We start from the raw sequence: 576716 nt of genomic DNA, 5'->3' as shown, positions 1-576716 counted from the left end.
CAACAGGTTTTATTTCAGTGTTGATAAGAAAAAGAAGTGGCCATGAGACCAAGATAAAATGACAGGTATAGATCATGAAGCAGAAAACGCTTATCCTTTCGGAACATTAGATCTTATTCCCATTTTCTTTCATTAACTCAGCGGTATTATATGAAGAAAATCACAACTGATCGAAAGAAATTGTCTACATGGGGAGGTCAGTGACGCCGTAATCCGAATTCCTGACTTTTAAATATGACCTAGTTTATTGTTGGCTTTGCCGTACTTGAATTACTTTGCTATATAGTGTAGGCTATTTCTGTCATGGTCATTTTATATCTATCAATCATAGTGTATTGTAATGCCGATTTAGAATTTCCAATTTATATAAAATTATTTCTCATTTGAATGTGAGTGTCAGTGTGTAAGAGTTAAGAATCGGCAAAATGTTTATTCAAGAAAATAACGAAATGAGGAACGTCCGTTAACAAAAGCCTTGGTCTCCGGGAAATGTAATCAGTGTTGGTATATAAACATGACGCTTTGTGCCAACAATACATCGCTGATTGTACCCAGCAGTTCCCAGTGAGGGTCAGTATTGGACACAGGAAGACTTATTAGGGAATTTATCAGACGTCCTATTGGTCAGTTAGTCCTGGACAAAGATAACTCATGTCTCAATTCCAATTAACGTGTTCTGGCTGATTAACAATGCGTCACCTTTCTCAAGACTGATTAAGGTGTTAAAGACTGTTTCTCCTGTCTCACGTCTGTCTGTCATTTTATACCTTGTTGGCTTTGTGTCTACTGTCTCACGTCTGACTGACATCGTGTTTACATTGTGTCTACTGTCTCATGTCTGTCTGACATCGTGTTTACATTGTGTCTACTGTCTCACGCCTGTCTGATATCTTGTTAACGTTGTCTATGCAGTCTCACGTATGTTTAACATCTTGATAACGTTATGTCTGCAGTTCCACTTCTGTCTGACGTCTTGTTAACATTATGTATGCAGTCCCACTTCTGCCTGACGTCTTGTTAACGTTGTGTCTGCATTCTCACGTCTGTCTGACATCTTGTTGACGTTGTGTATAATATCTCACGTCTGACTGACATTCTGTACCTTGTCAAGGTTAATTCATTCTCTCAAGTTCGACAACTCTTTTTGACGTTGTGTTTTCTGTATGAAAACTGATTTGCATGTTATGACTGATTTAATGTTTTTATGTGTCCAATCTTCCTGATGTTTTATTGATGATAAATGTATGGAACCCCTTCACTAACTTGTTTCAAACTTATTTCATTCCGTTTTACAAAATAATTTTTGCTTTCGAAATATTTCGACGAAACAAGCACGTCAATAATGGGGTTCCGTAACTTTGTGATTCATCAGCTTTTGTAGATAATGTTATTAATCATTTAATCTGGACAGAAATCCCCGGAAATTTCAGAAATTTCAATAGCACATACGTCATTCTAGGAAAACATGAAAACCTGGCATTAAAACCATTTAATATTTTTCCTTGATTTGCAGGTGGTTCTGCTAATGTACATTACCTAATGGAGAACATCTGTTGCTTTATTCACACATTTCAGTGGAAGCAATCTACTTGACTTGCCTTGAAGATGTTTAATTGACCATCTGGCCAAAGCTAAATATAGCACCGTGACACGATATTGACGTGTATGTAGTCAACTCATATCGTGATTAAATTGGGTCGTGGGTGTTTGTTTCACAGGACGAGACACACACACACACACACACATAAATATATACTTGATCTAGTTGTTTTCGTGTTTCCCAGAAGTAAAAACCAAATGTCATTCAAATAACATCTATTTTGGGAATAGGGGTGGGGATGAGGGAGGGGGGGTTGATTTTATACTATTCGCCAAACTATCAACCAAATTTAACTACGAACAGTATAAAGTGTATGTGTGGATTTTATCCATAAATTTGTCTTTAAAAAAATCAAATTGTAAAATTTGTAAAACAAAGTATTACTTGTAAGAGAGATCCACTTCATATGCTACTTCGGGGCATCTAGTTGAGGTTTCTTGGTTGTTTTAATGCTTATAAATTGTACAGAGTAAATTCTGCTGGTGGACTTCTTCACCAGGTTTAGATTGTAGAGGGTAAATTCTGCTGGTGGACTGCTGTCACCAGGTTTAGATTGTAGAGGGTAAATTCTGCTGGTGGACTGCTGTCACCAGGTTTAGATTGTAGAGGGTAAATTCTGCTGGTGGACGTCTGTCACCAGGTTTAGATTGTAGAGGGTAAATTCTGCTGGTGGACGTTTGTCACTGGGTTTGTATTGTAGAGAGTAAATTCTACTGGTGGACTTCTGTCACCAGGTTTGTATTGTAGAGGGTAAATTCTGCTGGTGGACTTCTGTCACCAGGTTTAGATTGTAGAGGGTAAATTCTGCTGGTGGACTTCTGTCACCAGGTTTGTATTGTAGAGGGTAAATTCTGCTGGTGGACTTCTGTCATCATATTTAGATGATAGAGGGTAAATTCTACTGGTGGACTTCTGTCACCAGGTTTGTATTGTAGAGGGTAAATTCTGCTGGTGGACGTTTGTCACCAGGTTTGTATTGTAGAGGGTAAACTCTGCTGGTGGACGTCTGTCACCAGGTTTAGATTGCAGAGGGTAAATTCTGCTGTTGGACTTCTTCACCAGGTTTAGATTGTAGAGGGTAAATTCTGCTGGTGGACGTCTGTCACCAGGTTTGTATTGTAGAGGGTAAATTCTGCTGGTGGACTTCTGTCACGGGGTTTGTATTGTAGAGGGTAAATTCTGCTGGTGGACTTCTGTCACCAGGTTTGTATTGTAGAGGGTAAATTCTTCTGGTGGACGTCTGTCACAAGGTTTAGATTGTAGAGGGTAAATTCTGCTGGTGGACGTCTGTCACCAGGTTTAGATTGTAGAGGGTAAATTCTGCTGGTGGACTTCTGTCACCAGGTTTAGATTGTAGAGGGTAAATTCTGCTGGTGGACGTCTGTCACAAGGTTTAGATTGTAGAGGGTAAATTCTGCTGGTGGAATTGTCACTTCTGTCACCAGGTTTAAATTGTAGAGGGTAAATTCTACTGGTGGACGTCTGTCACAAGGTTTGTATTGTAGAGGGTAAATTCTGCTGGTGGACGTCTGTCACCAGGTTTGTATTGTAGAGGGTAAATTCTGCTGGTGGACGTCTGTCACCAGGTTTGTATTGTAGAGGGTAAATTCTGCTGGTGGACTCTGTCACCAGGTTTAGATTGTAGAGGGTAAATTCTGCTGGTGGACGTTTGTCAACAGATATAAATTGTAGAGGGCAAATTCTGCTCGTGGACGTCTGTCACCAGGTTTGTATTGTAGAGGGTAAATTCTGCTGGTGGACGTCTGTCACCAGGTTTGTATTGTAGAGGGTAAATTCTGCTGGTGGACGTTTGTCACCAGGTTTAGTTGTAGATATAAATTGTAGATTGGGTAAATTCTGCTGGTGGACGTTTGTCAACAGATATAAATTGTAGAGGGTATATTCTGCTCGTGGACATCTGTCACCAGGTTTGTATTGTAGAGGGTAAATTCTGCTGGTGGACGTTTGTCAACAGATATAAATTGTAGAGGGTAAATTCTGCTGGTGGACGTTTGTCAACAGATATAAATTGTAGAGGGCAAATTCTGCTCGTGGACGTCTGTCACAAGGTACGTCTATCACCAGGTTTAGATTGTAGAGGGTAAATTCTGCTGGTGGACGTCTGTCACCAGGTTTAGATTGTAGAGGTTAAATTCTGCTGGTGGACTTCTGTCACCAGGTTTGTATTGTAGAGGGTACATTCTGCTCGTGGTCGTCTGTCAAAAGGTTTAGATTGTAGAGAGTAAATTCAGCTGGTGGACGTCTGTCAAAAGGTTTGTATTGTAGCGGGTAAATTCTGCTGGTGGACGTTTGTCAACAGATATAAATTGTAGAGGGTAAATTCGTCTGGTGGACGTCTGTCACAAGGTTTAGATTGTAGAGGGTAAATTCTGCTGGTGGACTGCTGTCACCAGGTTTGTATTGTAGAGGGTAAATTCTACTGGTTGACGTTTGTCAACAGATATAAATTGTAGAGAGTAAATTCTGCTGGTGGATGTCTGTCACAAGGTGTTTAGATTGTAGAGGGTAAATTCTGCTCGTGGACGTCTGTCATCAGGTTTGTATTGTAGAGGGCAAATTCTGCTGGTGGACGTCTGTCATCAGATTTGTATTGTAGAGGGTAAATTCTGCTGGTGGACGTTTGTCACCAGGTTTAGATTGTAGAGGGTAAATTCTGCTGGTGGACTTCTGTCATCAGGTTTAGATTGTAGAGGGTAAATTCTGCTGGTGGACTTCTGTCACAAGGTTTAGATTGTAGAGGGTAAATTCTGCTGGTGGACTTCTGTCTCCATGTTTATTTTGTAGAGGGTAAATCCTGCTGGTGGACTTCTCTCATAGGTTTGTCATAACCAGCCTGCAAGGATCTTTTTCATATTAATACAGTTATGATTCTGAACTTTTGAAACGATCCTGCATTGAAGTTGAAGTTTACATTTCCATCTGTGTTTCTTAAGCTCTTAGCAACAGCTGTAAATTTCATAAATCATTATTTTGTAGATATATTAATTTGTAATCAATTTGATTGATCGCATTGCCATCTTCTGAGGGATTTTAGATCCAACAGACTGTTTCAGGAAAACAATGGTACAAAAATGAGTCTCGATATGTTTCAGTATTGAACATGTAGCACAATTTTTATTGAAAATTACACCAAATAGTTTGTAAAACTTAACACCATTCACATTGTTTCAACGTCATGCTTCATTGAATTTTCCTTTGTGTGTGGTTATCAAACTTAAGTCCAGTGTTTTTCAGTGGAATTATACTCACTTTGTTAAGTTTTAAAAACATTCAATGTGGTGTTCGTAAAAATGCAAAAATTTTTAAATTGGATTTCGTCATTTGTATATAGACTGGTCAAATAATTTCAATTTTCGCGTAATATTTTCTCATCATCCAGTTAATTTCTTCATGGAATATACTTAACAAATAAAAAAAAAGTTATCAAGATTTGTAACGGGGGCAGCTATGTCAGGTTTCAGTTAAATACGGTAAATGAGGGGTCACGTGATTCCGTAGAATGTCTACTTATGGACGTTAAATGCCGATTAAAATCTATTATGGTTCGGTGAGTTTGTGTGATGTACAGGACACACGGTGGTCATATCTCTCAGCACAGAGTGAGTAAATTGTGTGAATACCATTGGCTAAGACCTAACATTTTTACGCCGGGGCATAGAGCCTGTTTATCGTCAAATGCTGTGAGCCAAAATTGCGTTCCACTCCTCAATCCATGCCTGCGCTAGTTCTTGTAAGTTTGAGGGCGGTTTTGACTGATGCCATACCCGACTTCCACTAACATCACAGATAAGCTATTTTTGGTTCAAATCGGGAGTTTTTTGCAGGCCAATCCAAAATTTGGACATCATTCTGTAAGCACGGCCTAGTCACGTGAATGGTGTGAGATGTCGCATTGTCAGGTTACAAAATGAATCCTGCAGCTTGACGCTGTAAAAACGGAACGGTGATGGGTGCTAAAACTTCTCATTAAAACTGCCGTTGACATTGACAAATATTGTTTGGTTTCCACCAGTTATTCCGTCCCAGATCATCACACTATCCCCACCAAATTTGTCACGCTTGGCTACACAGCAGACTGTGAAGCATTCATTCCGACATCGCCATACTCGCTGCCTCCTATCATTGAACACAAAGCATTGTTCCACCGCTGCAAGAGGCCTTGTCGGTGTCGCCGAGTACGACCAAGGCGATTGGTGCGATGGAACGGTGACGCCTTAAGAAGGGTCTTTTTAATGTCCTTCATGCGATGACGTTTCAGCATCACGTTAATCAATACGATTGAAAACTTGATTGATTTTTCAAATGATAAAGGTTTTACGATAGTATCTAAGGCGTTTTAGGAAATTAAATTCAACTGAACTAATCTCGAGTTAAGTGAAGGAATTTGTTTTTTGGATTTTTTTTCTATGAGACAATCTTCGAATTTCATACATGACTGATTTCAATAAACATGTTGACAACTTATCAAAACAAAACAAATCACTTATTGGAAAACACATATTTGTATTATCAACCAATGTCTTGTGTACGACAAGGAAACTTGATGACTCTTTTTTATTTGTTAAATAAATGAGCTATTTTTTAACATTACCCGATCTTTTGTTATGTTATTTTTTAAGGTTTGGATGGAGCGATCCATGCACGACAACATCGTGACAAAAAAAATGTATGTCTATTTTCCGTGCCAAACTGGTGGTTATGTAACCATTTGTTAACACTGATGGATGAAGTGATCGATAATCTCCATCATTTCACGTGTGCACGACAAAGCTTGTCTGTCTATACAAATAATCGTTGAAAATAAAGATTCTACTTCCTTTTCAATGTATTTTAAGTAATATAATTCTCCGTCTGTTACTGGAATAATGGTCTCAACAGTGTAAGTCCAGGTCAACATCGGATATAACGAGATGAAGATTAAATCTGCTCTGACGTCATCGTTCGTTTATCTGCTAAACACTTTAATTCCTTATTTCCAAAAATATGTCATTACTCGTGGACGATCTCTGATTCTTGGATAAAACGTAAAAGGAAAACGATTATATTGTTTAAAGAAAAGTAGGATTGATGTTCGAAAACGGCCATAGCCGATATCAGAATTGATACGGCGGTGGCGTGACATCACGCATTTTTAAATCTGTGAAAATGGCTTCCAGCCATAAAACTGCGTTCTCTCCTATGATTGTTATCTACAGCGTTCATCGTTAACGTTTTAAGATTGGACAAGAAGAAAGGCCAAACCAATATGTAGATTTGGAAAAGAGTTATAAAATTAGCGATTGAAAATACTGAGTTTTCTTATAAATTGATCTCATAAGATTAATCTTATGGGGATAATATTGTCAAATTGGGTTTTAAAGGAGAAATGTTTATTTGCGGGTTGAAGTGATGTAGTACTGTGTTGTACTTTGTAACATATAACAGTACGTGAGGTAGTACTGTGTTGTACTTTGTAACATATAACAGTACGTGAGGTAGTACTGTGTTATACTTTGTAACATATAACTGTACGTGAGGTAGTACTGTGTTGTACTTTGTAACATATAACTGTACGTGAGGTAGTACTGTGTTATACTTTGTAACATCTAACTGTACGTGAGGTAGTACTGTGTTATACCATATAACAGTACGTGAGGTAGTACTGAGTTATACTTTGTAACATATTACTGTACGCGAGGTAGTACTGTGTTATAACTGTACGTGAGGTAGTACTGTGTTATACTTTGTAACATCTAACTGTACGTGAGGTAGTACTGTGTTATACTTTGTAACATATAACTGTACGTGAGGTAGTACTGTGTTATATGTACTTTGTAACATATACTTTGTAACATATAACAGTACGTGAGGTAGTACTGTGTTGTACTTTGTAACATATAACAGTACGTGAGGTAGTACTGTGTTATACTTTGTAACATCTAACTGTACGTGAGGTAGTACTGTGTTATACCATATAACAGTACGTGAGGTAGTACTGTGTTATACTTTGTAACATATAACTGTACGTGAGGTAGTACTGTGTTATACTTTGTAACATATAACTGTACGTGAGGTAGTACTGGTTTATACTTTGTAACATTTAACTGTACGTGAGGTAGTACTGTGTTATACTTTGTAACATATAACTGTACGTGAGGTAGTACTGTGTTATAACTGTACTTGAGGTAGTACTGTGTTATACTTTGTAACATATAACTGTACGTGAGGTAGTACTGTGTTATACTTTGTAACATATAACTGTACGTGAGGTAGTACTGTGTTATACTTTGTAACATATAACAGTACGTGAGGTAGTACTGTGTTATACTTTGTAACATATAACAGTACGTGAGGTAGTACTGTGTTATACTTTGTAACATATAACAGTACGTGAGGTAGTACTGTGTTATACTTTGTAACATATAACTGTACGTGAGGTAGTACTGTGTTATACTTTGTAACATATAACAGTACGTGAGGTAGTACTGTGTTATACTTTGTAACATATAACTGTACGTGAGGTAGTACTGTGTTGTACTTTGTAACATATAACTGTACGTGAGGTAGTACTGTGTTATACTTTGTAACATATAACTGTACGTGAGGTAGTACTGTGTTATACTTTGTAACATATAACTGTACGTGAGGTAGTATTGTGTTATTCATGTGTTCGCTATGATGACCGCCCTTGCATTTTTGATGGACTATCCTGAAAATTAATTTGAATTAATTCTTAGTTTGAAGATGTCTGTCATATCTTCCCTTTCACTCATATGTTTCTTCCCAACTTAAATTTAAACATTAACCCAAAATGTTGACAGCTGAATCAAGACCTAGAACGTGCCAAGTATAATCTATGTATATACTTCATTTATGAAAACATTGTTGTTTCCATTTATAAATGTTACAACATCATCTTAATCGAATTCGATATACCTTGGTTTGATTAAAAACTATAGTAAAACAGGGATAAGTCGAAGTCGACGGGATCAAATAAAATATTTGAATTATCCGAACATTCGACTCAGCGGTCTTTCTATAAACAGAGATATTTTGCATTGGAGATTGACCCTACTTTAATCGGTTGTTTTCGAAATACGTGTCTTATAGCATAGCCTGACAATAATGAATAGGTGATTTATTTTAATAATAAATTATACACTAACGATATTTTATGTACAATCAGTGCCATCTGAGAGAAGTGGTTTCAAAAGATGCAGATTAATAAAAAAAAAAAATATGGGGAAGTTCGTGATACAGATGTCAATGATGTCTATTTCTGTGCGAGGCGCAGCTGGATGTGCTTGATGCTCGTTAGTTTGTCTGTTATTTCCGTTGTTGTATATCTTGGACTGATTTGAGAACATCCTATTACTTATTGTGATTGACCAAGATTTACATGGCGGGTGTCGTCGATGAAGCAGAAGACGCTTACTCTTCCAGAACACCTGGTCTTATTCTCCTCGTACTTTTCAGAAATCTTCGTTTAAATATTTCTTTTGTCCATATTTTCCCTTAATTTTATTAAATTTTTGTTTGGATTATGATTACACTGACAAGTTGGTACGGTCTTCCCCATCTCAATGACGCTCAAAGGGAGATAACTCCAATATATATAAAATAATTTCCGCGGCGATTCAATGTATTTTCATGACTTTGTCGTACAGATAATAACTGAATATTTCAATTACATTCAAGCTCTGCATTAAAAAATATTGAGATTGTGTATTTTGGATTTATATTATTAAACTTTCCATTTGTGTTTTATATCTCCAATATGTGATATAGAACGGGTGCATTTGTACTGTAAAAATAGTCTGTAGTATAATAAGTTTATTCGCACTATATCCTAATTATATTTGAATCCTAACACACTTTTCATTTCTATATTTTGACATACCATATTTCCCAAAATACAGCAATTAACTATGCATTACCTCTGGTCTTTTGGGTTTTTTTTCACTCGACATTGGCCAATCACTGACCAATCACTGACCAATTTCTGTAGTATCCCTCATAGTATCCCCCAAAGGAAATGTCACCTATTTTAGTATCCCTCACAGGAAATGTCACCCATTGTAGTATCCCTCACAGGAAATGTCACCCATTGTAGTATCCCTCACAGGAAATGTCACCCATTGTAGTATCCCCCACAGGAAATGTCACCCATTGTAGTATCCCCCACAGGAAATGTCACCCATTGTAGTATCCCCCACAGGAAATGTCACCCATTGTAGTATCCCCACAGGAAATGTCACCCATTGTAGTATCCCCCACAGGAAATGTCACCCATTGTAGTACCCCAACAGGAAATGTCACCCATTGTAGTATCCCCCACAGGAAATGTCACCCATTGTAGTACCCCAACAGGAAATGTCACCCATTGTAGTATCCCCCACAGGAAATGTCACCCATTGTAGTACCCCGACAGGAAATGTCACCCAATGTAGTATCCCCCACAGGAAATGTAACCCATTGTAGTATCCCCCACAGGAAATGTCATCCATTGTAGTATCCCTCACAGGAAATGTCACCCATTGTAGTATCCCCCACAGGAAATGTCATCCATTGTAGTATCCCCCACAGGAAATGTCACCCATTGTAGTATCCCCCACAGGAAATGTCACCCATTGTAGTATCCCCCACAGGAAATGTCACCCATTGTAGTATCCCCCACAGGAAATGTCACCCATTGTAGTACCCCCACAGGAAATGTCACCCATTGTAGTATCCCCCACAGGAAATGTCACCCATTGTAGTATCCCCCACAGGAAATGTCACCCATTGTAGTATCCCCCACAGGAAATGTCACCCATTGTAGTATCCCCCACAGGAAATGTCACCCATTGTAGTATCCCCCACAGGAAATGTCACCCATTGTAGTATCCCCCACAGGAAATGTCACCCATTGTAGTATCCCCCACAGGAAATGTCACCCATTGTAGTATCCCCCACAGGAAATGTCACCCATTGTAGTACTCCAACAGGAAATGTCACCCATTGTAGTATCCCCCACAGGAAATGTCACCAATTGTAGTATCCCCCACAGGAAATGTCACCCATTGTAGTATCCCTGTCACAGGAAATGTCACCCATTGTAGTATCCCCCACAGGAAATGTCACCCATTGTAGTATCCCCACAGGAAATGTCACCCATTGTAGTACTCCCCACAGGAAATGTCACCCATTGTAGTATCCCCCACAGGAAATGTCACCCATTGTAGTACCACCACAGGAAATGTCATCCATTGTAGTATCACCAAAGGAAATGTCACCCATTGTAGTACCCCCTACAGGAAATGTCACCCATTGTAGTATACCTCACAGGAAATGTCACCCATTGTAGTATCCCCCACAGGAAATGTCACCCATTGTAGTATCCCCCACAGGAAATGTCACCCATTGTAGTATCCCCACAACGGAAATGTCACCCATTGTAGTATCCCCCACAGGAAATGTCACCCATTGTAGTATCCCCCAAAGGAAATGTCACCCATTGTAGTATCCCCCACAGGAAATGTCACCCATTGTAGTATCCCCCACAGGAAATGTCACCCATTGTAGTATCCCCCACAGGAAATGTCACCCATTGTAGTATCCCCCACAGTAAATGTCACCCATTGTTGTACCCCCACAGGAAATGTCACCCATTGTAGTATCCCCCACAGGAAATGTCACCTATTGTAGTATCCCCCACAGGAAATGTCACCCATTGTAGTATCCCCCACAGGAAATGTCACCCATTGTAGTATCCCCCACAGGAAATGTCACCCATTGTAGCATCCCCCACAGGAAATGTCACCCATTGTAGTATCCCCCACAGGAAATGTCACCCATTGTAGTACCCCAACAGGAAATGTCACCCATTGTAGTATCCCCCACAGGAAATGTCACCCATTGTAGTATCCCCCACAGGAAATGTCACCCATTGTAGTATCCCCCACAGGAAATGTCACCCATTGTAGTACCCCAACAGGAAATGTCACCCATTGTAGTATCCCCCACAGGAAATGTCACCCATTGTAGTATCCCCCACAGGAAATGTCACCCATTGTAGTATCCCCCACAGGAAATGTCACCCATTGTAGTATCCCCCACAGGAAATGTCACCCATTGTAGTATCCCCCAAAGGAAATGTCACCCATTGTAGTACCCCTCACAGGAAATGTCACCCATTGTAGTATCCCTCACAGGAAATGTCACCCATTGTAGTATCCCCCACAGGAAATGTCACCCATTGTAGTATCCCCCACAGGAAATGTCACCCATTGTAGTATCCCCACAGGAAATGTCACCCATTGTAGTATCCCCCAAAGGAAATGTCACCCATTGTAGTATCCCCCACAGGAAATGTCACCCATTGTAGTATCCCCCACAGGAAATGTCACCCATTGTAGTATCCCTTGTAGTATCCCCCACAGGAAATGTCACCCATTGTAGTATCCCCCACAGGAAATGTCACCCATTGTAGTATACCCCACAGGAAATGTCACCCATTGTAGTATCCCCCACAGGAAATGTCACCCATTGTAGTATCCCCAACAGGAAATGTCACCCATTGTAGTACTCCCCACAGGAAATGTCACCCATTGTAGTATCCCCCACAGGAAATGTCACCCATTGTAGTATCCCCCACAGGAAATGTCACCCATTGTAGTATCCCCCACAGGAAATGTCACCCATTGTAGTATCCCCCACAGGAAATGTCACCCATTGTAGTATCCCCCACAGGAAATGTCACCCATTGTAGTATCCCCCACAGGAAATGTCACCCATTGTAGTATCCCCCACAGGAAATGTCACCCATTGTAGTATCCCACACAGGAAATGTCACCCATTGTAGTATCCCCCACAGGAAATGTCACCCATTGTAGTACCACCACAGGAAATGTCACCCATTGTAGTATACCTCACAGGAAATGTCACCCATTGTAGTATCCCCCACAGGAAATGTCACCCATTGTAGTACTCCCCACAGGAAATGTCACCCATTGTAGTATACCCCACAGGAAATGTCACCCATTGTAGTACCCCCTACAGGAAATGTCACCCATTGTAGTATCCCCCACAGGAAATGTCACCCATTGTAGTATCCCCCACAGGAAATGTCACCCATTGTAGTATCCCCCACAGGAAATGTCACCCATTGTAGTACCCCAACAGGAAATGTCACCCATTGTAGTATCCCCCACAGGAAATGTCACCCATTGTAGTACCCCCACTGGAAATGTCACCCATTGTAGTATCCCCCACAGGAAATGTCACCCATTGTAGTATCCCCCACAGGAAATGTCACCCATTGTAGTATCCCCCACAGGAAATGTCACCCATTGTAGTACCCCCACTGGAAATGTCACCCATTGTAGTATCCCCCACAGGAAATGTCACCCATTGTAGTACCCCAACAGGAAATGTCACCCATTGTAGTATCCCCCACAGGAAATGTCACCCATTGTAGTATCCCCCACAGGAAATGTCACCCAGGAAATGTCACCCATTGTAGTATCCCCCACAGGAAATGTCACCCATTGTAGTATCCCCCACAGGAAATGTCACCCATTGTAGTATCCACCACAGGAAATGTCACCCATTGTAGTATCCCCACAGGAAATTTCACCCATTGTTGTATCCCCCCCAGGAAATGTCACCCATTGTTTTATCCCCCACAGGAAATGTCACCCATTGTAGTATCCCCCACAGGAAATGTCACCCATTGTAGTATACCTCACAGGAAATGTCACCCATTGTAGTATCCCCCACAGGAAATGTCACCCATTGTAGTATTCCCCACAGGAAATGTCACCCATTGTAGTATCCCCCACAGGAAATGTCACCCATTGTAGTACCACCACAGGAAATGTCACCCATTGTAGTATCCCCCACAGGAAATGTCACCCATTGTAGTATCCCCCACAGGAAATGTCACCCATTGTAGTATCCCCCACAGAAATGTCACCCATTGTAGTATCCCCCAAAGAAATGTCACCCATTGTAGTATCCCCCACAGGAAATGTCACCCATTGTAGTATCCCCCACAGGAAATGTCACCCATTGTAGTATCCCCCACAGGAAATGTCACCCATTGTAGTATGTCACCCACAGGAAATGTCACCCATTGTAGTATCCCCCACAGGAAATGTCACCCATTGTAGTATCCCCCACAGGAAATGTCACCCATTGTAGTATCCCCCACAGGAAATGTCACCCATTGTAGTACCCCAACAGGAAATGTCACCCATTGTAGTATCCCCCACAGGAAATGTCACCCATTGTAGTACCCCAACAGGAAATGTCACCCATTGTAGTATCCCCCACAGGAAATGTCACCCATTGTAGTATCCCCCACAGGAAATGTCACCCATTGTAGTATCCCCCACAGGAAATGTCACCCATTGTAGTATCCCCCACAGGAAATGTCACCCATTGTAGTATCCCCCACAGGAAATGTCACCCATTGTAGTATCCCCCACAGTATCCCCACAGGAAATGTCACCCATTGTAGTACCCCCACATGGAAATGTCACCCATTGTAGTATCCCCCACAGGAAATGTCAGGAAATGTCACCCATTGTAGTATTGTAGTATCCCCCACAGGAAATGTCACCCATTGTAGTATCCCCCACAGGAAATGTCATTGTAGTATCCCCATTGTAGTATCCCCCAGGAAATGTCACCCATTGTAGTATCCCCCACAGGAAATGTCACCCATTGTAGTATCCCCCACAGGAAATGTCACCCATTGTAGTATCCCCCACAGGAAATGTCACCCATTGTAGTATCCCCCACAGGAAATGTCACCCATTGTAGTATCCCCCACAGGAAATGTCACCCATTGTAGTATCCCCACAGGAAATGTCACCCATTGTAGTATCCCCCACAGGAAATATCACCCATTGTAGTATCCCCCACAGGAAATGTCACCCATTGTAGTATCCCCCACAGGAAATGTCACCCATTGTAGTATCCCCCACAGGAAATGTCACCCATTGTAGTATCCCCCACAGGAAATGTCATCCATTGTAGTATCCCTCACAGAAAATGTCACCCATTGTAGTATCCTCACAGGAAATGTCACCCATTGTAGTATCCCCCACAGGAAATGTCACCCATTGTAGTATCCCCCACAGGAAATGTCACCCATTGTAGTATCCCCCACAGGAAATGTCACCCATTGTAGTATCCCCCACAGGAAATGTCACCCATTTTAGTATCCCCCACAGGAAATGTCACCCATTGTAGTATCCCCCACAGGAAATGTCACCCATTGTAGTATCCCCCACAGGAAATGTCACCCATTGTAGTATCCCCCACAGGAAATGTCACCCATTGTAGTATCCCCCACAGGAAATGTCACCCATTGTAGTATCCCCCACAGGAAATGTCACCCATTGTAGTACCCCAACAGGAAATGTCACCCATTGTAGTATCCCCCACAGGAAATGTCACCCATTGTAGTATCCCCCACAGGAAATGTCACCCATTGTAGTATCCCCCACAGGAAATGTCACCCATTGTAGTACCCCAACAGGAAATGTCACCCATTGTAGTATCCCCCACAGGAAATGTCACCCATTGTAGTATCCCCCACAGGAAATGTCACCCATTGTAGTATCCCCCACAGGAAATGTCACCCATTGTAGTATCCCCCACAGGAAATGTCACCCATTGTAGTATCCCCCACAGGAAATGTCACCCATTGTAGTATCCCCCACAGGAAATGTCACCCATTGTAGTATCCCCCACAGGAAATGTCACCCATTGTAGTATCCCCCACAGGAAATATCACCCATTGTAGTATCCCCCACAGGAAATGTCACCCATTGTAGTATCCCCCACAGGAAATGTCACCCATTGTAGTATCCCCCACAGGAAATGTCACCCATTGTAGTACCCATTGTAGTATCCCCACAGGAAATGTCACCCATTGTAGTATCCCCCACAGGAAATGTCACCCATTGTAGTACCCCCACAGGAAATGTCACCCATTGTAGTATCCCCCACAGGAAATGTCACCCATTGTAGTACCCCCACAGGAAATGTCACCCATTGTAGTATCCCCCACAGGAAATGTCACCCATTGTAGTATCCCCCACAGGAAATGTCACCCATTGTAGTATCCCCCACAGGAAATGTCACCCATTGTAGTATCCCCCACAGGAAATGTCACCCATTGTAGTATCCCTCACAGGAAATGTCACCCATTGTAGTATCCCCCACAGGAAATGTCACCCATTGTAGTATCCCCCACAGGAAATGTCACCCATTGTAGTATCCCCCACAGGAAATGTCACCCATTGTAGTATCCCCCACAGGAAATGTCACCCATTGTAGTATCCCCCACAGGAAATGTCACCCATTGTAGTATCCCCCACAGGAAATGTCACCCATTGTAGTATCCCCCACAGGAAATGTCAGCCCCATTGTAGTATCCCCCACAGGAAATGTCACCCATTGTAGTATCCCCCACAGGAAATGTCACCCATTGTAGTATCCCCCACAGGAAATGTCACCCATTGTAGTATCCCCCACAGGAAATGTCACCCATTGTAGTATCCCCCACAGGAAATGTCACCCATTGTAGTATCCCCCACAGGAAATGTCACCCATTGAAGTATCCTCCACAGGAAATGTCACACGGGAATTTTCATCGGAGATATTTTTCCCTAATCAGGTTTTTTAATTTGATGAGAGCGAAGACCCGCGGACATATTGGTGCTCGTCCGTTTGACTTTTTGTCTGCACGCATCTTTGACTCATATCTTTCCAAATACTAAGAGGCAATGCATCCATATCAGACATGTATATTCTTGTGGATAAAACTTATCATTTGACACCTAATTTAATGACTTTCTAATCTATTGAATAGTTTAAGGATTAAATAACTTCAGAATGTTTATCAGCTTTGAACCAATGTTGGCATTTCGCTGTATGTCAATGAGATCTTATATGAGTTTGATATTGTCAATATCCATCAAATTCTGACTTTAAATCCTTGAAATATGTTATTTCTTCGTTTCAGTCCAATAATTTTTTATTGACAGAAATTAACCCAATTTCACATTAGCGATATCTCGGAACGATATTGGCATTGGACAAAATCCTTCAACATTTGCCAAAGTTTCTCAAAAACTTTTAAAATATTAAAATATATCATTTCTTTATTTCCGTCAAATAATTTTATTTTTAACGCAACATAGGAACCAACTTTGGTAAATTGCTTGATGTTAAAAAGAGTTCGTCATTATTTGCCAGAGTAACACGACTTTAAAATCCTTAAAATAGATCATTTCTTCGTTTCACTTGAATCTCAATTGGGTCAGCTTTGAACAAAATTCGGCGTACAACATGAACTCCATATCTATGACATCCTGGATGTACTTGATAATATCTTAAGTCTATACAAATGAGACCGGCCCTATCCGTCAGTATTTGATTTTGGCATGTTGTAAAAAGAAAAAAAAATGCATTCGACTAAATATTCCAGCCCTCATTTTTTATTAGCTTTCATGAACGGCTCTCCCCTCAATCTGCATCCATTTTCTCTTCCTTTTAATGTAACTGAACATGTCGTAAAGTTTTCTTAAGATAGAGATTAAGTTGTGGACTGACCCATAATTCGATCAATCTCGTTAGTAGCATGGTTTTGACGTGAATGACGGTACAACGTCACCCATTTCTCCGTTTTGTTGAGTATTTCCCGACCGACATGCGCATATACTTTCTATCGACATTTGATGTTTAAACTTAACCAAAGAATATCTGTATTTGAGGTCCAATGTTGTCATATCTGATGTCCATGACTTCTACATCAACAGATCAACAGACATTTTTTTTTTTTTTTTTTCATTTTCAAATTGAAAGTGATTCTATTATCTTACTTGTATGTTACGTGTCTCTAGCCAGTATTAAACAAAATTACCTCGTGCACACGTGAGTTTGAACATATGAACAACAGAGAAATTAAATAACGCCGTTGAAAGGTAAAACAAAATATTTGTAAAAATTTAACTTTTTTTATTCCGAGAATAAAATACATATACAATTTAAATCATCACATACTTGCTTTTCAACTATTAACAATATATAAAATTTAACAAAAGCATTTTCATAATATTTTATATTTTTATATGCCAAGAAAGACATTTTTAATAACCTTATATATTTACAATCATGTTAATAATCCAATGATATAGGTAACAGATATAAGTATTTTCAGTGAGTAATATTATATATTGTAACGACATTTTGGAAAACACGATTTTGTTTAAACAATATTTCGTACCATTGAGTTCCAAATTAACTTTTTGAACCGGGAAAAATAGAGATAATATCGCGCATTCCACAAATAGCCAACAAACTTACAAATGCGTTATTGAATATGAATTACTTATAGCATATTGCAACCGGAAGTCCTAAAGACTAGCAATGCACATGCGCAGTAATGAGACGGCCTGTGTTTACAATGTAAATCCATTGCTACAGAGAGATATTACGTCTACAACATATCAAACTAGTTAAGTATAGTAAAAGCATCAAAATGATATAATATGCTAGTTGTGACACCAATTAAAATGTCATACGCTAAATGGGTTCAGATTTTGCAAGTATAGTTACTGAAAATTAATGAAATACCTACAGAATATATCATATATACTTTTAAGTATTGTAAACATCCTTTGACGCCGGCGAATTTCTATTAAAGAGAATCCCACTGATGGTTTGTCATTTTTCCCTCTAATTTTTAAAATCGTTGAAATAAAGCAGATTGGAATGAAATATCTGTCATAATTATGTCAGTTTCTCTGTGATGATAAACAAATAAAAAAGTTTACTTGAGCACTAGAAAGAAATCAAAGTGAACAATTTCCAGGCCAGTCATTGACCAGATTCCAGAAGCACATTTGATAAAACCTTAGGCGAACGGTTATATATTGTAAGTCTTCTAGGATCACATCGACAAATTGTCTGCTGAACAAACGTCAAGGAGATGCAGGTGATTGACACTGTTACATGACATATACACGAAATGTGGTGATGTTTACTTCGCCTACAGATACGTATACACATAACATGGTGACGTATTGGACACACAAACAAACAGATCCACAACAGTGCTGCTGACTTTTGACACATCTTTCGCGGTGTTTGAAAGAAATGACGTTCACGTCTCTAACGGGTAAAGGAACTGTTGACAACCCTGTTCCCTACCGGTAGAGGAGGGCGGTAATTGTTGACAATATTAGCTCCTTCAGAGTCTTGAAGCAATCGGAGTGATCCCATCTGTCATCAATAAAAAAAAATATTGATATCAAAAACTGCTATAAATAGTTTAAAACCACAAAAATACTTACAATAAAATCATTAATTTTCGTGAAAGATTTATTTTCATTGGTTTTGTGGTCACTTTTAACCCACGAATTTATACTGTTACATTACGTAAAAATGAAACTTATTAAGCTATACTTATCGATGAAATAAAGTATCCACGAAAAAGTTTTTTATTAAAATGAACGACACGAAAATTAATTCAGTATGTTGATTTTGATTCATCACTGACAAACTATCACATTTTTTTTTAAGATACATGTATAAAAATGTACACAGTATAAACAAGCATGTCCGTCTTGATATACTACGCAGTATGTTTTATGTATGGAAATCCAAAATCAGGCGAGTCGAAATATGTAAGTTGTTTCTCAAAATATCGAATAACAAATGGGTAAAGGCGAGATGGATAAAGGAAAAGTGTACAGCATGCCTTCTATATGACGCGAGATTTACAGTCATACGTCAAATGAATCAGGCGTATGGCCCAGCAATACGGACGTCAAACTGCGGGAGACTCGGACGTATGGACCAGCAGTGCGGACGTCAAACTGCGGGAGAGTCAGATGTATGGCCCAGCAGTGCGGACGTCAAACTGCGGGAGAGTCAAACGTAAGGCCCAGCAGTGCGGACGTCAAACTGCTGGAGTCGGACGTATGGACCAGCAGTGCGGACGTCAAACTGCAGAAGGTCATTCGTCTGAAGAGTTTGTCGTTCTTTCCAATAGTTTGAATGTTAAATGTCGAAAAGAGATTTTGCATGGAATGATAGTCTTCAAACGGCAAACGTCAGTAGCGTCAGACATATTGTGACGTCACAGATCGGAAAAGTCCAGTTTTGTGTACCCACCTGTTCTTCGGATATCTCCAGTGGTGTCTGGAACACTATCCACGTGACACTCTCAAACAGTGGTGGGGTAGTGAGAGACCCCTTGTACGTCCAGTATGTCGACAAATCTGTTAATACAAAACCGCTGACTTTAATACTCGCCTATTTTCCCGTGGTATTAATATTTATACAACAGCAAACAACAGCTTTTAACTTAGATTATATAACAGTTACCTCCCCTCCCATATTTACCAGAAAACAAGATTATATAACAGTTACCTCCCCTGCCATACTTGCCAGAAAACAAACATCGTGGATCAAAAGACTCCTCCATGTTGGTCTTTTTTCCCGTCATCATTACATTCCCAAGACCTTTTGCAATTTTTTCAAACCCTTTGTGACTCTTTCCAACCTGAAACAATAAACATGTACATGATGTGCATTTTCTTCTCGTAAAAGTCACTTTGCAGCTCCGTTACAGATAATCAATTCACCATAAACATTCAATTTCATTTCATATGGCTAAATATGTTATATTTATTTTCTACTGTTCCCGCTTTACCACGGCAGTGTCGATATTTACACTAACCATGCACCTTTGTCGCCACAACATATTATAAATACATTTTTTCCGAGACTCTCAAATTGCATTTTATTCACAATAAAAAATTCTACTTAACGGGAAAATTGGATCAGTGCACCAATTGTATCCAAGAAATCAAGGAATGAAAGCAAATCATGTCACTTAGATTCATTTGTGGACACAGAAATTCGTGATTTGAAAATACGTGAATCTACAAACCACGAAAATTACAATCAAGCGAAAATTACTGATGTTACAGTAACTATTTACACTCGTTGATCCCGTACCTAAAAACTAACAGTGTATGGTGGCACTCTTTAGCAACACAATATAGCTATTGACACTAACACTAATCATGCCCTTTTGTGCCCCCCCCCCCCCCCCCTCTCTCTCTCTCTCTCTCTCTCTCTCTCTCTCTCTCTCTCTCTCTCTCTCTCTCTCTCTCTCTCTCTCTCTCTCTCTCTCTCTCTCTCTCTCTCTCTCTCTCTCTCTCTCTCTCTCTCTCTCTCTCTCTCTCTCCCTCTCTCTCTCTCTCTCTCTCTCTCTCTCTCTCTCTCTCTCTCTCTCTCTCTCTCTCTCTCCCCCCCCTCCCTCCCCCCATCTCTCTCCCTCTCTATCTCTCCCTCTCTCCCTCGACTCCATACCTTCACCATGAATCCAAACACTGCCAGTCCGTCCGTTTTATCTGCGGCGTTGGCAAAAGTTCCATACTTTGAGTTGTAGTGGACAAGGTGAAGCTAGTAAATAAAAGTAAAAATTGTTTGATAAAAAAATCCAATAAAAATATGTGCCAAGTATACAAGTGTTATTTTATATAACCTAAAACAGTTTTGCTATCGACAGTAGTTGAATTCTCGGTCATGCTATACGGATCCGAGTGAATATCTCATTTCCGCTAGGAGGTATTTCCAATATCTTATATAACGTGTAGTGCAAAGAGATTTCGGTTCAAAGGGTTGAAAACTGCCTTTGTGTGAAATGGTATGTGGACTTCAGGGACTACGTTCGGATACACATCGTATTCACGATTGACATATTATTCCACTGTCTCACACGTGTACATGATTCATAAAAGATTCGCAGAGAAAAAAATGGTTGAACGATACGCTTTAACTACTAAAGATTTAAAACATTTTAACAAATTGCTGTAACACCGGACAGCATCCAACATACCTCTGCATCATACATCTCTCCGTCGATAGTATGTTCCGACCCCTGTCCTTTATTTTTCCCCCAATGGAGATGGAACTGTTCTAACAGATAGGTGCCCTCCAAGGGACCGCCGCACAATTCTGTAACGAAAAAAAAAACATTATGATAACAGAACAAAGATACATCGTTTTCGTCGGCTCTCTTTGAAATCATTTAGGTTGCAGAACACAGTTTCTCGGTGTGGCCATGGGTGATTTTTTTTGTTCGTTAGATTACCCCATTATCAAGGTTTAAATTTAAATTTTAAAAATAAATCCTTGATAAAATTGATCTTATCATGTTGAAGTGGACAATGTGGGGTTTCATTTTTTTCGGATTAACATTTTAGCTTTGTGTTGGAGATTACTATTTGGGCAGTGTCGAATCTGTGTCTACGCACCAAAAACTAGCTTTACAGGAAGTGAAATTTTCATAGTGTTTACATGTGGTTATGTTATGAAGGATTTCCGAGTTGGAATTTGCTGAAATGTAAGTACTTTGTTACCAAGACAGTGTTGTTGATTTTAAGGTTGGTGTTTATATTTCAAAAAGAAATAAATTTCTTCTATAAAGTTGTAGTTTTAGGTTGGAATTAGCAGTATTTTTGCATTTTTAGCATTTTTTCAGTAGGTAACCATGGCAATCACATGTCAGAAATCAGAAGAAAAGTTTTATTTACACAAATTTTATCTCTACTATCAATGTAATTTTTATGTAGTTTATAAATATATGTAATGTAATGATGTATTTTTCATAACAAAAGTGCTATACCTGTATATCTCAAACATGACCAATAATTTCAGAAAAATTCAAATTAACTTTCCTGCTACCTTAAAACGTTCACTGATCTTAATTGTCTAGTGGCTTACCGGATCTTTCCTTCATTTGTGCCTTGACGGAATGGCCATTGTTCTCCAACTCCATGTTGGTCTCAGCTTTGTAGTTCACTTGGAACGGGTGGTCGGGGAGAGTAGGGTCAAATTCGGCCTGGGCAGTCACAATGTCTATCGGGGACTGACGTTTGCCGTCTTTAGCAATGGCGTAAGATTTGTACCAATGATCTGGTCCTGTGAACAAAATGTTGTTTGAAAAAACATGTCATTACCGTTGAAAGGAAAACAGGAATTTCGAGATACCGAGTTTTTTTTTCGATTTTAATGGACCCAAAAATTGTTTTCAATATACGATGCGGGATTTGATGGGCCTTGGCACAAAACCAGTTTATCATTTTGTTTCCTTATACGGCCCTGACTTTCTTGGACATTGAACGAGAAAACAAAAATCAATTTTTTATAAAGACGACCGAAGTTGAGGTCTTAAACCTTTCGAATACGTTTCCAGGTCTTGTGATATAAATGAAAACCTTTGAAAATTCCACCTGTCTTATATGATTGCAACCCCAATAGGAATTTAAATTATTTCGGACAAAAATTTTGACAAGATTTAGTTTTGTTTTTGTTTTCAATATTTTGTTATGATTTTGAAGAAAACTATTTTTTCTTAATAGAAGTAGTACTGATATGTGTATAACGAAAGATACGATGCATAGTCACCATGGCAACAGAACGAGTTATAAAGATTGTTATAATTTGTTTTGACATATACCGTTAATTCACAACTGAGAGTAAGATATATTGATATACCTGTGTTGACTTCCGTTTTACTTCTTTGACAGTAGAAAAACTCATATAAGGTAATGGATCACATTCACAATATCTAAAAAAATGTTTTACATACAGATACAGGTACCAACAAAAAGCTATATAAATATACACAGGATTTCAAGATGGAAACCGCTCAAACGGTCACTCTAAAGGTATGCCTTACCGACTGTCGCTCATACCAAGAGAAATAACAGACTGGAATCCATGTGACGTCACCCAGAGCAATATATTTGGGCGTCTTTCACTCGAACAAAACAAGCGGGATTCAACTTTTACAAACTTAATGAGAATGCATTGACCTCTTTGTAGGATAGGTCAAACTACTCAGCTGTCCTAATGATAGGGTGCAATGAACCCGTCCGTGGGTAGAAGGTAAAATGCTCACCCTGCCCTGCAGGTACGGAGCAAGATTGTTAGGGCTTCTTTCTGAATAACCCTGTTTTTCCAAACTCCTCACCTGACAACACTGTTGTTTTAATTTTGAGTTATTGTCGCGTGATATTGACTATGATTTCTATCCCTAAACTGATTAACTTTCATCTTTCATCCCTGATTGTCAGTATAATGTCACCGAGTCAGATGTAATGCTTCTGCACAACTATACCAAAACTATGACATTTCAGTGTGATGACACTATGAAGTGTTTTAGTCACTAGGGTGTCACAAGGTATTGCGCTGTGCTACAGTGTCGAGATATTGACATTTCAGTGTGACGACACTTTAAAAAGGTGTCCGTCAGTCACCCCATGATTCGTGTTTATCGCGTGATGATCTGTTTCTGAAAACACTTACCATTGTTGTTACCGTATCCCCAAGCGTGACTCATATTTGGAGTAGATTGTTTGTCTTTTCTTGGTGTAGAAATTGATACTTGGACGAACCACCCTGTAAAACAGAAATACACATTTTAGTGTCAAGTATAGTACGTGTGTGTACTCGGTAACTCAGACACACGTGTAAATGTCAAGTTAAGTACGTTTTTACACGTGTGTACATTCGGTAACACCGACAAACACGTGTAAATGCCAAGTATATTGCGTGTGTGCATCCTGCAATTCAGAAATACATGTGACAATCACATGTGTGTCTCCTAAAAATTCTCGAGTTTGTGTGCACACAGAACAAAAATTATTTAGGACAATTTCGATTCGCTATTATGTTAAAAATCATATAATTTGACTAAATGGTTTGCAAACAGCCATTGATGTAAAAATGCTAAATCGTAATTTTACCGTGTAAACAAAACGGTTTATAATCGAAGTATTGTAGTTCATTTATTTCACTATATATGAAAAGTAAGGATTCATATTTGAAACCGTACTATTCATTTCTCAAAACTGGTGATTTTAAAACAATCAAAAAGACGTTATTTAAATTATTTCTAAATATACATCACAAGACATTTCAAATATACATCATATTCCTCCTAGTTCGGATATGCATTGTGGGATTTCGAATAACTAATGGATTTCGGACACAAATAATGGATTTCGAATATAACTGATGGATTTCGAATACAACTAAAGAATTTCGGACACAAATAATGGATTTCGAATATAACTGATGGATTTCGAACACAAATAATGGATTTCGAATATAACTGATGGATTTCGAACACAAATAATGGATTTCGAATATAACTGATGGATTTCGAACACAAATAATGGATTTCGAATATATCATGGATTTCGAACACAAATAATGGATTTCGAATATATTGAATCTGATGTAGATCTAATAAAGAAAAGAAAAACAACAGTTATCATAATATTGATAACATTACACAAGCATATTGCAATGTTTTACGATCTATATTCAAGATTGAACAATACAACGTCATAGATGCATGTGTAACAAACATTCTCGTGTAAAACCGTAAGAACACATCACGTGATTTCAAAAACACAATTACGCATGTACGAATTACACATATAGCACAACAATAAAGACATGCGTGCAAAACGCGTGTTACTCACAATCGCCCCGACCTCCAGCTCAGAGACGTTTGAATGATAAGATATAAAGTTAGACCTGTCCTATATATCTTGACCAAAATACATCAATTTCACGTGTACGGGTCTGTCATAACATTTTTCAATGTTTGTCAACAACACGCTGACGTATTCTAATAACTTATATAGTAACGCTTGACCAAACTCAATAACGCGTGTATGATTTATGGGTGATACCAACAAGGCGATGACGGGTGGTGGGGCAGAAATATCAAACAAGAGATGACCATTAGGTAAACGGACATGCTAATATTGTCTCTGGATTCAACACTGACGAGCGATCGATAAAGCAAATTGTGAACTCTCTACCCCAGAGATGTAAAATTTTATCAAAAAGGAAATTAATCAGATTTAACACAGACTCCTTAACACACAGCACATCTATCTCTGTGGATCTGAAACAGATTTACTGTGTACTTTGTATTTTTTGTGATATTTTTAGAAATAATTCATCATATTTACTGAAGTTTACAGAACATAAAATTCCTAAATCACAAGAAATAAGGGGTTTATTTTTTTTTTCCAAGTCTGAAACACCTCATAGCGCCAATCAAACAAACAGACATTCTTACATGAGTGTCGATGAAACACGTAATTTATAAATGATTTGAAAATGTGGGTGACGTACTAAATTATTTAACGAGTTTAGTCAATCCTTATCACATCGTCACGAGTGTAAGATTTTATCTTATCATATAACCCGTATTTCTTTTTTTTTAAACAGGCGAAAACTCTCCATTGACCGTATGACACAACAGGCCAGTTATGAGATAGAAAATTTCAAATTACGCTCGAAGTAAATAATATATTGTGCACTCAGTTCTAAACGTAACTCGGCGACATAACTCTGATTGCGTGCAACCTTTTGATTCGTTCGAACAGTGGCACGATTCAGATTATATGCATATACATGACACTATTCTAAAATTATCTGATATATGAAAATTATCAAATGTATTTAATTATGGGGCTGCAGCACCTCCCCGTCTAGATTTTGACTTTTTGTTTATTTTCCTTTGTCGCCTCCCAGGCTTCAAAATTTAGGCCCGTGGCAACACTGCCAAGTCCTATTAGGGCGAAACAGTTGTATGACGCAGTTTACATTACTGTTTGGCTCAACTGTATCTAATTCTAAATTTGTATTTACAGGTACTATAGACTTGTGTGCCTTTTGCATCAACCTCTAGATTGGGACGATGCTTACCAGAACCTTTCTACTGTCAGAAACAGCTGCAGTGCTCGAGAGAAGTAGAAATGAATACACACAGAAAACACACATGATGATACCAGACGTTTGATTACGTTTATCCGTTAGTCTGTGATCATGCTTTTGGTATTTTTGGAGTATTTACCGTTTTAACGACTGGGTTGCGCTGCGTACAGAACGATTCCAGCATCGTCTACCCCCCATGCAAGTGTGCTGCAGACCATTAGACAGAGGTCTGGAACCGATGCAGATACTTGATCCAGAATATATTGATTCAATATACAATGAGGGCTGTAAATATATGCTATCACGCAGCAGAACTATTGCCACACTCTATAATGATAGACACACGCAAGGTTAACTAAAACTCAATTATCAACGTGCGAGAAAGGGCTTCTCCCTAATAGAGAGTCAATCCCGATTCAAATGGTCATGCTTTTAAATATTAGAGTTTAAGGTATTGAATTTTCACCTTTTTATTGCATACAAAAATAAACAATCTTTCCATAAAGACCTGTTGTCATGGTTATTCTGTTCCTCAACTTTTAGCAGTGACGTTGGTTAAAAGTACAGCGATCAACAAGCGAGTCCCGTGTCTTGTTCTCATTAAAATTCGGTGGAACTTTTAGAATTTCTCGCCACACTTAAACTTTAAATTATGCGATCAATTGTTTCAGCAATAAAGTTGAAAAGGACTGTTTAAAATAAATTGTAGATTGAACAATCTTAATTCAACGTTATTATATCGAAAAGGATGAGAATGTCATGCAGGAACAGATGATAACCAAATGTGCTTATATAGTGTGAAAACTGAGCAAATTGATAAATAAACTTTGGATCTGTAGTAAACGATACATTGTATAATGCTAGTCTCGTCAACTATATGTCACACAGCTGCTACAGGGAACGACAACAATTAGAGACCGGGATCCATATTTAAATGCCATCTAATGTCTAGATGAGCACGTGTTGCTGAAACGCATTAGCCCTCGCCCCCTCCGGATTTAGAGATATTTTCTGAATACAAAATAGAACCTTTCTTCATTTGTTCTTCGTTGTCTCAAAGTTTCTTTATTCTCAGTGGTGTAAACTCCATACACCCACATTAATGCAATTCACCTGACAGTAGAGAGTTATCTCCCCCTATAGTTATCTCGCTATAAAATGTTATACCTATTTAGAACATCTCAAGACATATGTCAGCTTTATGTCTTATTAACAGCTTTATCCATTATAAAAATACCTTTATATATTGTAAATTATTTACATTGATATACATATAATATACATACATATGAATGTATCACTTATATACAAACTTTCCGCTATCATAAACACCTGTTATCTAAAGTTTTACTTTCCCGATACAAAATGTACATTCATGTACTTAAGAATATAATTTATTTCTCTATAAATCAACTTCTGAAACGCTTTAACATTTTGATCTATATATAACTCGGTCGTTTTCCCAACTTACTCTCCTTACATGTATATGAATTTTACCCTTCTTAACTTCGAAATGTATTTCCTGTGCACGGTTTTCTATAATTATCTTCGCACATGCACATTACTTAACGAGATCGATCATATTATCGTGACGCTGGTATCACGGAGTGTTGTCGTGATTTTAACTTTATCGCTCTGATAGAATGTGGCAAGCCTCCAGCATGATGTCCAGTGATGTAGCCACCACAGCCATATGCACTACAAGACGACTTCGCCTAACAAATAAGAGCATGTTTTTCGGGGCAGACGGTAAATATTAATCTGTCTGTCATTTGCGAACAGAAACTGAAGATGTAGTTAGCGGATTAATGCAAACTGCGCGGTTTTTTTGTTTTGTTTTGTTGGGTTTTTTTTGTTTTTTTTATTATTATTTGTCTTTTTTTTGTTTTTTTTAGTTTTTTATATATATAAACCAAAAACATGTTCTGACACATTCCTTAAACATAAAATGGTATATCTCCTTCAGATATATTTACTATTCTCGGTGTTAAGACCGGCTGACCTTTTTTACGCGCCCTGAACAAAGTAAGTTCCAACTCACCGCATGTTGAACTATGTTTCGGCAAAGATTCGCCTCCAATTTCCAGTTTACAGACACACTTTCTTTTGTGCGACCTTCGAGTTTCCTCTCCCGTTCTTTCCTCCCATGACTGCGTTTGCGACTGCATTTTCGATGCGAGTATGGTGATGTTACTGTACCAGCAACGTATAGGTATTGTACTTTGTCAACGGTCGTCTTGGTTTCGCAGGAAATGTATTCTTTCTAAAAGTCCAGTATTCAAATATAATTTGAAATTATCAATCGGTGTGATAGCTGTCTTTTATCGTCTTTAGACAGACAGAATTAATCGTTAAGACTGTGCAGGTTTCTGTCATCCACACGCTACCCGTTCCTTTTTTATAATGCCAGAGAGAATCCGTCACAGTGAGAATGTCCGGATGTGTCCAGATTTATGAAAAAGATCACGTGAGATTTAACGAACGCGTATAGATTACGTCACAGAATTGTACTCATCGTTCCTAACGAGTATCGATCATCTATAATTGTATCGTGACTCGTTAGGAGTGTTCAGAGCTGTAAGCACTTGGATGGATCGATGATAAGTTCCGAAAATTGGAGATCAGCTACCGTGAAGCCTAAAACCGTTCGTCAGCACTTTTAAAAAACACACATAGAAATCTTTAATGTACATGCACAAAGATGAACAAAACTTATCCGTCATTGAAGGTATTAAATTGGCGCCCAACCTCGCCACGAGCGATGCCGGTAGCAAATAAGGTTGTACAATCTCCAAGTAAAGAATTATCTTGGGGGATTGGAGGGGGAATATCTGCCCGGGACGTAACATCCTAGCAATCATTTGTGACATGATAGAATCACAGGGACGATGGCACTTGTATTATATAATACTGTAGAATATATAAAATCAATAGGAATTTTACATTCTGCCGAACTTGGCAAACACGTTGCACGTTTTTTTCTATTCTAGAACATGTAGTTACTATTAAAAGAATGATGGGAAAAATGGCTTGGTTTTTTCAGTTCTATTTAATTAGATTTATTTCTTAACTTCATGATTTTTATATTATATCAATGAGGAACAGTTTGAAGCAGAAAAAATATAGCAATTATTCCAGTAATATTGGTCAATTAGTATTGTCCATTAAGTCATATACTTTGAAGGGGCGATCATCATCGAATAAAATCTACGCATTCCATTGGATAATTAACGTCACATGGTGACTATTTCTACCAACGGAAGCGTGCCGTTATAGACGGCAATATGTCTGCCTACGTCAGTAAGGTAAGCGTCGCTTCGACATTTTGAACACTAAATATCACACGTCATAATAATGTCATTATTGTTTACTGTCTTTTCCCGTTGATTGCTGCACCTCGAGGTTATATACAAAAGAGATAGTTCGTTAAGGGTTAAAATAAAATAAAACGATTTATTCATTTTTCACATCTTATGTTCCCAATGATGTTTAATAAAATATCTTATCATTTTTTGTTTCACTTTCATGATGTTGGGAAAGTTCCTTGATGAAATAAAACATTTATTTCGTCACTGTTGGATGACAGAAGTACTTAGGGTCGCCGGGTTAACGGCAGGTCTCGGCTTCCTCTTGCCCCTATAAATCTAACTGACTTTCTGTGTTTCAGAAGCAAGACCGTCTGTCTGGGCTTCGTCTCGTCGCCAATAAATCTAAATGACCATCTTTATTTCTGTGGACTTTAGACAATATCCTTGTTTTACATAAATTGATTATTCTTGATTCATTTCATCATTCGAACTTGCCTTTCCCTTTAAAAAAAATATCTCCATTCTGGTATACTTCGGCCGTATTTTCTGGTCAACTACAACTTTAAACGGACGTTACTCATTGTTCATTTATAAAACTTTGCCCTTAGTCTTAACTTACTACTATATGGCTCTCCCAATATTGATTATTTGAAAAATATAGGAGTATGCAACACTGTACAGCAATATATCGAGCGCTCTGGGAGATTCGGGTAGACTTCATACAAGTGGGAACCATGAATATATACATTGTACTATATGTTAATCATTCACTTTGATTTGTATATTCATATGTCATCACGTGTTGTTTTCTTAGTGTACATTTATTTATAAGGAGAAGACGTCGTAGGTTGAAATAACTTGAGTCTAATCCTTTTGCTCATACACTTGGCAATACAATGTTTAAACTAAAAAAACTAAACTATTAAACTTTATACAATTTTGTCTTTAACACTAATAAAACTTTGCAGTGTATATAATATTATTTGTAACCAAAATACCATAAATATCCTTTTCACCAATATTTCAATGGTTTTTACAAAGACACACAGGTAAACAGTACCTTATAATACTTCGGAATTACGTTTGTCCCTCAGTATCACCGTAGGAATGTTTTTGAAATTAAAGAAAAAAACGAAATACATTGTACACAGATTTCAAAGACAAGTGTTACAAAGTGCATAACCTTGTTACACAAGTAAATCTAAATGAAATTTTTGACCTGAATGAAAAAAATAAATCAAATAAACACAGGGACTTCAAGTCTACTTCACCGACTAAAGGTATACACAGAGAAATCAAATCAAGATCCAAGTGTTAACGTTTATAACTGGTAATGAATCACTAATGTCTTGATAAAACTGTCGGATGCAATCCAGTCATAATTTAAGAGACCCTTCATTGTCAAAGAGTGGAAAACTTTCAACTTGTCAAATTGGACCATATCACACGCCCCGACCTGGCTAGTGACACATTTATTGAACTCACAATAGAAAAACTTAACCAGCGACTGTCGTATTGTCAGAATTACAGACATTTAGCGTGTATGAATGTTTTCCTTGTTTTAAGCTGTTCTTTCCAGGCATCACCACTATTAAACTGCTATTACTAAAATGTGTTTAACGTTGTTTGTTTTTTTTTTCATGTTACGTAATTTTTCACTGTCTCCAGACGTTCTGCCAATTTAAGTGAGTGGTTCTATTTTATTGTAATAACATTTAATATTTCATGTGCTAGAGTCATTTTAAGTACCGTTTGTGTTCAGCACAATTCTCAAGTGTAGCCTAGTTACCGAACGTGAATACACTATGTGTTGTACTGGCAATGTGTCTTGTGGAGTTCTGGCAATATAAGTACTGTCGGTCTAAGTGACGTGTGCAGGACTGCCAATAAAAGTGTCGTGTGCATGTCTTACGATGAAACAGTCGTATGTAGTACTGTCAAATAAGTGTCTTGTGCATGACTACCAATTTAAATTTGTCGGGTGCATTACTTACGATGAAAGTAAGTTTAGGCCTTAATTAAAAAAGGGAAATTGGTTGCAGACAGATCGATGTAAATACGTAAATTAATGACTGGAAATTTATACAGTATAACAAAGCCATCGATAACAGATAGAAATCTCGCGAAATTTGTGTTCATTAACGCCATGCATCGATACGAATTTATCATTACACTACAAAAAATACAACGATCCTGTATTGTGCAATAGTGGTGATGTGTTTAGTGGGGTAGAGGCATCGTGCAATTGTAATCAATAATTAATTTTGAAAAGCTACTACATTCATATATAAATGAAAGCTTTCCTAGAGGTCCCAAGCAAGTATATATTTGTACCTTACATGATTTTAACTGTTTTCCTAACTAAACAACTCTAGACTTACTTTATAGTATTAAAATATCTCATCATTGTTCAATAGATATACTTTAAACGTACAAATTGAAAAAAAAAGATAGTTATTTTTAATGATCCTAAAGTAATACATCATAAGTGAATCCTGTACATTTTGCAGTATATTTATGACGTCATTGTTGCTGTCAGTCATTATGACGTTTAAGATGTTAAGCAGTTACATTAGTATCACGGACACCATCACCTTGAATAATTATTAATTATGACCTAAATTAAAAGTACAACATATGAAACACAGTCGGAGCTAGTTTTCGTGTATATATCTATTTTTTTTAATCTATTCAATGATCTTAAGACTGTTGCGGACTAATTGCTTTATAGGCACCATCAGGGTTTATTCAAATGAAAGATTTCTTACTACAGCGTAGATGATAAATCTTTTTCAAACAAAACCGTGGCCATTCTGTCCCCTTGGCATTTCATCCTAAATTTCAACGTTAACCAAGTTGATTGTAAAACTGTGAAAAATTCAGACATCTCTATGTCATCTGTGAGTGTCTGACACTTCTTCGTATCCAGTCCCCGACCTGAAGCCACGGAACCTTGTTCAGAAAATGTTAATCTGTTAAAGATCGTTACATATCAAATTGGTGCATACTGAACTTCGTTATTTTTATAAATTGATACCACCTCGTTACCTATAGCTAGTGTTTAAAAAATACATGGGTACTGTTACGGACGTACACATTAAGTTATAACAGAAGTGATCATCCCTGGGGTACTGTTACGGACATACACAAAGTTATAACAGTATTAATCATCCCTGTGGTATTGTTACGGACGTACACAAAAGTTATAACAGTACTGATAATTACTGTGGTATTGTTACGGACATACACAAAGTTATACCAGTAGTGATAATTACTGTGGTATTGTTACGGACGTACATACAAAGTTATAACAGTAGTGATAATTACTGTGGTATTGTTACGGACGTACACACAAATTTATAACAGTAGAGATTATCCATATTGTATTGTTACCGACGTACACACAAAGTTATAACAGTAGTGATCATCTGCGTGGTATTGTTACGGACGTACACAAAATTACAACAGTAGTGATAATTACTGTGGTATTGTTACGGACGTACAGATAAAGTTACAACAGTAGAGATTATCCATATTGTATTATTACGGACGTAAACACAAATTTATAACAGTAGAGATTATCCATATTGTATTGTTACGGACGTACACACAAAGTTATTACAGAAGTGGTCATCCCTGGGGTATTGTTACGGACGTACACAATGTTATAACAGAAGTGATCATCCCTGGGTAATGTTATGGACGTACACGCAAAATTTTAACAGCAGCGATCATCCACGTGGTATTGTTACGGATGTACACACAATGTTCTGCTCAATTCACTAATTACTGAATGGTAGAAAACAGAAAACCAAATAAGATACATCTTTGTAATAAACATTTTTAACAAAATATCGTAAAATGATATCCGGAAGAAAAAGTTAATTATGTTTGTAAGCGATAATATTATACCTTTTAAGTTACACTTATTTAGAGTGCATTATAGAATTTGTAAAATGTCCGTTATTGTTGTGTAAACGTTTATCTTAAATAAATATATTTTGAACTATTTAAATCTTCACATAAGGCCAGACTGGGTTTGGAATATTTGCCTAAATCAAAATATGTCCCTTAAACATTTATCTGTTTGTACTCACTCCCTTTTCCGCCTTCACGCAACTCCCATTATGTTCAAACTAATCTGGTAGATTCTAGTCGAGGTTTCCAGATAAATATTAAATTGTTTACAAGATGACTACACGATCAGCTAATATTTTATCCTATTTTCCAGTACAGCTTTATCGAAAACAAATTGTTCACAAATGATAAATCGTCAAATCTTATCGACGACAAACGTCGCAATATTTCAAATAATCAAGAAAAATAGAGAGAAACCAAACAAAAACAAAAAAGTTATGCGAAAAATGCAACATAGAACCCATCAAACATCAGTTTTCAGAATGATTGAAATTCAGGGTATACTTACACTAGAACAAGCGACTGACTTGAACAGTCCTGCGTGTTTGAAATGGCTACACGGAACAGACTCTGTATCAAGTACAGAATATGCAGTCACGTGACGTGTTTAGAATCCGGGCTCTTTGGTCGAGTACCATCCAAGGAAATGATTTATGTTCGATAAATAAAACGCGGAGACCTAAATATTTGAATCCCTCCATTGCAGTAAGACCTAGGACGTTTACAGGCTACCTTACAGTATCTTGTCTCTTTTGGCCAGCTCGTGACCTCAAAATTGTGGCTCGTCTAGGTTATTACAACAACGTAACGTGCCGGTGAATCTCGAGATTAAATTCCGGATGTGTTATCTGTCTTTATACAAATATACTGTTCAATGAAGTACACGTTTGTCGTAGCACAATGCTATCCAAAAATTGGAACATGTACATGTCAAGATAGCGTCATCCGCCCGGAAATAGGTCAATATTATCAAATATTTAATAAATATGACAAAATATCGGTGCCGTACCTGTTAAGTACAATATAGCTTCAGTATGATAGCCAGTAGAATTGTTCAACCAACAAAATATGAATTTCATTATTTCACCTGTCGCATAAAATCTACGTGGGAGTAGGTATTTTGGTACACAATATCAAGGTAAAGCAAACATTAATGTGCTTTTCGATTTTTTTCAATTTAGTAGAAATCTATCATAGCACGAGAGGTGAGAATTCAAGACAGCCAAGGGACATAACTCGTGACCAATATAACATTAATCTTCATACACATAATATATTTCATCAGCTGACTGTGCTATTAGTGTACATTAGTATCATTGAAGTGAAAATAGACAATTTTACAACGAAGAGAGAGAACTTCTGTCAAATTTAGTTCCGTAAGAGAGTGTAAGTAACTTGGTACTCTGTCAGGTGCGACAGGTAAATTAATGTATATTATGATCACAGGTAAGCTTAACTAGACTTACTACAATAGGAGCTTCTGTCTTATCCTCTGGACACTGGTCAAGTGACGGTATTTCATAATTATTTCTTTATCTATCTATTACTTATCTATTTGTTATTTCATCGACTCAGCTGGATAACGGTCAGATTTTAGTAAATTATGTAAGGCTGCGGTACAAACTTATTGCTTGAGCAAACCCACTTCAAATATTTACCATACAGTAGGACTACAAAAAAAGTTCTTAAAAACAGATGCGTATCCACTGAAAATTGTATTCTTACAATACTATCTAAGTAAACTCAAGCTTTTAAACTCTGATAATGTCACAGAATGGGTGATCATTTCTCCACACATCGATTGCATGTATGAATCCATAGGGTCCACATGCAGTGGGATAATTACCATTAAAAGCATTTATTGTGATAAAATTCATGTTTGTCTGTTACGGAATTATGCGCTTTTTTGTCTCTTACCTGAAGACCTGACATAAAAAATCTGTCTCCCATATAATTTTTTTATTTGTATTATTTTTTTCTTTTCTTTCTTTTTTTTCTTTTTTTTTTCGGGGGGGGGGGAGTAGGGGGTGGGGGGGGGGGTTGGGAGTGAGCTGTGTCAGAAGTAGTGTTTGATGAGCTAATTAAAACTGAGAAACTGCTATACTTCAGGTAAAAACAAGAGTCGAGACCCGAAGCCTATCCATTCAGCTCGGGTAAATAACATTACACGTACCACACATTACTAATCGATTTACAGGCTTCGATCTACGTCGTTGATTAAAAGTTGGTTTAAGACATCCAAACTAACTGCATATTTATACGCTGAAAATACAAGCCATATAGCCCCAATTAAAAGTATTGGTTTGGCTGTTAATGAGATGGATTGCTCTAGCAGTTTTAACGAGTCAAAGAAGGGAGACAACTCCACCATAAATCTTATACACCATTATCGTTATCGTTAGTAGAGAGTGACCTCAGAATAGACGCGTTCAGGTCACCGAACTATTTACACTTCGCATTATGTCGATGGGCTTCGTGCTCGGCATGTCATGTATTGACCGGACATTCTATGTCGATAAGAAACTGTCCTGAGTAAGGTCAAGTATACATAGAAGTATGTGGTCAAGTTTCCTGTTCTAAAATGAAAAAAAAAAATTAACTTAAACTTTTGATTGAAACTTCTTCATATAAAGTCGTTTACGAATAAGTATACCATTATCTTAAATATTCTTTTTTTTTCACTCTCTTATCGCAGTTTAAGCTAGAGGATTCAGAAAAAATCACCCATTGAACTTGGTTTATCTGTAATCTTCGACGATATCGTAAGAATGTGCATACTTTTACGACATTGTCCTGGATTTCAAGCTTATCAAAACACAGTGTAGTGCTTTCACATATATTTTTAATAAAACAAAAACATATCGTTTATTGAGACAGAGCCTGTATGCATTATGAACATATTGTATTTATTTTTTTTTTTTTCATTTTTCGATTCCGTTCTTTATCAAGATAATTAATTCATATATTGTAATTTTATGGGTACAGTTTGTTAATATGCTGATTGAAACTTCTACAAATAATATATATATATATATATACATACATACATATATATACATACATACATATATATATATATATATATATATATATATATATATATATATATATATTATATATATATATATATATTAGTTACAGTATACTGCGAGATTTATTCAAGATACTAAACTTATATAATTAGTTTTTAAATATTCAAACTATAATGATGTAATGTGATATTTCGTATTTTTTATTCTTAAGTTGACCGTCCTAATGTCCTTGATGGCTTTATCGGTGTCTCTGACACTAGCGCACTCTTTATCGGCCCACATACACATCATGCTGGGAAGGGTGAGCTTAAGACAGAAACAAACTTCCGTTTAATGTTAAAAAATATATACATACTTATTTATGCGTTAACTGGATAATGTATCCGGCCTAGTTTGAAACAGGACACGACACGACATCTCTAACATGCCTATACAATTTTAAACCGCACAGGTATGTTTGATGTTTAAATTTACAGGTGGTGTGACGCGAATGACGTCAGAAGCTTTTAATTTAACTAACTTCTTGATCTTCCGAATTACAAAGTACAAGTCGATGCGTCATCAGGTCTAGTGACATACAAAATGTGAAAAATGCGTCAGATATGCAGTTTCATGTTTGGGTTATATGCAGCATTATCTAGTGTCAACGAAATATGATAAATCTGCTCTTAGACTGTCCTGATTACTAAATAACTGCTGGGGTGATAAAGATCCTTTAATCTACCGTGTCTTTATAGCAACACATGGACGCCTCGTGTTGTCTTACGTCCTTTCTTCGTTTCAATTAAAAAAAATCTAATAGTTATCTCATTGCTAGAATAATTACTGATAGCAATGTTCTCACGTCCAGGTTTGAAAAGATGGCATTAAAATGGCTTTAAATGACGTATCACTAGTGGTCACTAATGTTCATCTTCATTATCATGACCTTGACTCTGACAAAAGACGTAAAACACACACATACGTATAAAATCAGTGTCCGTATCTAATTTGTGACATTTCGACAAGACGAAACAGCGGCCCTTGAGCGAAGACATTATCCTTGACTGTCCACATATGACCTCACCTGTCAACTATACTAGTAATTCAACCACTTCCCGCCATTTCGCCTCGATTTTTTTTCCGACTTGTTAGAGCAAATTTTTGTCTGGTAATATTAATTGAGAGAATATTGATACACAATAAAAACATAGTTATTGATGTTTGGACATATTTGATTTCATTGTGTAATATAAAAAAATATTTTACACCAGGTTTAAATGAAATTGTACCGAAATAAATGTGATCACCTTTTGACCATCATCCAATGTGCCATCTTGTCACTGGCAGAAACGTGACGTCAAAAGACCTTACTGCCCACGTAAAACTTTAAGAATAATATCGCGCTATTGTGGTTCTGGTCAGTGAAAAAAATAAAAAGTATGAATAAGTTGAATAACAATGACCAATACTTACATGTACAATACGAATATTTCGTTATAATGAAAAATAGCCGTCAGTAGTTTTTTCCAATGAATCGAAATGTTCTAATTTGTTTGAATTCCTGCCATGACAAAATCCACGCAATTCGTTATGGATTTCAAAATACAGATCTTTTTCCCAAAAGAGTGCATTCAATCAAGTTTACAAGCCAATGCACGCTAACACCAGTGATTGAATTGAGAATATTTCCTCTATTTCGTTTGTCTGCTTGTTGCCGTTATAAAACTCGGCGCTGATGAGACAGGACACGAAGACAAATTGCACTGCACGCGCGTTCACACATCCCTCTACTGTGTATTAATTAGTACCAAGCGAAATGAATATGACTGGAATTGACAGGGAACCTGTTCTCCATTGTGGCGCCACGCCGAGCTGAGTAGTTATGTATAAATCGACTTTGTAGCGAAAAGATAAGCCACATTTTTCATTATGTCTTATAGGTTACTCTAAGGACATCTGACCCCCGTCCTTCAGGTTTTTGACCAAGGTCGGGAGTGGACAAGTCAGTGACCGTTTACTTAAAATTTTACTAGTGGACAAGTCAGTGACCGATTACTTAAAATTTCACAACAAACTGATTTCAATGAAATCGTTTTAAAAATCCTTATCAATATCCTATTTTAGATAATCATTTACGGACATCAACGATGTAAATTATAAATGTACAAAGGTCCTTTCCGGACAGACACTTTTACAACATTTTTTTATAATTACAATTTTGCACCCCTTTTTAGAAAATATGTACCGCATTACGCTTTCGCATGCACGCGATTTACCATAAGAGGTTGTAGACCTGTCCCATAAACCAAATAAACACAAGGTTCACTTTTGAATAAAGATCGTTCTTAAATGTTGGTATGGATCTTTGTAACAACACCACTTCATCGAGCAAATCGCGATTTTGCCAAAAAAGAACCCCGTTTGAAAAGAATATTGAAGATTTTTTAAAAATTTGAATCCAAAACTTTAAGTAATAGCGTGACTCGAACAGTAACTGTATAAATTGCTCGAATCGAGAAATTGATTAATAAATTGTTTGAAATCATGATAGAAATGTTAGTAACTGGAATGTTTCAAAAGTTATATATCCACCTAGTCTGGTGAGACAGTAGAACACTTAAGAGTTGATTAACGAATTATCAGACACCTCTGAGAAAGCTATCACCATTTTCATCATTAAACTGACAAAATTATAAACGCATACACTGAATATTTGTAAACGTAGATAATAAATCCCTTAGAAGGTGGTCAGGAGATTGATGGACATTTACACAAATTTAACGTTGACCGGCGATTTGTTAAATGAGGAGATTGGTTTTCACAGTACATCCCTGTAAAGAGTTCCTTAACCTGTTCACGAAATTCGGGATGATATTATACCAAAGTTGGAACTGCTAATTTTCTTTTGTTAAGAAACTTCGTCATGAATGAAACGATGGCATTATATAATGTACTTTCTATCCTTGTCCACAGAGTTATCTCCCGTGTTATGTGTTCCGTCATTTGGCCTCAACCCCAACTCACCCCTACTCCCATACATTTTTTTTAAACGTGGTGTAGATATTACTCACACGTCAGGGAGGATGACTTAATTTCGTAGTAGAAATTGTAGACAGATTATGTAAGTTTTTTTTTAAAAATCTCAACAAAAGTGCTGACTTGCAGTAAATTATGACACGTTCTTTTCGTACCTTGTCTAGGAACTAAATCACACGCCAGACACAGTGGACACAACCTCTAGCAGTAATTTGTGTAAAGTTACCTCCCTTCAGGGTATGTGAGCTAATAAATGTACCTAGTCATGGGGTAACACTGCATATCTTTGTATAGAAGAATGAAAACGTTCTTTCAACCCCAAACTACAAATCAGATTTCCATATATCCTCTTTTGAATACTGTCAAACCTGTACATAGGGTGTCTGTTCAAACGTGACATGATGAACATATTTATGCATTTTATGTTTGAGAACTCTGTTCCGAGATGTGAATTACCTAAATGTAATCGACACCACGTCCGTCATAACTTCTCTTTCATATTACTTCCCGACTGATGACGTCAAACTCGCCATTGATGCTTGTACGTGTTGGTATCATAATAGCACGCGCTATTTATATTTCAGTAGTGTAGGCAATATTTGAGTGTGGTGTACGACTCATTGAAAGACCTTTATTCTTTCTGCATGTAAGCAATATTTGCACTCAATATGAATATTAACCTAGCAAATACATGCACACTTGAAATGATATTTGGCATAAAAATCGAATGCAAACAAGGTTCGTAGTCAAATGTAAATGAAATGTAACTCTGAAATATGTGACAGATATTGCGACTGCAGGACAGGTTTTTTTTCTTAATTAAGCTGACGAGAGGTCAAGGACATTCCAGAATCACGCATTTGTCGATGGCTTAAGGTTGCTGATGGCAAGGTTCACCAGTTAGTGCTACACGCTGCAGTACAAGTACTGTATATAAACCACGTGTTTTGTACACACGTGTTTTATTAACAAGAGAACAGGATTGGAGCGTGACTATACATGTGAACGTATCAGACAAATAGCATTTGACTTACATCAGTATACCTACTCCATTTAAAGTTGTTAAACATAACCACGTCATAATGTATAGAAATTTGAGAGCAGTGGTGTAGATCGTTAAAAAACAGATAGCTATCAGCTACATGAGAGCCTTAATATATAGGTAAAGCTAGTCTACAGACGGTGAATAACATAGTAAAAGCTACCCCGAAATAATTTGTATAATATACTCACTATTGGCAATGGCATGCTCCCGGCTTAGGTTTCTCGAATTGTACCCATGAATTGACTTTGCTTTGACATTGTAGTAGAACCAAGATCTCTGTGAGAGGACACAGATCGATAGCGCTATCTACGTCACGTGCAACCAGCCTCCGAATCCCGAGTGTGTGTATACGATGGGGATATTAAAACATCGACTCTCGTACAAAGTCAAGCACTGTCTTCCGATACCACGAGGAAGATGATTGTATATGCAGTACTTATATATAATGAAATTATATTCCTATAACCTTGTTGGCGCCTCGCGGTATATCAAGGTTATATTTGTCCGAGTGACGGTGCAAATGTACTCAACTTGAATTGACCTCAGTATTCTCAGCAACAGGTCGATTTCATTGACATCGAGAACAGCTGCCGGCCCTACAATAGCATGACTCGAGGAGTACCCATCCCGTAGGTGAAATCTTAATGTATATTCCACTAGTACTGGGGTGATAAACCCAGCTTTGTGTACGTCATAATAACACACGGATCAAATTATTAATGTACATAGCACTGTGCTCGGTAGAAGGATTAACAGAGTACTTACGCTTGTACTATAAATATAATATTTTGATGTAACATACCGCACACACTAAGTGTAACATGTATACCTTATGGGTTAGAATGATATTCTCAGTGATCTTTGAACTTTCCCAGTCATTATGAAACCTTTTTCCTTCCGTGAGGAAAATGGACTACTATTTTTAAAAAAAACGGGCGCAGCATGAGGTATTATAATAAACAAAGCGGTCAGAAGGGCGTGATATCACAAAAGTTATCAGTTAGGAGGGAGTGACATTACAGTAAGTTGTCTGTTAACAGGGAGTGACATTACAGTAAGTTATCTGTAAGGAGGGAGTGACATTACAGTAAGTTATCTGTTAGGAGGGAGTGACATTACAGTAAGTTATCTGTTAGGAGGGAGTGACAATACAGTAAGTTATCTGTTATGAGGGAGTGACATTACAGTAAGTTATCTGTTAACAGGGAGTGACATTACAGTAAGTTATCTGTTAACAGGGAGTGACATTACAGTAAATTATCTGTTAACAGGGAGTGACATTACAGTAAGTTATCTGTAAGGAGGGAGTGACATTACTGTATGTTATCTGTTAGGAGAGAGTGGCATTGCAGTAAGTTATCTGTTAGGAGGGAGTGACATTACAGTAAGTTATCTGTTAACAGGGAGTGACATTACAGTAAGTTATCTGTTAACAGGGAGTGACATTACAGTAAGTTATCTGTTAGGAGGGAGTGACATTACAGTAAGTTATCTGTTAACAGGGAGTGACATTACAGTAAGTTATCTGTTAGGAGGGAGTGATATTACAGTAAGTTATCTGTTAGGAGGGAGTGACATTACAGTAAGTTATCTGTTAACAGGGAGTGACATTACAGTAAATTATCTGTTAACAGGGAGTGACATTACAGTAAGTTATCTGTTAGGAGGGAGTGACATTACAGTAAATTATCTGTTAACAGGGAGTGACATTACAGTAAGTTATCTGTTAACAGGGAGTGACATTACAGTAAGTTATCTGTTAACAGGGAGTGACATTACAGTAAGTTATCTGTTAGGAGGGAGTGACATTACAGTAAGTTATCTGTTAATTAAAGTAGATGATTGGTGGTGATAGAGGGACGTCACAGTAACTGATGGGTGTTGAGGGAGGGAAGGACGTCACAGTTACTGATGATTGTTGAGGGAGGGAGGGACGTCAGAGTAACTGATGATTGTTGAGGGAGGGAGGGAGGGACGTCAGAGTAACTGATGATTGTTGAGGGAGGGAGGGACGTCACAGTAACTGATGGGTGTTGAGGGTGGGAGGGACGTCACAGTAACTGATGGATGTTGAGGGAGGGAGGGACGTCACAGACAGTGGTGGGATGTGGGAGAGAGGGACATTACAGACATTGATGGGGTTGGAGAGAGATATATTACAGACATTGATGGGGTGGGAGAGAGGGACATTACAGACAGTGGTGGGGTGGGAGAGAGGAACATTACAGACAGTGATGGGGTGGGAGAGAGGGACATTACAGACAGTGGTGGGATGTGGGAGAGAGGGACATTACAGACAGTAATGGGATGGAAGAGACATTGGTGGGATGTGGGAGAGAGATATATTACAGACAGTGATGGGGTTGGAGAGAGGGACATTACAGATAGTGATGGGGTGGGAGAAAAGGACATTACAGACAGTGATGGGGTGGGAGAGAGGGACGTTACAGATAGTGATGGGGTGGGAGAGAGGGACATTACAGACAGTGACGGGGTGGGAGAGAGATATATTACAGACAGTGATGGAATGTGGGCGAGAGAGACATTACAGACTACGATAGAGTGATGGAGTGAAATTGAAATAGCAGTAAGGAATTATAGTCTTTTGATCCATATGATTGGTAAATGAGACATTTGTAGCAAATATTGGTATGACAATATGTTGCAACCAGCCACAAGAGACGTTTGAAGGAGATTACTTGTATTCCTGTGCCTGACGATCTAGACAGACTAAAACATAGTATGCAGAGCTATCGACAAATAAAGCCTTCTATTCTATAGACAGATTTACTAACCTTCTTAGTAGAAATATTCCCTATTCCGCCCGCCGTTGTATTCCAACCTCTGTTAATGTATATGACCCCAGGAATGTCACGATATCGATCCCAGCTACTCCTCTCCTCTCCGTGGTTTAAATTTTTAATAATATAATTTTGAACATTACACACCCGTACAATTTACAAGTCCATCATACTTATCGAACACAATTGTCACCTCGATGTATATAACTTACAATTATGTTTTTACTCCCAGTGTGAAGTCTTGTGTAAACTTTTTTTCTGTCGGTCTATATCCGCCCGCTGCTGTGTAACTTAGCACACCACACACACAGCTCAAGATACAGGGTAGGGATTGCTGACCTTGGTCATTCCAGCACTGGGTCAGCCTCCCAGCCAGTACACGATCATCGAAGTGCACTCCGCTGATTATAGTTTATCAATACGTAAACAAATAGCCACCTTACATTGATACAGAAGAGAATGCAGGTTCTTGTAGTGTATGGAGCTTCCAGTGGAACATAGCCCTGCCATACCAGTGCGTGTAAAACACCCACGTTAGGAGTGACGGTCGAGAAATTTAATAGTTTGAAACAAACTTTATTCTTAACGGTGATTTATAAATAGTCTATTGTTAATGTTCATAAAAAAATGTCCGTAATGTTTGTGTCATGTTTCACATTTTTGTTCCATTTAATGACCTAAATTCTCTGCTTTAGAAAGCGGCGTTGCTCATTATGAAGAACGGCAATATTTGGACAAGGTTTCTGGTGGTTTTGTACACAAGACGGCACGGTTCACATTACAACAAAACTAATTGTCTGTGGAACATGTGTTTTGCTCGTTTAGGTGTTACGCTACACACATACATCCACACAATGTATTTGTATATTCTGTTCACGTTGCGTTCATTGAACTATCCGGTTTTGTTTGTTTGTGAGTTTTGAGTTAGATTTAAAGTTCCCGCATCCGCGAAGGTCATATCAGGACAGGTATTCAAGGTGACACCAACAGAAGATAACAATTTAAAAGAAAAGATAATAAAAATATTTTATGTGTTGAAACGAGACAAGATGATCATATTTTTATGTACCCTAGAAAAATACACATAAAACATTTCATACCGGTCCAAATCACTCGCCCCCGTAGTCACCTGCAGTTGGATAAGACACTTTTTTAGAAATAATTCACGCTGAAGATGAAGTGTTCAGAATACCTTAATTAGTCACCTCCACAGCATGTTAATTCTTTTCCCTCGGTCAGTTTGCTTTAAACAGGTACAAGTGTGGCTACCACGGACATAACAATACCACATCTGTGACGACATATGTACATTTCAATTGTTCCTTCAACGTTGACCTTTCAACATGTCACATGCAAATACATGAAATACAAGTTCAATTTAAAATAAATTTTGTTGACTATAAACGTGTAAAAAAAAAAAAACAGGGGGGGACAGATACAATAAACAAATGTATGAGACCACATGAGACTATACTCCAGAAACAAAAACAAAATTAAACAAAAAAAAAATCAAATCTTCAGACAGGAGAAAATTGGAGATATGAATAGGACTCCATAACGACAATCACCAGAGTACTAATTTAACTTGTATACACAACCAAAAAGTTCGTCACACCTGACTAACTACACGAAATGGATACCAACTAAACTTGATAATAACTTCTTTTTCGTTTTTTAAAGACACCGGAATATGTACAAAGTGTTGTTAAATGTCAGACCCGGATCTCCGCCGTAAAATATAAAGCGCTATGTACTTATCAGCTATATACCGTATCCTCTTCCAATGAAGAGTAACTGATAGCATGTCCGTGTTGTGAGCGTTTTAATTTCAGTATTTTATTTTTTTAATTCTAAAGGCGTATTCACAACATTTGCAATAAAATGCATACATTTTTTAAAACTTATCTTTCTGTTATGTATGACTACAAACAACAAATATTTGTATTTGGGCTACTGTATTTCTGCTGACCGACATACAGACATTCAATGAACAGAAATGTTCAAAATAATTGAAGACAATTAAGGACATAGACGTAATGTTACTTTGTAGTCCCTATTCTGATGAATAAAAGACGAAATAATTTGTTCAATTTCCAATTACATCATTCTCCGTTAAACAACACAAACAACTTCAGTGGGGTGTCATTCGTATTTTTTTCACGTTCAACTGATAAGCATGCAGTCTGAATAATATATTTCTGGGTGTAATCGTCTCCAAGTTTTGACATTTCATTGAGATAGCACTTTAAAGTGACATTTAAGTGGGTACATGACGGGATCAACAGTCTGGGGACAGCGTTTTCGTATGACAACGCGGGATTTTGAATTTCAATATAGATTACACAGAACTGCAGGAAAATGCTTAAAAGTCTAAACGAATATTAAAGACAAATCTATCCAGACACAATATTTTTTACATCACTCCAATACAAACATCCGAGAATACTCGTGACGTACCACATTACCAAAATCCGGGCCATATTTCGTTTCTGACTATTCCTGTACATCTTTCCTTTTTACGTGCACTAATTTATCGTGAACATAATAAGTTAAATTAAAAAAAAGATGTACCGAAGATAAACATTCACTTCAAATATACATAATGGTTATATTGATTTCGAAGTGAAATAAATTTTCAGTATTTTTTTGTCAATGACACACAATGTGCAATATATTTTGTTACAGGTCCAAGGGTCAATTTGTTCTGAGGCGGAACTTACTAATAAATTCATCACAGCGAATCTGGAAATCCATGACGCATTGTAAAGCTTCTTACTGGTCACATTTTTAACACAAAGGTTATATTGTGATGCCCAGTGATGATGTGGCCACTCGCCTGTTACTCCTACGTCCTAAAGCCACTTACACTAATGAAGGGGACAATTAAAGGCGAGATACAATTATATTTTAGATATGGCAGCACGACACCTCGCCTGGTCACTACAGCTCGGACAACGTAATGGTCAAGAATTTAAACATGGCAGCAGGACACCTCACGTGGTCACTATAAGCTGAACAAAATCCTAAACAGGAATGTCACGGTGAAAGGTCAGCTCGCCTAAAGAAAAATTGAAACAATATCTCGTACTGCACTCACGAGCTAAGCAGAAATAGTTTTCGTACTTTTACACTGAAAGGTTAATGTAATCTTAAACCTCAGCGTGATGTAGACAGATTGAAAGTTTATCACGAGGCTTTGGCTTTGCGGTGAGCTGAACCTAAAAAATCTTGTCCCAAATATTGAGACAACTCTCTTATTATTACTACGCAAAGCCAGTGACCAAGTAAACGTTTGGCAAAATCGATGACATTTCAATTCTGGCGTGGTTACGATACACCGGAAGTTGTGAGTTATGACGTTATTTTGAAGCGCGCGTCAGCTGTATTTCCCTTTACCAGTGTGGGATTCCCCTAATTCACTTTCGGAAATTAGTATGACGTCACATCACGTAACAATTCACTGAAGTCATATTAACAATTCATTAGCCCTTTTGTATCTATGACGTCACGTCAACGACGCGAAGTAAAATGACGAAAAAAACACATACCCCATAGATAGCCAATAGGACAAGAGTAAAGTAATTTTATCCTAAAACACACGAGAATGTGCCTGTAAAGTGTAGGAGGAAAGTGTAACCAGTTGAATCCTTGCCAGGAGAGCAGCACTTGGATAAACACTGCACAAGACATCATTAGCAGGTGATTGAAAAGAAATGACATCACTTGCACATCACAATCCGAGTAAAATAGATTAATGAAGTTGTGGTCAGTGATCGATCGGTTCTGTCAGGAAGCTGATGTATAATATTTGTAGAGATTTAATTGGAAGCCTGATCTCTGATCAATATAAACAACAGATCTACCATTGCCTAGCAACCTAGATTGCCAATGGAGGCCATCACACTATGACACTGCTCCGACTTCTGTCCGAATGCTCACAGATTTATACCAGAAAGAAGTATATCAAATTAATATCCTTAAACGGTTTTATTTTCTCTTAAAATAAACCAGAACCCAGAATGAAATATATGAACGTTTTGAAGTGGTATGCACGTACGACAACGTCTGAAGTAGTCATGACCTTCGCTTGTCTAACACTGCAGGTGTAGTAAATTTTTAAAAACTTCCGGAAATCAAGGTTATAAGCCGAAGGGGATTTTCAGGGGGTGTTCCCGTATATAGGGCAGGTGTAAAAGGATCACAGCTGTAAACGACAGTCTAGTCAGCAACTTCCGAATAGGCTGAGACTGGTACAAAACGTAGAAGTCTGAGTGGAATAGTCACATAAGTACAGGACAAGATTGGAATGGTCACTTCAGCATAAGAAAGGCTGATAGGGGCCAATTCGTTATCGGAGTTGTTTGGAATGGTCACTTCAGCATAAGACAGGCTGATGGTGGTCAATTCTGTGTTGGAGTTATTTGGAATGGTCACTTCAGCATAAGACAGGCTGATGGGGGTCAATTCTGTGATGGAGTTGTTTGGAATGGTCACTTCAGCGTAAGACAGGCTGATGGTGGTCAATTCTGTGTTGGAGTTATTTGGAATGGTCACTTCAGCATAAGACAGGCTGATGGGGGTCAATTCTGTGTTGGAGTTGTTTGGAATGGTCACTTCAGCATAAGACAGGCTGATGGGGGTCAATTCTGTGTTGGAGTTATTTGGAATGGCCACTTCAGCATAAGACAGGCTGATGGGGGTCAATTCTGTGTTGGAGTTATTTGGAATGGTCACTTTCGTAATGAACAGGTTTGGAATGGTCACTTCAGTTTCGGACAAGCACGTAAGGGTCATTTCCATGTAGAACAGGTTGTTAGTAGTCACTTTCTTATTCACCAAGCTGTAAGATAAGCGCAATGGTTTCCATTTCCATTTTTGGAACTTTCCATTTCTAAACAGTAACATACCTGCATGTCGCAGTCGATGCGATATATAAGGTTTGTTCCAAATATCAAAATTCAGTGCAAGATATGGACAGCTGGCAAATTAAATCACAACATATGATTTACAGTGATGCAGGTTATTGAATATTGTGGGGGAAGTTTTATGGTCCTAATAACGATTCCGTAAGGAGATATTCTATTTACTTGTGCGAAATGGAGTTGGATAATGTTGATGCTCATGAATATATTTGATGGTCCATTGTTGATGTTAACCTTGTTGACACAAACAGTCTCGTTTGTTTTAAATACTGTTTTTTATCATTATTCGGAAAAGTGACATTATAAACTTAGGTGAACCCAAATTTATTTGGTGGGTGTTGTCAGTGAAACAGAGACCGTTTACTTCCAAAATGTTTAGGAGTCGACATGTTAACAAAAACTTTTGTCGGCATGCCTTTGTTGTTTTTTAAGTAACAAGAAAATCACCTGTATATAATCTTTGACGTAAATAGAGAGTAATATTAGACTGTGTTAATAACCGGCATTCTGGACTCTTTTATGGAATTATTATACACAAATGCAATCTCCATATATTTCTTTTATAAACACATATGCACTCTAGCTGTTAAGCGAACGACGTCAGATTAACAAGGTGTTACGAGCCTGGAATTTCAAGGTTCAAGGTTTATCTTTTAAATCCAACACAGCAAATATTTGAAATTCATATCTCTTAACAAGAAAGCAGAGAACAAGATATGTTTATGAAACACTATGTCCCCAATTGCAACAAAAATCTGAAGTGGGACATTAAAACTGTACTTTGTAATGCATACACACTTTGTGAAACATTTTTGTCTTTACGGTGCAATAGGTTTTGTAACAAGAAACACACATTCCAAAAATGAAAGCCCTACTGCTTACAGTGCAGTAGTTATGGGCAAGGTTAAAACTGACAGCAGACAAACAGACAACATGAAAAAAAATATATGGCCCCGGTTTTAATATGCGGGGGCGTAAAAACAACGATACAACAATATACATATAAATTTACACTTGCTAGCCGTCATCCCTTGACAGCAGTTCTAGACGGAGACGGTTAATTTAAGGCTGATCCCATCATTGCAACTTGTAGCACTGTATTGTGACGTCACAATGCTCGTGCAAGCCATTGGGTGTTTCGACTGTTTTAGTTACTGATTCTACTACACGGTAAAATACGAGATTTTTCGCTCTTAACACAAAATGTTGTTGGGAATGTAATTATAATTTGAAAAGCATTTTCGGAATGTAATTATAGCCGATATAATTGCACAAGGTTTCATGGGGTTTACCAAAATGTCACTTCAAATATACCGGCTGTCATTACATTCAGCAAACACCTTGCTTTTTGATATTACTTTGTGACGTTACAATACAAGTGACGTTATGAAGTCACTATTGAAGTACAATCATCACGTCATTATTGAAATACAATAAAAACTGAAACAAAACAAACCACGAGTGTCATAAACGTTAACTATTGCCGAAATATATTAAAAAGCTTTCAAAACACTTATATAACAAAATAATATATATATATATGACTTACCGAGAAAGGTGTATATTTTTTCTTTCACCAGTAGCGCGCAACAAATATTTTTACAATCTACTTCAAATTTTATTCACAATTTTACGAGAAATTGGTTCAATTAGATTATAAATATGCTGATAAGTGTGTTTTTATATCAGAATATGCCGGACACAACATTAAAAAAATCGAAATATAATTTCTATCACCAACTGTACACATTCTCTTCCCTCAATATCATAATTCTAGGCAAAGATTATGGCCTTTCCGGCGGATTTGTTTTTGATTCATTAAGTCACCGGTGCACACTTGCTAACAAGAGATCCATTGAGTTATCTGTGCGTCATAATTGATTTCTGACAAGCAAGCGAGCAGGACACTATGCTAACACTTTTCAGTCAGTACACACGTACGAAAAAAAATTACGTTAACTTCACTTTTTGAAATCATTAACACGATATCGCTGTATTTCTGCGACTAAATCTATTTCCAAAATTGATATAAAAAACGTTAAACTTAATGAATTTTCTACATTCTAAATAATTCCTCGAGAAAAATAGATTTTGAACTTAAAAGTACAACAATTCTCTTACCGTAGCATCCTGGTAATTGTTGAAGCCTGTATAAACCTATGTTATGACGTCAAATCCTAGCCTTATTTTCGAACTTATATTGTAAAAACATGAAATTTAATCGCTTGTTGTATCTGATAACTCTTTTCAGTCATAGACCATGTTTGAGGTGGCTCTAATCTGTGGAAGATCCCTTAATTGGACAGTTTATGATGTAAAGATAATGAGACTTGTCAAATACATACGTAACTGTATGTCTATCTTCTAATTAGTTCAGTGTTTTAATGTAAAGATCAACCTCCAACATCACAGGTGAGTCAGTGGAGTGACATTACCTGCGTTAGTGTTGAAGTTAAAGACGTTTTCCGAAGAAATTAATTATCACCCATGTCTTGTGTCCCTGATATAGTGTGCACTGAAGAAACACACACGTCTCTAAAAACAACCTGCAACTTTTTACATACCAGTTACAATGTCACCTTGCATTCTTGATGAGACACGCTATTCAAGATTATTAATCTTGTTTGTTTTAAAACATTAACCTAAGCTTAACAGGAAATATGTCATGTAAGCAAAGTCTGTCAACGAAAATTATATTTGTCTTATTGTGTGTAACTCAGTGCACGAACACTTACGGGGATGGATGAAATATGGGAGGGTTTTTTGTACCATTCCTCACTGCCTGAAACAATTCTCGGTATTTCGATCAACTTATTTGATGAAATCGAGAAGTCAGATTCCTCTAAGATGCAAAGATACAATGGTATTACCAGAAAATACCTACATATCAACAGAACCTTACTCGAAACTCGATATTGCTAAAAATAAAAGGACAGAACAATAAAAAAGGAGACCTCGAAAAAGTATAAGGATATTAAGACATATTTCCCGTAAGAGACAAGGTCTTCTGATTATTAGTCAATCCAAGTAAGTAATGACACGTTCTCAAATTAGATCCATGAAAGGATTAGTTCCTATGTCAATGACATCATCATAACGATTATTAGATAATAGTCTTCATCGACCTGATTCAGTCAAAACCCTGTGTTATGAGTTCATCTGTCAGCTGTTGTCATGTTACACCTAGATTAAGAGTTTGGGAACAAAACCTCGAATATCGAATCAACTGCGACATGAACACAGTTATGTTACTATCAAGAAATAGAACATTCATAACGAGAAAATCAACATCATCACGTTTATCTTTGATTTCTTTGCAGGAAAGCATTAAGGACAGCTGTGTGTAACATAGGTAGCAACAACAGCAAAACAGAGTTTAATTCTTTATTTCCACAGCAGAATGTTTAAGATGATGATGGTGCTGAGAATGGTTGTATTCGTGTTGATAACCAAAGTACCATTTATGTTCCCGAGTTCTACATGTCTAATAAAAACTTAACTTGTATTCCCAATGTCCAGTGGGTGTGGGTGACCAAATAACTTCCATAGAATTTTTTTACTATTCTAAAAATTTCCAACAGGTTTCTAACCGTCAACTCGATGGTGGACAAATTGCGACATTAAGCTTTCCTATCGGGAAATGTTTGGTGGCACACTCAATCGAATAGAGACTGTTGGCAGCAATCTGTTTCGTTTGTAGCTATATTTGTCTCAGCATTTGCTGAGATATTACATTGAAACATTTTAAATGTCACAAGCTAGAAACACCTTAAATCATTTAAAAGCTGATAGAGGTCAACGCATTCTAGTTTCATGTAATGAGTTGTAGCTTGCGAGTATCACGTAGGCCCATGAAAGATAATGAGAAAATGTGAAAATTAAATTGTTGCAAATTTATCGTTAAGGCACAGACTAGGATTACGTATATAGACTGATTTTCGTACTCAGTGCACTGTTTCGAAATAACTGATATTGATCCCGAAAACCACACGTATACATATACGATACATGGAAATTTAATTTCATATATCTGAATTTTGTTTCTGAATAAATTTGACCGTTGTCCACACAAACACAAATTAAACACATTTAGAATTAATTTTCTGTGTTTTTTTAAATACGTATTTACAATGTCTACGGACTTTTAAATAATGAAACAAGAACTGTAATCACAACAAATTTGGAATCATTCAGTGTTACTGAAGACCTTATATAGAGTTTCCCTAGGAAATATCTGCATAAACCGATATTTAATTAAGTCCTAAGTCTTGGCGGAGACTAGGAATGCGTGTCGTTACGGCATTCAGCACTGTTATGTAATACTGTAGTAATGTGATTATGTAAACTCTCAGAAAATTTACCTATTGTGTCTGATTGGAGCCATTTTGTTTTTTCTATTTTCCTTTTTTTACCCGATAAATCAAAAATAGCATACTCAGCCACCATACTTACGTGATATAACAAACTACATTATGCATCTATTATCTTTTTTAAAATAATGGGATGAAGATGTATTGTTTGTGTAGGCTGCATAAGTGTGCATTGTTAAGTGTAGAACGACATACTTGTGGTGACGCATACGACTTAGAATGCAGATATCCCAATGTTTACCTCATTATGGAAATATGTGATGGACGAACAAGCCACCATTATCATGAGCCGCAAAATTTAAAACCGTAACAGTATTTAAATGTTTGCAGTCAATGAAAAAGGCGTCGTGAGTTTTACATGCAATTCTATATACCTGCTTAGATGCAATGTTATTCAGTTACAGTGCATATACACGAATAACAATAGAAGGGTCCCGAAGTGACAAGATGACGCCGTTTATGTCTGTCGGATGTCTGTTTCATTCATTAGTATAATCATAAATGTTTCATTAGTTTGTAGAATATATTAATGAGCATTGTGGTTAAATACAGAGAAATGCAAAAGGATTTTATCGAATAATTTCTGCGGTGTACATTTGCTTGTTTTTTCTTCGTTTAATTAAATCGATTTCCTGGCAATCATTTACAATTTTGTCCATATATGGTGACGATACATGTGGCACTAGCATATTTTGTCCATGGTATGATGACATTGTGGTATATTTTGTCTATGGTTTGTTGACATTGTGGTATATTTTGTCCATGGAATGTTGACATTGTGGTATATTTTGTCCATGGAATGTTGACATTGTGGTATATTTTGTCCTAGGAATTTTGACATTATGGCATTTTCTGACTTGAGGATGTTGACATTGATATATTTTGCACTGGATTTTGGCTACACTGTGGTAAATTTTTGTCCTCTGTATTTTGACACTGTGGAATATTATAATGCCACTGTGTCTGGTATATTAACACTGGTGTATTTTGTCTGGTATGTTAACACTGGTGTATTTTGTCTGGTATGTTAACACTGGTGTATTTTGTCTGGTATGTTAACACTGGTGTATTTGTCTGGTATGTTAACGCTGGTGTATTTTGTCTGGTATGTTAACGCTGGTGTATTTTGTCTGGTATGTTAACACTGGTGTATTTTGTCTGGTATGTTAACACTGGTATATTTTGTCTGGTATGTTAAAACTGGTGTATTTTGTCTGGTATGTTAACACTGGTATATTTTGTCTGGTATGTTAACACTGGTATATTTTGTCTGGTATGTTAACACGGATATATTTTTATGGTATGTTAACACTAGTATATTTTGTTTGGTATGTCAACACTGCAGTATTTTGTCTGGTATGTTAACACTGGTGTATTTTGTCTGGTATGTTAACACTGGTGTATTTTGTCTGGTATGTAAACACTGGTGTATTTTGTCTGGTATGTTAACACTGGTGTATTTTGTCTGGTATGTTAACACTGGTGTATTTTGTCTGGTATGTTAACACTGGTGTATTTTGTCTGGTATGTTAACGCTGGTGTATTTTGTCTGGTATGTTAACACTGGTATATTTTGTCTGGTTTTTCTAACACTGGTGTATTTTGTCTGGTATGTTAACACTGGTGTATTGTGTGTGGTTTTTCTAACGCTTTTGTATTTTGTCTGGTATGTTAACACTGGTGTATTTTGTCTGGTATGTTAAACTGGTGTATTTTGTCTGGTATGTTAAAACTGGTGTATTTTGTCTGGTATGTAAACACTGGTGTATTTTGTCTGGTATGTTAACACTGGTGTATTTTGTCTGGTATGTTAACACTGGTGTATTTTGTCTGGTATGTTAACACTGGTGTATTTTGTCTGGTATGTAAACACTGGTGTATTTTGTCTGGTATGTTAACACTGGTGTATTTTGTCTGGTATGTTAACACTGGTGTATTGTGTGTGGTTTTTCTAACGCTTTTGTATTTTGTCTGGTATGTTAACACTGATATATTTTGTCTGGTATGTAAACACTGGTGTATTTTGTCTGGTATGTTAACACTGGTGTATTTTGTCTGGTATGTTAACACTGGTGTATTGTGTGTGGTTTTTCTAACGCTTTTGTATTTTGTCTGGTATGTTAACACTGATATATTTTGTCTGGTATGTAAACACTGGTGTATTTTGTCTGGTATGTTAACACTGGTGTATTTTGTCTGGTATGTTAACACTGGTGTATTTTGTCTGGTATGTTAACACTGGTATATTTTGTCTGGTATGTTAACACTGATATATTTTGTCTGGTATGTAAACACTGGTGTATTTTGTCTGGTATGTTAACACTGGTATATTTTGTCTGGTATGTTAACACTGATATATTTTATGGTATGTTAACACTAGTATATTTTGTTTGGTATGTCAACACTGCAGTATTTTGTCTGGTATGTTAACACTGGTGTATTTTGTCTGGTATGTTAACACTGGTGTATTTTGTCTGGTATGTTAACACTGGTATATTATCTTGTGTGTGTTTCTGCTGCCTTGTCATTAGATTAATGTGGGTATTTCTATGTCGATATTTTAGTGTGTCGTTAAGAAGCGCTGTCGCAGTTTCTTAAGCTTTGCATGTAAACCAGATGTTATAAAACCCCACTTATTTTCAAATTAATCTATCAGGAACACACGTGTTTCAGTTTACAACCGTTCAATCAACATGTCTTTTCCGTCTGGGAAAATCTATGTAAATCTTTGTCTCATCAATACCTTCGTAATGACTATATTTGGCATGGTTCCATATTTACTTCATGGAACACTTTCGGTCGATATTGTTTCATAGTTGAATAGGTTTTAATTAATATTTTAAGAGAGTGTATTCCCTTGTGATGTCTTATGGTTTAAACGTTGTTTACAAGTCCTCCTAAAGTATTGATCACACAACACGGTGTGTCCTGTCATACATTGCCTATTACGATTGCAATCTTAAGGAACGATGATACGAGAACAACCAAATAAAAACGTTGGGGATTAAAGGGGTTCGGAAAATGGTTTAGCAGCTAGGAGTGTGCTGATGGTTTCTATAATTGGGTTGTTTAAAATAGAAATAATCTAGAACGAAATAACAGTGGAATGAAAAAGACTTTCTGTGATGGGTTAGAATTAGGATAATATTAGATTGTTTTGTCCATTCATGCTATCGCGCGTCTGTTTCTGGTATTTATGCTTCTCTTCCATACCCCAATAGCATGTGTAACTACAAAATTTTGTGTCTACATGTCCCAATCTCCAAACACCTTAGATCTATCTACAATTTATGACGACAGAAAATTGACGCACAAACACAAGGTCATGTAAAAACACCACTGACGACGTCAATTAACTAATTTATTAAATAGAACACTGAACATCACGTGATTTATCTTACAAAACAGCATCTGGATAAAAAGGATAATAATATTTGTTGGTCATTACTGATGAATAAATGATAAGATTCGTCTCCAATTTCGTCTGGTTAAACAGGTTGTAAATTCTACTTTCTCAAAGGATATTTGTCTAAATGCCATATTCTAAAGGTAATTTCAACTTGCATGGTAGGTATTACAGAATAAATGAGTGGGTTAATGGGAGATTTTCTTTCTTTCTATCATTTTCTTTATTTTTGTTGTTGTTGTTGTTGTATTGTTTTTGTTTGTTTTTCGTTTAGCTTTGCTTTTTAATCTTTTTATCTATTTGTTCATTCATTTTTATGAAAATAAACCTGGCTGATTAACTCTGCAGATCGTCCCTTCACGACTTCACGGGAATTGCAGAAATGGCTTTTTGACGTAGATATTAACAACTTATCACATCTTGGAGAAAATAGAAAACATATCCTAAGTACTACGTGTGGTTTGGTAGGATACACTTTTATCTGATTATTGTTAACGCACTAGGTTCCTTAAACAAAAATGCAATTTTCGCAACCTTATTTATAAAGAATAATTTCAAATTTCTATTACTTCAACATGACGATTTTGGATTACGATAAAGTTATAGATTTTCAAAAATTGTCAACTTTGTACGTACTTTAGAGAGTGCATCACCTGTGCGGTCTACGTACCTTAAATCCTATAGTCGCGACTGAATGGACCCTTTTGCCGGGATAGCACCAAGTAGATTTAATAATGAATATTAAGATGTGACAAAATATTGAGTTCAACGAAACCATCCATATTAAAATAGAACCCGCGGAACTTCGTCTTTGGGGTTAGAGAGTGTACGGAATTTATGCCTTATAAGCTAATTAGCTATATTATCTTATCGTTTTGATGATGGATATGGCGTTGAAATTACCTGAAAATTACATGATTTTAAATCAAAAGATCACTTCAAAGTATAAACAGATTTTAAGATGAATGATACCGTTGATATCAAGATATGAGTAATGGAAGGGTTGGGCTAAAATCGATTTATTGGTTCAAAACATTATTCTATTGTCTGATCAAACAGCAATATTTACATGTGCGTTTGACAACTAACATTGATTAGTGGACAAAACCCATAATTTAATTGTCGTTATTTTCCTTCCTCTACATGACAGAGTATTTCGGAGTTGATCTGTCTGTCTTTCTAGATTCACGTGTTAAGAAGTCAGGATTTTATGGGGTGCTTTTGAAGAAAATTGTGCAAAATCATCTAGAGATGTTCTTATGTATATCGTACACCCCAATTTATCAATTAAAAAACATGATGTTTAAATTGTGGAATTTCTTTATAGATCTAGTTACATCGAATTACAAACGTTCGAGCGACCCTAAGTGCGTCATAACAGGTTTACGTCGTTATAAGCCGAACAAAATTAAATATTTGTTTAAATTATAAAATCAACCGAAAATAAGCCTAAAGAAGAAAATAAAATTGTACAATGATTTAAATAATATTTAAACTGTTTCTATCAGTATTTGTTTTAGTTGTCTTTGACATTTGGTAATGTAGGAGATTACGGTTACAGTAATGTAGAAATCATCTTTCTTTCGTCTGAACAGTTAAGGTACCAGGAACCTACAAGAACCCTAAACGTTGTCGTCAGAAGTCATTCAGTTTCATTGAGCTCTCTCTCTCAAGGTCATACACCAGACTTGCATTCAACGAATTATCGCTCAAAGTCATTAATGAGTCAGCATTCACATTGCACCCTCTCAAGGTCATTCAGACGAGATTTTCCAAGGTCTTTGTGACTTATATTCACATTACGATCTCTCAAATCCATGCATCTGTTTTGTATTTGCAGGGCGTTTAACTAATATCATGTATTTATTTCAACCTGTCTTGCGTGCACAATGCGTCCTAGCAATGTCATACACGTGTCACATGGCGCTTTTTAACGGTCATAATCTTCACAAGCCAATATTTAAAAGTAATAAATTCACTGAAATTCGTCTATCGAATCGATGGTTGTCACAATGTGCTCCTTGAAGTTTATTAACCTGCGGAACATTTGAATTGCGCTTTCTCAAAGCGTCTGCTCTAAGTCGTACTTTAACATCCACGTGACGCAATTGTACGTTAAGGCAGTTAAAGAATACACAATGCTATGAAAAATACTTTCATAGGAAATACGTAGGGAAACAATCCGCTTAGCAGCAGCTGTTCTCTAACACAAGTGTACTCATACGTCCTGACATGAATGATTAAGAAAAACCTACAATGAGAGAAAATGTTTGTATGGGGAATCGATGCAGTTTATTTTCTTGTCTGAGTTTAACATCGATGCATAAAAATCGACTGCAGTGTTTTGTATCTTTGTAGTCTACGTTAAAATCAATCCAAAAACGGGAAAATGTATATCAAAGTAGTGGTGACCATATTTTGTAGAATATCGTCCTTAATAAATCAAAGTCAGGACAAAAGTGGCCTGTAAGGTATGTAGACATCTTACATCCGACGTGGGAACATGTTTTCTTTGTTGAAGTTTCAATAATATATTGTTAAGTGTAATGACGCGGTATAAACTATGCAGGACATGCAGGTTTAACATGCAAGGTCTGAAATATACTGGTGCATTGAGGTTCATTGCTAAATATTCACCTTCAAATTTCAATAGATCAAATAAATAAATCACGTGATTATACATTTCAACAACACGAATGAAATATTTATCAATTGTAAAGTTTCCGTTTGAAAATCATGGCCACAATGACAAACAGGAAGAGTTGATAACCAAATTAAAGTAGAGGCCACTGTTAATTACAAACTAGAAGACTGGTAGATATTTTTCCCCAGACAAATTTGGTATCAATAGAGATGGCGCCATGAAGAAAATGTCACACTGCTGTTTCTGGTGTCATTATGACTCACGAGAGAATGTCTGGCACAACTGGAGGTCAAGAAAGTGATTTCATAGGAGATACGATTTCGTATTTGAATGTAATGATGTGTATTACCACATCATGAACTTAAGTTGATTTGAAGGTGACCTAACTCTACTTTGGTTTAAAACTTTCATATTCGAAATATCATTTATAAACCATAAACTGAAACTCAATTAAACTAGTTTCCTCCTTTTCAAATGTTATTGATAGTGTTTCAAATACGCCAGATATCAAAATAAAATGCAAACTGCATTTCTAATTCTCAAACCTTATGGAGGGAAGCCAGACTGACTCCATGTCTATGAAACCTTAATAACAATTTGTTTTTAAATACATACATAAAACATGCTGCGCCAGTTAAAGTCACTATTTAATTATTACTGACTTATCTTATTAACAATAAATTAATTGAATCTATCCTACAATTCATCTTTATAACACACAAAATCTCTTCCGACATTAGGAGAAAAGAATGTGTAATACCTTCATAGTGTAAAATGGCTTAAGAAATATTATGGTTTCGTATATTTATGGACACCAGTAGTCAGACTGACTCCGTATCATTCAGTACAAATACAGTGCCGATATAATATCAGTATTGTGTATATAACGACACGTGTTAATCAAGATCGTACATACCTGAGTGTGTTATCGATTATAAGTTATCACAAGGTTAATAATGACAAGATAATTATAGATATAATTGTGTGCTTTGTGATGATATACAGATACTCTGGGCTGTAGAGGAAAGATTACTTTACCCACACGTTGTACACATTTTCCACCTACTCAGAATTCTTGTGCTCGCAATGACTTAATATCCATTCAGAGCATGATTATTAAATTGTTCAGAAAACACACTCAGATTAATAGCACCTGCAATATGATTCACATTATAGCACAATAATTAAACTACATACTATATATATAAGTTGTATATTATACAGCTGTTTCATCCATTTAGGACCCATCGGTGATGATAAGGTTTATTTTTAGGGTTGTTACAACGAAAATCGTGGCCCTCCATCACATAGATAACAATACATCATACAGACATTTATGTTGGCATTATCTTCTATTGATATTTAAAAGTTTAGTCATTCAAGATGGAAAACAATTACCTTACATAAAAACAAGAACGAATACCGACATTTGAACATAATCATAATCAAAACTCAAATTCCATAAAATTTGGGCAAAATATTAACAAAAGAAACATTTAAACAAAAAAGTACAACAATAAGACAAGATGATCCGGAAGAGCAAGCGTCTTCTGCTTCATTGACGACACCCTCCATGTAAATCTTAATATTTCTCAAGCGTAGAATGGGTAAGTTTGTAACAATTTCCTACGTGTAAATAGGTTATACTGTCTGTGTCAATGTAAAACTGACGAACTTGCGAATATCCCAAGAGGTATCAAACTGAGAGCATCAAAAAATTTAGTGTACTTGTATGGGAAAAGTAAATACCAAAAGAAAGTTTATATGGATTTTAACGCCCAGATCTGAGTGGACTACTGCGTACACAAATTTCAAAAGAGACTCTCTGTTTGAGAGGATCTAGCCATCTTTTATAAACTTTTGTTATAATATGTATGTATTTAATATGAAATCCTAAACAGTATTTCCCTACGGAATAAATGAATTGAATTGAATCGAGTAAAAACCAAATAAGCATTGAATTTTACCAAGTGCTATCTAAATATGCTACTACTTTTCAATTTTAATAACTGTTGGGATTGAAAAAGAAACAAGGTAGGGTCTAGAGTGAGTATTAATGATATATGCCCAAGGTAATTTTGTTCAATATTTACTCAAATTAAATGTCTTTTAATTTTTAAACGGCAAATTTTACTATCATGGCATGCAACCAGAACAAACTTGGCATGTTTCTAACTTAAAAACACAGAAATGTATCTAAACAATTTAAGACAGCCTTGATTTATGAAATATCATAAATTTGTAAAATTAATTACCATGAATTCACATAGAAAAACATCGTCGCCATTTTCACTTGTATATTTATAGATACTGTAAATTAACTTTGCCGACACAAAAACACCAGACAGTACAGCATCATGTTCTAGATGTTGCTAAGTGGCCTTGTTATTTGTATTGTCCTTGACACAAGGTAGTAAAAAAAAAATAACCACAATCTCTTGTCCTCAACACAAATGTTTACACGGATTTAACCTTAATCCGATATATATTAGAATATATCTCTTCCATTCATTGTTCCCAAACACAACAGTAATTCCCAGTGCATATCATAAACACCTTTACAGGAAAATAAATCGTTTGCATTGAAGCATTTTAAGCTACCGAAAGAAATGTAAAAAAGATTTCTCATTCTATTTAATTTCGAGTTATCTTTACTAACTGATTCTAACACAGAGGTGATCTCTGGGATAACTATTATTTACAATCCTATTATGATGGTACAATATCTATAAAGAAAATACCGACACGTCAACAGAATCACAAATTCGATGTAAATGTAAAATATGATCAAAAGAAAATTTTAACACGGCCGGACTCCTAAAAAAAGAAAGTACAAGGAGAATAAGACCATAGGTTTAGGAAGGGTAAGCGTTTTCTGCTTCATAGACGACACCTGCTATGTAAAACTTGGTTAATCCAAGTAAGCAATGTCACAATCATAAATGAGAACAAGGCTAAAGAACAACGGAACCTCGAGACACACTAACGATCAAATACGTTGCTTATAGACATATGCTCAAGTTTACTCTCAATCAATTTTTCAATAAATTCAACTGATCTGGATATACAACCAGACCATAGAAGTTGTTGTAATTATGTGTATGTACAATGACGTGGCACGTAAATTGATTTCTGAAGGTACAATTTCCTCGATTAGTACACTTATTAAAGTTCTGAGTCATCATAGACAGGAATCTATAATTCTATATTCCAAAGCTCTTTGTTTCCCTTTGTTCTTGCCATACACTCAGTCGGCTATGAACAAATGTCAATTATCAACATAATTTGTGTTTTACAAAAGGATTAATGTGTTCTTTTCTGAAACAGTCGTTATAGAATAGATTGATACGTGATACCCTCCACGGGAGTGTGCTTATTTTCCTTGTAAATAATGAAGGCCATTTTCTCTCGAGGACGTAAAATATACAGTCTACACTGAGGTAGCTAAGAAACCGGACACAAGAGAAATGATAAAATTGGCGTTGTGATTGCGACGGGCTAGGATACCCGAGGACCAGCATATTCTGTAGGCTCATATATAACCTCCTGACAAAGCACTTTTCCTATTAAATATGCAAAATAGTTACAAACATGTAACAAACATGTCCAGTTCTAATAAACCTTTACAGCCCAAACAAATAGTGTGTCTCGCCCTTAAAAGAAGCACGATTGGTATCAAGTTGGTATAAATCATTTATTGAGTTATATTTCGCTTTTTTACGTTTATCTTTCGTTGCAAGCCGCAATAAAGAATTTCGTAAGTCCTGTGAAGTTTCAATAAAGTAATACAGCTAAAAAATAAAATACGATAAAAAAACAACTTCAAAATGTGACGAGATTTTTTTGATGACGCAATGAAACTAACTTATACGAAAGGGGAGTCATAACCTTGTCTCTGCAATCAGAGAGACGAAATACGAACATATCAGATACTGTACAGATACAAGTGTAATATACATACAGGGCAGTAGTTACACGATATTTGACAGACTGATGATGCAAAACGTGTAATTAACGCAAACGACTTTACACACATCAAGTGCATTAAAATGCCTTACAAAATGTATAACGTGTTATGTTATGAGATGAATGATGTTATGTTCTGCTCATAGCTTGATGGATGTATTCAAATTTCAATTCAAATCACACACAGCGCAAAATGTTAAAATGTCTGCCATCAAATATCGGATGAATTTTCCCAATTTGACAGACACATAGAAATGTATTAACAAGTTCTTGTAGAAACCATAATTGGTATGGACTTTGTTCCCTCTACTTACCTCTTCGTCCCTTAAAATATATCCATTACTTTGATTTGATAAAAACACCCAAACAGATAAACGTGCGTTAAAATGTATTTACAAAATGACAATAATTAAAACTATTTTTAAAAGAGCAAATAAGATCGTCAAATGAATCATTTGAAACAACGTAAGAAATAGCATTGCATTGTTCGCATTCTTTTAGTGTATCATGGATAAATCGGGATGATTTCTTCAGTAGAATATGTATCACTAAAACAGATTTGCGCGTTATATTTCTTTGTACTCTATAAATCGCTTATATTTCGCAAGGGATTTATTTTCACGTTGATACGCCAGGAGAGTCAATCGCGAATTTAAACCCACCGCGATTATTTGTACTTAAATAACTCTATATGACATCCATGTAGATTCGGTAACCGATATCGGAGTCTTGAACAGTCCAGGTTTCTGATGGCTCTTCATTCGCGAATTTAAAGGAATTTTCTAGATCACAGTTCGCGAAATCATGAATTCGCGAATATATTTTAAGTTCATAAAATAAAGAATTCACAATATCTAAGTTATTTACAGTTACTAAATGGTAACAATTAATTAACAGCTTTATGATGCAGTTTAATTCCTTGCTTGGCTCTACTGTATCCAACTCTTGTATAAAAGGTTGCTATTCACTGGTGCGTCTATCACACTAACTTCACCCATCAAACATTGTCACTGCAACCAATTCATTAGGACAAATTAACATCATGGACGATTTCCGGAGGTGCTCTTCACATCACATTGTCATTGGGTATTCAAATAAATGTTATAATGTTTGTTAATGCAATAAAGAGCCAAACAATGTCAGATAGACATGCTATATATATATATATATTAGCTGATTTAATAAGTTTCCGCAATTTTAGACAAATAAATAAAACTAATATATAAAACCAGTTATCTAACACTATATACTTACTCAAATTTATAGTTTTTCGTGTGAAAAAGGAAAATAACGAATATGTGGTATTGCAAGTAGCACCTGTTAACCTAATCTGCTGCAAAACACTTTCTTTAATGATATATGCCCTCACCAATCTTCTGGAAAAACTGAGGTAGGGAAACCATTTTTGCTTTGTAGCCAGCGGTACCAACTGTAGAGTTAAGAACTTTGATCTGATGTCTGTAATTTCAAACTCTGTTTCATTCAGTATTACATTCAGTGCGACACATGTTGTCCAATATAAGCAAACATAAAAACCAATAAATGTATAATGAAGCGCATCAGAAAACATCAAGGGCTGTATTTGGCACAAATAAAATTATATTTTTATATGTCAATATGTTTTTTAGATACACAACTCCAATATTGTGTCTATCACAATTTCATGAAGGCAATTAAGATCACGGAAATGTTTACAGGCGCCCTTCAAACTACTTTGTCATTGCAGTTTAAATCTATGTTATGTTTGTACTTGCAGTTTAAATATTTCAACACATCATTATCAACATCGATGCGTCTAAAGGTGAAATATATCTTACTGACAGTGTCCTCGCGTAATGGACAACTGCTTTTCTCATCAGTTTGTAGCAAAACCTGTTTTTACCATCAACTCTCGAACCAACTTATCAAAACAGGAGATACGCCAAACAAATTTAGTATCTTCACCATACATACATTTGTACCTCAGTCCAGTCTTAGACACATAAAACAGACTGACGTATAATTCATATCTTCTCTATTCATCACAACGTTCTTGTGTGAAACAAAATTTCAAATCAAAATACATACTTTCAGTTCAAATTATCCACGGTTTTTTTTTATTCAATTCAGATCTCAATTACACAGGTCCCGAGTAAAACGAAACTACAACATATTGTTATCACATCAACGTTAATAACAAAGTTTTCAAAATTTTGCAAAAGGACAAATTTCAATCGCTGTTTGTGCTAATATTACAACATACGTTTTCATCGGTCTTGTGATAAACCATATTTCTTAATGGAGATTTGTCTTTTCATGTACCTGTTTAAAGAGTTGCCATATCAGAAAGAATTTGGTTGACATGAAAAGCAATTTTATTTCATTGTATGTAAGAATATTTATTTCTTGATACCAGCTATGGTGTATATATGTGAAAATGTAGTCAATGCTTGTCTATAAATAAACAAACAAAAACAAAAACAATGTATATATATACAAACAAAAACAATGTATATATATATATATATACAAACAAAAACAATGTATATATATATATATACAGTATATAAAAAAAAAACAATCGTATATATATATAAATACAAACAACATGTATGTTAACCAAGTAAACAGTAGTATTTTCTCGTCAGTGTCTAAAACCTACCCAGATTTTTTGAAAAATTATATCTCCATCATTATAGATGAAATGGATAATTCATAATATGATCTGATGTTTAGAAATTACGTGATTTTTTCCATGTACGCCATGCATTATAGTTTGATACTGGTATATCTTCCCCTACTAATTATCAACAGTTCCCCAGACAATTGATAACTACCAAATTCAGGCCTAATGTTGAAGTATCATGTCCATTTTCTGTTCTGGATTACATCATTGAATTTCGTTTTTTCTCTTTTTTATTTTTTGCCATCGCATTGTGCAGTAAAATTTACTTCTATGAATAAACAGTATTAATCAAATAAAAAACCCGAGAAAGATTATGGGTAAGAATAAATTTAGCCATTATCATTGGCATCAAAAGAATTTTGTTCAATTACAAATTTCATTAAATGCCAGAATGAAGTAATTTCTTATTTAGAATGTGATAAAATAATTTCAATAACGTAACTCCTGTTTGTCTTGTTATATTCTCTTAAAGTACTTACGAACAGGCTGTTCTGGACAGGACCAATGACAGCAGCTCACTGTAAGGCCGATACACCTCGGAGAAGTGGGATATGTCAGCGTCGCTACTGATCATGGGTAGGCAGTTACGTCACACCTAAACAATACATCTGGTTTATATATAAACAAGTTTGTATGTATTTTTGTCTCATTCACATGTGTTGTTCTCGCGTACATACGTGCAGCTTGTCCCCATTAGTATAAACAAGACCATAAACACTCATTGTAGCTTACACCAATCTTTCAATAGTAGATTTTCAAACATTTTGTTACTATCGCATTAACTATAATATATGACACGGTATCCTACATTCATAAAGTTGCTATTCACAAACATGTCTTTTGTTAAATCGCTTTAGATTGCTGAGGGGGAAGTCTTGACGGCAGATTTATAATCCTTTGTTTCCGAAATGTGTCGTAACCCTGCATACCATCACTTACAGGGTTTTACATTAGAATGAGCACATCATCGACCTCCTTTTAATATATCAATATCTAAACATAGCTGTATTCACTGACTTTTTGCTGTTTTCCTATTCAATTTGCCCTCGTGTTATGATATATTAGGTATTTGTTTTGTGTAATCCTTTTGAAGTCAGCTGTTTCGTGTTATCAGTTACATCTAAGTAGTACAGAATGAATACCTGATTAAGGTTTTGAAATATATCTCTCTAACTATATATATATATATGTGTGTGTGTGTGTGTGTGTGTGTGTGTGTGTGTGTGTGTGTGTGTGTGTGTGTGTGTGTGTGAGTGTGTGTGTGTGTGTGTGTGTGTGTGTGTGTGTGTGTGTGTGTGTACGTGTGTGTATGTGTATGTGCGTGTGTGTGTGTGTGCGTGCGTGCGTGCGTTCGTGTCTGTGTGTCTGTCTGTGTGAGTGTGTGTGACATAACCATAATCAAGGATACTCAATATGTATTGGTGAATACCTTGTTACACGTTGTTAAATTTACGCTCCAATGTACGTTTGGAAATACAATCTCTTAGAGTGGTGCCATTTTTTTTAATATGTTTGATTTGAAAGGTTAAACAAATAATAACAAAATGCTTACACAATCCACGTTTATAGCTCCATAAGATCCAATTTTGAGATATTAGGTTTCTGAGGCGTACAAAAATAAAAATAAAATCAAAACTGTTCTCCAAATCAATCTGCCAGAGTCAAATCATAAAAAAGGAACTTGTTTACGTCATGGAGGACTCATGCCTCTTGTTTTTACATCAAAGAAAATATCAATTTCAACATATACATAATCTAAACTCAAATTCAATAAAACTAGGTCAAAATACAAAATAACAATATTAAGGGGAATAAGACCAGGAGTTCCGGAAGAGTACACGTCTTCTGCTTCGTGGATGACACCTGCAATGCAATCTTGGTCTATCCAAGTAAGTACTGTTACATTGTAATGTTCAACAACGGAGACACCAGGCATACTAACTGGCATCGAACAAGTCTTACTTCATACCACACAACGGAGACACCAGACATAATAACTGGCATCGAGCACGTCTTACTTCATACCACACAACGGAGACACCAGACATACTAACGGGCATCAAAGACCTCAACCTTCACAACACACAACGGAGACACCAGACATACTTACGAGCATCAAAGACCTCAACCTTCACAACACACAACGGAGACACCAGGCATCTTAACGGGCATCTAACACTTCTTATTTCATGTCACACAAGGACATGGTTCTTTCCCATATTTTTGACCCACCTGCATCCCTCGATTCCCGTAATTTGAGTTCATTATCGATACATGTAAACACGTCATAGTCTGGAGAAGCAGAGTCGTTACTATTTCAAAATGGAAAGCTGGCTTAGGATATTTAACATAAAAGACCTAGAGACACAGGAAGGAGAAAAAATAGAAAGAATCGATGAAAAAAATAAAAAATAAGAATTGCGGAATATTTTTCTTTACATTTAAAAGTTACCAAGCCCACCCCCACCCCATAGACAAGTAGAACCCAGAACTGTAAATGTAGTGATGAATGGCAATGGCTTTGTTACATGCATGTTTTAATGCACATGTAGCCGTTTGCTTTGATACCTACTTATCTATGTATATTTCTGCATTATATTTTAAAAGCACCTTTAAAATGTAAATGTTTTTTGATAACAATGATGATCTAACGCTTTTTATAATTCATATTCAAATCTAAATTTTGTCAGTTTTTATCTGTGATTCACTTTCATTTTGTGTACACTACACATTTTAATATCTTAAGTCACCGTCGCTTTAAATTCACTGTGCAATATATGTATATATATATATGTTCTATGTTATTATCCTATTGTTAGAAAACTCAATACTACCGTCAAAGCCGAAATGCTTGATAGTAAAATATGTCAGGAAAAAAAGTAGAAAAGTTAAAGGGACTAAATTGTTAGATTTCGTTATTTTTTCCCCATGCCTTTGATTTCTAACAAGCAATGTAATACTTAAATTAGACTCTTCACAAAATTATAACACTGAGAGAAATTGATAAAGATTATCAGCTTCAAACTAACGCTTGTCGACACGCGCTGTTGTATCTACCACCCATGCTGTTTTGATCGGAGATAGCAGAGTTCATCACGTGACCTTTCGGAGCCTCGTTTTAACCCGCCGTTTTGATATGATTTCTTACTATGTATGATTATGTAAATAGCCTAAACTTAATTTGCCAGCCATGTTTAATTCTTACTTAGTATAATGGCCTCCTGTTTCACGCTATACGCGTGCGGAGCGAAATAAACGAATTTGAATTAATTTGAATCTAAAATTGCATGCGCAAAGACATTGTTCACACTCGCCGAACGATAATGATATGAACTAATGTTTGTTCGCTCCTATTTTTGTTGGGGTTTTTTTGTAATTTTTTGACGTTGTCAGGAAAATGGTTATGCAAACTTTAAAATATTACACTTAACAGAAAATACACAATTTTTACAGATATTTAAATATTATAATACTTTTTATCAGACATGAAATGAATATCTAACCATTTAGTCCTTTTAAGATACCAGAGTTTGCTTTGTGTACAGCAAATATAAGGAAGTTGTTTCGTATCCTCAATAAAAGCTTAAAAGAAATTCTCCTAGTCTGGAGCAAATTCGTCTCCATCAAATTACACCAGGGTAGGGTGAGCAGTGTGTTTCTACACATCAACCTGATAAATAATTTCACAGCGATTTTATCTGGTGGAATAAAATAAAGTCAAAAGACTTATAAACGTCTAGTAAATTTAAAGGATATTGACATCAACTCCATTATATCAACATGCCATGTATTAGTCACTGCAAACTGACATAAAAAAAATGGAGATATCTTTATAGCGTTTGCTTATCATAGTTAATACTCAACTCAAAAAGGCCAACAAGGACATTTAGAATGGACTAAAAGCATGTATCCTAGTTTAAAAATAAACCAACGCAGAGGAAACTGCACAGTCGTTATCAGTAGATAGCATATAGTTACCAGACATTAATATCTATTTATAAAAATATCGTCCGACCTGACTCTCTAAAACAGTAAGTGATTTCAATCTCCATGCCTCGCCAGTCCTTCACTACATATCCGGGCCATCTTTAGTGTAAGTTACAATTGCTTTACGTCCTAATTAACAACCAAGGTCATTTAAGGACGTACCAGCTTTAGATGGTGGAAGTAAGTCACAGTTCCCCGAGAAAAAACACCGACCAGCGGACGGTACCTGACGACTCCGCAACGTAGGTGTCGAACCCGCTAATTAGTGGAGTGCAGACGCCTTAACCACTTGACAACCGTGGCCACCTCGCGCTATCGATCAAAACACGAACAAAATCACGTGCATGTAGAATCAGACCAAATCTTCCGGAAGGCTAAGCGTTTTTCTATTCCATTAACACTCGTCTCGTCGTGTAAATATTCGTCCTCGATACTCTATGGGTGAAGGTTCCATATGCGACACCTTGTGGACAAGACTAGATTGATCCTTTCATGTACAACAAATGAAACTCGAGGTTGCATGACGGTATATTGTAAAGGCTTTTGAGTTTGGTGTCGGTCCTTTGTAATCTTTAAAGAACGTATCAGCCTGTGATTGGTCAGTTATTTTCGCCTGGAATCAACCAATTATTTCGCTTGTGCATTCAATTTTACTATAACCTGCTCCTGGGGCGCAGAGAACGATATTGAGCCTAACCCCGGGTTATCGGATAATGATAAATATTGGTCAATCTAAGGAAGTTATATCACAGTCTCAAATGAAAACAGATTTACAACGAAACCAACATGTATACGAACAGACATAAAACATCAAACTCTATTTCGCACGAAAGGAAATTGAACATGTCCTAAGAGGGTCTTAATGGTAACCATAGAACTGTCTTATATTCTTTATCAATCTTTATCTTTAGAATCATTGTGTTGTACGTGTCTACCACCTGTCGACTTTTTTCTCGGAAATCGTGATATTGGCAATCGAATTAATGTGACACACTTACACCTAGGTTGAGTAATCGAGGATTTTTTTTCTAAATGAGAACGAACGAAGTAGAAGAAGAAAAGAAAAGACTTATCTATAAATCGTTGATGTAGCGTCAGCAGGTCAGGTTTGGTCCCCCTAGATATTATTTAAGTAGAACACACAGGAACATCTTCGCCAATGTTACATTTGTTACCTGGTATGGTACAATGTAAAAGTGCAAAGTCCCCCAAAACACGTGTGAGAAGTCATTCCCGACTCTCAAAAATATCTAAAACAATCTATTTTGAATGCATAATCTTTTTATCAGCCTTTTAAAAGTCAATATATTAAATATAGCAGAAAAACTGCCAACGATGTAAATATGTAAAGCAATGACCACGTGTGAGGCTTTTTGCCGGAGCTACTTTTTAGCTATAATTTATATTCCGATCTGAATATTATTTCACAATTTAGAAAGAAACACGACAGAGATAATGAAAGCTGTTAAAAATGTTATACAACGTTTAACGATGTCTCTCAGTTTAACGTTGCTGTGTCTTTGTGTTTCATATAAGAACGAATTTGTGCACCTGTTTACCTGTTGAAAGAAGCGTTTAAATGACTAAGACCTCTCACTAATTTACGGCGAGGAGGGCGGGTTTTTAGAATGCACCTACGTCTTATCACAATTGATGTTACATGGCAACCAGGGTTCATGTAAAAACTAAGAACGACAATTTCAGAACACAACAATACCGAAACTTGAATCAAATATTAAAAATCAAATTTAATTTTTGGCAATATATCTTCCTCCCGAAGCTCCTGATGCATTCCCCTTGTGGTTTGTGGTTGGTTGCCTCTAAATCTTTCATATTTTTGCACTATTTTTTAAACTGTATTTTTATTTTTAAATAAATATATTTGCTGTCCGAAAAAACAAGCAAAACTATCGTCGATTCTAATTTATCAGTTTAAATGACATTATAATGTTAATGAATTGCAATATAACATATTTCAACAGCAAAATTGCCTACCTTGTGTTGAGTTTGTATGTCTTCAATATTTTCCACTCAGTAAGTCGCATTATCAGTGTTGTACACAAAACAAAATCCGTTCTCTAAATAACAGTGAGGTCGTTGAAAAAAAGTTCAAACCACCTTTATCTGTAATGCTCATTTCAATCATATTTCATCATGTCCCTCCATCATGGCTTAGACCAATTAAAGAACTGACAGATATTGTCGCGGTGACCCCATGGATACTGACAGTCTGTGAACCGACCTCTTATAAGGCGTTTTACTGTGATAGAATAAACGTCCTCACATTTTCTATTCACGCCAGATATACCGCTATAATAAAGTGCATACTTTACCGTTTTTATCATTTAAACAGACATATAATGTGATTCAACATCGACATATCGTAAACATTATAATATCTGATTGATGAGAGCTTAGAAATTTCTACACGGGAAGGGAGACAACTCTTACAAAATACTTCAGTACATCATATTGATTTTTTGAGAGTGTCTCTGTTCGTGTGTAAAAAATATGGATTTGGGAATTGGACTCTTTATAAAGCAGTGAAAACCTGCCGACGTATCAACGTTGTCTTATGTATAATTTTGGTTAACAGAAATTTATCATTTTATCTACCTTTACGTACACCTCATTAAAACAATATTTGGTACGTGGGAGTATATCCTAGGTATAAGTCATGGTTCACAGATTAATAGCAGTTAAACGACTATAGTTGTCAATTATTTGCGTTTAGGAACGGTTCATAGTTTTGTATATAGTTTTAGGTGAAGAATGATATAATGGTAGTTTCTATTCAACTAGTTGTGACTGGCACCCAATGCTCGATCTTAATTTGATATTGTGGATGGTCGTTTGTCACATTGTAACAAGCTTGCCCTTCACCTCGGCGTTCGGGGTTCGATGGCAAGAGACAGGACGTGGTTAAAGAATGAAGCCTTGCTCATAATATCAGCCAAGCTCTACGGTGATGAAAGCACCCGAGCGAAACTCTATACCGGTAACATGTGTAAGACCACGTTTCATTCACGTTCAGGACGAGAGGTCTCAGGACTTGGCCCATCTGAGAAAAAAAAAGTGAAAAGGCAAAGATCATCCGGAAGTATAATTGCCTTCATTTCTTGAAGCACTAACTAGTTAACCAAAATTTAGTGGGTGTTTTTTCTCTCCCGAGAATGTCATGTATGTAAGCTTCGCTCTTTCCAGGCACTACCTGACTCAAATTATTCACGAAAGGAAAAATATATAATCGTAAATTCGCGTGTGTATAAAGAAAGATTTTCCTGGAACAGAGTAACAACTGTTTACTCGGAACATAGTGTACATCTGCTTTTTATATTGAAACGCATTACGGTTACATTTGTATACACTTCCGAGTAGCAGAGGACCACAGGAGTGAGAAGTGCCGTCATATATTTACAGGTAGAAGTATTTATAACGTATTATCATACATTCATTTTGTACCGATTCATGTTAAATTCGTGCAATGTTGTGCATGCATCTTCTGTCTAAAATCAAACGACAACAATAAAAGGTGTAATGAAATCCGCGACACCTCAAGAAAAATGTTTCAATGTTACGCATACCCAAACCGAAAGTAACCTATGGCACGCTACTAAACTGAACAGATATTAATCAGATTTTTGCTCTAGTGATTAATTACACACGATAATGATAATATTTCTTCGTGTTATTTGTAAGGTGTGATTACAAAGTGTAGTATAGCATTAATCAAATGAAGCTACGTGTTATCAGAATATCTTGTTTACGATATCTAATTCGTCCTTGACTCATGACGGCCGACACGACCAAATATAAAGTATACATGGGTAGGTATTGCAGCTTAATCGTTCAAGTAAAGAGAAATATGGTTCAACAATGGATGAATGATTATTGCTACATATTTACAATCTGTTCTTGACTAAATGTCAAGGTACCATAATAGCTCATTGTCACACGTGGAATTTTGGATTGAAATTATAAGCTCAATCATGTTTCCTTGTCTTTCACGTTCCACTCCTGATACAAAAGGGGTATATAATTTGTGCTTTTTAAAGAAAATCTGTATATACAATAGAATGTGATGCCGATGTGTCTTCTGAGTCGTGTCTATCACTAGCCCTCCACCTCTTGGTCGCGGGTTCGAGGCCTGCGTGGGACAGCCTCAGGTACTGGACGTAGGTGTGTGGTTTTTCTCCGGGAACTCCGGCTTTTCTCCACAACCCACATCCTTAAATGTCCCTGGCTGTTAATAGGACGTAAGGCAACAATTAACCAAACTAAACCAGAGTTTATTATAGAAATCCATTATTCTAAGTTAGCGATTTGTCCCTACGTCATTATATAAAATAAGGAGTGTGACAGGTTATGGTATTTCTATCTCATATATGTCTATATATTAACTTATTTAAATTGAAACACCGATGAATATTTCATTCAAGATGAAAATTTGTTTGCTTCTTATTTTTTTTAAGCTTACCAGTCACTAACAACAGTGTTTTTATACAAAGTGAAATTGACACCAACTTCTTGTGAATTAATGTTCAACATAATAAATTTGAATAGGAATCATTCATAAAAAACATATTTTGAAAGTGAATTTATTTATGGAACCATGTTCAGTTGGATTTTTTTTCATACAAATATCAAAACCATCCTTAATCCCATGATTTTAAAAATGAATTTATTGTCGGCACCATTTTCAGTTGCAATTTGGTTTTTCATACAAATATCAAAGTTATAATTTACCCCATATTAAAGTATTTAGAACTCGCCTCCAGTGCCTTGGTTTACAGTCGATGTTTTAGAAGTAATCGGTTTTAATACTATGAAGTATGAAAGCAGTCCTTACTACTGCATTGTAATAGGCCATTGACCTGCATGTTTTGTTCACCAGACCATGACCTCCAACAGACTGCTAGTGGCGGCGCTGGACTTCGGTACGACTTTCTCTGGGTATGCTTTCTCTACAACAGCAGAGAACAAGGAAAACCCTCTCAAAATTCAGTCTAACCAGGCGTGGACTACTGGTGGCAGATCTTTGCTCTCTCTCAAAACTCCAACATGTCTTCTTCTGGACAAAGATAAAAAATTTGTGTCGTTTGGATTCGAGGCTGAAGATGTATACTCAGATCTACTCATGGACAATGTAGCTGATGATTACTACTTCTTCCAGAGATTCAAGATGAAACTGCATGAAAATTCCGTAAGCTAGAATTTCTCTGTTATGTTGATCAAATATTTGATGGAAAATGTTAAATACACTGTATAGTGTGTTATTTTTGACGGTTTTAGTTTCTTTTCTTGTGTATGTAAAACAAAATCACGGAAAATACCTTGAAAATAAAACAAAATGTTAAAAAAAAAAACAACCGAGGTTTGCCCTATTATGCATGCCATGTTTCAGTTCTTTCAAATGGTGGCACATCCACTTATGTACTTAACGTTATTCTAAATTTATCAGATTAATATATATAAAAAAAATGACGTAATTTATTTATTGATATGGCAAGTACGTCTCATAGATCCAGATATTTGCATCCTCGTAGATAAATTTGGGTTTCCCCCAATCGCTTCCGGTGTTTCCGCGGTTAAGGCCCTTAGCCTCACTGACGAGCTCTGTCAGGACGAAATAGCTGTATGGTGCACTAATATTCATTCTTTGGCTCTGCTACCTATATAATGATAAATTTGTATCAAAAGGAGCCATTCACTTGTATGTCTCTTGCATCATCGTTCTGTGGTGTTTTGCCTAATAAACAGTGGTTTGTTTCTATGATGTTTTGTCATTGTAAATAAATGTAGGGATTTTTCTTAAACAAGATTCCGTCGCATTTTGATCTCTACAGATGCTTTTTCATATTTCTTCGATCGTATCCTGATTTATGTGATCTACTTCTGGTAAAATCGTAAACACGAATAGAAATATATAACGGCTCACTGCAAGAGTTGTCTATGTGTTTCAGGACTTGTCCATGTCTACAATGATTGAGGACGTCACTGGGAAATCCGTCAATGCTTTGGAGGTATTTTCCAAGTCTATCAGCGCCTTGAAGAACCACCTGATGAAGACACTGGAAACCCAGAAGGCAGACATCACACCAGAAGAAATCCAGTGGGTCCTTACGGTCCCTGCCATCTGGTCCGACACTGCAAAACAATTCATGCGATCAGCTGCGGAACAGGTAAAGACGGATCATAAAGATCTCACGTAGTACATAAGCATTGAAATGTTTCATCCGTCTGAACATTACAACTTGATAACAGATACTTTTTGCGTTGTGTCACTAGTGTAATATGCCCTGGAGTGGTTTTCATTGGCTGTGCTTGTCAAAAACCGATTGTGATGTCATGATATATATATGGACAATGACGTTACGTCATGAATTGAAATTGGTGCAATTGCTACCGTTTGATTTTGTCCTCTACATTTAACTTTAAACTCGGTCAAAACTAAGAAGAAACTCCAAAAGTCTTCGAAGAATAAAATTCTTAATGACTTATTTTTAAAAATCGTGTGAAATGAAAACTCATTCCCTTGCTTTGATGTATTGAACTGTTTAAAAGTTAATTTATTGACAAAAACAACCGATGTGAAGCAAGACAATGGTATTCGTGAATGAACCCGCTCGCGGTATCGGTTGTAGATTAGCAACGTCTCTGTAAGACTATTTGAGAACTCAAGAAATTATACGTCCGGAGACCTCACGAAACTGAAAGGTAACCCTATCGAACTAATTAGCAAATGATTGGCCCAAGTAATCTAGGATTCATTGCTATGGAAAAATTGGGTAAGTCATTCGTGGATGGGAAGTTATTAATGAACACAGAAATGACGGGTTTCTTAAATGATCAAAAAAGTACCAAACAGTAGTAAAAAATATTGAGTATATATGTTAGGAAATCTTTGGCATTATGTTAAGACACATATATCATAGCCGCATTCCTTGATCTAGGAGTTAGTTTATATCCAAGTTGTGTGGTTCGACGAACCCTACTCGGATGGGTTGTGTTTCTCAAGAAGCTGAGAATGTCGTGTATTTGGGCAAGACATGCTATTCCAATAGATCTGACTGGTTTTTGGCAACCCTCCTGTTATTGTCCAATGAAGTTAAATAAGTACTAGTGGGGACCCAGTAACAAAGCTATATCAGACCAACAATGGTGTATTTATGCTAACTAAACATTACCTGCAGCTCTACCTATAATAATAGCTTGTACGTTAATCAAACGATTTATTTTTAAAATTGTATTTCTGTTTTAGGCCGGAATTCCTGGAGGTCAATTGAAGATAGCATTGGAACCAGAGGCAGCCTCTCTGTACTGTCAGCACCTTCCCCTCGACAAACTTACCGGAGCTGAGACAGGCTTCTCCGTCACCAAAACGGGCACCAGGTACATGGTGATCGACGTAGGAGGTATTTTAATTGTTGTTTTCAGTTTAGCTGTTTTTGACCATGTTAAGTTCGTTCAAGTTCTGTTATCATCAGGCGCGTTTTTATTTAGTGTTTCTTGGCTCTGAATGAATTCACATGATTTCAACAGGACGAATATTAATGAATAATTACTTTGTTTGAAAATTCTCAGGTGGAACTGTCGACATCACTGTGCACGAGAAACTTGACGGAGGTAAGCTTAAGGAATTATACAAGGCTAGTGGAGGAGCTTGTGGTGGTACAGCTGTAGACAGCAAATTCATCCATTCGGCGTTCATCAAAGTGGTAGGGAAACCCGTCATGACAGAGCTAGCGGAACAATATCCGGGTAGCTACTTGGATTTATACAGAGAGTTCGAGACTGTTAAAAGGACCGTTACTCCCGTCAGAGAGGGCAAGGTCAATTTAACTATTCCTATTGTGGCCATCAACAAAGTGATGGACGATATGGGGGAGTCCTTCAAGGATGCCCTCATGTCTAGCCCAGTAGCGGGAAAAATTGCACTTCTTGGTGACAAACTTCGGATCGACGCGGAAATGATGAAAGAAATCATTTTTGGAGAGGTCTTAAAAGATATTGTCAATCACGTGCGAGATATTCTCAAAAGGCCGGAAACAAACGGCGTTACCATTCTACTCCTTGTTGGTGGTTTCTCAGAATCTCCAATGGTCCAAGATGCAATCCGTAAGGCGTTTCCAAACAAGCGAGTCGTTATTCCAAACGAGCCTGGTTTGTCTGTATTGAAAGGTGCAGTACTATTCGGACACAAGCCAGAAACGATCGCTTCACGAATAATGCGTTACTCATATGGGGTTGATACAATGCCGTCCTTTGATATAACAAAACACAGAAATGACAAAAAAGTCACAATTGCCGGTGAAGACCATTGCTTAAATGTGTTTAGTGAGTTCATGGCTGCGGGAACATCTGTCCCGGTTGGTCACACGGAATTAGCAGCGTACACAACCACAACACCATTTCAATCTGCGATGAAATTAAAGATATATTGCTCGACAGAAAAATCGCCAAATTACACAGATGACGACTGTTGCACTATGATGGGTCGTATGGACATCACGGTACCAAACCCAACCGCCGAAGAACGCAACTTAATTGTAATGTATAGCTTCGGCGACACGGAACTTAAAGTTACTGCGATGGAAGCCAAGTCGAAAGAGCCTTGCGTGGCAGATTTCAACCTTTTGAAATGATTAGTGAAAACGGAACACATTGAACCATTATACAAACACACAACGTGTGTGCATCATATTATGGAAGTGCAAACTAATTGCTTTTGCATTTTCATATTTTTGAAGAAAAAAAAAACCATTTGAGCTCCCCCCCCCCCCCCCTCTTTTTTCATTTCATATTGCAAACGGGAAATATTCCACTTTATGTGCTTGGTAAGCAGTTATTTGAAGTTAATTCGTTTCTTCGTCAATCTAGGCTGGTGAGTCTTGGGATTGATTTGGTTGTTGATAAAAACTATTCACTTAAGCCATTTTCAAAGACAACACCCGATCGTCTCCGGAGTAGAGGACGAACAAAAATGCATTTTTATCATCATTATGAAAACGAGTGGGAAAGTCCTTGGCTTGACCCGTACAATCGACGCACGTGCAACAGGTGAACTACTATGACAGCTTTGACACTTGCAGGTGTCTGTGTTTGCCTAGAATTCGTTCATTCAGCACTATTACATGAGCAGGATATTTGTCGACAAGAGTGAGTACCAGATGTACATGTGTCTATCATATGTCTGATCAGGGGAGACCAACGTGTTCAGGGGATTTCGTATAAAAAAGGAACATTGCTACTTTTATACTCAACTGATTTTATTTGTATGTTTTTACCAATACAATGCTTATCCTTTACAATAAAATATTTTCAAGAGAGGGTATATAATTTGTTTTGCTGAAAATTATTTTAAAATTATTTAAATTCCAAGTCCAGAGTAAAAAGTACCAAGAAATGCAACCCTTATTTCATGGTAAAAAAGTAAGCAGGTAGTTTGACGAGAACAACCAGCAATAACGAACTGTGTGTATGGATTCTAAAGTTAAGTTGAAGAATCAAATACAAACGCGGCAGGTCGTTATCCTAATAATTAATTTGCAATCTGAATTATTGTGATGCTGAAGAATGATCGGGTAATATATCGTGTTAATTAAATGTGTAGGTGCACCTTCTTGAGAATTCCTCATAATATTGAACTTTTGTATAACAAATTACACAAAACCCAAATCAAGATTTTTGACACATTTTTCTACCAATTTTAAATTCCCTCTTTGGTCTCAGTACTTAGACTCTTAACATTACTGACGAGTCCTAGAATGACAAAACAATTGTATGATCTAAAAACAATTACCAGTCGAAAAGGCTGCCATATTTGCCATCCGATTTAGCTGCAAGATGTAATTGTTTCTGATCTTGTGTTTCTTTCCGTTTCTATTTCACGTATCCTTTTGTTGTGGTTTATTGTTCATCTAATATATTGTGAATCATTCCACTAGATTTTAATAGACTGGTCTAATCATAAGACTGAATGATATATTACCTAGTACAACCTGATACTGTAAACCAACATGTTTTAAGGGTTATTTTAGCGTTTTTCCCCTGATTATATTCTGATGACCAAACATCTAAATGCAAAATATGTAGCAAAAATAGCGGGCCTGCTAATTCATCATTCTGCTAATTTACCGAAAAATGATAATACACTAAAATTGTGTCAAATTAAGTTGGATTACAGTAAGCTGTTTGAAAATTCTATGAAATATTTAGTACATCACCGTTGAAAGAATTGATGGCTACACCTACAAATGTACAAAAAAACAAAAGTAAGAGAGAGGAACAAATATTGGTGAATTGACTTATGTTTAATTACATACATGATCAATAAATTAATTACAAAGAAGTCAAATTGATAGCTTGGCTATTTCTATCAGCAGCACAGTGCCAAATATGTTATCAACACGGAAAATATTTTAACACTTATCCCAGTAATCACAAAGTGATCATTTGCATGCTCAACATTCAAGAATGTCACCTTTCATTTCCCATCATAACATACATCATGAAAATACTGCATTTTATGTAAGGGATAACACATATAATGTTAAATGTTAGGAATGGCAATCACAGTATTATAAATTGCATGATATCACCAGATCACAACATAATCCAGTGTCTTTTCTACCGAAATTGTACTACAGTCTGTGTCTGTATAAATTAGGTAAATGTTTTTAAAAATAATTTGAGAACATTGTCTTAATTTTTGCCATTTTGAGAGGAAAACAAATTTTAGTTAAGGGAAAACAGACTTTTTTGACAATTTATTGTATAATCTAACATGTTAACTACAAATGATAATGCGGACTGATATAAAATTTGTGTGATATAATTATTCATTAAGCAATTATTGGTAGTTTAATGTCAAAGAGACAAATGAACAAAGAATAAAAAAAAAAAAAAAACTTTAGAAAAAAAAAAAACAAAACTGATATGAACATCAACATAAAACAACAGATTTCTGATAGCCTCCTGTTGAATATCCAACATTTTGTGATACCTTGGTAAGTAAACCAATTCATGAATCCCAGACTCACCACAATAACACTGGCTACATAATCAAATAGTGACTTTGTTAATGTTCCGTAGTATAAATAATTTCTCTAATTCAACTATATAACAAAAACATCTGATAGCTCTCAATCCCCGACCCTCCCCATCCCAACCAACCTTACATACGGTCAAACCTGTCTATAAAAGTTCTAGAAGATTGGTGTGATTAGAAATTTTCACAATGAATTGTTTAATACCGCTATTGAAGCTGAGAGACACCTGGACCAAAGAACATCTCTAATACACACGTCTCCATATTTCACAGACTAAATTTTTTTTCAATTTTGGTGTACTGTAAAATAGCAAAAACAACATCCTCACGAAAGTTAATTTGTATAAGATACATTAAGTTATAATTCCAAGCATAATGGACAGTACAAAAAAGCCCCTCACTGACATCCCCCATACACATACTCTAGCCCCTCACTGACATCCCCAATACACATATTACACATACTCCAGACCCTCACTGACATCCCCCATACAATTTATACTCTCCTCAAAAGCAAAAGTCCCCTAACATGTAATCCCCCATACAACACACATAATACCCACACACACGTCTACAATATATCACACCTACAGGTCAATCCGCCTCATACCACTGATAGCATGTGCTAATCTTTGGGGCATGTTTTCCGTAACATCGTGGTAATCATCGGGAGATGCCTTTAACAGTTTGTCAATATTTTTCAGGGTTTCGGACATGTGCAGTCCCAGGTCCTCCAGTACATTACACAGGTAGTCTGTAAATGGAAAACATTTTGAATATCAGCAATGAAAGATATGCAAAATCAAAAATGTGCAAATAATGGACTTCATTTTTGCAGAGCAGTTCATTTTTGTTAAAACGTGAAACCCATAGATTTTAAACACAACAATAGAGCTAGATAAAAGCCATCAAAGAATTATGGTGTCTTGAGGCAAAATTTCAAATTTACATTTTTGTGAAACTTAGACATACAAAGTCAGTAATTTTGTTTTATCAGACAAATAGTAATATAAAAGAAACATTTTGGCCACAAAGAGCTATATTCTTAACATTTACGCCAATTTTTGGAATTCATCCCTTTTTGAGTGCAATAAATATATTAATTTTTTGATATTATTGAAGTTTGATCTAAATAGCAGGGTCACATTAGCTCAGTCTGTTACAGTGTTGGCCTAACCTTAGGTGAGTATCTTAGATGCATAGATCCCTTCCCGTGAAATTCATGTTTCTCGGGATGTTGAGAACAGATTGATCTGTGCTGACGTGGTTGTGTCTTTGGGAAAGACACTTAACCAAAATTACACTGGGTGGCATGCATGAGGCATGGGGGTGGGGATTATCATTATCTGGCATAAATTCTGATTATTTCTATCTGTAGGAAGTTGAAGGTGTTTCCTGAAGGAAGGGTTGACCTATTCCTTAGAATATATTCTGAGATTCTGATTGTCTCCACCTGTAGGAGACAGAAGATGTTTCCTGAAGGAAAGGGTGACCTATTCCTTAGAATAGTTTCTGAAGTCTCCTTTGCATAGATTCTGTTTATCACCACCTGTAGAAGACTGATTATTCCTGAAGGGAAATGTGACCTAATCCTGAATCAGATTCCACAAAAAGTAACAAGAGTATTTTTGAGGAGATGCAAACAAAATTCATTTTAGCAAAACAGAAGAGTCAGATGACTTGGAAATGTACAAACCTATATCAGTGGTCAGCTGTTTTGTAGCATGTGTGGTCAGTTCATGAATCTTGAGAATTTCCTCGCAGTAGAAATGCATCGTGCCACGAGCTATAGATTCCAGCCAAAGGTCTGCTGTGTGTTCAGGTAATTCTGTATATAACACCATATAAATAATTAGGCAGTGAAATCTGGAATATTCACTTTTCTGGATCATATAAAATGACAAACACTTAATTATTGAAATGTTCAAATTTGTGAGGAACACAATGACAACTTTATGTATAAATTTATGATATGAACTGGGCAACACAATACTCAGCATAGAACGTTTCTTAGGACAATTTTTTTATTGATGCAGGTATCTGTTTAAAGTCTAATTCCTATGGAAGATGGCTTATTCATCTGAATAGCCAAACTGACACATTTACCCATTTCATCTGTATATGGCAGTCTTCCATGCTTAAGAGCCACAATGACTGCTGGGTTGTCCTGCATGGTGAACGGTTCAAGGTGTTGTGGAAGGGTCATCATGTACTGACCAATCTTTTAAAAAAAAAAATAATTTGGGTTATAAAAAAGCGCTATTAAAACTAAAGAACGTCCATAATAAATGGATGCTCCCTCCCTTGTAATGCTTGATGAGTTTGGAAAAATTGTCAAAGGTGACCATTGAACCTATAACCTTTATCGATGACCACCTTAAGAAAATGATGTGTAGAATTTGATGTTATGATACTTTAGGGTAAATACGAACCAAATCTGTTAAGAGGTTCTCAAGATACAACAATATTTTGGAATAGGGTGTGACATTGTCGTACAGGTCTGATGGATGTACTCCCATAAAATTATGAAGGCCGCTTTCTATAATAGTTCAACAGGCATATCAAATATAAGATATTATTAAATCTTAGGGGGCAGAATAATGAAATAGCATTTAATTACAGTTTTAATGTACAGCTATATGTATTGTTAGGCATTAAATTAGTCATCAGGGCAAGAGGGAGTATATTTTCAAAAGTAAATCACCTGACATTCATTTTAGACATAAATTTCTACTACATTATATAATTACAAATATACAATTCAGTTACCTTGGTGATGTACTCCTGTGGTGAGAGACTGAAAGTTGGAAGGTCAGAGGTCAATGCTCCGCCAGCACTTTTAGACATCCAAATCTAGAGAAAACAAACATGAAAACATTGAGGTTTTTATTCTCTTTTGACCTATTTATAGTCATTTCTCATTCAATTTTCATTTTCACATTTATCAACTATGTACTGCTGTGTGAGAATGTCAAACAGATTTTTTTCAATTCTATATTAAAACATGTATTCAAAACCAGAGTAGAATTAATATTTTCTCTCCAAGAGGAATCTATGTTGTATTATATTCTAATTCTGTTAATTCATAGGTTGCAGAATGCCATGTAAGACATATTTTAGACAGGTGGCATACCAGAGTCTGAGTGTTTATCTACCTCCATAGTGATACATTAATTTCCTGACAGAAAGACCTACCTGAGTGTAAGATATTACATACTGCCGTGGTATGCTACAGTTTCCTGACAGAAAGACCTACCTGGGTGTAAGATATTACATACTGACGTGGTATGCTACAGTTTTCTGACAGAATGACCTACCTGAGTGTAAGATATTATATACTGCTGTGGTATGCTACAGTTTCCTGACAGAAAGACCTACCTGAGTGTAAGATATTACATACTGACGTGGTATGCTATAGTTACCGGACAGAAAGACCTACCTGAGTGTAAGATATTACATACTGACGTGGTATGCTACAGTTTCCTGACAGAAAGACCTACCTGAGTGTAAGATATTACATACTGACGTGGTATGCTACAGTTTCCTGACAGAAAGACCTACCTGAGTGTAAGATATTACATACTGACGTGGTATGCTACAGTTTCCTGACAGAAAGACCTACCTGAGTGTAAGATATTACATACTGCCGTGGTATGCTACAGTTTCCTGACAGAAAGACCTACCTGACCTACCAATATTACATACCTCCATATTTGCCAGATCTGTTAGATAGCCTTTCAGCTGAGCGAATACAATATCAAATGAAAACCTGTGAACTTCCTCACTCAGTTGACAGAACTCTTTCTTGATGTCTGTGAGCACTGATGGTGTCTCTCCTGTGAAGCAGAACAAATAGATCTGAATTACTGTTGTATATACTATGTACTGTGTATACTCTGGAGATTGACAATTAATGGAATTAACAAATTAAACAAATAACTGAACCACTAAAAAAACACATCAGTCACCTGGCTAGAGATTGCTCTGTGTTTTTTTCTTTGCAGAACACTTTCAATTGTTATTATATTTTTCACTGAGGCCAAACAAATATGTACCATAATTGCACTTCTGTTTCAGTTTCAAAATCAACTGAGCAAGAACATTGTCGTAAGTGGTTGAAATTTTAATTTCTTAAAAACTATAAGATTCTTTTATATGTCTGGGTGTAGGATAGGGATATTCCACACGAAAGGTTACATAATGTAAAATCTGAGACTTTGTCAAGTGTTTTAACACATTTTGTGACCTTGAGGGTGAAATATCCCATCCTCCACCCTGACATATGAATGAGTATTTTTTTCGATATTTCTCATTCTAAAACATTGAAAAAATGCTAGCCTCAGACATCGACAATGGACTAGCAAGGATGCCATATTGCACAAAAATAATATCTTTTTATTTTACAATTAATCGACAAATTGACATAGAAAAATGAACTCTCTGTACCCAGAATTCGCAAACAAAGTTTGCACTAGAAAGTTAAAACAAATTAATATAAACAGTCATTGCAAATAATTATTTGTGCACAAATGTGTATGTATTGTATCAGACGATGACATCATTGGGAAGGGACACGTCACATTTCTACATCTGTGTGCCTGTATTGCATGGGTAGGTGTGTAATACAAGAACAGTGAACCTGGGTGTATTGCCCTGGACAGACTAGTTTTAAACAGGTAGAAATGAGAAAAATATAAATAGTGTTGTATGAGAAGTACTTCTGGTATCCACTTTTGAATAAGTAAAGTCAAACGAGTAAATTAATATGCTTCACTGACAGTAGGCCCAGGGACACAGGCTGGGAGGTGCTTGATTACTACATTTCATATCCTTTTCCAAAATAAAAATTGATATTTTCCATTTAGAACTTCCATCTTTGTATACTTAGCATTGCCCTGGAAACAGTGAGAAGTGAGTTATATCTAAGTAGTCTGAAGAGGCGTCTGATTTAATGCTGCTGGGAAAAGGAACATAGGTAATTTTTTATCAGACAATTCAACTGTGGCAGGTAAATAAGTAAATGCAAGACTGAGGACTTGTTTGATTCTGTGCTTCTATCGACTGTCAAGTTCGAAACTTGAAAAAGTAAACAACATACAAACCCTTCTTTCGCACTAAACAAACAATAAAGCAACATGAAGAGAATTTTTATGGTTATTCTAAAGAAAGTATTCTTTAATTATAACATAATACATTGAGTGGTATAGGGATTGAAAAGGAAATAATGGTAGATACATTTTTATATATTGATAGGATCACCAATATGTTGTACGTTTTTCATCCATAACACTTTGATCTATATTTCATGTTAATATCAAAAGAAACATCACTTACCTGTAAGTTAATTGTAACTGAATGTTCAGTATCTATTTAAAATATATTAGCCCAAGGAAACCATCTTTATTTTTAATTTTAAATCATTTTTTTCAAGAATAAGAAAGCTATTTCAATTTATGATGCTGATAACTCAGCTTTTGCTTGTAAACAAAAACCTAAATTAAATGTTAATTTTTCTCCAGCAGATGAACAAAATCTGAATTAGTACAGTCTTTGTATATAGGGGTTGTCTATCGCATTCTAAAATAGAACAGTCCTGATACCTGACACTGCCGATAGACTTCGACCAAACCTAACAAAGAGGAACACAGTAAAAGAGTTGTCCTAAACTAGACATCTCTTACCTTCCTCCAGCTTGCTGACAAGACTCTCCAGGTTAGCAATATCCTCAGTATTACTCAGAAACAGAGAAGCTTGTGCATGTAAAATCGACCGTTTACCAGCATGTCTGCAATGAAAATATTTTTATTACCAAATTTGTGGATTTTTAAATTTTGTCATATAACAATTTCATGAAAAGTTGTATTATCATTGAATGGATTTGAAGTAAAGTGTTGTGTAATAAATTTTCAATAATTCTTTATCTGATTAAATGTGAATTCCAAAAGTATTTCACAACAAATACAAGAGGCCCATGGGCTTTAACGGTCATCTGACTACAAAAATTTTCAGCAGGGAGAGTTTTTTTACTTTGAATGAAATCTTACAAAGAAGCATGATGCAGATGGTAGTTTTGGTAACTATAACAAGTGTAACCTATTTTTTGACAGTAAAGTTGAAGTTCAATCCAACTGATGAAACTCAAAAGAAGTTTGAAATAGATGTTACACAGAAAAACCATAATTGCGCAATCATGTTACAAATTGGTCATTCTGGGTGCAGTATCAAATTTTTGACAAGGTCGAAAAATAATGAACATGACCTTTCGGGTCATATGACCTAAAAATGATAAAATAGGAAATTGACTCATAGCTACCTTATGTCATTAATGAACACTTCCTAATTATCAAACTGATCAGCTACTGACCTGATTTTGCTTGCCTCTTTCACAGGAGACCCAGGGTTAGAGTAGTGTGCTATGGTGTGCATAATACTGCTGATGATATTGCCATCAAGCTCATCAACATGCATTATCAGGTCCCCTGTTAGTTTGAAAATGTTTTAACATCTGATCAAAATGCATGAATACAAATCTTATCAATAAAATAAAATATTGTAAAATATTCTTTAATATTGTCTCACAATGTAACCATGTCACAGTATCAAACTAATCTGGAATTCACATCAAGGTTATAAGGCTATGAATGCCAATTACCGGGCTTATTTTTATGATATAATGCAAACATAAGATATAACTGTGGATGCTGTATACCAGGATCTTTTATTTTTGCCCCTGAACAATTATATACAAATTCGTGTTCATTTTGCCCTCTGAGGATTATATAAAATAATGTGATGTTAAATGTTTTAGACTGGAGTCAGATGAGGAATTACATTTTATCCTTTCCGTTTGAGATTGGGAACAGCTCTTTCACTTCTAGCTTTCCTTTATTTCTATCATATTAGAACCTCTTTTGATTGCTGACCAGCAGTCTTCAGATATACTTCTCTTGAGTTCAGGATATTATTGGGGTAAAGTACATTATTTTTAGAAGTGAATTTTCAGCTCCACCAAAGTAGATTTTCTATAATACGAACCACATGTCTGTATGATGCGAAGAGACTGCTGGAACAGAGTCCAGTCCTCGGCATCCTGAGATTGACTGCTCTTACACTTTTCTTTAATGTTGACCATCACTCGACGAAACTCCCGACAGTAGCTGATGAAATATGTCTGACACAGGAAATGATACAATCTTATTTAACAGTAAACACCCATCACAGATACGATCTTCTGGTCACGGAGAGGTACAGTGTATTTGAAAATAAGTTTAACTTCTGTAATATGTATCAATTCATTTTGGAGCCAAGGTGATGTTTTACTGGAATAGCCCTAAACCTTAACTCCCTGTAAGCCTCGTTAAAAAAGTTTACAAAGATACATTAATCAACATAATTTGAGGTAATAATAAGTAAAAAGATTTTTTTTATTTAGATTAAATCATCAAAAAAATGAACATACCTTTAAAGCATTAAGTAAAAATTCATAGCCGCATCCATTGGACAAACGCTGACACCTCTCGTTAGCCTGTAAAGAAATGGTCATGTTGTTTAAATATGATCCGACATATTGAATAAGAATTGCACATTAGTTGTTCTATTGCCTAAACATCTTACCAGGTTCAATATACAGCTTTCATTTTCCTTCACTGTTGAAATTTATTTCACAACTGATGATTTCTATAATTATAAACAACTCAAATCAGGACAGATGAAAAGTATTCTCGTACAAATATCCACAGTTTATATAGCCAGGTCTACTGTTGAAAGTATTCTCATACAAATATCCACAGTTTATATTACCAGGTCTACTGTTGAAAGTATTCTCATACAAATATCCACAGTTTATATAGCCTGGTCTACTGTTGAAAGTATTCTCATACAAATATCCACAGTTTATATTACCAGGTCTACTGTTGATAAGATTCAGTTTTATACAATAATATCTAAATTAATTCATTACAATTAGGCAGGTAATTATAGTAATTATATATAATTATATATTATATATTTAAGATTGCATCATGGACAAGACATTTTAAATTACTTTCATATTTATAATACTCTCATATTTGTAATACTTTCAAACTAAATATAAATACTTTTAACAATCACGATAAAAAGTTTCTGCTTTTTTCACTTACATCTTTAGCTACATTGAAGAGCTTGTTCACTGATGCTGCTAATAACTGCACTGTTTCAAACACTTCAGCGTCATCCTAGAAAACACAGTTAAAATACTTAGAAAACATTGTTAAAATACCTAATCCTAGAAAGAGTTAAAATACTTAATCCTAGAAAACACAGTTAAAATACTTAATCCTAGAAAACACAGTTAAAATACTTAATAGGTTTGGCAAAGATAAATCCCTCAAGCGATCTGTCGAGTTGTTGTAGATTTAGACAAGAAGACTTTGATTTACTCTTACAACTACTTAATATTAGGTATTATGTCTTTATCATTCTTTAAACTAAATTTCTGACCACAGCTTCTGTTCACATGATACATGTGGTTGTTGTGTGGAAAGTCCCGATGTTATGCTATGTCTGTGATGTCATGATCTAATGTTCAAAAGGGGAAACACATGAAGACAGTGTTTAGACATCAAACATGTATTTCCAGTTCAATTCCAAAACTTTGTTTACGTCATAACTGTCAGGCACATGTATAATCATAATTTAGACATAAATAGCATAGCATATTTCTGATCATGAAATGAAGGAATGCTCCTTTAAGAATACTATTTCTCTGATTCTCATATATGGACCCGCCCCTCTAAACCCGAAAGAGTCAGACCCAACGCACAAAAAATTTGGATAAATCCCGTCATTTTCACAGAAAGAAGGATTTTTAAGAATTCACGGTGAAAATTTGCTTATTTGTTTATGACAAATAGCAATTTGGAGAAAAATTTGACAACCGGATGTTGCAACGTGTCTTAGGACCATTAGTCCTTCAAACTAGCTGAGCTGAATAAGTATAATTGAAAACACAGTCACATATTAAAATCAAAATGTATATATTACACAAAAATCTTACCAGCCGAATGTTATTGAGGTCAGAACCTAGGGTCGCCTCCTCCATTGACTTGTACTTCGCGATGTAAGGTCGGTACGGAGCATAAATCATCATCATCAGCCTCTCCAGACTCTGAGTGTGCTCCATTTGATCCACTTTATACAAATACGTTCAATATATCTATTACTTTGGATTGTAAATCATACCCATCAATTTGTTTATGACCTACAGGAAAACATATCTACCGGACATGCTTTCTAAGCCATTTACATATTTAACTATACAGTGTGTCTAGAGAAAGACATAAAAATCAGAAGACTTAAACAATCAATCAGATTTAAAAGGTAAAAATAGATTTTTAAACCATCACGGAAACATTTAAACAGAGAAGACAGACTCTTATGTTCATAATATTTTGATGATTTTACTTTTTTCTTTCATACAAAAAAAAAACAGGCTGCAACTATATGCTCCCCGAAATTGTTTTGTTTTTCGTAGAGCATAAAAATTATTAAAATGTTTAAAACACTGACAAGTTATTTAATATTTATTTACTTAATATTGAATTCAAAAATAACATTTTTATTCTTTGTCTTCAATTGCGTTTAATTTTTCCCCACTTGATTTTCCTTCACTAAATTTCAAACTATTCATTATTATTCAACAATAAACGAAGGTTAACTCAAAGACTAGTGTTTTATGGTAAACAAAATTTAGCATCAACAAAATCTCACCTTTGGCATGTGTCTCTACAGACTGTTCCATACTCTTTGAAAATCTCTCAGATATCTAAACAAAAAAGAAAATCTTTGTCTACAGGCATAGATATATTTCATCAACTAATGGCATTCTAACATTATGATTTTCAAATACGCTGACAATATTTTCAGGTCATGTTTTCACATTGTGAAAATATTTCATTTTTTCATATTTCATCGTTAATGTAATATGAAACAGAAACAGCTTACAGAACCAAACCAAGATTTACCTCCTTGAGTTCAGTAAGGGCTACAAGGTTATCTTTCCGCTGACTCAGATGTTTAGTTATACAGGCAGAAAGGTCTACTGATGAAAGAGCTTCCGTGATCAGGTCACAGACAATTGGTACAGGGTCCGCGAACACTTGGTTACACCACTTTATCTACAAACAACAAATCTACCCTCAAACACAGAAATCATGTATACCTATCAAATGCTGTAACAGACAATCTCTGCATTTTCAACAGTTTATTTTGCGGAAGTAGTAGTGCTTAGTCTGATCAAATTATCACAAGGACATCTGGAGCCAAACTGACGAAATCAGGAATTAATAGCATTGCATTAATAATTCAAAAAAATTTTAAACAATACGACAAAAGGTTGTCAGATCTTATACTTCAACATGAATAAGTCTACTTAAAATATTTTAAGATTTACAGCTTGCTGCGAAAGTCTCCATCAACATTGGCAATGGAAAAGGATATCACCATTTATTTCATGTCATTTGGTTTATTTGAAGCCATTCAATTTTTATTTTATTTATACAAATATTGATAGGTACAGTTATTTACCTGATTATGCCAGGTAGTCAACAATAGGTCATAATACTCTGACATCCAGTCAGTCAGAGAGTCATCTGACTTTGCTTCCATCACAGTTGTCCAGCTGCTCATCAGGTTTGTCTGTTAGCGAGAGGATACATTTGGTTGTAGTATGTGCCATTGTTTTATTGATATAGATACTCTGAAAAAGTCTTGCTTCAATTTAAGACAAAATTACCATAAAACTTTTAATACACTGACAATAATGGGATCAATGTCATTTGAATGCTTGTATTTAATTCTACCTTGCATCATGCTAGAAGCAAACATTCAGAAGATTATCACTTATTTCATGATAATTTTTACACATATTATGCAGAAACTTCATTAATAGAAACATACATATTCAACACTTTTCAATTTCAATAAAGTATAGCTGGAGAATTAATCGATTTATGAATCTACTTCAAATCTATTCAATATTGGAATTTCTCTGCCAGCTGTAATTTTGTCCTGGGAACATGGTATACCTTGTGACACTTATGATAGTACTTGTAGAGCTGAGGTAGTCTGTCTATGTCGGAGAATATTCTGGTGAATTTCTGGGCTGCCTCTATAGACTGAGAGTTAAAAGCTGCCACCAACTGTGGGCTCAGCATAGCTTCTAGTCTATTCTTCAGCTTCTCTAGGTGATCGCATCTCTCAGCATAATCAGGTGTGTCCACCAACATTTGCTAAAAATACAACGCAATAATATCCATGTGGAGCAAGCAAATACAAGTTGCAAACTTAACATTACTATTGTGACATAAGCGGGATTATTAAATTTCATATATAATCCACATAATTATATACATGTACTTATCTTTTTTCAAATTTTCTCCACACACTTATTAACAACTAGAAGGTAAGTTTTAATACAGTAACTGTACTGCTCTATACAGGAGTATGTTTATAGCAATTTCATTCAGATCTTAGCAGTCTAAATTGATGAAAATTTCATGTGTAGGGAAAATTTGAAGAAGACTTCTTAAGATCTACATATCAATGTATACATGTGTAGTGAAAACTTGAAAAAGACTTTTGGTCTACATGTCAATGTATACATGTATTGTGAAAACTTGGAAAAGACTTTAGGTCTACATGTCAATGTATACATGTTTGTGAAAACTTGAAAAAGACTTTAGGTCTACATGTCAGTGTATACAGGTATTGTGAAAACTTGGAAAAGACTTTAGGTCTACATGTCAATGTATACAGGTATTGTGAAAACTTGGAAAAGACTTTAGGTCTACATGTCAGTGTATACATGTATTGTGAAAACTTGAAAAAGACTTTAGGTCTACATGTCAGTGTATACAGGTATTGTGAAAACTTGGAAAAGACTTTAGGTCTACATGTCAATGTATACAGGTATTGTGAGAACTTGGAAAAGACTTCAGGTCTATATGTCAGTGTATACATGTATTGTGAAAACTTGGAAAAGACTTTAGGTCTACATGTCAATGTATACATGTATTGTGAAAACTTGGAAAAGACTTTAGATCTACATGTCAATGTATACATGTATTGTGAAAACTTGGAAAAGACTTTAGGTCTACATGTCAATGTATACATGTATTGTGAAAACTTGAAAAAGACTTTAGGTCTACATGTACTATGTAATACTTACCAAGCATGTCTGCATTCTTGACAATTTTGCTGTAATCTGTTTACAAACAAGGATTTACTATATTAGAAACACTTTTATGAACAAATTTCCTGAAATTTATGGATGATTTTGCTACATTTATCATAACAGCATGCAAACAGGGCTTGTGCACTTTTCTCAAACAGAGACATTTTTTTCATAAACTTAAAACAAATTAATTATCAAAAATATACATAATAAACAAGCTGGAAAAAACACTTTATTTCATTCGTTTTGAAAAGATTTCTAAAATCCTTACAACACTTTCCTGTAAGACACATCACCAAAAAACATGATGTAAGAACTAACTTACAGCGTCTGTATCATTGGATTGGAACACCTCTTCTACATCAGCACTGAGAGTGGTCCAATTATCTGCCTCCTGCGGGGATAAAATTACTGATCAGAAAAATCTTTTAAAAGATTTTATACAAAAACCCTTATACAGATCATTACAAACAGAAACACAATACATTTCCTACCAGTAATTCATACCTGTAAATATATGTTTAAGTAATGCTTTTACTTTACATCAATGAGAACATGGACAGTAAAAATATTAAGAAGTACAGTGAAATTATTGTGATAATTCACAATGAGAATATATATTATATCAGGCTAATCTATAGTCAGTTTGGCACACTAGGTTCACAACACTATTCTTACCTGTAGACCCTCCGCAGCAGCTGTTAGACGAGACTTGATGGAATCAAGCTGAAGCAGCATCTGCATAGATTGGGCTGTGTCTTGTTCTACCTGTAAAATTACATACAAATGGTTTTACATAAGGTAAGATTTCATAATAGTAAGAGTGTGTACAATTAACTTTACTATATTGAACAGTTTCCATAGCAACTGTCTATAGATAATCATATTTACTTATCATAAAAGTAAACACTAAGCTTCTATCAATAAATTGCCTTTATTAACATATAAGTAACACTTTACTTACCTTCTGAATATCTTGTTTTACCATTTTCATTTGTTCTTGTAATAAAGAAGATTCTTGCTTGACAGCATCCAACTCTCTCATAACTCTAAAAGGTAAATAATTAACAAAAACAGATCATAAAATTACTGTATTGTGCTAAAAAACCGATCTATTGTGTTGGGATTTGTCATTTACACAGCATATCAATTGAAAATATATGATCTCCTTTTGTCAAAGAAGTGGGCTGCTTTCTTCAATACTGATAGTTCAGTTAATCAACATTTCTAAGGTTTAGACCAACATGTGTATCATTATATTTGGGCCAACAGGAGGTGAAATACCTTCTCATACCAATAGGTGTATAAACAGGAAGTGAGTTATCTCCCTTAGAGCGAAAGGAGGTGAAATATCTCCCTTTAAATTAACAGGAGGTGTACTACATACCATAGACCAACAGTAGGTGAAATATCTATCCTAAACCAACAGGAGGTGAAATATCTATCCTAGACCAACAGGAGGTGAGATTTCATTTTTAGATCAAGAGGTGTATCATATACCTGCGACTAACAGAAAGTGCAATGCAACAGGTGTGTTATTTCCCTTAGACCAAAAGCCTGCACATTATATGGGTTAGACCACTGAAATATCCTCCCTTAGACCAAAAGGAAATTAAATATATCCCTTTGACCAACAGTCAGTACATTATATATGGTAAACTACTGAAATATACCCCTTAGACCAAAAGTAGGAGTAATATATCCCTTGGACCAACACAAAAGGAATATAGAGATTTCACAATAAACTTCTGTTTATACCAATCTAAGAATCATGCATCAAGTGATAAGTTGATAAACCAGATCTCCCAGAGAGATCTATATTACACCTACCGTGGGAGATTCTGTACAGCTTGTTGACTAGTCTCCTCAATCACATTATTCACCTCCTGAAATTTCAAAATTTGGATTGATTAGAAACACACTTTGTTATGTCATATCTGTATGAAAATACCTGTTCAAATTCTATATTACCTTATTAACAATTTGAGAGTTAGAAGAGTACCCCAAAATTTTAAAGAAAGGCATGAAATAACATGATAAGCTTTTGTTATGGATTTCAGACAGAAGGAAAATCAAAATAGGCTCCATATAAATATATATTTCTCCAGGATCTGTGATAGCATAGAGTGTTGGTCTATTTTACCTCACCTGAAGATCAGAGGTTTACATCTAAACAATCCCTACTGGTGGGGGTTCGTGTCATACTTGTGCCCTTGGGCAAGACAATAAATATCCCAACTGCTCTTGATGGCATACGAATCATCTTGTTTAGTGAGGTAGCTACCTCCTACTACAAACAGTACCAGCCCCAAAAATGACCCTGGCTGTTCTGACAGTTCATTTGGTGATTGTTTAATTTGTCAAAGAAGCTATTTCGTTGAAAGTATTGTTAACATTTTTTTTCTTACCTGAATAAACATCTGAAGCTTCATTACTAGGGTAGTGGCATATTGCTGAAATTACATAAATCAATAAATATGTGTAGTTTGTTTAAGAGTTATCTCTTACTCCACAAAATCAAGTTTCTGATACCTCTTTATACAATTAATTAATTCTAACGGACTGTGGTTGTGCACAAAATGATAAATACCTTCAAGATCATGATCTACAAATTCATGACTACAATTCCATGTTAATGTTCATACAGGCAGCATTATATTGATAACCTTTCATATTTGCTGTTTTATGTTACATGGATATTCCACATAAGTTAGGATTTCGTTGTATACTTTTGAAGTAAACAGTACAAAACAATCTACTTAAATTCTAATGGAAATTATACACCTCAATTTACCATTTTAGCAAACTTATGATTTTTGACGTAAAAATTCTTTACAGATCTACTAGATCGATCAATATACATTTGCCCTTGGTTGCGTCATAACAGGTTTGCCAAACAGAATGAAATGCTTGCATGTATTTTAAAAGATAGAAAACAGCCCAATGAAGTAAGACAATAGCAGCCCCAGCAAAATTTTTACTGAATAGCATCCAAGTATTTTGCATAAAATTTATGATTCAGTGACCTTTCAGTTCCAGTTTTCCTGATTCACTACAATAATATGTTTAGATGATTTAGCTGCATGAATTCCCACCAATTTTGAATGTCCAAACTGACCATAGTAATGATATTTTGATGTGAACAATAGTTTCATTTTATTGAGTTCTTGAAAATTGAAAGTTGAAATTTTGCAACTTGGGCAGAATATTTTAATTTAAATCACAGCAGCACTAGTGACTCTTTAAAAAGCCATATTAGCTAGATCTGAAGCAATCAAACATATCCTTATCTGAATAGCATCACCTACATTTGACATGAAGAGTTTGGAGTTCATAAAATTTCAAAATAAAGCTTAAAATAACCTGCTTTACACAAGTTTTAAATACCAACATCTTTATTCGTTGGCTGGTCCTTCTGTGAACGAAAGGCTGTGTTTACCCACTCCTTCGCGTCAAAATTGTCATCCAGAAATTTAGAGTAGTCCTGAAAATATATCAATGCCGACAAAATTAATATGAGAGTGTTGTGCTAGTAAGATGGATTGATGGCATCTGGTTAATTTGACAGAAAAAAAAGATTGAAGTTATATGTAGATCTTAAAATCTGAGACGTAAATACAAGTACCAGGTGAAAACTTTTCAGTTTCAAATCTATTTTTCATTAATTTTGTTCTCCATCATATTATCCCTGCTCATTAGCATAGCAACTTTCTGTAATGAGTACCAGGAATATCTATGTAAGTTTTACTTAGTGGATTACAATTTCAACCTAGTATGCCTTTCTGTCCAACAACAAAGTAAAAAAATAAAAGCATGGACAAAAATTCTACTATAGTATGTGTAAAAGCATTCCCCACCATTTGTTTCCTGAGAAAGAGCCAAGATTAATTCAAGCCCACAAAAAATGGTTGCTTTGTCACTGATCAATGCATTGTTTTTTAATTCCTTATTTTAAAGTACTTTTTTTCTGAGTTCTACCAAATTTTTCATGTCTTGACAAACTGCATATACAAATCCTCCCTCTCCAGTTGTACTACTAATCATTACTACCTGGTGTTTTCTTTCAGACCAACAACGAAGAAAATATATTGGAAGTTAATATATATTTTATTTAAGACTGTTTTATACAGTTATGCAGATGCTAACACTTTGTCTCATGTCTCTATTTTTCTAATACAAATTCTTAAACAGGAGAGTGAAATTTTGATCCGATGGTTTGCAGATAATTACATGTATATGAAGACAAACCCTTACAAAGCCCAAGTAATTAGCATTGGTAAAAAGGCAAACGAACAAATAAAGTCTTTCAATGTGGAGAATACAGAAATATAGTGTATCAATAATATCAACATTCAATGCACATATATCTTTTTTTTTACTGAAGTTTGATGACCAATTTTTGTAAAAAGGCATGCCCGGATTTGTAACTAGAAGTTATGAAGAGAAAAAAAATTTATGACAATGAGCCGTACCGGCTAATATAGAATTTGCGTTACAGTTAGTGTGTTTTTTTTCCTCATAAATGAATCCTGCTGTTTCAGAATACTGTAAACTAGCTATACTTCACATATAGAACGTCAGATGCCTGCCCGGCGATCTTATGGAGACCCAGAAACCCATAAATAAATTGCGCTAGTGAAGCCAGGTAATGCTGGTTGCAAACCACTAGTCTTATAGCGTTAGGTTTCATTTTCATTTGGCAATTCTTGTGTATGAATAATGAATGTGTGTTAAACAGAAAAAGAACATGGAATCAACAACACTAGTTTGTTTACCATTTCGGACGTTTCGTTTTCCTTCCACGTTTCACTGCGCGAAGAGTGGAACAAAGGGCAGTAACTCTGAACCAGACCGGTCAGAAAAGGTCTAATGGGTCTGTATTATTCAGTTTCTTTATTGAGTACAAGAGATTTGATTTCAAATTTTGAACCAATGTACATTTGGCAGATCGAAAATAATATTTAGAAGAAAATGATAAAGTGAGCTTAAAATAAAACCAAGTCTTTTTGGTATTTTAGCAATTATTATTTATTGCAAAATTTAACAATCATGTAAAACGATAATCTGCTTAAATAAAAAAAGTAATAAATTTATGTTCACTACACAGGTATAAATAACGAAATCAGTATATTACAACAATAGCTCCATTTAATGAAGAATGCTCAATATTTCTTTTAAATAAATATATGTGTGCTGCAACAAGAAAGCATAAAGGCGTAACTGTTTATCCCACGGTATTAGTTTTACGTAACACATGAATGAAGAACTGCATTTTTTCTTTTCGTTTTTTCTTCTTTTTTTGGCTCAACAAAAACAACATATGCAAAGCATACTGAATAAGAAGCAATGTACAAGATTATATTTCAATATACATTCAACATACATATACAATTTAATTTTTTTTTAATTTTCTGTCAAGTAACAAATTATCAGACTGTATTCACATAGAACAACAAATATACTACAAAGACTTTGTTTTTCTCATCAGAAGTTAACCTTAAAACAAAGGTTGAAGAAAAACAACATAAATGCTGATCCTTAAAAGTCTTTTAAACGTGATTATTTTCTCCATGTTTGAAAAAAATTATCACAAATAGTGTTAATGTATGGATATATTTACAGAAAAACATTAAATCTTATTCTTTATAATGTATACAATATTATCTCCCTTAGACAGCATATACAATAACCCTTAATTTTTTCTGAACTTTTTGTAAAAAAAAATTTGAAAGTTATAAGAAAAATATAGACAGACCCGGGATATACAACCAATGTAGTATGGTAGGGCTTTTGTTTAAACACAATGAAATATTTTCATTTCATTTTACAATTATAAATTTGTTTGATTGTGTCCACAGAAGAAGAGAGAAAAAAAAACTAAAAAAAAAAACATTATCTCATTGCTGGCTCTGCTTTAGAAAATGTCTGATATTTTTTCAGGATCATGAAATTATTCTGAATTGTCTCTAAACTTAAATATCGTCAAAAAAGAAATTTTTAAAACTTTAATAAAAATTACAAATGTACGATAAAATCATTTCCAAACAAAACAGTATACAAATTAGTACATATTGGCCTGTAGCAATTGTATTGTGTAATGCTAAAAATCCATATCACCACATCAAGTGGATCAGGCAATAAACACGTACAATAACGATGTTCCAAAATCCCAGCATACAATATACATGTACAGTGAAAGAAAAATGTGGGTGGAAATCTAAAGCCACTACAAAGTTTATATATATATATTTCTCATATGGAAAATTGATATTATCCAAGAGATAACGATATGGCACAAAGTATTTTATGTATAATATTCCATAACTGGTAGACATATTGATACTGTCAGCAGTGATTAAAATCGGTTAATTAATACTGATAAGTTTCTTCAATATTCCTTCAATCGTTCAGCTTTTGATGATGTTCTTATTATTTAAGGATTTACCTGGATAATTTGTTCCTTTTGAAACAAACTACAGCATAAAATATTGTGTACTTTAGATAAAGGATGAGGGGGGCTTGGGAGAGTGGTGGGGGGCTTACTGTGGAAGGAAACTTGAGTGTGCGAGGAAACATTTGTCAGGCAAGTGACCCCATATATATCTTCTTGTCCGTTCTGGGAATCTGGACACCTAGATGAAAGTTGAGTGTGTAACCACTACAACCACTGACCATCCTTCCATTCAGATGCATGACTTAGTGCCACCCCTACGGATAAAATCTAACAGACAATGACCCAATACTGTTACAAGATGATACCATTAATCATAGTCGAAAAGGCAGTTTACAGTTTCAAATAGTATTGAATTTCTTTGTAAAGACATGATATTTAGCAACAGGTTTGTAAGGCCTGTAATGTTCATCGTAAACACAAGTACAACTTATATTTCATTACCAATGCAATTACTGCAAAAACAAGTTACATCAAGTTATATCAATCATTCTTGTTGGTAAAACTGGATGGAAAACACACAATAGGTCTCACGTCAGTGAAAGGCAAGAACATTACACAAGTAATGTTGTGCCATCCAATCACCTAAAACATGGTCAAATACAGTTGTTCCTGGCTTCATATTTCATTCATAAGTTACAGGAAAAATATATTGGCATCATGCACTCAAATTTCTGAAAGGTAATTCTGTCCAACGACATAAGCTTCTAGCTAGCTGAATCAAGCATATCATTCAAAACACTGAGAACTGAAGCTTAAACAAAGCAGAATAATAACATATGGTATATCAATATTACTATATTTGTAGTAAATGTAAGAAAAAATTTAATTCTGTAATTTAACGATTTATGAAAATAAGGATTAAAAATGCTTTGTTATTGATATGTAAGCTGATCAATTTCTATTCTTCACTAGAAATTTTTACCATCAAAATATGTTTAATACTTCTTGATTCCGAAGTGAACATAACTCTCAATTCTTTTCACTTCGTACAAACTCTGGAAACTTTTGATTTTTGTAATCCTTCTCTATTATACCTGCAAATCAAACCCAATCCAACTCTGAATTGATAGGTACAAGTGAATCATACAATTATTGACGGGTCTGGAATTGGAAATAATACATTTTATGAATATAAACATGGCAATTATCACCACATACATCCATTAAATGTTCTTCAACTATACTGGAATTTTTTAATTAGATGTAGTAAATACTAGAATATGTAAGTTTTTCTTTGATATCCCGTACAGTGATCACTGTAGCATGTTTTTATGTATACACTGTGAGGTCACCAGTGTTGCCTGTAGTCCTCCCAGCTACATTCTTTTGTCCTTGGGTAAACATGATACAAATTAACGATGGACTGATGAAGAGATAAAAGGGAGTTACATGTGATAAATGTAATGTCATCTCACTGATGCTATAGTTTTTCCATGAAAAAATGACATATAAATAATAAAATAAATAGATAAATAAATAAATTAATTAATTAATTAATTAATAAGTAAAGAAAGAAAGAAATTGTACATAATGTTGAAACTCAGAAACATTTGTACATCTCAGGTATAGTAAACTAAACAAGCACAAAGTATTTAGATATATCTATGTCTGTGAGGAATAATTTTCTAATATACAGGACTGAGTTTCTTCTGATAAGTACACTGGACTTGTAATGAGGTCCAGATCTTCATATCTAAATATTGTACTCTTATGTAAAACAAAACATTTTTTCATGAGGTAAAAACTAACAAATTACCGTGTTTGTAATTCTCTAGAATTTTAACATCAAATTGTAATGTCCCAAAAAAGGTACTGACACACATGTACGGTAATGTACAGTTGTTTAACTTTGCAAGGCAGTTATTCTAATTTGGACTAGTTCATGGGTAATAAATTTCATACATGCCAATGAACTGTTATCCGTGTAGACAGGCAAAACCAATATTTTCTGACATTTTCATTCACTATAGAAATGTTTGCTTGTAATATCATTTTGAGCAAATGTTTATTGATCGTGTATATAGTGAAATTAAAACTAACAGGAATATACACAACTATACAACAGTACCAGATAACAAATTGATTGAGTTATTTCAATAAATAGTCGAAAATCTGATAATTTCTGAAAATTTTTCATGATATTAAGGAACATCATAAACGAAAAATATTATTAAAATGGAAGACATGATTACCTCCCTTTTCAGCAAATGGATGAAATAGGAAGATCAAGACGAGCTTACAGGTTGTTCTCACAAGCATTAACAAGTCTAACATAAAATGTCAGAAAACTGATGCCAGATCCGAAGTCAAAAGACCAGTCAAGCAAATCTGGTATAAAGAGTGAGCTGGACAAGCTAAATAAATATATTGTTAGAGGATATATCTCATACTACTGACAGTTTACATGCAACTAATTATGAATGTTTACCTCGGTCCCCATACCTACATTGTACATGCATGATCTACTATAATCCATGCCTTGTAGTAGATCATGCAGGTAGGTATGGCGACCTCTTAAACAAAGGTTTTACATTCCCAAAACCTCCAGTTGAGAGAAAAATATGACCCTTTCTGAGACATTATAGTGTTTTGTAAGCTGACCTGATGACGACCTGCACAGCAGGCTGAAACACACCAGCTGCATGGACTGATTGGAGACCTGGCTTCAGGACTTGCTTCTCTTATTTTCTATATGATCCGTTAATCTTTGAATAGCATTTCAGACCACTAGAGATCTTTGTGATATCTTGTAGAAGAACTAGAACAAATACGTGTTTATTCAGAGATTGATTCTTAGAAAATTTACTCTTTTTAGAAATTGATCTCTAATGGTTTTCATTATAACATCATATAAATATTATTTATAACATGAAAATTGTATACTTTCAAACAGTTTTGCCTTCTCTCTTACATGTGAGTGAAACTAAGCATCCAAATTTTTAAAATTTCAGCAGCTGCTTCACCTGATGACACTGATTTACAAAATATTAGCTATAAATTTCTTTTCGATAGGCTGTCATCTGAGCATCTCTGAAGGAATGAAGTATATATAGATAGAGCTGTACAAAATGTCTCATGCCACATACCCCGGTATGTACAGGATGGGTTACTTGTAGAGAGTTTAATTTCTCTTTTTTATTGTATTCAAAACTATTTCTTTGGGAAAGCCCTCCACAACCAACCTTCAGTTTGACTGCATGACTAGAATATATCAAAATTTTCTAGAACATTGGAAAATATTCAAACGTTTACAAATCATTGCTCTGCTTGATTTTTATATATATGTACTACTTATTTTAATATATAAAAAGTAAAACAAAAGAACAAAACAAATTTTCTACACACATTAGAAAAGCCCTGTGTAGACTTAGCTGGGGAGGATGTCTTTTTGAATCATTTAGGGGAGCCACACAGAAGTCCAGTAAACAATATGTCTGAAGAATGCTCTCTATCTGTGGCATCGAGAATACAACCACGTCTTTACATACCGAGCTAGAAGTTCTAATCAACTATAAGGTATAAGATCGTACAGCTATTAGTCTGGTGAGGGTCTCCATCATCAGGTAACAATCTATATGGCTGGACATGAGGGCTCAGTCCCAATCATATCAGATACATCATCGTATAAGCTTAGTTGTGAGGGTGTAAGACTGATTGTGAGGGTGTAGTCCTCAACGACATTTACATGAAGACTAAACAGTCAGTTGGGAGGACATAGTCCCTGTTATAATTACAATCGGACCATAGGCCTGTTTGTGAGGGTGAAGTCCTCATCTGAAATTATAATCAAACCATAGGCCTGTTTGTGAAGGTGTGGTCCCCATCTATAATCACAATCAGACCATAGGCCTATTTGTGAAGGTGTGGTCCCCATCTATAATCACAATCAGACCATAGGCCTGTTTGTGAGAGTGTAGTCCCCATTAATGGTCACAATCAGACCATAGGCCTGTTTGTGAGGGTGTAAACCCCATCTATAATTATAATCAGACCATAGGCCTATTTGTGAGGGTGAAGTCCCTATCTAAAAGTATAATAAGACCATAGGCCTGTTTGTGAGGGTGAAGTCCCCATCTAAAATTATAATCAGACCAAAGGCCTGTTTGTGAGGGTGTAATCCCCATCTATAATTATAATCAGACCATAGGCCTGTTTGTGAGGGTGTAGTCCCCATAATTACAATCAGACCATAGGCCTGTTTGTGAGGGTGTAAACCCCATCTATAATTATAATCAGACCATAGGCCTATTTGTGAAGGTGTGGTCCCCATCTATAATCACAATCAGACCATAGGCCTGTTTGTGAGAGTGTAGTCCCCATTAATGGTCACAATCAGACCATAGGCCTGTTTGTGAGGGTGAAGTCACCATCTATGATCACAATCAGACCATAGGCCTGTTTGTGAGGGTGAAGTCCCTATCTAAAAGTATAATAAGACCATAGGCCTGTTTGTGAGGGTGAAGTCCCCATCTAAAATTATAATCAGACCAAAGGCCTGTTTGTGAGGGTGTAATCCCCATCTATAATTATAATCAGACCATAGGCCTGTTTGTGAGGGTGTAGTCCCCATTAATGGTCACAATCAGACCAAAGGCCTGTTTGTGAGGGTGTAGTCCCTATCTATAATTATAATCAGACCATAGGCCTATTTGTGAGGGTGTAGTCCCTATCTATAATTATAATCAGACCATAGGCCTATTTGTGAAGGTGTAGTCCCCATCTATAATCACAATCAGGCCATAAGAGTGTAGTCCCCATTAATGGTCACAATCAGACCAAAGGCCTGTTTGTGAGGGTGTAGACCCCATCTATAATTATAATCAGACCATAGGCCTATTTGTGAGAGTGTGGTCCCCATCTATAATCACAATCAGGCCATAAGAGTGTAGTCCCCATTAATGGTCACAATCAGACCATAGGCCTGTTTGTGAGGGTGCAGTCCCCATTAATGGTCACAATCAGACCATAGGCCTGTTTGTGAGGGTGTAGTCCCTATCTAAAATTATAATCAGACCATAGGCCTGTTTGTGAGGGTGCAGTCCCCATCACCACATGCAGACCATAGACCTGTTTGTGAGGGTGAAGTCACCATCTATAATCACAATCAAACCATAGGCCTAGGGTGTAGTCCCTATCTAAAATTATAATCAGACCATAGGCCTGTTTGTGAGGGTGTAGTCCCCATCTAAAATTATAATCAGACCATAGGCCTGTTTGTGAGGGTGAAGTCCCCATCTATAATTATAATCAGACCATAGGCCTATTTGTGAGGGTGTAGTCCCCATCTATAATCACAATCAGACCATAGGCCTGTTTGTGAGAGTGTAGTCCCCATTAATGGTCACAATCAGACCATAGGCCTGTTTGTGAGGGTGAAGTCCCCATCTATAATCACAATCAGACCATAGGCCTGTTTGTGTGGGTGTAGTCCCCATTAATGGTCACAATCAGACCATAGGCCTGTTTGTGAGGGTGCAGTCCCCATTAATGGTCACAATCAGACCATAGGCCTGTTTGTGAGAGTGTAGTCCCCATTAATGGTCACAATCAGACCATAGGCCTGTTTGTGAGGGTGCAGTCCCCATCACCACATGCAGACCATAGACCTGTTTGTGAGGGTGAAGTCACCATCTATAATCACAATCTGACCATAGGCCTGTTTGTGAGGGTGAAGTCACCATCTATAATTATAATCAGACCATAGGCCTGTTTGTGAGGGTGAAGTCACCATCTATAATCACAATCAGACCATAGACCTGTTTGTGAGGCAGTCTTCATCAATATTTACATTAAGACTAAAAGCCTAGTTTTGAGGGCATAGTCCTCATTTATAGTTACAATCAACCTATAAGTCTGTTTTATAGAGGTTGTAGTTCCCATCAATAATGACATCCAGTCTATACACCTTGTGAGAGTGTGGTCCCAATTACTAGTTACGATCAGCCTATAGGCCTTGTTGGCATGTGTGGGTGTAATCCCCCAAATAGTCTTGTGTTGTTGTATATTGGCCAGGAAACATCGGTTGGTAAGTCCTTTATCATCCCACTACAGTACACAAAGGTTTGGTTCCAGTTGTGTTCCATCTCATACATGTATGTCATGTTCAACACCTTCCATTCAAGGTCAGACAATGTCACAGTGTGGTTGCTAAGTAACTCTTTCTGCATGTAGGACATGTTCAGGTTGGTAGCATTGATCACCACACAATTCAGAAAGGTTGCAAGTCCATCCAAATAGACTTTAAGGATGATCGCTCCCGCCAGAATCATCAGGAATGAGAACAGGAAAGCAAACCGGGTCAGGAGAACATTAACTAGGTCAGTGGAACAGACGGGAGGTTGTTGGGATTCACTGTCATCGCTACGGTGACTGGATGTGTCAGACAGTGTCAGATGATCGGCCTCCATCAACTCCTGTGTGTCGGTGGACAATGTATCTTCCTGAAGTGTGATGGCCCCTAGGTTCTGACCTGTGTCAAAATATCAACAAAATAAAATAAACAATCATCATAACATATTTGTAAACTGAAAAGTTCTGTTTAGATGGCAGATCATTCTACATCTTTCAAAATCATATAAATTTCATTTTTGGCTCGTAATAGAAAATTGCCTACCTCTGGAGGAGTGTTTAGGCAGGCCTTCCGCTACACCAGCTCTTATCTGTGCCTGTACATCAAAAAGTTTAAAGACAGTGAAATTCCAGCAATTAATATCACATTTTTCACACACATCTTTGTGCATGTTTTAACACTTCTGCTGCGATGCCCAATGATAGCTCTATCAGACAATGATAGCTGATTGGACACCTTCAATGATACCACTGTTTTATGTAGAAGTACTTAAGCACTATTAAAATCTAGTACAGTATCATGTTTTTACAAACTAGTGCTATGATGTATTCGGTTGTCAGTAAAAATTGCTAAAGATAAACAATAAATTGAAGTGACTAATTGTGCAATCATGTTTTAGAGCAATAGTTTCAGCAGGAAAAGTTCTAGAATAAAACCATACCTAAAATGTGCATGTTTACAACATATGTTTCAAGCTAGTCAAAATAATTTTGACATTTTATCAACTTTTTTATATCGCTCTGGAGTCAATCAATGTCATTTATTGACCATAGACCAATATAAATAATTGATAGAACGTCAGAATAATTTGGGCTTGTTTCAAGCATCATGGCTGAATTTTATCTCTCAACTTAAGTGTTATAAATATTCATCATCCTGACATCAAACTTGTTCTAACAAACATAAGAGGTAGTAATCGTTTAAGAGACACAAAATACCTTCGTACAATTTTTCATACTATCATTATTTAAGTAGTAACAATATCTAAATCTTAGACATACATTTTTGGACATTTCATTCAGTGCTATCCAAAACTTTTGTTCTCTTATACCTTTTCCGACTCAAGCTCCCAGTTCGTTGAGAGAATTCGAACAAGAAACACCACAGACTGAATGGCAGCACTTAGTATCACAGCCCACCATGCACCTGGACAAGAAAATACAGACACATCTTCGCACTAACAAAGCAATCAAGACTAGGTGAGAAATATGTCAATATTTTCCCATAGAAAAGTAGCTGGATGATCAAACTTCAAAGTACTTACAGTTGTTTGTAAAGATTTTAATACATATATAATATATATGTTGATGATTTCTCCGACAATACTGTAATTCATATTTTTTGTATGGGATTTTTTTTTCTTGGGAATACACGAAGAGAGCCACTTGCGAATTTAAATCCCTCACGACAAAAATTAACTTTATAGAGTATTCATGTTGATTTTATTACTGATATTGGAATCTTGAAGAGTTTGTGTCTATAAAAGCTCATTATTCAGATATAAAAAGTCATTTAAAGATCAGCATTCGCAAAATTATGCATTCACGAAAATAAAGTATTCACGAAACCTAAGCGATTTACAGTAACACACAAAGAAAATGACATCTGAGCTTGGTTGTTATACTACAGAAATAATTTCAAACTCTAATTATAGACTTGGAACCTTAATTTCAAGTTGTGGTTTTAAATAAATTTAAAATTGGAAAATGATAGATAAAGGGTGAGTATTCATTTGTATGTTTCATTGAAAAATTTCAAAAATCAAAACATAAAAGACATTTAATTCATTTGATATTCTACTAACATGAGTTATCTCGGTTGCAGAGAGTTTGGTATATAAAAATTACCATTTGTAGTATTTTGAAGATCTAGTAATTAGTGATACAGAAATATAATTAAGGTTACCTGATACACCAAGCACTGTTTCCAGAAGCAGTGGGATACCCAGAGGCAGGGCCACCAAATAGTAACACAGAAAGTTAGTGATGGCTCCGAACTTCTGTAGACCAATACCACGGATCACCCCACTACAGGCAGCCTGTAATGTAACAGCACAAACTTTAGATACTTACTCACACGCTCTGGTCTTTATTTCTTCAACTCAACACTCTAAAATTATCTGGATTTCATATTGGTAAATGAAACTTTTTTACACCTCATAATGTCAAAAATTTTGTTAATCCACCAAACCCAGCAGCTTGAAATTTACATTATCAAAAAAGATCAGCTTGTCAATAGAAGGCCTTCAATGCAATTTTCTGAAGCTTGGAAATGTGATCAATATACATTCTGTAAAACAAGTACGTTTTTTGTACAAATGTGTTTCATAATCTTTATTTAAAGGTGGCTTCTTTTGTAAAATCTTAACACAATAGTTCAACAAGGAGCCGCAAAGTGTGGCATTATCCTCTGCAGTCAGCTGTTGGTGTAAAACCCAAATATGATATATATATATACCGGTATAACAATTTGTGATGTCACTCAAAATAATGTGCCGCTTCTATCACGTTAAGATCTAATACAGTGAAAGCGCTAGTGCAAAATGTAACATCTTCTTTTGTCAATTATCAATTAAATTTCCTTGCATCTCTTCAACTTCAACATTATATATCAACCCTAAGGTTAGAGTTTATATCTTGATGTAGATCCTGTGTGTTTGACTGTGGATATTTGAATAGAGGTTGGTATTGTCCATGAACAAATTTATGTAACGCCATAAGCTGTGGTGAAATACAAGAAGTCACAAGAAATCGAAAAATTTGATGTTCTCAATAAGAAAAGGCACAGCAAGGGCACTAACTTAATATATACAGTAGGTATTGTGAAGTTGAGTTGAAAGGTTTTGAAGTTGCAGCCCAGAAATTATATGGTCTATGCTCCATATTCATTTTGGTTTCTGGTTCTCAGGGAGTTGAGAAATAGACCAGCCTCTGCTATCATGTCAGTGTCCTTAGGTAAGACACTTTACTCATATTACTTTGAATAGTATGGGTTGGATCTCCCATATGTTGTTCAGTGAGGTAGCCACCATCTTTACTACACAGAGATCCCACCTTAAAATGACCCCAGTCAATAGACAATAGGCAATAAAACCAATAATTTCAGTGTTACCAACATGGCTAAATATAATGACATTATACATTGGTACATTAAAACGTGTCTTATTTGGTTTCATTGTTTCGTTTTTTATGTGTTTTATCTGCAATGTGTAGGTAAATATTCAATTTTTGTTTTTCACAAAATCACCTCTAACAAGATGCAATAATATTATCAATCATTTCCCACTCTGAATCATGCCAATATGTAAAAATCTACGTTACCTGAACCTGGTCAAACAGCTCAAACAATGCCACCTGAATCATTAGTCTTGATGCTAGAGCTACCACTGTCCTGTAACACCAAGTATCAGACATAAGGGATCTCGGTCTTTTTAATGCTTTTTCTGTTGAAGATTTCTCTTTAAGGACAGATTTAACATCACAACATAGTTGAAAGGAACAATAAGAAGTTATCATACAACTGAGAAAGGTTTGACAATTTCTTTTTTATAAAGTTAAAAATTGGTTTCTCATAAATCCACCATCATTTCAGACAAGGAAAATATGACATTCCTTCAGTATAGTAAGAGAATTGGTTTCTCATGAACTCATCCATCATATGTGAACATGTTATGTATGGTATTTTTCAGTAAAGTTAGAGAATCTGTTTTTCGTGAATTCATCCATCATATGTAAACATGATATATATGGCATTCTTCTGCAAAGTTAGAGAATCTGTTTCTCATGGACTTACCCATCATTGGTGAACAAGTAAGGAATGACATTCTTCAGTGCCAGGAAAGTTATAGCTGAAATTACTGCTACAGTTACTGAAATGACATGTACATTTCTATCGTATTACAATACTGTAACCCATTTCCCTACTCAAACAAACAATTGACAGTACTCATTTTCAGTTTAGATCATAGGAACACAGCTTCAGGGAAATCCTACATTTTGATACAATGTGACATTGTATGATTGAGAGAATATTTAAATGGTGAAAACTATACAGCTTGGTATTGGCTGGATAAAAATGTTCCTTAAGTAGAAACACATTGAGCAGATCTATCTGTTTTTAATATGTGACCTGACCATGATTTGTCATGGTGACTTACAATGCGATTCTTAGATAGTGATCTGAGCCATGAAGTACTGTGCTGTTAAAGAAAGCAAGGAAAACCATATTATAGAAACAATTGATCAAAATGGCTTGAAAATAGGAAGCACAGGGCCATGACAGACATCCTCGTCTTTGATCACCACAATCTATTATAGGCATAGCCACTTTGAGAGGCTGTGTCAGCCAGATATTTTGGTGTACATAATTACCTGCTATAAGTATGGATACTAGAGAGGCTGTGTCAGCCCGATATTTTGGTGTACAGAATTACCTGCTATAAGTACGGATAATAGAGAGGCTGTGTCAGCCTTATATTTTGGTGTACATAATTACCTACTATAAGTATGGATACTAGAGAGGCTGTGTCAGACCTCAGTTTTTGATGTACATAATTACCTGCTATAAGCATGGATACTAGAGAGGCTGTGTCCACCTGATATTTTGGTGTACATAAGTATGGATACTAGAGAGGCTGTGTCAGCCTGATATTTTGGTGTACAGAATTACCTGCTATAAGTACGGATAATAGAGAGGCTGTGTCAGCCTTATATTTTGGTGTACATAATTACCTACTATAAGTATGGATACTAGAGAGGCTGTGTCAGACCTCAGTTTTTGATGTACATAATTACCTGCTATAAGTATGGATACTAGAGAGGCTGTGTCAGCCTTATATTTTGGTGTACATAATTACCTGCTATAAGTACGGATAATAGGGAGGCTGTGTCAGACCTCAGTTTTTGGTGTACATAATTACCTGCTATAAGTATGGATACTAGAGAGGCTGTGTCAGACCTCAGTTTTTGATGTACATAATTACCTGCTATAAGTATTGATACCCGTGAGGCTGTGAGGGCTTTACATGGATTGGCTGTTCCAAGGTGATTTCCCACCCTGACACTGGCAGCTACTGATAGGCCAAGTGGCAACTAAAGTCATAAAGATGAAATGAAATAATTTAGACAGATGAAATAATTTAGACAGATGAAATAAAGAAAGTTCTAAAAGAGTGACAGAATTATGAAATAAGTCATAAAAGAATAAATTAAACAAGTCGTAACGAGGAGATGAAGTGACCAGCATCATGTGATTTGATCTTACTTAAGTATATTCTTGTTCTATAAAGTGACACTGCCAGAGAATTGTTAAATCCCTAATGTACATGAATATTAAAAATGAACATATGTATGCCTTTTATTCAATGAATATAAGCTCTCATGACAAGCAGTCTAAATATATTGCCATCTCACACAGAAACAGGCAGAATCTGTGAACATGTGTTGAATATGAGAGTCCGAAAAAAAACTATTTGGGGCCTAACAAGTGAATATAACAATCCAGTAACCAGTACTTCAACTTTTGACCAACCAGAAGCAAGATGCTATATTTATCCTACTTCAAGACTTCCCTAACATAATATTGGGGCTGGTATCCATATTGATGTAATATCATAAAATTATAAAAATTGTGATAAATGTTATTGGAGAAATAGGTCGTTCAAAACATAGGAGAGGTTTGTGTTTCACATGAACACCAAAAGATGTTTTATTGTTAATTTTCGAAATAAGTAACATGGACACATTTATACTCTTAATTTTCTACTGGAAATTACCTCCTATAAACTCACCCAAGACATGCCAACTATCACCTACAAACTATCTCCTACAAACTCACCCAAGACATGCCAACTATCACCTACAAACTATCTCCTACAAACTCACCCAAGACATGCCAACTATCACCTACAAATTATCTCCTATAAACTCACCCAAGACATGCCAACTATCACCTACAAACTATCTCCTACAAACTCACCCAAGACATGCCAACTATCACCTACAAACTATCTCCTATAAACTCACCCAAGACATGCCAACTATCACCTACAAACTATCTCCTACAAACTCACTCAAGATATGTGAACTATCACCTACAAACCATCTCCTACAAGCTTACTCAAGACATGCAAACTATCTCCTACAAACTATCACCTTCAAATTATCTCCTACAAACTATCACCTACAAACTATCACCTACAAACTATCACCTTCAAATTATCACCTACAAACTATCACCTACAAACTATCACCTACAAATTACCTTCTACAAACTATCTCAAGACATGCAAACTATTGCCTACAAACTATCACCTACAAACTATTGCCTACAAACTATAACCTACAAACTATTGCCTACAAACTATCACCTACAAATTACCTTCTACAAACTATCTCAAGACATGCAAACTATTGCCTACAAACTATCACCTACAAACTATTGCCTACAAACTATAACCTACAAACTATTGCCTACAAACTATCACCTACAAATTATCTTCTACAAACTATCACCTACAAACTATTGTCTACAAACTATCTCCTACAAACTATTGCCTACAAACTATCACCTACAAATTATCTTCTACAAATTATCACCTACAAACTATTGCCTACAAACTATCACCTACAAACTATTGCCTACAAACTATAACCTACAAATTATCTTCTACAAACTATCTCTAGACATGCAAACTATTGCCTATAAACTATCGCCTACAAACTATTGCCTACAAACTATCACCTACAAACCTTCACCTACAAACTATCTCCTACAAACTATCTCTCATGCTTGCCTCCTTCTGCACTGCACTAGTTACACAGTAAATCTAACATTGATGCTGCTGCTATGATGATGATGATTACATCTCAGTGACAAAACAGCATTAAACCTTGTTTCATGCAAAAAGACAAATTCATATAAGAGACTTGCAAGTCAACCATTGAATCATGCAAAAACTGACATTTTGACACGAGAAAAGAAAAAAAAAGAAAATCAAGATCAAAATGACATTCATCAATTAAAATTTGCTGATAAAATATCTTTTGCTTTTTAGACAAGAACTTACCATAAATGCCATACTTGCCATTGTGTAACCAATGGAATGACTGGCAAGCTGGTCGACACCTACAAGACCTGAAAATATCACATTCACATGGAAATTAGTTTCTTGTATACATGTAACATATCACTTGACTCATTCAAAAAACTTGTTCAGCAGAGTCAAGAAAAATATAGCCTAAACCTTAAACCCTGTCTATGATCCAGTGAAAAAGACGTCCATTTTACAAAATGTTTTCTGACCTGTTGTGAAAATTAACCTTGTCAACAAATATTAAAGGTAAACAGGCCATAACAGTCAACTGCTGAACATACGCAAGTCTACAGAATTGACAATTATTTAATTACCTGGTACTAAAATTATGTCAAGGTTACAAAAAGTATTGTTATCTGTTATTCAACTTTGTTAAATTTTGAAAAAAAGCTAAGAATGGAATAAAGTATGAAGTTAAAATGAGATTTTAGCAGTTTTTTTATTGAAAGGTAGGCCTAACTGATGACAATGAGGGTAGATAACCTACCTACACAGAACATACAAGGGTATGCCTATCCGATGACAATGAGGGGAGATAACTTACCTACACAGAACATACTAAGGAAGCCTAACCTGATGACAATGAGGGGAGATAACCTACCTACACAGAACATTATGATCTCATGACTCCACCACTCTAGACACACCATACAGAGGCCAGGCACAGCCAAAGTAAGGAACATCCACCAGTCATAGAAACATTCCACACTGAAACCTAGAGCAACAATAAAAATAGATATACATGTACAAATAAAGCATCTAAATACACAACACTATGTGAAGGTCAATGCCATGGAAACGCCTGTGGGAAAGTATTCATACATTGTGGTGATAATTACACCCGGGGAAAGATTGACATTCGCTGATATGCATCTCTTTAAGAGTAAAATTTTAACCTACACTAGAAACAAATACTTAATTCTGAGAGTAAGGCTCTCCTTATCGATGCATTGTTTTGCTTTATGTTGTAAATGTATCATCAATAAAGAATAGAGAACGGAAAAATTCTAAATAGCAGTTAACATTACCAGTTAATAGCTTGTAATATTTCTTGACTTGACTAAGTAAAATGTTTGCTTAATCAACTATACAGCATACAGGGCTCTCACACCCCATTTTGGGACTAGGGCCCTGGGCCCTTAGAATTGGGAAAATAATGGTGTTTTCCTTAGAATTGGGAAAACTTGGGGTCTAAATTGGGAAAAAAGATACTATTTTGCATTGGGAATGGAGCCGAATATCGGCCCTAAATCTGGCAGATCGAGAGCCCTGGTATATGCCTTGTTTTGATACAGCTTAATCGTAATACTAACCTGCGAATTAATGTGTGAAATTTATGAATCACCAGAATTCAACAGGATTTTATGGCAGTTGCAATACAGAAAAGATAGGTGTTTTTACTTAATTTATGTTTCTCACCTGTCCAGGTATCTTCATAGGTACGTGTGACGATGATATAGGTAACATGGAGCAGGAATATAGACCAGTGGGTCAAGGTCACCGATATAGAGGCACCACTACAATACAGACAGGGATATAGAACACAGGGTCAAGGTTATTGATATAGAGGTACCACTACAATACAGACAGGGATATAGAACACAGGGTCAAGGTCATTGATAAAGAGGCACCACTACAATACAGACAGGGATAAATAACACAGGGTCAAGGTCATTGATAAAGAGGCACCACTACAGTACCGAAAGGGATACAGAACACAGGGTCAATGTTATTGGTATAGAGGCACCACTACAATACAGACAGAGATATAGAACACAGGGTCAAGGTCATTGATATAGGGGCACCACAACATTATCGAAAGGGATATAGAACACAGGGTCAAGGTTATTGATAAAGAGGCACCACTACAGTACCGAAAGGGATACAGAACACAGTGTCAATGTTATTGATATAGAGGCACCACTACAATACAGACAGGGATATAGAACACAGGGTCAAGGTCATTGATATAGAGGTACTACAACAATACAGACAGGAAGGGATATAGAACACAGGGTCAAGGTTATTGATATAGAGGCACCACTACAATACAGACAAGGATATAGAACACAGGGTTAAGGTTACTGATATACCGGTAACAGTAGGGAAATATAGAACACAGAGTCAAGGTTATTGATATAGAAAGGGACAACTACAATACACACAGGGATATATAACACAGGGTCAAGGTTATTGATATAGAGGTACCACTACAATACAGACAGGGATATAGAACACAGGGTCAAGGTCATTGATATACAGGTAACAGTAAGGAAATATAGAACACAAGGTTATCGTTATATAATTAGACAAGTGGGTCAAAGCCACATTAAGATTGATGAATTTTCTAGTTGGCTTATTGTCAGGGTTATTTTGAGACAATCTCTTCTCAGTAGATGGTAAATGTATCACTTGACATTACACCAAACACATATTTGTTGTATCTTACTGAGTTTTAATCAGGAAAATATTATAACTATGATGTGCAAAATTTTTTACTTTTAATGTGTATTATCTTCCACTTCAATCTAAATTTGGGAAATTGAATACTACTATACAGTAAATATTACTAAATGGGACAAATGAAGTTACACTAAAGGTAAAATGCTTACACAATATCCAACTTCAGCATAAACAAAAACAGGGTGTGGAATCCAACGTTGAGAAAGTTAGCGACAATTCCTATTACCAAACTTGGTATCACAATACACTGAAATATATAACAAGTTGGTGACAAGACAAGCTGAAATCTGAAACTGAATGGCTAATGTAAATGATTTGTACAGTCTACAGTAGGTTTTGTCAACATTGCAAACACAAAGATGTAGTATCTATATTACATTCTGCATTTGTGTAAGATAAATATAACAGTTGATCTAGAAAAATACCGTATATATACATCGATATTTATATATTACATGATGGCCTCCCATTAACCCAGTATTATTTTGTATTGTATTCACAGGAGTATAGATGCAGTCTGGACTACAGGATAACAACATGACATCATTTTGGTGCCATGTTGACTGACGTTATGTCGATGCTTTGCGTGTCGCCTCAGATAACATGCATTAGAGATTTACATTAATAATAGCTGATTATAATGATTTTCCAGTTTGTTACTATACAGTGATGAAAAGTATCAAGAAAATACCAACATGGCAACACAATCATAATTCAAACTCAAATCACATAAAACTAGGGCAAAATATGAACAAAATAAAGATTTACAATGAGACTCCTGAAGGAGAATAAGACCACATGTTCTGGAAGAGTAAGCGTCTTCTGCTTCATCGACGACAACCGCCATGTAAACCTTGGTGAATCCAAGTAAGTAATGTCACATTCTCAAATTATAGAAAATTACACAACAACCCAACCAACACACAAACTAATAAGCATCAAATATGTTCAGCTTCATGTCACACAAAAAATAACTTGAAAATAATTTTAAATACCAAAAAAAAAATGATATCATATAAAACTTGATGCAAATCAATATATGTTATCATAGTCATATAAAAAAAATTGTTTTAACATTACATAAACTCTTGACATAAATGACAATTTTTATCTCCTAAGCAAAAGTATGAGCCATTTGTAAATGTCTATATACCTGAGCCTGGAGATATTTAGACAGAATATCAGAGTAAGCCACGGCCTGAAAGGTAAAAGAGTTAGCTGTGAGAATCATAACCAGTGTGTTTAAAACTATATTAACACTATTGAGACAAGAAGGGCATTTTTAAGGTTCACATAAGGACTAATATCAGAGAAATACTCCATAAATTGGAAACAAAAAGCACATGTTATCACATGGATGAAAATTATAATTAAATACAAAATATTGTAGATCATAGCCTTTTTTTCACAAGAGAATGTAACAAAGTTCATGTGATTATCTTCCATACACTTCGGTTGAATAGAAACTCTAAGCAGTAAGATACACATACAACTATATAATGACAATTTGGTAAGATTTTACTTAATAACACTTCTCTTTAGTTTTGATAAGGGTCCTGGGATATGTCATTCAACATTAATGGCTTCTGTGTAGTATTATTCATTGACACATTCACAGAGTCAAAATGGGCCTGGTATGTACAAGTGAGACATTAAGAAATCAGATAACTGAAGTTTGTTTGAGGCGTTTACAACCCCATGAACCACACAGGCTAATTTTGTGGCAGGTTCTCCTTGTAATAGATAGTTGCTACCCCACAAAACAACAAGAGAAAGACCTGTATGATGCCATCCAGAGCAATATGAGCAAAAGTGTTTTACCCAAGTACACAAACACGCCAGTACAGATTAGCTGCTTTTTCAGCTTCCTGAGAAACACAATCCCCAACGTGTAGTGAGCATCAAACCTCACACCTTGGTCCTTCACATGAGACTTCAAAGGTGCAGCACACTACTGCCTTAGCAATCACAACCCCTCATTTTTCAACCGATTAAAGAATAAATATATATGAATATTCATGTGAATTTTACTTAGAAGGAAAATTCCGCACAAGTTAGGATTTCATGAGGTGCTTTTGAAAAAAAAACTATACAAAACCATCTACTTATGATCTTAAGGAAATTGTACACCTCAGTTTATCAATTAAATAAATATATATTTAATTTGCAGAAATTCTATATAGATCTAGTTTGATTGATTTACAAACATTCACACGGCCCTGATTGTCATAACAGGTTTACATTGTTATAAGTGGAACAGAATGAAACATCTGTGTAAATTCTGAAATCATCGGAAAAATAAGGCTAATGATGTAATAAAATTGTAATCCCATCAGAAATTTAAGTGAACTGCATACACACTTCTGTAGTGAGCCAGTACTCTGCATAAAATTTATGATCAGTGCCAGATATGTTTGGAAAGTCTGGCTGGGAGTTTTCCAACCGATTTCACCACACTGACCTCGAGAGAGATATTGTGATGTTATCAATAGTTTTAAAAGTCATTAGAGTGAGTCCTGTCAATGTTCAAAACAGCTCGAAATTTTACAACTGGGGTGGATATATATCCCTTTAATTGTGTCACTGACTGCTTGTTCAAATGAGATGTCTGTCCTTGGTCAGACGTATGATTACAAAAATAACACTTAAAGGAAAATATAACAAGATATTTGTTGACACTTACAGGCAGGCCAGCTATATATATTAAGGCATACTTCCCTCCAAGTCTACAAAAAAAAAAAATTTTTAAACCATTTAAAAATGTTTTTCAAATATAAATGATTTTTCTCAGAAATAGGATACACTACTATTAGAATATTTATTGTATCTGTCACCTGCTATTTATCAGAGAATCAATGCCACGAAAAAAGTTTTATATGAAAATATAGAATATGTTTTGAACCCTTCTTTCAAATCAAAATTACGAGACAGAATTATAGAATGATTAACGATAATACAAACCTTGCCTACCTTTTTCTTTGTAAATTTGTTGCAATCTTCTGATATCACAAGAGATATTTGGAACTATTTCACATGTCTATAGATAGATAAATGTACACGTACCTGGCAACCCGAGGATCTTGTCCAATGTATTTCATTATATGTTCAGTGTTGATAAGGATGGCACAACATGGCAGACAACACAGACTCAGGATTATTAAGCCTGGACAAATACAAACAAAACAATAATTACACTTACATCATAGAATCAATGATTTACATCTACATGGCTAAACAGATGGAAAAGTGTTCGGGAATGTGATATTTAATGGGATTCTACATGTGTTATACAATAATCTTTAAACACTTTATTTTCTGATGCTCAAAACTTGCGTAACCTTTACTAAACAATGACAATGACAAAATGATGACAAGAGATCTATGGGCCTTAATGGTCACTTGAGGTCTTCAGGCCTTTGGACAATTTTATAACCTAGCCATCAGTTGAAGTATTGGGGCAAGAAGAACAGAGCTGATATATGCTAACAAAGTTTTTATACTGTTTCTGTGTTTGAAGGTTTAATTTTCAAACAGAACTGATAACACTCTTTGCAACTCCTGTGACATTGAATGAAGGTCAAGGTAATTCATTTTAACAAACTTGGTAGCCCTTCATCCCAGCATGCTACTGGCCCAATATCAGCACCCTGTGTCTTTTGGTTATTGAGAAGAATTCATTTAAAGTTTTCAACACATTTTACCCCTGTGACCTTGAAAGTGGGTCAAGGCCATTCATTTTGACAAAGTTGGTAGCCCCTGGTAGTAGAAAATGTCAACTGTTTATGATGCACAATGAACCCCGGACAAAGCACACCAGACGACGCAGAACAAAAGGCGATCACAATAGGTAACTTGAGACTTTATCTCAGGTGACCTCAAAACAAGGATAATGCCAAAACAATAAAAATTTGTAGAGTATGGATCAGGAAACTCTTGTGTACTGTATGTAATACATTATGATGATGATTGGTGGTCTTTCTACACAGGTCAGGAAGTTCACCAGTACTGTATGTATAGCAGTGTGAAGACAAATGATGGTCTCTATACACAGGTTAGAAGTTTGTATGTACTGTATATATTGTAGTATGATGAAAAACGATCTCTAAACACAGTTATGAAATTCTATATACTGAAGGTATTGTACATGTAATATGAAGATTATTTAAATGTCAAAGCGTTACTTACTTCTTTGTAGTATTATACCCACTCGATGTTTGTTTTTACTTCCAAACGTCTGAAACAAACAAATCACAGTAGACACTGAAATAAAATAAACACCAATATCCAACCAGTAGTCTGTAAATACCACAAACAGAATTTTAGGTTTGATAACTAGGTCTTCAAAAGACTTAGTAACTTAATCTGTTACTTATCCGTCAATGACTGTGTATGCTTTTTCATCATGTTTTTAGCTCTAAATATAACAAATCTTGTACAATTTACCTGAGAGAACAGTGTATCACAAGCTGAAGCCAGTCCCAACATTACTGAATTACTGGATACATTGATTACCTGAAGTCAAAACAAAACAGAAAACAACATTTAACTTAATACAATAGAAAGTATATTCAAGACAAAATATTACACATGGTATTGTGTTATCTTAAAAATACATACATGTAAGATACAAAAGTACATTATTAATTCTTTTTAATGAAATTTAAATAGGTCTTGACAAAATTACCCAGGGGTGTTAATAATGTTTTGAAATTGCACACATTTATTTTGTACATCTCACTCTTTTTTCAATTTTAAATTTCATATACTTTGTAACATGATGGTGAATAGGGTTGACAACAATAGATCCCAAAGGATCTTGGCATCCACCAGTTTGATCTTCATTGGTATTCTTTTTAGAAGTTGGATCTTTTAAATTGTTTAAGGAAATTTCAATAGCAGATGATGGGCTAAATGTACTTTTTAACTTCAAAATTTGGACTGATTTTCTCCCCAATTTTTCAATTTTTGTCAACATTTGAAATATTTGGTCCTACATCTAAGATTGTTACACGATTTTTGGGTACCGAGTATCATATCAGATGAGATCAGTAGTTCCTTTGTACTAGAAATGCTGAATATTGATAAGCAGAGAATAAAGTGATTCCCTTTCAGTTACCTCACAGCATCAGAATAGTAATGTCTTTTGAGTTCTCCTCTTGTGAGTACACAGCCCTATGTATGACAAAATTTCCTTATCCAAGGGTACATGCCCTTAGCCACCATAAAAAGTTCTAAAAATTCATACAAGTATACAATATATGAAAAAGCAAATAAAAAAACATATGGACAAACAAGAAAACATTTAGAATTGATGAAAAAAAAAGAAACGAAAAATCAACCATATGAATACTGATCTGTGAGAAAATGCAAATGTATCACATGCAACCGCAGGTGAAATCTTCTCATCAAATAATTCTGCATACTCTTACTTTATGTATATCATATATGTATAAATTATATATATGGTTTAATTTATGTAGATTGTACATAATTAATGTATAAAATGATATATGTATATATATGTAAATATGTATTGTATGTAACTCTTCATAATGTATGTATGTAAAATGTATATTGTGAGTGGTCTCGTGCTTTAATTTCGAGTCAAATTTTCTTGGTTTTGTTTTTGGAAAACCAAAAATGAATAAGAAATTCACAAATTATTTTGTATATTCCTTGTTAACTACATACAAATATCAATTAATTCATTGCTTGAATGTTTAATATATTTTTTTTTTCAGATATTTTGTGAAAATAAAAACCTTATGAGATTGAAGTGTTGCAAAACACTTGTTAATATTTAATAACATACCAGCATCTTTAGCATTTTAGGTACTATAGCAACAGGAAGAAGAATAAGACACTACAGTTTGTCTTGTTATGGGAGATAACTCTTGAATCTCCTACATGTACTTACACTCGAAAAGTGTGACAACACCGTCTAATCCCAGCATAATAATGTAATGACAGATGGACAGCCTGAACAAAAAAAAGTTGAGTAAGAAAATGAAAAAAAAAAAAAATACATAGCATGCAACAAGACAGCAAAAAGCCTATAAAGTTGAACAGTCTTTATAACACTTACAGCACATATACGACACATGCTCTCATAAATAAAGGCTGAAACATTAATACAATAGAAAACAAATGCAATAAGGATTACAACAGAACATGCTGAGAACAATTGTCAAATGGCTTGGAATCACACTTGAAATCTATACTCTTTTAATGCATCCTCAAAGGATTTGAACCCAGGTCTTTTGATTTCTTAATCTGATTCTCTACTGAATCAGCAAATGAGACAAAACACAAAAGGAAGCAGCTAGTGTTGTAAGATGTCATTATCTGTTAAAAGTTATCTGCAGAACTGCCTGTAGTAATATCAATATTTTTATTGTAAAGTAAAAATATATTAAGCACTTGTTCCAAATTTCTCAAAATTAACAAATATGTGAAAAAAAGAAAAAATCACAACTCCTGACATAAAAACAGAAAACTACAAAATGAATAATTTTCTGTTAGTTGTCACAACTGATTGATAAATTTTGTCATCAATGGAATTGTCCTATATTTTCTGTAATAGTAGAATCATGCAAAAATAGAATTTGTAGAATAGTTCAGATAAAAAAATAGAGTATAATACTGACTCCTAGCATTTTGATATGATAAAATCATGGAAATTCATTTATGCAACAGAAACTTAGACATACACGACACCTACATACACATATATTGTCATGCATTTGTCATGCTCACTTACTGTCGTGGTCAAGGCTAAAGCGGCCAGTTGGGGAGTACCAAGATGACCACAGAAAATGAGACTGACCAGTATGTTGATGTACTGTGTGGCCATAACACCAACCTAAAAATCAAACACTTCTTTTTAAGTACTGATGATATCAGCACCTGCCATAATATGATAATTTACACTATGACTAAATCTGAAATTTGGAATTTTTTTTGTGAATCAGTTAAACATGTTAAAATAAAGCATTAACACACAGTAAGGCAGGATTTAAAGATTCTTACAATGTTTCCAAAATATACCTGTAAGAAAATGCTAATTAAGAACTTTGTTGAACTTAATTATGCAGATACATGGCAGAAGTATACTAGGTTAGGCAAACTAGTTCCAATGGATGATACCAATATCGTTGCTCTCTTTTCTGTTTCTCCTTTTACAATTTCTAATATACAAATCTAAAATGTAGTGATGTATGATGATCTTAACTGTTTGATGGTTATTAGAAATGAATTTGACAAGATTTTACACATTGTTTCATGTACAATATATTACTTACAATTGGCCAGCCTATCTTTACTTGTTCTCTTATCTCATCTTTACATCCAAATGGAAACAGCTTTTGATAAAGGGAGGTAACTCTCTTGGACCACGGCCAGCTTCCCCGCCACAACTGAACCATGTGCCGATACTGCTCTCCGATTGTAGCTGTCAAAGTATAGTTTAAATAATGACAAGAGATATATCATTTCATAAAATAGTTTCATTAGAAATCAGAATAATTCTCGCTGTTACTAATCAAGGAATATTCCAAAGTCAGATTGATTATCAGTGAAGAAATTAGGTGAATTATTGCAGCAATCATAATGTGTTTAAATTTTTTAGCGTCTGTCCAAATACGCTATCAATATTTCCTGATATTGACTGCATTCTCATAGTAAAATTCACTGACCACGACATGATGTCCTCTGGTCACCACGAGGAAGGAAGGCCAGATGGTCAAGGGAGTGTTCTCGGTCTCCAACTGGTGTGATGTCATCAGTAAACAAGGTCAGGGGAGTGGTCATTTCTGTTTCTTCAAGATGGTCATTATTGTCAAACTCTCCGGACACTGACTTGACCATGAAGCTTTGACGGGCCAGTTGATCTTCTTGACCAGAATCATCCATGTTTGCCTTACCACTGGAAAAGCTGAACTTTTAGTCTGTAAACATAAAAAATATGTATTAATTCCTATGTAACAAACCAGCTGAAACATGTCAACCTACAATAAAACACAGAATTCTGATGTTGATGCTACATCTTCTTTGTCAAAAAATCTTTATAATCATGAAAAAACAGATAACTGGTAAATTTTGGGACACAATAAAAAGGAATAATAATTACATACTCAGAGTTTTAGAAACTATCGCACAAAAGTAATTATTTTAGGTAGAAAATGGTGGTAAATTTCTCATTTACTTGATATGACAGAGCCATCAGCTACCAAAAATATCTCTATATCTCTATCAGATCTTAAGTCTGCAGCTGATTATGAAGAAGTAAATATATCCTTGAGGTATACAAATGTAGAGGAACAGAACTGTGTCAATCATCAGCAACAACGTTAGCTCAATTGAATTGGTAGAGTATCCATCTATAGTTTGGAGGGTCCCAGGTTCAAACTCCTATCTGGTCATGTTTTTGTTACACTCTTTTATAGGTGAAATCTAGACCTGAGTTGTAAGCAATTAAGTTTACAGGGGCGAAGACTTAAAAAGTGGAACAGGACATAGTCGGTTGTTTGCAACCAGGTAGCTCTATGGGTGGAGCATAAGGCTACAGTTTGGGCAGTTCCAGGTTCAAGTTCCAGTCTGGCTGTACATTTTGGCAGTCCTATTAAATATATCTAAAGTGTGTTAGAGTAATTTCAAAATGACTTTGATGAATACAACACATTGTAATAGACTGTATTTTGATCATTTAATAATACACTTTGCATTTTAGCTTTGGAATTCCAGTATCTCCATACTTTGTTAAAACCATGAGTCAATGACATCACAATTTAAATCATGTGAACTAGGAAACTGGAAATCAACTTCTTTCAAACAAGACAGTTGGCTTTTGATTAATAAAGAATCAAAACAAAAGGGGGAGTGATATAAATCCCAGTAATCAATGTAATGTTCATCCTCGATCCTCCAGTGGTAACAATCACTTTTGCTCTCTGCACAACTGTCATGGTTCCATGTGAGCTTTCATGTAAAAAGACTAGTCTGATCATTTGATGAACATAGACGAATCTGGAGGTCACATAACAGTTTATTGTAATGACTTTGAAGTTGGGTGTCAGTCCTTTGTAATCTTCAAAAGGAGTGTATCAGCCTGTGATTGTTCAGTTTTTCTCTCCTGGAACCAATCAAATTACTTTGCTTTTGTCTTCAATTTTGCCATGACATGTTCCAGGAGTGCAGAGAGTAACAGTATTGAGGATGTATACTGTTACATCCCTGTACAGTTACAGCAGTGAGACAGCTGAGATATATCATATAACTTATTGGATAACATGCGAAGTGTCGCTATTACGAGATCAGCATTTCACATTTTGAAGCAGTTTCTTCTGATTTCTGACACTATTATCACATACAAATATAATTAGCTAAAATAACACACACAAATCCATTAAGATTTCAGGTAGTTGTTCAATAACACGATATCTTACCATCACTGTACAACATGTCAACTAGTTTTCACCAACAAACAGTCTTGAATCGGCCAACAATAAAATGTGATTGACACACAAATATATCTAATGATAAATGCCTCCTTTATAACATTGAAGTTGAAACTGAATATGGATACAGCATATGTGAATTGTAGTTAAAACATCCGATATCGTATTTATAATTACCAAACGGTCATTATGGATAGCATAACGTCTCAAGTATAACGATAACTAACATCTATTTCATGGCTGCAACTTGAAACAGATGCTGGAGGTTTTTCCAAGCCAGGGGAAATAACTCTTTTTTATCATTTTTTTTTAACTTATGCAAAATTCCAATTCACAGATCCCTACTGATCTTAAAATAACAGGAGAAAAGACAAACTTTAATGATTAATCATCCATCGTTAATGACGAAGCAGTGGCGTAGAGAATTAATCGCCGTTTATTCAACTACTAGTATTCCGGATATATACGAACATTTGCTTTTTTATTATAATGTTTCAGATGTCTTAGTCGGTGGAATGCTTTTTTGGGTTGGTCGTGGTAACAAGTTCATCTTTCTCAGTTCGACGCTTCCTTCATCTATAGCGAGGAAAGCGAGTGGTACTCCAGTTCTGGAGGACAAACGGGGATGTCAAAGTTAGTGCCATTTTTACGAGGTGTGACCCGCAAAGGGTCATCATCTGGCACAATGTATATTGGACATGTTGTGCAAAGGGGTGTCGCAAGACCAGACACACTGAAAGTACAGACAAACAAGATGATTCTTGACAGAGATTTGAAAAAAGTAAGTTGGGGATGTTCGTTTACTTAAAGCAGCTGTAAGACATGAGCTCATTTGCATTGGGAGACATACTGTAAAGTATTTATAAACTGATATCATAATTAGGAGCGAAGCTCTCAAATGACAAGAGAAAATGTGTATTTATGCTGAAACTGAACAGAGTTAATTCCCGTCCCATTTTAGATCGAGAAAAATTAAGAAATAAAAGTAAGTATATATATTGAATGATTCAATTATCCGAAAATATTAGAGATTTCAGTTACATTTTTTAATTTCACACAGTGAATTAATTTAAATAAATACAGGAAACGAAGCAGAATGGACATTGTATAACTTATACTTGTCTTACAATTATTACAAAATAGATAAAATAACTGAAGACTAATTAGAATACGTATATCAATTGGGTAGAAACCTTCATCATTGATGTCCATATCTGATGCTACTTTGTGCAGTCGTACTTCAAACTGCTTCTTTCCCAAGAATTTTGGCAACAGTTCGTCCCATGTGTTTTTATACGTCACAAACATACATATAGTATTACAAACACTGTCATAATAAAATCTATAAATGGTTATCTTTTTATTGGTGACCATAAAGTTTTTAATCAGTGTGAACATTATCCAGCGTCCTAATTAATCATTATTCATCATATTTATATTTAAACTATTACATGTTTTGTTTATTTATTATTTTTATTTCATTTTTTCCTGAACATCTGCTTTGAGGATTTCAAAAGGGTTATACATGCCACAGGCACTTGTACCTGGAATATAAACACAAAAAAAACCCACAGTCCACTTAATAACATACCGCAGACTCTCTATCCAAGTGCAAGTCAAGTGTTGTGTACACACCAAGTGAGACACATTTTATTAAAGGTATTTTATTACTTATCTTCTTTTTCAGTATTTCTCCAATCGAAGGTTCATATGGGCTGAAGAAAATTCCATGGACTGTCTTATTGGTGACATTGTGTTGCTTAAATCACTTCCAAAAAGTGAGGAGAAAACAAGAGTGACACATGAAGTCGATCGTATTGTGTTCAAATTAGGATGTGTGATTGATCCTGTCACCGGTCGCCGTTGCAGGGGGACAGAGTTTGTGGACGAGGCTGATGTAGGATCAGAAAAACCATTAGTGATTGAGGAAATAAAATGATAGAGAATTATGAAAGCACTATTGTAATGATATGTATTTTGAATATGTAACAAATGAAAAAATTGTGATTTGTTATATTGAAATACCAGATTTAGAATTCCAAGATAATACAGCGATGCATTGACTACACAAAATTATTACAGCTTCAGTGTATATGCGTAGGTGAATCAATAGTATTTATACATACTAAATCTGTTAGTTTTCTTGACTATGTCAAAATCAGAAAGCTGTACAATTGGATGTGAAATAAAGACTATCAATACATATAACTAATTCACAATAAGCATCTACATGTGTAATGTACATTTTACCTCATTAATAAGAGTGACTGAGTGTGTGCAGATTTTTACTTACATGGTGAAAAGTATTAAAATATACAAAAAAAATTTGTATAAAAAGTAAACTTTCTTGTTGTTTCTCATTCTTTTATTATTAAACTATGAAGACAAATAAGTCAGTGAGCAATGAAGTATCATGCTCTTTTTAATCTACTTAAAATTCAGAAAACTTACTTTGCTGGAAATAATTTGAATCTGTTGACAATTTTTTTCCCATGATATGTTAATTGAATCAGGTTACAGAAAAAGAGGAAACAAAACATAACACTGTCAACAAAAATGGCGAGTTATTTCGTTCCGCTGTATTGGTGATTAAGAAATTTTTAAACCAATGTATAATTTACTTTTACCAGACATCACTGACCAAAATGTTGATTTTTTTTTATGCTCATTTAAATTTCACATGACTGAACGCTGTTAGTATTCTACTTTGTTCGTTCTTTATCAGCCATGGTTATTGAGAATTTATGTAAATGATTAAAGGGACATCACAGTAACAATTTTATTTACTGAATTTTTTTTTTTTATTATTGCATTTATATACCAAGTGTATCACCTCATGAACAATAACAGTTTTTGCTGAAATATGAACTTAATAGGTTAATTGCAAATTATGAAAAGGAAATTCTTATTTGTAAATCAACAGTCCGGATATGTACATTTTTATGTCATATATGATAATGTATGCACACAAATTACTGTCGCCAATAAACAAAAATGGCTTTCCTGAATGGGTTGAGACAATGTCTCTTATTTTGTTATTCTGAATCAACTTGAAAGAGTTATCAATTATCATTTGCCACAACCATAACAAAATCTGGTGCTGAAAAGCATGATTTTACTCACCGTGTCACAGCTGTCTTATCATTTGTGCGTGTTTACAAAAATGAACTGCCTTGTTTTTCAAAACTATAATGTAACGTTATCGGCAATAAATTTGAGAGAGGTTTCCTGAACCAAAGAGGTGGTCAAGCTGGACATTGGAAATGAACTGTGAATATTGGGAAAGCAAAGAAACATAACTGAAGGTATAAAAATCATGTACAATCAATTACAAAATTTTTGTTTTTATCATGATGTTTGTTTAATATTTTAGTTCAAAACTTCATATGAAGTTATCATGTTTATTGTTGTTAAGGAAAGAAAGGATAAATCTGACATCCATACAAAGTGTTATTACAGGTCTCTTTCCTGGCCTTGGCTAGTGGTAAATTATTTTAAGTTACTTAGGTAAGCAGGGCCATACATTCAGATTTTGAAGTGTTGTCTCACAATATATAATTAGCTATGTGTCAGGTTTTTAAAACAAATTACATGCCACTCTTTACAACACTGTATGTGCATTTGCTTTGCAAATTAATTACTTTGTCTTTAAGTAAAGTTCATGTCAAAAGTTTACAGCTTTTTCCAGCTAGTGCAAATCTTCTGTTAGTCAGACAAAAAATGTTGGTTTGTTTTGTACACCAAATATTTGAGTCTTGGACTTGTGCTTTTCCTGTGGGACTAGCCAAGATGAACCAACTTAAGTGATGGAACTCATCAAAATTTAGAGAGCAATTCTTGGCATGTCTTTAAATATCCCTCACAAAACATTTCAGATTTTTACCACAATACCTTCAGGATCAATAGATCACCTTGCAAGTTGGTCCAAAAAAAATATATGTAGTCATTCCTTTTTAAGTGAAATCTGGTTTAAATAGTAACAGTTAGTATAATGTTACTGAATGCAAAGAAAACAAATAATGCAGACTCTTGCAAAAGACAAAATACAACAAACAAAAAATTGCAAGTAAATTTCATTTGAATTTTACTTCATCATCAACATTTTAAACAATTATTGTAATACAATGTATATAAATTATTATATCTGAAGAACAACTGAAATATAACTAGGTAGAAAACATATTAAAATCAACACTACTAAGTATTTAGTACAGCTACTGTCAAAATTAATAAAATTTCAACTGAACCTTCACTGCTAATTATATTTAATACCAAATTATACAAAAAATGTTTTGTACTGAAGAATGATTATCAGCAAACTAGAACATAAAACGTCAGTAGATCTTTGTGTATCGTTGATATCATGACCTTAGTTGTTTCATTCTCAATGTTACTTAATGTTAACCATCATTTGTTTGGCAAGGCTTTAAGTTTAGATATGTCATGAAAGTATAAGTGAACACTTTCTGAATACTTATCAGCAAAGTGGAAAAACAATAGTATATAGTATCGTATAAAACAGAACTTTTTGCATCATGAAATGATGTTCACATACTTTTCGTTGAAGGCGCTTGAGACAAATGTTAAGCTCCACTTATGACTTCCTTACAGGTTGTCCATTAAAAGAGGTAAATAACAACTGACTATTAATAAAATTTATACCCAAGTAAGTGTGGGTGGAGTTGAAAATGATAAAAAATGTAGCTTCATGTTCAAGAACACAATCACAATGTGATGGATCTGGATTCATGATCTTGAAATCATGTACAAGTTAGCCTTGCTTCGGTGCCCTCAAAGGATATTCAATATCGCAACAGCAAGAAAATATTGTCATCGCCTACTAGTTACAAAATATTACAAAGTATGTTGTTTGAGAACATGAAATATGCAACCCACTCAATATGGATAGTCAAGAATTATATATATATTCAACATGAAATTAAGGTGAAATATCATTTCTCTCACACATGTACAATACATTGTATATTCTATTTTCATTTGCACACATTCAATCACTCTGTCAAGGTTCATTGATATAAAAGAAATCAGAATTTAGTTCACTAACACATTTTGTTGATATTAAAACCAAGTTAACATTCTTTCTTCCATGCTCTCATTTTCACCACATCATCACAAATTCTCCAATACTCCTGAGTGGACATCTTCAAGCACTTAATGATAGTTTCTTCAGCCTTGCCTTGTATATAGTCATTATCACTGCACTAACATATCATTGTTATAAATTACTAGGAGTAACATTTCATTTCTGAGAAACAGGAATGGTGTTTATAGAAATTAGTCATAGGCTGTTTAATGCTACCAAGATCTCCATGGCAGGATTATCTCCCTTGATCCTTGAGACGCCATCAGACCAGTTACACTGAACATTTCGTCTGTGATAGTTGGTGTCCTTCCTATTATCAATTCAGCTACATGCATGCCTTAAACATGATGGGCTTCAGTAATATTCACTCCACATTGTTCCTTAAGCTTCAACAGAGCCAGACTGTATACCATCAGGAAATATTCTCTCAGACAGCGTAGATTTCATTTGTTTCATTAAATAAATATGGTTTGAGTATCCTCAATTCCGCAATGCTTGTAATCTGAAAAGAAATTAGCATAATCAAAAAACAAATTACAAATCTACCCTTATAAACCAAACCAATGAACTATGAAATTTATTAAAATGGAAAACATGATGCGATGGCAAATGATAAGAAAATGAAATCAAATTGTGATGGACTTATCACAATTATTTCTTAAATATTGCAACATTTCCTTTCATTTATCATAACTTTTATGACAATACACAATTTATATTTTTATCTTAACAATGTAAATGGTAATCGCATTAAAACTAATCTTTGTCCCCTAGCTGCTGATCAAGTACTAGTCACCAATTTTATAAGTAACATTTTGGCTTGTATTTGTAAAATATCTGACCGCTGAAAATAAAAAACTGTACAGGTATAAGTAAAGTTTCATTTATTCATTTATCACTTAAGGCATTTATCACTTAAGACATTTGTCCTTATATGGACAGAACATGTCAAAATGATAGCGTACATCAAGAATTTTTTTTTGATAATGGTAAAGATGAACATTAAGGTAGAAAATGAAAAGAGAAAAAATTTGCTCATTCAATAATCTTCTGATCAATAAAAAAATTATCACTACTACTAGAAATAAGACATGAGTGCCGCCACTCCTAAACAAGAATCTGGTGTAGAACTTGATCTTCTGATACAACGGGGTAAATATTGATAAAACCTGTGAGGTGTTCTCAGGTATGATGGAAAGGGATCAGACATAAAGTGGATAACACTATACATACCCCACCCATTAAACAGCAGGATCATTGAAATATAGAAATTACTGATACAATTTTTGTAAACTTTTGAAGTCATACCTGCGACTTAGGTCATCCTCTCGTGCATGTTCCTTTTCCTTGACCTTGACTGAGTCTTTGGCCACACTGAGGTCACTTAACTGATCCATCATTTCCAGACCACTCTCTTCAGCAACTTGTTTGATAAGGTCATCTACTTGTTCTGTGGGTGCGGAAAGTGTCGTGGCATCGCCCATCGTGTTTTCTAGTGTCTAAACAAATTCAATTCAGTTTAATTCCACAACATCAAAACAAATTCTAAATTGCTAAATTGGTATATGATAAAGTAGTGATTAATATCGTACAGATATTGTTATACAGTGGAACCTGCTTAATATCATGTTCCATTTATAAGGGGGAAATGTGATAATCAGCAAAATGTGACATTAACAGTTGACACATTTTTGGGATGTCTTAACCCAGATGATGTGCCAAACTGACTTGTTTCAAACAGAAATGATTTGATGACAAGAAATATGTATTTAATTTGCTTCTCCCATAAGAACAGCGAGTTTCCTTATCTTTTGTTTTTGTTTATTCTTTTGAATATCTAATCTGTTAACATATATTATCATGAACAGTCATATGTTCTGATATATATATACATGTATCAGATTCGTCCCGTGTGATCAGAATGATCTCATAATGGAACGAGGATTGATTGTAGCTAAAAGTTTGAAACCTGTGTACCGGTATTTGTACAGCAAGAAGTTACAATATCAATTAAAAATCCCACTTAAAATCAAACTCACACAAGCTTAAATCACTTACCGATGTCTGAACATCAAGATCTTCAAACTGTCTCTCAAACTTCTGCATCACTTTATCAACCTAGATAAAGAGAGACTTTTTAACATTCAAAAACATCAGGAATACATACAATGAAAAAACTACTGTCAAATTTTGTGAATAATCCTGTCACCTCTCATGCTGTTATATAACGATATCTTTCTGAAGTCATGTCTCCAAATCAATGTTTTCTGTCTTATATAACTTATATAAATAGTTAAACAATAACAATAATTGAAAATAATACACCTATATCACAGTTCTATAGGAAAGTATACTTGCCATCTTCATTTCAATGAAATATACACTAGAAATTGTGCCCTATGATGTAATGTCATTTACGCTTCTATAAATGCCACTTTTGATTATTCATTGAAGTCACAAACCGATATTGGCATATTAATGTCAAAGACCTTTGCATACAACAAACTAACCAATAAACTTACCTCAGCTAAATTCATGGAAGACATTGCTTTTTCTAAGGACTTTGATACACCTTCAATACCTTTCACCATCTGACAGAGAAAGTACAATAAGCACATCAACAGATATAGGGAGCACAATTAGATACCAATACAAATAATATAACAGATATCACTAACATTGGATAATGTTTACTATACATCAGATGACAGTTCAGTGAGTGGATATTTACATATAACTCAGTTTTGATAAATGCTTATAACAAGCCTTAAGGTATTTTGATATTTAAGTACAATGAAACGGTGCAAAGTATGAAAAGTCTGCCATTCTAAAACTGTGTAATTGCCATTTAACTTTTGGATCTTTCTATATCTTCCAGAACATCTATTTAAATCTATATACACTAGGTATACATGTATACGATATGAATTCATCAAAAACAAGATGTACCTTTCCCAATATAATCTATATATCTAAATATGAAGGAAGTCATTGAGTGTCTATGATAATCTGGTGTTGTAACACAAGGCAAACTCTGAACATATAGAACATCAGTCTACCAATACAAGCATAGAAGTGTTGAGATTGTGATGACCACAATTTTATCATAAAATGATGTGCAATTATGTTTTCAAAAAATCTTGGTATGTGCTGTTCACAGCGATTTAAGGAACATCACTACATACAAAGAGAATTCAAAGGTGAAATGTCTGCTCTGATGCTGAAAGATTCTAGACAACGAAACAGAAAATCAAAAATGCTGCTAATTCAACAACAGATCCAAAATCAATAAGATTTCTAGCAATTGTCAAAGAGTTATTTCCCTTCCTTTGAATCTCATGTTTCAGGTTTCAAAGGATTTGAATCTTGTCAATACATACTTTTTGTATCACATGATTTTGGGGACAAATGTTTTAGAGTAACTGTTGAAAACATGTTTGAAAGAAGGAAAACCAGATCTTTCCAATTCTATAAATATTCTTATAATGAAAAAAGTATCTAAATGCTGTCACAGAGTAGAGTTTATATTCCAAATGAAACAAAAAAAAAAAAACCCACCTAATTTTCTATTTGATACTTTGATGCTTTCTTTCCTTCCTCACTAACGGGGATCATTTGTTAATATCTCCATATATAGTCATTTTTCCTGACAAAATTGGATACATGATGAAGAAAATATAATAGTACTGAAATCAATGAACAGCTTCAATCATAGTTTTATGACAGCAGCCATACGTGCTTGTTTACAGAGTTGCCATGACGACATGTCTAAAGACAAGAGAGATGAACCTCCATGTCAAAAGAGTTTACGTGTGTAAGTCAGAAAAGAAATAAAAAATATCTACAAAACAAAAGCATTTTGATCCTTACACTTTTCATAGATACAGCTGTTTGTACACGACTAGCTACACCATCTAGTCTGGCTGCCATCCTGAGATAGGACAAGCCCTCGTTCCGCTTCCTTATCGCATTCTCCGCATATATCTTTGCTGCCTCAATGTTTTTTTGTGCAATTGCCTGCAAGTAAAAACCAACAATTTTACTAAGATCACTTTCTCCCAGATATTGAGTCCCAGACCTGATATATAGGCTGTTATTGTGATTATATTGAACATGATTTAGAGTTACAGAGAATACCTGGTAGTATACATAATGATACAATAACAAGAGACACAGTTGAGAAGATCTCAGGTCTCACTATCAACTTTCACAATGTTCTAATTTTCCTAGATCACACAGATGAATTATAACTGATTGTGTTCGTTGACCCTAGAAAAACTATAAATATCTTATGAGGTTATCTATATTCAGATCAGAATTCCAAAATCATAATACCATATCTTACTGTTTCCAGCATTCCTTTCAGGAACATCATCTCCAAATTGTTCTTAATTGATTCTTAATTTACATTTTAAACTACAAGTAAACTACAGTAATCAGTACTTACTTTTTTTACTTTTGCCTTTTCCTTGACATGCTCTTTCTCTGCCTTCTTAGCAAATCTTTCCATTTGCTTTGTATTAAACTGTTAAAGACAAATAGTTATTCAAATTATATTTAATAATGAGACTATACCATTGTATTTGTTCACTGGAGGTTTTAAAGTATGATGTATTCAATAAAACTGTAATTTCACAACATGTGAGACGGGATACAATGTAAATTTCATGGTTGGATTCAACCTTGATACTCCAGGGGTTACACTTCTGGCGCTCTCTACACCCCTGAAAGATTTCATGGCGTCAATTTAAGTTTCCATGTGCGACACCTTGTGAATAATGCAAGAATACTAGTTTGAGCATTTGGTGTGTATCAAACGAATCTTGAGGTCACATAACTGTATGTTGTAGTGGGTTTAAAGTTGGGCATCACTCCTTTACAATCTTTAAAGGTGCTTATCAGTTTGTGATCAGAGGTCAGTTATTTTCACCTGAAACCCTCTCTAGATCAATGAAATTGCTTTTCTTGTGCTTTCAATTTGCAAAGTAAAAGTCCAGGGGTGCAGACAGCAATAGTGAGTGTAACCTCTGCAATATCGAGCATGGGCTGGATTAAACTAGATGTTAATGCAAGATGAATATGAGATAACACTATGGCCAGAACTAAGGAAATAAAAATTTGTTTTAATTTTTACCGACACTTTCAATGTCATTAAAAGATCATATATTGTGTCTGATGTAAAATATTATACACAAGTATATAAATATCAGAATATTTAATAATTAAGGGTTTTGTGACAGCCAAAGTTTGCATGTATGCTTGCACATGAAACATGTGAAAATTTACTTTAAAACTTACCTTCAGGTTAAATAATGCATCTGAAAAATAGAAGTAAATAATCCTAATTAACAGTGATAGGTGACAAGTGACAAATTTGGACAGGTTTTTGTCTACATATAACAATGCATGTATTTATATATATATATATAGTTTTACAGTTAATTTGCATGTATCTTTAAACATACATCAACACATTGGAATAATGTTAAAAAGACCAATGGGGGAAATGTTGAAGATTATAAGGCTATGTAATCTGAATAAGTTACCAATGGTTACCCTTTCACAAATAACTAAACAAAAACTAAAAAGATACCATAATTATATAGCCCTTGGTCCATATGTCCTTAAAAATCTAATTTGATTAGATTTCGTATGAAGATTCTCGTACATATGTGGGTCCCTTGCTCAGCATGGAATTTCGAGAATGATACATGAGCAGCTAAACCAAAGGGAGCCTGTAACATTTTATGTGTTGTCGTCTGACGAAGCTAAGCTTTCTAAACTTGAGAACAAGTATGAACGTTATAACTAATTCATCATCAGGAACTGTTGCAGAGTTGTGGTATTAGATGGGGGGGGCAATGTCAAAAATATAAACAAATATAAATAAAAACTTTTTCGCCAAACCCACACATGTCGCTCAGAAATGATCTATTTCGTGTATACCTATGTCGAATACGTACCGTCTAGTTTACTTCCCATCGTGCTATTTTGATTTCCTACGTTTAATTAGAGTGGAAACGATGTCTATATTTTGTTTACTCTACCAGGAAATGACAAAATTTCAACACAGGTTATGACGTCATAAACTACGGCGTGAATAAAAAGGCTCTTCTCATTGGTTAAAAATCACAGGAAACAGTCTTCGATAACATTCTATTTTTAGATGGATCACATGTGTAAACATTGTTTAAAGTCAACAATGAAGTCATAAACTTCCTAATTCCACTGCGTTATGCATGTACACCGTGACAATGACGACAAATCTTAGTATATCATATCGATTATGAAGGTTGACATGCACTCGGTTGTCTACATACAACAGGTGGTTTCTTTGTTGTCTGTCGTCGACAGCTGCTGCTGCTGCTGAAACGATCGCTGTTCAAACAGGAAGCCATCTCGATCGGGTAAGTGGAGTAACATAGTGTTCTTCTTCACATGTCAAACATTCTCTTCACTTTGTAGCTTACTCTCTGTTAGTCTGCTGGTTATTTTGCAAGAAGGTGACTGTGCACGTAGGTTGGTCGTTAGCCGAGTTCCCAGACATCTTAACTGAGGTACAAATTAAAGTAACGTCATATGGGTAGTTTTCATTGTTCGTGTTATTCGTAATTGACAATAAAAGGCACTGTTTCGATAAATATGCAATTTCGAAATTAAATTGTCGTAATTGTTACTAAATAACGTTCGCGCGGACTTCGGTATATCCAAACCCGTTTTGTAGATAAACGTCTTAAACACTACATAATTTAAGCTGAAGATTTCATGTTCAAGAATAAAAAAAAACTGGTCATTGAAGTCAAATTACCGAGTCTAATCTTAAATACATGACACAAAAAACTGTATTTTATAGACTTAAAAAAAATCTGCCGAAATGTAGTTCCCACTAATCATGAATGCTTAGAATATCTTTTGCATAGAGAATCTTGTGTCATGTAGTGCACGTGCAGCAGGCGTGTATTGATTTGATAGTTTTAACATATGAATTCATATCCCTATTCATATATCTTGTGACGAGCCAAGATTTACATAATTCAATCGATAAAAGTGAGAAAGCAATGTTTCCTTAGTTTGTATTTAAAGTTTCACGGTTACATAGGAACTCGCATGACATTGTTGATCAAGTTCATTACGTTTTTATGTACATCCATTCTATGTTATTTAATGCAAGCGATTAAAAGACCCAGTAACGCTTGTCTGAAATCTTAGGAAATTGACATGATCACGTGATAGTTTAGAACTCATTAATGATTGAGAGAGATGTGTGGATTTCTAGAGTCGTTAAAATGTTTTAAATTGTCGAGTCGTCCAGACCCTGTCAATAATAAATCAGTTACTGTTAATGACCCAAAGTTAAAGATACGTCAGGCGTGTATGACGTTTGAAGAAAAGTTAATTGGCGTTACGGTAGGATGGCTTTCGACCCCCAATACGAATGATCGCGAGTGCAATGGGCTTTGGTGCTGTCCCGAAATCAATACACCAACACTACTTCAGGAATTGTCATAATGAATCATACATTCTCACGAGACGGAACAACTAATTTTGTTGTAATATTTATGTAAATTGGAGCTCGTGCATTTGCTAACCAATCATAGAAACACCGGGAATGGTTTGTTTTAGTATTAGTTCTGCAACTTAAAACATTATTAACCTTAGTGGAGTCAGGAAAGCGCTAGCTTATAGATTGTCGATTATAGATTATAGATTGAGAGAAGGGCTTGATTGACCTCTCTGAGTGATAGGAAGCCCGACAAAGTTTGCGAAGAGAAATTGCGATAATCAATGTCGCAGAGGTCAAATTTGTTAAAACCTTCTGACGTATCTTCAAGATCACATGGGTATATTTGATAAAGCATTCAAATGACTTATTTTGGATTATCCCAACGGCAGTAATAGAACCATGATTTTTAGGTTACTGGGTTCTGAGATAGAGTCTGTTAAATCTTGGTATAGGAAATAATTTAAATCCTGTATTGGAGGTAACAGGTCACCATTTATTGAAGCACTCGGAAGCTTCTCCAGCTCATAAATTACAAATATTGATTAAAATTTCCCATTGATTGTCAGACAAATAATGTTTACCTTGCTGTGAAAGCATGCTGGTTTCAAAGTTGATTTAAATAGTCTTTATATAGGCCTACTTTGAATAAATAAGAGACCGCGGTGACCAAGCGTTTAAGGCCTCTGACCGTCTTTATCTCTACCCCTCCACCTCTGGGTCGCTGGTTCGTGGGGAAAGAAGAAGGGGGGGGGGGGGGGATCGCCAGGTACATGGCCGCAGATCGGTGGTTTTTCTCTGGGAACTCCGGCTTTCCTCAACCACCCAAATCTGACATGCTCTTTACTGATCCTTACTGATAATAGGACGTAAACCAACAATAAAACCAATCTTTGAGTGACAATGATATATGATGTCGCCAAGTCATTTTCTTGTGAGGTGTGCGATGCAGGACCACATGGCCTTTTGCTTTTTAAAACTTCATGTAGGTTGTACAAATTGTACTAATGATGCGTGCGGGACCGTGTATATCTTGTTTTGACCACATAAAGTCCAGCCTGAAGGCTAAGGGTCCGACCTCTTTGCTAACAAGTCAAGTAGAAGAGATGTTTTTTCTCGGATTCGCTTGCCCAGTGTGTATATTTCGGGACTAAATAATTTGTCGAAACATAGTTACATTTGTAACGGAGGTTAAATACAATGCCTGGAGCTCTGATAGATAAAAAAACAACGGTCTTTATTTGGTTCATCTTCAGAGTGTTACGGGCAGCGATATGCGAGGTTAAATATCAACCGGATGTTTCTAAAATAACTCTACCTATGATGCCGGTGTTTTGGACGTGAACACGCTTGAATTGTCGAGCACTTTACATCCCAATTAACTTCACTTAAACTTTACGCCCATTTAAATCTCAAACGACCCTGACACAATAGGAACCGGTGTTTACATAGCGGATGGGTCGTACTGGTCAGTTTACGCTAAATTGTATGTAGTGGTCACACATACATAATTATATACTTATCTCTTACATCTTACACCTTATTATGGCAGACTTGATGGACAGCTAAGCAGGCCGCGATGTGTATCTCTCTGGCCACTCGCGATAGCCGGACAAAAGGTTAAACTGACCCTTCGGGGAGGAGAAATCGAGACAAGGGGGTGCACTGACCTTCTCAAATACCAACGCACAATTAAATAAACCTCGCTACACGTGAATATCTTTAGTTATTCTTTTGTGTATGGCGGAATGGTATATATAATGTATTGACGAACAGCGATATGTAGTTTCGGGAAAATGATACTGTGATAATGGATGAAGTCAATATTTGCATTAATATTGTATTTATAAAGTATCGGTGTTAATTCTGGATCATTAACGAAGTATAGACGGTACGGTAAGTGATTCTCTATATATTTTTATCAGTTAACACCTCAACAGTTTCCTCAGGTCTGGTCAGTCATTTGAAACTTAATTAAAATATATATAGATGATTTATTCTAGAAATTCTTCTTAAATTAAAAGCACATATTTCATCATAAACTTTTTGTGGAAAGCAACCTAGAAATTAAAATAATATTAGAATAATTAAAAAAAGTGGAAAGAAAGAAAAGGGAATGTAGCATGATTAACACTGCAGTATTTATAAACTTCCGTTGTAATACGATCGTACTATAATCCAGACGAGAACTTCCGTTATAGTCCGATCGTACTATGATTCAGAAGAGAACTTCCGTTATAGATGGATCATACTATAATTCAGACGAGAACTTCCGTTATAGAAGGATCATACTATAATTCAGACGAGAACTTCCGTTATAGAAGGATCGTCCTATCATCCACACGAGAACTTCCGTTATAGTACGATCGTACTATAATTCAGATGAGAACTTCCGTTATAGAAGGATCGTCCTATCATCCACACGAGAACTTCCGTTATAGTACGATCGTACTATAATTCAGACGAGAACTTCCGTTATAGAAGGATCGTCCTATCATCCACACGAGAACTTCCGTTATAGTACGATCGTACTATAATTCAGACGAGAACTTCCGTTATAGAAGGATCGTCCTATCATCCACACGAGAACTTCCGTTATAGTACGACCATCCTATAATGCAGTTGAGAAACGAAGATAGAAATACGAATGATTAAAAAAACAAAAAAACCGGTCAGAGTAAAGATGGTCATGGTACGTAGCGACTTGACTCACATTGTCCGTACACAGCTGGGCGGGTCAGTAGATTTAATGTACCCGGAAGACGATTTATTACAAACCAATGGTAATTACAGGTAAATACCTGTGATTTGTATGTGTGCCACGTTCACATTGTCCTTATCTGTATATTGTCCCTAAACCACATGGTTTACATATCCACGCATTGATGTGCAGTTATACGGGTCATTATTGAATGAGCCCGTTTCTTTGATTCATTTTAAATGAAGATTTCACACTGTTTATAGTCGAATTGAGGGTGATTTATAGGCTCGCCAAGGCTGCTGGGCCACGGAGGAAGAAGAGTTGGGTGGTCCGAATCTAATATCTACATAAAGGTACATATTTTAGACGAGAAAATGTTACTGTTTATGATATAACGTTCATTGCTTACTAAATCTGGTTTTTATTCAATAAGGAAATAAGTTTAAACAGGACTTCTTTTTGCAGATACAGAAATACATTATCGCCGGAAACCCATGAGACTCTGCTCTGTCGTCGGGGAATCCGACGACGATGACAAATACATGTGCACTACATAAAAAAAATGAAAATTTGTATTGTATAAATCTACATTTCGATTTTGTATTTGATAAACAGAAACTGATTTATGTGCAAAATATTTGAAGTATCACGTGACATCGGAATAAATTTGACTATATAATTGATGATAGATTTAAACAGTGGATGATATTACCTGCGCATCGATCTGGATACAGACCGATTTATCGTTCAAACCCGTTCAAGATGCAACGGAAATGTTGTCATCGCAAAATAGATTAATTGTTTGTATATATAGATGTGATATATTTTAAAATTAATCCTCAATGAACGTGAATTACATATGAATTTCCTTTAACATAAATTTCGTTATTGAGATAAATCTTACCTGTAGTAAAATATAAGACAAAAGTTTGAAGGGAAGGGGGAGAGAGGCTAGTGATATCGTCAATGTTACTTGTTTCTTAAATAGAAATACTTGGAAATTATCAGAATTACGTTGTTGGTAAAACATCCTGTTATACAGTTGAAAAACATCCCAGTAATAAATATCTATTTATATCTGTATTGTCTCATAAGGGTCCGGTTACATGTTTGGTCGTATAACCGGATACACTGGGTAGTTTTTAGGATTCTCAGGGTAGTTTCATTGGAAAATGATTGACATCTTCCTCAATGCTAACAATGGCGTTACCAAGATGAACACGAGAAGTTATATGACACCTTACATTGCATTGTCATGTGTATTATTGGCGTGTCATACCAAAAGTAGAATGTTAAATCAATGAATTAGACTGAAATATAATATACACGTAGCTTTCTTTGTGGATTTTCAATTATTATATAATTTAAATTTTCTAAAGAGAGATCTTTTAACGATGTACACACTGTACCATGTACTACATCATATTTTACCATGTCACCATGTACCACATCACATTGTACCATGTCACTATGTACTACATGACATTGTACCATGTCACTATGTACTACGTCACATTGTACCATGTCACTATGTACTACATCACATTGTACCATGTCACCATGTACCACATCACATTGTACCATGTACTACATCACATTGTACCATGTACCACATCACATTGTACCATGTCACTATGTACTACATGACATTGTACCATGTCACTATGTACTACGTCACATTGTACCATGTCACTATGTACTACATCACATTGTACCATGTCACCATGTACCACATCACATTGTACCATGTACTACATCACATTGTACCATGTACCACATCACATTGTACCATGTACTACATCACATTGTACCATGTCACAATGTATTACATCACGAGATACCATGTCACTATGTACCACATCACATTGTACCATGTCACCATGTACCACATCACATTGTACCATGTACTACATCACATTGTACCATGTACCACATCACATTGTACCATGTACATCATACCACATCACATTGTACCATGTAACATACATGTCACCATGTACCACATCACATTGTACCATGTCACCATGTACTACATAACATTATACCATATAATCACATTGTACCATGTACCACATCACATTGTACCATGTCACCATGTACCACATCACATTGTACCATGTCATACCATCACATTATACCATACACATCACATTGTACATTGTACCATGTCACCATGTACTACATTACATTATACCATATAATACATCACATTGTACCATGTCACCATGTACTACATCACAAGATACCATGTACTACCTCACATTGTACCATGTACCATATCACATTGTACCATGTACCACATCACATTGTACCACATCACATTGTACCATGTACCACATCACATTGTACCATGTCACCATGTACCACATCACATTGTACCATGTACTACATCACATTGTACCATGTACCACATCACATTGTACCATGTCACCATGTACCACATCACATTGTACCATGTACCACATCACATTGTACCATGTCACCATGTACCACATCACATTGTACCATGTATTACATCACAAGATACCATGTACCACATCACATTGTACCATGTATTACATCACATTGTACCATGTATTACATCACAAGATACCATGTTCCACATTACATTGTACCATGTACCACATCACATTGTACCATGTACCACATCACATTGTACCATGTACCACATCACGTTGTACCATGTATTACATCACAAGATACCATGTACCACATCACATTGTATCATGTACCACTTCACATTGTACCATGTACTACATCACATTGTACCATGTACTACATCAAATTGTACCATGTCACCATGTACCACATCACATTGTACCATGTATTACATCACAAGATACCATGTACCACATCACATTGTATCATGTACCACTTCACATTGTACCATGTACCACATTACATTGTACCATGTACCACATCACATTGTACCATGTACCACATCACATTGTACCATGTACCACATCACATTGTACCATGTATTACATCACAAGATACCATGTACCACATCACATTGTATCATGTACCACTTCACATTGTACCATGTACCACATCACATTGTACCATGTACCACATCACATTGTACCATGTATTACATCACAAGATACCATGTACCACATCACATTGTATCATGTACCACTTCACATTGTACCATGTACTACATCACATTGTACCATGTACTACATCAAATTGTACCATGTCACCATGTACCACATCACATTGTACCCTGTATTACATCACAAGATACCATGTACCACATCACATTGTACCATGTATTACATCACATTGTACCATGTATTACATCACAAGATACCATGTACCACATCACATTGTACCATGTACCACATCACATTGTACCATGTACCACATCACATTGTACCATGTACTACATCACATTGTACCATGTACTACATCAAATTGTACCATGTCACCATGTACTACATCACAAGATACCATATGCATGTAAAAAATATAATTGTTATATGTTACAGTGACTAGAAGACAATTCAGATTTACACTTGGCTACTTAAGAAATAATATACCCCAGCAAGTGGACTATGACAGAAAGATTTAGCATTAAGTCTGACCGTGTTAAGGTTTAATCTTATGGACCTTTTGACCTTTAATCTGACCCCTCCCTTTATCGTACGCCCAGACACCCCAATTCCATTATCTGTTATGAGATTTGTACTTTGTGTGTTTTACACGTAACACGTCAGAGTGGTCAGTCTTTACGGACTAATGTAAATAAAAGCAATAAACATCACCAGTGTATTTATATAAACACGAGTCCAGGCTCGCGGTGAGCGCGTGTCAAATGTCGGTCTGTAATTAGGAGGTATTAAATGTAGATACAAACTGGTATTTGATGATACATGCAACCAAAGTTGAATACGTTAGTGACGCCTACACGCGCAACATTCATTCTTGGGTATTCATATCGGCATCATTGGAAAGTTATTGTCGAGCTGTGGGACTAATTGTCAGTTTACTTAGTATTTAGAGTTAATAGATATATTCCACTTATTAAGAACGACTAGAGTTAGCGTGAGATTTTAGCGAGATTTTAACGAGATTTTAATTAAATTTTAGGAACATTGATCTCCGTGACCAGTGCCCAATGATACAAGCCACGCCCCCTGTATATTTACGATTTCCGGACTTTGCAAACTCGATATAAAACCACGGATACGTTTCTTCCGTGTTACACCGTACCAGGATGCTTCGGGGACAATGAAATGTAAGTATCTAGATGTACTCTGTTAACTAAGATAAAGTACTTGTTAAAAATTTCGAGAAATTACGGGGGGGGGGGGGGAGAATTTCATTTATCATGATATAATTAATGATTTCTTGTCGCACACATTTCAGTGACGACAAATTTGAAATAACAACTCGAGATTGATATTACAAAATTATCGAATTTCAATAGTGAAAAAAAAAATCGGTTACTTTGTCTATACACCTTGGTTTTATTGTTCAAAGGTATCACGAGTACAGTTGTGCATTTCGAAATCGTATCATGGTTTTATTTAAAATTTGTGTATTTTGCAAAATGTTTTACATAAACAGAAAGCAAGGTGAATTTTTTATGCATGATGGAATCTATTTGTACAACATACCAAACTATTAATGGAGAGTGTTATAGTGCATGCATTTACTGTGTTACTTGAAGTTAAAATGAAATAGCTGGTTTTGATTTTAAATTTGATATTCAATGCTTACGTATAAAACAAACAATGATATGGAAATTTTGTTTATTATAAAGGTATGTTTTGTGTGGTATAGGTTTTCCGTCCGCTTTCGCAAACGTCTCTGATACAATGTGCTTCTGTCTGCAGAAGGACTTACGCGCTTTAGATATTATTCACAAATAGCACGCCGACCAGCCATTTCAGCATTATCTATATTGTTCGATATGAAATTTAAGTTTCTTATCTCATTACTGACAATGTCTTCCATGAAAGCGTGGATAATACTATTAATTGCTAACGCTGGAAGTAAAATTTAAAGATAACGAAAGTTTGATAAAATATACGTTATAATCAAGTCATGCTTTTTAATTACCATTACTCCCGGAAGTTGTGTTCCGTTTTATCACAATTACTGACCTCTCATCTTTCCGGAAGGATGAAGTCATATGCTTGATGAATGGTATTCGTCACAGCGTCATGAATTGTCATATGATATAGATGTAATGAAGAAAACAAAGACAATTTTTTTTGTGTCTCAAAAAGTTACACATTTGAGTAAGGGATACAGGTATAGCACAGAAATACGATCTCTTAGCAGATATGAGTTACGAAACCGCAGGAAGAAGTGTGTCGCCATACCCTCAGACTGCTGCGTATCCGTTTGTGTTTAAGGAGGACAGAGGTCAAGTGATTCGATCCTTTCCTATTTCTGTGAAACGTAAACTAATGACATTTATTGGACATAATTTTTTATTGAAAAGCAGCATAAAATAGTATGGAAATCTATGTCCTGTTTTTTGGACAAATTGCAGTATACGAAATGTAACTTGCATATATCTTTGCTATAATTTCAATAATTTTGTTCAGTTTGAAGGTAAGTGATCGCGGTACTTCAATTAAACGGTAGGTTGCCTATAATTACATTTTATTGAATATTATAGTAATATTCATCACGAGACCGAAGACGACTAAGCAAAATACACTATTAGGGTGCTTTATTTAACCTTTGACTTCCGGTGTTCTGTAAATTGGGGTCCGTCACTTCCGCCATCTTAACGGAAACCATCTCATCAATTCATCATCGGCAAGTCTCTGTTTACTTCCTGTGACGTCAGAAATCATGTAACTAAGTGTATAGGCCAGACTTTCCGCGTGATTGGAGATAGTACGGAGGACTTTTAAATACGCAATCGACTTAACGATGTAACTTCATACAAGGCGAGATAATACAGATTACAGGGGTCCGAAGGTATCTGAACACGTTTGGCGTTATACAGAAGTGTGAACAAGACGATACTTTACAAACAGTTTATGCACATGACCTGGAATAATTGTTTATTAACTGTTAGTTCATTCGTGAAAGTGACATCAATAACATGAGGTCTGTTCTAGTAACATTTGTATGGAAATCAACAGACGGCTCCGTCATTTAATTTTCCCCTCCTTTAAGTCGAGATTAGATGATGTTAGCTGGGCCAAAGCATGCATTTAAACACTGATAACTATTGATTTAAATGTATGTAAACACATAGAGTATCATTTTAAAGATTCACACGGGGATAAATGAACTGATGTTTCATCCTTGAAATTGCTAGAAGATCACTACGGTATGAATTTCAAAAATAAAATATCCTAATGTTCCTTATATATTTTTATAGCATTTCATTTTCAACATTTTTGACTTTTTACACTTTGGATTAATTCAGATATGCTCATACCAGTTAATGTATGATAAGAAACATGTTCTAAACACAACACTATCGGTGAATTTGTAAATACCCGAAGTTCAACGGAAAGAGCCGATCATCATATTCTCACAGTGCACTGTTACGTTTTGTCAGTGCAACTTGTCAGACCCGCTTAAACTTACGATATGACGTCCGTAACCGTTTGCCAGCGTTTGTATGCTGTGTATATATAAATCTCTCTACACGTGCAGTAATTATGACATTTTATACAAGGTTCTTGCACCACAAATAAATCTCGTACGGAGATAACTTAAACATCGCTAGGCCTGGTGCCGACCCCAGCACAAGCGTTTTTCAGTTGCTGGCATCCGTTGGACTATCTAACACAAGAAATCGCTTTCTGTATTGACCTCATTGTAAATCATGTGAACGTGTATCACCTCGGGCACGCGCTACACATAAGAACTTGTGTATGCGATATAATGTCAAGTACAGTAGTCACTTATAGTTAACATTTTGATGATCTTGTGCTACAAAATATGTCCATTTTACAGAACAGTTGTTACAAAGGCCACACCAATGTTTTGACCTTTGTTCACAGAGTCGTGAATTATAAGACCTTTTCTGTATATAGTACACTGGGTCATAATTGCCCTCAAGGTCATGTTGACGGAGCAAGTTCGGTATAGGAAAAAGCTTTCTTCTTTAGCGTTGTCCCATGAATTCAACCTCAGTGTGGGAAAATTGCTTTCTTTTTAGCGTTGTCCCATGAATTCAACCTCAGTATGGGAAAATTGCTTTCTTCTTTTGAGATGTCTTGTGAATTCAACCTCTGTGTGGGAATCATTGTTTTTATTGTGAGTTTTCCCATGAATTCCACCTCAGTATGGGGAACATTGCTACCGTCTGTTCTGTCTTCCCATCAATTCGACCTCAGAATGGAAAAAATGCTTTCTTCTTTAGAGCGGTCTAATGAATTCACCTCCGTGTGGGAAAATCGCTGTCTTTTTTGCGTTGTCTAATGAATTCAGTCTCAGTGTGGGGAAATTGCTGTCTTTTTTGCGTTGTCTAATAAATTCAGTCTCAGTATGGGAAAATTGCTGTCTTTTTTGCGTTGTCTAATGAATTCACCTCCGTGTGGGAAAATTGCTGTCTTTTTTGCGTTGTCTAATGAATTCAACCTCCAAGTGGGGAAATTGCTGTCTTTTTTGCGTTGTCTAATGAATTCAACCTCCGTGTGGGAAAATTGCTGTCTTTTTTGCGTTGTCTAATGAATTCAACCTCAGTGTGGGAAAATTGCTGTCTTTTTTGCGTTGTCTAATGAATTCAACCTCAGTGTGGGAAAATCGCTGTCTTTTTTGCGTTGTCTAATGAATTCAGTCTCAGTGTGGGGAAATTGCTGTCTTTTTTGCGTTGTCTAATGAATTCAGTCTCAGTATGGGAAAATTGCTGCCTTTTTTGCGTTGTCTAATGAATTCACCTCCAGGTGGGAAAATTGCTGTCTTTTTTGCGTTGTCTAATGAATTCAACCTCCGTGTGGGAAAATTGCTGGCTTTTTTGCGTTGTCTAATGAATTCAGTCTCGGTGTGGGAAAATTGCTGTCTTTTTTGCGTTGTCTAATGAATTCAACCTCAGTGTGGGAAAATTGCTGTCTTTTTTGCGTTGTCTAATGAATTCAGTCTCAGTGTGGGGAAATTGCTGTCTTTTTTGCGTTGTCTAATAAATTCAACCTCCGTGTGGGAAAATTGCTGTTTTTTTGCGTTGTCTAATGAATTCAACCTCCATGTGGGAAAATTGCTGTCTTTTTTGAGGTGTGGGAAAATTGCTGTCTTTTTTGCGTTGTCTAATGAATTCAGTCTCAGTGTGGGAAAATTGCTGTCTTTTTTGCGTTGTCTAATGAATTCAGTCTCAGTATGGGAAAATTGCTGTCTTTTTTGCGTTGTCTAATGAATTCAACCTCCGTGTGGGAAAATTGCTGTCTTTTTTGCGTTGTCTAATGAATTCAGCCTCCGTGTGGGAAATTTTGTGTCTTTTTTGCGTTGTCTAATGAATTCAGTCTCAGTGTGGGGAAATTGCTGTCTTTTTTGCGTTGTCTAATGAATTCAACCTCCGTGTGGGAAATTTGCTGTCTTTTTTGCGTTGTCTAATGAATTCATTCTCAGTGTGGGGAAATTGCTTTCTCCGTTTGCGTTGTCCCATAAATTCAACCTATCACAATAGATGATTACGTTTAACCCTTCGTAAATTGTTTTCATTATAGAAATCGATAGAATGGTATAAAACTATATAGACTCGTTAAGGCCTCGTAAACAGTCAATACTGTAGACAAAGCAAATTGAAATTTGAGAAATAAGACATGAATGTTGGTATTGCTTGTACTGTACAAATTACGCGGTATCTCTCCCGGGATTTTGTCGCTATGTCTATGCAATATGCATAGAAGCAGTGATATTGTGAACACTCGTTTCCAGAAAAAAAGTAGTTAGGTTCGTGACAACACAAGACAATACGAGTACTATAAGTAAAGTAGGATAGAAGTACCCTCTTATCTCTGTAGATACACAGACAGTAGCTCTGTTATCTGCTGTTCGCTGTAACTAGCATCTGTAAGTCGTACGTGTGGCTAGCCGTACCAGTTTGCTCACGCGCGCGTGCCCGTCAGCTGATCATTTTGCCCCCTCCCCATTTGTAAAACTAGGGATCCCAGCAAAGTTAAAACGTAGCAAGGTGTAAATGGAAAGAAAGATGGCATCGCATTTCTCCCGCCTTCTTGTTACAGCTACACGGACGGGTTAGCGGAATATAGTTCAATCTGTCCTCAGCTGACGGGGTGCGTAGTTTCAACTACATCCCTGACTCTAATGAATGGGCTCGGCAACAAGCGAGATCCAGGACAGGAAATACATTCTGTAGTTGTGCTCCAACGTGGAACGGGATGCACCAAAAAGTAAACACCATACTGCGCATGCGTGTGTATACAAACAGAGAAACAGTTATCCATGGCAGGCTTCAATCTACTGCACGGTATGTACCCTAGATATTACAAGTTTTGTTTTATCTACCCACTCTCTTTCATGTACACAGGTTTGTCTTGTCAAACTTTGTCGTGTTTATAATAAAATTAGTTTCATTTCTATGTCTTTTCAGTTGAGCGACCATGTTGGATGACTGACAAGAATTTCGTTTTTCCATTGCCAACACTTCGTCTGAAATTGTGCTCCAGGGTTCCCAGGGAGGGAGAAAACTTTCTGATATTGTGAAAAAAAGGAAACACCGTTTCTTAATTGGTGAACGACAAGAATAAAATCGGAGTTGTAACGAAATATCTTTTGTTAAACAACAAAAGAGACTCAATTTCGTTAAATACGTCATCAGTTTGCCACCACTATCGTAACTACGAGCTGTCTTGTTGTATAACTGTCAAGGATTGATTTTCGGATTTTATAATAAAACAAAATGCCAAATAAAATCAACGTCGATGAGGATTATTTCCTATTGGAAGCTGTAAAGGCGGGAAAAGAGAGTCAAGTTCGCTCCATTTTGTCTAATAGCTGTTACCGAAACATAGACTATGTTGATTGTAGAGGACGCACTGCTCTTCATTGGGCAACGGAATATGGATATAAAAACATTATACGCTTGTTGTTGGACTCTAAATGGAGTGCTGATCTACCGGACAACAAAGGTCAAACGCCATTACATATAGCGTGCAACCATCATAAAACAGATATAGCGACTTGGCTAATCGGGATGGGATGTGACGTCAACGCGAAAGATGACGCGGGAAATGCTGTACTACAGCGGGCCATTCACAACAACTTAGAATCTGTTGTACATCTTTTATGTAAACTAGACGTCGGAATCAACTCAAAGAACAAAAATGACTGGTCACCACTACACGAAGCCATTCGGATAGGGAACAAGGATATTGTAAGACTACTGATAAGTAAGGGTGCTGACGTAAACGCATTGACACAGTACAAAGCCACGCCATTTTCAACAGCCATTTTTTATTATCGAATCGCACAGAAGAACTCGTACGGTTCCTTGGATTCAATCGGCCGGACGCTTGTTCTGAATGGTGGGCGTCTGAGTGAGTCGGATGGTCAGTGGTCTCCCCTTCTATCATGTATCTCGATAGGCAACAGTTATATCGCCGGTATGTTATTGTATCACGGGTGTCGAGTGGACAAGCAGGGCCAGCACGGTCGTAGTCTTCTCGTAGACGCCTTCACGAGATGTGACACAAATGTGGTCAAGCTGTTGGTAACCTGTGGCTATCGGCTGACCATTGAAGAGGTCGAACAGTGTACACGTCGCATCCCAACATTCTCTAGATCATTCAGGAGACTAGCATTCTCAGGTCACGCCACGGGAACAAATGGTGTCAAAATGATTGTGTGGCTTCGAGAGCGGGTACACAACTGTTTCTCGTTACAGGAACTAGCGCGCATGACCATCCGGAAGTCATTGAATGAAGGATCCGGTGACAGATCAATTTTGGACAATATTCCGAAACTGATACTTCCTAGAGTGATCAAAGAATACATTGCAATAGACGAAATTGAAAATGTATATTAAATAACTATTATATATAGTGAAAACCTGTTAACCTCTTATGAGGTGGATACTCATTATGGCTAACCTCCAGGAAACATTCTATATATAAACTCATTTAGTTATCTAAACCAATTAAATGCCAGTTACTTGTGTTATTCCACACCAGATATGGATGGAATGGATACGTGTTGTCTCGATATTGAGATGTTTCGTTTCGTAATTTGGTAAGAAAATTTTATCAAATTTATATCAGGTGCTCAAGTTTGGGTTGTGCAGTGCCACCGCTTCAACATTGCTCACACTTGAGTGTAGATAACGTGTACCGACACTAATTTTTTTTATAAATATTGAGGTCATGTTAACGAATCTAATATCTGGGTCTTTTGAACCGGAAATGAACTACACTGGAAATCGATAAGAACATCCTCCGATATGTACTTCAGGCGATGTGTGACGTATTCTAATAGCAACGTAGGTCTCTCGTGGTGTGATTCCATGATATCGCGTTGCCAAGGTTACATCTCCCGTAGGTCTGTAAATTATAAAAACAAAATATTACAACATGCTTTACGAGGGTATTTCACTGGGCCAACAAGATAAAAAAACGCTCATTGTGAATGTTTAATATAGAGGATGGCGGCGGAAGCTATGAAAATAGACACAGTATGTCAGTTTCCGAAGTAGGTTAACTAGAGATCTCATTAAATACACCAGAAGTGTTTTAGATCTCATGTTTGAAAGAAAAAAAAGTTGAAACCCATGTCCAAAAAGCGCGTGTGATGCAGGTGCTTTACGTGTTGGTAATTAGTGTATGCATGTGTATGTTTTTGTGTCTGTTAAGGATCCACAGGCATGTTGAAATTCCAATCAATGTAAAATGTGTTTATGTTTCAGTAACTTATTTATTTCTTATGCATTAAAAAAAAAAAAAACCTTGTCTTCCAAACCAAACTGAAGGACTGAAAAATACCCATGTTCCAATATCTTGCAGCAGCATTGCTCGGCCTTAAATAAACTTCACAAGAATTTTACAACCTCGTGTTACATTTTATTGGTATATTCACTGTATCTATGTACGGGCGATGTAGACCCAGAGGAACCGAGATGAAATTGACTAAGACTGCACGCGCAATGGTTCAGTGGCAGTTACAGCACGCGCTAGACTTGATCTGGCAGTACACGCTAACCACACACGTGTTTTAACATGTACTTATGTTCACGATGACGATGTATGTTTTAGAAAGTAGACAGTTACAAGTTTAAGGCATTTGGTGTATGTGTGTATTTAAAACATGTTACCATTTATCTGTTTCAAGCGAATTTCTCATTTTAATTCCAACGACAAAGCTAGCTATTTCTTAATTGTCGATTTATGATGAGATGAATGCCAACCGAAAGGAGTAATGTGTTTATAACTGGACACATTTTACCACACCCACATACACAAAGTCAGTATTACTAACTGTAGAGCCAAGGTTTAATAAAATATACATTGTACAATATACGTATACAATTTGCGACGCTTTACAAAATATGATAGGTGCTGTGATGATTCAACCAATATAATGTAAAGTATCAACCAATGTGATGTAAAGTATCAAACAATGTAATGTAAAGTATCAAACAATATAATGTAAAGTATCAACCAATATAACGTAAAGTAACAACCAATGTGATGTAAAGTATCAACCAATGTGATGTAAAGTATCAACCAATGTCACGTAAAGTATCAAACAATGCAATGTAAAGTATCAAACAATATAATGTAAAGTATCAACCAATATAACGTAAAGTATCAACCAATGTGATGTAAAGTATGAACCAATGTAATGTAAAGTATCAAACAATGCAATGTAAAGTATCAAACAATGTAATGTAAAGTATCAAACAATGGAATGTAAAGTATCAAACAATGGAATGTAAAGTATCAACCAGTGTAATGTAAAGTATCTACCAATGTAATGTAAAGTATCAAACAATGGAATGTAAAGTATCAAACAATGGAATGTAAAGTATGAACCAATGTAATGTAAAGTATCAAACAATGTAATGTAAAGTATCAACCAATGTAATGTAAAGTATCAACCAATGTAATGTAAAGTATCAAACAATGTAAAGTATCAAACAATAAAGTAAAGTATCAAACAATGTAATGTAAAGTATCAAACAATGTAATGTAAAGTATCAAACAATGTAATGTAAAGTATCAAACAATGTAATGTAAAGTATCAAACAATGTAATGTAAAGTATCAAACAATGTAATGTAAAGTATCAAACAATGTAATGTAAAGTATCAAACAATGTAATGTAAAGTATCAAACAATGTAAAGTATCAAACAATGTAATGTAAAGTATCAAACAATGTAATGTAAAGTATCAAACAATGTAATGTAAAGTATCAAACAATGTAATGTAAAGTATCAAACAATGTAATGTAAAGTATCAAACAATGTAATGTAAAGTATCAAACAATGTAAAGTAAAGTATCAAACAATGGAATGTAAAGTATCAAACAATGTAAAGTATCAAACAATGTAATGTAAAGTATCAAACAATGTAATGTAAAGTATCAAACAATGTAATGTAAAGTATCAAACAATGTAATGTAAAGTATCAAACAATGTAATGTAAAGTATCAAACAATGTAATGTAAAGTATCAAACAATGTAATGTAAAGTATCAAACAATGTAATGTAAAGTATCAAACAATGTAATGTAAAGTATCAAACAATGTAATGTAAAGTATCAAACAATGTAATGTAAAGTATCAAACAATGTAATGTAAAGTATCAAACAATGTAATGTAAAGTATCAAACAATGTAATGTAAAGTATCAACCAATGTAATGTAAAGTATCAAACAATGTAATGTAAAGTATGAACCAATGTAATGTAAAGTATCAAACAATGTAATGTAAAGTATCAAACAATGTAATGTAAAGTAAAGTATCAAACAATGTAATGTAAAGTATCAACCAATGTAATGTATCAAGTAATGATCATGAACAATGTAATGTAAACAATGTAATGTAAAGTATCAAACAATGTAATGTAAAGTATCAAACAATGTAATGTAAAGTATCAAACAATGTAATGTAATGTAAAGTATCAAACAATGTAATGTAAAGTATCAATGTAATGTAAAGTATCAAACAATGTAATGTAAAGTATCAAACAATGTAATGTAAAGTATCAAACAATGGAATGTAAAGTATCAAACAATGCAATGTAAAGTATAAACCAATGTAATGTAAAGTATCAAACAATGGAATGTAAAGTATCAAACAATGTAATGTAAAGTATCAACCAATGTAATGTAAAGTATCAACCAATGTAATGTAAAGTATGAACCAATGTAATGTAAAGTATCAAACAATGTAATGTAAAGTATCAACCAATGTAATGTAAAGTATCAAACAATGTAATGTAAAGTATCAACCAATGTAATGTAAAGTATCAAAGTATCAAACAATGTAATGTAAAGTATCAAACAATGTAATGTAAAGTATCAAACAATGTAATGTAAAAGTATCAAACAATGTAAAGTAAATGTAAAGTATCAAACAATGTAATGTAAAGTATCAAACAATGTAATGTAAAGTATCAACAATGTAATGTAATGTAATGTAAAGTATGAACCAATGTAATGTAAAGTATCAAACAATGTAATGTAAAGTATGAACCAATGTAATGTAAAGTATCAAACAATGTAATGTAAAGTATCAACCAATGTAATTTAAAGTATCAACCAATATAATGTAAAGTATCATCCAATGTAATGTAGTATCAAACAATGTAATGTAAAGTATCAAACAATGTAATGTAAAGTATCAAACAATGTAAAGTAAAGTATCAAACAATATAAAGTAAAGTATCAAACAATGTAAAGTAAAGTATCAAACAATGTAATGTAAAGTATCAAACAATGTAATGTAAAGTATCAACCAATGTAATGTAAAGTATCAAACAATGTGATGTATAGTAAGTAATTTTAACCAGTAAATGTAATTATCAAAAGTATCTGCCAATGTAATGAATGTAAACAATGAACCAATGTAATGTAAAGTATCAAACAATGTATCAAAGACGTGGTACACGCTATCAGATATCAAAGACGTGGTACACGCGCCATACTTTTACGAGCTTTTCGGCTTTCACAAACTCAGACTTATCAACAGATTAAGTATAATTTTCATGAGTGCTCTACACGAGGAAAGAGGTGTGGGACATGCAGTTCTCACCTCGTACGGTAGGTCACGTTTAATGACGCGGTTTCACTTTGGCATTCATTTGGCATATGGATACGAGGTATCAAGCAATTTCAAAGCTTTATGAAGATTTGTCATTTATTCAAGACCGTGCTTGTAAGAGTTATCGGACTTCTTTCTGTTACAATTTTCACAACTCGGTCACTTCCATGTTGACATTTCTTACGGTGATAGATATGAAAAAAAGAGAGAGAAAAACATACACACACACACACACACACACACACACACACACACACACACCAATCTGAATCAAAATTTGAAATAGAAAAACTGATGTAATATTTTATTGTAGTTCTCTTTTCATCAATTCTGATTTTTAGACAGGTGAAAATGTTTAAAGTAATATTAGGAATTATTAGATATGGTACTGAACAGATCAAATTATCTAAACCAGATCCCACTTTGGATTTCCGTACTTTTTTCGTTTAATGGACTTGAGAGAGCGAGAGCGTTGTTAGATTACCGAATACACTATTGATCTCATTTGACTTATCAGAACAAGATCGATTGATAAATACTTACACCGTATACCTATACAACAAGTTTGATCTAACAAGATCTTTATTTGCATCTATAATTTTCTATCTATATATACAAATTGTATATCTCTAGTTACATGACCTATATATCTGTAGTTCCCTGACCTGTCTGATTTAACACTTCTATCACCTTTATCTCTAGTTACATGACCTATATAGCTGTAGTTCCCTGACCTTTCTGATTTACACCTCATGACCTTTATCTCTAGTTACATGACCTATATATCTGTAGTTCCCTGACCTGTCTGGTTTAACACCTCCATGACCTTTATCTCTAGTTACTTGACCTATATATCTGTAATTCCCTGACCTGTCTGATTCAACACTTCTATCACCTTTATCTCTAGTTACCTGACCTATATATCTGTAGTTAGCTGACCTGTCTGGTTTAACACTTCCATGACCTTTATCTCTAGTTACATGACCTATATATCTGTAGTTCCCTGACCTGTCTGATTTAACAACTCCATAACCTTTATCTCTAGTTACATGACCTATATATCTATAGTTCCCTGACCTGTCTGATTTAACACCTCCATAACCTTTATCTCTAGTTACATGACCTATATATCTGTAATTACCTGACCTGTCTGATTTAACACCTCCATCACCTTTATTTCTACCTTTATATCTAGTTACATGACCTATATATCTGTACATGACCTTATATCCTGACCTGTCTGGTTTAACACCTCCATGACCTTTATCTCTAGTTACTTGACCTATATATCTGTAATTCCCTGACCTGTCTGGTTTAACACCTCCATTACCTTTATCTCTAGGTACATGACCTATATATCTGTAGTTCCCTGACCTGTCTGATTCAACACTTCTATCACCTTTATCTCTAGTTACATGACCTATATAGCAGTAATTCCTTGACCTGTCTGGTTTAACACCTCCATCACCTTTATCTCTAGTTACATGACCTATATAGCAGTAATTCCTTGACCTGTCTGGTTTAACACCTCCATCACCTTTATCTCTAGTTACATGACCTATATATCTGTAGTTCCCAGACCTGTCTATTTTAACACCTCCGTCACCTTTATCTCTAGTTAAATGACCTATATATCTGTAGTTCCTGGACCTGTCTGATTTAACACTTACATCACCTTTATCTCTAGGTACATGACCTATATATCTGTAAATCCCTGACCTGTCTGATTTAACAACTCCATCACCTTTATCTCTAGTTACATGACCTATATATCGGTAGGTCCCTGACCTGTCTGATTTAACACCTCCATCACCTTTATCTCTAGTTACATGACCTATATATCGGTAGTTCCCTGACCTGTCTGATTTAACACCTCCATCACCTTTATCTCTAGTTACATGTCTGTATGACCTATATATCTGTAGTTCCCTGACCTGTCTGATTTAACACCTCCATCACCTTTATCTCTAGTTACATGACCTATATATCTGTAGTTCCCTGACCTGTCTGATTTAACACCTCCATCACCTTTATCTCTAGTTACATGACCTATATATCTGTAGTTCCCTGACCTGTCTGATTTAACACCTCCATCACCTTTATCTCTAGTTACATGACCTATATATCTGTAATTCCCTGACCTGTCTGACTTAACACCTCCATCACCTTTTTTTCTAGGTATATGACCTATATATCTGTAGTTCCCTGCCCTGTCTGATTTAACACCTCCGTCACCTTTATCTCTAGTTAAATGACCTATATATCTGTAGTTCCTGGACCTGTCTGATTTAACACTTACATCACCTTTATCTCTAGGTACATGACCTATATATCTGTAAATCCCTGACCTGTCTGATTTAACACCTCCATCACCTTTATCTCTAGTTACATAACCTATAGAGCAGTAATTCCCTGACCTGTCTGATTTAACACCTCCATTACCTTTATCTCTAGGTACATGACCTATATATCTGTAGTTACCTGACCTGTCTGATTTAACACCTCCATCACCTTTATTTCTAGTTACATGACCTATATATCTGTAGTTCCCAGTTCTGTCTGATTTAACACCTCCATCACCTTTATCTCTAGTTACATGACCTATATATCTGTAGTTCCCTGTCCTGTCTGATTTAACACTTACATCACCTTTATCTCTAGGTACATGACCTATATATCTGTAAATCCCTGACCTGTCTGATTTAACACCTCCATCACCTTTATCTCTAGTTACATGACCTATAGAGCAGTAATTCCCTGACCTGTCTGATTTAACACCTCCATTACCTTTATCTCTAGGTACATGACCTATATATCTATAGTTACCTGACCTGTCTGATTTAACACCCCCATCACCTTTATTTCTAGTTACATGACCTATATATCTGTAGTTCCCAGTTCTGTCTGATTTAACACCTCCATCACCTTTATCTCTAGTTACATGACCTATATATCTGTAGTTCCCTGACCTGTCCGATTTAACACTTACATCACCTTTATCTCTAGTAACATGACCTATATATCTGTAGTTCCCTGACCTGTCTGGTTTAACACCTCCATCACCTTTATCTCTAGTTACTTGACCTATATATCTGTAGTTCCCTGACCTGTCCGATTTAACACTTACATCACCTTTATCTCTAGTAACATGACCTATATATCTGTAGTTCCCTGACCTGTCTGGTTTAACACCTCCATCACCTTTATCTCTAGTTACTTAACCTATATATCTGTAGTTCCCTGACCTGTCTGATTTAACACCTCCATAACCTTTATCTCTAGTTACATGACCTATATATCTGTAGTTCCCTGACCTGTCTGATTTAACACCTTCATCACCTTTATCTTTAGTTACAAGTTCTATATATATCTTATTACTCGGCGTATCTTGTTCTATGACCTACAAGTAATACAATGCTTTACATTTTTGTAGTAACATTAACATAAATATTGTATTTACATGACCTAAAGTCATAGTAAGTCATATGACCTATATCTTCTGTTCTTTACCATTTCTCACTAGTCGAATGAGTGGAGCGTACTAGCACTGACGCACTTAGTGTACAGAATCGACCAACTTTTTCGGCTGCGCTATAATCCTATGTACACTAAGGTCGACAATAGTGTAACGAGATGGTAAACGGATTATAGACAAAAAATAATCAGATAGTAACAATGTATTGTAGTTAATTCGGCTTCACTTTTTAACACTGGGTCATAAATGTGCGAGAGTCTGTGGACCCCCTCGTCCCTATTAAGTACTGGCCCGCTGTGGCGAATCCAGATGGCTGCCTTAACCAACCGCCTGAAATGGTTGTTTTCCCTGTCGATCATTTTCATACACTGCTTACACCAGTGCTAGTATGCTTCACACTGGTCATTTGTCTGGTGAAGGTGACCGTGTTTCATGAAATTCCAGAGTTGGAATGCAGATTTTCCAGAAGTGCATCTTTCAAATGTATCGACTACAGTTATATTAAGAGATAGTTTTATTACATTTCCTTCCAACATTATGGGCATTATGAATTAATTATCTAAATATATTGAAAAACAAAAATCTCTCTTACACCATGGAGTAAATCCATTGATAGGAACAGCCGAAGCATGGAATGTCTGACAGAAGAGTACTGTGACGTCACAATACAGCGGAGCCGGTTTCTATTATAGTATAATTATTACATTTGCCGTCAAGTACTTTTGTAATAGGACGGCGGCGGGCAATGTAAATATAACTATAATATTGTGATGCTGGAAATGTTACAGACGACACTAACAAAATAGACAAATTACACTATATTTTAAACTTAAATAATCATCTCGTGGTATCTTTTATCTTACCACAGTTTAATGTGATATTATTGATGTATTAGATTAACAGTATCGATGCACACGTAAACATGTATAAACAGCACACGCCCATATTATCTTAATATAGTATTCGATTGGAAAATAAAGAAAATTAAACATAATGTTCCGTCTTAATGCCAACGGTGAATAAACAACCTTTATAAATAATAATAAAAAAATATCAAGAGAATAGATATGAAGCGGATGTATGAGGTTCTTTATCATATCACGAATATTCTAAATCGAGTGTTTAAGTAGAGTCAGATGGCTACGCTGAAAACAGAAAGGTGTTTGACTGCCAACGTTTATTCTCTCACCGTGACGAGCTTGTAGACTCGCCCAAAGTATTCTTTAGTTAATAAAACAAATAAAAAAATAACAGTATTTACTCCAAATTACGATAAGATTTACCACACAAAACTTTTTTATTATCAATTTTTATTTCACTTATGGAATAAATGGGTCTATTCTGATCACTTTTTACACAATAGCAGGTTTGGAATGCATCAGCTTTCCTTTTTATCCCAGTTTGATTTAGTCTACAATCAAGAACTTGTTGACAAACAATATATTTCACCTTTACCATTTTTTCTTAATGTTTGACAGTCTGAAAGACTGTTTATTTTAAACGCCTAAATCGGTTTCGGTTTTTCACATTCGTATCTATATTTAAAACAGATGCACTAGAAGAAAGTGAAATGTATTCATCACGGCAGAAGCACCAAAGATTTGTTTTGATATGTTTACACAGATGTAATGGTCATCTTTTTTTCAGACGAAGATAAAAAAAAATGATGAAAACAAAGATTTATCTCATACATGTAATTGCATGGAAAAGTCTCTCTCACAAAAATGGATTGAGTGAAGCCAAAGATGTAAACAAAACGAATTGGACAAATAGTATTTGTCAAAATTGCATATGTAACAATGCCTTAGCCGTTCAATTTGAACAGATGTATCTATTCACCGTCATGTCTGGCTTTCGTTAACTTTCAAATGATTATCAATTTTGGACGTTGTTTAAAACATTTCATTTCTTTTTGAAATTATTTTTGACAAGAGTGTATTTTTTAAACGTCAGTGTACAGCGCATCAAAGTTTGCATCATTATGTAATTTATAGTAATCTGTTTTACTACTGGGCCCTGATCGAGGTTTGAAAGTCACGGGGTCATTTAAAGACTTCTTTGTAACACTTTTTGTAATAAATTACTCAATCATTAATTAGTGTAATAATTAATACATTAAGTTTATAACAAATACGCGTCGCTTGCTGTAATAATTTCTTAGTACTTAGTACTAAAAGGTTAACCTCCATGTTATAAGTAATTATAATATAAAATTCATAACAATATGTGTTGAAACAAGACTTGGCAACGAGATATTTACACCTGCAACTTACTGAACACGTTTTGCATATGTTGCCTTATGGAACTTAATGTACTAGTTTTATTTTGTGCGGGGTTTAACGTCCTCTTAGAAGGCAGGATTATTACATGTGAAGACGGGTGTCAAGATTGGTGGTGAACAAGATTGGTGGTGAACAAGATTTATGGTGAACAAGATTGGTGTTGAACAAGACACAGAAAGGAATACCAGGTTCAGGAAGGAAAGTGTCCATCTTTTACGAACATGCAGTTGAATGTGGTAAACCCTTTTTTGACGTCTAGATGTCCCTCAGATAGAAGACATTGGAAAACTCCACCCCGATCTACAAGTCCCCCCCCTCGCCCTCCCCCACCCAACACAGGCACAATGGGAGACAGCAGGTATATTTTTTTCCTCGTCACCTTCACGAGTCTAGACAAATTTCTTATTGGCTAAAATTATTGAAAACTAATTGTTTCTACCTTATTAGGTTAATAGAAACAGTAATAATAGAAAGAAAAAACTATTATTGCCTAAATGGAATGTGGCATCATAGGTCATTTGGATTGAATGCTGAGTGAGTTTGACTTACAATATAAAAAAGCTGATGTTGGAAGGACCGTTACAGAGAACAGTGGCATACATTGTATAACGAGCTAATATTAATGGCCATTTCCTCATCCTTATCAACACTTTCCAACACTTATCAGAGGAAAATGGAATGAAGTTTTGACCGATAAACTGATAATTCCAGCATGTAAGCTTTTTACACGAATGACAAGATTTCGAATCTGATTTCCGATGAAGAACCTGCGGCTCGAGCGAATACTTTGTTAAGGCTGATTATTATCATGACAGTTTGGAGATATCTTTCTGCATTTTGATTGGTCAAGCAGTGTCTGATTGACATATGCGCAATAGATATTGCTTGTACCATTGTCTTATCATTTCAGTACCTTGATACTGACCAGTTAGTGTCACCGTCTGTCGTCTGCCAGATCCGCAATTTTCTTTCCAAGATGAATCTTCTTGCCGCCGTCGTAGTTGCCGTTGTGCTAGAAGTATGTTGTGCCCACTTGTGCATGATTAGTCCCCCACAACGAGGTTCAATGGCCAATCTTAACAAACCGGCTTCCAGTGACTGCGTTTTGACCACTCCAAGGTGTGGAGGCCGAATGCGGGGCAAGCCAGTTATGGGACTCCGAAGGGGACAAAACTTCACCGTGTCATTCCAGAAAAACCTTGACCATTATGTGAAGGCAACTCCAGGAAGCTTCACCGTTTCAATAGGTTCTGAGAGAGGAGGCACCAGACTGAATGTGCTGGCCACCATCCCTGATGCCGGGGAACCCTCCCTAACAGTATATTCTGTCAATGTCACCATTCCTATGTCACTTTCTCCGAAAACAGAATATATCATGCATTCTGCCTACCTAACCAACAACCCACAGGCACCACCCGAGTTCTTCCAGTGTGCTGATATTATGATCAACGAATAAAGAAACTGTAAATGACATTGGTGTGACTTTAGTTCTGAACTTACAAATTGACGCTGGTGAATTTATCTCTTTAAATGTGTTTGGCAAAGGCTGGATTTCTGTTTTGTACGAAAATTGTGATTTTGATCAATTAAAAACGATTAGAAATGTAAGTACGTATTTTTGTATTATTTCAGGCGCAGTATACTTTTGCCGGAAGAAATGATTAAAAGAGATATTTTAAATAAAGACAATGGATAGGGAAAGCAACACTACAAATATAACAGTAAACGGATGATCATATATGATTGAATCTTGGAATACTTCGTGTGATTAGGGAAATCATGATCTTTTTTAACAAGAAAAGCATATTACCGTTTACAACAGGGTACCTCTACTGTTAGAGATGGTATGTGTACCCCTCAGAGTATCCCATATCTACTTGCAGGGACTGTTTATGTACCAATCAGGGCTCCCCACATCTGCTGGCAGGGACTTTTAAAGTACCCTTTAGGGTACCTCACATCTACTGACAGGGATTATTACTGTACCCCTCACTGCACTGCGCATATACTGACATGACTGTTAGTCTACCCCTAAGGGTACCTCACATATACTGACATGACTGTTAGTGTACCCCTAAGGGTACCCTACATATACTGACATGACTGTTATTATACCCCTAAGGGTACTCCATATATACTGACATGACTGTTAGTGTACCCCTAAGGGTACCCCACATCTACTGATATGACTGTTAGTGTGTCCCTCACTGCAACCCGCATCAATTAACTTGACTGTTAATAATTATACCCCTGAGGCATCTACATCTACTATCATTGACTGTTAATGCACCCCCTGGGTACCCGCAGATCTACTGACAAGGACCGTTACTGTACCCCCGGGGTACCCACATATCTACTGAAAAGGACCGTTACTACACCCCTTGGATACCCGCAGATCTACTGACAAGGTCCGTTACTGCACCCCCTGGGTACCCTACATCTACTGACAAGGACCGCACCTGTACCCCCTGGGTAACCACAGATCTACTGACAAGGACCGTTACTACACCCCCTTGGTATCCGCAGATCTACTGACAAGGACCATTACTGTACCCCCTGGGTACCCACAGATCTACTGACAAGGACCGTTACTGTACCCCCTGGGTACAGACAGATCTACTGACAAGGACCGTTACTGTACCTCCTGGGTACTCACAGATCTACTGACAAGGACCTTTACTGCACCCCTTCCCATCCACTTATTACCAGCGACAACAGCACTGTACACGTCATGGTACGCAACATCTATCTACAAAACAAGACACTGCACCCGTCGGTATACGCAACATGTATTGACAGGGACTATATCTACATATCTACTGACTGGGAATGTTACCGTACCCCGTCTAGGTACCCCACATCTACTGACAGGGACTTTATATGCACCCATCTCGGTACCCCGCATCAACTGACAGGGACTTGAACTGTACACATCTAAGTTCCCCACATCTACTGATTGGGACTGTTACCGGACCCCGTCAGGGTACCTCTCATCTGTTGACAAGAACTTTGCATATATCCTTCGGGGTACCTCACGCCCTTCGTTTTTCCACAAAGTAATCTAAATGGGGAAAAAAATTAACTATTGCCTTCTCTAACAGATGTTTGTGTTTTGTACTGCCAATAAACTGAGGCCACTGTCCTCGTCAAAGATACAGCAGCTGATGTGTCCCGGTACAGTGAGGAGGTAGATACAGGTGACGTAATCGAACAAATGACGACGATAATATGATGGAGCCCAGACACCAAAATACAATATATACACAGACACTGGCCTCGTCTGTCAATACACTTATACACTATTAGTGTCAGACGAGGCTGGTATATGTGATGTTTACATAAGTACATGACAAAAGTCAGAAATTTTTACATCAGTGTGATATTTTTCTTTCCTGTTTCTTCGCTCCGCATTTCATTTTAATCCTTCGTTGTAACTTTCTATCAGTTAATAAATTACAACCGGAAATAAATGCAAATATATATGAATATATATATATATAGATATACTAATCAAATTGCCGTAGATTATGTCATTCTTTTAAAGTGACGTCATTGTCGACTCTATCGTTCAAGTTCAAGACATTATTGGGAGTCTACACGTGGAAGATGAGACCGACACATTGCGAATCGCAAATTAAACATGGCTATTTGTCAGCCATCTTAGTTTTGGACTTTTTCCTGAAATGATGGACTGAGGTATATGGAATTTGAGAAGTACTCTTCGAAGCATTCTGATTACAAAAGTTAAAACAGTAACTTTGGGAATGACCACCCGTCAGCTGTCTTATTCCTAATAAAAGCATATTTAACACTAACAAGAATCCAAAACGTACGTGTCAAAGAGAACCGACACATGAAGTCTGACTATATTATCAGCCATCTTTAATCCTAAATATAACCACTATCGGCAATGTCATGTTCATCAGGTTACGGTACAGAAGTATTATCACAAAACCAGGTGTCACTTTAGGAAAAACGGGGTCAGAAAGTCATAGATGTATCTCGTCTTGATGTGATTTCAGAGAGGTTTTCTATCTTATCAAATGCTTTACCTCCTGACAACAGACAAGAAGTAGATATCCTATATTCATGAAAATAAATCAATATAAAATTGAAAAAAACAAAGCTCCGTAAATTTTCAAACATCATTTCCAGACACTGAATGCTGTGATTACAGATACCATAATTATATCAGCTTTAGATAAGCTTTGTATACTGTAAATCACTTATATTTACGCGAGAAGAGTCAATTGCGAATTCAAACCCCTCGCTATCATTTGTTCTAAAATAACTCCATGTTGATTTGGTAACCGATATCAGAGGCTTGAAAAGTCCATGTCTTAAATAACTCACCTTTCGCAAATTTTAAGTCATTTCTAGATAAGCGTACGCGAATAAATGTATTCACAAATATATGTCTGACGAGGGAAGTTCGCGAAATCAAGTATTCGCTGAATTTAAGTAATCTACAGAATGTGTATTGTGTATGTACTTTGCTTCAAACAGAGGGATGTTTTATCATCCCTTGAAAGGGTCAAATACATGCATTAGCCGATAACCTTATTCCACACTGCTCTCTGAACTGTCTTAAACTGTCTGAAAACGATCGGAACATTTCTGTGGTTTACCCTTTACTGACATACGACAGAAATAGAACGTACGACTTGTCTGAGCGTTGCGAACGACTGACCTTGTTGCGATAAGGCTTCTTATGTAAGGTGTCTCAACGATTAATATCTGTGAAGGTCACTTCCAGCGAACCAGCTTTTCGTTTGGCTTGTTTCAATACGAACCAGTGTACAATCAAAACCGTCATCCTTCAGCTCGAAAAGGCACATTATTGAAAGCATGAAGTGCCTGGCCGTTGTCATCATTGCCATAGTGCTGGAAGTCTGCAATGCCCATTTGTGTATGCTGAGTCCTCCCCAGAGGGGTTCTATGGTTGGTATTAACAAGGCTGGAGCCACAGACTGTATACTGACCACTGCGCGATGTGGCGGACGGCCAGCGGAAAAGCCTATCATGGGATTGAAAATGGGTAGCAATTTTACCGTGACATTCCAGAAGAATCTGGATCACTATGACAAGGCCACCCCCGGGGCTTTCCATGTGGCTATCGGTCAGGAGAGACAGGGAACACAGATGACCAATCTGGTCAGTATTCCGGATGCTGGCGAGCCATCATTGACCCTATATTCTGTCAACGTTACCATTCCAACAGGACTCGTCTCCAGACAACTTTACGTCCTGCAGACGGCTTACGTCACAAACAACAAAGATGCGCCCGCTGTTTTCTACCAATGTGCTGACATCATCATTGAGGGATAATCAGGACACTGGAAATCATCTTCTTGCCTTCTTCACTTTGCAGTGGGTGGAGGAAGTTCTGATCTGCTCTCGAAAGAACTTTGTTATCTAACTTTGCGAGGTATATCATGTTTTTGCTACCTATTGCCGATCATTTCTCCTTTTTCACAGACGGACCGATGTAAACCATTTTCTATTTGTTGTAAAACCCAGATGTTGTAATTAAATTTCGACTATTTATTGAACAATGATTCTTTTATATTTACCACATGTTCGCTCCATCTCATTCGTAACACCGACTTTCATTTTTATTGATTTTGGTTTATCGTTGAAAACTGCAAGAGATGTGTAATGCAAGGCCAAAATATTGCCGTTAGAAAGAAGAGGAAGAAAAAAATACATGGGTAAAGTTAACGCTTTGACAAGAAAAATCATGAGATGAACAATTTATCATACCGAAAATAAAATAAATTTATTTACACTTAAATCTTCCTCAGGAAGCTAATAAGCACTCTATGCGAACTCTTTGTGTCCATTGGAAAGACATTGTATCCGGACTACTCGGAACGACATGCGACGGGCCTCCCACATGTTGTTCAGTGAAAAATATACACCAGCCATTACAAAGATATTCCATCTCAAAATTACCCTCAGCTACTCATGTTGTGAATCTACGTCCCCTTCATCTCTATTAAAAACTGACATGCTACGGTGTATTGAGGCTTTATTCTCCTTCTATCGGTCAATCACTCTGTAATAATACCACTCGATAACATGCTTCCTGGCATGCTAACCGTTCGGTCGTTCTTTTATGTTACGTTTGTGAAATTCATGATAAAGAACATTAAGTAGATGTGTTTCAAAAACGGTAATAACTGCTCGAATCATGCATATTATTGATAACTACGAAGATATTTTTAGAAACCCAACTTATATTTTTGTAATACCTGTGAAAAGCTATGGTCGTGACCTGATCGTAGACATCAAGTCTATTTCATAATCGATACTAACAATTTAATCCATTTCTTATCAGTTTACAACTGTTTTGCCCGGCAGTGGCTGGGAATGTGTTCTTCTTTATGATGATAAGTCACTAGGACTCATGAATATTCATAAGGAGCGTGCATTAGTATTTGCGAATTTTATTTGCCTTTTTAAGATTTAGAAGGTCGAATAAAAAATACTCTGGTCAAGACGCTTGTTTGTCGTAATACAAAACTGACAAATCCTTCACCATTAATCATATTTATTAACAAGGGGAGGTCATGTACTGTTGTCTGCAGTTCTTGGCACAGAAACAAAAATAAGATCTATAACTCAACAGTGTGTTAAAAATACGTTCTAGAACTAAAACGATAGTTACGGAATAACAATCTATGTATCACGGATGGTGCCTGATGCGGGATGACTGTGCGAATTTGACAGTGTGGGATATTTGTTAACCTGACAGTTCTTTCACTTTGCGTACCAGATGGCTAAACCTGACAGTGTGGGAAGGTTGTTAATGCGGGATGACTGGGTGACTTTGACAGTGTGGAATATTTGTTTACCAGACAGTTCCCTCACTGGGTATACCGGAATAACTAAACCTGACAGTGTGGGAAGGTTGTTAATGCGGGATGCCTATGCGACTTTGACAGTGTGGGATATTTGTTTACCAGACAGTTCCCTTACTGGGTATACCGGAATAACTAAACATGACAGTGTGGGAAGGTCTGTAGATCTAGCAGTAGGAACTTGAGAGTGAAGGATTGCTACTCACAGGGAAGTAGCGTCACGGCTATGAACTAGCAGTGCAATATTGTGGTAAACTTGGCTGCGATGTTATGGTGGTTGTGAACATGACAGTGCAGGATGAGTGTAACTCCAGCCGTTTGGAATGGGTGTGAACCTGACAGTGCAGGATGACTATAAATCCAGCGGTTTTGCATGACCGTGAACCTGACAGTGGAGGATGAATGTAAACTCAGCGGTTTGGGACGGTTGTGAACCTGACAGTGGAGGATGACTGTTAACCTACCGGTTCTTGATGGCTGTGAACCAGACAATACATTGACTGTAATCCTAGCGGTTTTTGGACGGTTGTGAACCTAACAGTGCAGGGTGACTGTGAACCTAGCGGTTTGGGATGGTTGTGAACCTAACAGTGCAGGGTGACTGTAAACCTAGCGGTTTGGGATGGTTGTGAACCTAACAGTTCAGGGTGACTGTGAACCCAGCGGTTTGGATGGTTGTGAACCTAACAGTTCAGGGTGACTGTGAACCCAGCGGTTTGGATGGTTGTGAACCTAACAGTGCAGGAGGGTTGAAACCCTAGCGGTTTGGGATGGTTGTGAACCTAGCGGCGCTGTGAAAGCCTTGAAGCTGGAAGCACAAGATGGCTGTGCGGAATAGTTGTGAATCTGTTGTTATGGGATGGCTGTGGACCTGACGGTCTGGAATAGTTGCGAACCTGTCGGTATGGAATTGCTTGAAACCTATCGGTGCGGAATGTTTGTGAATCTGATATTATGGGATGACTGTGAACCTGACGGTGCGGGAAAAGTTGTGAACCTATCGGTGCGGAATAGTTGTGAACCTGATGGTGTCGTATTGCTGGGAACCTATCGGTGCGGAATGTTTGTGAATCTGATGTTATGGGATGGCTGTGAACCTGGCGGTGCAGAATAAATGTGAACCTATCGGTGCGGAATAGTTGTGAATCTGATGTTATGGGATGGCTGTGGACCTGACGGTGCGAAATAGTTGTGAACCTGTCGGTGTGGAATTGCTGGGAACCTATCGGTGCGGAATGTTTGTGGATCTGATATTATGGGATGACTGTGAACCTATCGGTGCGGAATAGTTGTGAATCTGATGTTATGGGATGGCTGTGGACCTGATGGTGATGGATGGTTGTGAAGCTCACATCATTTAATGGTTGTAAAGCTGGTGGCATGGAATGGATCTAATCATTGCGATATTGGATTAGGATGATGGTGCTTCAAGAATATTTTCTGTTCTCCGTCTATGAATCAGACACTACGGTATTAACGTCCATGAATCAGACACTACGGAATCTCGGTCTATGAATAATACACCACGGAATATCTGTCTATGAATCAAACATTACGGAATCTCTGTATGTGAATCAGACACTACAGATCACCGTCTATGAATCAGACATTACGGAATCTCCTACTATGAATTAAGACACTATGGAATCTCCGTCTATGAATCAGACACCACGGAATCTTCGTCTATTAATCAGACACTGGAATGATGACAGTTTCATCTCCCGTCCTGACCTCGGGGGATATGTCCGACTCCGGATAGCATATGGTGCTATTCTCATGCTGGAAGTGCTCCATCAGAAGAACGTCTTGTCTATTAACGTTGGCCGTCTGGAAATTCTGATTTTCTGTTTGGACAGTCGGAACATCATTTCCCTGGGAGCTTTCCTCCTGGAAATTCTGAATGTTATGTCCTTTTAAGTAATCTAACTTCATATTCTGAATGTCATGTGAGTTGTCCGACTTAAGGATGTACAAGTTCTGGCCAGAAATACGTTCCCATTGTAGAGTCTGAATGGTCTCTCCCTGAAGATTCAGAACACCAGGTTCCTGTAACGGAGCCGTTTGGATGGACTGAAAGGCAGGTTCCTTTGAGGGAGATGTTTGGATGGTTTGAATGCCAAGTTCCTGTAAGGGAGCTGTTTGGATGGTCTGAACGCCAGTTTCCTGTAAGGGAGCTGTTTGGATGATCTCAACACTAGGTTCCTGTAAGGGAGTTGTTTGGATGGTCTGAACACCAGGATCCTGTAAGGAAGCCGTTTGGATGGTTTGAACACCTGGATCCTGTAAGGAAGCCGTTTGGATGGTTTGAACACCAGGATCCTGTAAGGAAGTCGTTTGGATGGTTTGAACACCAGGATCCTGTGAGGAAGCCGTTTGGATTGTCTGAACACCAGGATCCTGTAAGGAAGCCGTTTGGATGGTCTGAACACCAGGATCCTGTAAGGAAGCCGTTTGGATGGTCTGAACACCAGGATCCTGTAAGGAAGCCGTTTGGATGGTTTGAACACCAGGATACTGTAAGGCAGTTAAATGGAAGGTCTGAACACCAGGATCCTGTAAAGGATCTGTCTGGAAGTTCTGAACGCCAGGTTCTGTTAAAGAAGCTGTTTGGGGGTATTGAACGCCAGTTTTCCGAAAGGCAGCAATTTGGAGATGCTGAACGCCATTTACCTGTAATGGAGCTGTCTGAAGGGTCTGAGAGCCATTTGCCAAAACTTGTATTGTTAATGGAGATGCCACGGGCTGTACAAGGTTTCCTTGAACATACAGCTTCCCGTCCACATTTGTCATGACTTGAAAATTTGTGTCCTGTTTTGCGACGTCTAAGTTTTGACTCAAAGCAACTTTCTGTGTAGAACATATCTTCAATGGTATAGGAAAGGACTGGGAAGAATCATTCGGCACAGTTATAGGGAACTGGAAAACGCCCGTTTGGCTCTGTAATGGTAAGGTCTGCAATATATTTCTTGGATACAACTTTTTCACACGTTTCAATGGAAGCTTCATTGGCTGGCACTGTGTATTACCTTGTGTACAGAAGGCGGTCGCCTGTGTGCCAAATTGCTCTTCTTCTTTTGAAGCGGAAACATAAATTTCATCCTGGTTCTGTGAACATTTTGTCTGAAAACCAAGCAAGTATTTCTTTTATTTGCTACACTCGTACAAAAGGGCGAGGAACGGAACGACTAGAAATTTTGTGGCACCTTAGGCCAGATACAAAAATTAATGTGATTTTTGACATATGCTTGAAAAAAATAGAGTGGATGGGTAAGTACGTATAGGTACTGTAGGAAAAGTAAATATAATAGGGTTTTTTATTCGGTTTATAATGGGTAGAAGAAAGATCTTGACTTTAACAGTGTTTCTTTGGAAATATTATTAAAAAGTTTAGTGAAGGTGCAAAATATCAGGATAGGTACAGAAGGGTAACCAGAAACAGGATTTTGTTTATTTGTTGTTGTTTTTTTTTAAGAAGAAGAAGACTCTCCTGTGTCCAACAAGATTCACGTTTTAAAAGTTACTGTAGAGTAACCCCCTTTCGGGACCAGGAGATACTATTTTAATGTCAAAAATGTACAGAATGAGAGTAAATAAAACAGATAACCATTATCGTCCATTACTTGGTCTATCAATAGTATTTCAGTCCTGAAATAACACACTCTTTAACAAATTTACAGGATGATATCTTTATAATACACCCGCCAAGATAATAAGTTATGGATTGCGATTTTCTGAATGAACAAAAATCATATGTATTTTTCCTACCCTCATTGATGGGTAACTGATAAAATAGTATATATCGATCCTGAAAATGAAACTGAGTTGATTATAAATCTACTATTCTGTATTTTAACGTTCGACTCAATTCGGTAATCTTTCAGTAGGTATACAAGTATAGCTTGCTTGTAGTATGCTTTTTTTCTTCTCAAATTTAGCTGTTACGTACAACTATTAATCCGTGCGAAAAAAAAAATTAAAGTCGAGTCATTTCTGTGACTTGTAATGTACAAACTAATACTTAGCACTAAAAATTTTATTCATGTAAAATTAAAGGTAATAATTCTTGGAAAATTTCAGTGGAAATTTTTATTCTAGAATACTTTTTTTTTTCTACGGTAGTATTTTATTACCGATACTTACCAAAATAAAATCGACCCTAATATATTGTCTATATTATAAAACGACATATGATATCAATATAACAATTTTGTTATTTATAAACTTACGTTAGACAGGGATTCTTGGGTCTGATATCGGGAAAGGTTGCTGCTGGCAATTTGGTCTTCATCGTCGTCCTTTGATCGCCGCTGGACGTTGTTCAGAAGTTCAGGATGACCTTTCCGGAAGAAGTTATGACGGTACTCCAGTAGGTCAGGCCAGTGTTTCCGAGATATTCCCGCAAACGGACGTCTTTGAACTTTTTGAAAACCATACAAATTTAACTGACGTACCAGACTGTTTATGTTTTGAGTCTTGAATGTATTCCGTTTTCTACTTAAAAACTCTGTCTGAAATATTCTCCTATTTATGATGAAAGAGTTTCCGTCGATGCTCCATGAAATCGCTCCACTATCACAACTATTCAGGAGTTGCCAAAGCTTCAATGGGAAACGTATTTGCAACAAATGTGGCATTGACAGCTTATCCAAAATGTTTTCCTCGATTCCCTCCATCGTTAGTTCTTATTTACCAGGAAATCGCGAGTGATTTTGTTCTCGAACACAGGCACGTCCAACTTGGTTAAATGACCATGTGCACATTTTGCTGCGTCGTTATTTATATTATGATGACGTCACCACTTACTGTGTAGCGCAATATGATTACCTCCCTTATATTCCTCGCTCGGCAGGCAACGCTCTTTGAAGAAGATATTTCATTTGTGTCAAATTTATACTATGGGATTGGGTACAGATTTACCAACTTATTTTTAGTTTACATGTACATTATATATATTTTGTGTATATATTGATTGAGTCTAGGATGCACTAATTATTCTTAATTACGTTCTTTAGATAATTAATTCCTTAAAAAAGAGTTTACCGAGATTTTGGAAATATCACAAAACTACTAGACAATTAGACATTTCTCAATATTTTCATATAATGTATTATACATTGACCCGGTTTGGAAACCTGATTGGGTTTTGTTTATAATGAGTTGTCTATTAAAAAGTTGCAATGTATTTAAATATTGAACAAGTGACAAGTCTCGCCTATTTATATCGTCTCATCTAAAAAAAAGTCTGTAGTTAGTTTCACTATAAAATGTTGCTTTCCTTTTCTACGTCCTTGTGACAATATTCCCAACAGTTGTGTTTTATCCATGCGCAATTACGTCAGAAAAAAGTTCACGTGTCAAGAGTCAAAACGTACGTGCGTCCTCTGCGTGTCGGTTAGTCAGGTGAAATGAGTGCATACAACGGACCTTGTGGATCACGTGCGTGCTTTCTACAGTTTGGATATCAGCACTTAAAAAAGGCGAAAAAAATATTGCAAAAAAGTTCGAGGAACCATACATAGAAAACAGAAGGTGTTTTTCCCTCGGACAGTGGATTTCCATCAAAGAACTTCATCTAACCGAAATTCCCGGGTCCTTTCGGGTAGCATCTGCTCTTGAAATATCAAGGTAAATATCTGTGACACAAATACTATATGTCATGATCAGACAATAGATTTTCTAATCGTGAAAGTTAGATTATCGAACATATTATTCTCTCCCCCCCTCCCCCTCCCCCTCCCCCCCTCCCCCCTACTCCTTTTTTTCGACTGAGAAACAGTTCATCAAATAATATTAGATCTTAACTTATTTCTCAAAGGCATTCTCGTCGGCAGCCTCTATCACAAAATCAAGTTCTCTTTACTTCAAATCTAGAGAAAGAAATAGATTCCGAACATAACACGCAAGGAAATCACTCCAATGATTCAGATCTTCAGCGAAATCGACTGTTTTATACCTATCCTTTCAGAGCGGGAAGCCGATATCATTTTCTTTTTATGTTTTAAATAGGCATATGAACGAAATGCTCTTGAATTGGAATTTATATTCAATTTTATGTGAGGTTACATTGGACTCAAAGTACTGTTTTAACACGTGGAATTTACCGCACGAGAAAAGCCAGAGATGTATCATAGCCTTGTTCCCGCTGTCCGATTGAAGGGAAGTAACTCAATGAAAAGTTCTTAACTCTTCCCCGCTTGTTCTTAATGTTAATGTTAATGTTTTGATACAATAAAACCTGTCTTTAAAACCTATCTATAACAACCACCTGATCTGTAAATATCCCGCTTGTTTGGCGCTGATTTAAGTCGTCACTTTTTCAATGCTTTAGCACTGACAACGCAAACATCTCCAAGGAATGATAATAACTCACTTTTAAAAGAATTGTGCACCCCTTCTAACCGGAAATCCTGTATCATGATTATCTTACCTGGGCAGATATTCTTCACTCCTCTGTCTGTGTGGGATACTCGTGTTCAATGTGGAACGCCCATGTCGGATAATAGATATTCTACCCTCGGGTATAGAGCGTGGGTTCAGAACATCGGTTCCGACACAAATTCTGATCCCGTTAAGAATTTTTAGGTGCTGAAGTAAACCTGCCCAGACAGACCATCTCAAACAAATACCTGCCTCTGAAGACCGCTAGTTTGGGGTCCATTTAGGTCAATTATCTATGCTTAAGTAGTGGCCCTTAAAGACAAATATTACTGTTATAATTTTATAAAGTTAAGCTGAAAGTAATACTCTCCATAGAAAGAGAAATGACTCTTACACTGGACAAGTAAATCTACGCTTTTAACCGATACAAGATTTCCTTGTCTCGCCCGCGCGTTTGCTAACTTGATTATACCTCCCTACGGATTAAAATTCCCATATCTCATCTCCGAGATAGTAAATTATTCTATAAATCACCTGTCCAAGGGTTGAAATATTCTTTAAGCTCACATGGGTGCACTAAGCGACCTTCGTCATCATGACCTCACAAAAAGTTGATAAGATTATTTCACAATCATAAGACGGTCATAACATTGCTTGTCTGTTCATGACGATCTTGCCGTCCGCAACCGACAACATCTCGTGAAAAGAACGAATTATTATACAACCTCTTAATGAAGAGACTAATGCAATGTTCTTCAAATCTGAGGTACACTTTTTAAGAGGTGCAAGAGGTGGGTGAAAAATAGTGAACCATATTAATGGATGTAGGATAATGGTTATTCTACCTTTGGAAATAGAACATTAGGGTTCAGAGCCTCATCAAAGCCTCGATCTGATCCAAATTCTATACCATATCCTACATAAATATGTATACAACCAAATTGTACCTACATGCAATACTCTATCAGTCAACGCTATATTAGCGCGAGTGACGTCACAATAAATAAATAAATAAATACCAATTCCCTACTGTCACATCGGCAGTTCCTGGACGCTTTCGTATTTATGACGTCACCTCCAGGTGTAGACCCAGGATAGCAGGTCAAGGAGAGTGTACATTTAAAAAAAATTGAAATATAACTTCTTCATATTGTGTCTGGCCTCGCCCTATTTCTCAGTTTTCGCGTTGTTCCGTGTTGTGAATGGCAATGACCGCCGCTCTAAGTGTTATGTTGTGACTTCAATCCTCTACGACTATTTTGGTGTAGCTCCAATGTATATTCCAAAGTCTTATTTCAATCGTATTACTTTGGAGAAAGACAATACACCTCAACAATCGGGCGACCAACCAATACAAAATAGTCTGAAATTAACTTTGGTCGTGGCTACTAGGAGTTAATTTGGAGAAAAATGTCGAACTTTAAACATTTCAGGTAGCCCAGCACTATAGAACTTCACATAGAATGACCTTTTGTTCTAAGGATTGTTGTTACTCCAGTCATCTGAGGTCATTTCCGTGTGCCTTTTTTCTGCCAGTTTATATTTCTTTCATTTTGGAGAAAAGAAAGATTATTTTCAACCGTTTCAGGTGACTCACCAACATAGAGCATTGCATGCAATGAAATTTGACCGTGGTTCTAACGGTTTCGCCTTCCCAAGGTTCAAGATCCATAGCGCAGTTCGATTGATGCAAGTTTAAACAGCTATGCCGAAATTATACAATATAATACTATCACAATTGAAACCAAGCCCCCATTCCTGTAATCAATGCACTTTAATTTAGAAGAAAATATATCAAACAAGTACGTTTTGTCAAAAGAAATCAAGGACCATACATTAAGTAGGGTACAAGACTCCCATAAGTGTTAACAAATACATGTAGTAACAAGATAAATATGTTCTGGAATATTATATTGTATACATCCCGTCATCCAGCGAGCTAACAAGTAAGTACACTCCGTATTAAAAGGTATGTACAAAATATGTTCTACATTCTGGCGGTAATTGTGCCCGTTATGGAATCCTTGACGAGTTGCGCTGCCTCCACAGCCGTGCCCCAGCTCAACGTTACACCGCTAGCACCGTGACCGTAGTTATGAACGATCTGGAAAAAAAACATGTATTTTGTTATTCAGTATGTATTGAACGCCAATAGCAAAGTTCTTCCACTTACTATCTTGTTTTCAAACTTAAAAGTTTTGAAATGAATTTACTATAAGTTTTACAATAAAATTCCTAGTTATGTTTCCGAGAACTAGAAATTTCGCTAGCCTCACCTTCATTTCTCCTTGTGGCAGCCTTAAAGTCTCCTTCTCCAACCTGAGCGGATATCGAGTTGGTCTTAAACCCACCCATTCGTCCACGATCTTGGCCCCCTGGTATAACAAATCCATATATTAGAATGTTATTTCAATAACCTTCAACATTCGGAACACAACAATGTCTTGTCACTATGACTAATTAACATCGGTGACTGATCTGAAAAGTGTTTAAATATAATCATTGAAAATTGAAGAGAAAATATTGGTGCAAGTGGTTTTGGTGGTACAATGATATGAGTGCAGATAAATGCAGGTTTAAGGTATTTTGATATTATTTTTTTTCTGTGCAGTTAAGATACGGTATAGGGTGATATGAGTCATGTACCATCTCTGTCGAAACCTTACAATGATATTAACATAGATATCTGTGAGCGGATACGTTATGCATTTTCAAAATAAAAAAAAAGTTTTCACTGCCCTTCGTGCTCTTGAAACTCCTGTTAAATCAGCATTTTTATTTATTCAGGAAAGTGAAAGAGTATAAATGAAGTTGAGACAGAACTGAGGGACTTCCAAATAATACAGTCATTAAGAAGTTTGTCACCTGTCTATTTTTACCTGTAAGGAAGGCCATAGCTTATGACACCGCTCAAGAATGCCTGCCCTGTCTCGATGGTCAAACTCCAGACTATAATTATCCTTCTGTCTCATCCCACCGAGGACCACGTAGTCACCACTACAAACAAGGAATACTGGAGGGTACTGGATTTGTAAGCATATGCCAAGAGACTATCGTATTTAAAATAATAAAAACATATAAAAACAAGAAAACACTAACATGTCAACATACTCATAATCCAAACTGAAATTCGATAAAACTAGGAAAAATATTAACAAAAGAAAGATTTACACGGAAACTCCTGAAAACATATCTCTCGGTTCCAAGTCATGTTGAACTAAACTTTTTATGTACAACGCATGCCACAGAGATATACCTGATTAATTGTCGAATTTGCCGGGAAGGGAGGGGGACGACGAAAACTCGTAATTCAAGATGAATGATATTTACTGTTGCCATCAGTGAAGCAGAGGAACAGATCTTATATCATCATACATGTGTGACGTTTAAATAAGATAGCTTGGTTGCATTGCATTATCTTAAAGTTATATTAAAAAATTAATAAAAAAAAATATCATAAATCGTTTGAATCAACCTTTTTTTTCAAATTTACATTGTTTTGACCGGACTATACATTTTCAGGTAGCAAACCATTGTATTAATTCCGGTTGCGGTAGATACCGACTAATAAAATAAACAACCGGTGTAAGATATTTTTTCGTCCTTAATTAAACTTACTTTGTAACAAAATAGGTGTCATCGTCTGTGTATACCCATTGTTTTATCCACGGGGCTCTTACCTGTTAACGACAAATATTACAGGTCGTAGATAGTTTCAAAGTTCTGCTTAATGATGATTCAGACATTCAAATATAGACATTGCGCCAATTGATGAAATTAAACCTATTACACATAAATTTTGCAACGTTACTAGGAATAAATATTCAAGATTTTAAATATTTTACAAAAAGACTAAGAGATGAGCAGTATGATTGAAATAAAATTTTACAGATAGATAAAGTTGAATGCTTTGATCTGCATCATACAACTGTTTCGTCTTTACAGGACTCGTCAGTGATGATAAGAGGGAAAGTCAAACTGGAATATTAATGGAACTTGTGCGTCTTTACAAGAAAATCAAACAGTACGCATAATACACGATATTTAATGAACCGAACACGACGTGAAAAATTCTCTGAGCAACACAATGATATTTAATAATATTATACCCGAATGAGATGTCCGCGGACAGGGAATATTTCTTTGTCACCAAGGAGCTCTCTGCTTCCTAGACCGGTACAGTTGACCACGACGTCAAACTGACCATACAGCTGGGGGGAAATAGATATTACACCGTTTAAATAATATAACAGAAGCCATATATCTTATATTTTAAATTAAACACTCAGAGAAGGTAGACATTTTACTTTCGTCATGCTAAGATTGTGGTCCTTTAGCACTATTACATACATAAAAACATATTAAAGTAAATAAAGGCCAAACCAGTGTAAATATTTGTTATATTTGGAAAGGACAAGGTCCTATGAAAGTATATAAAGGCCAAACCAATTTAAATATCTGTTATATTGTGAAAGATCAAGAAACAAATTCAGTAACAGTTACAGTATAGACCGAACAATGAATAAAACTACATCATATATTTTATCTTCTTTGGACTCAGCAACGACGTTAGGGACCTATTTTCAAAATCACTCTTGATTCTAAAACATTTAATCCTGATAAAAAAATATTTTATAAAATTATTCTATCAAGCTAATGATATACAAAACATCAACAACAAAAACTTTGTTAAGAAATGCCTCGTAGATATCAGGTATGCTGTCTTGTTCCGAACGTAATTAAGATAATTAAATTGAATAATTTTCCCATACCTCTGATAAGTTTTGAATTTTCCTTTTCTCAACTTTCCCACCATTTTCTTTGAATCTGAAAAAAATGAGACAAGACTCAGTGTTATATAGCATACACTAATGTTAAACTTATGTAAGTTTAACTGAAATACTTTACTAAAGTTATTATTGATGTAAATAACATGTTCCTTTCTTCCTGTCAGAATATGTGTAAGCTGCATACTTTACTAGAAGTGTCCTGTTATCTAAAGTAAAAAACACTGAAAACAATACTTAAGATGATAAGATGAATAGATGAAAAGAAAAAAAATACAGGTGAAAAGTAAATTTGATTTCATAACTTACAGTTAAGTTTGCTTTGGTTGGCCTTATCAACCTACAAGTCTACTGTTAATGTCTACGCTTTGTTTATTCGGGAAAGAGAAAGGCGAAGATTAAAAAATACCCAAAAAAGCAACACCAATGTAATTTGAAGTCAATATAACCAGTTGAAGATAGGAACAATGAGATGGTTTACACCGAGATCCTCTAAAACGCACGAGGAGAATAAGACCATGTTATCACTATATATTTTCGGCTCCAAACATTCATGCAAATATGTTATAAAATGATTATTACGGTCATCTGAAAGGCAACATCGACTGTTCATATGCTAGCCTGGTGTTCGTTTTACTGGTCATTAGGATATGTTCAACCATCTGTCGCAATAAAAGAATGAAAGCTTCCGTAAACTTATGTTCTTTGTTCATATGTTTGCGACATTAGATAAAGTTTACGGTATCTTGTAAGTTAAAAGCAGACCTACTATAGTGTCGTGCTAACATGATGAAAATGACGGTATTGATCACATGACACTTACTTATTCATTAGCCAAGGCATATACTTTCGCATCTCCGTCAAAACCGTTGTGATGTGGTACCCGTACCTGTAAAGGAATTTAAAAAATCAAATAGACAAATTTACGCGAGTGTTTAACACGATCATTAGCGAAGTTCGCCGTCCATTTATTTTCCATGTTTTCTTTAACTTTGATTAAGTTACATAGATAATCATTTTTTCTAACCACATCAGACAGAAATATCCACACTTCCGCTGAGGGTAAATTATCTCTATCCAAAGAACATAAACACGTGCTAAACCGGAAGTTGTTAATTTGAGACGTTAGAGACGTGACTGATTGCTAAGGACAACTTAAGTTAAATTTGTAAGACAGTGTCTGATCATGTATGTTTATATAAATCAATTTTAGATGCATTATGACATTGGTGTATCACCACGATTGTCTTTGTACAGTGTATAATGTAGATTACAAATCGGTAAAAATAAATGTCGTTATTTGCCTGATTTTGTTTTAATATTTGTCTCGTTGTTCTATTTATAGTATGTTGACGATATGAGGTAGATAAAATCTCTACCCTCGGAGGGTACGCCCGACAGTCGCACCCTCGGCAAAGCCTCGAGTTAGACAGAGTTTTCACTGTCCAACCCAGAAGCCAGGGAAAGAACCTATTATTCTCAGCAAATAATGGTGACGTCATATTGCCTATGACATATCCCAACTCAAATGTAGATAATTCTACGGAAAAAAAAGAAATCTTATTGGTAAGGAAGCGTACTCGAAATTTCTGGTTAATATCTCAAAATTTCGGATTACTAACTCAAATTTTCGGATTACTAACTCGATATTTCGAGTTACTATCTCGAAATTTCGAGTAAAAATAAAAACACAACCTGGCCGGAATACGCTTCCGTACATTGCCCTACGATATTGCACCAAATAAAGAACCGGATCTCATCACCGCTACGATACTACAACGAAAAGCTGAGTGTATATTACAGACATGTATGTTCTAACTCGTTAATACAAAACAAGATAGTAAACACTGCTAGTCGGATACGAGTGATTCATACACGTAAGGACATCCTTCCCCAGGAATTGCTCTCGTCCTAATAAACCAAGCAAAATCCAGGAAACTCTATGTATTAATTTCACTCACAATAAGCTTTTTGTCAGAAAACGTTTAACATATCCTTTCTGATATATACGATTTACAACGGTAAATACGCTGTAATGTGTACTAAAATTCCGGTATTCTAAATCAGACCTTTTACACCTTATAAATATAGGCATGTACTCAAACAGAACAACATCATTCATTGCGGTATTCTGAGCTCATATTTTAGTAGAATATCCGTAAATGGTCGGGTTATTACGTTATTAGGTAGAAGTTTCTCCCTTTCAAGTCTGAATTAGATTTCCTGTCAGGATCGACATCGACTTCCATGAAACTGTCAACACATTTATTTCCGCAGATCTGGATCTTCCACGGTCGCCTATTAAATTTCAACTAGATAAACCCTTAGCTACACTGCCGAGCCCTTGAAGGATGAATTTGCTGTATGATGCAGAATCACTGACGAGTCCTAGAAGGACGAAACATCTGTATGATGGAGTTTAATTCAATATTTGACTCTATATTACTGTAAATATGCACGGCTTGAGAACTCCTACTTACCGGTATTGTGTTATACCGAGACTGGTTAATTCAGCTATTGACATCTCCCTACAGCTGAACACAATACTTTCGTATATCGGGTCCTGTCAAAATAAATTAAATGTTAATGTTCAGCATATATTCAATAACTTATCTTAAAAGCTGACAAGTCATCAGCTATCATAAGACAGTCGAGATTAATCATATACTTGACATTTGGAGTAATTGAAATCGGATATTTGGTTTTTTGAGAATCAAGAAGAAGTGTTTGGATGTAACAGTGAACTGACCTTCCTACGTCATCACTGTTCTTCCACGATCTTACACCTACCACGATCTTACAGGTAACACGATCTTACAGTCACCATAGCCTTACACTTACCACGACATCACACTTACCCAATATCACACCAACCACGATCTCACACGTACCACGATCTTACACCAACCACGATCTCACACCTACCACGATATTACTGATAACACGATCTTATAGTCACCAAAGTCTTACACCTACCACGATCTTACACCTACCACGATCTTACAGGTAACACGATCTTACAGTCACCATAGTCTTACACTTACCACGATATCACACTTACCACAATATCACAACAACCACGATCTCACACGTACCACGATCTTACACCAACCACGATCTCACACTACAATGATCTTACACCAACCACCATCTTACACCTACCACAATATTACACAAACCACGATCTCACACTTACCACGATCTTGTATTCACCACGATCTCACACTTACCACGATCTTGCATTCACCACTATCTTTACACTTACCACGATCCCACACTTACCACGATCTTACACATACACCGACCTTATACTTACCACGATCTTACATTCGCCATATTCTTACACTTACCAGGATCTTGCATTCACCACGATCTTTACACTCACCACGATCTTTTCTCTACTGAAGATGTAACCTGACGAAACACTATGTCCAGTCTCGCACGCCATGTCCGAGGTCGCCATCTTTGAGTAAAACTTCCATGTCTCATTTGCCCATCTCCTATAAACGGATAAAAGACCAATATTGTTGTATCTATCTTAAGCGTAACTTTCGGAGATAAGTTTGATGAAAGAAGACGCCTATGTTCTGTATGATAATGGAACTAGTATGGAAATAAGAAGGTTATCTTATATGCCATAGAAAATGAAAAAAAAACTACTGAAATATAATTATTTGATGCACGAGATTTAATCGTCACCATAGTGATCATATTGATTCATATTCTATTTGTTTGAGCGATATGAAACTGGACGTGTTGATGCACGTGTGATTGTCCGTTGTATACCTTGTTTTTATTTGATAACGTGTCATTAATACTTGGATTGACCAAGGTTGACATCGCGGGTGTTTGTTCTTCCGGAACACCTGGTCTTGTTCTCCTTGTCTCTGTGAAGATTTTTCTTTGTTCCCATTATGCCCTAGTTTTATGGAATTTGGGTTTGTATATATTATGATTATGTTGACATTCTTTGCATCGATTAGGACATTATTTTACTAGAGTGTCGCTCAGTGTTGTTTGGTCGGACTTGTGCTTAAATGTATATACACACCGACTGTCACTGTTTTGTATTCTGTTTGCTTGTCTCACGATTTACACCATGTTTGTTTGTTTCGTGTGTGAATTGATAATAAATCCCCACCCAGAAAACAAGAAACCCTAACCCAAAACATAAGAAAGCAATATTGTTCAGGTTTAGACAATTGCGTGTCACGCATCATTTCATATAAACGCAAATAATGAAAATTATGCAAATTTATTTTTCGCCTTTTAGAATAACACACTTTGAGCCAGTATCAAAATTCATTTGTTCAGTTAAATCATTTGGCTGATATATTACACATCTAATTCTTATTTTTTAAATCTAAACATGATATACATTGTGTGCCTATTGTACGTTCCGTTGGGAAATATTCAACTTGAAGGATTATCTACGTCACCACAGGATTTTGCGTTTTTGCCAATCCTTACTTTTAAATACTGTAACTATAAAAATATGTTCAATGGTGTGTCTTTGTATAATCTTTGTCTGTATTCGACTGTTGCCCCAATTCGAACCTCTAGGAATCGTAGGTGGTGCTAGAATTGAAACCAAGATGTCGAGTCACCAGAACAGTGATACAACCATTCTTAGGTAAAATAGGATGTACTCGGATGTATTAAGACATTTATACCGCTCCTTAAGCAACAATCTTCTTCAGTAAAAAAAAAACATTAGCACGGATGCTGTTTTCGTGTGTGTAATAGACACCGTGATGGAGTTTATATATATACACAACAGATGTGTTAATACAGGACGTAATGAATATATTGAATTCTAACTTAACTATTATTGACTGTGATCAGTTTGTCGAAAACGTCGAGGATTTTTATTTAACATACTTAAGATTTGGTTAAATATTGTACTGTTTTTAGATATTGTAATTTCACGGATAAAGTTAAACCTAATTCATAGTAGTGATTTTAAGAAAGTTAGGTTGTCCCTACATGTAAGCTCAAAGCTGAACATGTACATAATATAGTATGTGTCACACACAATACATCCGGAAAGTATCCAGCATAATGTATAAAACATGAATCATTGAACACTTAAATATCGTTATGGTTATTCTGTGTGTGTGTGTGTGTGGTGGGGATATAATGTAATTCGAGTGCTGAGTGTTAGATGAATATTGTTAATCCTTGTGTGTACGTGCTGAGTGTTAGATGAATATTGTTAATCCTTGTGTGTAAGTGCTGAGTGTTAGATGAATATTGTTAATCCTTGTATGTAAGTGCTGAGTGTGAGATGAATATTGTAAATCCTTGTGTAAGTGCTGAATGTTACCTGAATATTGTTTATCCTTGTAAGTGCTGAGTGTGAGATGAATATTGTTAATTATTGTGTGTAAGTGCTGAGTGTGAGATGAATATTGTTAATCCTTGTGTGTACGTGCTGAGTGTGAGATGAATATTGTTAATCTTTGTATGTAAGTGCTGAGTGTCAGATGAATATTGTTAATCCTTGTTAGTGCTGAGTGTTAGATGAATATTGTTACTCCTTGTAAGTGCTGAGTGTCAGATGTTAATCCTTGTGTTTATGTGCTGAGTGTTAGATGAATATTGTTAATCCTTGTTAGTGCTGAGTGTTAGATGAATATTGTTAATCCTTGTGTGTACGTGCTGAGATGTGAATCCTTGTGTGTATGAATGAATATTGTTAATCCTTGTGTGTAAGTGCTGTGTGTGAGATGAATATTGTTAATCCTTGTGTGTAAGTGCTGTGTGTGAGATGATTATTGTTAATCCTTGTAAGTGCTAAGTGTGAGATGAATATTGTTAATCCTTGTGTGTAAGTGCTGAATGTGAGATGGATATTGTTAATCCTTGTATGTAAGTGCTGAGTGTGAGATGAATATTGTTAATCCTTGTGTGTAAGTGCTGAGTGTTAGATGAATATTGTTAATCCTTGTGTGTAGTGTGCTGAGTGTGAGATGAATATTGTTAATCCTTGTGTGTACGTGCTGAGTGTGAGATGAATATTGTTAATCCTTGTGTGTACGTGCTGAGTCTGAGATGAATATTGTTAATCCTTGTGTGTACGTGCTGAGTGTGAGATGAATATTGTTAATCCTTGTGTGTACGTGCTGAGTGTGAGATGAATATTGTTAATCCTTGTGTGTAAGTGCTGTGTGTGAGATGAATATTGTTAATCCTTGTAAGTCCTAAGTGTGAGATGAATATTGTTAATCCTTATAAGTGCTGAGTGTGAGATGAATATTGTTAATCCTTGTATGTAAGTGCTGAGTGTGAGATGAATATTGTTAATCCTGGTGTGTAAGATGAATATTGTTAATCCTTGTGTGTAAGTGAGATGAATATTGTTAATCCTTGTGTGTAAGTGCTGAATGTGAGATGAATATTGTTAATCCTTGTGTGTAAGTGCTGAGTGTGAGATGAATATTGTTAATCCTTGTGTGTACGTGCTGAGTGTGAGATGAATATTGTTAATCCTTGTGTCTACGTGCTGAGTGTTAGATGAATATTGTTAATCCTTGTGTGTACGTGCTGAGTGTGAGATGAATATTGTTAATCCTTGTGTGTACGTGCTGAGTGTGAGATGAATATTGTTAATCCTTGTAAGTGCTGAGTGCGAGATGAATATTGTTAATCCTTGTGTGTAATTTCTGAGTGTGAGATGAATATTGTTAATCCTTGTGTGTAATTTCTGAGTGTGAGATGAATATTGTTAATCCTTGTTAGTGCCGAGTGTGATATGAATATTGTTAATCCCTGTGTGTAAGTGCTGAGTGTGAGATGAATATTGTTAATCCTTGTGTGTAAGTGCTGAGTGTGAATATTGAATCCTTGTGTGTAAGTGCTGAGTGTGAGATGAATATTGTTAATCCTTGTGTGTAAGTGCTGAGTGTGAGATGATTTTTGTTAATCCTTGTGTGTAAGTGCTGAGTGTGAGATGAATATTGTTAATCCTTGTAAGTGCTGAGTGTGAGATGAATATTGTTAATCCTTGTGTGTAAGTGCTGAGTGTGAGATGAATATTGTTAATCCTTGTGTGTAAGTGCTGTGTGTGAGATGAATATTGTTAATCCTTGTGTGTAAGTGCTGAGTGTGAGATGAATATTGTTAATCCTTGTAAGTGCTGAGTGAGAGATGAATATTGTTAATCCTTGTGTGTAAGTGCTGAATGTGAGATGAATATTGTTAATCCTTGTATGTAAGTGCTGAGTGTGAGATGAATATTGTTAATCCTTGTAAGTGCTGAGTGTGAGATGAATATTGTTAATCCTTGTGTGTAAGTGCTGAGTGTGAGATGAATATTGTTAATCCTTGTGTGTAAGTGCTGAGTGTGAGATGAATATTGTTAATCCTTGTAAGTGCTGAGTTCGAGATGAATATTGTTAATCCTTGTGTGTAAGTGCTGAATGTGAGATGAATATTGTTAATCCTTGTATGTAAGTGCTGAGTGTGAGATGAATATTGTTAATCCTGGTTAGTGCTGAGTGTGAGATGAATATTGTTAATCCTTGTGTGTACGTGCTGAGTGTGAGATGAATATTGTTAATCCTTGTGTGTACGTGCTGAGTGTGAGATGAATATTGTTAATCTTTGTATGTAAGTGCTGAGTGTCAGATGAATATTGTTAATCCTTGTGTGTATTGTTAATCCTTGTGTGTAGTGCTGAGTGTGAGATGAATATTGTTAATCCTTGTGTGTGTGAGTGTGAATGTGTTAATCCTGGTGTGAGATGAATATTGTTAATCCTTGTGTGTACGTGCTGAGTGTGAGATGAATATTGTTAATCCTTGTGTGTACGTGCTGAGTGTGAGATGAATATTGCTTAACCTTGTGTGTAAGTGCTGAGTGTGAGATGAATATTGTTAATCCTTGTGTGTAAGTGCTGAGTGTGAGATGAATATTGTTAATCCTTGTGTGTAAGTGCTGAGTGTTAGATGAATATTGTTAATCCTTGTGTGTAAGTGCTGAGTGTGAGATGAATATTGTTAATCCTTGTGTGTACGTGCTGAGTGTGAGATGAATATTGTTAATCCTTGTGTGTAAGTGCTGAGTGTGAGATGAATATTGTTAATCCTTGTGTGTAAGTGCTGAGTGTGAGATGAATATTGTTAATCCTGGTTAGTGCTGAGTGTGAGATGAATATTGTTAATCCTTGTGTGTACGTGCTGAGTGTGAGATGAATATTGTTAATCCTTGTTAGTGCTGAGTGTGAGATGAATATTGTTAATCCTTGTGTGTACGTGCTGAATGTGAGATGAATATTGTTAATCCTTGTGTGTACGTGCTGAGTCTGAGATGAATATTGTTAATCCTTGTGTGTACGTGCTGAGTCTGAGATGAATATTGTTAATCCTTGTTAGTGCTGAGTGTGATATGAATATTGTTAATCCTTGTTAGTGCTGAGTGTTAGATGAATATTGTTAATCCTTGTGTGTACGTGCTGAGTCTGAGATGAATATTGTTAATCCTTGTGTGTACGTGCTGAGTGTGAGATGAATATTGTTAATCCTTGTAAGTGCTGAGTGCGTTAATCCTTGTTGTCTGCTATGTGAGATGAATATTGTTGAATGGTGTGTAAGTGCTGGTGTGAGATGAATATTGTTAATCCTTGTGTGTAAGTGCTGTGTGTGAGATGAATATTGTTAATCCTTGTGTGTACTACACCAGCTCCTATCACACATACACGTGCCATTCTCCCAACGACACATAGGTGGACTGACCTACAACGTCAATGTACATGTGTAGCTAAAGAACTGATATCAGACAGGACCAACTTACTTACCGGTGTTACTCATAAACGCAATGAAATAGCAAATCAATAGAGCTGTGTGATCGCACATCGTTATACCGTGTGCGATGTGCTGATGATAAATGCACGAAAGGACAATTGGGCGAAATAAGCTATCGTATATTTGTGCTCACGTTGTGTGGTTCTATCGCACTAGATAAGCGATTCTATCATGTTTGATATAATTAAAGAAATTACTTATAATCTAATTAAACCATTCATATATAGGTTGGCTACTTGTAGATACACTCGTAATTTTAAGTGTTTTGTTTACAAAGCGTCACACATGACTAGCTTTAGTGTACAGGTACAAATTATATATTATATAAAATATGTAAACATGAATTTGACGTCTCTTTACGTCACAGCAATGATTATACCGTCAGAAAGGAAATTTAATTTTCATTACTTCTGGATTACTCATACATTTTTTAAATTCATTTTGTAAACAGAGAATATACGCTCAGGTAAGTATTCAGTGTAGTGTTACACGTGCGACCAAGTCGGTACTGATCCGGTTACTTGGTAAACTTTTGTTGCCCGAGGCACCACTACTCGCCACTTTCTGAGATATGAAACTATATACAACAAGACTAATTAATGCAGGTCAAGTATTATTTCGAGAACTGTCAAATTAAAAATGACTTTTTTATAATCACCTATCAGTTTTAATGTTCGTGTGATCGCTAGTTAGTAATAACTGCAAGCATTTTCCGTTTAATTTTCGATCTGTAATATTAGCCAACCATTTTTACCAAAACCGCACAAAAAGTGCGATCCTATCGCACAGTTGTGCGCACGATACTGTATCGTGCGTGTGTGCGCAGACGAAGTTTTTTGTGAGTTGTGCGCTACCACAACTGCAGAATATCAAAAGTCTCATAAGGGTTTACTGGCTGATGAGTGTTTTAAAAATGTACTGTGAACGTAAAAATTAACATATTGTACTTCATATTCGTCATAGTTATAAAAATAATGCTAAATCGACTATTTCGTACTGAAAATTGAAAACTTTTAAAAACGTTCTGCCCATCTGGAATTTGATCGGAGAGATTTTCATGTGTTTTTTAAAATTCAAAACTAGTAGCCCTTCATTTCCAAAAGGAGAGCAGTATTGAGTAGTTTCCGTGAAGTTCACCCCTATCCTGATCATTAAAGGGGTAATCCACTCAAAATGCAAACTTTCTGATTTTTTTCTTAAGATTTCTGTCTGATGAATTTTAAAACTATTGTTATCATCAAAATATCTCTCCTGTAGTCACTTTGGAATGGCGACATTGGCGGAAATACTCCCAGCCAAACTGTCTAAATGTAGAGCACCAGGAAATCCGGAACCTAAAGGTCACTATATCATAGATGTCTTGTTTGTATGCTGTTCTGTAAAATTTTGCTGGAGTTACAATTTTATCACTTCATCAGGCCTATACCAATGTAAACCTGTTATGGCGCAATCAGGACCGCACGACCGTTTGTAAATCGATCTAGCTATATCTAAAACAATTTCTACATATTAAATATCGTATGGATGCATAATGATGTAAGAAAATTAATAAGGGATCGAAAACGATTACACCGAAAAGCTAAAGGTACCCAAAATCCGTATCACTGGCAGAAATTTAGTAAATGTATTGACGCTATAAGGAAAGCAAAAAATGAATATGTTCTAAAGTTAACCGGTAAGATAAAATGTATGTCTACATCAACAAGTGACTGGTGGAAGTTGATTAACAATTTTACAAATTTTCCAACCAAAACTTCTCATATACCAACGTTAATGCAAAATGATATATATTATAGTGATAGTAAACAAAAAGCAGATCTTTTTAACAATTACTTTATTAGCCAGTCTACTATCGACGACTCTAATGTAACACTACCAAATATGGTAGCTACTAATAATACACTTGAAAATATTGATATCACTGAACAAGATGTTGAAGATGCAATAAATAAGTTAGATACTTCTAAAGCTTCTGGTCCGGATAAAATGAGTCCAAGAATTATTAAGGAAGCAAAGACAGGGTCTATTATTTCAATTCTTTCTAAATTGTTTAACAAATCTATCGACTGTGGTATATATCCTTCTATATGGAAAGTCGCTAATGTTACACCAGTTTTTAAAAAAGGTGACAAATCCGTTGTTTCAAACTATAGACCTATATCTTTGATAAGTATCGTTGGCAAACTAATGGAAAGGTGTATTTTTAAACATCTTTACAATTTTTTTAGAGATACAAATTATTTTACAAATTGTCAATCGGGCTTCACACCTGGGGATTCTGCAACAAATCAATTATTAGACATTACAAATGATATTGGGAGGGCTTTAGACGCGGGTAAAGAAATCATTGCCGTATTCTGTGATATAAGTAAAGCGTTTGATAGGGTTTGGCACAGGGGTCTTATACATAAATTGGAAAAATCTGGCGTTTCTGGTAAATTGCTATCTTGGTGCAAAAATTATTTAACTGACAGAAGTCAAAGGGTTGTTATAAATGGTATTTTCTCTGAAACCCAAAATATCAAAGCAGGTGTACCTCAAGGTTCAATATTAGGTCCTCTCTTCTTTTTAGTATATATTAATGATATAGTGAATGATATTAGTTGTAAAATAAAGTTATTTGCTGATGACACAGCCTTGTATATCATAGTTGAAAATCCCACGATTGCTATTAATACCATCAATAATGATCTTTCAAAAATACATGTATGGGCAAATAAGTGGTTAGTAAAATTTAATCCAGACAAGACAGAATCTCTATTAATTAGCCGAAAAACTATACCAGGAATTTATGATCCTATCACTATGGACAATGTCAATGTAACTAATGTAAAATCTCATAAGCATTTAGGGGTGTTATTTTCTGATGATGGTACATGGAAAAATCATACTGATTACATATTAAAGAAAGTGTCACCAAGACTAGCGGTTTTAAGAAATTTAAAAAACATACTTGATAGGAATTCTCTCCAAACAATATATTTTGCTTTTATCAGACCTATTTTGGAATATTCTGACGTAGTTTGGGATAATTTACCCAATTATTTATGTCAAAATTTAGAAAACATCCAAATAGAAGCTGCAAGAATAGTTACAGGTGCTACTAAATTGTCAAGTGTTAGTTTATTGTATAAAGATGTGGGTTGGGAAAAACTTTCTAAAAGACGGGAAAATCATAAACTCTTGCAGTTTCATAAAATGTATCATAAGAAAACTCCATTTTATCTATCCAGTCTAATTCCAAGTAAGGTATCAGATACCCACAGACATAATACTAGAAATTCAAACAATTTACTATTAATTAATTGCAGGACTCAGTTTTATAAAACATCTTTTTTAAATTCTTCAGTACATTTATGGAATTCTTTACCAATCGACATTCGCGAAAATCCGTCTGTCAGGATTATCAAAAGATTTTTACAAAAAGAAAATGTAATGATTCCACACTATTTTAATATTGGAAGTAGAAACCTTCAAATTTTACATACACGATTGAGACTTAAATGCAGTAATCTCAAACAACATTTATACTTAAGAAATCTGGAAGAAAGTCCATTTTGTTCATGCGGGTTAGTAGAAAGTACCCACCATTTTTTATTGTCTTGTGCTAATTATAACATAATTCGACAAAATACTTTACTTCAACTAGATATTACTCTAACTGAAAAAACTCTATTATGGGGAAACGACACTTACTCTAAACAGAAAAATGAACAAATATTCTTGACCGTGCAAAATTATATCAAGCTTAGTAAACGTTTTACCTAATATTTTTTGTCCTTTAATTCTTATTATAAAACTGTACATTATGTATTGTTTCATAGATCTGAATGGAGCTTTGAAAGGTAACCTTTTTTTACATACCAATAAATTAAGGCGCCACTACTTAAGTTGTAAATTACATTTTGTAATTCTATCCACCACATGTGCGTATACGTAAGTTAATATGTTTTATTGTTATGTCCAAATATTACTTTTTCATCCAATGTCGATGTTAGGTGTTCCATTTCCGATTTATATTTGTCTTTGTATGTACATGGGAAAGGAATTAATATAAGCTTTAAGCTTGTTTTCCCATCCCATAAGATTATGCGTACCTGTCTGTAATTAAATGCTTATTACTGAATAAAATATTGTTTAAACTAACTAAATATCGTATGTTGGTTTAAATGGTTAATTGAAAGGTACGAATTTCATAAGAACTTCAGCAGATGATGTTTTACAGTTTTCTTTAAAAACATCTCATGAAATCCTGTCTAGTGCGGAACGTTTCTTTAATACTTCAAATGATTCGGTACCAATATTGTGATGTATGAAACGCGTCAATGATGTTGAGGATATAGCAGATACGTTTAGAAAACAAGTCGTGTGTGAAGAGGGTCAAAATATTAATGTCTGTATATACATTTTATGACACACATGCATGCGCCTCTCAACCACGTATTTACCTCGGAAATGTGTATACCTTTGTGTCTGATGGTCCAGTCTCTTACCTAAGGTGCCTCCACCTGTTAAACACATCCTTAGAAAAGCATTTCTTTTCGAAATACAGATCAAAACAATGTATTTTTGATTATATAGATCTAATGATAGCTATTAGTATATGTTTTTTAGATGGGTGTAATTCAACTCGCATGTTATCAATTCGTCATAAGAACGCTTTCATGAACAACACAAATATCCACTCGTAGATTACACTCTAAATCCTAAATGATTGGCTGACAAGGTGAACTTTGACCGTCATGGACCATTCATGCATTTTTGGGAAAAGAGATGCGGGATTTTTGTGACTTTTTGATTTTCATATGGATGTCTTTCAATTAATTGGTTTTTTTTTTAAAAGATAATAAGCCCTTCAATTATATTTGTTATGATTCGTAGTAGACAATATTTCCAAATATTTCTCTCAAAGTGTCAGCTTTGCATATTAATTACCGATATGTCATTACGGGTTCTGTTTTTACGCCCAAATTGATATCGTAAACGAAAGACACGTGGAATTATTCCGACGATGAATTGTCCCGTTCTCGATCTTTTTCTGGGGTAGATACAGTTCACACAAACTCCTTCGCTCTGCTTACACCTATTTCAGAAGTTACAAAAACGCCCGCAAAAGTTTCTGTTGCATGATAACTAACTCCAGTAAAAGAAAAAAAATATATACAACAACCTCTACTTTTGATCTTACCACGCATGTCATTAGATAACATCAATTTCAATGAAAATAAATAAACAAATAAATAACGTATCGATCGTTTTACCCTCATATCAACAACTTTCTACACCACAGAAATGCCAGCACATAAGAGTATTATGAGTTAATAAAACATTATTTTCCTATCTTGTACTGATTCTGTCATTAACTGTAGATATTTCATTTCAACATGAATGCAATTTCGAAATACCAAATTAATAAATTCAAACATTATTTTATGAGAATGAGACACATGGTTTCAAAGAAGAAGATTTGTTATAACATTAAACATATAGTATTGCTATATACAAGTAGAAAGTAAAATGGTTAGGCACGAGTTACATTTACACCATGACCAAGCGTCCCATATGAAGGTAGTTTATGCATAAGCCATATAAAACATATAAACCATATGCAGAAACACGCATCTCAAATATACGATATGAATAACTTATACAAGTACATGTATTTTCAAAGTAATGATGCATTTATCGTCTTTATATACTATATTAATTTATACTTCATAGATGTTAAGGAAATTAAAACAAGATTTATTGACGCAATCAAAACACATATCACTTTCAATCATTTCCAGTATGATTTTTCCGTAAATGTAACGATGGAAACGAATTGAACGAATAACTTATTCTATTACATATCACTGTAATATCCTTATTTTTTGCCACTATTAATTCCATAAGTTAAAATGCCACTATACCTTCCTAACTTATTGATGCCACTATTACTTCCCTAACATATTGGTGCCACTATAGCTTCCTAACTTATTGATGCCACTATTACTTCCCTAACATATTGGTGCCACTATACCTTCCTAACTTATTGATGCCACTATTACTTCTCTAACATATTGGTGCCACTATACCTTCCTAACTTATTGATGCCACTATTACTTCTCTAACGTATTGGTGCCACTATACCTTGCTAACTTATTGATGCCACTATTACTTCTCTAACGTATTAGTGCCACTATACCTTCCTAACTTATTGATGCCACTATTACTTCCCTAACGTATTTGTGCCACTATACCTTCCTAACTTATTGATGCCACTATTACTTCCCTAACATATTGGTGCCACTATTACTTCCTAACTTATTGATGCCACTATTACTTCCCTAACATATTGGTGCCACTCTACCTTCCTAACTTATTGATGCCACTATTACTTCCCTAACATATTGGTGCCACTATACCTTCCTAACTTATTGATGCCACTATACATTTCAGGCACGTACGAAATAAGCTTATTTTACTGGATTAAAAGCATATTGACGAAGATAATATAAATACATTTCTCGTTGATACGAAATGATTACATGAAAGGGACTTCAATCTACACAAACCATCTATACATGATTTTTAACCCTCATAATACACAAGTGTTTATCTACGATGTTTTCAGAATGACAGATTATGTAAATATCGCATACAAGCAACAGTTGTGTTTGTAACATTCTGCGTCATCAGCCAGGTAATGTTGGTAATGATAGTTGTTATCTCATAAACGAATCTGTGACGATAATGATAAAAGTCACAAGAGAAGAAGGTCGACATGACCAGGACATTGCAAAGTAGAGAAATGGTTAAGGTTGATTCTTGTAATAGAAAAAAAATCCATTAAGGGTATACAAAACTGGAAAAAACAAAATCCTATATGGCCATGTAGCTTTTATCTTAAACCCTTTTTTAGTTTTCCGAGGAAACTTCCGTAATTTCATGTCGTAGACGATATTTCTAACATACAAATGACAACGATCCTAACGTCTAAACGTTGTTTATACCTGTATCTACATGGGGCCTGTAGATTTTACCTTACGATGCCGTTGGTATGTTTACCTAAACTGATGTTGGTAAATTATAGAGTTTGTTTACCTGACGATGGCGTTAGTAAATGGTTGGAATTAAAATGCTTTCAATAGTGGCGCGGTTAAGGATGTAGTAGTTAAGGTTTTAGCATCACTGACGAGTCCTAGAAGGACGAAACAGCCGTATGAAGTAACATGACTGTTGAGTTTTAGAAGGACGAAACGGCTGTATGAAGTAACATTACTGTCGAGTCTTAGAAGGACGAAACAGCTGTATGGTGTAACATTACTGATGAGTCCTAGAGGGGCGAAACAGCTGTATGATGTAAAATCACTGGCTCCTTGTTGCCTGTCCCTTCGGTAACATTTTCCAGAATGAGAACACTTTATCTGCATAGATTCTAAACAGAGCGTCACACTTGACTTCAGATGATAAGTAAAGATAACAAGATGTATAGGTTAAGATTTATATACAATACCTTCCATATTATAAAATACATACGGAAGGTGTATATAAACTGGAGGTCATTGTATACCCATACATAAACAGATAGCAAATATTGCATAGTATTTAAAGTATTACCGTACGTAAAATTCAAAATTATCGTTAACATCTTAACGTCAACTGTAAAACTTAAGTCAACAAGACTTGGATATAAGAAACAAATCAAAACCTCATTTTATTATTATTATTTTTAATTTCATGTCGATGTACTTTGTAATTACGTATAACCTTATATGTCGTCATCAATTTATCAGTAATTATATGTAACCTTTAATATATTCATCAGTTCATCAGTCCAATTCGCTGAACGTTTTTCAATGGTTACCGTAAAAGCTGTTCCATTGTTAATATGTTTGACATTGTGGAATTGATTCTGAGTTCTTTCAATCCCTTGACACCTTAAAGATAGAATTACCCTTCATTGAATCTACTGTGACATGTAAACAATGTTGGGGAATGAAGTTTGTTGCTACCTAGGAACGGAAAAGAAACTGGGAAATTGAAAGCTGTCCTGTGTTGTAAATCAAGATTAGAAAAAGCAGCTGATATAGGAGATTTTATTGTATTGTGATCTTTATTTAAAGTTTCGAAGGATATGTTCAATGAAAATGGCCGGTAACTTTCTCAGTGAGCGGAACACCAGCACCATACGTAATGATATGGTATAGAAGTAACATGTATTCCTCTGAGCGTAATCAATATTGAGATGTAAATTGTCTATTCGAACGGTATTGTAAAATGTAACAGACCACTTGTTATATAGATACAAGGGATGATATAAAACCTTAATTTGATGTCTTTAAATATTTTCATACTATGTAGAAAAAATCCGTTCAGACTAGACAAAAGACAAGACAAGACATGAGAGACATTGTTTAATAATTAAAACTTGGGAACAGTGGTTGAATTAAACTCCAATATGCTATTCTAGGATTCGTCAGTGATGAAGTGTTGACATCTAGGAGACAACTGAAGAAAGTTCAATGTTGAATTTTTTCAATGTTGATTTTTTTTCAAAAAGAATCCAGTTCAAGTATATATTCTGAACGATGCTACTACATATCCATATATCTAAAGGCGCGAACACTGGGACTGAGAATTCCACCAGCAGGAGACTAGACCCCTACCACAAACTTAGTCTTCAGATATGCCAAAATAAAATATTCTTTAATATGTAATTTGTACAATGTATAACAAAAATATATAACATACATTGATTTTAGTTTCCATTAAAAAAATAAAATGACATTCAGTTATCTTTTATTTCTTTATTATCATTATTGCAATCAATATTTGTTTTTCTTTTTTCGTGGCTTTTGATTTCTTATCATCGAACAGAAACTTAGATGTGCTGTCAATTCGAAATAAGGAGGAAAATTAAAAAACGAAATTACAAATACAAAAATGATAACATTTCACTTTTTTCTAAGATATCCGTCCGTGGGAAACGATGAAAACATCTTCATATTAAAGGCGAAACAATACTATTTCATTAAAATGTCTTGCAAATAACATTAGTTTTTCTTTGTCAACATCAATGACATTTTCTAAATTTACGCAACACAAACAAAACATTAGAGTTTGTGTAGTGGTATTTCTGATAAAAAATCCTTCACCATTTCAGTGGCTTCCACAGCTGTTCCCCAGCTCAGTGTCACGCCATTGGCTCCATGACCGTAGTTATGAACAACCTGTAGTAATACAAGAAGATTGACATGTTTGAAGAGGATGGTAACCTTTCTTCTGTTTCCAATTCATTTACGAACCATATACACACATTTCCTTTTTCACAGTGTTTTCTCACAATACATTTACATGTATGTTATGTGTATACAGTACCTTCAACATTCCCTCAGGTAGCCGAACTATCTCCTTCTCAAGTCTGATTGGGGTCCGCATCGGTCTCAGGCCTACCCAATCCCCGATTACATTTGCGCCCTATAAAATGATATATGTAAAAAGATGCACATGTTCAATTTAATATAACTACATTTAGGCATGTCTAAGTTCATCATAAATAATCTTTACTTCACGCATCGTATGTTTTATTACTGATAAGGTACACAAAAGTTACTTCCCTTGGTCCAATATATCAGTTACCTCTGCCATCGTGGAAAGTGGGAGCAAGTATTTCATTTTAAACTTTCGAGGAGGATAAAATAAAGCAAATAAATGGGGCTATACAGATGTGTTGTACTCAGGCCTCAGATGTCTAATTAACGAATAAGGTTCCATCTGAAAGATACTGCGATTTAATTGTTTATGAATAAGTTCAGTTTATAATTGCAGTGTAAAATTCAGACTTTTATTATAACCATTAAACAGTGACGTAGAAAAATTCTTTCTCTAGATCAATGTGAAGGTCAGAGCACTAAATCTTTCCAATAGAAAGAATACCTTTGAATTTGTGAAAATTTTTTTATCTTGAATGTATGTGTAAATATCTTATGTTAATTCATTTGAGGCACGTGGTGGTTGTGCTAATTACCGGTAATTTTTTGGGGGAAAATGCGACAGGACGCTGTTCTAATTATGTAATAACAGTCAAGAATGCCAACCCATACAACAGTTTCGATTAATTGATAAGGTTCAGCATAACGATAATAAAAACTGTGACTGTGAGATGTCATAGGTTAAAACAAAGCATACACAAGGTATGTAAGAGAGTGGAAAGAACAAGGTAATTGAGAGATAAGATAAATATGGATTTCATTGACTTTTGAACAAACTTCGTCTCATATGATCGGTGTATGGTCCCTGTCAATATCAATTTTAAATTAGATACAATATAGCCACTTATGAATTAAACTTCATCGTGCAGCAGGTTCGTCCTTTTATGAGTCGTCACCGTTGCTATGGCTTAACATGTAAGGAGGCAACTGAGGAAAATCTAGAGTAGCTGAAATTAATGCTAAAATATAGATTGAAAGATGAATATACCTCCAAATTATATTAAAATGCTGGATAACGGATAGTTTCAAACAAAATTTCAAATACATCTGTATATTCTGGATTGTGCCACTATTTAGATCAATTAAAGTGATATGGGTGTTACATAAGGGTGTAAAGTTGTTCTATAACAGAGTGTACGTTTACCTTTAACGCTGGCCATAATTGGAGACACCTGTCCAGAATTCCTTGTCGAACGGAAGGATCTGGAGTCATGGACCAGTTGTCTTTATCCTTAACACCTCCGAGCACAGTATAGTCATCACTGTAACAACCAGTAGGTAAGACATACATGTAAATTCATAACTGTGATATTATTTTATAAATTTTGTTCACATCGGTATGTTTGTTTCCAGTTATGTAATACGGAGTCCATCTTTGACAAGCGGTGTTTTAAAGACTGCATATTGTATTTAGTTATCATATTTGACTAAGTTCAATTTCAGGACAGCCAAGAAAAAATGTTTCCTGAGGTTCTTTTAACTTTACTTTTACTTTTTACTTATTTTTGAATAAGAATGATTACAATATCTGTTCTAGTATTACATTTTTGTCACATTTTCATTTGTATTGAAGAACACATTGAGCAATGAACCTTATTATTCTATTTTGTGTAATTCTCTATACATTCTTATAACTTAGTAGGTTATTGACATTAAAATGAAAATGAAGATCATGAGGTACTTTCCAGCTCATTGTAGGTTCAGCTTGAATAGATCTACAAAATGATATGAAACCAGATCTTTTGTACGAAAATGAAAAATAATAAAACAATATTTAATGTGAGTTAATGTATCAAGGTAATTTTTTGTCATTTGCTATAGATCTGAAAACATAAGCTCAAGGTACAATAATTAAATGGCTGTATGAACTGTATTTGGACCATTTTCATAAATGGCATTGGCACGCTATTTTCTATGCGTATCAAATATATGAAAAGGAAATTTTTACCCAAACGTGATGAAACAGTATTGATGCATTCCGGAAATGCGCTTTTAACCAGATATCAGGAAAGGACGAAAGAAATACCTGTTGTTAAAAGGTGTGTACTTTGGATGATGTCCTTGTAATTTACCTCGGTAGTATGTGGGTCGACGCGTCTGTATCAATCCAGTCCCGCACCCAGGGAGCCTTTACCTGTAAAATGATCTCTACAATAGGATAATTTTCTTGTATTTTACAAAATGAAGAAACTCAATATCTTTTACCAAAATCAAGTTATCTCATAATTAGGCGTAGAAGTTCTCTTTTAAAATGTAATTCTTACCGATACATGTATAACGTAAAATATGTCTTTTATTTTGATAATCATGAACTTTTAACTGTAATTCCTAGGCCGAATCCGGCTGAACATAATTATGTTTGGCAATATTTTAATGTGTTTTATTGTTAACTAGGATGTCTGACAAAATGATAAAATATTATTGTATTGTATTGTTGCTAAAATAGAAAATATTGGATACATTTGTTCAAAACTTCAAGGCAAAGTAGAATCTGAACATACGGATTTGTTCCGAATACAGAACAATCGGCTGCATCTAGGTTACGATTTCACTATAAAAAGAATGGAGTGAAGTTTATCAAATTGCTTTGATGCCGTCTCTAACATGTAATGGAAGATTTTCTGTACAGCCAATTATCCCAATGATAATTTGTCTCCTCTTCGTTCCATATGGTAATATATCTAGTATCTATACCAAACACATACCAATTAGAACAGTACTTCATTCATTTAACATAGATTTTCAATGGGACATTTTTCTTAAAATCACCAGTAAATCATACTGTTTTAGTGTTGATCATATCAAACCCTCATATTTAATTGCTTTTTATAAGTAACTCATTATTTTTGTAGCGTAATAAAATATTCCTCAGCAGTAGTAATCTTATTAAGAAAGAAATATAACGATTGAACTTCCAACCTGTTTGAAAATAAAAACGCTTACCATGTACTACATCTGCAATGGATTTGAAGCATAACTAGTACCATTTTGTAAATATAATTCAGAAGTAAAATGTTTAAAGTTCTTCATCTTTGCATGCTACAGAAGTTCATTCGTTTTAATTAAGAAGAAAATGTTTGTCACTTAATTACTTAATTAGAATATATCCGTTACCTTTAAGAGTTGACCACGAACTGGATATATCAGCTTGTCTCCAAATAGCTGGCGACTGCCAAGACCGGAACAGTTGACCACCACGTCACAACGGCCATACAACTGTAAAAGTATACAAAGTGTCTTCAGAGCAAAAAGGAGGACCATACGAGTAAATTTCAACTGAATGTTGTGAATGTAATTTTATCTGATAGCTTTCCACACTATTCTTACGTTGCATATGAAAGCATGGTAATTACGTGTAATTAAACAAAGCGCACGTGTAAAAGAAAACTTATGGCGTCTTCTCTGATTTGAAATGAACGGATTAATAAAAAGTAGGTTTTACAAAATAAAAACGAATAAACATACTTTACTTAAGCTTTCTATTTTCCTTTTTTCTACCACACCACCATTCTCTGTGAACCTGGAAAAATGTTCACAGATGCATACTATAGAATGATGGCTATCATTGAAGCATGACTACAACTAACGTACGGCGACCTTTGAAACATTACTACAAATGACCCATTAAGATTAAGAAGACAAGTAAGATATATAAAAAACATTTTTGTCAGTCAAAATTCAGTGAAATTGGAATTACTTTGAGGAAAGAGTGGAATGGTTTGATTATTGATCCAAAAAAGCTATTTTGACTTGCTAATGTCTTTCCTTTGACAGATCTTCGTTAACGAATCTTAATCCTTGAAAGTCGAAATGAATGTTCACAACAAATGATTTCAGAGCTCTAGCCTTCAGATTATTCCAGTCGATTAATAAAGTTCAATTAAGTCTTCACCAAAAATGTGAGAGGGTGTAACTTACTGCGTCATCAGCCAGGATAGATATTTCCTCATGTTGGTAATGATAGTTGTTATCTCATATCCATATCTGCATTAAAAATAATTCATAAATAATTTAGAATCATGTCATAGAAACACATGTTGTTCCAGCGACATAAGGTTGTCACGAGCAATCATTCTCCGTGTATACAATTTATCACAGGAAATCATTTAAAATCACCATACACATGGTTATAGATGTCGCATGAAAGAAATGCAGTTTCATACAACAGTCAAGGAATGACACTAATTGTCAGTGGAGTGATGGGTGGAAAAGGTTTAATTTTTATGTGGATCGAAAACTAATATTGGAAAAGCAAAGTTTGCCAAATGTATTAATAGCTCAAGTTACCAGTGACTTCAATATATAAATATAAACTTAATCTGTTTTATAACAATTGCGAAACAAGTTTAAAGCTTATGTTAGTTGCTTTTGTAGACCTGTATGGAAGCAGGTCTTCCTGAGTGAAGAAACGGGGGTATCTGGGGAAAACCCACGTGGTAAGGCAGGTAACCCACATACTTTTTCACGTCCGTGCCGGGAATCGAACCCTTGGCACCATGGAAATGACGAGTGTGTTACCACTTCGCCACGCGACCACCCAATGACAACAGTGAAAACATGATAGACATGAAAGGTAGATAATCGAAAATTAAATGAAACACACACTATATAATACGAAGTATGGTAAAAAATATCTCACTAAATAATTATTCAATTTAATTGCTTCCGTACAGAACAAAAAATATTGAATTAAAGAGCAACGAAAAGAAAACATCGACCAAATTATGTATATAATTGCAAGTCATTATGTAATATTTTTCATGTCATGACAAAATAAAAATGATAACGTTTTATATTTCACCTACTTTGTTATAGTGTGCATATTATGTTAAGCTAAAACTGGATGTTTGCTATATTTGTTTTATTCAAGGTGCTTTTAAATGAGGAGTGTTATCTACAGACAGCCACGGTAAACGGATATTATTTGTTGCATTCAGGTGGTGTGGATATATGGTGGATGCGTTATCCTGAGCTGGTGTGAGTAGTAAATAACCGTGTTTGTTTACCTGAAGGTGGTGTGGGTGTCGGTATGGGTTTAGTTTAGTTGGTGTTGGTAAATGGTCGATTTGCTTTACTTGAGATGGTGCTGATCTGTATATAAGTATTTGTCTACCAGAAGGTGTTGTAGGTAAGTTTTTGACTTACTTAAATTTGGTGTCAACTCCTAGTCGCTTGAGTTCTTCCGATAGCATTTGTCGGAATGAGAACACAATATCTGCATACAAGGGTATCTGTAGATGTAATGCATCATATTTTTATAGCTTTGAACAATATAACATCACAAAACAGCTAATAGACATTCCTACAGAATTAACATACAACTTGAATATAGCTGTTCTTTTAGAGGGACTCTTTAGAGAAATGTGTATCGTACCTCGGTCTTAGTTGTATGAAACAGGAATCCATGTGACACTGTGTGTCCGGTACTACTGGCAAGGTCGGAAGTTGCCATCCGGGAGTAAGCTTTCCAAGACGTTTCACTCCATCGTCTGCAATAAATAATTCATCAGCAATGAAAATTAACATTTGTATAGCTTGATGGCCAAATTTTCACCCCTATATCGTTGAAATCAATGGTTTTCATAGCACCTCTAAAAACACAAATCATTAAAACATTACCACATAAGACAGAATTTATTTCAACTAAAATGTCGTCTTTTGAACGTTAAATGTTCAAACGTTGTGAATCGAATTACTTGAGTGTTTCAAAAGGTATCCCTGGGGTGTTTGTTGTGGTAGGCTCGAAAATTCCTCCCGCTCCATAGCTTGTGGTTTCGTCATAGAACTTGTCGGCCACCACCTTCACTGTCGCCCCTGGCAAGGCCCGCTGGATAGAGACCGCTGACGATAGCCCTACAACCCCGGCACCAATCACAATGATGTTTACCATTATGTACGGATTTTAAGCAGAGCGTTACTCTTGACTTATAAAGATCATAGGTGAAAAGATCATGCAAAGGTACATGTGCATATCAGCCTAAAGTACATAGATTTGATAACAATATTGAACAATCTCTGGTACATTATCGGCTGAGATAACGCCACCTCGCGGCGCTTATAGGCTTTAAATATCATGAACAAGCATGAAATCATGATAATGGCGAGGAAAACACTCATCAATACAGTTGCAAATATAAAAAGAAAGCAACATTGCAGGCAGGATTTAGAACTTGCATTTCCAGATATTCAAATAGATATATTTTATTGCTGTCATTTCACATCGAGATAATTCTGAAAATTCACAGGCTGAAAATCGGAATGAATATTCTTATATAAATATGTATTTGAAAATTCATGTTATTAGTCTCAGTTTAAGTTAAGTACTTTCGTCCAGAGAATGAGATGTCGCTTGACGACTCCCACCCGTAAAGGTGAACGTTTTATCACTTCACAAGTGAAATAAACTCGATTCCAATGGAGCAATTATGTCCGCTATGCAGCTTGTGATAAGCTAGGGAGCTTGTACAACACGTCACGCCACAAGTCGAGAAAATTATATCCAAGGAAAATTTATCTGTCTATTTAGACCATTTCCGCAGAGATATCTAGAATACCGATTTCCGAGAAAAAACTTCAATTTCTTCAAACTGTAACCAGGTGTTCATAAACAGTACTACTGTACTATAACTTCACATTCAAATCATCGCATGTCACGCCAGTAGTTGGAATGTGATTGGAATGTATGTATGCATGTACGTAGGTGTGTATGTGCGCGTGCCGCACGGACCACTCGTCCATGTCGCAATCACCGCCCTTTCCCAACTTCAATCTTACTCTCTCTCTCGATGGTTACACATGGAGAGAGACATATTCCAGTCACCATCACAAATTCATTACTCTGGAAGTTCCTGGTAAGTGTCTTGATTGTTTGTTTTAAATTTTATAATCTTAAATATAACAATCATTCATTATATTTTACCATAGTATGTCCATTATTTCATTGTATAAGCGATGTGTGAGTGATTAAGTATATTTATTATTTCATAGGTTTATCTGTCTACGACAGTGAAATAAACGTATTTTAAAACACTGAACTGCGATGTGAAGTCTTATGAACCTACGCTACAGTTGGGTCCCTACAGAGGTTGTTATTTATTTCAATGCCTCCGCTAGGAATCTAACCCGGAACCCCGGCTTACTAGTCCCACAGGGACACGGGAATAATACCACTGTTACACAGACATCGTTGTAACCTCTGGAAACTTGAGGATGAAAGGGGAGTGGGGAGGGGGTTGTTATGACACTCCGGTAAAACACTAGCTGCAATATACCAAGCTCGATCGATCAGACTAGTCAGCCAATAGTTTCGGGTTCGAATCCTGGTGGAGGAATTGAAATCAACAAGTATTTCCCTTACATTAGTATCACCTCGATGCGGATTGTGATTTGTGATCGGCTCAAAATGAGAACACGTTTCTACTAAGCTGTTTGATAATCGTGAGAGTTCCTTTTCCCTATTGTGAATTTTCCATTTCTGGATAGCAACACCCTACTTCCCTTACCTATCGTATCTGCATATCACAGCCGCAGAAGACGCTTATTCTTCTAGGTCACGTGATCTTATTCTCCTTGTTCTTTTCAGCAGGCTCCGTGTGCATCTTTCTTTTGTTCATGTTTTGCCCTAATTGGATTGTGAATTTCAGTTTGGATAATCATTTAAAAAGACTTGAATTTACACATTATATATTAATCATGTTGATTATACATATAATTCATCCAAAAGTATCACGCTGTTTAGAAATGACCTCTAGCGGTGCGTTCACGTGCCCTCCCTTTCAATACCTATATGGAACACTTACCTAATTTGATCAAAATCAGATATAAGCTTATCACATCCTACTCCTAAAAATAGTTTTGGAATACCTGTAAGCTTTCGCTTGTGATACAAACCACTGAAACACCTGGCTGAACAGTCGTTGCCTCATATCACAAACAAAACGCAATTGATGCTGCAGTTCGTCTAAGGTTAGAACATTATGACAGGGCATGCTACAGCATACGTCCTGTAGAAATGGGAGTATCTGATAATGATTAATATCACGAGTGCATTTTCCCAAATCTAACGAACTCAAAAAGGGGAGTGGAAAACGGTTAATTTAGTTTAAGTCAAATGATATTTCATTTACTTCCAACTGAAAATAATTCAAAGGAATATTTATGCGCTCTGGACGAATTATGGTATAGCGTTGTCTGTCCTTCCGTCGGTCCGTCGTAAACATTCATTTGTCCTCCTACAGTTTTCTACTGATCTTCTTCATACTTGATAGACTTAATTATTGACACTTGCTGTTTTCATATTGTTATCTTGAAAGAAGAGCTCCTCCCTCGGTTTACAAGCAATTGCTTTCAAACATGACAAATTAAATCACTATGACATGAAGTTATATCTTCCTGCCCGGCAGGTGGATTCTACGAGTTTTGCAGGAGCAAATGCCCTTTGGTTTTGCAGCATTTTGATTTTCTTAGATCACCTTCATCTTCTTTTTCATCATTTTTTCTGAACTTGATATCCTTTATAACATTTCATGAAACGTCGTTTTTCTTAAGCGTAATGAAATTTTACAATTTAGGAAAGAGGTACTATCCTTTTTTCATTATCGTTATCTTTATTTTATCAGATGGGCATCCATCTCTTTAAATCTTTCAATACTGAATGTCTCTATTGTGCCACACTGCGATACTCTTGTTAAATTAGGTATAAAATGTCTTCAGTAAATAGTGGCAGATGTTTTAATTGACGTCATTTATGGAAAAGAGTCCATTTGACATGGGAAAGAGTCGATAACACATGGCATAGAGTCATCTCAAAAAGTTGTCCAGTAAATGTATGTATTGTGAACAGTGTCACAATGGCTTCAAAAGTAGGCAAACTTCGGACCTAAATTCCACTTGTATATTATACCTCTACCACAAACTTGCCATAATAAGTTGGGAATAGCTGTTTGATTGCACGATAAGTGTGACCCACAGAGATGTATGATAAAACAATAAAATTTCAGAAAGCCTTAAGATATACAAAATCAAATAAAAGAGAAAACGGACAGCATTTATACATACATCGTTGTAAGTTTCAATTTGTAGCATATAGAAAGCACACGTATATTTTTGTTTATTCATTAACTTTGTATCATTATCATCTGTTTTGTCGTTGAAACGAAATTTCCATTTAGTATAAACTCGAAACCGAAATTTCGTATTAATCAAACGAAATATGAAACATGGATTTATGAAAAATAGAATGTATTGTCATAAAATCGTGTGATAAAATTCATGCAAAATGGAAATTCATTTATATTTCATACATGTAACAAAAAAGTCAGTCAAAATCAATAACAATAAACATTTTTAATTTAAAGAATACAAACAAAATATTAGAGTTTAGGAGACGGAATAGTAGATATAAGATCCTTCACCATGTCAGTGGCTTCCACAGCAGTTCCCCAACTTAGAGCTATTCCATTCGATCCATGACCGTAGTTATGAACAACCTGTAGTAATGTAAGTAGGATATATAATAAGGTATATCCTACTACTGTTCCTACTACATATACGCACCAGGTATAAATGCTTTACGTGAATCTTATGTATATTAACAATACTTATATGTGTATCATCGGTTTGTATAATTTTGTACATATACCTTCAACATTCCCTCAGGTAGTCGAACGACCTCCTTCTCAAGTCTTACAGGGTTCCTCATCGGTCTCAGGCCGACCCAATCCCCAATTACCTTTGCGCCCTATAAAGGTGAAAAAGAATAAAGAACACTTTAATAGGCGATGACAATATGACGAGTTTTCATATATTGAAAAAAACCCAACAAAAACCAAAAAGCATTACAGACACAAGATCGTGTAAACAACTTGGTAATTGAAATTGATTAATTTTCAAATGTTTCTGCGAAAGCTGAATACACACTTGTACAATATACATATCAGCAGATGTATTATCTTATTCACTACAAAATATCACAGCAATAATTAATTAATCTTCCTCTTAAAATTATTCGTCCTTCTAAGAGTCAAAGCCTAGAGTATCGTAACACAGCTTTAGAGGTGCACTACCACAAAAAAAAAAAAAAACAAAACAAAACAAAACAAAAACAAAAAACAAAAAAAATCATAATTTTCGTTACTGGAAGAATTCAACATACTGTCAATTACATGTGTTTATTCCAAATCGTGCCGCCACTATCCAGATGAATCAAAACATGGCCTGCAGGTGACAGCAATGCATTAATTACACCGATAACTTTTACCATCTGCAACGACGCTATACCTTTAACGCTGGCCACACTTGGAGACACTTGTCCATAATATCCTGTCTAACGGAAGAATCTGGAGTCATGGACCAGTTGTCTTTATCCTTAACACCTCCGATCACCGTAAAGTCATCGCTATAATAAGGAATGGAAAGGAACTACTCGTGATCATAATTATTCAAATAGGAATTATTGCCCTGTGTTATTTTTCATTTTCATACTTAAATATTTTGTCCTATTCGTCTCTGACATCCCTTGTTTCAAACTTGTGTCTTAGTGATGGTCATTCACATAAAGGTGTCAGACATTGATGAAACAAGCATAATTTGTAACAGAAAGTACACGTATCGTGATTGAACAGTTAACAGTGTGTGTCATGTAAATCAAGGTTGAACAATGCTCAAAATAGCAGATTAAAAGATAGTAAAGCCATACATCATACACTTATTCAAAGAGTTAACAGTTTTCATGCCCGAATCATAACTTTGAGAATAACCGCTGTCCAGAGCTATTTTATCATCCATCTCCTCTATTTCTTTTTGCAAATGCGGACTGTGCTCGTAAATTACAACTTGACTTTGCATGTTCGTATTTAAACCCGATGGGATTAATCCGTTTACTTCAAACATTTTGTAATTAAAACTCTGGGTGGACTAGACAGTTAATGACGAACAAGACATCATAAGGTTTAGGATCTACATGAGAGCAAATGTTACATCAAATCTGGCATTGGAACAGGAAATTAAAAAAATTAATCAAAATTTAATTCCTGAAGAATTTCATAAATAAGATGATAAATGGAAAGAAATTCGCCGTCATATGCGTACACTGCCTAAATTTCAGGATTAAAAAAAAAAACAAAAAACGAAACATTCTGATCTGATCATACTGGTTTCAGATGTATTTTTCTGTTTGTTGTGACGTTGAAGTTCCATCATGAAATTACCATGTCTGAATGGAAACTATTTAATCGAATAATGAGTTTGAAAACATTCAGCATAGGAGAGATCTGATTCAATATTTAAAACAAAAATATTCATCCTTGCTTAACGTGACAATTACTATTAGAATAATGCACCTACAATAAGATGACAATGGAAACATTCAAAATAGAATCAAAATTTATTTCCTGTCGTTTTGACAAAAACGGATAACAAATAATGAATAAATAAGAAAAAAAAAATAAAAATACGCTGAAATTCAAAATTGTGAAGATAAGCAATTTTAATGAAACAGTGATCAATGTGAGGTAAGCGTATTTTTTGTCATCCATTGTAAACATGTACATAATAACACATGAAATCCTATACTGTTTCCAATAATGTAGTGTTACGTGCACTAATACACTCTGTTGCAGACATAATTACACTTGGTATTGGCACCATATTTCATAGAAGTTCTGTTGTTTTATTTATACATACAAACACTTAACCCAAGCGGGACAAGTTATATCAGAACCTAGAAAGCACGTGTAGAAATGAGAATACATTTGAAGATTTTAATTGTGTGATTCGAAGAACGACCATGTTATTTACCTTGGTAATATATGTGCCATTGTATCTGTATAGATCCAGTCCCTTACCCAGGGAGCCTCCACCTGAAAAAATAATCATAAAAAGTAAAAATTTAGGCAACACCTGTTAAACACGCCGAAGAGTTCAACAGCGGGATATATATTTAGAAATATCTATTAGCATGTACATGTATATCAATTACCATTTCAATAAAGAAAGAATTAACATTAAACATTTTGAAGAAATGAAAGAATAAAGGCTTTAAACTCTTGATGATAATTAACTGTCTATTAACATCAGCTGCTACAGAAAGTAGAATTTAAGTGCAGCCAATTATCATCCCATTGATAGCGATAATAGGGTTAATCTTCAAATATCCGAGTTTGATCCGTTAGTAATCTTACGGTGTTTGAAAGGTGAATAGAACTTTTTTTTATAGATTTAAAATAAATGTTTAACGAAATTCATTAATTTTGGCGGCCCAATAGGTTAACACATTGTAATTCAGTAGAGAATTCTAGTTGTTGCATATCTTGATAAGCTGACCATGAACTGGGTATATCAGCTGATCCCCAAATAACTGGCGACTGCCAAGACCAGAACAGTTGACCACCACGTCACAGTGACCATACAACTGAAAATCAAAACCAAGGGTAGTTAGAGAGGACAATGGTGTCTGATTGTATTGTTGTCCGCAGGATCTAACAACATATCCACGTTTCGTCACATTTAATCATGGGAATGCCCTGTGTATAAACAAACTTCTTAAATACACAAAGCAATTATGGCATCCTTTTCTTATTTAAAATACTATTATTTAACAACACGTGTTCATATAACATAAACAAACTCTACAATCTTACTTCACTCAAACTTCCTATTTTCCTTTTCTCTACTACACCACCATTCTCTGTGAATCTGCAAAAAAAAAAATGTACATAGATTTACATATTGATACCAATGAACCATTACTGAAATAATTCACAATTACTTTAAAACAAGAGGTCAAAAGCGATCGTGAATTATTGATATGTTAAACGTTAATCATTTACTACATATATATAACAAGACTATGACAATATTAAATAGTTTTCTGTGTTCAACAGACCACAAACGAGGCTATAAGAATATTGAAACTCACTCTATTCCCTGTAGGAAATCAGTTAATAGAGAATTCATATGTGCATTTCTTTGTGCAAACCCTGCATATCATTTCTTTATTCAATTTTAAACAATGGTATGGTGCAGAACACAAAAAATGGTATGCACATTTGCTTGGCTTTCTCTTAAAAATACCCATTTTTAAAAGTAACATTCATTAAGACTTTGGGCAATGTTGATTCCCCTCAATCACCTCCTAAGTTTCAAAAGTAACATCCCTAGCATCAAAGAAGGTCGAAGCAGCTGTATGATGATATGCAGTTCATTTTAGTTCTATACTTTGTCTAATTCTCAATTATAAAAGGTGCTAATTGCTAATTTTAGTGTCTTTTGTACAATCTTATTGTAATGTAACTTGTGTTAAAGTTACCTTGTAGCTTACAGTACAAACGGGCAACAACCAATGATTTAATTGCATTAACTTCTAATTGCTCACCTTCTCAGTGGTCATGTTCTTAATAATGTAGTTTCAATTATTTTAAAATATGCATATATTGTCCCTCGGAAACTCCCTGAGTAGACGTAGTATGTTACATAATTTTTTACTGAATAAAATTCACTTCAGAAAATATTTTGAAAAGAAGGTAAAACCCTCGGAATCATTCCTGATTTGCTCTGGGTCTTCAGTTGGCAAACCATTTTGAAAGTTCTTATTTTCACTTTGAGTAATGATTCATTGGTCCGAGACGCAAAATATTTACTTTGAATGAGACAATACCTTTCATACACATGACCATTACATATGGGGAATCATGGACTTGATAATATCATCATGTTTTATATAGCGCATAAAGGGACTACTTGAAAGGCGATATGAACGTTTCCTTTTGCATACAATAAATCAGTTCATCATTGATTCCTTCAGAATTCTTTCTATCAATTGATACAATGAAATCACGTCTTCGCGAAATATTGAGGAAGGATGTGACTTACTGTGTCATCAGCCAGGACAGATATTTCCTCATGTTGGTAATGATAGTTGTTATCTCATATCCATATCTGTAATAAAAATTATAAACATCACAAATATTTGGAAGTCATTTCACTACAGTACATGTTGCTAAAGTGTATACACATCAGAACAAAGTTTCTCCTTGTACACGTTTGACCACAAGATATCTCAACATTGATCAATATTCTATTTCCTTGTGTGATATGAAGCTGGACGTGTTTGACGTATTTTGTCTGTTGATTCCATTGTTATGTTCATTCGTGACATTACTTACTCAGATTGACCAAGGTCCTCGATGAAGCAGAAGACGCTTACTCCTTCGGGACATCTGGTCTTATTCTCCTTGTACTTATTTTCAAGTGTCTTCGTGTAAATCTTTCTTTTTTCATATCTTTATTTTATAGTTTTATTGACTTTGAGACATTAGTTGATATGTTTATATTTTCGTGTTGTTTATTGTCCTTTGAGGACAAGTGTCGCATAAAAGGAACAGAATGGACAAAAACAGTCCACAAATGGTATCCTTGTGATCAAGGGTGATCAAAAGCACAGTAGGGTGGAGTAATAGTCTGAAAAATTTATTCTAGTCCATGTGATTAGAAATAAAATATTGAATGAATCGAGCTGGCAAAAGAAATCACTATGTCAGGTTACGAGTGCATACGATGAAAAAATGTTATATAGATTTGACGATGGGCATATATTCGAACTTTTTTCAGATCGAATTTTAGGAAACTTGATAAGGAGAGAGGATTTTTGAATATCTTCTTTTTGACTATCCGTAGAATATCTAACGTATTTCACAGACTATTTTTCATTAGTATCTAGCGCAAGTAAAAAGACTGAAATACTCCATCAATGTAAATCTTCAGAGGGAAACCATTGGTTGTAAATCGTGGGCAGTCCATGTGGCAATGTTATTTTTCCAAATGAGAACACGTAAACAACAGAACCAACAGTTATATGAAACATAGGCATAAGTTGAGGATGCAGGGATGTTGCTTTTCAAAAGCTGCAGTAGGAGAATTGAAATCATCACGCTTATCACACAGCTTGGTAAAAAACTGCCCATGTAGATTTCGTTGTACGAAAATATCAAGACGTTTTTATCACAAGGTCGGCTTCATTATAGTTCACAGCCAAATATGTGTACATCGCCGTTCATTTTTTTGGAAATAAAGTTTTATTAGCAAGGAAACGAGGGCATTCCTTCAGTTTTGAATGGAGTATGGTAGAAATTTTTGTTTCGAAGATGGTATTAAAAATTGGATAAAAGGTCTTCGGAGTTTTTTTTAAAATTACACATTACACTTTGTGAGTGAGAAGTATCACACTAAGACCCTAATTTGATAGTATTAAGAATGGTAGAAAGAAAGTTTGGCAGATGTTTGATTGAGCAAATAGACGAGTCAGTAAAAAGTTGTTCAAATGGATTCCTATGAAGTTAAGGAATCCATTATAAACAGGGGAGGTCCGTATCGTTATAATTAATTGGAAATCTGAATAATCGTAATACTGATCCATAATCAACCATTATTTGTTCTTTGGAAATTTTGGATACTGTAAAGGTAAGCTTTCCTCCTAAATCGAGCAAGCCAAGTTATTTTATATGTCAAACAAAGAAGAACAATGTGTGTAAATTGTATTCGTTTGTTTATCTATCTACTGTGAGTTAATGTGAGTGCTTGCTCAACTAAACTGGCGTGCGAAAATGATGTGTGATCGCCTACTCTAGCTGGTTGGAAATTTGTTGACTTACTTAAATCTGGTGTCAACTCCAAGTCGGGTGAGTTCCTCGGTTAACATTTCTCGGAACGAGAACACTATATTTGCATACAAGGGTATCTGCAGACAGAATGCATTATAACGTTACGATAATAGGGAGTTATCATGTGTGGTTATCGACTTCATGGGCTGTTTGTATATAATGACCACTGAATATATATACTGTGTATAGATTTTCCATTTAGTTTGTACCTCAGTCTTGGTTGTATGAAACAGGTATCCATGTGAGACTGTGTGCCCAGTGGTACTGGCAAGGTCGGTGGTTGCCATCCGGGAGTAAGCTTTCCAAGACGTCTCACTCCATCGCCTGCAAGAAATCATTATCGGTGAAAATTAACTTCTTTGATGGGAAAATCATCATCTTTTATATTACAATATCCACAATGATAAATACCCTCTACGGAAGACACAATGTTTTACAGCATTTCTCAAGACATGGACATGTCTCATAAAACAAATGAGATGAATTTACATTTTTTCTACATCTATCTACATTTTACATACAGTGAATAGCTGTAATACTTTAAAACATTTTCAGAAAAAACGATGGAGTATCTACATAATGCAATTTCTGCTATTGAAGTATGAACTGACAGTTTATCACAACATTAACACACATTGCAGAAATCATTTCTACTAACATTGTCTAAATAGAAAAGCTAAATTATCAAGTATTGTGACAGATTACTTGAGTGTTTCGAAAGGTACTCCGGGAATGTTTTTTAACGTAGGTAGGAAAATTCCTCCCGCTCCAATGCTTGTTGTTTCGTCATAGAACTTGTCGGCCACCACCTTCACTGTCGCCCCTGGAAAGGCCCGCTGGATAGAGACCGCTGACGATAGTCCTACCACTCCGGCACCAATCACAGTTATATGTACCATTCTGTACGTATTCTAAACAGAGCGTTACACTTGACTTAAAACGACATTGATGAAACTATCATGTGTGGGTACATATTCACGGGACATCAATTTGATAACAGTATTGCACAATCTAAGGATGTATTATCAGCGTCGTACAGATGTCACAGCTGAGGCTATCGCTTACATTCAATGACAAACAGGTGTGATCTGGCGTAAAATATACAGCATATAACATAGTCCTTACTGTCATTTGTGTATTGTATTTTTTTAAAATTTGAATATTCATGGAATCTTGGAAAGGTCAAGGAAAATAACCAAACCGGTATAATATGATAAACAAAACCAATATTGCAGACCGGATTTTGAACTTGCACGTCGATGTTTTAAAGTAGTTATTAATTTTTCTGTTGCTTCACTTCGAGATAATTCGAAACATGATTGAATGTTATTCACAAACTTTAAAATAGAGTGAATGTTAATAATGGTGTTATACTCCATTGATATTTAAGATTGTTTCGCTATTGTGAATAATATCAATGATGCAATATCATTGATGTGGCCAATGATTGTAGCAGTTAAAAAAGTACTATTCCAGTGCCAAATTAACTACGTAAACATAAGACCCATCTCACGCTTCAACCCGGGCCAACAAGAGTGATATATATTTCAAATTTATATTTACATATATATTTATTTACAAGTTCGCCTTACTTGTCTCGGGTATAGGGAATTTCACCGTTCACACGTGGTAGTGCGTCCGTCGCGTCCTTCCTGATAACGAGAGGTCGCTATTACGACATGATGAACCTAAGTTAAACGCTGTATCACTACACAAGTGATATCGGCTGCTGAATCTATACAAAATCATATTCTTTCTCACATGGGTCAGTTTATGTCCGATAGACACAGGTCAGCAAAAGTTATGTGCTGAGTCACACCAATTCGCAACGAAAATGTTCGAGGATCAACAAAATCTGAATAAGTTGTAGTTATCCAATGGTGAAAACAGAATCCGTATTGCAGGAAGACAAAATAGCAGTATCGAATTAATTAACGACACAGAGAAGCTTGCAATACCAGGTAGTACTTCTGAAGTCACCTTGAAGGTCCCTTAGCAGCTGATTCGGACGATGAGAAAATATAGGTAGTGCTATACCTACAGCTAATACAAAAGCTGCCTGTTACAAAAGCTAATACCTGACATGAGAAGGGTCTGTCAGAACAATTAACAAGTGGTGTTATCAAGGGGAGAGATATCAGGCATGTGTTTTGCGTGCGGTAAACCCAACCATTTGACATTTACGAATGGTTTGTCTCGTTATCTACAAGACATCTTCAGGGACGACTGTCGGGTGGAAAGGAATGTTTTGTAATGAACTGCATACTTGTACTGGATTGCATACGCGTACTAAGGCTGTATGATAACCAGGCGATTTGTACAAAAAGTGAGTTTTATGTTTCTGTGTAAAAAAAGACCTCAAATTATTTATTATTGTTATTTACCTGCTGGGTAGATTAAGGAGGAGATTCGATCATTGCGGACAGCAAGGTACATGTGATATAGTTCTGTTTATTATAGAAATGATAAATCCCGAGTTTGTCCAGTCAGACGTAAAAACACTTTTGTGTTTGAAACGTGCATGTTTCTAAAGTGACGTTCAGCTCAGATTTCAATCAACGTCATGTTTACAAAGTTTAAAGGTCATTTCGTTTTTCATGGGCCACAATTTCGGCTTTTTTAAGATTGTGTACCGGGGTTTTAAATCTGAGCTGATGTGAAATTTGAGTAAATCAACAAATACTAATTCTGATACTGCATAATCTCGCACATGTCCTGAAAGGCTGTTTTGACACTTAATGAGCCAATATAGGGGCTCGATTGTTGATTCTGTGGAAAAGTGACTGTCAGACTAACTGAAATTTGACAAGTTTACGATGTTTGAAAAAGTCTGATGGCTGTTTTAAGGCATGGCATACAGTGAGTCATAACATGTCAGATAAGACAGACATAGTTTGGGTTGTTGACATCAAGCTAAATCTGCATACGTTGGAGTTTAAATACGGAAATGCAAACGTAGTTCAGGCATGTTTGAAGTAGGATTTTTGTTTATCTATACTTAAGTAGGGAGAAGAGAAGCGATATCAACACTTTAAAAGATAAATGAGATAATCGTAGAGTACTGTACAATATAACAGATAATACGTAGTCAAGGTAAAGCCCTTATTTCGTGCATTAATTAGCATATCCCCCCTCCATTCACAGTTGTATAAAGGATGAAAAATGCGTTGCGATGAAAAATGACCCAATTACAAGGTTTTCTTGCCTCAGCCTAGGTTTGTGACAGCGGATGGAAGGAACCTCCTTTCGTATCTAGGGCATCATCACGTCAACGATGCGAATCTTAAGACTACAAAACATACAAATGAATGCCAACAGGGAAGGCGACATATAACATTTTACCCTTGTCTCATGCAACGACAGAGTTACAAACGCTCGGCGAACATCGTGTTTACTAACTTCATTATTTTTCATCTTAGTTCGAGATCGACTAATCAAATCCCGTCAGTGGTTGAAAAATCTATGTGTAACCTTGACAATTGTCATCCCAGTCGAACTCTAAGGTAATTGTTTGTATTAATATCAGTTTTAATGTAAGCAAACTTACCTCCCAGCGGATAGCCAACAATCCTAACTCCAACGGTATGGTTGGTTAAGCAGGAAGTTTTAATATCCGGGCAGACAACACTAAACAAGAAAATCCTAAATACGTTGAAATTCTTAAACAATACACAAGATGTTTGATAAAGGGATTTTATATCTATTTTTCTTCAATTGCTGGAATTGCAACATTATAATGTATAGAGACTCAGAAACAGTTGATATTATTTGGCTTACCACCACTGACTTCCAGGAAACAATGTCATTAGTTAGCAAGGGGCCCAAAGGACCTAAATCACTTACCAGTAATTAGCGATATATCAGCTGGAGCCGAGTCTGGCCTAGACTGCATGATCCTACATTTAAATTTGCTCTCTTATCTGGAAGCCCTTATTGAAACTATTTCAGCAGTATTGGCGACTCATGTTTCCGAATTAATAGCTTTCAAACATTAACATATTATTATCGTTATTACAATCTGAACGGCCTTTCAACACATAAAAGGTCATTAGGGCCAACAAACATTAACATATTAGTTTTCATATCAGCATTCTCATGATTGTGTTTCATCCTTTCGACTAGAACGTCCAAGTCTATCTACGGTAATCTGTTTTATTACAAAACGATAATCCGTCAACTACAAAAACTCGTACTCAATGTAATTATAACGCATGGTAACATTTATTACTTCTTACTTCCTATTAAATGCCCCCGAGCTAAGTTTATCTGTATTGTAATATCTAGATACTGATTTGGATGTTGTCAGGTGACGAATGGAGCTAGCTAGCAACTGTTACGTACATTTGTACGGTGACTATATCAATGTTATAAAGCGATACTAAATTAGACTACAAGATCAATTGATAGGCACTGCTTGTGGACTTTCAGTCCTCAAGGTTTGCCATAGCCTGCATGCCAAGTTTTAATTCATTCAAATAGTGGCACGGTTCAGAATATACACATGTACTTGACCCTATTCTAAAATTGTCGGATACATGAAAATTACAAAATTAATTTAATTATGGGGCTCATGCGCCTTCCCGTCCAAATTTTGACTTTTCCTTTGTCTATATTTCTCAGTCTTACTGTGAAGTTTGATCAAAAAGTACTATTCATCTTAGTGTCTTTTTCTACAATCTTTACCAGTCTTCATGTGTCCTCGTATTCAAATAATCAATCGCAATTAATATCATGATTATAAATTGCTCGATGTTATCATACTTCTACATTAGGTTAATATAATAATATAATATATATAATTATTTGCAGTTATTCTACAACCTTCAATGTATTTCAGTTTTGAAGAATTCCTTGCTACATGGAGAACACATTGAGTGAAGAGAGTTTATCGATGCACATCGAAGATTAACAGGATCACACCGAGTAAAATTATATCAATATAATATAAATGTAGTCTTATTTGCGTTGTGTTGGTATCAGATTGAAGGTTGAACAAACAAAACAAACACAACAACACCTCATTGGTTGACTATTTTAATAAAATAAAACATAAAATTGACATGAAATAAACTTTACCATAAAAGATAACTGAAAATACAATAGAATATTTTGTAGTCTTGAACAAATATTTGTTCTATTTAATACAAGTAAAGTTGCACTTCATGACCTTGACTGCCCCATGGTCACATTACTCTATATCAACACACTTGTTTGGAAGAAGCAAACTATTATACAATTAATAGTGTAAAATACCGTCACTTTGATATACCAATATCACCGACGTAATAGCTTGAGGAGATTCGCTCACAGCAATACAAAATTTCTTAACAAGCAGATGTTATGCAAAAAACACAGTACTAAAATAATTCTTTCCCTATAAATCGCACTATTAAAATAAAATACTAAAACCATGGCGAAAAAGTGTTTCTAAGCGTGAACGATTATTATAGACATTTCAATAATGAAAGACAAACTTGTCATAATCGTAAACAAATGGTTTATAAAATAAGGTTTTGTAGATGAACATGCAATATATATTCTGCAACTAACAAAAACAAACAAACGTATAAACACTATTTACCGAAAAAACATTAAACCATATTGACTTGTGTTTAGTTCATCTTTAATACCGGTAATAATATCACATTTTATTTGTTGGAAACTCATAACCAAAATATCTACTTACACTGTTTGTTGCAAAGTGATACATCAAACTGATACTTCACAGAAGTGAAAAATAATACTTCTTCTTCGTCTTTCGGTCAACGACGACAACACAAAGCTAATGTGCTATTGCAAATGTGTATGCACGGTATTGTACGTACATTTTCTTCATTGTGTCATTGCCATTTGATGGCCAAGAGTGAGTTTCCCAAACAAACACAGTGTTTAAGAATTTTTGTTTTCAAACATTTTCATATTATTTCAGCATAATTTCCTGACTTTTTAATTACAAATGATACATGTAAAATATCTATTTTTCACAGAAGGAAAAAATATTTTGATATTTTCACTTATGCACTTCTCAACTCTGTTGACTGAGGTAGACCTGTTAATGATCTCGTATAGAACAATAGAATAGCGTTTGTTGATGGTACTTCTTGTACACAATGAAAGTGAAAAGTTTGCGTTAGACACAGTGATCATTTCCCACAAACGTTTTCCGTGTACACCCATGTTCTTCTTATGAGAGTGAAAAGGTTGGCATTTGACACAGTGAACATTTCCAACAAACGTTATATGTCAATTATACGAACGATAATTTTCAGAGTTTAGCATGGAGAGATCCGTACACCATTTCCTTAACTAGTCTAGCAGCATCCTTACCGGTACCCCAGCTTAATGTTATACCGTGAGCACCATGGCCATAGTTGTGGACAACCTGAAATATAAACCAAGAATGCCTATTTACTGAAACAGTGCAATAAATCAAACAATATAAAAATATAGTTCCTTTTTTTACTCCATGGTACGATACATGAATAAAAAACTATAAAAAAAAAAACATGCACGCTTCTGAATTAACATGATATTACAGGTAACACTTAAGACACTGTTACCACCCTATTTAGTTATGACGTCACTCTAATATTGTTAAACCGCTCTTATAACTTTTTAAAATCTGGTAATGTTTCAGCTGATGTTCACAATCGTCAAATCATTTATTATATCTTTGAATCTGTATGTATATGCGTATATTTGAAGAATATTTAACAATTTGAACTTTCCTCCTGAAATAATAATCCAGATAAGTTTAAATGATATTTTTAAACCCCGACAAAAAAAACGTTGACATAATTATTCAGTAATAAACGATTGATTAAATTATTGTTTTCTAAATGATAATGTTATACCAAGTCTGAAAGATTCTGCTCTAAGGTCTTATCCTATTAAAGTGAAATACATGTAATGGCCGTCTGATTTTGATATGAACAATATCAATGCGAGACTTACCTTCAGGACACCGCCAGGTGACCGTATAGATTCTTTCTCTAACCTGAGTGGACTTCGTGAAGGTCTCAATCCTACCCACTCACCAATGATTTTTCCACCCTGCAAAACAATCTCAGGATATTTACTTTCATATATGAAAAAACAACGCTCTCTACCGAAACCATTGACTTATATTTGATAATATATGTCACTTTGTTAAGATGGAAGTTTCATATGAAATTTGATTCCATTTCCTCATTTTAATGTCTGTTTTCAACATATTTTGACTCATTTGATACATTAATATAGAAACGCAGAGAGTTCATGTAAAGTAAAATAAATTATTTGAACCTGACGAGAAGGAAAGTGTAAATTATTTGTCAGAGCACTTTTCAATATCCGTGTCTTGGATGTGTTTGAACAGACGTCATAATCAAATACTGCTGCCTAAAGCCACATTAGTCGCCACTCTCGATCATCACATGGATACGATAAGTAAATTGTTTAACCTGACACAAACATGCATGTATCTAGAACATAATTTTGAATTTAAACATGGAGGACTTGTAGATAATCCAAATGCAAATCCACAAATTAGCTAGTAATATATAAACCTAATATAAATACCTGATGGTATAATTGCAGATATTGCCTACCTTAAGCGGTGGCCACATTTCATAGCACCTCTCCAGGATCCCTTTTCTGTCTTCTGGATCTACTGCGAGATCAGACCTCCCGTCTTGCCTAACGCCTCCTATCGCCACGAACTCAGCACTGACAAACATGCGATAAAAATGGTACAGGTAACAGGTTCTAGAACACGGATATCTTTTTAATCGATGTAACCTTTAATTTTAAGTAATCAATTATGACTGTATCTGAACTCTTAATTGTTACTACAGTATCATAATAGAATATTAATTAAGCTGACAAGAACGAACACGATTACATTAAAATATACATTTGAATGTAAAGTAAAAAATGATGATACTCTTCTTGTGTCTTATAATACAAGGTAATGTTGACAGAGTATAACTTACTTTGGTAAAATGTATGCACCATGGTCTGTATATATCCAGAAGTTAATCCAAGGCGCATCTAACTGTAATGTAAGTGGGTATGACTCATTTAATACACGTAGTTTGTACATATCTGATTGTAAAACTTTAAATTCGACCGATTTTATTTGTGATACATAATTTCATATTGTACACTGTTAAAGCAAAGCCATTAGTTGTGATATAGAAAATATACTTTTAATTTTAGGACGTTGTATGTAATTCACGATATTATTCTTTAATGCCGTGACATTTGTCAAAGGTATGTCGATCTTTTTTTCTATATTGTTTACAGAACCAATGCATATCTTGCCTTGTCATGACCATACTCATTTAGAATATGACATATATGGCAATACATTTTTATTTCATCAATAGCGAGACATTTAACGGAATGATATTGATATGTAAGATACCTTCTGGAATATCTATCATAACGTTACACTGTATTTACAGTGACATCGAAAGCATAACAAAGTATTGGTAATTACTTACTCGGATAAGCTGCCCACGCACTGGGTGTATTTTTTCATCCTTTACTAGCTCCTGACTACCTAGTCCGGTACAGTTCACAACGACAGCATATGGTCCGCCTTGGAACTGAAATTACAAAAATCAAGAAATACCATACTATGACAGAAAAGTGTAGACAATGTAATAACACTAATCTACACTTTAAGTAAAGTCATTAGTGAAACTCATATACAAATAACAATACACAAATAATAACATACATTTATATAGTGCGCTATCTAATGAACAGAGTTGATATAACGCACTTTCCATTAAAAATATAATAATCACTCTTCTGCTATACAATGTACAGAAATGCTGATACAAATAAGAGATATAAATCTGCATTTTGCATGGAGCACATATCTAAAAGCAATCAGACAATCTTAAGTACAAACCTCTTTCAGATCGTTGACCTTCCTCTTAAGTGTCTTCCCACCATGACTTACAAACCTTGAACGAAAAAGATAAAACCGATTTTGAATTACATTTTGGACAGGTGATTGTAGTTTTTAGACTTTACGATATGATTATGTAATGTGTCCTGTGTGGTGGTGTTGACAGCTTACATTTATCTCTTATCAGTGACCTACTTTATTATATGTTCTCTGTAACAATAACCGGGTCACTACGCGTGTCATATCAACGAAAAAATATTAACCCATGGATGCAATTTTTTTCAAGGAGAAATAACACGGTAGTCATGGTAACAACAATGTCCACCATGTTGTATAAACATTTAAAATATCAGTAATATCTTAGATTATATAAAGGCAAAAAGTGGAGCATAGAAATACGCCACATGACAACATTTCATTAAATTAATGCTGTCCAGCTACCACTTCCTTTGTTAATATTTAATGAAAATTGATAAAGCACAGCCATAGGACCACTTTTGTATCAATGGATCACTGATTTTTGTTAGATATATCTCTTTCAGTAAAATCAAGTTGTTCAAAAATATATTTAACGGTAACAGATCATTATGGGTCAAATTCAATGGTAATTATTACTTTTTCTTATGTTAAATTCAAGCGTATTTATTACTTTTACTTCTTTCTTCACTCTTTTTCCTTCTGCCTTTGTTCTGGTTTTATTTTTTCTAATGTCGGAAATAAAATTAATCAACAGACAATACCAAATGCAAATGTTGTTTATGTATAATCAGCATATGCACCATGTAGTATGTTCTTTAGAATTTGTCAAATAAATTTGTCTTCACAGATAAGTATAATATAAAAACGCGAGTGATATTATATTAATATCAATTGATATAAGTATTTATTTTATACTATGACGATAATATACCATGTACACTTCTTCAGAAATTGTTGTATACAAGAGGTTTTCACGACGAGCAGAAATAAATATTAATGTTGACAGAAATGCCACTTCTAAGCGTTAAACAAACATTAAAAACGCACACAGCCAGCGGAAGATTTGAAATATGGTCACATTTCAATTTTTATTTCAACCAACATGTTATCATTGTATTATACAGATATCCGCCTTTCTCGTGAAGTGATTTGATAAGATGATAATGCAACTTACTTCTCCATCAGCCAAGGAAGGTATTTCGACATCTGTACAATTATACTAGTTAACTGGTAACCATGTCTGAAATTAAGCATGGCACATACATAAAATGACGAGTTATAAAATTTCTTATATGCTGCAAATAGGCAAAGTAATGTTATTACGGGAGTGATATATACGTCAGAATATTTATAATAAGACGAATTTTATTAATAATTATTTTCTGTCATAAGACCTAGTCATATTCTGTTCTCTCATTTCAAAGTTATACTAGATTATTTGTGAAATATTCAAGGATGAAAAAGCATCACTTCACATTTACAGTGAAAGATTGAGTTTTAAATACCACCGTTAGAGATTAACCTGAATCACTCCATGTCGTTAGTTGTCAGTTCCCATTGCTTACATGGATGTGTGTCTATTTATTAAGTTTTGTGTGTATTGCCTTTTTCACAATTTACCTGTGCCGTGACGTATCAAGTAGCGAGAACTTCCTTTGATACATCTGACATGTATTGTCCCGTATTAAATTAAGCGAGCTCCTTTTGTCACGATTGTCCTGACTTGTCCTATTAGGAGTGTTTTGTGAGCTCCATTTGTCACGATTGTCCTTAATTGTCCTATTTGGAGTGTTTTGTGAGCAGCCCTTGTCACTATTGTCCTAAATAGCCCTATTAGGGTTGTTTTTGAGCTTCTTTTGTCGCAATTCGCTTGTCATGTTTTGTGTTAAATTTTGTGTATCTGTCTTTCACGCGATTCGCCTGATTTGTCAAATGTTTAGTCGCGTGAGCTCCCTTTGATGAAACTTACCTGTATTGACCCATGTTGAGTTTTGTGAGCTCCTTTAGAGACAGCTCTCTACAGCTAAATATAATGTCTTCGTAAATGGGATTCTGTACATAAAAGAATAGAGATAATTTGATTATGTAATTATACATGTACGATATTATTCGATAAATAAAATCAAAAATAGTAAATGCATATTAGAGGCCCCACACACCAGTTAAGTCCAGGTAAGGTCCAAGCTAATGCTAAAATAGGGGAAAATGAAAGGTCCACACAAGGCCAATCACTCCAAGCAAAGTCCAGGCTATTGTTAAGTAAGATGAAAGGTCCAGTCCTGGCAAAGTCCAGCTAAAGTAAGATGAAAGGACCAAACAAGGTCCAGTCATTCCAGGCAAGGTCAAGGCTAAGATGAATGGTCTTGTCTGGACTTTCCTTGGACTGACGGGCCCCCTAATATACATCTACTGAAAATGTCACAGACAACACTAATTTATAACAATCATGATACCATTATCGCAAGAATTTGGATTTCTACTGACTATCAAATGCGTGATACATGAATCTCCAGCGAGTGTAAAATGTGTTAAATTTTAATCTCTAGTGACTTTAAATTTTGCGATATGTTAACCTCTAATGACAAATGAGCTACTCTATTCTGCAATGAATACATTACCAATGTTACAAAAATACCTTTATCGATTAGTTATTTTCGCGCTGTATAATAATCTCATGCTAGCTACATGTAATATACAAACACTTTTATATATATCATATATATATATTTGCAGTATGTTAGATGTCACCATTACGTGAAATCATTTCTCCTTTTTAATGTTCAGCAATTAATCCTATCGAAATGAATTTCATCGAGCTACTGTACATTCCATTACAATCATTTCAATCGGGTATTTGTTTCTGTCTATGTAAATTCATTACGTAGAGGCACAGTACAGAACATCTAAAACAAACTTAAGATATTACAGTTGTTATAGTGTTAAATTTGCAATATTGTGATAAACTTAGTCACAATAACTACACATGTTACACTGTCAGCGACCTACCTCTATCTTTTCTTGGCTGAATATATAACCTGGCATCACAATGTGACCGGTTGTACTACCGAGATCTGAGAGAGCAAGTTTGGAGAAAAAATCCCACGATTCCTGTGACCATCGTCTATAGAAAAAATGACATCATTTTTACAATATTAATCTTTAAATACATCATCATCATCATCATCATCATCATCATCATCATCATTCAAATCAACAAATATTAGAATGAAAAATAATTCATCTCTCATTACAAAATATTGACAATATCCTTTACAAAAAGCTGGCAAATGTGTCACACACGTGACCGATGAGTTAAGTAGTTTAAAATATAAAAATGACCAAAATCTCTTTTATATATAGTGATGAAATGCCATATTTTTTTTATATATATAATCATTTAGAGTTAATAACTTCCTGCATCTTATCAACAAAATATTTATATATTTTTGCTATGTTGATGTTAAGAAAGATTTACAAAAGACACACAAGTAATTAGCACCTAGTCCCAAAGAATGAATTATACTGCATCATACAGCTGTTTCCTGAAAACTACCTAATCGTGTCAGCAGGTACTCCAGGTATAGCTTTCTCCGTAGGTCGGAATATACCGCCGGCTCCTATGCTGGTGGTGTCGGCTTCAAATTTGTCTGCGATGATTGTGACGTCACATCCCGGTATCAAGGCTTGGATGTTGACAGCAGTCGAAAGACCTACTACTCCTGCTCCTATCACAGCTATCTTAGGTAGCATTGTGTCTAGTATTCACGTCTGTAAAAGTGATAACACAATTGCAAATCAGACCAATTCCTCTTTTACTTAATATATGAAAACATTTTTCATTAATATCAGTTCTTGTGGTTCGGCACCCCCCTTTTATTTATTTTTTTTTTTTTTTTGCTTTGTGTATATTTATTAATTCAAACAGTTATGGCTTTATGTGATATTTCACGATCATCTACTTGTACATGTATACACAAGAATAAAAAAATATTTGTGCATAATGTAAAGAAATGTTTTTGAAATTATTTGTCATATCATATAGCGTGTATCAATCTTATGAATTAAATGTGTCACAGTGTTTTCAATGATCAAAATCAAATAAATATATTGAATTCAAAATGATTGTTGTCTTATAAAAAAAAAAAAAAAACTGGCAAAATTTCGACTTTCCTATGTGGTTCCTGACCAGTACTGTAATTTCGTGTTAGTAAGAGGATGTACAATAGTCAATATATAAAGAGTATGCTGTGTGTTAGCGAATGAGAGGAAAGGATAAGATATGTTGAAAAAAATCATAAATATGTGTTTTGGCGAGTGGAGAATATTGTTTTCAAGAGGTCTCACTGACAAATTCATTGTTTCATCGATTGCAATAGTTTTGATTTTTTCATGAACTCTTCACATAGAAACAAACTCAAATTTGTTCAGTTGGTAAAGATATTGAGCGACCATAATTTTTTCTCATATTCAATCACCCCTCTGAATTGTAATATTTAAATATTCTGTGGAACCCCAAGATAAGTCGTCGTTTCATTTAAAACACGAGAGCACGTGCTGAAATTTCCTAGTATTTTGTTATCCCTATACATGATGGTGTATAGATATTTAATTTTATTCAACTGCACGTTTACGGAACACGAGGTTATATGACAAAATGGTTACTACGTAAGTGTATTGGCAACACTGTATATTATATACATTAAAATGTCTACATTAGACATATGTTTACACACGTACGAAGTTTCATCAGCATGCCTATGCAACCAAAATTATCACAAAAAGTCACTAACAGTCAAGTTATTGATTTCTTAATGCATACAAACACTTACCGAAAAATTAACAAATAAGATAACATACAGTATACAGTATACAAACTAATACTCAAAAATAAAGATGGCTCATTATATTACCTTGCTAACTCGAAGAAATTTGGTAAAAAGATTAGATATGTATGAATATACGCGTGACAGAGCACGTAACACGTATAATATATAGCTTTCTATTGCCCGGACAGTGACATTGAACTAAAGGTCATTGGAATATGGCACGTACGTACTGTGATAGTGAAAGTAAACAAAAATCAATACTGACGATAGTCAATAATTTATACAACATCGTATATACTGTATTGATGTACATACAAAAATACATAAAAATGAACTGTATATCGTATTATCGAAAAAGGTTTTTAACAAGCGTTATGCACGAGGTTTTGGTCGATAGCTTATATAAATAGAACAAGTACAAATGTGTTATAAACAAAACAGCATTGTTTACATTGTGTGTAACAGCAATTCAATGATAGCTAGTGTAAACATACCTGTTTGCTATACGACTAGATCCTGATAACGTGCAGCTGCATCTCTCTTCCCTAGATATACGTGGAAAATGGCGACATAAACAAATAATTATAATATGCATGAGCTCTGAATCAGTCATGGGAGTAGTTTTGGTGAATGGCGTTCATGACGGATAACATATAACGGTCGTCTCGGCAGAAAAAAATTATCTCGGCAAAAAAATGGTCGTCTCGGCAGAAAAAAAGTTAGCTCTCGTTGCTTAGCCAATTAGGAATTAGCTACACATAAATTTCTATTCGTCTCTCTTATAAGCTTCTCTGAACGCATCGAAGTATCTAACAATCACAGTACTAGAGCAAAGATTTATATTTAAATTAAATTAATTCTGAATTTGTGGTTGTCAGCATACGGTTCTATATTTGACTCCCTGGTCTGCTACAAAGCGTTCGCCCCCCTCCTCTCTAGTTAGTGTATACAAAGCTAGATATTTGGACGTGAATTAATGTTTGTAATGTACATGTATTAACATTTTTCAAAAATATTTATGGATATTGATATTGGAAATAAATTTATCACACTTATGGAACATCTGGTGACAAGCTGTCGTTTTCATTTATTTTGTAAATATACGCCAAGTTCATCATGGTATACACGACTGTCTGGGTAATAAATTTCTTTTAAATTACATAATCGAAATTCGAAATATCCTTTAACAACTTAAAATGCATCTAATCTAACCTTGGTAAACATTTAACGTCTGTTTACAGGGGCGTAGCTAGCCCAGCAGAAATGTGTAAGCCCAGGCGAGGGGTCTTGGGGCAGCCTGGTGGGGGGATCGCGAAGCCCCCCGACGGAAAATGAATTTTATGATTTCAAAGATGTTTTGAATCGTTTTCTGAGACAGTTTTTTTTTATCTATTTAACAACAAACTTCAACCCCTGACGAAATAAAAGCCTTTATTTTATTTGAAAAACTTGTCGATCGACGCCCGTAATCCAGAAGCCTTCTTCGTTTTGAAAATTTGCACTTTAACAACATTATAATCGGAAACGTTGATATGATAGTAAGAAGTAGAACAATATGACGTGTATATATTTCCGAAAACCAATTCACTAGGCATTGCTATTCAACAATTTTCTATTTATATTTTTTTAATTAATTAAAAATATTAGATATTTATTTTCAACCTTAGCTTTGTAATTTTGTCCGACATACTCTATGCACGGATTTTTTTAATGAGTAAGCCCGGGCTTTTTCTTTCTACGGAAGCTACGCCCCTGGTTTAGAATAACGAATAGGCAAGAGTTAAACACATGTTTACCCGGGAGTCTATAATCAGCAAAGAGCGCTTTATTTGAGAGAGTTTACCAATATAATGATTCCTTAAAATCTATGTTTAATGTACTCGTGAAGATATTGTGATCTTGATCTTCCAAAACAAGCGATGCGTATAGGGTTATCGATCCCTTGGATTTTTTTTCAGGCTTCGTGATGTTAATTCCAGGTGATATTCACAAACCGTAATTTTGTAAATATAATTTTCGATAGATTTATTCCTGTAGACACAAAAATGCTTTTCTAGACATACTTCCTAACATAGTTGTAGAGGCATAATTTATACTTTTAGGTTAAGTATGATGCTTACTTAAAAATTTATTTTCACAGAATAATTTAACAAATAGCTTTAGTCCGTTGTTGACTACAACAATATTTACATTAAGAGTTTCTTCAAGCTTATTGTCCTAAACGACAGAAGCATCCTCGTTACTCCACAGATTATGCTGAGTGTTGCTCTCTGCACCCCAGAAACATTTCCTGGACAAATCGAATGTTTCGTGTGTGACCTTGTGGATAGAGCGATAATACTAGCTTGATCCTTTGACGTACATCAAACGAACCTCGAGGTCGCACAATACGATATGTTGTACTGGCTTTGAAGTTGGGTATCTCCAATTTGGTGAAACTTAAGTAAAATGAAGACAAAAAAATTTTAACGTGGGTACCCTTAAAAAGATGCAGGGAATAAGACCATGCGTTCCAGAAGGGTAATCTAATTATTCATCATCGACAGCAATAACCACGAAGCTTTGGTAATCCCCAGAAACGAATGTCATGTCCCAAATTGAGAACAAGGTACACAACAACGCAGCCATCACGCGTACTAACGAGCATCAAACACGCCCATAAGAAAATAGAATATTTAACAATCACATCAGCATGACGACCGTAAAATTTCTCTATGGTCTTCATCAACCTGCATTTCTGGAACCCTGTGTCGTTAGTTCATCTGCCAATAGTTCACATCTTCCACGAAAATCGCACATAATTTTTCATTTGAATGTATTCGAGCGAATTAAAACTTGCATGCAGATAGCGGCATAATAATTTTATGGTTTCGTTTTTTTTATTTGTTACAAGCAACGCACATCTTTATCTTAAACTTCAGGCAGTAAAAGTTATGATGTCACTGTTTTAGTTCCTTTTGTTATCATTTTGGTGTACAAGACCCTCTTTCCAAAATATGTTATATTAAAAAGACCTGAGAGGTATTGAGAACACTGACTGTATATTGTTACAGTGCTTTCTGTAGCCCGCCTGTTAAGAATTGTACACTGTCGTTCAAGGTTTCCATGGCACTATTTGTGCATGTGTGGTCTGTTGATGGGTGTATTCTGTTTTACTGTAATTCAATTAACTATTGTTCGAACATGAAACTTCAGTTTTTCATGTCGCTGGTTTTACTTACCGGTTAGAAAGTCATAGAAATGTAGTTTTGCATTTTTCTTAAGAAAAGTAGGCCCGTAGCACATTTTTCACAAGATCATCAATTATATTCTCTAGAATTCCTGAAACAGTTGATATATTTCAACAGTTACCTAATATTGCTATGTCTATGCTGTGTTACGTCAGCCGATTTATTGGGGAGTATTTCGTTATTGTTCCTATTCAAACTTTTATAATAGGTATAACACATTACTGAACAGCATTAGCCCGCTACCTATACATCTCGTCGTGTATATATTATAGATAAAATCTAAAGAAGCTCGGAAAATATATTTCGGGGCCTTGAATAAGTTGTACATTATTATATGTATATGTATCAGATTAAACAAAATATTACAAATGCATCAAGACAAAATTTGAAGACAACTGCAGCTATTTTTAACAGTCACCAACAGACCTTTATACCTGTATATACTAACATAGCCACTGATTTTGACCTAATTACCTAATATATCACTGTTGTTGTTATACAACCTAATGCAACAATAGGACTTCTGGCTACTTAAAGGACGAAACCCGATCTAATTAACTTGAAAGTCATGTCTGTATCTTTTATAAGATTGGGACGAAACCGAAGCATGCTCATCGCAGTGTTAATTGGACACAGTGCGTAATTGTCAACTTTCAATCTTGCTATCTCGAAATGTTTCAATTTGAATAAGGTGCATCAGTAATTCGGTCAGAGAAAAATAGCGAAAGGCATTGTCACTGCCACTACAAAATGTGTTGAATCCATTCAATTAGCAGTGATAGGTACACGTTGTGTGCGTGTACAACAAAATTAGATATAGGTTATGTGCCCTTTGACCACAAATAATCTTCCGTTCAAGAAAATGTTATTGAACTGGTACATGTACAGTTTATAAGTATACACGATTTTCTATCATAGAAAGGTTAAACAATTATTGATATTTACACAACTGATTTCATCTCCAAAATCATTAGCAAATTAATATTAGATGTGACACAAACTTAACTCCTCCAAACGGTTCAGAATTCAACAGGAACTTGTACATTAAAATTATCACTTCATAAAGTGTCTGATTAATGAATCATTGACAAATTGTGACAATTATTGACAGAATCCTCCTTAATCTGAACTAGATGATGTAATGGCTAAATATGAATAATTTATTTTATAGATTTTATGGTATAGAACTTGTGTCCTTGATTTTCAATTATGTTTGGGTAATATAACATGGACATGGTCAATACAATTCTAGCTATCTAAATACAAGACGTTATCAATTTACTTCCTCTAAAATGAAATTGACAAAGTCTTTGTGACGAATTTTGGTAAGCTCTTCAATAAATTCAGCCTCGTATGAAAACAAAAACAAGTCCGCGAAATGAGGCACACTGTTTGCTCCCAAATCTAATATGTCATTAGTATGTTGAAAGATCTTACCACCAAACTCACCATGATTCCTTCCTTCGTATGCTGAATTTCTTGTTTTCATCCGTCACCTGAATGATTGAGCTTGTCAGAGGATTTCCGTCTTTAATGATTGATCGTCTGATTCAACAATTTAGAAAAAAAAATACATTCATATTCATTATATTACATGTGTGAGATAATGGTATAATTTCAATAAATCTCTATCACCCAATCGTTCTTCGTTCTATAATTAGATAATCACCGGACCAAAAATGTTTGAATCGGTTGCGCGTTCACAAGATAGAAGGGAGGTAACTCGTCTTTTATTAGAACACATACATGTTGTAAATGTCCACACAAGGGATGGAGCTTATATAGACTTTAGCCTGTTGCCTTATACTCATTAAATTGTTTCGATAAAATCTTTGTGAAAAGAAAAAAAAAGAAAAAAATCAATCACCGAGATGCGCGGAGATATTCACACAAATCTTCTTTACCATATGGGCCAACATTGTTATCATAAACATTTTAATTGTGAAGTGTCTTAGTTTAAACATTAAGACATTAAACATGTTAATAGAGTTGCATCGGATTCTGACACTGAGATGATGTCAAACATTTCCCCCCAAAATTTGAACACCTTAAACAAACTACAGAGTTGCTGTTCAATGGTATTGATTGGTTACCAAATAAAATTGAATCTAAGTCAAAGAGTACTTGTAAATTTAAACCATTTACTCTCCGAGTCAAAGAAAGTACTGCAGAGGGTTTCCGCATGGTTCACTCGGAATAAGTCATAGTTTAAAGAGCTGCACTGGTGTCTCACATACCGTGATCCTAATGTAAATAATATCACGCTTTGCTTTTTTAATCATTAAAAAGTGACTTTGTTTATAAAGGATATAAAACATGTTTAGTCAACGGCTAATCTTCCACATGGTCCTCTGGTTAGTAAAATAATGTTAGTCAAAATCTACTACGTTACATACATGAATCAAGTTTAAACTACAAACTTCATATTAAACAACAATAGGATTTAAATTAAATTAAAAAATAAACAAATATCACAGACATTAATTAAAATTATCACAGAATGCACAATTACTCATGCAAAAATATTTCATCAATTAAATGGCTGGTGCCTAATATACATACATACTAATATAGCAAACAGATAAAAATTGACATAGTTATACGCTAATATAGCATAGTCTAAAATTTAGGTCAATATGGTGGTAAAAAAGTTGAATAAGAATGTCAAATATATCACAAAGAGATCTAAGACATAAATATAAGGTGTTGAACAAGTTTTCTTTTAAAAGTGGAAAAACAGTGGACATTCTTAATATCATTGGGTAAAATATTCCATTCTTTAATACTGTCAGTAAGAAATTGTTTAGAATAAAACACAGTTCTATGTTTTGGCACTTCGAAATTGTTCTCAGAAGCATACCTAGTGTTCCTGTTGTGACCATTCCTCACTAGTGATACATTGTTTGACAAATATTCTGGAACAGTCTGGTGATAACATTTAAATAACATACACATCCTTCTAAATTTGTAATACATATTAATTGGCATCCGTCTAAGTTGCTGAAACATTGCACTGGAGGGTGTGTCAAAAGGTACATTTAAAATAATACGGACTGCCTGCTTCTGAGCTTTGAGAAGCTTTCCCATTAAATTTTTGTTGCAACCTGACCACACAGTACTACAATATAAAAAGTGTGGAAAAACACAAGAATTAAAAAAGCTAAGTTTACCTTTATTAGGTAGATATGGACTAATGCGTCGTAATAAACCAAGTCTTTGTCTAATCCTGGATACAACAGATGCAATATGACTTGACCACGTTAGCCCATCATCAACGTTTACACCAAGTTGTTTATCATTACAAACCTGTTGCGTCTTCAATTACAAATTTAAATAAGAATGACATTAAATAATAGGTTTCAGAGATTAAAAAAACTAAGTGAAGCTAATGGCCTTATGGAATTGTAAAGAGAGCTCCAACAACGAAGCGTTTGTGGTAAGAAAGAGGAGCTGGTTGATTATAATCTAAAATATGCAGATCCAACACTATTAATACTTAACCTGACCACGCGGTTTTCAGGTTCATCTAGCAAATATATTTCACTCTAAAATCACATCTTCAATTTTATATTTAGATGCGATGCTCTGTTAGAATAGTATGTGCCTTCTAAGACCTGAAATGTAGACTACACATATCTGTGAAGAAAAAAATGGCAATGTATTTTTAACATATGGCTGGTCACGCACAGTGAGACATGAATATACAGGATGTGTTATATTGTTTAACGGGACTGAGGTCCGGTAGATCAGAAACGTACAGTGTATATAAACAAACACATATGTGAAAACAAAAATAAGAACGCAATTAAGTTTGCTTTGTGTCTATTTAAAAAACAACAACACACTTTGTGTGGCTGTATATGTGACGTAAGAGAGACCTGAGCATTTTCTATATTTACATCGTAATTCGTGACGAGAGGGCGTGACCTATGAGTAAACCGGTAAACCTTCTCTTTGTATTCAGCTCGCCATGTTCGTTAAAACTCAGTCAAGGACACGAGATTGATTATAAAAACGAACTTTGTTAATTAAATGAAATCAAAAGAAAGGATAGGGTTTAAAAATCGCCGTTGTGTTGAAATGATGGCGGGAAATTGCCAATCGTAACGAGTCCACGTGGGATTGTTATTGTTGCTAAAAATAGCGTGTAAAAAATCAATCTCTCGCGCGCCATACGTCACTTCCTCACAAAACATGGCGACCTGAGGTTCGCAGGACAGCTTCCGTGTTGTGACTTTTGCACTTTAAGTGTTGCAATCCTCACCAGATTCGTCTGGCTTGGGGATTATTTTTGTGATTGATAGACACTAACGTCAGTTTGTCAAAATGGCATCCATCAACAATGTGCCTCGTGATATACAAGGTAAAAGTGACACGCCTACTAACTGATGAAGGGTTCGGTGGAAACTCCAAACCACACTTCCGTGATGTTTACATCAATATTTGCGTCTCAATTATTTGATATTAGATGTTTTTGACTTTATTTATGTTTAATACTTTGATTTTTAAATATCTGTTTACATAGTTATGAAGTCGATATTCGTGTAAATTATAAGACATAATATTGCTACTTTCAGTTCGGGGAACTCGGTGATGGTGAACCGTGTCCGCATTCAAGCATGGATGACACATTGTCATTAATTGCCTGTTTTTGTCGTTAAGCCTAGATTTGCCCATATGGCATCGTAAACCAATAGATTAATTAATTAACAGATATATAGTGTACGAATAGGTTTGTTCAATGGAGAAGAGCCTGGGGATATATCAATAAATACATCTTTTCTGGTAATCATCTTTGCTAAGTAAAAGTTATTGTGTACTCATTTATTTATGAAAGTCAGACTTTTATTATCTATGTGAATTATACATTTAGGAAATGTTTGAATTTATTTTGTAACAAACAGCAGATTGAGATCATATAAATGGTTTTAATTTGGAAATGTGAATTATGAAAAACACCCTGCTAGGGTTTGAAGTAGAGGCCATTTGGTTGCTAGCTGTCAGACAGTCTACCACTTGACTAAAAGAGAAATTTCCTCTCTTAATCTGTATACTCCTCCCATCTCCTCAAAGCCTTTGACCCAACGAACAACAGTCCAGGTTTGGTATCTCCAAGAAAGTAACCCAATCCCTTTATAGCTCTTACCTTTGGTACTCTCTGGTCTCTTCCTTGCTGTAAAACCTCTTGCATGCTTTCATCCAGGCCAACAACAGTGATTCATAGAAGCTCAAAACTTGTTTTGCAATTGTTGTAAGATAAATGAAGTTTATATATATAATGTACATATATTTTAAGTATTAACAATGGTTAATTAAAGACAGTATACTTTATTTTTTTGAAGTGATTACAAAACAGTCTTTTTTATCATTTATTAAACATTTGTGTTGGCCTGGATGGAAGAGTTTTAGGAGTCTTGATTTAATGTGGGAGGGAATTAAATAGAGTCCCTAGGAAACCCTACATGCTAAGGGAGGAGATCCTAAACCCTTTCACATTCCCCAGCCACATTTTAATCCAGTAGTACTAGTTAGACAAGAGTATAACTACTGTGCTAGCTGACCACTCATGGTTTATTGGTATAGGCCTCCATGCTTTAAATGCCAAAATGTCTTTGTCAGAAAACTTTTAATATAAGCAAAATGATTGGTTACAGTTTTTGTTTTTCATTTCAGATAGCATACGTGAAATTCTTGGGAAGAGGGTCAAGTTGTTCATTAAGCGTATGGTTAAGCAAGAGACAAAACCTGAGAAATGGGAACAAAGAGTATTGGTTAGTATATAAGCTGAATGTGCAAGCTTTTCCTGTGTGTTTGTAGTCGCGTTCTTATTTTATGACATTGTGTGTAAAAAAGTCAGCAGCTGCTTAAGTAAAATCATGTCTTTCTTGTGGTAGTTGTTGTAGAGATTATTCCGGGACAGCACATGATGCATACTGTAACTCCCAATGGGTGTGGGCACATGGAAATTAGCGGCCATTTATAACTCTCTGCTTTTCCATGTGCAAACTGTATGTAAATTTGTATACACTAAAGTTTGAATATTTGAATGCATCTTATTACATTCACTGACTTAAATTGTGAAAAGACACATGACATACCTATCAGTTGACAGTTGGACAGAATGTATAGGTGTATACTGGTGATGACATGTAGGGAATGTTGATAATGTACAGGTGTACTGGTACTGACAGGTGTATAAAATGTACAGGTGTACTTGTACTGACAGGTGTACTGGTACTGACAGGTATATATAATGTACAGGTGTACTGGTACTGACAGGTGGACTGGTACTGACAGGTATATATAATGTACAGGTGTACTGGTACTGACAGGTGTATAAAATGTACATGTGTACTGGTACTGATAGGTGTATAGAATGTACAGGTGTACTGGTACTGACAGGTGTATAGAATGTACAGGTGTACTGGTACTGACAGGTGGACTGGTACTGACATGTGTACTGGTACTGACAGATGTATAAAATGTGCAGGTGTACTGGTAATGACAGGTGTATAGAATGTACATGTGTACTGGTACTGACAGGCGTACTGGTACTGACCGGTGTATAAAATGTACAGGTGTACTGGTTCTGATAGGTGTACAGGTACTGACAGGTGTATAGAATGTACAGGTGTACTGGTACTGACAGGTATATAAAATGTACAGGTGTACAGGTGTTTACAGGTGTACAGAATGTACAGGTGTACTAATACTGACAGGTGTTTAGAATATACAGGTGTACTGGTACTGACAGGTGTATAGAATGTAAAGGTGTACTGGTACTGACAGGTGTATAGAATGTACAGGTGTACTGGTACTGACAGGTGTATAGATTGTTCAGGTGTACTGGTTGTGACAGGTGTATAGAATGTACATGTGTACTGGTACTGACAGGTATATATATTGTACAGGTGTACTGGTACTGACAGGTGTATAGAATGTACAGGTGTACTGGTACTGACAGGTGTACTGGTACTGACAAATGGACTGGTACTGACAGGTGTATAGAATGTACAGGTATACTGGTACTGACAGGTCTGACAGGTGTACTGGTACTGACAGGTGTACTGGTACTGACAAGTGGACTGGTACTGACAGGTGTATAGAATGTACAGGTATACTGGTACTGACAGGTCTGACAGGTATACTGGTACTGACAGGTATATAGAATATACAGGTGTACTAGTACTGACAGGTGTATAGAATGTACAGGTGTACTGGTACTGACAGGTGTATAAAATGTACAGGTGTACTGGTACTGACAGGTGGGCTGGTACTGACAGGTGGACTGGTACTGACAGGCGTACTGGTACTGACAGGTATATAGAATGTACAGGTGTACTGATACTTACAGGTGTACTGGTACTGACAAGTGTATAGAATGTACAGGTGTACAGGTACTGACAGGTGTATAAAATGTACAGGTGTACTGGTACTGACAGGTGTATAGAATGTACAGGTGTACAGGTACTGACAGGTGTACTGGTACTGACAGGTGTATAGAATGTACAGGTGTACAGGTACTGACAGGTGTACTGGTACTGACAGATGGACTGGTACTGACATGTGTACTGGTACTGACAGATGTATAAAATGTGCAGGTGTACTGGTAATGACAGGTGTATAGAATGTACATGTGTACTGGTACTGACAGGCGTGGTACTGGTACAGGTGACTGGTACTGGGCGTACTGGTACTGACCGGTGTATAAAATGTACAGGTGTACTGGTTCTGATAGGTGTACAGGTACTGACAGGTGTATAGAATGTACAGGTGTACTGGTACTGACAGGTATAAAAAATGTACAGGTGTACAGGTGTTTACAGGTGTACAGAATGTACAGGTGTACTAATACTGACAGGTGTTTAGAATATACAGGTGTACTGGTACTGACAGGTGTACTGGTACTGACAGGTGTATAGAATGTACTGGTAAGGTGTACTGGTACAGGTGTACTGGTACTGACAGGTGTATAGATTGTACAGGTGTACTGGTTGTGACAGGTGTATAGAATGTACATGTGTACTGGTACTGACAGGTATATATATTGTACAGGTGTACTGGTACTGACAGGTGTATAAAATGTACAGGTGTACTGGTACTGACAGATGTATAGAATGTACAGGTGTACTGGTACTGACAGGTGTATAGAATGTACAGGTGTACTGGTACTGACAGGTGGACTGGTACTGACAGGTGTACTGGTACTGACAGGTGTATAGAATGTACAGGTGTACTGGTAATGACAGGTGTACTGGTACTGACAGGCATACTGGTACTGACAGGTGTATATAATGTACAGGTGTACTGTTACTGACAGGTGTACAGGTACTGACAGGTGTATAGAATGTACAAATGTACTGGTACTGACAGGTGTATAAAATGTACAGGTGTACTGGTACTGACAGGTTGACTGGTACTGACAGGTAACTGGTACACAGGTATATAGAATGTACAGGTGTACAGACAGGTGTACTGGTACTGACAGGTGTATAAAATGTACAGGTGTACTTGTACTGACAGGTGTATAAAATGTACAGGTGTACTGGTACTGATAGGTGTATAGAATGTACAGGTGTACTGGTACTGACAGGTGTACTGGTACTGACAAGTGGACTGGTACTGACAGGTGTATAGAATGTACAGGTATACTGGTACTGACAGGTCTGACAGGTGTACTGGTACTGACAGGTATATAAAATGTACAGGTGTACAGGTGTTTACAGGTGTACAGAATGTACAGGTGTACTAATACTGACAGGTGTTTAGAATATACAGGTGTACTGGTACTGACAGGTGTATAGAATGTAAAGGTGTACTGGTACTGACAGGTGTATAGAATGTACAGGTGTACTGGTACTGACAGGTGTATAGATTGTTCAGGTGTACTGGTAGTGACAGGTGTATAGAATGTACATGTGCACTGGTACTGACAGGTATATATATTGTACAGGTGTACTGGTACTGACAGGTGTATAAAATGTACAGGTGTACTGGTACTGACAGATAGAATGTACAGGTGTACTGGTGTACTGTAATGACAGGTGACAGGTGTATAGAATGTACAGGTGTACTGGTACTGACAGGTGGACTGGTACTGACAGGTGTATAGAATGTACAGGTGTACTGTTACTGACAGGTGTACAGGTACTGACAGGTGTACAGGTACTGACAGGTGTATAGAATGTACAAATGTACTGGTACTGACAGGTGTATAAAATGTACAGGTGTACTGGTACTGACAGGTTGACTGGTACTGACAGGTGAACTGGTACTGACAGGTATATAGAATGTACAGGTGTACTGGTACTGACAGGTGTACTGGTACTGACAGGTGTATAAAATGTACAGGTGTACTTGTACTGACAGGTGTATAAAATGTACAGGTGTACTGGTACTGATAGGTGTATAGAATGTACAGGTGTACTGGTACTGACAGGTGTACTGGTACTGATAAGTGGACTGGTACTGACAGGTGTATAGAATGTACAGGTGTACAGGTACTGACAGGTGTACTGGTACTGACAGGTGTATAGAATGTACAGGTGTACAGGTACTGACAGGTGTACTGGTACTGACAGATGGACTGGTACTGACATGTGTACTGGTACTGACAGATGTATAAAATGTGCAGGTGTACTGGTAATGACAGGTGTATAGAATGTACATGTGTACTGGTACTGACAGGCGTACTGGTATATGTATAAAATGTACAGGTGTACTGGTTCTGATAGGTGTACAGGTACTGACAGGTGTATAGAATGTACAGGTGTACTGGTACTGAAAGGTATATAAAATGTACAGGTGTACAGGTGTTTACAGGTGTACAGAATGTACAGGTGTACTAATACTGACAGGTGTTTAGAATATACAGGTGTACTGGTACTGACAGGTGTATAGAATGTAAAGGTGTACTGGTACTGACAGGTGTATAGAATGTACAGGTGTACTGGTACTGACAGGTGTATAGATTGTTCAGGTGTACTGGTTGTGACAGGTGTATAGAATGTACATGTGTACTGGTACTGACAGGTATATATATTGTACAGGTGTACTGGTACTGACAGGTGTATAAAATGTACAGGTGTACTGGTACTGACAGATGTATAGAATGTACAGGTGTACTGGTACTGACAGGTGTATAGAATGTACAGGTGTACTGGTACTGACAGGTGGACTGGTACTGACAGGTGTACTGGTACTGACAGGTGTATAGAATGTACAGGTGTACTGGTAATGACAGGTGTACTGGTACTGACAGGCATACTGGTACTATATAATGTACAGGTGTACTGTTACTGACAGGTGTACAGGTACTGACAGGTGTATAGAATGTACAAATGTACTGGTACTGACAGGTGTATAAAATGTACAGGTGTACTGGTACTGACAGGCGTACTGGTACTGACAGGTATATAGAATGTACAGGTGTACTGATACTTACAGGTGTACTGGTACTGACAAGTGTATAGAATGTACAGGTGTACAGGTACTGACAGGTGTATAAAATGTACAGGTGTACTGGTACTGACAGGTGTATAGAATGTACAGGTGTACAGGTACTGACAGGTGTACTGGTACTGACAGGTGTATAACAATATCTTGCCTGTAATATATAATTGAAGTTCAGAGCATGGTCAAGTCAACTCACAAGAAGCCAATTATAGTGCACTGAGACAATAGATATATGATCACAATTAATGAATAGGATGGATTTGGAATGAAACACATGTCTGTTTTTCTGCCTAATTGTATAGCAATCACATCCTTCTATGCATGTTTGTGTCTCAGTTGTTATCTGTCAGTAATCTACACACAGTATAGCATCAAACTCTACACCTAATTATATTTTGGTTGTTGTCAATCAAAGTTAAATGTCAAGGTCACATATCACCACTTTTGAATTGAAAAGATCAGCATAGGAGCGGTCACATTTAAATGTCAAGGTCACACATCAACGTTTTTGAATTGAACACTTATATGAGTACAAGCTCAACCTCACATTTTTTATTTTGTGATAAAATTTAAATGTGTCATGTAGTTTTTTTACCTTGAAAAAGTATAAATCTTGTAATTATGACATACTAGTAATTTATATATTCAGTTTCATACCATTACACTACTGTTCAATGCATTCATATGGAAGATATTTAAACTTTAAATTGAATTAATTGTTTCTTTAAAGTTTACATGTATGAAATGTTGAACATTATTTCCTAATCGGAATATGAGTTACAAATTTATTGCCTTCATTCTTTAAAAGTAAATAAAGAGATAAATGAATTGGATACAAAATATAGCATGTTCTTTCATTTTCATTTGGTGATACATAATAACTCCAGTGGAAATGCTGCTGTTACTGACCATTTTACACATCGCATTATCAACGTTAATGTTGCTTAGTATTTTACCTTAAAAAATACACCACTTTTACTTCAAAGTCTTAATTTCATCATTGCTTACCTGAGGCAGGTCTCATACACACTGATATAGATGATACCTATTGAACCTGGTCTGGTGACGTTTTATTTCATACACACTTTGCCTTTAGTCATGTGAAAAGGATATGAAGTCACATTTAGACATAGATTTTTACCAAGTGCAACCTGTAAATGACGTTAATGTGATACAAAATTTATACAACTGGAAACAGCATTGTTTAAACTATTTAAAAAATTACTGGCTGTCTGATTTTTTAAAACTATTTGATTGAACCTCTTTCGTGTTATTCATACATGTGCTTATGAAAACTATCATAGCAACATATAAAAATTGTATGAAGTTATAGAAATCCGCTGAAATTCTTTCCAAAAAGGCACAGAAATCACAGAAATGCTGTATTGCTCATTTTTAACTATGGATTTCAAACCACGATGACGAAAAAATAAGATTTGACATATAATTATGCAACTCTTGCCAACCGATTCAAGAAAAATGCTGTGATATAAACATTGTGATGTCATCAATTCAGGCATCGACGCTTTGCAGGAATTGATGATTAAAAGTTTCCAGGAGCAACATCACATATACATGGATGAATAGGTTCACAAAGTAGCATTTCATTTGATGAGAATTTAAGTTCTCTTCTTAGACAAATAATTTCTAACAAACAATTTATTCAAGTTTTTCATTGTGAATTAAATAGACATTTTTATATCACTACCATTTTGACCGTTTTGTGTCGCATTTCAACAACAAATTGTTACACAAAACTGGCTGTGATATGAGATCATCTATAAAATATTGTTTATTTCTCTTAGAGACACAAGGAAGTACTTTGTTTACTCATATGATAGTGTTACTGTATGACAGTGCAGTTTATTTTGCCAATTCCTGATGAAATAGTTTTGTACAATAAATAGCGTTAATGAATTTTTCGATCATGAGATAAAACAGCTTATATATGACGTAGCAGTTAATTCTGGTAATACCAGATAGTTTAAGTACTCATTGTCTAAGACACACAGACAGATTAAAAACCTGTCGTCAGTATTCTAATAGGAGTATGCTATCACTATTTCATATCACTATCTTATGAGAGCCAGTGGATGGATCAAAGATGGCCACCAAGATAACAGATCTTCTTGTCCTTCACAGAATGTTAATTATTTCTTAGATATGTGTTATAATTTGTTATACAATCTCGGGTTTAAAGACCGATAAAGACAAAGTTTCTATAGAACTAGATCTTACAGTGACTTGTATGTGAGTGTGACCCCTCGCTTTCCTCGGATGTTATAATATCTGGTGACAGGGTCTAAGTAGGTGTTGTTTCTAGTCCTGTACCATAATACTTTGAAGGCGTTGGCTCTTTATCTTGATTTTATGCTAGGCAGGGGTCCCAGGAGGGAGGTGATGGCACCCATGGTGTCCTATGACGTCATGTCACATTGCTTGCTGTCATGAATCAATTTCATCGATGGAGAACCTCACAACAGATTTGGTTCATATCTACTCCATGTTACCATATCATCAAGTTCTACCCCTCTCCCCGATCAGATTCTTGTTTGCATGGAGCAGCAGCATTCATATGTCTCACAGTTGTTTTTTTTTTTTTTTGTTACCTAATTTATTTTAAGGCTATTGTATTACAGCTTCATGTGTCTTTGTTAAGTAGGAATGTTTACAGAATTTTCATGAGTCATTGACAATGGACTGACTTTATATGGGCAGTATTCATGACTCCAGGCCATACCTGTACATCACAGGATCTAAAGTTCAATAGCTGAAATTTCCATGTGTGAAATTTTAGTAACAGGAAGTAAGAGGTCTGCTACCACCCTGATCAGGAACCTACAGAGATTGAAAAAATTGTCTCTGTCAACCATGATAATTAACTAGGCCACATGCTGGGTGATATGTAGATATGTAGATAATAGACTGCGTTGTTAGAGGCGACAATCACTGATGTAGTGGGTAAATTGGTACACTGCATGTGCACTTCGCAGTGTAGTAACTGGCATCTACAACAACAGGCTTTATTCCTCCAGTGCAGTCGTGCAATTTTCATTATCAGAGAACTCTTCAAGGCTCGTTACCAGGAGAGTTCTCTATTGATAGTGCTTGAAGCTACTACTTCACATAACGGGGTCTCATAAGATACAGTTTACCACAAAGCTGTAAAGATCAGACACAAGTCTGTAGATGGGTTATAGTCATCATTGAAAACATCGTGAAAAGCAGTTTCTGGTCAGTTAAACTTTGGCTCTGTGCTGGCATTGATGTTGTATGTTGATTTTTTTTTCCAGAAAAAAAAACTGTTATTGACATCATGTATCAAAAAGTTTAGAACCTTGACATTAGATAAGGCTGGTCATATAGATATTAATTATCTACATGCTGATAAAAAATTGACAGTGTTAGACATTCAATTAACTTTTGTCTGTAAATAAGATATAATGGACATATATAATGTTGATTGCAATCGCACATCCTTTCAAAATGAAAGAAAGTTAGTTTTAAAATCTGAAGAAGATACATGAAGTAATTTGTATGTTAAATTTGTCCTGTGGTTAGCACAGAGGGCCAAGACATTAATAACATCGCATAGTCAGATTGAGGAAGCGGGCTTTTCACAGGGTAATTGTGAATTAGCTTGTATTTGAATTGAACTTTGAAACATGTGCTATACGGTTTGGCTTATTACCAGGTTTGCAGGGCTTATAGCAGAATGAATATGGTTTAGTTTAGCCGAACTACAATTTATCTATGCAGGTTATGATTTTGAAAATGATTAGTTTTGAAAATTTTTTCCACACAAATAATTTTCCAAATAAAATTCTACATGTCTGTATACAGAATATGCATTCATTATCTTGGTCCACAATTATCAGATGGTGGGCTATTCAAGACATGTAGCATCTGTGGTCCTTCATCTGTTGGTAAACAATTCTTGTTGTCACCATTGTTTCAGGAATGCACTGGATGGATCTCTCAGAAAAAAAAAGAAGTAAAAATAGATTATTTGACAGTCTAAAATCATTATTATTGTATCACTATTTCTTAGAAGCATTTTTTCAAATTTCTTATAATTAAGAACAAAAACTTTTAAAGAACAAATAAAAAGCAGACAATAGTGGGTACCCAGATTTATTTGGAGTCTTTTGTTTTTGAATGCAGTTAGCCCAAGCTATGCTGGTGAACAAAAATTGATTACAAACTCTATACATATTCAACTGGCCTTGAAGATGAGCTTTCCTGTTGTAACACTATTGTTACTATAACTTCACTTGAAACATCAAATATACAGATTTATATATATCTGTGTACAGATGATCCTGCCTCCAAAGTAAATAAAGGTATTTATTTACACGTACCGGATGGCGACGCTTGTGGTCTGATGTAGCAGAGGACTAATTTCCGCAGGATGCGGGACATTGTACACATACAGTTACATAGCATTATACTGAATGTTCTCAAATATTTCCTGTGTGTACAGTATCTTAACAGCAAAGATACAATTTGCTGAACTGACTTAATTCAAAAATTCATATTGATGAGTGATGATTTAAATGTCTGACAAAGTTTGAGTTCCCCAATATTTTTAGGCTACGCCATATAATTACACACTGATTACTGCCTTTAGTTTAAAAGTTCTTTAAATTTTCAGCTGAAATTGGTGAATTTCCTTCAGTCTATCAATGATTTGAAAAATACGATACAAACATGACACGAGATGAAGCATTTGTATTAAATTTAGACCTGTAAGTTACACTGCATGTATGGATGTTTTTTTTGCAAAAGCAATACTTTTAATACATTGTATTGTGCATGTACTTATAGTATGGTACTGAGATTAGTGATTAAATGTGATGTGGTACATTACTGTGGATATTTTTACACTAAAGCTTGACAATTAAGATATTATGATAACAGAAACTGATTTATAAGTCTCAGCATCTCAGAAACGTATATGTGTAAAGATACGTGATTTTGGGAGATCAGATTTTCACAAACCTGACTTATTTATAACTGTGTGCTGATAAATTTGATATAGTTACTCTATTAACCTTGGATCAATCTTGACAGATTTTTCTACCAAGAAAAGGTAGGATTCCCCAAGTGGTATGTTTGCTCCTGTGCATATAAAACAAATTCTCCTTCAATTAAATATACTGAAAGCAAGGAAAAAATTCCCAGAGCAGAGAAAATTTCCCCCAAAACAGAGCTAATTAGAATAAATTTTTACTGAATGTTTTTTCAGATCATGCTATCAAGAAAAAGAAATCCAGCTTAAACATTATCCTAGTTTTATTCATGTGATCTTCATGAACATCATGATTATTTCAATGCTATTTCTCGTGAAGTTTGAAAAAGGGCTATCTGAAATTCTTCCATTTTTCAAAATAAGCCAAGAATTCCCATTCCTCCACAATGGGTAGTATTCCCCAAGTTAAAGATTGAAGATTCATTCACATAAACAAAATGTTCAGATTTTCAGTGACTGCAACAGGAAAAATACTAAAATAAGATTACCACATTTACATTTTCAATAGGTCCTTGGTATCTTATGATAGTTTACGTAAGAATCTATACACCAAGTATTCATATTCTTAAATAATTCCTGGATCAACTTCCTTCTACATGAAGTGGTGAACATAATTCATAAAAAATATAAAAAGATTAGTCAGTGTGATAAAGATATTTAAATTTTCAGGACATATTATTGGTTTGAACAAATTTATCATGTAGCATTTCTGACGATACTGCAATTTTTTTTTTTTTTTTTTTTATGAAAACCTTGATATGTAGAAATGAGCACTGTAAAACGTAGGTGATTGGGTTAATGACCATGTATTTACGATGGCTGATCTTTATGATATGTGTGACTGTGTAATTGACCTCATTTTGACCTTTGCAAGTGGACCTCCTTCACTAAATGTCCAGTACAGCTCTCAGTGTGAACTATAAGCACAGTACTAGCATGTATATACATTGTCTTAAGATCATCAAACTTTAGATCTCTGGCGACATTGATGTGTTCAGCACATGCCTTGAAGCATCATAGGTGCGCCCAGGTGTAAACGCAGTATTTACTGGATTGTCTTCAGTAATTACCTGCAGATTATATATCAGTGAAGAATACTTAACATAAGCTATTACACATACACCACCAACTCTCTGTGTATGTAATCCTGATCACTGTCTCGCTATATATGTCAGGGAAGACTTGTGGGTGTATAAACATGCACACCGATCTTTTTAGGACAATAATTGACAGAAATCGACAATACCATATATACAGCTTATCATTAGCGGAACATGATACATTCTTTCAACTACACCAAAAATGTTCTTCTTTTTAACTTGCCTCTGGAAGAGAGGGTCTCAGATCACCTGGTTTGCTATTATCCCAATCTTGGTGTCAGCAATGGTTTCCAATGAGGTTTTAAATGCAAGTGTGAAAAGGCATCAGTGAACCCCTTTATACTGGGTACTAATATTTGGTGTAGTTTGAAACGTTTTTGAATTTTTAGGTCACCCGAGACAAAGTCTCATGGTGACCTATTGCAATCCCCTTTAATTCGGCATCATTTGTCATAAACTTTTAACATTTTCAACTTCTTCTGGAAAACTCTTGAACCCATTTCAATGAAATTTTACAAAAACCTTTCATGGTTATGTGCACCAAAATTGTAAATTATATGGATCCCAAACCCCAGGAGCCTGAGGGGCAGGGGCAAAAACAAAAATCACATATTTGATCATAATTTGTTGATTTTTATTGGAACTAGTTCACATATTGATCTCGGCTGACCCCCAGGGACTGTTGAACAGGGCCAAAAATGGGTCAAATTAACTGAAGTTTCAAAGATGTTCCACTGTTGGAAGATTTTACATAGGATATTGAAATCTTGAGTGGAATTTCTTTTAATTTAAACTTGGTTAGAAGCCTCAGCATGGGACAGCAATTAATGTATACACAATTTACATTTGTATAAGTTATAAGACATTTTTAACAGAACCATTTCTATGACGTGTTACAAGAAATAGTGAGACTCAGGTGAACTTTAAGGCCCTTGGGTCTCTTGTTAGTCTTTAAAATATGATGTTGAGGCTTTGATGCAAGTGTTGAAAGGCACAGGTAAACCACTTTATAATTATACTTGGGTACTGCTTTTCTGTTGGGATAGTTTTCTGTAGAAAAAAACCCTGTGTAAAGAATCATTTTAGACATGTTGGTTTATGTCCGATTTCTTCCGGTTTTGTTGAGAGTGTTCGTGGACTTGACAATTAGTTCAAATATCAACCACCAATACAGGTTATAATGCTAAAATATCACAACATAACATACACAATTAACAATCCAAAGATATTTCATAATATATAATGTTTAGGTTTTGGTATTGACAGCTGGCGATCAATACACTCTGTTATGCTTGTACTAGGGTACCAATATTTAGTATGGAGATAGCGGGGAATGGCTGAATTTGAAGTCAGCTTTGTACTGTAGGCAGAACTCTTGTTTTTTTTGTCATAGAACATTTCAGGTTTGAAATCTAGGAGAAAGCTTGCACATTCTGAAAATTGAAAATACCTTCTTAACTGTTTTTTAAATACCCTACCTTACAAAAATGTGGTTTTGTATTGCCTGTATATACATATGTATTGATTTTATGTAATAAGGTCCTCTAGGTATAAAACTGTATTCACAGTAATGTACAGGAATTATTCAGAATCCAGGTGATTTTAAAGATCCTGTGAAAGTAGAAAGTGTCGATAGGTATAAATCGCTTAGAAACTAGATATGTGATAGCCATTTATGTAATCAATGACAAAAAAACCCCTCATTCACAAGGATTTAGAGTCTAATCCATATATACCTGTTTATTTAGTGACAGCTGTGCATTGTGTTTAAAAAGTTTTAAAAATAATATGCTGTAATATATGTATGTCCTTTGTTACTCGTTGCTTCCTCAATGGTTCTGACTGTGTTCTAATAGGGTTTCCAGATCCAGGTCTGATGAAAACTTTGGGGAATTTTTTTTTCATTATGACCTCATCAAAAGATATAACCTGTTTCCTATTGTGTTATGTTATATTGCCTCTGCTTTGATGCTAATTAGTATTAAAAATCACTTACATTTTGTGTGAGATTTATTTCTGCATAAATACGCGTGGAGAGTCAATCGCAATTCAAAATCCTTCACAACTATTTACACGCAAATAACTCTTTCATGTTGAATTTTTTTTACCGATATCGGAATCTAGGGCTCCTGGTCTCTAATAGCTCATCATTCGCAGATTTAAAGTCATTTATAGATCTGCGTTCAGGAAATATGTATTCGCAAATATGTCATAATAGGTAAATTCCAAAAATGGTGTCCTTGTTATAAGCTTGCGTTTTAGATTTTGATATTTCTACACATTGTCTCCATGTACTTTTTCAGAGGCCTCCAGGGAAGGCTTTGTTTTGTCGACGTTTTATTTTGCATTCCACCAATTTTGAGTTTGAATTACGACTATGTTAACTATATGATGGTATTTTGATGTTGTTTCAAAGACAATGATTAGCTGTGAATATTTTAAGAATTGACATGAATTTATTGAATACTGTTTCTTTTGCTATGAAACTTCAAAACCATGTCACATGCACACATTTTCATTTCATTTGAGAGTTTTGAAGCACATCTTAAAATTTTTCAACCAGATGTGTTACACTACTGAAATCATATTTTAGGCTTATTTTAGAAATGTGAAGTAAAATGGTTGCTTGACATCCTAATGAATACTCACACAATATGTAATGATTATTGCAGATTGTGCTAACATCGGTATAGACACATACAAGTACAGTAATTACATATAAACATCTGTATATTATATATACTGACGGTATTTCATTTACACCAATGAAAAAAACCCTATTCTCAGTTATGGTAAATTACAGCCATTTCCATAGTGTGCTGCAATTGTGTCGCCATTGACTATTCAGGTCAAGGACAGTCTTTCTGAAATACCAATCAGATAAGGTAAAGCCCATAATGGACAAAAACGTCATTAACATAGACATTTGAGTAAAGAATGCTTTTTCTCTCTTCTATTTAGGTTTTCTCAGGATGTCGACTATTTGTATTCATTCCAAAAACACCAGCAAGGGTAAGAATAAATTTTTTGTACAAATTTTACATTTGAAGTTTTAATATTTTTTTATTTCCATCTGTTGGTCTGTAGACATCATGTTTTTGTTTGCTTCCTTACACATCATGTTTTATGATTTTTTTCCAACTTGATAATTGAACTTTATTTCCATATTGATCTGAAAAAGTTTTTCAATGTCTTGTAATAAGCATGCCCTCTGACTTCATGATAGATTTAATATGTTGTTTATGTATGTAATGAGTATGTTGTATTGTGTAATTAAATGTTTAAGGTGAAAGAAAGTTTTATGCAGGTCACAAATTGGCATCACTAGAAAGCTAGGGTGCCATGTGCCAATCCATCTTCTCCCATCTTTGTACATTTGAGTTCAGGGTGATATTCTGTAAAGATGTTTGATAGTTCCCAGATTTGGACAAATTGTCTGTGTGTTATCCCGCTGGGTCTGTTATGATTTATAATGAGGGGGACTTCAGTGTTTGGGGAAATCGTCGGTGAAGGGGTCACACATATGGGTAGAGAATGTCTGTATATATGTTGTGTACTATACTGTAAGGCTTAACTTCTTTTTAGTTAAAGTAGTTTGGATTCTTTACCGTAGGACAGAGACACACAAACAGGTAACATGAGACAGGGGAGTTAGATGTTTTTATTGTTAATTAGTACAGGTATTTATAGAACATTCAATGTGCTAATTACATGCATGGATAGTTTTATGGGAGATAGACTGTACATGTTTACAGGAAATATTGTAAGGGTATACATACCATTAAATAAGTATGATATAATTTGATCATGTAATTAATTTATGTCCTTATTATTGATTCTGAAGATGCATCTTATTCTTGGTGGAAAGCATAAAAGCATATCTATGGAAGAAAGGATTGGGAAGATATATATATTCTACATGAAGGATATGTATTCTATAAGGAGAAAAATGTGTTTTGTAGGAGAATATTTATTCTATAAGGGGGATAAGTATTCTTTAGGGAGCATATATATTCTGCAGGAAAATATCTGTATCTGTGGGGAGGACATTTATTTAATATGGAAAATATGTATTCAATAATGAGGATATGTATTCTGTAGGATGTTGTTATTCTGTAGGAGGAAATGTATTCTATATGGAGGATATGAGTTCTGTTAGAGGATATGTATTCCATATGAAGGATGTGTATTCTTTACCAAGGTTATGTAATCTAAAAGGAGGATATGTATTCTGTAGAAGGATAGGTATTCTATAGGAAGGATATGTATTCTATAGGAAGGATATGTACTCTATAGGAAGGATATGTATTCTATAGGAAGGATATGTACTCTATATGGATGATATGTATTCTGTAGGAGGAAATGTATTCTATATGGAGGATATGAGTTCTGTTAGAGGATATGCATTCCATATGAAGGATGTGTATTCTTTACCAAGGTTATGTAATCTAAAAGGAGGATATGTATTCTATATTGATAATATGTATTCTTTATGGATGATAGGTATTCTGTAGGGGAATATGCATTCTATATGGATGATAGGTATTCTATAGTTTGGATATCTAGAAAAAACTATGTTATGATATGATAATATCATGCTATCCATTTTGGACAGTGTTTCTATGTAAGGTGTACAGTATGACTATGTAGGAAAGCTGTATTTTAGTGTGAATTGTGTTTAGAAACATATTTGTAACATAACCTGATTATTGCAGTCTGGAAGGTGACATTTCTCTGTTTGACAACTAGAGAATAACTTTTATTATCAAGACTTTTCTTTTTCACAGCTGGAGAATAACTTTAATTATCTTGACATTCAAGCAATAGAAAGTAAAAAACAGAACCAGGTATGTAATATTGTTTATCAGTCTTAATAAAATATTTATCTGTTTGTAAAAATACACAATGGAATAATTATTTTTTATTTTCACTAGTTCTCAAGGTAAATCTGCAATAAAGCGTATCTTATTGTAATGATGTGTAGACTAAAGATAAAGATGTAGACTATCGATATAGGTATAGAGTAATAGGTGTATGAATTTAATGATTAATGAAGCTATTGTGATTTTTGTTACAGTTAGCTCTAACAGTAGATGGAAAAACATACAACTTTGTGACACTGGATGTGGAGACAGAGGAGGTCAATCACATGATCACACACTTGGCAGTATCTCTATGTCACATCTTCCCCGACTTCACCATAGAGTAAGTATTGTTCAACCCAGAAAGATTTCTGCATATAAACTCCATTTCTGATAATTATGCCATAATATATATGGCTTTACAGTTTTAAAACTTTGAAAATTATAACTTGTCATGGCTTTGAGAAGGCAACCACCATCCTTGATTGATCAGGAAATTTTCTCTGTTTTATTACAGGAGATTGATTAAGAAAATAGATGTGTGCCCACCAGAACGGACAAAGATGATGACAGACATGACTAAAAACATCTCTAAGGAAACAGGACCATGTGGTGGATTTACCATGATGTATGCTTGTATGTGTGACTACCACAGCCTGCCCTTTAGGGCAGAGGTTGAATGGGTATGTATGATGTGACATCAGGACAAAGGTAGAATTCATACATAACTATGCCTATATATGTATGTCATTTTCAGACAGACCTTAAATGGTGTGGAACCATATAAATGTGTGACCTTCAGGACAGATGTTAAATGGGTACCATATTTTCTGGATTATAAGCCGCAGCATTTTCCCTTGGTGGTCAGGTGTTTGGCTTATATACCAGTGGGGCTTATATACCAGTACCAGTGGGGCTTATATACCATCACCAGTGGGGCTTATATACCAGTGGGGCTTATATATGGACAAAAAACAATCGAGAAACGAGGAAAAAAAAATGAAGCGTATCGCCTAGACATTGGTTCAGGAGCATTACATATTAAGGAAGCTATTTTACGTTGTTGAAACACATCAATAGATTAAAGGATTATCTGTGTATGATTCATTTGGAAACTTAACTTAAATGTTTCACTGAAGATCTTGATAAATTGCCTTTCGCTGTCTGTTATATCAACAAACTTTGGTCAATGGTTACCACATCGTAAGAAAGGGTGTGGCTTATATTCCGGTGCAGCTAGTATGTGGATCTAATTAAAAAAATCCTTAAAGATTGGCTCTGCAGCTTACATACTGGTGCAGTTAATAACCTGGATAATATAGTATATTGTGAGTTTAGAGAGCATGATGTTTTAATTAATCTTCAGTAATAATAACAAATTTATTTTTCATGATATGTATGTATAAGATAAGTAATTAATATTGGTAATTATCATTGCAGGATATTGATACAATATACCTTTCACAAGACTCAAGAGAACTCTGCCTTCGTGACTTCGATCACTTAGAACCAAAGTAAGTTACAGGTTTAGTGATACTTAGCATGATCCAGTGTTCAGCAGGGTAGAATTTCACTTAAGATTTTATAACTTGTTATTGTATTGTTTTGGTTATTTGATAATAAGTATCAAACTGTCTTGTTATGACATTTACAGTCATTATAAATGACAGTGCATTACCAGCAAGCATTGCATGCTTATTTTCTATGTTAACAATACTGACATTGTTAAAATGGATTTATGTATAGTTTTGTTGTTGTGTAATTGTTTTTATACTTAATATAAAGTGATATTAAGTAATATACTGACTATAGTGGTGTTGTTGTTTTATATACTGACTATAGTGGTGTTGTTGTTTTATATACTGACTATAGTGGTGTTGTTGTTTTATATACTGACTATAGTGGTGTTGTTTTATATACTGACTATAGTGGTGTTGTTGTTTTATATACTGACTATAGTGGTGTTGTTTTATATACTGACTATAGTGGTGTTGTTGTTTTATATACTGACTATAGTGGTGTTGTTGTTTTATATACTGACTATAGTGGTGTTGTTGTTTTATATACTGACTATAGTGGTGTTGTTGTTTTATATACTGACTATAGTGGTGTTGTTGTTTTATATACTGACTATAGTGGTGTTGTTGTTTTATATACTGACTATAGTGGTGTTGTTTTATATACTGACTATAGTGGTGTTGTTGTTTTATATACTGACTCTAGTGGTGTTGTTGTTTTATATACTGACTATAGTGGTGTTGTTGTTTTATATACTGACTATAGTGGTGTTGTTGTTTTATATACTGACTATAGTGGTATTGTTGTTTTATATACTGACTATAGTGTTGTTGTTTTATATACTGACTATAGTGGTGTTGTTGTTTTATATACTGACTATAGTGGTGTTGTTGTTTTATATACTGACTATAGTGGTGTTGTTCTATATACTGACTATAGTGGTGTTGTTGTTTTATATATTGACTATTGTGGTGTTGTTTTATATACTGCCTATAGTGGTGTTGTTGTTTTATATACTGACTATAGTGGTATTGTTGTTTTATATACTGCCTATAGTGGTGTTGTTGTTTTATATACTGACTATAGTGGTGTTGTTGTTTTATATACTAACTATAGTGGTGTTGTTGTTGTTTTATATACTGACTATAGTGGTGTTGTTGTTGTTTTATATACTGACTATAGTGGTGTTGTTGTTTTATATACTGACTATAGTGGTGTTGTTGTTTTATATACTGACTATAGTGGTGTTGTTGTTTTATATACTGACTATAGTGGTGTTGTTGTTTTATATACTGACTATAGTGGTGTTGTTGTTTTATATACTGACTATAGTGGTGTTGTTGTTTTATATACTGACTATAGTGGTATTGTTGTTTTATATACTGACTATAGTGGTGTTGTTGTTGTTTTATATACTGACTATAGTGGTGTTGTTGTTTTATATACTGACTATAGTGGTGTTGTTGTTGTTTTATATACTGACTATAGTGGTGTTGTTGTTGTTTTATATACTGACTATAGTGGTGTTGTTGTTTTATATACTGACTATAGTGGTGTTGTTGTTTTATATACTGACTATAGTGGTGTTGTTCTATATACTGACTATAGTGGTGTTGTTGTTTTATATATTGACTATAGTGGTGTTGTTTTATATACTGCCTATAGTGGTGTTGTTGTTTTATATACTGACTATAGTGGTGTTGTTTTATATACTGCCTATAGTGGTGTTGTTGTTTTATATACTGACTATAGTGGTGTTGTTGTTTTATATACTGACTATAGTGGTGTTGTTGTTTTATATACTGACTATAGTGGTATATACTGACTATAGTGGTTTGTTGTTTTATATACTGACTATAGTGGTGTTGTTGTTTTATATACTGACTATAGTGGTGTTGTTTTATATACTGACTATAGTGGTGTTGTTGTTTTATATACTGACTATAGTGGTGTTGTTTTATATACTGACTATAGTGGTGTTGTTGTTTTATATACTGACTATAGTGGTGTTGTTTTATATACTGACTATAGTGGTGTTGTTGTTTTATATACTGACTATAGTGGTATTGTTGTTTTATATATTGACAATATAGTGGTATTGTTGTTTTATATACTGACTATAGTGGTGTTGTTGTTTTATATACTGACTATAGTGGTATTGTTGTTTTATATACTGACTATAGTGGTGTTGTTGTTTTATATACTGACTATAGTGGTATTGTTGTTTTATATACTGACTATAGTGGTGTTGTTGTTTTATATACTGACTATAGTGGTGTTGTTGTTTTATATACTGACTATAGTGGTGTTGTTGTTTTATATACTGACTATAGTGGTATTGTTGTTTTATATACTGACTATAGTGGTGTTGTTGTTTTATATACTGACTATAGTGGTGTTGTTGTTTTATATACTGACTATAGTGTTGTTGTTGTTTTATATACTGACTATAGTGGTGTTGTTGTTTTATATACTGACTATAGTGTTGTTGTTGTTTTATATACTGACTATAGTGGTATTGTTGTTTTATATACTGACTATAGTGGTATTGTTGTTTTATATACTGACTATAGTGTTGTTGTTGTTTTATATACTGACTATAGTGGTGTTGTTGTTTTATATACTGACTATAGTGGTGTTGTTGTTTTATATACTGACTATAGTGGTGTTGTTGTTTTATATACTGACTATAGTGGTGTTGTTGTTTTATATACTGACTATAGTGGTATTGTTTTATATACTGACTATAGTGGTGTTGTTGTTTTATATACTGACTATAGTGGTGTTGTTGTTTTATATACTGACTCTAGTGGTATTGTTGTTTTATATACTGACTATAGTGGTGTTGTTGTTTTATATACTGACTATAGTGGTGTTGTTGTTTTATATACTGACTCTAGTGGTGTTGTTGTTTTATATACTGACTATAGTGGTGTTGTTGTTTTATATACTGACTATAGTGGTGTTGTTGTTTTATATACTGACTATAGTGGTGTTGTTGTTTTATATACTGACTATAGTGGTGTTGTTGTTTTATATACTGACTATAGTGGTGTTGTTGTTTTATATACTGACTATAGTGGTGTTGTTGTTTTATATACTGACTATAGTGGTGTTGTTGTTTTATATACTGACTGTAGTGGTATTGTTTTATATACTGACTATAGTGGTGTTGTTGTTTTATATACTGACTATAGTGGTGTTGTTGTTTTATATACTGACTATAGTGGTGTTGTTGTTATATATACTGACTCTAGTGGTGTTGTTGTTTTATATACTGACTATAGTGGTGTTGTTGACTATTGGTATATACTGACTATAGTGGTGTTGTTGTTTTATATACTGACTCTAGTGGTGTTGTTGTTTTATATACTGACTGTAGTGGTATTGTTTTATATACTGACTATAGTGGTGTTGTTGTTTTATATACTGACTATAGTGTTGTTGTTGTTTTATATACTGACTATAGTGGTATTGTTGTTTTATATACTGACTATAGTGGTGTTGTTTTATATACTGACTATAGTGGTGTTGTTGTTTTATATACTGACTATAGTGGTGTTGTTGTTTTATATACTGACTATAGTGGTGTTGTTGTTTTATATACTGACTATAGTGGTGTTGTTGTTTTATATACTGACTGTAGTGGTATTGTTGTTTTATATACTGACTATAGTGGTGTTGTTGTTTTATATACTGACTATAGTGGTGTTGTTTTATATACTGACTATAGTGGTGTTGTTGTTTTATATACTGACTATAGTGGTGTTGTTGTTTTCCAGAGATCTTGTGCCTATCATAGGAGCCTTAGAACACAACACATGGTTTACCAAGCTTGATGCCAACGATGTCAAACTGGTGAGTGGCTTAACATTGCTTACTACTGAAACCATTGTACAAGGATGTGAAAGTGCTTGTATTCATATAATGTACATCTCTTCCTAATATATTGTTTTCAATCATTTACAGACATTGGAAGCCCAGTTAGAAGTGTTCAAGGTGATGAGAAGGAATGCTGTGATAAACGAATTATGTCTAAGTAACTCAGGGATAAACACGTAAGTTTATATCTGATGCCACCGGGATAAATACGTAAGTTTGTAGTCTGGTGCCACCGGGATAAATACGTAAGTTTGTAGTCTGGTGCCACAGGGATAATAACATAAGTTTTAGGTATGGTACCACAAGGATAGATAGGAAAGGATATAGTCTGGTACCACAGGAATAAACATGTAAGTTAATGGTCTGGTGACTCATTGAGAGTAAATATGAAAGTTTGTGTCAGGAGGTCACCATGACCCCAGTGGAAATTTATGCCTGAGTATCGACCTTTCCGTTGCCTGATATGAAATTTTTATGGAACTAAAATTTAAGTTAGTGAATTTGATTACTCAGAACAAAGATAAAATTCTCTGGGGTTAGAAATTAAAACTGTTTGATATATAGTGATATTTAGTTTCCTATATCCTTTGCACTGTGACATGATGAAAAATCTTTTTATTGTAACAGAGATTTTGTTCAGAAGCTTTCAACAGCTCTCCTGTCCAACAGTTCTACAGCACTACATAGTATAGACCTGTCAAAAAACACACTCGATGACAAAGGTAGGTACCTGTCTTACAATTAATGTTATACATCTGTATTGTACAGACAAGTCTTTCAGTTAGTCTTACCTTTCATTCTGGAAAACTGAAATTGTTTCTTGAACGGATCTATTTTAAGCTTAATATTTTTATATGATATGAGATATTAATGAAAAAACTTCAAAATGTTGTTTATAATTAGCCATCATCCACCTGATCGGAACCCTGGGGAGTTTGTGTCGAGGTTTGATACGGTTTGACATCAGCCATGCCAAGATCACTGGAAGGGGTCTAAACAAGGTAGCAGAGACCCTCACACATAACATGGTAGTAGTGGGAAAACTTCAAAACTTAAGCCTCGCTGATAATCCAGCCAAGGGGGAGGATCTTCAGGTGAGAAAATTTCAGGTGTTCAGTCAGGTTTTATAATATAGACCAATAGATATTGAGAGTCAAGAACAGTGACTGTCATGTAACTACCTCACAAAATGGTTTCATCTATAGTTTGACAAATATTTATGCTAAATTAAAAATAGGAGAACAAACTCTCAAATTATTTCAAATAGTAGTATCTTCGGGGTTGGATACTTTACAGTATTCAATAGAGGTCCATTCTATATAATGAACATGAAACATAGAAATGAAGTCGATCTAGATGTCAACATGTTTTACCCATGATGACTTTTACAATTTTCATATGCCCTAGCTGAAGTAGAATTTTGTGACTCAAGATGGTTGTAGTTGTTACGTAAACATTGAGACGTCATGGAGACATAAGCATTTATATTGATTGAAATTTAAATCTTATATTTGATGGTCACGTGTGTATGACCTCCTGACAGCTGATTGTAACCTTGGCATAGGATAGATAATTCTGAATTTTTCACACATTTGCTTCAGGCTTGTTTGTTCCCAATATCATTCATATTATTCTGGTTTTATTTGTCAGTGACCTTTCACCTCAGTTGTTTGATATTGACCTTTCACCTCAGTTGTTTGATATTGACCTTTCACCTCAGTTGTTTGATATTGACCTTTCCCCTCAGTTGTTTGTTTGACCTTTTATGATATTTAATAGAGCTTTTACAAGACTAACTTTTTAGCCTTTGACCTTACTCAGTGACCATGAACTTTGTATTTCAGAAGCTGTACCACTTTCTCGCCAACCCAAATACCGTCACACACTTGGACCTGTCTGGTATAGACTGTGCCTTGGAAAATGTAGGTAGCTGTGCTAAAGTTGGTAACAGTGATGACGTTTGTTTGTCTTGCTGTACTCTGTTGAACTTTAGAAACAATTATGATTCATAATTATTATTGATTATACAGAAATATTACACCACATGCCCTTAGATGTTCTCTAATCTAAATAGGATAATTCTTCGTTCAATCGCTAAGTTAAAAAAAAGGAGGATTTTATCCTCGTGTTAGTGATTTCATAAAGTTGTATCAAGATTGCCTCAATATCATGTCAGCGATTCATTTGAAGTTCAACAGGAAAGAGAAAAAAAGGATCATTAAAACTATGTTTTAGGGAAGATCCGTAATAATCTTCTACCTGAGGTTGAGACCCCCTGTTATCATTTCTCAGACGAGTGAACCATTCTTTCCTTTACATCAGCCAAGCCAGCAGTGAAATCTGAAATATTTGACATCATTTGAGGTGATGGTAAACATGAGGTTTTCTTCCAGTGTTGGGGTAAACTCATGTCTGACCCCTGTTGAGCCAACACACAAGTATTCTTAATCAAGAGGCTCTGCCGTGAAAGTTTCAAAAGCAACTGATCTCATATTCAATTTGCCCAACCATTGATTACTTTACTAATTAAAACTTATTGGTATATATAATTCCAGTTTTGCAACCATGTTTTTTCTCCTTTATACAAGCGCTTAATTTCAAAAGAAGAACTTGTAAATTTACAATGTTTTTAGCCCACCATCATCAGATGGTCGGGTATTCAAATCACCCTATGTCCAGTGTCTGTGGTCTGTCTGTAAATAGTTTTTGTTATCGCTGTTTCTTGAGAAGCACTAGACGGATCTTTCTCAAATTTTATATGTGGGTTCCCCTTGGTCCCAAGTTATGCCTGTTTGATTTTAGGATTGATCAGAAAGACAAAATGGCAGACAGGTGGCCATCTTCAATTTTGAGTTTGAAAGATTGTTATTTCTTGAGAAATACTAGGTAGATCTTTCTCAGATTTTGTATGTAGGTTCTTCTTTGTCCTTAGTTGTGCTCATTTGAATTTGGCCTTGCTTAAAAAAACAAAACGGCTTCCAGGCAACCATCTTTGATTTGGCAATTAAAGATAATCATTGCTATTTCTGCAAAGGAATGTTCATATTTCTTATTATCAAGATCTAAAACATCAAAGAGAAGAGAAAAGAAGAGGAAAGAAAGATCGAACGTTTAAGGGTACCACGATCCCTCTGAGATCTCGTTGTTAATACTTTTAGCATTTAGGTAAGTGCTTTTATATTTTTTTTTCCAGCTGTGTGGGCCGTTACTACGAGGCAGTTTAGCTACTCTCACACATCTTACCTTGGCAAGGAACACTTTCTCTCACAAGAAAGTCAAAGATGTAACACCGCCATCATCCTGGAAACAGTTTTTTGCCAGTGTGTATGATCTACAACATCTGGATCTATCTGGCTGTAAACTTTTTAGTGAACCACTCAGGTAAAACACTCATTCTGAATATCCTAATATGACCCTAAGTAGGACATCTGACTGAGTTTATCGATAAATGATCCCTCAGGTAAGACGCCTGGATGTAAATGTCCTAGTGAACTCTTCAGGAAGGACAACTGACTGTAAACATCCTTAAGTAAGACTATTGATTTAGGATTCCTTGTAGACCCATGTTGTATGACAACTAGCTAAAATTTACTTATGAACGGCTCAAATAAGACACCTTGCCGTTAACTTCTTAATGAACACTTCAGATAAGACACCTTGCTATTAACTTCCTAATGAACCCTTAAGTAAGACACCTTGCTATTAACATCTTAATGAACCTCTCAGATAAGACATCATGCTGTTAACTTCCTAATGAACCCTTAAGTAAGACACCTTGCTATTAACTTCCTAATGAACACTTCAGATAAGACACCTTGCTGTTAACTTCCTAATGAACCCTTAAGTAAGACACCTTGCTATTAACATCTTAATGAACCTCTCAGATAAGACATCATGCTGTTAACTTCCTAATGAACCCTTAAGTAAGACACCTTGCTATTAACTTCCTAGTGAACCCCTCAAGTAAGACACGTCTTGATGTTAACTTCCTAATGAACCCCTCAAGTAAGACACGTCTTGATGTTAACTTCCTAATGAACTCCTCAGGTAAGACACGTCTTGCTGTTAACTTCCTAATGAACTCCTCAGGTAAGACACGTCTTGCTGTTAACTTCCTAATGAACTCCTCAGGTAAGACACGTCTTGCTGTTAACTTCCTAATGAACCCCACAGGTAAGACACGTCTTGCTGTTAACTTCCTAATGAACCCCTCAAGTAAGACACGTCTTGCTGTTAACTTCCCCTAGAGCAAGAAACGGAACATGAAAATTTTATAATGAACTACTTTTGTAACAAACTTGGAATAAGACACGTGGACCTGCTGTGAACATTTTGCAAGACCCCCATCTATGTGTGTGGTGTAAAACACTTTGTTCCTGTACAGCATGAATGCAGTCAATGAAAATACAAGTGTACTAAACTTACAATAAGACAAGGAAGTGAAATTTTTAAATGTTGAAAAAGACAAGTTGTTCTATTATTTGGAAGGTTGTTTATGGGAATGAGGATCAACAGAGGATTTACATACATGATTACAACACACTTTTTACCTGTGTTAGTTTTGTGTTTACAGAGAGCTGTTGCTAGGATTAGCCAGTAACATACATCTGAGTGGTGTACACCTCGACCTCAGCAGTAACGACCTCATGTCCCAGGGGGCCACGGTGCTTGAGAGCTGCCTCAGCAACATCAAATGTCTCAAAAGTCTTGACCTCAGTAATAACGGTAAATGATCTCATTCTGGACCTTCGTAACGATGTTGATGTATCTCAAACTCATTATACACGCGAACCCCACTCGGAGGTTACAACCTTTATAACAATGAATATGAAATTCAACCTCAACGCACCACAGCCAATTCTTGTATATATTCCCTACATCGTAACGGTTGACCGGTTTTGCATCTTTGGTGATGGCTGGGGTGTTGAGGTTTTATATCATCATATCTTATTCTCTGCATACAATCTGGCATTGGTTCCAAACTTTACTGTTTTTTATAATAATGAAGATTTAACTCAAACAAACTGAAGTGTTAGACCTTTCTCCGAAAGTTTTGAAAAAATTTTGTTTTCCATAAATATCCTAAAGTTATCTTTAATTTTGTGATTTCACAAAGAAAATATGTATATTTATATCCTATAGATTAATCAATAAACATCATTCAAGTTCCTTGATGCACAAAAATAATAAAAAAAAATTCTTTTTGCAGAAACGATTTTATAGATCATGTATTGATAATCTAACCAAAAGAGTAAGGAAAAGTTTGTAAATTACTTTGACATCATATGATATTTTGTTGTAAGTTGTTTTGGTAGATGATCGGAAGGTAAGAGAAAGTTTGGGTTCTCCTTTAGATTTTATTGGCCGGTGATAGGTTTAGTATACAGGTATTCACCATGTAACTTTGTGTGTTCAATGCCTGTGTGTTTCGTCTATATAGGTATTGACCAAAGCCTCATCAGCCTGCTCAACTGGATCAGAAACAACCGAGGAATAAAACACCTGGCTATCGGCCGTAACTTCGACCACATCAAACCAAGGTATAACCGAATCAATTACTAGATTGGTAGGTTGTGAGACAAAGAAAGAAATTTGTTGAAAAAAAAATGATTAGCATGTTACATGTTCGAATTGTTGGCATAAATTTGACAATTCAGTAGATTGTAGGCTATTTGTTCCTACCTTCTGTACTTCCTGGTTTACTTGTCAGGACAATTTGCTTTTAACAGAAATTTGTTATGAAGATTAATCTGAAAGAGTTTTTTTTTTCAAAACAAACGTTTTATCATACAAGAGTAGAATTTGATTAAATCTTACAATGTGATTTAATATATTTCAAATTTCTTTTAATGATGCATGCATGTGTGTATTTCCAGAAATTTACCAAATGTCCTTGATGCCATTGTACAGCTGATTCAAGATGAAGATTATGTAAGTACGATATTTCAAGGACATTTAACATAAAAATGGATAAAAAAGGATGCACTATTTGTATTAAGTAGTGGTATCAAAATAAAATACCTGCTGCTTAATAGATTGGCATCTATTAGTTTGCATGACTCGATCTGCACTTAAATGCTTTCATTACACTCAAAATTTATTAAAGTTAAGTGGTTTTTATCCATTAAAGTTACCGACTTAGAACCACAAGACTTGACATTTAGTTTAGCTTCAATTCTTTTTTTATCAATTTTTTGTAAATTGTAATATTTGTATCATTTACCCACTGTTTAAGGAAAAACCTATACTATGTGATATGTTTTAAAGACACCATACTAAATAAAACTAATGGAATATATTCAGTCTAGAATCACGCTCTCAACATACTTAATAAACCAACAACAACCCCACTCTCATTCTCAAAGTTCACACCCAAGGCCTTTCTTACTTTTGAAAACCGTATACCCAAGGGATACCGTTACTCCATTTAAATCCCCTTTGGCACGTCCATCCAAGCTGACGGGAGTGATTAATAACGTTTCACAAATATTGTAAAAATAAAAAGCAATTAATTAAAACCTTTACATTAGTTCTTCAAATTCCCATTGAAAGACACCCTGAAAACACTCCCTAGCTGCTGATAGTGAACTTGCTGAAAATTGCTCGTTTTTACGGTAATTAAATTAACATATTGAAAAATTGCATCTGTCTGTTTTTAAGTGAAATGAAATTCGTAGATATTTAAATAATATTAAATTGAATTTCTTACACACCTGTGAAATTTCTTATCCAAAATTCCAGAAATCAGCGATTTTTATAGGGGAAAATTTTGAGTGTTTAATTGTCTTATTTTACAGCATCTGGAGTCTCTGTCATTGGCGGATTCCAAGTTGAAGAGTCATATATCAACTATACTCAACTCACTTGGTAGTAACCTTTCTCTGTTGGAAATTGACATCAGGTATGTGGTCGATCAATTAAAGAAATTCATGTTGTGATTTAGGGTCACAGTGGCCGAGTGGTTAAGGTCTCGGAGAATCTTTATCACGAGCCCTCAACCTCTGGGTCATGGGTTCGAGGCCTATGTGGATCATGTTGCAAAGAACTGCCCGCAGGTTGGTGGTTTTTCTCTGTGAACTCCAGCTTTTCTCCACCAACCAAACCTGGCATGTCCTCAAATGACCTAGGCTGTTACAGGACTTAAAGCAACACTAAACCATATAGGGTTTTATCTTTAAAGGGAGATAATCATCTTTTGTCTGATCAATGTGATGTCATGTCACAATTAAATTACATCAATGATGCAAAACATTGGGACAACAAAAACATATACAAGTACCTAATTTAGTCAGCAGGGTAAGAGAAAAAATAATCATTCACCTCCTTACTGGTGACATAGGTGTAACTCAACCCTCGGGAAAAGATGTTTTAGTTGTAAACTGCTGGCAAGCCTCTTGTTGGCTAACTTAATCATTTTTATCTTCTGGTTGAGATCTCCCTACATCGCCTCCAAGTAGGTGAAAGATTTTATTAATCTCATTTTATAACAGTTTTTTCTGTACTGGTTTTATTATATTACAGTGGAAACCATATGGGAGACTTTGGAGCGAGGATGCTTTCCAAGGCTTTACAGATCAACACTAAGCTGCGGACTATTCTGTGGGACAAGAATTCCACAACTGTTCTAGGGTTTGAGGACATCGCTGGAGCCTTAGAAAAGTAAGATTGCCGTTACTGTATCATATCTTTTGAAAAAAAAATAGAGAAAATACCAACATAATAACAATATAATAATTAAAACTCAAATTCCCCGGTGGTAGGGCAGGTGACTCGAAGACCCAGGTGGTAGGGCAGGTGACACAGAAGACCTAGGTTGTAGGGCAGGTGACTCGAAGACCCAGGTGGTAGGGCAGGTGACTCGAAGACCCGGGCAGGTGACTCGAAGACCCAGGTGGTAGGGCAGGTGACATGGAAGACCTAGGTGGAAAATGAGTGTTACCACTGTGCCACCCAACCACAGGACTTTTTTTTCTTGATCATGTGTGTAACTTTAATTGTACATTAAGCTGGATATTTACATCTATTTAAGGAACTACACACTGAAGAAGATGCCCACCCCTATCAACGATGCTGGATCTGCTCTGAAACAACATCCAGAGAGGACAGAAGCCTCTCTACAGAAGGTACAACAAAAAAACTATGATAGGAACTGTAGGATATGCTAGATTTGCTGGACTTCTAATATGGTTGCCAGTTATAAGGAATTTTCATTTCTCAAAACATTTTTTTTTTTTGATAACTTTTAGATATAACATATTCTGGAATAAAGACATTGGGTCAAATTTCTAATCAAAATTAAGGCTTGGCTTTCATTTTGAGAAAACACACCAGAAAATAAAATGGAACCAACAAAATTATTTGTTGATGATGTTGAAAAAGATCATTTTAGTTTTGAATGTATTGAAGTCAAGTGCCTCATTCTTGTTTGGTTTTAAATAGATTGAGATGTTACTACAGCGAAACCATAGTCCACAGAAATATTCATCTGACCAGGGCTTTAGGATGCAACAGGGATTTCTGGTCAGCTCTACCCAACAGGTATGGACATCGGTCATCTTGATGTCAAAAAATATTCTGGCAATTGTTCATTTTCCCTTACCATTATTCTCTCTGTAAATGTATGTTGTATGTAGAGATCAATATATTTTGGTGAAATGCGCAAAAAATTTTGTTGACAAGATTTACTGGTGACTCAGTGAATAAACATTTAATCTTTCATCATGTCTCTTGTTCTAGAATTGTTTCTATCAGATCAAAGCATGAATAAAAATGCAGTGTTTTAGTGAAATCATATGTGAACTACATTCAGAATGTGAATCATATTTGATATGTGAATCACATTCAGAACATGTGAATCACATTTAGTATGTGTGAATCACCTTCAGTATGTGAATCACCTGCAGTATGTGAATCACCTTCAGTATGTGAATCACATTCAGTATGTGAATCACCTTCAATACGTGAATCACCTTCAGTATGTGAATCACCTTCAGTATGTGAATCACCTTCAGTATGTGAATCGCCTTCAGTATGTGAATCACCTTCAGTATGTAAATCACATTTAGTATGTGAATCACATTCAGTATGTGAATCACCTGCAGTATGTGTATCACCCTCAGTATGTGAATCACATTCAGTATGTAAATCACCTCAGTATGTGAATCACCTTCAGTATGTGAATCACCTTCAGTATGTGAATCACATTCAGTATGTGAATCACCTTCAGTATGTGAATCACCTTCAGTATGTGAATCACCTTCAGTATGTAAATCACATTTAGTATGTGAATCACATTCAGTATGTGAATCACCTTCAGTATGTGTATCACCCTCAGTATGTGAATCACCTTCATTATGTGAACACTTCCTGTGTGATGAGGTACTCTGATGACCTTTGTTTAATGTTGATGTTCACAGACAATGGACAGATTGGTAGTCCAGAACCAGGACACTGTGAATGCTCTTGACCACGGAAACACAGAAGACTTCCAGTCTGACATAAATGTGGCCAACAGTCTTATAAAGGATGCAGGCAACTCCAAACAGGTACAGGACACACACAGCTTATTTACATCACAATACACGGGCACAGGAGTCCTCCTCCAGTTAACAGCTTATTTACATCACAATAACAGATACAGGAGTCCTCCTCCAGTTAACAGCTTATTTACATCACATAACAGATACAGGAGTCCTCCTCCAGTTAACAGCTTATTTACATCACAATTACAGATACAGGACACACCTAGTTAACAGCTTATTTACATAAAAAAAATACAGATACAGGACACACCTAGTTAACAGCTTATTTACATCACAAAACACAGATACAGGAGTCCTCCTCCAGTTAACAGCTTATTTACATCACAATAACAGATACAGGAGTCCTCCTCCAGTTAACAGCTTATTTACATCACATAACAGATACAGGAGTCCTCCTCCAGTTAACAGCTTATTTACATCACATAACAGATACAGGAGTCCTCCTCCAGTTAACAGCTTATTTACATCACAATACACAGATACAGGACACACCTAGTTAACAGCTTATTTACATCACAAAACACAGGCACAGGACACATCAAGTTGCCTAGATATGTAGAATTACATTACCGAGGAAATGACTTAGATTATGTTGTGAGAAATATTGACAACCCATATCTCACAAATCATTGATAATTTAATGTGGGCGATGTAGTCGAATTCAGAAAATTTTGATACAGACAAACTTACTTAAAAAAGAATTTTTATAATATTTTGATTAATCAAAGCAAATACATGTATCCATATGTTACTAATACCTTATTGGTAAAGGGAGATAACTCTAATAATGTTTTATTCCTGCTCCAGTTGCTACCACAGCTACAAGTGATTGCCAACAAGTCACTGTCAACAGGCAACCCTGTGGAAGCATGTCTTAAAGAGATGTCGGACACACTGAGACAGGTGTTGGAGAAACATATGAAGGTATGTTGTTGCTATGTGTCTTGTTCTATTGTTGACACGTGTGTGAAAGAACCAGGAAAATACACATTCCTATCAATGGCCTGACCAGGAATCGAACCCAGGTCTCTAGCGTGATAATCAACCCTGCTCTACCAACTGAGCCAAAGAAGCATGCTCAATCAGCTGAGTGACAGAGAGAGTATTTAACACTATATACAAGCCACACCAACCCGCTCCAATTACGCATGTAAAAGTTAACTGGATATGAACATTAACCCTAAAAAGCGTCAGATATATTTTTATTCACTGCGTAGTGAAATTGGAATAGAAATTAAAAGGGGCTCCGTCTGTGTTTCTGTTTGTCAAGTAAAAAGAATTCTGTAATATATATTATTGAGACTTTGTGCTGTATGCACATTACTTGCATGAATGATGCAACGGGGGTTTTTCTACCACATTACAACACCTCTGCACAGTGTAGTACTATAAGTCACTAAATAGTGCTATCTCGTAATCTAGTTTTCTGAGCAGGTGATAATGATGATAGTTTTTTTAGCTCACCTAGTCCGAAGTTTTCAATAGGAAAATAGATATTTTTTGTGTTGTGTGCTTGGTTTTAATGAAGCAATTTCAGCCAAAAAAAACCTGGTGAGCAATACAGGCCATATGGGCCTCTTGTCTTGTAAAATTTTCCTCTGGACTGTGTCTCTGACATAAGAAAATGATTTTATTGAGAGTAAACTAACACCATGAAAAAGTTTTAATTTGAGAATCAATTGATTGTTCACAAATAAGCAAGATGCAAACAGGAATATGTTGATGAGAATTGTTTTCATTTTTGGTACAGAAAACAGTTGAAGACATGTTAGAATGTACTAGTAACCAGTGTGCTTCTGTGATGGCTGATAAGGTAAGTAAAACATCTTCTCATCGCTCTTGAATCTATAAATTTCTTTATATGTTACCATCTGATTAGTTTACAGACTTTGAAAAATTCTGTAAAACTTACATATATGAAATTATTGATCAAATTCACATAAGCTAAGAAAAAAAAGAAATGGATGACATTTTTGATTGCCTGATATTCCGTAATTTCAATTTCATCCCTCATATATCTTTCTTTCACTCTAAAGGAAGTGCAGTCTGACTTGGAGACAAATTGTGGAGAAAAAAGTTCCTTTCCTAAAGATTTCACCAAACATATCCTAGACAGTGTAGAAACAGAGATATTTAATAAACTAAGGTAGGTAACCTCAGTCATTGCCTCAAGATTTCACCAAACATATCCTAGACAGTGTAGAAACAGAGATATTTAATAAACTAAGGTAGGTAACCTCAGTCATTGCCTCAAGATTTCACCAAATACCAAACCGAGATATTTTATAGATTAAAGTATGTGATGATTGGCTTACTTTGTGTAGAATCTGTTGGAAATAGTATAAAAACAACTTGACCTACCTGTCTAATGCTGTTATTGAATTAAATATCTGCAAAAGCTAGCTACATCTTACAGCGAGCTGAATTTAGTGGTAGCTACCCACATCTGTGACAAATTTTCTAATTTTACAGCGAGCTGAATTTAGTGGTAGCTTCCCACATCTCTGACAAATTTTCTAAATTTACAGTGAGCTGAATTTAGTGGTAGCTACCCACATCTGTGACAAATTTTCTAATTTTACAGCGAGCTGAATTTAGTGGTAGCAACCCACATCTCTGACAAATTTTCTAATTTTACAGCGAGCTGAATTTAGTGGTAGCTACCCACATCTGTGACAAAATTTCTAAATTTACAGCGAGCTGAATTTAGTGGTAGCAACCCACATCTCTGACAAATTTTCTAATTTTACAGCGAGCTGAATTTAGTGGTAGCTTCCCACATCTCTGACAAATTTTCTAATTTTACAGCGAGCTGAATTTAGTGGTAGCTTCCCACGTCTCTGACAAATTTTCTAAATTTACAGTGAGCTGAATTTAGTGGTAGCTACCCACATCTGTGACAAAATTTCTAAATTTACAGCGAGCTGAATTTAGTGGTAGCTACCCACATCTGTGACAAATTTTCTAATTTTACAGCGAGCTGAATTTAGTGGTAGCTACCCACATCTGTGACAAATTTTCTAATTTTACAGCGAGCTGAATTTAGTGGTAGCTACCCACATCTGTGACAAATTTTCTAATTTTACAGCGAGCTGAATTTAGTGGTAGCTACCCACATCTGTGACAAATTTTCTAATTTTACAGCGAGCTGAATTTAGTGGTAGCTACCCACATCTCTGACAAAGTCATGGATGAAGTTATAGACAGCCTGACATCGAGTCACAAAACTCTGGTATGTATTTATGGCATAATCTGTATGATATTTAAGAGAAATGCATTCATTTAATCCATTCAGAATCAGCATTGCTTTGGATATCAGTGGTATAAATTTGGTGTCTTTTCATAAAGTTGATGTCTTTTCTAATGGTTTGATATCTTTTCTAATGGTTTGATGTCTTTTCTAATGGTTTGATGTCTTTTCTAATGGTTTGATGTCTTACTTTGCCACACAAAAGCGAAGATCATAATAATTTTTTGATGTTCAGAGATATTTTTGTATTGATGTCGACTGTTTTCAGTTTTGAGAATTTTCAAACACATCTAATTCTTGTATAATATGAAATATTCATGGTGTAGAAACATTAATTATGCTGACGGACGAGAGATCAAATAGTCGTCGCTTTGTCCGTCCATTCGTCCGTCGGTCATAATTTTGTCCAGTAGCTATAGGCAAACCAAATTTTACTTTGTACAAATAATTATTTGCAGTGATTTATATTTAATCATAATTTTCTGGGACAAACTTTGTTTGCCAAATCTAAGTACAGGGAAAGAATTTTTTATGTCAACTTGAGGATGAATTGCTTTATATAAAACATGATTTTTTTTTAATATGGTCTCTCTAATAGTACCTTGTCAATTTCTAAAGCCAGTATTTTATCTATATTTTAGAATGAGAAATGATAGAAAAATACTCTTGTCAGGGTGGAGGATGGGATATTTCACCCTCAAGGTCACAAAATATGGTAAAATCTTTCAGAAAGTCTCAGGTTTTACGATATTTTGTGACCTCTCAGGTGGAATATTCCTATCCTACATCCTGACAGATGAAAGAATCTTATAATATTAATATATTGACCTATGACCTCAGACAAACCATCTGAATGTGATGAAGAGCAGTACATCGATGAAAAGTCAGCGTGAATCTAAGAAAGAAGAGATGGAAAGCAAGGAGGAGAAAGCAGATGAAGGCAAAGAGAAACCAGACACTGATAGTCAAGAAAAAATCTCGCTCAAGGTCGACTCCTCACCAATGGTATATTTCTTTACTTGTCTCACGTTCCACAAAGTCTTCTACGAATATCTGACCCAAATCTTCTCAAAATTCACAAATACTTCATATCACCCTGTAATTACATTGTACAAAGTATTCGTGAAATAGGGTCAATGATTTTTCAATTTGATGAAGGTATTATTCACTGTTAATGCGCAGGCTTCAGTGATAATTTTAGGAATATATAGGTACCTTAAATACTGTGACGTACAATTTTCATACCGCAGTGAAATAAATATTACCTTGTCAAAGATATCGGAAATAAAACACTGTCCCTTAAATGTTTGTAATATCATCAGTTGCTCCTGTAAAAGTGATGTCCTGTATTTTGTACTGTAGCCCAGATTCTGGTGTGCGGAAACAGGTTTCAACTTGGTATAAATCAAATGCATCTAATATTTCTTTTTTCTGTTTTTTTTTTTTCCAATTCTGAAAACATTTCATTTGATATGGAAAAATGCTCATTGCATTACTAACACAACAGCTACCAACTTAAAAAAAATTGTAATAACTTCGTTTAATTTGGAGACCTGCTATATTAAAAACTAAACACAAGTCTTGGACCATTTTAAGTGTCTTCTGGCGTTGTTCTGCAGTGCTTTGCCCTTTGTCAATCCTTCTAGGTTGAACTGCTGCCATCTTTATTCAGGAAGATTTGATCTTCAAATAAATAATATGAAATTACCAATATACCATATAATTTTTAACAGGTGTACAACTAAAATGTGTTACCATTTTGTGTTAATATTCACCTGTATAGTTTTTGTTAGTGCTCTTTATATCAAGTGTGACTAATACAGAAAACAATGTTTTACTTATTTAGATATCATTGGTAACCATTCCTGTTTCTACTGCTGGGAATATGATTATGTTTTCAGGATCAGAATATTTCAGATTAAATATATTAACATGTGTTCATTTACTGCATACGTATATGGCTTTGTAGTGATTATCCTTAAAATCATATGAGCAGAACATACAATGCATGTATACTTATTGGAATTAAAAACGTATAGCTTCATGAAGCTGAAATGTCACAAAAGTTTGATATCCGCCCCCCCTCCCCATGTAATCATATCTGGACAACCTTTTATATCTCCCCCAAGATAGGAAATGATATCTGGACATCTTTGATATCTCCCCTAAGATAGGAAATGATATCTGGACATCTTTGATATCTCCCCTAAGATAGGAAATGATATCTGGACATCTTTGATATCTCCCCTCAGATAAGAAATAAAATATTCTGACATCTTTGATATCTCCCCTCAGATATATCTCCCCTCAGATAAGAAATAAAATATTCTGACATCTTTGATATCTCCCCTCAGATAAGAAATAATATCCAGAAATCTTTGATATATCCCCTCAGATAAGATATATAAATATTTATATATTTGTATATTTTGTATAGAAACTAATATATTTTTATATGTTGATATAGATAAGAAATAATATCCAGACATCTTTGATATCTCCCCTCAGATAAGAAATAAAATATTCTGACATCTTTGATATCTCCCCTCAGATAAGAAATAATATCCAGACATCTTTGATATATCCCCTCAGATAAGAAATAAAATATTCTGACATCTTATATATCTTGTTTCAGTGGAAACTAATATCAAGACATCTTTGATATTTCCTGCGTATAAACAAATCATATCTGCTCGTCTTAATAAATAAGAAATAATATCCAGACATCTTTGATATCTCTCCTCAGATAAGAAATAAAATATTCTGACATCTTTGATATCTCCCCTCAGATAGAAACTAATATCAAGACATCTTTGATATTTCCTGCGTATAAACAAATCATATCTGCTCGTCTTACCTATCTCCCCACACGACAGGAATTCATGTTTTTTAAGAGTGAAAATGTGAGAGCAAGCAAGGACCTCTATTGAGAAAAATGAACAATGAAATTGTAAAGCTCTTGAGAGTTACATATATATAGATGTTTATATATGGTGTATATTTTGTATGTATATGTATTTTTATAAGTGTTTATATAGCATGAGAAACGTGCTTTCCACACATAATTCCTCTAGTGCTTTTCGCTGGAATATTATCGGTTAAGGCTGAAATATTTAAATGATATCGAAGTAAAATAATATCAAGTATTTATATACAGCTGTGTTTGTGGAGATTGAAAAGCATAACTCATTATAACCTCCATCAGTTAACCAAAATAATACTGTCTTATCATCAGGATATCTGTCCCTCTACTCAGATATCCTCAGGATACTTATCTCTCTAGTCAGATATCATCAGGATATCTGTCCCTCTAGTCAGATATCATCAGGATATCTGTCCCTCTAGTCAGATCATCAGGATATCTGTCCCTCTAGTCAGATATCATCAGGATATCTGTCCCTCTAGTCAGATATCATCAGGATATCTGTCCCTCTAGTCAGATCATCAGGATATCTGTCCCTCTAGTCATATCATCAGGATATCCTCAGGATATCTGTCCCTCTAGTCAGATATCATCAGGATACTTGTCTCTCTAGTCAGATATCCTCAGGATACTTGTCTCTCTAGTCAGATATCATCAGGATATCTGTCCCTCTAGTCATATCATCAGGATATCTGTCCCTCTAGTCAGATATCATCAGGATATCTGTCCCTCTAGTCATATCATCAGGATATCTGTCCCTCTAGTCATATCATCAGGATATCTGTCCCTCTAGTCATATCATCAGGATATCTGTCCCTCTAGTCATATCATCAGGATATCTGTCCCTCTAGTCTTATCATCAGGATATATGTCCCTCTAGTCAGATATGATCAGGATATCTGTCCCTCTAGTCAGATATCATCAGGATATCTGTCCCTCTAGTCATATCATCAGGATATCTGTCCCTCTAGTCAGATATCATCAGGATATCTAACCTTTTAGCCATTCAAATCAGCTGTTGCACCATTTTAAATAGATGTTGACTAAATCAAATCTTCATGATCTGTTTGCCACAAATTTGTGCTTGCAGACTTGGACTATGGGAGATCTCTTCAGTGCCATTTCTTCAGTGCTAATGACTGATGAAGAGCTCTGACAACTGTTTTGCTTTGTATATTAATATATGTCCTTAACTTTTAGCCAGTATCAAAAAGACTTGAGGTTGTTACCAAGGTAACTAGCATAAACGTCCTTGGCATGTCTAGCTCATCTTCTGCATCCTCCGACGCTGGATGACCTTTGCTGCCTGTTGGTCTTGGTTTATATATATGCTTTCTAAGACATCAAGGCGGCTGCCTTTCTTGCAGGTGGCAGATTCCTGCTATTGGTGGCTGGTTTAAATGCACTTGTGTATCCATGTGTGTAACTATTATATAGATTTTAACAAGGACACTTGGACAGTGGTAGGGAAATCTTACACAGAATATAACAAGAACTCTTGGACAGCAGTAGGGAAATCTTATATAGAATATAATATGGACACTTGGACAGAGGTTACAATAAGGCAGATCTTATAAAAAATGTAATATGGACACTTTTTCCTTTAAAAAGACTGAATTCATCATTGTCAATGAAGGCTCCTTGAAATCACTTTGGTTCTGATATGTATTATTATTTTTATAATGCAATTAAGAAATACTCTTAGTGACACTAAACATCATGTCTACATAATGATGTCAGTTAAGAAATACTCTTAGTGACACTAAACATCATGTCTACATAACGATATCAATTAAGAAATACTCTTAGTGACACTAAACATCATGTCTACATAACGATATCAATTAAGAAATACTCTTAGTGACACTAAACATCATGTCTACATAATGATGTCAATTAAGAAATACTCTTAGTGACACTAAACATCATGTCTACATAATGATATCAATTAAGAAATACTCTTAGTGACACTAAACATCATGTCTACATAACGATGTGAAAACGAATGACTGAAACACAGCAGTATATGACAGATAAATATTTAAGTGTGATGAACTAACAGATATGAAAATTGATGTATCCTGTCTGTACTTGTTTCTCTCCTCTAACCTTGCATCAAATTGCAAATATTTAAACATGGCATTACACTACTCTATAATTATACAGAATGATGTAATTGTATACTGCATGTATTCAGAGTTTTATTCCCATGTGCACAAATATCTTCCTAGTCAGATTTCTTGATATTAAATCTGAATTTAAGATGTACATTTTTGTGTTGGTTGTTTAGAATGATAGTATAAGTTAGATGTTATGTGCGTTTGGAAGTAAAACATGAGTTAGATGTATTCTGTCTTTAAAGATGGAATATGTTAGATCATTTTTTTATGTGTAGTGAAATTGACAGCTTGTTTTCTTGATAATCAGCTGATACCGCGATGGCACTCACTCTTTACACAAGACTGCGTAAGTGTTTTTCATCAACTGGAAGACATCTTTTTTTTTCTGCTTTTGACCTGGCAAGACCTGATTCACACAGCTTTAGTACCTCTCATATACATATATATATATATAGATAATAAAACATTACATATTGGTATCACTGTATATTTCATATTTACATTTTTCCACTTTAAATATTCATAGATGTTTTCAGATGTGAAATATATTTTACTCTGATCATAGATACTTTTTTTCTTAGTCTTGTTTAAAGAATATACAGTATTATTTGACTTAAGACATAGATATGTACTATAGTGAGCTTCATATATTGTATACAATTTGCAATCATACCAGCATGACTTCAGAAAAAAGGTGTGTTCTGTTCTTTTGAATTAAATGTAAAAATGTATATTAGATATAAATCAAGACATTAGTTTTACACAAGATAGTGATTGCATCCCCTTAGCAATGATGGAAAAATTGATTTTTTACAATTTTTCTTAAGGGAAGATTAATAGAATTTTTCACACCACTGGGGATGAGCTAGGAGGAGATTATTAAGTTGGAAAAAACTAGGTATTTACAATTTATAATCTTCCTCCAAGTGTTGTGATCCCCTATCTCACCAACAACAGAGTGAATGGTTTTTCTTCTCTTACTATGATTGTCTTACCACGTATTGATTGATGGTATAACATTGCTTTCTAATGTTGACATGCTATTGTGATTATGAAAGGGAAATAACCCATCTCGATTATTTTGTCGTTGAGACCAGGAAATCTCACACCACTTCAAGTGTGTATAGACCACTATTTAAAAAAAGGCTACCTCTGAAAGGTGATTGCATGGTATTGAACAGAAGCTACACCCCATTGTACCAGCTACATCCAAATACACTTCACAAGTATTATCTCCCCTTGTATTGGATTGAGGTTACAGTTACCTCCCCTTGTAGATCATGGTTACATGCTGATTTAGAGTGGCATTTTTTGCACAGAGTTGCCTTTTTCTTGTTGCTTGACAGATTGGTAGAGGCAGGACCAAAGCCATGTAGATTGTAGAAAATGCATAGTTTATGCTTTTTTTAAAAATCATATTAATGCCTGTTGATTTATGAGTAATTGACATATTATGATGATTAGTGTGTCAGGATATTGTTCTTACTCTCTGAACAGTCTAATATATCATTATGTTAACTAATTTCCTTTTTGTAAAACCAATTAATGCATCTGTTTGCCTAATGGGGAAGGGCTTTATAAAGAAAAGTATTAAATTTTTAACAGATTCACATTCCCTTTCAGAATGAGACAGGAAATGACATCATCAGTTGGTAGCAACAGCTATCGTATGTAACTTGTATATATAATAGATTTTTCTATTTTCATTTTTTTTTGACAAAAACTGTTCCCATACTTTATTATGGAACTACAAAATGGCAAACTTTTTCCTATTCAATATCTGATTTTATATGCTTAGGAACTTGAGGTACATGTACTTGTTTCTGTAAAGTTCTTGGCTAATCAATGTAAACAGATTAATTGAAGCTTGATGTTAACTTTCCCGCAGCTTTGATTTTTTTCAAACAGAAGTTCTCTCGAAAAGTAGACATTTTACAAAATCAATGAAATTATTAAGACATTTTATCTTAAAAAAGGTTTTTTTTTATCTAAAAATAACTATGATGCTTTGGTTTTGATAAACATAGTAAGTACCATAATTTAGAGTCTTTAGTTATAATGTCACTGTGCCTTATTCGTCTATCCACATTTTACAGTGATATTTGTCCTGAAGGATACAAGTTACATATTAGGCATTCATCACTAATACCTAGAATTCATTGTCTTGTTCTTAATATAGTTATATTGCATCTTAGATTTTGACATACATTCCAGTTTACCGATGTGAAAGACGTTTGTGCTTTTGAAGTTAAAAATTATTTAGTATTTTATGTTTATTTTTATAAACCCTGATATGGTAAATTTGACATGGATAAGCGAACATCTTGTGGGATAAATTTGTCTTAATTAATGAAAATTTTAATTTGAAATGTTTGAAAATTGTATTTGAATACAGAAATTTTGCATATCATCAATAGACACTTAGTGTAACACTAATTAAATGTTTGGTTTGATAATTATAAAATGCAAATCTTGCCTCTGGTTTTTAATTGATAATGATAAAATCGTACAAACAATCCACGATTCACATGAGTTGCTATGCTGCATCTACAGCTCAATTTTTCTGCTTATTAGCTTGCTTAAGGATCACATGGCATTGCTTTATAAAGTCTTATTCGTCCAGTTCTAAGGCACAGGCTAATCATCCGAAATATATGTATAACACAAAGTTACTACCATAAAGTGTTAGTTACTAAGCTGTGATATTTATGTCAGATTTAAGTTTGTTTTTAGGAATTTACTAAAAGAACAATATTGCCCTTCAAATGAATGTTGCATGTAAATACCAATATTTCCTCCAAGCATCCCTATATGTGTATTTAAACAGCATTTGAGTGAACTGTTTAGGACGTAGTTACAAAAGGTTTGTCCTAAAGAAGTAACAGATTGCCCTTTTAATTTGAAACCAGGCTGCTTAGAAAAACTTGCAAATATATTCACAAAAGTGGAAAATATATTTGTTGATTCAAGAAATCAAATTATTGTAAATCGTAATTGATTGTGTTTGAGTGAATGCTTGAAATACCATTGATAAGACATACATAACTAACACTGGTGCTACATGTAACATGACAACACGGTGATCTGATGCATAAAATAAGAAAAATTTAAATGGTTATTTCATACACGATTTGTCATATTTAATATTTTGTTGCCATGGAAATGTATTTCACTGATTACTGCTATTTTGATGACCCTGTATAATAATATTTATCCATTAACTATAAATCTGAAGGGTGTTAGATAGATTTTTTTTTTTTTTGCCTTCAACAATTATCTCTTTTTTACTATAGGATTCACCGATGATCGACAGAAGAGAGAGCAAAATTAAACGAATGATTAGACCTCCAACTGTTATAGGTAAGTAACAGGAAATAGGATTCAAAACATTGAAGGTGAACCTGTTACCATTTAAAGGAGGTAAGGCTGACCTTGATGACAAAGAAATTGTCTGTTACCATGGTAACAAAGGTAAGTTTATAAAAATGCCGACCTCCGATAGTCATAGGTGGCGCTGTTGATATTACAACATTATAGATTTATAGTAACAGTGAAATAACAGTGAAAGCTGAATGTAGGGCTAGATAATATACCAAACTTACACAGGTATAGATAGATTAGTGTTACTATGGTAACATTAACACGGCCACTGGTTACTAGTAAATATGGTTCTGTGGTAACATTAACACTTACAAAGGTAACAGGTATATCTGTTACTATGGAAACAATATTAAACTATAGTTACTTTAACAAGAAAACTTGTTATAAGTAAATTATAATTGGAACAACCTGTTACTATAGTAACACCAATACCGAAACAGGTTAGTTACTATAACCTCAATATGTTACTATGACCATGATATGTTACCATGACCGCAACATCTTACATAAGTAATATTACTGTAGAAAATATAATACATGAAAATCTGTTACTATGGAAACAATCTGTTACCATAGTAACATGAATGCTGACATACTTATATCTGTTACTATGTGAGCTTCCACAATGATATCTGCAACTCTAGCTACTTAGATAAGGATTGAGATCACATGGTTTGAATTTCACATAGAAACACAGTCCAAGGTAGTAGTCTCCCCTTGTTTCTGGAAATGTTTGCTCCCGGAAAGTGTATATGTATGACGAGGGTTACGTAGATTTACTTACAATGCTTTGTCTTGGAATCTGTTTAGCAATGGAAGCATCTCGTATTAGACTTAGTTAGAAAGCTAGTATTCATTACTCCAGAACTAATTTTACATACTGATTACTAACTTTGGTGATTGTTAATTTCTCTGAATCACTGGATGGCTTTGGGATCTCAAACTTTGTAAACATTTTATCTATATGAAGTAAATTATTTCGATAAAAATCAGTTTTGTTAATTTATGATATTTGAATTTTAATTCCAGTCTGTGATATCAATAGCAGACCTAGATACCAAGGGCAAACTATTTTTTTTTAACGTCAGTAAAATAATTTGAGATCTCAATCTGCCTGGGTTTTTACAATTTATCATTTACTAAAACTCATTTTTTTTTTAAAACTCCCCAAATTGATTTAATTATCTCTGACAACAAAGTAAACAAACAAACAAAAACAACCCCTGGAGATACTATATAATTGAAGTCTATCATAAAAAAAGTCCATATCAAATTTGTAAACTTTGATCATGACATAATTTTTTCTTAAAAAAATACTTAAATATATTAATTTATGACCAAATATTTCTTGTCAAATGTGAAAATTTTCAACAGGAAGAAAGATGTCAGGAAGAGGTAAAGGTCTGTAACTGTATGAAGTTACTGTAATATCTGTATGGTATATTCTTCAAATATATATATTGTGAATCTTAACTTAGAACATCAAACTCTTTTAATTAATTTTTGGTGTAAAGATATTTATATTAGTTGTCTTTCTGAAATCAAAAAATAGAATTTGAAATAGAAACATACTAATTGAAAACATATATCTGAAAATTAAAAAAAAAAAATCAAAATGCCAGGATGATGAGAATGCAAAATTGAATATAGATCTAAATTTTAGGTGAAAGCGTAATTTGCATGATTCATGTATTCTATAGTTTATTAACAGTCGATAGGATCCTGGATTGAATATGAAATAGTTAGAAACTTGGGATTAATGAGTGGCACCAAGTGAAGGAGAAATCGAACAAAGATGTATAGATCAATAACTTATAACTGAGAGCAGTCATGTCTGTTTAGATGTGTAGAAGATAAATTAGGGATTGTCAGAGTACTGATATACTTAGCAGTTATTCTGTACTATCGCCAATTAAGGCTGTCGAGAAAAAAAAATGAATTGAAAATATAGTAAAATTTCATCTGAAATGTTTTTATTCAGTGAAAACAACTCAGTCTACTTTTTTGATAAATAAATCAGTTCTGTCCCTGATTGGTTACTAATCTATAACTTCAAGATAAATCACGAATTCAGTTGCAAGAGATATTCACATGGAATTCCTAACTGAAATTTCAAAAGAGTGGTTATAATGAAAATATAATAACAAGTAAAATTTCATCTGAAATGTTTTTATTTTAGTTCAGTGAAAACAACATAGACAAATACAGTACTTTTTTGATAAATAAATCAGTTCTGTCCCTGATTGGTTACTAATCTATAACTTGGCTGTCAGTGATACAGACTTTCTCCAAAAGCTACCATCCTACCATATGTACAAATATTCTTTATATATACAAATATTAGAAATACATATTATTTATACACAAAATTATAACTATATTTATAATTTATATTGTTTATAAAAATGTATCACTCTACATATAATCAATATTATATACACTGATATACAAAATATAAAAAAAATATATATCTATATAATATATCTTACAAATATTGTATGGAAGCCTTATACCAGCAGAGAATCAGTACTGAAAAGAGTTGACATATGTTGAAAACATTTCTAATGTTTGATTGATGTAAACAAGTTTATTTATTATCTTATCTGATGATATTACCTAATAAGGCCCTATTTATAAACAATTATAGCTAAAAGTTTATACTTATCTGAAGTCTATTTAGAATTCTGTTATCACTACTTCTACTGCTTCTCTGCTAAGGTCTGTCACTCTGCTGTCACAGTGTTGAGTGTCCACAGATTGTTATATCACTATATCTTTATTAGATAGAACTAGTGTTTTGCCTTATCAACCAAGACAATTTTTTCTACAATTCATCGTAATGTTTAAGTTTACTTCGTTAAAATATTCTTGTTTCTCCCTTTGAAGCTATATGATTTGATTGTGCTGCCCTCTAGTGGTTAAAGAATGTTCTATATTCATTTGAACATACAATACAATACATTGACCTCTGATTGATAAACGGAATGGATTTCAGTCCATTTAGTGGATTTCAACACTACCTTCTTAAGGTTAAAATTATTTCTTTGCTGCCTTCTTTTGGTTAAATAAGGATTACTACCTAGGTACACTGCCCTCTATTGGTAAAACGGAAAACTACACTGCCCTCTAGTGGCTCGTTTTCATTACTTTCTGCTTTTTTCTTACGGCTGTGAAGCACAGTGTTTATAAGGCATCACACTGCCCTCTAGTGGTAACCCTATGGAACTAAATCTGACCAATCAAAAGTTAAGACAGTATTTGAATGGATGGTATTATAAATGATAGCTATCCAATGGTTTATCAAAGACAATTTAGACGAACTTCTCAATGTTGACACAGGATTACCACTAGTATGGCTAAATCATCAGTCACAATATTCATTGATCTGCAAAACCAAAAACTTTACAAATTTTCAATTTTTTTGTTGGAAAATTGGACATGAAATCATTATCGGATATACATCATTGGAAATTTCGGAAGAAATTGTAAATTTAAAATTTTTTTTGTTTTGTTTCGAATTTCTAAACATGAGTTTTTGGACTACAGATGAAACCTTTATATAACTGCGTGCTTTGTAGTGTTGAGATTCTAACCATGCTTGCTTCCTTACCAGATGCTGAGCAGGTACAAAAAGCTTTACAAATGCACAACCGAAAATTGGAAAGCACTGCTGAAAATTCTCCTCCCAAAGGTGACCCTGTTGACCCTATACAAACAACCCCAAAGGTCACGCCAGTCACAACCCCTCAGACCACACCCACATTGACTCGCCCCTCCCCAGAATCCACCCCTACTTCACAAGATCCTGTTCCCAAGCCTCGGATCAAGAGAAGGTCTGTGCTGTTATCAGTCTCAGGAAAGTCTGAGAGTCAAAGTCAGGGGGTTGCCAAGCAACAGAATGAGAGTCAGAGGGTTACCAAGCCTCTGGCCAACCCTCTAATCACAGGTAAAAAAGGTGTTGTGATATGCAAGATTAGCTGAAGTATTTTAGCACTTAAAAAGTCCTTCGATTTATATCATGCCATTGTAGTTACAAAAAAAATTATTATGGTAATTACTTGATCAAGGCAGGTTTATGAGAAAGGAGGTATATAAAAAAAACTAATCTATTTGCTGCTTATCAATCTGTTTCAGATGCCAGAAGAATTTCTTCCTTTTTTTTCATTTTCCTTGCCAATTGTGAGAAAATTAATTAGAAATAGACACTGTAATATTCATATTCAGATCCTGATAAGATAGTCTGTCACACTAGCTCTGAGTTAGTCCTTTCACCATGTTTTACTTTGTATATGGACGACTGATCATGTGATTTGCCCATTGAACTTAATGTATTTATTAATTTGCCCATTGAACTTAATGCATTTTTTAATTTGCCCATTGAACTTGATGTAACTATAGTTGCATAAATTATAAATAGACATATATTGAATTTACATCATCTCTTCAAAAATAGTCACTCATGAAAATGTTGCCCACTATGTAATCGAGGAAAACTGCAGGTGTCTGTTTTAATGGAATCTGAAGAGCAGATTTTATTCTGTATCTGTGACTGTTTTACGTAGTGGGATCTACAGAAGACCTTGCCAATAACATTCAGCTAAGCAAGACTGAAGCCATTGCTGAAGAGCCGTCCAGCTCCATGACATCTTCTGTCACATCAGGTAACTATCAATAATCGTTATTATACCCTTCACTGAAATAAAAGGGGTAAATAGTAATAAATTTGTTTGTCAGTCTGTCTGTCCATCTGTCCGTCCATATGTCTATGCATCTGTGATATTCTTGTGTAGAAGATCTCATGAACCCAAGGACAGATTTAGTTCATTCCCACCATAGCATCACTCCTGTCACGTTCTACACCAGGTCAGGTTTTGGTGGTCAACAGTGAAGGTTGAAGGTTAAAGGTCCAAGGTCACCCTGACTTTTTTTAAAGTGAGAACTTTGTGTACAGAATATCTGGTGAACCCCTTATACAGCCAAAGTCAAAAGTCTTTCCCCAAAATGGCGGCCGTGAGCTGCAAACTTTTTAGTCTGGGAGTATGTTTCTCTTTGATATTTATAAAACAAAACATGCCACTTACCTGAGAATTTAAATATTTTCAAACAGGCCCATTTATCCTCAGAACAATGAGGTAAAGTGACCTTATGTATGGCCTAGTAAGGTTTGCCCTCAGAACAAGTCATATTGGCTTTGGTAATGAGTCATATAGTGACCTTATGTATGATCTAGTAAGGTTTGCCCTCAGAACAATTCATATTGGCTTTGGTAATGAGTCATATAGTGACCTTATGTATGGCCTAGTAAGGTTTGCCCTCAGAACAAGTCCTATTGGCTTGTTTTTTTCAACAACTACAGTACATAGATTTTCCTCCAATATGTTGACGTAATTCTTTGTGTTGACACTTCCATCTACTGGAACTAACATTCCCACACCATGTTTTTGGAAAGACTTTTGACCTTAGCCCCTCATCAGATTTAGATCACAATAAAGAGGTGAGAGGTTAGGGTATATTTATGAAAGGCCCTACTCAGTGTGTTTATACCCATGTTTAACTTGGTTGCTCCACTATCAGGAATTTTCAGGACAGAGTTTCATTTCACAAATTTATATTACTTGGATATGATGTTTCCCGATCCAGTAATAGATCGAGTAAAATTTGAAGTGCATTGTCGATTTTAGGATTTTAACCATGGAGGCAGCCACCTCAAATTATCATTATCATCAGAGTTTAAATGTTAAGATCTGTAATCATCCAAGCTTTAATTATAATTTTTCTTTTTTTTTAACAATTTTGCTGCAATCACAATATTTTCTCAAGTAAATCGCATATGAAAGAATGTTATCTTACAGTAGATCTAAATAAATATTAATTCAGACTGATTTGATATTCTGTTTCTCATCGTATGTAGTTTGTTGTCTGACAAAGACTACAGATACCATGGTTAGTAGACTAGCCAGTAATTAGTACTAAGTATAACAGTGAAGATATCAGTCTGAGAGAGTTATAAACACAGTAACGCTGGTGTACAAAATCTTCCTGATGCTTATTGCTGATGCTATTTGCCAATGTGTGTTCATTCATGGTGAAATGCACTTTTTGAAACTTACCAAACTATCCGAAGACTTACTGTAGAAATATGTGTTCTTTATGTCAAACACCAAACCATAGTGGATTTTGTTATTGTAACCAGTGATTCTAAGATATCAGTAACGTTTGAAAGTTTTAATAGAAAATTTTGGTTTAATTTATCAGACACCATTGATCTGGATAACCTTGGGGAGACTGGTCCGAAGCTGTTTAATCCAAATAAGGGCCGCGCCAAGAGACAAAAGAACCACCAGTCACGACGACCAGGCGCTTCGACAAAGTTAGCCACAAATGAACCACTCCAAGCAGATGAAGGTCTTGACACATTCTTCAACAGACAGACAGTAAGGGAGCACACTGTTACAGCTCAAGCTACAGAGGTCCCAAGCACCCAGTTAAGGTCAGTAACAGGTCTTTTTACAGGTTTGTTGACTGCTGTTTTATGTTCCTGTTAATATCTTTTAGGTACCTGTTTATATCACAAGAGAGGTAGCCAGCTGTTATTCCGTTAATATCACAGTAGAGGAAATTGGCTGCTTTATGTTCCTGTTTTTATCTCAGGAAGAAAGCTAACTTTAAGGTTCCTGTTTATATCACAAGGGAGATAGCCAGCTGTTATTCCTGTTAACATCACAGTAGAAGAAATTGGCTGCTTTATGTTTCTGTTTTTATCACAGGAAGAAAGCTAACTTTTAGGTTCCTGTTTATATCACAAGAGAGGTAGCCAGCTGTTATTCCTGTTAATATCACAGTAGAGGAAATTGGCTGCTTTATGTTCCTGTTTTTATCTTAACTTTTAGGTTCCTGTTTATATCACAAGGGAGATAGCCAGCTGTTATTCCTGTTAATATCACAGTAGAAGAAATTGGCTGCTTTATGTTTCTGTTTTTATCACAGGAAGAAAGCTAACTTTTAGGTTCCTGTTTATATCACAAGGGAGATAGCCAGCTGTTATTCCTGTTAATATCACAGTAGAGGAAATAGGCTGCTTTATGTTCCTGTTTTTATCACAGGAAGAAAGCTAACTTTTAGGTTCCTGTTTATATCACAAGGGAGGTAGCTAGCTATTATTCCTGTTAATATCACAGTAGAAGTAATTGGCTGCTTTAGGTTCTTGTTTATGTCAATATAATGGAATCTGCATAATTTTATTTATGCCTATTTTTCTTAACATTGTTCAACACAATATAGGAAAATTGTCTACCATAATTGTTAAATTGTTCATAATTTCACACACATATCAGATGTATTTATGTATTAAAGATACAAAGATTCTCAAAACGAAAGAGTAATTCATATCAGTGAGATGCTAGAATTGAACTGACATAGTCCAAACTGAATTAAAAGAAACACTTCCGTAAATATTATTCTCCTCATTGTTCAATTGGGATCATCTACTTAAGTACCCATGTAAAGATATGTTTCTTAATGAATTCAGACACATGAAAGAAGATTTGATAATGTGGGGCTTCGATATTTCTGTCGGTTCGCCTACTTAACCTTAATGAAGTCTCAGGTGTGAAGATTGATGCTCATTACCCATGATGGTTTGGGGTCCTCAGAAAACCAAGAAATGGCTGTGTCAGTCTGTTTTAATGTAGTTGTGTCCTTGTGCATAGCACTGTACTGTACTTTTCCTGTATGGTGTTTGATGGACCTCCTGTCTGTTGTTCATTGAGGTAACAACCAGCTACTACAAAATGACCTAGGCTCTACATGGGGCATAAACTCAAGTGATAATGATGATGTGGTCAAACAGCAACAAACAGCAGTTTCTGAAGAGCTCTTAAGTCTGATGATTATATGCGTATATTTATGTTCACAGCAAGTCCATATCAGATGCGAAAATCAAAAAAGATAAGAATCCGAAGGAGAAAGAAAAGGAGCCAGAAAAGAAAAAAGGGTAATTATCTCAGAGGTCTGTTGATAATAGGGTAAATATGCTCCCGGAGGTCTGTTGATAATAGGGTAAATATCCTCCCAGAGGTCTGTTGATAATAGGGTAAAAATCCTCCCAGATGTCTGTTGATATTAGGGTAAATATCCTCCCAGAGGTCTGTTGAAATTAGGGTAAATATTCTCCCAGAGATCTGTTGATAATAGGGTTAATATCCTCCCAGATGTCTGTGGATAATAGGGTAAATATCCTCCCAGAGATCTGTTGATAATAGGGTAAATATCTTCCCAAAGGCCTGTTGATATTAGGGTAAATATTCTCCCAGAGATCTGTTGATAATAGGGTAAATATCCTCCCAGAGGTCTGTTGATAATAGGGTAAATATCCACCCAGAGGTCTGTTGAAATTAGTGTAAATATTCTCCCAGAGATCTGTTGATAATAGGGTAAATATCCTCCCAGATGTCTGTGGATAATAGGGTAAATATCCTCCCAGATATCTGTTGATAATAGGGTAAATATTCTCCCAAAGGCCTGTTGATATTAGGGTAAATATTCTCCCAGAGATCTGTTGAAATTAGGGTAAATATTCTCCCAGATATCTGTTGATAATAGGGTTAATATCCTCCCAGATGTCTGTGGATAATAGGGTAAATATCCTCCCAGAGATCTGTTGATAATAGGGTAAATATCTTCCCAAAGGCCTGTTGATATTAGGGTAAATATTCTCCCAGAGATCTGTTGATAATAGGGTAAATATCCTCCCAGAGGTCTTTTGATAATAGGGTAAATATCCTCCCAGAGGTCTGTTGAAATTAGGGTAAATATTCTCCCAGAGATCTGTTGATAATAGGGTAAATATCCTCCCAGATGTCTGTGGATAATAGGGTAAATATCCTCCCAGAGATCTGTTGATAATAGGGTAAATATCTTCCCAAAGGCCTGTTGATATTAGGGTAAATATCCTCCCAGAGGTCTGTTGAAATTAGGGTAAATATTCTCCCAGAGATCTGTTGATAATAGGGTAAATATCCTCCCAGAGGTCTGTTGATAATAGGGTAAATATCCTCCCAGAGGTCTGTTGAAATTAGGGTAAATATTCTCCCAGAGATCTGTTGATAATAGGGTAAATATCCTCCCAGAGGTCTGTTGATAATAGGGTAGGTTCGGGCAGAGGCTTGCCAGTTTTATCTTTCTACACCCTCTCCAAAATACAGCCTATAATTGAGAGATTTTGTTTTTAATTAAGTTAATTCTATTTCTCTAAAATAGTTTTTTTTTGTATATTTAACATAATATCAGATTCTGTTCACCAATTAACCATCAATGAGTTTCTAAAAGGCTTTGAAAACACAGGTTTTAATCTCATTTATGCATTGTTTTCAAACAGATTTGCAGGTTTTTTCAAAAAAAAGAAAACATCTACTGATGAATCTGCTAAAGCAGATAAATCTCCAGATCGGGGTAAGAAAAAAGGATCCTCACCAGAACGATCAGGTTCATCTAGCAAGGGTGGAGGACTGTTTGACAGGAACTCCAAAGTGAGATTGTCCCCTTTCAAGAATAAAAAGGATAAAAAGGGAGACAAATCTCCAGAAAGGAATGGAAAGGAGGAGAGTAAAGCAGAGAAGGCAACAGGTGAGATGTATGTCTAGTGAACAGAGAAAGCAACAGGTGAGATGTATGTCTAGTGAACAGAGAAAGCAACAGATGAGATGTATGTCTAGTGAACAGAGAAAGCAACAGGTGAGATGTATGTCTAGTGAACAGAGAAAGCAACAGATGAGATGTATGTCTAGTGAACAGAGAAAGTAACAGATGAGATGTATGTCTAGTGAACAGAGAAACCAACAGGTGAGATGTATGTCTAGTGAACAGAGTAACCAACAGGTGAGATGTATGTCTAGTGAACAGAGAAAGCAACAGGTGAGATGTATGTCTAGTGAACAGAGAAAGCAACAGATGAGATGTATGCCTAGAGAACAGAGAAAGCAACAGGTGAGATGTATGTCTAGTGAACAGAGAAAGCAACAGGTGAGATGTATGTCTAGTGAACAGAGAAAGCAACAGATGAGATGTATGTCTAGTGAACAGAGAAAGCAACAGGTGAGATGTATGTCTAGAGAACAGAGAAAGCTACAGGTGAGATGTATGTCTAGTGAACAGAGAAAGCAACAGGTGAGATGTATGTCTAGAGAACAGAGAAAGCAACAGGTGAGATGTATGTCTAGTGAACAGAGAAAGCAACAGATGAGATGTATGTCTAGTGAACAGTGTGAACAGAGAAAGCAACAGATGAGATGTATGTCTAGTGAACAGAAAACAAACAGGTGAGATTTTCTAGTGAACAGAGAAAGCAACAGATGAGAATGTCTAGTGAACAGAGAAAGTAACAGATGAGATGTATGTCTAGTGAACAGAGAAATGTCTAGTGAACAGAGTAACCAACAGGTGAGATGTATGTCTAGTGAACAGAGAAAGCAACAGATGAGATGTATGCCTAGAGAACAGAGAAAGCAACAGGTGAGATGTATGTTTGAACAGAGAAAGCCAAAGTGAGATGTATGTCTAGTGAACAGAGAAAGCAACAGATGAGATGTATGTCTAGTGCAGAGAAAAAAGGATAAAAAGAGAAAGATGTATGTATGTCTAGTGAACAGAGAAAGCAACAGGTGAGATGTATGTCTAGAGAAGGAAAGCAACAGAAGATGTATGTCTAGTGAACAGAGAAAGCAACAGGTGAGATGTATGTCTAGTGAACAGAGAAAGCAACAGGTGAGATGTATGTCTAGTGAACAGAGAAACAAACAGGTGAGATGTATGTCTAGTGAACAGAGAAAGCAACAGATGAGATGTATGTCTAGTGAACAGAGAAAGCAACAGGTGAGATGTATGTCTAGTGAACAGAGAAAGCAACAGGTGAGATGTATGTCTAGTGAACAGAGAAAGCAACAGGTGAGATGTATGTCTAGTGAACAGAGAAAGCAACAGGTGAGATGTATGTCTAGTGAACAGAGAAAGCAACAGGTGAGATGTATGTCTAGTGAACAGAGAAAGCAACAGGTGAGATGTATGTCTAGTGAACAGAGAAAGCAACAGATGAGATGTATGCCTAGAGAACAGAGAAAGCAACAGGTGAGATGTATGTCTAGTGAACAGAGAAACCAACAGGTGAGATGTATGTCTAGTGAACAGAGAAAGCAACAGGTGAGATGTATGTCTAGAGAACAGAGAAAGCTACAGGTGAGATGTATGTCTAGTGAACAGAGAAACAAACAGGTGAGATGTATGTCTAGTGAACAGAGAAAGCAACAGATGAGATGTATGTCTAGTGAACAGAGAAAGCAACAGATGAGATGTATGTCTAGTGAACAGAGAAAGCTACAGGTGAGATGTATGTCTAGTGAACAAAGAAAGCAACAGGTGAGATGTATGTCTAGTGAACAGAGAAAGCAACAGATGAGATGTATGTCTAGTGAACAGAGAAAGCAACAGGTGAGATGTTTGACTAGTGAACAGAGAAAGCAACAGGTGAGATGTATGTCTAGAGAACAGAGAAAGCAACAGGTGAGATGTATGTCTAGTGAACAGAGAAACCAAAAGGTGAGATGTATGTCTAGTGAACAGAGAAAGCAACAGGCGAGATGTATGTCTAGAGAACAGAGGAAGCAACAGGTAAAATATGACTTCTTGCGATCACCTTTTTTTTCTGGTGCTTTGTGTTTTGCGTCACAAACAATTTCTAATTTCTAATTTTTCTTTTTAGCCAAATGGCCCAGAGTACTGATATTGTTTTTTTAGCCCACCATCTATTCAAATAGATGGTGGGTTATTCAAATCGCCCTGCGTCCGTGGTCCGTGGTCCGTCCGTCCGTAAACAATTCTTGTTACCGCTATTTCTGGAAAAGTACTGGATGGATCTTTCTCAAATTTCATATGCAGGTTCCCCTTGGTCCCTAGTTGTGCATTGTACCTTTTTTTTTAACTGATTCGCATTCAAGATGGCAGGTGGCCATCTTGGATTTTGGAAGTAAAAGTTTGTTACCGCTATTTCTGGAAAAGTACTGGATGGATCTTTCTCAAATTTCATATGCAGTTTCCCCTTGGTCCCTAGCTGTGCATTGTACCTTTTTTGGACTGATTCGAATTCAAGATGGCCGACAGGTGGCCATCTTGGATTTTGAATGTAAAAGTTTGTTACTGCTATATCTGAGGAAGTCCAGGATGGATCCTTCTGATATTTCATAGATATTGATTTCCCTTGGTCCCTAGTTGTGCATTGTACCTTTTTTGGACTGATTTAAAATCAAGGTGGCCCACAGGCAGCCATCTTGGATGTCGACAGTAATACAGCACAAGCATATTGTCCATTATCCACCTGTAACTGACTGCTATCTAATAATACTTTGGGATCTTTTTCAAATGATATTTGCTAATAGGTGCTTAATAAAAATATCTTGTGCCATCATTGAGTACATTCAATGAAGACCAGTTCAGGAACATTTACAACACCTGTAACAAACAAAAAAAAATCTTCAAGAACTGAAAACAGATCCTCAAATGGTGGGCGCCAAGATCCCTCTGGGATCTCTTGTTAATGAATGACCTTGACCCACTTTCAAAGTCACAGGGGTTAAATGTGTTGAAATGACTTCTTCTGAATAAACAAATAGCACAGAATGCTTATATTGAGCCAGTGGTATCCTGGGATGCTGTGCTATCACATCTTCTCATATTATTGACCTTGACCTACTTTCAAAGTCACAGGTACCAAATATGTCAAACTCGTTAATTGACTTCTTCCAAGTAACCAAAAGACCAATATTGATTATATTTGGCCTGTAACATGGTGATATGAAGGGCTACCAAGTGTGTTTATATTATCGACTATTTATTGACTTCTATGAATCAAACTTTGATTGTTCAAATTACTCAATACTTTTGTTGATGTTTTCATAGGCCACTTAAGATGAATATGTTGATAAACTTACGGACCATATAAAAAAAACCCACCTAGTTGACTGTTACTTGTCTGGGCTGTTGCAGAAGCTGAGAAAAAGCCTGCTGAGACAGTGAAGGAGGTGGCAAGGGAACCAACACCTGAACCACAGGTCAAACATGAACCTTCTCCTGAACTTCAGACTGAACCCAAGGCTGAACCAAAGCCAGACCCTGAACCAGAGGAGCCAAGGCAGCCTAAACAAGCCTTGAAACCCAAGTATGGCTTAGGAAGAGGCAAACCTATGGGATTCGGGGAGAGCATGATGCAACAGATGCTGCAGACCAAACGATTCTCTGGGGTATGTCGTTAATTTTACTGAGGATAGCATTAAGTTTGCTTTTATGAATGAAGGAAGCAAGAAAGAACATTCAGGAGAAGTTGTAGTCACAGTAAGTTTGAATTTATTTTGTAATATTTTCCTTTCCTAATTTAGAATATTTTGGATGAAGATGATTCTCCAACAGCCACGTCGCCAGGGGCAGGATCTACAGCTAGTTCCCCTTCACCTCAACCCAATGGATCTTCAAGGCCTCCATCAATAGCATCAAAACCCAAACCTGCACCACGTAATCGTCGCTCAGATGTAGAGGAAGTGGTAGGGAATGCCGGAACAGGAGACAGAAAGTCTGGAGGTAGGTATTATAGGATATGTGAAGGATGTGATATTTCACCCTCGGGATTCACAAAATGTGGTAGAACCCTCGGCAAAGCCTCTTGTTAAACAACATTTTGTGACCTCGCGTGTGGAAATATCCCTGTGATACCCCCCAACATTTGTCAATTAAATCCCCAACAACAAAAGTCAGGAAGAAAGGATTGGGTTATTTTGCTGGAATCAGAGGATCACCTTCTTCTTGTCTGAAATTTTCCATGTGTTATATTTCTTACTTTCTCAATTTCTTTGATCAGACTTGATCTTCAAGACCTGTACCAAAAGTTGTCTTCTTTTAAAACACCATTTCAAATTTTGCTGGTATGTATACACTCTTTACATATCAGTAATTATTGTGGATGCATTGTGCTAATTTGCTTATTGTCACTTTCTGGTTAATATCACCTTTTCTTGAAAAAACACTTTCCCCCCTACATGTCCTATTTATCAGCTGTCAGGATGAAGCCCTTAATATGGAGGTCTCAGAAGACAAAGTTGAATTAATGTAGAAATTATCCAGTGAATAAGAGATTGCCGTACTGTACTGTGCCGTAGGTTTATTTTTCATGACTGTTTTTCTAAATGTGTTGTTTGCACGAAGACAGAGACCAGCAACAGCAATGCTAGTTTGAAAAGAAATCAATGAGATCTACGACATTTCTACAAAACTGTTTAATAGAGCTTTCAGCATCACTGACTATTCTATCGGTTTTATATTATTTCAGACGTGAAGAAACCTCCACCTCCGCTGTTGAAGCCACGCCCACCAAAACCTCCAAACAAACCGGGCAGCTCACCACGCACCAGTTCCAATCAGAGCTCTACCAGTGATGGTAAGAGTGAAATCAACCTGCTGATTTGGTTTTAAAGCAATGTGTGAGATATTTAATACCTGAAAGTTTGATACATGTACAAATGTACTCGTATATCACATTTTTTTAAAAGAATTTTGTGACAGCTATGAAATAGCCATCCTCGATAGTCTTGGGGTTTCGCTTATTTTCGCTCTCTGCTTCCCAGGAATGTTTCATAGTAAAACTAAAGACACAAGCAAAGTTATTTGATTGGTCTAGAGCAGGGTTACAGGAGAAAAAAAATTGACCAAACACAGACAAATACCCTTCTTTAAAGATTACAGAGGAGTGACACCAAACTTCCACGCAGGTACACCATAGTGTTATGCGACCTTGAGATTTTTTTTTATTTCTTTCAAAGAATCAAACTAGACTATTCATTTTATCCATAAGGTGTCACACAGTGCCTTCAATTTTGTCATGACATGTTCTAGGGGTGCAGAGAGTGATAGTGAGCGTAACCCCTATTGTATCAAGGATGTGATATGTAACAGTAACATATAACTCCCTTTTTGTCCATGTATTTACTTTTGTTATGTAAACTATTTGAGCAGAGTCCTTTGATGGTGAGAAGTCAGCAGATGGTAAGAAGACGGAGGAAGGTGTAGTAGTGGACTCAAAGACCTTACGGCTGTCTGTGGAAGACAAAATAAAGAAAATGGGGCTGGACATGAGCGCTCCACCACCAGAGTTAAAGAAAAAGAGCAGCTCCCTACCCAGAGATCAGTCCTTACCTAATATAAGTAAAGGTATTTATGGTTTAAAATTTTGAATGGTGTAACACATCACTGACTTATTTTCAACTATACCAGTACAAGAGATTTTGAAAAAGAAAAAATGAAATCACTTTTCACTGTATCAATAGTTTTTTATGATTTTTTCTGCTCCCCAAATATTTTTGGGGGGAGCAGATAGTTGCTGCCTTGTCTGTCTGTCCATCTTTCCATTCATTTTTTCGTGTCTGAAGCATGACTTTGCCCAAAGTAAAAGCAACAATCATGAACTTTAGTGTATACATTGGTCATACTAAGATAATATGTAGTTACCAAATTCAGGGACCACAAATCCTTTATTACAGAGTTATTGCCCTTTTGTTTAAATTTTGTTAATAATTTGGCCTGCGTTTAAATATGATAATGAAATATGATATATACATTAAGTATACAAAAGCAATGTGCCATGGATCAAATTCTTGACCCTTGACCCCTTAATTACAGAGTTATTGTCCTTTGATTTAATTTTCAGTCCAGAACATAACTCTGAGGTCATTTAAGCTAGGGTAATGAATCTTGATGTATACATTAGTCATAATAAGAAGATATGCTGTGTACCAAATTCAAACTGAATAATTACAGAGTTAGTGCCCTTTCTTAAAATTTTATATCCATAGCTTTACTTGGCTTTCAAGTAAACTGGGATAAGGAAACTTTGTGTATGCATTGATCATACTGAGACACCGAAAGGTAGTACAAGCAGTGTACCACAATCCAGTGCCTTAAACCTCATAATTACAGAGTTATTGCCCTTTGTTATATAATCCAATCAATTCATTCATATGTTTTTTGCTTTTTTTTCTCAGAAAAAGAAAACTCTTTGGAATGGAAACATCGATCAGTTCATGATCCCATGAACGTGTCCACAACCTCAGAAGAGTTATCTCCCGTTTCAGTGTCCTCTGACAAAAAGGCAGATTCAACTGAGAAATTATCTGTGAATGGGGACAAAGATAGAGACAATAGCAAAGATGCAGACAAGGAAGATAGCAATGGCAACAAGGGGGAGACAACTCCCCCTGATACAGAAGAAAATACTGGAAGTGCTGATGATGTAATCATGGTTTAACAGGAGCAAGATTCTTTAAAATTCATTGACTTTGAAATTTTATTTCCACACTTAGCCAGAACTGTTTTCCCCTTGTTACAAATAATGACCAAAAGTGGAAAATTTGATTGGAATGAAACGCACAGTTTATGTTAAGTGTTTTATCTTTGATTGGTGAGAAAGCATAGCTTGTGAAGACACTTGACAAGGCAGGGGTGTAAATATTGATAAAAGTTGAATGTGAGAAATAATGTTAATGTTGTGTATCATAATACTGCTGGTTTCACCATGTCTTCCAGACATACTGTGGCATAGCTCCCTTACAAATCTAGATAAGTTTCACACAACCCCCTCCCAACCCCAAAAACAAACAAAGAGCAAAAATACTAAATCCTACGGAGCCCCTAAATACCTAGTCAGTGTTTGCTGGTAAATCTTTTATGAGTACCACCAGCTGTTGTACATATGATACATATGTATGTATTTTTTGTAAAAATTCTCAATGATATCTAGAATATGTGCTTGGATTTATGAACTGGCAGGAAAGAATGAATTGCATTCAAAATAGACGCAATTAGGAAATTTATTGAGGAATTCTCTTCCTCTGAATGGGACACAAGTTGGTTGGAAACATATGAATTGACAAAGACGTCATTTAGCTTTCATTTTCAATGGTGTTTAGAGAAATTCTTAAGATCATATAACAATTAAAAAAGATTAATTCATTTCTCAGAACTAAAAGCTGATAAATGTTTAGTTTGTTTGGTATATGTCTTCAGATGTCACAAATTTCAGGCTCAATACTTTTTTGGTGATTATCAAATTGAATTTTAAAATGCATGAAGAAAATAATTGGTTTATTAATTTTTGTCTAAACTTTTTAAAAAGTTGCATAAAAATGGTGTCTTTTTGTGTGATATCCATCGTTAATTTAGTAACTCTGCTTTATACTTTCCTGACCAAATCACTATAGATGTGCTGTTCTGGTAGAAGGTGTGTGGATATTATTAGCTGTTAGGTCAGTTTTCAATAGGTCAATTTTCATTTTATGTTCATGATTGCAAATATCAAAGTAGAAACCTGTGTTAGAACTGTAACAGTATAAATATCTATAGTGATCAAGTGCCTTTCCTCTTAGTACAAGTAGTGCTACCTTTTGTTCAAAACAAAATGTCACGTTATTGAAATATTTAGTATTAAGATTAGAAATAATGAGGTTTTTTTTTAATTTCAGATGTAGTCTGTCATGGTTTTTCAACATGTACAAATATTTTACCAAAAGTAATGAAAATCCTTTTTTCTTTCTTTCTTTTTCCTTCCTTTTTCTTTCTATTTTCTTCTTCCTTTTTTCTTTATTTTTCTTTCTTTCTTTCTATCTTTCTTTCATTTTTCTTCTTTTGCAAGATTTTACAACTTATAGATGCAAAATCTGAAATAAATGAGAATTTTTCATTATATATTTCAAATGAAGTTGGGTAACTCTTGCCCGACTTAATGAGATATTCTCTTGTCTGTTGTAACGACTTCATTGTATTACTGTTATGATTTATTATAAAATATTACCGATATGGTTTGTTGATGAAATTTTTGATGTGGTTAATCTTGTTATTTGATTTTCAGTGCTTTGCTAGACAGATATATCAGATTATAGTTAAATTTGTGTAGGTACCAGTTAATATTACTTTTAAAAAAGATGCTTTTGAAGTCATATTACTGAAATGTGAAGTTTAGACATCAAATGAAGGTTTTGATAAGAGACGATCTTGATTGTGGTAATTCTAATTTAATAATTTTCTTCACTCCAGAGACAGCTGAAGCCAAAGATTTGTTTCGATGTACTAGTGAGACTTAAACTGTAAATTTCATGTGCGAATTGTTTTCACATCAATATGCAAAGAAACCATTGCAGATTAAAATCTCTTGCTACAATTCGTATAAAAACAACTCAGGATAGCATCAATTTTGACTTCGTAGCCGACATTGGAGTCTCACAGTTTCATATCTCTGATAGCTGATCATTCGCATATTAAAATATCAGCTTTTGCGAAAAAAAGTATTCAGGGAATCTTAAGTAATTTACAGTATATCATGTCTAATGTTCTATTTACCATGCTCTGGATTAAGATAAGCTAGCCATCTAATATGTATGTATGCTTTAATTCTTAACTTTAACTTTGATTGATTGGTAGGAAGGATGGCTAAATTTGAGGGATGTAATTTAAAATTATTTTATCGCAAATAGGGCAAGAAAAATTGTAAAATGATACTGGTATATTCTGAATAGGAAACTTATCTGATACAAGCTGTGTGTTTGAATTTTAGTTCTATCTAATGCTGAGTAACACAAATGTTAACAGACAGATTTGTTACATCATGTTATTAACAGCACATTAACTGTATAAAGCTGATTGTTTTACACTAGACTTGAGTATTCTAATATCGTAAGTACAATGTGTCTCTATACCTGGTATGTGTTACAGCTTATACTGTATACAGCACCTCTGTCACACCCTCAGGGTAGGAGAACATTATATTATTAATTAGAGAAAGTAGAAAAATTTTGAGACTAAGCAAAAGATTCCTTTTACCTCGAAATAACTGAAGTAGGATTTCCCTTACATCAGTTGTAGGAAGAATTGTATGGTTACATGTCACAACCTAGGAAGAAGTACAAAAACAGTTCTCTTTACTTAGCGAGTCTGTATGACAGCACTTTATCAGTCATTCTGGATATGGTAAATGGTGGTTAGAAAACATTTCCTATATCCATGCCTTGCCTTGCTAATTCATGCCTTGGTCAACATGTTATTCATGGTTTTGATTTTTTTGTTTTGTTTTTTTTTTAACTTTTCCATCCAGATTAATTATACATTGATTACACCTTAGTGTTATTACTGTCGACCCCAGTTCTGTTACTAAAGCTGACTTTTTCATTAAACCAGTTATAAAGTTATTTGTGAGACAGGCTTGTCAACATTTACTTTTTGTATTAAAGTTTTTTGTGACATATTGGTACAAAATTTCAAAATTGTCTTGAACTGTAAAGTTAGAAAATTTGGTGTTACTGTATGGAGAATTTTTAATGGGGATATTATTGAATACTTTACATAGTCAATACATGTATTTTGTAATTTGATATAAATATATAGGATTGATTTTTTTTTGTATGTAATAGTAATTCATGATTTTATCAATATTTAACATTTATTGGTGATCAATATTTAAAATCTAATGGTGATCAGAATTATTTAAAATACACATGATTTATAATGGGAGAATATTATCCTTCACTGGAGTAGCACTAGTACTATATTGAGTATTTAATTATATTTAGATATTTATACAGGACATAATGTATGGTAGATTGTTGTAGAAATAAAAACTAATTCACAGCTGTGGGAATAAACCAAAAGTGGGCAGATTAAAGATCAATAAATGTAAATGTTCTGCCACTCTAAAAAAAAAGGATTTTTAAAAAAAAATTAGATATGTGAGTAGAACCTGAATGAATATTTACTTAGTTATGGTGTTGTAGGGTAAACATTTGGGGTGAATATTTGCCGATTAGGTTTGCTATGGTAAGATAAACACTTGGGTGAATATTTACTGATGAGTGAGTGAATATTTACTGATGATTGAGATATTTACTGATTAGGTTTGTCGTGGTAGAGTAAACACTACCTCTCCTAGCAGATCATTAATTTGAGTTTGAATTGTCTATCGCAATTTTCTATCCGCTTAAACTTTAACATATAAATTATTGCTTCTACCTGCCTTGTGTACCTTTCTAGTATGCAAGTAACTACTGTAAATGACAAATCAACTAAGATATACTGTAGAACTCTTTAACTATAAGGTAGGGTGACTCCTTAAGTCAAACCTATAGCAGTAAACTGGAGCAAATCTCGAACATCCTTGCTGGGATTCTTGTTATTTGATAAGCCTTTGTTGATTGAATTGTCTCATCATGATTTATTTTGTGAAATTCATTTTGTTTTAGTCTATACCTGATTAAAGTTTGTAAACTTGATGCTAAAGCAAGAATATTGTTGAATGATATTTATCAGTGTAATAATAAGATAAAAATTTTTGGGAAGGTGCTTTGAATTTTGTTTATGTACATGTATTGGAAAGTCAGATAATTATATTCACATCCATCATTTATTTCAATTTTGAATATGTATGTTTTTTGCAGACTTATCAATATTAATATATATATATATATGAAAAAAGTGAAACAAAAATGTAACCTAACCAGTCACTTTCACTAAATCTAGTGCATTATTTGTTGACAGTAAACTTTTACTTCCACTAGAAAGCTGGTTCAAGACTTTTCAATCTTTGTGTATTTTTCTTAGTGGAGGTTGGTATACTGTTGTAAAATTTTGGTGTACTGTTCATTACCCTAAGGGCTTAGGTTGGCCCCTAAATGGAAAATTGGCCAATATTTCAAATTTTCTGTATCTTAAAATCAAATCTTGTTGATGGATGGAAGGAAGGATTTATTGTAGGATGTTCTTTATAAATTACCGTTTATCCATTCTCTGTCATGGAAGACGAGGTAAAGTCAACTTTATATCCTTAGGTACATTCTTTAGAACTTGTCCGGATGTGAGAATTCTATACTAGGCCAATTCACTTGATACGTACCTCTCATTTTACGGCTTGTCACACTTCTGGCACTCAGACCATGTGACTGTATGCCCTTATAATGGCTTATTACACCAATTTTTAATAGATAATCTTCAAAGTTTTCTCTACTTTACCATTCAGTGTCATTATTTCTGATGAAAGAGTACAGGTGCCAAATACACAGTTAGCAAAGAATTGTGTTCAAATGCTGCAGTGCGGTTTAACTCTCTTTTCTACATGTATATTCAAATCACTGCTTTATGGGATATTCATGTGACTGATTTTTCATTATTTACGCAATATCTAGATTATATACATAGTTAGAAGCTTGTAAGCAGAATTTTCCATTTGTTTGATGTTTTTTTTTATATATATAAAAATGTGTAATAGATGAAATGTACATGTATGTATATATGTCTATACCGGTATAAACATGTATGTTGATATCATCAATTTACTTGTCTTTCTTAAGAATATTTTTGTTTACACTAATTTGTGTATGCTTTTCTCAAAATGTCATAATTTGATTCTTGTACATAGTTGAAATTGATCTGTGCTAATACTCTAGTGTGAGAGACTTTTTTTACGTGTATGGATGTGTAGTGTGTTTCAATAATATAGGTCTTGGTATCATAAGAGTTGTGTCCCTTCGTTTGTGACCCGACCAAGACCTTTTTAAAGGGGAAACTTAATTTTTTGCCTTATTTGTGATCTTTGCTTCTTTGAACAATGATTGAGATAAAAAAATTACATTGATCTAATGCATTCCTACATGCTGAAGTTTATTCCTTACACTGATTATTTTGTTACAAGTTTAGGATTCCTTGCTGCTACTTTCCACATCTTACTGTTAACTCTTGTTATAAGTTATCTCCCTTGGTAACTGTTTGCGTTGATTTTATCAAAATATGCATTCTTGTGAAATGTTGTATTTGTCATCAATTTAATGACTATATAATGACATTTCAATTATACACTTTGTTACAGCTTTATGACTACGGAACTCTTTTGGAAAGGAGTTACATAATGTATATGATGACAAGGTAGCATACATCCTTAACTTGTCCTTAACATTGTTGTGGTGATCTAAATATGCAGTTACATATGACTGGTAATTAGTAGTAAATTACACAGAGGATCACAAATTAAGGAGTCATAGTTACCATAGATTTTAGAATTGTTGAAGAATTAAGTCTAAAAAGAGATACATATTTAGATTCCAAAAATTCTTACGTGTTGTTCTCAACCATTTGATAAAGTATTAAATTAACATATAAAAAGCATTACACATAAATGGCATTACATTGATAGCATTGATGAAGTGCCTTGAAATTTCCTTTCTGTTACCTATATAGACACATTTGCCTGCAGTATATTTCAAAAAAATTATCTTGTGAGCTAAAATATCAAGATTCTGGGATGGATTGCTTTGATTTTTATTGATTTGTCGTGTTTATGATAAAATATTGATTAGAATTGTCGCTGACAAAGAGAATGAAATGCTGCTGCTGCTTTAGAATTTCATGTAGTATTAAACTGTAATCATAAGTTTCAAATGCTATTCTTCACAATTATTTCAACAGATTAAAAAAAAACTCTTTCGATTAGGGCTGACTTAATCACCATTGAAGATTTTTTTTTCTCGGTTTCCACCTTAGTTCATAGTGGTAAAAGTATAGTGGAGTTAGAACAATAGATTTTTTAAGACAACATTATAATGGTGTGTGCGATTACTACTGTTTGATGAGATGTACATGTACAATACTGAAGATTTTATAATCTACCTGGTATATGGTTGATATTCCATGTAGCAGTCTTAACAACCATTCCTACGTAAGGTAAATAGTTACAAATTGTTGACAATTTTTTTTCACTTTTCAATCATGCTGATACTTCATACTAAATAATAACAAATAAATTTTACAAAATGTTTTTAATTATGGGATATTTGATTTTTGTACCAGTGCTTTTTGTTACCCATGAAAAATCCAGAAAATTTGGTACATGGATTGTTCAATTTTGGAATTCTGAATCAAGTCTTATTAAAAAAAAATGTGTTCCAAGAAATGACACGCTGTGAAATCTGTATGATAAGGATAGGCTTAACACTGAGCCTTGGCTTATCTTCAGTACAAGCAAGAATGTCGACTACAAAGCTATTTCCTGAACTCAAGATGTGCAGCTTTATATAGGCAGAGAAACATATGATGGTGTTGTGTATGTACAGAGATGTTTCATCTGTAACATGATTGAATTTGAAAAAAAAAAAAGAAAAAAACAGCTAGATTTTATCATTTTATATGTTATCAATGATATTGGATTATATATATTTTTTAAAGCCACCCAAATTTCTCAAACATGTATATATACAGCTGCCATGATCGTAATATTTGTTTCTCATGTCCAGCTATTTGATGATTTGGGAACTGGTGTCTTCCAAATTTCCAAAATTGTGCCATTGTGTGATCTTTTATTATGGTCAAAGAATTTTTGAAGTGGACACCATACTAATCCAGCTCCGTATGTACCATCGTAGTTCGGATGTTAAAGAATGTCTTAATATTATCATGTAGTGAAGAGTTATTTCTTAACCCACTGTAGGAGACTTTCTTATGGTGTTTTTCAAGTAGTTAAAATCATCAGTTGAAGAGCTAAATTGACAAGTCAAGACTCCAGAATCATCAATATAAGTTTCAAAGAAGCTGTTCTCTCTGTACTCTGACATCTTGCTAGTACACAGTAAGTCACAGGATGACACAGGAAGCCATGTGGCCATTTCTGTTGAACAGGGATCAAATGGTATGATCTGATGTTTAGTTACAAAGCAGACCTTATGACCTGGTTTTGTTTTCTGACAAGCTTTGACAAAATCTTTTTAAATAAAATGAAATAATGTTATATTTAAATTTGTGCAGATGAACAGGTTTATCTGCAAAACAAACAGTGAAGAAAACAGAAAGTTTATAATTTACTCTACCATATGGTTTGGTAAACAGAAAGTTGATAATTTCTTGCACCATATGACATCTGGTAAACAGGATGTTGACAATTTCTTGCACCATATGGCATCTGGTAAACAGGATGTTGACAATTTCTTGCACCATATGGCATCTGTTAAACAGGAAGTTAACAATTTCCTGCACCATATTGCATCTGGTAAATGGGAAGTTGACAATTATCTGCACCATATGGCATCTGGTAAACAGGAAGTGAACTATTTCCTGCACCATTTGGCATCTGGTTAACAGGAAGTTGCCAATTCCTGCAACATATGGCATCTGGTAAACAGGAAGTTGATAATTTATTGCACCATGGCATCTGGTAAACAGGAAGTTGTCAATTTCCTGCTCCATTTGGCATCAGGTAAACAAAGTCTTTCATATCCATAATACATTGTAGCTAAAGCTTGTTCAGTGTATTGGATGACTGAATCCTTGATCTAGAAATGTAAATCTTTTTCTGGGAAGGAACATACCATCCTGGTAAGCTTGTCAACAAATGCAGCTAAGCAGGCATATGAAACAAGAAAATAACTTTTGTCATTCTCTTTACAACTTTTGTAAGTTCTTAACTGTTGATAATACATTAAATTTTTTTATGGTTCTTAACTTGTAGTATTACATTAAAACTTCCAAAGGATGGGTGTTTTATAAACAATTTATTTCTGTGTTTTAGAATCGTCTTCCTAGATGGTACACTCCACGCCTACAACAGCATCACTCTGTCTATACTATGCAATACCTACTGTTAACACTCTTTATGCCCGACTTTTGTAAATCAATGGCTTTAACCTTTGACCTATTCATATAATGTTTGAAATGATTTTTTTAAGTAAACTCTGAATATTTGACTTTGGTGATAATCATCATGACTGTTAATATTTAGTCAGTTTGACATACATGTTTATGCCATGAATAAGATATACAATATTTATATAAGAAAATTATATTACTTGGCAAGTTGTTGACTCGATGACCTTGAAGGTCATGCTAAAGGTCACACAATATGGGATTCTAGCACAGATCACAAACTTGTCATACAACTTTAGTATGTGGCATCTTGTACAAGTAACTCATTGTGTCACGATAATAACTTTACCAATACTTTGTAATGAATAATGTTTATGGCGATAAGGAAGAGTGAAAACTTTCTTTTGTATTCATTTAAGATAACAGATAATTTGCAATAAAATGTCATTCATAATGATATATAATGAATTGACTTCTTTTTTGTTGTTGTTTTGTTGACAAGAAAATGGAATTTTTTATCAGCAGACCAGACCATGGAGTTGTTTGTTGTTGTTTTTGCTGACCAGACCATGGAGTTGTTTGTTGTTGTTTTTGTTGACCAGACCATGGAGTTGTTATGTCAGCCGACCAGACCGTGGAGTTGTTGTTTGTTGTTGTATCAGCTGACCAGATCATGGAGTTGTTGTTTGGTATTGTGTTTGCTGACCAGACCATGGAGTTGTTGTTTGTTGTTGTTTTTGCTGACCAGACCATGGAGTTGTTGTTTCAGATGACCAGACCATGGAGTTGTTGTGTCAGCTGACCAGACCATGGAGTTGTTGTTTGCTGTTGTTTTTGCTGACCAGACCATGAAGTTGTTGTTTGCTGTTGTTTTTGCCATGGAGTTGTTGTTTGTTGTTGTTTGAGCTGACCAGACCATGGAGCTGTTGTTTGTTGTTGTTTCAGCTGACCAGAACATGGAGTCGTTTGTTGTGTTAGTTTGTCAGGTCTACAGACCCTGAGAGGGTTAAAATCTGACCAGACCATGGAGTTGTTGTTTGTTGTTGTTTTTGCTGACCAGACCATGGAGCTGTTGTTTCAGATGGAGTTGTTGTTTGTTGTTTCAGCTGACCAGACCATGGAGTTGTTGTTTGTTGTTGTTTTTGCTGACCAGACCATGGAGCTGTTGTTTCAGCTGACCAGACCATGGAGTTGTTGTTTGCTGTTGTTTTTGCTGACCAGACCATGGAGTTGTTGTTTGCTGTTGATTTTGCTGACCAGACCATGGAGTTGTTTGTTGTTGTTTTTGTTGACCAGACCATGGAGCTGTTGTTTCAGATGACCAGACCATGGAGTTGTTGTTTGTTGTTGTTTCAGCTGACCAGACCTTGAAGTTGTTGTTTGCTGTTGTTTTTGCTGACCAGACCATGGAGTTGTTGTTTCAGCTGACCAGACCATGGAGTTGTTGTTTGTTGTTGTTTCAGCTGACCAGACCATGGAGCTGTTGATTGTTGTTGTTTCAGCTGACCAGACCATGGAGTTGTTGTTTGCTGTTGTTTTTGCTGACCAGACCATGGAGTTGTTGTTTGTTGTTGTTTTTGCTGACCAGACCATGGAGTTGTTGTTTGTTGTTGTTTCAGCTGACCAGACCATGGAGTTGTTGTTTGTTGTTGCTTTTCTGACCAGACCATGGAGTTGTTGTCTCAGCTGACCAGACCATGGAGTTGTTGTCAGCTGACCAGACCATGGAGTTGTTGTCTCAGCTGACCAGACCATGGAGTTGTTGTCAGCCGACCAGACCATGGAGTTGTTGTCAGCTGACCAGACCATGGAGATGTTGTTTGTTGTTGTTTCAGCTGACCAGAACATGGAGTCGTTGTTTGTTGTGTTAGTTTGTCAGGTCTACAGGCCCTGAGAGGGTTAAAATCTGTTGTCAAATAATATTGTCAACTGGAACATCTATTGAGAATGACTGAAGGGACTTTAACTATGGTATGGAGCAGCCCATTCAAGCAGAGGCCTTTTTACAATAGCTGTCTTGTACAAGTAGCCCCACTGTGATGAATTTCAATAAGGACAGAATGTATGTTCAGATCTTGTGTGATGCAAAATATTCCTGGTTCATACAGATTGGAATATTGTACGGACAATGAATGAAAGAGAGGTGGACCATACACGCGCGCCCTAATTTATATCCCCACAATTCCTGTCATGAACTATTTAAAAACTAACTGTACTTTGGTCGTCCTCAACTAAACGTTCTACATTGTCGCTTGAAGAATTGGAGGAAGTATCATCTATACAATCCATTCCTTATTGTGTTAAAACTGTGATCAGCGTAAAGAGATTTAACTGACCATTTGTACATCTGTTTTGATAGTGTTTCTTTCGCTTTTCTCGATAATGCAATGTCAATTCCCGTTTCAAACTCAATAATAAAACACGGCGTATTTCCACAGCCAAGACAGTAATTCCTGCCGTGGACGTTATCAAGTTTACAACATATTTTCCCACAAAATTTTGAAATGTCTTTCTTAAAAAAATATCTTTCTTTTCATGATTAATCCTTTCGAAATCGACTTTGAAAATCAATTCAATATTAGTACATTTATATCTATTTTTTGTGACAGGTAAGTAATAACTTCGATTAACTTGTATTTATACAACGAACGAATGTTAAACTTAAAAAGAATTTCGGATACGAGTCAAAATTAGCTATGCACTGCCACTTTTTTTACTAACCGGAAAGATGTACGATTTGAGATCCAATATATGCCATCAAGCGCGTGGCCTTTATGGCGTCATTATTATGGACAAAGAAACGTCGACGGTGTGCCGTCACAATAGCTATTTCACTAGACTGGTGTATCTGTGTTTGATTCGGACCAAGGACGTCTATTGTAGATTTTAGTCCCTAATTTTAATTCGACATCACGACTTGACTTTTCTCTAGCGGATTCTTGAACATATCAACAATTCATATTAATTTCTCTGGATAATCTGCATTAAAATCATGTGTGAAAATATTTAATAAAATACGCAATTCTGTAACAAAGGGTAACACTTTCTGGTTAAATAAGACCAGGTGGAAACCTTAATCCGGTCCACATATTCGAAACTGTGGGTGTCGAGGGTGTGATAACGTACAACGCATTAAAAAACGTCGTGTACACATCGTCCGTACACACTCAGTGTACAAGATCTGGTAGTCGTGCACACATCGTCCGCACACACTCACTGTACAGGATCTGGTAGTCGTGCACACATCGTCCGCACACACTCACTGTACAAGATCTGGTAGTCGTGCACACATCGTCCGCACACTCACTGTACAAGATCTGGTAGTCGTGCACACATCGTCCGCACACACACACTGTACAGGATCTGGTAGTCGTGCACACATCGTCCGCACACACCCACTGTACAAGATCTGGTAGTCGTGCACACATCGTCCGTACACACTCACTGTACAAGATCTGGTACGCAACTGTGCGATAGGATCTCACATCATGTGTGGTTTCGTAAAAATGGTAGGTTAATATTACGGATTGAAAATTAAACGGAAAAAATAGTGTAGTATGACTAAATAGTGATCACAGGCGTATTAAAATTGGTCGGTGATTATGAGAGTCAATTTAATAACTGGACCATGCATTAAAATAGTCTTTCAATCGTACAGTTTCAGAGAGTGGCGAGTGGTATGTCTCGCGGAAACAAAATTTACCTGTATCCGGATACGTACCAGCTAGTCATCCCGTGTAACAAACATAACATTTTAGGTATACTCGAATACATATTTTTTGTTGTCTACAAAATGATAGAAAAATGAGAGTAATACAGAAGTAATGAAAATAAAATTCATTTCTATTGGTATGAAATTTGAGATGATTCACCGAAGAGACAAAAAGAGACGTCCATTTATTTTTTAGAATAAACAATGTATAAATAATGAGTGATTGTACACTAAGGCTGGTCACGTGTTGCACAAAATACTTTAAATTACTAATGTTTACAACTAATCAGTCTGTATCTGATAGATATACAAGGGTTCAATCTTCAGATTTATGACTTAATCAGAAAGTGAATAAACCCTATCCAACACTTGTCAATAAGTAATTTCTAAATTTATATGAACCAGGACAGAATCTGTACACATCTGTGCAATAGAACTGTACAGCGTGCGCACTGATGTGCAAAAGTTTACTACGTCCGGTTTTTGGTTCGTTCATACATCGTGCAGACATCTGTGTACATCGTGTACAGACATCTGTGTACATCGTGTACAGATGTGCGATCCCACAACTGTACCAAGAAATCCAACGACTACACTGTGAAAGGCCACCGACAATGATATTTTGCAGGTCTTTGTATTTTGAAAAAGATATCACCTAGGTCGCACCCTGAATCAATGTTCACCTCTCGATTCGGTTGAAGTCGCCTGCGTTCAGCTACAGATGAGTTTGATTTCGTGTCAGCACTTCGTTTTTTCTTTTCTGGTAACCTTCTCGAATTTTCGGCACCCAAAATCTGTAACCTCACTCCGCCAGGCGACAGTGACCAGAAGTTTAACCATTTCTTCAATTTTCTCCAAATTAAATCAATCTTGGTTCTAGAGAACTTTTACATATATACCTAAGAGGCCGTTGACCTTGAAGCCTTATTTAAACATTTATACATAGATTCGGGGCTTGTCGATATAGAAACAAAATCGGGCAAGCGTTTGACCAGGCGCGTGTTCATGATAAGAGCTGAATACAAAATCATTAAGTTTAGAGCAAATTGATTGACATGCAGAATGTACAATTTGAACACATAATAAATATCGGCAAAGTTTATGGGTATGTCTAATGGATGTTAGTTAAGATTTTTAGCGGGTAAGTACCTTGTTAGAAGCCTGATGACATGTATCTAGGCTATTGTAAACGAATGTGGGGATTTTAGAAATCAATGAGAAATAAAAAGGGATTAAAAAAAAATAATAAAAAAAACCCAAAAGATTTCAGAAAAATGTAACGTTAACAATATCAATGGAGTTATCGTTTGTGACGTATAAAGTCAATGAAACATTATGACGTCATAGTCATTGTTATGATTGCATTTCGGGATCGCGTAAATCTAGCCTAGCTACGAGCCATGCCAAATGCATACAACTGCTAGCTGCTAAATAATCATCATATTACGATGGGTTGTAAGTTCACGAAGGTCAGGGATGGGCGTTCCCGTGATGACGACGGGAAGATTTCGGAAGTGATTAGCCAAAGTTCTAGTTTTACGGACCCAAAGAAAGATTTGGAGTGCCACAATGCGCCAGTCACAAGAGAAATTGTAGAGAAATGTCAACTGGCAATATCGGAGATCAATTCAGAGGAGGACGAAGTGTTAAGTCCACATATGTACCCTCCCTTTTACATGGACGGAAATTCAGATTCAGGGACCGTTGCCACAGAAAGTGAAATGGACATAAATTTCTTCGAGGGAGAGGAAAGCAGGCCGGGGACATCATTTAGTGATGTATCATCCTTGTCAGTGCAAAGTCACTATCCTTCCACCATTTCATCAAGGCTTTCCAACTTCTTTCAAATGGGGAAACGGAGTAGGGTTCCTACTCATGGCGATGTGTCAGTGGATGAGGACAATGGAGGTGGAGATGGAAATGAAGAGGATACATCAAGCGGATGTGAGAGGTCGCCTACACCTAGGCACACGGATACGAGGTCAAACAGTGTCCTGTTACAAAGAGACAACACCACACTGCCTAACCGATCCAAAATGGCTGCATATCGGAGAGGAGGTCATGGACACCAAACCACTGACAACATCTTAGAAAAAGATGAAATGCCAGATCTCGATATAGAAGACGATGGAAGGCCATCCTCCTCCAGCAGCGAAGATTCCGTTTTGCCTCCACAAATCAACTGCCGTGTTGTAGTCAGGTCTAACGCCGCAAGAGGAACAAGAAATGTTGTCCAAGCGGCACCAGATCCGGCCGAGATTGCTCACCATATTGTAGAATTCGAAGCAGAAGTTGAGCAACTTATTGGGTCACATGCTGTAGCGACAAGAGATTACAGAAACAGACAGCTTCGACCAAGGGTAAGATTTATTTACAAATTAACATCGTCTCGCTATCTTATGGAACTTTCACACATTTCTATAATTCAAAGAGTTATGAAAGACGCTTTAATGAACAAACCTAATATCTATATGTATATATAGGGTTTTCATTCACTGTTGTTTAAATATGGCAATATTATCTTTTAGGGTGCACGTGGGCCCCGTTTGCCGTCATTTAGCCTCCAGTTCCAGAATCCTAGATCAAACTCCAGGACTATGGTGGAAAGTGAGAGGAGGTATAGCAAACATTTTGCCGAAAGTGTGAGTCGCCCCCAACTGACTGTGCGAGGTTTGACCGCAACAAACGACTGTCTCACTCAATGGATGGTCAGCCAATAGAGGAGGGATTCCGAACGTTTATAGGCAGAAGATAATAAATGTAAAATATCGCACAGGTATAAAAAGGTGTGCAAAATCAAGGACAGGTACAGAGAGAAGCCATTTGATGTGAAATCACGTACGGGTATAGAGAGAAGGTAATTAGTATAAAGTATCGGACGGGTGTAGAGAGAAAGTAATTAGTGGAACATCTCGGACGGATATCTAAAGAGAAGGTATATTTAAAGTAAAATCTCGGACGGATGTAGAGAGAAGGTAATTAGTGGAACATCTCGGACGGGTATCCGTAGAGAAGGTATATTTAGAGTAAAATCTCGGACGGATGTAGAGAGAAGGTAATAAGTGGAACATCTCGGACGGGTATCCGTAGAGAAGGTATATTTAGAGCAAAATCTCGGACGGATGTAGAGAGAAGGTAATTAGTGGAACATCTCGGACGGGTACTTATAGAGAAGGTATATTTAGAGTAAAATCTCGGACGGATGTAGAGAGAAGGTAATTAGTATAAAATATCAGATGTCAATACAATTAATTATTTTCAAACCCCCGACAGGTATAGAAAGAAGGTATATTTAGTGTTAAATCTCGGGTGGATGAAGAGAGAAAGTAAAGTTTGTGTTAAGGATACCACGTGATCATTTTCCATGGTAGAAACACAGATATAGTAGGTTTATCCCTAAGGTTTACGATACATACAGACAATTTTATCTTATTGTCCTCATAGGTACAGTTAAATACTAGAGTAATAATGCTACCTGTGTTACATTGTTGCAGCAATGTCATTTCATCATATTACTTTGATAATTTCACTTGATGTACTTTTATGCTTTTAACACGGAAGTATAATACAGATATTTGTTTTACGTACCTGCAGTTTTTAATGAAACCCTTCCTTCTTTCATTCAGGGATCAAAGCCATCTTGTAGAAAGGAAGTCACGTCACCATGGTAGAACGGCACATGGATGTTAAAACAACGTTCACAGTAAAAGTGAATGAACATTCATGGTGTATATCGAATACGTCGCCAAACAAACCAGGTGTTGATGAAACTCTTCGTGGCGAGTTCCATTCCTGTGGAAGTACCGTTTGTTGTGGACATTTGGTCTTGGTTTAAGGATCATACGCTACATATCAACGGTCCTCTATATGCAGTTATAAGGTAGCTGATATAGGCTATGTCGCTCCGCATAACAATGGCTTTCTACAGAGACTGGATGAAGATAGCAAAAGCATGAAGTCAGTGTTTAGAGAACTGATCATATCGCTGTAATATTTCTCATCGACAGAACCAAATAATGAACTATAAAGTCACTACTCAGCAAACCGATATAGAGGTAGTTCGATCAGGTTATCTTATCTATCGTTCTCGCAACACGCGTAGTGAAATAATGATCATCGTTCTGTCATTACTATTCAGCACTTGTAAATGAGAGGGTGAAATAACAATATAGGGTAGAAATATCGATGATATATTATTATTGTGACCCCTGGAACGGCAAAATTCAGAATAACATTTCGTCATAGTGAAGCAACGAAAAACCTCGTTCTGTCGCCGCAGTGCGGCTGCAAAATGACGGTGTAATTGATGTTATCATTTTTTCGCCTCAAACGGCGGCGAAACCAAGTCATTCGTAATTTCTAAGAAACGGAATGATGAATACCGTAATTGGATCGTATATTTCACATTAAACATATTTTATATAAGTGTATATATATATATGTCAATACCATACGTTGTGCATAATTGAACTAGTGCCAAGCGACATAATACCTGTACCTTTTATTGTTTAGTCAGAGAAGCAATCACTTCGCCTGTTATACATATATTTATATTGTATGATTTAAAATGTTACACGTGATGAAAATAAACTATTTTCAATCAGAATATTAGCATTTCAAGTTATTCTTTGCAACGGTCGACACGGAAGTTTTTAGTGGAAAATGTTGTATGTTGTCAAAGGATTAGTTATATCATTTTACGGTGAAGGTAACCTACAGTTAATACATGGTAACCGTAATTACCGACAGTTGTAAAACGGTACCCTACTGTAAACACATGGCTACCGTAATTACCGACAGCTGTAAAACGGTACCCTACTGTAAACACATGGTAACCGTAATTACCGACAGTTGTAAAATGGTAACCTGCTGTAAACACATGGTTACCGTAATTATCAACCCTGCAAATCAGTTCACATAGGTGAATATTGACCCCGAAAATCACTCCAGAGAGATGACAGGTGACCTCGGAAATCAGTTCACATTGGTGACAATTGACCCCAATAATCAGTCAAGAGAGGTCATAATTTACCCTGGAAATCAGTCGAGTGCGGTGACAATTTTTCACGGAAATCAGTCACGAGAGGCGACAAGTGACCCAAGAAATCAGTAAAGAGAGGTGACAGGTGACCCCGGAATCAGTCTAGAGAGGTGACAGGTGATCCCGGAATCAGTCTAGAGAGGTGACAGGTGACCCCGGGATCAGTCTAGAGGGGTGGTCATATATCACGGAAATCGAGATGACGTTAGTCCAGGGAATTAGGTCAAGCCAGATGAACATTATCCCCACATATCACTCAACAAAAGTGGCCACAATACATAGTACAATAATCAGTCCATAGTTGGGATCATATACCTGGGGAATCAGTCCATAGTTGTGACATTACACAACGGAAATCAGTCCACAGTGGTGACCATGCACCACGGAAAACAGACTACAGTGGTGACCATATACCACGGAAATCAGTCCACAGTGGTGACCATATACCACGGAAAACAGTCCACCACAGTGGTGACCATGCACCATCGAAATCCGTTCAGTGAGATGACCACAGCCGACTGAAGTCCAGAGATGACGATAGCTCACGGAATTTAGTTCAGGGATGACAATTGCTCACGGCATTAAGACCAGACATGACGATAGCTCACGGAATTAAGTCAGAGATGACGATAGCTCACGGAATTAAGTTCAGGGATGGCAATATCTCACGGCATTAAGACCAGAGATAACAATATCTCACGACATTAAGACCAGAGATAACAATAGCTCATGGCATTAAGACCAGAGATGACGATAGCCTACGAAATTAAGTTTAGGGATGACAATAGTCCACGGATTTAAGTCCAGAGAGATAACCGCTGTTCCCAGCAATTAGTCCCTGGAGTATTCATTGGTGTGCATATCGTGTATCGGTAGTCTAGTGTCACCATGATCTTAAGCTGGAATACAGATTGATACATGTTGTATAACTTTCCATTAGCGTTACTTCCCTTCCATAACATCACGAAACGTTTTCACGACGTCGTCTCACCTTTCAACTATTCTGAAAAAAAAAAAATTACGTTTCGCTTTTGCAGCTGCACTAATCTAAATCATTCACAAACGTCTATGTGTACTCGCACGTCCGAAACAGATAATCCCTCGGATTTTTACTCAAAATGCAGATTTATTTGCCTTTTTGGGCGTATAAAAAAATAAATCTTGTATGTAAAACCGAGATAATCCGGACACTCTCCTCCTGAAAAACCGAGAAATTCAGGACACCGCTTTGTTTAAATCCATAAAACCGAATATAATAACATAGCCGTTCTTGATAAAAAAATTCTAGGGTGTATGCGGTTGGTTTTACGAATTACCAAAATAACGTCTGTTGAAGAAATGAGTCCATTAATTCCGAGATTCGGCGAATCTTTGTATGTAAAACTTCTTCAGTGTCGTCAGTAAATAAATAAATAACATTAGTAATATAGCAAGTTACATATAGAGAATACATGACCAGTGTCTCATAATCAAAGACAAAGGTGGCGAGTCTCGGATTGATATAACAGCTATTTTAAGAGTTTCCGTAAGTAAACTTCTTCATTATATCATACAAGATTGATTATTTCATCATTTATTTATATTTTCGAACGCGATATTTAAATTAATTCTGAAAGTAACTCTATCGAATTAATGCACGTGCTTAAATACGGCTGTTTTTTTCCATTGCCGGATACAGCAAAAACATATATGGCAGGTGTATTCCGATAATGGCAGTGCCAGTATGATAGAAATTATTGATGTCTGCAACACCAGGGAATAAATAATTCGTGACGTAATAGTCATTGAAACATTATGACGTCATAATCATTGTTATGATTGCATTTCGGGATCGCCCAACTCTAGCCTAGCTACGAGCCATGCTAAATGCATACAACTGCTAGCTGCTAAATAATCATCATATTACGATGGGTTGTAAGTTCACGAAGGTCAGGGATCAGCGTTCCCGTGATGACGACGGGAAGATTTCGGAAGTGATTAGCCAAAGTTCTAGTTTTACGGACTCAAAGAAAGATTTGGAGTGTCACAATGCGCCAGTCACAAGAGAAATTGTAGAGAAATGTCAACTGGCAATATCGGATACCTATTCAGAGGAGGACGAAGTGTTAAGTCCACATATGTACCCTCCCTTTTACATGGACGGAAATTCAGATTCAGGGACCGTTGCCACAGAAAGTGAAATGGACATAAATTTCTTCGAGGGAGAGGAAAGCAGGCCAGGGACATCATTTAGTGATGTAGCATCTTTGTCAGTGCAAAGTCACTATCCTTCCACCATTTCATCAAGCCTTTCCAACTTCTTTCAAATGGGGAAACGGAGTAGGGTTCCTACTCATGGCGATGTGTCAGTGGATGAGGACAATGGAGGTGGAGATGGAAATGAAGAGGATACATCATCAAGCGGATGTGAGAGGTCGCCTACACCTCGGCACACGGATACGAGGTCAATCACTGTCCTGTTACAAAGAGACAACACCACTGACAACATCTTAGAAAAAGATGAAATGCCAGATCTCGATATAGAAGACGATGGAAGGTCATCCTCCTCCAGCAGCGAAGATTCCGTTTTGCCTCCACAAATCAACTGCCGTGTTGTAGTCAGGTCTAACGCCGCAAGAAGAACAAGAAATGTTGTCCAAGCGGCACCAGATCCGGCCGAGATTGCTCACCATATTGTAGAATTCGAAGCAGAAGTTGAGCAACTTATTGGGTCACATGCTGTAGCGACAAGAGATTACAGAAACAGACAGCTTCGACCAAGGGTAAGATTTATTTACAAATTAACATCGTCTCGCTATCTTATGGAACTTTCACACATTTCTATAATTCAAAGAGTTATGAAAGACGCTTGAATGAACAAAACTAATATTTATATGTATATATAGGGTTTTCATTCACTGTTGTTTAAATATGGCAATATTATCTTTTAGGGTGCACGTGGGCCCCGTTTGCCGTCATTTAGCCTCCAGTTCCAGAATCCTAGATCAAACTCCAGGACTATGGTGGAAAGTGAGAGGAGGTATAGCAAACATTTTGCCGATAGTGTGAGTCGCCCCCAACTGACTGTGCGAGGTTTGACCGCAACAAACGACTGTCTCACTCAATGGATGGTCAGCCAACAGAGGAGGGATTAATAAAGTAGTAAGTGTAAAATATCGCACAGGTATAAAAAGGTGTGCAAAATCAAGGACAGGTACAGAGAGAAGCCATTTGATGTGAAATCACGTACGGGTATAGAGAGAAGGTAATTAGTATAAAGTATCGGACGGGTGTAGAGAGAAAGTAATTAGTGGAACATCTCGGACGGATATCTAAAGAGAAGGTATATTTAGAGTAAAATCTCGGACGGATGTAGAGAGAAGGTAATTACTGGAACATCTAGGACGGATATCTATAGAGAAGGTTTATTTAGAGTAAAATCTCGGACGGATGTAGAGAGAAGGTAATTACTGGAACATCTCGGACGGATATACAGAGAAGGTTTATTTAGAGTAAAATCTCGGACGGATGTAGAGAGAAGGTAATTACTGGAACATCTCGGACGGATATCTATAGAGAAGGTATATTTAGAGTAAAATCTCGGACGGATGTAGAGAGAAGGTAATTAGTGTGAAATATCGGATGTCAATACAATTAATTATTTTAAAACCCCCGACAGGTATAGAAAGAAGGTATATTTAGTGTTAAATGGATGAAGAGAGAAAGTCAAGTTTGTGTTAAGGATACCACGTGATCATTTTCCATGGTAGAAACAGATATAGTAGGTTTATGCATACAGACATTTTTATCTTGTTGTCCTCATAGGTACAGTTAAATACTAGAGTAATAATGCTACCTGTGTTACATCGTTGCAGCAATGTCATTTCATCATATTACTTTGATAATTTCACTTGATGTACTTTTATGCTTTTAACACGGAAGTATAATACAGATATTTGTTTTACGTACCTGCAGTTTTTAATGAAACCCTTCCTTCTTTCATTCAAGGATCAAAGCCATCTTGTAGAAAGGAAGTGACGCCACCATGATAGAACGGCACATGGATGTTAAAACAACGTTCACAGTAAAAGTGAATGAACATTCCTGGCGTATATCAAATACGTCGCCAAACAAACCAGGTGTTGATGAAACTCTTCGTGGCGAGTTCCATTCCTGTGGAAGTACCGTTTGTTGTGGACATTTTGTCTTGGTTTAAGGATGATACGCTACATATCAACGACCCTCTATATGTAGTTATAAGGTAGCTGATATACGCTATGTCGCTCCGTATAACAATGGCTTATAACAGTGACTGGATGAAGATAACAAAAGCATGAAATCAGTATTTAGAGAACTGATCATATCGCTGTACTACTTCTTATCGAGAGAACGAAATAATAAACTACAAAGTCACTACTCAGCAAACCAATATAGAGGTAGTTCGCTCGGGTTATCTTTATCTATCGTTCTCGTACCACGCGAAGTGAAATAATGATGATCATCGTTCTGTCATTACTATTCAGTACTTGTAAATGACAGGGTGAAATAACGATCTCGGGTCGAAATATCGATGATGTTTTATCATTCTGACCCCCGGGACGGCAAAATAAAGAATAATATTTCGTCAAAGTGAAGCAGCGAAAAACCTCGTTCTGTCGCCGCAGTGCAGACGCAAAATGACGGTGTAATTGATGTTATCGTTTTTTTCGACTCAAACGGCGGCGAAGCCGAGACATTCGTAATTTCTCAGAAACGGAATAATGGATACCGTAATTGGATCCTATATAACATATTAAAACATATCTTATATAAGTATATATATATATATATGTCAATACCATACGTTGTGCATAATTGAACTAGTGCCAAGCGACATAATACCTGTACCTTTTATTGTTTAGTCAGAGAAGCAATCACTTCGCCTGTTATACATATATTTTTATATTGTATGATTTAAAATGTTACACGTGATGAAAATAAACTATTTTCAATCAGAATATTGGCATTTCAGGTTATTCTTTGCAGCGGTCGACACGGAAGTTTTCAATGGAAAATGTTGTATGTTGTCAAAGGATTAGTAATGATATTTTTAAGGTAAAGGTAACCTACATACTACACATGGTAACCATAGTTACCGACAGTTGTAAAACGGTAACCTACAGAAAACACATGGTAACCATAATTACCGACAGTTGTAAAACGGTAACCTACTGTAAACACATGGTAACAGTAATTATCGACAGTTGTAAAACGGTAACCTACCTTAAAGACATGGTTACCGTAATTACCGACAGTTGTAAAACGGTAACCTACTGTAAACACATGGTTACCGTAATTACTTACAGTTGTAAAACGGTAACCTTCAGAAAACACATGGTAACCGTAATTACCGACAGTTGTAAAACGGTAACCTACTGTAAACACATGGTTACCGTAATTACCGACAGTTGTAAAACGATAACCTATTGTAAACTCATGGTAACCGTAATTACCGACAGTTGTAAAACGGTAACCCACAGTAAACACACGGTAACAGTAATTATCGACCCCGGAAATCAGTTCACATGAGTGGTAACTGATCCCGAAAATCACTCCAGAGAGATGACAGGTGACCACGGAAATCAGTCAACATCGGTAATAACTAGTCCCGAAAATAACTCCAGAGAGATGACAGATGACCCCGGAAATCAGTCCACATTGATGACAATTGACCCCAATAATCAGTCAAGAGAGGTCACAATTTACCCTGGAAATCGGTCGAGTGCGGCGACAATTTTTCACGGAAATCAGTCCTGAGAGGTGACAAGTGACCCAAGAAATCAGTAAAGAGATGTGAAAAGTAACCCCGGAAATAGGTCTAGAGAGGTGGCAGGTGATCCCGGAATCAGTCTAGAGAGGTGGCAGGTGATCCCGGAATCAGTCTAGAGAGGTGGCAGGTGATCCCGGAATCAGTCTAGAGAGGTGGCAGGTGATCCCGGAATCAGTCTAGAGAGGTGACAGGTGACCCCGGGATCAGTCTAGAGAGGTTGTCATATACAACGGAAATCAATCCAGCGAGATGACCGTAGTCCAGGGAATTAGGTCAAGCCAGATGATCATTATCCCCACATATCAGTCAACAAAAGTGACCATATACCGCGGAAATCAGTCCACAGTGGTCACCATATACCGCGGAAATCAGTCCACAGTGGTGACCATATACCAAGGAAATCAGCCCACAGTGGTCACCATATACCACGGAAATCAGCCCACAGTGGTGACCATATACCACGGAAATCAGCCCACAGTGGTGACCATACAGCAGGGAAACCCGTTCAGCAAGATGACCATAACCCACGTAAGTCCAGGGATGACAATAGCCCACGGATTTAAGTTCAGGGATGACAATAGCTCACGGAATTAAGAGCAGAGATGACGATAGCCCACGGAATTAAATTCAGCGATGACAATAGCTCACGGATTTAAGTTCAGGGATGACAATAGCTCACGGAATTAAGTTCAGGGATAACAATGGCTCACGGAATGAAGTTCAGGGATGACGATAGCCCACGGAATTAAGTTCAGGGATGACAATAGCTCACGGAATTAAGTTCAGGGATGACAATAGCTCACGGAATTAAGAGCAGAGATGACAATAGCTCACCGAATAAAGATCAGGGATGACAATAGCTCACGGAATTAAGTTCAGGGATGACGATAACTCACGGAATGAAGTTCAGGGATGACGATAGCCCACGGAATTAAGTTCAGGGATGACAATAGCTCACGGAATTAAGTTCAGGGATGACAATAGCTCACGGAATTAAGTTCAGGGATGACAATAGCCCACGGAATGAAGTTCAGGGATGACAAAAGCTCACGGAATTAAGTTCAGGGATGACAATAGCTCACGGAATTAAGTTCAGGGATGACAATAGCTCACGGAATTAAGTTCAGGGATGACAATTGCTCACGGAATTAAGTTCAGGGATGACAATAGCTCACGGAATGAAGTTCAGGGATGACGATAGCTCACGGAATTAAGTTCAGGGATGACAATAGCTCACGGAATTAAGTTCAGGGATGACGATAGCTCACGGAATTAAGTTCAGGGATGACAATAGCTCACGGAATGAAGTTCAGGGATGACAAAAGCTCACGGAATTAAGTTCAGGGATGACAATTGCTCACAGAATTAAGTTCAGGGATGACAATAGCTCACGGAATAAAGTTCAGGGATGACAAAAGCTCACGGAATTAAGTTCAGAGATGACAATAGCTCACGGAATTAAGACCAGGGATGACGATAGCTCACGGTATTAAGAGCAGAGATGACAATAGCTCACGGAATTAAGTTCAGGGATGACAATAGCTCACGGAATGAAGTTCAGGGATGACGATAGCCCACGGAATGAAGTTCAGGGATGACAATAGCTCACGGAATTAAGTTCAGGGATGACAATTGCTCACGGAATTAAGTTAAGGGATGACAATAGCTCACGGAATTAAGTTCAGGGATGATAAAAGCCCACGACATTAAGACCAGAGATAACAATATCTCACGGAATTAAGATCAGAGATGACAATTGCTCACGGAATTAAGTTCAGAGATAACAATAGCCTACAAAATTAAGTTCAGGGATGACAATAGTCCACGGATTTAAGTCTAAAGAGATAATCGCTGTTCCCAGAAATCAGTTCCTGAAGTTTTCATTGGCGTGCATGTTTAGACATATCGTGTATCGGTAGTCTAGTGTCACCATGATCTAAAACTGGAATAGAGATTGATACATCATAGATAACTTTCCATTAGAGTTACTTCCCATCCATAAGATCACGAAACGTTTTCACGACGTCGTCTCACCTTTCGATTTTCTGAAAAAAATTACGTTTCGCTTTTGCAGCTGCACTTATCTAAATCATTCACAAACGTCTATGTGTACTCGCACGTCCGAAACAGATAATCCCTCGGATTTTTACTCAAAATGCAGATTTATTTGCCTTTTTTGGCGTATGAAAAAAATAAATCTTGTATGTAAAACCGAGACAATCCGGACACTCTCCTCCTGAAAAACCGAGAAATTCAGGACATCGCTTTGTTTAAATCCATAAAATCTGAATATAATAACATAACCGTTCTTGATAAAAAAAATTCTACGGTGCATGCGGTTGGATTTACGAATTACCGAAATAACGTCTGTTGAAGAAATGAGTCCATTAACTCCGAGATTCGGCGAATCTTTGTATGTAAAACTTCTTCAGTGTCGTCAGTAAATAAATAAATGACACTTGTTAAATAGCAAGTTACATATTGAGAATACATGACCAGTGTCTCATAATCAAAGGCAAAGGTGGCGAGTCTCGGATTGATATAACAGCTATTTTAAGAGTTTCCGTAAGTAAACTTCTTCATTATATCATACAAAATTGATTATTTCATCATTTATTTATATTTTCTAACACGATATTTAAATTAATTCAGAAAGTAACTCTATCGAATTAATGCACGTGCTTAAATACAGCTGTTTTTATCCATTGCCGAATACAGAAAAACATATATGGCAGGTGTATTCCGATAATGGCAGTGCCAGTAGGAAAGAAAACATTTGACGTCTGCAACACCAGAGAATAAATAACTCGTGACGTAATGGTCATTGAAACATTATGACGTCATAGTCATTGTTATGATTGCATTTCGGGATCGCGTAACTCTAGCCTAGCTACGAGCCATGCTAAATGCATACAACTGCTAGCTGCTAAATAATCATCATATTACGATGGGTTGTAAGTTCACGAAGGTCAGGGATCAGCGTTCCTGTGATGACGACGGGAAGATTTCGGAAGTGATTAGCCAAAGTTCTAGTTTTACGGACTCAAAGAAAGATTTGGAGTGTCACAATGCGCCAGTCACAAGAGAAATTGTAGAGAAATGTCAACTGGCAATATCGGAGACCAATTCAGAGGAGGACAAAGTGTTAAGTTTACACATGTGCCCTCCCTTTCACATGGACGGAAATTCAGATTCAGGGACCGTTGCCACAGAAAGTGAAATGGACATAAACTTCTTCGAGGGAGAGGAACGCATGGACCGTAGGCCAGGGACATCATATAGTGATGTATCATCCTTGTCAGTGCAAAGTCGGTATCCTTCCACCATTTCATCACGACTTTCCAACTTCTTTCGAATGGGGAAACGGAGTAGGATTCCTACACATGGCGATGTGTCAGTGGATGAGGACAATGGAGAAGATGGAAATGAAGACGATATATCATCAAGCGGATGCGAGGGGTCGCCTTCACCTAGGCACACGGATACGATGTCAAACAGTGTCCTGTTACAAAGAGACAACACCACACTGCCTAACCGATCCAAAATGGCTGCCTCATGGAGAGATCATGGACACCAAACCACGGACAACATCTTAGAAAAAGATGAAATGCCAGATCTCGATATAGAAGACGATGGAAGGCCATCCTCCTCTAGCAGCGAAGATTCCGTTTTGCCTCCACAAAGCAACTGCCGCGTTGTAGCCAGGCCTAACGCCGCAATAGGAACAAGAAGTGTTGTCCAAGCGGCACCAGATCCGGCCGAGATTGCTCACCATATTGTAGAGTTCGAAGCAGAAGTTGAGCAACTTACTGGTTCACATGCTGTAGCGACAAGAGATTACAGAAACAGACAACTTCGACCAAGGGTAAGATTCATTTACAAATTAGCATCGTCTCGCTATCGTGTGGGTCTATCACGTATTTCTATAATTGATAGAATTATGAAAGATACTTGAATGAACAAAACTAGTATTCATATGCATGTGTAGGGTTGTCCATTCACTGTTGTTTAAATAGGGCAATATTATGTTTTAGGGTGCACGTGGGCCCCGTTTGCCGTCATTTAGCCTTCATTTCCAGAATCCGAGATCAAACTCCAGGACTATGGTGGAAAGTGAGAGGAGGTATAGCAAACATTTTGCCGATAGTGTGAGTCGCCCCCAACTGACTGTGCGAGGTTTGACCGCAACAAACGACTGTCTCACTCAATGGATGGTCAGCCAACAGAGGAGGGATCCCGAACATTTATAGAAAGAAGGTAATTAGTGTAAAATCTCGAAACGTTTTTAGAGAAGGTATTTGGCGTGAAATCTCGGACGGTTGCAGAGAAAAGGTATTTAGGGTATAATCTCGGACAGAAATGAAGAGAAGGTAATTGGTATGAAATCTCGGACGATTATAGAAAAAAGGTATATAGAGAAAAATCTCAGAACTTATATAGAGAAGGTATTTAGGGTAAAATCTCGGAACAGATAGAAGGTAATTTGTATAAACATAATGTTGTGTCGAGATTAAGTACTTATATTGTGACGTCACGCCATGGTTACCGGTTGTGATTCAGGAAGATCCTTAGGCATTGGGGTAATTTTCTTAGATATTTACTGTTTTCGACAGTAAACATAACAAAAGAAACATGGGATTGATGTAAGTTACTACAAAAAAAGTTGGTTACGTGTCTTGGAGTGAATAACGTTGATAGATTTTATGGAAAATGACAAAAAGTAAAGCCGGAAGTGGTACTATTGGAGCCGTTGCCAGAGCCAGATCAGTGTCTTCGTCTACAGAAGTCAGGATGGATACCCTGAACGTCATCCAATCTGGGTGTAAGTTGTGTTCAAAGGTGTATGTTGATAAGACAACCAAAATGCTTAAATGCAACAGATGCTGGGAATATTTTTGTATTGGATGTATTGACATGGATGTACGTACCTACGAAGTTTTGTGCCGATCAGATAGTATGTGGTTTTGTCCTCCGTGTAGAGTGACAGTTGAGAAAAGTATACTGACCGATTGGAAAATTGAGGAAAGGTGTCGCGAGATAATGGAAACATTCGAGAAAAGACTGGAGGATTTGGAATATCTGATGTCGAATGCATATTGAAATAGGAAATGGAAATGGTTATGAAACAGATGAAAACGCCTCAGTGTTCGGATGAAATATTCTCCGAGGTAAAGGATCGGCAAAGCAGGGAGAACAACATGGTCATTTTTGGAGTTCCTGAAAAGCCCGATGACGATGGAAATAAAAGAATGAGAGCTGATGTTCGGGTAGTGGAGAGGATCATTGAAACGTGTTGAAATGCTCAGGGAGAACCCCAGAAGGTCATTAGACTGGGAAAACGCCCGGATTCAAGTACAGCGTCAAGTGAAATAGGGGCAACCAATGCTTGTAAAATTTGACTCTCTGATACATAAAAGAAATATTTTCAAAAATATTGAAAGGCTACGCAGCTGCGAACAATTTTCTTCTACACAAATCAGGAATGATCTGACCAAATTGGAACGAGAAAGGGAAAGTAAATTAATTATATAAAGAGGCAAAAAGAAAAAACTAGAATCTGAAGCCTACATCTATCGGGTTCGGGGACCACCATGGAACAGAAAAGTTGTTGGCATCAGCAGAAAATGAGACATTTAAGCCAGGAATGCCATGCCATATTAAGCACTGAATTATAAAAAGACCTATATCTCAATCTTACATGATGAACAAAACCGCAAATTGCTAAGTCACTATGTAACGATTTATTTCCTCCTACATTGTATGATATATCAATTCCATTGTAAATCAAATTTAGATATGGACATAGAGGCATTGTTTGCCTGCTTCCATTATTAACTTAACTTATATTTTCTCTCTCCCCCATTTTTCTTTCTTTTTTTTTTCTTTTTTTTTAAAGACACAAAAACACAGTAGTGTCGAGAGATGGATCCCTAAAATTTATATGGTCTGATAGTATCCTGATTTTACAAATACATTTAAATAGAATAATACTGCCTCTTGTTTTAACAATCATCTTCTCTTAATGAATTTCCACTTGGTAAAAATACTGCTGTTGTTTTCTAATGCAGCTTTTGCTCAATCTGTTATATAGGTAAACCAAAGCCAACTTGTGGGAAGGAAGTGACGTCACTGTGATAGAATAACGTGCATGTTGACCAAGCACTATTCAATTGCAATGTATGTGAAAACAGCCTCCGTACCCGAAGTGAATGTCGAAGATTATAAGTGGTGTAGCATTTTGCATGGTACACACAGGATAGAGGTCATACTCTCCGTGACGGGTTCCTCTCGTGTCGTTTTGTATGGACGACTAAACTTTGTTTAAACATACCTATATTGATATATGGTCATGCGATTTAAGTAGGACCGGACGCAAGTTATCAGCGCCTGTACACGTGCTTATAAGTTATTATTAAGGCTGGTCAAGTATATACAATTTCGCTCCTGCACTTATTTGCTTCGCTCAACGCCGTTTCTCTGTGAAATTGGACGAAGAAGTCAATTTTAGTACGGAACTCATATGTGTCACAAGAATATTTTGTTTTGCTTCTTGTGGAATAGGTGAAATGACTCTATTTATTAACCCAGCCATAGAGATAACGAAAAAACGATGCCGCAAGTTTTGTGTCGACCACAGGGGGGACTCAGCGAATATTATCATTCTGTCGCTGCAAAACAAGATAATAGTTCTGCAACTGCGCAGGTGCAAAATAATATGTAAATAATTATTGCTGTTTGGCCACATAGGACGACAGACGGAGAATCATAGTAATTCCGTAAGAACAGCACAGCGGATACCGCTATTTCGTCCCATACTTACTATTTAGTATATTTTATATTAATATATTTATATCATTATATTTAATTTACATAAATTTAAGCCAAAAGTCGTGTATATTGTGACTGTGCTGTTGAGGCAAACTGACATTTTATCACGTGATACTTAAATATTGTTTATATCTCATCATTTGAAATAATAAACAAGTATTCTCAATGAAATAATTTGAATTCAGTAGTATTTGCATCGCAAATTATTATTTGCATCGATCAAAAGATAATCAACAGTGACGTATGATAAACAGTGATAAGAAACTAGGCCCGGTGACGTCACAGCGTTTATGTTCATCGAGCCGTGAAGTCTCCTTTCCTTACCCCCAACCCTCTCACTCCCACAAGAGTAGGCGTATAGGGATAGTATCAAGACGATACAATTACTTTAAAGATTTTAGACGGACTTGTCTTCTAAGACTAGTATAATCAAGTGAACAGCTACAGACGGTTCCATCCCAATGTGGGGAATACAGGTCGCCCCATCACGTCGACAGAACACTGACGTTCGTCGGTGAGACGATACCCGAATATAGGAGGAGTCATGGGGCCAAAAACCTGTCAATCAACCAACCAACCAACCAACCATTCTTGGTCCCCGTCGGCTGTTAAGTCTCCTCTTCTTACCGCTGTTGCCTGACCTCTTCTGCTTCTCTCTCGGCTGCCAAGGTTATACTGAGAGAGTGAAACAAAGGGCAATAACTCTTGGAGATCAATGAATTAATTCAAGGGACCATCTTAATAGTTACAAAAATCTATAAAGTTATTAATAGTTAAAACATGCATACAATTATCAAACGAAATCATTTGTTAAAAAAATAAGCACAATCAATTTGAAAATTATTTATAAGATTTAACTAATTTAAACTACTATTTATTTTAGTTAAAGGTTAGTTGATATGTACTTTTAGAGAATAATGGTTCAGAAAAACAGCAAGGCCAGTTAACTCATATTTCTTCACTATATCTTTACAAAGGGATATTCATATTTACCGTAATGATCAACTGCATCTGTTGTAAAATATCAATTATCTATTACAAAATCATATTTACCATAATGATCTAAACTTACTATTAAACGGTAGCCTACAGTAAAACATATTTACTGTAACATCGACATTTGTAAATCGGTAAATACAGTATTTACCATTATGTTTGACTGTTGTAAAAAGTTATTTACAACATGAACATCAGCTAAAAATAACTCTATGGTCGTGTGCATTCTCAGCCCCTATTGGTTGACAAGTTTATCGTTATCCTGATATTGAAAACGAAGGGCATTAACTCTGGGAAATAAGAATGGGTAGAAAGGTGGGTACACTTGTACCAAAGTCTATGGCCCCCCTCATCCATGTTTAGAACGTCAAGGTAAAGCAGCAAACACTTTATTACCCTTATAATCAACAGTTTTCTAATGATGACTTCCAGTGAAGATATTTAGTAACAAAATAAAATTTCTAGATACTTTTTTTTCTGACTCCTGTATAAACATACACCAGTTACATCCATATTCAACATTAAGTCAAGATGAATTAACAAATCGAATGTTATCACAAAAAGTAAATAGTAAAATCAAAACAAAGTTATAATTTAACAACAAAATAAAAAATAAACAAAACAAATAAACATAAATATGCACAAGCAATTTGTGAAGTTCAACAAATGACATGGATTCCTGCTGTACATGTACTTCAAATAATTTATATGCAAAACAAAATGTTGGTGAGAAATACATTCTGACACTAATCACATACGTAATTGGCTTTAGGTGAAAAACAATCAGCTCTCAAAAACAATTTTTTTGTTGCAACAGATGGGAGAACATCAAGGACTTAAAACAACTTCACTTGCCTTTCCTCCTAAATTATTCATGATGGACTTTTAACACTGGAAAATAGTAAGACAATTCCAGTTTCAGCAGAAATAAAACATTGTTGTCGCTCTCTATAACGAAGGTAAATTGATTTCAGGGTGTTCTGAAGACTTTAAGATCTTTTCTTCATTGACAGAATGTATCTTAAATTACATTATAAATTTCTTATAAACAGCCAACCTGCCAGAAAACATGTGTACATATGTCACACTCATTTCATTTCCCTTTGAATCTGATGTCAGATGGATGGTAATTAAGTGAAGATCGTGCTAAGATTTCTATCTACACTCAGGAGCCTGTAACAATAATTCTAGGGAAGGGGGCTTGTTTATTATACAATTATTTGATACAAAAGATGTGAAAATTTAATAGTTTTTTCTTGCCAAATACTATCGACTTTTCTGAGGCTCATTAATTTTATCTTTGGCATTATGTTATTTTTCTTTACTAATCATGATGCACTCCACAACCCTGTCCTCCCCCCTCTCCCCCCTCTTCCAGAAATATTGCAACAAGTACATGTTATTGTGCATCTACATCTGTTTGTGGTCAATGGAGGATTTATCATTAAAAATTAAAAATAGCTGTCAGAGATGGGTTATGCTTCCCAATTAGAACGAAATCTAAGTTTGAAAAATAACAAAGGGTAGTAAGAGAGTTATGATTCTTGTGCAGTGTCCTCCTACTTGTTGAGCCCTATCTACCTAGGAAGTGATGTGTTAATACCTCTTACAGTTTTAGTGTAATGCTCTGGACAAAATATAAGCATGAAAAATCGTTAATGGGCAATAACTCCTAAATTATGAAAAATGCTCTCTTACTAGTTAAAGTTTTATGTTAACACCTCTTATAGTTTTAGAGTAATGCTCAACACAAAATTTAACTATGTAAATTAACAAAGGGCAATAACTCCTAAATTATGCATAAGAGAGTATTGGATCTTGTGCACTGCTCTCTTACTAGTCGAGATCTCCCTACCTAGGAAGTTTTATGTTAACACCTCTTATAGTTTTAGAGTAATGCTCAACACAAAATTTAACTATGTAAATTAACAAAGGGCAATAACTCCTAAATTATGCAAAAGAGAGTGACGGTTCATAAGTACTGCACTTCTCCTTGCTGTGATTTATCTACCTATGAAGTTCTATGTTTATACCTCTTATAGTTTTAGTGTAATACTCTGGACAATATTATGACGGATGGACAGTCAAAGCAGTGACCTTATGCTCTCTCTTTGGGGAGCATAACAAATATTAAACTGTATAATATTATGATTTTTTTTTATCTCTTCCAACACATGTACAGATACTGACATTGTCAAATTGATAGATAATCCAGACATTATTAATACAAAATTAATAGCTTATAAAAATTTTATAAGTTTATGTGTTAAGACATAAAGTCTTTCGTACTTCTTACATAGAGTGGGACGAGTTCATGAAAAAGACTTGATAATCGATAAGGCTGAATCTTTTTGATGCCAGCATTCATTAATAAGAGTCAATCTCTTTGAAAATTTGTTTGCCGGACATGCATGTAAATATTCCAAAACGGTGAAATAAGAGACCCTGACATTGATAAAGTCATCCTTCATATGTCTTACGTATGACTAAAACATTCTTAATAATATTTTATTTCTTTTCAACTCTTTAAAGTTTAAAGGCTCCAATCTGTTTAGACCTCAGAAACTTTATTTTCATAAATTTGACTTGATCTTAAATGTTTACCAATTATGTATATATGTTTTTAAAAATGAATTCAATCATATCACTATGTAGAAATGTATTTGTATATTGCATATTGGCATGTTTTAGCTACTTTGTGTGTGGCCTTACATTTGGAGAAAAACATGGAAAGGCCACTGTGATGGCTGGCTCGGTCACTGTATAGTAGAAGTACTATATGATGTCATGAAAAATGTACAAGGGCAGAGTATAAACTTTGGAATCAGAGTATTTTACAAACTGGATATTATGGAATAATCTACTCAGTTAATGAACCAAACACATTATTTGAGAGAAAAAAATACACTGTAATAGGTTTTATTTTCAAAATCTTCCGCTTGGATTTAGCCTTAACAAATTTACTGAAACTTAAGGGCTGTAAGAGACAGGTAATGCTTCCCGATTGGGACAACATTTAAGTCTAATAAACTGAAGCCTTCAATTAAAACCTGGAAATGTGACAGGTAAGTGGTCACAATATTAAGGTTTTTTTTTAACAAATGCAATTTAATATTTATTTAGATTTAATTCAAACTCCTGCAACTTCATCCAGTTTAGTTTTTGGTTCTCTGTTGAGCATATCTAGTTCTAAAGAAAGACGCATTAAAGAGAGAGAGAGAGAGAGAGAGAGAGAGAGACAGAAAAGAAAAAAACAACTCAGACTTAATTATATTGAATTATGACTTACCATTTATTTTTTATACACCACATATACAGAAATGAAGGAGAAAATATGAGACAGTGAAGAAACATTCAATGAAATGCAAATATAATGACGCAAGTAATTTAAAAGACTACTAAATAGAATTAATTCCATGAAAATATTGGCTTTCCACAATAAGTTGTTCAAAACTAGATCATCTTTCATACAATATATAGAAAACATAATAATACTTTCAACATAATAATAGCATTATTTTACATATTCAAAAAGTCCAAAAGCAAAATTAATGTGTGTATATATATATATACAAATGATCAATCACAATCAACGAATTAAAAAAAAAAAAAAAAAATTCAGGTACCAATTTTTTAACACAGGAAATATATGAAATTTATATAAATGACCCCAATGTTACAAAACTTTTTCATTTTTCATTTTTTTTTTTTTTTTTTAATAAAGTGTTTGGATGAACAAGTTTGTCATAACACAACAAATCCATGATAAAGGACCCTTGACAATCACTTGCGAACATTAGCGATGACATCTGATGTTGTTATATTTATCTCGGACAGATCTACAGACATCCACATCAAGGTACACACAATTCTTACTTACTATGTAGACATATGTCATATACTCCATTAATGTAATGCTGACATTCATCAACTGATCACATCCACAGATTTATATCTCTTCAACTGTCAAGATTGTTCTTTACTTATACACTTAACATGCACATCAATAAAAAAACATGGCGGCGACGATATGCTCCCCAAAAAATGTTCAAGGAGCACAAAAACACACAGTATTTAACAATAAGTAGGAATAAAGGATAGGGAATAAACAAATACAACGACGTTTGGAAAAAAAAGAAAAAAAATCACCAATGGAGATCCCGTGATACCCATAGAAACATCCCACTGACCAAAGGTCAAACCTTAGGAACATCCCACTGACCAAAGGTCAAACCTTAGGAACATCCCACTGACCAAAGGTCAAACCTTAGGAACATCCCACTGACCAAAGGTCAAACCTTAGGAACATCTCAATGACCAAAGGTCAAACCTTAGGAACATCCCATTGACCAAAGGTCGAACTTTTAGGAACATCCCACTGATCAAAGGTTAAACTTTTAGGAACATCCAATCTGATGAAAGGTTGAACTTTTAGGAACATCCCACTGATGAAAGGTCAAACTTTAAGACCATCCAACTGCCCAAAGGTCAAACCTTGGGAATGAGGAAAGGCTAAGAAATTTGTGACAACAAATATTGTTTACTTATAAAGTAAATGGGTAGTTGGTTTGGGAGTGTTTGTAAGAGAAGGACTATATCAACACACCAAATATTTCAACAAATTAATCCTTTTCCATGCAGAATTTTTACAATAAATAATGATGCCAAATTAACATATTAAACTAATTCAATTCTTTACAAACACTCCACATTACTTCAATATTTCATTACTTGCTTTAATTCCAATTACCGTATAAGGAATACAACTGGAAACTTAAAATCAGTATGTGTGTAAATTTTACAATATACATACTTTTTTACATAACAAATGGTGTAGCATATTTCTTTGTGAATCACCATTCAACACATCCTACAGACATCATCTCTGCAAAAATAATACCCTTTACATAGTTTCTACGGATATTATTAAAAAGTTACAGTAAACACTAATCAGAGAAATATTAGTCAATGCTAATTGGACTTTTAAAAAACTTACTACATGACTAAATATTGTCACTCCTCCCCCTTCGTCCCTCAATCATTTAAAGGGGGAATAAAAAAAAAATTAATGAAATATATGCAGATCATGTCATGGATACCAAAACCAGCTAGTCAAGAGAGCTATATATAAGTTTTAACATCCACTATCTGGTTCAGTACTACATTTGTGACAAACTTATTATTGTTCTCCATGTAACTAATTATTTATTTTTTTTTTTTGGTAATGAGTGAGTTTTTGAATACTGATTTGATTATATAAATAGATATGATAATTATATACTATAACTAATTTTAGAGGTAACTTCACAAAAAAGGTACAACAAGCAGAACTGAGTAATAATGTAGGCGCTGTCAGACGATCAACATTAATATTCTCTGCATTGGTTACAAATTCAAATCCCTCCCACAAGAAAAAAAAACCAAGTTTGGTATTGTTATTCAATTCTAAAACAGAAGCATGTGACTTTGTTTCCATACAAAGACACTGAATATTTATTTCAAAATAACATAATAATTTAAACAAATTTTAAACGAAAAAGTGGGTAGCACCAGGTTTGATAAAATGATAGGAGAATTACAAGTAAACAATGTACAACACGGTACATATTTTGAATTTAGGAAGATTGCACGTGATATCAGTTTTAAATGTTTAATTCATCACACAGTTTCTTTCAAATTTGACAAGATAAAAAAGAATAAACAGGGTTGAAAAATACATGCTTGAGTTATCTTTCTTGCTTCATACTCTCCAGCTATATCCAAAATAATTTTTATACAAAATGTCATTAGCGTTCACACATTATTATCTTGCTCCTCAAATTTCCAGCACAGATGTAAACAACAACAAACAGACGTACAGGTATCACTGACGAGTAAAACCATAAACTATTTTGACTACTTTCAACAACCTAAGCTTTCTTTGCTCATTTTTGCAATTATTGATGTTGACGCAGAAGTCTGTAGGTGTCACTCATTGATGCTTTTAGATTTTCTGTGAAGGCTCAGTTTAGACTAATTATCCAGTAAAAAGAATGATGGAAATGAACTAAAAATATGTTCGTTAAGTTTTATAATGCTTTTACGTGTACTTCTGTTTCCAGCGCAGAGAGAGAGAGAGAGTGATTTTGGAATGAAATCAACACTTTTACCTATTTTTAAAGGAATACAGTCTTGTACTATTAATGTTAAAATGAAATTGTGATGAAGGACAAAAAATCATTGGTTGTTCCTCACACCTGCAGGATTTTCCAATAAAAATATGTTTACTGCACCAAGACTAGACATGTTATAATCAGGGAAATACTACAGATGTTGTGTTTCCATGGCAAAATGTTAGTCTGTATATATCAATCGTTAGGTACCAAATAGAAACGCAGGATTTTATTGAAACTATCAATATGTGTACAGATGCCTACTGACCATACAAAAGAATAATTCCTATGTGTACAGATGCCTAGTGACCTACAAAAGAATAATTCCTATGTAAACAGATGTCTACTGACCTACAAAAGAATAATTCCTATGTGTACAGATGTCTACTGACCTACAAAAGAATAATTCCTGTGTACAGATGTCTACTGACCAAACAAAAGAATAATTCTTATGTATACAGATGTCTACTGACCAAACAAAAGAATAATTCTTATGTATACAGATGTCTACTGACCTACAAAAGAATAATTCCTATGTATAGAGATGCAAATGACCACACAAAAGAATAATTCCTATGTGTACAGATGCAAATAACCACACAAAAGAATAATTCCTATGTGTACAGACGCCTACTGACCTACAAAAGAATAATTCCTATGTCTACAGATGTCTACTGACCACACAAAAGAATAATTCCTATGTGTACAGACGCCTACTGACCTACAAAAGAATAATTCCTATGTACACAGACGCCTACTGACCTACAAAAGAATAATTCCTATGTACACAGATGTCTACTGACCTACAAAAGAATAATTCCTATGTACACAGATGTCTACTGACCTACAAAAGAATAATTCCTATGTATACAGATGCAAATGACCACACAAAAGAATAATTCCTATGTATACAGATGCAAATGACCACACAAAAGAATAATTCCTATGTACACAGATGCAAATGACCACACAAAAGAATAATTCCTATGTACACAGATGTCTACTGACCTACAAAAGAATAATTCCTGTGTACAGATGTCTACTGACCAAACAAAAGAATAATTCTTATGTATACAGATGTCTACTGACCAAACAAAAGAATAATTCTTATGTATACAGATGTCTACTGACCTACAAAAGAATAATTCCTATGTATAGAGATGCAAATGACCACACAAAAGAATAATTCCTATGTGTACAGATGCAAATGACCACACAAAAGAATAATTCCTATGTGTACAGACGCCTACTGACCTACAAAAGAATAATTCCTATGTCTACAGATGTCTACTGACCACACAAAAGAATAATTCCTATGTGTACAGACGCCTACTGACCTACAAAAGAATAATTCCTATGTACACAGACGCCTACTGACCTACAAAAGAATAATTCCTATGTACACAGATGTCTACTGACCTACAAAAGAATAATTCCTATGTACACAGATGTCTACTGACCTACAAAAGAATAATTCCTATGTATACAGATGCAAATGACCACACAAAAGAATAATTCCTATGTATACAGATGCAAATGACCACACAAAAGAATAATTCCTATGTACACAGATGCAAATGACCACACAAAAGAATAATTCCTATGTACACAGATGTCTACTGACCTACAAAAGAATAATTCCTATGTGTACAGATGTGAATGACCACACAAAAGAATAATTCCTATGTGTACAGACGCTTACTGACCTACAAAAGAATAATTCCTATGTGTACAGATGTCTACAGATGTCTACTGATCACACAAAAGAATAATTCCTATGTGTACAGATGTCTACTGATCACACAAAAGAATAATTCCTATGTGTACAGATGCAAATGACCACACAAAAGAATAATTCCTATGTACACAGATGTCTACTGACCACACAAAAGAATAATTCCTATGTACACAGATGTCTACTGACCACACAAAAGAATAATTCCTATGTCTACAGATGTCTACTGACCACACAAAAGAATAATTCCTATGTACACAGATGTCTACTGACCACACAAAAGAATAATTCCTATGTGTACAGATGTCTACTGACCACACAAAAGAATAATTCCTATGTATACAGATGCAAATGACCACACAAAAGAATAATTCCTATGTACACAGATGCAAATGACCACACAAAAGAATAATTCCTATGTACACAGATGTCTACTGACCACACAAAAGAATAATTCCTATGTGTACAGATGTGAATGACCACACAAAAGAATAATTCCTATGTGTACAGATGTGAATGACCACACAAAAGAATAATTCTAATGTACACAGACGCCTACTGACCTACAAAAGAATAATTCCTATGTGTACAGATGTCTACTGACCTACAAAAGAATAATTCCTATGTGTACAGATGTCTACTGACCTACAAAAGAATAATTCCTATGTAAACAGATGTCTACTGACCTACAAAAGAATAATTCCTATGTGTACAGACGCCTACTGACCTACAAAAGAATAATTCCTATGTGTACAGATGTCTACTGACCTACAAAAGAATAATTCCTATGTACACAGACGTCTACTGACCTACAAAAGAATAATTCCTATGTACACAGACGCCTACTGACCTACAAAAGAATAATTCCTATGTACACAGACGTCTACTGACCTACAAAAGAATAATTCCTATGTACACAGATGCAAATGACCACACAAAAGAATAATTCCTATGTATACAGATGCAAATGACCACACAAAAGAATAATTCCTGTGTACAGACGCCTACTGACCTACAAAAGAATAATTCCTATGTATACAGATGCAAATGACCACACAAAAGAATAATTCCTATGTATACAGATGCAAATGACCACACAAAAGAATAATTCCTATGTACACAGACGCCTACTGACCTACAAAAGAATAATTCCTATGTATACAGATGCAAATGACCACACAAAAGAATAATTCCTGTGTACAGACGCCTACTGACCTACAAAAGAATAATTCCTATGTATACAGATGCAAATGACCACACAAAAGAATAATTCCTATGTATACAGATGCAAATGACCACACAAAAGAATAATTCCTATGTATACAGATGCAAATGACCACACAAAAGAATAATTCCTATGTATACAGATGCAAATGACCACACAAAAGAATAATTCCTATGTACACAGACGCCTACTGACCTACAAAAGAATAATTCCTATGTAAACAGACGCCTACTGACCTACAAAAGAATAATTCCTATGTATACAGATGCAAATGACCACACAAAAGAATAATTCCTATGTGTACAGATGTCTATTGACCACACAAAAGAATAATTCCTATGTATAGAGATGCAAATGACCACACAAAAGAATAATTCCTATGTGTACAGATGTCTACTGACCACACAAAAGAATAATTCCTATGTGTACAGATGTCTATTGACCACACAAAAGAATAATTCCTATGTACACAGACGCCTACTGACCTACAAAAGAATAATTCCTATGTACACAGACGCCTACTGACCTACAAAAGAATAATTCCTATGTACACAGACGCCTACTGACCTACAAAAGAATAATTCCTATGTATACAGATGCAAATGACCACACAAAAGAATAATTCCTATGTATACAGATGCAAATGACCACACAAAAGAATAATTTCTATGTGTACAGATGTCTATTGACCACACAAAAGAATAATTCCTATGTATAGAGATGCAAATGACCACACAAAAGAATAATTCCTATGTATACAGACGCCTACTGACCTACAAAAGAATAATTCCTATGTACACAGATGTCTACTGACCTACAAAAGAATAATTCCTATGTATAGAGATGTCTACTGACCACACAAAAGAATAATTCCTATGTACACAGATGTCTATTGACCTACAAAAGAATAATTCCTATGTATACAGATGCCTACTGACCATACAAAAGAATAATTCCTATGTAAACAGATGTCTACAGACCACACAAAAGAATAATTCCTATGTATACAGATGTCTACTGACCTACAAAAGAATAATTCCTATGTAAACAGATGTCTACTGACCTACAAAAGAATAATTCCTATGTAAACAGATGTCTACTGACCTACAAAAGAATAATTCCTATGTAAACAGATGTCTACTGACCTACAAAAGAATAATTCCTATGTATAGAGATGCCTACTGACCTACAAAAGAATAATTCCTATGTCTAGAGATGTCTACTGACCTACAAAAGAATAATTCCTAGGTATAGAGATGCCTACAGACTATATGATGAGATCCTATTTATACAGGAGCCTACAGACCTTGCTTTGCGATACTAACTGCTACAATTGTACAATATATACCTGGGACAGACAAATATCACAACAGAATGTCGAAATAATCTACAGTTAATGTTTGAATAAAAGAGGTAAGATATCAAATAGTTAATTCAATTGGTAAATAAATGTACAGATGCTTGGATACGAAAAAAAAAAAAATTGAGAAGGGGTGAAAAACGAGAGAAAAAAAGACTTTCTTGTAGTTTTGTTATTTTGTTACATCTTGTGTCAAACAATTTGTATACATATAATGCATAACAATCTAGCGGCAGGTGCATTACATTATAAAGAATTAACCACAATGGTTATGTCGCATTTCTCGCTGTTTTTTGTTTTTAACTTCCAAACATCTTTTTCTTTGGGATGTCATGGTAGTTTGAATTTAGATCAAGCAATCATAGAATTTCTTGATGTGAATTCAAGATCCAGACAGGTAACTAAGTTTTTTCTTTGATTACAGTTCTGTAACAATATCCAATTAACATGAGACAAAACATGTATTGAGGCTGCATTGAAATCTACGTCCTTATACCAGTTTTAAACAATATTCAAAACTGAACACAAATGCCTTAAAACTTTGACAGTAAACCTTTAAGAGACTCTGTCCTGATAGGTTTTTGATACATTAGCTAGATCTGCCTCTCCACAGACAGTTCCTAAGTGGATAATGAAATGACTTTCAATCACAAACCGCTAGTTTGTCTGTCTAGTGGTACTGGAGAACATGTAGCCATTTTTGTGTTCCTCTCTACAATTTATTTCCACTTAAGTTTGTAAATATATTCATTAGCCACTAACTTTCACAAGGAATTATATCTTACTAAAAAATTATTACTCTGTATTAAGGATGTAGGTGTTTTTAGGTAATTATACATGTATGTGTACTTTTAAACTTGTACATACTTAATGAAAAGAAGATTACCATCAACACTAAGTCAACAACATCGCTAGATACTTATCATGAATATTGAACACTTGCACTAGATACTTATCATGAATACTGAACACTTGCACTAGATACTTATCATGAATACTGAACACTTGCACTAGATACTTATCATGAATACTGAACACTTGCACTAGATACTTATCATGAATATTGAACACTTGCACTATCTTTTGATCATGAATATTGAACACTTGCACTAGATACTGATCATGAATATTGAACACTTGCACTATCTTTTGATCATGAATATTGAACACTTGCACTATCTTTTGATCATGAATATTGAACACTTGCACTATGATAAAACCTTGATTTAGACATCAATAGGAATTACATCTGACTGATAACAAAATGGTGTGTGAACATTTTGAAAAAAGAAATAATAATCATTTTAGAAATCAAAAATAATAAATATGAATTTGTTTTGAGTTTGAATTCACCCTGCTTTATCTTACTGTCTTTTTTGTTTCCTCATATACACAGCACAAATGACATGCCACTTACAAACACTACACTAACATGACCTCTGACCTTTTGCAACGACCTTGCATGCCCTTTAAGGTGCTAACCTGAGAATGGTATGTGAAAAAAATAATAAGAAAGCGTCTAGTAACATAATTCAAAATTTCAAATCATTTTTTTTTTTAATCATCAGAAATTCCAGTGTGGATAAGCATTGGAGTAAAAAATCATGAATGAGAGTGCAGACCTACGATGATCGGACATCTTTTCCTGCAACCCATGATAACTAGGTCACCGCATTTCCCAAGTAGATAGAACATGACAGAATCTACAGTAATCTATTTCTCCCACAAGTTTATACGAAGTACTTACTGTACGTTAAAGTTCAGTCTATGTACTGTATACTGACAGTTATGTACACAGTTTCTGCCGAAGTCTGGATTATGTAATTTTTCTATACTTAACACACAGTTACCTCATCACAGCAAACATATACTATTTACTTGAACTTTGCAATCCTGTGGGATTGTTAGCTTTGTGTAAGCCTGATTAATAAAATGTTTGTGACGTTTAAAAAATATTTCTGCATTGGAAGCCTTAGTGTTTTACGGATATAAAGTTGATACGATGAGATATCAGCAGAGTATCTATTTATCATGATCCTAATCTCCCGTTTGTGTATTGATTGTCACTGCATAAAGCTTCGAATGTTTTTGTTGGGGTTTTTTAACTGTCTGTGCAAGTACTTCATATCTGTATGTTCTACAACAGTTTAATTTGTAAAATTTGGAGAGAAGTTTCCTGAGTTCTCTGTAACAAAATGAATCACTCTCCCCATCACCTTAAATTGACTGCCAGCTTTCCTGCTACACTGTAAAATTATAAATTTTCATTTAGGATTTATACACAAAATTTTATATCTATGAAATGATACACAGGCATTAGATAAAATGACTGAATCATAGCATAAGTGAATTTTGTGAGCAAGATTAAATAACCGAAAAAAAAATCGAATGGCAATGAAAAAAGATATTTTGGAAAAACATGAAGTTTGAGCCCCAAGACAATATGTCATTCATGGTTATCATATGATATGGCTGTATGTATTCTGCCATTAGATGAATCCCTTACACGTAACTTTTGTTAAATTGTAATATAAACTGGATATGCATCAGAAAACCCGGATAATATCAAGCACCGCTTGAAATATTTTCTGGAAATACTCTAACCTCCGGATTACTATTACCACAATGACGATATGAAAAGATGGAGTCATGTGGTGTGTCTGCTTCTGATGCACAGAAAATCAAGTGCATCCTCATTATTTTTCTCGATTGTATAATAAAACAGTTAAGGAATTTTGATGTGGTTAATATTTGTTTTCTTCTGGTCAATATCACAGTATATTAACCACATAACATGTCTATAATTGTATTGTACCTTTCAAGTACATTTTGTACTGTTAAGATGAAGAAGTTTGAACTACAGTTTAAATATCACAATACATGTAAGGTCACCCGGTACATGCAAAACTACAACATCAACAACAATCACAGCTTACATTCGATCAAAACCATTATCAACCATGATGTAACTGGCATTCAAATATTACATTGTTTCTTCTTAAGTTCAATTGCATGTCACAAATATCTTTCAAAATCAGTCACTCTTATGAATAAAATGGGACATTGTTGACATCAAGTTAAATTTCTATATGATCTCGCCTGCAACAGCTGTTAGATTTCGCATGTTGTTTTTATGATATCGCTAGTGACATTGGTGATGACACTATACGATGTCAGTAGTGTACAAGGTCAACATGTCAGGAGTGAACAAGGTCAACATGTCAGTAGTGAACAAGGTCAACATGATGTCAGTAGTGAACAAGGTCAACATGTCAGTAGTGAACGAGGTCAACATGATGTCAGTAGTCAACAAGGTCAACATGATGTCAGTAGTGAGGTCAACATGTCAGTAGTGAACGAGGTCAACATGTCAGTAGTGAACGAGGTCAACATGATGTCAGTAGTGAACAAGGTCAACATGATGTCAGTAGTGAGGTCAACATAATGTCAGTAGTGGGGTCAACATCATGTCAGTAGTGAACAAGGTCAACATGATGTCAGTAGTCAACAAGGTCAACATGCTGTCAGTAGTCAACAAGGTCAACATGATGTCAGTAGTCAACAAGGTCAACATGATGTCAGTAGTCAACAAGGTCAACATGATGTCAGTAGTGAGGTCAACATGATGTCAGTAGTGGGGCCAACATGATGTCAGTAGTGAACAAGGTCAACATGATGTCAGTAGTGAGGTCAACATGATATCAGTAGTGAGGTCAACATGATGTCAGTAGTGAACAAGGTCAACATGATGTCAGTAGTGAACAAGGTCAACATGATGTCAGTAGTGAACAAGGTCAACATGATGTCAGTAGTCAACAAGGTCAACATGATGTCAGTAGTCAACAAGGTCAACATGATGTCAGTAGTGAACTAGAACTGTCGCCTAGATGGCTGACCAACACCCCCTGCACACTGCAACGAGTCAATGGATAAGTTAAAGTGTTCTTCTGAGAGTAATTGACATATTCTGAATGTGCCTGCATTTCTGGAAATCAGAAGGGGTGGAATACATGTTGTTCATGATCAAGAGAGTCTTGCAATACTTACATCTTTATTGAAGTAATATTTTCCACTGAAGGGCCACAGAAACAAAAAAATGGTCACTATAATAAGTGGGTACTACATCAATCTCAAACTCATCTGGCAATCGGTTGATATAGAGATGGTCCAGAAGACCACCTTTTCTGTGTGTGGGTGAATCACAGAGCTGGACATAACGATAGTATCTGAGGAGTCTTAATAGTTTGTCCTTTGATGGCCCTTGATGCCGAGAAACCGTTAAAATCTGACGATATTTAATAACTTTTTGACCAATGATGGCAAATTTGTTTAACTGAAAAAATGTCTGCCATTATGTTGTTGATCTACACTAAACACTCATGTTTGTCATGGCAACGAAACCTATTTTATAATGTTTGGCATCCCCTAATAACCCTATATACCAATTTTGGTCAATATTGACCAATATCTAAATTTTGACCAATCAGAGGCCATGATTGTGTTTCCGTGGTTACAGTTTGGGAAACGTCTAATATGTCCAATTATTGGCCTTACTGAATTACATCTTTTTACTAAGTTTGAATACAATCGGTCAAATAACTGAGGAGTTATGGACATTTATTAGAAAACTTGTTTATAGTGACCAGTTACAAAAATTTTCAAAAAAGAAAGGGGCATGCATATCTACACATGATCCTTAATATTCCTGTAAAGTTTCATCAAAATTGGTTCACAGGTTTAGGAAGAGTTAGCCGGACAAAATGTGTCTACAGACAGACGGACAGACGGCGGAACGGACAGACGGATGGACAGACGGACAACCTGATTCTAGTATACCCCCCCTAACTTCGTTGCGGGGGGTATAACAAGGTCAATATGATGTCAGTAGTGAGGTCAACATGATGTCAGTAGTGAACAAGGTCAACATGATGTCAGTATTGAACAAGGTCAACATGTCAGTAGTGAACAAGGTCAACATGATGTCAGTTGTGAACGAGGTCAACATGATATCAGTAGTGAGGTCAACATGATGTCTGTAGTGTTGACATGATGTCACCACTGATGTCAACATGATGTCAGTAGTGAGGTCAACATGATGTCAGTAGTGTTGACATGATGTCACCACTGATGTCAACATGATGTCAGTAGTGAGGTCAACATGATGTCAGTAGTGAGGTCAACATGATGTCAGTAGTAAGGTTGACATGATGTCAGTAGTGAACAAGGTCAACATGATGTCAGTAGTGATATTTGATGTACCTCACTAGTGAGGCTGCAATGATATCTTGATATCATGGCTTGATGTACTGATATTTAAAATTATTTTAAAAGTATCTGCATGTATTTGATGTAATAAGATCCCCAGTCCCTTTGTGTGTGTATCCTCTGTATTTCTTGGGAATAGCTGACCTTCATGAAACCCTCCCTGTACAATCACTTTACTCAATATATCCACACAATACGCCTCCTACATAAAAAGTATACAGTAGAATCTGTCTAAACCGGACTCCTTTGGGATCAAAGAATCTGGCCTGTTTGCAGAGAGTTCCTGATTATGGAGATTCCATTTTATAACATTGTTGGAATTGGGACTTAATAATTTGACCAGATTAGGCAGATATCTGTATTGCACAGAGTCCGGTTTAAACTTCTGTCCACTGTATCAATTTACATATCTTCTTTTTTCAATTTCAAATCCTACTTTCTATTTTCATAAGTCTCATGTAAGCATCTCCACATAATTCAAGTAGAAACTCTTTCCATATAAATTACTAAGAAAATGTTAGATTTCACTGAAATCATATTGAATATGGTAACTGAGGTTACACAGAGTCATATACTGATGTCACCCTGTTGCTATGGTGATGTCAATTATGGTGTTGATGAATTCTATCTGAACACCACTGGTCTCAATTGTACTATCCCATCATGCATTGGTTGACTCTGGATTCTCCCATCATGCATCATTCTGATTTCTCATGTCCTGGTACTGCACTTTGTTGTTCAGTATCAGCTGTAAAAAAAAAATTGTATGATGAATATTGAGTATTACAAATATCAACACACTGACTTTAACACACTGAAAAAGCATATCACCATCTATATCATAATTATGTAATTATAACAATACTATAAAGTAAAAACTTTATTTATTATATAAACATTCTTACCAAGTGATCATGCTATTTGAACTGAAAATTATCAAGTTATCAAACTCTGAAATAAATCTAAATAAATTTGTACTTCAGCAGAAATATTCAAATTTCAAAAGTTATATAATAGTTTATTATTATATATAACTTAATAGGTTGATTTTAACTTGAAGTAAAAATTATCTAGAGCAACAAAACTTTACAGAAAGAATGGTATGATTGCATAATATGTTTAAACCTTCTACTAGTGGACGTCAACTGATACAAGATGGCTGGGGACTTCTCAGAGAATGAGAACTTATTCCTAAACCATACACAAGAAATCTGATTGGTTCATGCAGTTCATACACCTAAACTTACTTGGCAAATTATTCCTGGTAAATAAAATTCTTGAGACAAAAACGAAAAGATTCCTAACAAGTTTTTACTAGAATGACCCCATGCTGACAAGACAAAAGAATGAACAGTGTATGCAGTATATTTCAAACTTCCTCCTAAAATGAAAGATTTTAACTTGACAAGTCCGTGTCGAGCAATTACATATATCACAGTCAGCTAAATTACTCGCCACTTAAATAAGCCTTACATACCACAGAGACATAACGAGCAAACCCATTTGTTTTCTGAAAGTGGACACTTCTCACTGTGGGTGTTTACAAACTGAGAACTGTGACAAATAATCAGATAGATTATACAAACAGAGCAGTTTCTCTCGTCTAATCAACTGGTGTTTATTTAGAATACTGTAAATAACTACCTATCCGTTTTTTTATAAACAAAAACATATGTCTTTCCTTACAAATTAGCTTTATGTGAGTTAATTAAAACTTTGACCCTGAGGTGAAGGTCGTATACCTTACAGTGCTGAATATATTTTACCTTCTAAGTGAGCTGTAGGTATGTGTCAAGATTCATCATTTGACAACATAGCAGTCAAAGTTCGTACATATTAAGCTAACAAGAAAATGTTTGTAAGACATGGACACATCACTTCTATATACAAACCAGAATCTGATCAGGTGTAGAACATGATGTCAGGATACCATGGAGGTAATTTCTGATTGAATCTGTTGCGGTGTTCTCAGATATGGTAACAATGCAAAATGGAATGCAATGTGCCTGCATGGATGTTGAGTGACAGGACAAGATACAACAGGAAGGATAGCTTTGGGTCACACAATATCCCCTTCCCCAAAGGTACCGGTAACAAAGTCCTGTATCTTTCTAGATTCAACAACTTATATCTAGGAGTTTAACAGCTAGTAAGCTGTGGTAAAAATCATATTTTATTAGCAGATGAAACAGTGTCATGGGTCTCTCATAATTCAAATGGGAGATAAAATATATTAGTTTAACAATGAAATGAAAAATACATGCACTTTTATTATAAACTAGAGAGCTGTGGCCCTTAACAGTTATCTGGCAATCGACGAATGGATGGACAAACCACAGAACTCGCTGATGGTGGTCTGACAAATCAGATGAATTCAAATTCTGAACATTCCTTGAAAGTATCAGAAACTCATAAATAGTAGGTTCTGTTCATGAAAAACAGTTGCATAATCATATCACAAAAGGCTACTGTAGTTACCATGTTGAAGTTTTTGATCAAACTCCAAATATTTTTCTCATTAATAAGAATGAAACTTAGAGAGAAACAGCACAGAATATTTGTTCTAGATGAGTTATGTTGGATTTTGGACCAAAAAAATAAAATTGATATCACTGCCAATTCTTGATCATGTTTCAGGCCTAATTTGGTTTAAATCTACCCACACATTAAGAAGGAGTAGCATTTTGGAGCAAAATATTTGAATTTAAAAAAATCTTAAGCCACCTTCAATAATGTTTCAAACCAAATTTGGTTAAAATCTTCTCAAGCATTAAGAAAGAATTGTGTTTTGAAGTAAAATATTGTCTAATTTCCCTTTTTGGGGCCCTGCCCCCTAAGTCCCTAGGGGCCAAATCAACATCTAGGAAATAATTGCCTACCCTAACTGATAACAGGTGGAAGCTTGTTAAAATCCATCTAGGTAGAAAGGAGGAGTAGGTTTTTAAACTAATTTCAGCATCTCCCTCTTTGGGGCACTATAGCTCGACCCTTAGGGGTCGAATCAAAATTATGAATTTATGAAATGATAACTCTCACCCAATGATGCATCAGATCAAATTTGGTTGAAATCCATCCACCTATTAAAGAAGTAGGATTTTAAAGAAAAATTTTATAAACAATGCAGTAAGCAATGCACGACGACGGAGGAACACGATGGTTATAGGTCATCTTGACCCTTCGGGCCAGATGACCTAACAACTGCATTTTTGCTTTGTTAAAAGTAGCTGCTGCATGAATTCTGTATACTGTAACAGAGACATCTGTGATGAAAGGTGAAAATATTTATGTTACAGGTGAGGGCGGGAATTTCTCACCTTTTAGTCCCAAACCCCAAAGGTGTGTAATTAATTAAGGATGGGCATGTATTAACGAAGGCTTTCTGGTGGATGGAAAGTACTAGGAGCTTTTAGTCTTGATTTACAACAGTGTGTAGAGATTTAGCTGTATTTGTGCACTACAGAAAGCAGACATGAATGATATACTGAACGTCAGTTTGTAGAAACTGCTTAGTGAAAGACAGATTACGTGTATTAACAAATATATATCAGTCCTTTGAACCACCAAAAGAACTCTAACTTCAAAGTAAACTGAATGACCCTGCTCACATGCATACAAGGATCCATGTTATTGATTGATGCCTTTGCAAAAGTTGTCAAACGTGACCTTTGACCCTTAAACCTTGACTGATGATAACCTTAATACGACAGGGTGTAGAACTTTAACCAAACCTTTTGAGAGGTTTCCAACATTGATTGTGTTATGAGATGCCAAGCAATGGGGAACAGACGCAGAACAAACAAAGATACTTATATTATAAAATGACAAAGGCATAAAATAGACAAGGTTTCACCGATTAAAGTTTTGATGGTAAATGTGTAATGAACGAAGATTTTAATCTGACAGTACTGACAGCTATGATGAGAGAGAATTTTGTCTGTTAAACATTTTACTCAAAATCAAAGTACTGAACGTACTGAAACATTAACTATAATAGTTTTATATCATCTGAATAAAACCGTGCCTTCATGATTTGTTATCATAAGGTTTATACACTGAAATCATCTAAACATTTCTTCACAGTTTTTTGTTTTTTTATCATTAAAACTTTTATTTAATTGGCAATTTTTCTCAATACATTGAACACTTGAATAATCTGTTCTTCTTTATCATTACTGTCCATTGTTGTATTCTATTTTGTGCAGAACTGCAGAGAGGTATACAATTTAACTTTTCCTGATTGGTTAAAGGAACCAGGTCACATGAGCCCATTAATAAAATGAACCATGCTTTGATAGCTTGGAAAAGGTTCAAATTCAATGTATTTCTTATCATGATTCTAGGCTTTTCATTTCATAGGAAGAAGTCATTTGAGCATTTAAACAAATTTCACTTCAGCTAAAATGTAGCAGCAGCTATTAATAGCAATACCAATAAAAGAGATGTCAAAACCAATTTATATCACCGTGTTTGCCACGTACTAGCATCCTTTGCCGTTACAATGAAAACATATTAAACCTTTCTATGTTGTTAACAAGCTCTATAACGTCAGATTAATCCTTATTTTCCAGTTATTAATTGTTGTTTGTTAAAATCTCCAAAGGTATATTCCAGCCTGTTTCTGCCATCTTGATTGTTGATCTACATCAGAGTCATCCAAGTTCTTACATTGCTTTGTTCTCTATATGTTTCAAGCGTCAAGAGTCCCGATTCGTCAAAAATAGCCATTTTTTCCTCTTGAAATCAGTAGTTTAGGATCAGGTTTCCTTATGAAGCTAAAAACAAATTTCATATTTGTAGATGCAGTTCAGTCCTCTAGGATGAACAGTGCATTCACTTTATCAGTAATTATTTAAACTGTTTACGGAATATCACAGCATTCCTATCCTCTTTTGCAGTTGAAGGTTTTTAACAATCTTCAGATTTACAATTAGAGGAAGTTAAAAGAATTACTGGGGGTAGTAGTATAATTATAACTGAAGTGTTTAAAGTCACAAAACAAAACAAAAACCCCAAAAAAACTCATAGAATTGTATACCATTTGTTTTCTCTGGTTTTTACTTTCATTTTCAGTACCGCTGCCTGCAGAGCTTTCTTTCACAAAGTCACTCTTAAATTCACCAAATACAATGTGAATCTGGTCTTTGCCTCAAAATAAACCTTGCTGTGTAACATTTCTGTTTTCTTTCCCAGAATGTGATCATATGATTTCATATACCTTACAAGCAATGATCGCTGGTAATTCTTCGAACACAAACCAAATGCCCTGTTTTTCATGTGTTTGGGGTACTTTCACATGTGCATAGTGCATAGCATTACTGTACACAACCAGTCAAACTTGTTATCCATTCATCCTTCAATGCCTTTTAATAAAATCTGTGAAGATTATTTACCATTATGTAACAGAGGTCATTTTTCATCTCAATGCCTCCGCTAGGAATCGAACCTGGGACCCCTGGCTTACTAGTCTGACGCTCAACCAATCGAGCTAAAGAGAAGTTCTCTCTCGCCGAGTAGTATATTTCGGCTAGTATTTTACCGGGGTTACAATCATACCATAGTTTAAAAACTTACCTTTAGAAATGTACGCATACAATGAAGTTCGGAATATACGCCGCAGCAGGTCAGAACTAAACTAGAATGGTTGGGGCCAGAGACTCACTCATCTATGACAGAGTGTTCAGCAAAGCATAGCGTAATTGATTACAGTACTTTGTTACCATGTTGTGTTTATTTTTTGGTCTACAATCTGTTTACTATCTCCTTCAACCTTAGTGCACAAAGGATTATAGAACAGCCAAACAAGTTTGTCGATTCCTTGTCACACTGTAGACTATCTACGTCATTGCTAATGCTCCGCAATTTATCTCATGCAGGTGACCATGTAGTTATCGAAACGTCACACCTTAATCGTCTACAGGTTGTGCTATAAGATGAAGGTGACTGTAGTTTTTGAAACTTCACACCTTAATCATCTACAGGTTGTGTTATAAAAACTTCTATTCTGTTGAAATGTATGTGGCTTCGTAACAATATGTCCAACCCCTTCTGTGTTCCTTTGCATTTCTGGAATTTTGTTTTCGTGGTTCTCCAATTAATATGCGTATGACAGAAAATATAATGCCAACAATATGTTGGATTTGTCTGCAAGTTGTTCTGCACTTGATTATTTGAATTGAGGCAACTGTTTTGTTCCGACACTCAGACAAACACTAAAAAAAAAACCAAGGCCATCCACAAGGATATTTCTGACAGTTTCTCGGGTCTGGTACATTTGTCAGTGTGTAGTCATTGTAGATTTATGGCTAACACATTTCAAAAGAAATGCCTGCAACATGTTTCTCTTGGTATTTCTTTAAAGATGAGAGAGCTTCATTCCTATTGCAGGATATGAATTCAGAAAACAATGTACAGCTATAGGTTGCAAATAAATAACTTTTCAGGCTACAAACTGATTTTAAAGAAATCTGAACTGAAAGGCCTGTCAAGAACCCTTGATTAAATCATCTCGAGGAAACCAGTTTGAATGATGGATTTCACCGTCACGCACTACCATTCAGATATTCCAGAGAAGCCAAACAATGTTGTTATTCAAGGTCAATATATTTGGAGATAAATCATGTTTTGATGATTTACAAGTCAAGGTAGAAGAAGTAGAGAGCTTAAGGTTCATTTAAAGGAAAACAAACGCTGGTTTAAAATATACATTCATCTTGAAAATATCAATAAAATTATATCTGTCTTTAAATACAGGCCAAAATAGACCATATTCACGGCCTATGTCATTTACACAATGTTCATCTCATTTTTGTGAAATTCATTGTGGTTTTGTCCAGATCTCTCTTTCAGTTTCCAACCATTTTTTTAAAACTTTATAAATATGGCATTTAAAATTCAACAAATTTTAAAGGAGTTATCGCCCTTTGATTTTTTTTGTCATTTTAACATTTGTATATTTTAGTATTGTAAGATCACCTTCATCAGTTTTCAAAAATTTCTTAATTTTTTATAGGTTTAATAACCATTATGTAAAACAGTGTTTATCTTAATGATATCTGAAAGGTTATTGCCCTTTATTTTTTTGAAACATTTAAAAAAAAACTTGCCCAGATATTTCCTTATTTTTTTCCTTTTTACATTTTGACAATAATTTTTTACTATAATTCCCATTTTTTATATTTGTACTCTTTTTGATACAATAAATCTTGAACATTTCTTTGGAATGGGACAGGTGTATGTTGTTTCACTCCAAGGAGCTCTAGATTTTCAGAGATTTTTTCATTGGAAAACCTTTTTGCATACTGCTTTGATTGACATCATGTTGAAAAATTCCTAACTATGTTTACCCAAGCCACCAGTAAAAGTGATCCAAATTTTGGATCTAAAATGTATTAGCCATATTATACCATTCTCTCTATGATTCACTAAATATTGTTAACAGATGTATTTGACCCTGCCAAAAAATGCAAGTCGGTTGAGCTTATCCATACTCAATATTCACCAGTTATCATAATTGTACCCTTTGTCTCTATCTTAACCAAGGATTGCCTTGTTTACTGGACAGAAGAAGTTTAAATAATATCTCTATTTTAATCTAGAATTAAAGCAAATCATTTGGAGAAATTTGAAAACCGGAATTATCTAAGTACAATGTTGTTCAAACGTCATAAGTACAGGTTTATATTTACTTTCAAGCTATTCAAAGACCTGCTAACATTTGAATCCTGCAAACTTAAAAGTAGGTCAAGGTCATTCCATAGGACAAACATAGTCCTTTTTCGCAGCATTCTGCTTGCCAATCATCATGAGCTTAAGCCTCAATTTTTATTAAAAAGTCATTTCAAGACTGAAAGCTGATGTTTGATGATGGGTTACATGCCACTGCTTTGCCTCTACAGATAAGAGGAATGGTGAAAGAAGAATCAAATGCCAGTCAGGAGAGGAGGTGGGTTTGAATTGAGTTTATAAAATGACAGTCCTGTAGGGAAATTAAAAAGTCAGAGAATCTCTGCAAGAGTATAGCATAGTTTAAACAGAAAGTCTACAGTTTCATATCAGGATTTGTGACTAATGACTGTAGAATTTGTATAGGACATCTTTAGTCTAATTTTGACTACAGATTCATGCTAAATAGTTTCAGGATTAAATCTTTTGATGGATGGTATGAGCTGACATCAAGAATACGTACCAGATTCTTGTTGAGCATGAGGTAGTACTTCATGTTCTTCGTCGGAGTTCTCGTCGTCACTCTCTGGTAAATCATCTACTGTGTCCATACAGCACAGGCTGTAGCAGACGACACTAATCACAGTGGTAGGGAGGCCAAACATCAGAAGGAATAGCCATCGCGAGGACTGCCAGACTCCCTAGTATCAAATTCAGCAAATACGAGACACTGATTTAAGAGTTATAGGAGGTGTTTCCATAAATAGAATGGTCAATCTATATGATACTGTAAAATTATATATTTTTTGTGGAGCTAAATTTTTGTGGCTTTTTAAAAAATATTTTTTGTGGACAGTTGATTTTGTGGATAAATATACCTTAATAATACATTTATACTAATTAAAAGTTGTGTAAAGAAAGAAGAGGATCCTAACAGTTCATTAACACATGAATCAAAGACGTACATTCATGGTTTAACAGTGCCCATGAAATCAACAAAAATCCCCCCAAAAATTATTGATTTCACAGTAAGTGGTCAGTACTGAGGTCCGGTGGTCAGTTTTAGAATTTGGTGTTCAATCTTAGTGTTTGGTGGTCAGTTTAAAGGTTGGGTCACAGGTCAATCTTAGTGTTTGGTGGTCAGTTTTTGGTGGTCAGTTTTAAGGTAAAATGGTCAAACTTAGAGATGCTTTCTCTGTCCTAATGATAGTTCCTCAGTCTTTGTGTTTAATGGACATTGATGTTTTTGGAGAGGTCAGCTGATCAAGCGCACAATTTAAAAAGAAAAGTTTTAGGATTTGAAAATTTTCTCAGCTTCAGGTTACGATAATTCAAAGATATACAGTTCTTGAATTTTATCATTATCCAGGGACACTATCTAGTAATAAACCAATAGCAAGCCAACATTATGTTAGGAGCAGCTTAACATCTTACCTTTAAAGGGGCCTGAATCTGACTTATAGGAAACCTTTTGCTGACACAAAAATGATGACAAATATGAGAAATTAAGGACTTACCACCACCATAACAATAAGGTCGTAGAAGATTCTCTTCAGTCTTTGGAAAAAACCTGTTCCTCCAAGAGCCTACAAAGAAATATAAAACAACAATACAAATATATATATATATATATATATATATATATGTATATATTTAGAAACATCCCCCTCCCCTCACCACCTTTATATCTCATTGAAATTGATAACTTTCTGTTGGCCTTTTGTTACAACTGACCTCAAGGGCTATAAATCCATTGCACAAAAGGTCTTTTTAAACAAACAATTTTCAGCAAGATAACACTATATTTGTATCATCATTAAGATTAAAATATATACAAGTACATTTTAAATACCAGAAATCAACCACTTGTTAGCCTGTTAGTCAGAAACTATATATATTTTTTTTCATTGTCTGCATTTTAAAATTCAATATTTCATTTCTAAATCCATTAAATGAAAATTAAAAATATGTATTGATAGATTATTTTTCCGTGAAATGTAATAATCAGCAAAATTTAGTAGGAAGAAGATATGTTGACAAGAGGCCTAGAGGGCCTGTATCGCTCAATTGGATATTTAAGTCAATGATGCAAAAATTTTCATTTCTTTAGAAGAAAATATTTCCCCTGATGAGCCTCATCCCACAAATACAGCTTTAAATTCCTTAGGGGTGGTGACAGAGATCAGTTGCTAATCTCAGTTGTTAATCTCTTGATGTCCAGCGATGCTATTAAGTTCTTGGATGGTAATCACCTGGCTTTAAAGATATAATCTGTCCTGGGGTGGGACCAGACCCCAGGACAAATCATCAGTTATGATTGTATCTATCTCCTGATGCTCAGCAATGTATAGTTATTCAGTGGGGATCACAACTGGTTCAATGAAACAAAGATCCAAATGAATTGTTGCTGTTTATGATGATGCAAAGCAATGATATGAAAATTAGCTAAATCTACTTAGGGGTTAGATTTTTTACACAAAATTGGTTACTCATTCCCCAAGGATGCTTCAGACCAAATTTGATTAAAATCTGCTTAGTCATTCATGATTAGTTGCAATATATATTAAAAGTTGACAAACGACGGATGATGGATGAACCATGGTTTTTCTTCAGGTTAGATGAGCTAAAAATTATCAGTTTTATTTATTTCAATGTAATTTTGTCTACAAATATAAGAAGAAAATATATTTGCCATCTCTGTATTACCATATACCAGGGTATTATTCGCAGATATTTTGTCAGCAGCATCTAAATAAAATTTTGCAGTCTTTCTAAAGTGGTACGTACTTAATTCTATCTAAGTAAGTGAAATAGAGAGCTGAAGAAAAGACTAATAAATCCTCAATTTTATTTAACAATTCTTTATCTATTACAATATTTTGTTTTCAGTATTTCAAAATGGCTATATACAACAGAAAACATGAATACTGTATGATGCCTGAACTGAGAACATGGGGATATTTAATCAGTATAAGTAAAACAGTTAAAGTACAGACCAATTAAACACATTGTCAGTTTTATCTGACAGCTGGGAAAGTTCTGATACAACCAAATTCCCAATCTATTCTAAATAAATTTTTTTTCTGCGTTTTGAAATGGCTGTAAACAATCAAGATATGTATATCTGAAATCTGAAGAAGGCTAAGGGATGTTCAATTAATTCAAAGAAAATAAGTAAAACCACACATTTATGGGATTATTATCCATTATTTCTACACAAGCAGACTATCAGGGAGGAACTCGTTACACAAAAAGTGTTTAATGTTTGAGATACTGAGACAGAAAACCTAAGATATAGTTATAACTCCACTTTTATGAAACTGCTTGATGCAACATGCTCTAAAAATGAAATTAAACAGCAAAAGTGTGTTAGAGGTCATTGTATAAAAGAATCGACACATGTGGATGCAATCGTACTCTATGCGGAATGCATCAGATTTTAAGTTGTAAATTGCATATAACATTACATAACATATGGCAGTAGAGCAAATAGACACCTTTTTAAAGGAATTTTGATTTCCACTACAAAATTTTGATACGAAGGTAACTCTATCTGGTTCATGTTAGAAAATTAACCAATCACATTACCAAATATGACGTTTTTTTTTTTTTCTAGCCCATCTGAAAGTAATTAACTGAACTTTACATCACATATGTTAATAAACACACATATTTTAAATATATTATACACTGCATGATACATTTCAGATTAAATGCATACGTGATGTATATCATATTGCAAATTGCACTCTCACAATAGCAAGTAAAGAATGGCATTTATATTTCTTGATGAACATCGTAATTACCGTACTTTTACAGTTAGTGAAAACATCTAGTATTTTTCGTGATATAATTTGCTGCAGAATTTAACCTACTACACTTTAAAAATGAAAAAAAAAAATTTTCCAATATATGAAAAAAATTTTTTTTCAAATAAATGAAAAAATATGACGCCATATCATGTAATTCATATAAAGCATTGGAAATTTTCTACAAGATATAAAACTTAATCTGTACGTATTCAATGTTTTGTTTTAAATCAAATTTATAACAGCTACCCTTATTTTTACCCTTCCTTAATCAACATTTTCTAAAATTCACTATAAAACTTCTTAGTTCCACTTAACTGACATAAGGAATCATGCAACTTAATTTGTGTTGACAGACAAAGACATAGAGTTGTTTACAATTTTTAGGATGGAATTTAGATAACTAGTTATGTGTTGTGGTTGACCAGTAATAGATTTATGGCAGACTTAGGTATGTAAACACCTGATACAGCAGAACTTCCTGCTCTGGGATGGTCTACTGACATTCTAGAATAAGGGACCCAGTATTTCTACCAGGAAATTTGGAAATCAAGGCAACACCTGGTAGTCAGATATGAAACCCAACCTATATCATCACATACAGTCAAACATCTATCAATGTTAGATCTGGTTTACTTGAAGGCTGATGTAGTTCATCTGTCAGTGTAATGTTAGTACATCTGTCAGAGTAATGTTAGTACATCTGTCAGTGTAATGTTAGTACATCTGTCAGTGTAATGTTAGTACATCTGTCAGTGTAATGTTAGTACATCTGTCAGTGTAATGTTAGTACATCTGTCAGTGTAATGTTAGTACATCTGTCAGTGTAATGTTAGTACATCTGTCATTGATACTCCATGTTAGTACATCTGTCAGTGTAATGTTAGTACATCTGTCAGTGATACTCCATGTTAGTACATCTGTCAGTGTAATGTTAGTACATCTGTCAGTGTAATGTTAGTACATCTGTCAGTGATATTCCATGTTAGTACATCTGTCAGTGTAATGTTAGTACATCTGTCAGTGATATTCCATGTTAGTACATCTGTCAGTGTAATGTTAGTACATCTGTCATTGATACTCCATGTTAGTACATCTGTCAGTGTAATGTTAGTACATCTGTCATTGATACTCCATGTTAGTACATCTGTCAGTGTAATGTTAGTACATCTGTCATTGATACTCCATGTTAGTACATCTGTCAGTGATACTCCATGTTAGTACATCTGTAGGTGTAATGTTAGTACTTCTGTCATTGATACTCCATTTTAGTACATCTGTCATTGATACTTCATGTTAGTACATCTGTCAGTGATACTCCATGTTAGTACATCTGTCTGTGATACTCCATGTTAGTACATCTGTCAGTGATACTCCATGTTAGTACATCTGTCAGTGATACTCCATGTTAGTACATCTGTCAGTGATACTCCATGTTAGTACATCTGTCAGTGTAATGTTAGTACATCTGTCATTGATACTCCATGTTAGTACATCTGTCAGTGATACTCCATGTTAGTACATCTGTCTGTGATACTCCATGTTAGTACATCTGTCAGTGATACTCCATGTTAGTACATCTGTCAGTGATACTCCATGTTAGTACATCTGTCATTGATACTCCATGTTAGTACATCTGTCAGTGTAATGTTAGTACATCTGTCATTGATACTCCATGTTAGTACATCTGTCAGTGTAATGTTAGTACATCTGTCATTGATACTCCATGTTAGTACATCTGTCATTGATACTCCATGTTAGTACATCTGTCAGTGTAATGTTAGTACATCTGTCATTGATACTCCATGTTAGTACATCTGTCAGTGTAATGTTAGTACATCTGTCATTGATACTCCATGTTAGTACATCTGTCAGTGTAATGTTAGTACATCTGTCATTGATACTCCATGTTAGTACATCTGTCAGTGTAATGTTAGTACATCTGTCATTGATACTCCATGTTAGTACATCTGTCATTGATACTCCATGTTAGTACATCTGTCAGTGTAATGTTAGTACATCTGTCATTGATACTCCATGTTAGTACATCTGTCATTGATACTCCATGTTAGTACATCTGTCAGTGATACTCCATGTTAGTACATCTGTCATTGATACTCCATGTTAGTACATCTGTCAGTGTAATGTTAGTACATCTGTCAGTGTAATGTTAGTACATCTGTCATTGATACTCCATGTTAGTACATCTGTCAGTGATACTCCATGTTAGTACATCTGTCAGTGTAATGTTAGTACATCTGTCATTGATACTCCATGTTAGTACATCTGTCAGTGATACTCCATGTTAGTACATCTGTCAGTGTAATGTTAGTACATCTGTCATTGATACTCCATGTTAGTACATCTGTCATTGATACTCCATGTTAGTACATCTGTCAGTGATACTCCATGTTAGTACATCTGTCAGTGTAATGTTAGTACATCTGTCATTGATACTCCATGTTAGTACATCTGTCAGTGATACACCATGTTAGTACATCTGTCAGTGATACTCCATGTTAGTACATCTGTCTGTGATACTCCATGTTAGTACATCTGTCAGTGTAATGTTAGTACATCTGTCAGTGATACTCCATGTTAGTACATCTGTCATTGATACTCCATGTTAGTACATCTGTCAGTGATACTCCATGTTAGTACATCTGTCAGTGATACTCCATGTTAGTACATCTGTCAGTGATTCCCCATGTTAGTACATCTGTCAGTGATACTCCATGTTAGTACATCTGTCAGTGATACTCCATGTTAGTACATCTGTCAGTGTAATGTTAGTACATCTGTCAGTGATACTTCATGTTAGTGATGTTTTGTTCATCCTGAAAAAGCTATGATTGACACCAGACACTGTAGCAAGGATGGATGGATAGACGGAACGTAGACATCTTGGCATGGCTCAATCTCACTGGTCATTTGGACCAGATAAGGTAAAAGCTTAATTTAAAACCATTTACATTCACAACTTTATATAAGGATATCAACATAAGGGACATAACTCCAAGAAAAAATAATCACAATGAAAAATATGTCTCCCCAGTCCTGTTTTATTAGCATGGTAATTTTAAAGCAAAATGTAAAATATACTGAAATTCATGTCTTCCCTTCCCCAATACAAATTTCCAAGCTTATTTTCCTACATATGTAAGCACCAAATATATATTGTTGTCATATTTCTATATTTACAAAAGAAGAACAGAAAACCAAGAGATATACAAGTTATGTCACATCATTAAAACTTGTGGTTCTGTCTGTCAATGCTTTGGTTTTTTTTTAATTTGTGGTTTTGTCTGTCAATGCTTTGTTTTTTAAAATTTGTGGTTCTATTTGTCAATGCCACATCATTAAAATTTGTGGTTCTATCTGTCAATGCCACATCATTAAAATTTGTGGTTCTATCTGTCACTCCACTACATTCCATCCTACATACATTGTACAACCTATAGATCTCAGATGGAATGTGTATCACGTTTACTTTGGATTAAAATCAACCATATTGGAACATCCACCTTAAAGTGTGATAGAAACAAACATGGGGGATATCACAGAACCAGGTCACATTTATGAACTAATCACTTACTTGGCAGAAATGAAACAAACCCAGTACAGTAAAGATACCCACTGAGGGAGAATCCAAATGAAGAGAAAAAACATGCTAACAGAAATTTATCTTGTGCAAATGTAATATCATTAAACAATATATGGATTTTTTTATCTAACAAACAATGAAATTTTAAATAGCATGATATACAACAGAAGTTTTGTAACAAAATATATGTAGGCATTGGGCTATCTGCCATTGGCAATTGTTTATGTTTACTACTTTTCTATGACATCACGATATAAAATAAACAACATTCTTAGTATTTCATGAGCGACATTCTTGTGTAAAGTGCTCATCACAATTTTGAAAAAACAAAAAAATTTCTTTAAAAAAGTGTGTATTATATGCTCGTATTGACAAGAGGTATAAAGGGCCTGTATCAATCATCTTGTTTTGTTTTAATCAAGATTGGTTTTCCAAACAGATAGAAAAACATTTTCAAAGTAAACATCTTTTTTCCTTATTTGGCATCACCACTCTCTCCCAAGAAGCACTACTCCTTATCACCAGGGAGCAGTACCCCTCTCCCCGCAGGAGCACTACTCCTCTTCCTCCACGAGCATTACCCTTCTCTCCCCACGAGCACTACCCTTCTCTCCCCAGGAGCACTACCCCTCTCCCCGCAGGAGCACTACCCTTCTCTCCCCAGAAGCATTACCCTTCTCTCCCCACGAGCACTACCCTTTTCTCCCCAGGAGCAATACCCCTCTCCCCGCAGGAGCACTACCCTTCTCTTCCCAGGAGCACTACCCTTTTCTCCCCAGGAGCACTACCCTTTTCTCCCCAGGAGCATTACCCTTCTCTCCCCACGAGCACTACCCTACTCTCCCCAGGAGCATTACCCTTCTCTCCCCACGAGCACTACCCCTCTCCCCGCAGGAGCACTACCCTTCTCTCCCCAGGAGCACTACCCTTCTCTCCCCAGGAGCACTACCCTTCTCTCCCCAGGAGCATTACCCTTCTCTCCCCACGAGCACTACCCTTCTCTCCCCCCAGGAGCATTACCCTTCTCTCCCCATGAGCACTACCCTTCTCTCCCCAGGAGCACTACCCTTTTCTCCCCAGGAGCAATACCCCTCTCCCCACGAGCACTACCCTTCTCTCCCCAGGAGCATTACCCTTCTCTCCCCACGAGCACTACCCCTCTCCCCACAGCAGCACTACCCCTCTCTCCCCACAGGAGCACTACCCCTCTCCCCGCAGCAGCACTACCCCTCTCTCCCCACAGGAGCACTACCCCTCTCCTTGAAGCAGCACGACCCCTCTCTCCCCACAGGAGCACTACCCCTTTCTCCCCAGGAATTTCAATGACCTTGACACAGTAAAGAAACACTGACAAAAGTTTAAACTTCACACAACAATGTGACCTTGACTTACAGGAACTTTTTCGTCGCGGACATCCTCCAGGTACTGCATGAGTTCCTGTACAGTGATCTCCGCTACGGGAGTTGAAGGAATGTAGTAGTAATGAGTGGTAGGATTCAGCATCATCAACACTGGACCCTTCATAAAGGACATGGCAATACTGTTAACAGTCTCAATGTCAGACATCCACAGGAATTGGAATCCCCTGTAACATTAAAGACATTCATATGTTATCATCAGCTTATGTAACGAGTGACCCGTGTTAATGAATATGTATAATGTATATTTGTTGAAGTTATATACACATAGATTGTTTTAGTAACAGGTGAAATTAACGTGTGCGCTTCTATAACAGGACAACAAATTAACATTTTTTGCTAACATTGCCTAACAGCAATAGATATAGGTGGGCTTATTACAGGGCTGATATTTTGTCTGATGAAGATAGTATCAACAATTTACTTCAATTTTATCTCTGATTTAATCACATGTAAAGAAGTAGTACTCCTGTTATGACAAAAGTTATATGTCAAATAGTGATACAGTGAAAACTGCTTGATATCATGTTCCAATTGTCAGGGGAAAATGTGATAATAAGTGAAAACTGCTTAATATCATGTTCCATTTGTCAGGGGGAAATGTGATAATAAGTGAAAACTACTTACTATCATGTTCCAATTGTCAATGGAGAATGTGATAATAAGTGAAAACTGCTTAATATCATGTTCCAATTATCAGGGGGAAATGTGATAATAAGTGAAAACTGCTTAATTTCATGTTCCAATTGTCAGGGGAAAATGTAATAATATGTAGAATGTGACATTAACAGCTGTCACATTTTTGTAAGATATCTATGATATAGTATAAAAGGGGAACATTATAGATAGAATGACAAAGAGAATACAAAGAAAATTGAAATGACAGACAGAATTCAGAGGATGACGAACATAAAATCCTCAGTCCCCTTCGTTAGTGTTAAAGGAAGTGTGGCTTGTATACACAGTGTTAAATACAGCTTGTCATCTCTTTGAAAACTGAACAGATATGGTTCATGTTTACACTATGCTAAATCATCAAGTTCTACACCTGATCAGATTCCAGTCTGTTTAGAAGCTGGGGGGGTTTAATATCTTAAAACTTTTCCTAGTTTTAATTAAAATTTCGTTGACATGGAGGCAATCAGAAGAGTTATCAGACATTTTAACTAATACTGTAATGCATTTTAAAACACCAGACCATTGTTGAATAGTTTCTGACAGCTAAATTTAGCACAACTTTTCTTCACGAGGATTATCACTAAACAAACCCAAATTAACATACAACTGATGGCAATCCATCAATATTCTTCATCTAGAAACATTTAAAATTTTATCGTATTTGTGTTCAGTCTAACACCACAAAAAAAACCCCTTTAATGTGAAATAAAACCGCCTATACCTTCCCAGCTAAACCCCAGAAGAAAAAAGATGTCAAGCAACTTATCAGACTTTCATCAAACGCCAAGGGAGATCACTCCATCAAAATCTAGTTTCTTATCTTCCCCTGCAGAGAAATGGAGGATTGAGTTTCCCTTTATTGTTAACTACAATCAACATTTAAAACCTTGTATAAGAGGAAAGCAAATTGGCAATGGGAAGATAAAGATCCAATGAAGCTGAACACAGAAGGATGTGCCAGAAATTAGTCCTCTCCTGAATTGGCCATTGTATTCTTCTCCTTTCTACCCTGTTAAGGGGATATAATCATATAAGTATACCCCAACCACTTAAGATTGATCAAAACTATGATAAACAAGATGGCGATTTTAGTACCCATTTTTACGTTTTATAGTCCTGTCTATCAGACACTTTATCTTGATATTTTAGATTCCAAAAGAAGAATTTCATACCGTGCTCCAAATATTGTCTAATAACATATCAACCTGAAGTCAAGGAAGAGTATCAGAGAAGCTGATGACTGTTCAATGAAAATGACTTTATGGCACACAAAAATCAATCAAAGAACAATAATTTTGCAGTTAAGAAGTTGCAGGCCCTGAATTTGGTATACGGCACATTCTCTTAATATGATCAATGTATTCACCAAGTTTCAATAACCCCTAAATTATGCATAAGAGAGTTATGGTTCTTGTACACTGCACTTCTCCTTATCGAGATCTATCTACCTATGAAGTTTCATGTTGATACATCTTATAGTTTTTGTGATATGCTCCAGCAAATATTATGAAGGACGGCAGGACGGTCAAACGGACAGACAAATGGACAAACGGCAATGATGTGCTCTCCCTTCAAGGAGCATAAACATACCAAGTCTGAAAAAAGTGATTACTGACTGAAAGAAAAAATTGACCTGTTTAAGTACATTGTTCAGCAAAGGTTACTAATACATACTAAAATCTAAATCTACCTGAATGTTTTCGAAGGGATAAACACTGGAAAAACCGAATCCAGATCCGTGGGAACTCTTCAATACAAATATTTAACTAGATTACGTCTCCTATTTTGATTTTTTTTCTTTCTCACAGCAATAATTAAACACCGTAGGCAGGAACACTGTTTGTAAAGAATACTTTTGTTCGCTGGGTTCATTGCCATGATCAACCAGGGTCATTTTGAGGCAGGTTCTCCAGGACATTACAGTAAATGGTGTCTGTATATGTAACCTCACTGAACAACATACCGGAGGTCCATCACATGTCATCAAGAACAATAAAGAGTCTTGCCCAAGGACACAACTATGACAGCAGAGACTGATAAGTTTTTTTAGCTTCCTGAGAAACACAAATTGCCAGAAGTAAGGATCTCTGACCAATGCCCCTCAGATATTGGCCAACAGTCATTCTACCTACTGCGCCATTTTGCAAGTTATACAATGAACAGCTGTATAGGTGTGACCAAATCATCCGATGTCATTTTCGTTAGAATGTATATTTTTATTAACATACATTTTATCATCAGACAAAAAATAAAAAATTTAACATCAATATTCAAAGAAAAAATCAAGATTTTTCTGACAATGAGAGGCTTCAGAAATTATAACTGTGTAAATTAAAAAAAAATTTAATCAAATAAATATATTTCACTTTTTACAACAAACAAAACAAGTAGTATAATATTAAATGCAATATGAATATTTAACATCTTGAAATTTTTCATTTACTTTTCATGAACCAACAAACAAAGAAGGAATCTGCGTGTTACTTTTATACTGAAGAAAAAACAAAAATATTAATGCTGACACAAGGAATGAAGACAATTGACCTTGACCTCATCGGTGTCCTTGACCTTTGTGGAGGGAGAATATTTTGATATCAGAAACATCATCGAAAGATTTTATAAATAAACTAAAAATTTTATAAATAAACCTGGGGGTGTATCAAAATTAAGTCATCTGAATATCAAACTTACGGACCGCCAATCTACAACAATCAATCTCTAAGGAGAATTTCAATCTGCAGTTTTATAAAAATGTGGAAGCATGTTTACTGCTGTGTAATGGTGTGATAGATGAGAATTTTAGGAGATTTTAAGGATGTTTCCGATTAGATAGTACCTCAATACAGCTTTGATACTGTTCTAACAGTTTCGCCAAACACTTGTTCTGCTCTGTCACACATCCATAAAATGATACGGCTGATTAAAAATCGGTGCTGTTAACAGAAAGAATTTTCACGATAAAAAGCTTTTATCGAGTTTTATTTTTTTTTTTTTTTTTTTGATGACTAAAATGTTTGGTTTTGCAAATGCAGCATTTTGTTATGTTTCTGTTATGAAGTTTACTTTTTTGTGATGTAACAGAAGTCCTTGAAATCTCTTTTATCATTTATCTTTGATTTCCAGACACCAGTTATATATCATATCTATTTTTCTTATCCTGGAATCTAGTTTCATTTTGATTGCGAAATCTGTCTGTCGAATGGACTCATTCTTAACCGCTAAATCTGTCCGTCCAATTGACTGTCATTCTATGTTGATAAATCTGTCCGTCCAATTGACTGTCATTCTATGTCGATAAATCTGTCTGTCCAATGGACTCATTCTTAACCGCTAAATCTGTCCGTCCAATTGACTGTCATTCTATGTTGATAAATCTGTCCGTCCAATTGACTGTCATTCTATGTTGATAAATCTGTCTGTCGAATGGACTCTGTAATTTCCGACCTGTCTGTCCCATGCACTGTATCATTCTGACCTACTAAATCTGTCTGTCCAATTGTCCAAATGACTTGTGAATGCTGGTTTACCTGTGTGCTGTGGGCAAGCTATGGAATCTGGTATCCTTGTATTTGGGTTTTTTATGTTAAATCTGTGTTAGCTGTGGAATCTGTGTAACCTCTAGAATCTGTCCTACCGGACCAATCTGTCCTACCTGTGGAATCTGTCTTATCTTTAGAATCTGTCCTACTTGTGGAATCTGTCTTATCTTTAGAATCTGTCCTACCAGCAGAATCTGTCTTATCTTTAGAATCTGTACTACCAGTGGGATCTGTCCTACTTGTGGAATCTGTCCTACCAGACCAATCTGTCCTACCAGACCAATCTGTCCTACCAGTGGAATCTGTCCTACTTGTGGAATCTGTCCTACCAGACCAATCTGTCCTACCTGTGGAATCTGTCCTTACTGTGGAATCTTTCTTACCTGTGGAATCTGTCCTACCTGTGGAATCTGTCCTACCAGACCAATCTGTCCTACCAGACCAATCTGTCCTACTTGTGGAATCTGTCCTACCTGTGGAATCTGTCCTTACTGTGGAATCTTTCTTACCTGTGGAATCTGTTCTAACAGTGGAATCTGTTCTACCTGTAGATTTTGGTTTCCTAAAAATCTCAAGGGTGTTGCCTGCAAAATCTGATTTTCTTTTACTTCCTCCTATCCATGGAACTGATGTTACTGTGAATACTGTCTTACCTGTGAAATCTGTCCTTGTGTTGTGTAGCCAATAACTTCAACATGTCTTTGATTCTGAAACAAACAAAACAAGTAATTGTGAAAGAATTCAAAAGGCACAGATAACCATTAAAAATCATTTCTTTTTACGCAAAATCTAAGTTTCCTTTCAGGACTTAAAGAACAGCCTTTATTCATTTGGTGAAAAAAATTCTTCATGTTATATGAAAATCAATGTTCCTTTTTATAGAAACATACCTTGACCTTTGACCTTTGAACCTGAAAAGCACTTCAAAGAGTGTTTTCAGTTACTTAGAGGCACTATATAGATTTGGGTATTCGTAATGAAATCATTTATCAAAATAAGATTGTTTCAGAAATACACAATGTGGTTGTGAGAACAAACTCAAGTATAGAGCATTTTAATAATGCATGCAAGCCAGATAAAACTGTTCAGTGTATCCAGAACTTCAGGATACACCAAAATGCTGAATCTGCATGACATTATGTTGCTAGTGGCACTTACAAGGGATTAATAAACAGCAGAAGATGTAAACAACTTAATTTTATCTGTCTGTTGTATAAAACCTGACAGATTTAGCTTTAGGCCAAATCTACTGTTATACATCTTGTGGTTTTCAAGCAGACTATGATACATGGCATTATCACAATTTAACAAATTTAATTTATATCTGGGCTGTTTTCTTGTTATATTCAGCTAATTAATTTGTAGATAATATTATAAACTAGAAAACGCCTCAGAAATGAATTCTCCATGTCTGTGCTTTCTATATTGAAAGTAAAGTGACCTTGACCTTTGAACCATGATACACAAACCACTCTCACCATGCCCCTGGTGTAAAAAAAAAAAATCACAACTGAAGTCAATAAAGAAGTAAAGTTACTATAAGCATTGACACTAAATTTGTCAGTGATTTTTTATAAACAACAATAGTGACCTTGACCTTCCAACTCATAAACATAAACTCATTCAAGGCTATTCTCAAACTTGATTTTTCAAACAACTCCAATCAAAATGAAGTCACTAGTGTAGATAAACCTGATAAAAAAAGTCTGATTTTCAGTGATGACCATTTCTATCGGTTTTGTTTCTGTATTGACAATTAAATAAAAAACCACCATCTTAACATGTATCTATTTATCCAATTAAAAAAAAACCTTTTTTGACATATCTGAAATTTTTCCATTGGCTCCTTTTGTACGGTTGAATGTTGTAGATTAAATAAAGACTAGACATAAGGATTTAACTGTGGTGAACATCAAGCTGGCAGATTTTTTCCTGTTGTGATACAATTTGTTAATTAAAAGGTCATTCGAACACTACCTTTTATTTGCTGCATAATAGCGTATATTGTATAGCAATTTGTGTTTTTATCAGAAAAAGTTTCCTTAAGATATTCCAAAAGTATCTTTGAAGGTAATTTAAAACACAGGACATTAACATTGTCCTCACAAAGGGTCAAATCAAAGAGAAAAATTTGATATCTCTTTCTACATGGTTGCACCATACCATCCAAAAAGATCCCACATAATCTCTAATTTTCTTTTCTTTTTTTATTTTGAAGATTTTCAAATAGTTTTTAATATGCAATATATGAGTGTTGAGACACAGAGACCTCTTATCATCCAGATATAGAAATTGTTTAAATCTGATTGCATCATTTTTAAGCATTTAAATATCTAAAATGTTTCACTTGTCTGGTAAATTTGATAAAAATGGAACCTGGCGCTTACCAGACTGCGAGAGAGTCACTCTGCCCAATTACAATCCAATCACAGAGGCAGTGATAAGTATATATACGATTTCGTCATTAAACCTCTAGATCAAAGAACGATAAACAAAACTTGTGCAATATTTCAGCAACTGGAGAACTTTAATGTAATGAGATCATAATGAAGTTTAATTTTTAACTTCCTTTTTGAAACTTAAGTGCATTTTTTTCAATATTTCATTTAACAAAACCTGCAAACTTTTTTGAATTATTGATAAAAAGAATTCAGGTCATATTGCAGCATTTCCTATATAAATACATAGATGATATACATGTTAAGAAAAAGTCAGTGTATAGTAATAATGTTTCACATTATGGAGTTATATGTTCGGCTAGAACTGACAGAGTAAGCCTAGAAGTATTGAAAATATTACAAGAGAGCTTATATACATTTCAATCATTTCCTGTCATGAAACACCTAAAACCAACCATATATTAAAATCTTACATAAGGTATTTCTACAAATTTAGAATGAAGACGTCAACATTCTTGTTGTTCGGTTATATATCCCTGTGTGGTCCAGAGACAGTGATGCATCAACAAGTTACATCGTAAAAAAAAAAAAAAAAAAAATTTCTTAATAAAAGCTATTAACAGAATGTTGACTTCTAACTGTTGAGTATTTTATCAGTAAGCATGTGATGTTGTAAATAAATATTACTGATCTTTATAAACAGGTTTTTACATCCATAATGTATGTCACATAATAACTTTGAAAAAAATGTGTGGGTGTGTTTGTGTGTGAGAGCATTTGTTTAGTCTGTGAAAACAAAATTATACAAATTTAAGCCTTCATATTGAAAACATTTATTAAAACAACTATAAAAAGATTCAAATCTTGTTAAGAAATTTTTTGATTTTTTCTGAGGATGTTAGTGAAATGGCTAAACTGTGTATTAGAGACTGATCGTAACTTTGGAACAATTTTTACTCTTTAAATGAATTTCAAAGATTTCTTTAAGGCCTATTTGACATATCCTAGTTTTGTATGAACCATCAATTATTGGTGACAAGAACTATCAATGATCACTTAAAAACCAGTTTACAATGATTACAAGGAGCCATCATTGATCATTCCCAAAACCATTAAGAACCATCAGTGATTACTTCCAAAACGTACTACCAATGACAAGAACCATCACTGAGCATTGAACCAATATATAGTGACTTTTGATATTTTGTAACTTTTAACAAGTCAAATGCTGTATCAATTGATCGTACTTCATGAAGAGAATTTCTCTTTGTTACTTATCATCTTTAGGCCAAGGTAATGTACGAATTTGTGTGTTTGAAATCTTATTAATATTAGGCCAAGGTAATGTAAGAATTTGTGTGTTTGAAATCTTATGTTTACTCGGCCAAGGTAATGTAAGAATTAGTCTGTTTGAAATCTTATTAATATTAGGCCATGGTGATGTAAGAATTTGTTGATAGTGTTCCTGTAACTGTTTCATGTAATATTGCATGCTAATGGATTTCACAGGAATCTTGTTACAATGAGTGTGAACACATGGCGAACACACAGACAGATATTCGGAAATTCTGAAGTAAAGTTTACACAGACACATTCTTCAGGACTGAAATGAATCATTTAAAACATTTCTAATGGTATGCAACACAGTTTCACTCAAACCTGTTCTAACATACAAAGAAGATTGGAGATTACATGCATGTGAATGAGACAGTGTTGTACAATGTAAACGTATACTATTTCCATGATTATCAAATAGGATCCCTTTCATACACCAATTGGGATTTTTCTAATGAAAAAATGACCCTTGACCTCATGTCTTGATAAGTTGTCTATTACTGTAACAAAAGGACAGGGTGACCTGCTGATCTCTGCTTTTGATGGAGTATAACAACTTTTTTGGCTGAAAGTTTCGTTTAAAAGTGTCTATGTTATTTTGATGGCAAGAAAGGAAATCCCCAAAAGGATAAAAATTCTTTTCAAACTCAAACTGGATGAATCTAGTAAAAATAGCTCTGCAAACACGGGCGATACCCCACAGCCTTATTATAAAGTTGGAAATGTGTGGTTGGGATGAGTGGAAAGTTATCTCAAGAATGGGTTGTGTAGGTCCATAGGCCCAACATTCCCAGTGAAAATGGTGATGACCGCTGATGTAGTTTTTGAGCTAATAAGCGGTATGCAATTGTGGATGGATGGCCGGACGGCTCGATGGACGGACGGACGGACGCCTAGACGGAGAGATGGACGGACGCCGTGTGTGATCGCAATACCCCATACCCTTTTGGGCTGTGGGGTAAAAATATGAACAAAACAAGAAAATTGGTAGAACTGACAGATGCTTCCCGAAAAAACGCTAATTCCAAAAGGGCTAATTATGCAAAAGAGAGTTATGGTTCTTGTGCATTGTACTTCACCTTATCGAGATCTATCTACCTATGAAGTTTTGTGTTGATACCTCTTATAAATTTTATGATATGCTCTGGACAACATTATGACAGACGGACATATGGACAGATGGGTGTATCAAAAAGATGTACATGGCGATCCCTGGAAGGATAAACATCTAAAGGTTTCACAACGACCCCTTCCATGTAAATCTCAGTAGTCATATAAACACATAATTCATTCCTTTATCTCCTCCGGTACTGATCACAGTGTGGATGGCAAAAATATTACAAATGACGTATACTTAATGGTTAACTCATGAAAAAACATAAATTATACAGAGTTTGTTACATAACTACCTTTCCTTTTGTTATAAACAAACAAAGTTGACATGCTAAATTGACAGATGAAGCAGCTGAATGTCAATATGTATTTCCAATGTGTTAAACCTTGAGTGATCGAGAACAGTTGGCTGTTTCGTCAGTATGACTGCCACCTACAACGTCAGTCAGTTACATTTGACAGATGAGTTTATCTAACTTCACCTTTTTGAGTTTTGTGTGAATGTTTTCAGAGTGGGTGTGCATCCTGGAGAAGTTTTATAGATATGGGGGGTACTTGACACTTGTTCCTAAATCCTACAACAAGAAAGCTCTCTATTTTATTTATGGTTTGTCTTTATTGTTTGTACAATTAATGATTATCTGTCATATAATGTAACTTTAATGTATCTGTCATGTAAAATATCAATGTCACTTAAACATAATTGTTATGTAATACATGTTGCAAAATCTAGATTTTTACAATGATTTCTCCTACAGTAAACCATACAATGATTTCTCCTACAGTAAACCATACAATGATTTCTCCTACAGTAAACCATACAATGATTTCTCCTACAGTAAACCATACAATGATTTTTCTAACAGTAAACCATACAATGATTTCTCCTACAGTAAACCATACAATGATTTCTCTAACAGTAAACCATACAATGATTTCTCCTACAGTAAACCATACAATGATTTCTCCTACAGTAAACCATACAATGATTTCTCCTACAGTAAACCATACAATGATTTCTCCTACAGTAAACCATACAATGATTTCTCCTACAGTAAACCATACAATGATTTCTCTAACAGTAAACCATACCATGATTTCTCCTACCGTAAACCATACAATGATTTCTCTAACAGTAAACCATACAATGATTTCTCCTACAGTAAACCATACAATGATTTCTCCTACAGTAAACCATACAATGATTTCTCTAACAGTAAACCATACAATGATTTCTCCTACAGTAAACCATACCATGATTTCTCTAACAGTAAACCATACAATGATTTCACTAACAGTAAACCATACAATGATTTCTCCTACAGTAAACCATACAATGATTTCTCTAACAGTAAACCATACAATGATTTCTCTAACAGTAAACCATACAAGGATTTCTCTAACAGTAAACCATACAATGATTTCTCCTACATTAAACCATACAATGATTTTCCCTACAGTAAACCATACAATGATTTCTCCTACAGTAAACCATACAATGATTTCTCTAACAGTAAACCATACAAGGATTTCTCCTACAGTAAACCATACAATGATTTTCCCTACAGTAAACCATACAATGATTTCTCCTACAGTAAACCATACAATGATTTCTCTAACAGTAAACCATACAATGATTTCTCTAACAGTAAACCATACAATGATTTCTACCGTAACAATTTAATGTTTTTAATGTTTTTTAAGTTTTTAAGGTTTTTGAAGTTTTAAAAATTATAAATTTTGAGTTTTTAAGTTTACTGAAGATTTTTGTAGATAGTGTATAGGTAAAAGAAGTAATATATATAAATGTCTAAATGTTCCTTTATCATTGTAAAGTATAGAAGTCATTGGGTGGTCAGGTGGTGCAGCAGTTATGTATTCGCCTTTTACCTAGCCGTCCGGAGTTGGATTCCTGGTACGGACATGAAAAGGTAGGGGATCACCTCCCCGACCACATGAGTTTTCCTCAGGTACTCTGGTTTCCTCTCACAGTAAGACCCCTCATGTGCTTACATCCAGGCAAACAAGACTGGTTAGTTTAAATTACTATAACTTGTTGTAAAATATATAAAAGTTTATATATGCCAGTCACTGGAGATGACCATTGTAACTGTTACTACTTAATCTGTATGATTTTTCTGGTCACTTACAATGCAATAATTGGAAGGACACTTATTCTATACCAAACAAGTTTATAGCTCACAGCTGAATGTTTTTTTTCACCTGGGAAAGATGATCTGTTGCACATTTCAGAAGGATAGGTTAAAAAGTTGTCATGTTCTGTGGCATGTACACAGTACAGGTACATGACACACCTGGATACTGTTTTAGAGAACTGCATTGAAAAACTTCTAAACCTGTTCTTCTAAAAAGCCAAATTTGATATATGCATGCTTATGCTATCTGTGAAACCAGTAACTTGAAAATGAATTAAATTTTATAGATTTGCTTTTAGATACAATAAAGTCATTAACTTGCAATAAATCTTTGTCTGGAAGAAATCTAACAATTTTTTCATTTCATAAAAAAACAAGAGATCCCAGAGGGATCTTGGCGCCCACCATTTAAGGATCTGTTTTCAGTTCTTGAAGATTTGTTTTTTTTTTTTTGTTTGTTACAGGTGTTGTAAATGTTCATGAACTGGTCTTCATTGAATGTACTCAATGATGGCACAAGATATTTTTATTAAGCACCTATTAGCAAATATCATTTGAAAAAGATCCCAAAGTATTATTAAATAGCAGTCAGTTACAGGTGGATAATGGACAATATGCTTGTGCTGTATTACTCTCGACATCCAAGATGGCTGCCTGTGGGCCACCTTGATTTCAAAACAGTCCAAAAAAGGTACAATGCACAACTAGGGACCAAGGGAAACCAATATCTATGAAATATCAGAAGGATCCATCCAGTACTTCCTCAGATATAGCAGTAACAAGATTTTACTCTCAAAATCCAAGATGGCTGCCTGTCAGCCATCTTGAATTCTGATCAGTCCAAAAAGGTATAATGCACACCTTGGAACCAAAGGGAACCTGCATATGAAATTTGAGAAAGATCCATCCAGTACTTTCCAAGAAATAGCAGTAACAAACTTTTACTTCCAAAATCCAAGATGGCCACCTGTCGGCCATCTTGAATGCGAATCAGTTCAAAAAAGTTACAATTCACAACTAGGGACCAAGGGGAACCTGCATATGAAATTTGAGAAAGATCCATCCAGTACTTTTCCAGAAATAGCCGTAACAAGAATTGTTTACTGACGGACGGACGGACCACGGACCACTGACCATGGACGCAGGGCGATTTGAATAACCCACCATCTGCTAAAAAAAACATTTTACAATCATTTTTGAGTGGGAAGCCGTGTAACAGAAATGCTATGGTAGAACTATGGAAGTGGTACCGACATGCTACAGTTAAATTGGTACAGAAAACATGAGCAGGTCTGTATATGGCTGGATTCTTCGAACTTACTGTACCCAGTAATTACTGTTCATCAAATGAAAACTGATTTATCACCAAATTTGCATTTCTGATCAGTTATAATTAATCAATACTTTTCATTGATGTTCCAAAGATATTTGATGGTTTTCTAAAAAAACCTGTAAAAATCTGAAACTTTGATCCAAATCTTAAAACATAAAACCTAAGTCATTCAAAGAAATCAGAAATAGAGCATGTGTCACTAATATAAGACATGTGTCACTAATATAAGACGTGTGTCATTAACATCAGACATATGTCATTAATATAAGAAATGAGTCACCAATATAAGACATGTGTCATTAACATCAAACATGTGTCACTAATATAAGACATGTGTCACTAATATAAGACATGTGTCACTAATATAAGACATGTGTCACTTTTATAAGACATGAGTCACTAATATCAGATATGTATCACTAAAATTTTGGATCTTGGATTTTGAAATGATTTTGAATGATTCAAAACAAGCATTGTTGTGTACGATTTTTTTTAAAATTTCACTTTCACGTGTAGCATTCCAGACTTTCAGTAAAATTGTTGTTACAAGCCTAAACAGTAAAGTCTATACCGACGAAAACACCAAAATATCAAACATTATAATCAGCACACACCATCTCAAACCTTCCCTGACATTAGTACAGAATATACAGACCAGCCTTAACAGTGGATAGACAACTTGTAGGTAAAATTAACACCTTAGAGCAGAGATTCTATATATGTCTTTTTTTACAGAGGTCACCGTCCTCATATTCAGATAAATGGCCACATTTTATCTGCCATATAAAAATTTCATACTTCTCTGGCAATTAAATGCTGTTGAAGAAAGAACTGAAATTGAAGGCCGAATCGTTTATGTGCTGATGTTTTGTGCTCATGTGAGTAAATCAACTCTGTTTTGCAGGTGGAATCTAACAAACACTTTGATCATAACTTCTTGTGACTGATATATAGGAATGTTTTCTTTAAACTGTCAAAATTTTGGTTACTATTAAGAATGTTCTGTCAAAACTGCTAAATCTGATGCAGCGTGGTACAAAATGCAGTACGATTTGCAGACTTTGGCAGTAAACATACATACGTTAATTTCAAAACTGCACGAGTCGCACCATACATTTCTGTCAGACAGAGAATGTATGGTAATTGTCATTCCTTACAGTACAGATGAAAAAATGTTATTTTTCTTCTCTTTACAGTACATAGCTGACTAATGGACTGTATAGCTGATCTTAATACACTCACTAGTACACACAATGCATTGAAGAAACTCTACACATAGAACAAAACCACACCCAGCAATATACTTGTTATACACCTTTAAACCATGTAAAATGGCACCTCAAATTATCCATAACTGTCAAATACAGACGAAAAAATGTACAGTTTATAAGCTTAAGTTATGTAACTCTGCAAAATACAAAAAAAAAAAAAAAAAAAGCAAAAAAACAAAAAACTTAAAATTTTCCATTTCATACGCTTAAGTAGTTATATAACTCTTTTCAAAAAACAAAAAAATATATATATACAGTTCATATTTCTTCAGAAAAACAAAATCCCATGTATTTCAATATATTACAGATCCAAGATTTAAAGTTAAGACTCCCACGCTGCAAGTCATTGTAACCTTTACATCATATATATTACAGCATACATTGCCAAAAACCAGACATTTGGATAAAACACTCAGCTGCAGTCTGATGAGGCAAACTGAAATGATTACAGCACCTTAGGTTCTATTGACGAGATGGTCAGGTGAGGTCAACAATTGGTTCTGGGTAGCATATATCAAGTTATCAAGTATCTGTGCACATATCAAGTATATTTACAAAACTATAAATTTCTCCGAAGTTTTTATCTGTTCTTTAGCTATCTAGAATTAAATGCTGACCAAAACCGAGAAGAATTTGAAATTGCATCTTCAAACAGAGACAGCCTGCATTTCTGGCTCCATCCCTCCAAAAACATGAACAAAATAGCCATTTACTTGGCTCTGCATAGTTATATGAATCACAGACAATTCCAATGCTACCAGCTGATTTGCTATCAATCAATCAGGACAGCAAGTGTGATACGCAGTATGCATATATATCTAAATTTAATTGGAATGAATTCTCGATAAGAATCCTGTAGAGAAAGGGAGTGAAATGATTTAAAACATTACTCCTGGATTTACTTGATTATGATGTGATACATTATTGGGTGACTGCTAATTTGTTCAACAATTATTTCAAGTTTAAAGCAAAGCCTCCATATTATTCTGAGAGAGGAAATCATCCGAAGATGCATTACACAGATTAATGATCTTCATTTCTTTTACCCAAACTTGTCTTTTTTCTTTTACCCAAAATTGTCTTTTTTCTTTTACCCAAACTTGTCTTTTTTCTTTTACCCAAACTTGTCTTTTTTCTTTCACCCAAACTTGTCTTTTTTCTTTTACCCAAACTTGTCTTTTTTCTTTCACCCAAAATTGTCTTTTTTCTTTTACCCAAACTTGTCTTTTTTCTTTCACCCAAACTTGTCTTTTTTCTTTCACCCAAACTTGTCTTTTTTCTTTCACCCAAACTTGTCTTTTTTCTTTCACCCAAACTTGTCTTTTTTCTTTTACCCAAACTTGTCTTTTTTCTTTTACCCAAACTTGTCTTTTTTCTTTTACCCAAACTTGTCTTTTTTCTTTTACCCAAACTTGTCTTTTTTCTTTTACCCAAACTTGTCTTTTTTCTTTCACCCAAACTTGTCTTTTTTCTTTCACCCAAACTTGTCTTTTTTCTTTCACCCAAACTTGTCTTTTTTCTTTTACCCAAACTTGTCTTTTTTCTTTCACCCAAACTTGTCTTTTTTCTTCACCCAAAGTTGTCTTTTTTCTTTCATCCAAACTTAGTTTTTTTCTTTCACTCAAACTTTGCTTTTTTCTTTCACCCTAAACTTGGTTTTTTTCTTTCATCCAAACTTGGTTTTTTTTCTTTCACCCAAACTTGGCTTTATAAAATGATAATGAGTTTTATTTCTGTGAACCTTAAAGCCTTCAACACATTACTTTATTGATAACTGACTGTATTAAACACACAAATTTACTGAAACATGACTTATTAAACAAATGACAGTAAGTATTTTGGTAACATGATTTTACTGAAACATCACTTAAGTTAAAGACATGACTTAACTGACATTTGAATTTCCTGAGCAAATGACTTTCTTTAACTTAACATATGACTTTACTGACAAAGGGCTTATCTATGACTTTAATCCTTTACTTAACATATGACTTTACTGACATGTGGCTTTCCTTAACACAACTTTACACTGAAACATGACTTTAGAGATATGTGGCTTTCCTAAATATGACTTTACACTGAAACATGACTTTACTGACATATGGCTTTCCTAAATATGACTTTACACTGAAACATGACTTTACAGATGTGTGGCTTTCCTAAATATGACTTTACACTGAAACATGACTTTACAGATGTGTGGCTTTCCTAAATATGACTTTACACTGAAACATGACTTTACAGATGTGTGGCTTTCCTAAATATGACTTTACACTGAAACATGACTTTACAGATGCATCTGACTTTACACAGTACATGACGTTGAAAACTCATGGTTTGACTGGCAGTTACTGCAGTGGTGACTGAAACATGACTTTACAGATGCATCTGACTTTACACAGTAAATGACGTTGAAAACTCATGGTTTGACTGGCAGTTACTGCAGTGGTGATATAAGAAATAACATATCATAGAAATAATTTTGAGATTAAAACACGATATCTTGGAACAACATTGTACATGTAATGCCGATGTGAACAGTGCATGACATTAACTTCCATTCCATGCTAAGACTTCTTACCACTTTTGAATTGAAGAAACTAGTTTAAAATGTCATTCAACTTTTTCCAATTGAAAATAAAAATCTTATCTTAAAAAGTGTAACTTTCCATTCTACACTATAGTAAGGTTTATCCCCTTCCTAAGGGGCAAGTGTGAGATCCTGGGTTCATGAATTTTACAATTTCAATAAAGCACCTCTCAATACTTCTATCCAAACATATTTGGTTCTACCTTATTTGGGTATTGAAAAGAAGACTTGAAATTTGAGTCAATTTGACTCTTTATTGACCCTGCCCATCAGCCCCCCCGGGGTCAGTCATGGTTAATATATGAATGCTGTTATACTGTCATTCTACACTAACAATTATAACCATGTTAATTTTTTTTATATAAAGAAATTTAAGAATTATGTTTAAAATGTTAGTTTTTCTATAAAAACTATAGTAATTTTCACCCCCTCCCAAGTAGACAATATGAGAACCATGGAATTTACCATTCTATTGAAACACCTCAAGGCCTTTCCAAGTTTCAATCAATTTGACCCTTTTTGGCCCGGCCCCTAAAGCCCCTGGGGAATGCCTCCTGAACATATAATTACAATTTTGCTGCACTTTTGGCCATGGATGGTTTCTACAAAATTTCAGTGAAATCGGATCACCGGAAATAAAAAACGTTCAACGTTCCTGACACACAAAGCTGAAAAAAAGGTGTTTTTGTCTACGATGACAAAAGAAATGATGTCTTTGTCTAGGATGACAAAAAAAAGGTGTCTTTGTCTACGATGACATAAAAAGACATGACTTAATTAGAAGATTAAGCGACTGAACAAAACATGAGACTTTTCTTACGTGCAAGTTTACTTATCTATACATTCGGTTTTACTTATATCTAACTTTTTTCATTTTACTGACATCTGATTAAACAGGCACTTCATTTTCAAAAGCACAAAAAGACTTTTCAAGTTGAATAAAAAAAATTCAATTCTTTTTCAAATGTATATGACATCAGATGGCAAATTACATGTTCTTAAATATTAACAATATTTCAATATCCCACAGTCTATATGGCATTAAAATTACCATTTTTCACAGCTGTGAATTATTGATTTCAAAGAAGGTTTTTAAGAATTAAGAATACCTCGATCCTTGTTCAATTAACATGATCTAGAACAGGTCCTATTATAACATCGGACACACAAATATTCACGTAACAGTTCCATCTGCAGCCGTAAGTTAAAAAAGTTTATACAGAATAAACATCTGTTTTAGATAAAAGGTGTCGATTCTAAATGAAATATATATAAAACTGGTATTCATACACTTTAAATCGCATGCTAATGCAGTTCGTTTCTTGAGAGGATAAGAACTTTATTTCAATTTCTTTTCACAAGTCAAGATGAACAGACATTTCCATCAAATATTGCAGACACTTCCATGACCATCTGATCATCCAATCTCGATGTCTTTACAACATACTGGGTAAGATTTCAACAAAACATGCACTGAATGTGCTAGACAAACAACTCTATACTTTCCCCCCATTTTACCATTAAATGACTTGAATAAGTGAAGTTCTAGCTGTTTACAGATGGTGAAAAGAGTACTTTAAAAATACGACAACATTTTGAAGATTTTCCAGCGAGATGTTTGGCTAATTAGCATAGCACTGTGTATATCTTATAGCTGTCACATAAACATTAGAGTTATATAACGACTTCAGGACGATACATAAATGGCTGATCTTATTTACAGAAATAATATTTTCTGCCAAAATGTTTTGCCTATAATGCACCGAATTACAGAGGCAAGTATTGGCATCATTCTGTCAATAATATTTCATACTTATCAGGCCTCTTTGTACCAATGATTATAATCAAGTAAACATAATTATCTCCCCTTTTTTTCATTTTTCAAATTTAATTTCAAGTGCGACAACACTGATCTTCACTGTATGTAGAGTGCTGACTTACTCTCAACCTTTCAGGATTAGTAGAGTGCAATATTTCTAATTAAAACCATAGTCAACAATGACCTTTGTCCTTTACAACCTTGACCTTTGTCATTAATTTAGGTCTTGACAATTGTCCTTTTGAATCTTAATCTTTGTAATTAAATTCTGACTGATGTCTTTTTAAACTTGCATTAACTGACATTTATCACTTTAGACCTTGGCATTTGTCATTTTCAGCCTTGACCTTTGACCTTTGAAATTTCAGCTTTTTCATTCAAACCCTGGTGTTTCATATCATTATTTTCAACCCTGAGTTTTGACTCATTCTCATTTCAGTTTTGAATTAAAGTAACCATGATGTTTGTGGTTAATTAGCAGTTTTGTAAATATTATATTAAACTGACCAGTAAACTTTGCACCACATCACCAACTTTTATGAATGCATGACCCTGACAATACAATTCCATTCTTAAATTTAGTATATTTTTCAATTTCTTGTTCACCCCAATAACAATGACATCAAGAGATCAAGAATGACTCTGCTTTTAGGAACCTGTTACAACTTCTTAATATTGTTTTCTTTCATAAATCTTATAATTTAAGATTTTTTTGTTTGTATTTTGTATTATTGGCATGAATTAAAGTTACATCAAAAAATTTAAAACAAATTGAGACCCTGCCAATCTATACTTATTTTAAATGAAAAAGACATCGACCACAAGGACATTTTATTTGTGTGAACTGTTAGATTTGGGTCAAGCAGAAGATGTCTTTATTATTAATTTCTCATATCATGGTGCTAATAAGAGGGTGGGATTTTTCAATCTTTTGTTTTTAGGCTACAAAGATGGGTGCAGGTGCTGTATTTACATATTAAGTTATGGTAATTATTACTGAAATGAAACTGTTATTTCATCACTTTAAACACTAGAAGAGTTACATAAATTTTTCATGAAGTCATCAGATTATAAGATTTACAAATTGGAATTATGTGTCGGTATATTGATATCCAATGTGATCAGTGGCCATTATTGTTTACCTGGTCGATATCTCGCTGTATTCCTACACAGCTTTAGTAAACAAAATCTCATACTGATACTGCATTGCTCTACACAATATCAAATGTAAATATCTAAGAATTCTTTTGTACGTGGAGGAAAAATTCACACCTGAGGAATATGTTTACGATTTATGTAATGTTGTCCTTGACCTTAAATTACAAACAGCAGTTGAGAGGAACAGTTAGCAGAATAGCCAGATCTATGACCTAAAGGATGTAGACAACCTGTGATTGGCACTGACACAGACTGGGCACAAATCTAGGTAGATCAGCTGGGTTCAGGACAGGATTTAGGCAGGTGTGACACAGTTACTAGTAAGTTGAATTCTGTACAAAATTAAAAAGAATGATTTATTTTTCATTATTTAACTACCATTTATTCCAGTAAAAAACATGGTAATTTTTATACCAACAGAAAATTAATTTTTCAATGATTCAGAAATGACACCATAATGACTCAACTTAACAAGTGTATATACACATTTTTGTTTCCCCTAATGGTGCCCCACATCCAGGTATCTCCAGAATCCGGCTACATATGTCACATGTCACTGCAACTGGCATGACAGAAGGAGGAAATGAAGGACACACAGACAGACAGTTATGTAACAATAGGTGTACACACTGTTATTAAGCGGGCTCCCCAGACCCATGCATCATCTTAAGCTGACGAACCTGGCTACAGACGGTGTAGAGAAGAGGGGGAGAAGGATGAAGACAAGCCATGCAGGATGTCAGACATCTATAACTCATTACTGATATAAGTTTACCATCCTAGATTATATATCCACCTACTTTTCACTCAAACATCAGTCAACAATCATCTGTGTTCTTGGTATAATTAGTCGACATGATAGTGAGACTTTCCTTATCAATTCACTCATAGGCACACGGACCCAGGGGTTTACCACACACAACCTTCAGATACCATACCAAGTCCAATACTACCTTAGATACCAAAATGTGCCCAATACTACCTTAGATACCAAAATGTGCCCAATACTACCTTTGATACCAAAATGTGCCCAATACTACCTTAGATACCAAAATGAACCAAATACTACCTTAGATACCAATATGTGCCCAATACTACCTTAGATACCAAAATGTGCCCAATACTACCTTAGATACCAAAATGTGCCCAATACTACCTTAGATACCAAAATGTGCCCAATACTACCTTAGATACCAAAATGTGCCAAAATGTGCCCAATACTACCTTCGATACAAAAATGTGCCCAATACTACCTTCGATACAAAAATGTGCCCAATACTACCTTAGATACCAAAATGTGCCCAATACTACCTTAGATACCAAAATGTGCCCAATACTACCTTAGATATCAATATGTGCCCAATACTACCTTAGATACCAAAATGTGCCCAATACTACCTTAGATACCAAAATGTGCCCAATACTACCTTAGATACCAAAATGTGCCCAATACTACCTTCGATACAAAAATGTGCCAAATACTACCTTAGATACCAAAATGTGCCCAATACTACCTTAGATACCAAAATGTGCCCAATACTACCTTAGATACCAAAATGTGCCCAATACTACCTTCGATACAAAAATGTGCCAAATACTACCTTAGATACCAAAATGTGCCCAATACTACCTTAGATACCAAAATGTGCCCAATACTGCCTTCGATACAAAAATGTGCCAAATACTACCTTAGATACCAAAATGTGCCCAATACTACCTTAGATACCAAAATGTGCCCAATACTACCTTAGATACCAAAATGTGCCCAATACTACCTTAGATACCAAAATGTGCCCAATACTACCACACAAGACTTTAGACACCAAACAAAGTTCAATACTCATCCCAAGACATAATAGAGATACCATAATGAGTACAAAACTATCTTTAGACACCATACCATTGTAAAACACCATTAAAGTCCAATATTTCCACACAGCATCTTAGACACCATACCAAGTCTCATTCCACATTACAAACCATACAGAGTACTAAATGTCTTAACTATCAGACTCAGTTCAATATTACTACACATAGGGACATTACTTTTACCCATACATGATAACCAGAAAGCATACATGTTACATTTAACTACATGTGTTGGGATCTATAGCTCTCTATTTATTGGTCCTACATCAGAACAATTTGAGGGAAGAAGATACAAAGGCTTTATGCTTCTTTAGAAGAAGTTTATGGAATTTGACTACCTGTGACAGGGTCAAGGTCATACATTTGAATCAACCTTCTAGACCTTGCAATTCATTATTCTAGCTCTGAAGCACATTGCATTGTGAGCTAAACCAGGTTGTATGTTAAGTTTGGTATATGATGTGCATGTGGCAGTGGTGGCTATCATCAACAAGAAAAACGTCTTCACTTCGCATGTTGGATGTAACTTGGTATCTGATAGCTCAAAGTAATAGCTTGGAAAGCTTCAACTGATGTGAATGCCGTAATCCACTAAACATACATGTCAATGTGTTTTCTTCAAAGTTAATCCACTTACATGTGAAGTTTGAAACCAATGAGCGGTTTAGTCATCACCCTGTTATGGGTATAAATTCTTGTTTCCTGTTTGCCGTTGTCTTAAAGAGAATTTCAAATTGACCTTTTTGTGAAAACACAAACATCAGCCACATACAATTCAAAGCATTGTCAACAGAATTTCAGTAAAGTCTTGAAAACCTGAATTTAGACCTATCATGTATCATCACAGTGCCAGTGATGAAAAACCTTCAAGTTATCAGTCCAAAAAATAGGATGTTTCTTCGATCAATTAACTAACACAAAACATTTATATACAATTTTATAGATTTGTGCTGGGAGACAAGTCATTAGCAACATAAATTTGTGTGAGAGTGGTTTTCACCATAAAACATACAAAGAAGGCATTCCATCAATGAAGACATGCTAATTGAATGTCGTCTAATTTGAAATAAGGACCAAAAGCATCAAAACTTCATATTTGATCTAGATGATTTTGAACAGCTGACCAATAGTCCATTACCTTTGTCATGATTTAATGAATATATCACCACTGTGTGATGACAGATAGAGAAATCTCCATGACAGGTTCCCATTTATCAGTCCACATCACACAAGGGTAATTCATTATGTTTTCCTTAGTAAAACATACCACAAGCATCACTGTACCTACAATGACATCTTCACTTTGGTGCCAAAACCGATAACACAATCAGATTGTGGTATTGTTACACTACAAATAAAGCGATGACATTTCTGTTAGATAATATTACCATCTTACATAAAAGTGAGTTTTTCAGAATAGACAAGAATGCCAGCTGTCTTTATCTAGGTAAATCAAGATAGACTTTACTAATCCATAGTGAGATGTGTTGGAGAAAAGCATTTCCTAGTCAGTAGGTAAGTGTGTTGGGGGAGGGGGAGGTTTGGGGGAGGTGTGGGTGTGTATATGTAAATGATTCATTGTAATATTTGAAAAATGCAGTGTCACCAACACTGTATATAAATATGGTTCGGCCAACATGATAACGGAAGATGAATCACAGATCTACATAGGAATTAAAATTAGGGGCGAGGGTGAAGGCGGGGGTGGGGAGGTGGGGGGGGGGAGATCTGTAAGGTGATGTAAAGGGAGATGAATCAACCTTTAAAGGATGGCTTGTTGTTATAACCATCGAGTCTCATATTTGGCAGCCTCTCCCCAAGGTCTGAGCTCCTCGATCTCATCTCCAAAAGATTTTATCAATCTCAATCACATCACCAAACAAATTTAAGATTTTATAAAATCTCAATAAGTTATTTCCGTAACGTAAATACTTGTTTCAGATTTTGCATAAACTTAAAGCAGTTTTACATGAGAGTTCATAAATCTTCACTGTTACAAAGTTTCAATAAGAATAACAATGAAAATATACTGATATGTCAAATAGAACCTTAATTCAAACTCAAATTAGATGAAACTCAAGTAAAATCATCCTTGATACACCAGGGGTTACAATCAATTTCGATCTCTGTGCCCCTGGAACATGTCATAGAAAAATTGAAGGTTCCATGTGTGACACCTTGTGGACAAGACTAGTTTAATCCCTTTTGTGTATATCAAATGAATCTCGAGGTCATATAACGGTATACTGTAATAGCTTGGAAGTTTGGTGTTGCTTTTTTGTAATGTTCAAAAGGAGTGTATCCTGTGATTGGTTATTTTTTTTCTCCTGGAACCAATCAAATTATTTCCCTTATGCTGTTTATTTGCCATGACATGTTCCAGAATTGCAGAAAGCGAGAGTGATCCTAACCCATGGAGTATCTAGGATGGTGATCCTAACCCATGGAGTATCTAGGATGGTGATCCTAACCCCTGGAGTATCTAGGATGGTGATCCTAACCCATGGAGTATCTAGGATGGTGATCCTAACCCATGGAGTATCTAGGATGGTGATCCTAACCCCTGAAGTATCGAGGATGGTGATCCTAACCCATGGAGTATCTATGATGGTGATCCCAATCCCTGAAGTATTGAGGATGGTGATTTGAACCACTGGAGTATTGAGGATGGTGATTCTAACCCCTGAAGTATTCAGGATGGTGATCCTAACCCCTGAAGTATCCAGGATGGTGATCCTAATCCCTGAAGTATTCAGGATGGTGATTCTAACCCCTGAAGTATCGAGGATGGTGATCCTAAACCCTGGAGTATCGAGGAATGTGATTCTAACCCCTGAAGTATCGAGATGGTGATTTTGACCCCTGGAGTATCGAGGATGGTGATTCTGACCCCTGGAGTATTGAGGATAGTGATCCTAACCCCTGAAGTATCTAGGATGGTGATCACAACCCCTGAAGTATCTAGGATGGTGATTCTAACCCCTGAAGTATCAAAGATGGTGATTCTAACCCCTGGAGTATTCAGGATGGTGATTCTAACCCCTGAAGTATTCAGGATGGTGATTCTAACCCCTGAAGTTTTCAGGATGGTGATTCTAACCCCTGAAATATTGAGGATGGTGATTCTAACCCCTGGAGTATTCAGGATGGTGATTCTAACCCCTGAAGTATTCAGGATGGTGATTCTGACCCCTGAAGTATTCAGGATGGTGATTATAACCCCTGAAGTATTCAGGATGGTGATTCTAACCCCTGAAATATCGAGGATGGTGATTCTAACCCCTGGAGTATTCAGGATGGTGATTCTAACCCCTGAAATATTGAGGATGGTGATTCTAACCCCTGGAGTATTCAGGATGGTGATTCTAACCCCTGAAGTATTCAGGATGGTGATTCTGACCCCTGAAGTATTCAGGATGGTGATTCTAACCCCTGAAGTATCAAGGATGGTGATCCTAAACCCTGGAGTATCGAGGAATAAGATTCTGACCCCTGAAGTTTTGAGATGGTGATTCTGACCCCTGAAGTATCTAGGATGGTGATCCTAACCCCTGGAGTATCGAGGATGGTGATCCTAACCCTTAAAGTATCTAGGATGGTGATCCTAACCCATGGAGTATCGAGGATGGTGATCCTAACCCCTGAAGTATCTAGGATGGTGACCCCAACCCCTGAAGTATCGAGGATGGTGATCCTAGCCCCTGAAGTACCGAGGATGGTGATCCAAACACATGGAGTATCTAGGATGGTAATTATGAGTTAACAAACTCATGCAGAGACCCATGAAACAGCACAAGGAAGATAAAGCATGTTAATTAAGGTACAAAGAGGAAGATTTGATTAAGAGTTGAGAAATCCGGTCTCAACCAGATCGTCTTGTGAAAAAAGGAAATTACTATTATGTAATTTCCGTTTTTTTTTTTTTTTTTGTAGTTGTAACTCTTCCAGTTAGTCTCAAGTATGTAGAAACATTGAATTGAAACCGTTTTCGGTCAAAGATACAACAATGTAGAGCACTGGTAAAGATGAGAAGCAGTAGAGGGAAGAATTTGAAAAAAAAACAGTGACTAACAATCTATAAACATTAAAATTGAAAAACTGAAATAAATAACAGTTTTTCATCCCAAGGAATTTTGAGGCTGGGTGGGATGAAATTAAGCATTATTTGGTGTGAATAACAGATATGAATCATACATGTCTGGATGCAGTGAGGAAGAATATCAAGCTAGATAATGTGGTGTGTGGAGGGGGAGGAGGTCACACCTACACATTATTCTGAACATCACCATGTACTAGGCTCTATGGAAATACCATCAAGTGTTGACACATCCTGACTGACTTCAGCAGGTGTTTTTGTATGACATCATCCGGGTCTAAAATTTCCATCTTAAAAGTCTGTAAATGTTGTTTTGTCCTGACTCAGAATATTTAATCACTGTAAATTATTATGTAATGATGTTTCAGAATATTTTCTCCAAGGTATGTATTGTCAATGGAATAGAAGTTCTTATTTTGAATCTGATGTTTTGATGACAACACTGTCACCTTCATCAGACATCAATGACCCGTACATGCATTAATGTACATAATATACGAGGAGGTAAGGAATCAACCAGTTTTAGTGTACTATAATCCTAAGTACACTCAAAATAAAAGAAGGGCACTGTTTTATTTTTTAGCTATTTATTAATTTTAAGAGACCTCTGTATACCACTCGGTATCCTCCTGAAGCCTAGAAAATGAAACTCCACATACATACTATAAAACTAGCAGGATGGTGGTTGTTTAAAAATTTCTCCAACTGCATACATTACTACGTACACTAAGGTTGAAAATAGTGTGATGAGATGGTAAACAGATTATAGACCAAAAAAACCACAAGATAGTAACAATGTACTATAGTCAATTCTGCTATGATCCTTACCTAATTGACAGATTATGAAAATAGATTATTGAAGGTCTGATTAATAAAAGTTTTGGAACCTAACTAACAATTTAATTTACGTTTTGAGACCTTTAACCGATAGGTCATTTCCATGCTGGTTTTTTCCTTGTAGAATATTGAAATAGTTGAGAAATCTTTAATATTTAGATATAATGTATGATTGAAAAAATCTCATCACTTCAGTACTATAGAATGTCTAGTATTCACAGAGGGAGCAGTATGTCTTAAAGTATCCAATACTAACACAATCTCCTGACAATCTTCACGAGTCTAAAAAGGTTAACAGCAGATTAAGATTATAATAAATAAAGATATCAACATAACACTGACTCAACAGTTTCAGCCATTTTCAGATAGTTTGTTAATCAGCTTATCAGAGAGATATACAGGGTACAGTTCCAGTTTCTTCTGAAAATAAAATTGCCATGAATTACAAATGTCAGAAGGTATTATTGCTTACTGGATGTGATGCACTCCAGCATATATTCTAGATTTCATCTTAATTTCATTGTGAGATATTCCTACACTTGTTTACCATGGAAACGTTGTGACCGCACTGAGTACAAAAAAATATGTTTACATCAAGCTTGGCTGAAATGGGATTGAAGCTGTTTCTGGTTGTCGTTTTTTTCCAAATCAATTCTAACAAGCCCGACATTAAGGATATGATGTTGTCATCCATTGATGACAGGCCTGTCCAAGGCAAAATGAGGCATTTATGTACCTATAAATGCCATGCCTTGATTGGCAGTAATAATGACATCCCATTGGTCATACTATTCAAGAATACCATGACACAATGACAAATTAACTTCCATCAGTCTGACACAAAGTGAAGTACATTTCATTGCCAGTTACAATCAAATTGTGGGACAGAACAGGCTTAAACATTTCCCTCAAATCTGTCAGGTACTTAATGGCGTACATAAAACTTAATAGAAAGAAAAAGTTTGGTCATACAGCCACTTAAGTTGCTAATAGATCGGGGAATATGTACCAGATCTTAATGCAGGGAATGGTGACACTCCTCAGACCGATGTCAGGCAGAATTTTTGCCGTACTCCATACACTCTAAAGCCATTCCAAAATACTAACATTCTCTAAATATCTCTACACATGATTCAAATAACATTACAAAAGTGAAAAACAGGTGAATGATGTTTATTTTAAGCTAACCTATATATTGCTCTATTGGGGAATACATCAATGAATGTAGCTTGCCTGGTATTTATAAATACAAACATCAACGACAACAAGGGGCCCAATAGACCTGTATTGGTCACAAGTTAGTTAATATATTTCATAAATATCTAGTTTACATTTTATATCATTGACCTTCAAACTGGGTTTACATTCAATCAATTTGTACCATTTTCAAAAGCCAGCCAGCTTATACACTCAAGGCTATTATTCTACATTGTCTGATCCTTTTCAACAACAATTTTACCTTTGTGACCTGGAATATGGGTCAAGGTCATTTCTTTTTGCAAACATTGTCAGACTTCATCCTAGAAACCTTATTACCACATATCATGATTCAAAATCTTCTAATTAATCAGAAGAAGACTTTTCTGCAGTGTTTTAACAAATATGACTTGTTACCTTGAACACAGGTCAAGGTCATTCTTTTTTTCTACAAAATTTGTAAGGCTTTTTCCAGGGAATCTATTTGCCAAATATGGTAAGAACCTAGGTCTATAAGTTAATGAAAAGAAGTCATTGAGAGTTTAAACAGATCTGAAAACTGTGACCTTGGTTATATGTGAATGTAATTTGTTTTACACATCCACAGAACCAAATGCCAGTAAAATAAAAACATTCTAAGCCCTTTGGTTAATCATCAGAATTTGTTTGTGTATTTTTACAAATTGAACCTTGATCTTGAACATGAATTAAGGTAATTTCTTTTTATAAACTTTGTCAGATTTTATCCCAGGACAAATATGATGATTATTAGCCTATCCATACATATACATAAAGGTAGCAGATTCTTTACCACACACACATGTACACATATGTACCGCATTCTACACAACAGACACATGTACACATATTTACCATATTCTGTACCATAGACACATGTACACATATGTACCACATTCTACACAACAGACACATGCACACATATGTACCACATTCTACACAACACACACATGTACACATATGTACCACATTCTACACAACAGATACATGTACACATATGTACCACATTCTACACAACACACACATGTACACATATGTACCGCATTCTACACAACAGACACATGTACACATAGTTACCATATTCTATACAACACACACATGTACACATATGTAACGCATTCTACACAACTGACACATGTACAAATATGTACTGCATTCTACACAACAAACACATGTACATATATGTAACATGTTCCTTAAAACAGAGACATGTAAACACATGTACCACATTCTGTACCATAGACACATGTACATACATGTAACATATTGCTCACCACAGACCTAGGTACACATGATAATGTACCACATCCCCTCCTGTACTATAATAAAGCACCTTGTGTGGGGGACATGGAATATAAACTATGTCAAAAATTCTATTTACATATGTTGAGCACTTATGAATCATATATATGTATCTGTGATATCTTGATTTTTATCATTTAATCACACATTTCCTTATATAAAATTAGCTTATCTTCATTACAATCCAGCCTCTCTCAACCTTAACATGCAGCTGCACATGCTCACATGTGCAGGCATGCACTACGTAATAAAACATAAAAGAGAGGGCAGTCGGTACTTAAGTCTCAAAATCTGCTTTAATTTAGGGATGCGGTAGTACCAACATTGGCTTAATGGCATATTTATGGTTGATGGTGTTGCTAAGGTTGCTGGTATTGCTAGGGTTGATGGTGTCACCATGGTTGCTGGTATCGCTATGTTTGATGATGTTGTTAGGGTTGATTATGTCACTATGGTTGATGGTGTTGCTATGGTTGATGATGTTGTTAGGGTTGATGATGTCACTATGGTTGATGGTGTTGCTATGGTTGATGATGTTGTTAGGGTTGATGATGTCACTATGGTTGATGGTGTTGCTATGGTTAATGCTGTTAGGGTTAATGATGTCACTATGGTTGATGGTGTTGCTATGGATGATGATGTTGTTAGGGTTGATGATGTCACTATGGTTGATGGTGTTGCTATGTTTGATGATGTTGTTAGGGTTGATTATGTCACTATGGTTGATGGTGTTGCTATGGTTAATGCTGTTAGGGTTAATGATGTCACTATGGTTGATGGTGTTGCTATGGTTGATGATGTTGTTAGGGTTGATGATGTCACTATGGTTGATGGTATTGCTATGTTTGATGATGTTGTTAGGGTTGATTATGTCACTATGGTTGATGGTGTTGCTATGGTTAATACTGTTAGGGTTAATGATGTCACTATGGTTGATGGTGTTGCTATGGTTGATGATGTTGTTAGGGTTGATGATGTCACTATGCTTGATGGTGTTGCTATGGATGATGCTGTTAGGGATGATGGTGTCACTATGGTTGATGGTGTTGCTATGGTTGATGATGTTGTTAGGGTTGATGATGTCACTATGGTTGATGGTGTTGCTATGGATGATGCTGTTAGGGTTGATGATGTCACTATGGTTGATGGTGTTGATATGGTTGATGATGTTGTTAGGGTTAATGATGTCACTATGGTTGATGGTGTTGCTATGGTTGATGATGTTGTTAGGGTTGATGATGTCACTATGGTTGATGGTGTTGCTATGGATGATGCTGTTAGGGTTGATGTCACTATGGTTGATGGTGTTGCTATGGTTGATGATGTTGTTAGGGTTGATGATGTCACTATGGTTGATGGTGTTGCTATGGATGATGCTGTTAGGGTTGATGATGTCACTATGGTTGATGGTGTTGCTATGGTTGATGATGTTGTTAGGGTTAATGATGTCACTATGGTTGATGGTGTTGCTATGGTTGATGATGTTGTTAGGGTTGATGATGTCACTATGGTTGATGGTGTTGCTATGGTTGATGATGTTGTTAGGGTTGATGATGTCACTATGGTTGATGATGTTGTTAGGGATGATGATGTCACTATGGTTGATGGTGTTGCTATGGTTGATGATGTTGTTAGGGTTGATGATGTCACTATGGTTGATGGTGTTGCTATGGATGATGCTGTTAGGGTTGATGTCACTATGGTTGATGGTGTTGCTATGGTTGATGATGTTGTTAGGGTTGATGATGTCACTATGGTTGATGGTGTTGCTATGGATGATGCTGTTAGGGTTGATGATGTCACTATGGTTGATCGTGTTGCTATGGTTGATAATGTTGTTAGGGTTAATGATGTCACTATGGTTGATGGTGTTGCTATGGTTGATGATGTTGTTAGGGTTGATGATGTCACTATGGTTGATGGTGTTGCTATGGATGATGCTGTTAGGGTTGATGATGTCACTATGGTTGATGGTTTTGCTATGGTTGATGGTGTCACTATGGTTGATGGTGTTGCTATGGTGCTGCTATGGTTAATGGTGTTGCTATGGCGTTGCTATGGTTCATGATGTTGCTTGGGTTGATGGTGTTGCTATGGTGATGATATCGTTGATGGTGTTGCTATGGCTTATGGTGTTGCTATGGTGCTGCTATGGTTGATGGTGTTGCTATGGTTGATGGTGTTGCTATGGTTGATGGTGTTGCTATGGTGCTGCTATGGTTGATGGTGTTGCTATGGTTGATGGTGTTGTTAGGGTTGATTGTGTTGTTATGGTTGATGGTGTTTCTAAGGTTAATGGCTTCACTAATATTGATGGTGTAGCTATGGTTGATGGTGTTGTTATGGTTGATGGTGTTGTTAGGGTTGATGGTGTAGCTATGGTTGATGGTTTGTCTATAGTTTACTCTCTGCTTCTTCATTGCATCAGCACACATATATTTCATACCATAACATAGGGTCAATAAAAGGAAGATTTTAAGGTTTCATTATCTTGTTTTTTATTTCACATTTGCATCAAAATTTCTACGTAATGGGAGAGATATGATAATGCCAAAATCACATCACACTTTACCAAATTCCCAAATTCTCTATATCTGTCGGAACTATTTAAAAATTTCTACGTAATGGGAGAGATATGATAATGCCAAAATCACACCACACTTTACCAAATTCCCAAATTCTCTATATCTGTCGGAACTATTTAAAAATTTCTACGTAATGGGAGAGATATGATAATGCCAAAATCACACCACACTTTACCAAATTCCCAAATTCCCAATATCTGTCAGAACTGTTTAGTGTCACAAAATTCTAAAAGAACAAAGTCTTCTTTCATCTACACTGCACTTTTGTAACTTTGTCTAGGATCTGTGGATCAGACGAAATTTTAATTAGAAGTTAAATGAGTACAGTGGTATCAGACCTATTAATATTAGCCCCGGTTAGGATGCTAAGTGTTGAGCTGACAGTCTCTGTATAATACACAACGAATCTTAAAACATCCCAGCTCTATCTGATTGGACAACATGCTCTAACAAGCTAAGTATCACTTTCTAACCAGTTCTGGTTTAAAGATTAAAGCTTTTTACTATAAAATTGGTTTGATATACCTAAAAAGCTTACTAGACAAATTCTGTTTTAAGTTTACAGATTGCTTGTGATAAATGGATTGCAGTTGTGAGCATTAAGATAGCTGTGGAATGACAAGAAGTTTTAATATCAACAACAACAACACTTCTTCTAAGGTTTTTATCAACAATATAACATACATGCATACAAAGCTATTTTGTTAAGTCTGAATCATCAGCAAATTCCCATGGTAATTATCATACTTCTAACATATTCGTCAACGAACATGTAACGGACATTGTTTGGCCTTCATCCTCAATGAAATTCAAAGCGTTGTTTCATGATCAGCATTTTGTTTATTGTTTGATAGACATGATATGGCATTCATAAACAACGGAGCCGTACTGGTATATTGTCACAGTGAGACTTTTATCAAAAAGAACAGTATCAGAAAGACCTGATGAAAAAGATCTTTTGTGCTGAGAACATCACCCTTAGGCTATCACAGTATATCAAGCCTTCCCTGCTGACAAAATCCTAGATAAACCTTCATTTTACAGCCTTCATTGCCCACAAAACTGTTGTTAAATCTTCGTTGCTGACAAAAACTGTCGTTCACCTTCATTGTATAACCTTCTAACTACTGACAAATTCCTAAGTATACCTCCTTTAAACAGCCTTCCTTGAAGACAAAATCATAAAAATCAACTATTCAGTGCCTGGCATTCTGCATCCTCAACATATATTTCATATCAATGAAGTAAGTTGAAAGCAACAGATGTAGAGTTAGTAGGGAGTGGAGGAAAACGCTGTGGTCAAGCTGTTCAGGAAGAGAAAGAGGAGTGGACTGGAGGAATTCAACACATGGAACCATATTGAAGTATTCAAACAGCCATTCATACAATAATTCCGTCAACACTCGCTTGACAATGTCAACATTTATGCTACACAAGCATTTTTCACCACAACTATTCATAATAATACACCCACAAAACAAAATTCCTGCTTTATCATTGGTCAAATGCCATCCAATAAGAAAACAGAATCTAGTATTTATATATAAACATTTCAAAGATTAAAAAACGATAATTATCATGTGCCACTCATAAATTTGGCCAGCACAAAAGGTGTATGTTCTTAAACATGTGTATATTTACGGACAAGGAAATGTTTACAGCATTCAATATCACACTGTCAACATCTATTGATGACCTCACGAAACCTTGAATAATTGGATGGATGATAATCAAAGAAAAAAAAAACCTCGACTTTTATGTTTGAAAAAGAAATTTAGACCGTCTTTTAGAGGTCACAATTGTCATTTATACCTTAAGCTGATTCCATCTTGCCATGAAACCTAGAAAAGGAATATGATGCTGGCAACCAAATTTTATACAGACTTCACGGAATGCATTTCAACCTGTCTGATTGTCAAGAAAGATCCTCATCTGCCATTTAGAAGTTTAGTGGTAATCTTATTTTAGCACTTTTTGCACTGAAAATATTCTGCTAAAATTTCATTTCACTTATAGCAGTTTTTAATGGTATTTATATAGCAATGCACGGATTTGCCAAAAAGTGATTATTTGCTAAAAATTGATGGCACTAAAAAGAATGTTTACAGTATCAGAGGAACTGACAATCTACTGCTGTCACTTCTTTGTAATTTCAGGTAATATCCTATTATCCTGAAACTGATGTTTTGTTCTGTTGGGGAAATCCAGATCCCACTGTATAATCTCGGAGAGAATTTTTTTTACAGCTTGTAATGTCCCAAAGGTAATGAAAGCTTATTATTAGCATTAGAAACAATGGCTATTATTTGTAATGGTGAGCACTGAATGCCATTGGTAATGGTGAATGGTCCAAATGTTTGCACAACTGATCATCAATACAATATTTGCATCAGTAAGTGACGGAACCCAGCCTTGCTAATAGGCAGCTTGTAGCACCCCTACTGCTGAACAATTGTCCAGGCTAAAACAGGAGATAACAAGAGGGAGAAGATGGAAAACAATTTGGAAGCATGGCCAGAACTAATCATTGCAAACATCTAGCGATCTTTCACCCGCTGAGCAAGTATGTTTGTAGAACAAATTACACAGCTTTATTGTCTGACTTGTTTATCTCACATACTGTGGAGTTAAACATCAAATTCATCTCACACTGCAGAATGTGTAAAGTGTCCAGCAAAGCAAAGAAACTATCAACACTTCAAATCTGCTAAACACTGTAGATGGTGCATTGGATGGCAAGGGGAGGTAACTCTCAACACAACACATTCATTAAACAAAGCAAAATAGTTAATATGGTCTAAGAAGGGGAGGCAACTCTCAACACAACACATTCACTGAAACAACACAAAATAGTGAATATGGCCTTGCAAGGGGAGGCAACTCTCAACACAACACATTCACTAAACAACACAAAATAGTGAATATGGTCTAAGAAGGGGAGGCAACTCTCAACACAAGACATTCACTGAAACAACACAAAATAGTGAATATGGCCTTGCAAGGGGAGGCAACTCTCAACACAACAAATTCACTAAATAACACAAAATAGTGGATATTGCCTTGCAAGGGAAGGCAACTCTCAACACAACACATTCACTAAACAACACAAAATAGTGGATATTGCCTTGCAAAGGGAGGCAACTTTCAACACAACACATTCACAAAAACAACACAAAATAGTGAACATAGTCTAGGAAGGGGAGGGAACTTTGAACACATCATATCCACTATACAACACAAATAAGTAAACACAGTCTGACTAAGGGAGACCACTCTCAATAAATCACAACCAAGCATAGAGAGGCAACTTGTAATATATCGCATCCAATGAACACTGAAGATAGTGCATGGAGTTTAGAAAGGTGAGACAACTATCAACGCATATGAAAATAGTGAACACAGTACAGTATGAAGTGGCAACTCTTGACACATTTATTAAATACTATAGAAAGTGCAAAGAGTACAGTAAGGGGAGACAACTCTCATTACATCATCTCAAATAGACAACACAAAGTAGTGGCCAGTCAGGCATGAGGAAGCAATTCTCATCACCGTTTCAAATAATGGAAATTACATCAAGTATTCTACAATAGTCAATAACTATATTTCAAATCACTATGACTTTTCAACTACATTATTTTACAAATTTATCTATTCACTGATATTTACAAATACATGACTTTGTGACCACTGATCCAGAATTTGCTTTATCATTGGTCAAATGATCAACTATAAGAGACATGGAAAGGCTCCATTATTAGACCAACAGAGATACCATCCAGAGTACAAATAATTGTGACGTATTTGAATCCACGATTGACTCTCCCTGCAGATTGATATGAAAAAAAATCCTACTTATGAGCAATTTTCAGTACCAGGTAACTGTATGTTTTTTTTTTGTTCCATACAACAGAAATGACTTTTAAAAGTCAGTATAACGATGACACATTTGACCTCCCACAGATTCATTCATGCAAGTGATACTCCATTTGTTTAAGGAAAAACACAACCATTGACATTTAATCTGAAGCCTGACTGACTTGAGATCTCAGAATCATTTAAGGCATTCTCATACTTGACCTTTGTATAACCTTTCATAAAAAAGAATTAATCATTGAAGTGTTGGATTAGATTTGAGATATGATATATTGGAAAGTTTGCGGATATATATATACATAAGTATAAGAGCTGTATCTCCACTCCTATCCCCTACCACTCATAAAACTTGTTGTAATCTTGTTGGTGGTATCTAAAAATGTCTCAGGTTTGAATTTGGTTGCTATGGTAATCAATTAGTTGCTATGGTAAACAATGTATATTGTAATATAATATAAATCAAAGATTTGTTGCGTCAACATTACTTAGTTTGCCCATATATAGCTAAACTACCCTCAATTAATTGATATCCTTCATCTTTAGTTTAATTCTCAAACACATACAAAAAAAAAACGATCAATTGACCTTAGTTTGACAGGAGACAAGAGCTCCAGGACCGGCCATCTTTGATCTCTGTTGGATCTGTACAGCAGTCTGCACCAAGTTGACACCAGAACAAACCTTCATCAAATGACAACAACTGATGTCTACTTTGTAACCCCTACAGACCACTTAGACCAGTCCACATCAAAGGGTTGGTGCATCCATTGTGGTTAAAATTAATGCGCAGTTCAATGTTAACAACTTCCTTTATAGGGTTATGAAGAGAACAAATTATTGCGTGGGTAGGACATAGGAAAAATTGGCTTAGCTATAGAAGGTTGAAAAATTTCAAATTGCCTGTGAAAATAAATTTTGTAGATCGAGTTGGTTCTGAATAAAAAAAAAACTTAAATTTTTAAATCGAAAATATAATTTCCTAAATTTCCACAATAGTGGAGAATTTTTATATTCAATTTTCCATTCCCTTTGGAATGTCAAACTTTATGTAAACAGTTTAAAATGTGAAAATTTCCAAACCTTTTTTCTTGGCAATGGTTTTTGATAAATGTATATCGCTACAATCATATAAAATTTCAATTCTGTGTCAACAAATTCTATGATAAAGAATGTGAGCAGACTAGTTTGAGTACCTGTTCTTTTGCCAACAGAATAGCTGTCAATAGGAAACACTTCAGGCTGAGACTGTCCTGTCATTTTGCATTATATATGTTGTAACATGAACATATTTTCGCCATTAAGCCGTGCCAAGCTAAACAACGGGACTCCATCTTGGTCAAACACTTCCGTACCAGATGGTTTTAATTGCTGTGTAACATACATGCACTGAGGACAAAAACCATGAAGAATCTCAATCATGCAACATGCAGACACAGAGACAGGGGTGTGACTGCACATGTACCGCCTGTTAAACCAATACTGACAATAAACAGGAATTAAGGTGAGACTTAAAGATCCCCGTGACACTTACAGGCAGACAGATTTTAATTACTAGATGAATTAAGATGACAGTATTCCACAAATCAGATGTTTATTTTAAGTTTAATTACTAATGTAAGGGTTTTCTGTTTCGGGTTTTCTCTTTAATCTTCTAACCATGTAGCTTTCAATTGGCCGAGATCTTCAATAAAGAAATATTTACGATTTCAGGAATCATTTTCACATATTTCACACAAGCAACAAATATCATTTAAAATGATACATGTTTTGAAACTTAGACAATGTAAGTGAACATACAAATGGTTTAAGTAAGCATCCTTGTTTCACAAGCACTTCCCATTAAACGATGGGGACAAGAAATATACCAACACAAAATCACTGTTGAAAACAGAAAGATATATCTTGTGTATACTAGTGCCCTGAGACTTTGGTATGTGGCTCCCTGATATTCCAAAACTTTGCTAGTTGAAGAAAAACAGACAAGATATGCTCAAAAGAAAGAAATGAACAATAAACAAAGGGCCATAACTCTTTTTATGATGACATAAACGACCAAATTAAACAAGTGGCAATTAGCTAATCAAACGCCACTCGTGAATTTAAATATACCTTAATTAATTAAGAATTAATTTACATGTAAAATAAATCTACCCAACAAATGATAAATTCATGTGTTATGTTTTCTTCTGAAAACTAAACAAAACCTGGTAAGGGTTGGTATTTCCTTATGCACAAGCAAGTTAAACATTGGGCCAAATATATTAAAATGGGACTGAAAATTCTATTTGTAAGTTGTGAAAGCCAATATAGACCTGTCTGTAGAGATTACAGGTACTTCTATAACTTTGCCAAAATATTTATAGAAGGATTGCTGCCATCTAATCACTGCTCGGTAGGTAACAAATTGACCCTGTCATCTCTGGGTTTTTTGTATCTCCTAGATTAAAGAGTTCGAGTTACGAATCAAAACAGAAAACCAATAATTTTGGAATCAACGTTTATGACTCACTCAAGCTGATATTTCAAAACTGAATATATATGCTTGATAGAAATTCAACAACTGATATGAAGCCAAATTTAAAATTGAAAAAGTAATTTGATTTTCGCAAAAGTTTATTGTCGATTCCAACATATGTAATAATTAAGATCAACGTCACATTTGTAAACACAAATACAGAAAACAGAACTAAATTTATAAATCAAAGTCTTACGTAATATCATATATTGTCTGTATGGACCTTACAATGGAATTTAGACATGTGATTTAAACTATAATCTATGTACCTGTAGGAGATAAGTTATGGAAACGTTTTTCCGACATTAAACTGAAAGATTTTCACATCTTTATCCAAAAATCAAAACAAGGTTTATTTTTTCCAAGCCTTTTCTTAACATTTCTCAGGGGCATGTTTTCACAAACAAAATAACACATAAAAAACAATTTTAAAACTAACGTTTTATAAAGCTTTTCAATACTGAAGTAATAAGAGATGAAAATAACTTTTAAATAAATTCTTACTAGATACATTTTTATATGGTGAACGCCTATAGAATATTTTGAAACATTTTCTTCAGGTTTGTAATGTCAAAAGCATAGAAGTTTTTATAACAGAAACATTGAAGAATTGTTATGTTTCAATGACTATAGTGTATATTTGCTAACATTAAACATACGAAAATTCAAATACCGTATTTATTCCAATAAACGCCCCGGGGGCGTGAAATTTTTCAGACAGGGGGCGATTAATAGAACACAAAATTTCATAATTTGTTGGTCGTGACATGCCATGGCTGTCACTTAAAAACACTGTTTAACAAACTAACGAATTACTCAGAAAAGAATGCATTTGAAAATTGCAGTAATTCCAACATCTTTGTAGCTTTAAACATTTTTGTCAATTGCATTCTGATAACCTGAATTCTTGTATGAAATAACACGATGTCAATTGTGTCAGCTTCAGTCAAAAACGTACAATGTTCATCATCGCTTGTAGGCCTAGTTTGCATAACAAAATAAAAAAACACAGTGGTATATAAGCCAGTCTGTTTCTTAATAAATCCCACATACCTGATAACAATGTCTGGGACAAAATGAAATTACGACACTGCTTTCAAGCTTAAAGTAATCGCCTTCACAGAGGAGAAGGGTAAACATGCCGCCGCGAAAGTGTTTCGTGTTGACAGAAAACGAGTGCAGGACTGGTGTCAAAACAAAGAAAAATTAAAAAATCTTTCTAAAACATCCAAACGCTGTAAAGGAGGTGGGAGGCATGTCAGATATGAAGATATTGACAAAAATCTGATGAGATGGCTACAGGACAGACGGGAGGCTGGAATACGAATGACTGGGAAAGCATTGCAGTTTGAGGCCCTGCGTATGCATAAGGCAAATGGTAGTCAATCGTTCAAAGCCTCATATGGATGGTTTTCTAAATTCAAAAAGAGACATAACATTTCGTTCAGGTGATCTACGCATGTGGCACAACATGAAGTTTCATTAATTGATGACCCCGATAGCCATATCGCTATCATGGACGAAACCCCGGTGTAGTTTGACATGCAAGGAAAATCGGCATTGGCAATAAAGGGGGAAAAGGAGGTCAGAGTTTACAGTACTGGCCAAGAAAAACAAAAAATAACGGTCACACTGGCAGCATATGCTGATGGGACTAAAATCGCCCCCCTTGTGCACATGCCAGGCATTCGTCCCCTTCCAAAAGATGACATACCAAGTAGTATTGTGGTATACATGCGTGGGGCCGGACAAAAATCCTAGGCAAATGAGGAAAGTATAAAATTTTGGTTAAAAAAACTCTTGGGTGTGAATAATACAGCTAGGCAGTTATTAGTATGGGACGCTTTCCATGGTCATCTTACTGAAGATGTAAAAAAACTGGTTCGTCAAAAATATAATTCAGACATCTGTGTTATACCCGGAGGATGTACATGTAAGCTACAGCCAGCCGATGTGTCATGGAATAAACCCTTCAAACAAAAACTTGGAGAGTTGTATGACGAATGGTGTTTCAGTGGCCCCATTGAGAAAACCAAAGCAGGGAATCGTAAAGCCCCATCTAAAGCTGTAATGTTGTCTTGGGTCAAGACAGCATGGGATAGCATTAGCCCGGACACAATCAGAAGATCGTTCAAAAAATGCGGTATCACAAATTCGCTGGACGGTAGCGAGGATCATATTTTCCAGCATGATTCAGACGATGAGGAATTCCAGGGGTTTAGTGAAAAGGATGTCCAAGCTGCAGATGACGTTTTGCAAAATTTAATGGGTGATGTGAACGCGCCTTCTATTCCACAAATAGAACTGAGTGAAAGCGAGACTGGTGAAAGTGAAAGTGAAAGTGAAGACAGCAGTTCGTACGGCACTCCTAGCCGTAAGACCTGCAGCATATTGAAATGAACCATGGATTAAATTGATATTACTTGTGTACATGTCGTGACAGTGTAATTTTCTTGTGCCAAAATTCATTTGTTCATGTTCATGGATACCAGGAATTTAAAATTTATTAAAAGGTAAGCTTTGTAACCTGACTCCTGAGTTGTTGAAATTTACTGAGAAAACAGGTGGGGGGCATTTATTAGAGACGGGGCATTTATTGGAATAAAAACGATACATACTTTTCCATGATACAGCTATCTAAAGCACTGCACCTAAGTAAACCATTTACACATACATGCCTTGAGTAATAAGCAGTGCCATTCAGATTCTTATGAAAGATTTCTTGCAGCATCACTGCAATATCAACATTAAAAATCTTCTTTTTCTTTTTTTTTATTTCTTTGATTGACAATTTACAAAGTTCATACTTACAAATTTGTTATATGTTTTAAATCCTCTCATTCACTACTATGCACTGAATGCATTTTTAAAAAAAAGCAACTGCAACTTTCCAGTGGGAATATATTTCCATTAATCATTAGATCTAATCAGGATTACAACAGAACTACAAGCCTTTGAAAAGAAAACAAGGAAATCTTAGCATAAAACATGTTCTATGGCAAGAAATGCATTTTTAAAGAAAATCTGATGAAAGACAGTCTGTTTTTTCAGTTAATCAAAATCAAATCAAATCATCATCTCAGTAGTAAATCACTGAAACAGAGTGTTGCTAAGGAATAGCACCAGCATTTGGTAACTAGGGAAGCTACATCTGAAATCATATAGGCCTTGTCCTTCTGATATGAAAAGGTCTGGACAGCCTGCCAACATCCTAGTCTTGGCCACAGGTAAACAACAGGTACGAGACAGTATATATATCTACATAATTTGGACTGTTACATCCCATTGGTTTTGTAGTAACACCAGATATCTGTGTTCTATGTTACACCTACTGTTTAACAAGCAAACAGATTATTCTGGTTTATATAACCTTCAAGCTGGGCTTCTTACACCTTTACAGACAAATGTGAGTTGATGTTTTGTCAGGAGAAGTAGAGTAAATAATAGTGTGTGATAGGTCATTGTGTCCTCCCTTCTGACTGATCACCACAACAATATGCCATCAAGAAAAACAAAAACTCCTCAAGGGCAAACTCTCCATACAGCATGTGTCTTAGATTAGTATATTGTTGCTTTACATCCTATTAACAGTCAGGGTCATCTAATATGCCAGGTTTGATTAGTGAAAGCCTGAATTCCAAGAGAAAAACCACCAACTTGTGACCAGCACCTGGAGACTGCCCCAGTAGGCCTCAAACCCATGAACAAAAGGTGGAGGGCTAGTGACAAAAATGCTCAGTAGCCTTAACCACTTGGTCACTATGGCCCCCTATATGTCTTAGAATAGGAGGAAGAATGAAGGAAAGAAATTCCATGATAAATTTGGTAATTTGGTACCTATGATGCTTCATGATATATTCAGCCAATGAAAAACACGAATTTCAAAAATGTTTTCACCGCAGAAATAAACAATGGTAATTAATCGATGATTTTCTATATATAGTATATATAACAGCGTCCTTGACCTTTGAACCTTGAACATTCATTTGTCCTATATATTCACGGAGACAAAATTTCTATAAAGTTTGTTCAAGTTCCCTTCAAAATATCATATGTTCTTAGTTCATAGCTTTATAATAATATAGGGGAGTTAGCAATGAAATAGGGAGAGAAATTATTATGTTGATTCGTGACATAACAGAAAGGCAGCATGTAAAACAGATCTCATTAAAATAAAGACGGGGCAAGACAGCCACAAGTCGTATAACATGATTGTGTTTGTCACTTCATGCTTAGTAACTGTATATCTGCAGAGGCTCGAGATCAGCATCTCTAAAGCTAGGAAACAAGGACCTTAATAATACATACTGCATCCTCCATACTCCTAGCTCACTATCACAGTCTGCACCCCTGGAACATCTATCTCCTGATGAAAGTAGAGGCAAAAACATTGTAATTTGATTGGTCTAGATCGAGTTTCAGGGGAAAAAAACTAACCAATCACAGACTGTCTTGCTCCATTTGAACTTTACAAAGGAGCGACACCAAACTTCAAAGCCGGTACAACAAACTGTTGTATAATCTTGAGGTTTAGTTGATGTCCTTCAACCAATCAAACAAGTCTTCTTGTTTAATCCATTGTGTCATACAATGAACCACGATTCCAGATCCCCCCCTCTAACCCTGGGTTAATATCATAAAACTTTGAGCTTTGTAGAATGGCTCTTCATTCTTTTTCCGGAAAACACTCACAAGTTTATCAACTACAATGCTGTTAATATAAGTGTTTGACGATGGCAGGGGGCATAGTTGACTTTCACTTAAACATGAAAACTGTAAAGATTCCTGTGTTTGTGCACAGTATATACATCAGTATCATATCCCTTTGACATGTATGGTGCTGACATAGCATGAAATTTAAGATGCAAGTTACGAAAGATGTATCAGGTCACATCCATTGCTATGTCACCTGTGTCAAAGTTAAGAGAGTGAGGTATTGTAGAAAAAAGTGATCTCTCCTCATAATATTGTTTTTATGTTCTCTCCATCCTTATAATCATATTTTTATAGGAAGCAGCATAAAGCTGTAGTGAACGCAAACTTTACAAAGGGCCATAACTCTGTATTTAATTTGATACCTGACCCCTTTGACAGATATGAAATAACTATATATCAAATTGTCAATTGAGTTTGATAAAACATTTAATTGTTGAGTGATAATGAATTTATTTCAAACATAATTGAATTCCATTTGACCAGAAGGATATTTTAAGCAAGAATTAAGGACAGAAAAAACTTTGAAAAAATGTACGCAATTGAATGAAAGCTGATGTAAAGAGTTCACAGGATTAAATTCCAACATCTGCAAAAGTATCTAAGAGAAACTAGACCACAATGTTTGTTGAAATCCTCAGGAATTGTTAGAAAATCTGGCGCCTGGACATGTCAGCGTAACATTGTGTAGACGATGGGAGTTTAGTTTAAACCGACATGTGTAAGCAAAAAAGAAACCAGACATGCTTGAATACGACTTTTAAAAACTAACCTTGACCTTTTTGCACATGTAGTAATCACTTGGTGAAACCTTGAGAAATGAGATGGCTAAAGAGTGCCGTGTTACACATTTAATGCGACATTGATTAACAGACACTTGTAAGACACGATAGCATAGATTCACTTTTCGACCTATAACTGTTTATCAATTATAATATAATGACAGTTTCCTAATAAAGTTAGATATGCAGGTTTAGTTGTACTGCACTAAATCTGAGCAGGACTTTGATTTTAATTTGGAATATGATCAAATGTCATGAGTTATCTCATGGAGAATGTGCCACGCCCCTCTGTGTGGGAGCAGCCTATAACCACTCTTCTGGGTGTCTATGACAACACATATGGACGATATGTAAGATTATGTGGGTGGTATATAGAGATCAGGGTATGGAAATGCAGGTCACATGTACCATTAAAATGGTAATAGCCGGAGTGCATAAAACTTTCAAATGTCAAAATAGAGAAACTTTGAATAAGTCTACACAAATATATATATATATATATATATATATATATATATATATGCATCTTATTTCTATATTAGTATTGCATTTACAACAGCCAGTTCTTTTGACTCAGGTATCTTAATTTGAAAATCATAAAAAAATGAAAAAAGGAAAAGAAAGATGTTAACGGCTGTTACTTTTAAAGTGTAAAAGTAGTTACAGACAGGTTTCTTTGTTGTGCATGTCACTTTTTAGAATATTTTAAGTCATCAGAATAGGGGTAAGCTGAAACTCTGTCATTAATAGGAAGGAAAAAAAGAAATGTATCATTTTATGTAAAGGTTTCTCTGGGTGATATCACAAACATCTCCCTCAAAATGATTATTTACAAGCAGTTAGCATTGTGTGTAAAAAAACTAGAAAAGAGATCCCATCAGGATACTGGGGTCCACTTCTAGACAATAGCTCTCATAGGGATATTGGGGTACACCTCTGGACAGGAGATTCCATAGGGATATTGGGGTCCACTTCTAGACAATAAATCTCATAGGGATATTGGGGTCGACCTCTAGACAATCCAAGATGGCTGCCCATGTCAACCATTTGGTTTTCACTGATCAGCTCCTAAATTGAAAGGTAAATAATAAGGATCAAGGTGGACCTTCACATAAAATTTGAACAAGATTGATGCAGTACAGTAAGAAATAATGATAATATACTTTCATAATCAAAATCCAAGATGGCCACCTGTCAGCCATCTTATTTTTCTGAGGAGTGCTAAAACTAAACAAAAAACCAATTTCAGCCTTCATATGGTATTTGAGAAAGATCTATCTAGTAGTTCTCAAGAAACTTCTGCCATAATAAAAATTGCATATAGACAGATGACAAACCATAGATGCAAGGCATTTTGAACTCTCTCCATCATCTGATGATGGTGAGTTAAAAATGTCTGTAAGACATGAGTTTCACTGTTTCTTTGCATTATGTGACGTTTGACCCTTTAACCTTGAATGAAGATCACCTAGTACGACAAGGCGTAGTTTTAATCAGAAAAGACTGAAAAGTTCAACATGAGTAACATTATTTGTAGGGAATCTACCAGTCAAATACCATGATTCTATGACTTTTTGGTTTATCAGAAGAAGACAGTTGAACATTTTTGACCCCTGTGACCTTCAAAATAATTAAAAGAAATTTTTTTCTCGCAAGCGTTCCAAATATCTTGATTCTAGACCATTTTGTTAATCAGAAGCATGCGTTTGAAGGTCTTAACAAATTCTATCCCCGTGACCTTGAATATGGGTCAAGGTCATTTCTCTCTGCACTTTTTTCATCCCAAAAACCATTTCCTACCAAAATATCATGACTCTTGAATGAAGAAGAAGCTGTTTAAAGGGGAAAGTTAAAGAAAAACAGATGATGAACGATGCACAACAGTAAAATCCCACTGGGCATCTTAAACTGGGTGAGCTAAATATAGTTTACAGCACTTCCAAAGGTAATTGTGTCTAATTGTACATATGGACTCATGTAACAAAAAATTCTTGGTTTGAGCATCCATCATCATTGTTTTGAAAAAGTTTTTTCTAAAAGGTATCAAATATACAACTGAAAATGTGAAAAATGACCACGGAAGGCTAAATCCTATCCTTCTTAGAACAATTCAAAGTTATAAACCGTAAAATACACATCCATACCTCAGGAAATTCGAACCAACAAGAACAAAGATTACAAAAATAGAGTGATGAATGGATGTTTTCTCTCTATTCTGTAATATGTAATTTAAACTACAAGGAGAAATGCTAGAAGTGTTGACCTCGCAAGCAGACTGACCTTAAGTGCAACCCACAGGTGTGAATATACAGATACATCTCTGTGTTTAGGTAAACATCACTACCACAATAGGTGTTCCTGTCAGGTGGGTAATGCCACAAGCAGATACATAATGGGTACAAATGTTTTGGGGGCAAGTGACAGGCACAATAAGTACAGATATAAGCACACAAATACTTTTTAGCTCATCTGCCCCGAGGCCACAAAATGTTGTAGCACTGTTTCCATTATACGGCCGGTCAGTGTCAACTTTTCTATTTAAACAACCTGTTCTCAACATCAAAAAAAGGAGAGGATATCGATACTGTACCTATAGCATGCTAGAATGAAGGGCTAACAAGTTTGTTTGAATGACTGACCTTGACCTACTTTCAAAGTCACAGGAGTAAAATATGTTAAAATTTTCTAAAGGAATTATTGTCAAACACCAGATGATCCAGGATACTAACTTGGAAACTTTGGTATGCTGGGATGAAACTCTACCAAATTAGCTGAAATGAATGACCTTGACCAACTTACAAGGTCACAGGGGTCAGTTGGTTTAAAATCACCAACTGACCTTTTCAATAATCAAAAGACTCAAGGGCCAGTTATCAGATATTGGGTTTGTGCTATTCAGGGAAAATGGACATCCAAGTTTGGATAATAAATTACTTTGACCCCAGATTCAAGGTCACAGGGGTCAAATTTGCTGAAATGAATGACCTTAACCCACTTCCAATGTCACAGGGGTCAATTGGTTTAAAATCACCAAATGACCTTTTCAATAATCAACAAAAAAGACTCAAGGACCAGTTATCAGATATTGGTTTTGTGCTATTCATGGACAATGGACATCCAAGTTCAGATAATAAATGACTTAGACCCCACATTCAAGGTCACAGGGGTCAATGTGTTTAAAACTCAAACCAACTTCTACTCAATAATTGAAAGATTCCTGGTACTGGTTTTGGGGATGTAGCATGCTTGAATGACATGACTTTGATTAATTTTCACAATAACATTGTGAGAAATGTGTTTTTACTCTAACAAGTATATTTGTTGATTTGGGGAGACCAGTTCCCAGTTGTTCAATCTAAGTTAGAGTTGACCAGTAATTGCAGTTATCAAAATTAGTTGTTGCCACTTAAAATAGAGGACTTTCAAAGCAAAACTGATGTTCAAAAATATCAACCTGGCCAGTCTTCACAAATCTACAGCTGTTAAATAAAAAAGAATGTTAAAAATTTTCTGATGAATTCATTTTTAAAAAATTTTCACTGGCTTCAGATTAGATTTAACTAAACTTTGAGCAAATGGAAATAAGATTAAAAAAGATAAGTTGTATCTATGGATATCAATCTTGCTCACAAGACTGTATGTTACTTTCTGAAAGATTTTTATTTTTAACTAAAAAAAAAGAAAAAAATTCAAAACTTAATCCTTTAACTCATAAACTAAACAGACCAGCTAGCGTTTGCAGACGTGTTGAATGAAAGGAATAGCATGGCAGATGTTACAAATCAGTTCCACAATATATATGATGAAATAGTGCTAAATTCTATAGACTACTTCTTTATTATCCGTTCAATATTTTCCATTCTTTGGTTTGTTGATCGGAAAAATGTACAAACCCCTGGAACTGGGAACAGAATGTCGCAAAAGTAACTTTTTAAAAAAAATATCATTATAGTGGGCAAAGTGTTGTTTCCAAGCTTACAAAATTTCCTATTTATGATAATGAAATTGTTTAATGTGACATGGGACTATGTAGTATTCACAGTAGGCTTATGTTTCAAGTCTGGGATCTCAACCCCCTGCCTAGCTTAAGCTTACAGATATATGTACAGTATAATGCAACTCAAAATATTTATCTGCACGCCAAACAAAAAAATACATAAACTTTTGTCGATCAACAGAAGCATTAAACATGAATCAAGGATCTTCCTTACATTGTATATATTAACCCAACAGCTGACAAAACAGGGATCGGAAATTTCTACAAATACATCTGAGATCTCGTATGTCCTAAATCTACCACAAAATATACATATAACCATACAGGGCTTTATACTTCAATAATATCTAATACTAAGTATATTGTACAAATAATATATAGTCATAATCTATGTTGAACAACATATAGCAGCAGTACAGAAAGAGAAGACAGGAATCCAATCAGGTCCATGGGTGTTGTAAACTTACTTGAAGTTTTCGATTTCATACAGTTCATCAGTCGAGTAGATTAGTTTTCAAAGAAGAATATGAACTTAATACCTACATCCGGATGATACTGTATACATCATTGTTGTGTCAATATGGGGGAAAGCAGCGTGATCATTATAACACATTATGACTGGTATATGATGATGGGTACATCATCTCAGGTACATTAATTGGATATGTCAAGGCAAAACACACAATTTATAAAAAATTGATTCCCCTTCATCCAAACATGCTTCAGACTACGTCTAGGCAAAATCTTATCATTCCTACATATGGTGTAGGATTTTAATGAATTTACGCTATTTTCCCTTATGGGTCCTAACCCTCCTACCCCAGGGGGCTGAGACCCATCGTTTATAATAAAAATGATTTTCCTTCACCTAGAGATGATTCAGACCAAATTTGTGTAAAATCTTATCATTTCTACAGGAAGAGTAGAAATTTTAATACTTGCAAATCTTCCCTCTTTACTCTGCCCCTCTGGCCCTGCAGAACACACCATCTATATGTTCCCTCTTCCCCTCAGGATGCTTCTGACCAAATTTGGTCAAAATCCCCTTCATGGTTCATGACTAGTTGTGTTCTGTAGAAAAATTTGGATGACGAACGATGGACGTCGCGGTATAAATATAGCTTACTTGGCCCGTCAGGCCCAATAAGCTAAATACACTACATTTGGCAAATGCCGATTTACTATGAAAATTGCTGTTCAGCATATCTCTTGATAACTTTACCCATTTTATTATTAAGCTTGTTCCTTTTAAGCAAAACATCCAATGACTGTGTAAACATTAATAGCAAGCCTACCTGATAATGTGTTGCCTACCAGGTCATATATAATATAATATATATGTAGAAGGTCAGAGCATCGAGGCGACCTTGATGTTATGACCCGCTGGGGTCTTCAAAAATCTAGATGTAAGCCTATCAGTGATGTCAGAAGTGATCAGCCACCGTATCTCAGCCAGTGAAAATTGATAAATATGCTAGTGGTATAAAATTTTATGGTTTTAATAGAATTTTTATTTATACAACTTTCTCTGTAGTGTACTGGTGTTTACAGCACCTTAGCTCACTGTTGTAGGTCGTTATTGACAAATAGCACATAATGTTTACAGCTCAATGAGTGGGACCTGGAGTAAAAGGGAGAGGTTGGGTATGGGATGGGGGAGGGAGGGAAGGAGGGGGAGTGTAGGAAAGGTCAGGCACAGCTTTCAATGATTGCAAAGTAGACTTATTTCCAGTAGTAAGCTTGCGTTGGTGTGATTTAATTCCTCCCTTGAGGTATAAACACTCAATCTACGGACTCTGACTTACCAATAAAACTTAACTTCTTTTAACAAAACACTATATAAGGTGTAGGACATCATTTACCAACCAACAGGACGACAGTCAGTTTGGTATGAAATGATCATGTTGACCTTATCGTCATGAATATGATAAAGAAGAACCTTTTAATAAATCCTTCTATTAACAAAACTAGTCCATCATTAATCTACATACTTTAAATTTATGATGATAAGACTGATAGTCTTGAGATACAATATCTGTTCCTTATCTGTGAGGTTTCACTGAGTTATCTCCCTTCTGTTAGTAAATAGCCTTCCTAATGACATCAGTCATTTCAAAAGAATTAGTTCAAGTCATTTATCACAACAGACATGTCTTTACCTAGAAAAATTATATATATCATGTTTATGAAATTATTACTAAGATATCAAGCTTTGAATCACAGAAGAGAAGTGAGTGAGTTGTGAATGGACCATCACTGCAGCAGTGTAGTATATGTTAAATGTATCCATGTTCATGAATGGATCAATTCCATTGCTGTATACTGAAATTGAGATCAGTACACAAGCACCTATTGGATTTGCTGGACTTAATATTGCCATTAGTATTTCGGGAGTTCTTCTACCCCAAACTCTAATTTAGCAGCCTATCTATAAAATTATACCCTTAAAACCATCCTTCCTTGAATCGCCTATTAAGGCTATCGTTCCTTCAGCTACCCTGACATCATCAGGACACTGATGTTGGTCTATGAGAGACAATGTCTAGCAAAAGGAAAAATCACAGGTTTTGAATTATCCTTAAAATTTTCCTTCACTAAGTTTGCTATATTCTAAGCAGTAACTACCCAAACTTCCTTGCCAACACCCCCACACCCAGCCCCTTAGCTCAACCACTTGTCCCCACCCCAAATAACCCCTGTCAGCACCCCTATCCCAACCCATACTGAGAACACCCCAGTGTTACCTGTCAACACCTTCATACCCTACCCCTTAGCCCTATCACAAACCCCTATCAATAACTCTGTCTCCACCCATACCGACCACACCTCACCTGTCCCCTATCAACACCACAAACACACAACCTGTAGCAAATCACCAGTCTTATAGATGTCATTACCCATACCCCCTACCCCCTTACCACTGCACCAGTCCCCATCTGCAATAGTCCCTGTCAGCATCCCCACACCTTACCAGTGTCCCCTACTGGCCTTCACCACTATTGGGACATTATTCTACACCCTCCTTACAGCACATGGTATAAATAGGAGCCCATGACTGGCAGGCTATCAGTGTGTGTGAGCTCACTGCTTGGTTTGGAACCCGAGGTAGAGTGGGATAGTTGAGAGGCAGGCCTGTACAGAAGGGGGCACCCCTAGGTACCCAGCGTAGGAGGATACACCAATAGAAAGCCAGGGGAGAGGAAATGTCAGAAGAGGGCTGGACCTGACCCTTATTTTGGGATATACCAACCGAACCGTTGACAGATTACTCATGCTTATAATCTATCTGTCTGAGGATAGTACTGTTACACAGAACACTCCAGACCGATTATATCATAATATCATCAGCAATCAAGATCACTGGCGACTGATCTGAAGATTCTTCAGCTTAGACATAACACCTATAATTATACACGGAGGATTTTTATTGTGTGCCAGGCTTCCAATTGGAAACAGTAACCAGTACAGCTACGCTGTACCTGCGAAATTCAAATGCGAGGAATTAAAAAAAAGTTATAAATTGGCAGGTGTACTGTTCCAACTTAAACTGCTTTAAGAAAGTTTAAAGATATATGATCTGGACGTTACATATCTAGTGTGTGTCAGCAGATCCTGCCAGGAAAGAGTGATATTAATATTACACGGCTGGCTGATAAAGCTGCTTGTCAGTCGTATCAGAGTCCTCGTGTATCCAGGTAAGGGCTTGACAGGGATCTTATTCTCACCTGAACGTTTATGAATGAAACTATCAGGTGCATGCTTGTTAATAGATTCAGAACACTTGTATAAAAAAAAACACCACTGCATTGTCAACCAATCATATCACTTGAAATCTCAATATCTTTGGAGAAAAAAAAATTGATTTATGTTTATACACAAAACATAAAATTCTGCTGATTGGTGAAAATTGTGAAGTGGTAACAGTTTCTGTGTGGAGTAGCAGTTTAACGCTGCCTCTTTCAGGAGTTTGTCTTCTCCACGGAAGTGACTTACACTGGAGAGATAACACAGCTATATTGATCATAACATTACTGAAGCATTTGTTTTGGAAAGAGGATTTATATTGGATGCACTGATACTATAACAGTCCGAAATCTTCTCCCATCAAACTTTTCAATTTTTCTTTTATTGTTGTTTTTTCATACACTGGATGTTGTCAAGTTGTAGCTAACAAATACAATGTCTGTTAGATCAAACACCAGCTGACGTCAACTGTTTTAGCAAATTAGACTAGAACATATATGATTATCAGGTAAGTTAGTCTGCTAAAAAACAAGTGGAATTTTGAAAATATTTGAGAGAGGGAAAAAAAACCCACCTATTTTTCATCGATTATCATTACTGTGATAACAATACCTAATTAATCAAAATGCAGAAAATTTGGATTCTGGTATTGACTCTTACAGCAGTGTTTGAAATCTGCGAATTTAAAAAAAACAAACTTGGACGAAAAATTATTCGTACTCAGAGATGTAAATACACTTTCGTGGTCAAAGAAGTGGACGCTGGTCACTGCCCAACGTCCATTCAACCGCCAATCCAATCAGATGATCAGCAGCTTATGTCTGGGGATATGAGTACCCTTATAAGTCGACTTCAAGAAGTGGAGAAGCAATTGGACGGAGAAATGATGAAAAACAATAATTTAACCGAGAGTATCTCAAAACAAGAGTTGACACTTAAGAAAGCAGATTACATGCTTGAACAATATCGGTCAAATTTTTCTAATCTCTTTCACATAATAAATCACTTAGAGAGAAGTTTACATACTCAGCGGTCAAGCTACAGGGACCTTGAGAAGAAGGTGTCCAGTGTTGTCCTGGATGTGTTGGAGATGAATAATATACTGACCACTAAGGTCAGTCCAAGTGATAACAGCAACCCCATTCTTAAGGATGTACAAGTGCAAAGTGTCTCCAAAATACACAACTGTGGCCTTTCAAGTGTCGATGCCACATTTCGAGGTAAGTCAAATCTGACCAACGGTCAACTTTGTTCAAACTTCTTTATTTCAGTGCAATTGTATTACAGAATGGTCAATCTTTCATAAATAAAATTTAACTTAAATTAGGTGTCATTTTGATTACAAAGAAGAATTTACATGTCTCTGCTTGTAGAGCGACACATGATACCGTTGGGTGGCAAACAATCACAGTCTTCAACCTAGGGCAAAATAGCTCATTTTTTCTTTCATTATTTAGTCTGGCAACGATAACAGTGTCCGACAAGAGGAACTTTAGTTTCCCAATAAAATTGGAAACTGAAATTTGAAGATGAAAAAAATTAGGTTAAAAGATATTAATAATCTCAATTAATGTTGATAATCTAAAGGCCATTCATCCAGATGTGACTCTGACCACGTCACCATGTCTCTCTATTCTTTAACTTGCCCAGTATCACACAATGCTAAAGCTATAATGAATAATTCATCAACACCCTATTAAAGCTGTAGACCAGAAGACTGCAGCTTTACAAAGACTTTATGGTGATGAGTTATCCATAGTTTACAGAGGAATGTTCCCGTCAATACAAACTTTGTAGGTTTGAATTTCAGAAGTTATCAAGTCTTCTCTCTATCTGAATATACACTAAAATACATAGAATACACACACAGTATTATACAGAATGTGTCTATTTCTGAGTTCACTTCTCTACCTCACCATACACAGTGTTATACAGAATGTGTCTATTTCTGAGTTCACTTCTCTACCTCACCATACACAGTGTTATACAGAATATGTCTATTTCTGAGTTCACATGTCTACCTAACCATACACACAGTGTTATACAGAATATGTCTATTTCTGAGTTCACTTGCCTACCTCACCATACACACTGAATTATACAGAATATGTCTATTTCTGAGTTCACTTGTCTACCTCACCATACACAGTGTTATACAGAATATGTCTATTTCTGAGTCCACTTGTCTACCTCACTACACACAGTGTTATACAGAATATGCCTATTTCTGAGTTCACTTGTCTACCTCACCATACACACTGAATTATACAGAATATGTCTATTTCTGAGTCCACTTGTCTACCTCACTACACACAGTGTTAACAGAATATATCTATTTCTGAGTTCACTTGTCTACCTCACCATACACAGTGTTACACAGAATATGTCTATTTCTGAGTTCACTTGTCTACCTCACCAAACACTCTGTATTATACAGAATGTGTCTATTTCTGAGTTCACTTGTCTACCTCACTACACACAGTGTTATACAGAATATGTCTATTTCTGAGTTCACTTGTCTACCTCACTACACACAGTGTTAACAGAATATGTCTATTTCTGAGTTCACATGTCTACCTCACCATACGAACTGTATTATACAGAATATGTCTATTTCTGAGTTCACTTGTCTACCTCACTACACACAGTGTTAACAGAATATGTCTATTTCTGAGTTCACATGTCTACCTCACTACACACAGTGTTATACAGAATATGTCTATTTCTGAGTTCACTTGTCTACCTCACCATACAAACTGTATTATACAGAATATGTCTATTTCTGAGTTCACTTGTCTACCTCACTACACACAGTGTTAACAGAATATATCTATTTCTGAGTTCACTTGTCTACCTCACCATACACAGTGTTACACAGAATATGTCTATTTCTGAGTTCACTTGTCTACCTCACCAAACACTCTGTATTATACAGAATGTGTCTATTTCTGAGTTCACTTGTCTACCTCACTACACACAGTGTTATACAGAATATGTCTATTTCTGAGTTCACATGTCTACCTCACTACACACTATGTATTACACAGAATATGTCTATTTCTGAGTTCACTTGTCTACCTCACTACACACAGTGTTACACAGAATATGTCTATTTCTGAGTTCACTTGTCTACCTCACTACACACAGTGTTATACAGAATATGTCTATTTCTGAGTTCACATGTCTACCTAACCTAACACACAGTGTTATACAGAATATGTCTATTTCTGAGTCCACTTGTCTACCTCACTACACACAATGTTAACATAATATGTCTATTTCTGAGTTCACTTGTCTACCTCGCCATACACAGTGTTAACAGAATATGTCTATTTCTGAGTTCACATGTCAACCTCACTACACACAGTGTTACACAGAATATGTCTATTTCTGAGTTCACTTGTCTACCTCACTACACACACTGTTATAGAGAATATGTCTATTTCTGAGTTCACATGTCTACCTAACCAAACACAGTGTTATACAGAATATGTCTATTTCTGAGTTCACTTGTCTACCTCACTACACACAGTGTTATACAGAATATGTCTATTTCTGAGTTCACTTGTCTACCTCACTACACACAGTGTTAACATAATATGTCCATTTCTGTGTTCACTTCTCTACCTCACTACACACAGTGTTATACAGAATATGTCTATTTCTGAGTTCACATGTCTACCTAACCATACACACAGTGTTATACAGAATATGTCTATTTCTGAGTTCACTTGCCTACCTCACCATACACACTGAATTATACAGAATATGTCTATTTCTGAGTTCACTTGTCTACCTCACCATACACAGTGTTATACAGAATATGTCTATTTCTGAGTTCACTTGTCTACCTCACTACACACAGTGTTATACAGAATATGCCTATTTCTGAGTTCACTTGTCTACCTCACCATACACACTGAATTATACAGAATATGTCTATTTCTGAGTTCACTTGTCTACCTCACTACACACAATGTTATACAGAATATGTCTATTTCTGAGTTCACTTGTCTACCTCACTACACACAGTGTTATACAGAATATGTCTATTACTGAGTTTACATGTCTACCTAACCATACACACTGAATTATACAGAATATGTCTATTTCTGAGTCCACTTGTCTACCTCACCATACACACCAAATTAAACTTAATATATCTATTTCTGCATGCAAATGCTGAGCACATAGGTAGACTAACGGCCCAGAGCAATTAACAACGAGTTAGTGATCATAATTCTGAATGAATGTAAACATCAGAAATAAATATTGCAGGTAAAATTAAACGTGACAAGTTATTCTGATTGCACTGTACCTGAAGAAATACCAACATGACAAATTTGACATCTACACACTGAAACGACTCATAGTATTGAACAATTTTATAAATGTTTGTTGATTTGATATCATTCCTTACTAAACCTGTAAGTTCATCTATATTCCTTTCATAATTGTATGCAAGGTATTTTTGTAAAAGTTTTCAATATTTGAATCTTTCAATAAACAAAACTTTTCTTTAAATTTTCAAGTTAAGTGAAGTTCATTGTCTTGCCTGCATGTTTATAATGCTGGTCATGTTTTAAGCACGTTAGTAACAGGGAGCAGAGAAGTCGGTTATCCAAGATATCACAAATGCCTATCTCGGCTAGACTATACTCAACACGTGCTTGAGGTTGAATTAGACTTCTTGTAAAAGTACTATACAGACAGGATTTCAAAACTTTAAGGTTAATTTCTATAAAGTCTGTGGTTTTCCGTCATCATTTTTTATATTAATTTTATAAATGACAAATTAACTGAATATCTTAAAAAAAAATATCTATATGAAAGATATCATAATGGCATTAATTGTTTCTTAGTATTACATATCATGTTAGCAATGTTTAGTGGGTTTATTTTTTTTTTTTTGGCCAAGTTTTATCTGAGGACACAAGTTCTGTACAGGAATCTAACGAAGTTTAATTTGTTAGCTATTTTAAGAGCCAGTTATAAGAGTAATACAACATGATATGTGGGTGAAACTATTCTCACATCATACCTCGATAACTAGTCAGAGTGTGTAGGTGTCCTGTATCATCAATGGACGTCTTGTTTCAGCGTCAGTTCTTTGGAATGTTATAAGTTCATTCAGTTGAGAAACATTTTTTCAGGGAATGCAAATGCCAAAATGATAGTCTGTCTGATCGTGTCTGGCTAAAGATACTGTTTTGAAGATGCTGTAAGCAGGGGTAAACAACACATAATTGACACAGACATTGAGGGGTCAATAATATATCATTCAGATGTATCAGAGATTCCAGGTCTGTTCTTTGCTGTAATGCACTCGAACATCATTCCTTAAGAAACTATATATTGAAGTGAAGAAGCTTTTTATAAATGCAGAATTGTTCTAAAAGGAAATTATAACTCCAATGAAAGCACAAAACACTATGTATTTAAGTTTGATAATTTAGAAAGATAGTGATGGTTAACAGAACCATGTGGAAAAAAGAGGATTTGCTAATAATGTAATTCTTAATTTGGACATGAAAATTTTAATCTTTTTTCGCGATATCCATTGATTGTCTTAAGAAAATATTAATTAAAAAACTTTAGATTACTGTTTGTCCCTTTATTTAATAGCAAAATGGAAATGCACAAGTTTTGTTTCAAAATTATCTCCGTCATAATTATAACTAAAAAGCCTGGCTAAAAAAATTTGATTCAATCGTCATGCAGTTCTACATACACCTCTGTGACAAAGTTGATTCAGTCCTACACCTCTACAACAAATTTAAACAGCTAGAAAGTCTGAGTACTCCTAGATCAGTTTGGATGAAACTGTGTTCATGTAAGATGGTATTTCCTGTATACAGTACAATGCTAGCGTTTTTTATAAGATAATTTCCCATTTCCTTATCTTCTGATCTACCAAAGGCCGAAGTACCATAAAAGGGGGACGCAGACATTCCAAATCAGCCTTGCAAACATGTCGGGTTTGTTTGAGACCAAGTTCACGTACCATGAGTGAAGAATTCTCTCTTTAAGGAAGCAAAAATCTACCAAGGCCCACATCTTTAGAGTTTTGTTATCTTGATTTACTTGAATAAACAAGTTAATTTTTATCACCGTTATCTGGCACAGGTTTGTCGAAAGGTTTTACCATAATTATCTAATAGGAAATTTTAAAAATCTTTCTTCGAGAATATATTTCACCATAGCAAATCTCACATATTTTTTCCATATCAAAATACAACAATGATAAAATGAAATCAACCATTTTTAAAATAAATGTAAACGGAAATTTGCCCAATCAATATATGATATTTCAAACTAAATATTCATCAGGTAAAACTATTCCAATAGCCAATCAAAAACCAGTACATCGTTACAGAGGATGAAATAGTGATACATTAAGGTAATTATATTACTCCTCTGTTTTTGTTTTATCAAGCTCATCGGACTTTCTCTGTACTCAGACAACAAACTAATATTATTTATTTTTAGAACGAGAATATAGACATTTAACAGGGATTGAAAACCCAACAGGTTGCTGTACATTAATATATCTGTTGTTGTGTTACTATCTGGTAGACATTTCAAAGCGTGTTCTCAGCCCACACCAGTCTAGTCATTTGTGATTCAGATAGTTAACATGGCAAAAATACTATCGAGAGCATCTTGAGAAGAACCTTGGAGAATTTGCCAAAGGAATATACCAATTATCAAGACGCCTTGTTAAAATACTGCCATAGTATCCTTATTGTACTTATAGCCTTCGCACATTCTTACATAATTTGGTAGTTTGTGAGTCTGAAGCATTTCAGCATGCTTATAAGTACAAGCATGTGTACCGAATTAAAACTTGTCCATGAACTGAAACATTCTACCGTATCATTCCTTAAATCATGAATGGATTTTTTTTTTTTAAAGAAGAAATCCGCAAAATTGTTTTCAGATAACCCAAATAAAACATGGATATAGGTCCTTGGGAGAAGTTGCCACTTTATGCTCTTGAAGTCAGGACGTAAAAGATGAGAATTTTTTATACATTTAAATAATAAATTATTGCATAAAGCAAAGCTGATTTAATTACAGTGCGTTTCACTGTCAGAATTCCATGATCAAATTGGCTTGTAATCCGCAGCAAAAACCACAGAGTAGAAACCCTCTCAACCAAATGTTCTTCGAACCTGGATACAATACGGTACTGTAAAACTTTAAGTGTGAATGCTAGTACCAGACTGCATCTTTTGTACTTCCAAGCCGAGGAGGCATGCTTGAAATTGGAGCAGAACATATCAACTTAAAATGCACAAACCCCATTGACGAGGTATAGTTCCTAGGGTATATATTAGCTTCAAACTATGTTAACCAGCTGCCTTTGTGGAATTTTATTAATGGAATGGTTCTTTCAAGGCAGAACCATGCAATTTTTTATGACACTTTTCTGTATGATTGGTTGGTTCTAATTAAGATATTTTTCACACGGATTAAACATATTAAATAGTTTCTTTCATGTTTTCATCCGGCTTTAAAGTGCAGCGATAAGCAATTTCCATTTTAGTAAATTATGAACTCCAATTTAAAGATAGTCAAAGTTTCTGTATAATAACATAAGTTAAATGTGTGTAGAGTATTATTATCTCTATTGCATTTTTAATCATCTTGTAAAATGATTATAAGTGTCTGTTCTACACCATCTGCTTTAGTCACAAACACATGGTGGGCAGGTACTCGTAAAAAGAAAACCGGTAATATTACTTTTTTTAAAATTTTTTTTAACATTTTTATTTTAAGCCATACTGAAATATATTGGCTACTGTCCTGACCCAAGAGGTAAAATGTTGGGGCTTATAATCCCGAAAATACGGTAAAGGAACACTTTTTCTGTTTCAATCGTGAAATTTATGATTGAATTATATTAACTGTGTAATTTTACGTCTATATTTTCACACACAGGGATTATCCTGTCTGCGTCTTTACGCCTTCCTCTAAGTCATGCCATCTAGCCAATGAATTATCCTGAACCAAAGTCAAACCTCCAGATGCTTTAGGACAAGTTATGCACATTCTGGAAATACTTAATGCCATGAAAATTGGACATATATTTGAAATATGCATAGTTTATGTCTTTTTTGCTGGCTCTGTGTAATATCCAACATGACTGATTGTTGCAGTGATAGGGATATTTTATAGTGCAAATAATGTAATCAATGTCTGGGTATCGCTAGTCCATGTGGCACCATGTAAGCATGGCGACACGTGAGGGCTGTACTTTCGTTATCTGTATATATCTATATGACATTCTTATTTCTACGTCAGTACAATAATGCGATCAGGGATTGCAATAACCTCCTCCACCTCCTGGATCAGAGGATCAGTCCGTAGTCAGATATGAGAAGAATGTCCAAAGCCTCATGCGTCTTCATTCCTAGGAGCTGAACTGTTCTTGGCAAACGCTTTGTGTGTTCGCTACCTCCAATACATCATTATGAAATACAATGAAGAATTGTTGCACCAGTTTGTCACGACTCCGTTGTGCTATTTCTAACATCTACTCATTGTTCTGACCCGAAACCAGATGATTAAATCACATATTTTCGGAGAAGTATGACTTTTCTACGACATAAATCCTGACTATTATTACTTACAAACTGGCTAATATACAAATTGGATATTGCTATGCCCAACTTCCAGACATATTCAAGATGTACCTGTCTCTGATCCATGGGAATAAGCTGCATTCGTAAGCCAATCAAGTTGAACCCTGTCAAGTCATCACAATCATCATTGTTCCCTGTATAGCTTAATCATAACCATGATGTAGGTCTGGATATGTGATACCACCTTTTAAAAGCAGCCCAAAGCATCACTTATCATTTCCGTTTTAAAATGAACCTTATGTTAGAAGGTAGGGTATATGTATCAAATCATCATCAGTGTAAATATTATAAGTGTAAATATCATCATTAGTGAAAATCTCATTAGTGTAAATATTATAAGTGTAGATATTATCATTAGTGTAAATATTATCAGTGTAAATATCATCAGTGTAAATATTACCATCAGTGTAAATATTATCAGTGTAAATATCATCAGTGTAAATATTATAAGTGTAAATATCATTAGTGTAAATATCATCAGTGTAAATATTACCATCAGTGTAAATATCATCATCAGTGTAAATATTACCATCAGTGTAAATATTACCATCAGTGTAAATATTATCATCAGTGTAAATATTATAAGTGTAAATATTATAATCAGTGAAAAAAGATACTGTCAGTGTAAACACAGAGGTATACACATTTGGAGGTTTGCTTGTTCTTGTGAGGTCATTGTCACCCCAACAGCCATATGACAATGGGTGTAAAAATGGACACCAAAATAAAATAAAGCACAGGAAGAAAGATCATAAAAGGAAAAGGCAAATATCAATATCGCAAGTGTTCTGACGGGGCAGCAGATCTTTTTTGGTCTCTACAATATTCCCCTGGTAAAAGATACTAATGAAACCCTTAGATTCTGTACGGGGATCCAGTTTTAGTTGTCTGCTACGATCATGCAGTGGAATACATCAGACTGTATTGTCGGGCTCTCATACGTCCTCTTAACGGCAAATATTGGAGAAACTGTCTCCAACTTGACAGGGGTGACCCACAATTAGATATATCTTATAATATTCAATGAGATGCACTTGGGATACTCATTTCCTGTCCCATGCAAGGTCATAATTGGAGGTATTTAGTAAGAATTGGCTCATGAAAAGTTGGTGCCCTTAATCAAATTCATAATGTCAGATTGTTTTAAGTATTCTTTATCTAATACATATAAAATTGTGCTGATTCTAGATATAACTATTGGTATACTGTTAACCAATTGAATTTGTGAGTGACTGAAAAAACAAAACATCAAAACAAAATAAATAAATCATCCAAAGGCTGTTTTCCATTAAGGACACAACACAGTAGAAATATGTCTTTTTAAGCTGTATTCAACATAGAAAGTCTTTATACTGAAAAATTTCACCGACTTCGTACTGGGTGGGCTGATTCCTATCCGAAACAAAAAATCCAACTTCACAACATGGAAATCCCCAGATTGTGTCCCTAGTCTAGAGCTTTAAACATGAAAATAACCATTACTTTAAACAAACTGTAAACATGACACAAATATAATGCACGAAATGGCAGTTTGCGCCAATCCGGTTAAAACGTACTTGTAGTTATTAGATACTAGAAATAGAGACAACAGCGTTCCTGTTTTACCATAATTTGACGGGTTGACTTAATTCAACTTATGAATCATGCATACATCCAATTATCATGAACCAGTTCTGAATTCTATCCTCTGATTTTGTATATACCAAAAGCATTTCAAGGATACAAATGAGTGGGTGAAAACATCATCCAAGTTTCTTTCCTAGCTTGCTTTACAAATCAAACACTAATGAGATAAAGGAAGAATTAAAAACTCCTCGCAACGATTTGTACTGCCAACAACAAACGGAGTAAACTACAAACAGAGCTTGTATTTGTTGTGTAGTTCCAGCCTCCGTACCAGAATCTCTCTGTTTCAATCGCTGTTATACACAGAGAGCACCAGGGATGTATGAACACAGTTTCTCCTAACTTACCCATAGACATGTATAAAGCACCAAAATGTGTATATATATATATATATATGCTTTTAAATATGTACTTAACATATCCATACAAAAAATAGGTAATTCAGATCAATATACAACACTTTAACAAATAATTGTTCCACTACTCATCGTAAAGCAAAACTGCAATGATATTTGTAAATAAATATGTACGTGGCTACCCATCATCACATTCCACAACCACCCAGAGGCAATTACAGCTAAACAGATTTATCTCTCTATAACTAGGACAACAAAATATATAAGTAATATATATAGTGTCTGGTATTTATCACAATAACATGCCTTGCAGAACAGGACGGTGTACTTGTGAAGTTCTATAAACTGTAGGACAAAATATGCCTCTAACAGTAAGGACTATAATCCAGGGTTTGTGCCTGTTTATATTTGTCATCATCATTCTATTTACATCATCGCATAAATTTAATCTGCTTCCTAAATGATCATATAAAAAACTATTACAAGAGAAAGCCGGGATTGAACAGGCATCCAGACAGACGGGAACAAGACAACAGGTCGTCAACAGGTGCATATAGGTCATGTGGATTAGCAGTAAAAGTACATCAACAAACCATGCTAATAAGCCTTTCCTTGTTTACAACTCAAAATGGTTCACTGACGAAAAGATCTAATGTGTCTATAGGTTCGACTTGATTTACGACCCTTCAATGTTGATTTCCTACTAATCTGGATTCATCTAGACAGTTTTGTTTGCTAAAGTTTTAGTATAACGATATGTAGTGTTTCGTTACAGTAATATATTTAAAATTCAATTAAAGGTTAAAAAATCCCAAATTTCTGCTTTCTACGTTACTGTTTACATATGAGACATGGCCACTCCAAGCAACACTTTGACATCATATTACCATGTGAACGGTCTGTAACACATAAAATTCCTCACTCATGCATGATGGGTACTTCCGACAGCCTATAAACTGGTATCAGGCATATTTGAGTGGCACTATATCTGGGGTAGCATTATTTAAATTTTGATGAACATAATTCAATGAAAACCAATTTGCGGCCAAAACCCTGTAAGTGTTCCGAATGGTTCATTGTCAAAAACATAAATTTGATTCATTCCTTCAACTTGATTTAAGGAAGAAAAACTTCAGGATTTTTTAAATATCAATGCAAATTAAAAATTTTATAAATGGTAAGGCTTCAAATGGTATTATGAGCTGTAATGTTACATAAATCAATTTTGAGCAGTTTTCTTAATCAACACTGAATATCCGGTCAAACTGACTAACAGCTAATGCCTAAAATACTCTACAAATGAGCTTGTCAAGAACTGATATGAACACCACAGAAAAGACTAATAATGGGCTATCAGCTAGCTCCATGATATTCCATCATCAAGATGTTATGGTCTAGGAATTACACTGATCAATTAGACATCTTCAGAAGCATTCCAAGTAGTCTCCCCTCCCTAAGTACTTCCTGTTTGTCTGGGAAGTTTCAATTATCGGCCACACCTGTACTTTCTGCTGACCACAAGCTGTTACTTAGGACAAATATCTTGGAACATTTGCCTTTGAACCAGGTGTTTACTGAATAATAATTACTGGTTAGGGATATCAGGAGAGACCTTTAAACAATTACAAAGTTCCCCAGGCATTTTTCAGCAGCCATGTGTTGAATCAAAATGATGTATGGTAAATGTTACAAATTTGAATATCAATATGAACTTAATATTTAAAGTGAAAGTAGAAGAGTTACATTAAAGTGAAAGTAGAAGAGTTACATTAAAGTGAAAGTAGAAGAATTTCATTAAAATGAAAGTAGAATCTCATTCTTAAGTATTGATAAAACTATATCTCAGCAACATGTTTTATAAATCTAGTGATTCACTATTTAATCAACACAATTAATTCTCTCAACACTAATACCTGCAAAAAGTTTTAATTTTTTTTGGTCTAAAAACCTTAAATACCAGACCAATTTGAATAAATGATTGTCACTGAAATTATCAAAATGACTGATCAAAACAGTATATCATGTGTGTTGTGATCGACCTTTTTCTTTACTTTTCAAAAGAAATGTTACAGGGCTCTCTTTGGTAGCCTTAGAGGGACTATATATACAAAATACACATCCTACCTGCATCATAACAGCGTATAAACACAGCAACGCTCATAGCTGCCATTTGAGTTCTTTCACTTACCTAAAAAGATACAAGAAAAAGCAATATTCTAAGTACACAGTCCTTGGAACTCAAATATTCTGTCAAAAGAATAAAACTACAAAGCTAATAATTTAATAATTTAAAAGCAAACTGATCCTTGAATATTAGAGGTAATGTTTCATTTAGTAATATATATGATTTTTCTAACATTGGAGTTACCTCCCTTAAATATTCCATACATCAAACTGGAGGAGTTTTAGCATAATTTGAATTTTTATCTTAGTGTCATGCACTGATTAACAAGAAAATGTTTGAAAAGATTTATAATTCTTAATTCTTAGAAAAGATATTACACTCATAATTCATAATATGTAGAACTTTTTACTAATGAAACAGACCAGAAAATATATATAGGAAATGTGTCAATGCAAACCAGAATATGGTCAGGTGTAGAACAAAATGATGTGATACTAAGAGAAAAATGTGAATCAACTTTTTTGAGAGGTCGATTTGGAATGGGATGCCATAGGACAGAAAGTGAGGGTGGTGTGGAGGGATGGATATCATTAATACGATATATGTCCCCCCTTGTCACCTTAATGGTGGATGAGGGCTGGATATCAGTAATACCATACATGCCCCCCCTCGTCCCCTTTCATGTTGAATGGGGGCATAAAAATTGAAAAGATAAGATTTTCATCCTTACCACAGATGAAAACACCACCAAGTAAACACATGTATAGAGAGAATGTTGTGGTTAAGGTGTAAGTAATTAAATATACAGATATGATCATGAAAGTCATGAAATGGATACTGTACTTTTGAAAATTTGGGTTAATATTACATAGGAGTGAAAGAATGTTTCCAGGAGTTATACATATTGTTAAAGATGACAGAAAGTGCTGACTTTATCACAACACTGTCTGATGGGGACAGACCTCTTAGCTTTACACCAGGTAACATTACAACCGAGTACCTGGTAAATCTTTTTAAAAGCCACTTGTCCCCATTTGTTAGCCAAAATGATTATAAGCACTATCCATTTGTATGTAAAGCATCCAAACTACAGGAGTTTGCATGCTAATGTATAGAAATCCTCGCCACATAACTTATCACACCAACATCAGATTGAGCAGGTGTATAGTTTGAATTCAGGCACTCTGTCGCTACCAAACATTGTATTGACACAAAAAAGGCTTTGCAGAAAAAGGTTTTGGTTGAGGCTTGTGACTTAGCCTTGGTCAAGGTCACAGTTCTAGAAATTACCTATACATTATACAAAGTCATAATTCTGGAAATAACGCACAGTAAACTCGAGGTCATAGTTCAGGGAATTGAAAATACTTTACTCAAGGTCAAGGTTCAGGTAATCAACAATACTTTACACAAGGTCATAGTTCAGGGAATTAAAAATACTTTACTCAAGGTCAAAGTTCAGGGAATTACATACACTTTACACAAGGTCAAAGTTCAGGGAATTACATATAATTTACACAAGGTCATAGCTCTAGGAATAACTGATAGCCTACCAATTGGTCAGGTTCTGCTTTTTTTAAGAGGAGATACATGATAAGGTTTGGAGAAGGAAGTGTCACAGAAGTTTGTGATATCCCTGACTTGTAATGACATGTAGTACCTTAAAGCCTCCTCTGCCAATGTATTGCTATTTACCTCATACTTCCTGGCACAACTGACTGATGTGCAGCAGAAGCTTAAGTGTTACATTTTCTCCATGATATAAGTGGCCTCAGGTACAACATTTTGTCAATGACATAAGTGGCTCTATAAGTGGGTAATATTACATGTATGCAGACAAGACATAGGCTAAATTATCCCCATTTGGTATGGTACTTCAATCTCCTTAGTGTAGTTAGTTTGTCATTTCCTGTACTACACTGAGACTAAAAATGTGATTCACAAATCCAGGCTAAGCTATCTCCAGTATGTCACTCACAAGACATGACTGAATATACCACAGCCAAATGTTCATGGGAAGAGAAACATTGGTATTGACAGGTCTCATAAGAACTGTAATGAAAAATACAAAGATCTGGTATGGTCTAAACAAATCAAAAACTGGTATGATGAATATATTGATAATTAAAAGAGCTTAAATTGAAATTTATTGCATTAGGTAGCATGTCAACTTGTTTCGCCCTTATCATCAATCCTCTGCATACCTTCTGGTATCCAGGTGAAAGACGAAGGGCCCATCTACTCACTACTTGAAGCAAAAACAGTCTTCGCTTTATCTCCAGGTACAATAATTATAAGAGATACATGCACTTAAATATTATAGAGACAATGCACTTCTATTACATGGAGAAAAAGGAATGCAGTTGTACTTGTTTGAAGAACACACACATGAAGAATGATAATATGAAAAACAGAACAGTAATTTATCTCCAAATTTGTGTATATATGTATGTGTAAATGAAATTTCTCTTCACTTTGCCATAAACAATTCCGAAGTTAGATTATTTAAATTGTACGTAATACTTTTTCATTCAGGACACCATTTCTGCTAAAAAGCACTCTAAAATTGTGTATAAAATGCACCCTTAGAAACACCTGCAATCATCATGACACAGATTTAAGTGTTTTTAGTATATGAAGTTCACAATATGATCACTCAAGCGTGTCCTTGTCTATACCTTTCTCATCATGATGATATTATGTATAGTTGGTTTGTCCTTTACTCCTCCATATACTCCGGGCGTAACAGAATCTGTCCTTGCCTCAATTACCAGTTATCATGAGACAAGGGTGCTTGAACTTAACAAAAAACAATTGAATGCTCTCTACAATTTAATACAAATCTTTACCACCTGATCTCGACATCACAAAAAGAGGATGGAAATTCTGACTGGTAGGTGGATAAGCATTTTAACACCTGTCAGTTTTAAATACAGGTATACTACCACACAAGTGTTGTTTGTTTTCACAATTGTTAAATTATGTATTAAGTAGGGAAAGTCATTGCATGAGAAGGTGATGTAGATGATATGTTCGAGGAACACAATCTGCCTGTAAGTGCACTGCTGTACGTAAAACAACTGTCTGAATACAGTATCAACCAGCTCCACATTGGGGGCTTGTACATATATACTTTTTTTTATCTGATGATAAAATAACAGTATCATTTCTAAGTATTTTTAAGACAAAGACATTTTATATTTCAAAATTAATGGAATGTCTTAGTCATTTTTTAGTTTGTTTAATCACACAAACAACACGAGCATTGCACATACTATTCGAATGAAAACATGAATGAACTTGCCAAATGATTTATTAAGTCAAAAATATTTTGGAATGTGTGTGGGAAGAACAAGATCCTTTGAATCAGAATTTGAAAAAAAGTACTTAAGAAATGTAGAGTGGAAATGCTTCCGTTCGAATGAAATGATACCAAATCCTTCTTTGGAGTAGAGCCCGGAACTTTCTTCTTTTTTTTTTAACCTTATATAGATATAACAAAATAGTACTTCTACAAATACATTCCAATATGTCTACATATATTTTAAGTGCGTCTGTGAATACATTTTCTGAGCTATGGGAGAATTCTCTCCTGTGTAAATTCAAAGAAAAGTTGCCAAATATGCCGAGCATGTCGAGGTATGACACATACAGTTCTCAATGCCAATTAGTCATCCTCTAGTCAACACAGTATCACATCACCAGACAGTAATCAGTGGAGTAACACATATAACATGTCATTAACACATGCTGAATGAAACATACGACGAGATGTAAAATATCAGCTGTTAGTTTCCGCAGCAGCAATTGACATGGGATATATTTCAATGACAATCAAGTTTTGCAGCAGCAATTGACATGGGATATATTTCAATGACAATCAAGTTTTGCAGCAGCAATTGACATGGGATATATTTCAATGACAATCAAGTTTTGCAGCAGCAATTGACATGGGATATATTTCAATGACAATCAAGTTTTGCAGCAGCAATTGACATGGGATATATTTCAATGACAATCAAGTTTTGCAGCAGCAATTGACATGGGATATATTTCAATGACTATCAAGTTTTTTTGAATTCCACTGGAAAGTTTAATTTGTATATAAATGAAATGAATGAAATGTCATGTTTACTTACATGCACGTTATCATTTTAATGGAGAGCATAGACCTATTATTCAGTTATGTGTACTATGTAATACAACAATGCAAATTGTAGACATATCTATAAGAATTAATGTATTTTCCCAACTAGAATAATCCAGGAAATGTTCAAGGTGACCAGAAGACAGTTGGGTCAACGAGATAAAATGTTACATTGTAAATGTAGGGAATATATATATATATGCCATATCTATACCACAAGGTGCCACTTAATGCACATTAGCCATCTCTTTACCATCCTGAACAGCAGGAATACTTGCTTTTCCAAAATTTACGGGGAATTACAACATGACCACAATGTCTGATAACAGACACACCATGATGTTGAAATAAATCACACAACTTGATACAGCATGACATATTGCTGTCAGAATTCTTTCTATCCTATCTCTTTATCAGAATTCAAATTGATATTTCAACCTGATTTTGTCTATATGTCAATCTTGCTTCTTTCTGGATAAGACCTCTTGCTGACAGGAATTTTCCTGTCAAAGAAAAAAAAGTGACATTTTCTCTAAAATTACAGTGAAATATCTCTGTGAGAGGCATTTCCTCTGAACCAATTTGACAACAAATAAAATGTCTATTTGAAGAGCTTGTTTATTTGATAGTTTATACTCTGAATGACATTCAAATATTTCCTGCTATTTATTGCTGTTACTACAGGGGCTGATGTACCTGTGAAATAGCTGGTGGTCAGCAAAAACTCGAGCTAACACTGCAGGCAACCGCACACAAAATTACCTCTGCATATAATATGCATTCCTAAAAATAAACAAACTGCAAATGTGTATATCTACACTATGTTACATTTGTATATATACTCCCCTATGGTATTTATCTACATTGTATACTATCGTATTGGTTGTATATAAATTTGTTGGATTCTCTCATAAACGATATTCTTAGACATTTTAATGCACACAGTGTTACCTCAACACACAAGCTCCTGCATTTAGAACCAGAATGAATGCACATGTGTCTGGTCATTTTCTTATGTAAATTTTTAGCCATTGAATGGGGTTTTCCTTCTTCAAATTTGAATATTTGTCATTTTTCCAACACTGCTAGCCTTTATAAAATGTTAAAAGAAAATCTGACATTATGAGATGCATAGATAATGGCACCACAAAAATATCCAATTTCAGACTGAAAAATACAGACATTCCTGACATCCTCGGCTACTAGGAACATATTTTATTAATTTCCTCCAAAATGTCTGACGATCTGGGTGAAAGAGACCAATAAAATAGAAAAACATTATTTCTTTCAATTGTCTAATTTGTAATAAAATGTATTTTGAACTGAAATTATTGTATATATCAAGGACGAGCAGAATAAAAAGTTATGATAACATAAGATTTATAGCTCTGTATATGTTTCTTTCGTGTGTACAGGTATACAGAGATACTGTCAGTCTTAATTCATTTACTCTTTAGTATATTAGCAACCCATTAATCACTCTAGATTCCTAACTAGAATTGTAAGCCAATGGCTGATTTAATAAACCCTCCCCCCTCCAGACAACCCCCTCCAGCTCCCTGTCATTTGTGCAAAAAAGCTTTATAGTCCCGACACTGTAATTTGCAAAATACAGTTTTATAGTTACTAATTTCTAACACTGTTTGAATAAACATATTGACTGGTTACCATGGCAACCAATATTTTGCTGTAATAAAAACACATCTACACATGAGTTTCCAACATTCCTGTGTAGTTTCACTGAAATCTATTCAGTAGTGTAGGAGTTGTCTGGACAAAATTATTCTACAGACAACAGACACACTGACAGATGGACAGACGGACAGACAGATTGACTGACTGACTGACAGACAGACGGACAGACTGACAGACAGACAAGCTGATTCCAGTACACCCACACCATGATATTATAGCTGCATTCTGTGATAACTTGTAGTTGTTTTCTTTGATGATATTTGGTTAACAACATACTTCATTCTGTAAGGAAAAGGATAACTTGGAAGCAGATGAAATGCTGTAACACAAGAGGCCCAATGGGCCTGCTTCGCTCATATGATATTCAACATTCATAAAAAAGAATGGTTGTTTATCACAAATACATTAAAACATAACATCGCTGGCATTCAAATTGGGCACATCCAATCAATTCATACCAGTTTCCACTACAAACCCCTGATAATACTCAACTCCAAACAGTCATAGTTATAACCTGGATTACAAGTTAATGTAACTTCTCTTTTCTTCGAAATTTGTCGGGCTTTGACCTGAAATCACCCTTCAGGACTGGTGAGTTAATATAATTTTTCCCTTAAGGGTGTATACCACCTTTACGATGAATCGATTGATAATGTCTCATGCATGTGATCTTTGCCTCAAAAAACAAAATCAAGTGACACTCGGTGACAGTAAGTCTGCCATGTCAGTAGGATAAAAACAGCCATGATCAGGCGTGAAACACAAACTTTCCTGTCATTTTTCTGATCAACTGATATCATATTGTTTACACCATATCTGTCATCAGTTACTAAATTTATCCTTCTTAAAACTCAAATTTCATACATTAATTTTGAGTGGAACTTTTCCTTCAAATGAATTTTATCATATGAACTTTTCCACTTTTCCTTCATAAAGATAAAAACAAATGTAATATAGAAAGCCTTAATCTTCATATCTACATGAAACCTATCATTCCTGAGATACAGATCTTTTACGCCATAAATTATAAGAGCTTCAAGCTTATTTTTGTACATAGAAATTTTGAAAATCAAAAAGAAGGAGAATGAAACGATTCCATAAACATCCTCATAGTGAGTGAGTTTTATACATACCATACTTTCTGACAACATGGCATTTCTCATTAAGAGACATTTAGAAATCAGTGAAATAACTTCAGGCTGTAGAAGAGATAATGTATCTATACATAGCAATGATTGAGTTTAGAGAGTAAGTAAAAACAATCCTACGCAATGCCTGAAATATTACTGAATTTCAAATATATGTAAAATTACTGAGCAGTTTCAACCTTTGCCTTAATTGCAATAGACATTGTCAAAAATACAGGTACGAGACTTTACCTCCATAGGTAATATACAGATATGTAAATAAATCCTGCGAATTTGGTGACATAAATTTATATATTTCAAACAGTAATTACTAACATGCATCACTGTTACAAGGGAAACTAAGCAAAAAGCTAAGAACTGTATCACTGTTCCAAGCAGTAACCCTGTAATAGCTACTTACTATATTGTTGTTCCCAGAGGTAACCCTGTGATAATTTATTATATATCACTCTTTCCAGAGGTAACCCAGCAATAATTACTTACTGTATGGCTGTTCCCACAGGTAACCAAGCAATAATTAATTACTGTAGGGCTGTTTCCAGAGGTAACCCAGCAATAATTAATTACTGTAGGGCTGTTCCCTGAGGTAACCCAGCAATAATTAATTACTGTAGGGCTGTTCCCTGAGGTAACCCAGCAGTTTAGTTAATTACTGTGTCTGTGTTCCCAGGTGATTATTTTATCACCAAATTACCTATTCACTGGACCTGATAATATCAGCACACTAAAAAACCCCAGACAGTGAAATGACCCATATCTCATTGTACAATGTATTTGTTTAAAACTATGACCAGAATATTTAATTTCTGCAAAATAACTGAAAAAGTTAATAAACTAAAAGCATATTGTGCCAAATAGCATACAAAAACGCCAAGATGTTCATCAGAGCATGTTAGCGCATTCTACACCTGAGCAAAATAGTTATACCATTTTTTTTTTCCTTTTCAATATAATAATTTGAATACCAAGTAGACACTTGATAGACTCATAAAACTGAGTTTTTTCTGCTGATTTATGACTTATAGAGAATATCATATTCAGTTTATGGGCTTACTCTACACACTCTGATGTAGTATTAAAGATGCAGTTTCATTTACTAGGTACATGTATATAATCTGTGATCAGAGGATATCAGATCATAGCTAAATACACTGTGAGATATATTTCAAATTCATATTTCCTCTCAAATGATGTACTTTTAAGACCACCTGATGTTTAACAGCACAAAACAATCTCTTATGACCATCATGCTGATTTGTGTCTTTAAGGATAGGTGCAACCCTATACTAAAGTCGTGAAGTTTGTTAGAGATATCCGCATCAAGTTAAGGATATATGCTACCTCATACCTACGGAGTTCGTGAGAGTTATTTGCATAACCTTAAGAATATATACTACCATATACCTTTTAAGTTTGTTAGAGTTATCTACATCTAGTTAAGGGTATATGCTACCATAGACCTATTAAGTTTGTAGAAGTTGTCTACATCAAGTTACGGATATATGCTACCTTATACCTATAAAATTTGGTAAAGTTATCTATATCAAGTTAATTGTATATGCTTCCTTATACCTAAGAAGTTTGGTAAAGTTATCTACATCAAGTTAAGGGTATATGCTACCTTATACCTATGAAATTTGGTAAAGTTATCTATATCAAGTTAAGGGTATATGCTACCTTATACCTATGAATTTGGTAAAGTTATCTACATCAAGTTAAGGGTATATGCTACCTTATACCTAAGAAGTTTGGTAAAGTTATCTACATCAAATTAAGGGTATATGCTACCTTATACCTATGAAATTTGGTAAAGTTATATATGCTACCTTATCAAAATTTGTTTAATCAAGTTAATGTATATGCTACCTTATACCTATAAAATTTGGTAAAGTTATCTATATCAAGTTAAGGGTATATGCTACCTTATACCTATGAAATTTGGTAAAGTAATCTACATCAAGTTAAGGGTATATGCTACCTTATAGCAATGGCTTCTGTCAGAGTTTTATACTATATTCCCATGATGTACATTAATGTACTCTGCCTTTCGCACATGAGATTATCTGAAGAGTCAACATTTAACTCTAAAAGTTATTCATAACCTAAGAAATTATAAAAATGATTTAAACAAATGCTATACTTACAATTTCTGAAATATTCATCAGTAGCATTCCTTATCAATTATCTTAATTACTTCATAGTAATCAACATATAGTATTTGCCATTCCCTAATTATAATCATATTCTACATGTTTTCCAATTTTTTTTAAATTTTGTTAAAGAAGACAAAATAAAATTAGGAAAACAACAATTTAATTATTTGATTGGTCATTAAAATAATTATTTTATTGAATGAAAAATCAACCAGTTTAATAAGAGTTTGTTTATCAGGTCAGTCATAAAAAAACCAAGATCAATATAAGTCTGAGTCTCCTCTTAGTAATTGGTGGCTACCTTACTGAACACAATATGGAAGGCCCTTGGGATGCCGTCCAAAGGTAATAAGGGTAATTTCTCTGGTCAGGGGCACTATCATGACAGTACAGATTAGTCCATTTCTCAGCTGCCTGATACACCTGAGCTGTCCTGAGATTATATATAGGGATCAAACAACCAACTAGCTAAAGACATATAAAAATATCTACAAAATATATACAATTATACAAAAACTGTAAATAGGTGAAATACAATTTTTAATGACATTGTATGTATTCATTTGAATATGATGTATTCTTGAGAGCTTAGCAGTATTTGTATGCCACGATCCTTATTTCTGGAAAAAAAAAATGAAAAATTTTTTTTAAAAAATATTCACAGCTGGACCAAGGTTTTTTGAAAACTATATCATAGAACTTTAGAGCAAATTTGACCTAACTGTGGTAAGGTTGAGTTAATCTATGAACAAGTCCCCACTGATTTTACTGACAGAGTGATGATCATTTGTACCACCACCATCATATCAAAGGCTTCAGCAATGACCCTTGTATTATTCAAACACATTATGGAAATTATTTGACAATTTGGTGGTTATTTAGGGTGAAAATTGAATGGGAAGATTTTGTACCGGCTCCAGATGATGGACAGATAAAATAATGATCACGCTACTGTTCAGTTAGGGAACAGTCGACCACAGACCCTCAAATAAAATACCTAACACAAGACAGGGTCAGTTACCACTAAGGTAGATTAACAACATGGACAAATTATTGTCATTATCGACAATTTATGACTGACAGGGCGGCAAATTTTTACAATACAGCCCTATCCAAACACTTTATCCATCATGTCAAGGTCAAATGATATATCATGCTCCAAAAGTACAATACAGTATCACAGGTATTTGTCCTTGACATTTTTGGCAACTGAGAGGTAACAAAGAAAAAAAAATTCATTTTATAACTTTCATAATAAAAATTTCAATTAAAAGTTTTTCCGTATTGTGTTCTGTGACAGTCCTTACAGATAGTCAACCATTAGAAATTCATGAAATTCTCTAACATGTTTATGTAGTTTTTATCACGAGTTCTCATCACACATTAAGGTATAAGTGTCTTGGGTATGTTTAACATAGATCTGAATGAAAAACACTTGTTGACTTATAAGGACAAAGCAAAAAATCAATATCATATATACTACACTCAACTGTTTGAAAAAAGTTTTCTTTAAACACGAAGTATATTGCGGCTAGTATTTTACCAGGGTTACAAACTCCAGGGATTAACCTGTCGTTGAATTTCAAGGGTTTACAGAAATGCTTGTGAAAGTAACATTAGGCATTATTCCTACACTGGCGCCAACATCACAGCAGTAATTCCTGGTTTCAGTGCCGCCACTAATATTCAAACCCAGAACCTCTGGTTTTCCAGTCTGACACTCAACTGATCGAGCTAAAGAGAAATATTTTTTTCGCCGAGAATTATATTGCAGCTAGCGTTTACCAGGGTTACATGTAGACATGTCTCATATCTCTTGAACTTGAAACTAGAAAAAAAATATCTGAAGTAGGAAACTGAAGATTTAAATGGTTGTTAAAATAAAAGCAATTCCATGTGTACTTGACCTATTGCCAGGCGTATACAATAAAGTTCATTTGGTATAAGTGCCTCTACAAACGTCTTGATTGATCAAAAGATTTTGTGTGACCTTTAACCTTTACTCTAAGCCTGCATGCAGTGTAGCTAGGACAAATTAGAAATGAGTACGCCATGCTGCAGTCCTCAAGGTTACGTCAGAGGTTGTTTGGTCTCTCGTCTAAGGTTGTTTGGTCTCTCGTCTGAGGTGGTTTGGTCTCTCGTCAGAAGTTGTTTGGTCTCTCGTCTGAGGTTGTCTGGTCTCTCGTCTGAGGTTGTCTGGTCTCTCGGTTATTTACAAACTATCACCATAAGTCACCTTATAATCTACAGGTCAGATTTATTTTTCTTTTTCTACATTGTGCAGCCTCATAAGTGCATTAGTAGTATGATGTGGAGTTATATCCGCCCCTTCATCTGCAATTGTGGAGACATATCCACCCCTACATCTGTAATGGTGGAGTTATATCCACCCCTACATCTGCAATTGTGGAGACATATCCACCCCTACATCTGTAATGGTGGAGCTATATCCACCCCTACATCTGTAATTGTGGAGTTATATCCACCCCTACGTCTGTAATTGTAGAGTTATATCAGCCCCTTATATCCACCCCTACATCTGTAATTGTGGAGTTATATCCACCCCTACATCTGTACTTGTGGAGTTATATCCACCCCTACATCTGTAATTGTGAAGTTATATCCACCTCTACATCTGTAATTGCAGAGTTACCGGTATATCTGTTCTGTTTTCGACACTATTTATTTGCACAGCTTGCACATTCTCAGTGCACAATTTAGCATGCTATCACATTCTCCATGATGTTTACATCAGACGGTGAAATGCCTACAAAACTCAAATTTAAATAAACATATTTCTTTGTACCACATCTTGATGATGTGCAGGATTATGATAGGATTACTTACACAATGATGGAAATTTCCCTAAAATTGGAGCAAGAAGATATCAAATACTTTTTTCAATTCTATCCTGTTAAGACGTCGGATATAATACTGTTTGATGTTTGAACGGCACCTTTATAAAATTGGTGAATGCAGTGAAAGTTCCAATAAATTGATATAAACAGTATTAAATACACCCTTCAGGTATTTTGGATAAGAATGATTGAGCTGGCAGCAACCCAGATAATGTGTATTGAGTTGTGAGTTCTCAAATCAACACTTGCTTACTTTGTTTATTTATCAGAGAAAGCCCATAGTAAACAAATTACAGCACCAATTTACAAACACATGAAAATACAAACAGAAACAAACGTAAACTAACAACAAATATGAATTTATTTGCTTTGCTCTAAAAATCGTTGCACAGGAGCTCCATACTTATCAAGTTCTATACAAATAAGGAAAGATTTCATAAAAATCGCACAGATTTATTGGGACACACATCTGTAGTAGTGAGGGCAGCATTTTTGTAAGTTGTCTAAGAAATCTGAAGTTTGATGTACATTTAAAGACATCTGGTCAGGTGAAAGGCAAATTGTTTCAGTTTCGTATTTAACCAATTAAAAGCTACTGAGGTGTCAAGACTCTGGCAGGCTACTTGTACAAAAGTTTAACTGAAACATTAAAACTAGAAATTTGTTTGAGAAATAAAAAGAAAGCAAACGTCTTCTCCCCGTATTACAAGTAGCAGAAACGTGTATTTGTTACCTTTGCGTTAAGTTGGGTGTGCAAGAACAAAAATGAAAAAGCTTCACTGTTCTTATTTATTTGAAGTTGTGTTAGCCATAACATCATTGCCAAGTCTGACCTTTGACTTTGAGGTCAAGGGTGCAATGATCCAACAACAAACCACGTAACTTGTCTTTAGATGATGAAGAGGTACTGTACCTTTCATAAAGATATCTTTAACAGTTTCATAGTCATGATGCGGATAATTGGAAAAAAATTGCAATTATTTGAACTTTGACCTGGAGGTCAAGGTCACAATGATCCAATGACTAAGTACTGCACTGCACTTTGTCAGTGAGTGATGGCAGTATACAGTAACATTCATTAAGATATATTTAATGTTTCAAAAGTTCTAAAGTAGATGATTATTTGGTCTTTGACCTTTCAATGCTCCAAAAGCTCCCATGCAGATAATTTTTTGATCTTTGACCTTGAGGTCAAGGTCGCAATGATCCAATGGTACAGCAACATGCAATGGTTTAAAAGTTATCACCTGCAAAGAAATTATTAGAAGAACCTGACCCAGAAGAAACACAAATAAAACAGACACAAATAAAACAGACAAAAACAAGAGGTTCCTTGGGCCTGGTAAGCTCAGCTTTTATTTGCTGTTATTGGTACTTTGTCATACCTGACCTTAAAATATTGGTGCAGCATAAATCAGATTTAGAAACCTAGAGTGGTAAGACATAATGACTCAATACTAATTGGCCTCTTGGTGTAGAAAGAATAAGTAAGATTTAAGTACATTTGACAAGCAGCTGTAAAGTGGGTCAAGGTTATTCATTTGAACACACTAATTACAGAAATTCCAATGCTCTTAAAAACCATTTTAAAATCAAATACATAAGTTAGGACCAAGTGGAACGTATATGTGAATATTATTTAAAAAAAATAATCCTAAATCAAAAGTTTTCATGTGAATTCAGAAAAAAAAGATAAGAGATATGTTTACAACACAAAATCTGAAAAGTACACTCCAATTGTGACAGTATTAGTCACAGATAAAGATATAAACAAATACAACAGTTAGGATTAAACGGCTGCTACAAATGTCACCTTTTCCTAAATAATTGTGGTGTATATTACCGATAACTACTACTAGTGACCCAGTCAACCCTGCTCTTTAGGAACAATTGGTAGAATACAAGATAAAAGAATGCCAAACAATTGAGAAAATATGTCATCTATTGTTTTTAAGTGCTATACATGGATGTGAATTTACAAAAGTTGGAATTACTCATGTAACTATCCAATTAGATTAAACATACTGTTTATAAAAACAGCAATTTTTTTCTCATCTTATATCTTGAAGAGGTGGGATGAATTTTATTTTATATCATAAAATGTACTTTTATTAACATGCGTTGGGTATTCAATGATATTCTTCATGTCAGATAACCTAAAAATAAATAATCTATGTACAAATCATTTGTTTTCACAAAGATCTTGTCAATCATATTTTTCATGAGGTCATTAGTGAAAAGTATGTTTCTCTGATAAGGGAATATCTGAATGTGATACAGGTGTATCTGGTAGCCACAAACTACAACTACCACACACAGGGATGAACCCTACCATTTCATCACACGTCTCTTCGCCAATAACTCACCAATAAACCTGTAAAACTCTCACTGCGATCAGACATAACATGTTACAGTATAACTATCATGTTCTGACCTCAAGCCATCACCGTACAGTCACAGGTAAAATGATCATGGATATCTCCTTATCATTACACCTGTTCAAAACGTTACACCAGCATTGGTGCCAGTTCTGTTTGACAGGGAAAGCAATTACAAAAAAAAAAAAATGTTTCCTCCTTTCATTTGATGGCAGTTGAGATCAAAATGAAAGTTGAACATTTTTAAGGATAGAAACTTAAAGGTTAAGTGTTATATAATTTTATAGAGTATAAAGCATTCAGAACAGGGTATTTATACGTCAAACAAGCCTATATTTGCAACTGTATCTGAATACGGATGGGACCCTTCTCCGGAAGTTTCCAGTCATAAACATTTTACACAGAGATACCAGTTACCTGGTCCCAATTAATCACTCTGCAATTATACATTTCAAGTCAGTTCCTGTCGACATAATTTATGTTAAGTCCTACCTCACCGTGAGGCTCCGACACTATCATGTTAGGTCCAACCTCACAGTGAGGCTCTGTCAGTATCATGTTAAGTCCAACCTCACAATGAGGCTCTATAGCTACTATGATAGGTCCTATCTCATATAGTAAGGACCTGTCACCATCATGGTAGGTCCAACCACACAGTGAGGCTCTGTCAGTATCATGGTAGGTCCAACCTCAAAATGAGGCTCTGTCACCATCATGGTAGGTCCAACCTCACAATGAGGCTCTGTCAGTATCATGGTAGGTCCAACCTCACAATGAGGCTCTGTCACCATCATGGTAGGTCCAACCTCACAATGAGGCTCTGTCAGTATCATGGTAGGTCCAACCTCACAATGAGGCTCTGTCAGTATCATGGTAGGTCCAACCTCACAGTGAGGCTCTGTCACCATCATGGTAGGTCCAACCTCACAATGAGGCTCTGTCAGTATCATGGTAGGTCCAACCTCACAGTGAGGCTCTGTCACCATCATGGTAGGTCCAACCTCACAATGAGGCTGTGTCAGTATCATGGTAGGTCCAACCTCACAGTGAGGCTCTATCACCATCATGGTAGGTCCAACCTCACAATGAGGCTCTGTCAGTATCATGGTAGGTCCAACCTCACAGTGAGGTTCCGTCACCATCATGGTAGGTCCAACCTCACAGAGAGACTCTGTCACTACCATAGTACATGTAGGTCCTACCTCATTGAGAGACTCAGTCACTATCACAAGTCCTACTTTATATAGAGGTTTAAACAGCATAATGTAAAGTAATACCACACAGAGAGACTCCATGGCTAACTTAAATGAAATATTCTTTGTATTGTTTTAGAACTGATTCAAACAAATGTTTATAAAAAACACCTCATTTATAAGGATGAAGGCTCTGAAAAAGCTGATATTACCTTAAAAGTTTTTTAACATAAACATGTTAACATGACATGGCTCCATCTCTTTTCAAAATTTTTTCATCCATACAAAATTTGCAAGACAAACTTCTATTCTTTAGAATTCCACTTCATTTCATTTCTGTATGAAAGACTTTATTCTATATTTTAAGAACGCAGATGAAATTTTGATGCTTTTAATTTTCAATATACATGTTTCTTAAATTTTCAAAGATGTCAAGAATTTAGCTAGAGTAATGCACTTTACTGAGGATACCCAATTTTTCCATTATTAGAAAGTGTTATACTGAAGTGGCCAGCTAAATGGACTAGAGACTTTGATTTACTGATAGCTCAATGGCATTTTAAAAGTCTGTCTGTCGAGTCTGACATTCTGACAATGATGTAGGACAAACAGGAGAAAAAATAACAGCCCCCCTCCATATATAACTGTTATAGTTAACCTCACAAGACCCTCAACACACTATACTATGTCACAAACCAGCCTTGTATTAGCAACCGTGAGGTCAGAGGTCACCGAAGCAGATAAGAAACAACTTCAATTTGTTTCCAACAGATGTTCATTTTCACCTGTTACCTCGTTAGTCGTACATTACAGGTATGTCACAACAGATGATGGTTGTGTCCAGAAAAACACACCTTAAGTCATGTTATGATGATGAAGTATTACTTGTGTGAATTAACATCAAATCTTATATAGCCTTGACAGAGATTCGTTTACCGGTTTATGAGAGAAGGGTTTTTACAGGCTTTCAAGAACACACACAGGCCAGTTTTCTCTTAAATTAACACCTTGTAGTAAATTCATTGATTTTTGAAATTTCCAACGACCCCCCCCCCCCTTTGTTTGACAAAGTTCTTCTGTTACAATGTTTCTAACAGTAAAGCCCCCAGAACTGTTAAACAAGACAACATTCCCAAAAGAAACATTGACAAGTTGACCTTTTATAACAAAGCTGCTTACAGGCAGCATTTGACCTTCAGTAAAAAAATGTTGATATGCTGACCTTTAGAAAAGAAAAGGTGACATGTCAATCTTCAGAAAAGAATTGTTGGGACCTTGAATCTGAACAGTTGACATGACAATCTTCATGAAAGAACAGTTGATATGTCAATCTTCAGAAAAGCACTGTTGATATGTCAATCTTCAGAAAAGAACTGTTGATATGTCAATCTTCAGAAAAAAAATGGTTAATATGTCAATCTTCAGGGAAAAAAATGGTTAATATGTCAATCTTCAGAAAAGAACTGTTGATATGTCAATCTTCAGAAAAGCACTGTTGATATGTCAATCTTCAAAAAAGAACTGTTGATATGTCCTTCTTCAGAAAAGAACTGTTGATATGTCAATCTTCAGAAAAGAACTGTTGATATGTCAATCTTCAGAAAAGAACTGTTGATATGTCAATCTTCAGAAAAGAACTGTTGATATGTCAATCTTCAAAAAAGAACTGTTGATATGTCCTTCTTCAGAAAAGAACTGTTGATATGTCAATCTTCAGAAAAGAACTGTTGATATGTCAATCTTCAGAAAAGAACTGTTGATATGTCAATCTTCAGAAAAGAACTGTTGATATGTCAATCTTCAGAAAAGAACTGCTGATATGTCAACCTTCAGAAAGGAAATGCTGTGATACTGACTTTCAGGAAAAAAAAAACCCTGTAAAGTCAGTCTTCACTCCAGCACATCTGCAGTATTTTGGAATTAGTAACATTGAGATGATACATGTCCTCCACTTTTTTTTATCTTAAATGATAAAATAGTCAGGACCAGCATACATAAACCACAGAAAGTTGATGAGTCAGCAAATTAAATTAACGTATCTCTAGATTTCAGAACCTTCCACAAATACAAAAAAGTGACTGTAACATTACAAAATTATATAACACAGTCAAAAGATGGTGTTCCTCCGTAACCTTGTCAAGGTCATAGACTGGTGGTAATCTACAAGGTCACATCACAATAGAAAACACCACAAGGCATGAGGAACTGGTGACAGTATTTTCCCATTCAAACGTGAAGACTGCAATGTCTGGAATTCATTAAAGATTTATGCCTTTTTATGTAACTGTGACCTTTTGAAAGTTAAGAAAGACAAGATACATGATGGAACCTGAATCCAGGGTAATGTGTGGGAATGTTAAGAATGTCAGACTACACCTTACTGTAACACACCTGTCCTGGGTTATAGAGTATCGCTATGACAATATAAACATTATCCCTGCACATGTTACACAGTAGCAAGCCAACCATGTACAGAAAAATCTCAAACTTATTGGAGCTACAACCTTTAAACTCCATGTGATCCTGGGGTTATCGCAAAATTTAAAAATATCTCTCTTCCATCCCCCCTCCCAATTCTCCCTCTTCTTCCCTCCCTACTTCCTTCTGCCAATGTCAATCACAGACCTCTTTTATTCAGGCTTTCTAGGTATTGTCAATCAATAAAAAGCTCAAAATATTTTAATATTTTATTATTGTCAAAGTGAAAATTCCAAAAATTGAAGTTTTGGGGCACAGCTGCTGCAACACTAGAAATATCTCCAGTCTTTATGATCTATAGTATTGCATTGACCTCCCATTGTTAGTAATTTCTTCCTAAACATGTAAGAATTCTACTCTCCATATGGCTTGGTTTTATTGGTGTGTAACATCCTATTGACAGCCAGGATTACTTTCAAACATGCCAGGTTTGGTTGGTAGAGGAAAGCCGGAGTTCCTGAAGGAAAACCAACGACCTGGTGACTGACCCATGTAGGTCTCAAACCTGTGACCTAAAGGTGGAGAGCTAGTGATAAAGACGCTCAGATGCCTTGACCACTCGACCATTGCGACCACCTTCTCTTCAGGACACATCTTCCCGGCATATATATATCTACCATATCTCCATAAACAAGCACAGCATACCAAACACCTTTTTACTGTCATCAGGAGATTCCTGTAGAACGCTACAGAACAACCCTTCAGTGATAGCAATTACACATTTCATCAAGTTTATTTGCCATGAAATTGAAATCGTACAGCTGAATGGTAACCGTGACATGTATAAAGAAAAAAACCTTAATACCTATCATTAAAACTTCATAAAATGTCTAGTCGATAAGGCTTAGATACTCTAAGGAAATGTACCGCTATCATTGTCATGTCATATTCACATTCTGAAAAATGGAATTTTCAAGAAGAGTTATAATACACCATTACAAAGCACTTGCTTTTTATATGTTTATAGCTGAATCTTACAATGCATACACAAAAACAGTAAAATTCTCTTTACAAAAGAAGGCTTAAAGATCACATCCATTTCTATAATTCCTTTCTCCAGGAATCTGAATGTCTGAGGCATCTACATATTTCTATCAGGGCGTTACGCAAACTTGTAAAAATCGTCCAGATACTTGTATTTCAGGAGATCATATGGTGACCCTGACAACAGTCAGAAACTGTACTAATGTATTCTCTCGTGCTTTAAATGTCTTCTGATTTCATTTATCAGGTGCACAGAATCCATATTAATGCACTTTTAGTAGATTTGTTTTACCATTACTTCAAACGTTTTGATGTAAAAATAAAAATTTGAATTTCCCCTATCTGTTTCTCACCAGATTTTAAAATCTTGCTCTGATGATACCACAGTAGTAGTTATAGCCCTGTTTTTGTTATGTATTATGCTAGACGATTACCATGTGCTCAACACACAATAATCTAGATCACTAAAAACGTTTGTAATTACCTCTATAACCGAATTAAGCTGTTTTTTGAATCAATACTCCCTGAAGTAATTGATAACATGGCCATACTTTACAAACACGACAAAATGTCAACAGATTCCTAAACACGCTCAACCTGAGGTGTATTGTACGTACGCCAATATTTAGTGTATAAAACTGCTGTGCCAATTGTTGAGGCTTGAAAGCTTACCAAGGCTTGAAGCAATAAATCCTTAAGTATTGATATAGAGGGGTTGACAATTCGCAGATGCATTCCTGAATATCATTATAATATCATTGTAGATCTACATCAGATACTTTATCGTTATACCAAATCAGGACTCGAATGCAACAACAGGTTCTCTATATAAGTTGAGGTTATATATTAGAGTGAAGTTTTTATCTATATCAAAACCTGACTTTACATCTTTCCAATACAATAATAACCAAGAGATTTTTCGTTATAAAGATGCTAACCAAAGGCAGGTATTGATATAGCACCAAATATGAGTTGATTCACAAAAGGTTCCCTTTGTTTTTTAAAACTGTCCATTAAAGAGTATAGATTTTGTGATTTGTATATCAAAACTGATCTTTTTTTTTTAATAAATGGGGTTCTAAAATGGTGCATACAGTTTCTCTTACAGAAAAAGTTAATTAGATATATCTCATTTCTACAGATAAGTTTTCTAAATCTTATGCCCTTTTTGGAATTTGTTCAAATATCAAGAAAATATAAATTTCAAGGCTTAAATAACATCTAATTTATCTGCAAATAGATATACCAACATCTGGTAAGTGATGAAAAATGAGGGCTGGCTTAACCTATTCTTGGCCTACCCTAATGCTGGCCAGACTTAGAGTGTTTTGTATATTGGTGGCCTTAACCTAGTGCAAGACTAATACTGACCTAGTGCTGGCCTATTGTTGGCCTACCCTAATGCTGGCCAGACTTAGAGTGTTTTGTATATTGCTGGCCTAACCTAACACTGGTCTAGAGCTGGCCTATTGTTGGCCTAACCTAACACTGGTCTAGAGCTGGCCTTTTGTTGGCCTAACCTAACACTGGCCTAGAGCTGGCCTATTGTTGGCCTATCCTAACACTGGCCTAGTGCTGGGGTATGCTAACACTGGCCTAGTGCTGGCCTATTGCTGGCCTAACCTAACACTGGTCTAGAGCTGGCCTACCTAATGCTGGCCTAGAGCTGGCCTATTGTTGGCCTAACCTAACACTAGTCTAGAGCTGGCCTATTGTTGGCCTTTCCTAACACTGGCCTAGTGCTGGCCTATTGCTGGACTAACCTAACACTGGCCTATTGTTGGCCTACCCTAATGCTGGCCTAGAGCTGGCCTATTGCTGGCTTAATGTTTACCAAACCAAGTTCTAACTGGACAATAAGTGCTGGCATAATCCAGTTCTCCATGGAGCTTAAAGAACTCGATGATCACAAAGGCCCTAAATTCTATAACTGTTGAATAAGTATCATAAGGTTTCACCTTGTTTTGATGCTTAAAATACTTAAAGGTATCTGCAGGTGTATATGTCCACTTTGTATTCGCTAAAATGTAATTGTAAAACTTACTGAGTGCTTATTTATCAAAATCTTGGCAAGTAGGATTAGAAAAAAGGTATGTTTCGTTCACCATGAAGGACACTTCTGCTGCAACAAACCTGAATAATTAATTATAGCTGGGTTGAATAAACGGCTGAACAACAAGAATTAGGACGAGCATCATAAATCACGTACTTCACAGTCACGTTTAGAATGAAAGTAGTCCAACAGGAAAATCTTGTCATAAAATCTTAAATGTTGTGTCAACCTCTTGTTGAAGATGAAAATGGACAGTATTTCAACACAATTTTAAATGATTGTGTCCATTAATGGGACTTGGGGCTATTGTTAACCCTCTTCAACCACCGTCATTTTTACCTAGGCTTCCACACTCTTTATAGCCAAACACTGCACCTTAGCTTTCGTAAGACATTCGTGAGTTGATACATTAAATATCCTCACATGTTAACACAAAACATTGAAGTTGTTGTATAATATTTCCGTTTTTGGTGAAATATCCACCAGCCAACAAAATATATTTTGCATTAAAACGAAATGATTACTCATGAAATGTGCACACTGATTCAAATTTTATGATAAATATTAATAAAAAAGACATAAACAGTATTATCTTTATTTTGATTTGAAGTATCGGTGTACATGAGTCATGCTAGTGAGTCTGCAGCACACAAATACTCAATTGTAATGTCTGTGTAAAATGGCTGTCTTCATCCTAATGGCTGTATGAATTTCTCTGCAAAGAATTTTAATATCTAAATGAATATTTTATATTGTATTAGCAGTTCAGAAATACACCCCATAGCACTTGTTACCCTGTATCAACAGTCTAGATATAGTATCCCAAGCACTTGTTACCCTGTATCAACAATCTAGATATAGTACCCCACAGCACTTGTTACCCTGTATCAACAATCTAGATATAGTACCCCACAGCACTTGTTACCCTGTATCAACAGACTAGATATAGTATCCCAAGCACTTGTTACCCTGTATCAACAATCTAGATATAGTACCCCACAGCACTTGTTACCCTGTATCAACAATCTAGATATAGTACCCCACAGCACTTGTTACCCTGTATCAACAGACCAGATATAGTACCCCACGGCACCTGTTACCCTGTATCAACAGTCCAGATATAGTACCCCACAGCACTTGTTACCCTGTATCAACAATCTAGATATAGTACCCCACAGCACTTGTTACCCTGTATCAACAATCTAGATATAGTACCCCACAGCACTTGTTACCCTGTATCAACAGCCCAGACATAGTATCCCACAGCACTTGTTACCCTGTATCAACAATCTAGATATAGTACCCCACAGCACTTGTTACCCTGTATCAACAATCTAGATATATTACCCCACGATACCTGTTACCCTGTATCAACAGACCAGATATAGTACCCCACAGCACTTGTTACCCTGTATCAACAATCTAGATATAGTACCCCACAGCACTTGTTACCCTGTATCAATAATCTAGATATAGTACCCCACAGCACTTGTTACCCTGTATCAACAGTCTAGATATAGTACCCCACAGCACTTGTTACCCTGTATCAACAGTCTAGATATAGTACCCCACAGCACTTGTTACCCTGTATCAACAGTCTAGATATAGTACCCCACAGCACTTGTTACCCTGTATCAACAGACTAGATATAGTATCCCAAGCACTTGTTACCCTGTATCAACAGTCTAGATATAGTATCCCAAGCACTTGTTACCCTGTATCAACAATCTAGATATAGTATCCCAAGCACTTGTTACCCTGTATCAACAATCTAGATATAGTACCCCACAGCACTTGTTACCCTGTATCAACAATCTAGATATAGTACCCCACAGCACTTGTTACCCTGTATCAACAGTCTAGATATAGTATCCCAAGCACTTGTTACCCTGTATCAACAGTCTAGATATAGTACCCCACTGCACCTGTTACCCTGTATTAACAGCCCAGACATAGTACCCCACGGCACTTGTTACCCTGTATCAACAGACCAGACATAGTATCCCAAGCACTTGTTACCCTGTATCAACAGTCTAGATATAGTATCCCAAGCACTTGTTACCCTGTATCAACAGTCTAGATATAGTACCCCACGGCACCTGTTACCCTGTATTAACAGCCCAGACATAGTACCCCACGGCACTTGTTACCCTGTATCAACAGACCAGACATAGTATCCCAAGCACTTGTTACCCTGTATCAACAGACCAGACATAGTATCCCAAGCACTTGTTACCCTGTATCAACAGTCTAGATATAGTATCCCAAGCACTTGTTACCCTGTATCAACAGTCTAGATATAGTACCCCACGGCACCTGTTACCCTGTATTAACAGCCCAGACATAGTACCCCACGGCACTTGTTACCCTGTATCAACAGACCAGACATAGTATCCCAAGCACTTGTTACCCTGTATCAACAGTCTAGATATAGTACCCCACGGCACCTGTTACCCTGTATTAACAGCCCAGACATAGTACCCCACGGCACTTGTTACCCTGTATCAACAGACCAGACATAGTATCCCAAGCACTTGTTACCCTGTATCAACAGTCTAGATATAGTATCCCAAGCACTTGTTACCCTGTATCAACAGTCTAGATATAGTACCCCACGGCACCTGTTACCCTGTATTAACAGCCCAGACATAGTACCCCACGGCACTTGTTACCCTGTATCAACAGACCAGACATAGTATCCCAAGCACTTGTTACCATGTATCAACAGACCAGACATAGTATCCCAAGCACTTGTTACCCTGTATCAACAGTCTAGATATAGTATCCCAAGCACTTGTTACCCTGTATCAACAGTCTAGATATAGTATCCCAAGCACTTGTTACCATGTATCAACAGACCAGACATAGTATCCCAAGCACTTGTTACCATGTATCAACAGACCAGACATAGTATCCCAAGCACTTGTTACCCTGTATCAACAGTCTAGATATAGTACCCAAGCACTTGTTACCAGGTATCAACAGACCAGATATAGTATCCCAAGCACTTGTTTCCATGTATCAACAGACCAGACATAGTATCCCAAACACTTGTTACCCTGTATCAACAGTCTAGATATAGTATCCCAAGCACTTGTTACCCTGAATCAACAGTCCAGACATAGTATCCCAAGCACTTGTTACCCTGTATCAACAGTCTAGATATAGTATCCCAAGCACTTGTTACCCTGTATCAACAGACCAGACAAAGTATCCCACAGTACTTGTTACCCTGTATCAACAGTCCAGACATAGTATCCCACAGTACTTGTTACCCTGTATCAACAGTCCAGACATAGTACCCCACGGCACCTGTTACCCTGTATCAAGAGACCAGATATAGTACACCACGGCACCTGTTACCTTGTATCAACAGACCAGACATAGTATCCCACAGTACTTGTTACCCTGTATCAACAGTCCAGACATAGTACCCCACAGCACCTGTTACCCTGTATCAACAGACCAGATATAGTACACCACGGCACCTGTTACCTTGTATCAACAGACCAGACATAGTATCCCACAGCACTTGTTACCCTGTATCAACAGACCAGACATAGTATCCCAAGCACTTGTTACCCTGTATCAACAGACCAGACAAAGTATCCCACAGCACTTGTTACCCTGTATCAACAGACCAGACATAGTACCCCACAGCACTTGTTACCCTGTATCAACAGTCCAGACATAGTACCCCACGGCACCTGTTACCCTGTATCAACAGCCCAGATATAGTACCCCACGGCACCTGTTACCTTGTATCAACAATTAAATTCATTCCCCAAAGCACTTAATTGTTACCCTTAATTAAAACAGTTTTCTTTCCTTCATTAAAAAAGAATCAATTTCTTTTAACACTGCAAAACTTCCACTCATAAAAAATTCAATTTTTGGTGACATGAATTTAAAGCATTTTTTTCAGAAATCTTTTTATTACCAAGTAAACATATTACTGGCTAGTATAAGGAATGGAATTGTATGATATCTATTAATCATGGCATACAACATTTATAAAAAAAATATTGTAACATTCGCAAATTCTTAAATTGAAAACATGGAAACATGGGATTACTCAAATCTCAAGATAAGAACACAGAACAGTCTTGACGAAATCCTCTGATAGTGAATATAGTGTTAGCTTACATCAAGCAGAACCTTAATTATTTGTGTCAGGGATATATAAATTAGTTGCCATGCCAAGCCTGAAGTGGTCTGGAGTAGTCACCACTCATCAGGTGTACACATTGCTATAACATTATACAGACAAGGGAAATAACTGCAACACAAAGGGACACAACTCTTGTTCTCTTAACCTGGTGAAATTCAAAAGATACCAAGGAGAACTTGATATCACTACAAATTTAACGCTTTATTCAGATATTGTAAAGAAGCAATCAATATTTCAAATGAATTGATACCTCTCCAATCCCTTTAAGGTATCACGTTCTCATGCTTCTATACAATATCTGAACCCCCCTTCTCTGGTTTCTTCGTCCAAAAGAAAGCTGGATGACAGAGCACAACACATTTAGCTTTAACTCATGTGGCCTGATAAAAATGTTTTAAAATTCAATTTTTTTAAAATTATATTCCTGAAATGTCTCTGGGTTTCTAATTTCTCATTTTGTCTTTACTGAATAGCAACATTGTATTGGTGTCTAACTTAATTTTTCCTTTTCTCCTTTTCAATTACAGAACTTCTTTTTTTGTTTTTAAAAATTCTAAGCCCCTTTATATTATACCAGTTATAAGAATGGTACATACACATTACCCAAGTAATGAGAAATTATACTTCATTACTCAATAACAGGTGTCATGATTTTATCTCGACATTTCAAATTTCAGATTATTATCTTGTTCATAAATTAATACGGAAACTCTATAGCTAATTTCAAAAACATTCTATTTATCCATAAATAATAAAAAAAAAAGACGAGAAAATTTTTAAAAAGCAGTAACAAAATATACGCTGGAGGTATAAACTGCAGAGCTGCCTGATGACATACACGACTTGTAAGATAATATAAAATCAATGACTTCCAGAAACACAGCATTTTCATATATTTATGGGTAAATTTAATGCCCCAGTCTTTTTTTTTGGTGGGGGGGGTCTTTTTAACAAATCTGTTTCCTCTCTAAAAAAGATGACTGATGAAATGTGCCAATAGCTATTTCTTAAAAGTGCAAATCATGCACATCTATGGTTATAAAAAGAATCAATAAAAAAAATTAAAATGTCTGGACATCATTATCTACACAATTATTTAAACCTCAGAGTTATTAATAGTACATAACTTTTTATTTTGAAACACTTTAAGTAGATAACTGTTTAAGATACTGGTACCAAAGGATGACGATAGAATGAGGATGAAGTCCAATATATCACCCCCTTAGCCTCTTAGCCTCCAGAAATAGTCTTTATTTTGCTCATAGTGTCTTGTCTCTCAGCATCTGTGGTGTCTAGATGAGGTCTTTGGTGTCTGGGTCTAGTCTGTAGTGTGTGGGTTTGGTCTGTAGCCTCTGGGTGAGGTGTATGGTGTCTGGGTGTGGTCTGTAGTGTCTGGGTAAGGTCTGTAGTGTCTGGGTTTGGTCTGTAGTTTCTGGGTGAGGTCTATGGTGTCTGGGTGTGGTCTGTAGTGTCTGGGTGAGGTCTGTGATGTCTGGGTGAGGCCTGTGGTGTCTGGGTGAGGCCTGTGGTGTCTGCGTGAGGTCTGTTGTCTCTAGGTAGGCCTGTGGTGTCTGGGTGAGATCTGTTGTCTCTGGGTGAGGTCTGGTGTCTCAGTGTGGTCTGTAGTCTCTAGTTTAGGTCTGTCTAAAGCCATCATTTGAAGTTCTTTGTGTTGCCTCTTGGTGTTGTTTGTTATGTCATGACATGATCAAAGGTTTGCTTTGCACATTGAAAACTAAATGGATTTCTTACATTAATTATACTAAGCTAAAGAAGTTTGTAAAGAAAATATACTTTTTGTTAAACATTTCCTTTTAAATCCTTTCAAGAAAATGTATAAAAATCGAAAGTTTCAGCACATCTGACAGTGAATTGTAAGCAATCGTGTAGAATTTCTATATTCTTCACACCTACAGTGACAGTAACTATTAAAGTTACAGCCTCCCTGATATGAGATACTGTACACCCCACAGGCAGTCATTGTGACTCACTCCACCAGCATTAGCCATCTTCAACCACACACAATGGACAGACATCCTGCACCATGCAATATCTATGATAATGATGGTGATGTATGAAACAGGTAGAATTCACAATTTTTTAAAAAAAAAAACTTTTATTTTAGAAGGTAAACATTATCGTACTTTAATAACATCCGCTGTTGTCTTCCGGCTACTGTTCCACCTGATGTTTTAGCATGAGTCAAGATTATTTTATTGATGCTTGACGTCCTACTAACAACCAGGGTCTTTTAAGTACGTGTCAGGTTTGATAAGCGGAGGAAAGTCTGAGATCTCAGAGAGAAAAACCGCAGACCTGCAGCCAGTACCTAGCAACTGTCCCAAATAGTCCTCGAACCCATGACCCAGAGGTGACAGGGAAAGTGATAAAGACGGTCAGACGCCTTAACCACTCAGCCACTGCAGCCCCGTTTAAATCAAGATATACGTTCTTTACAAAACAAAATGTCAAAAGTCAGTAACGTCTTTGAGTTTCAATCAAAATGTTAAAAAGAAGTTATCAAAATGCTGATGTTGAATTTGTTTTTCGAATTTTGAATTTGTCTCTGAGGCTAATTCAATAGTTTTCTATAGGTACGTTGAGTGTGTATCTGGAATAATAGGTTTAAAGTAATATGTTGTACACAGCAGTGCTTGGTTCTGTATCTGTGGTCATATATATGCCCTAGGTATGCTGAATTGGTCAGATTTGTGAATAATTTGCTCAAGTACTTGATTGTCTCTAACACAGGAAGTTTGTATCTGAATATTGAGGGAGCCATATTAAGGAATTGTTGAATTTGTTATTGGAAGGCTGAATTTGTTCAGAGAGTTCGATGAGATGCTGAAGTTTGAAATTACATAAAAATCCATGTAAACCTCCAGATTTACAATATAAATCAAAGAATTATTGATTTGATGTGAATAAAATTGAGAACCGACTTGATGAGTCAAGTTTGAAGAAGTGTAAGGGAGAATGAAATCTTAAAAGGCAGTGGCGTACACGTATCTACAGATAACACAGGAAGGTCTGTGTGGCACGTATTCTGAGACAGTCATGTGGCATTTACGGTCGTATACATATCAAAAATGATCCTAAAACCCTTAGGAATGATTGATAACGGATTAATTGTCTGTAACTTCTTTTCAGATAAATTTAGAAATATCTATCATTAGAAATTTAATTAAGAAAACAATTTTAGCAACTCAGGTGCGGAGACATAAGTATTGACTTTTACGGAAGACCTAGATACTGTTACCACAGAAATAATTACCTCTCATAAATAGCATTATTTACATGTCATAAAATAGTAAATGTCTTTATTTGATACCAGACCTCCAAAGACAGAAACCCACTTTCTATCATAATCACCTGCTATCACGTTCTCACAGGAAATTAAAGACACTTGTTATAGTTCCAATACCTACAGTTTACTTCGTCAAATTGTATATTTGTAGAATATGAGCCCTGGTTTTAAGATAGGATAGGCACTGTATGATAAAGAACCACCCGTTTGGAGCAAATATATCGTATTTCCCCCATAAAAGGCGGGCAAGTTTCAATTACTACTAGTTTGAAACTAAAACCCTAGAATCATATGTGGCAATTGACAAACATTTCATTTAAACCATCTAACTGAATAGAAAGGTTTAACAATTGGCCTGGTGTTAAAGAGTATCACAGGTCAAAATTGAACGGACATCACAGACTCTCCATTTAGATAATGTCAAGATTTTACGCTGGACAGATATTTTATAAAACGTTGATACTATTGTTGTGTTTAGGAAAAAGAAAATGTACTTTAGTGTCAGAGTTCACACTGCTTGTAAAACATCCTAAAAAATTTTGGTAAGTGCCAGCCATATGATGCTTTGTAAGCAAAATCCATTTTAAGATGAAATATATGTCCTCATTAAGAATAAAACGTATGACAAATTAATATTTCATGGTTGAGATAAAAAATTGAAAACATTTATAACAACTCCAGAGGGAGCCAGAGACAAGACTGATTATATTGGTCCCAAAAATATTGATCAATGGTAAATTTTCAAACCAAAAATTTCATTTTTTAATTTTTTGTTAAAACATTGTAATTTCTTACAAGTTTATAAATCATATTCATTATTTGTAGTTAAGCTGACAATACATTACATGCAGCCCGTCCTAGACGTGCCTAAACGGTCTGAAAAACTTATTGCCCACCTGTAGAGAGTAATCTTCTCATAGTAACTTGTCAAAACTGACTGGTACGATTTCAGCACTATCCTCTCCATTTTAACAACACTCATGTTTTTGTAACAATATCTCTGCAAGCTCTTCAAATTGCAATTTCAAAAATAGTAGGTCTTATAAAAATTTCTTGAGAAGAAACTTATTTCGTTTGTAAAATAGGCCAAAATCTAATGGATGTAAGTTACGTCATATATTGCATAAATGAGCACTTTTCGTGTAAATATAGAATAGTATGTCTTCTGTTTCACATCAAATTGATACTATCATTTAAAACTTGAGACAGTATCTTAAAACAAGATGATGGTTCTATATCGCAGGTGAAAATGGTTCCAGATGATTTTTTCTGCTTGCATTGCATCTTTTCCTGCAAATAAATTTGATGTTATCTTTTTAAAATTTGTAATCTTTCAGAACCCTTTTCTTTAAAATATTTCTAAAAACAGGACCATGTCAGGGATCTTGTTATCATAAGATTTGGACAGTAAGATGAAGTCGACTGTGACATCTGACACGTGCCATATTCTTGCATGGCCTCCTGTCCTGTTTGGTTCAAACCCTATCTCAGAGGCTGTGACTACTTATGTACAAACACTCTACAGTTTGACTTATATTTGTTCATGATTTGTCAAGGATTCTTGGAGGGGCTTCCAGTACCACTCTTATCAAGATAAGCAAGGGTGTATGAAAGGGCACTTGCTACTTTAAACAGTCCACTGATATGCCTTCTCTACAAATCTGATAACATTTGATAAAAAAAAAATTAAACCTCTAAAAAAATATTGAGTTTTTGTACTCTAAAAGATCAAAGGTCAATTAAGAAAGAAAAAACTTAGGTACCAAAAATCGAATTAAAAATATTCAATAATAATTCCATTTTCAATATGAACATTCAAATGTACCTTCTTTTATTTTTAAACAAAATGAAGTTTCACTGTCAAGGTTTAGAGAAAAATAAAACCATAACACTTAGTAAAAACCGACACCTGAAGGGTGGGAGACATGTTGTTTTTCAACCTGTTCTTATGGTTTCTATTCCGATTCTTCTAATAATTTCTACCGCAGGCAATAATTTTAACCAGTAAAGGTATAGTAATGAAAGTTACTACAGACACTTTCATCACTTCAAGCAAATTTGATGTACACTTCCATTAGGTCACTGTGACCTTGACCTCAAGGTCAAAGGCCAGAATATTTATTCGAGGTATATGGCCCAACTTGAAATTCTGTTGAACTCCAGTCAAACTATCTTTTTTCTTACTATTGGGATTACAGTAACAGTGAAATGTCCTGTTATGATAGGTGGGTATTTTGTCTCTGGTAGCTACAGTTTAAATTTACATTATGGTGGTTAGCCTGTCTCAACAGAAATTGAAAAGTTCACCATAAATATATAACTGATCCCTCTTTTCTTTCAGATTGAAGACAATTTTATCACTGGCAAATATTTCTTTGAAGAAAAATTAATTATTTTTTGTTCATTCATGATGTTCCAGCATAGCTTCGTTTGACATTTTAACTAGTAATCTTGCTATTTAAAAAAAACCCATAATAAACACTTAGAGATCAGATAAGTCAAAACACCTATATTAAATATGTGTAAAATGTGATCTGCGACTCTGTTTGCTCATTAAGTATTGAGTTTTTCAGATAGTGATAAGAAATTCTCATGAAGAACCATACTGTAATGATATGTGCAATAATTACTACATATGGTATATATAATTTTTCTATACTAAAACTTAGCACAATTGTTAACAGGAACAAAATGTCAATTAAAACTAATGATTGAGAACAGGTTTTTGTTTCCTTGCACACCCATCCTACTACAAAAAGCAGCGGATATCTATATTTGCTTGAAAGTGGAGACAAATATTTTAGTTAACCAAAACAAATCTCTTGTTTTTAAGTGTAGCTGGCCTTTAAGCTGTAACATTTAATGTGTAAATATTGCAAGCTCCAATTATATTCCAGACAGATTATGGTATGTCTGTTGATTCAAGATTTGAAGAATATTTTAGGGGTTTAAGGTCTAATGGGATTGAAAGTACCTCCCAGTGTTAAATACATGCAGGTTTTCATATTTTCTGAAATAAAACATTATGATTCTGGCAGCTCCTGTTTACACTAACATTTTAAAAACCTCTGGCTTGCTAACTGAGAATTTTTGTCCTCGCTTGAGATACTTTGTTACGTTCATAAATAAAGCAACTTCTTGCTAGCGATGGTTACATTTCTGGTCAAAATATAGATTCCAGATGACTCTTAATAAGGACATATTCAGGGTAGAACTGGACCATCTCTTGGGAATCAATTACAGATTGTTGTTCAGAAAGACCCATATTTGTTTTTGTTGGAACTGATATATTGGACTGTTTTGTGGTTCTTATCCCACTTTAATACTGTTTAAATCGTCTATACACTAAGATGCTGTTGCAGAAGGGTTGATCTTGGGATTATCACACAGATAGCTTTTGTTTGTTAAAGCAATGTTCTTGTTTCCTTCAAAAATACCACTAGAAATGAACACTGTTAAAAATTATTTGGTCTATGCTCATTTTTGCTGAACACTAAATGAATAGTTGGCCAAAAAGGAGAGCTGTTGCAAGAATAAACCTTGTACAAAAAGTGTCAGAAGTAAGCTGGTCAGAAAGGTGTTGTTGGTCAGCTGGTCAGAAAGGTGTTGTTGGTCAGCTGGTCAGAAAGGTGTTGTTGGTCAGCTGGTCAGAAAGGTGTTGTTTTAAGAATGTTGACAATACTTGTACAGAGAGCTGTTGTTGGTCAGCTTGTCAGAAAGATGTTGCTGCAAGAATGCTGACAATACTTGTACAGAGAGGTGTTGTTGGTCAGCTGGCCAGAAAGGTGTTGCTGCAAGAATGTTTACAATACTTGTACGGAAAGGTGTTGTTTTAAGAATGTTGACAATACTTGTACAGAGAGGTGTCATTGGTCAGCTGGACAGAAAGCTTAAAAAATATAAATGTTGCGGGTAGAATCTTGCCAGAAGCACTTGTGCAGCCATTAGGACACTACAGACTTTTAGAAAGAAATTAAGTACGGAACAAGTATCTGATCTAGAAAACTATCAGGTCTGTCTGCAAAGACAACACAATAGCCATTATTACCTGTAAAATGAAGTAGTTTGCACAGATTACGGCAGATTTCATGTTCATTATAAGTGGTGAAAGGCCTATAACCATCAGCCGGGTATCCATTTGGCCACACACTCTTTCAGCGTAAGCTCAGCTAGATTTTGAAAGCTCTGTTAGGTTATAATCAATAGTGACAGAGACTACTATTATTACCAGAATTTAAAATGATATTTCTCACCTATCATTTATCATGTTTTAATTAATTTAACAATTTTTTTTTCCTTTCTAACAGTATTCAGTTGAGATTTTCAATAACTTAACCAGAACTGTGTAATAATTTGGCCTGTCCATCATAACAATCATAAAGAATAGATTTCTTTGAAATAAAACAAAAATTTATATAATTTCCAAATGTTTCCCCAAACTCCATAACAAAATATGAAAGGAGAATCATTTGATACCTTGCTATACCTGAAAACTTCCAGACTGTAGGAGCATGTACATCTCATTACAGAGATGTCAGGGGTCATATGTATTACAACAGCCCGCGTTAATTTAAGGAAGTGATGACAGCCAATGACTGACCTGGATAAGTAGGGGTTCACCCCTACTAACGAAAGAAATAGGCAGTTCTACCTAATCTGAGTTTACAGAAATGCCAGTACAATTAGAAACTTACTCAGGCAGAATAAAGGTTTAATGGGACGTCAGAGATCACTGCGATTATAGACTCGTCATCCTGCCTAGTATTTCTATCTACATCAGCCTCACAAGGTCGAAGAAATACAGAAGCCACAGTGATATGTGCTACTATCTATTTTGAAAACTGAAATAACATTTTTTTAAAGAAAAATAACTTAAAATTTTGTTTTTGGTTATTGAAAAATACTTTGAAATTTTATACTCTTTTGGTTTTCAAATTTGATCTCTATTTGTTTTTGGACCATTTACCACAGTATTGGGTTAAAGCTGGTTACTATAGAATGGTGACTTGGCTGATATTGAAAAATACTTTGAAATTTTATACTCTTTTAGATTTTAAATTTGATCTGTAGTATCTGATTTTGGACGTTTTACCACAGTATTGCCTTAAAGCTGAATACAATAGAATTGTGACTTGGCTGACAATATCTATACAGTGTTTCTCGTAATAGGTGTAACTGTCTTATATCAGTAGTGTTCCAACATGTTGCACTCTTTTCAAATTTTCTCATGTTTGCAAACCTCTGCTAATGCCCTTGCACATTAACAGGAATATGTGAGGGGGAGGAGAACCCTGCAAAAATAGCAACCAGACAACAATAGCTTCGCTAAATTTAGACCAACATATACATATATATATTAAAAGCATGTTCTCCAATGTTTCAGTTTTTAATCACCACCGTTGTAAAGATCGCATTGAAATCAGAGAAAGTTTTTAAGTTTTGTCACTTAAACATGCCAAAGACTGCACACTTCAGAATGTCACACTTGATACAATGTTAGTGTATACAAGGAAGCTGGGGCGAGAGGCGTGGAGTGCCCAGACAGCTGACCTGATCAGACTGGAGGCCACACTGTGTACACCCACTCTCCACTTGTCCCGTCTCGAGTGCTCACAGGACACACAGTACACATGCCTCTGCCTCATCTTGTAGGGTACAGGTCATGTTTGTTTAATTTACCGCATCTCTTAATGATAAATAAAAAAAATTGGGAATATGAGGATTGATTTTTCTGGTCAATTACCTAATTGTATTTAATTCCAGCCTTAAGGACTCTGTATAGTATTACAACAGAAAGCCTGTGTACAATACATAGGGAACTCAGCCCGGAATAGCTGCTCTGATTTATTCTCTGTCTTATGTAAAAAAATCTTCCCAGACATCACTGCTGGCATCTCATCTCTGTACAAGTTGTACCGTGTAACAACTAAAACACATCAGTAACATACAGCTCTAGGAAGAAGATTGAAATACTCGCATGATCTAAGATTGTAGGCATAGCTAAAAATGTTCATGTTTGTATCACTGAAACACAAGATTATGCCGGTTGGACCTTAGTCATAGTAAGGTCGCAAAAATTCTGTATCGGTAAAATCCTGACCCTTTTTTTAATTCAAATTATCAAAATGTTGAAATGTAAGGAGAAAAATTACCTCTACCACTCAAGAAAAGTGGAAAAGATGTTTCTTCAGGAAAAAGCCAAGGCACTCCATAGATCTTCACACTACCAAAAGTTTTCCTTCCAGTTCAATTGGGAGAGTGTTAGACCACAGAAAGCTCAGTTTTACAGGTTCAATGAATTTTTTCTGTTATATTTGGTACCACTAAGTTTCCCTTTTAGATAAATTGGGAAAGTGTCAGACCAAGGGAAGCTTGGGTTACAGTTTCAATGAAGCTTTCCTTTTTCATTTGGTGCCACTAAATTTCACATTCAGTTAAATTGGTAAAGCCTCTGACCAAGTGAAGTTGTGGGTCACAGGTTCAATGAAGCTTTCCTTTTTCATTTGGTGCCACTGAATTTCACATTCAGTTAAATTGGTAAAGCCTCTGACCAAGGGAAGTTCTGGGTCACATGTTCAATGATGCTTTCCTTTTTCATTTGGTGCCACTGAATTTCACATTCAGTTAAAATGGTAAAGCCTCTGTTTCTAAGTGCATAAATAACAGTACACCTCTTCAGCTCAACTAGTAGAGAGGTTCTAACTCTAGAGGAGGCCAACTTCTTGCAATTCTATTACAGAGGAACGTTACCATGAAATGCATTGCATGGTAAACCGTCAATTTTAAAAGATGATGCAAAAAATAAGAGATTTTGTATGAAAGCTAACAAAACTCACCTTCATCACACTATGAGAGATGATTGAGGTGATTAAAAAGTCAGTTTCACCTTTAATTTGTAGTAAAAAGAAACTTATTATTAATAAGAAATTACAATGCTTGTAATTATAACTAACTACAGATTTGAGTTCTGTAACTACAAACCCTCAACAAATAACCAAGGCTCCATGAAATGTCTGGCATTCTGCTCCGATGTGTAAAACCTAATAGGGATCATCATAACACTAAATAGAGACCAAACCAATTTTTCCTTTGGCGTTTAGCTTTGCTTTTGTTTGTACTTTTTATTTTTTCCTGCAGAAAAATTCCTCTCCACGTTCCAGAAAATTACCAACAATCACATTCAATGAGTATTGAGATTCTTACAATTTCAAACCAATTATTTTTTTGCATATTGACATGACCTAAAAAATACTTGAGCTGGTTTGAATCCATCAAGAAATTACCAAAATGCCAGAAGTGATTTCAAAGACAACATGATGTGTGAATATGTACAAAAAATATGTCTGCTTTTTACAAATCTTGACAGGTGATGTAGTGAATATCATGTAACAATCAGGAATTCTGACAAGATTTCAGAGTACTTGAACCTTCAAACTTGTTAAACTGATATTAAGATCTCTTCTGATTTTTGAAACTATGACAGGTTTTAACAAAATGTGCAAATTTTAATCGCATTCACATCTGTAGAGTAACTGAAGCCCTAATAAACTCAACTTTTGTCGTAGAAACTTGTTGCTGTATCTATAGACACTTGTCCCTGTATCTTGTAGAAATTTGTTGCTGTATCTATAGCTGTATCTATAGACACTTGTTCCTGTATCTATAGACACTTGTACCTGTATCTATAGACACTTGTACCTGTATTATAGACACTTATCCCTGTATCTATAGACACTTGTACCTGTATCTATAGACACTTGTCCCTGTATCTTGTAGAAACATGTTGCTGTATCTATAGACACTTGTCCCTGTATCTATAGACACTTGTCCCTGTATCTACAGACACTTGTCCCAGTATCTATAGCCACTTGTCCCTGTATCTATAGACACTTGTTCCTGTATCTATAGACACTTGTCCCTATATCTTGTAGAAACTTGTTGCTGTATCTATAGGCACTTGTCTCTGTATCTATAGACACTTGTTCCTGTATCTATAGACACTTGTCCCTATAGACACTTGTCTCTGTATCTATAGACACTTGTCTCTGTATCTATAGACACTTGTTCCTGTATCTATAGTTACTTGTCCCTGTATCTATAGATACTTGTCCCTGTATCTATAGATACTTGTCCCTGGTATTTATAGACACTTTTTCCTATATCTATAGATACTTGTCCCTGTATCTATAGACACTTGTCTCTGTATCTATAGACACTTTTCCCTGTATCTATAGACACTTGTCTCTGTATCTTGTAGACACTTGTCCCTGTATCTATAGACACTTGTCCCTATAGACACTTGTCTCTGTATCTATAGATACTTGTCTCTGTATCTACAGACACTTGTCCCTGTATCTATAGACACTTGTCCCTGTATCTATAGACACTTGTCCCTGTATCTATAGACACTTGTTCCTGTATCTATAGACACTTGTTGCTGTATCTATAGACACTTGTTGCTGTATCTATAGACACTTGTGCCTGTATCTATAGATACTTGTCCATGTATCTTCTTGGAACATTTTGCTGTATTTTTAAATGCAACATTTTCACAATATATAATTAGATTAAGACTTTTGCTTTCAATTATTAAATCATTATTTACACATATAACTTCACATTTTCCCATACTTGTGTGATGGACACACATCTCTTCACATTTCCCTGTACTTGTGATGGACACACATCTCTTCACATTTCCCTGTACTTGTGTGATGGACACACATCTCTTCACATTTTCCTGTACTTGTGATGGACACACATCTCTTCACATTTTCCTGTACTTTTGATGGACACACATCTCTTCACATTTCCCTGTACTTGTGATGGACACACATCTCTTCACATTTCCCTGTACTTGTGTGATGGACACACATCTCTTCACATTTCCCTGTACTTGTGATGGACACACATCTCTTCACATTTCTGATGGACACACATCTCTTTACATTTTCCAATACTAGTGTGATGGACACACATCTCTTCACATTTCCCTGTACTTGTGTGATGGACACACATCTCTTCACATTTCCCTGTGCTTGTGATGGACACACATCTCTTTACATTTTCCAATACTTGTGTGATGGACACACATCTCTTCACATTTCCCTGTACTTGTGTGATGGACACACATCTCTTCACATTTCCCTGTACTTGTGTGATGGACACACATCTCTTCACATTTCCCTGTACTTGTGTGATGGACACACATCTCTTCACATTTCCCTGTACTTGTGTGATGGACACACATCTCTTCACATTTTCCTGTACATGTGATGGACACACATCTCTTCACATTTTCCTGTACTTGAGATGGACACACATCTCTTCACATTTCCCTGTACTTGTGATGGACACACATCTCTTCACATTTCCCTGTACTTTCCTGTTCTTGAGATGGACAGACATACTATGATAACAAACCACAAGACTTAAAGATATTTTGAAATCTAATTCTAATCTTTGTAACATAATAAAAACTTAAATGAAAAAAATGATAAAAATGCCTCAAAATATCTTTGTTTCCAGATGTATGAATCATTTTTGAGGTTAACACCATTTTGACAAGTTGTTTTGGTGTTAATGCGTTCCTGTCATTACGAAGAAAAATTCCGACAAGTTGCAACTGTTCTTAACAGTATGATTTACCAATAAAGATAAAATATGTTTTTTCAAAACAAACAAAAAAAAAAAAAACCCAAAAAATCCAACATTTCTCTGAGGAATGAGTTTAGTTATAGTAGGTGTTTATATGGGTAGACTTCCATACAATCCAGTCTAAAATTAACACTGTGCTTTTGTTAAAGTCTTTCCACTCCTGCAGAAACAATACTGGAAAAGACATTTATAGCTCTGCTTGTGAAAAAATCTGATGCCAGGTACAAGTCAGAACATTTGTTTCAAGATTAGCAGGATTTATGACAAAATTTAGTGTCGAGATAAGCGGAAGAGTTACAAAAACAGATTACTACTGACAGCACTTCACGTATATATGTTGCAGATAAGACCTGATGCTAGTTGAAGTAAAGATAAAACAATTCCTTCAGATGTTTCTTATAAGTAAACAACAAGACAACAACATACACCTGAACTTGTATTTGAAGCAACATTACTCCAACTGATCGAACAAGTTCTGATGAAGCAGCATTTCATCGACTTAAACAAATTGCAATGAAGTAATGCTAATTAATCATATCAACTGAATTCTGCTTTGGTACATTATCTTTGTGTTGGTAATGTCAGTAGAAGTTATTATAACACAACCAGTAGAAGATCAGAGCATGACGTTTCGATGACTACACCGTCAGCTTCATCAGACAAATGACCAGTGTGCAGCATACAAACACTGACGCATGTAGTGCATGAGACGGTACTGAACTGTCTGAAATCTTCCACAGGTTTTGTTATAAAAACTTCTATTCTAATGAACTCTATGTAGTTTGTGACTAATGCAAGCATTTCCATGACTGAATCAGTATAAATACAAATACAGCACAAAAAAGAAAGGCGATCATAGAAGGGGTTTATTGAATTCATGAGAAATGAATCTACATATTTCTTGAATTCACTGAAGTCATAAACCACAATTTGTCATTATCATGTATAATAATATAATTGTAGTTATGACACTATCTAACGCTAAATAATAGTTGTAAATTATGTACTAACTCTCCTCTCTGAATAGCTGCCAAAGTGTCCACAACATGGCTCCTCTATGTAAGTTACATGTATAATGTAGGTCAAGGAGAGCAAGGCGAGATAACTCAACAGAACTGAATTACAGGAAATTCCTTCTGTTCCATCTATTTAAACTATATCTATAGACACTGTATGTTTTTATTAAAATAAATCTGATATTCTAATTGTTAACTAGTTGATTTACACATTTTCATTTTAATTTAAACTTCTAAATATAAAATAAAAAAAAAACCCAATAATATTAACTACAGAATGTACGTTTTACTGATTTACCGAGATTTTCAGATAATCGTTACATCTTATCTTAAGCTCCCCTATATTGCTTAGCTAAAATTTACATCTAATTAGGCCTCTAATTAACACTTACTACAACTGTGGGCAGTGAAGATGAACCCTTTATGATTATTCTAGATAACTGTTAAAATTACAAGGGGATTTCTTTAAAAAAAATTTTGCAGGAAATGCTAAAAACCAACAAATCTGTTAGATCATAAAACTTTAAAGAAGTGATCCAGGTACAAATGCATCTTAAAAAGACATGTGAAAATGCCAGAGTGAAACCATTAATTAGTCTTAAACACATGGTATTCTTTCTTTTGATTTCTTGCAGTTACAATGAGAAGATATATTTTGCAAAGTTCGCTGCACACAAGTATGCAGGCAGAGCAGTTAATGTCATGTTAACCTATTACAGATGCGTTCACCATTTTCTGGCCAAGATTTGAGGAAAATTGGACTCTGAACAAGAGACTATTAATATGTCAGCAGTTGCACAAGATCAGGAAGAGATTTTGTATGCAGTGTACACCTGCTGTGTTGTAATCTATATGTATTTCTTTAATAGGAAATGCATGTGCATCTGACACACTTCCCACTGAAATGTACATCTAGAATTCTTTACCAATTCTGATGCTGGTGCTGAAATACACAAAAATTGTAATCCTGATATATTTAACATAAGATATGGGGTTTTCTTTTTATCAAATAATGAAGTCTAGTCCATTTTCTCTTTATCTGTAGCTGTTTTTTTTTTCCAAAGTTTTTAGTTGTTTTGACAATCTAAAAATATTTATGATAAAAGACTCCATAAAAATTTAAGAGATATGAAATAAAATGTTTCAAAAGCAAAAATAATCAGTGAAAAAACATCGTTGTACAAAATTACTCTGATTCTTTCAAGATTATGCGAGTTTCTATCTCACTGTTTTTTAAAGACAGTTAAGATTTCAGGTTAATATCCCACTGCTTCATAATTTCTGAAAAACCCGAGTTCAGCTTGTTGTCTAGTCGACATGAGATATGAAAATGGAAACCTATTGGTCAGATGATGTTTCAACATCAAATAGAAGTGAGAAAAAGTTGTACTAAAATACAAACTCACTTGACATCCTAGTTGCTTTTACACATGTATATATAGTTTTACTTAAATGCTTAAACACTTCATTTAATCTCTAAGATAAAAAAAAACACTTTAGAACTGCACCATTTTCTTTAGCAGGGATCCCAGGCTAAATGGGTACAAGACATTAAAAAAAGGGAAAAAAGAAAACAAAAACAGGTTTGAAATTTATGAATTTTCCCACCTCCCACCAAACAGCTATTATCTTAAAATACATTTACAGAAGTTAATTATGAAATTTGACCTTTGACCTTTTCACAATTACCCATGACCACCCAAGCATGATTAGGTGTACAACATGATGATAATATGATAATATAGGGTAAATATGTGCCACGACCTCAGATACGACATTGATTCAAAATGGAATGCCACAGAACACCACAAAATGCCACATAACAAATGGACAAGTGTCACACCATATTCCACACGTTTCCTCTAGAAGAATTTCAAGGATTTGTCCGCTGAAAGGCCGAACAACCATAACAGTAGACATAAAACCTGTTATATGAATAAGTATTAGATGAATGAACTACTTCTAAAGACCATGCAATTTATGAAAGCTTTGAATAATACTAATTTATAAATTATAAATGTTCTGTGCATGAACAACGCTGTCAAATCACCACTGTCCGTCACAGAAATGTTTAACTAAAGTGTTAATAACAATTAACCTAATATAGTTAATGAAGAAATATTGAAATAAAATTACTTCATCAAGCTGTGATCACCAAACACTGTTATATATATTAATTACCTGGTGATTTGTGACTTGTAATCTACCTTTCTTTCTGTCCAATACACTACATATGATCATCTGTATTTCCGACTAACACATATTTATATACATTTTACTTACAATATACTGTGTTCATATTTCAGCCCTGTCAGCAGATAGGTATCAGATGTAAATTTTATTTTCTTTATAGTAAAGCCTATTTCTTAAATAAATTCAATATTTTTAATCTGATTTCATATACAAATTATAAATTTAAAATTAGAAAAGATTCTGCTGGCATTTTTACACAGGATCATAATTTTCTTATCAACGATCTGTGACATTGTAAATCAACATATATCTGTCTTTGAATTTAAAGTATTTACCAACCTTGTTTATCTCTCCAATCTTTGTAGGGATCTGAAATGCACTGTTTATTAAATAGGCAATAATTTTATGAGGATATTCATAATGGCCATTTAGACCCATCACACGATGATGACACACGAACCCAGAATGTAGTTACGTAACCAGAAAATGGAAATTGGTCACAAGAGATTAACTTTAAATGTGATGATACAAAAATACAGATATATCCTACTTGGTTTCCTTTTGGATTGATTTGTGTGAGATCTTTTATAGAAAATACATTTATTTAATGGTTATTTCACAAGGATAACTTTTTATTCAGTTTGTGAGCTATGGTGTCTGTGGAGTTTAGGGACGATTTGAACCCTGGTAGGCATTTTGTATAATTCTTTAACTATTGCCCTGGGTATTTAGGGTTTAGGGATATACAACTTTGACAAATTTTGTATAATTTGTTAACTGTTGCCCTGGGTATTTAGGATTTAGGGACATTCAACTTTGACAAATTTTGTATAATTTGTTAACTATTGCCCTGGGTATTTAGGGTTTAGGGATATACAACTTTGACAAATTTTGTATAATTTGTTAACTGTTGCCCTGGGTATTTAGGATTTAGGGACATTCAACTTTGACAAATTTTGTATAATTTGTTAACTATTGCCCTGGGTATTTAGGATTTAGGGACATTCAACTTTGACAAATTTTGTATAATTTGTTAACTGTTGCCCTGGGTATTTAGGGTTTAGGGATATACAACTTTGACAAATTTTGTATAACTTGTTAACTATTGCCCTGGGTATTTAGGGTTTAGGGATATACAACTTTGACAAATTTTGTATAATTTGTTAACTGTTGCCCTGGGTATTTAGGATTTAGGGACATTCAACTTTGACAAATTTTGTATAATTTGTTAACTATTGCATTTACAACTTTGACAAATTTTGTATAATTTGTTAACTGTTGCCCTGGGTATTTAGGATTTAGGGACATTCAACTTTGACAAATTTTGTATAATTTGTTAACTATTGCCCTGGGTATTTAGGATTTAGGGACATTCAACTTTGACAAATTTTGTATAATTTGTTAACTGTTGCCCTGGGTATTTAGGGTTTAGGGATATACAACTTTGACAAATTTTGTATAACTTGTTAACTATTGCCCTGGGTATTTAGGATTTAGGGACATTCAACTTTGACAAATTTTGTATAATTTGTTAACTGTTGCCCTGGGGATTTGGGATTTGGGGACATTTAACCTTATATGACTTTTCAGGTCACAGTTCGTAAACCGTTGTCCAGAGTATGTTGGGTTCCCAGATGGTTTATAAGTATTGCCCAGTATGTGTGAGATTTATGGATGTTAAAGATTTTTATGTCATTGTCAGTAGATACATAGGATTTAGTGAAGTGCAGTGGGGTCGTGATGTTGGGTAGCACTTTCTGCTAACTCAAAAAAAGCAAAGGAATAGAATTGAAAAAGCAACTGGAAATTTTCCAGCATGATTAACATAATATAACTCAGCTGAAATAATTTTATTTGTTGACGGTGTAAATATATGTAGTGATGCCATATATTGTGTACAATGAACTAACAGTCCCACTATACATAAAGGATAAGTGTTCCATTATTTGGTTGATTGTTGTGTTGTGTGGATCTATATTCAGTTAAGTTATTTACAATGCAAAAGCATTCCAAACCACTTCAACATAAATTACACAACTTACTTTCAGCATTATCGTAAATTATTTTCTGAAGTGAAAGAAGTAAATTCTGGCATCAATAAAAAAGGCCATAACTCAATATTTTTCATTAGTTTAAAAAAAAAATGAGATGATGTCATAATAAAACAATTTTGTTTCAATTTCATTTTAAGGGTGATAACTCTAAAAAAAGAATGACACTGAATTTTGTCTCCTACTTTCCTATCGAAATAGACAGGAGATACTTTTGTTTCCAAATTTGTCTCTTTCTCTTTTGAAAAGTTGAAACATTTTTGATTATCAAGATATACATACATAAAATAAGACCATATCTTTATCATGTTTCACAACTTTCCTTCGGTTTCTCTTCACCATTGTAAAATAAGGCTGAACAAAATGGGTGGGAGTTATCTCTATTGAGTTTCTCTTGTCTAGACGTTTAAGAGCTCAATTTACCAAATCTCAACTTTTGTTATGGTTTTTGTACATTGCATTAAGGACAATTAATTATTTTAAAACTCTTCCCATGCCTCAATAAATAAATAAAACATTATCTAATTGATTTCATTGCCAGTAATAGATTACATTCACATGATCAATTGCCTATGAGCATGTGTTAGAATTTACAAAAGAAAGACAAAAATTTAGAATCTCCATGTTATTTCTGACCAATAGGTTATCATGTAACAGATATGAGACTGTAAGGATATGTTTGATTGCCCAACCCAACATCCTTTATTCAACATTAAAAAAAAAATGAGGTGTAAAAGTTAAACCTCATTATCTCAAACTCATATAACTTAAAGACCCCATTTAATTCAAAGTATTTCATTTGTGCTGGCAAAATTTCACACAAAATATTTGAACACACTTAAACAAAAATTTCTCTGATAACTTGAGGTTTACCCCCATGGTTCCGCTAACTTTGAGATAATAAGTTCAACTATATTTATATGAAACAGCCTTTAGTATTAAGCAACTAACTAGGTCTACACTATTAGCATGCCATAGCTGTTTATACCTTGAATCCTTTTATATCTTTAAATACACAAACATCAGCTATTTGCCCTGCACTTAGAATGTATAATTGTATGTGATTGCAGCAAGCATGTGTATTGCTCCCTCTTCAAGCACAGGTGCTCCACCTATTGACTTGAAATGTGAGGTAGAAAGGTCTTCCTATCGTGTAACCAATACGACAGTAACAAGATTTGTACTTCAGCCAAAGTTTTAAGTAGAAACACTCAAAGGAAACACTAATATTACAATAGGTTTTTATCAGAAAATGTTGATATCATTGAGACATGTATATATTTTGAGTTTTGGACCTATTCCCGAAATACGCCATGAAAGGTTCAGTTGACCATTCTGTAATTTAAATACTAAGATTGTCTGTACTATTTTCAGTCTGATTATTATAATTTTACATGTTTTTAGTTCAATGATCTATTCTTTTATGTTAATGTATAATTTGTATTGTTTCCTGCACCGAATCATATCAGTTCTGTTGGATCTAACTCTTTGTATTCCGTTGTTACGATATGTTACTGTTCCTTTACTATCTAGTTAGAACAAAGCTTTCCAAGTGCCTTTCACATTTTAAGTGCTTGTGTTCATGTTGTGATGTCACGATATTGAGTACAGAGTGCTTTGAAGAATACAGAAATTTTAATTAATGCTAATTTCATTTGTGTAAAATCATCTTTAAGTCTAGTAATAATTAAAAGTAAGTCAAACAAATTCAGGAAAGTGGAAATGTGGTCAAAATAAATTTTTTGTTAATATTAGCCACTGGCAGAGTGCAGAGCTGTGACCTATGCTCCATGCCTTTCAATCCTGGGAGAATTATTCCCAGATAGATCAAGTCCTGAGACTTCTCATTCTGGACCTGAACAAAACACGATCTTACACATGTTACTTGTATAGTGCTTCACTCCTAATATTTCAGATATGATGAAGTACTTCCTGTTTCTAATATCTGAGATATGATGCAGTACTTCCTGTTTGTAATATCTGGGATATAATGCAGTACTTCCTGTTTCTAATATCTGAGATATGATGCAATACTTCCTGTTTCTAATATCCGAGATATGATGCAGTACTTCCTGTTTCTAATATCTGAGATATGATGAAGTACTTCCTGTTTCTAATATCTGAGATATGATGCAGTACTTCCTGTTACTAATATCTGGGATATAATGCAGTACTTCCTGTTTCTAATATCTGAGATATAATGCAGTACTTTCTGTTTCTAATATCCGAGATATGATGCAGTACTTCCTAGTTCTAATATCTGAGATATGATGAAGTACTTCCTGTTTCTAATATCTGAGATATGATGCAGTACTTCCTGTTACTAATATCTGGGATATAATGCAGTACTTCCTATTTCTAATATCTGAGATATAATGCAGTACTTTCTGTTTCTAATATCCGAGATATGATGCAGTACTTCCTGTTTCTAATATCTGAGATATGATGAAGTACTTCCTGTTTCTAATATCTGAGATATGATGCAGTACTTCCTGTTTCTAATATCCGAGATATGATGCAGTACTTCTTGTTTCTAATATCTGAGATATGATGCAGAACTTCCTGTTTCTAATATTATGGATCCAGGTTATGCTTTCTCCTGTTACATAATAATAATTATCATAACATTTTTACATACAATTCACTATGTCCTATTAACATTACCATGTAGCACATTGCTTTGCCATCATGTAGATCAAAGTTATCTATATACTACATAACATGTGATTTATTTTGATCATTTTCTCTTCCACAGACTGCCTTGATGTACTGAACCGAGGCCACACGACAAGTGGTGTGTACTATGTAACACCTACATACTCCTCATGCTCTATCCCAGTTTGGTGCGATATGGAAACTCCACCTGGTGGCTGGTTATTGATTCAAAAGAGAAAAAACGGTGCAGTTGACTTTGATCGATTTTGGAATGAATACAAAGACGGATTTGGTAACGTGGTGTCTGAATTCTGGATCGGACTGGACAATATGTTTCTCCTGACCAATCAGGACCACTACGAGCTGCGTGTGGACTTGTGGGATTTTGATGACAATCGTGTGCATGCTCTTTATAAAAATTTCAAAATTGACGGGGAGCGCGACAAATACCGATTACATATTAGCCATTATGAGGGAAGTGCTCAAGACAGTTTAGAAATGCACAAAGGTATGAAGTTTAGCACACCTGATCAGGACAACGATAACTGGAATAACTACCACTGTGCACGCGAGTGGACATCTGGATGGTGGTATAACAACTGTTGGTCTGCATTACTCAACGGACAATATCACAATCGATCTGATGTTAAATTCAGAGGGATTACATGGAATGATTGGAAGCACGAACAACTCGCACGAACGGAAATGAAAATTCGGCCTAGCAGACTTTATCATAACAATACTGTGCCGCACAAGAGATAGGAAATGTTGACTAGTAATAGTGAGATTCAATATTCTTAGTGGATACATCTGTTACTGTGATCAAATGTTTCAAGTGTAATAATGACAATGACCAAAATCTTGGGCAGCAAAACACTTGAAGGCAATAGAACACTATATGATTGATATATTCTCTAGTACTCCACAAAAGTATTGTGTAAAACAATGGAAAATGCATAGAAATTGTTTGCACAGCTAAATAAGACTGATCCAATGCTTGTTTAGTGTCCTAAGCAACGAAAAAAGATGGTTCACAAACGAAACACTCAAGGTCATAACAGGAGTGAACATTAACCAATTACATTCATTATTGTTGTGCTTAAAGGCTACTGCAGCTGTGATACAGAACCTTATATTTGTGTTGAGTTACTTCCGGATAACGTACGGCACAGGACATTTCACTGTTACCAACCATATTCCTAATTCCCATTCTAGGAAGCACCAAAACTCTGATGAAGTTAAGGCTATATAATACCAGAGTAAATTATCAAGGGGAAGTAACTCAAGACATAATTTGCATTGAACTGACATCAATAGCCAAAAATGACTATGCTCCATGTCTGCTTTTTATAGCAGTAGCTATATACCCAAGAGTGGTGATTTTACAAATATGATAAAAAAATCTGGTGCCATGTATCAATCTGTTTATACAATATTTTCTATTATACAATGGCCAGTATTACATACTAAAGGGCAATCACTGTATATGTATGCATGGCTGAACGAATGTTATTGTATTCCAGTGGTTTGTAAAATCATGAACATTGCTTGATGACTATTCATGACACTCCACTTGTTATTGGTAATGTTCGAATAAAGGTCAAACTATATTATGTCAGGGCTTTCTCCTCCTAACTGGCTAATAAGAATAAGCCCCTCAAAAGTATATACATAATATGTAGATGGATGTGAAAGGAGTGAAAGTTGTTTTGTATAGAGAGAATGTTACAAAAAAATATTTTTATCTCTTTGTGAAAATCCATTGTGATTTTATTGTTTTTTTTCTATTTATAAGCTTAAATATCAATATAATTCCAATACTGAATACATTTTATGTGTTTATAAGAAAAAAGCATTCAATGTTATACATAAGAATTGATATTTCTCATTTATCATGTAAATGATGTTGTCTTCTGATAAATATTGTAAATCAAAAATTACCATTATTATTGAGATTTGAGTGCTGGCCATTTAATCAAAGAGCGTCAAATGGACTTGACTTGAACATATTTTGTTCCAAGGATGTCGAAGTAAAATGTCAAGCAACAGAAATGGACTTCGATGGTATGGAGCTTTTGACTTGTGTCTAGGATAATCCTCGCTGTATGGAGGCATCTGTAGCTTTAAAGTCTCTAAATGACGGAGCTGATGTACATATATTTATACCTATAACCTAGCTTGGTAACATAATAGTAAGGCTGAGGCAGTACAGGACTCGTCAAATGTCAAATCCTGGACAACTATTTTATAACGTGTCTTGGACATACAATGTGTTAAGCACAAACAATATATGTCTATATGTCAAATGATTGGTTTCCAGGTCAACTGCTTCAGGGCAACTGTCTTGGACATACAATGTGTTAAGCACAAACAATATATGTCTATAGGACAACTAATTTGTTTCCAGGACAACTGCTTTAAAATGTGTCTAAGACAACTGATTTGTATCCAAGACAACTGCTTTGTATTCATGACAACTATTTGATGATGTGTGTAGGTCATACAACATGTCTATAAGGATAATTAATTTGTATCATGGACAACAGTTTTACAATGTGTCTAGGACAACTAATTTGTATCCTGAGGACAACAGTGCTTTTATGTGTCTGGGACGAATAATTTGTATGTGTCTAGGACAACTAATTTGTATCCTGAGGACAACAGTGCTTTTATGTGTCTGGGACGAATAATTTGTATCCAGGACAACAGTTTTACAATGTGTCTAGGACAACTGATTTGTATCCTGAGGACAACAGTGCTTTAATGTGTCTGGGACAAATAATTTGTATCCAGGACAACTGTTTTACTATGAGTCTTAAGACATCTAACGCATATCCAGGACAACAGTGTTTCCATGTGTCTAGAACAAGACAACTGTTTTACATACATAAACATGCCTAAAACAACTCATTTGTATCTAAGACTGATAATGTATTAAATTTCAAATTTTGAATTAAATTTAATATACAACAGTTATATAATAGTTCCAAGAACACTGCCATATGATTTTTTTCTTTAAGAATGTATACACAGTTAAATGTGACACAAATTTTACAAAACTAAAAGAGTGACTACAAGTAAAAATGGGTACATGGATACCCTGGATACATGACATCCTCAATATATCACATTCTCAATATATCACATTCTCAATACACAGACACCCCGAGATACACAGACACCTGAGATACGTAGACGCCCGAGATACACAGACACCTAAGATACACAGACGCCCGAGATACACAGATACCCAAGATACACAGACACCCTCAGATACACAGACACCCGAGATACTTAGACGCCCGAGATACACAGACACCCAAGATACACAGATGCCCGAGATACACAGACACCCTGAGATACACAGGTGCCCAAGATACACAGACACCCGAGATACACTGACGCCCGAGATACACAGACTCCCGAGATACACAGACACTCGAAATACACAGACTTCTTGCATACATCAACTTCCCAGATGCATCAACATTCCAGATACATTGAAATTCTGGATACACCACAACTTGGAAAAGCTGACATTCTTGATACACCAATGTCTTGACGACATCATGTGACTTCCTGATACATTGACTTGCTGGAAATGTCCTCGATACAATTCTACCATTATCGTGGACAGAATATCGAGCACCAATCACGGAATAGTGTGATAAGAAGTGGTCATCAAACTATTACCAATGGCAAACATGACCTCTAGTGGCCTAGGGAATATAGACAACTGAAAACTATTTTTCTGTGAAAAGTATTAAATGGCATATTTTCGCAGAACAGCAGTATCAAATCAAAAGTGTTGCCATGTGACTGAGACAATCTGGTGAAGTTACTGTGGGCGAAAAACAGCAGAAAAGCAGAGAATTATACCTCTGTATTAGGATTATACTGCTGTAATTAACTAAGACTGGCAGTTGCCCAGACAGGTTTCGGAATTTATTGGTCAGTCATATTATACAACTGGTGCTTCTTTATAAGACTGACAGCTGATTATGTGTTCAAGTGACAATGTTGCTAAGTGTCTTAATCACTGCAGTGCCTGAAATCTATCTGCCTTTGATCAATGAATGATATAGCTTGATCACGGTACCTTGCATTTGTTTTAATGCTCTCAACTGCTAATGTGTAATAAACAATTTAAAACTTGTACAGTTGTTGTGATTAGATGACATACAACAGAAATCATTTGTAGCTGCATTATTTTCATTGTTTATTGCATTTATGAGGTAAATGTCCAAACAAAAGGCTCAATAGTCCTGTATCACTCATCTATTCTGTAGCTCATAAGGGAAGCCTTGTTGAAAAGGTAGATCCAGAAAGCAGAAAATGTTTTTAAACATGTATTTTAAACATTTCTTTGTATTAAGTTCAATGAAGAAAAGAAATATACCTTAAGTTGCTTTATTCATTCAAAGTTTATTTGAATGGCTCATGTAATTTGGAAATTGGTGAAGGTCATTTATTTGAACAAAGTTAGAAGCTCTTCATCCCAGCATTAAGCTGAATTATAGTCATTTGAAAATTTGATGATCCTGGGCCTTTATGTTATAAGATTTGAATACCTTTGACCTCTGTGACCTTAAAAGAAGGTCAAGGTAATTCATCTGATCATGAACAAAATTGGAAGCCATTCATCAGACCATATAACTGACCAAAATATCTTGTTTCTTTCCATTTTCATCTTGATAAGATAGTCGTCAGCAAATTTCAAGATATCTGACCCATCTGGCCTTCAAAGTGTATCAATGTCATTTATTTCAACAAATTTGATGGCCTTCAGAATGCTACTGGCCTTTTTGTGACTGAGGTGATATTTGAAGATTTTTACAATGACCCTTTGACCTTGAAAAAAGTCAGTGTCATTTAACTGAATACACTACAAAGCCACTGGCTCAATATCTTGAATCTAGGAGGGAGGGGAGGAAATCTTGAAATCCCCAGAGAAAAAACCATTGACCTGTGGCCAGTATCTGGCAACTGCCCAGTTACAGTACATCAAATCAACTACAAATAGCCGTGGTACAATGAAAATATGGTTCATGCGAGGATGCCGAAATGTGTTATAGTTGTAAACAAGAGGCCCAAGGGGCTTGCATCTCTCACCTGGATTTCAAAGAAGAATTTCAAAGAAGACAAATTATTTCTGAAAGAATTTCCCTATTGGGTCCTGAACTTTTAGTCAAGTAGAAATCAGATTTACTAATTGTAAAATTTGCTTCAGACCAAACTTGAGAAATATCCTTCTATAGAAACAAAATTTATAAGAACTTATAGTTACCATTTTGAGCCCCACACCTCTGATGTCAGGCTCCTTGTTGATACAAAATTAAGTTCATTACAATAAGAAATGCTTCAGACCAAATCAGAACAGAAATCTAAATTTCTCTTTATCCAATAATGCACCAGGCCAAATTTGGGCAAAATCCAATCATTCCTAAATGAAGAGTAGGATTTTAAAGAATTTGCTCTGTTTCTCCTACTGGGCCTTGACACTCCTACCCATGGGAGTCAAGAGACTATACTTATACAAACTAGGTTTCCCTTTACCCAGGTATGCTTCAGATCAAATTTAGGCGAAATCTGTTCAGTCATTCATCATTCATGACCAGTAGTGATTTTTAGTAGTAACTTGCAGGACGATGGACAGACGGCAGATGCCAGGCCATAGCATAAGCTCATCAGCATGTCAGACCATGTAAGCTGAAGACTAAAACTTTGGTTTGAAACAAAACTAAAATATTCATTTGAACAATCTGGTCAGTTCTTTGCCAAAAAAAAAATGGAAAAAAAAAAACAAATTGGTCTAGTGAATTAGATATACAAGAGAGTTACGTTGTATGGTGGTCAGACTGTGATATTAGAAGAAAACAAAGGGCAGTAACTCTGTATGAAGAGGGAGTGAGACACAAACTATATATTAATATTCTAGTAAAGATAAAGGGACATAAAGTAATGAAGTCAACAAATATCTTAAAAAAGAAACAGAATTTTATCACGTGAAACTAGCTTTAAAGTCAGACAAGTTTCAAGACCTTTGAGGATGGGATAAGGCCCCGATTTCATGATTTTATGCAAAAACACACCCATTTTGTCTGAATTATTTTCTAAAACTGCAGATTTCATAATTGTCAAAAAAAACCTTTACAGTAGAAAGGATGAGTATTTATTATTCAGAAATGAGTTAGTATCCTGTTACAACACCTGTTCATTAATACAGACGATTACAGAGTACATGAAGGTTTAGGGAAATACACACTGACCACAAAACCACATTTATATGACCAGAACCAGATATCTTCACCAGTCATGATCATTTCACCATGAATAATTCAGATAATTCCAGGAATATACCCAGTATTATCACGATGTCAACTTTTAACCATTTTTTACACAAGCTATACACCTAGTGCTCATTAATTATTGTCTCATTAGTATGGCAGATAAGACGAAAATATCTTCACCATGACATATAATATTTATCCTCCAATAACCCACAGGTCGACACATATATTCTTTCTCAAAATAGGGAGATGATCTTCATACAGGCTATGGTTGAAGTAGTTATAAGTGGGCTTATTACCAGATACCAGGTAACCTCAGTATCAAAATGCAGGTCATATGGGCACTGTTAAGTGTGAAATAATGACACCAAGTGAGTGGCGAGTTTAATTAATGTTCCGGATCATCGTACAATTTTAGGGTGTCTGATGTTAGCCAGTACCGTGTCATATAAATTTCATGCTGTCAGGACACTAGGCGTAGTGACCAGTCGATGACCAGTTAATATTGTAGTGTGCCAGATAAGGTCAATTAATGACCCCTGCTGGAGTTTCAAGAGTTTAAACAGACTTTAGAATTCCTTCACTCTCATCTTCATCTCTGATAATTATTACTTTCATCTGTTTGATTGTATCTGTAAATTGTCTGTATCATGCATGTTTTAGTAAGTCCAATGTAAACCTCCGAGCTAGGCACACGTCTACTCATACCTTCCAGTCTTAATACAGTTTAGAACCGAAGACAAGAGTTAATTGTTATTTTCTCTATTGTATCCGGAGGCTGAAGGTAACAGGCACCAGTACTGGATGTGAGTGTACACTGGAATATATGCTTCGAAGAGTATACCGAAATATAGGTATGTCGAAACATTGTCAGCTAATAAGTTTTGCTGATATCTTTCAACGATTGTTGTCAAGCCATAGTCATTTCTACCTTCATTGCTAAAAAGGCCTAAAATGGCAAAACATTAACAAAAGTTTTGAAATAATTTTTTCAGCTAAACTGCTCGAAGGGCAAGTGAACTCATATTGTGCCAAGGAATCTATCCTTTAAAGCTAGCATTTTTTTTCTTAAAACAAATTCTTATTTACAAAGTGACGTTACAGCTACAATTCAAATATTAGGTCAGTTGCAAGCTGGGATGAATGACTTCCCTAGTTTGTTAAAATGAATCAACTTCTCAGAAACCTGAAGTCCCAGGATAATAAAGTAACATCCTGTGATAAAGAGCTAAATAGTTTATGCACATGAATAACCTTGACCCATTTTAAAGGTCACATATACAAAATGTGTTAAAATCTCCAAATAACTTAAGAATACTTCACTTGGGACCTAAGTGAAGAAGGGAATTATGAGTGGAATAAAAGGGCGGTGATAATCCTGGCAGGGGCAGTGAAAATCCTGGAGGGGGCAGTGGAAATCCTGGAGGGAGCATTGATAGTCCTGGAGGGGGCAAAGGAGACCTAGACCTTCCATTTCTTCATTTTCTAGAATAGTCCTCAGTAATTTTGACAGCGAATAAAAACTGCTGAAATCGATTCATCATTCTCTACTTCCAGGACTTTCCCTGCCAAGATTTGATTAAGTTTGTTATTGCTTTGCACCCTATTAACAGCCAGGATCATTAAAGGTAGTGCCAGGTTTGGATGACGGAGGAAAGCAAGAGTTTCCAGAGAAAAACTATTGACCTGCAGCCAGTACCTTGCAACTGTCCCACATAGACCTCAAGTCTGACACCAAGAGGTGGAAGTTTAGTGATAAATATGGTCTGAGATGCTTTAACCACACAACCACACACTCCAATGTACATAAAAACTACCAGCTTATATATGATAGAAAGGCATGTTTTTTTTTTCTTTTTGACTCTGTATTAAAAATTCACCAGCAAAGAAAGTACACAAGTTTGCAGAAGCAAATTGGGCCATTGATGAGTTCATAAGTCTCAGAAAAAGAAGAATTTCTATACATCACAATGGTGACAGGTATCAAGGACTTCCCATGTAAGTGTTCCTGCACACAAAATCCATTTTCATTTTACCAATTAAGAAGTGATCATTAACATAAATGAAGCTGTATGGCTGCGAGCTTTGTGAGCAGATAAGCCAGAGAGAGGTGGACACCTGTTTGTAGAACCCAAGCTATTTGCAACAAGAGTTCCACCAGCCAGTAGATGATATGCCCATCACATGTAAAACGAGCATTTGGAAACAAATGAAAAAAAAACGGGGTGTTAAATGTCCAATCAACACATCAATGTCATTAACAGACAATGCCAGAACCTCCCTATGAAGTATTACATGTATCTGTGTGAAACTACAGGAGCTATCAAGAAGACACTGTTAAGGTAAATGAAATAAGGGGCAATAACTCTGTAAATTGCCAGCCAAAAATTGCAGTTATCAAACTACAATGGTAATGAACCTCCCTATGAAGTTTTAAGTTGATCTGTTGAAAACTAGCTAAGTTATTGAGTGGACATCATGAGTGCCCATCCACACACCCTCTCACATGATAACACACTCATCTTGTGATAGGCATGTAAAAACAGCAATTATCTAAGAATGCTCAACCTCATTCACCTGAGAATCACAATAATTATGACAATTTCATCAATGAATTACAAGAAGTACATCCTACAAGTATTCTGACTAATAGCTCACCACTTATGATGTACACCTTGCCTGGTCTGACCAGCACCACAGTTAAAGACATACTCTACATATTTTCAAATTTGACTCGTCACGTTGGGTAAGACAAAATTCAAGCAAGTGTTCAGAAATAAATATTTTCATCCTGTCAGGATGCAAGTGTAAATATGCATATTTGGAGATGGTACATCCTTAATAGTCCCGGGGTTAGGATCATTTTCGGTCTTCACACCTCTGGAACATTTCATGACAAAATTGAAGGTTCCACATACGATCCTTCGGTGTTCATCAAACGATTCTCAAGGTCGCTTAACATTAGATTGTTATGGCTTAGAAGTTGGGTGTCTTTCCTTTGTAATCTTCAAAAGAAGCATATCAGTGTTTGATTGGTCAATTTTTTTCTCCTGGAACCAATCAAATTGCTTCGCTTGTGCCCTTGATTTTGCCATGACATGTTCCAGGGTTGAAGAGAGTGAAAGTGATCATAAACTTAGGAGTATCAAGGATAGAGACAGCAATATCTTACAAAGTTGGTCTCTCCAGCATGTATCAGTTCAAATATCACTTTCTTAACAGATATAACAAAAATGTCAACATCATTAACGCCGACTCCAAGCTGAAGATCTAAAATTAATATCTACATCTTTCTGGATTTGATTCAGTTTTTTTTCTTGGTTTCGTTTCAACATGGGATGATACCATCGTTATGAAGTCCAATAGTGCAATGTGCTTTGTTTTCCCTGTCAATTGAAATCATTTTACCGGCTGGCGTATTCAATTTTTTCCTAAACATCATAACTGCATCCAAACCTACTTCAAAAGCATTGAATCATTTCAGACTTCATTGTTTGGCTTGTGTACACTTATATCTAACACATCAGCTAATTTCAGATTGATGTTCAAGGAAAAAAGAAAGTGGTAACATTTGTGTTTTAAACATTAAAACGGCTATTCAGAAATCACCATTTTGGTAAGACTGTAAGTAAGGGTCTGCCAGCTCATACTAGTGAAGAGAAAGAAAACAGGAAGAGAGTCCAGCCCAACAATGATCAAATTGAAAAAGCAATTCTAGCTTAAAATGTTACATAATTCTTATTTTTCAAAATCACAGTAACCTTAATGATAAAATCATCTATTAGATGGATTTGCAAACCTTTGAAAAATTATTATGAATATAAATATGGGATTCAGAAATTGTTTCCACCAATTTCTGCTAAAAAAATTTCACATATTTTTGAAAACGAAGAAGAGACATTGGCGTAATGCACAAACTATACCTCCACCATATTCTTAGAAAAAATTGTAATTAATATAAATATGACCTTCTCAAATTGTCTGCACTGATTTCTACTAAAAATTTTCAAAGCGGGAAAAAAGACACCTGCGTCACACATAAAATGTACCTCGTTCTGCCTTTAAACGTATCTGGATATTCCTTAGTAAAGGGTTGTATTTACGCACAACACCGGTAATAATTCCAGCCCTTTAAGACTTACTAGCCTAAACCCATTCACACAGGACATTGCTCCTTCTGTGAAGACATGGAGTTTTATCACTTAACCTCTTTCTGAAGATAATCAGAAAATTAGATCACAAAACCTCATCATTCTATCAGACATAGAAAACATTTAAGTGAGGGAAAAACGAAGAAAGTTGGTAGATTTGAAGTAATAAGATCTCTACATCTCAACATAGAACGGTGACTTCTGATGATTCATACATATCTAAACATTTACACGGCAATGAAGTCAAATTATAACTTTGTCTTATCCAAATACATGTGCAGAATAGAATGACGGTTTAGTCGTTAGGGAACAAAAATGTAACAGGACGGCTTTAAAAACACCGATGTTTTGTGTGGATCTGTCAGATATAAGTAGTGAGTCTATCATCAGAGAAGATACATGGTGCTGAGAATAAAGTGTTCTCACGAAGATATTTATTTCGCCTTGAAATAAAACCTATTTGTGTCAGGAATCCGTCTAATAATATGCTTTTTTTACCTGTAAACCAAAGCTAACCAAAGCAAACAACCAAAAACATATATCTAATTTGAAACTTCTACAACCAATATGATTTATACCAGATGTCTCACAGGATATGGCCTCTAAGAGAATCTTTTAATACCCTTGTACTATTTCTATCAGCTTTTAACAGCTTTTCCTACATGTGCGATGATTTCTGTTCTCTATCTACCTGTTTAATACCCGCTTTCTACCTGTACAATGTTTCCTACCCTCTTTCTACCTGTACAATGTTTCCTACCCTCTTTCTACCTGTACAATGTTTCCTACCCTCTTTCTACCTGTACAATGTTTTTTTACCCTCTTTCTACCTGTACAATGTTTCCTACCCTCTTTCTACCTGTACAATGTTTCCTACCCTCTTTCTACCTGTACAATGTTTTTTTACCCTCTTTCTACCTGTACAATGTTTCCTACCCTCTTTCTACCTGTACAATGTTTTCTTACCCTCTTTCTACCTGTACAATGTTTTCTTACCCTCTTTCTACCTGTACAATGTTTCCTACCCTCTTTCTACCTGTACAATGTTTCCTACCCTCTTTCTACCTGTACAATGTTTCCTACCCTCTTTCTACCTGTACAATGTTTTCTACCCTCTTTCTACCTGTACAATGTTTCCTACCCTCTTTCTACCTGTACAATGTTTTCTACCCTCTTTCTACCTGTACAATGTTTTCTTACCCTCTTTCTACCTGTTTCAATGTTTCTACTATACCTTTACTTTCTACCTGTACAATGTTTTCTACCCTCTTTCTACCTGTACAATGTTTCCTACCCTCTTTCTACCTGTACAATGTTTCCTACCCTCTTTCTACCTGTACAATGTTTCCTACCCTCTTTCTACCTGTACAATGTTTTTTTACCCTCTTTCTACCTGTACAATGTTTCCTACCCTCTTTCTACCTGTACAATGTTTCCTACCCTCTTTCTACCTGTACAATGTTTCCTACCCTCTTTCTACCTGTACAATGTTCTTTCTACCTGTACTACCTGTACAATGTTTTCCTACCCTCTTTCTACCTGTACAATGTTTCCTACCCTCTTTCTACCTGTACAATGTTTCTTTCTACCTGTACTGTTTTCTTACCCTACCTGTACAATGTTTCCCTGTACAATGTTTTCTACCCTCTTTCTCTTCTACCTGTACAATGTTTCCTACCCTCTTTCTACCTGTACAATGTTTCCTACCCTCTTTCTACCTGTACAATGTTTCCTACCCTCTTTCTACCTGTACAATGTTTTCTTTCTACCCAATGTTTCTTTCTACCTGTACAATGTTTCCTACCCTCTTTCTACCTGTACAATGTTTCCTACCCTCTTTCTACCTGTACAATGTTTCCTACCCTCTTTCTACCTGTACAATGTCTCCTATCCTCTTTCTACCTGTACAATGTTTCCTACCCTCTTTCTACCTGTACAATGTTTCCTACCCTCTTTCTACCTGTACAATGTTTCCTACCCTCTTTCTACCTGTACAATGTTTTCCTACCCTCTTTCTACCTGTACAATGTTTCCTACCCTCTTTCTACCTGTACAATGTTTCCTACCCTCTTTCTACCTGTACAATGTTTCCTACCCTCTTTCTACCTGTACAATGTTTTTTTACCCACTTTCTACCTGTACAATGTTTCCTACCCTCTTTCTACCTGTACAATGTTTCCTACCCTCTTTCTACCTGTACAATGTTTCCTACCCTCTTTCTACCTGTACAATGTTTCCTACCCTCTTTCTACCTGTACAATGTTTCCTACACTCTTTCTACCTGTACAATGTTTCCTACCCTCTTTCTACCTGTACAATGTTTCCTACCCTCTTTCTACCTGTACAATGTTTCCTACCCTCTTTCTACCTGTACAATGTTTCTTTCTACCTGTACAATGTTTCCTACCCTCTTTCTACCTGTACAATGTTTCCTACCCTCTTTCTACCTGTACAATGTTTCCTACCCTCTTTCTACCTGTACAATGTTTCCTACCCTCTTTCTACCTGTACAATGTTTCCTACCCTCTTTCTACCTGTACAATGTTTCCCTCTTTCTGTACAATGTTTCCTACCCTCTTTCTACCTGTACAATGTTTCCTACCCTCTTTCTACCTGTACAATGTTTCCTACCCTCTTTCTACCTGTACAATGTTTCCTACCCTCTTTCTACCTGTACAATGTTTTCTACCCTCTTTCTACCTGTACAATGTTTCCTACCCTCTTTCTACCTGTACAATGTTTCCTACCCTCTTTCTACCTGTACAATGTTTCCTACCCTCTTTCTACCTGTACAATGTTTCCTACCCTCTTTCTACCTGTACAATGTTTCCTACCCTCTTTCTACCTGTACAATGTTTCCTACCCTCTTTCTACCTGTACAATGTTTTCTTACCCTCTTTCTACCTGTACAATGTTTCCTACCCTCTTTCTACCTGTACAATGTTTCCTACCCTCTTTCTACCTGTACAATGTTTACTTTCTACCTGTACAATGTTTCCTACCCTCTTTCTACCTGTACAATGTTTCCTACCCTCTTTCTACCTGTACAATGTTTCCTACCCTCTTTCTACCTGTACAATGTTTCCTACCCTCTTTCTACCTGTACAATGTTTCCTACCCTCTTTCTACCTGTACAATGTTTCCTATCCTCTTTCTACCTGTACAATGTTTCCTACCCTCTTTCTACCTGTACAATGTTTCCTACCCTCTTTCTACCTGTACAATGTTTCCTACCCTCTTTCTACCTGTACAATGTTTCCTACCCTCTTTCTACCTGTACAATGTCTCCTATCCTCTTTCTACCTGTACAATGTTTCCTACCCTCTTTCTACCTGTACAATGTTTCCTATCCTCTTTCTACCTGTACAATGTTTCCTACCCTCTTTCTACCTGTACAATGTTTCCTACCCTCTTTCTACCTGTACAATGTTTTCTTACCCTCTTTCTACCTGTACAATGTTTTCTTACCCTCTTTCTACCTGTACAATGTTTTCTTACCCTCTTTCTACCTGTACAATGTTTCCTACCCTCTTTCTACCTGTACAATGTTTCCTTACCTGTTTTTCTTTCTACCTGTACAATGTTTTCTTTCTTTCTACCTGTACAATGTTTCCTACCCTCTTTCTACCTGTACAATGTTTCCTGTACAATGTTTTTCTTTCTACCTGTACAATGTTTCCTACCCTCTTTCTACCTGTACAATGTTTCCTACCCTCTTTCTACCTGTACAATGTTTCCTACCATCTTTATACCTGTACAATGTTTCCTACCCTGTACAATGTTTTTCTTTCTACTCTCTTTCTACCTGTACAATGTTTCCTACCCTCTTTCTACCTGTAAAATGTTTTACCCTCTTTCTACCTATATGTTTTCAACCTTAGTTTATTACACTACAACCTCTTTTTATCCTCTCTTTAAGGTGTTTCAGACTTTTTTGCTACCTGTGTAGTGTTTTATTTAAAAAATCACATAAATGTCATGTACAGGACAATACCCTCATACTTACACTGGAAAACATGAAAATTAAAATTCATTTTATTGACTACTATGATAACCAGCAGCAATCTGGTCTAGGTCAGTTGTCAAAGTTCATTGTTCTAGTCCATAAAGCTCAGAAATCTGACATCCAGAACATGCAAATTTGTGATGTCTTTCCCTCATTATAGTACTATCAGTAATAAAACACAAGCAAAACATGGCTTTTAGAAACTGACAAGCCCGACAACTGTTTAGATCAAGTATATTGCAATTGAACACAAACAGAATACTCTCTCATTGAGTTGTAAAAAGGTCGCACATGGTCATTCCAGACAAAATAACTTTAGACCAAAAAACAGAAGAAGTCAAAAAAAGTTCAAAGATGAATTACCTAAAAAATACAAGGGCAACTTCCACTATGCTTGTCTACATAGTTCTTGCTTTAACACATCTGCTATAGATTTTTCTTAACACTCAACATATCCATGAAAATTTTTCTGTTGATATACAAATAATTTGAAAAACATGTTTTGGTTTATTTTTTAGCCTATTAAATTGTTAACTGTTCGTTGCTGTATGTTAAATGCAGCCAATGATACATTGCAACAAGTAAAGAATATATACACTGGGTCTATTTTCATATCTGTAACATTAACATCAATTTGCAGAAAAAACTTTAATTGCTGCAAACATTTCCCCAGGTATAGGAAACTCATTTGAATGCAGCATAGTGTTTTCATCTAGAATTAATCGCAAAAAATAACATATATTAATATAGAAATGAAGGTAAGAAATTATCATATGATTTTACGATGTTGCTAAACAGAAATAATACAAAGTGATTAATTCATTATCAATTCAATATAAATACATGTAAAGTTAAAATTTTGGTAAAATGACAGAGTCTGATGAATAAAGTGGTGATTTTGGAAAAGTTATAATAATATTAAAGCAGTAATATAGTATTGGGGGCACTCACTCACTAGTAATTTTGTTATTCCTAGTTTCGTTCCATTTTTGGGTCTTAATTCCTGGGGAATTTTTCCCCCAATACTTTTTTAGACTTATGTTTTATTATGACTGCTTATCAACTTGTTTTTATAGCATTTTCATTTTAACTAAATTTACTAGCCTCTTGAATCGCTCAAGAGTGCTGTCTTACCAGCTCTTAAATTACTTATGTCTATTTCTCTTGAATCGCTCAAGAGGTATTAGTATACCAGCTCTTAAATCGCTTAAGTCTGGTTTTCTTGAATTGCTCAAGATGCTCTTAGCTTTTAAATCACTTAAAAGCTTCTTATACTGTATATAGTTAGCTTATTGAGTGAGTAGCCCCTGATACGCCAAAGTTAAGTTTTGATTTTCATTTCCTTTTATGCTATCATCTACGGCATTGTATATTCTTCAAGTGTAATAAACAGGTAACTGTTTTCTATGCGTTTTGGTTGTGTATAAAATGATAATTTAACTTATGTTAAATTATAGTTTATATACAACTTTATTTTGTACCTTTCATCATTTTAATCTTACTGATATATATTTTGTTTTAGTTTATTTTCCTTGTTTTCTTGGCTTTACACATCTTGTGCCTAATTTTTCATTTGTATCTGTTTAATTCTTGAGGGGTTTGTTTTGCCAGGGCCTGTGTAAGGCTATCTAATGAAGCTAGGTTTACATTTATATGCTAATTAGGGTATTTTGGGGATTATTGACCAATCACCATTTACCCCTAGAGGGGTATGCTGTATTGCAGTTTTCAGACTTGAGTATTGTTTTTCTGATGAATGGTGGTGTTTGTTTGTCGCTTACCCACCCACCTTCCCCAGCTACTCCTTTTTATGTAGAAATAACATTTTTCATTTTTGTTTTGCTCACATATTATTACTCTCTTTTATTTGTCTTTGTTGAAAGTTTTGTTTTATGTAGACTGAAGTATGTTTGTTCTCGTATTTCACTCTCTTTCATTGTCATTCGTTTTGTTTTCATGTTGTTTATTTAAATTATGAATTGTGTATCTTGTTTTAAGTTGGGCTACTCACTCTGATAGGGTCTCAGTTTTAATTCCTTGGGAATTTTTCCCTCCATAGTCTTTATATCTAGTTATGATTGCTTATCAAGGGTTTTAAGTCTTGGGAATTAATTACTTATTCGATCTATTTGGGTGGAAATTCTTCAGGAATTTTATCCCCAATACTTCTGTTAGCTTTAATTTGTTCATGTTTGTCTAAATTCTCTGAACTTGTTAATCAGTTATAGTTTTTCTTACTTGACCTCTCTTGAATCGCTCAAGACTGGTCTTGTGGCTCTTAAATCACTTATTTACTTCTCCAGAATCGCTCTGGAGGTCTAGCTTGGTCTATCTTGAATCGCTCAAGATTTCCTTGACCCACTTCTCCTGAATCGCTCAGGAGTTGCTGCCCTATCTTGAATCGCTCAAGAACTGGGAGCAGTGGACTATTACTTCTCCAGAATCGCTCTGGAGGTCTAACTTGGTCTATCTTGAATCGCTCAAGATTTCCTTGACCCACTTCTCCTGAATCGCTCAGGAGTTGCTGCCCTATCTTGAATCGCTCAAGAACTGGGAGCAGTGGACTTTTACTTCTCCAGAATCGCTCTGGAGGTCTATCTTGGTCTATCTTGAATCGCTCAAGATTTCCTTGACCCACTTCTCCTTAATCGCTTAGGAGTTACTGGTCTATCTTGAAACGCTCAAGAACTAGGAGCAGTGGCCTACTGGAAAAAACAAATTTTTTCCCCTCATTTCTTTTTACACTATGTCCTATTATGATGTCTTAATTCCTGGGGAATTTTTCCCCCAATACTTTTTTAGACTTATGTTTTATTATGACTGCTTATCAACTTGTTTTTATAGCATTTTCATTTTAACTAAATTTACTAGCCTCTTGAATCGCTCAAGAGTGCTGTCTTACCAGCTCTTAAATTACTTATGTCTATTTCTCTTGAATCGCTCAAGAGGTATTAGTATACCAGCTCTTAAATCGCTTAAGTCTGGTTTTCTTGAATTGCTCAAGATGCTCTTAGCTTTTAAATCACTTAAAAGCTTCTTATACTGTATATAGTTAGCTTATTGAGTGAGTAGCCCCTGATACGCCAAAGTTAAGTTTTGATTTTCATTTCCTTTTATGCTATCATCTACGGCATTGTATATTCTTCAAGTGTAATAAACAGGTAACTGTTTTCTATGCGTTTTGGTTGTGTATAAAATAATATTAAAGCAGTAACTAGGTGATTGAATTGGCATGTAACATGGCGATATATGTATGTAAAAATATATATATACCATATGTTTGGTCGGAAATTTGTGAGCGATTTATAAATGTAAATTGGGCATGATATCAGCTAAACATTTGGTGAGGGCAATTTCTGCTAAACTCTTGGAGAGGGTGATTTCTACTAAACATTAGGTGAGGGCGATATCTGATAAATACTTGAAGAGGGCAATTTCTACTAAACATTTGATGAGGACAATTTCTATCAAACACTTAAAGAGGTTGATTGAGGGCAATTTCTATTAAACACTTAACAAGGTTGATTTCTACCAAACATTTGGTGAGGGCAATTTCTACTAAACATTTGGTGAGGGCGATTTTCTGATAAACACTTGGAGAGATTGATTTCTACTAAATTCTTAGTGAGGTTGATATCTGATAAACACTTGGAAAGAGCAATTGCTACTAAATATTTGGTGTGGGAGATTTCTGATATACAGTTGGAGATGGCAAACTCTACTAAACATTTGACAAATGCAATCTTTTTATTAACCTTTTGAGAAGGTGATTTCTACTCATCATTTAGTGATAGTAAAAGAATAGAAAGTTTTTTTCTGTCAAGTAAAAGTTGCTATATTCATGACGTTCCATGTTTTGCAATTTTGCAGATGGTTAAAATCAATCCCATGAAATGCATCCACACTGAAAATGAAATTGATAGATCTGAGCCTGTTTTATGATTTACTTGAGAAATGCATAATTTTTATTTAAAATGTTGGAAAAACAGCAAAAAATTCTAACCACTGAGAGAGAAGAGTCCCATAAGACCTGTATTGCTCACTTGGTTTGATTTAGCTAAAAGTGCTTCATCTAACATGAAACAATGGTATTTACATGTATATCTATCTTCCCCATCAAAGCCCCCTTGCACTCATCTTTTATACAAAGTAAGTTCCATTCACCCAAGGATGTTTCTGACTAAATTTGGTCAAAATATTTACATCTAAACAAAAGAAAATGAAATATTTAATTTACTCCTTTTCATTATATTCCATTTTTTAGTGTTTTTTTTATCCTGATTTATCTTAACACCGACCTGATACGTAAATTCAACAAAAAATGTCATTAGCTCTGAATGTGAATTAACTACCTATATCATAGCACATATTCCAAGAGAAATATTTTTCACTAAACCCTTCTGAGTCTCATTCACAGTACACTGGGCACCTGAACAGGTTAATGGCTAGAGAAGATTTTCATTACGACCATTAAATACGGCAGCCATTAATCCCTCACAATACTTCAGAATCACGACAAGAAGTTGGCATATGTTCAGGGGAAATAACTGTTTTATTATTATGAGTCGAGTTAAGTCAATCATGTGTCCCCTTACACCTTTGTGAGAATGCAGTTGTTATGATGTAATGCTGATATGCTAGTTGGCCCTTTGTAGTACCGTTTAACATCAAATGAAATGAGAAGTGATGGGCAACAGGACAGTGGAGTCTGTTCTGGTACATGCTGTAGTAACACATAACTGCCTCATGGAATAATTCGGTAAATAACACATGGACTTTCTTAGTACATATATCTGTAAATATCACATAAACCCAACTGCAGACGCTTCTGTAAATAACACATAGACTGACAAGTAATCTGCTGACTTAGTTTCAGCATACTTAACCTTGAACTACTAAATCTACAGATCCAATGACCTAGTTTAAGCATTCTTAACCTCGAACTATTAAATCTACTGATAAAGTGACCTAATTTAAGCATACTTAACCTTGAACTGTTCAATCTACTAACCCAGTGACCTATTTTAAGCATACTTAACCTTGAACTTTTAAAACTACAGACCCAGTGACGTAGTTTAAGCATACTTAACCTTGAACTGTTAAAACTACTGACCAGTGACCTATTTTAAGCATACTTACATTGAACTGTTAAACCTACTCTTAACCCTGAACTATAAAACCTACAAACCTATTGACCTACTTTAAGCATACTCAACTTTGAATTTTTGATCTAATAATATGTTAAATTAGCTAGTTGATCAGCATACTCTAAAATTGTCATTTTTAAACCTATTTCAAATCCAGTACCCTTATAATTTCAACATACCAAATAAAACTGTTTATACCTACTGACACAGTAACCTAGTTTTAGCATAATTCACCTTCAACTTTTTATCTACAGAACAATGTTTTAGAAGTATTGTTTCTACTGAATCAAACCTAACTTCAGCAGTCTATTCTTTTAACCTTTTGGCATTACACAATCATTCTTTTTTTTCCCATCACAGAAAAAATGTTTCAGAGAAAAACGGAAAAAAAAACCAGGCAAATAACTGCATGTCATAAAAACTCGGCCAAGTTATGTGTAAATGATTTTTATCACTAATCTTCTTCCCAATTATAACCACAGTAGATATGTGTCAGAGATAATTGTTAAGGTTCAAATTTAAGGTCAAAATCGGTACAAAGAGTTAAAGATCGTGTACTTTCTACAATCAGCGAACATCACTCATCAGAATTGCAGAAAATCAAGGGAGGTAATGTTCCTAAAAAAAAAAAGAACTGTCATGTATATTTATCTATACGGACTGACAGCACAAGTTAGTGTATCTGAACACTGACGGCACATGTTATTAGTCAACAAACGTCCCATCCAATCTGTCATTTACAGCATCACCAACAATATCACTAATGTTCCAAAAGCTTGGATATCATAATACTTAAGATATATCAAGAATACACAGACATCTAATTATAGTTTATGGTATACACAAGACTTAATAAAAAGATAAAATTTGTTACAAGGTTCTATATAATGACTTGTGCCCTGAGACAAATTCATTAATTTCTATTAACACCTGTAATAAACTTGACCTTTGAACCCTAAAACAGAAACTTCTCCGACTTATTCTCACACTGATCACTGTATAACAACAGTACATCGATAAAAATATCGAAAGAAATTAAATTACTATCTTAATAAGATTTATCTCGAACAAGGAACCACACACATGACTGAATAGCATTATATGCTCATCATCCCCTACCTGAAGAAAACCTAGCAAGGATTTAAGAAGAGGGAAGACAAAATATGTTAGTGTCTACTTCTTTATTTATTGAACAGGTTTTTACATCCATTATTATGGCCGAAAGTCTTTCAGCAAACGAGTTTTCAGTGTGAAATCTACATTATTTATATATTTACCTTATATTGGAAAACATTGTCATCGTTTAACTTGCACCATTTTTGGACTATTTTATAATGATGTAGCAGAGATTTAATAATTCTTTGCAGTAAAGATGTCATGTATTGTGTTTTGGATGAATTTTACACTAGTCAAAATCATACTTTTTTATTAGAGGGTAAAGTGAAAACGTTCAGTAAGTACATGTTACATAATGATTTCCTGGCATAAGGTCCCCTACTTACTTACTGTCATGTTCCCATATTCAGGAAGCACTCCACATTCCACCATATTTCATTATGGAAGAATGTACTCAGACAGCAGAAACAACCGACGATATACGATTAGTGTTGTTCTTAACTCTGTATGATAATGCGTCAACATTTTACTAATAGGTGTTCTTTACACAACAGAGACATTAAATTAGTGAAAGCTCAGTGCAGACAATCCAATATATATCTAGTGATTCTGTTAAAAAAATAAATTACTTGATAATGTACCAGCATATCTGTACTTCCTACATCTTAGTGCATTCTCAGGATGTATTAACAGGTGCTGTAATCATCAATTGTACATTATAGTAATTTCACTTACGTACTTATTTTTTCTTGTATTGCCATGCCTTGTCTTTCACCATGCCAACCTGTACCTAACATAACAATTTGTAGTGGATGTACCAGCGTGATTTATTGCGTCTACCTTACCACGACATTCGGGTGTATGGTTCAAAACCGCAATGATCTATTTTTCATGCAATTTATTACAGCAATCTGTGTTCTATCTAGCTGTAACAATGATATACTGTTCATTTCCACAATGATCTCTATTTCATTAAAAAAAGAATATGTAATCCATATTTCAATAATCTAGGATAAACCCAATACTCTGTCATTACCACAATACTCTGTCATACCACAATACTTTGTCATTACCACAATACTCTGTCATTACCACAATACTCTGTCATTACCACAATACTCTGTCATTACCACAATACTTTGTCATTACCACAATACTTTATCATTACCACAATACTCTGTCATTACCACAATACTTTGTAATTACCACAATACTCTGTCATTACACAATTACATGTCATTTCCACAATACTTTGTAATTACCACAATACTTTGTCATTACCACAATTACATGTCATTACCACAATACTCTGTCATTACCACAATACTTTGTCATTACCACAATACTTTAATTACCACAATACTTTGTCATTACCACAATTACATGTCATTACCACAATACTTTGTAATTACCACAATACTTTGTCATTACCACAATTACATGTCATTACCACAATACTTTGTAATTACCACAATACTTTGTCATTATCACAATTACAAGTCATTACCACAATACTTTGTCATTACCACAATTACATGTCATTACCACAATTCTTTGTCATTACCACAATACTTTGTCATTACCACAATTACATGTCATTACCACAATACTTTGTCATTACCACAATACTTTATCATTACCACAATACTCTGTCATTACCACAATTCTTTATCATTACCACAATACTCTGTCATTACCACAATACTTTGTCATTACCACAATACTTTATCATTACCACAATACTTTGTCATTACCACAATACTCTGTCATTACCACAATACTCTATCATTACCACAATACTTTGTCATTACCACAATTCTTTGTCATTACCAAAATTCTTTGTCGTTACCACAATTACATGTCATTACCACAATACTTTGTCATTACCACAATACTCTGTCATTACCACAATTCTTTGTCATTACCACAATTACATGTCATTACCACAATACTCTGTCATTACCACAATTCTTTGTCATTACCACAATTACATGTCATTACCACAATACTTTGTAATTACCACAATTACATGTCATTACCACAATACTTTGTAATTACCACAACAATCTGTCATTACTGCAATGATATGTCATTAACCTGACCAAATGTCATCACAAAAATACATCATTTACCACCTTAATCAGTCCTTTACCACTATTTGTTGTTTACCACTACAATCTATCATTACCACCTTAACCAGTCATTGCCACAATAATCTGTCATTAACCTGTTATTACCATAACAAGCTGACGTAGAAACTTTTTTTTTGTTGGGAGGGGGGGATATTTCTCATATTTATCATTGTTATGAACTTTAGCCATCACTCATCAATACACAAGCTACAGAGGTAAGATAAAGTAGTAATCTCTTCGCTCAAACTCACGACCAAATTACCCAAAGAAACAGTGATGATCTATAATGCCAGCCAAAATACCTTGTCCTGCGATATAGTGGTATCCTTATCATCTCTTCTTTCTAGAAATCGTCTCCAAGATAACCTGGTTCTCTTACCAAACTCATCCCTCAGCAAACACAGATATGGGAGCTTGCATTATCTTCTAGATTTTCCATCCAAATGATATATTAATAGTAATTTTGACTTGCCCTACTACCTCAAAAAAATCTCGGTCAAACACTTCTGTAACAAATATTGACATTTTAACAATTTTATATATTCTAAAAGAACATACTTAACTTCAAAAAAAATTTCACTCTTTTTTCTTGGTATTTCTCAACAATCTGCTGTACATTTATTATTGGAATGTCAAATCATCTCTCACATTCCTTCTCAAACAAAAACATTAAAAAGATGATAGGATAGATTATATAATAAGATTTCCTTATTATGAAAATACTACAGTGTAAGAAACAGTATATACAAAACTTACCTTTCCCTAATTCTAACCTTGCACTGGTCACCTCCCCTAACCACCCTCACCTCTCCAAACCAACAGTGTCTACAGACACAACCATCCTCTATCCAACCCTCACCCCTACCTCTCCAAACCCTCACCCTTACCTCTCCAAACCAACAGTGTATACAGACACAACCATCCTCTATCCAACCCTCACCCCTACCTCTCCAAACCCTCACCCTTACCTCTCCAAACCCTCACCCTTACCTCTCCAAACCAACACTGTATACAGAACCTACCATCCTCTATCCCTACCCTCACCCTTACCTCTCCAAACCCTCACCCTTACCTCTCCAAACCAACAGTGTATACAGACACAACCATCCTCTATCCCTACCCTCACCCTTACCTCTTCAAACCAACAGTGTATACAGACACAACCATCCTCTATCCCTACCCTCACCCTTACCTCTCCAAACCAACAGTGTATACAGAACCTACCATCCTCTATCCCTACCCTCACCCTTACCTCTCCAAACCCTCACCCTTACCTCTCCAAACCAACAGTGTATACAGACACAACCATCCTCTATCCAAACCCTCACCCTTACCTCTCCAAACCCTCACCCTTACCTCTCTATCCCAACCCTCACCCTTACCTCCCCCAACCAACACTATCTACAGAACCAACCATCCTCTATCCAAACCCTCACCCTTACCTCTCCAAACCCTCACCCTTACCTCTCTATCCCAACCCTCACCCTTACCTCCCCCAACCAACACTGTCTACAGAACCAACCATCCTCTATCCAAACCCTCACCCTTACCTCTCCAAACCCTCACCCTTACCTCTCTATCCCAACCCTCACCCTTACCTCCCCCAACCAACACTGTCTACAGAACCAACCATCCTTTATCCATACCCTCACCCTTACCTCTCCAAACCCCTACCCTTACCTCTCCAAACCCCTACCCTTACCTCTCCAAACCCCCATCCTTACCTCTACAAACCCTCACCCTTACCTCTCCAAACCCTCACCCTTACCTCTCCAAACCAACAGTGTATACAGAACCAACCATCCTCTATCCATACCCTCACCCTTACCTCTCCAAACCCCTACCCTTACCCCTCCAAACCCTCACCCTTACCTCTCCAAACCAACAGTGTACACAACACTATATTCTACCTCCACCTCCCTACCTCCACCCTTTCCCTCCAGCTGATATACTTCCTAAGCAATTTTAAAATAAGCTAACATCAAAAATAAGCGTATCCTAAAAATAAGCTGGTAATTTTTTGACATAAATAAATCTGAGTTTGCTTACTGTTATAGAAAATAAGTCTTTTTTTTTTCAAAGTTTATGGAGTACATTATTACAACACAACAAACAGTACCCAAAAGTTTTACGATCGACAACTTATCTAATAAAAATTTCACCCCAGAACTAAACATCTGAATGAAGCAGACAGAAAATAATGCATGAAAACCATTTTCACTTTATTTTAGGACTTCCAAAGTCACAGATACTACAGATGTTGTACTGCCCAAATCTTAAATAGCAGACACAAAAACTTACCAGTCATTGTAGTACAGTTTGGCAACATGAATTTATTGGGCCATAATTGAAACAGACCCCCACAGATGGGTCACTCCTGAACATTAAAAGACATTGTACTGCGATACCAACACTACATTAACAGGTGGTATCAATCCTTAAGTCATGCATCATTTAACTCAAACGCTTGAGGATCACTGAATCTTTGTGTAATCAAACAGATAAAATACAGTATATATACTGTTAAACTAAAATAAACACAACTCCTGGCGTTTATTTATGGAAGTTATTAAAATCAATAAGAAAAACCTACATTTTTCAATTCACAGTTTATATTTGTGTAGTTTAAGCTGTACACAAGATAAAAAAATTTATCAAATAAAAGGTTGTTAAGTTCAGAAATTCACCAAACATATTTTTGATTTGCCAAGTAGTTGTTATGTAACAATCCAAAAAAGTGGTCAGTCTAATTGTCACTTTAAGTAGAAGTTAGCTTCAACATCCTTCACTTAACATCTAACTCATTACCAGATCCCAGGGCATCTTTCAATCCATTACACATAGGGAAATTACAGACATGTCTTCTTATGATTTAAAAGAGGTCTCCTTTATTGTACAATGACAAAATATTCTACGACATAGATAACTAGAAATTGTCTGTAACACATGAATGCTTCGCTTTTATGCATGTAAGGATCTGTTAAAGGGATCTGGAGATATGATAGTGATTCAGAACAGGACGTGATGCGAAAGGACAGACATGAGCGACACTAGAGAGTCGTAACGTCCCTCACCACTTTCATAAGCTGGAGAGAGCATATCCCACCGTCATTCCACTACAACATGAACTAACTGAAGGTCACTAATACATTACATATAATTAAGAAAGTTTGGGGATTGGATACAGGAATAATGGCTTTACACTGTTGTGTCTAACACAGAGGATTCTTGCAGGCAATTGGATCCATTACTTGGAGTGCATATCATTACGATTCCGAAACATACAATATAGCAGTCTTAATTATTGTTCAATTAACATACAACTGTATTCGATCCTTTTAAAATTCTTCATAATTAGCTAACATTCCCCATATCTTTTTTGATAATTCCTTCCAGAGATCATGTTTACTGGTATAATTTCGATGACTCTGATCCCTTTCATAATCTATGAGGTGGTCTCGTATCACTGCAGTGCCGAGGGAAGCTGTCAGCTCCAAATGTACCAATAGTAATGTGTCTGACAAGTCAGCAGTGCGTACAGGGTAGGCATCTGCACTAGTTACACCAGTACAATAGATGTTTCCTCCACAGGTATACAGAAATAATAAAACAATATCACATTATATTTTTAGTAATTTGTAGACAAAACCGATTTTTAAATGGCTGCTTTTACACATGTACAGACAGTGTGAAATGGTTTTGTAATCAGCTGGGAATTTACTTTTTAAGTAAGCAGTCTTGTATCCTACCTTTCTTAATTGCTTTGAAGAAAATAAATCTATCTCCAAACAATGCCTTAATTGAACTATTCAGAAATTTCAGTTTAGGTTAACAAAACACGAAAAAAACGAAGGAATTAAAACATCAAAGAAACTATTCCTTCCACCAATTTCTATTTGATAAAAATTTTTGTGAAAATGTGGGGTTTTTTTCATTTATAAAGAAGGTGTTTGGATTCAGTACAATGATTGACAAAGGAAACATGGACATTTTTGTTTAAAAAGTCATGAGCAAAGAAACATGCATGATCTTAAGTAAAAGAATAATATATGAATAGATTTTTTTATTATCTTGACTGTACAGCATCATCATTTCCCTATAGGGATCTTGAACATATCAAGGACTTGTACCTTAATAGATATACATTATTTCATACATTCCAAACCAATTATTTGTTATTAACAAGAATGATATACCTTGTCTCTGAATTCTGAATTTCTGAAGAAAGAATTAAAAAAAAAAAAAAAAAAACAGTAATAGTGACCTTGACCTTCTGACCTCTGGACTTCAGACATGTTGTCCCATCTGTGCAGCACTGTGTAAAGAGTGAATTCGATGAGCCAATAGACACTCACTTTATCACATGAAAACAAAAATTAATTTTGTCACTATTGTGACCTTGACCATTGACCTTCAGATTTTAAGAGTGATCCTTAGGGGCTACTTTCAATAAGAGAGCATTGTTAAAAGTTAAGATGTGATAGGCTAAATGGAAAAGTTCCAGTATTTGCTTGAAAAAGATATAAAAACAAATGATCAGCTGTTAGAAATAAGCAAACTTTTCAAATCTCACAATAAATCTTTTTTTTTTTTGTTTTAGATATTCTGACTCCATTCATGTAGAATAAAAAATAAGACCTGGAGAGGCTACTTTAGTTTGCTTTGAAATTCAATAAAAGATGATTGAAACTGAAGAAAAACATCAGGTATTATCGACAGAATTGCATATCACTTCAGGACAGCACCACCTTAAGTAAAAGATGAAAGAAATTGTCAGCTGAAGCTTAGACATTTTCATGCAACAATGGCTAGTAGATAAGTGGATATCAAACAGTATATATATTTACATATCCTATTAATGTCTGATAATGTTGATCTTGTTGTGTAAATAAACTACAACAAAGGACTCTGCCTAAATGCATGCGCTGTTAATCAGCTGTTTTATAAAAGGAGCGCAAACATTATAACTAATTGATAATTGCAGATATACAGATACTTGTTCTGAATCGTGCGACTTTCTCATTCAATTTACAGCAAAAGTATCGCAGATAGATTAATTACATAACTGTATAACCCAGAACTCCAAAACAACTGAGGATATTTCTCACATCTTTTTCTTCTGTTTCTTTTAACGTGCAATTAACAGCACACATTAAATGCCAGAAGTTTGCATTCATCTAATGGCAACTTCAGGAGAGATTGCATATTGATGCAACATTGAAGCCATATCCTCCAACATTACAAGTATGTTGTAATCGATTCTAATGATGTGCAAACCACTCATAGTACTCGTTACGATAATTTTATAAATGTGCAGCTAATTATTTTGTGGTTTCTATGCATATCATGAAACCTGGTGTCCATTTCTTAGCTAATACTTATGGTCTGAAGAACGGGTAGGTAATTGATAAAAGCACCAAGGAAATCCTCTCTGTGGTATAATTGAAACATCTGCATAGAACTTTAAAATATCTACATCTTATTGTGTATAACCTCTCTTTGTTTTAAGGATGTACACATGATTTTTGGCCCCAATCATCTAAATTATAAATGATTTTCACAAGATAATTAGTCCACTAAAAAGAGAAGCTTGACAAATCATGTTTAGAGTTTTAGCTATGAGAAGGTCTATAAAAGCATGTTTCTATTAATGTTTGAAATCTAAATGAGAGCAAAATAATACTGGCTTTGCGATGTATGAAAATGGTAATAGTTTTCATTATAAAATCCAAAGAGGTTATCAAAACCATTCCACTGTAAATGTACATATCAATGTTCCTCAATGTTTTCTGCGACTAACTCGTTTCTTTGCTGAAAATTCATAAACAAGAATATCAATGAAACTGAAGAATGCTTCCCAAAAATAACTTTATTGGACAAAAAATTATAACAAAGAGTTATAAATCTGAAATTAAGGGGTTTCAGGCACTGATTTTGGTACCCTGAAAAAGGGCACTAACTATACTGAATATCCTCGTAGTATGACCAATGTATACACTAGTTTTATCATCCTAGCAAAGTGATGAACTGGACACAAAATCATACAAAAGGGCAATATCTCTTTGATCCAGGGGTTATAGGCACTGACTTTGGTACACTGCACATTGCTTTTGTATGAGCTAAATGTTGGCCAATTTATTCTCTGGATACAAAATTTTAACAAAGGGCAATAACCCTGTAATTAAGGGGTTGCAGGTCCTGAATTTTGAACACTGCACATCCTCTTATCATGATCAATGGATACACCAAGTCTCATTATCAAAGATTAAATGCAAGCAAGTTCCACCCTGGATATGAAGTCCTAACAAAGGGCAATAACTCTGTAAATGAGGGGTCACAGATTCTGAAATTTGCCTTAGTATGACCAAAATGTAAACACAAGTTTCATGATCCTTGCTTAATTATGGGCAAAAAATGCACCAGACGAGAATGGATGGACTGAAGGACAGACAAGGCAGTGATGAATTTTTGAGGAGCATGAAAAACACTAACACCTGTTTTTCAGATTCTAAGAAATAAGAATTCACCCAATGCTGTTTGTTGTTAACTTCACTACTTTACATACCCTGTTACATGATACATCCTAAAAAAAAGTGTCAATGTTGGAAGTGTGTACTAAAGATAACTCAGTGTTACATGGAAAAATCTCCTTAGAACGAATGATTTAATAAATCTATGGACTCACAGGGACAGGGACACACAGGGACAGGGACACACAAGGACAGGGACACACAGGGACACACAGGGAAAGGGACACACAAGGACATGGACACACAAGGACACACAGGGACACACAGGGACAAGGACACACAGGGACAGGGACGCACAGGGACAGGGACACACAGGGACAGAGACACACAAGGACATGGACACACAAGGACACACAAGGACACACAGGGACAAGGACACACAAGGACATGGACACACAAGGACACACAAGGACACACAGGGACAAGGACACACAAGGACACACAGGGACAGGGACGCACAGGGACAGGGACACACAAGGACATGGACACACAAGGACACACAAGGACACACAGGGACAAGGACACACAAGGACACACAGGGACAGGGACGCACAGGGACAGGGAAACACAGGGACACTCAAACAAAGCGATTACTCTAAACCTTCCATTTCCTAAATGGAAAGCATAAAACAAAGTCCGTTAAAAAAGCAGAAACTTGAGGTATATTTATATAACACTACAATGAGACATCACAAAATGTGTCAACATTTATTATCTTCACATTTCAAATAAACAAATATATAATGAAGATATTATTATAGCCGGGCAGTTTCCAGTAACAGTAGAAGCTCAGGTTGCCAGCAACTTTAACAAGTTGGCAGCTTTATAACATTGTTATGTTATATATCTATTACTATAGTCCTATAACCTCTTCTTAAATCAATTTACATGAAGCCTTGTGGCAGATTTATTCAATTTTAATTCAATTACATTTAATGACAAGGTAAAAGATAAACCTTTATCTGATAAATATCATCTGCCACAAAATCACAAAAATAGTGAAGATATGACACACAGATTCAGCTATAAACAACAAGTTTAATGACTTTCAAATATTTCTGGAGTTCTGCAGATAATAATGAGAAAATATGTGTATATATTTTCTTCTTTGCTGAAGTTTAAACTGAGAGTGAATTCTGGCTATACCAGCAATGGACTCTATTAACCTGTCTATACTGACACCTGGCTACACTGACACCTGGCTACACTGACACCGGACTACACTGACACCTGGCTACACTGACACCTGACTACACTGACACATGGCTACACTGACACATGGCTACACTGACACCTGGCTACACTGACACCTGACTACACTGACACCTGATTACACTGACACATGGCTACACTGACACATGGCTACACTGACACCTGAGTACACTGTCACATGACTACACTGACACCTGACTACACTGACACCTGACTACACTGACACCTGACTACACTGACACCTGGCTACACTGACACCTGACTACACTGACACCTGGCTACACTGACACCTGACTACACTGACACCTGGCTACACTGACACCTGACTACACTGACACCTGACTACACTGACACCTGGCTACACTGACACCTGGCTACACTGACACCTTGCTACACTGACACCTGACTACACTGTCACATGACTACACTGACACCTGGCTACACTGACACCTGACTACACTGACACCTGACTACACTGTCCCATGACTACACTGACACCTGGCTACACTGACACCTGACTAAAAGGACACCTGACTACAAGGACACCTGACTACACTGACACCTGACTACACTGGTAACAGACTAAACTGACACCTAGCTATACTAACAACAGCCTTCATTGAACCTACCTATACTGATACCTGTTTATATTTACACCTCAATAGACTGAAACCTATTAACTTGTCTATACCTGACTATACTGACACCTAACTAGACTGAAACCCGACCTTATTATTTTCCATTGTAATTCTGTGTTTTTATTGGTCGGAAAGGACACATGTGACAAAATATTTTAAAAAGTCATATAGCATGGTTTAAGATCATTGTAAAACTGGTATTTCCATAAATAGATTTATTTCGAATAACCTCTAATATTGTCAACTTGGATGTATTGTCAAACAACAGCTACTTCTAGGCTTGCCTCTTCATCTCTGAATGGAGTTGAGAAACCGACAGACAAGGATAACAAAACAGACTGCCATGACAGCATTTAAAACTGTTTATTTATCAAGTGTCATATTTTCCCTTCAATACTTAAATCATATATTTCACCATAGCCTGGCCAGTTTCTCAGCTGCCTGTGAAACACAAACTACCAGGGTAGGGACCATCTGATCAATGCAGATTTTCACCTCTGTGGTTATGCCGGCCAACTCTGTAACTAGCTAAGTTTATTTGGCCCCTTTTATACAGTAGTTAAATGAATATTAAGATACAGGTAAATGTGATATTGATATAAGATATTAGATTATCTGACAGTTCCTCACTACAAATGCCTCAAAGTGTATTTCCTTGTTCCTTCTCATTCAAACAACAGTACTGACGACTAGCTTTGCGATGTGTCTGATATGCTGACTCAAACTGACAGAATTGGTATAATACATTGTGTCATCACTAACAGTGTATCGTACTTATAATGATACTGGGTACAAAATGTACTACTGCTAAGTGGTCAGGTGGCACACTTGCCTTTTACTTAGAGATCGGTTCAATTGCCGAAATGAACCTGAAAATGCATGGGACACCTGCATGAACACATGGGTTTTTCCCAGTTACTGCATTTTCCTACCACAGAAAATCCCTTCCGCAATTTCTTTCAGATTAACAAGAGTGATTAAATGCTTGAAAATTGTTTCATACTTGTTGTAAAATAAACAAAATTTAAATTTTTGCCTAGTGTAAACTATTACATCTTGTTAGTATATTTACAGCAGTCGGCCACCTTTTATCAACTTATGCAGTGATTGTAGACTGAGAATTCATGTTATGTATATGTTTAAAAATATCATACAGTGACCAATTTTCTGCTGTGTTTCAGACGGACCTGAAAGTAGACTATGCATAGAATAATTACCATATTTTTAAAATACCAGGATTTTGAACTTTGACCTGTGTTTGATTATGTTTCTGATCCTGGTAAAGCTTCATGGAAGTTAAAATCAAAATTCCATTATTTACACCAACTTGAAACATCATGTCTCAATGTTCTCACAAGAAACAATGTTGGACATAAGATCAGAATCTATGGGTCAATTTAATTCACTTATTTATGTATTAAATATATGAACAGTGTCTCATCATCATTTAAAACTAACAGCTCACATTAAGTTTCCCTCCTGAAAGAATTTTGATATAATTTTTTCAAAGAGAGATAACTCTAATTTTAAAAAAATTAAGGGAGGTAACTCTTGTAAACATTTCAAAGGGAGAGGGTAACTCTGAAATGACGTTTATTATTTCCATGTGTTTGGTACGTTAATCTAGTGTCTATTGAGGCTCCACCTGTTTAATATAAAACACAAAAACTTGGACAGTGTAAAAATTAACCAGCAGTCTTTCCAAGACTAACAGACATGATAATTGATCGTTCGGGTTAGATTTCTGGTTTTAGAGCTAAAAAACCTCATATGTCATAAAACAGATGAAATAGCAATCAGAGTCAAAAAAAGCCTACCAAAGATTACAATTAATTAAATTGTATAAAAACATTCAGTTTGTGTTATGTCATGTGCGGGCAAGGACTCAAAATTTAACGATTGGATAATAAAATCCAGGTGTGGCTAGAGAGACTTACAGTTAGACAGGTGAAAGAGATGATCTGATTTCTGGAAAACAGTGCCAATATCAGTCATAAATCCAGTGCAGACACAGAAATATCATTGGGAATACATACTGAATACACCAACAATTTTTTTTTCTTATCACAGACATGTAAAGTATCACAACAGAACCTCGCATTTTGTCTTTTATTGACTGGCAAAAAGTTTAATTCTGGTGGATTTCAAAATTTTGACCTTCCACAACTGTGAAAGAATCAGTGTGTGATTATAAAGTTTTAAGTATCATGAGTTTCCACCTTTTGTTAGGTTGGCACTTCCACTGATAATAATAATTTTAACTTAAGCAAAAAAAAAGTTTGTAAAGAATAGTGACCGACTTTGCTAAGTGTACCCATGGTTATTATGACATAGAACGGGTGCAGGCTTCCCAATTTCCACTGAGAGTCAAATTGTGAGACCTGACAGATAAATAGGGTAATTTTGGCTACTTCACTTATGGCTTGTTTTCCACAGCAAATGATCATAGAAATTCCCGGAAAAATAGAACAAATAAGAATGTCTCGATATGAAAGAAAAAAAACTAGTTCTCTAATGCAAGGTGGAATACCTGGGTGTACAATCTGACGTTATGATACTAGGGGATAATTATGAACCAACTCTGTTGAGAAGGTATGATGAAATTTCGGAATGGGATGTGACAGGATCCAACGTGATGGGATGCAACAGACGGAGAAGAATAAAACTAACACTTTGTCTCTTCCCCACCGCCCACCCCCCTCTACCTCTATCCGCCACCACTTATACCAATAATATTGTGAAGGCCCAGAAAATTATCCGAGATAAAACGAAAAAAAGTGCAAATTCTTTGAATGTAGGTGAACACAAAAAAGGGTGAACATTTCATTGATGAGAAAAAATGCCATTCAGGCAATTAGTGCCAATGGAGCAGAAATATAACCTGATGAACTACTGACTCCTCTGAGAAAATATGAAATGATAAGACCACTGATACAGGCTGGACGTTTTTTTTCTGATGATGAATGGGTTTGACAGGAATGGGCCACATATCATTACACTGGTACAAAATCACACATTTTTTTTTTGTACAGACGTGTGTTTAATACTTTTAAGCTATAAATATGAGCATGCTTACACTTAAAGACAGGTAAAAATATCAGGTATTGTGTAACACAATGATATATAGCGAAGAAAATTATTCCTGCACCTAATATTGTAATGTACCATAAATACCAGCAGTCTAATGATGACAAGTATCTCCGACACGTAAAGCTGACTGTTTTACTATGGTTCCAGACACACGCTTCAGATCAGGTGACAAATTAAATGTGTCATATTTAATAGCCGATAACCTCAAAAGATTCACATTTCATAACGTATGATTTTTACCATCATCTCTTGGCAAAAATACCAGCTTATATATACTATATACCAAATCATTTTTGCCTGTGTACATTTCATTCTCTGAGGATTAAAAAAAAAAATTAAGATAGTTTTATAATTGCAACTAATTTTTACCTCATTTTAAATTCATCCTCCCTGTTCATGGATGAAAAGAGGTATTAAGTACCTGTAACAAGCTGGTAATTCTGATCACTTCAGCCAAGTATGTGACAAGTGGTGAAGGTGTAAAAGTGCATGATGGAGGGTGATGGAGAGTGATGGAAGGTGATGGAGGAGGATGGAGGATGATGGAGGGTGATGGAGGGTGATTGAGGATGATGGAGGATGATGGAGGATGATGGAGGAGGATGGAGGATAATGGAGGAGGATGGAGAATGATGGAGGAGGATGGAGGATGATGGAGGAGGATGGAGGGTGATGGAGGGTGATGGAGGAGGATGGAGGAGGATGGAGAGTGATGGAGGATGATGGAGGGTGATGGAGGAGGATGGAGGGTGATGGAGGGTGATGGAGAGTGATGGAAGGTGATTGAGGATGACGGAGGATGCTAGAGGAGTATAGAGGATGATGGAGGATGATGGAGAGTGATGGAAGGTGATTGAGGATGATGGAGGATGATGGAGAGTGATGGAGGGTGATGGAGGATGATGGAGGATGATGGCGGAGGATGGAGGATGATGGAGGATGATGGAGGATAATGGAGGAGGATGGAGGATGATGGAGGGTGATGGAGGAGGATGGAGGATGGAGGATGATGGAGGATGATGAAGGGTGATGGAGGATGTTGGAGGGTGATGGAAGATGATAGAGGAGGATGAAGGATAATGGGGGAGGATGTAGGATGATGGAGGATGATGGAGGATGATTGGGGAGGATGGAGGATGATTGGGGTTGATGGGGGATGATGGAGGGTGATGGAGGGTGATGGAGGGTGATGGAGGAGGATGGAGGAGGATGGAGAGTGATGGAGGATGATGGAGGATGATGAAGGGTGATGGAGGATGTTGGAGGGTGATGGAAGATGATAGAGGAGGATGAAGGATAATGGGGGAGGATGTAGGATGATGGAGGATGATGGAGGATGATTGGGGAGGATGGAGGATGATTGGGGTTGATGGAGGATGATGGAGGGTGATGGAGGGTGATGGAGGAGGATGGAGGAGGATGGAGAGTGATGGAGGATGATGGAGGGTGATGGAGGGTGATGGAGGAGGATGGAGGGTGATGGAAGGTGATGGAGAGTGATGGAAGGTGATTGAGGATGATGGAGGATGCTAGAGGAGGATGGAGGATGATGGAGGATGATGGAGGATGATGGAGAGTGATGGAAGGTGATTGAGGATGATGGAGGATGATGGAGTGTGATGGAGGGTGATGGAGGATGATGGAGGATGATGGAGGGTGATGGAGAGTGATGGAAGGTGATTGAGGATGATGGAGGATGATGGAGTGTGATGGAGGGTGATGGAGGATGATGGAGGATGATGGAGGGTGATGGAGGGTGATGGAGGAGGATGGAGGAGGATGGAGGATGATGGAGGGTGATGGAGGGTGATGAAGGATGATGGGGGAGGATGGAGGATGATGGGGGTTGATGGGGGATGATGGAGGGTGATGGAGGATGATGGAGGATGATGGGGAGGATGGAGGGTGATGATGGAGAATCGTGGAGAGTAATGGAGGATGATGGAGGAGGATGGAGGATGATGGAGGGTGATGGAGGGTGATGAAGGATGATAGAGGGTGATGAAGAGTGATGGATGGTGATGGAGGGTGATGGAGGATGATGGAGGATGACGGAGGAGGATGTAGGATGATGGAGGGTGATGGAGGATGATGGAGGATGATAGAGGGTAATGGGTGATGAAGAGTGATGGAAGGTGATGGAGGATGATGGGGAGGATGAAGGGTGATTGGGATGATGGAGAATGATGGAGGATGATGGGTGATGAAGAGTGATGGAGGGTGGTGGAGGATGAAGGAGGATGATGGAGGAGGATGCAGGGTGATGGAGGGTGATGCAGGGTAATGGAGAATGGCAGATGTGGCAGAGGGTCTTGTAGAGTACAAAATATCATTTCAAATTAACACCCTAAAATGGAAAATACTGACCAAAAGTAGGGACCATCCTTCACCATAAATGCTGTAATTTAACCACAGACAATGTTGACTTTGACAAATAATATATCACTTTTTGTCGACAATAATTACGTCAAGTAGACAATATTATAAAATGATAACCAGAAAACAGAGATAAGACTCATGAACTATTAGACTGCTCCTGTAGAATAACAATAGGAGAGAGCTGGCCCACACCTACAATGCATAGCAATGCTTTTTCCTAGGCTTGTACATTTAGATCTGTAGTCAGCATGCTGATCCTCTAAGTATGTGTTATAAGAAATAAAGTATCTTTGCTGGAAGGTTTATCACCTCACCAACAGCCATGGTTATTTTGAGGTGTGGTCTCTTTGCTGTAGCTGGTGTCTGCCTAACTGAACAACATACAGGAGGCCCATTGTATGCAATCCAGAGCAATTGAGGTAAAATGTCTTGCACAAGGATACTCCATGCAGCACAGACTGATTCTTTACTTCCTCAAGAAAATGCCCAACATAACGGTTATGGAGTGTTGAACCATACACCTCTGATCTCCATCTGTGGTTGTGTTGACTTATATTCTACTGGCTGAGCTATTTGGCCCTGTTAAAGAGCAGGAAGTTCAAATTTTTACTGTGAGCAAAACAGAAAATATACTGAAGATTGCTGACAGAGGGAATGACAAAATTTCCAGCCCCTTCTGAAGGTTTCCAGAGGATCAAGTCTGTTGTTAGGCAAATGGACTGACAACTACCATGTATCCACATCCCTATTCCAAGCCTCATCCCAGGTGTTCAAGATCATCAATAACTAGACCTGTTCCTACTCTGGTGGGCTCTATAATCACAATGATGTAAAACTTCTCTACATCCAGCGACAGTCAGTGCTGCTAATAGTGGAGACTTTCTCTCATAATTTCAATTAAGAATACACATGTCATTGTAAAGCTGACGCCATGAATTAGCCATTATTAGACCTTGTAATAATACCAGCAGGCAAAACTAGCGCTTCATCATTGTTGTCAGGCAAAAAACATGACAAAACAGCTTACATCACTACTTTTTACATCGTCGTCTCGACAGAGTTGAATCTGACACAAGACTTTGCTTTTTCATCGCTTCTTACATCGAGGCTACATAATACTTCTAAATAATTATGAAAATTATACGTCTTTCTATTTTAAAATTCAATATCAATCAACGTTAAATTGCTAAGCAATTTTGAAAAGTCTATCTCTTTTCCTTTACAAAGTAGAATATGTAGATTTAAGATGTTATGAATGCCATATCCTCAGTGACATGGTGTAAACACTTGTAAAGTGTCTGTTTGGTGAGATTACATAATAACACTGTTCATTACAACATAATAAAATACCCGCTGCAAATGTTTAGGTCAAATTCTCTAATTTGGAATAGGTCCACATTTTCTGGCAGTGTCCCAGTAAGACCTTGACACTGACGACATGTACATCTTATTTAAGGGGCACTTAACCTTATTTTGGACAGCTTTCAAACATTTTTACTGTCGATAACTAGAAAAAAAAACACTACCTATTTGTACTCGTACACTAAACATCTACAGCGCTGAACATTGACTGTCTCCCACCATGTATTTCTTGTATAACGAAGCTAAAAAAAAAATTTCCAAATGGTTATTTTTCTTTATTTATGAACTCTGAAAAGAGACACACTTCTGTTTTGATTGTAAGTAGGTTATAAAGACAATTTATGTTTATAAAAAGACATTTGCATAAGAAAAAAAACATTCCCTTGCCATGCAGGAATGCACATAAAATTATACGTGAAAATTAATTGGACGGTGTTACATAACGAAGATGAATATTGATGACTAAAAATTGCCGCGTTTTATCCTGTAATGAGTTCTGCATGATAGTAAATATAAACATGAAGTCATGCTTCTCCTATTAAGTTAGGGACGATTCATTCCACTTTCTATCTTAGATAAAGAGATGATATCTTTTACATAATATACCCTGTCTATATTAATAATGCAGTGATAAAAAAATATCAGATACACAACAAAAAAAAAAAAAAAAAAAACGCAATTTGACTGTTAGCGAAAATTGTATATAGAGAAGCTCTATATATACATTAATTTAAGGACATTTAATGCCTTGCTCTAATTACTGAGAGTTTCACTACATGTAATTTTACACTTTCATCATATGACTAAGAGTGCAGATTTCCCTTAAGGGTATATGCTACTTGAACATCAAAGTCTGTAATATATGTGAGAGTGGTCTTCCTTGAATCGAAATTGATATTATCTAATACTTCCAACTGTTTGTTGTAGAGAGATTGCCCTGTACTATTTATCAAATTGTTTATGTTGGAATGACCTCCCTTGACATGATCTAACTTAACACCAGGGTTCCTGATAACTCTGTCCTTCTGGTGTGACATATATTACAGTGGGGAAATTTGTATTCAATTGATCGGTTTTGATGTACATGTAGTGACTTGTCAACTCTAACCCTGTCTGAGGGAGGCAATCCATGTCAGCAAAACCTTTACATTTGTGAATCTTTTCTTCTACACTCTTCCTGACGAAGGTGAATTTCAGGTTACAGGAACATTAAGTACAAGTATGTCTAACAGGGCAAATGATATTCACATTGGCAGCATAGCTACTAACTGGCTACGCGCCGGGCCACCAAATTCTGCTGTAGAGAAAACCATTCATCTCATTTTCATAAACCTCATTCAGGTTTCTTAACAAGTACCACTGCAAAACAGCAGGTTATTTTTCTTTTAAAGATAAGTTGTCACAGCAAGGTGCAAAAAGGAATTTTTAATAGGTGTGTGGGAGTGTGGATATAAAGTGAGAAGGAAGTATAGACCATTTCAGAAATGTGCTTTGATAATATTGCTGTCAAGACAAAACTATGACATCTGTAGACATTTTATAATGTACAATCACGAACACATATTATTAAAAGCTGAATATATGAAAACATCATGGCTCTCTGTTTTAATAGCTTTATTATATCAAAAACAGGAAAGACCTTGAATGTCATGTCCTATTTACTAATTGTGGTCGTTAATATCTGTCAGGGACAAATATTTTATCAAAAGAACATTGATAAGTATTTGGTCATGTATGAGCTGATAAAACATTTCCTCTTTTATAATTCAAACAATTTTCAGTGTTTTACTAGAGCTTGTGAACTTTTGATGGGTTTTTCTAAAGCTTGTGAACTTTTGATGGTTTTTCTAAAGCTTGTGAACTTTTGATAGTTTTTCCAGAGCTTGTGAACTTTTGATATTTTTTCTAAAGCTTGTGAACTTTTGATAGTTTTTCCAGAGCTTGTGAACTTTAGATATTTTTCTAGAGCTTGTCAATCTTTAATGATTTTTGAGAGCTTGTTAACTTTTGACATTTTTCTAGAGCTTGTGATCTTTTGATAGTTATTCTAGAGCTTGTGATCTTTTGATAGTTTTTCTACAGCTTGTGAACTTTTGATAGTTTTTCTAGAGCTTGTGAACTTTTGATAGTTTTTCTACAGCTTGTGATCTCTTGATAGTTTTTCTACAGCTTGTGAACTTTTGATAGTTTTTCTACAGCTTGTGAACTTTTGATAGTTTTTCTACAGCTTGTGAACTTTTGATAGTTTTTCTAGAGCTTGTGATCTTTTGATAGTTTTTCTACAGCTTGTGAACTTTTGATAATTTTTCTAGAGCTTGTGAACTTTTGATAGTTTTTCTACAGCTTGTGAACTTTTGATAATTTTTCTAGAGCTTGTGAACTTTTGATAGTTTTTCTACAGCTTGTGAACTTTTGATAATTTTTCTAGAGCTTGTGATCTCTTGATAGTTTTTCTACAGCTTGTGAACTTTTGATAATTTTTCTACAGCTTGTGAACTTTTGATAGTTTTTCTAGAGCTTGTGATCTTGTGAACTTTTGATAGTTTTTCTAGAGCTTGTGATCTTTTGATAGTTTTTCTACAGCTTGTGAACTTTTGATAGTTTTTCTACAGCTTGTGAACTTTTGATAGTTTTTCTACAGCTTGTGAACTTTTGATAGTTTTTCTACAGCTTGTGAACTTTTGATAGTTTTTCTAGAGCTTGTGATCTTTTGATAGTTTTTCTACAGCTTGTGAACGTTTGATAGTTTTTCTACAGCTTGTGAACGTTTGATAGTTTTTCTACAGCTTGTGAACTTTTGATAGTTTTTCTACAGCTTGTGATCTCTTGATAGTTTTTCTACAGCTTGTGAACTTTTGATAGTTTTTCTACAGCTTGTGAACTTTTGATAGTTTTTCTAGAGCTTGTGATCTTTTTATAGTTATTCTACAGCTTGTGAACTTTTGATAGTTTTTCTACAGCTTGTGAACTTTTGATAGTTTTTCTAGAGCTTGTGAACGTTTGATAGTTTTTCTACAGCTTGTGATCTTTTGATAGTTTTTCTACAGCTTGTGAACTTTTGATAGTTTTTCTACAGCTTGTGAACTTTTGATAGTTTTTCTACAGCTTGTGAACGTTTGATAGTTTTTCTACAGCTTGTGAACTTTTGATAGTTTTTCTAGAGCTTGTGATCTTTTGATAGTTTTTCTACAGCTTGTGAACTTTTGATAATTTTTCTACAGCTTGTGAACTTTTGATGGTATTTCTAAAGCTTGTTAATTTTTGATAGTTTTTCTAGATAGTTTTTTTGATAGTTTTTCTACAGCTTGTGATCTCTTGATAGTTTTTCTACAGCTTGTGAACTTTTGATAGTTTTTCTACAGCTTGTGAACTTTTGATAGTTTTTCTACAGCTTGTGAACTTTTGATAGTTTTTCTACAGCTTGTGAACTTTTGATAGTTTTTCTAGAGCTTGTGATCTTTTGATAGTTTTTCTACAGCTTGTGAACTTTTGATAGTTTTTCTACAGCTTGTGATCTTTTGATAGTTTTTCTACAGCTTGTGAACTTTTGATAGTTTTTCTACAGCTTGTGAACTTTTGATAGTTTTTCTACAGCTTGTGAACTTTTGATAGTTTTCTACAGCTTGTGAATAGTTTTTCTACTTTTGATTTTGATAGTTTTTCTACAGCTTGTGATCTCTTGATGGTTTTTCTACAGCTTGTGAACTTTTGATAGTTTTTCTACAGCTTGTGAACTTTTGATAGTTTTTCTACAGCTTGTGAACTTTTGATAGTTTTTCTAGAGCTTGTGATCTCTTGATGGTTTTTCTACAGCTTGTGAACTTTTGATAGTTATTCTACAGCTTGTGATCTTTTGATAGTTTTTCTACAGCTTGTGAACTTTTGATAGTTTTTCTACAGCTTGTGAACTTTTGATAGATTTTCTAGGGCTTGTGAACTTTTGATAGTATTTCTAGAGCTTGTGATCTTTTGATGGTTTTTCTAAAGCTTGTTAATTTTTGATAGTTTTTCTACAGCTTGTGAACTTTTGATGGTATTTCTAGAGCTTGTTAACATTTAATATCTTTCCTAGAGCTTGTGAACTTTAGATAGTGTTTCTACACCTTCTGAACTTTTTGATGGTTTTTCTAGGGCTCATGAACTTTTGATATTTTTCCAAGAGGTCATGAACTTCTGACCTTTTTTTCAAGGTTCATTAACTTTTCATTTTTGTTTTTTTTTTTCATTTCATACTTTTTATCCAGGGCCAATGAACTTAAAACTTAAATAGGTCAAATACATACGAAGAACTTGTAAATATCAGTGATCCTTCTATTCTTATTCTGGCTGATTCCTGAAGCTCTATTTTAACTATTGCACCACAGAATAAGCAGTAATACCATACTTACTGTAGTGAAGATGAGGTACAGGATGCACCCATAAAATCCTTTCTCCTGACACTGTCAAAAGTAAATCATCTAGTTTATGTGTATTTGATGATTTGGAAGCAATAAATCAGCCAAACATGAAGTATATTTCATCTCAGATCACATCTATCACAGCCTCTGGATCCCTAAGACTTGGTGCACTTTCTCGATCATGCAAACTCTTGAAACCTCAGAGTTTGTCTAAGGTGATTGAAAACACAGATGAGAAACTAATTTTTCAAGTATGCATCAGTCAAAACAGAGATTTAATTATCAAATGTTCAGCCCTTCAGGCCAAATTTTGTTTTCCCGTGACGAAGAAACAATAAGAAAATATTCTATCAACTTCAAATGTCTTGTGCTGCAATTTCAACTATAGAAATATTTTAACTCATTGGAGAAATAGCAAGTTAGTTGGGTTAGATATAAACTATAAGATATGATCAGACTTGAATGATTTTCAACTGTTATGTCCTCATTTTGTATGTGTTTGCCATGATAAACAGTTTGTCCTGGAGATAAGGTTTTACTGCTCATCAGCTTATGGCAAAAACAGACCATGGATGAAAAACAATGACAGCACGGTGGCGTTGACAGGAACAAGTTTCCAATTTTGTTTCAATATCTCTCAGATCTGAAGATGATTCACAGCTATTTTTGTTGGAAAGACTTGCACTTCAGCTTTTTGAACATTAAATGTAAAGATATTGCTATAGAGTTTGCAGAGGACTGTTGAAGGGACCACCATGAATTATTATTTATACAAAAAAAAAAAATATACCAGCTTTTCTACACATGCCAGTATGATTTAGTCTCCACAAAATACCGAAGAAGTTCACTGACAGGTTCTTCATTACCTCCCACTAGTACCGAAACGAAGATCAGTTCCACTGTGTAATTTCCGAAAGTGTACATCAAACTTCCTGATACTGCAAAAACAGTAAACAAACAGGAAACATACATCAATCCCCCACATTTCAGGATTTTTGCTGGTAGCGTTAGAGAGTTCTAAATACTCTTCCAGCTAAACCTAAAATCAAGCGACAATGCTTCTACATAGTCATGATTCATGAACCGTACAATCTTACTCGATTGGCAACATATTTTATTAATAATAATGATCCCTCCAAATGAAGAAATGAAAAATCTAGATGAACCAATCAAAATAAAAACTTATACAGATTCTGTAGATTTGATAATTATTGTCATCACCAAGCACCTGGTTAAGGATGTATGTTGCAATGACATTAACCTCCATTACAGAAGAGTTCTTGAACATAAAACGTAGAAAAGGCGGCTCCTCAACATCTAAGAACAGTAATCTGCTTTATTGTGATATAAATGTCGTCAACATGTTTCAACAGCTTTGCAGCCACCATTAGGATGACTTTCGCAACTTCCATATGCCCTAGCTGAAGTACAATTTTGTGTCTCAAGATGGTTGCAGTTGTTAAGTAAACATTGAGACGTTATGGTGACATAACATTATGACGTCATAATTATCCTTTCTACTACTGTGTTTTTCTATAATTAGTGACAGTGTATTTTTGTTAACCATTGAGCTTATATTTAATCACACATGAAAGATGGTAAATGTTATTGCACATGAATTTTAGGAACATTGCCTTTTTAACAATTGAGCTATTCTGGATAAAACCGAAATTAATCGTAACTCAAGTGATCTAACACTATATAATGTACAGAGCAAAAATCTTAAAGTTTCCCAAAATTGAAAAGATTTTTTGATAATTTAGAGACATTTGTATAACTGTGTTAGAAGGAATTATATGATGATAGGACAATATATTTACCATGTAATCCTTGGTAAAACTTGATACAATTGTAGCGATGTGTACTTACATATCTGAATGTCAAGGGGGACAACTCTGAAATTAAACTTGTAAGGTCACAGTACATTATAAGTATATAACAGGTAACAATTTAGAGTCCAGCACATTTGCGACCATTTGTAGTACAGAGGTGGGTTTACAATTCCGACCTTTTACTATAGCTGCTGAACCCTTCATTGAACCATGGTGTATTGTGTATTGTGTTACTAACTGTCCTGTGTGTCCCGTTTGATCTACGGAAAACCAATACTATAGAACAAGAACCGTAAAACTGTACAATAAAAATATTTAGAATTTCTGATATATTTTATCAGTAACTGAAACCAACTTAATCTGAATGTTTAAATGCAGTCAAAAAAGTACTTTTAACATCCAGATGTGAGTATAATGGTTGTAAAAATCAAATTCAAGAATATCTCTTATTTGCCGGTAAAGTACATATGTATCAGGAATCACTGTCATACACGGTCTTATTGTCCTTTTAGTTCAACACCAGTACAACTCGAATGCAAATTACCATAAAGACGTCAAAATTTTTAAACAGACTGTATCAAATGTGCTGTGATCGTGACAAAACAGCTGGTTTGACTTGACATTGACTACTCCAAATATCTGGTGGTCCGAAATTCACATCCAGCAGAGGAGTGCACTTGATCCACCAATCCATATATCTACAAACGTTGCAGTGTAAGTATATTCATTGAGCTACAAAATGTCTGCAAAAAAAATATTAAAAAAAAACACACACACAAAAATTGAGTGCCTCAAAAATGTGTTTTAGTGCATTAAATTCTATCTACAATATTTTTCAATTACATAAGTATCTACAGTAAAAGTTGATCATCAGGAATGGTGAACAGGGCACTGTAATCAACAACAGATTTCTTATCAAACAATCCTACTTATTGATTATTGATTGATTGATTGTTTGACTATCCGTTTGTTTGTATTGATTGTTTGTTTGTTTTCTTTGACTGACTGATTCATTCATTCCTTCATTCCTTCATTCATTCATTCATTCATTCATTCATTCATTCATTCATTCATTCCTTCATTCATTCATTCCTCCATTCATTCATTCATTCATTCATTCATTCATTCATTCATTCATTCATTCCTTCATTCATTCATTCAATGAATCATAAACCAACTCAAAAAAATAATGAAGAATATATTAAAAAACACAAAAGTCAGCAGCCTGTTTCAAGACAATTTAGACATGTTTTGTAATAGATACAAGTAAGTATACAACCTAAAGGAATTAAGTTACATCACATTTGTTGTTCCATCCCTGTAGAGCTCATCAGTAAAGAAAACCAAATCAATCATCTGACTTAATGTTGAAATAGATGGTGATGTGAACTACCTCCATGATTCAGTAAATTTCACTCGCCTCAACACGGGATGATTCTGAAAGCCTTTCCAATACATATCTATATTCAATACAGTGCCAGTACCTAAAAGATTTTAAACATTGGCAGATATAAGGTACTTCTCTAGGGTTCAGTCCAGCTGGATATGCAGACGTTGAAACTATGTATTTCCAGGCAAAATAGAATAATTAATTGGATTTATGTAATGAAAAGCCTTGAAATCTGATAAGATAACACTGATGTTTAGCAATTGAAAAATAACATTGATGTTTACCAAATAAAAGATAATATTAATGTTTAACAAATAAAAGATAATAATGATGTTCACCAAATAAAAGATAATATTGATGTTTACCAAATAAAAGATAATATTGATGTTTAACAAATGAAGGATAATATTGATGTTTACCAACTGAAAAAATAACATTGAAGTTTAAAAATTATCTGACATACAGGGTAACATAGTTTTGTGGTCACAGAAACATTTAACTGCAGCAATTAATGTCAAATAAACAAACTCACTAAGTTTACAGGCAACTTGCAATATCTCAATTTCATGCACATGTATGAAAATGATACCATATTAAATTTAATTTTCACCTCAAGCGTTACTCTAACACAATTTTAAAAAACCAAATCAGATAACTTACAAACATAAAATGAATTTAAAAAATTGAATTTTAAAAAGAATTTTAAATTTTTTTTATGAAGTAAGTTGGGCATGCCATAAATTACACCCAACAAATAGCCCACCAAGGGATCTTGTAAAGGATACACCATCCGACATAACAGAAAAAAGACATAAAAATTTTCAGGGTCAATGGATCGGAAGTTTTGATGAAATCTGATTCAGTAAATCCAGTTTTATAATCATTTCATGTGTTAAGAAGTTTGTTTTATTTTCTGTTTATGAAAGCAATAAAAAAAACTCTCATCACTCCAGATTTATCGTCGAATAAACTAACTGAATTTTTACTTCATTTTATGTAGATAGAAGAAAGGGACATAGGAAATTTAATCTTACTGCTATGTCGTGTTAGATATACGATATACCTATTGCTAGAACACACAATAAATGTCATACATTTGTTTCTGAAATTTTCAAAAATGTTTTCCAGTGTTTCAAGATAGGGACACTGACCTCTTAAAAAAAAGTCATTAACTTCAACTAACACTGAATACTGAGAAACTCCTATAACAGTTTAACTTTCATTCCTTTGAAAATAAAACAAAATTAGAACATGCTGAAGTTTTAAGTTAAAACTGTCAAATACTCTGTATATAACATTTGTATATAAGTAGGGATCAGATTTTATGCGGTAACAAAATCTTGCATTTCCATCAGTGCAATGATTTTGTGAAAAAAATATTTCTCAGGAAATCCACTACGACTATATACTGCTTGCCAATTTCAAGGACAGATAAATTCAAGAGTAACCAACGATTTAATAAAAAGTTTCACAAAAATTTAAGTTTTTACATTGCTTTATGTACTGGAGGCAAAATCGCGGTGAATGTTGTCTGTTGTCATGTATACAGATAAGCTTTCCAACATATCACACATCACAGTAATTCTCATGCACTATGCCCACTGCAGTGGAGGGCCACTTTTAACATTACCAGTAACTCAAAGTAGAAAGCTGGGCTTATCAAAGGAAATAAAACAGTGGTAGACATTCATGGGCTTATTTCCAGACATGACTTTGTTTATGGATATACAAACAAGTAATTTTTTAATCTTAAGCTAACATAATAATATATTAATTTTTCGTATATGTATTTATTTTGTTGGTTGGGATGAAGGCATGTTATAACAATATTAATCATTGATGTTTTTATGCATCTGTTTTTAATGTGGAAAAACAATAAACAAACAAAAATATCTGGTTAAGATTTATAGTTTTTTTGTTGTTGTTTATTTAACGTTTGACTGAATTCTTCTTATGAATTACCATCCTGAGAATTTCAGTAACTTTACACATACTGGCTGACCTGAGTGCTAAAAAAATCTTCACAAATGCCTGCATCAGCTTATTTTTGTCGGTCACGTAAACATTCTGCTGTTGGATCAAGATTTTTCTGTCGAACATGAAATTTACAGACATATTTTGCAATCCAGCGTATCCCCACTATTGAAAGTGCTCATTACATGTAACCTTGAAAAAGGCCATTCTTTACATCTCCAAGGGTACAAGTATAGCAGATTAATCTTTTATTTATATCTTTGAGAAAAAAAAGGGTACTTATCTCAGAATTTCTCTTCCTTGAAACATTTTACAAATGAAAAAAACACAACTCTAAACGGTTTTTTAACTGGATGTTCAAAAGAAAGGTCACCTAGAGGTCAAGATTATTGAAATATGAGAAGAATAAGTTGTTAACTACAAAGGTTAGATAGGCTAAACTATTGTCACCAAGGTCAACTTCACACAGCACTTCTGGAAATCTTGCCAGACTTTTTTCATTTTCTTTGCTTTATCAGCATTTAAACTATTCAACATATGCACATTTTCTTAACAGAAAAATATAAATGGGTAAATTCAACATCAAACGTCCGAATTCAAATCTTTAAAACTAAGTTTTATAAATTACTTCACATTAACTTACTCTACAGAATGGTGAATTTTTCACTCCATTTTGCAATATTTCTTTCTCTTGCATTTGATATACTTAGCATATATAAAAAAGTTTAAAAGTGTATTATAGAAGGCAGCTATGTCAGGTTTCAGCTAAATACGATAACTGAAGGGTCAAATAATTCCGTAGAATGTCTACTTATGAACGTTAAATGCCGACTAAAATCTATTATGGTTTGGTGAGTTTGTGTGATGTACAGGACATATTGTGGTCATATCTCTCAGAACAGAGTGATTAACTTGTGTGACCACCATTGGCTAGGACCCAGCATTACAACGCTGGTGTACAGAGATTGTGTATCATTGAATTGAATAGCAAGTTGGAAGGCAGCTTTGGCCAATGACATACTCGTCTTCCAAGAACATCTTTAATGTGCCGTACTAGGTCCTGATTGGAGGATTCAGCAGGCCAATTAAAAACTTGGACATAATTCTGCAGTCAGAATGTTCTGGTCATATGACTAATGCTGCAAAATAATGGACATAGCTCCTTGATGCTGTGAAAACAGAGTGGCATTGAGTACTATAATTTTTGTCAAATACAGAACTGCATTTCAACTGCCATTGACAATGATTAATGTGATTTAGTTTTCACCAGAAATGCCACCCCAGATTGTTACACTATTGCCACAAAATCTGTCATGCCAGGCTACACAGCACTCTCCGCCTAAAGACGGGGCCTATGAAAAGTCTCCGCACACACATTTGGTGATGTTTCAGCCTATTACGGATGGTCTGGCTGCTTGCCCGTCAAAAATTCAGAGTTCTAGCTGTTACAGTTGCAGGAAGAGACCAATCTAGATAGTGTTGCAGCAGCATTAGACAATCGTCACAAGAGGTGGTAATTCAAGGTCAGTCGCTACTTGGATGGTTGGCTGTTGAAGCAGTTGCATAAAAATTTTGCCATAAATGACAAACCATCATTTGGCTATACCCAAACAGCCTTGCGACCTTGTGTTGCTTTGCGCTAACTTGAAGCATGCCAATAGCCCTTTCCCTTTCTTTTGCCAGATGCAGTAATGCATTATCTACACCATTTGAAACCAAATGATGATTATTAAAGATAGGTTTATAGATAGCTAATGCATAAAGCATATTAAGAAATCTAACTGAACAAATCTCAAGTTTTACGAGATAATCTTTGAATTTCGCCACTGTCTGAATTCGATAAGAATGTTGGCACCTAATCCAAAGATTCTACAAAACACATTAGTATCTGAAAAATATCTGTATAATCAATCAATGTATGGTGTACTGCAAGAAAACTTGATAACCAATTTTTTATTTCTTGAATATATTAGAAATATTTGCTTATATTGCAGTAAAGTTTCAATCAAGATCACACAGATATATGTAATGATGTGCAATGAAATCTTTATTATCGCAACATAGAGCTGTGTGCGTGTTTATGACTTGCATTTTGTCTACCATTATTTGGGCAGTTCGGATGCATTCTTTTCAAATGAAAACATGATGAAGAAAATGAGAAACAACAGGTAACAATAAACACAGGTAAAGGATATGATGATTTAGTGTTGTACACTCAGCTTATGTTAATAGCCAGGCAATATAAAGCATGTTTAAATATCTCGGTACTATCTAAAAAGAGCGACTCCGGAATAACTTCCACGTTACATCTGTCTAACAGCAGTTTAAAACGTACTCAGGAATTATTTCAATTACACAGAATAACTAGATCAACCTGAGAGGCAGGCTACTTCCGATTAAACAAATGAACGTTGTGATTGTGTTACTGACAGAGCTAATAAGAGAGGCGTCCCGAATTGTCCTGTGTATGTGTTACTGATGGAATACAGCTGAGAAAGGAAACAATTATGTAAGGTTTTATATAAAACATAGCCAAGAACACAACTTCGATATGATTTATCGTAGAATACATATTTTTTTCTGTTTGGGACCTGAAAACTTTTTTATTTCTTTTCTTCTCTGCGAGAGGTTTGATATCTTGTGATTGAGTTTCATTGACAAGGTGCATGACAATCATGTTAATAGACTGGTCTATTGGTATGTCTAGACAAAAAGGAAAAATGTCCAAGCAGCCTGCTGTGTCAAATATCTTAACTGCTTTTTCTTCGAATACAAATTATAGTGTTATCTCACTGTAACTATGGAACAGCATGACACAAGCCTGGGAGAACGTCAACACTTATATTGTTGCATCATAAACAAGCTGACATTACTATAAAGTGTATCATAAAAACTTAAACATAACCTTGACACATATAAATGTTAATCTTCTTCATCAACACATGCCTGTTTCCAGCATTAAACTAGTGAATAAGCTGCAAAAAAAGAGCTGTTAAAGAATTTAACTGTTTCTCTGAAAGCTCTAAAATTTTTCAAGTTCATAAAGTTATCTTCTAAATTATATGGCCAACTGATTTTTTCTTTTTCTGTTTGTTAGGATTTGAGTAAAATGGCAATGTTGCTACCACACAGATACAAGAACCAAAGCCTCTATTTATCAGGCCCCTCCATCTGGAAGACTTGTTCACAGATTTCTAACTTAAGCGATCCTAATAAAAAAAACATTGCTTAATCGAAAGTCAGAAACAACCTTAGTTCTTTAATACAAAAAAAATTCCACAACTTTTCCAAGACATTCCTATGGGAAAACTTACAATTAGACACTTCCTTCAGCGAAACAAATGCAACACCTGGGCCTGTTCTAGTATAAACAATACAAAGTAAGTGTTGTGGTTCCCACCTGGCTTATAGAACTTCAACCTCCTCTGTTGATTCCTTCACCCAAATATGCCATTCATGTAGAAAATGATAGTATGTTTACAAAGTATCCTTTCCTTCAATGTAAATTCTCTATACATTATATTTTTGTTTCAAGAATGCTGAACAAGGATACTTTATTCTACAGCTGGTACTTATCTTACTTTTAAAAAATTTGTAATAAAATGTTTATCAACAATCTGGTTCCCAACCGCAGTGCTTTTTCTTTTTTAGTTACCTATATCTAATTCCACCCAAGTACAGACTATACTGAGAAAAGAAAACACACATAACTTGGTAACAGCAATACAAAAAGTATTACAAGCAATCAATTTTCTCTCACTTCCTGGCAAACTTTGTTATCAAAAACAAATTAAAGGGCTTTAACTCTGTATAAATATATTTCCGCACAAGAAATTGTAATTATTATTTTTACTAAATTTTTGTTTTTTTTTTTCGGGGGGAAAAAGTAAGTAGATCCACCTTGTTGGACTTTATAATCTTCCTCAGTCATTCTTGTGATAAAGGATCATGTAAGTTTGTAGTAGTCATGGTATAATAATTACATATTATATCTCAGAACCTACATATATATATAAACCAATTTCAGTATGCACATGATCAACCCAACCTTAAAGGAGGTACCTACTTATAATACTTATGGGACACAAACACTTTCCCCCCCGGTTAAGTACTGCTGAAAAAGTCCCTCTAGCAGAACCTGTGAGAAAGACATCAGCAAGAAACTGCTAGCTTAGAAATTATGAGACTGTGGTTAATTTCTGTACTTGAATCTGATTCAGCTGTATGACGATAGACCAGGAGATGATTCTTACAATCTGTATTAGTCTCACATTCTGACATTGGGTAAAAACACAATTGTGTATTGACCCCTGGGTTCATTACCGAACATTATGGTATATGGCCCCAAATAATATATCTGAGTTTCCGCTTCTGCCTGAAAAAAATCAGGGTCAGCAGTTGTTTTTTTTTTATCTTAATAATGTTTGCTGGCTTTTGACATCAATTTCTTATGTACAGCATATTGATTAAGGAATGGTTTACAGTCGTGTGTCAGGTATGTATACATGTCACATGTGTGTATCATCTTTACCATGTTCATTATAACAATCTGTCACAATACTGTACTGTATGAATTTTGAAAATGATGGTCTTTCCTGTACAATTCATTGCCAAGTTCCCCCAAACATTGCAAACTTTCTTGCAAGAAAACAAAATTAAAAACAAACTACTAGAAGTTTCTAATATCAGTAAAAACAATGCAGTTTTATCTGAATTTCAACATTTAATTACTGACAGAGAAATAGAATCAGACTCAACAAAAACTGACAACTTCATGAATATCAAATTTTCTTTTTTTATTAAAACCATAACAGCAAAACTGAATTGAGGTTCCAGTTACTTTTGATGGTTTGGCAATGAATATCTCCCCAGAAAGGTGTCAAGAGAATGTTTGACATTAGACTGTGTATTTTATGATATGTCAAGCATCTAAGTGAATCTGTCTGGTACCCAGTAATGGATCTTATGAGCACACCAGCAAAAAAGAAAGGTTTTTTTGTTTTTGTTTTTTTTTTTGCAAAAAAGCTAAAAAAGAAGGATCAATAGGAAAAATTGGGGGGGGGGTCTGGAAGCCTAAAACACTTATAATTGTTTTGGCATTATACATCTAAATTATGAATTTAGACAAATGTAATTCTGAAATAAAAGAAATACTGACATGGAATAATACCACTCAGAGAGTATATAAAGTTTACTTCTTCTGGATGTAAAGGTTAAGCATGGTGTATTATCCCAAGTATTGAGACATCTTATATCAGTATTTCTGTTCAGATCTAACCATGATGGGTGGTTAGTCATAGAATTAAAACCACTTATAAAACAGAAAAACTCATGTCTCAGGTGTCTTTACAACAACTCTCTGATCGTGGGTTTCACTGCCAGTCAATGAATTGGAACTGTAACGAACTCAGTGGTAACAGCTAAACTATAAATAGCGAACAGGTTGCAAGTAAAAATTTCACCCCATCCCCTCAGCAGGTGTAAACAAGAACTTCAAAAAAAAAAAAAATGAGAAAATGGAACAACTTTGTTAAGTGATAATTCCCATAACATATTATTGCATGCAAAATCATTCCAGTAATAAACCAAGGATTTAGAGTAAAAGCACATTTTCTGAAAACACCATACATAAACAATTAAAAATAATTGTATTGTAATGTACGTGTAATCTAGATTGCTACCATTAAAGTAAATGTAATGTGTTTCGATCACAGTAGGTTTTAAGTAGGAGACCAGGCAGTTCCTTTACTCCAATGAGCATCTAACTCTCACACATGGTACCATAATATATACAAGTAGTACATATCTATATGAATATTAGATCAAACATTTTATTGTATGCTAATTTATATATATATATATATATATATATATATATATTTGTAAGATGTTCTTGGAACTATAAAATAAATATGCTAGAATTTGTAAACTTACAAAACAACAAAAAAAATACCAACAAACTCAAACTTTTAAGAGCAAAAATGTAAATTCAGAAAAATTAATACGACCAGGTGTTCCGAAAGGGTAAGCCTCTTCTGCTTTATTGAAAACACCTGACACGTAACTCTTGGTCAATAAAAAAACCTTAAGTCACATTCCCAAATTAGAATATGATTAACAAAGATGTTAGTATCTGCCACAACCTATATCATTGTAAATTTACAACAGTTAGCTTTATAAATACTATATTAATTATCATAATTATTATGAATACAAGATATGTCAAAATAGTATTACATAGTGTGTTTCACAGTACTTAAGAGTACAGATATAAGAGGTTTATCACATGATACAGTAAACAAGTTCAGCTTTACATTTATTGGATCTGACATCAGGTATGATAGCCTGTCTAGGTAACGATTCTAGTTACAGCACTCAATAATAGGTACACAGGTGTACACACAGTGCCAGGTACAAAGATATGTGCGCGAGATCAAATAGGAATTCACAGAGCATCCACAGAGGATCCATACAAACAGCATTTAATGATTTATTGTTCCGGTAAGTACTTTATTATGAAGTGATTCATCCCAAGGAGAATCATTTTTAAGTTTTTATGAGCCAATGTTTCTCATGTTTCTGCTTCGGCCATAGGGAATTTCAATAGAAAACCTTATCAGAGTCGCGTAAAAAACGTTTTTGTGCAGACTGTGAATCCCACGCATGATTCTCTCACATTTACATATAAGACGGACAAGATATGCTAAGAGATAGCTGTACATCCTGCTGTGTTACCATCTTCCTGGTGCATACATCAAGTAATACCTGCAGTATCACTTTCCTATAAAATAAATTTACTATAATTACCAATTAATCATATGCATGAGTTTCCATTTTAGATGAGATTTAGGAAAAAAAGAAGAACAAATTTATTTTTTTCATTTTATCTGGACTTTCGTAATAAAAAGTTTTATGATGAAATTTAACGCTGAAATTAATTATTTTACCTGTGACAGATAATGACAACAGTAACACTTTTGTTTTTATTTCGGACTTTTACCTGTGACAGACTTTTACCCGTGACAGATAATGACAACAATAACACCTATCGTTTTTATTTCAGAATTTTACCTGTGGCAGATATTGACAATAGTAACATCTATTGTTATTACCTGTGACAGATATTGGCAATAGTAACATCTATTGTTATTACCTGTGACAGATATTGGCAATAGTAACATCTATTGTTATTACCTGTGACAGATATTGACAACAATAACACCTATCGTTTTTATTTCAGAATTTTACCTGTGGCAGATATTGACAATAGTAACATCTATTGTTATTACCTGTGATAGATGTTGACAATAGTAACATCTATTGTTATTACCTGTGACAGATATTGGCAATAGTAACATCTATTGTTATTACCTGTGACAGATATTGGCAATAGTAACATCTATTGTTATTACCTGTGATAGATATTGACAATAATAACATCTATTGTTATTACCTGTGACATATATTGACAATAGTAACATCTATTGTTATTACCTGTGATAGATGTTGACAATAATAACATCTATTGTTATTACCTGTGACATATATTGACAATAGTAACATCTATTGTTATTACCTGTGATAGATGTTGACAATAGTAACATCTATTGTTATTACCTGTGACAGATAATGACAACAATAACACCTATCGTTTTTATTTCAGAATTTTAACTGTGGCTGTGGCCTGTGATAGATATTGACAATAATAACATCTATTGTTATTACCTGTGACATATATTGACAATAGTAACATCTATTGTTATTACCTGTGATAGATGTTGACAATAGTAACATCTATTGTTATTACCTGTGACATATATTGACAATAGTAACATCTATTGTTATTACCTGTGACAGAAATTGACAATAGTAACATCTATTGTTATTACCTGTGATAGATATTGACAATAATAACATCTATTGTTATTACCTGTGACATATATTGACAATAGTAACATCTATTGTTATTACCTGTGATAGATGTTGACAATAGTAACATCTATTGTTATTACCTGTGACAGATATTGACAACAATAACACCTATCGTTTTTATTTCAGAATTTTACCTGTGGCAGATATTGACAATAGTAACATCTATTGTTATTACCTGTGATAGATGTTGACAATAGTAACATCTATTGTTATTACCTGTGACAGATATTGACAATAGTAACATCTATTGTTATTACCTGTGACAGATATTGACAATAGTAACATCTATTGTTATTACCTGTGACAGATATTGACAACAATAACACCTATCGTTTTTATTTCAGAATTTTACCTGTGGCAGATATTGACAATAGTAACATCTATTGTTATTACCTGTGACAGATATTGGCAATAGTAACATCTATTGTTATTACCTGTGATTGACAATAGAACATCTATTGTTATTACCTGTGACAATAGTAACATCTATTGTTATTACCTGTGGCAGATATTGACAATAGTAACATCTATTGTTATTACCTGTGACAGAAATTGACAATAGTAACATCTATTGTTATTACATGTGACAGAAATTGACAATAGTAACATCTAATGTTATTACCTGTGACAGAAATTGACAATAGTAACATCTATTGTTATTACCTGTGACAGATATTGACAATAGTAACATCTATTGTTATTACCTGTGACAGATATTGACAATAGTAACATATATTGTTTTTATTTCAGACTATCACAATAACTTTAATTGTTTTCATACCCTCTCAAATATGTCTTGCCTGTTCAGTACGGAAGAAGTTGTTGATTTTAAAACATTTTACTCCTGAAACATTGAAAATGACAGAATTGACAGCTGGGAATGTGAAAGTGAGTCAAGGTAATTCTCTGCAATATATGTGATACTCTTAACCCAGTAGGTTATCAGCCAAACATCATCACCCTTGGATTTTGCTGGAGGATTTGACAAAAAATGACCACTGTGACTTTGAAAATGTTATATTCAACTTTGGGTTGACTACTTAATGTGAAAAATATCTCAATATTTTTTTCCACTTGTGAATCATAGCTGCTATTATTTATCGAGAAACTTAATGAAAAGTCTACAAAAAAGTTTCACTGCTTTCACAAAGAATGAAAGATGAAATTAGCATACAGTTGGAAAAATAATATTCTAACAGATGCATTGTGCAGAACATTTCTTGTTTGAACAGAAATCATGATATAAATTCTTTATTTAGGCTGTTTCAGATTCCTATCAGCTGGTTTCAAAGAAAAAAAGTTGGTTTGTATATATCAAGTGCCTGGAAAAATGTAATTATCATTCCCATAGCTATACTGAGCCTGCAGGCTGCACATGCACTCCAACACAATCACAGGAGCATGTTTTATTCCTGTACAATTGGATATTCTGGCAAAAAAGTCCTTTGGGTTGATCATTAAACACATGTGGTAAGAAAATCAAACTCACAATTCATTTATGTAGTACCAAGTGTCAGTTGTCAAAAAAAAAAACCTGGAAATGACTCGTCTGAAACCAACTCGGTGCTACAACAAATTGCTAGTCACGTTCAACAAATATTTCGGTTAATTTTGCGTTTGATTCTCTGCCTCTGTAAGTATCATGTGATCTAACGTACCTAACATCCCCGTAAAACATGCCTAAGTACAGGGATATTGTCTTAACTAAAAAGTATGGAATTTTTATTCTGGTAATTACCCACAAAATGATTAAAGGTGGAGATAGAGGGACATGTCAAGACAATTTAGCACCAAGTCTTCTACAATTTGATTATGGCCAACTACACACCATTGTATAATTTGTCCCTGAATAAGAAAAACCCTTTTGTCATAATATGAACTACATGCATAAAACATCAAAAGAAATTTATCTTTCAGAAAAGCAGATCTGGAGAATTTATCTATCATTTGACAAATTGTCACAAAACTTGTCAAAGTTGGGTGTATAGGTCATCTTTCTAACTTCAGCTAGTGGAAATATCACTTATGTTGAGCGGTATAATGTCTGGCTGGAGATCGAAGGGTTGATAATTTGAAACTCAGCAGTGTTTTTCATGATTCCTTTCTTACAGAAAAGGTGCCTTTGACCACTCAAACAATAGGAGATTCAGATGCTTTCATGGAAATAATGAATCTGTGTTGTTGGTTGTCTTCAGGGTCAAAGACTTTGTGAAGTAAATGGTAGTGTATAAGTACTAGTGGTCTTTCTAGCTTTGACTTGTGTGAATTTCCCTTTTGTGCGTTAGAGTGTCCGGGTTGAGATCAAAGGGTCACTAGTTCAAATCCCGGTGAGAGCAGGGTGTTTTTCATAACTCCTTTCTATTAGATATGTACAAAGAGGAGGTTTATGGCCCTTGACTGTCATCTGATTATAAAATCAATGTACGATAGAGTTATGTAGTAGAAACAGTTATAAAATGATCAAACAGTTTTAAAAATTTTAGCAATAAAGTTAAACAAGGTGGCGACTATACACTCATTTTCGGAAAGCCTAAAAACACTCCTCGTTCCAGTTTGTCCACATTCTGACATATTTCAGCTCAATTATACCAGTGGAGGTTGAGAACTTTAAAATTTGCTTTTTTAAAATGACTGCCATAGCAAAAATATTAGTACTTGGTAACGACTATCTCAGGATCATTTCAGGCAAGTTTCAGCTCAATCACACCAAATGAGCTTGAGAAAAGGTTTAAAATGGGTATTATTCGGAGAAGCCATGACTGTGCAATTATGTTACGAAAAAACATCCATATTGAAGATTTGACATGGCTGAAAAAAAAAAAAACGATTTGTTGACTTCCCTTTCTGAACATTCCCAGCAATTATCAGCTCAATAGCACCAAAGAAACTTTAGTAAAAGTTTGAAATGTAATTTTTCAAAATGGCAGCCATATTGGATTTCTCACCGACTTAAAAAGTAACGATACTTAGTCAAGATCATTTCAGGATCTTTCAGACAAATTTCAGCTCAATCCTACTGGTGGAACTTGAGAAATAGTTGAAAATGTGGAAGGTTTATGCATGACAGTCAGCATACAGCACACAGTGATTGACAAAACATAATGTTGGGCACATTCTTAATCTCCTCTTGACATTAATGATGTCTCCACACAAAGCAATCAATTATTTTATTCAAGTATCAACACTAATTTCTTTTCAATGCAAAATTCATTTCAATGAAAAATTGAGAATAACCATGAATTATTTCAGACTCTTTGTCCTAATCCTTTTCTTTGAAACTTGATGTAATCTAATTTACGAGCTCAATCCTTTTAGTTATGCTGAACAAAATGGTGAGATCTGACACAAAAATGTAATTATAGTCGTAATGACACCATCACGATTTCAAAGTTTTTTTGTAGTCGTAACAAAATAATTTTCACATAAATAAATGGCATTCAACATAAAACCTTCACTTCCTTTTTGAATCTGTTGTAATCAATCCCAGATGTGACGCAGCATGTCACTGCATTTGCTTACCAAATACATCAACAGAGGGCAGGGAGGACAAGGACTCAATGACAGTAAATGGACAGACTGCAAATGATACTCAAGTTCTGACTATGATAGAAGTAGGTGAGCAACCTTATCCTTACAATGCTCATAAATTCATCTCTATTTATCATAGAGTAACCAGGAGACAGATTGGTGATATCACGGTTGTGTCCTTGGGCAGGACACTTGATCCTTTTTATTCTGAAAGCCATGTAAACAGCCTCCCCTATGTTGTTCAGTGATGTGACCACCTGCTGCTGAACAAGAATTACCCTGTGAAATACGACCTGTAACAAACCACCCATGCCTGTGAATAGGGAATCTGTAACCAACCAACCATCCCTGTGAATAGGGGACCTGTAACCAACCACCCATGCCTGTGAATGGGGACCTGTAACCAACCAACCATGTCTGTGAATGGGGACCTGTAACCAACCAACCATGTCTGTGAATGGGGACCTGTAACCAACCAACCATGTCTGTGAATGGGGACCTGTAACAAACCACCCATGCCTGTGAATAGGGAATCTGTAACCAACCAACCATCCCTGTGAATAGGGGACCTGTAACCAACCACCCATGCCTGTGAATGGGGACCTGTAACCAACCAACCATGTCTGTGAATGGGGACCTGTAACCAACCAACCATGCCTGTGAATGGGGACCTGTAACAAACCAACCATGCCTGTGGAATAGGGGATCTGTTACCAACCAACCATACCTGTGAATAGGGACCTGTGACCAACCAACCATACCTGTGGAATAGGGGGTCCGTAACCAACCAACCATACCTTTGAATAGGGACCTGTGACCAACCAACCATGCCTGTGGAATAGGGGATCTGTTACCAACCAACCATGCCTGTGAATAGAGGACCAGTGACACCACCAAAGCCTGTGAAATAGAGGACCAGTGACCAACCAACCAACAAACCTGTGAAATAGAGGACCAGTGACCAACCAACCCGAGATGAAAAAATTGAACACTAAAATACCCATAGATAAATACAATTCCAACTGAAAATGAAAAAAATGAAAAAAAAAAATAAAAAATAATAAACAATTTGTAAAAAGAGCAGTTTGGATATTTGACACAGCATGCCAAATTTCTGGAATGTAATTAAAATATGTTAATGTGTGTGTAGGAAGCATGATGATTAATATTTCAGATCACATAATTATCTGGAAACGTCCTAAACAACAAATGAGCTGTCAGGATAACAGTGAATGCCTCCCACAGAAATGCTATAATAATTTCTAATTGACATATCTCTGTGGCAACATGAAACCTTCAAATCTGAAGTAATTGTGTAATATGCAAAAAGAAAAATAATTACTAAATCCAATTAATATTTCTTAAACAATCCACCAATAAGTAAATTACCTACTTTGTATATAAAGCAGGAATTATACAAGAAAAAATGGGAAATTAATGCAAATATAGCCTACGCGCAGATAATTGTTTCCCTGAAACTGTTTATTTCCGTCTCAGCGAACTTATTGTTCATACCACAGAATTAATTGTACCAAAGATATGCATGTTACAACAAATTATACGTGATTTAGAAATGAAGAAATGATGCTTTAAATAGTACAAAACACGTAAAAAAATCTGTGATTATTTTTTAAGAAAATGACTACTGCAATTTAAACATCAATCTTGCACAAAACAGAAAATGTTTAAAAAATGTTGCCAAAAGTTTACAGTTAATTTATAATTAATTTGGAAGATATGACACTTGCTACAATTAAAACCAACATCAGACATCAAAGCAGACATTAAAATCAAAACTTATGACAATATTTATTTCAATATTTTGAGAGGAAATGTCGCAAAATAAAAACATAAATTTTAACCCTGACCAATGTCTTCCATGTCTATAAACCACCAGTACAAAGTATTTATTTTGTATAAAGGGAGACAACTCCTACAACCAGTCATACTGACATACTGCTTTTGTAAATAATATATCAGATCCTCAGTTGACTGTCACAGTAATACAAAAGTATCTGCAGAAATTTCAAAAAGAAGGAGTCAACGTCAAGTGGGTAATGAGTAGGGAACTATGTTGTATGGATACCAAACAGTATGCAGAGTGGTTAAACAAAAACTAAAGCGTAGATATAAAGAGCAAATCAATCACACCCTCAAGTGTTACTAGTGAGTGGGTGTTTATCTGTCAACTAGTTTCAAATCTCTATTGCAAAGGCTCATCAGGACAGATTTGCTGAGTGATTTTACCAATGCATCATGTTATTTTCAAATTCAGATCATTTAAAACAATCTAACTTTCAAATTAGAACATTTTAACATATACACAAGCCGTTTTTTTTTCATAAAAACAACAAAAAGTTCCCCACATTCTTTTAGTCTTGATTTACAATCCACATATTCTCCAAGTATGTACAGTTGAAATTCTCCAAATCAGCCTTTAATGGGACATGAACATTTGACTGGTACTGTTCATAGAATATTGTAGTCCACATACTGGACAAAGAGTGAAACACTCTATGAATCCAAGGGTCAATCATACATGGAATTTTAGAAACTTTATCTCATTCAATGTAGAAGATATGTTTCCATGGTGAACAAAGGTTTATTGCAGTGAAACATGAAACCTGATTTTGACAATTGAATATTAATTGATGGCGTATACAGTCAAACCTGATTATCTTTAACTTGTATCACTCAAAAGGCTCTATTTAATTCGAAGTATTTCATCAGTCGATCTTCACATCAAACACTTGACTCACTTACTCAAACACTTGGATAACTTTAGGTTCTCCCAAAGCTGATTTCACGACAACCAGAATCGACACCATGAACACTGAGAGATGGACAGACTGACGGCAGATAACTCAAAGTTCCCTCCTACTGTGTAACCAGTCAGGATTTATTTGTTCCACTAGTGAAACTATCGGAAGTAAAAATCGACCTACCTTTCGCTGTCCGTCTTGCTCTTTGAATCTTCATCATTATACACCATTATGACCATAATCTTCCCACTTTCTGCGATGTCATTTATGTTGGCTCCAGTGACCAGGGGGAATGCTGGGAAACGTTCTGAGTTAACCCAGTCCTGGAGACTGGACATTGTGACTATACCATCTGGAGCTGGAGAAAATGTTACATTTCAGCTGTATTAAGTTTGATTCTATAATATTTAGTACAGAAATATGTACAAAATATTGAATACTTAGCCTATTGTCAATATGACTGGGCAATGTTTTATAATATTTGTAGGTGTGCATTCTATTTCTGGAAATATGTATGAAAACTCTAATGTACAAGGTGACCTCAAGGCAAACTGTATACAGGGTTATCTACAGGCCTCTTGTCTATACAAGGTAGCTTAAAATGGTGAAATATCATTGATTTTATCTTGGAACTACAAAGGTACCCCACAATCTTTTTATGTTAATTTGTTAGTTTGGAGAAATGTAGAACAGAGCTTGTACAGAATGTACAGCTAATGTTTACACATTGATAGATCAGTTATGTATGACATCTATACACTTGTAAGGATTCCACTTATGATATTTGTTACTTCTACAAAATAGATATACAAGTTTTGTTGACAGCCAGGTTCATTATGAGTCTTGGGTATCATTTCAGTAGCTGGTGTTTACCTCACTGAACAACATACAGGAGGTCCATCGCATGCTGTCCAGTACAATAACGGTATAGTGTCTTGCCCAAGGACATTACCAAACCAAAACAAACAGGTTCATTTCTGAGTTCACCGAGAAACATAAACCCCTAGAGGTTGGAAGCATCAAACCGCTGACAAGGAATCTCCACCAATTTATGAATTAATTTATCTATTTATTGAACAGGCGTTATGGCCACTATTGCAGCTTTTAAGTCGAGAAAAATAGGAAAATGAGCAGAGATGGAAAAGTATTAAGTTATGGGAGAGAGTGGGATACAGAGATGAGATAGCGAGGGACCGTCTATACTCCTGACCTGTTCTTAAACTATGATTTTAAAGACGATCCCCTTGGCCTAATTATAGCTCTAGCCTATCACTAACTAAGCACGCAGTAAGAGGATTGATTAAGGAAGAATCCTACCTGGATTTCCACCAATTGTGGCATACCGGTCACAGCCCTTGTTCTATTTAGATTGTAAGACATGCTATGTTTCCAGAAATAACAAAGTTATCAATTTTTTTACCCAGTAGTAAGACATAAAAGTCAGACACCCAGAACTATTGTATGATTAAGTTTAATTACTAACAAAAATTATATTTTCATGGAGCTAAATTTTTGTGGTTTATCAGAAACTCACTTTTTCATTGACGGTTAATTTCATGGATCGATTTAGCTCAATAATTGTGCTTAGATTGATTATGAAAGTTCATGGAGATGTGAATTCATGGATAAAGGGTTAACACAAAATAAACAAAAATAAACTTCCCACAAAAATTAACAGTTTTACAGAAAAAGTTACACCCTTACCTTGATATTCTACCACTTCCTGATCTTTAAAGGCTAATACTGTCGGCACTACAGCTGGCTTTATATTCTTTAATGTAAAGAAAAAAGACCTGAGTATAGAGGTACAAAAACTCTGTAATCAATGGAGAACTATTGCAATGTTAGAAATATTTACACAGATATTAGAAAACATTTTCTTCATAATAAATATGTAATGGTTTTCTAAAACAAAAATTATGTAATTAACTTCCCATAAAACCTGATTTGTAACTTAAAAATTTTTTCGTGTTATTAAATTCTGATCAGACAAGCAGTGGTATACTTATACACACTGATATGCTTACATTAGGGAGGACTGTAGGATTGGCCGCATAGAAGTAAGATTGGATAAGCATCTGTTCTGCCACATTACTGTACTTGCTCTGTAAGAAAATTAAAGTCTGATACAAAAGCAGCCGTTGCCTTTTGTTTTTAAAACTTTTGTCCGCGGTGAAGTGACATCTTTTCCAATCCACAGATTTATCGGCAGAAAGATATAAAATCATTTTTCTTTACATGCCATTGTGAGAAAAATTTCTCAGATATGCTAAAGCATTCAGATCTGAGGCTTCACATATACTCAAAAATACCTACCAGTTATCAAATAAACATAACAATTTATTGCTAAAGCAGGCTCAACATCTTGTTATACATAAACGACAGCCAATTTTTAATTTGTCAGTTGTATACTGATCTAAGCATCTGGTATGGTAATTGCAGATCGTTAAACGAAAACAAAAAATATAACATCATAAGATTAAAATAGAAGCTCTTTTACAGGAATATTCTGTCCAAGTTAGCATTTCATAAGATGGTTTTTGAGAAAATTGTACACTAGCATCTACTTATATTCTTCCGGAAACCGCACGATTAGATTTCACCTAAAAATCAACTTTCACTATTTATTTGAGGAAATTTCATTTAGGTCTACTTAGATCTGTTAACAAATGTTCATGCTGCCCTGATGACGACACAACAGGTTTGTGCCTGCGTGAAACAGTGTAAACAAATGAAAATGGCAACTCCCAAGGAGACACGCTGGTAGCCACTTATTTTTCTTCCAGGAATATCAATATCTGTTAGTGTCATTTCAACATCTTTTACTAATATACTTACACTCTCGCAACTACATACCGTATTTATTCCAATAAACGCCCCGTCTCTAATAAATGCCCCCCACCTGTTTTTTAACAAAAATTTTATACTTTCCTCGTTTGCCCAGGATTTTTGTCCGGCCCCGCACATGTATACCACAATACCACTTGGTATGTCATCTTTCGGAAGGGGACGAATGCCTGGCATGTGCACAAGGGGGGCGTTTTTAGTCCCATCGGCATATGCTGCCAGTGTCACCGTTATTTTTTTGTTTTTCGTGGCCAGTACTGTGAACTCTGACCTCCTTTTCCCCCTTTATTGCCAATGTCGGTTTTCCTGGCATGTCAAACCGCACCGAGGTTTCGTCCATGTTAGCGATATGGCTATCAGGGTATTCTCATAGCCGACGCATTCTTATCAAGAAATTAAAAAAACTGTCAATACGATCATCAATTAATGAAACTTCATGTTGTGCCACATGCGTAGATCGCCTGAACGAAATGTTGTGTCTCTTTTTGAATTTAGAAAACCATCCATATGAGGCTTTGAACGATTGACTACCATTTGCCTTATGCATACGTAGGGCCTTAAACTGCAATGCTTTCCAAGTCACTCGTATTCCAACCTCCCGTCTGTCCTGTAGCCATCTCATCAGATTTTCGTCAATATCTTCATATCTGACATGCCTCCCACCTCCTTTACAGCATTTAGATGTTATAGAAAGATTTTTTAATTTTTCTTTGTTTTGACACCAGTCCCGCACTCGTTTTCTGTCAACACGAAACACTTCCGCGGCGGCATGTTTACCCTTCTCCTCTGCGAAGGCGATTACTTTAAGCTTGAAAGCAGTGCCGTAATTTCGTTTTGTCCCAGATATTGTTATCAGGTATGTGGGATTTATTAAGAAACAGACTGGCTTATATACTGCTGTGTTTTTTTATTTTGTTATGCAAACTAGGCCTGCAAGCGATGATGAACATTGTACGTTTTTGACTGAAGCTGACATCGTGTCATTTCATACAAGAATTCAGGTTATCAGAATGCAATTGACAACAATGTTTAAAGCTACAACAATGTTGGAATTACTGCAATTTTTCAAATGCATTCTTTGCTGAGTAATTCGTTAGTTTGTTAAACAATGTTTTTAAGTGACAGCCATGGCATGTCACGACCAACAAATTATGAAATTTTGTGTTCTATTAATCGCCCCCTGTCTGAAAAATTTCACGCCCCTGGGGCGTTTATTGGAATAAATACGGTACATCCGACATCGAGGTTTTGTTTTGCAGCCTCACTTTCAAAATGATCACATGATAAACGTATCATATTTGCACATTCTAATTTTATACTGGTCAGTGGGTGCTTCCATCAATTTTGCCTGTCCAAAGTGCCCACAGGAAAGATATTCTTATGCTTATAATAATTTAAAGTCATATGAGATATATTTAAAACAAATAGTGCAACAAAAATTATTTCCAGCTTGGGCAGAATATACCTTTAACACAACCTGTACAAAAATGTGAAGTTTCCATAGACAATTCTGTCACCAGCTTCTGACTAATGACTAGCATAAACCACATTACAATGATGTATAGAGTGTACGAGATGATACAGAATCAACAGACTTTTTGTTAAAAGAACTTCTATTCTAATTACATTACCAAATGGAAGAAAATGTTGCTAAAACATTCAGCCAAAGGAGTTTATAACACACAGGGAATGTGTGCAAATTAAGTTCAGATCATGCCCACCACCAAAATCTGGCCTGTCACCACATTACTCAAAGTAAAACTCACAAACATGTCGTCGACAGGGTCTTGTCGGCCCAGGTAGAGGAAGAAAGCCGAGTCTTTGTGTTGATTGTTGGCCTCATCAAACTTCCCTTTACTTGCTAGATTACGTACTGCAGGTCTGTGAACAATCAAAAACCAGTACACTCTACACTTTGCTAATTGAAGGTGTGTTGAGGAAGTTTGTGTTCCATTGTTGTTCACACCTGTATGTAGTATATACCATTCTAAATTGATGAATCACAAGACTTAAGGTAATAAGAATTGAAAATTTTATACCTTTTAATGGACAAAAATCTATAACCACCTAATTAGTCAGGACAGCATTTCCAAACACTGTAAAGTTTGTTATTGTCGAGGATGAATAAAATTTCAGAAAATAGATATTTCTAAAAGAAAAGAAAATCATATTCCTTCATTTTTCTGAAAAAATACATCTTTTTTATTTGAAGCTTTCTGTAAAACTGTGAAAAATTGAAATATCGCAACCTTTTCAGTATAGGAACAGAAGGCTTTGAACTTGTTTCAGCAATGGACATTTAGTAGTGAATAATATCAGTTACAAAAGGTTCTTTCCCTGCACTTATATCTCTCTGTGTTACTGTTACTTTGGCTTTGATGTATGAATATTTTGATAATATCCACAGGTTACTTAACACCGTAAATTGTACCGTACCCTTTGGCTCTATTTACGAACTCCAAGATGTCTTCTTTTGATCTATCCCCTTTGTGAGTGTAGATATTTTCTCCGTTAAAACTACAAAATAAAACAGTAATTTATTGTTATATTTTGATACATATAAGCGAAGTATGACAACAGTAATAAGATATATCAATAGTGAGCTAAGACACAATCATGATGATCCCGTCCAGCCGAAGAAAAAAAATTAAAATACTGAAGGACAAATAAGTTACCAACAACACAGATAGATGGACATTTTATCTTAGATTTTATCACATGAGAACACTTCACCCATCTGGCTCATTGCTTTAACTTTGACTATTGGGAAATATAAACATGAATTATCAGGCCTCTTGCTATGGCCTTGACATTGTGATATAGACCTTGGTTATGACCTTGTCTTACTATCCTCTGTAATTAAAGGGTTTCAGGCACTCAATTTGATACATTTCCCATCTCCTTAGTATGACCAATGTATACACCAAGGATCATTGTTCTAGTTTAAATCAAAGTTATACTCCAGACATAAAATTTCAACAGCAGGCAATAACTCTGTAATTAACTCTTTAACCGAGAAATTGCAGGCCCTGAATTCAGTACAATGTACAATGTCTTAGTATGACAAATGTATACACCAAGTTTCATCATCCCTGCTTTACTGTTGGCAAAGTTATGTTCCGTACACAAAAACGGACAGAAAGACAAACGGATGTCTATATGCTTCCCCAAAGCCATATCAGGTACAATTTAGATACAGGCACTACAATTTACTATCATGACTCTCTATTTGTGACCTTGACATTTGAGGTAGGAATGTCTTATGGTTTCACATTGTCCCATCATGACATGTACAGTATATTGATGAAATATCTATGGGGAAGTTGACCCACTTGTTATGACCTTGCTTATTTTTTAAGTGAACCTCAAATTGTGACCTTGTGGGTGGTGGTCATTGACCCCAAAGACTTTCAAAATATGCAGGTTGATGAAAGTTTAATGGTCATCATAGAGATCTCATTGAGAAATTTTCTATTTATATTGTCTATATAAAGCTACATGTGTTTGATATCCATTAGCTTGTCTGTTGGTTTCATTGTTGTATACCTTGTTTTCATTGGAGAGTGAATTGTTCAAGGTTTACATGACAGGCATCGTCGATGAAGCAGAAGACACTCACTCTTTTGGGACACCTGGTCTTATCATCCTGATACTTTTCAGTAGTTTCCGTGTAAATCTTTTTTTTTTTTTGTTCATATTTTACCCTAGCTTTATTTAATTTGAGTTTGGATTATGTTGACATGTTTGTATTTTCACATTGTTTTTTTTTGTATTTGAATTTGACTCACAATTTTATAGTAGGGAATCCTTTTACTCCGAACTCTGAGGCCACGCTGGAGAACCGAGTGCAATCCAACTTGCCGACCTTCACTGGTGTGTTACGGAGAGACAGCGACACTTGGTGAAAGGTTGGCTCCAGTTTCTTGCAGTGACCACACCATGGAGCATAAAACTGTCAACCAAAGCATAAAATATCAAAGGTAGGAATTGTCCACATCAAACATAAGTATAGGGGTTGTGTGTGAAACAAAGACAGGATGCAGTTATCTGATACTTTGAGTGGGAATATCGTACTTGGTATCCCAGTGTTATGTCAGATTTTACATCAAATTTCAAACTGTAATATCATGATCACTATGCTTTTAATTAAAACTTACTATTCCATTGTTTAAAACCAAATGTATATTTTTTTATTATCTTCATTATGTTACAATAAACACTACAAAATCTAAACTGTTTTTCCTTTTTCTTTTCTCGGAACAGATTTCAATGCTGCCATGTGGACATTTAAATAAGCATCCTGCTTGACTTCAGTAGTGTAAACAATAGTTTAGTTCCTATGCAAGATACCTGTAAACTATAATAATATCGTCTCTTTAAAGGGACATGGTTAGATCTCATTATTTTTTTCAAATGGCCTTTTGTTTTGAGCAAGTATTGTAATACTTCAAATTGTGACACTCTCTTTGAGATATTGATAAAGGTTATCATCTTCAAACTTACTAAACTTGCATGTGCAAAGACATTGTTTACACTCTCCGAATGATATGAAGAATTGTTTGATCACGCCTATTCTATTTTAATTTTTTGATGTTGTTAATACAAACTTTAAAATTTCATAATTAACAGAAAGTACACAGTTTTTAACAGAAATATAAATGTAACAATGTTTTTTATCAGTTTTGAAATCAATATCTAACCATTTAGTTCCTATAACTATTGATGTGTATGAAAACAAACCATGTCTGAATCTACATCTTTATATCAGCTCATGTCAAAATCTTGTGAAAAATATTTGTATGTTGTCTATTTATAGACTGAAAGATTAGATCAAGGCACTAGGTCATGAAAACTACAAAAGTATCAGATTAAACACAATCGTTCGAATGTAATCAAATTTTCATTTTCACTTGTTGCTTATCACAAAACAGAAACAGATACATTAAGAAAATACACAACCTACTCACCTCAACAAGCCAAGGGGCTTCTTTATGAACTTCTAAAAATCTACAATGAAACAAAAACAATTATCTTTCTGAAGAAAATATGGAATTCTGTATATCTGTCGTTATAGTAGTTACCTGTGTCAAGGCACGATGAATCCCCCAAGTCCCAATAAATATCAACATCAATGTTTGCCAACTACTACCGACAACAAACATCACCTAATTTATTCAGATAATATCTCTCACAACAATTAAATCAAATCTTTATTTTCCTCTACTGTCTATGGTTCATGTGTATATTGCAAATTCTACAGAATCATCTCCAAACAATATTGAAGTTATCATGTGATATGTTGCTGATATAAATGTACACCAATATAAGGTGAAAAGTGTGACGATAAAGCTATAAGAATAAAATCACAGTGAAAAAAATTGGTCAAATTGGCGACCTGGTATACATACAAACAATGTGCTATCCCTTGCAAAAGTAAATTTTAGATAAAATAGCAGACAAAACCATTGTTAGGCAACAGGTTTAAGTTGTTAATAGAAGCAAATAATTCTGAAACAGGTTCAGCAGATAGTAATTGATCCTTTCCTTCTTTCAGGTAATTTCTACTATAATTTTTGATGATTATGGATGGGGAGATTTTTATCGGTACACACTGATTGTTAATTTTGTTATATCAGTCAGTAATTTTTTAAGGATTTAAATGAATTTTTATCCTGTGTGTCTAGAACATCATTTACAAATTTATAATGAAACCCATTACTAATAGTGAAATGGATACTCAAAATTTGAGTGAGTCCTACAGGAAAATCAGGAGTCCAGAACTCAGATATCTGTGACCCAAAAATTACTGATTACTGATTGGGAGCTCTGTTGGTATTGTCTGGAAAGTGGTAAAAACAAACTTTTTCATGTGATTGTCTTCAACAGATGTACGCTGGAACTATTCTTGCAACATGGAATACAAAATATCTGTCCTCTTGATTATGGAAAACTATCTTGATGAACAACATATCTTTTCATGAGAAATAATTAAAATGAATTTAACCAGGGAGGTATAGGACATATACGTCCCTGATTTAACACATACATTTGTGGTTTGAAATAATGTTGTCAAAAATTGTTGAAAAAAATACAATTCCACCAATCAAGATAAGAGCATGTCTGATTTCTTGTTAACATGATTTACGCTTTAAGGCTCAGATACATTATGTTTCTCATTAAATGAGAAATACATGGGTGCCTAAGTGTGCTGTCATATTTGTTTGAATTCTGACGCTTATGAAATTTCCTTTAAAAGTAGGTATACACGACTCGAGTGAAATCATGAAACAGGCAATTCAAAATTCTAAACACACTTTATATCTAAATTCAAAACGGCATCTTCTTCATCAAATTGCACACGCATAAGGCAGTGTCCATGAAAGACTGTAACACAATAAACAAATGCAATCAGGCGTCGCTGGCCTGTTTAACACCAGTCCTCCAGAAATGGATGAATTCACGCAAATGTCATCAATCTGTAGATGATCAGTTTGATCGACGACTTTGATTTTGAGCTATTGCCTCAGGCCAAACTCAGCTGATCCTACACTGGGGACTGGTTTGTCCATCTTACCTTTCGTCGAGTTCCAACACATGGCTGGATACAGCACACATCAGACCTACAATAAATAGAAAATGCTTTTAAAATATACTACTGTAGATGATAGTAATTATATATCATGATCGACACACTGAACCGATATCATACCAAATAATAGAACTGTCAAAACCGTCTTCCTTATGGAGAGCGCCATCTTTCAAACAATGACAGTTCCGCAGTTTATTAACACCTAAATATGAAAACGGAAGGAGGTGACGGATATACCCGGACTATTTATTTTATCGTAAAGACATGAAAAATAACTTTGACTGTATCCCGGTAAGGGTTTAGACCTTTTATCCGTCTAGATTTTACAGTTTTATTATATTCCCATGGCCAAAAATGAATGAGTCCGTGAATGCATCATATTTCGGCAATATTTACGTATTTAGATTTACATGCACAATGCGTTTGATGTGGATTTTAAGTTGTACTAAGCGAATTTTTTTTAAATGAATATCAAAGCGATCGTAAAAACTTGAAGCACGAGTTAACTTATCTTAGACGCTAGATGTCGCGAGAATTGTAATCACGTGACCGGAAATAGCGACGTATCACGGCAACGCCAGTAGTTTAGCAACTCACGAAGTGAACATTGCCGAACTTTTCAAGGAGGGAGATTTTAAATTACATTTTACTGCGATATATAGAAAATGAGACAAGTCAAGTCGACAAAAATCTTGCACGCAAGACCAGTTAACACAAGTAAGTAATAGCGATAAGAATATTGACCAAAAAGTGTCTCAGTAATTATAATAAATGATTTGTCACTGTCGTTCTACCGTGTGTTGGGGGGGGGGGGGGGGGGGGGGGGGGTATTGAAAACATGCTTGAGCAAACAGACCGAGAGAAATTAGAGCAACCTTTGTTGAACTGATCGTATGTATGCCATTGATTGATGTCATGTATTAATTTATATAATCATTACAATTTACCATGATTTTCATTCAGGTATTATATAATTGGGGCCCTTTCCAGATTACATATGAATCCTTCTTTGTATTCCTAAAGACATTCCTGAAAATAAACGGGTTCTCTTTTAGTTTCAAGTGATTTAATGATAATTTAAACTCTAACCATGATTTGTATTGACGCTGCTTTTCTTTCAAAACGCGATCAACTTTGATCTGTGTATTTTTACACAAGCTAACAAGGCAAAAGAGAAGGAGCTAAATACATTTTAACAAATACTATTATGTAAACATAATTATCGCTACAAGATACTCAATACATGTAATGATATATGTGTTTAATTAAATTAAAAATTTAAACATATATAACCAGGTGAACATGTACAATCTATGTAATGTCTTCTTTAAAGTATATGCTGTGTGGGAGCTCTAGTTGTATATTGTTAATGTCATTCAATTTCAGGCCTGGCATGTTTAATTAAGATTAAATCTGAGATGTTTTATCAAATCAAATTAAAAATAGGTCATTGAAAACAAATATGAGATACAAAAAGATGATGACTACGCCGACGTGGTCGCTGTAGTAATTTTGGAGTGTTTTTTTTATTTGGCAGGCATCAATGAAAAGAGTCCAAGCTCCGGAGAAACCAATCTTCTAGATTTAGAGATCGACGGACTCAAACAGCATATTGACAACAGTATCGTGAGTAAAATATTCAGCATTCTGATAATTAAGTAAACACTGGTGATCACCCACCACGACCACATTTTCTCTGAGAAACGCTTGTTTGTGAATGCTTTTGTTAAACTATAATATTAGAATAAAAATTATGTATGGAAAGTGAAATACCAAGGTTCTATTTGTGCCGTTCCTATTAGATCAAGCAAACACCATGATGAATACAAATTTGCTAATGTTGTTCTGCCTGGCCCTAGGTGCTCAAAGTTTTTTAGAGTAAAAGTGATAGGTGGAAATATTTTAATACAAGTTTAACAAAATTAGGAATATTCTTACTAAATTTAAAGCTGTAGATTTGTTGAGACAGTTCAGATAGATAATATTGAGTGCCAGTTTGGTTTGAAAGTAATTGTTTCTTTTTAAATCAATGGCGCTGTTTAAAATGTCCAATACTTCAATCATTTTCATTTACTTACACTCACCAAGCTTTGAACAGCTTGGGCTATATATATGTGTGTCGATAGATTTTATGAAATTAAAAATCGTTAATATTGCAACACACGAAATAAGCAATGGTTCTTTTTCATTCACCACAGAAACGTCATATGGATATTAGATCGGACATCAGAAAGGAGGTTGACATGTTGAGACAAGAAAACATGGATTTTGCTGCAATGCTCCACAGAACTGATGAGACATTCTATTTACACCAGGATATATTTGAAGAAGTCAACAGACTGAGGTCGATGAATGTGAGACTAAAGGCTATGTTGTGTTTAGATGGTGTGAAATCAATAGAGGCATTTGGCGTTAGGACAGCATCAAGAACTTACCCAAAATATGTTCAACCACGCTTGAGTCACGCCTCTCCAATCACTCCACAGACCAATAAACATGATATCTGCACAAACAGGACAGGTGAATCGAGTCATTTGTTTGAGAGAATCGATAAACTGGAATCAGAAATGAAGAATTTCCTGAGCGAAAACCTTTTGCATGAGAGAAAAGAAACCCATCAACCGAAACATGTTTTGGATGTTGGAATGCGAGGCTCAGTGGAAAGTACAACAAACAGCATAAGGAATCTTCCAATGGATGACAATAATACTATCAAACCAAGAACAGTCGTCAACACTAAAGACAAACAGGGATTTGATCGAATGACAGATTGTGATGCAGATAAAAGAACGAAAGTCCATCAGTGCAAATGTCAAACAATACACCATGAAATCAAAAGTGACGAACCTGTTGATGGACCTCATACATATTCCACTTTCTGGATAAAAAATCCAAATCTCTTATGTGATAAAATGAATACTGGCATGAACTTTGTGAGGTCAACAGCTGAAAGCGCCTCACCCGATGACAGAAATATCAACATGAATTCATCCAGATCAGATGACAGAAGTGGGAATACAGTGATTGTAAGCTCATCCAGACCGAATTGCGAAAGTGTCGTTCATGAAGACATGAAGACCAACACGAATGATTCAAAGTCAAAGATAGATCATGTCTTACATGGCAACAGAAATATCACTGTAAACTCCCCAAGAAAATTGGAAAGTATGCTCATCCTGGTACATCCGAAGAGGTCAGAATCCGGAACAATGATTGGGTTTGATGTAGCAGAGAATTTTGAAAACACAGCCAAAGATAAGAATAAACCATTTCATCACCAGGTGAAATCTACTTACTGTGAGCCAACCCAGCCGTCTTTTCATATGGAAGTATCGGATTTGGTACCCAGCTCTGTTGGTGCACATATCTCTGTTGAAGATTTAGAGATCCGAGGTAGGTCAAGTCAAGTTTTTGTCATAGGGACATATTTCAATGGCCTGCTTTTTCATCGCTTTGTATAATATTTGCCAACCTAGAAATACAGTCGTAACAATTGGTGCAAAAACGGAATTTGAAAACAGTTTGACATTATCAATAAACAAAACCTGAACCTGTTTCAATGACGCTATTTATATGATTACAATAATATTATATTTCCGGTCCTCTAACTCAACCTCTTATTATTATTTATGTTAAGCAGATATTACACTGTTTTCTATTAATCAGATTAAAATTAATGTGTCCTTGTAAATTTCATAACAGTGTGTATTCTTGTTACAGATATCTACAAGGATGCTTCAAATGATACAGAAAATTCCATAACACCAGAAAGGACACTCAAATTCTCAACACCTTACAAAGTGGTGTCTACAAGGCACATCAGACCAAGAGAGGTTCCACGGTTGAACATGGGGGACTTGGTATCGGTATCGGATGTCAATATTGCCCAAGTAACTGAGGAAACCATTGAAGATCTTCTGTATGATCCAGACTGCAGTGTATCATACATAGACATCAGTGATGGCAGTGGATGTAAAGATTCACAAACAAATCCTGCCGAAAGTAAGAATTTGACCATTTCAGATCCGACTTCTGCATGCGTGTCATTATCTTGCTTATCTTATCATTAAGAAGTGTTTGATTTTATCTTTTAATCAAGTGACCCATTCAGTGTTCTTTCTGTTAAAATGATTAAAATGATACTGTTGACAAAAAGACCTGCATCATGGAGAAGTTCATAATTTCTCTTATGTGTATTTGAAAAGCATGTCATGGTTCATAAAACATCAGCATTCATTGTTTATCCATATTTTGTCAAACACATTTGTTATTTACAAATTGTAGATTTTGTTCGCTGCGAATCAACAGACAATGCGCCAGCAGATCCCGAACTAGAAGTATTGCCCAATGATTTGCCAACAGGAAATTGTGCTTTAGACAACACTAGCACAACATATGAAAAAGCTACGTGGAATGATACACCTATTGCAAATAGCAAGCATTCTTCACCAGCCTGTGAAAATAGACTGCAGGCCGATGCGCACCAGTTGAACTGGCACAATGTGAATGCATATACGTCACATACTGGTGAGAACTTAGTACCAAATATGCCAACTGAAGGCGAGGAAGACAGATATGCCCATTATTTGGAGTTGTGCAACACCACAATGAAGTTGACAAGTATAATCCAGGATATGTGTGCCAACAAGTCTATTCAACGAACCGATCAAGGTACGTTAAACTTATTCTTTTTAACAATGTGTTATCTTTGTCATTTAAGGCAAGCTTGAGTCACATATTTCATTCAGACAAATTACTGTAGGTGTATTTGATTTGCAGAATTCTTACAACATTTGAATCAGAACGAAGAGTTGTACACAGCAAAGTTGGGGATCAGTAGTGAAAATGTTGTTGCGGTTGAATCAGACCCTGATGTCGTCCAGTTAGACAAAAACAACTTCCCCTGGTTATTTCCTCATGTTGAAGAGAGAGAAAACTGTGAAACAAACGACGAAGAAGATGCTATCGACAAAGGTATGGTTCAAAGCATCTTAAAAATGGTATTTTATAAAGCCAGTGAAATATTCCTTTCATTACGCAAAGATCCTTTCTTGAGAAGTGATATAAGAATGATATTTCAGCTACACGAGTCACCATCCAACTGGATATCTTACATTCATAATATTTTTATCTTTTGCAGAAAGAAGCACCCTGCATGTGACAGTACCATATTGCACGATGGATAGTGCACGCTCAGACGTGTCCTGTGCAGATCTAAATGTAGACAAGGAATCACCAAATCTAGGATCTACTAGGAGAGAACACTATCCAAAGGGTAAGCTGGTATAGGTTAATAATTTTGATCACACAATAAAACACCTATCTCTCTCGCTCTCATTACAAGTGCAAGGTTGTGGTGAAAAAGTAAACTCCAATATCAAACTTCTGAAACGCATGAAATATATGTAATCTTTATGAGAAAATGTACAGATGTGTATTTTTGTCAAAATAAATGTTTCAACCACAGGACAATATTCCATTTCTATTGAATGCTATTTTACAGTCTGCTTAATAACTCCCGAGTCTCCGAGAGTCTGTATGGAGGAAACATTCACCACTGGAACAGAAACGTGGAATGATGTTATTGACACCGATCAATTGATTGTGCCAAGCGAACTCTCGTTGTCTTGCAAAAGACGACAGTCGTTGTCCATCTCTCTGTCGGAATCACACGAAGATGTTGTCAGACTGCTTAACTGGACCAATGAGGCAACTGCTACAGATTCGTCGGAAGAGAAATATAATCAATGTAATTATACTTATCAATCATCTAGAATCCATACAAGTTTGAATTTTTTTCTCAATACCATTAATAAGATAGCAAAAGCTTAAATAAATCTAATTTCTTCCATGCAGATTCATCTCCGCAAAATCAAAGATCAAACCCATGGTTCAAGGTTGAATACAATCTAGACGATGGCGAACAAACTGACTCCTATTTTAGCGACGAAAGTCCTAGGTCTGGCTATGAGGCGGATTCTGACATTTCTTGTATAGACTTGAGAGAGGAAGTCAAAAGCGTACGTTTTGCAGAGGAAGGACATGTTGTGAAAGGTAACACTATAAACATGTAGTATATTTAAAAGATGCAATATCTTCAGATATTACCCTGGCTTTGAAATTGGTTAAATCACAATAATTGACGAAGTGTAATTTGTTTACATTTACAATTGGCCTATCCAATTTATTTTTACATTTTAATGCAATTTGTATGTTTATTTATCAGAGTTCCTGAGATATTCCAGCGATGAGACAGATATATCGCAGAGTCCCCGTTTCTCTACTTCCGTTACATCGTCTGATGAGATCACTTACTTCACCGATTCAGAAGAGACAAACAGTTCATATATTACAGCCAGTGAAGACGATTCTGTAACTGGTATGTTCACTTTTCGTGTCTTCTTTCAGTCACATTTTGGTACATTATACTAATACATGTCACTATATATGCCTTCTACTATACGACAACATAATGAGTAGTGATGGTACTTGTAAATTTACAGCAAGGTAGTAAATAACTGTACAGGATTTCTTGTTTCGAAAAAAGAAACAACTTGGAAATGGATTCCAAGTAACGCCTTCTTTATACATTTTGCTGTAGATGGTCTGGACTCTCCGGATAGCTTAGTCGGATATGCACGAAGGAACCAAATGTGGGAAGAGAACTTCGTCGTAAACTACATGAACAAAACCCTCATGGAGCAGGAAAATAATGAACAAATTAGACTTTTGGTTGACCAGGCTAATGAAGACATTGCCAAAATACATGCAATTCGGATCCCTATTCTACTCGCGAAGGAAGATGAATATGAATTTAACGGTATGGTTTCTTAGTTTAAATACTTCTTTAAATAGTTCAAAATAAATTGTTTATATAGATATATACACAAGTCAAATGTTTTCAATTGTATTACTGTGTCCTGTTTCAGACTTCAATTTTCGTAATGTTTTGTTTTTATTAGCGTTGACTGAACAAAGACAGGTGATCAATCGACTGAAACAAGTATTTTATTCCTGACAGGTATGGGAGACGAGTCTGAATTGGTCACTGAGACCGTGGACAGCGCCAGGTCAGATGTGTCATGCATCGAGTTGAGCAAAGAAGTGCAGACTTTCAGTGAACTTATGGAAGGCCATGCTGTCAAAGGTAGTCTTCATCACGAATGTACATGAGAATAAGCCCTACACGCGTACACACACGTGTAGTTAATTAGTGTTGTTCAGAAAACTTAAAGCTCGTTCATAGTGTTGTTTTTTTCACGTGAGTTAATTAACATAATACTATATACATTGTATCTGTATGTCTTCGTAATACTTATCGCTTCGTCTGAAATATGTTCAAACTGTGTACGTTAGTACTGATCGAGTGGTCCTTTTACAGAGTTTATGGTAGATGTGGAAACCAACAAGGAAATAATAGACATCAGCGGTGATGAAGGAGAATCACAGCGGTGGGCAGTACCAACCACACACAAGACATACGAATTGGCGGCATCGGGATCCTCGTCGTCTGACGATCAGGTCGTTCTATCTGACATCGAGAATGGCGATGATTGGAGCGATGTTACTGGCAACGATGTCTCGTCTGTCAAAGGTATGCATATATATTAGTAGTTATTGGTTACAATAACATTTTTTTCAAAAACAGGCCGGAAGTTTGTTGTATAATTGTTAGCGTGGTCAGAGCATAAATCATTATATTGCGTTTGTTTCAATTCAGCATTTTCTGACATCGACCCACGTGACTTTGATAAAGAAGATCCGGGATCGTCTATGATAAAGAAGGACGGGACTGTACAAGATGATGTAAAGATTTTATCTACCATCTACACTGTCCCCCGATCTGATGATGAAAAGGTAGATAGGGATATCGACCTGGCTATATCTGTTGTCCCCAGTTTATCTGATCTCCAGAAACAAGGACCACGGGTCAGCCTTGAGATGTTACGTAAATTAAACTCGAAGCTGGAAAATGTAAAACAAGGTAAATTCTATTGAGTTCTTATATAGTATTTGTTTATTTAATTCGGGGCGGGATAGATAATCAAAATTCTCAAACTGCTTACAAAATAATCAGGTTCAAGTATCTTATCATTTTGTCAATACACAACAAACAAAATTCACGCCTTGTTTTGACCATTATCGAAATATATTGGGCAGAAATAAAAACACAGTTCATGTCAACCTTAAACGAATTATAGCTTTATAGAATGAATGTTATGTTTAGTGTAAATGAAGAATTTCACTATTTCAACCTGATAAGTATTGAACGTTGGGACTAATAATATCGACGATTTCTGTTATGTTTCAGGTTTGTTAGAGTCGAGCAAGATGTCGAAGTGGTTAGCACCATAGGAGGCAGTGTACATAACAAAGTTATTCTTCGTGGTGGTCAAAACACCAGTATCACAGAACCGGCCACCTCCAAGACGATGCAATGAAAAATGAATCGTTTCCACCTCTGAAAATCATTAACAAAACTGAAAAAAAAAGTAATTTATAAGAAATCTATCAATTAACGATTGTTCTTTATTTCTTTATATTATAAGTTTGTGATTAAATAAAGTCTTTTGACCCAATATATGTTTTTGTGTGATTTTTTTTATATACAAGAACTTAACTCCACTTTTCATCCAAAGATATTGCGTTCACAATAGTTTGCAACACTCGAACTTCAATAAAAGTCTCGCCTTTTTTTCGCTTTATCGTATCAGATTCTAAATTTGTATCAAAAGATGCTATTCATTTGTGACTTATGCAAACTGCCGGTGGACCTGTTTGCCAACGAATTCCAATAGTGACACTGCTAAGAATAATGTGAAAATACGAAATTTAAATATCTGGGCTAATGCATCTCGCCAGATTTCCCGTATATTTCTTTCGATCATTTTGAGTTACCTACGTCGCCTTCTTGGTTTAAAAATTTAGACCCTTGTCACAGATCAGGGTCTAAAAGGACGAAGCAGCTATATAATGTGTAGCGGATGGTGTTGTGTCAAAAAAAAAAAAAAAAAAAAAACCTCTGGGTTCGTTGAATGTTTAATCGATGTAAAATAGACATTCTGGAATATAAAATAAGACATGATCAAATACTCTCACAACGTCACAAATCTCTCGTTTCATATTCAACAATTCATACTCTTCTTTCATTAACACATTACATTTCACCGCGTGAAACAAAAATATTAATACTTCTACATTTGAATAAGATATAAGAACCAATAAAATACTTTATAACATGACCATTCCAACAGTAATCAAGTAAAATCACACTTACAACACGTATCGTGCGTTAACGTACAAGTCATGTATAAGTTTGCAACACTCCACAACATCAACTCGCCCGTCATTTATAGTAGAACTACAAATAAGAAATAACCTCTTATTCAATTTACAAAATACTTCAAGCAATAAATGCATAACGCTTATACATTGGTAAAGTAGAGGATTTACGAATATTATAATACATATACATCGTTGATTCCAAATATTACCCTGAACGTTCAGTTACCGTTAAAACATATCATTGAACATTATATCGTTCATACAAACTCTCATCACTCACAGGGAGAATATATTAGAAGAAATACTTTAACTAGAAAGAAATAAAGTTAGAGAAAACTTACCATAAAGACAAAACCCGAGGAACCTGACATTTTAACATCCGTCTAACCCGCAAGCCAGGATTCAAATGTACCCCGATGTAGTAAAAGACAAAAGACATATACCCAGGAAAAACTTTCAACCAATCAAACACCTTCGTCAAAGTCCGTCAAATGTCTTGTGTCCAGTCAGTCAGTGAATACTACTCACGTACACAAGTACGTATATATATACACTACACAAAGGGACGCGCGCTCGCCAATACGTATAAACGTTACGCGCGCAAGTAAAACGTGACACTAACGATGTGTTCGCGATGATAAATGATACACACATGTACATAACCAGTACATATATACTACCATACAAAATATAGATACTACAGGAATCACTACCAAAATACAAAATATGACCCTATTACAGATGCAGTGTAATTCACTGAATTTGCCTTAAAAGGTGTTATCCACTTAAATGTCTGTTGTGCTATATCATACGTACATCGTATATTACGTAATGAAAAGTGATTTGCATTTTTTTTTATGTTTATTTTATTTTTGCATTTTTTCATTGTATGTACACAAAGAAGTTCACACACACACGCCCTTACATACATACATACATATGTCCAACATGTATCATCATACACATTTTCATCACACACATCATCATTAAGCATGTATCATCATACACATCATCATTAAACATGTACCATCATACACATCATCATTAAACATATATTCTCATACACATCATCATCATACACATCATCATTAACATGTATCGTCATACACATCATCATTAGACATGTATTATCATACACATCATCACCATACACATCACAATTAACGTGTATCATCATACATATCATCATCATACAACACATCACCATTAACATGTATCATCATACACATCATCCTCATACACATCATCATTAAACATGTATTATCATACACATCATCATTAAACATGCATGTATTATTATACACATCATCACCGTACACATCATCATTAAACATGCATGTATTATTATACACATCATCACCATACACATCACCATTAACATGTATCATCATACATATCATGTAAGTATTATTATACACATCATCCTCATACACATCATCATTAAACATGTATTATCATACACATCATCATTAAACATGTATTATCATACACATCATCACTTACATGTATTATCATACACATATATACACATATATATCATCATTAGCATGCATCATCATACACATCATCACTAACATGCATCATCATCATCATCATCATCATCATCATCATCATCATCTACGGATTTGTCAAATTGTGAGTGTTCATCATATATCTAATGTACAGCATAAATAATCAACTTTTTTTATATTTATTTTATTTTTTGCATTTTTTCATTGTATGTACACAAAGAAGTTCACACACACACGCCCTTACATACCTACATACATACATACATATAAGAAAAAAGGAGAGAAGAGACAGATTATGATAGAAAATGGTTAGATAGAGGAGAGAAAGAAGGCAGATGGCTAGAGAGAGGAAGAGAGAAAGAAAACAGATAGGGAAAGAAACAGGAAGGAATTCAAGACTTAAATAAAACTATATAAGGCAGATGGTGATTTTAAATAATTTACCAAACTGAAAATTTGTTGGTACAGATGATGGCCATTGTCAGGGACTGGTAACCATATCAGGTTTATTGATTCATATTCAAAATTAAGTATTGAGTATCTTAATTATGTTTGAGTAAAAAAATCATATATTGATATAGTAACAGAGTGGTAGTAATATTAGTCGTTCATGATTTTTATAAATTTCTCCCATTTTTTCCACCCTAGTGCAAATTTGTCTTTAACCCTTTCCCCTTTAGTATACGTGATATATTTTTGAACCTTATAATAATCATGGATGGCACAGGTTAGAGCATTAATGCTGAGGGACTTATGTAAACATCTAGTTCTGTAAATATATTGTTTTATGAGTAAAATAATTTGGTTATCAACACTATATATTAGGTTGGTCCCATTATCTATCTTGCCAAAAAGTATTGTTTGTTTGTTAACAGTAAAAGGAATATATAAAGCATCTAGTAATCTATCTAGACTTTGCAAAAGATTCTGGACTTCATCACATTCCCGTGATTTGCATTTTATAAGCGGAGATAGAAATAAAACGAAAGAGGTACAATGTAATTTGAACTGTACTTCACATGTGCCTTTATCACATAATGAACAGTCTCTTTAGTTTTAACAAATTTATCATTCACATTAAAAAAATCTTGAAGGAAACTGGATATCTGGATCAGCAGCGAATAAACTGCAAACCCTGTGTACATTTCTGTGTTAACAACTGCTCAGCTACATCCAATCTAATATAAATGTTCATTATCTGTTGTCTTCGAATTTTTGTCAACCCGGCAATACTGCGGGAACATTTTAGGACCCAAACGTATTGAGTGTGTTCCCGATTACCCTATTACATATATAACTATTATAATACACTGTACTATCCATCTGTGGTGGGTTTTTTTTTTTTTTTTTTAAACAAATGTATGATAAATGTACAGTGCCAAATAGCAATAACATACAAAATGTTAAATAAAAATTAGGCATATTTTCAAGTCTGTCTTTTAGATATTACCGCGATACAAATGCTTATCTCCTGATTTCAAATAGTTCATATGGCAATCATCACGAAAGAGAAAGCCGTGCTTACAATAATCACCGACTTGAAGAAATTTTGTATTTGAACATGAAGAATCTTTCGTTCACCATCCATTAAAGCAGCAAGCATAAAAAAACAACAACACACCGTTTTTTGCCGTAAGCTCTGTTAAAAACAGCAAACATATGTATGTATGAAAGTTCCGTTACTGTTCCGTATTTTAAGTACTGGTAGGTTAGTCGTTTCTTAAATTAGTGACGTCTAATAAAAAAAATATATATATATATATTATAGACTTGTTTGTTAACATTTTATGACTACTTACCATTTAAAACAAATAATATAAACTTATTGTCAAGATGATCCCACATGATATAATCATATAATATATCAGTAATAATCAGTGTTTATCGACAAAATAGTTTGCTGCGGAGACGTGACATCGATCCAAGATGGCTGCCACCATGAAGAATTCGGTGCGTGTTTTGAGTTTTATTACATCTCTTGTTGCTATGGCATAAGTGTTTCATTAACATATAAATTCCCGGTAAATGTACATATATCTAATTTCAACGTAGTTATGACCTTGTATTAAAAGGTGTAATACGCTGTATTTCGCTGCTGTAATACTCACCATAATCTGAACATGCCGAAAACATGCCTGTATCTGTCAACGCCGGCTTTGACGCTTTACCCATTAATTAATCTCCACATTCACTGTTATATGAAAAATAGAAATATGATCGATGAAATAATATAGGAAAATCGTTGCTAGCTGCGACAAACGTGTCGATATTTTCACACTATGAAACATTTTACAGGATACAGACACACAGGTGACATACCAGGACCAACAGAAAATCAACAAATTTGCCCGCAATAACGCCCGGCTACAGGACTTAAGAGACGAGCAAGAAAACAAGAAGGTCTGTTTGTAATGATTGTCTAAATGATGTAGAAATAGATCAAACGAATAAGCTTTTTTTTTCATTTCATACAAGAAATTTATGGAGTGTCGTAACGAAAACATGAAGTTCAGAAAATCATTATGAAAACGAGAAACATACAATTCAATGAATGTATAATCTATGTATAACGCTTCGTATCTTGTTGTTTGTATACTAACAACAGAGTTAGACAAACATAAATATATGGTCTACACACACTTGTTCCCAGTTATACTAACAAGCAAATATTTGTTTTTCATTTTGTCAAGCATACAGAAAATGTAGGCAGAATTTCAGTCCAGTTTAAGTGTTTATGATTCTCAGCTGAATTCATATTAAGAATAAAGATTTTTTGCCACAATGATGTGTTGGATCCAGGGAAAAAGTTTAAAAGAGTTATTATCTGTCATCATTTCACATTTATAAACAATACACATATTAAACAATACCGATTTGGAAAAATACATGCAACTAAAAGGTGTTTTCTTGATATGAAGTAATATTATTGGAAACAAATTATGTCAAGACTCATTCAAGGTTTATACAGTAAAAGTAGCTTTTAAGTTCATACAGCACCTCTACACACAAGCTTATAATGCTGATATACATTTCAATAAAACAGGTGAAAGTCTTCTGTGGGTTTTCATTCCATGTAGAATAAGGAAAGACACAACAAATTAACAGGGTGTGTTAAATGTTTCCTTCCTTTGAATTTAACAGAAAGAGTTGCAGAATCTGGAGGATGCTGCTGATGAGCTTCTGATGCTGGAAGATGAAAGTGACGCTATTCCATATCCTTTCAGCATATCACTGAGGTCACTTCGACCGGGACAAGAATTTTTAATGAATTTTTTATATCATTAGGCATAAATAACCATGAGCTGCATATATACACCTACCCAATGGATTAAAACACAAATAATGAATTTTTAGACTTTTAATAACTATTTCTTTCGCAATAAGCCCATGCAGTGTGGACATTGGAAATCAATCAAAATTTATTTGTTAAACTGATATGCATCATAGTGATCATTGATGCACTAAAAAGTTAGTCAACTCATTATGATGAGGTTTCTCGCTCAAAAACAAAACATAGATGCTTGGGTTACATAATGCTGCTTTGTTAAAGAATTTGTGGATGGTACATGTTCCTCCACTTCAAATTATTTCAATTTAGATGTAATTTTCTTGTTACATCTTATTTAGAATTGAATGTTTTGCTGTCTGTTGTTTGTCCTTGACTTTAGTTTACTTATCAGATAGGAGAGGTCTTTGTCAGTCTGAACACTGATACAACCAATGAGATGTTGGAGAAAGCAAAGGAGCGTGTTCAGGAGGAGATCAAGGGCCTTGATGCACAGTGTGAGGTCCACAAACAAATCCTACAGGACTTAAAAGTGGAACTTTACGCTAAATTTGGCAATAATATCAACCTGGAAGCAGATGATGATTCCTGATATGTGTAATTGTAGAAATTCCTGGACTATTTCATATTTGTATTACCATTTCTTTAACAAGATGAGAAGGAGTAGTCTTCATAGTACAGCAGTTTCCAACATTCTCATTATCAGTTTTACTTTCAGTTTACCTGTACTTTACAAAGTAAACTGATAATGACATCTTCTTAAAATTAAAATGGTTAACATAAAACATTGTTATTTTTTCAATTGGTTTTACAGACATACTGCTATAGTTGATCCAGATGGATCCTTGAACTCAATAAATATTGGGTGGTCAGATGGCACAGTGGTTACACACTCACCTTCCACCTTGATATCCACCTTGATTCTTCAAGTGGATGTGTAAAACATGTGGGTCACCTGGCTGACCACTTGGACTTTTCTCTGGTTTCCTCCTACAAAAACACCTCTTGAGAACTTTTGTCCAGACAAAAAGATATTAATATCATCTGACACAGGTAGCATATTTCACAATCATTTAAAAATAAGTGAAGTTAATATTATTAGAATTATGTATATTTAGGATGATTTTTTTTTCAATTTAAGCTGATTTAGGAAACACCACATTGTTAGCTGATTTTAGGCATAACCTGTTTACTGTGGTCCATTTTCTGACTTTTACTACAATTTTTTTAAATTTTGGTCAGATTTCCTTCAAACTTGGTTGTCTTACTTAAAATGACATGAAATTATGCTCTCACAGTGACATTTGCATTACATATTTTCATTTCAATATTATGATTCAAATCTGTCCAAATTTCCTTTTTTAAGGCAGAGAGGGGGCATAGAAAGGATGCTTTTTAGTACATCACAATATTCTTGTCCATCTTTTGAAGACAAGGCAGTGTTCACATTTAGCAACTGAAATCTAGACTATTGATCTATGAACCTTATCCTTGGTATGACCTAGAACCTAACCTAAGAAACAATTGTGTCAAATCCTTTTAAATCAGTTCAGACAGCAACAGTTTTTCCAAAATGTTGTAAACAACACAATAAAACATTTAGCTGCTGTGACCTTGGACTTTGAACTGTGACCTTATTTTCAGAATGTAGTTTCAGGCAATGTGTTCTGCTAAGGACATACAAATTAAACTTAATCTCAAATACACAGTCAAGATTTCATGGATCAAACATATTAAAATCTACCACAAATTCTTTTAAGTTGTCAGGATCTAAAAAAGAAAGATTTTTGAAGTAACGTCTTAGAATGACATACTATGTCATAAAATTCTTCCTTTGCTTGTCCTGGCTTAATCCGAGTTACCCAAAATTTTTTTTTTAAAAATCATCCAACAAAGATCCAGGAATGAAGACCAACAACATTTGTGATATTCACTGAATTGCTATGAAAATTTAAATCATTTGTACACAAAATTGTGATATCTGCTTATTGCACCAAATAATAATGTTACAGGTTCAACAGACCTATCATAATTATGTCCTCCAAACGAAGTAGGGGGGTGGGACATATTGTGTTTACTCCGTTTCTTATTATTATTTATATTATTCTTATTTCTTCCGCCGGCAAAGTTTCCGACGCCTTTCTCAAAAACTTTTACATACATGTTCATACATGCGAGGTGGAGTGCAGGCCACTTGAATTTTTCCAATCGGTCAACTGTGGTCAAAATTTGGCCAAATTTTAGATATTGTCCGATTTTTGTGAAAATTGGTATATATGTATTAGGTGGCACTATAGGAGCAAAATGGCGTAGTCCATTTTTCATTCGGCCATCGATCGGTCATCTGAGCGGTCAGCTGTGGTCAATTTTTTCATTCGGCCATTGATCGGTCATGTGAGTGGTCAGCTGTGGTCTATATTTGGCCAAATTTTAGATATTGTCCGATTTTTACTTTCTCATTTCCATTCAAAATTGGTGTGTTCATGTTTGGCATGACTGCAGGACTGATTATTGTGATCATTTACTGCTGAAGGGGTCGTTTGGGGGACATTTGTAATGGTCTCCATTACAATTAGTACTTGTTTATGTTAATATTGGTAAAAAAAGAACAGAAACAACTTATAAATGTAATACAGATTTTAATGGAAAACATCCTATAAATATTACAGTATAAAACATCTGCTAGTGGAATGCTACACTAAAGTCAAAATATGAATACATTTTATTGATCTTTTAATTTGACATCGTTAATACTGATCAGAAACTTTCATGGCAATGATACAAAATGGACAGTTCTCTAAAATTCAAACATGCATCCATAGAAGTATTCTGGTGTGTAGAGGGAAGCATTGTAGAGTATTTAATACTAGTTTGATTTTTGTCTCTTAAAATTCAAACAAACCTTCCTAGTAAGTATTTTGGTTAATGGAGGAAATCCTTGTAGAGATTTCAATACTGGATTGGTGTTTCCCCCTCTATATAGATATAAAACAGTGACTATCGCACTTGCTTCTTGCAAGTGTTTATTTTAATAGTCTACCATTTTGACAAATCAGCTTGTCTATAATTTTATCTGTAAGCATGCTGGTTTGCATACAAGGGTAACTAGAACGATCACCTAGGGGCAAACTTATACCCACTACATTTGGGCTGAATGAATGATATCAAATTTGACTTTGAACTTTAACACAGTGACCTTGACTTTGAGTTTGTTGACTTAAATTCCAACCAATTCTGCTTCATAATATCATAAAACCTGCATCAATGAAAAAATGTTTCACTTTATGCTATCAATTGTTTTCACATGACAAGGGCCATAACTCCATTAAGAAATGGCAGAACTAAATAGCATTCATAGAGATACAAGAATATATCATGTTAAACTTGTGTCAAGTTTCAACAAAATCAATGCATAATGTTTGGTGGAGTAGGCAATACAACATTGATACTTAGTGCTAGCAATAGTTGTTATGTGACAAGAGCCATAACTACAGTAAGAATGGGTGGAACTGAACCGTGTTCGCAGAGATACAAGAACATGTCATGGATGACATGTGCCAAGTTTGATAAAAATGAAAAATTTTGAGAGGAGTAGGCAATACAAAATCGTGTCCATGGACAGACAAACAGACATCCTGATTCCATTATTACACACACAAGCACACACATACACCCTGAACTTTAAATGTTGCCGGGATACGAAAATTCCTGACAGCCAGAGAGCATCTGTTATAGCATGTTGAAGGGATTTTTTTATTTAACATATAGCACATTCTGAGTATTCCAATGAGATTTTCAGCAAAAATGTTGGGAAAGTTGGTAAAATTCTCCAAAGAATGATCTCAGAGACAATACATATCAAATATAAGGTACATATCATACTCATAGCACAACTACTTTAAACTAGGAACATATATATCTTTAAAAAAAAAAGGAAAGAAAAAATAGCATGGTAAAACGATGTATGCAAGGGCTTTTGAAATAATAAGATTTTGACCAAAATTAAGAGACTAAAATTCGTTCTAACAGAAATAAAATTGAAAGATTTGTAAGAATGATGATCATGGAAATTCTCAAATGCTTTCAATTCCTTCCATACTTTGTTAGAAATATCTGTTTGCTGCATCCTTCAAAGAGAAAATTTGAATAAAGATTGAGGAGTTCGCACCTGACTAGAGTCCATTGGACAGAAAACTGTAACAAGATTTACTATACATATGTGTCTATTTTTGGAACACCAAGTAAACATTCATTTGCTTTTTGCTTATTTTCCCTTCTTATCTTGTTTTTTACCTATTTTATATAGCATCTTTTTAATCTAGTTCAATATCTGTACTCAATACTCTCCAAATGCATTTAATAATTATATTTGACACCAAATGCATATACATGTACTAGCCAGCAATATTGCTCTATATATAGATATTCTCAATTTGTGGCCATGATTTCATACAAAAAATATCTTCCTTATTAAAAAGTTTAAAAATTAAATTAGGCCATCAAACAGTATATCCCAAATAAGTAAGTAAGCTTTTAAGTTTTGGATATGTCCAATCTCCCAGTTGTTAAAACTATCAACAACGTTCTAACCTATTGTCAGTTGAGACCAGATATGGTGTCCTGCTGGAGTCTTTTGGCAGTATACTTCAGTGAGGTAGCATTGTAAAGTTAACTCAGTTCTGCACTATCAAGTTTACTAGAACACATCGCAGCCTTCCAAAAACACATGCATTCATCTCTGTACATGCACTCACTTGGCATACACTGTAAAAGGAGGCCATCACAAACTGACCATAGCTATTGGAAGGAAGTTAAGTAATACAGCCCAAAACCAAACCTCTTCATGTATATGAACAGCTAAGAAACTATATTGACAGCGCAATAAAATTTCATGTTGAGTGTTCTTTTTCTAAATGTAATAAACACAATCTGTAAAAATCAATACAATTTTATGACAGGAGTTCACAGATTAACAGATATGTTTCTATTATCTTTCACCAGAAAATATAAACTGTATTTCTCCTCAGCTTTGTACCAAACGCAGGCTGCCGACACAATAACTTTAATTCAGAGTAAGAGAATTGGCTTACTGCAGAACAATGCAATGGAAAAGCTTCTATCAGCATTTTAATTGCAATATTAAATATTAATCAACATGAGCAGGCTTCTTACCGGAAAGCAGAGTGATTATGACAAACAATATTGTATACAAATCATTCTGCACCTGCAATCAGGTAAGAAATTTGATTACAAGATAAATACCATAAGCAGCCTAGGTTTGAATTTCAACATTTCCAAGTTTGAGTTACTTTAGAAGCAGGACGGAAATATACAGGAGGTTAAACATATTAAGCATCATAAACACATCAAACATATTGGAGACGAGGTATCTGTAACTGATATCAATAGATACCAGCTGTTCAGTGAGTAGACAGATTATTGAGAATTCCCAGAGATGTATGTTCTAGCACAATATACATTATGTGGGCAGATGATAATGTCTGTTATTAGTGTATTGAAAGAGGCCAAATGGCATTAACGATCACCCACTTTTATATAAAATCTGTCATTTTTGTTGTGACAGTTCACAGAAATAATTTTGTGACGATCTGAATTACATGTACTGGGGGTACATTGTTTATGTTCTGTAAATGTCAAATAAGCATAACATTAAGCATGAAAACCCAAATTAATAATCTGACCACGTTTGAATTATTTCCACTGGAAATTAAATGAATTACACTAAACAAAAAAGTAGTTTTATATAAAACCATTGTAAACTTCATCTCCTGACTGGGGGATAATGCGAGACCCTATGGCATGAAATTCACAATTTTTGTAAATCATCTCAATTGAGACCCTATAATTCAGAATTTTGGTTCACCTATGGCTATGAAAGTTTGCTGCAAAAGGAAATGCAAAATTTCCTTTAAGTTGATACAGGGACATTGAAAATATAACTTTTTTTGGGACGGACTACATATGATGCCAAACAAAAGGCGATTGCGATTGGTCATTGGAAACTTCGTGTCAGGTGACCTAAACTTTTCACTTTAAAGTACAAAAACACCTGTGAAAAAATAAGTAGTCATGCATGGACATAGTGATATGTTACATGCATAGAAGTCCAAATTTGAATCTTGAAAGCTCATGAGAGCTAAAACCTGAGTTGTGTTATATCATTAACATTACTTTCTAAATATCAGTTGAAAAAAAAACGAAAATCATTGTAATATATCATCAAAAACAATATTTCTGCACCAATTTCATTTTAAATGACAATCATATTTACATCTGAAAATTTAGAAACATACAAAATATCCCTAGACTTTCTCTAAACTAATCTTCTTAATAACGCTTCTCAATTACTACTGGTATTCTACGATGCATTTGCACTTTAGTTTAAATAAGAAAAATTAGAAAAAAGGTAACCTGTATTCTACTGATTACATATTACTATTGCACTGTTTCCGTTATAGCTTCTGTTTCCTGTTGTAGTACAATATGACTACAATCATTTGCCTGGTGAGGTATGAGGATTGTGTCTACCGACTGTCCATCTGTCCCTGCCAGTAATGTCTGGTAAGCCACATTCATCGCGATATCTGCCACTTCATAATTGATTGTATTCCCATCACTGTCTGTGGCAATTACCAGCTGGTTTGTTTGTAAAGCATTTTGGAGATTCAGATGATCAGAGCTAATATCTGGGTCAACAATTAGATTGACAGTGTCTGTGATTTCTTCAACTGTGTCTAATTTCTTTTCCTCCATATTTTTCTTTGACCAAGATTTTGGAATTGCTATGCCATGCATTTTTTCCTCGTGTCTTTGAAGATGATGTTTATGTCTAAAGATATAGCCACAGACAGTACACTTAAATTTACCTTTAGTTGTGTGATTCCTTACGTGTGCTCGACACATCACCTCATTTCTGAAACGCCAGGTGCACCCTGGGTAGGTGCAAGGAAATGGACGACTCATATCATGAACAGATTTGTGCTTGGCCAAAGTGGATTTATCAAAGTAAGCTGTGCCACAGATATCACATAGCACACATCCCTTGTTGTGGATCTGTCTGTGTTCGTGGATCACAGTATTTATAGAGGAAGTGAAATCACATTGATTACAACTATAGGCTTCCTTTTTGTGAATTTTCCTGTGTTGGTTTAAGTATGCTCTTGTTTTGAATGCCTTTCCACACTCATCACAAAGAAACTTTTGGTCAGTCCGATGAACAATCTGATGTTTCCTCAAATACCGAAGTCTATTGAACACTTTGTCGCACTTGGGGCACGTGAAGTTTCCAGGAAGGTCCTGTTTTTCCACGCCACGTGACCGTGGGTGAGCAGCCTTATTTTTCCACATCACCTGCATTGCTGTATACTCAGACATTTTCATCACTGTTCTATTGCTGTCTGTGTGTGCTGTTTTAATCTGGATGGCTTGATGGAGCGACAAAGTCTCTGGATGTTCCTCTCGCATATGTCGACACAGTCCACTCTTCCAACTACTTTGGTAGTCACAATGTAAGCACCTGAAAGCTTGTTTACCGTATGTGATGGAATTTCCCTCCACTAAGTCTGTAAGGAGTATAAAGTGGAAGTCATCCGTTACCGATTTTGCAAGTACAGGAGCGCCAGATATCAGTTCTGTATCCGTCTGATTCAGCTGTTCCGAAATCAGATTTCCATTGTCATCCCCATTACATAAATTCATCAACTCTCCATTGCTGACCAAAGCTGAATTAGTCAGTGAGTCACTTTTCTCCACAATCACATGGACAGATGAATCATTATCTATAGACCCAAGCTCACACAGATCTCCAGGGTGCTGCATACCATACGGTAGTTGAACATTTCCTGAAGTCATGTTAAAATCCTCATAACTTTGTGACAAGCCAGAACTTTTGTCTTGGATGTCTGAAGTTGTCATAAGAGAACAGATTCCATTTGTTATCAAGCTGTCATGGCTACTTCTCTCCATAACAACATGCACAGCATTTTGATCTGGGAATAAGAACTCTTCATGTTCATGAGAATGGTTTGATCTATGTACTAAACGTGCTTCATCTATGTCTGGCCCTGAATGGGGCATGTTACAGGATAGTGCTGATGCATTGAAGTTCGCATCTGTACCAGATTCTAAAAGATGAGAAATGGGATGTGTGTCCAAAGCTTTGCTGGGGATAATATCACTATTATTACATGTCATTATGATAACAGCTGTGGACTCCAGTCCTTGACTGGTTTGTACTGTATCAAGACCAGAACTTTTTTGAGCAATATCCTGAATGTTAGTGATTTGCTCTGATGTTTGTTCAATAGTATTAACAATGTCATCAAATTCAGACTTTTTTTCCATGACAGCAAACCCACTTTCAGCTGGTTGTGTGACTTGACCATCATTTTCCGTCTCTGACTGAAGTTGGTCACTAGTATTTTCTGTCTTTTTTCTATGTTTGTATTGACGACTGCCGGCCACAGATCTGTTTTGGCTGCTGTCATCTGAGAAGATTATCTTGTGTTTGATGCGATAGTGCTCCTTCAGGGTGATATATCTAGCATAAGATATCTGACAGAACTCACAATGTATTCCTGCACCAGGGGCTGCATCTGAAAAACGAGCAAACTATAACTATATAATTTTGTATGACGTTTATTTACGTGTACCTTTTAATTCATCACACCAGTTATATGTAGCCTCAAAATTTCGAGACACAATTAATTCATATACATCATACGATAGCATCAAATTCAACCACTTGACCTTTAACAATATGAAAATGATGACATTCCTGGTGATATTGCTTCGTAACAATAAGATTTAATATTAGCCCTGGAAAGCAATTTCGTATGTTTATCAACTTTGTCTTTAATTATGTTACTTTAACCTTCACCATTGCCAAAACATAACTTCATACTCACAATTCATATGCAATGTTTACCCTTTTGACTATTACACTGAATAAAAAATTCCAACACGGCTTCATATTCTTTTCCAATTATATCAGCTTATGGACAATATTGAAAGGACAATTCCAGGGTTGATCCAACACCATTATATTTTCTTTTTAAGGATTAAGGAGTGCCAATGATTCGCTTTGGATTACAAGAGATTCAATTACAATAAATATGATGTGTTGGTTGGTCTACATAGATTTATTATGAATACATTGTGTTGTCGTAAATGTTCTTACCCGAACAATTTTTAAATTGTATCTTTTGTTGAAGTATTGAAAATTTTGGGGATCTATTGATCATAACATGTGACATACATATGTAATAATGAGATAACAAAGTGATAATAATTATCTAGGACTGGAGAGATTCCTAGGAAAAATCTAACGAATCCAAAGTCAGAGATATGCTTACGCTGTGCTTTGTGATTGAGAAAATCCAGTATTGTGTAGCTTACACCTCCACACACAGAGCAGGTAAACATGTCCGACATCACTGTGTATCTCCTGCAAAATATATTTCGTTTATATATTCAACATGTTCAAATACAAAGTCACAATATCGCGAAATATCTTCTTTATGATAAAGGATCATTTCAGGCAAGTTTGAGCTAAATACATGGCACTAGTGGACATCGAGGTGAAGCCTGCTATATATACGAGTGGTTATAAGGATCAACCATGATGACAATCATATTGAAAATAGACTCTGTGACTGACAGGTTGAATATTGACCTAGCAGAAAAATAACAACACTCTGATGGAATTTTATCTATTACATCCCAACCAATTTTCTGCTCAACAGCTTCTGTGAAATAGCAAACAAAGTTTAACGGTACATATTAGTACCAACATACTGAACAATATACATCCGTATTTGCCGTAGACAAACATATTACTGGATCAAAATGAAAACTAAGAAATGAAAAAATAATCATCCAATGAGGAAACACATTTTATTTTGTATCTATAAGCTTACCAGCTATGAAATAAAAAGATGAAAAAAAAATGAGGAAGATCTCCAGAAATGACCGACAAACATGTATTTAGTATTACTAAAGCAATAATGTCACCTTCCACCCCCACCCCCAAATCACACACACAAGCTATTACACTGTAATAATTTATAATGATGGCGCTGTTAGGTGATAATTTGGAAACGGTCATGTGTAAGAGGTTTGGTCAAAAATGGTCAAAAACCTGTAAGAAATATAATCATCCAAGCACTGATAACGACTTTCTAGAAATAGGTAACAGTGACTTTGACCTGTAAACAAACAATCCTGAAACTTTAGCGCAAGACAATCTAGTGTTTTAAAAGTGTGTTAAGTTAAATAAAAATCTATCAAGGAGAAAAGCTGCTAGATAGCCGACAATCAATAAAACTAGTTACTGTGACATAACCTTGACTCGATAACCCTGAAAATCACACATGTCCAAGATATTTTGATGCTTTATAAGTGTGTGAAGTTGAATGAGAATCACTTAATGTATACCCTAATGGAAAATAGAAATGAATATAGAATCATTTTTCATGATCTAAAATCAACAAGGTTTAAAACTCAAAATCAGCTGGCCCAATACCTAGATATTGACATGTAAAGTATATGATTTTCACTTGACCTTTTACTTCTTCTTTGTAATCAGCCAAAGAGTGACTCCTGCTGCGTGGGACTCTATCGAATGTGATGTCACAAGTTCAACAACTGGTAGCAGTCACCATGGCAAGAATATAGGCGAGACCGAGAACAACTACCTGTGCATGCTATGTCTGGGTTTTCCATAAGAGTCGGTCATCCGCCAATTTGACCGGCTACTTTGATCATTTGGCCGCCTACACCAATCCAGTTCCGTAATAATGTTCTGTACACGACTACACGTACACGGCAGGCCAGCCTCCTACTTTCACTACACAGCCTACTACTAACAAAATTATGGAAAACCCTGTATGTAATGTTAGGTTGCAAATGAATGTTTCGTAGTTTTGAGGAAGTTGATAATTCTGACGATAACATTACATAGACAGCTAACAGACATATAAAAATTTTCCAGAAGTGTTTAATTTAAACATATGTATTGTCAACTGTCAGTAGTTGGTAATAAAAATGTGTATGATTTGTAACTGTCACACTGTTGTAAGCTATATAAAACATTGCTTGAACGCCGACCCTTACAGGGGTCGCTGATGTTTGGGTTTATTCTATGAGCAGGAATTCTGACTTACCGGTCAAGTGACAAGACAAAATCAAATCGCGGATAGACAGTCAGAATCCCTACAGATTAAGTTACAATGCAGATGTATTGTCATTTGATGGCAAGTAGTTTTACATATCCAGCATGATGCATAGTAGACAGATTCTACTTGAATTGTTTACAATCCAGGTACAGATACCCGTGTTTTGGAAAAGAAAACGTCCAACCTCATTTTACTAGCAATGATATTCCCAACCTTGTCACAATCATCAAATAAATAAATTTATAATCATTTTTATATGTTAACAGGCCAATTGCAAAGATAATTGATAATGGCTTTGAATTTGAATTTTGATTCTTCCTTCATCACCAATGATTTCAAACAAACATCGGTCCTAAGCTTTACCTACTGTTGTCGGTATCAGAATAACAGTCCAAGATTGCCGGTGTCACCGAGCCATTTACGATTCTGAATTTGCTATTAACATGAACAAACTTCGAGGCTTCTTTGTATTTGGAGAAATATCTATATCTTGACTATAATACAATTGCTATGTTATTCCATACAATACTATCTTTCATACCGTCGGCGTACGTAGTTTTAATCAAGTTGAAGTCAGCCTCACGAACATCCTCACAGATTCTACCGGAAGTACGGTTACCGTGATAGCACATGAAATACACTATTTGATTGGTCAATATTACCTTCCTATATATAGAAGTTTGTTTTGAAACAACACGTGGTTTTTAACTATTCGTGTAGCATTCCCAATGCATCCTTCTTCTTATTATTATCATTATCATCATTATTATCTCCAAAATGAAGATTTCAAAAGAAATGAAACGTGTAATACAAAACACTCAGAATATTGTAACGTTTTCCCTTGTCACAAATATTTTTAATGGCCCGTGATGGTCTGCGAAAGTACAAGAAAACAATACATTACATTTATATTTATTGCTATAGTTTAGATTACAACGTGACAGGTGGTAAAATAATGTCACACCAACCAGACATCTTGGTTCTGTGACACCAACAAGTTACCATACAGGGGACTTGGTAGGTACTTGGTACTTGGTATTTGGTAGCTACCAAAACCAGGTACCCCACCAGATGTGATTGGTAAACCTCTAGTCACCACTCCCTTATGTAAGGGTACCTGGTGGTGGCTACTTGGTTACTACCAAGTCACAGAATAATGAGGATCTGTACCAATAAACGTACCATGATTTGAGCTTGTGTCATAGCAAGATGTGCTTCTCTCCTCTCCTTCTTCAGCTCTCCAGAAGGAGATACTAACGGTCAGTGTATACCCTCACTGGGGTTATAGGTCATGTGTGCCCATGCATGGCCTAAGACAGCCAGGTGTCCTACACCTGAGCACATAATCACAGGTAACCACCAGTGCTATATACAGACAATAGGGTATATGTAAACAAACACATATATTAGAAAAATAATGTTATCACAGTATATACACACGATTACACAACAAACAATACATGTATGGCTTACATGCACATGTGTACATGTATCAGATTATATAGCATATCCATCTTGTTATAATGTGACTATCAACTCAACTTTTTAGTGAAATATATAGAGAGAACACGCATGTACGTAGTGTAAAAACACTTCATTATACATACGTAACGAGACCATGAAATCAACATTGTACTTTATTTTTCAGTACACGCATAATATCAGGGACGTATATATTAAGTATAGATACATAACATTAGATTGGGACTAAGAAATCAACTTTGTCATTAATCTGTATCTAGAGTGCACGCAAAATACCAAGTGCAACAATATAATGAAATGATATCAATTTTTTATCTATTCCTTTTATTTAATACAGTACTGGTGACGTGTTTAAATAATCATGTTCGTTTATTATTATTATGTTATTTCTTTTTAGACTAAACGTACTCCGTACGTACAGCCTATTGCGACGGCTTTTCAGACAAAATTTACCGATCCTAGCCTTCTCATTGGCTGAAATATCGAAAAGAGTTAGAGCCCTCTTGCGGCAATTTTCTGCATAAATAATGCCGCGATGTTTTAAATCGCTATTTTAAAAGCATCCAAAATTAGTTTATTTTTTAATAACAATACGATTACTTTATATTTCAAAAAAGAAGCACAGTGTGGTTGAACTATTGATAAATTTTTAACAATATATTTTACGGAATTTGCTCACAGACATCCCCGACCATTGCTGTTGAAGAAGATCGAGCTGACGTGATTCTTATCGCCTGCTGTGAATATTCCTAGAAAACAACCATATTAACCGTAAGCAGAGATACGTCACTGCCGTAAGTAAGCAAAAAAATGGCTTCTTGTATCTTCAAAGTTTATTGTAACTGCGTGACTTGATTTACAGAGTATTTGGTGTATGGCGGCTTATGAATCCTTCTCGACATGACGTAAGCGTACACTTATAAACAAACAAAACTTACAAACAGAACATCAATTTTGTTTTAATCCTTGTCGTTGTGGCAAGATCGTCTTAATATATAACATCATTTTACCTCATTAGAAGTAACAAAATTGGACTGTTCGTCCCACGCGCATACCCGCCGATATGACACTTTTTCAGGTTTTTCACACCCACCGCCATGACACTTTCTAAAGTTTTTGTAGATAAAAAGTTTGCGCTTCGTAGGCAAGGTACAGTTGGTGCTCATGATTTATGAAAAATATATTTTTAATACTGTACTGATCATGATGTTGACTTTGTTATAACTTATATTTTTTGTCTTTTAGTTTTATTTGATGAAGGTTGATTGTGCTGATTTCTCTAGGTTTGTTAATGTGTATCAAAGTTCCTTGAAATGAAAATATTCCTTCAAACAAAGCGCGTATAAAAAAATTCATGTCTATGATTATCAATTACCTTGAACGAAATATTTCCATAACATATGTATTCATTTTGCGTATCATGGTGACATTATCTAATACATTTGAGATCAGAAATAGTAGTAGCTATAGTGAAAATATTGTAAATTTTGTATATATACGGAAGTGTAGTTTAATCTCATAGAACTATGTCTTTATAGATATAATTACTGGAATAAAAATCTAACCATGATACTTCAAGGAAGATAGGCATGTAAATACATTTAATGTAATTATTTACACTTTTATCTATCTGAAATGCTGTGTGCACTTTATCTACTTTCCTCAACTACAAATTTAATAATAATAAGAAAGGGCTATTACTTTGCAATACATTTAAAATCGAGAAGTAGGTATAAAGTCATTTCGATTTGTCTAAATCCTCATATTGATAGGATAGTAATTGCAACATCTTGGGGATTTCAAAGTTTTTATTTAGTCAACTTCATCACAGAGCTATTTATCATTTGGCTTGTTGGCGATGAATATATGGTTGTGTGTATTTTGCGATTTTATTTTTTTACCTATTTTGATTTGTTCACATTATTGTCGTCAAATTTGAAATAAGAATTAAAGAAGATATAAAATCGCTTAAAATTAAGGAAAATAGCCTCTGGTTCTTTTATTGTAATAATTTTTGCATTCCAAAGTGTAGGAGAATGGGGAAAGTAATATAGCTAAGCCGTTAATTGTGAATATATTTTTCAATACGTTTAGCCTCTCAGTACTTTCAGTACTTTGATTTATATTACTCGTTACATAGGACACATTACTATGAAAACTTTTCATTCGAGTTGCTTCCCTTCCACGGTATCATGAAACGTAGTCCAACGTTTTCACGACGTCGCCTAATCTTTATCGACAGTTCTACGATACGTTTTGCTCGTGCAGCTGCACTAACCTGCATGCAATCGGCCTCCAAACATATATCCTATTTATCAATTAACAAAAACACATCTCCACAAACATCGTACAGAAATTATTTTCTATGTTAACAAGCTAGTAGTAAGGTTGTACATATTCTGAACACCGTGACAAAGTACAATACGTTTTCCATATAATGAAGTATCGGAGCACGATACAGTATCGCTTCTCGGCCTTTTGGCAAAGTGTACCTGATACATTTGTCTTTGCTGCTTTGCCGTTCTCTTGCCTTTATAAGCATGAGTTATCGTCACGTTGACGTTGACGTACTCCGGAACACTGTCCGTTTCCAGGTTTCCGGCCCTAGAAGAAACAGTGTCACCAGATTTGAGATTGTCCGTGCTTTGCTGGACTGTGATGTTCCCGGGAGCGATATCAGGTCCGTTTTCCGGTGCGAGGCGCCGAATGCTTGGTTCGCCACGGTGTCGTCAATGGAACAGGTGGACGCTATTGTGGACAATGGCAACCTGGAGAGGGGACAGTTTTGTTTACGACCGGAGCGTTGCGACCAAAGACGGCTTACGATCCGTGTCCAGTGGCTGCCATCTTGGATATCGGACGAGGGCATCGCCAGTCATTTCGATGGCATTTATGGCAAAGTGGTGGCTATCGAAAGAGAGAAAGATGAGTTAAGTGGGGTGATGTTAGAGACTGGCACGAGGATAATATCAATGGTCATCCGTGAGGGTGACCAAGATGCCATTCCCTACAGGGACAGGATTTTTGGGAAGACAGCCCTGATAGTTGTTCCAGGGAGACCGCCGATTTGCCTGCGTTGTCAACAGGTAGGGCATGTAAGGGCCCAGTGTCCTGGAAGGCCTGTAGTGACAGCGAAACAATCATACGCAGCGAAGGTGACCTCAACGGTGTCCCCAGAAGAAACCGTGAGCCCCTCGCCCGGAGGGAGCGGTATGGAGACCGCGAGTCCCTCGCCCGGAGGGAGCGGCAAGGATTCCACAAGCCCCTCGACCGGAGGGAACGGTTGCGAAGGACCTCATCACACTGTAAAGCGCCCTGGAACTCAGATGGATCACGAGGGATTCCAGATGGCTAAGAAGGGGAAACACTCCGGTGCTTCCCCCGTCATTTTGACCAATGGGGACTTGGCCCCTGGTCAGAGGACCCCCGTTGGACCCCAGGAGGACGAGGCGATGTCCGATTCGTCGGAAGGTTTGCTCGTCATAGATGAGGAGGCCTGATGAGGGTGAGTGTATGATTTTCCGGTGATGAACTTTTTAAAAATCTTATTGACAATGGCGGCGGCACAACGATCCCTTTTCGACCTTATTTCGTCCATGGACTATGTTTTTCTAGCCTATATGGTGTTTTTTGTAATGGTTTACAGTTTAATTGCCCTTGATTTATATTTACTACCCTTTGTCAATGGTATTTCAGCCTTTTTAACTAGCCATATGGCTCATATCTTGTCATTCCGGTACAAATATTTATATCATGCATTGTTATCCTCACGCCACTTTTAATTTTTGTATTTACTATACGATCCTTACTATTCAAGATCGCCTGTTTTCTCTCTGTCATGCTTTGTTAGTATACGTCTGTCATTTTGTAGTGCAGAATGTCTCTAGTGTTTGTCTCAGTAATGTAAGCTTCTTTAGGTCATATTTGTTAGTTCTACAAGCGGGTGGTAACATAATTATTATGTTATCATGTTTCGCTGTGCCTACATATATGCATTATTCAAATATTGGAATGTTTTGGATTTTTTATTTCAGAATGTTCCATGATGATTTTTCTAAATTCATTCATTTTCCTTCCTTTTTTCACATTAAGCTAACACTACATTTACCTGTGCGGCGTTTACCTGTGCTGGTGTTCAGTGGTCTCGTTCTTGTTATAGCTCGCGGCTACGTGTACGCGCTCGTGCCTTCTTTTACCTGTGTTTTTGTCACATTCAGTGCCTCGCTATTTTCGGCCGTAAATACACTCACCTTTTTCCGAGTTGTGCTTACCTGTCCTGTTTTTATCGATGCGGTTGTTTTTCTCGCTCAGTCGTCCTTTCACTGTCACCCATTGGTTAGCGTTTTCTTCTTCCAATTATTGAATATCTGAAAATGAATAATAATACAATGAATATAATAACTTGGAACTGTAATGGGTTCTTATCAAAATCCAAACAGTATGAATTAAGTGATTTTGTACATAACAATAATATACACATTGTGCTGTTACAAGAAACTCATATATCTAACCTTACTGTAGGCATGCGTATTGAGAAATTTTTGAAATGTAAGGCCATTTGGAATTTTGGTACACTTAAAAGTAGAGGCACCGCTGTGTTGTTTTTTATTGATGTAAAAATAGAGAAATTTGATCTGGATAGGGACGGTAGGGCTATGTTTATTGATTTCAGATACCTCGATAGTGAATATAGAATTGTCAATGTGTATGCTCCTAACATTGAAGGGGAGCGGCGGATATTTTTTGATAGTATCGCAAATTTTTTTTCGTGCAGAAGGCCTGTGATATTTGCGGGTGATTTTAACTGTATCGAGCAGAGTGCTCTTGATAAGGTAGGTGGTAATCCAGACCGTGGACTTGCTGGGTGTAATTTGATACAAAATATTTGTCATGATTTTAAGTTGTTTGAAACCTTTCGATCAATGTTCCCTGATATACTTTCGACCACGTGGCGTGGCAATGGTGTTTCATGTCGTTTAGATCGTTTTTATATCTCTTGTTGTTTGAAACAATATTTACTAGAGAATAAGGTTTTTCCGTCTGGTTCCTCAGATCATGATTTTGTATTTTTAAAAATTAAATTATTTTCAGAAGCGAGGTTTGGTCCTTCTTATTGGAAATTGAATAATAGTGTGTTACAAGATAGGGCTTTTCAAATATCTTTTAAAGAATTTTGGCTTGATTTGGTCAAAGATACACCTGTATTGTTAGATAATTGGGATGACTGTAAAACTGTTGTTAAATTTTTCATCATTGAATATTGTAAGAAGAAGGCCAAGGTCAGGCGCAGTGTGTTAAAATCCTTACAGTGCAAGTTTAATAAATTACACGTCTTAGAGAAGCAGTCACCGGGTAATTTTTTGGACCAGATTAACTCTATTAAAAATCAAATTAATAATTTCCATCTTGATAGTTCCCGGGGATCTATGATAAGATCGAGAGCCAAGTTTTTAGATTTTTCAGAAAAATCATCAAGATTTTTTTTCAAAATGGAGGATGATCGAAGTAAGAAAAAAATTATAGAGAAAATTGATTTAAATGAGTCTTCCTCAGTTTCGGATAATAGTAGTATTTTAGCTGCGTTTAGGGATTTTTATTCTAAACTTTTTTCTGAGGAGGATACTGATTCTGTTTTAGCTAACTCTTTTTGTGAAGACCTTCCAAAATTAAATGAATTAGACCGTTTTTTGTGTGAGGGGCCAATTAGAAAAGAGGAAGTATTGTTTGCTCTAAAACACATGAAAAATAATAAATCTCCTGGTTGTGATGGACTTACGAAAGAGTTTTATTTTACATTTTTTAATATATTAGGAGATCAATTGGTTTCTCTGTATAATGAAATATTTGAACGAGGTGAATTATGTTATACTCAGAAAATGTCGTATATTTCTTTATTCTGTAAGGACCCCAGTAATTCAACCAATATGAAGAACTGGCGGCCTATATCACTGTTGAATATCGATTACAAGATATTGTCTAAAGTTATTACTAATAGGTTAAGTAAAGTAATTGGTAATATTGTTCATACTGATCAAACGTGTGCTATTAAGGACCGATCTATTTTTGAAAATTGTCATTTATTGCGTAATATTGCTGATTATGTTAATCAGAAAGATTTAAAATGTGCCTTTGTATCACTCGATCAAGAAAAAGCTTTTGACAGAGTAAATTATAGTTTTTTATTTAAAGTGCTCAAAGCTTATAATTTTGGTCCTGAATTTATTAAGTGGGTCAGTATTTTATATAATGATGTCATGTCTTCTGTTATTGTTAATGGGTTTATATCTGACCCCTTCCCCATCACTCGTGGCGTAAGGCAAGGCTGTAGTTTATCTCCCCTTTTGTACGTTTTGGTTTTGGAACCCTTTGCTAAAAAAGTTCGCGACGACCCTGAAATAATTGGTATGAAATTACCGGGTTCCTCCGACTCAGCTAAAATTTCCCTTTATGCGGATGATAGTACTTGTGTTTGCTGTACAGATTCTTCCATTAAAAAGTTATTTTATTGGTGCGATATTTATGGCAAGGCGTCAGGTTCAAAACTTAATTTGAGTAAAACCAAAGGCTTGTTTTTGGGAAAATGGAAATCACGCTCTGATCACCCCTTTGGTATAAGCTGGGTAGAAAAGTTGAAAATATGTGGTATTTGGTTGGGTTATAATATAACACCTGACGATATTTGGCAGCCAATATTTCGGAAATTCTCCAGGACCTTAGATTCATGGAAAGTTCGAAAATTATCACTGACACAAAAATCTTTAGTTACAAAGGTCCTGGCGTGCAGCAAGATTTGGTACACTGGTACTATTGTTATAATGCCTAGCCATTATTTAGATCTTTTTCAGAGAACTTTATTTCGATTTTTATGGCATTCTTCGTCAGAGCCACTTGCGCGCTCGACAGCATATGCAAACCCGACGAGTGGTGGTCTTTCTATTGTTAATATAAAGGCAAAGTTACATTCTCTTCATATGAAACATTGTCAACAATTTTTGTATGGTCACTCTGAGGCGAAATGGAAGGTATTCACCATGTATTGGTTGTCTTTACAACTACGAAAATTTCTTACTTTTGTAGATAATAATGCTCCTCATAGTGAGGGATGTCCTACTTTTTATTCATATGTTAATAAAGTTTTTCAGTACTTTGTTAAGGAATTTCCGGATTTTAATCTGGAGTCCTCAACTACAAAAGATTTTTACATAAAAGTGTTATCAAAAGATATAAAGGAACCTCGTATTGTGAAGGTGTTTCCGACAGTAGATTTTAAGCATGTATTTTTGAATGTTTCCAATGGGTTCTTGGATACCTATTCCCGTGATGTTGTCTTTAAAATTGTACATGAAATTTTGCCTGTTAATTTCCGGATGCATAGATTTGGCATTAATTTGTCAAAAAATTGTACTTTTTGTGATGGTTTTGAAACTATTCCACATTTATTTTTTGAATGTGCTCTTGTTCAGCCTTTGATCTGCATTGTTGGTTCATGGATAAAAAAGATTTCTAACGACAAAATTCCCTCTAATTTGGCTCTTTGGCGTTTTCATTCTCCTGTTAGCATAACCTTTAAGATGAAGTCACTCGTTCTTTACCTATTGTCAGAGTCCCTATCCTCCATTTGGTTTATCCGTTGTGCCAAGAAATTTGAAAAGAAAACTGTTACGTCGGATTCTCTTGTTTGTCATTTGTTAACTAAGATTGTAGTTCGTATTCAATCCGACTTTTCCCGTTTTTCTTTGGCACGATTTATTGAGTATTGGTGTACCACAGATATATTTTGTTCTATAAAGAATGAAGAACTTGTTGTCAATTTGCCATTATAGTCATTAATTATTATTCCTAACTATGATAAATTTTAAGGCATAAGATATTGTTTATATCAGGTATTGCAGTACATCCGGGAACGGCCCACTCCTCCCATTTGTGTACGCATCTAATTTCAATCCACCAAACAATCAAATACAAGTAATCATATTATTAACAATTGTACAAATATTATCATCTTAATGATAAATTTAAGGCATAAGATATTGTTTATATCAGGTAAATTTGTGTTATATGTTTTAATGGCATTTATAACTAACAATTGTACTGCTTAAGGCATAAGATATTGTAAACACTATGAAAATTTCACTTCCTGTAAAGCTAGTTTTTGGTGCGTAGACACGGATTCGAGACTGCCCAAATAGTAATCTCCAACACAAAGCTAAAATATTATCCTGAAAAAAATGAAACCCCACATTGTCCACTTAAACATGACAGGACCAATTTATATCAGGTAATTTGTGTTCATATGTCTAATGGCATTTATTAACAATTGTACTGCTGGATCAAATGTATTAAATCAGTATTGATGGCGTCATCAGGATATTTCCTATGACGTTTTTAATTTGTAATTATATGAATAAAATTTTATGAAACAAAAAAAAGTATCTGTTCTTATCAGCTTAATATCTGATACGTGCCCCACCGGGGTACTTCGATATTAAACTGATTTTTGGACACAGGTGAGATGTTAGGGGCTTGCTCCGCTCTTACCACGGGTTGGCCTGGTATTGCAGTACATCCGGGAACGGCCCACTCCTCCCATTGGAGGAGAAAAAAATCAAATCAAAAATTAGTATAACAACTCACCATGTTACCTTCTTGCGAACGCCGTACGCATCTAACGGAGTTTATTCTTTCATTTCATTCCACCAAACAATCAAATACAAGTAATCATAACCTTTACCCAAACTTTCACTATACTTTTCCCACACGCAATACCATTGCCATATTCTTAAGCACACCAACCAACGCCTCAAACTTCGCCATTTCAATTTCAAATACAAATATTATCATCTTAATACACATATACATTTACACACATACACAAAAATCTCGGGTACGATCAAACAACGCGTATTATGAACGAATCATTTACCTCCAACTCCATTTACATGTAGTTGCCGTTTTCCTCACTAAGTCCATAAGGTAGCAGTAAACAGTTAATTTGCATTTTTCCTGAAATTATTTGTCAAGTTTGAGATATTCAGGTATAGCAGATTGGTTATGAAAAATACATCATTACATGTATATATATATATTTATAAACTACATAACAATTACATTAACAGTAGAGAGATGAAATTTGTGTAAAAAAAAAAAAAAAGATTCCTCTGATTTCTGACATTTGATTGTCATGGTTACCTACTGAAAAAATGCTAAAAATGCAAAAATACTGCTAATTCCAACCTAACACTACAACTTTCCAGAAAAAATTTAATTCTTAACACCTATCTTACAATCAACAACACTGTCATGGTAACAAAGTACTTATATTTCAGCAAATTCCAACTCGGAAATTCTTCATAACATGACCACATGTAAACACTATGAAAATTTCACTTCCTGTAAAGCTAGTTTTTGGTGCGTAGACACGGATTCGAGACTGCCCAAATAGTAATCTCCAACACAAAGCTAAAATATTATCCTGAAAAAAATGAAACCCCACATTGTCCACTTAAACATGACAGGACCAATTTTAGCAAGGATCTTTTTTTTTCATTTTTAATTAAAACCTTTATAATGGGGTAATGTTATGAGCAAAAACAATCACCCATGGCCACACCGAGAAACTGTGTTCTGCTACCATAACTTGTTTTGCTTGATTATCCGACAGTTCTTCAAATGTCGCAATACTACATTTTTTCTATTTTTTTATTATTATTTAATCCGGTACCGGTGACGTGTTTAAATAATCATGTTCGTTTATTATTATTATGTTATTGCTATTTTATATTACTCGTTACATAGGACACATTACTATGAAAACTTTTCATTCGAGTTGCTTCCCTTCCACGGTATCATGAAACGTAGTCCAACGTTTTCACGACGTCGCCTAATCTTTATCGACAGTTCTACGATACGTTTTGCTCGTGCAGCTGCACTAACCTGCATGCAATCGGCCTCCAAACATATATCCTATTTATCAATTAACAAAAACACATCTCCACAAACATCGTACAGAAATTATTTTCTATGTTAACAAGCTAGTAGTAAGGTTGTACATATTCTGAACACCGTGACAAAGTACAATACGTTTTCCATATAATGAAGTATCGGAGCACGATACAGTATCGCTTCTCGGCCTTTTGGCAAAGTGTACCTGATACATTTGTCTTTGCTGCTTTGCCGTTCTCTTGCCTTTATAAGCATGAGTTATCGTCACGTTGACGTTGACGTACTCCGGAACACTGTCCGTTTCCAGGTTTCCGCCCTAGAAGAAACAGTGTCACCAGATTTGAGATTGTCCGTGCTTTGCTGGACTGTGATGTTCCCGGGAGCGATATCAGGTCCGTTTTCCGGTGCGAGGCGCCGAATGCTTGGTTCGCCACGGTGTCGTCAATGGAACAGGTGGACGCTATTGTGGACAATGGCAACCTGGAGAGGGGACAGTTTTGTTTACGACCGGAGCGTTGCGACCAAAGACGGCTTACGATCCGTGTCCAGTGGCTGCCATCTTGGATATCGGACGAGGGCATCGCCAGTCATTTCGATGGCATTTATGGCAAAGTGGTGGCTATCGAAAGAGAGAAAGATGAGTTAAGTGGGGTGATGTTAGAGACTGGCACGAGGATAATATCAATGGTCATCCGTGAGGGTGACCAAGATGCCATTCCCTACAGGGACAGGATTTTTGGGAAGACAGCCCTGATAGTTGTTCCAGGGAGACCGCCGATTTGCCTGCGTTGTCAACAGGTAGGGCATGTAAGGGCCCAGTGTCCTGGAAGGCCTGTAGTGACAGCGAAACAATCATACGCAGCGAAGGTGACCTCAACGGTGTCCCCAGAAGAAACCGTGAGCCCCTCGCCCGGAGGGAGCGGTATGGAGACCGCGAGTCCCTCGCCCGGAGGGAGCGGCAAGGATTCCACAAGCCCCTCGACCGGAGGGAACGGTTGCGAAGGACCTCATCACACTGTAAAGCGCCCTGGAACTCAGATGGATCACGAGGGATTCCAGATGGCTAAGAAGGGGAAACACTCCGGTGCTTCCCCCGTCATTTTGACCAATGGGGACTTGGCCCCTGGTCAGAGGACCCCCGTTGGACCCCAGGAGGACGAGGCGATGTCCGATTCGTCGGAAGGTTTGCTCGTCATAGATGAGGAGGCCTGATGAGGGTGAGTGTATGATTTTCCGGTGATGAACTTTTTAAAAATCTTATTGACAATGGCGGCGGCACAACGATCCCTTTTCGACCTTATTTCGTCCATGGACTATGTTTTTCTAGCCTATATGGTGTTTTTTGTAATGGTTTACAGTTTAATTGCCCTTGATTTATATTTACTACCCTTTGTCAATGGTATTTCAGCCTTTTTAACTAGCCATATGGCTCATATCTTGTCATTCCGGTACAAATATTTATATCATGCATTGTTATCCTCACGCCACTTTTAATTTTTGTATTTACTATACGATCCTTACTATTCAAGATCGCCTGTTTTCTCTCTGTCATGCTTTGTTAGTATACGTCTGTCATTTTGTAGTGCAGAATGTCTCTAGTGTTTGTCTCAGTAATGTAAGCTTCTTTAGGTCATATTTGTTAGTTCTACAAGCGGGTGGTAACATAATTATTATGTTATCATGTTTCGCTGTGCCTACATATATGCATTATTCAAATATTGGAATGTTTTGGATTTTTTATTTCAGAATGTTCCATGATGATTTTTCTAAATTCATTCATTTTCCTTCCTTTTTTCACATTAAGCTAAC

At 35.4% G+C, this 576716-nt stretch overlaps 26 protein-coding genes, 2 long non-coding RNA genes and 2 pseudogenes across 36 annotated transcripts; 17 read left to right on the top strand and 13 right to left on the bottom strand.

Annotated features, from left to right (window-relative positions):
* Positions 1–17633: 17633 nt before the first annotated feature.
* Positions 17634–66056, bottom strand: LOC132543236 (carbonic anhydrase 2-like). 2 transcript variants are annotated; one of them, XM_060206717.1, is made up of 8 exons: positions 65991–66056; positions 23984–24076; positions 22397–22594; positions 21510–21628; positions 20981–21073; positions 20051–20165; positions 19775–19881; positions 17634–18880 (listed from the first exon to the last, which is right to left on the bottom strand). In XM_060206717.1, exons 2-8 carry the CDS (start codon positions 24015–24017, stop codon positions 18770–18772), a joined length of 777 nt encoding a protein of 258 aa, XP_060062700.1. In that variant the 5' UTR covers positions 24018–24076; positions 65991–66056; the 3' UTR covers positions 17634–18769. The 2 variants fall into 2 exon arrangements, with proteins under 2 accessions (XP_060062700.1, XP_060062699.1); XM_060206716.1 differs by lacking the exon at positions 65991–66056 and adding an exon at positions 40926–41364.
* Positions 66057–74395: 8339 nt separating this feature from the next.
* LOC132543264 (heat shock 70 kDa protein 12A-like) lies at positions 74396–78143 on the top strand. Its single transcript, XM_060206745.1, has 4 exons — positions 74396–74701; positions 75462–75680; positions 76760–76913; positions 77083–78143. Exons 1-4 carry the CDS (start codon positions 74396–74398, stop codon positions 78141–78143), a joined length of 1740 nt encoding a protein of 579 aa, XP_060062728.1.
* A 2074-nt stretch (positions 78144–80217) lies between these two features.
* Positions 80218–97551, bottom strand: LOC132543244 (conserved oligomeric Golgi complex subunit 7-like). 2 transcript variants are annotated; one of them, XM_060206725.1, is made up of 23 exons: positions 97538–97551; positions 96154–96246; positions 95171–95215; positions 94593–94648; positions 93727–93811; positions 93441–93530; positions 93088–93156; positions 92757–92792; positions 91615–91818; positions 91115–91225; positions 90553–90705; positions 90299–90353; positions 89586–89719; positions 88690–88764; positions 88008–88073; positions 87584–87719; positions 86913–87027; positions 86230–86333; positions 84254–84384; positions 83318–83401; positions 82655–82769; positions 82245–82376; positions 80218–81302 (listed from the first exon to the last, which is right to left on the bottom strand). In XM_060206725.1, exons 1-23 carry the CDS (start codon positions 97538–97540, stop codon positions 81136–81138), a joined length of 2259 nt encoding a protein of 752 aa, XP_060062708.1. In that variant the 5' UTR covers positions 97541–97551; the 3' UTR covers positions 80218–81135. The 2 variants fall into 2 exon arrangements, with proteins under 2 accessions (XP_060062708.1, XP_060062709.1); XM_060206726.1 differs by lacking the exon at positions 97538–97551 and having other exon boundaries at positions 96126–96192.
* A 7449-nt stretch (positions 97552–105000) lies between these two features.
* Positions 105001–119627, bottom strand: LOC132543254 (multidrug and toxin extrusion protein 1-like). Its single transcript, XM_060206736.1, has 16 exons — positions 119565–119627; positions 119307–119355; positions 118185–118284; positions 117805–117847; positions 116275–116319; positions 115271–115368; positions 114078–114175; positions 113260–113373; positions 112632–112699; positions 110547–110655; positions 109358–109433; positions 108886–108955; positions 107471–107603; positions 106617–106711; positions 105830–105881; positions 105001–105685 (listed from the first exon to the last, which is right to left on the bottom strand). Exons 1-16 carry the CDS (start codon positions 119604–119606, stop codon positions 105156–105158), a joined length of 1722 nt encoding a protein of 573 aa, XP_060062719.1. The 5' UTR covers positions 119607–119627; the 3' UTR covers positions 105001–105155.
* Positions 119628–125177: 5550 nt separating this feature from the next.
* Positions 125178–126918, top strand: LOC132543249 (small ribosomal subunit protein uS17m-like). Its single transcript, XM_060206733.1, has 2 exons — positions 125178–125357; positions 126264–126918. Exons 1-2 carry the CDS (start codon positions 125202–125204, stop codon positions 126513–126515), a joined length of 408 nt encoding a protein of 135 aa, XP_060062716.1. The 5' UTR covers positions 125178–125201; the 3' UTR covers positions 126516–126918.
* Positions 126919–128726: 1808 nt separating this feature from the next.
* On the bottom strand, positions 128727–135738 carry LOC132543235 (charged multivesicular body protein 1a-like). Its single transcript, XM_060206715.1, has 8 exons — positions 135644–135738; positions 134979–134998; positions 134128–134205; positions 133551–133697; positions 132203–132271; positions 131739–131798; positions 130989–131179; positions 128727–130182 (listed from the first exon to the last, which is right to left on the bottom strand). Exons 1-8 carry the CDS (start codon positions 135660–135662, stop codon positions 130161–130163), a joined length of 606 nt encoding a protein of 201 aa, XP_060062698.1. The 5' UTR covers positions 135663–135738; the 3' UTR covers positions 128727–130160.
* Positions 135739–148918: 13180 nt separating this feature from the next.
* LOC132543265 (putative ankyrin repeat protein RF_0381) lies at positions 148919–151858 on the top strand. Its single transcript, XM_060206746.1, has 2 exons — positions 148919–149288; positions 149412–151858. Exon 2 carries the CDS (start codon positions 149721–149723, stop codon positions 150843–150845), a length of 1125 nt encoding a protein of 374 aa, XP_060062729.1. The 5' UTR covers positions 148919–149288; positions 149412–149720; the 3' UTR covers positions 150846–151858.
* Positions 151859–161807: 9949 nt separating this feature from the next.
* LOC132543230 (uncharacterized) lies at positions 161808–162287 on the top strand. Its single transcript, XM_060206711.1, has one exon. The coding sequence runs from the start codon at positions 161808–161810 to the stop codon at positions 162285–162287; it is 480 nt and encodes a 159-aa protein (XP_060062694.1).
* A 3392-nt stretch (positions 162288–165679) lies between these two features.
* LOC132543226 (uncharacterized) lies at positions 165680–166159 on the top strand. Its single transcript, XM_060206707.1, has one exon. It carries the CDS (start codon positions 165680–165682, stop codon positions 166157–166159), a length of 480 nt encoding a protein of 159 aa, XP_060062690.1.
* Positions 166160–169380: 3221 nt separating this feature from the next.
* On the bottom strand, positions 169381–172367 carry LOC132543262 (uncharacterized). The gene is made up of 2 exons (XM_060206744.1): positions 171921–172367; positions 169381–170814 (listed from the first exon to the last, which is right to left on the bottom strand). The coding sequence occupies exons 1-2, from the start codon at positions 172365–172367 to the stop codon at positions 169381–169383; spliced, it is 1881 nt and encodes a 626-aa protein (XP_060062727.1).
* Positions 172368–175836: 3469 nt separating this feature from the next.
* On the bottom strand, positions 175837–182772 carry LOC132543261 (D-aspartate oxidase-like). Its single transcript, XM_060206743.1, has 10 exons — positions 182678–182772; positions 182245–182359; positions 181340–181422; positions 179683–179748; positions 178845–178899; positions 178182–178283; positions 177691–177752; positions 176952–177069; positions 176349–176447; positions 175837–176176 (listed from the first exon to the last, which is right to left on the bottom strand). Exons 1-10 carry the CDS (start codon positions 182770–182772, stop codon positions 176060–176062), a joined length of 912 nt encoding a protein of 303 aa, XP_060062726.1. The 3' UTR covers positions 175837–176059.
* Positions 182773–196761: 13989 nt separating this feature from the next.
* On the bottom strand, positions 196762–203029 carry LOC132543247 (D-aspartate oxidase-like). The gene is made up of 10 exons (XM_060206731.1): positions 202836–203029; positions 202514–202628; positions 202285–202370; positions 201058–201123; positions 200605–200659; positions 200254–200355; positions 199212–199273; positions 198284–198401; positions 197027–197125; positions 196762–196878 (listed from the first exon to the last, which is right to left on the bottom strand). Exons 1-10 carry the CDS (start codon positions 203027–203029, stop codon positions 196762–196764), a joined length of 1014 nt encoding a protein of 337 aa, XP_060062714.1.
* A 3440-nt stretch (positions 203030–206469) lies between these two features.
* On the bottom strand, positions 206470–215582 carry LOC132543246 (D-aspartate oxidase-like). Of its 3 annotated transcripts, none has more exons than XM_060206729.1 (11): positions 215180–215582; positions 213501–213706; positions 213005–213119; positions 212787–212872; positions 211009–211074; positions 209778–209832; positions 209449–209548; positions 208936–208999; positions 207418–207535; positions 206780–206878; positions 206470–206627 (listed from the first exon to the last, which is right to left on the bottom strand). In XM_060206729.1, the coding sequence occupies exons 2-11, from the start codon at positions 213692–213694 to the stop codon at positions 206511–206513; spliced, it is 1014 nt and encodes a 337-aa protein (XP_060062712.1). In that variant the 5' UTR covers positions 213695–213706; positions 215180–215582; the 3' UTR covers positions 206470–206510. The 3 variants fall into 3 exon arrangements, with proteins under 3 accessions (XP_060062712.1, XP_060062710.1, XP_060062713.1); XM_060206727.1 differs by lacking the exon at positions 215180–215582 and adding an exon at positions 214388–215121; XM_060206730.1 differs by lacking the exons at positions 209449–209548; positions 215180–215582 and adding an exon at positions 214388–215121 and having other exon boundaries at positions 208936–208997.
* A 2231-nt stretch (positions 215583–217813) lies between these two features.
* Positions 217814–227098, bottom strand: LOC132543238 (D-aspartate oxidase-like). Its single transcript, XM_060206721.1, has 11 exons — positions 226997–227098; positions 225230–225444; positions 224683–224797; positions 223646–223728; positions 222851–222916; positions 221698–221752; positions 221282–221386; positions 220769–220830; positions 220385–220502; positions 219750–219848; positions 217814–219177 (listed from the first exon to the last, which is right to left on the bottom strand). Exons 2-11 carry the CDS (start codon positions 225424–225426, stop codon positions 219061–219063), a joined length of 1017 nt encoding a protein of 338 aa, XP_060062704.1. The 5' UTR covers positions 225427–225444; positions 226997–227098; the 3' UTR covers positions 217814–219060.
* Positions 227099–234058: 6960 nt separating this feature from the next.
* On the top strand, positions 234059–292961 carry LOC132543260 (F-actin-uncapping protein LRRC16A-like; the record flags this gene model as incomplete). Its single annotated transcript, XM_060206742.1, has 36 exons — positions 234059–234095; positions 235406–235503; positions 249281–249331; positions 251107–251166; positions 251397–251524; positions 251699–251864; positions 252622–252695; positions 256482–256557; positions 256669–256757; positions 257209–257303; positions 257485–257675; positions 258426–258503; positions 259775–259962; positions 261155–261306; positions 262022–262121; positions 262458–262512; positions 263379–263482; positions 264103–264240; positions 264611–264704; positions 265021–265119; positions 265998–266126; positions 266931–267047; positions 267874–267936; positions 268160–268269; positions 269268–269355; positions 270214–270378; positions 277710–277776; positions 281411–281743; positions 282360–282458; positions 284053–284287; positions 285713–285790; positions 287174–287421; positions 290830–291083; positions 291219–291417; positions 292163–292270; positions 292846–292961. Coding segments are annotated over exons 1-36 (4482 nt in total), but the record flags the coding sequence as incomplete, so codon positions are not given.
* LOC132543251 (uncharacterized) lies at positions 292959–294214 on the top strand. The gene is made up of 2 exons (XM_060206735.1): positions 292959–293040; positions 293871–294214. The coding sequence occupies exons 1-2, from the start codon at positions 292962–292964 to the stop codon at positions 294131–294133; spliced, it is 342 nt and encodes a 113-aa protein (XP_060062718.1). The 5' UTR covers positions 292959–292961; the 3' UTR covers positions 294134–294214.
* Positions 294215–303663: 9449 nt separating this feature from the next.
* LOC132543259 (protein kinase 4-like) lies at positions 303664–304341 on the bottom strand. The gene has a single exon (XM_060206741.1). It carries the CDS (start codon positions 304339–304341, stop codon positions 303664–303666), a length of 678 nt encoding a protein of 225 aa, XP_060062724.1.
* Positions 304342–307653: 3312 nt separating this feature from the next.
* Positions 307654–308925, top strand: LOC132543229 (uncharacterized). The gene is made up of 2 exons (XM_060206710.1): positions 307654–308565; positions 308734–308925. Exons 1-2 carry the CDS (start codon positions 307654–307656, stop codon positions 308923–308925), a joined length of 1104 nt encoding a protein of 367 aa, XP_060062693.1.
* Positions 308926–313153: 4228 nt separating this feature from the next.
* LOC132543228 (uncharacterized) lies at positions 313154–314380 on the top strand. Its single transcript, XM_060206709.1, has 2 exons — positions 313154–314008; positions 314177–314380. Exons 1-2 carry the CDS (start codon positions 313154–313156, stop codon positions 314378–314380), a joined length of 1059 nt encoding a protein of 352 aa, XP_060062692.1.
* A 5601-nt stretch (positions 314381–319981) lies between these two features.
* LOC132543227 (uncharacterized) lies at positions 319982–321284 on the top strand. Its single transcript, XM_060206708.1, has 3 exons — positions 319982–320523; positions 320596–320899; positions 321069–321284. The coding sequence occupies exons 1-3, from the start codon at positions 319982–319984 to the stop codon at positions 321282–321284; spliced, it is 1062 nt and encodes a 353-aa protein (XP_060062691.1).
* Positions 321285–328354: 7070 nt separating this feature from the next.
* Positions 328355–334634, bottom strand: LOC132543255 (uncharacterized). Of its 5 annotated transcripts, XR_009553963.1 has the most exons (4): positions 334330–334634; positions 332223–333513; positions 331607–331813; positions 328355–331402 (listed from the first exon to the last, which is right to left on the bottom strand). It is a non-coding gene; the product is annotated as an uncharacterized LOC132543255 (long non-coding RNA). The 5 variants fall into 5 exon arrangements; XR_009553962.1 differs by having other exon boundaries at positions 331607–333513; XR_009553965.1 differs by having other exon boundaries at positions 331607–333513; positions 334372–334634.
* Positions 334635–340199: 5565 nt separating this feature from the next.
* Positions 340200–538372, bottom strand: LOC132543241 (protein disulfide-isomerase TMX3-like). Its single transcript, XM_060206724.1, has 14 exons — positions 538327–538372; positions 538192–538237; positions 536585–536624; positions 535406–535569; positions 534054–534134; positions 533384–533498; positions 530798–530875; positions 530475–530541; positions 528954–529128; positions 361959–362012; positions 357063–357255; positions 349775–349843; positions 348781–348958; positions 340200–341343 (listed from the first exon to the last, which is right to left on the bottom strand). Exons 1-14 carry the CDS (start codon positions 538370–538372, stop codon positions 341294–341296), a joined length of 1356 nt encoding a protein of 451 aa, XP_060062707.1. The 3' UTR covers positions 340200–341293.
* LOC132543231 (fibrinogen-like protein 1) lies at positions 407203–471058 on the top strand. Its single transcript, XM_060206712.1, has 2 exons — positions 407203–409230; positions 467003–471058. The coding sequence occupies exons 1-2, from the start codon at positions 408636–408638 to the stop codon at positions 467662–467664; spliced, it is 1257 nt and encodes a 418-aa protein (XP_060062695.1). The 5' UTR covers positions 407203–408635; the 3' UTR covers positions 467665–471058.
* On the top strand, positions 524613–536068 carry LOC132543242 (uncharacterized). The gene is made up of 3 exons (XR_009553961.1): positions 524613–524700; positions 535416–535597; positions 535881–536068. It is a non-coding gene; the product is annotated as an uncharacterized LOC132543242 (long non-coding RNA).
* Positions 538373–538470: 98 nt separating the features above from the next.
* On the top strand, positions 538471–546776 carry LOC132543258 (uncharacterized). Its single transcript, XM_060206740.1, has 15 exons — positions 538471–538497; positions 539653–539832; positions 540405–541599; positions 541927–542208; positions 542491–542877; positions 542986–543180; positions 543347–543481; positions 543710–543955; positions 544063–544260; positions 544433–544585; positions 544808–545026; positions 545228–545353; positions 545588–545800; positions 545927–546190; positions 546518–546776. Exons 1-15 carry the CDS (start codon positions 538471–538473, stop codon positions 546559–546561), a joined length of 3864 nt encoding a protein of 1287 aa, XP_060062723.1. The 3' UTR covers positions 546562–546776.
* A 4106-nt stretch (positions 546777–550882) lies between these two features.
* Positions 550883–553073, top strand: LOC132543248 (prefoldin subunit 4-like). Its single transcript, XM_060206732.1, has 4 exons — positions 550883–550952; positions 551298–551402; positions 552144–552214; positions 552676–553073. Exons 1-4 carry the CDS (start codon positions 550929–550931, stop codon positions 552878–552880), a joined length of 405 nt encoding a protein of 134 aa, XP_060062715.1. The 5' UTR covers positions 550883–550928; the 3' UTR covers positions 552881–553073.
* Positions 553074–558457: 5384 nt separating this feature from the next.
* Positions 558458–564079, bottom strand: LOC132543250 (zinc finger protein 527-like). Its single transcript, XM_060206734.1, has 3 exons — positions 564025–564079; positions 561663–561754; positions 558458–560903 (listed from the first exon to the last, which is right to left on the bottom strand). The coding sequence occupies exons 2-3, from the start codon at positions 561739–561741 to the stop codon at positions 558745–558747; spliced, it is 2238 nt and encodes a 745-aa protein (XP_060062717.1). The 5' UTR covers positions 561742–561754; positions 564025–564079; the 3' UTR covers positions 558458–558744.
* A 3426-nt stretch (positions 564080–567505) lies between these two features.
* LOC132543257 (uncharacterized) lies at positions 567506–568465 on the top strand. Its single transcript, XM_060206739.1, has one exon. The coding sequence runs from the start codon at positions 567506–567508 to the stop codon at positions 568463–568465; it is 960 nt and encodes a 319-aa protein (XP_060062722.1).
* A 4904-nt stretch (positions 568466–573369) lies between these two features.
* LOC132543266 (U2 spliceosomal RNA) lies at positions 573370–573551 on the top strand (annotated as a pseudogene).
* A 1609-nt stretch (positions 573552–575160) lies between these two features.
* On the top strand, positions 575161–576119 carry LOC132543245 (uncharacterized; annotated as a pseudogene).
* Positions 576120–576716: the final 597 nt, after the last annotated feature.

This window comes from Ylistrum balloti, unplaced genomic scaffold, assembly GCF_031769215.1.
Source record: "Ylistrum balloti isolate Yb309-2 unplaced genomic scaffold, AGI_CSIRO_Ybal_v1 Utg369746, whole genome shotgun sequence".
Lineage (NCBI taxonomy): Eukaryota > Metazoa > Mollusca > Bivalvia > Pectinida > Pectinidae > Ylistrum > Ylistrum balloti.
This window is presented reverse-complemented; position numbering and strand designations above follow the sequence as displayed.

Excerpts from the sequence above, each read along its gene's own strand:
- LOC132543238 (XM_060206721.1), bottom strand. The coding sequence starts at position 225,426 with ATGCTACCTAAGATAGCTGTGATAGGAGCAGGAGTAGTAGGTCTTTCG. Across the intron at positions 221,753-222,850 it reads CTTCCTTGGCTGATGGAGAA|GTTTGTAAGTCATGGTGGGA; the intron begins GTAAGTTGCATT and ends TTTTCGTTCAAG. Across the intron at positions 220,503-220,768 it reads GGTGCATACATTTTACCAAA|TGCTGAGTTCGTGGCGATAG; the intron begins GTAAGTTATACT and ends CATGTTTGTCAG.
- LOC132543261 (XM_060206743.1), bottom strand. The coding sequence starts at position 182,772 with ATGGGAACAAAGAAAAATCTTCACAGAGACAAGGAGAACAAGACCAGG. Across the intron at positions 182,360-182,677 it reads GTCAACCTTGGTCAATCCAA|GAGATGGGCAAATGAGACAT; the intron begins GTATTAATGACA and ends ATCCGTTTATAG. Across the intron at positions 176,177-176,348 it reads TGCCACAAGGAGAAATGAAG|ATCGTTCATAACTACGGTCA; the intron begins GTGAGGCTAGCG and ends TTTTTTTTCCAG.
- LOC132543248 (XM_060206732.1), top strand. The coding sequence starts at position 550,929 with ATGGCTGCCACCATGAAGAATTCG. Across the intron at positions 551,403-552,143 it reads ACGAGCAAGAAAACAAGAAG|AAAGAGTTGCAGAATCTGGA; the intron begins GTCTGTTTGTAA and ends TGAATTTAACAG. Across the intron at positions 552,215-552,675 it reads GATGAAAGTGACGCTATTCC|TTATCAGATAGGAGAGGTCT; the intron begins ATATCCTTTCAG and ends ACTTTAGTTTAC.
- LOC132543230 (XM_060206711.1), top strand. The coding sequence starts at position 161,808 with ATGAATCTTCTTGCCGCCGTCGTAGTTGCCGTTGTGCTAGAAGTATGT.
- LOC132543247 (XM_060206731.1), bottom strand. The coding sequence starts at position 203,029 with ATGGTAAACATCATTGTGATTGGTGCCGGGGTTGTAGGGCTATCGTCA. Across the intron at positions 202,629-202,835 it reads ATACCTTTTGAAACACTCAA|ACGATGGAGTGAAACGTCTT; the intron begins GTAATTCGATTC and ends TATTTATTGCAG. Across the intron at positions 199,274-200,253 it reads TTCGTGGTCAACTCTTAAAG|GTAAAGGCTCCCTGGGTGCG; the intron begins GTAACGGATATA and ends ATCATTTTACAG.
- LOC132543254 (XM_060206736.1), bottom strand. The coding sequence starts at position 119,606 with ATGTTGGGACTGGCTTCAGCTTGTGATACACTGTTCTCTCAG. Across the intron at positions 108,956-109,357 it reads TACTTGTTCACCAATGATGG|GACAGTGGTAGCTCTAGCAT; the intron begins GTAAGTCCATGA and ends TTGGTGTTACAG. Across the intron at positions 106,712-107,470 it reads AACAGTGCTTGGTGTATCAG|GTGCATGGTGGGCTGTGATA; the intron begins GTAACCTTAATT and ends TTTCTTGTCCAG.
- LOC132543259 (XM_060206741.1), bottom strand. The coding sequence starts at position 304,341 with ATGTTCTGGTCAGCTGAAACAACAACAAACAACATCTCCATGGTCTGG.
- LOC132543250 (XM_060206734.1), bottom strand. The coding sequence starts at position 561,741 with ATGTCGGACATGTTTACCTGCTCTGTGTGTGGAGGTGTAAGCTACACA. Across the intron at positions 560,904-561,662 it reads TCTCAATCACAAAGCACAGC|ATGCAGCCCCTGGTGCAGGA; the intron begins GTAAGCATATCT and ends CTCGTTTTTCAG.
- LOC132543226 (XM_060206707.1), top strand. The coding sequence starts at position 165,680 with ATGAAGTGCCTGGCCGTTGTCATCATTGCCATAGTGCTGGAAGTCTGC.
- LOC132543231 (XM_060206712.1), top strand. The coding sequence starts at position 408,636 with ATGCAGAAAATTTGGATTCTGGTATTGACTCTTACAGCAGTGTTTGAA. Across the intron at positions 409,231-467,002 it reads TGTCGATGCCACATTTCGAG|ACTGCCTTGATGTACTGAAC; the intron begins GTAAGTCAAATC and ends TCTCTTCCACAG.
- LOC132543235 (XM_060206715.1), bottom strand. Across the intron at positions 131,180-131,738 it reads ATCTTGATGTTCAGACATCG|ACACTAGAAAACACGATGGG; the intron begins GTAAGTGATTTA and ends GAATTTGTTTAG. Across the intron at positions 130,183-130,988 it reads GAGGATGACCTAAGTCGCAG|ATTACAAGCATTGCGGAATT; the intron begins GTATGACTTCAA and ends ATTTCTTTTCAG.
- LOC132543241 (XM_060206724.1), bottom strand. The coding sequence starts at position 538,372 with ATGGCGCTCTCCATAAGGAAGACGGTTTTGACAGTTCTATTATTTG. Across the intron at positions 536,625-538,191 it reads GTGTTGGAACTCGACGAAAG|ATTTTTAGAAGTTCATAAAG; the intron begins GTAAGATGGACA and ends GTTTCATTGTAG. Across the intron at positions 533,499-534,053 it reads TTCGTAAATAGAGCCAAAGG|ACCTGCAGTACGTAATCTAG; the intron begins GTACGGTACAAT and ends GATTGTTCACAG.
- LOC132543244 (XM_060206725.1), bottom strand. Across the intron at positions 93,812-94,592 it reads GCTGTACAGAATCTCCCACG|AGTTATGAGAGAGTTGGATG; the intron begins GTAGGTGTAATA and ends TTTACCTTTTAG. Across the intron at positions 93,531-93,726 it reads TAAAACAAGATATTCAGAAG|GTAGAACAAGACACAGCCCA; the intron begins GTAAGTAAAGTG and ends GTAATTTTACAG.
- LOC132543249 (XM_060206733.1), top strand. The coding sequence starts at position 125,202 with ATGTCAAAGTTAGTGCCATTTTTACGAGGTGTGACCCGCAAAGGGTCA. Across the intron at positions 125,358-126,263 it reads TTGACAGAGATTTGAAAAAA|TATTTCTCCAATCGAAGGTT; the intron begins GTAAGTTGGGGA and ends CTTCTTTTTCAG.
- LOC132543227 (XM_060206708.1), top strand. The coding sequence starts at position 319,982 with ATGGGTTGTAAGTTCACGAAGGTCAGGGATCAGCGTTCCTGTGATGAC. Across the intron at positions 320,524-320,595 it reads CCTAGGCACACGGATACGAT|AGATCATGGACACCAAACCA; the intron begins GTCAAACAGTGT and ends TGCCTCATGGAG. Across the intron at positions 320,900-321,068 it reads ACAGACAACTTCGACCAAGG|GGTGCACGTGGGCCCCGTTT; the intron begins GTAAGATTCATT and ends ATTATGTTTTAG.
- LOC132543251 (XM_060206735.1), top strand. The coding sequence starts at position 292,962 with ATGAGCGCTCCACCACCAGAGTTAAAGAAAAAGAGCAGCTCCCTACCC. Across the intron at positions 293,041-293,870 it reads CTTACCTAATATAAGTAAAG|AAAAAGAAAACTCTTTGGAA; the intron begins GTATTTATGGTT and ends TTTTTTTCTCAG.
- LOC132543258 (XM_060206740.1), top strand. The coding sequence starts at position 538,471 with ATGAAAAATAACTTTGACTGTATCCCG. Across the intron at positions 542,878-542,985 it reads TATTCAACGAACCGATCAAG|AATTCTTACAACATTTGAAT; the intron begins GTACGTTAAACT and ends TTTGATTTGCAG. Across the intron at positions 546,191-546,517 it reads GCTGGAAAATGTAAAACAAG|GTTTGTTAGAGTCGAGCAAG; the intron begins GTAAATTCTATT and ends GTTATGTTTCAG.
- LOC132543264 (XM_060206745.1), top strand. The coding sequence starts at position 74,396 with ATGACCTCCAACAGACTGCTAGTGGCGGCGCTGGACTTCGGTACGACT. Across the intron at positions 75,681-76,759 it reads TGCGATCAGCTGCGGAACAG|GCCGGAATTCCTGGAGGTCA; the intron begins GTAAAGACGGAT and ends TTTCTGTTTTAG. Across the intron at positions 76,914-77,082 it reads CATGGTGATCGACGTAGGAG|GTGGAACTGTCGACATCACT; the intron begins GTATTTTAATTG and ends GAAAATTCTCAG.
- LOC132543229 (XM_060206710.1), top strand. The coding sequence starts at position 307,654 with ATGGGTTGTAAGTTCACGAAGGTCAGGGATGGGCGTTCCCGTGATGAC. Across the intron at positions 308,566-308,733 it reads ACAGACAGCTTCGACCAAGG|GGTGCACGTGGGCCCCGTTT; the intron begins GTAAGATTTATT and ends ATTATCTTTTAG.
- LOC132543262 (XM_060206744.1), bottom strand. The coding sequence starts at position 172,367 with ATGGAGGGAATCGAGGAAAACATTTTGGATAAGCTGTCAATGCCACAT. Across the intron at positions 170,815-171,920 it reads CCCAAGAATCCCTGTCTAAC|ACAAAATGTTCACAGAACCA; the intron begins GTAAGTTTATAA and ends CTTGGTTTTCAG.
- LOC132543257 (XM_060206739.1), top strand. The coding sequence starts at position 567,506 with ATGAGTTATCGTCACGTTGACGTTGACGTACTCCGGAACACTGTCCGT.
- LOC132543236 (XM_060206717.1), bottom strand. The coding sequence starts at position 24,017 with ATGAGTCACGCTTGGGGATACGGTAACAACAATG. Across the intron at positions 21,629-22,396 it reads ACAAATGAAGGAAAGATCCG|AATTGTGCGGCGGTCCCTTG; the intron begins GTAAGCCACTAG and ends TTTTCGTTACAG. Across the intron at positions 19,882-20,050 it reads TCCACGATGTTTGTTTTCTG|ATTTGTCGACATACTGGACG; the intron begins GCAAGTATGGCA and ends TTGTATTAACAG.
- LOC132543228 (XM_060206709.1), top strand. The coding sequence starts at position 313,154 with ATGGGTTGTAAGTTCACGAAGGTCAGGGATCAGCGTTCCCGTGATGAC. Across the intron at positions 314,009-314,176 it reads ACAGACAGCTTCGACCAAGG|GGTGCACGTGGGCCCCGTTT; the intron begins GTAAGATTTATT and ends ATTATCTTTTAG.
- LOC132543246 (XM_060206729.1), bottom strand. The coding sequence starts at position 213,694 with ATGGTACATATAACTGTGATTGGTGCCGGAGTGGTAGGACTATCGTCA. Across the intron at positions 212,873-213,004 it reads TTCATACAACCAAGACTGAG|ATACCCTTGTATGCAAATAT; the intron begins GTACAAACTAAA and ends TTCTGTCTGCAG. Across the intron at positions 206,628-206,779 it reads TACCTGAGGGAATGTTGAAG|GTTGTTCATAACTACGGTCA; the intron begins GTATATGTACAA and ends ACATTACTACAG.
- LOC132543265 (XM_060206746.1), top strand. The coding sequence starts at position 149,721 with ATGCCAAATAAAATCAACGTCGATGAGGATTATTTCCTATTGGAAGCT.